Below are 576,716 nucleotides of genomic sequence, written 5' to 3'. Positions count from 1 at the left end.
ATGAATATCCCTGTTCTTACTATGGGCGCTTTGGCATCCAAACTCCTATAAGTATTGTCATGCTACACCCCCACCTGCCAAGAATGAGGCACATTAATTTTATCATGAACATTGATTTTAAATTGTTACTGGAGTGAAGAAATGATTTGTTAAACAGATCAGTTGTGGCTGGAAAATACATTTGCATATTAACAGACAGTGATTGGAAGGACAAAGGACTATTCTCAGACACATTCAACCCAGAATGGACCTTGATCACCAGGTATTGTGTGTAAGAGGAGCATTCCAGAGACTGCTAAGATGATACAATCCACAGACCCAAGATGTGGTCGGACTAGTTAGTCACGTGACTAACCTGCTTGTCAACCTGGGATTTTCTGAATTGTACAAACAGTTTGAACAGAGAGTGTCTTTTTGCTCCTGAACGGAGAAGATCTCTCCTGTCTGCTCCCATCTCTTTCTCACAAGCCTCTGATTCCATTGAAGACACATGAACCCCAAGAGAGAAAAGTCTCCTACAGCGAACAAGGTTTAAGAAGAATGCTGGGCCCCAACAAAAAGCAAGATCTACCTACAATCAAAGACTCTACAGTGAGCATGAGGGACTGTAACAAAAACTCTTTAGATATTGCCTCAAACTTTTCCACTTTATTTTTCTTCTGCTCTTTTCTGTCTTGATTTGCATGTGTGTATCGCATATGCTTGCTAGCATGGGTGCGTCATGTATCCATAGGCATCGACCGAATTAGAGTTTAAGTTCAAGTTTAATAAATTTAAACTTTTCTTCTTTAAACCTAAGAAGGCCAGTTTGTGCTGGTTTCTTTGCCTTATAATTGGAAAGCGGTGAACAAGGATTCACCAAGGGGGAGCTAAAAACACGGTGTGTTTAAAATTAAACCGTGTTACAGTAAGACCAGGTGAAGGATGAAAGGGAACCCTAGACCTCTTTCTCACCTGGTCGTAACAGTATTCATTGTTGTCTTCATCTCCTTTGGAGAGTGATTACGAGCTACAAAAAGGGGTGGTACAGGCAGTAACCCTCACAACATTTAAGAAGTATTTAGATGAGCACTTGAAACGCCATAGCATACAAGGCTACGGGCCAAGTGTTGGAAAGCGGGATTAGAATAGATAGGCTTGATGGCCTGTGTGGACACAAAGGGCCTGTTTCTGTGCTGTATAACCCAACAAACAAGGACACCTAACAACATCCACATCTTAGACATCCCCATGTCAAGGAGGAAAATAGATCAATTAGTTCCAAAAACAGTACGAGTTGTTCTTTTTTTACTGGTGTTAACCAGGACACTGGGAGTAGCCCCTTCCTTCATGGGTGTCATGAAATCTTTGACACTCAGCTGAACAGACCAAGGAAGCCTTATTGTCAGAGATACCATCGTTCATCTCAGTTGAATGCAGCAGTCCTCTATTAGTGCCAGCCTACATTATGGGCTGGATTGAGCTCAAATCACAATCTCAAGCTCGGCGGCTCATTTAAGTAGTCGGGGTGGCCTTCCCCCTTCAATCTCGTGCAGGGGGTGGGTTGTCCATCCCTGACAATGACGTCAGCTGCCTGTGCGCAAACGCTGTTGCCATTTTCAAAGGGCAGCTAGCCCTGTCGCCCAATTTAAATTTTTAAAGTCCTAACTCCCAAAATTAAATAAATAAATTTCTGACACCCCTTTCCCACTCCACCAATAACAATTACAATAACTATTTGCTCTTTCCCCACCACAAAACACTCACCTTTAACATCTGACCTTGCCCCCCGAAACTGCACAAAGTTTAAAGTTCAACCCTTCCCACCATCCCCTCCACCCATTACATTTATTTGACCCCGTCCCCTCCCACCCCCCGACACTGACAAACTTACCTCCTCCCCCCTCCCCACCAGTGTGGTGCCACGTTTTCCCAGATGGGGATCTAAAGGCATGGGACTGCTGGCCGCCACGCCGAAGATTGCGGCAGGCCCTTAAGATTGGAGCTAAGTGTATGTAAATCCATTAATTTTATTCATTTGCATATTTAAATTGTGGTCCCGTTGCCCTGTGGAGGGGTGGGGGAGCCACCATGGAGGCTTGCCACTGCTGGGAGGGTTGGGCCGGGCCCTCCTGGTGCTGAGGTCTGTGGTGGGCCTCATCCGGGGCCAGCTTCTGGCCCCCCCCCCCCCACCCCCATGGATCACGACATCAAAGGCTTGGTAAAGTCCAGCCCTATGTGTTCATGTCCCGGAATTGGGCTTGAACACACAACCTTCTGTATCAGAGGGAAGAGATTTGCCTACTGAGCCTAGCTGAAACTTACACCCACAAAGCTCATAAAGCTCACACAAGACTGGGTGGATCAAACCCTGAACAGCCTCATTCTCTTTCAAAAGCAGAGGTGTGACCAACCTAATCAATAGAATCTATCCTTCACACTGAAGCAAGTTATCCCGGGAGAAGAGTGACTCCAGTCAGATCAAGATATGAGTAGCAGGGGAACTGAACTGTTTTATTTGCCTGTCTCAACAGACTCCTTGCTGACCATTCCTTCATCAAAATCTTGGAACTCTCAACCTAGCAGCATTGTAGGAAACCTTCGTCACACAGACTGCAGCGGTTTAAGATGTCCTGATCCCTTCCTATGGAACAGAGCAAAGTAGCCCTCAGAGGCCACATAGCAACAAATACACAGGCAAAACCAAAAGCAGATGCATAATTGTACATATGCCAATGGAATGCAATAGTACCCAATTTTGGAGCTCACTGGAAGAATCTACCAGTGAGCTTCTCACACATCTGCCTTGTGTCTGGTCTACCGCTGTTGGTGCTGCAGTTAGTGCAGGGTGTCAATTATCACCTTAATGAAGCGATGTATGACAGTGCAGCTAATTCTTGAAATGTCCCAGTGAGTAGCTGCGACTTTTCTGTAGCACTATTACGGAAGGCAGTACTGACCTTTCTTTTATCACTGATAGCACACTATAGATAGTTGACTTAAATAAAAGTAAAATACTGCAGATGCTGGAAATCTGAAATAAAAACAAGAAATGCTGGAAATACTCAGCTGGTCTGGCAGCATCTGTGGACAGAGAAGCAGAGGTAATGTTTCAGGTCAGTGACCTTTCATCAGAACTGGCAAAGGTTAGATTTGGTTTTATGCAAATAAAGCAGGGGTGGGGCAAGAGATAACAAAAGGGAAGGTGTTGATAGAACAAGGTCACAGAGAATAATTGACCAGAAAGTCACGGAGCAAAGGCAAATGGCATGTTAATGGTGTGCTGAAAGACAAAGCGTTAGTTCAGAGAGGGTGTTAATTGACAGAAAAATGAACAGCCCTGGCACAAAGCACAAACCTGAAAAAAAACAGTGGTTAAAAGAAATGAATGATGAAACAAACTAAAATAAAAAAAAGAAAAAAGAAAAAAATAATTAAATATAAAAAGGGGGGCCCATCATGCTCTGAAATTATTGAACTCAATGTTCAGTCCAGCAGGCTGTAACGTGCCTAATCGGTAAATGAGATGCTGTTCCTCAAGTTGCGTTGATGTTCACTGGAACATTGCAGCAAGCCCAGGACAGATATGTGGGAATGAGAGTAGGGGTGTGTGTTGAAATGGCAAGCAACAGGAAGCTTGGAGTCATGCTTTCGGACTGAGCGGAGGTGTTCCGCAAAGCGGTCACCCAATCTGCGTTGGTCTCCCCAATGTAGAGGAGACCACATTGGATAGTTGACTGTCCTTTTGCAGGTCTTCCTCAATCAGAAGGTCCACCTGAATCATAGCTTCCATGATGATCCTGAACTTAATCATGCACTGTGAAGCTTGGTCATATTGTAATTGACTCTGTTTCCGTTTGTTGCCTGGGATACTGTCTGCCAAGAATCATTCACCTCCTATGCTCTCTCTTTGTGCTCAGCCTTCTCCTGCTGTTGCTTCAATACTAGCAATAGCTGCTATGCTCATGTACTGGCATAGAGAACTCATCTATATTATTAAGCTCACTAACTCCAGATCTGACCTGACGTAAAAAATACCTTTTTCAATTATCCTCCAAGCGTGTTCATCAAGGTTGGCTTTTTAACAAGTAAAAATCAGCTTTATCATTCACATTTTGTTCATGTTTAGGTAAATGTATTCCTTGGAGCAACATAAACAAGTGTACAAGTTTTTTTTTGATAAAAGCTTCGAGCAGAGAGAAATGTGACCTTTTTAGTCTCACAAGATTTATCAGCATTTGTTCTGAATATCACAGAATAGATGAGGTGCTGATTATACAATGTCAATTGACAAAACTGTCATATTTTATCAATAGCCATTGTAAAATCATTTGAATCGTTTAGCAGTTTAGTCTGTCAGTATGTGGCTGTTAAGTTCCTGCCAATTGTTTTCGAGTTTTTAGCTGTTGCTGTGCTTGAAATTAAAGATCACAACTATGTTACAATGGGAGCCTATAAAAATGCTACAGCACATTAAATTATAATGTGGCACAGTGAATCACATAATCACAGTAACCTGTCACATGATCACCAATATGGCTGCAGATAAACTGCGACGGATTCAATCGCATGGTATAGAAATGGAACAACGCTTTCAAAAATCAGAGCAACAACTCTCAATAGAGAATAGAAATGTCAGGTGATGATAAATGAACATTAATCCCATTACAGTGTCAATGTAGAGATCTCTCAGGAGTTACATTTTGGCTTCACTTTTCCTTAAAGTGATACAATATAATCAAAAATGTTCTCTAGAAAGTTGAATTCCTCACCTGAATATGTTAATCCTCTGCAATTTCAGAATGATGTGGTCAGCTGTTGTACAAGATTAAAACCAGAGCAGCACCAGTGTGTTGCTTTGTCCAAGACTTCAGGTTTAAGTCAGGAACACAAGACCTGCTGTAGCTTCAATGGGTGGAATGGACTTTTTGTTTCCTTTACATTTCTTTTTTTAATTCTTTTAACAGTAATGATAAATAGATTAGACAGACAAACAGCGACATTACAAATAGGGAACAAAGAAACATTGAAGTAGATTCTCATTACTGCCTGGGCAATAGGCATTGCCTATGCAGAACAAGAGAAAATATCACAGAAAGTGTTTTTCATTTGGTAGATTGCATATTTTTAATGGAGACCATCTTATTTTCCTTCCATTCATTTAAATGGGAGGAAAATTGAGCAATTTTCCTCTTCAAACTCTGACCAGGTGATATTTAACACCGAGCAGTAAAGGTGAAAATTGATCCCATTATTACAGAAAGAAAGAACTTGCATTTATATAGCGCCTTTCAGGTCCTCAGGCAAACACAACAGCCAATTTTGCACACAGCAAGATTGCACAAATAGCAAGAAGATAAATGATCACTTAATCTGTTCTAATGGTGTTTTCTGAGGGATAAATGTTGGTTAATACTTTCGGAAAACACCCCTGATCTTCTTCAAATAGTGTTTGGGAACATGAGCAGGTTGAGGGAGCCTTGGTCAACTGTCATCCAAAAGATGGCTTCTCCGACAATACAGCATTCTCCCTGTACAGCACTGAAGTGTAAGCAAAGTGTCAGTAATTTTCTAACAATTTAAAGTAACATATTTTGGCATTTTAGCCTTTATAGTGTAATTCACACTATTTGTTCTGCTGAGTTGTGGAGTTCCTGCGCATTAAGCAGAATAAAGTGTTAAGATTGCGAATTTCATTTTAAAATAACCTGTTAGAACTGTATTTTTCAACATTTTGCATTTTATGTGGTTTCTCTGTTAAAAGTCAAATACTATTTTCTCCTAATGTGATGATGCTTTTTGAACTGAAAAACAAAACAGCCAATACTTCTTTTAAGAATCCCAAAAGGATGCTTTTCTCTTGAATTATCATTATTGCTTGAATATCCTATTACAATCCCAACAAGTTTATGATATTAAAAAAATTATCATTAGCGTTTTTATTTTACAATGAACCCATTTATTGTAATATCATGACACTCCACTCAAAATAATGAGATTTCCCCACTCTTTTATTGTTTTTATTTTGAAAGCAATGCTTTCCAGCTCTTAAACTGTGAATTCAATTGCCAAGAAGTCACATGCCACAAAGGCTCTACATTTCATATTGTAATACTTTTTCTTGAAAGATGACCAGAAAAAGACTCTTTAGGACATCCTGATTGGTACTGTCCTAATCAAATGGCCAAGTCATATCAATCACTTGTGCTTTACAATGTGTGCTAGGTATTGTTGATGGATTGTCTAGAAGGTCTCATTGCTGATTATGTGATTCGTCCAGTATACACCGTACCAAGAATCCAGCTAAAGCATAAGTAGAAATACTTGTCTCTTCCTTTATACTTGTATTTCATGTTTCAGCCTGATATGCAATGATTGTTTCAATGTATTGAAAATTTATAATTTAAGGGGAACTGATCTCTTTCTTTTCAAACACTGATCTTAAATCACTGAAGACAGCAGCAGATTGTTAATCGTGTGGGTCAGCTAACCACAATAATGACATTTCCAAGATTGGCTAAATGGTCAGTGAGTTCCAACTGACCTTAATCTCACAAGAGTTATGTTGAGTCAAGTTGCATCTTGTCTTATCTTCAAGTTTCCCAGACAAATTAGTTGGTGGCTAAAGCTATTAACTGAACTTGCACAAATAACAGCTAAACAAGTCATGCCAATTTTTTTAAACGCCAATTGTAAAATATATTTTGAAATAGCAAAATTATTCAAAATTCAGTTTGTTGCTGTACATTAATGCAGTGTCAGATTCAAAACCAAACACAATATTTATAAGTGATTGCTGCAGTTGTTGGTAACCACAGTCAAACTCGGGCACCGCATTAGAACATAAGAACATAATAAATAGAAGCAGGAGTAGGCCATTTGGCCCCGCAAGCCTGCTCCGCCATTCAATAAGATCATGGCTGATCTGATTGTGTCCTTAACTCCACTTTCCTGCCAGCCCCATAACCCTTGACTCCCTTGTCGATCAAAAATCTGTCTAACTCAGCTTTGAATGTATTCAATGACCCAGCTTCCACTGCTCTCTAGGGAACAGAATTACAAAAATTAATGACCATCTGAGAGAAGAAAATACTCCTCATATCCATCTTAAAAGGGAGACTCCTTATTTTGAAATTGAGGCCCCTAGTTCAAGATTCCCCCAGAAAGGGAAACATCGGGGAGAATTTTACAGATCCCTCGACGTTGGGGGCTGTGATGGAGGGGGGCTAGAAAATGCCTCCAGGAGAGGTCTGCCACAGACCTTGACGCCAGTAAGGCCCGGCTCGATATTGCTGGTGGCGGCAAGGCCTCGTGGCGGCCATCCCCGCCCCTCGGCAAGGGGAGCCCAATTTAAATATGTAAATTAATTAAAATAAAACTAATTAAGTACCTTCATGCTCCGGTGTCCGTCCCAGAGCGATATTGGCGCTGGTAGCCTGCACTCCCGTGCCTTCGCATCCCCATCCAGGGATCCGAAGTGGAACACTGGTGGGGAGGGGGGAGCAGGTAAGTATGTCAGTGCGGTGGGGGGGGGGGTGCGGTGGGTGCGAGTGGGGTCAGACTCATCTGATTGGTGTAGGGGATAGTTGGATAGTTGGTAGACTTATAGTGCAAATTTTATGAACTTTGTCCGGTGTGATGGGGGGGGGGGAGCAGGAGCGGTGTGGAAGGATAGGTAAGGGTTCTGGGGGGGAAAGGGCAAGGAATTAGTTCCATGGTTATTGGGAGGCTGGTAGGAGAGGATCAAGATCAATTTATTAAATGTTTTAAAATCAATCTAGCTTTAAATATTTAAATTGAAATGTAGGGCTCGAAGCCCTTTAAAAATGATGTCAGCGCCTGCGCACTGGCAGGCTGGCATTGTTTTCACCAGCCACCGGACCTAAAATTCCAGCCTATCCTCTCAGCATCTACCCTGTCAAGCCCCCTCAGAATCTTATATGTTTCAATAAGATGACCTCTCATTTTTCTAAACTCCAATGAGTATAAGCCCAACTTGCTCAACCTTTCCTCATAAGACAACAACTCCATCCCAGGAATCAGCCTAGTGAACCTTCTCTAAACTGCTTCTAAAGCAAGTATATCCCTCCTTAAGTAAGAGGACCAGAACTGTATGCAGTGCTCTAGGTGGGATCTCACCAATGCAAGACTTCCCTACTTTTATACTTCATCCCTCTTGCTATAAATGTCAACATTCCATTTGCCTTTCTAGTTATTTGCTGTATTGCATGCTAACTTTTTGTGATTTTTTTTTACTCTTTCATGGGATGTGGGCATCGTTGGCTAGGCCAGCATTTATTGCCCATCCCTAATTGCCCTTGAGAAGGTGGTGGTGAGCTGCCTTCTTGAACCGCTGCAGTCCATGTGGGGTAGGTACACCCACAGTGCTGTTAGGAAGGGAGTTCCAGGATTTTGACCCAGCGACAGTGAAGGAACAGCGATATAGTTCCATGTCAGGATGGTGTGTGACTTGGAGGGGAACTTGCAGGTGGTGATGTTCCCATGCATTTGCCGCCCTTGTCCTTCTAGTTGGTAGAGGTCGCGGGTTTGGAAGGTGCTGTCTAAGGACCCTTTGTGCGTTGCTGCAGTGCATCTTGTAGATGGTACACACTGCTGCCACTGTGCGTTGGTGGTGGAGGGAGTGGATGGTGTGCCAATCAAGCGGGCTGCTTTGTTCTGGATGGTGTCGAGCTTCTTGAGTGTTGTTGGAGCTGCACCCATCCAGGCAAGTAGAGAGTATTCCATCACACTCCTGACTTGTGCCTTGTAGATGGTGGACAGGCTTTGGAGAGTCAGGAGGTGAGTTACTCACCACAGGATTCCTAGCCTCTGACCTGCTCTTGTAGCCATGGTATTTATATGACTACTCCAGTTCAGTTTCTGGTCAATGGTAGACCCTAGGATGTTAATAGTGGGGGATTTAGTGATGGTAGTGCCATTGAATGTCAAGGGGAGATGGTTAGATTCTCTCTTGGAGATGGTCATTGCCTGGTACTTGTGTGGCGCGAATGTTACTTGCCACTTATCAGCCCAAGCCTGGATATTGTCCAGGTCTTGCTGAATTTCTATACAGACTGCTTCAGTATTTGAGGAGTTGCGAATGGTGCTGAACATTGTACAATCATCAGCAAACATCCCCACTTCTGACCTTATGATTGAAGGAAGGTCATTGATGAAGCAGTTGAGGATGGTTGGGCCTCGGACACTATCCTGAGGAACTCCTGCAGTGATGTCCTGGAGCTCAGATGACTGACCTCCCACAACCACAGCCATCTTCCTTTGTGCTAGGTTTGATGCCAATCAGCAGAGAGTTTTCCCCCTGATTCCCATTGACTCCACTTTTGCTCGGGCTCCTTGATGCCATACTCGGTCAAATGCTGCTTTGATGTCAAGGGCAGTCACTCTCACATCACCTCTTGAGTTCAGCTCTTTTATCCATGCTTGAACCAAGGCTGTAATGAGGTCAGGAGCTGAATGGCCTTGGCAGAACCCAAACTGAGTATCACTGAGCAGGTTATTGCTAAGCAAGTGCTGCTTGGTGGCACTGTTGATGACACCTTCCATCACTTTACTGATGACTGAGAGTAAACTGATGGGGCGGTAATTGGCCAGGTTGGACTTGTCCTGCTTTTTGTGTACAGGACATACCTGGGCAATTTTCCACATTGCCGGGTAGATGCCAGTGTTGTAGTTATACTGGAACAGCTTGGCTAGGGGTGCGGCACAGATCTTCAGTACAATTGCCGGAATATTGTCAGGGCCCATAGCCTTTGCAGTATCCAGTGCCTTCAGTCATTTCTTGATATCACGCGGAGTGAATCGAATTGGCTGAAGTCTGGCATCTGTAATGCTGGGCACTTCAGGAGAGGGCCGTGATGGATCATCAACTCGGCACTTCTGGCTGAAGATTGTTGCAAATGCTTCAGCCTTATCTTTCGCACTGATGTGCTGGGCTCCCCCATCATTGAGGATGGGATATTTGTGGAGCCATCTCCTCCAGTTAGTTGTTTAATTGTCCACCACCATTCACGACTGGATGTGGCAGGACTGCAGAACTTAGATCTGATTTGTTGGTTATGGGATCGCTTATCTCTGTCAATTGCATGCTGCTTACGCAGTTTGGCATGCAAGTAGTCCTGTGTTGTAGCTTCACCAGGTTGACACCTCATTTTGAGGTATGCCTGGTGCTGCTCCTGGCATGCCCTCCTGCACTCTTCATTGTACCAGGGTTGGTCTCCTGACTTGATGGTATTGGTAGAGTGGGGGATATGCCAGGCCATGAGGTTACAGATTGTGGTTGAGTACAATTCTGCTGCTGCTGATGGCCCACAGCGCCTCATGGATGCCCAGTTTTGCATTGCTAGATCTGTTCGAAATCTATCCCATTTAGCACAGTGATAGTGACACACAACACGATGGACGGTATCCTCAATGTGAAGGCAGGATTTTGTCTTCACAAGAACTGTGCAGTGGTCACTCCTACCAATACAGTCATGGACAGAAGCATCTGCAGCAGGCAGATTGGTGAGCACAAGTTCGAGTATGTTTGCAGCCACTTCTTTTAAGACCCTAGGATGCATGCCACCAGGTCTAGGGGACTTGTCAGCCTTTAGTCCCAGTAGTATTCCTGGTACTTTTTCTCTAGTCATTGTGATTGTTTTAAGTTCCTCCCTCCCTTCTGCCTCTTGATTTTCTGCTATTCTTGGGATGCTTTTTGTGTCTACTACTGTGAAGACAGATACATAATACTTGTTCAAAGTCTTTGTCATTTCTTTGTTTCCCATTATTAATTCCCCATTCTCATCCTCGAAGGGACCAACACTTTAACTACTCTTTTCCTTTTCATATATTTATAGAAACTTTTACTGTCTGTTTTTATCTTTCTCGTTAGTTTACTCTCATACTCTAATTGCTCCCTTTTATTTTACTCATCCTCTGCTGGTTTCCAAAAATTTCTCAATCTTCTGGCCTACCACTAATCTTTGCAACATTGTATACCTTTTCTTTCAATCTGATACCAGCCTTAACTTCTTTAGTGAGCCATGGATGGTGCATCCTTCTCGTCGAGTCTTTCTTTCTCAATGGAATGTATCTTTGTTGAGAGTTATCTCCTTAACTGTCTGCCACTGCTTCTCAACCATCTTACCTTTTAACTTATTTTCCCAGTCCACTTTAGCCAATTCTGTCTTCATACCCTTGTAATTGCCTTTATTTAAGTTTAAGACGCTAGTTTCAGACCCAAACTTCTCAACCTCAAACTGAATGTGAAATTCTATCATCTTATGATGATTGTTGCCTAGAGGATACTTTACTTTGAGATCATTTATTAATTCTGTCTCATTACACATTATCAGGTCTAAAATAGCCTGCTCCCGGGTCGGTTCCAGAATGTATTGTTCGAAGAAACTGTCCCTAATACACCCTGTGAATTCATCCTCCAGGCTACCTTTGCAAATTAGGAATGTAAGAAGAGTGTGAGTGTAAAAGGGGCGGCTCAGATGTGGTTTGGGGATGTTGAATGTAAAAATGTTATTCTCAGAATCAGTATGGAAATTAACATAGGTTTCATCCATCTCCTCTTGGTTACCAATCTAATTACTGATGTATTGAAAACAAACATCTCCTGTGATGCCTCACTCTAACAGCCTCTAAACTAGCCTCTTGCATATCCTGATTTTTCTCATCTTCGTAAACAGGAAGACTCCAGATGAAATATAATTTTCTCCGGTATTTACTATAATTGGCAGGCAAAGTCTTCAGAGAAATTCCGGAGCAGCAGAGAGCAAAAATTGTTTTCCAGGCAAAGTTTCATTTAGCTTCAAATATATCAACCAAGATGGCCTTCTTCATTTGATATTTGCCTTATGTGTTGCTCATAGCTCCACCTATATAGAGAAAATGCTCTTAGAGTTTGGGTTTGGGGCAGCAATTAAGGGCAATGCATGGAGACCTTGGCCACCCACACCTACCATGGGCAAGGTCTAGGTAAACAGATCTACACATTTTACCATGGATAATTTTGCTAGAACTTTTTTGGGCAGTTTTGTGGCAGTAAGCCCTACCACTCTACTGCTTTTAGTGCCACAAACACTGCCCAAAATTAGTAAAAGGAAAATAAAATACAACCTTGATCTCAGCAGCCTTCCTCTTTATCCTACCATGAGCAAATACCCTTCTATTTCTTTCATTTCCTTTTGAACGCCATATCTGATGAAGTCATTCCTTAATTAATTGTGATGTGGTTCATTAGATATCTGTCAAGCTGTAAAACTGAGATGTGTTACCAGGAGAAAACCTGCCACTATTTAGGTCTTGTCCCACAGAAATATATCCTAGCAGTTCAGTTACAGAGCGACATTAATGATCAGAGTAGCTGAAAGGAATGAAGCCTGCTAAGACACAAATAACTGCATGCAAGAAAGTAATGTGGGGAAAGTTAATCAAATAAAATAATTTTATATCAATCTCCTTCAATATGTGCACTTATCCAAAATTATCCCATGGAGGTGCAAGAAGCAAATGATTTTCAATTTTTCCCCAAATTCTGCAGTATGATTTTGGTAGATCACTGGAATAATATCCAAATAAATCATTACATAAAGACTGGGCATTTTCCATTTATTACCCTCATGACTTCAAATCATATTACACATGCTAAAAATGGGATTTAATTCCGTTTTTTTCCTTTTATATAAAGACATGAATTTAACTTTTTTATGGATTCAGCTTAGCCTTTCATTGTTGAGTTTCTGAGCATCTATGAAGCTAAAGGCTTGTACACTATCTCACTGGATATTCAAGTCCCTTTCTCTGCAATGGAAAACATCTCTATTTCACATTCATACACACCTTTATATGTTGCCAAAGGTCGGATGCAGCCATGTACTTCAGACCATTCATTACTGGTAAGCACACATGCACACTTACATTGGATTACTAACTCTGGGTGAAAATATTCCAGGAGGTTTCATCACGTGACCAGCCCACCCCGTCACTATGTTCCCTCAATTGGTTATCTAGCACATCCATCTTTGAGGTGCATAACCTTCCACAGAAACTGGAAAGTGAAGAGAACCAAATCTTAACTTTTTCCCAAATCCAATGGGCTGAATTTTACCATATGCTCGATGCGTGGGTTGTGACGGGGAAGCCCATAAAATGCGAATGGGAGCGGCCCGCCATGACCCACGACACCGAGAAGGCCCTGCCGGATATCAGCAGTGGCAGCGAGGCCTCAATGCGGTTGAGGGTCAAAGATACTGAACTTTGGGGGGGGGGAGTTCAGAATTTCAGGAAGTGTATTCATGGGGGGATGGGTCAATTTATGTGTTTCAGACTGTGGGGGGGGGGGGGCGGTGGGATAAGGGATTCAATGTTACATTAAATGTGTATTAATGTTTTTACGTTCACCGGCATCTTTAAATATTTACATATATTCTGAAGGGCTTGAAGCCCTTTAAAAATGGCGCCGGCGCCTGCCCGCTGAGCACAGCACGCTGATAAAATCCAGCAAGATGTTTTTGTAACTAATAACTGGAAGTGCTCAAAGAAAATGAAAAAGCATACTTTTTTTTTCCTGCCCTTTTGATTTTTCTCCCTGGTTTCTTGCAGCAGTGTTTTAGACATTAATCTTTAATTTCTGAAGATTCCAGGAGAATCCTGGAGTGTTGGCAACACTACACATGCAGTAGAAGGATACTTTGTCCTCTTGCACACTATTATCTTTTAAAGGATTGAGAACTCCAAAATGTTGTAGAAGCCAAATTGGGCAATATTTAATTATTTGTGAATCGATTCCAAATCTTCAAGTTTAATTTGGTTCACATCCACAAACCCCCATTAATTTATTGTACAGTACCTGCTACTGGATGCATCTGAAGCATATTAGGGATGGACTTTGCCACTGGCTCAGTCAGGGACTACTAAATTATAAAGTAACTGTTCCACACTGTAGGTTATTTCACTTGACAGAATTCTTAATTTTAATGGAAGAAAAATCCATTAGGGGCTTGTGAATCTGTCAGATTTTCCTTTCTATGCTCCTCCCAGGTGATGCTTAGCATCCAGGTAATAACGGTGAAAATCTATGGGTTCTAGGGATGTTTTACATTGAAGAAGAGGTAATCTTATTAAGAGAGCTAAAATCCTAAAGGGAACAGATAAACTGGATCCTGGACCAATGCTCAATATTAATACAAGTCCTGGGGCAAGAGACATAGATTGCTGCATGGTTAAGAAAAGGTTAATATACAGTTCAGATACTGGAATAAATGTTACGATTTAGCACTCGACAGCACAGAGGTTTGCATGAGTAGTGCATCTTGGGAACTCAGGGACAGAAAGCCTGCATGATTTTTCATTCCTTAGAATGAATGAGAGGAAAATCTGTGGACTGGGAATAAGACAGGCTGACCTCAATGTCTGAATTCCTGAAATATTCTCCCATCTTGTGAAACTCTGCAACAGCAGTATCAAATCATAAAATGTACCCCATAGTTTCTCCATGAAGAGAGTAGGAATATGTAGATTAGGTTATAAAAACAAGAAATTCTGGAAATACTCAGCAGGTCTGCCAGCACCTGTGGAAAGAGAAGCAGAGTTAATGTTTCATGTCAGTGACCCTTCATCAGAACTGGATTAGGTTACTCTGGGTGGCAGTGCAAGCAATGGATGTTACACATTTCGAGATGGAGATGACTAACATTTTGGAAGACAGGTCTATTGAAAGGTTTGAGAGAGAAAGTAGGAATTCTGTAGCCTTTGAACTGATATGAAGGCTCGAAGGGCCGAGTGGCCTACTCCTGCTCCGAATTCGTATGATGGGACGAATGACCTTCCCAAGTCCTGTACAATTCTATAATCCTAAGGACATTGGACATATTGGGATATGGGGAGGGAATTGGTTAAACATCTTGTGATATATCATGAATAGCCATAGTCTCCTGGAGATTCTTTGATTGCCTTGGTGATATGACTTCAGGAGACATAGACTGGCAAAATGGGAAAACAGATGGCAGTTGAAATTTCCTACAGCGAAGTGTAAAGTGATGTATTTTGGGAGGAAAAATGAGGAGATTCAATATAAATTAAGTGCTACAATTTTAGCAATTATAGGTGTTGCAGGAACAGAGAGACCTGAAGGTTCACATACACAAATCTTTGTGGCAGGAAAGGTTGATAAAGTTGTTTAAAAAAATACTGAGATCCATGGCTTAATGAATAGAGGCGTAGGGTATAAAAGCAAAAAAATTATAATAAACCTTAAAAATTACTGATTAGGCCTTCACTGGAGTGCTGTATCCAATTCTGGGTAGCACAATTTCGGAAGGATGTCAAGGCCTTTGAGAGAGTGCAGAGGAGATTTGCCAAAATGATACCAGGGATGAGGGACTTCAATTACGTGGAGAGATTAGGGAAACTGAGAATGTTCTCCTGAGAGTAGAGAAGGTTATAGAGAGATTTAATAGATGCTTAAAATTCTGAGGTGCTTTGATAGAGTAAATAAGGAAAAACTGTTTCCAGTTGCAGAAAGGTCATAGGACATAGATGTAAAATAATTGGCAAAAGAACCAGAAAGGAAATGAGAACTTTATTTTTTGCTTGGTGAATTGTTAAGATCTGGAATGCACGACCTGAGAGTGGTGGAAGCAGATTCAATAGTATATTTCAAAAAAGTATTAGATAAGAACATGAAAAGGAAAACTAGCAGAAACTGGGGAAAGAGCAAGGTAGTGGGATAATTTGATAGCTCTTTCAAAGAGCTGGCATAGACATGATGGCTAAATGGCCTCCTTCTGCATTGTATGGTACTATGATACGATAATAGGAGGAATACCATAGGGTGAGCAGTGCTGGACCCCATGACCTTTTTTGGTTTTTCTTATCATATGTTTGTGAACATACAGTGACACAGTGGTTAGCACCGCAGCCTCACAGCTCCAGCAAGCCGGGTTCAATTCTGGGTACTGCCTGTGTGGAGTTTGCAAGTTCTCCCTGTGTCTGCGTGGGTTTCCTCCGGGTGCTCCGGTTTCCTCCCATATGCCAAAGACTTGCAGGTTGATAGGTTAATTGGCCATTATAAATTGCCCCTAGTATAGGTAGGTGGTAGGGAAATATAGGGACAAGTGGGGATGTGGTAGGAATATGGGATTAGTGTAGGATTAGTATAAATGGGTGGTTGATGGTCGGCACAGACTCAGTGGGCCAAAGGGCCTGTTTCAGTGCTGTATCTCTAAACTAAACTAAACTAAACTTAGGGCTGGATCTTGTTCTCATACCGATGGCGGGTTTCGTGGTGGGGTGGTGTGGGGGTGGGGTGGGGGGGGAGGGCAGAGAATTGGGGCAGAATATCCTGCCACAGAACCTGATGCTGGTATTCTCGGTTCCAATTCTTCCGGGGGTGGGATAGGCAGATGACGGTCTTCCCGCTCAGAGGCCAATTGAGGCCCTAATCTGACCTATTAATGGCCACTTAAGGGCCTCTTTCCATCGCCGCTGGGATCTTACTAGCAGCGGGGGTAGGATACCTTGGAAAACGAGACACCCTCCCTATGGGTTTGGAGGGTGGCCCATGGAGGAACCCCACTGGGAACCATTTCACCCCCCCCCCACAGGACCCCCCTCGCCTTGGACTGAACGCAGAACTTCTACCGCAAACCCCCCTCCCTACCCCGCCCCCGGCTTGCTGGGGCCTTCCAGACTGGCCCCAGTGATCCCGCCTCACTTACCTCTTCTCCAGTGCTGGGCCTGGGGTCCGAGGCCTCTGCAGTACTGGCAGTGGCCACCGCTCCTGGTGGCGCTGCCGATACTGCTGAGCTGCCAGCCCTGTGATTGGCCAGCAGCTCTTGGTGGGCAGGATCCCAGCTCATATTAAGTCTTTAAAGGGACATAGATCCCGTCTCTTTAAACCATCACCCAAAAAAACTGGAGGATCACTCTGGGGGGCTGAAAAAATGCGAAGGCATGGTTCCTCTGCCTTTTCGGTCCGGCGCTGGGAGCCCCGCTTCCTGCACGAAATACAGCCTTTAGTTCAAATATTCCTTTGCTTTTCTACAGGTGATTCTCCCAAATTATGGCCTGGATATTAACAGGAGTGTGTTATTTAGTTGGGTAATTGGGACTGGGTGTGGTGGAGAGTTTTGGATGGGAAGTTTCTCCACAAGTTTGTGGAGTTTTAACTCCTCAGTGCACATCTTTTGGCCCTGAAAGGGTCCCCACCTGGAAATCAGCCTGATTGACAGGCTTGGATTCCATTTGGGCAGGGTGCACCCTGGAGCAGGCCAAAGGACCAAGTAGGTCTGATGCATGACCCCAGGGGTGGGGGTGTCTAGTCCCCAACCCTAAAGGATTCCAATCCTAGGCTGATGGAGGAGGTCCAAGCCCTGACCCATGATTCTGGGAGGGGTTTCTAGCCCTGATCTCAGGGGCCTTTGTATGGAGTGGGGTCTGACATAGGGAAGTGTGGGAGGCTGAGGGGAAGCCCACAAGCAGTGCTGTGAAGGCACTTACCTTTTCCACAAAGCTGACCTCACATCACCTGCAGGGTTTCCTGAGGCCTGGGAAACCCAGCCTCCCACTGCAAACCTGCAAAGCAGGTTAAATCTGAGGTTGCCAGCCTCATTCAAATATTTAAATAGCCAACCCACTTATTGCGAGTGGGTTGGCTTCCTGCCTTTTGTCCCACCTCCATAGAACCCAGAAGTAAGCAGGTTCAGATTTTAAATTTTTTATTCCCCTACCATCCATTTTTGTATGTTAAAATTCCTCCTTATGATTTGCAGAGTCAGAATTGAAACGCATCATTATCTTTGAGGGGGTTAATGAGACTGATGAGGACAGCAACAACAATGAGACACTGAAAAGCAGAGGCCCGCAAGAGAAAAAAAAATGTGTCTAGGTCCTACACTGTGCCATCAAGTAGCAGGAGTCTTGCATACCCACGGCAACATCCTACACAGAGCCATCTCTGGATTCTGTCATTCAATTTACAGCTTACAAAAACTACCTTTGAAGACCAAGGGACATATCAGCTGAAGGTGACAGGTGCTGGTCCTTCAATGCTACCACCACTTAACAAGCACCCACTGAAGAAAATAATTTAATATAATGCATAATTCATATCAGTCTAAGCAGCAGTGATGAAAAAGAAATTGTATTGCTTTTTGATCTATCCCAATGCAACAACGAGGTATAAATACTCATTTTGTATTGGAAATTTTGTCCAGGATACAAATAAGTCATAGCCTTCACCCTATTGGCTGTAACAAAACCTGTTCAAACTGGTGATGTAAAGGTTTCATAATATTGGAATATACAGCACTATTTAAATTAATTAGGCTACCAATTGGTTGAATTGGTAATTTAAGTTCACTGGTAGCAATCGTTTAGTGCAGTGTTAAACTCATAATAGAATGTGCTGAGTGCTGTGAACAGCACTAAAACATCCTTAATGCTTGAACTGCACTTTTCTATACAGTCATAATTAGGAGATAAAAATTACCTCAGTGAACAACTTCCCACATCTCTCTGAAGAATTGCCTGAGAATGACCTCACTCCAGGTACCCAAGCTGAAGTTCTTATTGGCCATAACCTTATCAGCTGCATGGGGGGTCTTTTTTTTTTAGAAAGCTGTGCATCGGGTCATCTACCCAATGCTATCCTGCCTCCCAGTGATCTAGTTGGAGTTGGGGTCGGACCGGCACCGGCTACCCACCCGGTTTGATGGGTAGCTAATTATAATCAATGACGTGCCCACTTGGGGGCAAATTGGTGACACTGCCAGGATCTTCCTGATGGTGGGCGGGTCTCCTGCTGAGGTCAGAACCCAGCAGATGGCTGGAGGTGGCCTTCTGGTTGCAGGCCCAGGGGAGCTAGCAAGGCCTTCTTTAATTCTTCCTTTCCTTCCAGAGGGCCACAGCTGCGGCCGCGGGCCATCCTGTGGTGGGGCTTGTCCTCCACAATGATGGCCTGGCAGCTGGGACCACAGTTTATTTTTTAAGAATTCAAAAGCCTTACAGTCGCCCACCCACAGTGGCAGTGTGTTTACAGTTGACAATCTTTATTCCCCCGGTGGGGCTGCCGGCTGCCCAGAACCTCCGGTGCTCCTATTGGCTCTCCCGTCTGTACAATCCACCCGCCCAGCTGCCCTTAATTGGACTAGCTCCCAGAGCCAGCCTGTTAATTGGCCACATCTGGGACGATTGCGCAGGCTGGTGGCCCTCAGAAAGCATTGGGGTTGGGACCCAGAAATGGCCCGGGTCAGTGTGTAAAACTAAAGCAGTAAGATTCTGCCCCTTGTTTCTGATGTAGTCACCACTACACAGCTATGGTAGAATCTCCTTAACCCCTCCCCACCACGTTCTGTTACATACATCAATAACCAGCAACATACATCAGGTATAGGTCAACTAATAATCAAATGTCCATTACTGAACAATGGCCCTGACTTACATATCCATTTAATCATTAAAACTAATGGAAACTAATGGAAAAGAACATAAAAACATAAGAAATTGCCGTAATGCTGATCATTTTTAGATAGAATATTAAACTTTCTCCTTGCTTTAATGTAACATTATGAAACGTTCTTTTTGTTTTCTACAATAAGTATTGAAACCACATTCTTCAGCATGTGTCTACATTTTGATATTTGGTTACAAAAAGGTTACTACATATCAAAAAGGAAAATTAACGTCCTTTTTATAGGTTCATTATAGTCTGAGGAACAAAAATGCCACCTCAATGATATCAAATTTATAACTGCTCTAAGTGCAGGATATATGATTCGTTAATCATTAAGGGATGCATGAACCCTTTCTGTCAGCATTGATACTCCTCAAAAGGTAGATATGCAGAACCTTACAGAAGCACATCATTTAATTATTTTTGTTGTGGATTGGGTGTGCCACTAAATGTGTCAGTTGCTGAATCTCACATCCTGCAGGCCAGTTCAAAATCTCATTACTACATTCTCTAGAGAGGAAGTCGAGAGCTTCATACTGAGCTATCACTACTCCCTCTCGTACTCTTTTCATGATCCGTTGCTGCACTTCAGGCCAGTGCCTAATTAATTATGAATTGCTCAAAATTTGGCCTGAGGCACAGGATGACCATTAAAATGGAGCTTGTAAGTTAAGTTACTGATTTACTTGCAAATAATTAGCATAAATATATAGTTTTATATTGTTATTGTACAAGTACTGCAATGTAATGACTGTAGGAATTGCTCTCTAAAATTGGTGTATTGTGTGCAATTAGAATATAAATTGTTGCTTGTAGGCTATATCCCTCACTTGGACACATTATTTCACATGCTGTAGCTTGGGGCTTTCTTAATTTACTTTGATTATGGCAGCTGTTTGCACCATTGAATTAATAAAGTTTGGCAACTGTAAAAACATTTTGCTTTTCTACCACGATATGTAATCAGTTTTGTTCATTCTGCATCTCCTGTTAAATAATAGTCAAGCACATGTACATAAAATTAAAAATTCAAGGCAAATAAGGGATAGTTAAATGAGTGGTATTAACTGCATTCGACGTGAATGATTTTTAGTAGAATTATGGTTGTGTTTAAAACTCTGGATTAATTATAAAAATCTAATAAAGAACATAAAAACATAAGAAATAGGAGCAGGAGTAGACCCTCAAGCCTGCTCTGTCATTCAAAACGATCATGGCTGATCTTCTGCCTCAATTCCATGTTCCTGCCTGCTCCCCATATCCTTTGATTCCCTGAAAGACCAAAAATCTGTCTCTAACTTAAATATACTCAAGAATGGAGCATCCACAACTCTCTGAGGTAGAGAATTCTGAAAATTCACAACCTTCTGAGTGAAGAAATTTCTCATCATCTCAGTTCTTATCCTAAACCTCAGCCCCCGTGTTCTAGGTTCCCCAGCCAGGGAAACAAACTTTTAAGTGTCTACCCTGTCAAGCCCCTTCCGAATCTTGTAAGTTTCAATGAAAGCAGCTCTCATTCTTCTAAATTCCAGAGAGTATTGGCCGAATTTACTCAGCCTGTTATCATAAGTCAACCCTCTCATCGCAGGAACCAATCTAGTGAACCTTCGCTGTGCCGCCTCCAATGCAAATATATCCTTCCTCAGAAATGGAGACTAAAACTGCGCACCGTACTCCAGGTATGGTCACACAGCATTTAAGTAGCTTTATCTGTTTCAGAAATAAAAGTAGCATGTTAATACAGCATTATCTTAGTATAAAAACAAAAGAAAAATACTGCGGATGCTGACAATCTGAAATACAAACAGAAAATGCTGGAAATACTCAGCAGCTCAGATAGCATCTGTGGAGAGAAAAACAGAGTGAATGAGCAGGATTTTCGCCACAGGTTTCAGGACCCTGCTGTCAGGCTGTAATGGGGGTCAGAAGCCCACACTGAGTGGGGAACAGTTACCTGCTGTGATTTTCCCTGAATTGACCAATTAGTCGCCAGAGGCTGGGATCGCCATCTAATTAAGGACCGTGGGTGGGTTCTCCAGCTCGGAAGAAGCAGAAGCTGGCCATTCTAAGTAAGTGAGAGAAAGAGAGAGACCCAAGATGGAGGCCCTGTCTCTCCAACTTTTTAAAAAATAAAATAAAAAATAGACCGAGTAGTCCTGCCGCCCTCCATCCCACCTCTGGGAATTTGGTCCAGGGCAGGATGGAGCTGGGGAACTGGCATGCTGACTGGCAGTGCAAAATTCCACACCCACCCACCTCCATGCTGGCCCCAATCAGGGCCTAAAAATTCAGCTCAACGTTTCAGGCTGATGACATTTCCTCAGAACACCTTAATATAGCTTAGTTATCTCAGAATGCCCTTTGAAATGTTTGTAAAACTAATGCTATTGTATACCTGTTTCATAAGTTAATGGATTTTTTTTTTCTTTCTTCATGGGATGTGAGCATTGCTGGCAAGGCCAGCATTTAATACCCATCCTAATTGCCCTTCAGAAGGTGTTAGTGAGCCATGTTCTTGAACCGTTGCAGTCGTTGTGGTGTAGGTGCACCCACAGTGCTGTCAGGGAGGGAGTTCCAGGATTTTGACCCAATGTACAATTGATTTCAAATTAAATTGTATTTGAATTGTAAATGGAGTCACTATTTGTGACAAACTGTTGCCCTCACTGATGCCCCTTGTGCAGAATGTGAGTATCAATCTATCCTTAAATCGTTTATGTTTCTTCTTGTCCTTAAAATATCTTTTCAAAATTAAAAGACAAGCTGTTGAAATGTTTAACAATTATTGTATGTTTTACTGAAGCTCATTAACCATATGAATTTGGAATGGTTCTTGCTGCTGAGTATTCATGTTAGCTTATCACATCAGACCGACCGCTCCAGTCAAAGCCCCCGATCAAAATATATGATTCTGATTGTTGTGGGACTGTTAATTCAATCCTGTCCCTCCACAGATCGCCTAACATATAATTTTAAACTTTTCAAATTAACGAAAGACCCAGCCAAATTGTACCATCTATTAACCCCCGAATGAGGCTAACCAAACCAGGTGTCTTTAAATCAACAAATTCACTGTTCAACTAGAAAAACTAAATTCTTAAACACTACTGAGATATAAACAACATTTAAAATAGAAAAAAATTTGAGTCCTTGCAAATTTACGCTTCTGCCAGAGGTGAAAAAGTCCAAGGTTGCTTGAAGTCCTCACAGCTGTCCGATGGGGAGAAAAAGGTTCTTCAACAGTAGGACAGTCCGTAGTCTAATTCCAGCAGTAAGTGATGCTTTCTTCTCTACAGATTAATTTCAACAATTAACAAATTGCAAACACTTTCAATAGAATCAATCTGACTTTAGATTTTTTGAGGGATAAAAGATTGTCACAGTCTAACTTCCCTTCCTTCAGTTTATATTACCGGAGATCTCTGTTTTGGCTTGACTTTTTTGAATTTTGAGAGAGAATAATGAATAAACAGACTAAATTCTCTCCATCAGTTGAAATGGTCTGAGAGCTCTTCCTTCAGGTGCTAACACACAGCTGTCTGACTGTGTCCCCTGTTAGAACAGGCTGTTTGCATTATAAGCCAGTTCAAAATTAAATTGTAACAAATGTATCTCTCAATACTCAGTCCAAGTGACTGTATCCAAGGTAACAAAAATGCACCCTTTGAATCACAGTCTCCAAATGGCTGTATCCAAGGCAATGAGAATGCACCTTCTTGGTAACTCCTGAGGCCTGCTTTTTTTAAAGCAGTACTGATCCTTTGCTGTCTTAAAGACACACCACATACTTCCTGAAAAAAAGTACAGGATCATAACACCTCCGCCCCGGTGGAATGAAACGCCATTCCCGAAATGCATTTCATTACAATGTAAAAAAAAAATACAATTTGAAAAAAATACACTAACTTTTTTTTTCACATTTACAGGCATACACTTTCCTAAAATGTTAAGACTACAGCAACAAGTTCCACCAGAACATTTCAGCTTTAAATTTTCAAAAGGTCGTCCAAATTAACCCATTTCAAATTTACAAGCATAGTCTTCCAATTGTTTCATGTCCCTATTGTCCATCACCTCAGCCAGGTGAACTGCACAGCTAGGAGCACTGACCACTACTGGGTTCACTATTCCCTGAGAACTTTCTCAAGTACCCCTTAACCTATGTGGCATCACTTGACACTGGAAAACCCTGTCTGGTATAATAGAAGCTGATTTTTTCTTACCCTGGGGTGTCAAAGGAATTTGACAATATCCCTCCAACACGTTTGTCTCTTTAAGACACATTGTGTTGCCCACACTGTCCATACAGTCTTATAAATAAGAATTTGGGTAGGAGTCTGCCTTCTTTACCACAGTGGCTTTTCTAGAGTCTATGCAAGTTTGAGCTGACCCACCAGGTTTAGTCATCAAGACCATCTGCGAATGCCAGCTGTCCTGACCAGGTTCATCCAAGCTGCCTTTCAGCATGCATTGTACCTCTGCTTCCACTTGGGCCTATCTGTCTGGACCTAAATGACAAGGATGTTGTTTTAAAGGAATGGTTCCCCCTATACCCACATCATGTGTGGCTAAGGTTGTACATCCTGGCTAAGGTTGTACATCCTGGCTTATCCCTACAAACTTTTTGAAATATTGTGAAAACCCTGGTTGGGACTTCACGCTATTTTGCCTCTAAGTGTAAAAGCCTATTCTTTAATTTTCCTAGCCATTCTGCATTTGCTAATTAGATAGTTGCAGATTCAATCTGAGAATTTCCTAAGCCTGCTTCTGCCTCATCCTCACTATCCTTTTCCTTCTCAACAGTCCCGATTACCTGACATACCTGAACCGGCTTATCCTTCTCCCTGCTGTAATTTGGTTTGAGCATATTAATGTGACACAACCGGTTCTTCTTCCAGCAATCAGGGGTGTCAATCTTCTAATCTACCTTACCCCCTCTTTTAATCACTCTATATGGGCCACTGAACCATTGTTATAAGGTTTAACCGTGTGATGGTGACAACACTAATACTTCATCCCCTGGTTTTATGGTAATTTGTGGTTTTCCCACCATTTGACAGGTATGGCATGTCCTATAAAGTTGTCTCACATCCTTTGTAAGGCCTGGCCAGTAATAATGTTTACTTATGTGTGATTTGGTGTTATGAATTCCCCTATGTCCTACAGAATGAGTGTCGTGTGCTAACCTTAATAATACTTGTCGATATTTAGGTGGTACCACTATCTGTTCAACAACTGTCCAGTCTTCATCGGCAGGCCTATAAGGCAGTCTCCATTTCCTCCTCAAAACCCCATTTGCCATATAATAGCCTTCCGGAACTCCTTTCAGCTCAGCTTCTGACAGAGCCATCTGTGCTATTCGGTATATCTCTGGATCAGCTTGTTGTGCTGCAATTATAGACGATCTGGTAAACAACTCATTTGGATTATCTAAATCCCCAAATAAGGTTTCAGATACTTGACTCTACATTTGTGGTGCCCGTTTTAGCTCTGACAATGGATCCTGTTTAGCCATTGCTCGGGTAACTACACACGCAGGAAATATTCCCGGAACTTGTTCCTGCAATTGCTCCGTTTCCTTAATTTCACTTGATTCCTCTGTAACTATAGGAGAAACTTAGACTTTTGATCCTGCCAAATCATTTCCTAGGAGTAGATCAATTCCCTTTACTGGTAAACTGTGGACAACACCTACAGTAACTATCCCAGATATTAAGTCACTCTCTAGGCGTACTTTATAAAAAGGTATGGGAATACACACCCCACCAATTCCATTAACTAAAACTTTAGCAGTCAAGGCACTCACTGGTGGAAACCTCATATTTTTCCCCAGCAAGAATGTTTGGTTTGCTCCTGTGTCCCTGAGTATGATAGGCTTTCCTGCCTCACTTACAGGATACAACATTACTCTCCCCTTTGACAAAAAATCATTATAACTCTCAGGTATTTTATTCTTAACCTCTACAGTCCTTTCAGTTTTAGTATCTGGTTTCACATTCACAGCTGTTGTTAAAGCTATAGCCTGGTCTGCGATACTCTCAGTCAGAGTCTTTTCCTCTGCACTGACTTTGCGTACCCCAACAAGTCCTATGCGTTTAGCAAGCAATTTCAGCACTCTGAACAAAGATGACCCGTTTTGTTGCAATGGTAACACTTTGGCTTGTGAACCTCACTTCTACCCTCAGCACCTTCCTTTCTGACCTGAGGAGGTGATCCTGGGGCATTCCCAGCTGTTCCTTCTTGTCCCCGGCTACTTGTCTTCCTTTCACTCTCCCACTTTCTATCCTTCTCGGGTTTATTGGGGCGACGGACAAAATAGGTTGGCTTATTCACAAGCTCAAAATCATCAGCAATCTCTGCTGCTTGCCTAGGTTTCAAAACTTTTAGGTTATCGAGATGAGTTCTCACTACTGAAGGAATGGAGTTTTTAAACTCTTCTAAGAGAGTCAATTCTCGAAGGTTCTCATATATGGTTTCTATCTATAATGCCCATATCCAACAGTCAAAATTCATTTGCTTCACCCTCTCAAATTCTAAATATGTCTGCCCAGCCAATCTCCGTAAGTTCCTAAACGTCTGACGGTAAGCTTCAGGGACTAACTCATACATAGCGAGATTAGCCTTTTTTGCAATCTCATAATCTGCAGAAGCCTCTTCAGAAAGCATGGCATAAGCTTCATGAGCTCTGCCTACCAGCCTGCCCTGCATGAGCAATGTCCAGCTTTCTTTTGGCCATTTCATCTGTTTGGCTATTTTTTCAAAAGATATGAAAAATGCCTCTAGGTCCCTTTCCTTGAACTTAGCAAGAGCCTGTATAAATTTAAACAACCTTTTTCTGGGTCCTGATCTAAACTCAGATACTTCCTGACCCGAATTTTCCCTGGATTCAAGACTACCCTTTTGCTTTAGTTCAATTTCTTTTAACTTAAATTCCCTCTCTTCTCTTTCACTTGCTCTCCGAAATGCTCTCTCTTTCTCCCTTTCCTCTTTTTCCAATTCAAATTTTCTTAATTCTTTTTCCTGCTGAAGCTCCAGTTTTTTCATTTCTAACTGAATCCTAGCCAATTCCACTGCATTACTGGCGCAGTGGTTAGCACCGCAGCCTCACAGCTCCAGGGACCCGGGTTCGATTCTGGGTACTGCCTGTGCGGAGTTTGCAAGTTCTCCCTGTGTCTGCGTGGGTTTCCTCCGGGTGCTCCGGTTTCCTCCCACATGCCAAAGACTTGCAGGTTGATAGGTTAATTGGCCATTATAAATTGCCCCTAGTATAGGTAGGTGGTAGGGAAATATATAGGGACAGGTGGGAATGTGGTAGGAATATGGAATTAGTGTAGGATTAGTATAAATGGGTGGTTGATGGTCGGCACAGACTCAGTGGGCCGAAGGGCCTGTTTCAGTGCTGTATCTCTAAACTAAACTCTCGGACCTACTACCCTCTGGTCTCTCATATTCCTTTTCTTTTCCTCGAATTGCCCTTCATCTGTATCATCATTATCATCATCTTCTACTAATTACAGATGTTCGGCTATTATGTCAATTATCTCTGCTTTTTTGGCACATGATTTCTGTTCCAACCCCAAGTTCAATGCCAATTCTTTTAATTTGTTCTTATTTAAAGTTATCAAGTCACTCAGGGAAACATTCTGCTTTCCCCAAAACTCTGCTGCAATCATTAATGCCATAACAATGGTATAGATTGTACCTTATTATACAAAAGACCTAGTTCTTTTAATTTCTTTGGAATTGGTGTTAGATTCAGAGCCCAACAATCAAGTTTCCAATTGATATGAACCCAGACTCGAGAGCAATTAATATGATGTCAAACACAAGACCCCAATTTAAATATGTTATCTCAGAAACGGGTAATTACTATGATTCCAAATGCGAGCCCTCCAAATTAGTCTGATTCTGATCCAAGATGCGAGCCACTGAATTAAATATGATTCAACTGCGAGCAAGCCCCGAATTAAGATATGATTGAAATCCCAGATGAGAAACCCAATTAATATGTGATTCAAATCTCGAGCGAGTCCCCAATTAATATGTTAATACCAACCGCTCCAGTCAAAGCCCCCAATCAAAAGAGACGATTCTGATTGTGGTGGGAGAAACACACTGTTAATTCAATCCCATCCCTCCACAGATCGCCTAACATATCATTTTAAACTTTCCAAATTAAAGAAAGACCCAGCCAAATTGTACCATCTATTAACCCCTGAATGAGTCTAACCAAATCAGGTGTCTTTAAATCAACAAATTCACTGTTTAATTAGAAAAATGAAATTCTTAAAAACTGCTAATATATAAACAACATTTGAAATAGAAAAAAATTTGAGTTCTTGTAAATTTACACTCCTTCCAGAGGTGAAAAAGTCCAAGATTGCTTGAAGTCCTCACTGCCGTCCAATGGGGAGAAAAAGATTCTTCAACAGTAGAACAGTCCATAGTCCAATTCCAACAGTAAGTGATGCTTTCCTTCTCCAGCGATGAATTTCAACAATTAACAACATGCAAACACTTACAATAAAATCAATCTGACATTAGATTTTTTGAGGGATAACATTGTCACAGTCTAACTTCCCTTCTTTCAGTTTAAATTATCAGAGATCTCTGTTTTGGCTTGACTTTTTTTGAATTTTGAGAAAGAATAATGAATGAACAGACTAAATTCCCTTCCTTCAGCTGAAATGGTCTGAGAGCTCTTCTTTCATATGCTACACACAGCTGTCTGTCTGTGTCCCTGTTAGAACAGGCTGTTTGCACTATAAGCCAGTTCAAAATTAAATTGTAACAATATATCTCTCGATGCTCAGTCCAAGTGGCTGTATCCAAGGTAACGAGAATGCACCTTCTCGGTAATTCCTGAGGCCTGCTTGTTCTTAAAGCAGTACTGATCCTTTGCTGTCTTAAAGACACCCCACATATTTCCCCCCAAAAAAACTACAGGACCATAACACATCACAGAAACTTTCATCAGTACATTGGCTGATTGGGTCTAACAAAAATACACTGGAGGTCATTAATAACCAACTCAGACCACCCAAAAATTGTTGATTTACCTCTGGACTAGTTTGGTAATAAACAGAGTAGCAGCATAAGTCAGCAACTGCTTCAGTTACAGCAAATTCATACTTTTGGAATTTGTGCAGGTAAGAAAGGTCTCAATGCATCCTGAAATGCATGGGACTGAATTTTTGGGTATCCACCCCCCCCCCCCCCACCCCACCCCACCCTGTCCAATCACCCCCGAGGGCAGGGATGGAGAAGTGAGGCTCCAGGAATACTGGTGCCGGCCGGCCTGTCAGTTTCAGAATTCCATTCCTGGAGCTGGTAGCCAGGGTGGGGAGACAGCAGGACTGGGATCTCACTCTCCTTCCTATTGAGGTCAATTAAAGTGTTTAAGAAACTCATTAATAGCTTATGTGAGGGGGAAAGTGGACTTTTGAAGGAGGCATTTAGGTTTCAAGAGGTGTCAGTTGCAGATCTGCTGAATGGAGGTGGGTACAGAGTGGCAAGCCAGTCATGACTGCTACAGAGCCTCACCCCAGCCCCATAAGACTGTCTGCGGGGCATTTGGTAATGAGGTGCCTTTGGTGCTGTGCAAGTGGCAGGGAGAGCAGGCACTCAGTGTCGGGCATTGAAAGGGGTCACTACACCCTCTGGCATCATGGGGGCAGAAAAGAAAGGGACAAGGCTGCCAAGGACAATTGAATGGCCTCCTGCTCACAAGGAAGGCTGCAGCTGGCAATGGAGGCAAGACTCTCAGAGCTTGGGCCCAATGGCGATGACAGGCAACACCCTCCACAGGATGAAATCCTCAGCAGCAGGAGGAGATGGGAGAGAAAAGAGGGGCAGGAGTACTACAGGGGCCATATGTTCAACACAGGATCTACTACCGAAGATGGAGCTACTTGGAGATGACCAAGACCCAGTGCCGCAGGAGACTGTGACTGTCCAGGCAGATGGTCACTGACATTTATGTAATCTGTGATCTCATCACTGAAGACCTCACACCTCGCAGCACTGCCCAGCATGCCCTGCCAGTACTTGTGAAAGTCACTAGAGCCTTGAACGTCTTCACTTCTAGCTCTTTCCAAGGATCAGCTGCGGAACTTAGTGGCAGCACACCACTGCATCTCGCAGGTCACTGATGCCCTGTTTGCCAGAGATAGACAGTACTTTCATTTATCGACGGGTGTGGCCTCGCAGGGACAGAGGGCATTGGGTTTCACAACTCTCGCTGGATTCCCGCAGGTGCAGGGCATCATTGATTGCACCAAGGTGGCCATTAATGCACCCAGCGACCGGCCAGTCAGGTTCATCAACAGGAAGGGCTTCCATTCCTTTAATGTTCAGCTGATCTGCGACCACAACAAGTGTTTCCTCCATGTGTGCGCTCTCTTTCCTGGCAGCTGCCATGACTCCTTCATCCTCTGGCCATCCATGCTGCCTCAGATCTTCATTCCAATCCCCAAAGTGTGTGGACGGTACCTAGGGGACGAGGGATATACAGACGATCCTGACTTGGAAATATATTGCCATTCCTTCACTGTCACTGGGTCAAAATAGAGTCATAGAGAGATACAGCACTGAAGCAGGCTCTTCGGCCCACCGTGTCTGTGCTGACCAACAACCACTTATTTATACTAATCCTACATTAACCCCACATTCCCTACCACATCCCCACATTCCCACCATTCTCCTACCACCACTAGGGGCAATTTACAATGGCCAATCTACCTATCAACTGGCAAGTCTTTGGCTGTGGGAGGAAACCGGAGCACCCAGTGGAAACCTACATGGTCACAGGAAGAACTTGCAAACTCTGCACAGGCAGTACCCAGAACCGAATCCGAGTCGCTGGAGCCGTGAGGCTGCGGTGCTAACCACTGCGCCACTGTGCCACCCCAAATCCTGGAACTCCCTTCCTAACAGCACTGTTGGTGTACCTACACCCCAAGGACTGCAGCAGTTCAAGAAGGCAGCTCACCACCACCTTCTCATGGGCAATTAGGGATGGGCAATAAATGCTGGCCTGGCCAGTGATGCCCACATCCCCATAAAATGAATTAAAAAATATATCCCTTGAAGAGATGGCTACTGACCCCTCTACAGGAGCCCCAGACAGACACACAGAGGCTACACAACTAATGCCACCTGCTTAGTTGGACACCTATTGCGCAGGCCATCCGGCTTCTGGAAATGCGATTTCGATGCCTGGACCTGGCCCTCCAATAACCTTCTGTAAGGATCTCTGTGGATGTCTGTTTTGCTCTCCATAACAGAGAGGTGTGGACCTCGAGGCAGGTGAGGCCCTGGAAGGAGGCAGCTCATTGTGGGAGGAGCAGGAGGTGAGAGAGGAGGAGGAAGAGGAGATGGAGGGATATGGCACGGAACAGCGAGGTGCCCCTGCTGCACAATGAGGTAGTCTTCTCCAGCCAGCCTCCGGGAAGACGACCTCTCTCCTGTCCCTCACGGCCTCCAGAATTAGGTCCAGGTCGGGATTAATGAAGGGAGGGGCAGCCTTCCCTAGATGCCAGGCCTCTGTCTCCATTGAGACATCTTGCTTCCCTCTGGCTGCTGCGGGGAGTCTAACTTGGTCCCACACTTCATCTGACCCTCCTCCGTTCCTGCCCCCACTGGCTCCAAGTGTACAAGAAACCCATTTCCATACTAATTAGGGATTCACTCTGTGAAAATCTAAACTTCCATCAGTTTCCAACTGGAGGTAGGTTTCTGACCCAAAAACAGATCCAGCTCCTGTTTCCCACCTCTGTGGGGAAAACGCAGCCCATGTTTTATATTCTTAATTTGTACATAGCTTGATCGGAAGTTTAAAGTGGATAGTTAAAAGCAATAGTATTTTGTGTCTGATCATTGCAATCAAAATTTTAAAAATATTAATGTTGGTAGTTTAGCTCTCACATTACTGTCAACCTGAATTCTGGGTGTTGAAATTCTTTTCCTCTTACATTCTTGTTAGTTGCTCTGTCTTGTGCAGTGCTGTTCAATGTTGGCCTTTTCGAAGGTTTTGTTACAGGTGTGAAGTCCTATGAGCACTCTTCAGCCTCCTCTGAGATGGCCGTGAGATGTGAATGTGACAGAATCATCTGTAGAGAAATGAAATGAAATGACGTTAACTGACTTTGAACTTTGCATGAACCACTTTGTTTTAGCATAAAACTTATTCATTAAACAAAGAAGCAAAATATATAATTTATATAGGTATAAAAGTCTTGCATGTAGCAAATGTTCACAACGCAAACAATGTACCTGGCAGGCCCCAAAATACCAGCACCAGTCTGTGTGTCAGTTTTGAGACGCTGCTCCCAGCACTGGCAATATTCACCATGGTGTGGGGATAGAGGGACAGCGATCCCATCTGCCTCCCGATTGACACCAATTACAGTAATTAAACAACTCATTAACAGCTTGTTAGAGGGGGATGTTGAAATGTTCACGGGGATGCACTGGTAATACACACTATCAGTTGGTGATCAGCTGAAGGGAGGTGGGTACAGAATGAAGAAGGCTGGAACCCCGAGCATGAGGAGGGCATGGGAAAGGAAAGAGGGGCAGGAAGGCAATGGAGGCCATAACCTCAACACCCCAAAGATGGAACTACTTGGAGATGACCAAGACCCAGTGCTGCAGGAGACTGCAACTGTTCAGGCTAATGGTCACAGACCTCGTCACCAAAGACCTTGTACCTCGCGGCACTAGTTGCCATGCCCTATCAGTAGTCATCAAAGTAACTGTGACCTTGAACTTCTTCGCTTCAGGCTCCTTCCAAGGATCTGCAGACCTTAGTGGCATTTCGCAAATGGCTGCACACCAGTGGATCTCTTAGGTCACTGATGCCTTCTTTACCAGAGCTGGACTGAACATTAATTTAACAACAGACATGGCATTGCAAACACAGTCTGTATTTACATAGGAGAATGTGAGGTCAAACCTTTCACATTTTTCAGGGTTGGCTGACCCAACAGTAGGGGTTTTCATCCAGGATTCCTCCCAGACTTCCTTTATCCTGCCCTCTTGATCACGTTTTCCCCTTCTCCTGCCTCTCTCTCTTTCCCTGTCTTCTAATTCAAGTTTCCTTTGGTCCAATTGTATCTTTGTTAGCAATACCCTGTCAGGGTCTGCTTCTAACCCTGTTTCTGTTTTTTCAGATTCAAGGGAAAAATGGTTGGCCACTAGCCTTAGGAGTTCAGACTTCCTAGCCTTGCCATGTACAGTGATCCTACACTGCTCAGCCATTTTCCACAACTCCTCCATATACAGTGCTTTTAACTTATCCCAAGTTACTTCACCCTGGCTTAGCTACTAGCTTCAGTTGCAGACATGTTAGTATTCAAGCACACAACCACAAGAAAACCTGTATTGAAATCTTGCTCTTTTTGATTGGGAACAATTTGGCTTCCCACTTCCAATTTTTCATTTGTCTTTTGTCAATTTCAGACGCTAGCACCCAAATTTCTGTTACGACCCGGTGAGAAAGAGGTCTAGGGTTCCTTTTCATCCTTCATCTGGTGTTACCATAACAGGGTTTAATTTTAAACACACCGTGTTTTTAGCTCCCCCTTGATGAATCCTTGTTCACCGCTTTCCAATTACAAAGCAAAGAAACCTGCTCAAACAGGTTTCCTGAGGTTTAAATAAAAGAAGGTTGAAATTTATTAAACTTGAACTTGAACTCTAATTCGGTTGACATCAACGGATACACGGCACGCCCACACTAGCATGCATACACGATACACACGTGCAAATAGAGACAGAAAAGAGCAGAAGTAAAAATAAGTTGAGGCAATATCTGAAAAGTCTTTGGTATGGTTCTTCGAGCTCACTGAACAGTCCTTGATTGTAGGTAGGTCTTGCTTTTCGTTGGGGCCCAGTATTCTTCTTAAACCTTTTTCGCTGTAGGAGACATTTCTCTCCTGGGGTTCATGTGTTCAGTGGATTCAGAGGCTTATGAGAAAGAGATGGGAGTAGACAGGAGAAATCTTCTCAATCCAGGAGAAAACAGTCTTTCTGAGTTCAAACTGTTTCTACAATTCAGAAAAACCCAGGTTGCCAAGCAGGCTAGTCATATGACTAACTGGTCTGACCATGTCTTGGATTGTATCACCTTAGCAGTCTCTGGAATGCTCCTCTTACACACAATACCTGGTGATCAAGGTCCATTGTGGGTTGAATGTGTCAGGGAATGGTCCTTTGTCCTTCCAATCACAGTCTGTTAATATGCAAATGTCTTTTCCAACCACAGTCAATCTGTTTAACGAGTCCTTTCTTCACTCCAGTAACAGTTTAAAATCAGTGTTCTTGACAAAATTAATATGCCTCATTCTTGGCAGGTGGGGGCCTAGCATGACACTCTCCAAAAGGATGGCCACGCTCTCTTTGGAAGAGCTCATGCGCTCGTAGCTCTGAGCCATGATGGTGCACATGAGATGAATGGAGCCCTCCATCCTCTGCCCAAGATTCTGCACTGCCTCAGGGAACACCAACATGTGGGAGCACATCTCCTGTTGCTGTTCAAGGTAGAGTCTCCTTTCCAGTGACTCCTGAGGCCCTGCATCTGTGTCCAGTTAAGCAGGGCTGTGTCTGTCCTCCATCCTCCAAGGGGGACTGACCACAGCTTCCTCTGCCTCTAGCACCTCCACCTTCCCACTAGTACCATGATCTTCACCCTGTGCCACCATATTTACAAGTGTGCGAGGACCCACTGAGGTGAGAGTATCTGCACTGTGGATGGTGCACTCGTAAAGTGTGATGGTGCTTCTTCATCTCCTTCTTGTTCCTCTGGGCCTGCGTAGGGAGGGGGTGGAGGTGCTACGGGTTGGACATCTACAACTGTGGGCGACACAAGTAGCGATGATTTTTGTCGGTACATTTGGAGCAGGAGGATGGCTGGGGAGGGTGTGGGGCCTATCAGAGATGTGCAGGGGAACTTGTGAGTGGATGCGGAAGATGTGGACAGGATTCTTGGTGAGTTTTATGCCTCTGTCTTCACAGGAGAGAGGTTTGATGTAGACATTGTAGTTGAGGAGGAGGATTGAGAAATATTGGATGCAATGGGCATGGTGAGAGGGGAAGTGCTTGAGGGTTCTGGCATCCCTGGGGGTGGATGGATCGCCGGGGCCAGATGGATTGCATCCCAGTTTGTTGGGGGAGACCGGGGATGCGGTGGTGGATGTGCTGAGGATCATCTTCAGATCCTGTCTGGGTGCGTGTGAGGTGTTGGATGATTAAAGGTCTGCGAACATTGTACCATTGGTTAGAAGGGGTGTGAAGGATAAGCCAGGTAATTGTGGGCTGGTCAGTCAGACCTCAGTGGTGGGTAAATTGTTGGAGTCTGTTCTGGGCGACAGGATGGACTGTCACTTGGAGGGGTATGGATTGGTTGGGGATGGTCGACATGGATTTGTTGGGGGAGGGTCATGTCTTGCTCGCTTGATTGTTTTTATTTGGGCGGTGACGGTGGGGATTAATGAGGGTGGAGCAGTGGATGTGGTTTGCATGGATTATGGTGGGGCATTTGACAAGGTCCCGCATGGCAGACTGGTCGGTAAAATGAAAGCCCATGGGATACAGGGGAATTGGATCTGTGACAAGAAGGAAAAGGTGGTAGTTGACAAATGTTTTTGTGAATGGAAAGCGGTTTCCAGTGGTGTTCCACGGGGCTCCGTCTTGGGTCCCTTGCTGTTTGCTGGTGTATATTGATGATTTGGGCTTGGGTGTGGGAGGCATGATTGGGAAATTTGTTGTTGACACAAAGATTGGCCGTGTAGTTGCTGGTGAGAGGGAGGACTGTGGACTCCAGAATGATGTCGATGTTTTGGTTGGGTGGGCAGAAAAGTGGCAAATGAAATTCAATCCACAGAAGTGTGAGGTATTGCAATTGGGGAGGGCAAATAAAGTGAAGGAATATACAATAGACGGGAGGATATTGGGAGGGGTAGAAGGGGTGAGGGACTTTGGAGTGCATGTCCACAGGTCCCTGAGGGTGGCGGGATGGGTGGATGGAGTGGTGAAGAAGGAATATGGATTGTTTTCCTTTGTTGGCCGGGGTGTAGAGTGCAGAGGCAGGGATGTGATGCTGGAGCTGTGTGGAGCATTGGTTGGGCCACGGCTAGAATGCTGCATGCAGTTCTGGTCACCACATTACAGAAAGGACATGATTGCTCTGGAGAGATTGCAGAGGAGATTTGCAGGAATGTTGCCGGGGCTTGGGGGTTGCAGCTGTGAGGAGGGATTGGATGGGCTGGAGTTGTTTTCCGTGGAGCTGAGCAGGCTGAGGGGTGACTTGATTGAGGTGTACAAAATTGTGAGGGGCCTAGATGGAGTGGACGGGAAGGACCTGTTTCCCCTGGCTGGGAGGTTAGTTACCAGGGGGCACAGATTTAGGGTGGTTGGTGGAAGGATTGGTGGGGACATGAGGGGAAGCTTTTTCACCCAGAGGGTGGTGTGTGTCTGGAGTTCGCTGCAGGGAGTGGTGGTGGAGGCAGGAACCCTCAATTGTTTTGAGAGGTGCCTTGACATGTACCTGGGGTGCTGTAACCTGCGGGGCTGTGGACCAGGTACTGGAGGGTGGGATTAGTTTGGGCGGATAGTTTATTTGGCTGGCACAGACATGATGGGCTCCTTCTGTGCTGTACTTTTTCTATGGTTCTATGATGAGAGCCAGCCGAGAAGGGTAGAAGCCTCTGCAGTGTTGAGGCTACCCTATGTTATTCTGTGCGCGACCTGCTATCAGACAGGGTAGAATGCACTGCACCCTCTTAATGACCACATTGCCCTCTGTAATCACCAGCTCCACCAGAGCCCCCGTTTCATCAGGCCCAATTGCCTCCTCTCCCACTATCCTGGCTGTATCCATTGCTGTCTGCACCATTGGGGTAATCTGGTAGAAGAACAGCACCCCTCCTCCTGTCTGGGTCCTCTGCTTTGCATTGTGCACCTGCTTCTCCTGCAAGGATAAAAGAGAACAACTTGAGTCTCTACTGTCCTCTGTGTCCAATGCCATCTTCCCGTATGCATTAGGAGCTGCGAGTCTCAGTGGTGACAGGTCCTCAACAGCTGTTTGGCTGTGAGCCATTCTAAGGGATGAGTAAGTGCCCTGGGCACACACCCCTCCCATGCTCAGGAGCAGAATGCACCCTGAGGCTCCTCAGGTGGTGTATCTGCTGGTGGGTGCAAGCCCTGAGCCCTTTCCAGAGTGTTGGGATTGCAGTCATCTTGCCAGATTGTATGAGGTTGTTGAACCTTTTATGACTCTGGATCCAGGTTCTTCTCATCTTGCTTCTGCTGCTGATTGTGGCAGCAATCTTCAATCAGGCCTCTTGGTTTTGGCTGGTGGCCTCCTTCAGCTAGCCTCCGGAAAGAGCATTTCCCTCCTCTCCCTCATGGCCTCCAACATTAGATCCAGGACAGCATCAATGAAGCGAGGGGCAGCCCTGCCCCGGGTTCCAAGCCTGCAGCTCTCCTGTGACATCTCACTTCCCTCTGGTGCTGTGCAAGACTTTGACACATGCAGCAGATTTCATCCTTAGGACAACAAACAGCCTCTGTGATGGCTGCTATGGGGAGTCTAAATCAGTCCAACACTTCATCTGACCCTCCTCTGTTCCCACCCCCACTAGCTCGAACTGGACAGGAAACCTGTCTCCATATCAAATAAGGGCTCACCCACATGAAAATTTAATTAGTTTCCCACTGGAGGCAGGATTCTGACATGAAAACAAACACAGCTCCTGTTTCCTGCCTCCTTAGGAAAAATTCAGCGGGAAGTGTCAGAAATAAAAAGGAGGGAATTTTAACCCAAAGATGGGTAGGTTTGGGTCAGATGGGATGTTTAAAATCTCAAACGGGAATACAACCGACCTTGAACCTGGCAGGCTAAACTACCAACATCAACATTTTTCAAATTTGGTTGCAATTTTCGAACACCAAGTATTTTGCTTATAATCATCCACTCTAGACTTCCGACGGCAAGCTATGTACAAGTTAAGAACACAAAAATGTGTTTCTGGATGCAGTGAGACCTTCCTTATCTGCACAAATTCTAAAAATGTGTATTTGTTGGAATAACTTATGCTGCTACTCTGTCCACTACCAAACTAGTCCAGAGGTAAAGCAGCAATTTTAGGGGTGGTCTGAGTTGGATGTAATTGGCCTTCAGTGTATTTTTGTTAGACCCAACAAACCAATGTACTGATGAAGTTTCTGTGATGTGATAAGCTAACATGAGTATTCAGCAGCAAGAACCATTCCAAATTCATATAATTAAGGAGCTTCAGGTTTTAATGGGGGTGGGCAACCAACGTGCTTCCAGGAGGTGGGTCACTCAATTAAATATTTTAATAAGGCTACAGGCCTAAGATTTTACCTCCATTTAAAATTTAACATTGGTTGGCCAATTTACCCAGGGAATCCCAGCAACTAAAGGGAGGCATAGACTGATGGACTCACTCCCCCCATCTTATACAATTAGCTGATCCCAACTCTACCACTGGACACCTTCAACACCCCGCTGATCTGATCTACCACCGCCACCAACCACGCCCCCTCCACCCCCAACTCCCAAGCCACAACGTCTCACCGATCTCTCCATCCCTCCACCCACTGGTATTTTTATTTCCTCCCTTCCTCCTCTGCATTCCCTCTAACCCTTATGATCTCCCCTTCTCTGGCTTCCAATCTGCCCTCCCACCTCTGATCTACCCCTATGCCAGTCTTTCTGATCCTTTTCTTCTTCCTCTGCTTTCCTCCGTTGCGTCTTCCGATCTCCTCGATGCTTCTAATCTCCCTTCGCCGACTTCCGATCTCTGTCCTCTGATCACCCCACCCTCCAGCCTCCGATTTCCACCCCACCAGTGCACCTCCCCCATTTTGGCCTCCGATTTCCATCCGTGGCCTCTGATCTCCCCGTTCTGACTTCCGATTTCATGCTCGCTCCAGCCTCTGACGTCTGTCCCCTGGCCAGCGATCTCTCCTCACCTCCAGCCTCCGATCTCCCCTGACACCAGTCTCCTGTCTCCAAAAAATAAAGCCCCACCAGTGATTCTGATCCTTCCCTCCCCTCTGCTCCCCAGCTGTGATCTAGTGCCAAAGACCTACCTGCCTAACAGGCAGCCAGCCTCTTGACCCAACTGGCTGCAGCCAGGAAATGGAGACAAGTAGTGTTAATCAGGTCCTGCTGTTAAATTTGGCATTGTGAGTTCAAATCCCACCTCAGAATCTGGGCATACAATCTCAGTTGACACTTCAGACCAGTACTGCAGGAGCGCTACATTGTTGGAGGTGCTGTCTTTGGATGAGACATTAAAATAGATAGAAGTAAAAGATACAGTAGTACTTTTCAAAAAGGAACGGGAACTTCTCCTGCTGTCCTGCCAAACATTCATCTCCTATTCAGCACTACCAACATTGATTAATGGATCATTCATGTCATTGCTGTTTGTGAAACAATGTTGGTTGCAAACTTGTTGCCGCAGTTGCCTATAACAGAATAGTGACTATATTCCAAAAATAATTCATTGATTGTGAAATACTTTGAGACATCCTGAGGATGTAAACAGCCTATATCACTGCAAGTTCCTTCTTCCTTGAGCCCAGAGGAGAGCTGTGTGAAAGGCAATAGAAGCTCTACGCCACCGAAAAAATCTAATTACCTGTGTTAGAGAATCTAAACAAATAGAATGTTTGGCTGAACAATTGCCTGGTCCTGGCACTAAAACAATAGGACTAGAGCTCTGTGACCAAACAGGGCTTAGAGCATTGGGAACTTGCAAAATAGAGAGGGCAAAAATCAAATGAACTTGCATGAAGAGATTATGGGAAATTTGTCCACCTGAGCATATGTGAGATGCAAGACTTCTAACACTAAAGCTCAATTCTTTGTCTCCTGGAACAGTTTTCTTTAAAAAACAATTGGCTTCCGCAAAGTTGGAAACCAGTTAATGTTGTATTATTTACCTGAACAGGCAGTTTAATATTTCATCCAAAAGACTGCATTTTATGCTGCGCTCAGAATTGTACTGATAGTGTATTGCATTGTGGAGTGCGGCTTGAATCCATCACTTTCTGACACAATAATTTCAAGCCAACTAAATTTGGGTGTAATCCCAGCCAGGCTGAGATCTCAGAGGGCGCAAGCTGACCACAGTGCAGGACTGTCCTGTCAGATTCAGAAATGGCTGACTTTGCCAAAAACTCCACTAGCACCACCATCTGTTTGAAGTGGCATCATGCCACTAACCTCCTTAAACTACAGTGCTAGATGTCCCTTTAGTTTTGAACATGAAAGAGTAGTATTTAAAACTAACCTTGAACTATGCTTTACTGCAAAAAAGTAAAGCATTCCCCGTCACTATGAAAATACATCAATGTAATTTAGTTCCAGTTCCCAGTCAAGGGGGTCAGTTAGCTCATTCCCTTAGATGGCTAGAGTATGATGCAGAAAGATGCCAATAGCGTGGGTTCGGTCCCTGTACTGATTGTGGCAGTTCATGGAGAGCTACCTCCTCACCTTGCCTCATGCTTGAGGAGTGGTGACCCTCAAGCTAATGGGAGGGGATTGGGGGGAGATGTCAGTGGTCCTTTGGGACTATTGCTACAACAACAAATTCCCACTCAATGGGGAGATGTCAGTGGTCCTTTGGGACTGTTGCTACAACAACAACTTCCCACTCAATGAAGAATGTATTCTATCAGCTGCCATATCTTTGTTACAAGACAAACTACTCAACACATTTTAGGCAGCAAAATATCACTTCCAGATCTGCTGGAAGAACCTCAGCTTTCAGAGGAATCAGATAAAAATGAGATAAACTAAATTTAAACCACACCTTATTTAAGAGCAATAGGATTTATAAAGCCTTATATCTCATACATCAAAGGGATAATTTACTGCCAATTCACTGTGGAACAATCCCCGAAAGCCTTACAAGTCCTGTCATGTGATCCCATATAGCTTCAGCCATAAAGTTAATAAAGTTCCTTATTTTGTTATATAACAATACTTTTACCATAAAAGAATAGCAGATGATCACCACAACAAAGAAGGGATTGTTGTGATGGTAACACCGTAGTTTAAAAAAAACTTCACTACCTGTTACACATTACATGTGCCAGTTAGAATTGAGTCCTCTATCATTCTATTCCAATAAAGGACAAATATAAACAGGTCTCACCGGTGCCTGAAATAAATAGTGACACAGTAAATAGTATAGACAAGAGAAAGCTGCAAACAGACATTGCAAGATTAAACGAGTGGACAAACAGTAGCAAATGGAATTCAATGTGAGAAAGAGTGAAATCATCCACTTTGGAGCTAGATTAGAGCATTGTGGAAATTGTCCCAGGAAAATCTCCCTTTGTATGTTAAATTTGCAAAGCACTTTTTAAACTTACTGAAATAATTTAACTGTTTAGAGATTAGGATAATTCTTTACAGAGGCATACATTTGCAGAATGCTCCTGGCTGGAAGAATTCCAATCAGAGTTTAAATTGGAAAATGCCTGGCTGGAACCAATAATTTATGAAATCCTGGCTTCAGATTGGCATTGATAAGAGTATGAGAGCTGGTCGCCACCTGTTCTTGCAGCTATGAAACCTGGAACAAAGAGAATAGGGAATAGGAAAGGCTAAAAATACCTAAGAAAATGGTGTTTACCCTCCACAACATAAATACAATATGAATTTTGCACTGTGCACAAATCAAATATATCCGGGCATGATTTTGAGTATGTTGCACTCTTGGTTACGACAAAGCAACTTAGGCCTTTTGTGTCATTAATTCCTTCAAGCTCCAGCACAGAGTCCACTGTAAAGAATTTTGACAATTTTTTTTAATATTGTCATGGACAGGTGAGAAATGGCATGGCTGGTTTCCACTGGTTGCCTCCCAACTGACCATAAATAGTGTTTCTGTTTAAACTAGTGTTTCAGCCCCTGTATTTTGTTGGCCAAATAAACAGTGACAGGCTTTCTCATGAGTTTAAAACAGAAGATTAAATATTTATTGAACAATAATCACTGAAATGTTCACAACACCAGCCACACATGCATTCACTCTCTCATGCATGCTCAAGAAAAGATAGATAGAAGGTAAAGGGTAAGAGGTATTAAGAGTTCAGGGTGTAAAAGTCTGCTGTTTTCAGGAAACACCCATGGGATCCTCTTAGAAAGTAAATTTTTAAAGTTGCAGGCCTGTTTTCTGGTTGCCTTGCCCTTGCTGCGTTGCTGAAGTCTTCCAGTAGTCAACTTCAGTTTGAAAATGGTGCTGGTATTTCTTAGTTCAATTTTCACAGGTGGAGGAGTTGTTCAAAAGGCTCTCTCTTATTTCTCTCCTGCAGTTGGTTGCCAACTCGTCTCAGCAGGGTTTAACTGTCTTAGCTGGAATTCAAGATGGCTTTTGATGTTCTCTCTGTGGCTGGAGATCTCAAACTGCTGTTCTGGTGCTCTGATGACTTGATGATTGATGACTGATGATTCCCTTTGTTCTCCAAAAAGGTTACCTTTAAAGGTAAATTCATAAAGTGTTAATTTCACCCATGTGACTTTAGGTTTTCGGTTCCTGAGGGGCTATACTATAGCTTCTGATTTTAGACCATATTAATGAGATAAGGGATGTTCACACTTTATTGTGGTGATTGTAGCTGGAGATGTGGCATCTGTGAATGCCTTTATTTTAGTTCATTTTGTGGATAGCTCACATCGATGTATGATGAGCTATTTAATTTCAATGAAGACGGGGTTAATGATTTTCAGTTCTAACAGACATGAATGTGTATTTCAGTGCAGAAGGTGTCATGTGACTTTGTCCTCCATCTTATTGAAGGCAAGTGTGCCAGTCTTTTTAAATTGTTCTTTTTAAAAAATCTTTAGTTTATTTTTTGTATTTCCATCGCTGCATTTCCTTTGAGTGTGATAATATATTTAAGAATAAATAATGCACAAATCGATATTGTATTATAAAGTACTTCATTTGCTTTGAAGTAATTTGGGACTTTTGATATATATATAACTGCAAATTCTTTCTTTGTTTGATAGTTCAGGATGTATTTGGTGTAATACCAAATCTCGGGCTTTATTTTCAGAAGTATTAAAAATAAATAATAAGACCAATTCAGTTTGGGTGGATACCGCTCTCACAAGTATCATTTAAAAAGCTTTCCTTTTATCTTTTTTGGAATGCCATCCTGCATTCCCTTTAAGGGTACAATGCCACTGCGTGGAGCTTGCCCATCAAAGTGATGGCTGTCCAGAATTTGGAGGGAACAGGGTACTAAGCACTGCGCTGCAAATTTTAGAACACTACTGGTCCTTTTCTGCCTGGCAAAGGAGATGAAAATTGACCCCAATGATGCAACAGACTTTGGACTGATTACACATCCCTGGGATAAGGCCAGTGGCCCTAAGCTTCAGGTTGTCCCATATGCTTTAGCTGTTGTGTGGCATGGTTTCAGCTAGGTACACAGTGACATAACAGCACTGCAGATTGACTCTGTGCAGCTTTGAGCAGGTTGGCTCAGTAATCTGCTCCACTATTTTGGTCAGCGTTCCCTTGCAGTTCCAAAATGTTCCCACTCAGAGCCCCAGTGAGTCCTTTGATGGGTTTGTATGGGGCTTGTCAGATTAACACCCAGTTCTTGTGTTGCTGATGTGTCAATTCACCTGTAGAGGATCAATTGACTAATGGATCTTTTCCATGCTCAGTTATATTTAGTAGACAAAGAGTTACAATGTCATTCTTTACAAATGCCCCTTTTATTGTTTAGTCTTGTAACACATAATCTTTAAGGTTAACTATTATTTACAAATGGTTTAAATAATTTGAAATTAAAAATTATTTATTTGCCTCAAATTTTGAATAGCCTTTTAACAAAGTAGTTTACTTTAATCATTCACTTATCTAGTGCTGGTTTGGATCTCCTCCATGGGACCTGTCTCTTAGCATGTCATATGCAGGAATAGAAAGGCTGCATATGGTGCTTCTTGTGCTCCTGTGTGCATCTCTTACAGTTTTGTACAATGTTGCAGAATTATCCATCTCAGGATGTGTTCTTTTTTTCTCTAGCTCCTGCTTTCTTTGTAGGAAATGCCTTGGCTAGTGTCACTTACCATGCCTTAGTGCATACAAAATAACCTGGCTCATTGTCATTAGTCTAGTAATCATTTTAAATGAATTGCTTTGTTGCCATTACAAGATTAGTAAAGTATACTCAAACCAATATTAGAAAAGTGGATTATTTTTGTGTTGTAGACAAATTATGGTCAATAGATCAAAAATACATGATCATATGTTAATAATTAATCAGTGTTACATAATTTGAGCTCTAATCGAACTCTAGTATTACCACGGTAAACACAATAACATTAAACTGGTAAGGTGACAGTATTGATAAATGAAAATATATATGTCACCTGGAAGTATATTCCAAAAGAGTAATGCAATCAAGGTCTTTCATTATTTCACTGATCTGAAGCTTAATCTGTTTATAAATGTCATCTGAACCATGGAAAAACACTCCAGCATTATCTTTATTTTTTACATACAAGAGACACTGAATAAATCACTGTCACAATCTTAACATAAAGGAGTTTATTTCTGCATTATGAGTTACATACCATTGTACTACTTAAGTAAGAATATTATAACATAGTGACAGCCAGTCCAACCCCAGGCTATCTTATTGCAGTGACTGCCAACTTACATTGACTCCTCAGCCAGATTTTCTACTAATGACATTCGAAAAAAATCATCAGACTGCATTTCCAATAGCTTGGATTATAAGCTGCTACAATTATATTTTTACTAAAATGAGAAATGACAAGAGTGTATATTTGTGATATTGCAATGGTAAAACCCACTGTATTATATTTCTGCACTTGGTGATGCTGTTGCTTGCACCTTATTTCTTAACAGGACAAGTTGAACACGACAACACATCACCTTTAAATGACCTATTCACAAATCACATGGGGATAGCTGGTATTTTGAACCACTGAAGCTACTGAAAAATCCTATGATTTGAAAGGAGATCTAGTGCTCTTTATTGTGCCACAGTATTTTAGAACAGTCAATAATATTCATAATCTATCCGTACTTTTCGATAAAGCACAATCCATGGTGGGATTCTGGCTTCATCAGTGCTAAATGCCTTTTTAATTACAATTTCAATGCATTCAATATTGTAGATGGAAAAATAATTGGTTACACAGAATACATTTACAGAAATAATAACAACGTTCTTATAGGAGATCAGAAAAGTCCCAAAGGCACTTTGTCCATCAGCACTGAGAGCAGCCACTGAAGGATCTTGCTTAAAGTTACAGACATATTAATGACTGACATCATTGCTATGAAGTTTGCTGCCTTTAACACCTATCTTGTGTCAAAATAACAGTAAGTGAGTTGATTGATTTAGTGGTGCAACTAATTAGGATATATGCTTTAATCTAAATCGCAATGTACTGCTATAAAATCTATCACAACAGAAAGCTCTATAGCTAGTGAGGATACCATAGGCATTATGGAATTCAATTCCACAAATGTTTAGTTATTAATGTACAAATGCATCAACATATTTGTATGAAATTTCTTTGTCCACTCTTTTAACCTATTTATTTTAAATTCATTGACACCAACCTTAAAATAGCACATAAAGGAGGTTCATGCAAACACATTAACACAAGGGAGAACTGCCTGTTTCTGTGAATAGCCTTATGCTGTAGGTCATGTTTGGAGCTGTCAATGTCACAGAAGTCCAACTTACACCACAGGCAATGTTGGTTGATCAGAGTGCTCAGCACGTAATATCTAGAATGTCCATTGGCAATGACAAATTTGGATGGCGTCATTGTTTCTCACTATCATAAGGAGCCGATAGTGATTTTTAGTAAACTTGAAGTCCTGCCTCAGTTAAGATCAGAACAGATAACCATGGGATTGATTAGAATATTGAATGAGGCATGCTTACAACCATACAAAGCTCCAATTGTGCCAGGTCCCCACTGTTTTTGGGATTTTCCAGTCAGTCTTGTAAGGGATGAGGATGGAGGTGGGGGACTCCCTACACAGGGAGTTCCCATTTCCCTGGCCCAGTCATACCTGGACCTAGTATGCTGAAAGCTGAGATGTACTTGCCTCCAGTTGGGTAGAAGTGGACATAGGGTTGTGGGTGGGCAAGCTAGGGAAAGGTGTATATGTCAAGGAATCCACCAGAACCCCAAAACTTGCAACTTAATTTTTAAAGGAAAAATTTGCATCAGCCCTTTATATCAAGGGAGTGCTCAATGGGTTCTTGGTCAGGACAGACAGGTGGTGGGGGTATTGGTGGGGGCAAGGAGAGACAGAGGTGATGGGGGGAGAACCTAGGCAACCTTCCCCAAAGGTGAGCAGGCACTGGATATTTTATGCCTAGGGTAATTTAGGCAGCTACTGAGGACATCAATAAAATTAGCCAATGAGCTGTGCACAGATGCCTAATGTTCTTCCAATGCAGCATTGACAATAGACACTTGTATGACAGGGCACTGCAATTTCACAATGTAGCAGGATTCTCTGTAGTCCAAGGAATCATGGATTGCATCCATATAGCTTTATATATGTACCCCCATATAGATTTATATATTCTTTTTTCTTTTGGGCCTCCTTATCTCGAGAGACAATGGATACGCGCCTGGAGGTGGTCAGTGGTTAGTGAAGCAGCGCCTGGAGTGGCTATAAAGGCCAATTCTAGAGTGACAGGCTCTTCCACAGGTGCTGCAGAGAAATTTGTTTGTCGGGGCTGTTGCACAGTTGGCTCTCCCCTTGCGCCTCTGTCTTTTTTCCTGCCAACTACTAAGTCTCTTCGACTCGCCACATTTTAGCCCCGTCTTTATGGCTGCCCGCCAGCTCTGGCGAACGCTGGCAACTGACTCCCACGACTTGTGATCAATTTCACAGGATTTCACGTCGCGTTTGCAGACGTCTTTATAGCGGAGACATGGACGGCCGGTGGGTCTGATACCAGTGGCGAGCTCGCTGTACAATGTGTCTTTGGGGATCCTGCCATCTTCCATGCGGCTCACATGGCCAAGCCATCTCAAGCGCCGCTGACTCAGTAGTGTGTACAAGCTGGGGATGCTGGCCTCCTCAAGGACTTCTGTGTTGGAGATACGGCCCTGCCACCTGATGCCAAGTATTCTCCGGAGGCAGTGAAGATGGAATGAATTGAGACGTCGCTCTTGGCTGACATACGTTGTCCAGGCCTCGCTGCCATAGAGCAAGGTACTGAGGACACAGGCCTGATACACTCGGACTTTTGTGTTCTTTTGTATAGCTTTATATATACTCTTGGGAAATCCCATCAGCTATAGCAACAGGGAACAATTCCAATTTCTCAATGCTCAAATTGTTTGCAAACTGCACACTGCAATGCAAGTGAATACTGGTTTTCCTGGCAGTTGTCACAGAACCTCCATTTTAAGGTAGTCCACCATGCCTTTACTCTTGAGTGTAAAAATTCAAATCTCTGGGAGATCAAGGCTACCATCTAAAGTTGAGAGGGGGGAGGCAGAGAAATAGGGGGATAGAGAGAGAAAGAAAGGAGGACAGAGAGAGAGGGGGACAGAGAGAGAGAGAAAGGAAGACAGAGAGAGGGGGGCGGAGAGAGAGCAGAGAGGGAGACAGGGTACAGAGAGAGAGAAAGAAGGGGAGAGAGAAATGGGGACAAAGGGGGGGGGCAGAGAGAGGGGGACACAGAGAGGGGGAAAAAGTGATCAAGATCACTGACAGATGGACATCTATCGAGAACACTCCACATTGCTATAACAAGTGTATGGGCAGACATTGACTACTTGTGCAAGCAAAAGAATGCCTGGTTTCTCACTAAATCAGTGTCCAACATAGTGACGAGAAAGTAAGTCAATAAATCAGTCTTTTCATTTAAAGCTTCTTCACAAAAATGTACATTTGTTGTTTTGATTAATAAAGATAAATTTTTAATGCCTTTATCTTTCCGAAATTGTCTTACCAGCCCCCATGTAAGACAAAAATTGTAATGTGGCCCCCCACGCGATAAGATTGGGGTAACCCTGCTCTAAACCCTGTGTGGTTGATGGCACTTCGTAAAACACCAACTGCTATAATGAGGTCCATTTGTACACAAGACTCATTTTACACTAGAATTGTGAAGGTACACTTTGAGCACCTAGATCATTCTGGGGGTGCTCTGCAATATGTATTACAACATGAAAACAGACCATTCAGCTCAATCAGTCCATTGTTCATGCTTATCCTCCACATGAGCAGTTGTTCTGATACCATGTGCCTGTCTTGTTCCCATCTTCAGCCTCCTCCTAAGATCGCCAGCTTCACAGATGCCAGTTTTCAACCAATTTGATTCACTCCACGTGATATCAAGAAATGGCTGAAGGCACTGGATAATAGCAAAGGCTATGGGCCCTGACAATATCCCAGCTTTGTACTGAAGCCCTGTGCTCCAGAACCAGCCACTCCTCTACACCACATTTCCAGTACAACTACAACACTGGCATCTACTCAACAATGTGGAAAATTGCCCAGGGAAGACCTGTCCACAAAAAGCAGGACAAATCTAACCCGAACAATTACTGCCCCCTCAGGCTACTCTCAGTCATCAGCAAAATGATGGTAGGTGTTGTTGACAATGCTATCAAGTGGAACTTACTCAGCAATAACCTGCTCACTAGTGCTCAGTTTGTGTTCCACCAGCTCCTGACCTCATTACAGCCTTGGTCCACACATGGGAAAAAGAGCTGAATTCCACTGGTGAGATGAGAGTGACAGCCCTTGACATCAAGGCAGCATTTGACCGAGTGTGGCATCAAGGAGCCCTAGCAAAATTTAAGTCAATGGGAATCAGGGTGAAATTCTCCACTGTTTGGAGTCATACCTAGCGCAAAGGAAGATGGTTGTGATTGGCAGAGGTCAATCCTCTCAGCTCCAGGACATCACTGCAGGAGATCCTCAGGATGCTGTCCTAGGTACAACCATCTTCAGCTGCTTTATCAATGACCTCCCCTCCTTAACATAATGTGGGATGTTCACTGATGATAGCATAGTGTTCAGTTTCATTCACAACTCCTCAGATAGTTCAGCAGTCCATGTCCATATGCAGCAAGACCTGGACAACCTTCAGGCTGGGCTGATAAGTAGCAAGTAACATTCATGTCATATTAGTGCCAGGCAATGACTATCTTCAACAAGAGAGAGTTTAACCACCTCTCCTGGACGTTCAACAGTATTACCAACATTGAATACCCCATCATCAAAATCCTGGGGGTCACCATTGAGCAGAATCTCAACTGGACAAGCCAGTTTAATACTGTGGCTAGAAGAGCAGGTCAGAGGCTGCATATTCTGTGGTGTCTAACTTACCTCCTGACTTCCCTCAGCCTTTCCTCATCTACAATGTACAAGTCAGGAGTGTGAATGGAATATTCTTCACTTACCTGGATGAGTGCAGCTCCAACAATACTCAAGAAGCTCAAAGCAAAACAGCCTGCTTGATTTGGCATAATAATGCTGAATCTTCAGCTGAAATGGCTGTGGTGGTGCAGAACAAGGCCTGAGAAAATTCAGCAGCAATGTGTTGGCAGTTAGCAGGAAATAAGTTTTTTTGCTAAGTTCCATTCTGTAGCAACGTTCCCTCTAATTTTTTGTGGAGGCGCGGGCAATTTTTTTTTTAGTGCGCGGCCCCTTTAATTTTTTTTGCATGTGGCCGTGCAACTTAAAGGGAATATTGCTCTGTAGCTGGCATTAAGTTTCCTGTTTCTGGCTTCACAGGTGTAGCAGAAGAAGCTCACCATTCCAAAAGCAGGAAATTAATCAGCCCACCAAGTAGCATTGCGTCACTGCATCAGATTCAAACAGCCATTCACACCAGAGGTGCTAAATCATCATTTGGCAGAGAATATTCTGGGTGAGCCACAGAATACTGGTAAGCATGAGTTAGGGGAGATGATGTTAACATCTGTCCAGTGGGTCAGGTTGCCATCCCTCCCAATTGCTGCAGCCAACTTTAAAATATGAATGCTTCCAGTGCACAAAAAGCTGAGGAAGTCATTGGGAGATTTGCCTGTGAATTTGCAACAATTGGCAGCAAGTATGGAGCAGTCTAGCAACCACACATGAGGTGCTCAGACAAGGAAGAGAAAGCATTCTTTCAGGCTTGGAATGCATGAAAGCTCCAGGGACAGCACAGGCCCTTGCAGCAGAGACCCATAAGACCACAGTGATGGCTTTGATACAGATGTTGGGCTGCATTGTAATGCCCTCATTTGCCAAGTTGGCTAATGTGCTTAGCCATGTGAGATGAAAGATAGGGATAGACTCTATGAAATCATTGCTGTAATTGGGTGTGCTCATTCGCAGACCAGTGAGCACAGTAGCATGGAGGCCAACAGCAGGGGCAGGCTGAACCTGACCAAGGATGAGAGTTTTTGGGATAGCAGCCAAGAAATTGCCATCCCAGAGATGTTGCTTGTTACTCACAAAAAATAGATTTTTTTTTCATGACTCCATCTTCTTGTTGCCGACCCGCTTTAGATCTCCTATTTGACTGGGGATAGGCACAGGGCTGAAGACTCAGTTATACACAGTGCAGTTGGGATTTGTGACCATTCAGCATGTTGTGAGTAAAATGAAGCAGGAGGCATCGTTAAGTCTCATTGTTAAGTCTTCTGCTCCATTTTCACAGAATTTCCATGGTTTTACCTCCTGTAGGTGCAAACATTCCACCAACCCCCACACCGGTCCCCCCAGCCCACCCCAGGAAACCAAAGAAATCCCAACACAGTGATGCTCAGTTTGGGTTCCGCCAGGGCCACTCAGCTGCTGACCTCATTACAGCCTTGGTTAAACATGGACAAAAGAGCTGAACTCAAGAGGTGAGGTGAGAGTGACTGCCCTTGACATCAAGGCAGCATCTGACCGAGTATGGCATCAAGGAGCCCGAGCAAAAATGAGGTCAATGGGAATCAGGGGAAAACCCTCCGCTGGCTGGTGTCATACCTAGTGCAAAGGAAGATGGTTGTGGTTGTTGGAAGTCAATCATCTGAGCTCCAGGACATCACTGCAGGAGTTCCTTAGGGTAGTCTCCTAGGCCCAACCATCTTCAGCTGCTTCATCAATGACCTTCCTTCAATCATAAGGTCAGAAGTGGGGATGTTCGCTGATGATTGCACTATGTTCAGCACCATTCGTGACTCTGATACTGAAGCAGTCCGTGTAGAAATGCAGCAAGACCTGGACAATATCCAGGCTTGGGCTGATAAGTGGCAAGTAATATTCGCGCCACACAAGTGCCAGGCAATGACCATCTCCAACAAGAGAGAATCTAACCATCTCCCCTTGACATTCAACGGCATTACCATCGCTGAATCCCCCACTATCAACATCCCAGGGGCTACCATTGACCTGAAACTAAACTGGAGTAGCCATATAAATACCGTGGCTACAAGAGCAGGTCAGAGGCTAGGAATCCTGCAGCGAGTAACTCACCTCCTGACTCCCCAAAGCCTGTCCACCATCTACAAGGCACAAGTCAGGAGTGTGATTGAATACTCTCCAATTGCCTGGATGGGTGCAGCTCCAACAACACTCAAGAAGCTGGACACCATCCAGGAAAAGCAGCCCGCTTGATTGGCACCCCATCTACAAACATTCATCCCTCCACCACCGACAATCAGTGGCAGCAGTGTGTACCATCTGCAAGATGCACTGCAGCAATGCACCAAGGCTCCTTAGATAGCACCTTCCAAACCCGCGACCTCTACCAACTAGAAGGACAAGGGCAGCAAATGCATGGGAACACCACCACCTGCAAGTTCCCCTCCAAGTCACACACCATCCTGACTTGGAACTATAGCTCCGTTCCTTCGCTGTCGCTGGGTCAAAATCCTGGAACTCCCTTCCTACCAACACTGTGGATGTACCACCCCAAATGGACTGCAGCGGTTCAAGAAGGCAGCTCACCATCACCTTCTCAAGGGCAATTAGGGATGGGCAATAAATGCTGGCCTGGCAAGCGACACCCACATCCTATGAATTAATTTAAAAAATGTAAAGAAAGTGGAGATGTGATGTCACAGGTCTCTGCTCTGCTTTTTTCCTCTGCTTTGTGCCTGGGATGCAAACCAGAAGGAAATGTCCACCGGTAGCTCAAGAAATGGTTCATCAAAACTAACTCCAGAGGAATGCAGTCAGGATAATTAAAAATTAGTCAAAGTAAGAAGTTATGAACGCCATTGGACTCAGGGAGCTATTTAAAGTATAAAAGGTAGCAACCATGAAATTTGGCACCGTAGCACCTGGTTTTTCAGCACTTAGGTACCATTTTGCACACATAAACGTCTGGTGCTAGCCTTGCTGATTGCCATTTTGGTGAGTGTGTTAGCTTAAGTGCTGCAATCTACCAGATCTTGCATGTTGCATGCTGTTGTATTAGTAGAGTTGCAGGGCATTCTAGAGAAAGTCTCAGGCTCAGTAAAGGTTAACTCAGAACTGTTTATTATTTCCATTATAATATATACACTCTCCACAAGCCACCTAAGCTAGTGTCCTCTCAGCTGCTCCTTCTTCTGTTTCCCCAGCCTATCTCATGTGACTGTTACATCATCCCCCTTACAGTGGGAGGGGTCTTTCTCACTGTCTTCTGTATTAACCCTTTACAATGTAGACAAGGCAGATTGTCATTTCAGTCAGTGTTGTCATGCAGACCCCCACCTGCCAAGAATGAGGCATATTAATTGTGTCGTATGAACATTGATTTTAAACTGTCACTGGAGAGAAGAAATTACTTGTTTGAAGATCACCAGACACTGGGCTGGAAGGACATTTGCATACTAAGAGACGCTGCTTGTGGAGACAAAGGACTATTCCCTGCTCCAATTAACCCAAGTGGATTTTGATCACCAGACATTTAAGGTGTAAGGAAGCACATTCCAGGCCCTGCTAAAATGATACAATCCACAGAGCCAGGACTGGTTAAACCAGCTGGTCACATGACTAACTGGCTAGTCCAGGTTTTTTGAACTAACAGGACAGTTGGAATTCAAAAGGCACTGTGCAACTGAAGCTGGAACAAGAAAGCCTCTCTTTCGCGCTTTCTCCCAAGCCACCAGACCCACAGAAGACACGTAAATCTCAAGAGAGAAAAGACTCCTACATCAGAACAAGTTAAAGCATGAACTGGGCCCCAACGAATTGCAAGATTTACCGGCAACCAAAGAATCCACATTGAACTTAAAGGACTGTACCTACCAGATATTGCCTCAAACATTTCCCATTTATTCCTTCTACTTCTTCTATCTCTATCTGCGTGTGTGTTTATCGTGTACGCATGCTAGCATGGTTGCGTCGCTTCTTCATAGTCATTAACCGGATTAGAATTTAAGATTAATAAACTTCTACCTTTCTTGTTTAAATCTAAGGAAACCTGTTTGATTTAAGGTAAGGGGCAGCAGGTTTAAAAGGGATTTGAGGAAAATTATTTTCACCCAGGAGGTGGTTGGAACCTGGAACACACTACCTGAAGGGGTGGTGGCGGCAGGAACCCTCAACATTTAAGAAGTATTTAGATGAGCACTTGAAACGCCATAGCATACAAAGCTACGGGCCAAGTGCTGGAAAATGGGATCAGAATAGATAGGTGCTTGATGGACAGCACGGACATGGGCCGAAGGGCCTGTTTCTGTGCTGTATAACTCTATGACTGTGAGTTCCTTGCCTTACAATTGGAGCAGTGAACAAGGATTCACTAAGGGGGAGCTAAAAACATGGTGCTTAAAAATTAAACCTGTTATGGTTAAACCAGGCAAAGGCTGAGAAGAAAGCCTTAGTCCCCTTCTCACCTGGTCGTAACAGTGTGTAACATTGATTTGACAGCAGCGATGCCATTTTGGAGCTTAATGCTCCAGCTAATGCCCTCTTTTTAATCTCTCACAGCTGAATATGTGTTGAGCCGCAGGAAGGATCCCCACCAGGGCTATTTGAGGAATCATCAACTACTTTCAGGTTAGTTGCTGATTGATTTCTACCGGCTCTTGTTGCGATTGGACATGTGCTTGGTGGTTTCCACAGATGTTTAAAATTGCGGAAGTCTACAGAGCGTGGTGTGGCATGTCCTGACTTCAAGGATTCTGCACAAACCACTTGCTTGGGACATGGATGCAGCAACCCCCTCGGCCTACAGCATGACAGGAAGAATGAGGCAGAGGCAACACAAAGCAGGATAAGCTGCTGAATGAGACAAGTGGAGAAAGGGCTCTCAGCAGGAGGCCAAATCAGCCCAGAGTGTTGAGGGAGCAGTTCTCCTACCTCAACCTCAGCAATGAACAGTATGTCCATTGTCTCTGCTTCACCAAGGAAGTGTTCTCTGAAATCTGTCACCTGTTACAGCCACAACTGCAATCTCAGAACAGGGTGAGGACGACATTGCCAATGGTTGTGAAAGTTTTATGAAACTTCCAGGCAAGTGATATTGGTAACATCTCCCAACTTGGCCATCCACTGTTGCGGAAGGGAGGTCACTGGGACTCTCTATTTCAAGAGAGTGAATTATATTTCATTCTCTCTTCCCAGAGAGAAGCAGGCAGAGCGAGCACACGCCTTCACGAGGATTTCTGGTTCATGCTGCGGGGCATCATTGACTGCACCTACATTGTTTTGTGGGCAAAACATGTCAACTCTGAGATGAACCACAACTGAAAGGAATTCCGCTCCTCAACGTCAGCTGGTGTTTGACCATACATAGCGCATGATGCAGGTCGATGTCTGGTATACCGGCAGTAGTCACGATTCATTTATTCTGCACCAGTCTGCTATACCATCTGCATTTGGGCCACCCCAACAAACCAGAGGGTGGCTACTAGACAACAAGGGCTATCCACTGACTACATAGATTCCAGGGTGCAACCAACACACAGGTGGGAAGCATGCATATTTAAAAAGCCGTGCTGTGACATGAAATGTGATCGAGTAGATGATGGAGATGCTAAAGCAATGCTCCCACTGCCTGGACTGCTCTGAAGGAGCCCTGCAGTCCTTGGCAGAGTGCATGACTAGATTCCTCATAGTCTGATGCCCGTTGCACAACCTTGCCATCATGAGACCACAGCACTTGTCACCAGCTATATGACCACCAGCTGAGGAGGAGGAAGGGAGGAGGCAACCAACATGGCCCCTTTCTGGCCTGGATCTGCATGTTTGTCTCATCCAACTGCAGTACAAGTGAAAGCTGCCTCAATTCCCCATTCACCAAAAGTCGTTCAACTTATGGCATCCTCTTGGCTGTATTATTATTATTGACTATCCCTTGCAGGCAAGGATGATTGTCTTCTGTGAGTCCAAAGATGACTGATGAGGCCGATTTGGGATCTACAGATTTCAAGGCATGTAGAGCATTTGTTGTCATGTGGGATGCCTGGTCGTGTATTATTAGTTCGGGTCATGGCTTGTTCTTTTTGTCACTCTCGCTTTTCCTTTTCATTTTGGCGTCGCTGGAGCTCAAAATGCTGGGATCCTTCCCACAGACTCTGCCTCCATCTGGTTCGGTCCAGGGCGATGGTCTCCCAGGAGTTGATGTTAATGTTGCATTTCTTCATGTTGGTTTTCAGCACACCCTTGAAGCGCTTCTTCTGTCCTCCTCTGGTGCTTCTGCCCTGACTGAGCTGGGAGAAGACGACCTACTTTGGGAGCCTGGTATCCGACATCCAAACTACATGACCAACCCAACGAAGCTGATGGCGGATAATCACAGCCTCGATGCTTGTGGTGCCTGCTTGTGAGAGCACACTGATGTTGGTGCATCTGTTCTCCCATTTGATATGTAGGAACTTCCGCAGGCAGCATTGATGATATGACTCCAGTGCTTTGAGGTGCCTCCTATACACTGTCCATGTTTCAGCCCCGTACTGTTAGATAGGGATCATGACTGCATGATAGACCATGAGCTTGGTTTCAGTTTCGACGTTGCAATCTTCAAACACTCACTTCCTCAGGTGGCCAAATGCTGCACCAGCAGATATCAGGTGATGCTGGATTTCTAAAAATATAAAAACAATGAGAAAGGGATGTTGCTGTAATGTTGAAATAAAAAGCCACCACAAAACAAACATTCCAAACTAACTTTATAAGTTAAACCAGCCAACATTCCATATAAAAGTCAATTAATTACTCTTGTGCATTCCCTTAGTGCCTGTTTTCCATGTGTCTTTGCCTATCCTAGTGCTGCTTCTAAGTGCAGCATGACTGGCTTCTGACTTTCAATGGGGGAGACTGCAGATGGTATTGCAGGATGAGTTTGACCAGGCCTAGAAGGCCTGGTTTCATAAAGCACCATCTTGCCATGGGCAGTAGCAATCTGGGCTTGCTGGCTGACAGGCAATAATGAGGGCACTGGTGGCATGGCAGTGGCGGGAGGATGACTGCTGTCAGCTTGTGCCATGTTAGTCCCAGACTCCTCCATGCTGCTTGACATTGGTCAAGCATTTCAGTGTACATACCCATTAGCCTCCTTCTGTAGGCTAATCCATTTAAATCCTCATCTGAGTCCTCTGCAGCAGAACTTGTGTGTGACTTTGACCTCCAATGAGCTGGCACCTGTGCCACCCTTGCCCTGTCTGCAGGCCACTCACGCTGGGTGTCTCATCACATGTCGATCCAGCCTCTAAACTACCCTCTAAAGTGTAGTGTTGTAGTGTTTTGAAATTGCATTTGCTTTGTACATTATGTACTCTAGAGGCTGCTGTAGAACACACATGCTGGCAAAAAGAAAGTGAAACTACAACAGACAGAATAAAAGAGAAGTCTTTATGTTCAGCTGCTGCAGTCTTTGTCTCTGTCTTAGCCACATACCTTACACCAACCTCAGCTAACATTCACTCAAGTCCCGATGACATTGCATAAAGTACGCACAGTGTCAGTGTCTGAGCTGGTGACTGTGAGTGTGACAGCGAGTGACGTGTTTCTTCATCAATGTCTTCCTGCTCTTCCATTTTTCATTTTCCATCTCTTTCTCTTCCACCTGGCAGTCCTTGGGTATCTGAAAGGGGAAAGGCACAAGGGTAGTGTTGTGGTGAAGAGAGGGGTTGGGAACGTAAAAGGTCTATGCTTAGATTATCTGCAACTTGTATATCAGCAGAAAGTGTGCGATGTGAGAAGGAAGATTAGTTATGAGGATATTGTCATCTTCAATGATTTCAGCCTGACTACTGGCCATGGCCTCAGCCACAGCCACTCCAATCATAGTGCGCTTCATGGGTGTAAAAGCATGCAGCAGTAACTGTCCCCGCCAGTTAAGTGATGCTGCCTCCGATTGTGCACCATCCTGTCCTGCAAGAGAGAGGGAAGTGTGTTAGTGGTGCAAAGTGCTTAGGTGATGAGGCTGTTATGGTTGAATAGCTGGTAATCTGTGCAAGCTGTGAAATGTGGGTGTGAGGTTTGCAGCAGTGTAAATGAGGGTGAGGTGAAACTATGTTTGTGAGGGATGATTCTTGGTTGATGGAGATTGTTGGTAGGTGAGCAAAACAGGGCTGGTGAATTGAGCTGTGTGAGGCTAATGATTCATTTCTAAGGATATAGGATTTGAAGATGCATTCACTAACTTGACTACTTGTGTGGGGTCATTAAACGTCTTATGGCATTGCATCCAGGTCACTGGGGCTAGATTCTTGGCACTGAGCTATCTTCTGCTGCTGCCTTCGCTCAATTTGTTTGAAAGGCCTCCTGGCCACCTGTGGATAGAGGACCTCTCTCCACCCATGTGCCTCCTCCACCAAGGTGGCCAATGCAGCATCAGAGAACCTTGGAGCATGCTCTCTTGCTCTCATTCAGTGTTCTTGCTCACACACTCTTCTACAACCATTTCCAATATCTGCTCCAGCCAGAATGCACCTTCCCTTTAAGAGTGCAATCTGATTTTTATTTTAAGCTAGCTTTAAGTGGTGCTAGTGCCACACAAACCTGGGCCCCCTGCTGAGGTGTGCAGCCACTCAGCAGCACATTTAGTGATTTAGTGCTGGCTGCACACAGCTATCATAAAAAAACAGCAGGCAGCAAATTGTTTGCATGTTGCCTGCATTGGAAGCAGCAGGCGGGGTTTATCACTCATTGTGATACCTATGCCCATTTTCAGGCCCCATCCAATTTCATGGCTATAACAAAGCAGATGCATGATTATTAGAAATCTTCATTTTTAGATTGACAGTTACAGTAGGAAAATAAGTCATATTTAATCAAAGAGCATCTGGGAAGAATTGTAGCAATAAATATGACCCAACAATTGTTTATGAAAGGGCAAGAAGTTGGAAGGACAGCCTACACGTTTCCTGTGGGCAAAGTGAAAAAAAAGATTAAAGAGCACATTCAAGGTCTGTCGGTCCTGTTAAGTCTAGGAAAGGAGCCAAGTCTAGCAAGAAAAAGATGTTCATCATAAGCTCAGAACCAGAATGCTGACCAGGTAAAGTTGTTAGCCCACTAATGTGGCATTGTTTATTAATTTCTTATTTATGGAGGAGGGGGTCTGAAGTTAAGTGAAATAAGTGGGTTTTGATTATAAATGTTACTCTATGTTCAGCTGCTGCTGAAATAAAGCAGCTTAACAATTCATATCTGGCATCAGCTCACAAAAAGTTTTTCATCTACCTACTGAAAGATTGAAGAAGTGCATATGAAAGGTACAGTAAGTGAAATTAGTCAGTGTGGGCGCTACTGCGAAATGGGCAATGGTGAATTAGCAGCTCATTCTGTATCCCATCCAATGTAAAAGAAAATCAGGTAGAATATAAACCGGCTACCAATTTGTTATGCTTGGGCCCAATACCAAATTTACCTCCACAGTGTCCAGTTCAGATCACAATGGGGTTCTATTGTTTGCCCCAGAGTTACAGTGTCATAAAGTTAGATATTGAGCATTCTTGTGGACTTACACATACAGGAGTGACCAGCACTGCTGAAGCCTAAAAGATATCTAAGGCAGATGTGTAACAGCCAACTACAAGGACCTGAGGGAAAACCCAAAGCAGATTGACTTAGAGAAATGATTTATTAATATCTCTGTCTAGGACAAAGTCTATACCCACAGGGGCATAAAGAGGAACATATAGGAAATATACATCAGCTCCAAACACTTTACACTAAATGGGTCATAAAGACAATCAGAAGTAAAATCAGAAAGAAAAATTAGCTTAACAAAGTCCACAGAGAAAAGTGAGAAGTGACAAAAGCATGTCCAAAGCCTTATCAGAAGGACAAAGAGGAATTATAAAGAAATATAATGGCAGAATTTGTTTTTATTCATTCACAGGATGTGGGTATCACTGGTAAGGCCAGCATTTATTGGCAACGCCTAATTGCTCCTGGGAAGATGGTAGTGGCTTTCCTGAATATAACTGAGCGGCTTGCTAGGTTAAGATTCAATCACATTGCTATGGGTCTCGAGTCATATACAGGCCAGACTCAGTAAGGAGGGTAGACTTCCTTCCCTAAAAAGGACATTAGTGAACCAAATGGGTTTTCATAACAATTTGGTAGTTTCATGGTCACCAATACTGATAGTAGCTTTTAATTCCATATTTTATTTAACTAATTAACTAATTGGGGGAGGCGGTGGCATAGTGGTAATGTCACTGGACTAGTAACCCAGAGTCACTGGACTAGTAACCCAGAGTCACTGGACAGTAACCCAGAGACCCAGGCTACTGCTCTGGGAACATGGGTTAGAATCCCACCATGGCAAATGGTGAAATTTGAATTCAATTGATCTGGGAATTAAAAAACTAGTCTAATGATGTCCATGAAACCATTGTCGATGGTCGTAAAAACCTGTGTGGTTCACTAATGTCCTTCAGGGAAGGAAACCTGCCATTCTTACCTGGTCTGGCCTACATGTGATTCCAGATCCTCAGCATTATGGGTTGACTCTTAAAACGTCCTCTGAAATGGCCTAGCAAGCTACTCAGTTCAAGGGCAATTAGGGATGGGCAAAAAATCCTGGCCTAGCCAGGACACCCACATCCCACAAACGAATAAAAAATGAATTTAAGTTCCCCAACTGCTGTGGTGGGATTTAACTCAAGTCTCTGGATCAGTAGTCTAGTAACATGATTGCTATGCTACCATATCCTCTAAAATGTTGCATTAACAGAATAGCACGAGTTGAATTAAAGAGGTGAGAAGCATAAAGGATTCCAAGGAGGATAAAACTGACGATGAGCAGAGAATACTTAATACTTATACTTAATGAATACTATACCTTCTTGAAGTATTCACTGGGCAAGATTATAGCGATATGTCCTGTATCAGCAGAATTAATCCATGCAGACTTACAAACTATGATTTGTCTATAAATAGCTAAAGGTGAAATGGAAAGAAATCTGGGGGCACTAAACGTGTCAACTCACTGTGGAGCAACAATACATAAAGTGAACAGAATGGTAAATTATATTTCTAGGTCATTTTACTATTAGTTGAAAGGTGTCATGCTAAGACTGTCATGATCACTCCAAGATTTGAGTCCCGTCTCTTAGAAGGAGATATAAGGGAAACATTCATGTTCAGGTTTGAATCCTGCATCCAAGGAATTAATTACCAGGATAGACTGAAGAAACTTAGAGCTCTTGCCTGATAAGAAATCTTACAGAAGTATACCAGGTACTAAATTCATAGAACAGGGAAATCTACATTCCACTGGGTGTGCCAAAACAGTAGAACAGAGGGGCATAAATTAAAACTAGTGAAAGGGATTTTTGGGATGCGCCAACTAGCCTGGCTGATTAAAGGGACCTGGACAAGTCGACCTATAACGGGAGTGGTCTGAGATTTTTCCCACTTGGTTCCTGATAATACAAGCTGATTTTTTTAAAATTCGTTCCTGGGATGTGAGTGTCACTGGCAAGGCCAGCATTTATTGCCCATCCCTAACTGCCCTTCAGAAGGTCCTTCTTGAACTGCTGCAGTCCACCCACAGTGCTGTTAGGAAGGGAGTTCCAGAATTTTGGCCCAGCGACAGTGAAGGAACGGCAGTATAGTTCCAAGTCAGAATAATGTGTAGCTTGGAGGGGAACTTGCAGGTAGTGGTGTTCCCATGCACTGCTGCTCTTGACCTTCTAGGTGGTAAAGGTCGTGGTGCCAATTAGTGGGCTGCTTTGTCCTGGATGGTGTTGAGCTTCTTGAGAGTGTTGGAGCTGCATTCACCAAGGCAAGTGGAGAGTATTTGATCACATTCCTAACTTGTGCCTTGTAGATGGTGGACAGGCTTTAAGAAGTCAGGAGGTGAGACACATGCTGCAGAATTCCCAGCCTCTGACCTTAATCCTGTAGCCACAATATTTATGTGGCTGGTCCAGTTAAGTTTCTGGTCAATAGTCACCCCTGGGATGTTGATGGTGGGGGATTCAGCAATGATAATGCTGATGAACATCGAGGGGAGATGGTTAGATTCTCTCTTGTTGGAGATGGCCATTGCCTGGCACTTGCCACTTGTCTGAATATTGTCCAGGTCTTGCTGGTTGTGGGCACAGACTGTTTCAGTATCTGAGGAGTCACGAATGGTACCGAGCATTGTGCAATCATCAGCGAATGTCCCCACTTCTGACCTTATGTTATGGAGGGAAGGTCATTGATGAAGCAGCCGAAGATGTCTGAGCCTAGCACCTGTCCTGAGAAGCTCCTGCAGTGATGTCCTGGGGCTGAGATCATCGGCCTGCACCAACCACGACCATCATCCTTTGTGCTAGGTACGATTCCAACCAGTGGAGAGTTTTCTTGCCGATTCCCATTGACTTCAATTTTGCTAGGATTCCTTGATGCCACACTCAGTCAAATGCTGTTTTGATGTCAAGGGCATTCACTCTTAACTCACCTCTGGAGTTCAGCTGTTCTGTCCATGTGTGATCCAAGGCTGTAATGAGGTCTGGAGCCAAATGCCCCAGCAGAAGCCAAACGGAGCATTGTGAGCAGGTTATTGCTGAGTTAGTGCGGCTTGGTAGCACTGTTGACAACACCTTCCATCACTTTGCTGATGATTGAGAGGAGACTGATGGGGAGGTAATTGGCCAGATTGGATTTTTCCTGCTTTTTGTGGACAGGACATACTCAGGCAATTTTCCACATTGCCGCGTGAATGCCAGTGTTGTTGCTGTATTGTAACAGCTTGGCTTGGGGCACAGCTAGTTCTGCAGCACATCTTAAGTAGGACAACCAGGATATTATCAGTGCCCATGGCCTTTGCTGCATCCAGTGCCTTTAGCCGTTTCTTGATATCACGTGGAGTGAATCGAATTGGCTGAAGACTGGCATCTGTGATGGTGTGGACATCAGTAGGTGGCTGAGATGGATCATCCACTCGGCATTTCTGGCTGAAGATGGCTGTGAATGTTTTAAGTTTTGTCTTTTGCACTGTTGTGCTGGGCTTCCCCATAATTGGGGATGGGAATATTTCTGGAGCGCTGTTTTTCGTTGTTCAATTGCCCCCACCATTAACAACTGGATTTGGCAGGACTGCAGAGCCTTGATCTGTTTTGTTGACTGTGGGATTGCTTTTCTCTGACTATCGCATGCTGCTTCTGCTGTTAGGCCTGCATGTAGGCCTGTATTGTAGCTTCCGCAGGTTGGCATCTTATTTTTAGGTATGCCTGGTGGTGCTTCTAGCATGCTCTCCTGCATTCCCCATTGAACTAGGGTTGGTCCCCTGGTTCAAACAAAAACAGAAAATTCTGGAAATACTCAGCAGGTCAGGCAGCATCTGTGGACAAAGAAACAGAGTTAACATTTCAGGCCTTGACCTTTCATCAGAACTGCGAGAATAATAATTTGAGGAATGCTGAATGCCTAGGAGATATCTGTAATGGTGGGTGGATCCAAAATACAAAGGGTGGAATTTCAGTAGGAATCCAAGTGGAAAAGGTTAGAGCCGGAGATAGTTGCTGATGAAGGTGATGTGGCTGTGAAAGTGAGTTTCGGTAGATACCTGACCAAACACGAGAAGGGAAATAGAAAGCAATGATGGTTAACAAGGTAGAAGAGAAAAACAGAAATCCCAGTGGACAGAAGAGCAGAACTTCTTCAAGGTGGGCATTCCTGGAAGAGAAGTGACAGTGAATTAAACACTAATACAAAAGAAAAAGACAGTGGATAATGGAAATTTGAAACAAAAACAGAAAGTTCTAGAAATATTCAGCAGGTCAGGCAGCATCTGTAGACAGAGAAACAAAGTTAATGGTTCAGGTCCTATCATCAGAACTCCTGATCCCCTGTCTTGATGATATTGGCAGAGAAAGGGATATGCTGGGCCATGAGATTACAGACTGTAGTTGAATATAACTCTGCTGCTGCTGATGCCCCACAGCAACTAATGAATGCCCAGTTTTGAGCTGCTGCCTGTGTTCTGAATCTATTCCATTTAGCACGCTAGTGGTGCCACACAACACGATGGAGGGTATCCTCAGTGTGAAGATGGGGCATTGTCTCCCCAAGGACTGTGTGGTGGTCACTCCTACTAATACTGTCATGGGCAGATGCATTTGTGGTAAATTTGTGAGAGCGAAGTCAAGTAGGTTTTTCCCTCTTGTAGATTGCTTCACCACCTGTCACAGGCCCAGTCTTGTAGATATGTCCTTCAGGACTTGGCCAACTTGGTTGGTAGTGGTGCTACCGAGCCAGTCTTGGTGATAGGCATTGAAGACCTCACCCAAAGTGCATTCTGTGCCCTTGCCACCCTCAATGCTTCTTTGCCCTAATGGGTGATCCTAGTAAGACTTTGCTATCCTTTATTAAGAGAGGAGTTGAAAATAAAAGTGAGAATGTTATGCTTCAGTTATACAGGGCATTCGTGAGACCGCATCTCAAATACCGTGTGCAGTTTTGGTCTCCTTATTTAAGGAAGGATGTAAATGCTTTGGAGGCGGTTCAGAGGAGGTTTACTGGCTTGATACCTGGAATGAGCAGGCTGTCTTATGAGGAAAGGTTGGACAGACTGGGATTGTTTTCACTGGAGTTTAGAAGAGTGAGGGGAGACGACTGAAGTATACAAGATCTTGAACCGTCTTGGCAAGGTGGATGTGGAAAGAATGTTTCTTCTTGTGGGTGAGTCCAGAACTAGGGGCCACTGTTTTTAAGTTAGGGGGTCGCCCTTTTAGGACAGAGATGAGGAGAAATTTTTTCTCTGAGGGTTGTGTGACTTTGGAACTCTGCCTCAGAAGGTGATGGAGGCAGGATCATTGAATATTTTTAAGGCAGAGGGAGATAGATTCTTGTTAGGCAAGGAAATCAAAAGGTTATCAGGGGTAGATGGAAGTGTGGAATTCGAGACACAAACAGATCACTATAATGATCTTATTGAATGGTGGAGCAAGCTCGAGGGGTCAAATGGCCTACTTCAGCTCCTAATTCGTATGTTCGTAAGACAAGCAGGAAGCAGGGCGGCGCAGTGGTTAGCACTGCAGCCTCATAGCTCCAGGGACCCGGGTTCGATTCCGGGTACTGCCTGTGTGGAGTTTGCAAGTTCTCCCTGTGTCTGCGTGGGTTTTCTCCGGGTGCTCCGGTTTCCTCCCACAAGCCAAAAGACTTGCAGGTTGATAGGTAAATTGGCCATTATAAATTGTCACTAGTATAGGTAGGTGGTAGGGAAATATGGGATTAGTGTAGGATTAGTATAAATGGGTGGTTGATGTTCGGCACAGACTCGGTGGGCCGAAGGGCCTGTTTCAGTGCTGTATCTCTAATCTTATCAATGTTTTATCCTGCTAAACTGTACGATTTTCGCTGGCTGAGCTCCAGCAGTACCTTTTACACATTGAGGGGTCCCTCATTCTTGGCTGTTGCAAACCTATATCCCAGCCATCTGGATATATTATTGTGGTGTAATTCTTTGGGGAGAAAAAGTGTGCAATCTACATTTATCTGTATAGAGAGTAAAGCATGGTGATGAAGATTCTGCATGTCTTCCAATTATTTTGGTCTCCAGTTAACCCATGAAGTACTTGAATGCTGTTTTAGAATGTGTATGCTGCTGAAGAAATTCCAAAGTTGCATCCTTTAAAACCTGGTGAATTGTTGTGAATACATCTGGATCTAGGGGCTAATTCTAATTGATGCTGGGGGTGTTTGGATAGCACTGGCCTGTGCTTGATGGGCTCTGGAGGTGTTAATGCAGGGGTGGGAAGAGAGTCCACTGTTGGAGATATGCATTGCTTGCCTTTGGATCAGTAGGAATGGAGTCATGTGAAAGAGCAGGATGATTGCGGATTGGCATTGCAGAAAGGTTAGTTGGTCAAAAAATGAAAGGTATTGTTTTAGTTTGGAATGAACAGTTTATTGAAAAGGGGCAGTTTTCCTTGGATATTTTAGGTGTTAAGCAGCCTCCAAGATAGTCAAGCTGGGTCTTAGGCTGAAATGTGGTTTAGCCCACATTGAGTACAGGATGCCATCTTGGTAAATGAGTTGAAACATGTGGTAGGAACAGCTGCCCAGAGGATAATTAAGGAGCTGATTAAGGCTGGACTGCATTTTGGTGGATAATACCTGAGAACTAATACCCTATCCTAACAGCAAACAGCTGATTGGGAGTAAACGAATTGTTGCAGAGAATTATGCGTGTTATCACCTCTTGCACTTTACTTGCTTCTTCTGGAGGTTTGAAAAAGACTTTTGAGAGACTTTTTGGGAAAATTTGTCAAAACTTCACCAACACTATCGACATTTATTCTGGAACTACTCTGATAGCTTCACCTAAGTAACAAGAGTAACTCACCTCCTGACTCCCCAATGCCTGTGTACAAGGCACAAGTCAGGAGTGTGATGGAATACTTTCCACTTGCCTGGATGAGCACAGCACCAACGACACTCAAGAAGCTCAACACCATACAGGACAAAGCAGCCACTTGATTGGCACCCCATCTACCACCTTAAACATCCACTCCCTCCATCACCGACACACAGTGGCAGGAATGTGTACCATCTACAAGATGCACTGCAGCAACTCATCAAGACTCCTTCAACAGCATCTTCCAAACTCACGATCTCTACCACCTGGAAGGACAAGGGCAGCAGCGCATGGGAACACCTGCAAGTTCCCCTCCAAGCTGTACACCATCCTAACTTGGAACTATATCGCTGTTCTTTCACTTCGCTGGGTCAAAATCCTGTAATTCCCTCCCTAACAGCACTGTGGGTGTACCTACCTCACATGGACTGCAGCGGGTCAAGAAGGTGGCTCACCGCCACCTTCTCAAGGGGAATTAGGGATGGGCAATAAATGCTGGCCTAGCCAGCGACGCCCACATCCCATGTGTTGTAAGGTATTCCCAAGCGCAGAGGCACCTGCAGTAAATATCATACTGTTTAAATGTTATTTGAGTAAGCAGTAACGTATAATCTTAGTGAACAATGAAGAAGTTGCAAGGCATCAAGGGGCTTAGCCAACTTGACCACACAGGAGCTGAGTAACATAAATTCAAACAAAGACTCATTAAATGGAAAGCAGATGTCCTTGTGGAATGCTGACAAAGGTACCAGCCTGTAATGAAGTCAAGATAAGATGGTATGCGTACATGAGAACCAAGGATAATGGATAAGAGGGAATGGAAAACATCGTGAGTAATCCCTATCTGTCCATGGACCAGTTGTGCAGTCCCTCCATGCCTAGAAACCACTTCTATTGGCTCTAATAATCAATGTATATGATCTATAATCGTTGTGATTGGACCATGTCCAGCCAGGATGGGCTGAGTAACCGTTTGAAAATGTATATGTATTGATGATTTTCCTTTGTTCGGTGGAGAGGCATCTGGACAGCCCAGTGACCTGCTCCCCGCTGGCGTAATAAACTGTTTGACATTGGAGCAGACCTGAGTGTCGAGTGATTCTTCTAGATTCATTCCCGCTAACAATTGGCGTAGTCGGCAGGATCAGGGGTAAGTCAACTCTTCTGCGACCCTGGTATCCCAATCACCCAGCCTGAGCCGGAATTAAGAGGACGACTGAGTCCCACGTGAAGACCAGAAAAAAATGGGCGAAGGGAACAAAGGGGGCAAGGGAGAGTTGGCTGAAACCTGATCCCGAACTTAAGAACAGGATTCGGCGGCCGTTTGATGCCATCAGGAATACTGGGTGAGTATATTTAAAGCTTATCCCGGGGCGGGGTGGTGTTTCACGACCGACGAATGCCAAGTTTGTGAACAGGATCTGACCAATAGTCAAACGGTGGTAGGTAGTTCGTTAAGAGACGTAGGCACTGTCGAGAAGGGTTTGGAATATATGTATGCGTATATATATCATAAGCTTGTTGTATGAAATACGGACAGACTTGTGACTCGACAGTTAGCCAGGAGATGGTCTGCTACAAGATGCACTAGGTTAAAAGCGGACCTCTGAGAGTAGATTCTAACGGTTCTAATCCTACCCAAGTATGGCCAGTGAAAAGATAGAGCTCGAGTGGGGACCGGAGGGGTCCATTACCTGCCACCTGGCAGAGAAACACAAAAAGTTAATAGGAAAGATGATTGACTCTGTTTGGAATTCCCACGACCCTGCCACAAAACAAAGGGAGTGGTGACAAAAAGAAGAAAAGCATTCACTAAGTTTATGGCAGAGTGACATAAAAGACTATGTTTTAGAGTAAAAACAAGTTACTGTGTCTTTGATTCGAATGTGTGAATGTTGGAAGTGTCCACGAATGAATTGTATGTCCCTGGGATGTACAACTTGTGTTCTGTAGAACTGACTGTCGTTAACTCTTTGTTGTCTGGCTTTAATGTTGAAATCATGAGTCTATTAAGTTGTTTGGAATTAAATGAGTGTGAAAAGTGATTGTTGAGTGTGTTCATTTCGATTTAAGATTGTGCATCCAGGAATGGGATATAAACTTGAATTATATTTTACGTTAAAGTTTTATTTTTTTAAAAGTTGGTTTTGCAACTGTGAAAAGGCAATGAACAATTTTCTAAGAGATAAGCTTCAGCCTTGAAGGTCTGAAGATGTCTGGCAGAAATCCAATTTGAAGTTTAAAACATTGCTTTAATTGGAAACTCTGCTAATTGTTTTATTTTGCAGTCTAAACTTGAAGACATGTTTTACTGACTGTTTTTAAGTAGCAAATGCCAAACGATTGAATATTGTTTTAAGGGAGAGAAGGATAAGCAAAGGAGATAATGGGAAAGATTAAAGTTTGTGTAAGGAGCTGGCGTTAAGTCTTTTGTTGTAAGAATATTAAATAACTTTTTTCTTTAGTTTTTGGTTTTATTACAGTCATTTGAAAAGGCGCCGGAAGAAATAAGAAAAATGACGTAACTTACCTATCTTAAAAAAAAAGCACGTGCTATTCTGTTCTGTGTGTAGTTAATAAGTATTATAAGTTAATAAGTCTGAATTAAATTAATACTGTTAAGGTTAACTAACCTGTTAAGTTGAGAAAAACTTCAAATGCTCATTGGCATGAACTGGAATTTGGAATCATCTTGGTCATATAAGATCCTTGGACTAGAAATCTCTTACAAAAGATGCTAAAAGTTTGGAAACAATTGGAGTTTAATCTAAAGTGCAGTCTTTCCTGATGGTTTCCTTTGAAGTTGATAATGTTACTAAAGATTTTTTTGTTTGAAAATCCTAAGGTACCAAAAAAAAACATTTAAAATGGAGTTTGGTTCTTTTCGATAAGGAAAAAAAGGATTACGTAAAGCGATGCAGCTGAGAATGCTTTGCTCCGCCCCCTTGGAGACAAGCAAAGAAAGTAACCTTGCTGCAGCTATCTTTATCAATGAGACAAAGTGCTTGAGAAGGAGAAATAGTTGCAAGCCCTTCTGTCTTTAAAAAAAAGTGCAATATCACCAAGTCTGGGCATAAGAAATTGGAATCGATAAACAAAATTAAATTGATATGAGGGGTTATTTAAAGCATTCAAAGGGAAATTTACTGTTATTTGAATTTGGAATAATCTGAGATGTCGAAAATCCAGTTTAATTTGGCAAGTTATTTAAGTGATTAAAATGTCATCTAAGGTTAAAAAAAAACATAAACAATATACACAAATGCCTGGAATCAAATGGAAATGTTTGATTTCTGTTTTAAGGAATTATGAATATTAATTGTAAAGGTTCTCCAGGGCTCAAAATGAAATAGAATTATAATTAATGGGAATTGGCGATCAGATCTGGCTGATGCAAGAGCTAATAAAGGAATTCTGGGGATAAACAAATGGTGAAATTAGAATTCAAACGGCTAATTTCCAAGAAACCTCGAATTTTCCAGTGAAAGTCAGGAAAGTGTAGATAAGACTGGCAATTGATAGTTTTCTCTTGGAGATATGAGTTTTTAAGAGAGCTACATTTGAAAGTCTGGCCATAACCTGAGACATCAGGACCCTGCAGGGGGAGGTAAGCAAAAATCTCAGTCAGACACCACCAGTGCCCCCCTCTCCCCACCTCTTCCCACCACATTTGATCTTTTGATAAGATCACCTAAGAGTTGCGAATATGTGACATGACATTGGAATACCAGTGTAAGTGTGCAGATGTGATTTGTTACATGTAAAGCAACTGAACTAATGACAGGAAGGGTGATGAGACTGCCAAGGTATGTCGTAGCAGGTAGTGAGGAAGTAGGACCCACGAGAGAAAGGGTTAAAAGATTTGTGAAGGAGCTGTGCAGACAACTGCATGAGCTGAGGCAGGAGATTCTATAGACACAGATATGAAAGAGGAACAGACAAAGGTGCCTGTTGTGGGAGACAAAGTAATGGTAAAGGGAAGGGCCGATGGAAATACATGGTCCCAACTGAAAAAAATATATAATCAAGGGAATGATGGCTGAGCCTGAGATAGTGCCTATCATGGAGACCACCTGGTATGCCATATGATACCAGGAGTGGCGAAACACATTAGAGAATGGATTGTTCGGGGGACTGGGAGTGGTGATGATGTTAACCGGAGTCTGGGTGGTATTAAAATGGATCAACACTCAGGCACGAGCGCAGCGTGCTCAGATGCAAATCCGACAGCAGTACAGACACGGACTTGATGAGATAGAAATGGTACGATTATAAAAGACACAGCTATTAGCCCATAAACAATAGAACGTTTTCAGCCCACACAGGTGAGGAAATGAGTAGACCAGGAACTAACACCTGGTGACGACCAGGTCATTTTGTTTAAATCCCCAGATTAAAACACCTGAAGCGTTGAAACCACAGGGGGCACTTCGACTCTGGGAACTCATGATACTGGGAACTCTGAGATTAATACAAGCACAAGTGAATGCTGATGCACCACTGGAGCTACAACAAACACAGGAGGAACGTAACTACATGAACTATGGGGCTTTGTATTATTTCACTGATGGTATATGTATCCCAACAGCCAAGGACTGGAGTAGAGATAAAGCTTATTTTAATGCATGGTTACAAGTCCACTCGGGAAAAGATAAAGTATGCATACAGTGCTCCACTGATGCAACAAGAGTCAGCTGCATCCGACGAAGTGAAACAAAAAAAACTTGATGGGTGCACGTTCGGAATATTGTGTGCACCACCTGTCGGACCTCAGCCCATGACTATCTATAGAAAGGGGGTGGGATTATGTGGGTATTATGAGGAGGTGGGTGATGTTTTCCTCCCCCTCCGACACCACGCCCCGTATTAACCACCACCCAACCCGAGAAATTGCCATGCCCCACAATCACTAAAGGACCAGAGAATGGAATTGTGCTTTTTAACGAAGGTGAAATATTATATGACAATGTTAAACATGAAATTGTGCCTGTCCTGATCAATATCTCAGGAATACAGATGCCGGAATATTGTACAGAACAGGTGAGAAATATGTATAATGTATTAAGTAAGGTTGTAATGCAGCAGGCTGCCGATGCCATGGGTGCCACTAGATTTCGAGGCCAGGATCAGCTTTATAGAACAAAAAGGGGGGTAGTTAACGATGTTGCTACCGGATTCAATACTGGTACTTCCGTCATAAACTCACTGGACGTACAAGGTCTAAATGAAAAGGTAGAACGACTTAAAGGAGTAATGAAGGAACTCTTAGAGAGAGCCGAGGAAAATCAGGCAGATCAGGCCAATCTAGGAGAAGAGGGCATGGGAATACAATTAGATGGAATTACGATATTCGAAGCCCATGCCAAGACCATCAATCACCTCATAGATAGAGAGAAGGAAGATACCGGAAACTAAGGCAGGTACAATTCTGCCACGCTTATGGCTTATGGATGGTGGGACAGGTATGACACAATCTCGATCAGATCCAAAGGGGGGGAGGTGCCCGATTGGATAGACAGCCCACATTTAGCTCGATTAGCAGAGAGGAAAGGGACACTGGACAATTGTACACTGAAAGGACTCACCAGAGTATGTCCAGTGATCCCAGATTGCGAATTGGGTAAAGACACCAGAGTGGGGGTAGTCCTGATGATTCCCACGGTAACATGGGACTCGGGGCCATTTCCCCACTACCAATTGGAAAATATTGGGTTTGTACGGGGTAACACCTCCCTCCGTTACTATTTAACTGAAACCTCTGCCATACTCAGGAACAATACACTATATGGAATTTCCCTTACGGGATGCAAGCAGAGGGGAGACATTACAGTATGTCCACACCCACTGGGACAGGGAGAATTGGATGAATGTGAGTTTAATCGAACAAACGGTTGTGTCGTAGAAATCATACCTGCCCCCATGCATTTCGCAAGAACAGGATACGGAGGTAAAGGGAAATATTGCGTCTCCACTACAGAAAGTTCCTACCTCCACAATATCCTAATTTCTGTTTTATGCCTCTACGACCTGTCACGATAGGGCAACGCCCGAATCATTCAAGTTCGGCGTAGAGGTACCAAGATCATTAACGTCACTGATTATCTCCATGACCACCTACAGGATTACAAGGAACCGGAGCCAGTCCCCATCCCACACCTGGCCGAAGTACTAAGGGAATTAAGGCTCAGGGTGGGCCAATCCGTAAAACTCTACCACCAACTGCAGACAAAAATCAAAAAGCTAGAGAAAGATACGGACACAGAATTGCAGGCGATATGTGCAGCGAAGGAGGGTGAAAACTAGAGCAAAGGCAAGGGAGACAATTCGTCTATCTAGGGGAATAAGTCATTTGGATCACATTAATGTGATATAGTACGACCGGAATTCCTGAAATCACGTGACTGGCCAGCATGTCCGAGGCAGGGAATACCGGGCGAGTTTAAAGGGTTAAAAAAAATAAATGGTGTCGGTTAAGGAGACTGGGGTTAGTCTCCCTACCGAAAGGGGGGATTGTTGTTGGGTATTCCCAAGCGCAGAGGCACCTGCAGTAAATATCATACTGTTTAAATGTTATTTGAGTAACCAGTAACGTATAATCTTAGTGAACAATGAAGAAGTTGCAAGGCATCATGGGGCTTAGCCAACTTGACCACATTCCACACAGGAGCTGAGTAACATAAATTCAAACAAAGACTCATTAAATGGAAAGCAGATGTCCTTGTGGAATGCTGACAAAGGTACCAGCCTGTAACGAAGTCAAGATAAGATAGTACGCGTACATGAGAACCAAGGATAATGGATAAGAGGGAATGGAAAACATCATGAGTAATCCCTATCTATCTATGGACCAGTTGTGCAGTCCCTCCATGCCTAGCAACCACTTCTATTGTCTCTAATAATCAATGTATATGATCTATAATCGTTGTGATTGGACCATGTCCAGCCAGGATGGGCTGAGTAACCGTTTGAAAATGTATAAGTATTGATGATTTTCCTTTGTTCGGTGGAGAGACATCTGGACAGACCAGTGACCTGTTCCCCGCTGGCGTAATAAACTGTTTGACATTGGAGCAGACCTGAGTGTCGAGTGATTCTTCCAGATTCATTCCCGCTAACACCATGAAATATATAAAATGCTAAAAAGAGTATGGTACTGTGCTACACTATCAGAGGATAGATACACTTCCATTTTACCCAACCAGGGCTGATTTTTTGGGTTTGCGCTGCCGGAAATGGATGGAAAATCATTATCAGTGGGCCCACAATTTTCTGATCGGCAGATGGGGCTTCGTTCTGGCAGCATAACGTGGAAAGTTACTCCACCAATGTCAGCTTCACACTATGCTAATTCAGTGTCAACAGAAAGCAGCCCCGCTTGCAGAAATCGGCTTTTTTCCATTTCCCAGATCAGCCTTAATGGGCTTTCTGCGTGAGATTGCCAATTTCACTAGCCATTTCTGCAGAATTCTGGGCAGCTTTGTGCTGTGGATCCAGGACTATAAAGAGCTGCTTTGCAATTGCTAAATTCATTTCACTCAGCTGTAAAGGTAAAAGAATTTCATCCCATTGGATTGTTCTAGATTCCGGTCCAGGTACCTTTCCCATCCAAGTCCACAAGAATTTAGGTCAATTTGAAAGTCTATGTCATCTCACCTGTCTTTGTTTAGGGAAATATTTCCACATTGTTCATATATCAGAAAATTGCAAACATCTCATTATTTTCTACCTAAATGTGAAACATTTTCCCTTTGCTTTGAGTTCAGCAGTATTCCAGACAATGTTCTGGAATGCTCCTTACTTTCACTTGCTTTTTGTTTAATTTTTGCCAAACGTTTGGATTCTGCGGATTGTCAATTCTATAGCAATGACTTTGGCACAAATTCCAGGGTCTGGTTACAGAACAGCTTGAAAAAAATAGATCATCTTCCTACTTTTTTGGCCAGATGGTCATCCATTATCCATCATGGATAGTCTGAAATCAAAAGGCAAATGTACTGAATCTTTGGAATTTCCATAATGGTAACTTGATTTCTGCTGCATCCTGGGTCATACAACTGCCAGTCTGAAACGCAGGCAGAAGGAATTATTAAGTGACAAAAGGAAACCACAAGAATTCTCTAGAATTCTGAATAAATTGTACTCCATTCATGTCCAAATTCCTCAGTGATATTTAGACAGTACTAGCTAGAGATAGTGGTCAATGATCCAGTGATATTTCAGGTCAAGCTACATGGCAAAATATTCAGGCTGAACCACTTAAAAAATAAATGCTGAGTTCCTGGAAAGTTGACTAGACCGAGACTGGAGCTTACTGTGGAAGATCACGGTTCCAATTTTAGATTGTGCTGTAAAGAGGTTTTTTTTTATATAGAGTCAGCGTAAAACAGTCAATCATGGTATCACAGGATAGTACAGCACAGAAGGTGGCCATTCAGCCTATCTTTTGAAGAGCAATCCAGTTCGTCCCATTCTTTTGCCTAGCCCTGCAATTTTTCTCCTTCAAGTATTTATCCAATCCCCTTTTGAAGGATACTGTTGAATCTGTAACTACCACACTATCAGGGCAGTGCATTCCAAATCTTAACCACTGATGGTGTAAAGAAGTTTGTCCTCATGTGGCCTCTGGTCCTTACGCTAACTGCCTTAAATCTGAGCCCACTGGTTTTTGACTTTTCAGCCATTGGAAACGGTTTCAATTTATTTAGCCTACCCAAACCCTTCATGATTTTAAAACACCTCTAAGCCTCCTCTACTCTAAGGAGAAGATGATACAGTGAGTTATGCTGCTCAGCACACCAGTTTTTAGCAGAAAATCAAGGATTCTGTCACTTAAGCAGGGCTGAAGCCTACAGATATCAGTTACTGAAGGACTATCCTCCAGTGAGGGAGATTCAGAAGGGTTTCTTTGACATTGAGTTTTCTCCAAGTTGACAAGACTACCTAACAATGAAAATAAGGATCCAAATCAAAATTCATGGAAAAATATTGTAATTTGGCATCACCAATGCAGTTGGGCAAACTTAGAAGAAAGAAAGAAGAAAGCCCTTGCATTTTTACAACCTCAGGATATCCCAAAGCACTTTACAGCCAATGATGTTGTAGCAAAACATGGCAGCCAATTTGTACATAGTGTTGTGGGATGACCTTATGACCACCTTAAGTACTGCAAGTGAACATCAGAGGAAGTGATGCTGAGTCACATATGAGCAGTTAGTTGTGGGTGGAACCCGAGATAGTAAGACATGGTCTAGACTAGCTCATGAAGTTACTATTTGTATATATGTTCCAGTTCTTTTATAATAAAACGCCACATTTACTTGTCTTCTTGTGACTCTTAACAAAAGATCACACACCAAGGGACAAGTAATATTACATGTTGGCATGTAATCGGGATCTATTTATCTTTTCTGAAGACCACTGAACATTACATCGTGGCAACTCTTGATCTTTCTTCAAGAATATATCTAAAGGCCGAACAAGGAACACCAAGCTGCCTATCTGTATGGCAGAAGATCCAGCCAGAGAGCAGTTAGCAAGACATCCCGTAACACTGCAGGGAATGAGGACACATCCAGGACCCTGGGAGGTTGGAGTTCTAGAAGTACAGCAGGCAATTTGCTGGGAGATTAGAGTTTTCACCTATCTGGCAGGGTGTCGAAAGGTTTTAAGGGCTGTGGCTGGAGCCATTACGATTTTAGCTTTCCCATTTTTTTTTCTCCTTCATGGACAAGGCCTCAGCCTAAAAGATTGGGACAAAATAGATAGCGCCACTGGGAGGTCCAACACACTGACATAGACCTTGGCAGCTACTGAAACTGCAAGTTGCTGTAAGCTTGCACTCTTAAAAAACAGCTTTGAAAAAACAAACTCTGTTTGAAAATATAAACTGTTAAAAAATATGACAGTTATATCAACAAACAGCACAGCCTGTCTGTGCAGCTCTCTCTCTTAAAAGGGACAGGTACCAGATTTCTCTTAAAAGGGCAGCAAAAGAACTGTTCCTGTGAGAAATACCTGCAAAAGCTGTATATTCATAAAAAAACAGGGTGATGACAATGATTTTCAGATACCCAGTAACGGACAGTGTCTGCATTTAAACTGTTCTGACAGCCAATGGAGCTGTGTTTCCTGGACATGAAAGTTACTGTACAAGTGAAACAAGCTGCCAAAATTAATATTGCACTTGGCAAGGAGTGTTTGAAACAGCTCAATACCTTGTGATTGTCAGATGAAGATCTGAAGGATCCTAGTAAGATCTGGACATTCTACGAGCAACAACTGAAGGTACAGCTAAATTTCTGAGTACATGGACTTGAGCTTGTGACCTCCTGGCAAAGGCAAGATAAGTCCATTGACCAGTTGGTTACAAGTTGCCTAGCCAAAGCTAAATATTGTGACTTTGCGGATATCGAATTGTCAGAATGAGATATAGAGCTGATAATCACGTTTAACCCATTAGAGGCTTTTCAAGAAGACCTGCTAGAAAAGAAGAAGGGGCACACCATAGATGCACATCTCAATGATGGAAGGAAATTTGAAGCCATTATGGCTGGGCGCCAACAGTTAAAAGCGATGGTGGCGGCTACAACCATTGGTATGGTAACCAAGGCTCAGTAGTCCGCCAAGACTTGTGGCACATGTGGCCTGACTCACCCAATTCATTGTTGTTCGCTGCAAAGCTTGTGGCATGCAAGGAAACTGGGCAAGGTAGTGCAGAAGGCCGAGCTCAAATACTGCTCACAAGAATGGTGGCAGATCACAGGCAGAAAGAACGTGGCGCAGTGGTTAGCACCGCAGCCTCACAGCTCCAGCGACCCGGGTTCAATTCCGGGTACTGCCTGTGTGGAGTTTGCAAGTTCTCCCTGTGTCTGCGTGGGTTTCCTCCGGGTGCTCCGGTTTCCTCCCACATGCCAAAGACTTGCAGGTTGATAGGTAAATTGGCCATTAGAAATTGCCCCTAGTATAGGTAGGTGGTAGGGAAAATATAGGGACAGGTGGGGATGTGGTAGGAATATGGGATTAGTGTAGGATTAGTATAAATGGGTGGTTGATGGTCGGCACAGACTCGGTGGGCCAAATGGCCTGTTTCAGTGCTGTATCTCTAAAAACTAAAACGTCTGCAGGAAAAGATGGCAAACGCAACAAGAAGTATTCCATCACACAACAGAAGCCCAAGTAGGTACATTAGATAAGCAGAGAAGCAGATTGCCAGGAGAACATTAATGAAGAGTGCACTCATGTGAACAGTGAGCAGGCATTCCACAGAGTCAATCTGGATCAGCATGTCAATGCTATTATGCAATCTGAGGCATTGACCATAATCAGAATTATGTGTCCGCAGAAGAGTGGCAAGCAAAAGCTCAGGGTAAAAATCGATACCGGAGCAAGTGAAAATATTTTGCCCATTTATATAATGAAGGACATGTACTCCAAGAACTGGGAATCCATGATGTAACCCAGTACAACTAGGCTAACAGCCTATAATGGTTCTCCAATCAAGTGCATCCGAATGATAACCTTACAGGTGTAGCTATGGGGGCTCCAAAAGGCCACCACAAATGTTTTATATCATAGAGACAACTGGACCAGCTATCGCAGGACTTCCAGTATGCCAAGATTTATGAATTGTCACAATACATGAAGTCAATACTGCACTGAAAGGTCCAGCAGGTTGTAACACGGAATACATTAAGTCGGTTAGAGACTTGACAACTACTTTACCCAGACAGGTGTGATTTAATAGGCAATTTCAAGCGTGATACAATATCGCATGTGAGGGAGGATGTAGTTCCTATCAACACGCCAAGGAAGTGCAGTGTGCACATTCAAGAGAAGCTTAAAGTGGAGTTGGATGAGATGGAGCCCAACGGAGTCATCCGCCAACTGCATCAGCATTCAGATTGGTGCAGCTTCATTCCCTGCGTTCTGAAGAAAGAAATCTCAGGATTTGCGTAAACCCATGACGACTGAACTTAGCCCTCAAGAGATGCCCACATAAAATCCCGATCCCGGAGGAGCTGAATCCTAAGTTCACTGGTTCTAAGAATTTTTCAAAACTTGATGCAAAGCATGGCTACTGGTCTGTCCACTTAGCCAAGAAGGCCCAGCTACTCACAACTTTTAGAATGCCATTTGGGAGATATTGTTTCAGATGGTTACTGTTTGATATGTGCATCAGCCAGGACATTTTCTAACAATCCATAGACAGAATAATGAAAATGTCCCGGACTATATCTGTACAACAGACGATAATGCAGTGATGGGGCTGACCAAGGCAGAGCATGACCAGAACTTGCATTTGCTAATGCTGGCTGCTCAACGTGAAGGCCTCGAGTTTAATAATAAGTGCCAGACCAGCTTTGGGCATATCAACCTTTTTTGGATCGATATATTCTGCCACAGGAATAGGCTCAGACCCAGATAAGATGAAGGATGTTGGAGCCATGCAGACTCCTCAGGACTGGGAAGACTTACAATGGTGCAGAGAGCTATTCAACTTTTTGGCCCCATACATCCCCAATTTCACTGAGTGAGCAGCACTGCTTAGGGAACTGCTACATAAAGAAACTTCTTACTTGTGACAGGTAGACCACCAGCAGGCGTGTGAGTCCTTAAAGTTAGCTCTGTCAAGTCCAGACAGTGTGCTACTGTATTACAACCAGGCCAAAAGACCACGCTCGAGGTCCACATGTCCCAGAAGGGATTAGGCACCTGCATCATGCAGGAAAGGAAGCCAATCGCCTTCATGTCAAAGGGTTTATCGCAAACCCAATCCAATTACTCTAACATTGGATGTGAAACCTTAGCTCTGGCCTTTGGTATCGTTAGGTTTCACAACTACTTGTTCGGAAAACATTTTACCATGGGGATTGACCACAAGCCGCTTGAAACTGTATGGTGCAAACTGCTCAAGAGTGCTCCTCCATGGTTGCAGAGACTGCTGGTGAAGGTCCAGGGCTATGACTGTGATGTACAATAAAAATCGGGCAGCAAAATAGTCACATCGGACACCCTGAGCAGATTGCCTAACCTGAATAAAGATGCAGCTGTCTCACTCGATTTGCCTGCCAACGGTGTAGGTACTGAAATTGAAGATGTCCTCAACATTGACTTCATGAATTTTGGACCCCACAAACACGAGCAGCTGAGCGACGAGACAGCACGTGACCGTACTCTATCATTATTGTGGAAGGTGATTGTGGAAGGATGGCCTGACATGACACAGGAAATAACCAAGCGTCTACGTTATTTCTAGCCATATTGAGATGAGCTTGGTATATCATGAGGGGTGATTTTCAGAGGCAAACAAGTCCTGATACCAGAGGTTCTGCATTCTGACAGTCTGGCCCAATTGCATAGGGACATCTAGGAATAGAAAGCACCAGATGCCTTGCCAGGGAGATGGTACACTGGCCTGGAATCAATGATGGCGTTGAGACTCTGGTGAAATTCTGCGAGGCATATCAAACTTATCAGCCGAATCAAAAGAAGGGACACTAAAAGCAAAATTCTGTGGATACTGGAAATCTGAAATAAAAACAAGAAATGCTGGAAATACTCAGCAGGTCTGGCAGCATCTGTGGAGAGAGAAACAGAGCTAACGTTTCAGGTCAGTTCTGAAGAAGGGTCACTGACCTGAAACATTAACTCTGCTTCTCTGTCCACAGATGCTGCCAGACCCGTTGAGTATTGCCAGCATTTCTTGTTTTTATTTCAAAAGAAGGAACCCTTGATTCCACATGCAACATCTTCACACCTATGGGCGAAGATTGGCATGGATTTGTTCCACGTTCAGGGTGATGATTTCCTCCTTGTAACAGACTACTTTACCAAGTTTCCAATCATCAGGCAGCTGCGTGATACATCAAGTGCAGCAGTTGCTGATGCGGTCAGTGCTTTATTCAACCTGTTTGGTGTGCCAGAAGAAATCATCTCTGAAAATGGGCTGTAATATACAGGAAGACAATTCTGAGACATATGTGCCAAGTGGGGAGGCCATCACGTGATATGGTTGTCACATTATCCTCAGTCTAATGGCATGGCTGAGTGCTTGGTGTACACTATCAAAGCACTTATTTAAAAGTGCAGGCAGATGGGTTAAAACCTCAAAGATGTAATGCTGCACCTCCAGGCTACTCCATCAGACATGGGCTTACTTTCGCCTGCAGAGTTAATGTTTGAAGGCAGGTAAGAACTACCCTGCCCAGTCATCATCTCTCTCAGTTTTCCACTGTAAAGGACATTCTTCTGTCTAAACAAGAGAAGATGAAGGCATCACATGACAGGTGCGCTGGACCAGAATTAGCTCCAGTGCAGATAGGGCAGAAGGTCCGAGTCCTCAAACATGAATTGGGAACTTGGTATCCTGTACAGGTTGCCCGGATATGCAACCAGTGGTGCGATTCTCAGAAGCAACCAGAATCAGCTTAGAGGGATGTATGACAACGCTACACATGACAACCCTGTGGCATCGCAGACGTGTTCAAAAACGCAATCTGGCAATGAACGCAAGGAGGCTTCAAGCACTGAAAGAGAACATGATAACCAGAGTTCTGAGTTACCAAAATCCCAAGGGAGTCATCAAGGTGAGCTCAACTTTGGGAAGAGATTCATGACTAGCAGATCCAGACGAATAAGCAAACGTCTTTTATGATTTAGAGACTGTTAAATTTGCTTATCTGTAAATAATGTTTTGTTCAATCATGTGGAATTCATTTGAACCACAACATTGTTGTTTCTTGTACTTAACGTTTTTATCTTTGGAAAAAAGAGGGCAATGTTGTGGGATAACCTTAAGACCGGATCACCTTAAGGACTGCAAGTGAACATCAGAGGAAGTGATGTTAAGTCACACTTGACCAGTTAGTTGTGGGTGGAGCCTGAGATAGTAAGATATGTTCAAGACAAGCTCATGTAGTTACTGTTTGTATATATGTTCCAGTTCTGTTATAATAAAACCCCACATTTGCTTTGAAGGTTGATGAACGTTCAATCTGTTTCCAGATCAGCTGAGTATTTTCAACATTTTCTGTTTTTATTGCAGATTTACAGCATCCACAGTATTTTGTTTTTCTATCTGACTTAATGATGTTGTTTGAGGGATAAATGTTGGCCAGGACACTGGGAGAATATCCTTGTTCTTCTGCAAATAGTACCATGAGATGTTTTACATCCACTGGAGAGGGCAGATCAGACCTCAGTTTATTGTCTCATCCTAAGACTGGCCACTCCAACAGTTACAGCACTCATTCGGGACTGCATTGAAGTGTCAGCCCAGATAATGTACTCAAGTCTTCGGAATGGAGCTTGAAAATTCAGAGGCAAGAATGCTACCATTGAGCCCAGGCTGAACTAGAGGGTTCTTAGGCCAAATTATACCTAAGCTCTCTGGGCTTGGTTAAGGGGAATGTGTGTCTATGAGTAGGGCCCAACCAAATTTTCGGTCAAATTTTACAAATTTCATGGTCACAGGCATTTTACGAATCATGAATCTCATGATTTAATGTGTTTACATCAAATTTCACAGTGTCGCAACAAACCATGAAAATGATCTATTTAACTGGATGTGGAAAGGATGTTTCCCCTTATGGGAGAAACTAGAACTGGGGATCACTGTTTAAAAATAAGGGGTCACCCATTTAAGACAGATGTGAGGAGAAATTTTTTCTCTGAGGGTCATGAGTCTTTGAATTCTCTTCCTCAAAAGGCAGTGGAAGCAGAATCTGAATATTTTTAAGGCAGAGGTAGATAGATTCTTGATAAGCAAGGGGGTGAAAGGTCATTGGGGGTAGGTGAAATGTGGAGTAATCAGTTCAGCCATGAACTTATTGAATGGCGGAGAAGGCTCAAGGGGTCAAGTGCTCTACTCCTGCTCCTAATTCATATGTTCGTAAAACACAAAAAAAGGAAGGTTTCTGGTTTCAAATGACATTTATTGTATACTCAAAAAACTATTGTAAAAAGTTGACTATAAACAAGTCATATTCTTTACTCACCGAAGTCAATGGTTGAACTTTAGCATGGAGCAACCTGCAACTGTCTTTCTTCATTCCCTGTCTCAGTGCTGTGAACACCTGTCTGTGTTTAGACAAAGCTCTCTCTGCATCCAGAGTTTGTTGGAATTGTCGGACAGCTCCTTGGAATATTGGAAATGGGAATCCAGGCATCAGGTTCCACGGCAGGTGGTACCATTCCAACTCTCTGCCCAACCCCACCCCCCACCCCCACGCCATGAAACCCACCTTCTGAATGAGCATAAGATCCAGCCCAATGTCTGTTAAAACCTGTGTTTTTTGTATCAGTGCAAACACTTCTGAGAAAAGTCCGAGTAGTATTTCAGCTGAACTGCTTGATATTGTAATGCCCGAAACCAAGAATTCCAGCATGGAAATACTGCCTCTGGAGGAAGGGTGATGTTTTATTCCCCAATTTCAGCCATTTCGGCCACATTTGCAATGTGTTGTCTGTATCAATACTTGCAGCTAGGGCAGTGTTTGAAGATCTTTTAATGTAGCTGACCAGTTTGTTGACTTTACCAAACTCGCTTTTCCACAGCTTACTGACAAGAGAAAGTATATGTGCATTACACATAATATGGACAGCATTAGGCATTACACCTTGGAGCACAGATTTGAAAAATGTCATGTAAGTTGCATTGTCACTAATGAAAGCAGACGCTTTGTTGAAATCTGCACCATATTTTGAAATGATTTTGATTGTCACTTGGGAAATTGTGGTGTAATTAATAGCTTTCAAGTGTTCGCAGTCTGCGAGCATGGTTGTTAGCTTTCCTAACATCTTTGACCTTACCAGACATAAAATCAAACAAAACATGCAGCATAGATGTCTTGCTCATGAGTGGACACATCACAAATTACTGCAAAAGACTCGTGTTAATCTGAGACCTCATCTCTTCACAATGTGTAGCAAAAACCTTTGGTGGGTAGTCCTTTTGTAGTTTATTTGCACTTGGCAAGCAACCACCATTTTGCTCATTATGTTGAATGAATACCCACAGCTTTGGGTGATCAAGTTTTTCCAATGGTATATTGGTGATTGCAAAAGCATCCACAAGGTCTATTGGAACCAACTGATGATTTTCTGAGCTCGCTTTCAACTTCTTAAAAAGAGATAAAATCGTTGCTTTTTCCAACAGTGTGGTGTCGGATGCTCTCTTTCACCTGAGATGGCTCTCGGACTCTAAGTGGCGCTGAGCCATTCCCCACTGTGTGTGATCCAACAAAATCTTACAGCTTGTACAAAACAGTATTCCACCATCAGCATGCAGAATTTGGTTTCCATATTCTTTCACTCAATGTGCTGCAGTAATGGTTGTGACCATTTTTGATTTGCTCATTCTAGCATTCTCACTTGTCTGCTAATACTCGAGACGTTTTCTCTCCAAACTCCATCAGAAGCCCTCTCTTATCAGCAAGTTGAGCTTGTGTTAATCACTAAAATGCATAATGTTCACAGCATGCCTAGCAATCAGCAAAATGAACAAAATGCTTGAAGTTCACAAAATAACCAATTTCATGGAGGACCTGAGATTTCACAGTCTGTGATGCATTTTTCATGGCCGTGAATTTGGTCGGGGCCCTAACTATGAGGCCTTTGAATTGTACAAGCAGAAATCCTACTGGTGGGTGTAAAGATCTCAATATGCTTGAATAGGAGACATTTTGAAAATGGTGAGTTTCTGCATAAGTCAGATATCTTGCTTGTGAAACAAATATCTTTCTAGGAACTTGATGAGAAACCTTCCCAACAAATTCTGGGCAATGATGCAGTCAGGGTTAACTTTAAAGGTCTGAATGAGCACATCATCAAATGATTGTAGATGCAGTCTCCCAAAATATGGCACACATTTTTATGTTTCTGTTGAATCACTTCCGTGCAATGCATTGGTTTAGATGAGCTCGACAATAAAAGAACTATGATATTAAAGTTAATTAGTGAAACCGCCAATTTTAATTGTATATTATTGCATTAATTTGCATTTGCGCACAACTGCCAATTTAGTTTCTACATAGTCTCTCAGCTATAAAATACCGAGGCAGGAAAAAGAAAACCATGTTAAAGGAGGTTTTATTTCCCTCAAAATGAAGAGCATTGAGTGCTCGGCCTCCTTCATTCCTCCAACAAAAGTAATTGTATTTCTTACAGGGATCTCAGAACTGGAGGGTCCAATCTTCCATCTCAACTTAACTTAAAGATTTTAATATTACTACTATTAAATTCCCATCTGTCAGCTCAGCAGCAATACTGGGGCCGAACAGATTTTGATCCATTTTCTTCATTACAGTGAAGCCTAGGAGATGTTCAAGGGTCCCCAAAACTTAAATCCTATAATTCAGTATAGCAATACTCCATGGAATGAAGACATATACAGTCAGAACAGTCATGATCCAATAGAATAGTGGAATAGGCTCGAGAGGCTGAATGGCTCACACCCACTGTTATGTAAAAGGACTGTAAAAAAAATAGAAATATCAAAAAACAGACATTGGTGTTTGTAAAATGAGACGATGTTGTGCACAAGGCTTCTTTCTGTGAAAAATCAGGCAGCAGATAAGGGAGGTGCCACTGCCTTGAAACTCAGTATAAAATGTATTTCAATTAAAATTTTAATGGGAATATCATTCATTGGAAATTACAAAGCCTTGAGAGCAATGCTTGAAAATATACATAAACAAAAAGACATAACTAGGCAGAGGAAGATAGGTATGAATATATTTTAAACTGCGTATATCTGTCACAAATTCATTCCATTTTTGTCTCATTTTTGTGGCATTTTTTTGCTCATTAGGGTGGACTTCAGTGCTGTAAAATGGTCACTTTTCCTATGTCAACAGGAAATATTTCTAAGTCAGACACTGCATGGATTCAATGCTGAGTAAAGCTCCAAAGTAGGGCAGTGAATGCTTAAAATAAACATGCAGAGAAGGATCATAAAACTGTTCCAATTATTTTCAGGCAAAGGTGCAGCACTACTTATTGAACACAGCTGAAGAATGCTTAGAACACAAAAGGCCAAATAAGGTAAGAGGTCTGACTGGATTTTGTGTTCCTCCTATTTAATGTGAGTCTGACTTGTTTGTTTACACTGATATACCAAACCAGAACAAGACAACAAGCTTAAACTTAACTTAAACTTGCTTTGGTTTGTCCACCTGCAGTTGGAAACAGTTAAGAGTGAAAGATAGGGGTAATATCACCTCATCTATCACAAAAGTCGACTATAATTGCTTTTCTCTGGGTGCTGAATTTATATTAAAGCAGTTCTCTGTTTATTTTATATATCATTGATCAGTTGTCTATTTATGGACTAATTAGTCCTGCAACTGTCATGGCAGAAAACAAACTGGGCATATTTAGTACAAGAAAATGTAGGTTAATGAAATACTTCCAGATATAGCTAAATACTGTTAAAGTTATCACCGAAAAGCTACAGTTCACTTTCAATTCTAATAATAAGGGAATAGCTTAGTACCAAAGACAAGAATCTAGAATCTGCATATAAATGGTAGCCAAAATTCTTCAAATATTACTTAATTTTAGCACTTATGATGCAGCATGGTAATGCAGACAAATTTTCAATTGTCCTAGTTGTGGTTACTACAGGACTTTATTACAAAAGAGAGAAACTGAGCAATGTAAACAGGGTAATATTTTTCTCCATGTTGGCTTTGCCATTGCAAGTGTGTCAAGATTGCACTTCCTCCCATTGGTAATTGCACAGTGACCCCATCCAATTTTCCTTGGGCAGCTTTATTTTAATAATGTTAGCGGGATCCCAGCACTCTTTGTGCTCTCCATTGGGAACTTGCACTAATTCCAGCAGCAGCTTACAGGGGTTTGACTGCCATTTTGAGTCTGAAACTATTTGGGTCTCCACAGTGACTGATTCTGATGGTTTTTCAGAACACCAAGGCCCTGTATTTATGACTCTTTGATTTACCCATCTTTTTAGCCCCAAGGGAAGAAGATCAAAAAAGGGTTAATGGAAGGAGATGGCCATTTTTACCAACCTCACATGGCTGATCAATGCTAAAGGTGTTCAATGGCCTTGCCGGATAACAGAAATCATGCATCACATTCCCTCTTACCTTACCCTCCTTGGCTTCAACACCTTGGGCTGAATTTTCCGGACATAGAATATTTTCGGCCATCAGGACCATTTACGGGTTCGTAACCCAACGGTCAGAGGAACACACCTTTAGGGTCAATTTTCTGTAAGCGACCAATTAGCAGTCCACCTCTGTCTGTGTTCACCGTCCAGTTAGGCACGGTGGGCAGGTTGAGCAGAAAGGAGGGTGATCAGCCCGCTGGCAGCCTTCATAGCAGCGAGAGTGTCAGTGTGCTGCTGAGGAGAAAGCCTCAAACGGACGGCTGAGGAAACTGGCAGTCATCTATGCACCCTGAGCACTGTCTCTCACACTTGCTGTTTGCACCATTGAACGATCAGATTGCATCTTGTTTTCATGCTACTCCGACGTCCTGCTGTGCAGCCACCCTCTCCGAGTAGCCGAGGTTCTGACAAAGTGTGGGGCCCTTGTGACACTATCAAAATTGCATTACCCTTGGAAATTTGCTGCTAATTGCCCATTTAACTAGCTTAATTGGCTTCCCGCTGCTATCTGACGGATTGTCGTCTCCGAACATAAGCTGCCTCCCGGAAAAGCAGGAGGAGGCGGGAACCGGCAAAACGCATTTTGCTCCAACATTGCTTGCTCCCCCACCTCAAAACGCCTGGTAAAATTCCCCCTCCTTGTATTAATGCCCTGAAATAGCCACAAGAGATCATGAGATGCTTTATCCTTCTTTTCCCAGTGATTATTCTTTGGCTCACAGCCTAAAAAGTAGGAAGTAATGAAAGAATATTATGATATGTTTTGTTTGTTTCCTGTACTTGTTCTCATCCTCATTAAAGAATGCCCACTCACACTTGGGTTATATTCCATATTATGGTAAGCAGAATGCCTTTACACTCTCTACTTTCTTCTTAAAGGAGCAAGTGGCCCACAAACAAAGAGAATGAATTGCCATCCCATTCCCCCAAGGTAATCAAGAAGAGCAATAATAAGATACTTGGATTTTCTCTCATTTTATTATTGATGGGAAATGTGTGGAATGATTTGGAGAATGGTGTGGAAATTTTGCAAGAATGTTAATTGTGGAGGAGAGCAGCATGTCAGCAAAAGAATTAGTTGCCTTAGGGAGACCATGATGGATGGAGTTGGATTTTAAATAGCTAAAGATGTTCCTTGTGAGTTTTGACCTCTAGGGACCTCCTGTACATGTCCCTTCTCAATCAAGGCCTCGGTTGCCTACAAATCCAGCTGGCCTTCCTTCTCCTCCTCTGGGAGATTAACCAACATACTTTGTGGGTGGCAAGATTGTGTAAGTTATAACTGACCAAGATGATGCAATTTAGCTTTACCTGATCTACATTTGAGCGTTCCTCCAGATCTACTCAAGAAACTGAATTATGCCTTCGAATGCTCAGGCACACTAACAATCCTCGTGGTATCCTCAGCTTCATTGTGCCAGTGTTCCTCAGGAGTCCTTGAGTTTTGAACTGGGGAATCAGCTGCAACTGTCCAGTTTTGACCTTTGAACAGCAGGGGTATTCTGGGCTGACTTAAAACAAAAGAATCAATGCTGCTCCCTGGATAGTGTGCACTCACAGGCATCATAAGATGTTTTGCATCACAGACGCTGTGTTTTAAGGGGATTATACCCTACCCTGTAGAGAAAATTGATCATGTTCTCAAAAAGGCGACATATGGTGACATGGGCCCTTTTGATGGCAACTTGCAGTTTAATTTAGAGATACAGCACTGAAACAGGCCCTTCGGCCCACCAGTCTGTGCCGACCATCAACCACCCATTTATACTAATCCTACACTTATCCCTTGTTTCACAAACCACTGACCACCTCCAGGCGCGTATCCATTGTCTCTCGAGATAAGGAGGCCCAAAAGAAAAAGAAAAAAGAACACTTATCCCATAATCCTACCATATCCCCACCTGTCCCTATATTTCCCTACCACCTACCTATACTAGTGGCAATTTATAATGGCCAATTTACCTACCAACCTGCAAGTCTTTTGGCTTGTGGGAGGAAACCGGAGCACCCGGAGAAAACCCACGCAGACACAGGGAGAACTTACAAACTCCACACAGGCAGTACCCAGAATTGAACCCGGGTCACTGGAGCTGTGAGGCTGCGGTGCTAACCACTGCGCCACTGTGCACCTGGGCAAATCCAACCAGACTGCAAAAGTGGATTGTCTTCTCATATTGATGTACAAGATCCATAGAAAAGGATATTAAGTGAATTGCTCGTGGCAACGAGCATCAGTTACTTGCTTGATCTAGCACCGTACACTGGATTGACTCCTAGTGCAAATGTCCCTCAATGCTGGCTGAAAACAACTTGTGCATTAAAGGTGAGCATTGCTGTGAGTTTACTGCCACTGGCAATGCCAAACTTCTGGTGGAGGTGGGCTCCAGGTCCAGGGCAAGCAAGTGAGATAACTCCTCCTTTCAGTTGTAAGCAATGCATCACCTTCTGATGTATTGCCAACTGGAGAGACTGATGCATGACTACTTGGATCTGTAAATATTGTAGTGTGGGTACCTTTTAGTTGGTGTCAGCAGCTTCCAATGGTGCTGAACGTGCCTGCCCTCTATTCCTCTTCAAATCACAAGTACAGGTGAATCCCTAATGGGAACATTAATATGTCCTGTGCTTTATGGCTGTAGTCATTTCTCCAGAACCAGCAGCCATGCTTAAGCCATTATTAAACAGTAGATAGAAAAAGCCTCAAAAAGCAACAGATATAGGTTCTTCAGCTGCAAACTTTGAGCAAGCACACAATCATAATAAGGTCATTACTAACAGTACTACCATCGGTCTAACTCCACCTAAAAACCAGGCCTGCCTGTTCAATTTCCCTCCAGCATCCATCCTGATTCTGCTACAAAATGGACAGTAAGCAGGAGGTAAATCCAAGTCAAATGTCCCCTTCACTAGTTCTAGGATTTCCCATGAAAAGCCTCCTTATTTTCATAGCCAGAAATACAGTGCAGTTGTGTCAAAAAATCTACTGTACGACAGTACTTCTAGAGATATAAATCATTCAGGCAAAGTGTTTTGGAACACTATTGTCATGGTAGTGGAGTACGCAGTGTTTTATTTCCCCATATTGTTCAGTTCTTAATCTCTGTTGTGCTGTTGTGGGAAGTTGTGAAGCTGGTGACATGCATCTTCCCATGGGGTCAAGAGAAGATCGAAGGGAGAATTCCTATTGGTTTTCAAGTGTGCACTACATGGGAGCTGGTTCACAAACAGTGTAGGGTGAAATTGGGCTGTGTAGCGCCCGTTTTCTGGGTGCTATGAGGCCTTTTAAACTAACAAAATTGCCTCCGTGATGCTTGTGCACATTTCTGATGGGAAGTGCGACAGACACAATATTTGTCAAGGGGTTTCCACAACCAGCAGCATGGAGAGCAGGCAGTTCATAATGTCATGCTGATTTGAAGCCATTTTAGCATTCCACGCTCCAGTCTATGCTGTTTCTTCAACCAGGACCTCTGAACACACGTTAAAAGCCAGAAATAACTCCTCCTCATCAGTTCTATTTAAAAGGATCATCAACTACTTACATGATAGTTGCAGGATTATTTCTTCTGGTTGTTGATGCAATTTTATGTGTTTTAGTTGCTTTCCCATATTTGTTAAAAGTTTCAGTCGTCTACGGGGTCCGGCTGGTGCTGAAGTACATTTTTAGTGACTTAAAAGCTTGAGCACTAACCACATACTTCCATGTGGCCGAGTAGGACTGTCTCTTGGCATTGAGTATGACTGGGAAAATGAGCAGAGGTCACAGAAAGTAGAACAAGTTAGTAGAAGAGGGAGGAGGAGGACGGGGAGAAGAGCTCTCAGCAAGAGGCCATATCCACAGAGAGTGTTTGGGAAGCAATTCTCATACCTGAACTTCAGTGACGACCTGTGCTTTAGATGACTGCACCTCACTACACAGTTTGTGACTAACACCTGCCAACTGCTACAACCATAACTCCTACTTCAGAGCAAGACAAAGACTACATTGTCAGTAGCTGTGAAGGTGACTGTGGCTCTGAATTTTTGCATCTGGCTCCTTCCAGGCTGGTGCTAGAGATATTAGTAACATCTCTCAGTTTGCAATACACTGCTGTATAAGGGAGTTCATTGAGGATCTGTATGCAAAGAGAGACAACTTCATTTTATTACCTCTTGCCTGAGACAAGCAGGTGAAATGACCATGAGGGTTGCAAGGATTACAGGCTTCACCATAGTGTAGGGTGCCATTGACTGCACACACATTGCTTTGCATGCCTCTCATGTACCTGAAACAAAAGGGATTCAACTTCAAAGTGCAGCTGGTGTGTGACTACAGGCAGTACATCATGCAGATATCCTGGCAACAGTTATGTTGCATGCATTATGTAGCAGCCCCAAGGGGAGGTGGTGGCATAGTGGTAATGTCACTAGTAGTAACCCACAGCCTCAGGCTAATGCTGTGGCAACATGGGTTCGAATTCCACCACAGCAGACGGTGGAATTTGAATTCAATTAATAAAATAGTCACTAAAAGCTAGTCTAGTGATGACCATGAAACGATTGTTGTAAAAACCCATCTGGTTCACTAATGTCCTTTAGGGAAGGAAATCTGCTGTCCTTACCTGGACTGGCCTACATGTGACTCCAGACCCACAGCAATGTGGTTGACTCTTACATGCCCTCTGAAATGGCCTAGCAAGCCACTCAGTGGTATCAAACCGCTACAAAGTCTAAGAAAAGGAAGAAACTGGACGGACCACCCAGCATCAACTTAGACACCGGAAATGACAACAGCAAACCCAGCACTGTCAATACTGCAAAGTCCTCCTTACTAACATCTGGGGACTTGTGCCAAAATTGGGAGAGCTGTCCCACAGACTAGTCAAGCAGCAGCCTGACCTAGTCATACTCATGGAATCATACCTTACAATGTCCCAGACACCACCATCACCATCCCACTGGCAAGACAGACCCAGTAGAGGTGGCAGCACTGTGGTATATAATCAGGAGGGAGTTGCCCTGGCAGTCCTTAATATTGACTCCAGACCCCATGAAGTCTCATGGCATCTCGACAAGGAAGCCTCCTGTTGATTACCACTTACCGCACCCGCCCCACTCGGCTGATGATTCAGTGCTTCTCCATGTTGAACATCAATTGGAAGAAACACTGAGGGTAGCAAGGGCACAAAATGTACTCTGGGTGGGGGACTTCAATGTCCATCACCAAGAGTGGCTCGGTGGCACCACTACTGGCTGATTCCGAAAGGACATAGCTGCCAGTCTGGGTCTGCAGGAGATGGTGAGGGAAAGACCTACTTGACCTCGTCTTCACCAATCTGCCTGCCGCAGATGCATCTGTCCATGACAGTATTGGTAGGAGTGACCACCGCACAGTCCCTGTGGAGACCAAGTCCCATCTTTACATTGAGGATACCCTCCATCGTGTTGTGTGGCATTACCACCGTGCTAAATGGGATAGATTTCGAACAGATCTAGCAACTCAAAACTGTGTGTCCATGAGGTGCTGTGGGCCATCAGCAGCAACAGAATTGTATTCAACCACAATCTGCAACCTCATGGCCCAGCATATACCCTCCACTCTAACTTTACCTTCAAACCACGGGACATTCAAGCCAGCCGGGCGATGAACCCTGGTTCAATGAAGAGTGCAGGAGGGCATGCCAGGAGCAGCACCAGGCATACCTAAAAATGAGGTGTCAGCCTGGTGAAGCTACAATACAGGTCTATTTGCATACCAAACAGTGGAAGCAGCATGCAATAGACAGAGCTATGCGATCCTACAACCAATGGATCAGATCTCAGCTCTGCAGTCCTGCCACATCCAGTCATGTATGGTGGTGGACAATTAAACAACTAACAGGAGGAGAAGGCTCCACAAATATCCCCATCCTCAACGATGGGGGAGCCCAGCACATCAGTGTAAAAGACAAGACTGAAGCATTTGCATCCATGTTCAACCAGAAGTGCTGAATGGATGATCCATCTGGGCCTCCTCCTAAGGTCCCCAGCATCACAGATGTCAGCCTTTAGTCAATATGATTCACTCCACATGATATCAAGAAACAGCTGAAGGCACTGGATACTGCAAAGGCTATGGGCCCTGACAACATTTCCGTAATAGTACTGAAGACTTGTGTTCCAGAATTTGCCGCGCCCTTAGCCAAGCTGTTCCAGTACAGCTACAACACTGGCAACTACCTGGCAATGTGGAAAATTGCCCAGGTATGTCCTGTGCACAAAAAGCAGGACAAATCCAACCCGGCCAATTACCGCCCCATCAGTCTACTCTTGATCATCAGCAAAGTGATGGACTGTGCTATCAAGCAGCACTTGCTCAGCAATAACCTCACTGACGCTTAGTTTGGGTTCCGCCAGGGTCACTCAGTTCCTGACCTCATTACAGCCTTGGTTCAAACATGGACAAAAGAGCTGAACTCCACGGGTGAGGTGAGAGTGATTGCCCTTGACATCAAGGCAGCATTTGACCGAGTATGGCATCAAGGAGTCCTAGTAAAACTGGAGTCAATGGGCATCAAGGGGAAAGCTCTCTGCTGGTTGGAATCATACCTAGCACAAAGGAAGATGGTTGTGGTTGTTGGAGGTCAATCATCATGTCCCAGAATATCACTGCAGGAGTTCCTAAGGATAGTGTCCGACACCCAACCATCTTCAGCTGCTACATCAATGACCTTCCCTTCAGCATAAGGTCAGAAGTGGGAATGTTTGCTGATGATTGCACAATGTTCACCATTCACGACGGCTCAGCTACTTAAGCAGGCCATGCCCATATGCAGCAAGACCTGGACAATATCCAGGCTTGGGCTGACAGGTGGCAAGTAATATTCGCATCGCACAAGTGCTAGGCAATGACCATCTCAAACAAGGGAAAATTTAACCATCTCCCCTTGACGTTCAATGACATTACCATTGCTGAATCCCCCATTATCAACATCCTATGTGTTACCATTAACCAGAAACTGAACTGGGCCAGCCACATAAATGCTGTGGCTACAAGAGCAGGTCAGAGGCTGGGAATTCTGCAGTGGGTAACTCAACTCCTGACTCCCCAATGCCTGTTCACTATCTACAAGACACAAGTCAGGAGTATAATGGAATACTCTCCACTTGCCTGGATGAGTGCAGCTCCAATAACACTCAAGAAGCTCGACACCATCCAGGGAAAAGCAATCCGCTTGACTGGCACTCCATCCACCACCCTCAACATTCACTCGCTCCACCGCAGATGCACATTGGCAGCAGTGTGTACCATCTATCAGATGCACTGCAGCAACTCACCAAAGCTCCTTCGACAGCACCTTCCAAACCTGCGACATCTACCACCTAGGAGGACAAGGGCAGCAGATGCATGTTCCCCTCCAAGCCACACACTATCCTGACTTGGAACTATATCGTCGTTCCTTCATTGCCGCTGGGTCAAAATCCTGGACCTCCCTTCCTAACAGCACTGTTGGTGTACCTGCACCCCAAGGATTGCAGCGGTTCAAGAAAGCAGCTCACCACCACCTTCTCAAGGGCAATTAGGGATTTTTTTAATTTTTAATTTTATTTATTTTTATATATTTTTATTTTATAATTTTTTTAATTTAAAATTTTTTTTTTATTTAGAGATACAGCACTGAAACAGGCCCTTCGGCCCACCGAGTCTGTGCCGACCATCAACCACCCATTTATACTAATCCTACATTAATCCCATATTCCCTACCACATCCCTCAATTCTCCTACCACCTACCTACACTGGGGGCAATTTATAATGGCCAATTTACCTATCAACCTGCAAGTCTTTGGCTGTGGGAGGAAACCGGAGCACCCGACGGAAACCCACGCGGTCACAGGGAGAACTTGCAAACTCCGCACAGGCAGTACCCAGAATCGAACCCGCAATAAATGGATGGGCAATAAATGCTGGCCAAGCCAGCAACATCCACATCCCATCTGTGTCAGCTGTATTTCAATCACTACTGGCAGACAAGGGTTAACCACTCATGAACTAAAAACAGAAAATCCTGGAAATACTTCTTCATCAGATCTGTTCCGATGAGAGGTCATTGATGTTAACTCTGTTTCTCTTTCCACACATGCTGCCTGACCCGCTAAGTATTTCTAGCATGTTCTGTTTTATTTCAGATTTCTAGCAAATGCAATATTCTGCTTTTTTGATCCATGAATGACATGGCTCATGATTGTGGCCCGGAACTCACACACGTGTGCACAGTAGGCATACAATGAGAGTCGTGCTGCCACAAGGAATCTTATACAGCAGACCATTGGAGTCCTCAAGCAACACATGCGTTGCCTGAACTGCTCTGGGGGAGCCCTGCAACACTCGGCTATCCAGGTGTCAAGATTTGTCATGGTATGCTGCATGGCGCACAATCTTGCCATCATGTGAGAACAGCTCTTGTCACCATTTATCAGAAATGAAACTGAGGGGTAAGAGCATGAGGTGGATGAGGAGGAAGAGGATGATGTTGAAGAGGGCAAGAGGAAGGGAAGCTGCAACTTGCACAGCCCCTTTCTGCCCGTGCTCTATGTCAACAAATAACGCATGAGCAATACAAGTAATCTCAACACCAATTTCCCATTTACCAACAGTCCCACACTCTTTGCCTTCCCTCTGTGACTGACCATCACATTGTCCTCTTACCCACAATGCAAAAATATAAGCCAGCACAAAATACATATTCCAAAGCAAACTTATAAATTAAATCATGTCACAGTGCGTGTCATGCCCCGTACAGGCATGTCTTATTCGTAACTTTAAACACGGACTGTATTCAGCATAACAACTTCTGAAAATGAATTTTCCTTTTGTTTTAAATGAACCACAATGGACATTAAAAGTGAACATGGCTGCAAAGATGACTGCCAAAGGCCACCTGACCTTGACTTGTGTATTCAAGAACTGACTCACGGTCTGAGAGGACAGAAGAATACCTTCCAGACTAAGAGGTGTCATCAATGCCCATCCTGAAACAATAGGGAGACATTCCTGAGTTGAATGTTTTTCTCCTGAAACAAAGAATGTGATTGTCTTAACCCTCCTCAGGATGAATGTCTTAGAACAATAATCAGGATGAGGCTAATCAACCTAGACCCCCCACCATATTTGGAAAAGGAGCTGTGAGAAATCACATGGTGGGGCAGCCATGTTGGTCTCCTTTTAAAAATCTTTAAAATACAGACTGCAGAAAAACAGCAGAAGAGAGACATGGCAGTACTATTGTGCCTTAAAAGAACTGGAGACTGTCATATCTTAAAGTCTCCAAACATGTTCCTTTTCAAGTACACCAGTACACAAAACCAGCCTCCAACTAATAAGTCTACAAGCAACTAACTTCGTGACCTGCTGAAAATCTACCTCTTTGAGAAAACCTGCAACGGCTTTGATAACAAATTTGTTAAAGTCCACTATCCTCTTTAATGGTTTTCTTTCTCAAGTATGGGTGAGTGGTGAGTCAGTGATGTAGCATTAGATTTTTGGCGTGAACGTGTGAATAAAAATAATCCTCTTTATTTAAATTCACGAAAAGCATGCTGCTGGTTATTCAAATTGGCCATACACTCAAGGGTTAAGAAACACATACATCTTCCCTTTCAAAACACGCTGATTACAGACAGAAAAGGAAAAAAAGAACTGGGGTTCAGTTCTCTCTCAATTCTGTCCTTAACAATGCATATAAAAATAAACTAATTATCCTTGTGTGCTCCCTTCCTGCTTGTCTTCCATGTGCCTTTGCCTGTCCCAGTGCTCCTATGCGATGTTTTCCCAGTGGCTACAGCATAACTGATGGAAAACTGTTGACTTTCATTGGAGAGGACTAGAGATGGCCTTGAAGGATGACCTTGAGCAGCTCTGGGCCTAGAAGGCCTGGCTGCAGACTGCACCATCTTGGCATGGGTTGCAGCATCGGAACATAGAAAGATAGGAACAGGAGTAGGCCATTCAGCCCCTCAAGCCTGTCCCGCCATTCAGGGAAATCATGGCTGATCTGTGGCCTAACTCCATATACCTACCTTTGGCCCATATCCCTTAATATCTTTGCTTAACAAAAATCTATCTATCTCAGATTTAAAATTAACAACTGTTCTAGCTTCAACTGCTGTTTGTGGGAGAGAGTTCCAAACCTCTACCACCCTTTGCGTGAAGAAGTGCTTCCGAACATCTCTCCTGAACGGTCTGGTCCTAATTTTTAGACTATGCCCCCTAGTTTTAGAATCTCCAACCAGTGGAAATAGTTTATATTTATCGAGCCTGTCTTTTCCTGTTGTTATCTTGAAGACTTCGATCAGATCACCCCTTAACCTTCAAAATTCTAGCGAAAGCAGGCCTAATTTGTGTAATCTCTCCTCGTAACTTAACTTCTGTAGTCCAGGTATCATTCTTGTAAACCTACGTTGCACTCCCTCCAAGGCCAATATATCCTTCCTAAGGTGTGGTGCCCAGAACTACTTACAGTACTCCAAGTGGGGTCTAACCAGGGTTTTGTACAGCTGCAGCATAACCTCTATGTCTTTATACTCCAATCCTCTAGATATAAAGGCTAGCGTTCCATTAGCCTTTTTGATTATTTTTTGCACTTGGTCGTGGCATTTTAAAGGTCTGTGCAGTTGAACCCCCAAGTCTCTTTGGACATCCACTGTACCTAACCTCTTCCCAATTTGAAAGTACCCTGCTCTATCCTTTTTTGGTTCAAAATGGATGATCTCACACTTGCCCACATTGAAATCCATCTGCTACAATTTTGCCCACTCACCTAGTCTGACAATATCTTTTTGCAATTTTATGCTATAATCTAGACTGTCTACACTGCCACCTAACTTTGTATCATCAGCAAATTTGGATATATGACTTACTATGCCATCATCCAAGTCGTTAATGAATAATGTGAATAATTGAGGCCCCAACACAGATCCCTGCAGGACACCACTAGTTACATCTTGCCAATCAGAGTACTTACCCATTATCCCCAATCTCTGTTGCCTACCACTCAACCAACTTCCTAACCATGTCAATAATTTGCCCTCAACTCCATGGGCTTCTACCTTAGTTAACAGTCTGTTATGTGGGACTTTATCAAATGCCTTCTAGAAGTCTATATAAATAACATCCATAGACATTCCCCTGTCCACTACCTTAGTCACCCCTTCAAAAAAATTCAGTGAGATTTGTCAGGCATGACCTTCCCTTCATGAATCCATGCTGGCTGTCCCTGATTAACTGAAATTTTTCTAGATGTTCAGGCACCCTATCCTTGATTATAGACCCCAGCAACTTGCCCACCACAGATGTCAGGCTAACTGGTCTGTAATTTCCTTGGTTCCCTCTTTCACCCTTCTTAAAAAGTGGACCACTCCTGAATCTAGGGAACTCTGAAAGACTATAGTTAGGGCATCTACAATGTGCTCCCCTACTTCCTTTAACACCCACGGATGGAAACCATCAGGTCCTGGGGATTTCTCATTCGTTAGTTCCATTAATTTCCTTGTTACCGATGTTTTACTTACGTTAATTGTATTAAGTCCCTGTCCCCAATCAGCTATTAATTTTTTCAGGACTTCCAACAGGTTATCCTCCTTTTCAACTGTCAATACTGAGGCAAAGTAATTTATTTATTTAGAGATACAGCACTGAAACAGGCCCTTCGGCCCACCGAGTCTGTGCCGACCATCAACCACCCATTTATACTAATCCTACACTAATCCCATATTCCTACCACATCCCCATCTGTCCCTATATTCGCTGACCACTGACCACCTCCAGGCACTTACCCATTGTCTCCTGAAACAAGGAGGCCAAAGAAGACCTACCTATACTAGGGGCAATTTATAATGGCCAATTTACCTATCAACCTGCAAGTCTTTGGCTGTGGGAGGAAACCGGAACACCCAGCGAAAACCCACGCGGTCACTGGGAGAATTTGCAAACTCTGCACAGGCAGTACCCAGAATTGAACCCGGGTCGCTAGAGCTGTGAGGCTGCAGTGTTAACCACTGCGCCACTGTGCATTCCTACCTTCTCCTTTAACTTCCTGTTTTTCCATGCAACTGAACCCTCCCCCCCACTATTTAGTTTAAAGCCCTATCTACAGCCCTAGTTATGTGATTCGCCAAGACTCTGGTCCCAGCATGGTTCAGGTGGAGCCCGTCCCATCGGAACAGCTCCCTCCTTCCCCAGTATCCTTCCCCAATGTTCCACGAATTTGAACCCATTTCTCCCACACCAATCTTTGAGGCACACATTTGCCTCTTTAATCTTATTGACCCTTTGCCAATTTGCTCGTGGCTCAGGTAGTAATTCGGAGATTATTACCTTTTTGGTTCTGCTTTTTAATTTATCCCCTAGCTGCTCATATTCCCTCAGCAGAACCTCTAACCTCACTCTACCTATATAGTTGGTACCTATGTGGACCACGACAACTCTATCTTTCCCCTCCCACTCCAAGTTCCTCTGCAGCCCAGATGAGATATCCCGAACCCTGGCACCAGGTAGGCAACTGTCTGAGCTGGCTGACTGAAAGGCAACTGAAAGAGTATGGCAGAATAGCAGGGATGGGAGGATGAATGCTGTCATTCTTGGAGCCACTGCTACTCTCCAAGGGCCACACCGTAGCAATTCTAGTACTCTATTGGGGAACAGATTGCTGGAGAGCTGTGATGCGCTAGAAGCCCTTATACACATTGTTATCCACAGCCATGACGGCAGCAATCTGAGCTTTCATGGCAGCAAGCTGGGGTTACATGACAACAATCTTAGCTTCCACGACAGCACTGGGTGGATTCTGCTTGTGCTGCAATGGAAGCTGAGACATCGGCTATCTGAATTGCATCATGTTTGGCTCCACAGCTATGTTGATGGAGGCGGCCACCCTTTCCATGTTGGAAAGGATGGGTTCCAAACTCCATGCTAAGCCCTGTGCCAAGTTGGTGCCGGACTCCTCCATGCTTCTTGAATATAAGAATATAAGAACATAAGAAATAGGAGCTGGAGATCATTTGGCCCTTCGAGCCTGCTCCACCATTTAACAATATCGTGGCTAATCATCTACCTCAACTCCACCTTCCTGCACTATCCCCATTTCCCTTAATACCCTTAGTATTCAAAAATTTATCAACCTCTGTCCTGAATATACTCAATGATCGAGCATCCACAGCTATCTAGGGTAGAGAATTCCAAAGAATCACAACCATTTAAGTGAGGAAATTTCTTCTCATCTCAGTCCTAAAGGCCAACTCCTTATTCTGAGACTGTCACCCCCTGTTCTAACTTCTCCAGTCAGGGGAAATATTTTCTCAGCATCTATCCTGTCAAGACTCTTAAGAATTTTATTTATTTCAATTAGATCACCTTTCATTCTTCTAAACTGCAGCCGGACTCCTCCATGCTTCTTGAATCTTCTTAGTCTATTCAATCTGTCCTCATAGGATAATGCTGTCATCCTAGGAAACAGTCTAGCGAAACTTTGTTGCACTCCCTTTAGGGTAAGTGTGTCCTTCCTTAAAATAAGTAGACCAAACTGCACACAGTACTCCAGGCATGGCTTCACCAATACTCTGTATAATTGCAATCAGACTTATTTATTCTTTTACTCCAATCCCTATGTATCAAAAGTTAACATACCATTTGCCTTCCTAATTGCTTGCTCTACCTACACATTAACTTTCTGTGATTCATGTACAAGGACACCCAGGTCCCTCTGAACATTTCCCAGTTTCTCACCATTCAGAGAATTAAAAAAATAAATAAAATTTCCACTAAAGTGGATAACTTCATACTTTGCCACATTGCATTCCCAGTCCCCTCATCTAAGTCATTAATATAGATTGTAAATAGCTGAGGCCCCAAATACTGATCTCTGTGGTACCTCGCTAGTTGCAGCCTGCCAGCCCTTCCTATATATTCCTACTCATTGTTTTCCGTCCATTAACCAATCCTCAAAAATATTGCCCCCAATCTCACAATGTCCTAATTTTCTCTAATAACCTCTTGGGAACTTTATCGAATGCTTTTTGAAAAGTCACATACACTGTATCCAGTTCTGGTCACTGACCTGAAACGTTATCTCTACTTCTTGTTACAACCGACCGCTCCTGTCAAAAGCCCCCAATCAAAATATACAATTCTGATTGTGGTGGGAGAGACGCACTGATAATTCAATCCCGTCGCTCCACAGATCGCCTAACATATCATTTAAAACTTTCCAAATTAAAGAAAGACCCAGCCAAATTGTACCATCTGTTAACCACCGAATGAGGCTAACCAAACCAGGTGTCTTTAAATCAACAAGTTAACTCTTTAATTAGAAGAACTAAATTCTCAAAAAGAGAAAAAAATAGAGTCCTTGCAAATTTACAGTCCAGTGTTGCTCTAAGTCCTCACAGGATGTTGCTTTCCTTCTCCAGCGAATTTCAACAGTTAACGACTTGCAAACACTTTCAACAGAATCAATCTGACTTTAGAGTTTTTGAGGGATAAAAGATTGTCACAGTCTAACTTCCCTTTATTCAATTTAAATTACCAAAGACCTCTGTCTTGCCTTGATGTTTTAGAATTTTGAGACATATTAATTAAACAGACTAAAATCCTATTCTTTCAGTTTAAATGGTTGAGAGCTCTTCAGGTGTCTGAGCACCACAGTTATGTCTTTTGTCTCTGTCTGTTAGAACAAACTGACTTCCACCAAAGCCAGTTCAAAAACTGAATTGTAACAAATGTATCGCATGAGTCTCACTCCCAGTGGCTGTTTCCATGGTATCGAGAATGCACCCTTTGAATTGCAGTCTCCAAATGGCTGTTTCTAAGGCAACAAAAATGCACCTTTCTATAACTCTTGAGGCTTGCTGGCTCGTAAAGCAATACTGATCCTTTGCAAGCCTTAAAGGCAAACCACATATTCTAAAAAAAACTACAGGACCATGACATTCTCCCTCCACAGATGCTGCCCGACCTGCTGAGTATTTCCAGCATTTCTTGTTTTTATTATACACTGTGTCCACTTTTTCCCCCTTATCCATTGTACTAGTGGCATCCTTAAAAAAACTCTTATGACATTTGTCAAAGGCAATTTGGCTTCCATAAATCTATGTTGACTCTGCTTAACCATGTTATGGTTTTCTAAATGGCCTGTTACCACATGCCTGATAATAGATTCCAGGATTTTGCCTACTATTGGTGCTAGGCTAACTGGCCTCTATTTCCCCATTTTCTCTCTTCTTCCTTTCTTAGATAGTGGGATTATGTTTTCTACATTCCAATCCTTCAGAACTATTCTAGAATCTAAGGAATTCTGGAAGGTCAAACAAATGCTTCCACTATCTCTGCAGCTACCTCTTTTAAAGGCCTAGGACCCAAGTGTCCGGGTCCAGGAGAGTTGTCACCACTTTGTCCCATTAATATCTCCAGTACCAATACGTACACTGATTTCTTTAAGTTCCTCATTCTCACTAGACCATTTGTTCTTCATTATTTTTGGAATGTTTTTGGTGTCTCCTACACTGAAGACAGATACAAAGTATTTGTTTAATGTCTCTGCCATTTCCTTACTCCCCATTATAATTTCACCTGTCTCTGCCTCTGATGGACCCACATTTACTTTCACTAATTTCTTCCTATTTACATACCTATGGAAACATTTGCATTCTTGCTATGTCTCTTGCTACTCTATGCTCATATTCTCCTTTCTCTCTTGACAGTGTTAAGAGCTGGGCGAGGGCTAGAGGCGCACTTTTGCAGCACGTAAGAGTTTGCGGGGCATAGGGGAGTTAAGGACCCGGCGTGTTGGCGGGGAGACGTCGTAAACACCTAGTGTGGTGTAAGCCGCAAGCCATAAATATCAGACTTCTTCTATAGTCTGGCACATCGACGTCTTCATCTGAGTCCTGTGCAAAACTACTAGTGTGCGACCTCACCCTCCAGCAAGCTGGCACCTGCGCTATCCTTTCCTCATGCTCTGGCTGCAGTGCACTCGTGCCTGGTGTCTCACCACATGCTGATCCCACCTCTGTGCTATGCTGTAAATTGCACGCAGGACTGGATTTTGGTGAGCTAGAGGCGGGGCTTAGGGTGCCTGGCCGAAAAGGTGGAGAACCCGACCTCTGTCTTTCCCCTCTGCTTCCCTTCCCACCCCACCCCACCCCCCAGAGCTCTTGTCTTTTCGTGTCAAACTTTTAGGAGGCAGGATCCACGTTCCTTTAAAGGGATGGGGGTCCCGCCTCCAAGAGCTGCTGGCCAAGCACAGGGCTGGCAGCTCAGCAGTATCAGCAGCGCCACCGGGAGCAGTGGCCACTGCCAGTACTGCTGAGGCCTCGGACCCAGGCCCAACGGTGAAACCCTGGACCAGAGGTAGGTGAGAGGGGGTTGCCGAGGCCAGTCCAGAAGGCTCCAGCGAGGGTGGCTGTTTGGGGGGTGGTCATTCAGTCCAGGGGGAGGAGGGTCCTGTGGGTAAAGTTGTTCCCAGTGGGGGTCCTCCATGAGCCACAGATTGCCTACGAAGGAGGGACCCCCCAAGCTCGCAGGGAGGGCACCTTGTTTTCCAAGGCATCCTCCCCGCGCGGCGGAGGCCTCCCCCACTGCTGGTAAGATCTCAGTGGCAGCAGGAAGAGGCCCTTAACTGGCCCTTAATAGGCCACTTCAGGGCTTCAATTTACCTCTGGGCTGGAAGGCCATGATTAGCCGATTCTGCCTCTGGTAAGATCGCTGGATGATGGGGAGGCAAAGGGCCTTCCTCCCCGCCGTGTCCCCCACCACCTGACGCGATACTCCGTGCCCGCCACCCCACCCCCACCCCCGCCACCTATCCCACCTTGGGGGGGGGGCCCGTAAAATCCAGCCCGCAGTGTCAGTATCTGACCTGTAGGCTGTGACTGTGAAATTGAGTGATGGTATCCCTTCATCTTCACTTTCTTCATGCTCTTCCTCCACTATCTAGGCAGCTTCCACTTCCTGAGTATTTGAAATGAAAAAATTTCAAGGGTTAGGTTATGGTGAGGGGAGAGGAGAAAGTAAGAGGTGTATGCTAACCACATCCACAATTTGTAAGTCAGAACAGATTAAGCGATGAGGGAGAAGTGAAATGAGAGAAGAAGGATTAGGTATGCTGGTACCCTCATCATCAATGGATTCAGCTCCATCGGTGGCCACGGCTTCAGCAATGGCCCTTCCCATAATAACTGTCTCCTCCTTGGAGGTTGAAACATGCAGGCATGCCTCGCCGCGCCCCCACCCCCTGACCACCACCACTTACCACCCCATTAATTCCTGCTGCCTCCCATTGTGTGCCACCTTCTCCTGCAGAAAAGAGGGAAGTGTGTCAATGTGCAATCTGTTTGGCTGATGTGGCTATCATGTTGAACAGCTGGCAGAATGTGCAAGCTTTGAGGTTTGGGTGCAACACTAACAACAGTGCTAAGTGTGTGAGGGTGAAGTGAAGCTATGAATGTTAGGTATGAGTCGGGATTGATAGAGATTGTCTGGAGGTAAGTGATAGGAGTGTAGTGAATTCAGTAGTGACTGAGGCTAGTGTGATAATTGGTAGGATATGTCATTTGTAGATGCATTCACTGGCCTTGACAACTTGTGTGAGATCATTAAACTTGTTCCTGCACTGCATCCAGGTACTTGGGGCTACACTCCTGACACTGACCTCCTCCACTATCTTTTGCCTCTGCCTTCTGAGCATGTGTCAGGAGGGCCTCCAGGCCCCAAAGGTTACAGGACATCTCCCTTTCTTTCCACCTGTTCCACCAAGACCTCCAGTGCAGCATTTGAAAACCTTAGTGCCTGTTCTCGCCCATGTTCAGTCATTGTTGATTCTTTCAGAGCACAATATTCAGAATAATCTCAGCACTGCCAGGTGCTCAGTGCATTTCCCGTTTAAGAAATGTAGGTTAGCTTTAAGTAGTGGTAGGCGCTTACAATATTAGGCTGCCTGTTGATGGGTCCAGCCAATGCACAGCGTGGGGAGCGCTGACTGCATGGAGACACCATGGAAATGAGCTGGCAGTAGAATAATAGCATCCTGCTAGCAGTGCATTTAACGGGCGCAAGTTAATCATGAATCACAATATGATGCAACCATTTTCAGGGGTTATTCAAATTAACCCTCTGTAGGTTCAGCCTTTCAAATTGGTCATCAGCTGTATGAAATGGATGGTCCGGTGTGATCAGGAAAAGAAAAATTATCAGGGGGAGGAAAAGATGACATATCTTAAGAATAAAAGACATGAATGATATGTAAGTATTACAGCTGGAATACCTAAAGTTGGATATTTCCTTCTTCAGTTTCAATCTAATGGTTTTCCGACAGACATCAAGTGATGAGAGTCGTGAGCTTTACTTTGTATTTGACAGATCATTAGTCCACCCACCATTTGTTTTGAGTGATTTTCTGTTTTAAGTGTATTATTTACTTATTATTCATTACACTGAAAGTCCAAAATCTGCCAGAAGAAGACATAAAGTAATCAAGTGTTGGTGTTCAACAATTCCTTTTACCCGCCTTTTATTTTTCTGTGGGAACTAGAGGTAACTAAAAATGACAGGCTGTTATATTAACATTAAATTTCTGGGGAAACTAGAGCAATAAGCCTGTCAGTCATTCACACACAAGGCTTAGCCACCAGTACAATAACCCACAACAATTTGTTTGCATTCGTCTTTGTCAGACAGCTTATTAATGCAGGTAATTGAAATGAGATATGACATGCCATGTTAAAGTCCTAAATATCCTATAAATTTCATAATATTGATAGATAAAATACCCCTCAATATTATTCTGTAAAACTGTATACAACATAAACATAATGGGGTCGATATTTATTTCTGGCACACATCAGGCGGACGGTGGGCTGTGGGATTCTGGATCGATTTTCATGATTAGCTTCACTTAAACACAATGGAAGAGTTGCAAGCACTAATCGCTCTGTTTTTAGGAATAGCAATGGGCCATTCAAACTGCCATTCAGTTAGACCATGTAAACCATGGCTTACAAGAGAAATTAGAGATAGGATTAGATCCAAGGAAGAGGCATATAAATTTGCCAGGAAAAACAACAGACCTGAGGATTGGGAGCAGTTTAGAATTCAGCAAAGGAGGACCAAGGGATTGATTCAGAAGGGGAAAATGGAGTACGAGAGCAAGCTTGCGGGGAACATAAAAACTGACTGTAAAAATTTCTATAGGTATGTGAAGAGAAAAAGATTGGTGAAGACAAATGTAGGTCCCTTACAGTCAGAAACAGGGGAATTAATTATGAGGAACAAAGAAATGGCTGACCAACTAAATGCATACTTTGGTTCTGTCTTCACAAAGGAGGACACAGATATCATGCCAGAAATGTTGGGGAACACAGGGCTTAGTGAGAGAGAGGAACTGAAGGAAATCAGTATTAGTAGAGAAATGGTGTTGGGGAAATTGATGGGATTGAAGGCCGATAAATCCCCAGGGCCTGATGGTATGCATCCCAGAGAACTTAAGGAAGTGGCCCGAGAAATAGTGGATGCATTGGTGGTCATCTTCCAAGATTCTACAGACTCTGCAACAGTTTCTACAGATTGGAGGGTAGCTAATGTAACCCCACTATTTAAATAGGGAGATAGAGAGAAAGGGAATTATAGACCAGTCAGCCTGACGTCGGTAGTGGGGAAAATTCTAGAGTCCATTTTCAAAGATTTTATAGAAGAGCACTTAGAGAACAGTGGTAGAATCGGGCAGAGTCAGCATGGATTTACGAAAGGGAAATCATGCTTGACAAATCTACTAGAATTCTTCGAGGATGTAACTAGTAGAGTTGATGAGGGGGAGCCAGTGGATGTGGTTTATTTGGACTTTCACAAGGCTTTCGACAAAGTCCCACATAGGAGATTAGCATGGGATTGGGGATAGTGTATTGCGATGGATAGAAAATTGGGATAAATGGGTCTTTTTCCAAATGGCAGGCAGTGACTAGTGGGGTACCGCAGGGATCGGTGCTAGGACCCCAGCTATTCACAATATATATTTATGATTTAGATGAGGGAACTAAATGTAACATCTCCAAATGTGCAAAACTGGGTGGGAATGTGAGTTGTGAGGAGGATGCAGAGAGGCTTCAGGGTGATTTGGACAAGTTGAGTGAGTGGGCTAATGCATGGCAGATGCAGTATAATATGGATAAATGTGAGGTTATCCACTTTGGTAGCAAAAACAGGAATGCAGATTATTATGTGAACGGCTATAAACTGAGAGAGGGGAATATGCAGCGAGACCTGGGTGTTCTTCCACCTGGGTGGAATATTGAGTTGCCAGTCCTGCCCCTTCCTCAGCCATGTCTCTGCGATAGCAATAATATCATAATCCCGTGTGCTAATCATCGCCCTCAATTCATCTGCCCTTTTAGTAAGACTCCTTGCATTAAAGTATATGCAATCCAGCCTTGCATTTTTCACATGCCTTAACAGGTCTATATTTGCTCTGCCTTCCAGACTGACTCAGTTTCTCTTCTATATTTGGCTGTGCCTCACCCCCTACTGTACCTCCACTCTGTATCCTATCCCCCTGCCAAATTAGTTTAACTCCCCCCACAACAGCACTAGCAAACCTCCCAGCAAGGATGTTGGTCCCATTCTGGTTCAGGTGCAACCCGTCCAACTTGTACAGGTCCCACCTTTGCCAGAAACAGACCCATTGATCCAGGAACCTAAAGCCCTCCCTCCTGCACCATCTCCTCAGCCACGCATTCATATGCTCTATCCTCCTATTCCTATACTCGCTACCACGTAGCACAGGGAGTAATCCAGAGATTACAACCTTTGAGTTTAGATATAGCTCTTGGGTCTAAAGGGATCAAAGGGTATGGGGCGAAAGCGGGAACAGGCTACTGAGTTGGATGATCAACCATGGTCATAATGAATGGCGGAGCAGGCTCGAAGGGCCGAATGCCTACTCCTGCTCCTATTTTCTATGTTTCTATGTCTGATCTGTACCTCAACTCAATTTACCAGCCTTTGCTCCATATTCCCGATTTACTTATCCAACAAAAATTTATGGATCTCAAACTTTTAAAAATTTCAATTGACCCAATAACCACAGCTTTTTAGGGAGAAAATTCCATATTTCCATTATACTTTTGTGTAAAAAGGTGCATCCTGATCTCACTCTGTCATGGTCAAGCGGTAAGGTTTGGGTGCTTCCCACTGTTCACTTTTTGCTTGATTGCAGCAAGTGTGTTTTGTTATTAGGGTTTAACCCCTTTGTGTTTTATTTGTTAAATAAACAGAAAGCAACAGGTTTTCCTGTAGGTTTAAAAACAGAAAATCAATTGTTTATTGATCAATACACCTTATCCTGAAATTGTCATAACTGTATTCACTCATGCATTCGCTTGACCGTGCACGCACCCACTTACCCACACACACACACATCCACAGCCAAGTACCCACCCCCCCTCCTACACACACACACACAAGAGACAGAGAGGAAAAAAGGGGTAAGCGATCATAAATGGGGGTTTCGAGGGAGGTCACAGTTAAACCTGTTGAATTCTCTTGGAAATCAAGTTTTTGTTGGTTGCAAGTCAGAGATGTTTGTAGATTTCTCTCTTGGTTGAAAGTTCAGTTGAAGTCAGTGGATCACTTCTAGTTCACTGCTGTATAGTGTAGATGCAGAATTCTACAGCACGGCGCATGCCTTCTGGTTTGCTGGAAACAAGCTTCTGGATGCTGCTTTCTTCAGTGTCCCTCTCTAGGCTGTTTTTTAAGGTAAAGCTGTGTTATTTCTTGCCTCCTGGGAGGAGACGCTTTAGTCTCTTTCCCCGTGGCGATTGCACAGTGGCCCAGGATGTGGCTACTTCACACCTTCTTTGTTTCAGAAGAAGACATTCAATTCTGGAATAGTTCAGGATGGGTGTAGGATAGGTGCAATTGACACCTCTTAGCTTTGAAGATTTTCCTTTGTCCCTGTCAGACAGTTTGAATATACAAAGGCTGAGCCCTTTTTTTTTGGTGGCCATTTTGGAATATTGTTCACTTTTTAAGAGAAAGGTCCATTTCTTAAAAGACAGAGTTAGCTTTTCTAACTCTTCAGATTTTGTTTATAATTTTTGTATCACTGCACGTCTTGTGTGTGTGACAACTCCTAAATGGCCTCATTCTAATTTTAAAATGATGTCCTGTTGTTTTGGAGTTCCCCCACTGGAGGAAATAGTTTTTCTGCATCTAATCTATAAAAGCCCATTATCGTGTGTGAACATAGCTCATCACTTGAGAGGGTGGGAAAACTGGCAGGGTAGAGACTGACGTGTGCCTGCAGTTGATAAGATCAGGGAAGCAGGTCAAGAAGCAACAGACTGCAGTGGTGAGGAAATGCAAAGAACACAGGAAACAGCAATTAATTGAACTTAAGGAAGTTTTTAAGGCTCAAAAGTTCCATAAGAAATTATGAAAAAGTCATTACCAAACCTGCTGTTAGCATTACCTGGCTGTAGCTTATGAGCCCTTTAAGTAGTGCTGCAAGTGGCTGCCTCCTGATCTGTACCATCTATGGTTAGTGAACAAGTTGAGGAAGCAACGGTGGCAGTGCTGATTGACGTAAAAATGATATTTTGGTTCAAAAGACATATTCATTTTAATACTTAATAATTAAGCCCTTGCTGATTGCAGGCAGGAAATCTTGCCACCTAAATCAAGGTCTGCCCAAAAATCAAAATGAACAAACCTCTGGAAGTAAGCCAGTGATTTTCTTTCATGTTTTTGTTCCACTACCTACCCATTCACGCCAAAAAAAATGGGCAGTAGAAAGATGAAAATCAGCTGCAATATGTGACATTGTTCAAGGAGAATTGTTTGCTTCTAGACCGTATTTGATTACTACAGAAGTTTTTGAACAGAAAATATCAAAGATTGTTGCAGCGAAAAAAAGAAGCTCCATTTTAATCAGTTGCCTGAATTCAAACTTTTAAGTACTTTGATTCTCTATATTTTTTGATCAGACACTGATGTATCAGTAAAATTTAAATTAGGGAGGAGGCAAGAGCAGAGGTGCTGTGTCCGAAATTGAAGGTAACTGTTTTTGGACACAATCATTTAGCAATTCTTTGAAACTCTTTTCATTAAAACACTGCATGAAAATCCAGAACTGGAATAAGAGAACTGGCTATCACATTAGGTGATAGACCAGGTGGGTGCTTCATAGATCACCCTGAACATACGTTGTAGTGGGGATACCAAAAGTCTCGATTGACTTATGTCCTTATTTTAGTTTATGCCATTCTTCCACTGAAGTTACAGCAGAGGATTGGGCCGCCCACAAAAATTCAATGCGGGCGGCACAGTGGCGCAGTGGTTAGCACTGCAGCCTCACAGCTCCAGGGACCCGGGTTCGATTCCGGGTACTGCCTGTGTGGAGTTTGCAAGTTCTCCCTGTGTCTGCGTGGGTTTTCTCCGGGTGCTCCGGTTTCCTCCCACAAGCCAAAAGACTTGCAGGTTGATAGGTAAATTGGCCATTATAAATTGTCACTAGTATAGGTAGGTGGTAGGGAAATATAGGGACAGGTGGGGATGTTTGGTAGGAATATGGGAATTAGTGTAGGATTAGTATAATTGGGTGGTTGATGTTCGGCACAGACTCGGTGGGCCGAAGGGCCTGTTTCAGTGCTGTATCTCTAATCTAACCTAATCTAAGTCCTGAAGTGTAGTTGAAACCTGCTGCTACTAGTGTTCTTCAATGATATCAATGAAGAAAGCTGTGCCTAGGCCTCGCATCTGTGGTACCCTCTAAGTACGCACAGTACCAGTATCTGAGCTGGGTGACCACAAATCTGAGATTGAGTTATACTGTTTCATGATCATTAGTTTCCTTTTCCTGTTGATCTTCACACTCCTGCATCACCTGACCAGGTGGCAGTTCTTGGGTATCTGAAAGGAGAAAGGCACAAGGGTTGAGTTGTGGTGAGGGAAAGGGGGGAGCGCAAGAGGTTCATGCTTACACCATCTGCAGCTTGTAAATCAGAAGAGATCGTGGGATGAAGGAGAAGTGGAATGCGAGAAAGTGGATTAGGTAGGAACATATTGTCATCTTCAATGGTTGCTCGAGAATGTTGGTAGGTGAGTGAAACGGGTGGTGGTGAATTGAACAGTATGTGAGATAGTGGTTCATTTGCAAGGATATGGCATTTGAAGATGCATTCATTAGCTTTTACCATTCGTCATTGAACTTCTTGTGGCACTGCACCCTAGTCTAGCAGGTTTGACTACTGGTATTGACATCCATGGCTATCTGCTCCCACTGCCTTCTCAGTGTTTGTCTGGAGGACCTCCTGGCCCACTATGGATAGAGAACCTTTCTCATCCCATCCATCTTCTGCACTAAGGCCTCCAGTGCTGCATCAGAGTACCTTGGAGCACGCACTCTGCCATGTTTCACCATTTTCACTCTTCTTGCTGGTCAGACAGTCTTCCTCAGTCACCTCCAGTGAGAATGCACCTCCCCTTAAAGAGCTGCAGGCTGGCTCTGAGTAACGTAGGCTAGTTATAATGTTCCGGGCCTCTCATGAACCTGGGTCCTCTACTGACATGTGCAGCCACTCAGCAGTGCCTTTAATGCTGGGCTGCACGCTACTATCATTTAAATTAGCAGGCAGCATAACGTTTACGCGCTGCCTGCATTGCAACAAATAGGCACGGGTTAATTGTGCATCTTGATCTCGCGCCCATTTTTGGGCCTTATCCAATGTTTCCCTGTTTGTCTGATCATCTTACTCAAAGTTTCTTGATAATACATGGTATTAATTTTGCTCCTTTTGAATATATTTGAGCATCAAAATATATTAATAACAGAAGTGACTGTGGCATTGCATATGATAGGCTGAATTTTATGGAGCCGGCATGGGTCCTGATGCCGTGCCTAAAATGCAAGTGGGGGCACCGCCTCGGCACCTTGGAGACCCCTCAATTTAACAATTCTCGGGCAATTACCTGCCTGGCACCATGGTCCCCATCCTTTTAAGGACGGGATCCCCCCTCCCAGAGCTGTCAGCCAGTCAGAGGGCTGGGAGCTCAGTAGTATCGGCAGGGCCACCAGGAATAGTGGCCGCTGCCGGTACTACAAGAGGCCAGGGACCAGGACCATCACTGGAGCCCCAGACCTCAAGGAAGTGTAGTGGTGTTGCCAAGGCCTGCCGGATTGGCCTCGGCAAAAGGGGAGTGGTGGGTTTTTGTTGAGTACGGGTAGGTGTTTGCGGAGGGGCGGCCTTTGCCACCGGGGCCTCCATGGGCCACAGGTTGCCCACCCAACGTTGAGGAGGCACCCACCCAAGTCTGCAGGGAGGCCACCTTGTTTTACTGGTGGAGACCCTCTCCACCGTCTACCAGTGGCAGAAGACCACTTAAAGGCCTCAATTGGCCAAGGGGGGAAGGACATCATCAGTCTTTCCTGTTTCTGACAACATTGCATGGCAACGGGAAGGCGATGGGCACTCCACCCGCCACCTTCCATCGCTGTTTTATGAGCCCCCCCAGTCTCCCATCCCATCTCCCAGGGGCCCATAAAATGCCAGTCGATATGCCAGAAAGTATGGGTCTGGAATTTCCTCAAAGTTGCTCCCATTCTGCCACTGTATCTTCACTGAATGTGTGGCAGAATCCTGGTTTACATGTCTAAGTGCCTGTATGGCCTTCTTCAATAATATCAAGCTGCCTGCTCCTGGGGAGTAAACTCAAGTCTGCATTGCCCTCCTAGAAGGTCCAGTTATATAGATCATTAAATTGTCAAGAACAGATACAGAAAATAATCAAAAAGGCTCATGGAATGCTGGCCTTTTTGTTTAGAGGAACTCGCTGCCCACAAGGGTGGTGGAAGCGGAGACAATCAATAACTTCAAAAGGAAATTGGATGGCCACTTGAAGGAAATAAACTTGCAGGGCTACGGGGATCAAGCAGAGGAGTGGGACTGACTGAATAGCTTCATGGAGAGCCAGCATGGACTCAATTGGCTGAATGGCCTCCTTCTGTGCCGTAAATGACTGTATAATTCTATGACAAGGGGGTAGAAGTCATACTACAGCTATACAAAGCTCTGGTTAGACCACACCTGGAGTACTGTGAGCTGTTCTGAGCACCGCACCTTAGGAAGGAAATATTGGCCTTGGAGGGAATGCAACATAAATTTACCAGAAAGATATTTGGACTCCAATACAAACTAGGGTTGTATTCCCTGGAACTTAGAAGGTTGAGGGGAGATTTGATCAAAGTTTTCAAGATATTAAGGGAAACAGGGTAGGCAGAAAGAAACTGTTTCTGCTGGTTGGGACTAGGGTCATGGTCAAAAAATTAGAGCCAGACATTTCAGGAATGAAATGAGGAAACATTCCTTCATGCAAAGGGTGGTAGAAGTTTGAAACTCTTGTACGCACACGGCAATTGATGCTGGATCAACTGTTAATTTTAAAACTACGATTGATAATTTTTAAAAATCTAAAGCTAGGAAGGGATGGGGCTAAAAGCAGGTATGTGGAGTTAGGTTGCAGTTCAGACATGATTTCATTAAATACTGGATAGGTTCAAGGGGCTAAATGGCTTACCCTGTTCCGATGTTCTTAAAAGACACAAAAAAAAATCAATGGATAAATTTTGCCATGCTATTGTGAAAATGTAATTTAAAAAAATGTTTAAAACCTGATTTTTGGCATTAAAAGTTTCAGCTGCAGAGAAAAAATGGCAAATGAGTTTTCTTCAGAAAGCATTTTGAGCTATTCATGAGCAAGAGACACAACTAACATCCAGCAGAATATTGAGTGTAATGTGACAGGCAAGATGCCAACATTGCATTTAATTTTGAAACGCCTATCACCGTGTCTCTTAGTGCCATCACAGTCAAGGATTATAGTAATGTTCTATTACTATCAGGATATGCTGACATTGGAGTTTTGAATAGAACATATACTGACACCACGTAATTTTTTTCGATGTTTTTACTCCCAATCTCATAGCTGAATAACTATATTGTTATGGCAAGGTGAGTAATAGTAGAATGCTTCTTGGTTGACCGTAGCAGGTGTTTTTAAAAGAATTTGCTTGACAATTTAGTGGATGTCGAACTGTTTAAGTGCTGTGACTGTAAAAGGTATACACAGACATGTTTTATTGTTAGGTTTAAAAGAAAAGGAAATAGTGTTTATTGTTCTTCAAACCCGATAAATAAAAATAATAAAAAATGCTCTAACTCATACTCACACATGCACCCAAGAGATGCACACACACACAGAAGCAGATTACAAGGAGGGAGGGTAGGTTAAAGTGCTTAAGAGTGTCCAAAAGAAAGTCAATCATATATGGATCCTGTAGGTTGATGTCTTGGATGGTTTCAGGCCGTGTTTGGTAATTTTCCCTAGATTCTGCACAGAGACGATTTAAAGTCTTGACGGACGACCTCTGTCATTTCCTCTGGAATCAGCAGCTGTTTGGTTTATGTTGAAGACGCTGCCTATGGTGTTTGGCTGGGGCTGTACAGACAGGGCACATGCTTGCAGAATGGCTGTAGAGAGCGAGAGAGAGAGACCACAAGTTCTCTTCTCACTGTTATCCACGCATGCTCTGTTTGCGAACTGACCGACTTTGGAGAAACAGTCTCTTTCTAACACAAAGGGTTAGCATGCTACCACATGACCTCTATTTCCAATCTAGTCAGTTACCAAATAGGGTCAGAGCAAGCTGGGAAACGCTCATTCCAGGTCCATTGTCTAAAGTGATGAGTTTAACTGATTGGCCTGCACCCACCTGAATAAACAGATTGTGTCTGAATATCTGTGAGTAGTTCAGGTAATGGGTCATTCACACTTGTCTAAGCTGACTGTTCTGGTGGTTCACATCCAGGCAGCCCCATTCCTTTCTGATAGCTTTGTAATTAGCAAGGTAAACTCATGTAAATGTTCAGCCATTTTACAAACTGCTGTTTAGGCCATTTAAAAAATATTGTTTATTAGTCTTTTTAAAAAAACTTATCCTGTGATTTCAACCCACTCAATAAATAAAGTCATTTTTGATTAAACAAGGTTTATAACAATATTCATTCAATTCATACGAACATACATGCGAACATATGAATTAGGAGCAGGAGTTGGCTATTTGGCCCCTCGAGCCTGCTCTGCCTTTTGATAAGATCATGGCTGATCTGATTGTGGCCTCAACTCTACTTTGCTGTCTACCTGCTGTAACCTTTGGCTCCCTTGTTCGGCAAGAATCGATCTAACTCAGCCTTAAACATGTTCAATGACCCTGCCTCCACTGATCTCTGGATAAAAGAATTTCACAGACTAACAACCCTCTGAGAGAAAAAATTTCTCATCTCCATCTTGAATGGGAGATCCTTTATTTTTAAACTGTGTCCCCTAGTTTTAGTCTCTCCCATAAGGGGTAACATCCTTCCAGCATCCATCCTGTCACTCCCCTCAGGATCTGATATGTTTCAGTAAGATCACTTCTCATTCTTCTAAACTCCAATGGATACAGGCCCAATCTGTCCAACCTTATAAGATCATCCCAGGAATCAGTCGAGTGAACCTTCTCTGAACTGCTTCTAATGCAATTATATACTTTCTTAAGAAAGGAGACCAAAACTATATGTCGTACTCCAGATGTCTCACCGATGCCCTGTGCAACTGTAGCAAAACTTCCTGACTTTTATATTCCATTCCCCTTGCAATAAACAACAACATTTCATTTGCCTTCCTAATCACTGGCTGCACCTGCATACTAACTTTTTGTGAATCATGTACCAGGATACCCAGATCCCTCTGTGCTGCAGAGGTTTGCAATCTCTCATTTAAATAATATATAGCTTTTCTATTCTTCCTGCCAAAGTGGACAAGTTCACATTTTCCCACATTATCGTCCATCTGCCAAATCTTTGTCCACTCACTTAACCTATTTATATCCCTTTGCAGGCTCCTTATGTCCTCTTCCCAACTTATTCTTCGACCAATCTTTGTGTCATCAGCAAATTTAGCAAACACACATTCGGTCCTTTCATCCAAGTCATTGATATAGATTGTAAATAGTTGAGGCCCCAGCACTGATCCCTGTGGCACTACACTTGTTATAGCTTGCCAACCTAAAGATTCCCCATTTATCCCTCCTCTCTGCTTCCTGTTAGCTAACCAATCTACTATCATGCTAATATGTTACCCCCTAGACCATGAGCTCTTATTTTGTGTAGTAACCTTTATAGCCACTCCAGGCGCTGCTTCACAAACCACTGACCACCTCCAGGCGCGTATCCATTGTCTCTCGAGATAAGGAGGCCCAAAAGAAAGAAGAAGAACCTTTGATATGATACCTTATCAAATGCCTTTTGGAAATCCAAGAACACTACATCTACAGATTCCCCTTTATCCACATTGCTTGTTACTTCCTCAAAGAACTGTAATAAATTAGTCAAACACGATTTCCCTTTCACAAAACCATGTTGACTCTGCCTGATTACATTAAGAGTTTCTAAGTGCCCTGCTATAAACTCCTTAATAATAGATTCTAATATTTTCCCTATGACAGATGTTAATGTAACTGGCCTGTAGTTTCCTGCTTTCTGTCTCCCTCTTTTCTTGAATAGAGGAGATACATTTGCTATTTTACAATCTGATGGGACCTTTCCAGGAATGTTGGAAAATTACAATCAATGCATCTACAATCTCAGCAGCTACTTCTTTTAAGACCCTAGTATGTAGGCCATCAAGTCGTGGGGACTTGTCAGCCTTTATTTCTCGTAGTTTTCTCAGTACCCTTTCCTTGGTGATTGTAATTGTTTTAAGTTCCTCTCTCCCTTTCACCTCTTGATTTACAAGTGTTATTCTACAGTGAAGACAGGCACAAAATATCTGCACAACGTTTCTGCCATTTCCTTATTTCCTATTATTAATTTCCCAGACTCACTCACTAGAGGACCAACGCTCACTTTAGTTACTCTTTTCCTTTTTAAATATTTGTAGAAGCCCTTATTATCCATTTTTAGATTTCTAGCTAGCTTTCACTCATACTCTAATTTCTTCCTCCTAATTTTTTCATCATTCTTTGCTGTTTTTAAAATTCTGTTCAATCATCTGACTGACCACTAGTCTTTGCAGAATTGTGCGCTTTTTCTTTCCATTTGGCACTGTCCTTAACTTCCTCAGTTAGCCATGGATGGTGCATCCTTCTCGTAGAGTCTTTATTTCTCATTGGAATGTATCTTTACTGAGTGTTATGAAATATCTCCTTGAATGTCTGACACTGCATCTCTACTGTCCTACCCATTAATCTAATTTCCCAGTTCACTTTAGCCAGCTCTGCCTTCAAACCCTAGTGATTGCCTTTATTTAAGTTTAAAACACTAGTCTTAGACCCACACTTCTCACCCTCAAACTGAATGTGAAATTCAATCATGTACTTCATCCTCATTTTACCTGATGTCCTCTGTCCCTGCACTACCCAATATGTGACCTTTACTATCCTTGATCTGCTGCCCCCACTCTATTTATCATGTTGTCTCTGATTTTCTGCTTTTGGTCCCACTGACCTTCCCATTTACAGATACCTTGAAGCTCAATGCACTGCCCGTGCTCTCAGCATTCTAGGTCCACAGTCCCTGATGTACTGCTTCACTCTCCATAATGTGCTGTCCTCTTGCCATCACTGACATGATGTCCTTCCTCTTCCTGGTCTCCCAGTGTGCCAACCCAATGCTCCTAAACATGCTGCTCCTGTTCTCTCCACTATGCCCAGTGTGCAGTCCCTACTCTCCCAAGTGTGCTGCTCTTACTGTCTCTGCTATCCCTGAAGTTCCATATCGAGCGTTCTTTCCTCAATGTGCTGGTTATGCTGTCCCCATTATTGTCTGTTATATTTTAGATGTTTCTAGATTTGCCTTTTTGAATTTTCTGTACAGGTGGTTTGGAAAGGCCTGTTCTGATTTCGGAATTATCCATCAATTGAGGAGCAGCAAGGAGATCAGACCTTGTCAAACCTCCAGCCACATGAATTTAACCAGCCAAAGACAGCTTGCAAAATACAAATGCAAATAGAAACTGAAGCACTGAGATTTCATGGGCCAGAAAGCTGAAGCTTATGGGCAGCTTATAATCTTCAGCAGTTTAGACAGCCAAACCTAAAAATAAAGAATGCCACATGGGCATAGTTTAGACAGATAAAATGATGACAGAGCACCCATGTTTCTATTCAAAATGCATTCAATAAGATATTACTACAATATAGAAAGGAGAAAAAGATATATCAGTGTGTGTCCATAGCATTAAATGGCCCTAACTTGACACTTCATTTGAACAGTTTGAGAAAGCTTAATGCTGAGAATTTGTAGAATGGTAATGTCAGTGAGCTCTCCACTTGACCCAAGTGACCTACAACTCTGGCTGCATGCAAAGCAGAAAAATGGTTTATCTTGCACTGGTGCTGTCAACTCACACTTTAATGAGCACAAGATAAATGCTACTTTGTTACAGCTATGAATTTGCCACACAAATAGAATCCTTCAAAACAGAAAAGCAACCATAGCAGAAGTGCTGAGCAAAAAATAAAATTGTCAACTAGATTACATGAAGATGTGCTGCTAATTAGAGGATTTGCTTCTTGAATTCTCAATGATTATATCAACAAATCTAATAGTTCAAGGTTCAAACTATGGTCACATTCCTTATCTTCGCACAGCTCTGATATAAACATGAACTACAATGCACCAAACCACCTCTTGTCATCTAGAATTCCTGATTGGCTGAGAATAGTTAAGTATTATTATTAAAAGAATCCTATTCCAACTTTGGGGCTATTTAGTGCTTAGGATACTAAAAAGGACTAATTCCCCAGCATATTGAAAACAGTTGTAAAGAAATTCAGATGAGGTATAAAGCAGGGTGTCAATTTGCTTTCTCCTGTTTAGCACTAACCCCCATGACCAATTGCACCCTGTGTTTGAGGAGGCTCAATTCACAAAGGAAGCCACACACTTCAAATTGAGTTGGCTCTCAGTTCTCCCACAGGCACCCTGAAGTTTATGCTATATGGCCTTTCCGGTCTGCCACTGGGGACATCAGTAACATTAGCACATCCATTGTGTGGCAGGGGCATAAACCAAGGCACAGATGCATTGTTCACTGGAGCCAGCAGTTCATTGCTTTCTCATGGACAGCTGGCAGCTGCATGTATGGGCACTACAATCTTCAGGGTGGCAGGGTTCCACCAAATCATCCAAAGAGTACACAGGTGATCTTATGTGGTCCCTTCATCAATCCCACCACCTACATCAACAAAAAGTGATTCCATCTTTCAATGTCCAGTTCATGTGACCAGCAGCACCATTACACCATGCAACTAAATGTTCACTTTCATGGTAGCTGCCCTCCAACTTTGCTATATCGGACTCTATTTATGCTCTTCATTTCTCAGAATTGCAAGGATTTCCTTGTCATTGTGGACAGAGGTTCTGAGGCCCCTATCTGTATCAGTTCTTACCCGGTTATTATAGGCTGTCTTCATAAAAACGAGTGTAGAAGTTATAATGGTCTTTGGGTATCATGATAATCCGGAAAATCGAGATGTCAGCAAGTGTCCTAGAATGGAGATATGCCATTTAATTAAAGTTCATAGGGATGACTTCCTTAGGGTTCTACCGGTCTCCTGCCATAACTCTGATGAGAGCAGGGGAACCCCAAAAAATGGTGCAGCTCCACCTCATCCATTTTCTGAGTATTTGAGTTGCACTTAAAGGGCAGAGGCTCTGCTCACGCATTAGAAGTCGAACGTCGTCTGGGGGACAGAAACTGGGTAGAGACAGTGGCAAGGGCCAGAATTTTACGCCCCCCAAAAGGGCGGGCTGGTGGCGGGGGAGGGGGGGGGGGGAAGTAAAATGGACTGGAAGGCTGGGGGGCCCTTCCCAACCTGTTCCCACCTCAGCTGTCAATTTATGTGGGACAGTGGCAGCGAGAAACGGCTCACCCGCCCAGGCCAATCAATTATTTCCCACTTAAGAGCCTCCGCCTGCTGCCATGGGGAATTTACCCTTGACTGGTGGTACAGCCTCAGAAAACACACCTGATAAAACTAGGCTGCCTTCTGGCGGCCTTGGGGGGGGCCCTCAAAGCCCCAACCGCCCCCAATGCACAACATGGCCCCCCCACCCCTCCTAAGTGGATCCTCCTTGCCTCGCCGGGGCCTGACCAATTGCCCCCAGTAAGTCCCCAAAAACATATCTCTTTTCCGGGGCTATCTGTCACCTTCATCCTGAAGCTGGGTGTAGTCCCAGCAGTGGCTACCTCTCCTGGTGGTGCGACTGGGACTAAGAGCTTCCAGCCTGCTGATTGGCTAGCAGCTCGATTAGGTGGAACTTCCTGTCTCAATGAGGTGGAAGTCCCACCCAAGACCAATTAAGGGCCTGGGACCATACAATCGGGTCTGGTTCCCCAGGTCCGGCGGAAGCAGGATCGCCACCGACTTTTCGGAAGGTGGACCGGTTCCCCTCACCCACTGTAAAATCCATCCCAAGGTCTCTCTGCACCTGCACCATTGGCTCAGTTAGGATCTGGTATTGTGGAGATGGGTAGGCTCATTCAGGTGAGGTGTACCAGACACCAAAATGACAGATATATGCCCTACCCTTTGTGTCCAGGTAAGGGGAAGTGAAGGGTCATGGGCAACCAAACATTGCCCACCCCAGGGCAGTTGTGTGCCAGAATTTCTAGCTGCATAGGGCATGCAAGCATGAAAGATGTGCAATAAGTGGCACTTGACCCTGCACTGACCCTGCGAATTCTGGCAGGGTCAATGCTGGAGGACAGTACATTGACTGATAATACAAAAAGTGCTTAAATTAGACTGGAAGGTAGCACCAAAAAAGTTCAATGCTTAGGCAACTTTGCCAATCATTGCCAAATCTGTGTTGGGCATCTCGGCTACTGGTGTCTTTGCAGCAGTTGGTACAGCACTCTGTTGACCCAGAACCTCTAAAACCAGGCCATTGGTCAGTGTTCTGGGGATTAAGCCAGTATTTGATGATAGAAATCAGTGCACCATGGCCTAATCTGCCACTCCCAACCAGTTCTCCCAGTATACGTTGTCTAATGCTGGATTGGACTCTCACCTCTTTATAATCTAATAGTGCTAGAAATATATACCGAAGGCAGCAACTATTACTGGAATAAACAAATAGGAAGGAAAGGAACTGCTTAGGTCACTAATCACAGGATTCAAATAGGAACAGATGGAGAAGAACAGGAAGGGGCGAGAAAGCATAGCAGGGGAAAGGGATAGATTGAACAGCAAGATGAAGGAAAGAAGTGCAATGCACGGGAAAGGGGACATAATGCATGGAAGGGGGGAGAGGAAGGGGCAGAAGGCATGGCAATTGGAAGAAAGTGGGCAAGGAGAATGGAGGGGAGAAGGCAAGAGAAAGGAAAAGAAAAGTTAAGTATACTTGGCATAAGAAAAATGGGCTCAGGAGGGGGAGCAGATGGTCATGAAAGAAGGGGCATAGTTGGACAACCGTATTGGAAGAACAAAAAGGGAAGTAAATGGATGCAATAGAGAAAGGAGAAAATGAATGGTAATGAAGGAAAGAGGGAATGAGGCGGAAGCTGGGAATGGTAGCTTGGGGGAAAGGGGAGAACCTGTAGGAGAAAGAGAAGAGTACAGACTTGGCGAGTAATAAAAGTATACCAGCTTAATTGGGTTGGAGGGTGAGAAGAGTGTCCAGTGGAATTGATAAAGGGGAGGAACAAGAATGTTTTTGTGGAAAGCGGGGGAGTTGAACAGGGTGCAGTATTTTTGTAAACTGGATCCGAAGTGGGTAGAGTGAATTGGATGAATATAGCAGTGACGTTGAAGTAACTTTTGGGTAAGTGATGAACTGGTTCATCTATTTAAAATAGAAAATATCAAATTGTTTTTCCTTTTTTTTAAATTGAAAATCATATTAATTGTGAAGTGGAAAATACTTAAAATGAACAAAAATACATCATGTTTAATATATAAATTCAAGTTTGCTTGGGCCTGCACCCCCTTAGTAATATACCATCAATGCTGTGCCTTCATAATTTGGATTTTTCCATCAGGCTTTCATGTATTTTTTTTTCTCCTTCCAATATAAGTAAACAAATATTCTACAGCTTTAAGTACAAAGCCTATGTAACTCTTTGTTTTTCCATGTCAGGGACATTTGTGTTATCAGCTTTTTGATGCTGTTTGTCAGCTTTTGTCAATTTGATAGTGTTACGACCAGGTGAGAAAGGGGTCTAGGGGTTCCCTCTCAACCTTCACCTGGTCTTACCGTAACAAGGTTTAATTTTAAACACACCATGTTTTTAGCATCCCCTTGGTGAATCCTTGTTCACTGCTTTCCAACTGTAAGGCAAAGAAACCAGCCAAACAGGTTTTCTTAGGTTTAAAGAAGAAAGGTTGAACTTTATTAAACTTAAACTCTAATTTGGTTAATGTCTACAGATACAGATACGCCCATGCTAGCATGCATACACGTTACACACATGCAGATAGAGAAAGAAAAGAGCAGACGAAATAAAGTGGAAAAGTTTTGGTTACTGTTCTTCAGGCTCACTGTCGAGTCCTTGATTGTAGGTAGGTCTTGCTTTTCGTTGGGGCCCAATTTCTTCTTAAATTTTGTTCGATGTAGAAGACTTTTCTCTCTTGAGGTTCACGTGTCTTCAGTGGGTCCAGAGGCTTGTGAGAAAGAGATGGGAGCAGACGAGAAAGGTCTTCTCAGTCCAGCAGCAAACAGTCTCTCTGAGTTCAAACTGTCTGTACAATTCAAAAAACTCCCCAAGTTGGCCAGCAGGTTAGTCACGTGACCAGCTGGTGTAACCACTTCTGTGTTTGTGGATTCTCTTGACCTAATAGTCCCTTGGATGTCTCCTCTTACACACAATATCTGGTGATCAAAGTCCATTTTGGGATTAGTGGATAAGGAAAGTAACCTCTCTTGTCCCTATTGGTAAGCAAATGTCCTCCAGCCAAGTATCTGGCAGCCCTTGTAACAAGCTTTCTCTTCTTCCCAACAACAATTTGAAATTTAATGTCCATATGGTGAAATTAATATGCCTCATTCTTGGCAGGTGGGGCCCAGCATGACAATAGGTTGGCATGTATGATTGAGACAAGCTGATGTTATTACACAGAATTACACAGAACATATAGCACAGAAACTGGCCATTTAGCCCAACTGGGCCATGCTGCTGTTTATGCTACATGCAAGCCTCCTTTCAGCCTTCTTCATATAACCCAACGGCACAATTTTCTATTCCTTTAGCTCTCATGTTTATCTTGCTCGCCCTTAAATACCTTATATGCTCCCTGCGGTTAGAAATTTACCCGATATATGCTATGTTTTTATAAGGAGCAGAAACATGGCAGAAAGATCTGAGAGGGATTTACAACACTGCTTTATGCTTCTATCCTCAAGGAGCAACATGAATTACTACATAAGCAAGAGCAACTGTACAGGTCTCTTGTTTCGATGCACAAGAAGATGCAAAGAAAGAGTTGCAGATTTTTCCAATCAGTTTGGCACCACAGTGAGGAAAGGACTTGTCTGGTTTATACACTGCCATTAAGAAAACTACACCATCAACAACCTCAGAAAAGCAGGGTAAGGACAGTAATTGTATCTTTCAGGCATGTTCTCACTGATGGAAGTTAGGCATTGATGTCCAAACTCCATGAGATGATAACTGCCAGCTTCTGCACATTTGGAGACAGAGTACAAGGGATTCACAGACTTCACGGAAGTATATCAACCCTGTGCTTGGTTAGGGCAGTGGCAAACTGAAAAATTGGCCTTCATCTGGAGCATACATGACAAAGCAACAATAGGCCAATTGATCTGAAGCCACTGTCAATCCAAATGTCAGCACCTACCTCTCTGAAAGTGACAAGAGAAGCTGATACAAGTAAACAGATTACTGCAACTGGAATAGGCAGGCTGTTCCAAACTCACAGGCAGGGCTGTCGAGATCCACATTACTTCAAGATAGGTAGGAAACAGAATTGCAAGGATGTCTTCAAGGATTTCAAGAATGCCACAGTTAAGACGTTATTTGACAGCAAATGAAATGGGAGCATGGGAAATGTAGGTAACATATATTTATAAGCTTCCTTTTGCAAAACAAAATCAGAAGACCTCACTGTGAAATAATTGTTGATGATATTCTGCATCACCATCAACTTTCCACCAATGCCTGGTCCCCTGCGGTGAGGTCAGTTTCTTCTTCATCCTCTCATTGCTGCTGCTTCTTATCTCCACCAAGCATCAGTATGCCTTGTATGAAATTGTGTGCAGCATCTAGCCAGCTACTACAATTCTACAAAGTGTTCTGAGTCCTACTGTAAGGCACATCTTGAGCTCTCTGAATGCCAGAAAGACTGCCTCAGTAATCCAAATATACACTGTATTGGTCCAGACTTTGCTACCAAAATAAGAATGAGTTCAACAGTGCTCGTTATTATTAATGTATAAATGAATTATGTACTTTAACAAAGCACTTGATAAGGTACCACGTAAAAGGCTGGTGAACAAAATGGAGGCTCATAGAATAGGAAGTTCATTGTCCAATTGGATAAAAAAAAATTGTCTTAAGGACAGAAAGAAGCAAGTTGTAGTAAATGGTTGTTTATCAGACTGGAGGATGGTAGAGGATGGTGTTCCCCAAGTGTCAGTGCTGGGACCACTGCTCTTTTTTACTATATATAAATGACTTGGATCGGAATACAGAGTAGAATCTCAAAATTTGTCGATGACACCAAATTTGGAGGTGTGGCAAACAGTGAGGATAATATGAGCCACCAGGACATAGGTAGACTAGTAAAATGGGCAGAGAAGTGGCAGATGGAATTTAATACTGACAAGTGTGAGGTGATGCATTTTGGCAGAAGGAATAGGGAGAGGCAATATATACTAATGGCACAGTTCCAAAGAGTGTTCCGGAACAGAGGGATCTGGAGGTGCCTGTGCATCGATCTTTAAAGGTAGCAGGACATATTGAGAGAATGGTTAGTAACGCATATGGTATCTTGGGCTTCATAAACAGAGGCACTGAGTACAAAAGCAGGGAAGTTATACTGAATCTTTACAAAGCTCTGCGTAGGCCCCAACTGGAGCATTGCAACCAATTCTGGTCACCACATTTCAGGAAGGATGTGAGAGCCCTTGATAGGGTGCAGAGGAGATTTACCAGAATAATTCCAGGGATGGGGGATTTTAGTTACAAGGTTTGGTTGGAAAAACTGGGCTTGCTCGCCTTAGAACAAAGAAGATTAAGGGGAGATTTAATAGAAATGTACAAGATTATGACAGGCTTGGGAACACAGATTGAAAGTTTTGGGCAAGAGATGCAGGGGGAATATGAGGAAGAACTTTTTTTACGCAGTGGGGGAAATGACCTTCAACTCACTGCCCACAACGGTGGTGGAAGCTGAGATAATTAATGACTTCAGAAAGAAATTGGATGGCCACTTGAGAGAATTAGACTTTCAGAGCTACAGGGATCGAGCGGGGAAGTGGAACTGACTCATTAGGTCCATGGAAAGCTGGCATGGACTTCATGGGCAGAATGGCCTCCTTCGGTGCCGTAAATGACTCTAAATTGTTCTGCAACTTCTGGTAAGGAGGGGATACCCTGCGAATTGTGAGTCAGCACAAGTTACTGGATCATTTGTGCCACTCCGCTGTTAGCCTAAAAAAAACTGTAGCTCTCCGTCAAACTCCCTGTGTGTTTCAAGAAATTGCTGCATTTGCAAAGTTATTGTCAATTAAACTCACCACAGAAAATTAGGAAAGCAAATAGTATGTTAAGTTTTATTACAAGGAGGTTGGAGTATAAGAATAAGGTGTCGCAAAATTCAGAAATGCCTAGAAATGGGCCTGGGGATCATGATGTACGATTAACTCGGGCCTGTTCCTTCTGTTGCAGGTAGTGTAGTGCAACCATCTTAAAGGGACCACCTTAAGAGGAGACCCCTTTAGAGGCTGGAAGTGAAGAGCACCAGAGGAAGTGATGTTTCGTCACACATGACCTGGGAGTTGTGGGTGTCGCCTGACAGAATGAGATGTATGTTGGTGTGGTTCCTGCAGTACCTGTCTGTATATATGTATATATATTTATATATGTTCTAGTTAAGTTATATTAAAAACCTACATTTTCTTTGGATATTACTTGTAGTCCTGTGAGTCTTACAACAGTCACATACCAAAGAAACAAGTATTATTATGTGATGGCAGCAGTGGGATATATTTTTCTGAAGACCACCAAATATTACATCGTGGCAATGTTTGATCTTTTGTTCTGAAGAACACACCAAGAGAGAACAAACAACAGTTAATTGCCTATCTGGAGTGGCTGTAGATTCAGGCAGACAGCAGTTGGCAGGAGACACCACAACAGTCCAGTGAACTAGGACTGTAGACAGGACCATGGGAGGTGTTGAAACTCTGTGAGTACTGTAGGAAATTTGCCAGGAGATCAGAGCTTTCAACTAATCTGGCAATGGATTGAAAAAATTTAAAAAGAAGTCGTACAGCCTTAACTGAATAGGTTTTCCTTTTCTTTGCTTCGTGGGCCGGGCCTAAGCCAAAAAGAGCAGGAGGAGCTCAATAGCACCACTGGAGGCTGGCTGAGGCAGCTGCCGGTACTTCAAGCTGTAGCCCTCTTAAAAAAAGCTGCCCTCAGTTTTTAAAAAAGGAACCAGCCAATGTAAGCAAAGAAAGCTGCTGTCTCAGTTTAAAAAAATGGACAAACTGTGTAAACAAACAAAGCTGTAGTCTCTCACCCTTAAAAAGGGCAGGCCTGCAAAAAACAAACCTGTCTAAAAAAGGAAACAGAAAACTGTACCTGTGAGACAGTGAGCCTGTAAAGCAGAAAGCCTGTAAAAGAAATGTGCCTGTGAAATAGACAACCTGCAAAAAGTCCTGTATCTGTAAAAAGCAGAACCGTCTAGAAAACGGCTTTCAGGTATCCAATCATGGATTGGAAGGTGTAGGACATAGCACTTGAATTTAAACTGTTTCGCCAGCAGATGGAATGTGCTTCCTGGATCAAGAAGTAAGCAACCCAGAGAAACAAGCTGTGAAAATCAAGATTGCACTGAGCACTGAGGGCCTGCAATGGATCAACACATCAGGATTGTCAGCTGAGGATCAGAAGGACCCTAACAAGCTATGGATATTCCTGGAGGAGCAAATCAAGGTAAAGGTCAATTTCCGAGTACATAGGCTCAAGCTTATGACCTACAAGCAAAGGCAAGATGAGTCCATTGACCAGTTTGTTGCAAGGTGTTGAGACAAAGCTCAGGAATGCGACTTCACAGATATTGAATTGCCAGAATGAGTTATAGAGCTAGTAATCGCATCTAGCCAAATGGAGGCCTTTCAAAAACACCTGCTAGAAAAGAAAGGACATACCATAGATGCACTACTTAATGACGGAAGGAAATTTGAAGCCATCATGGCTGAGCACCAACAGTTACAATCATTGGGGGTGTCGACAACAATTGGTATGGTAACCAAGGCTCAGAAGTCTGCTGAGCCCTGTGACAAATTTGGCCTGACTCACCCAATTCACAATTGTGCGTCGTGCCAGAACCAATGCAAAGCTTGTGACATGGGAGGACATTGGGCAAGGGAATGCAGAAGGCCAAGCTCAGACACTGCACACAGGAATGGTGGCAAATCACATGCAGAGAGAACATCTGCAGAAAATGATGGCAAATGCAACAAAAGGTATGTCAACACACAACAAAGGCCCAAGCAGGTACATCAGGTCAGCACAGAAACAGATTGCCAGGAGGTCACGGGTGAAGAATGCACTCATGCGAACAGTGAGCAAGCATTTTGCATAGCTAATTTGTATCAGCTTGTCAATGCACACAATCTGAGGCATTCACCATGATCGGGATTATATGTCCGCAGAAGAGTGGCAAGCATAAACTCAGAGTAAAAATCAACACTGGAGAAACTGCAAATATTCTGCCCATCCATGTACGGAAGAACATGTACTTAAAGAAATGGGAATCTATGGTACGACCCACCACAGCTAGGCTGAATGGCTACAATGGTTCTCCAATTGAGTGGATTGGATGATAATCTTACAATGCAGCTATGGGAGCTTCAAATGGCTACCACAAATGTTTTATATTGTAGACACAACTGGATCAGCTGTCACAGGACTTCCAGTATGCCAAGATTTACGAATCGTCACAATAAATGAGGTCAGCACCATGCCAAAAAGTACGTAAGGTGGCAACACGGAGTGCATTGAGTCGGTTAGAGACCTGAAACTACTTTACCTAGACAGGTGTGATGCAGTCGGCGATTTCGAGAGTAATGCCATATTGCATGTGGGGGAGGATGCAGTTCCTGCTATCGACACGTCAAGGAAGTGCAGTGTACACATTCAGGAGAAGCTTAAGGTGGAACCCGATGAGATGACGCACAATGGAGTCAAGCACCAAGTGCACCTGCATTCCGATTGGTGCAGCTCCATTCCCTGCGTGCTGAAGAAAGATGGCAATCTCAGGATTTGCTTAGACCCACAATGACTGAAATTAGCCCTCAAGAGATTTCTGCAAAACATCCCAACCTTGGTGGAGCTGAATCCTAAATTCACTGGGCTAAGCATTTTTCAACGCTCGACGCAAAGCATGGCTTCTGGTCTGTCCGCTTAGCCAAGAAGTCCCAACGACTCACAACTTTTAGAACGCCATGTAGGAGATACTGTTTCAGATGGTTACTGTTTGGTCTGTGTGTCAGCCAGGATGATTTCCAACAATACATGGACAGGATAACAGAAAATGTCCAAGGTTGTATCTGTATAGCCAACAATATTGCGGTGATGGGGGGACCAAGGCACAGCATGACCAAAACTTGCATTTGCTAATGCTGGCTGCTTGTCACGAAGGAACCTGTGTTTAATAACAAGAAATGTCAGGTCAATGTTGGGCACATCAACTTTTTTGAGTCGATATATTCCACCACAGCAATATGGCCAGACCCAGATAAGATTGAGGATGTTGGAGCCATGCCAACTCCTCAGGACCAAGAAAACCTACAAAAGTGCCCAGAGCTGTTCAACTTTTTGGCCCTGTACATCCCCAGTTTTGCTGAGTGAGCAGCTCTGTTTAGGGAACTGCTGCATAAAGATACCTTACTTGTGGCAGGAAGACCACCAGCAGGTGTTTGAATCCTTAAAGTTAGCTCTGTCAAGTCAAGATAGCGTGCTACAGTATTACAATCCGACCAAAAACCACGCACAAGATTGATGCGTCCCAGAAGGGATTAGGCACCTGCATCATGCAGGAAAGGAAACCAATCGCCTTCGCGTCGACGAGTTTGTCGCAAACCCAATCCAATTACTCTAACATCGAACATGAGATCTTAGCTTTAGTTTTTGGTATTCTTAGGTTTCACTCTTACTTGTTCAGAAAACATTTTACCTTGGAGACAAACTGACCACAAGCTACTTAAAACCATATTGTGCAAACGGCTCACAAGTGCTCCTTCACGGTTGCAGAGACCTTTGGTGAAGGTCCAGGGCTACAGTTGTGATGTCCGATATAAAGTAGGCAGCAAAATGATCACATCGGACACACTGAGCAGGTTGCCTAACCTGAATAAATATGCCGATGTTTCACTAGGTTTGCGTGTCCACAATGTAGGTACTGAGATTGAAGATATCTTGGCGATCGACCTCATGGGTTTTGGACCCCACAAATGCAATCAATTGAGAGACAAGACAATGCATGACCTTACCCTATCATTCTTATGGAAGGTGATTGTGGAAGGATGGCCTGACACCATACAGGAAATAACTGAAGGTCTATGCTGTTTCTGGCCGTCTCGAGACGAGCTTGATATGTCGCAAGGGGTGATTTTTCAAAGGCAAACAGGTCCTAATACCCAAAGCTCTGTGTTCTGATATGATAACCCAACAGCATCAAGGGCATTTAGGAACAGAACGTACCATATGCCTTGCCAAAGAGACGGTCTACTAGCCAGGAATCAGTGATGTTGAGACATAGTGAAATCCTGTGAGGCATGTCAAATTTGTCAGACAAATCAACAGAAGAAGCCCTTGATTCCACGCAAAACACCTTCACATACATGGGCGAAGATTAGCACAGATTTATTTCATGTTCAATGTGATTTCCTCCTTGTTACAGTTACTTCACCAAGACAGAGAGTGATGACAGATGGCTGTTTTAGTGACTGGAAGCCAGTGTCCAGTGGCGTACCACAGGGATCTGTGCTGGGTCCCCTATTGTTGTCATTTATATAAACGACATAGATGACTATGTGGGGGGTAAGATCATTCACGGATAACACAAAGATTGGCCGAGTGGTTAACAGTGAGGTTGAGTGTCTTAGGTTACAGGGTCAAATGGGCAGAAAAGTGGCAGATGGAATTTAACCCTGAAAAGTGTGAGGTGATACACTTTGGAAGGAGTAATGTGACATGGAAGTGGTCAATGAATGGCCTGACACTGGGAAGTTCCGAGGAACAAAGGGACCGTGGCGTGTTTGTCCATAGATCTCTGAAAGAAGGGCAGGTTAATAGGGTGGTGAAAAAGGCATATGGGACACTTGCCTTTAACAATCGAGGCAAAGATTACAAAAGCAGGGAGGTCATGTTGGAGTTGTATAGAACGTGGTAAGGCCACAGCTGGAGTACTGTGTGCAATTCTGGTCGCCACATTACAGGAAGGATGTAATCACATCGCACTGGAGGGGGTGCGATTCACCAGGATGATGCCTGGGATGGAACATTTAAGCTATGAAGAGAGGTTGGATAGGCTTAGGTTGTTTTTGCTGGAGCAGAGAAGTCTGAGGGGTGACCTGATCGAGGTGTAGAAGATTATGAGGGGCATGGACAGGGTGGATAGGGAGCAGCTGATCCCCTTGGTTGAAGGGTCAGTTACGAGGGGACACAAGTTTAAGGTGAGGGGCAGGAGGTTTAAGGGGGATTTGAGGAAGAACTTTTTTACCCAGAGGGTGGTGACAGTCTGGAATGCACTGCCTGAGAGGGTGGTAGAGGCGGGTTGCCTCACATCCTTTAAAATGTACCTGGATGAGCACTTGGCACGTCATAACATTCAAGGCTATGGGCCAAGTGCTGGCAAATGGGTTTAGGTAGACAGGTCAGGTGTCTTTAATGCATCGGTACAGACTCGATGGGCTGAAGGGCCTCTTCTGCACTGTATTATTCTGTGATTCTGTGATTCAATCATTAGGCAGCTATGAGATACGTCAAGTGCAGTGGTTGCTGTTATGGTCAGTGCTCTGTTCAGCCTATTTGGCATGCCAGGAGAAATTATCTCTGATAATGAGCTGCAGTATGCAGGAAGGCCATTCCAACATATGCGCCAGGTGGGGAGTCTGTCACAGGACATCATCGCTGCACTATCCAAAGTCCAAAAGCATGGCTGAACGCGTGGTGTGCCCCATAAAATCGCTAATTTTAAAGTATAGGCAGACAGGACAAAATCTGAAGGTTTCAATGCTGCACCTCCAAGCTATTCCATCAGACATGGGATTACCATCGCCTGAAGAGTTGCTGTTTGAAAGGCAGGTAAGAACTACCCTGCCCAGTCATAATCTCTACATGTTTTCTGCAGTAAAGTATATACTTCTGTCTAAACAGGGAAGATGAAGGTGTATCGTATGACAGGCAAGCAGGCGCAGAATTAGCTCGATTGTGAGTTGGAAAGAAGGTCAATGTCAATCATGCGTCGGGAACTTGGTATCCTGCAGAGGTTTCTAGGATATGCAACCAGCCAAGGTTGTATGAGGTCCAGACAATCAATGGTGCGATTTTCAGATGGAACTGAAGTCAACTCAGAGAACTGTACGTCAACACTACATATGACAAGCCTGTGGCACAAGGACATGTTCAAAGACAAAGTCTGAAGATGAATGTACAGAGGCCACGAGCACAGAGGAAGAACATGATAACCAGAGTTCCGAGCCATCAGAGTCTCAGAGAAGTCGCCAGGATGAACTCAGCTCTCAGAAGAGGTTTACGATAACAAGATTGGGATGAATAAGCAAACCTCCTCTATGTTTTAGAGAGTATTAAAACTTGCTTACTTGTAAATAACATATTGTTTTAATCATGTATGGTTAGTCTGAACCACAACATCATTTTATATTCTACATATGTTTATCTTTGGAAAAAAGGTGGATGTTGTGACACCATCTTCTAGGAACTACCTTAAAAGGAGATCTTAAGAAGCTGTAAGTGAAGATCACCAGAGGAAATGATGTCACGTCACACATGACCACAGAGCTTTGGGTGTAGCCCAACAGAGTGAGACGTGTGTTGCTGTGGCTCCTGAATAGTTGTGTGTGTTATGTATGCGTGTATATATGTTCTAGTTAAGTTATAATAAAAAACACATTTTCTTTGAATATTACTTGTAATCCTGTGAGTCTTACAATAGTTCAAATACCAAAGCAACAAGTAATATCACAGGTAGCACACAAACATTGTGCTGCCTATCCATTACCATGATTGTAGGGAGCAGCCAGCTGCACGTCTGAGCAGACAGGACAAAATCATGAGCGGCTCGATGAGTTTAAGCTAGCCTTTACTGCTTTAAGCCAGCCTGCACTTCTTAAAGGGGAGGTGCATTTTGACTGGAACTGGTGCTGGAAGTGATTGGGAAGAGTGTCCAATCAGAAAGAGCACTTAAAAATGGTGCAACAGGGCAGAGAGTGGGCTTCAAGATTCCCTAACACTGCACTGCAGGCCTTCGTGCAGGAGGTGGAAAGGAGGTGAGAGATCCTCTATCCACAGGGAACCAGAAGATCCTCCAGACAAACACTGAAAAGGCAATGGGAGTAGAAAGCTATCACGGTCAATGCCAGCAGCCTAACCCTGAGGACCTGGATGCAGTGCCGCAAGAAGTTCAGTGCCTCTCCATGGTCATGATCAGTGAATGCATCTTCAAATGTCATATTCTTACAAATGAACCACTAGCCTCACACACTGCTCAATTCACCATACCCCCTTCACTCACCTACCAACAATCTACATCAACAACAGCTCATACTTCACAAACATAGCTTCACCTTACTCTCACACACTTAGCACTGCTGCAAGTCTGAGACCCACATCTCAGCTTGCACACACTGTCAGCTATTCATCCATGATAGCATATCACCGGCGCACTTACATCATACAAAACTGACATACTTCCCTCTCTTTTGCAGGATAAGGTGGCACACAACTGCAGGGAACAGCACCTAACCATCAGAGAACAGGCACAGCTTCATGTGCTTATCCTGAATCAGAAGACAATGCTCAACATCACTGAAGTGGCCATGACTGAGGCTGTGGCCAGCAGTGGGGTTAAAACCATTGAAGATGATGGTATCCTCATACCTAATCCTCTTTCTCACATTCCTCTTGCCCTCATCCCACTCTCTCTTCTGATTTATAAGCTGCAGATGGTGTAACGGGGCACCTCTTGCTTCCCCCACAGTTCCCACAGCACAACCCTACCTTTGTGCCTTTCTCCTTTCAGATATCCCAAAACTGCAACCAGACCAGGCCGTGATGCAAGAGTAAGAAGTTGAAGAGGAAGAGGAGACTGATAGTGAGGAATCATCATCACTCATTCTCACACATGCAGCCACCAGCACAGATACTGACACTGCTCGTACTTTAGAGGGTAGCTTACAGGCAGGATCTGCATGTGGTGAGACACCAAATATGAGCGACCTGCAGACAGTGCAGGGGTTAAGGACAGCGCAGGTGCCAGCTTGCCAGAGGGCAAGGTCACACACGCATTCTGGGGACTCAGATGAGGACTTTGATGGGGCAGTGTACAGAAAAAGGCTGATGGGTATGCACACAGAAATGCTTGTTGCATTGGCAGGCCTGTCAGAAAGTCTGCTGTCACTGTCAAGGAGCATGGAGGAGTCTGGCACCAACCTTACACAGGGCTTTGCACTGAACTTGAAGCCCATCCTGTCCAGCGTGGAAGTGGTGGCCAACTCCATGACAGCACTTGTAGATTCAACCAGGATGCAGCGTCCGATGACTGAGGTCTCAGCATCCACTACAGCAGAAGCAGAACCCACCTAATGTCTGAGTGCTGCAGTGTAAGCTCAGACTGAAGTCACGCAAGCTCAGCATTCTGCCACGCAAGTGCAACTCACTGGCATGCAATCTAAAACTGCTGCCATCATCGCTGCGGATAACCATGTCCAGGCTCTCACAGCAGTCCAGCAATCTGTCCTCCAACGGATTACTAGGATTGCTGATGTGCCGCCCTGTGGGAGTGGAAGTTGCTCCATGCTGTACAAACCCACCGTCCTCTTTCAGGATGACAGCATTTGTCCTCACACCACTACCACTCTGCCAGTGCCCTTGCTGTTGCCCGTCAGCTAAGCAGCCCAGACTGCTGCCACCCATACTGAGATGGTGCAGTCCAAAACTAGGCCTTCTAAACCCAGAGCTGCTTGAGGTAGTCCTGCAAGGCCAGCTGCAGTATCTTCCACTGAAAATCAACAGCCTTCCTCCATCCTCGCTACAGCCACTGGGCTTGCAGACATTCCACTGGTTGGGAGTCCGTGCTAGGCCCACCTGCCCCAATTTCTCCAGGGCTGACCACAACATGAGCAGTAAACTGGAGAAAAATCTTTGACTTTGCGGGTAAATTTCCAGAGTCCTCCTGCTTGTCTGTTGTAACTTCAGGGCAAGAATCGCGGAATACTCTGGAAAAATGATGCAAGTCGTGTCTGTGACATTATTCCGGGGTTTCCATGGCTCTCCTTCTGAGGTTAAGGCAGTCAAGTTGGACAACCTCACATGGAAACTCACCCCTTATCTGTCCCAGTTTTCAGAATATTTTTGAAAAAGGATAGCATAAGATCTGGAAACTGCAGGTTTAGATTGAAAGTAGTGAATTAGATTGGATATTGTTTCAGCAGTAGGAAACAAATTGCTGACAAATGGATGTTCTATACTTGGAATTTGAAGAAGCTTTTTACAAGGTTTCATATTGATAATTGATAGCTAGAGATCTGGAAGTAAATTGTTATTCTGGTTAGAAAATTAGAGTGAAAATAAAGAAGAAAAGACAAAGTGTAGCCACAAGTGGAAACTTTTCAGAGGTTGCATGCAAGGTGCCTCTGGGTACATCATGGGCCTCTTGATATTCGTGAATATCCCAAAAACACACTTTTATACCACAACAGGAGCATTATACCATGTGAAGCTGAGCTGTAATATATATAATACATTATAAAGGGAAAATTCAGCACTCATGAGCTCCCAACGTCGAGCCATGCTCAAAGCAAGCGTTAGAGCTGCAGTGTTATAGCCCTATCTCTGGTCTGTGCTCCAGATGGTAATGTGAGATCTGTCTTTTTATTTATTATTAAAGATCTTAGCCCTGAAAGTCCGCAGCAATTTTTCTGGCAAGTCACTGGAACTCCAGCATGAATCAGCACAGCCTGCCTGAAAATAACCTTTTATGTTGTTTCTCTTGTGGAGGAGCGAGAGGTGGTTTTCCAGTAATCACCCATAAGAGTTATGGTGAGAGATTCAGAGTAGTTATCAAACTATAAATACACCCTCCTTCCAGTGGTGGTGCTGTAGCTCTTAAACTCCTAACTCCACATCAGAGAAACACCTATGATCCAACCAACTCTACCTCTCTGTACTACACTGTGTGCATGGTGTTGATATGGTGTTGGAGCACTCTTACTCCTCCAGACACATGAGGAAACATTTAAAAAAATGAAGAAATTCTTCTGGCCACGATCCTGCCTCCTGCCAGTTTTCACTGTTGGGTCTGGCATTGGCCATTACTACATATCGGGTGATTAAGATTGTGTCAGGGTCCGATTGGTGTAATTGGACCTTGACATTTAAATATTGATGAAGTCCTCACCTGCATGCATTGGACCTGATGCTGCCAGAAACCCACCAGTTAAAATGGTGGCAGGCTCGAACATTTCAGGAATGCAGAGGGCAGTGCCTGACAGACTGTGCCCATTGGGAGTGGGAGGGATTAAAATTTCCCCCTACAATCTCTAATCAGTCGATGGCTCCTGAAAACACACAGTTTTGTTTGTGGATGGTGCCCTTAAGATGCTGAGGCATGCAGTGAGTCATCCTGACTGGCACTGCAGGGCACCCTTCATAGAGAAGACCCAGACAAAATACACAGCAAGAGATAGCTAACCAGGAGATTGTTCTCTGCAACATCCAGTGCACCTGGTTGCAAATGTTGACATCAAACCTGAGAAAAGATGACAAAGTAATTGATATAATTGTGTTAGGGTTCTGATGGATGTCATTGAATGGACCCTGATATTCAAATATTGATGAGGTCCTTGCCTACCTGCAGTAGACAGCTCTAAAGTTGCTGGAAATCTAGCAGTTAAAATGGTGGCAAGCACAGTGACGCCAATCGAACCGCGAAACAATCTGCTGCCAAGCAGATTCTCAAAGCTGTTATCTGCCCCGTGTATTAATGCCACTAAGTATGTCCTCAGAACCTCCTACCCTTGTCCTGCTCACTGCTTTAAAGCATGCAGCCGTACATATCTTTAAAGTTGGCCATCTGACAGCATGGCATGCATATAAGATGCAAGTTTGAAAGTCTTATCACACTGACATCTTTACTGTGCTTCAGACAGCAAATTCTGCCAACAAAGATTAGCTGAAAAATGCTTGTTCAGTTACTGAGCAGAATGGGCTGCAAGATGGCCACACAGATAGTGTCAATGATCCTCTTCACTTTGAGAAATGCAGTGCTGCACTGACTTTAGGCAGCCGTGGCACACTGCTGTTTGTATTGAGTTTGAAAGCTGATGAAGGTGCTGACCTTGTGAACACTGCATCAGTCATTTGTTTGTATATCTATGGGCAACACACACTTTAGCAACTTGGACTGGAGCAATTTGAACACTTTGTTTCTTCTGAGCAAGGATTCCAAAAACTATCTTTCAGCAGTTTCAGACTGGGAAATTTTTTTTTACATTCTTTCTGCATTGAGCTGCCTCACAATGGGCAGTTTCACATATGTTCTTAAGATTGGGGGAGAACAGCAGGAAGTTGAAGACGAAATGAGAGAGGGATGCAGAATAAGGCTGCATCAGCCAACCAATTAGGAGGTACCCTTCCACCAGATTACTTGATGAAGTCGCAGATGAGGTCTGCTTATGGAAATAACAGTTCAGTAAGGAGACATAGAGGGATCTGTGATTCCCAAAACAAACTGACCTCCAAACATTCCATCAAACAAAAAACCTAAACATAAAGCGGATGTACCTCAAAGCACTGGGCTTAATTTCACAAAATTTTGTACCCTGCACCTTAATATGTTCAACAAATGATTTTTCTTTAAATGTGTGCATTAATATTTACAACTCTTGGGCTGAAATTTATACTCCCGCTGCCGAAATCAGAGGTGGTCGAAAACAATGGCAGCCCGCCTGTGCGGAGCACATGTTGCAGAGCTGCTGCGATATTAACTGCGACGGTTCATTTAAAAGGTCGGGGCGGACCCCCCCCTCCAACCCCTCTCCCCCCCAATGACGTGACAGGGGTGGGCTATCCGTCCCCAGCAATGGCGTAAGCTGTCTGTGCGCAGGTGCTGATGACAATTTTTAAGGGGCTTCGAGCCCTACCGCTCCATTTAAATATTTAAAGAGACATTTAATTAAAAAGATTAAATACATTTATTCTGCCCCTGTCCCACCTCCCCATAACAATTAAATTAATTACTTGCCCTCTCCTGCCAACACACTTATCTTGTCCACTCACCTACTCCCACCCAAAATACATAAACTTTAAACTATAACCCTTCCCACCATCCCCTACACCAATGATATCACTTTTACTCGACTCCCACGCCTCCCGCACTGAGAAACTTACCTCCTGCCCCCTCCCCACCAGTGTTTTGGCTTGGTTCCCTGGACGGGGATCTGAAGTTGCGGGAGTGCCAGCCAGCGACACGAAGATCCCTCCGGGACAGACAGCAGGAATGTAGGTTTCATTAATTAATTGATTTTAATCAATTTAAATATTTAAATGGCGGTCCCGTTGCTGAGTTGCGGGGGGCGCGTCACAAGGCCTCGTCGTCGCCGGCAATATCAGGCCAGGCCTTCCTGGCGTCGGGGTGCGTGGCGGCCCTCTCCCGGAGACATTTTCTAACCCACACTGCCATGACCCCCGACATCGGGGGTGGGGGGCAGGGGTATCTGTAAAATTCAGCCCAATTCTCCCCATTCTTCCTCCTAGTACTTATCTGTACAATTCTTAAACTTATCCTGGTGCTCATTCTGAGTTACCTGAGGGCCAGGGATATTAGAGGAGTTTGTGCTGTGGGTTTTGCCTCATGTATCAAACTTCTCCCTCCCCTTCTCCATAGATAGAAAGTGCCACACCTCCACCTTCCAACAGCTCAGTCCTTTAGGATTCTCACACAAGTAATGGAGACTTACATGACAAGGTAGGGACATGGGAAAGGAACCTGGGTTGGGGTTTTCCACTTCTCCATGCGCAGTTGGAGGGCAAAATGTGGGAGTCTGGCCAGGAGCGAGTTGGAATAGTTGAATGTGGGGGGTGGAGAGGGGAATTGGAGGCTAATGCGCACATGCGAGAAAACTGGTCCACCGTTTGTAAATGATATTGCATACAATTACAGGATGCTTAGCTGAATTTTCCTCCAGACATTTACAGGGCAATTCTAACTCTTCCTGAATGGTGGGAAAGGAGCAGCAAAGCAATTAAAATGGAGTGTTTCCATTTCCGCCCATCTGCAATTGTAATGGCACTGCTTTTGGCAACAGGGGCAAATTGATCTGTGAGCTGTACCCTACCATTTCTCAATTCATTTTAGGTGAAAAATAAAGGTAGAATTAGTCTGCATTTCATAACCTCTGTACAACATATGATGATGATTACAACCACTACACTCTTTTGCTGCTCATTTTGGAGTGTGTGCCTCACATAAAAGGTACAAAATGACTGCTTGCTCAAGACTAGGTTAGCATTTATTTCAGTGCTAACATTGGGGGAAAAGATGGACTCTGCATTTAACATTCCATGCATCCATGGGTATCAATAAAGATTAAATTTACCTGCAAGGCCTTTTTTTGGGGCAATGCACTATGACATAAATGGAATATTGCACCGAGGCAAATGTTGCTTTTGAAGTGTTTGCCTTCTTTAATTTGGGACAGTTATATTGTAGTAATAATAGTTTGATAATTGGTGATTACATCAGCAACAACAACTTGTATTTCTCTAGCACTGTTAACAGAGTAAAATCTCCCAAGGTGCTTCACAGCGGCATTACCAAACAAAATTTGACACTGAGCCAGATAAGGAGATATTAGGGGAAGTGACCAAAAGCTTGATTAAAGAGTTGGGTTTTACGGAGCATCTTAAAGGAGCTAAGAGAGGAGGAGAAGTTTAGGGAGGGAATTCCACTGTTTAGGGCACAGGCAGGTGAAGGAATGGTCAACAGTGGTGGAGCGATCAAAATCAGGGATGGTCAAGAGGCAGAATTGCTTAAGTGGGAGCCAATGTACGTCAGCGAGCAGAGGGGATGTTGGTTGAATGGGACTTAGTGTGAGTAAGAATATGCACAGCAGAGTTTTGGATGACCTCATGTTTATGGAGGGTAAAATGTGGGAGTCTGGCCAGGAGTGAGTTGGAATAGTCAAGTTCTCCGTGTGTCTGCGTGGGTTTTCTCCGGGTGTTCCGGTTTCCTCCCACATGCCAAAGACTTGCAGGTTGATAGGTTAATTGGCCATTATAAAATTTCCCCTAGTATAGGTAGGTGGTAAGGAAATATAGGGACAGCTGGGGATGTAGTAGGGATATGAGTTTAGTGTAGGATTAGAATAAATGGGTGGTTGATGGTCGGCACAGACTCGGTGGGCCGAAGGGCCTGTTTCAGTGCTGTATCTCTAAACTAAACTAAACTAAGTCTAGAGGTAACAAAGGCATGGAGGAGGTTTCAGCAGCAGATGCTCTGAGGTAGCATTGGAGGCGGGCGATATCATGGAGCTATTATGGTGCTGATGTTACAGTACTTGCTGCGTATTTCCAGCATTTCCTGTGTTTGTTGGAAATAGGTGGTCTTCGTGATGGTGCAGATTGTGTGGAGGGAAGCTTATCTTGGTGTCAAATATGACTCTAAGGTTGCAAGCAATGAGCAGAATGAATAATGATCTTGGTTTTATCATGTTTTGCAGCTGAATAGATGCTTCCTTGCTCTTAATTGGTCTCAGGATCTGCATCTAGTCAGGCATCTCTATTGATGAATGGGTTGCTATTATCTTCAGTGAGTATATTACAGCTAACAATTTCCATTTGGCCAATATGTAGATAATATCACTTTTTTAATGTAGTTCTCCACCTTATTAAAGAAAGAGATCACAATTAATTTACTTGTGATAAGTTCGAGACATTATTTTTCCTTTGGAGCTGCAAATGTGATGTTATTTTCAAAAATCTACATTCTTACTTTGGAATTCTTCTATAAAAGTGCACCTCATGACCTTTGAAGTATTCTTTCCACAGGCTATGAAGCTTGTGTGGGTTTTACTCGGGCCGCATTTGTTATTCCCTTCAGCAAGGAGAGGGTTTAACCCTCATCAGTCTAATTAGTGCACTATAGATCATGTAATTGATTTATATGATTTGCACAATGTGCCAAATTGTGAGGTAAAATAACTACTCTTTCAAATAATGTCACTGTATTTGTGCCAAGATGAGAGAGAGAAGGAAAATCAAGCTCAATGTGCCTCTAATAACATGCACAGATGACATCTTACAACCCTTCTAGTCAGTTGCAGCACTAGAAGGTGGTAAATGAGAATGAATAGCAATGAGTTTCTTATTCTAGGCATGTGATTTTAACTCCTGCTGTGTCAATCCATTGGCTGGAAGATCAAAGTAACAATAGTAGCTTGAAACAGCAACTGCCAGGAGCTTTGCACATATGTTGGAATGTCACTTCCAGTAGCAGCACCATGCACAGTACCTGCATAGTATGTCAATCATCAGCAAAGGACCCGCAGCACCAAGACGCTGCTCAGCACTTTTGGAAAATTTTATTCTGAATTAAATTAGCAATTATGATGAGATTACTAGCAGCCATTTAAATGCTTCAGACAGAAATTCGATTAAGATGAGTTCTATTCAAGCAAGCAATTTTAGGGGTTTAGAAGTAATTTCCTTACAGATCTTTAGTTACCGACTGATTTGAAAGCCCAGAGACAGGACTAGCAGTGTTGCCAAAGTTTTCACATAGTAGATGTAATCTTCTGGGAAAAGCAATCTGTAACCTTTTTTTGGGCGAGACTGTTACAATACTTACTTGATATCATAACTGTGGAGCTTTAAACGCTATCTAATGTGTTATAAATAACCTAAACATCTAAGATATTCCAGTTATATCTGAAAGCATTTTTGTTGCCATCTAATGTTACTCATTATTCTATTAAAATAGATTCTTTAGATTGAATTGAATGTAGAGATTGTTTGCTGGTAAGTGCATCGCTTTCAATTGGTTTGAATGATCATAAAAAGTTTTGGAAATTAGAACATTCCTTTATCAGTTTCATGATGGTGAAGCAAGCTTAACCTTTAGAAATTGTTAACCACTACTTACAGTATCTGCAGTAGATAAAGAAACCATTACCATACAATTTTACTGAAGAAACGGAAATGCTGATAAAAAAAAAGTAAATTGTTATGTGCTGTATGTTCATGATTTGAAAAATAGAATACATTATGCAACTTGAAGTTTAATCCAAGTAATATAATTGAGCATCCCATCATCATAAAAATAAATTATAATAGTTGGTACTCACATAAAACAGCAATGGCATTATGGAAACATATCTTAAAAGGCACTCTGTCAGCTTTACAAATGGAGCAAGGCACAAAACAGAGCACTGGCATTTTCATGTTGTCATTATGGTTTGTGCTATGATGTATTATTTTGACTCTTTGCTTTGTTTAACCCAGGATATAAATATGAAAACCCATTTGTAAAATGTTGCAGCAGGTGGAAAGTGCCCTGTAGCAAAAAGCTGGTCCAGCATTCGGCAAAGTGCATCTGCAGAGGAACTTTCTCAAGCTGGGCCTGTCTGGAAAGTCTCTAATACCCCAATCCTGCCAGTATGAGCTATTTTTCAGGAGTAGTTCAGGGGTCTCTGGAATAATTTCTCTACTTACCACAACACCCACCACCCCCCTCCCCTCCACTCCACCAACAATCAAAACATAAGGGGATAGAAATTTGTCTTGGGAGGGATGCAAAATGGGCAGTATTGAATCAGCTGCCTGTTATACACAGCAGCTGATATTTACTTCCATTACATAGGATTCCTTTTGGTCTCCTTGTCACGAGAGACGATGGGTAAGCGCATAGAGGTGGTCAGTGGTTTGTGGAGCAGTACCTGGAGTGGCTATAACGTCCAATTCTAGAGTGACAGGCTCTTCCACAGGCGCTGCAGATAAAATTGATTGTTGGAGCTGTTACACAGTTGGCTCTTTCCTTACACTCCCGTCTCTTTTCCTGCCAACTGCTAAGTCTCTTCGACTCATCTCCCTTCAGCACCGTCTTTATAGCTGTCCACCAGCTCTGGCGATCGCTGGCAACTGACTGCCACAACTTGTGGTCAATGTCGCAGGATTTCATGTCGTGTTTGCAGACATCTTTAAAGTGGAGACATGGACGGCTGGTGGGTCTGATACCAGTGACAAGCTCGCTGTACAATGCATCCTTGGGGATCCTGCCATCTTCCATGCGGCTCACATGGCCAAGCCATCTCAAGCGCCGCTAATTCAGTAGGGCGTACATGCTGGGGATGTTGGCTGCCATGAGGACTTCAGCGTTGGAGGTACGGTCCTGCCACCTGATGACAAATATTCTCCGGAGACAGCGAAGACAGAATGCGTTGAGACATCGCTCTTGGCTGACATACATTGTCCAGGCCTTGCTGCCGTAGAGCAAGGTATTGAGGACACAGGCTTGAAACACTTGGACTTCTATGTTCCATGTCAGTGTGCCATTTTCCCACCCCCTCTTGGCCAGTCTGGACATAGCAGCAGACACCTTTCCCATGCGCTTGTTGATTTCTGCATCGAGGGACAGGTTGCTGGTAATGGTTGAGTGAACTCTTGAACTACTTCCAGAGTGTGGTTGCCGACATTGATGGATGGAGCACTTCTGATGTCCTATCCCATGATGTTCATTTTCTCAAAACTGATGGTTAGGCCAAATTTGTTGCAGGCAGCCGCAAGCCTGTCCATGAGACTCTGCAGACACTCTTCTGTGTGGGATGTTAATGCAGCATCGTCAGCAAAAAGGAGTTCCCTGATGAGGACTTTCCGTACTTTGGTCTTCGCACTAAGATGGGGCAAGGTTGAACAACCTGCCATTTGATCTTGTATGGAGGAAAATTCCTTCTTCTGAAGACTTAAACGCATGAGAGAGCAGCAGTGAGAAGAAGATCCCAAACAGTGTGGGTGCGAGAACACAGCCCTGTTTCACGCCACTCAGGATAGGAAAGGGGTCTGATGAGGTGGCGCTATGCTGAATTGTGCCTTTCATTTGTCATGGAACGAGGTGATGATGCTTAGTAGCTTTGGTGGACATCCACTCTTTGCTAGTAGTCTGAAGAGACCACCTCTGCTGACGAGGTCAAAGGCTTTGGTGGGATCTATGAAGGCAATGTAGACGGGCATCTGTTGTTCGCGGCATTTCTCCTGTAGCTGGCGAAAGGAGAACAGCAGATCAATAGTGGATCTCTCTGCTCGAAAGCCGCACTGTACTTCAGGGTAGACCTGCTCAGCAAGTTTCTGGATTCTGTTTAAAACGACTCGAGCGAAGGCTTTCCCCACTATGCTGAGCAGGGAGATTCCACGGTAGTTGTTGCAGTCACCGTGGTCACCCCTGTCTTATAGAGGGTGATGATATTGGCATCGCGCATGTCCTGTTGTACTGCTCCCTCATCCCAGCACAGGCAAAGCAGTTCATAGAATGCTGAGAGTATAGCAGGCTTGGCACACTTGATTATTTCAGGGGTAATGCCGTTCTTTCCAGGGGCTTTTCCGCTGGCTAGAGAATCGATGACGTTACTGAGCTCTGATTTTGTTGGCTGTTCGTCCAGCCCGTCCATGACTGGCAGAGACTGGGCTGCATTGAGCGCGGTCCACCCAGCGGTCCATTTGCTTGGGTCGGTGATCGTTTCCCCTGATTTAGACTTGAGGGGGGCGATCTCCTTGATGGTTGGCCCAAAAGCTCTCTTAATGCCGTCATACATCCCTCTGATGTTTCCGGTGTCGGAGGCCAGCTGACTATGACTGCATAGGTGTTGCCAGTAGTCGTTTGCACAGCGCCTGGCTGTTCTTTGCGCGGTGCTTCTGGCAGCTTTAAGTGCTAAAGATGTTAACTCACTGGAGGCTTTCTTGCAGTTCAGCAGTGCAGTGCACCTGGTGGCTATGACTGGTTTCATCTCTTCAAAGTGAGATTGAAACCAGTCTGCATTCTACTTCTCACATTTGCCAAAGGTGGTCATTGCTGAGTCATAGATGGCGTCTCTGATGTGGGCCCACTTGGTCTCTGCAACCCTGCAGGAGTGTTCTGAATGGCTTTTTCAAGCAAAGTGAGAAACTTTTGTGACAGCTGTGGGTAAGAAATTCAGGTAGTGTTGATGCGCAGGTGGCCATTCTGCTTGGAGTGATGTAACTTCTTTGGTTTAGGTCTAACCTTGCTGCACACCAGGGAGCAGTCGGTGTCGCAGTCCGCACTGTGGAAGCTGCATGTGATTTGAACACTGTTTATGGAGGCTCACCTTGTGACAATGAGGTCCAGCTGGTGCCAACAACGTGATTTTAGGTGTCTTCACGAAACCTGGTGACAGGGTTTAGCTTGAAAGAAAGAGTTGGTGATGCAGAGGTTATGATAGGTACACAACTCCAGCAGTCTCTGTCCATTCTCATTCATCTTTCCAATGCCATAGCACCCGAGGCAGGAGGGCCATGAGTCATGGTCAGCCCCAACCCTGGCATTAAAGTCCCCCAGCAGGAACAAATGTTCGGTATTAGGAATGCTATTAATGATATTATGGAGTTCCTCGTAGAACTGGTATTTAACCTCAGGTGGGGAGCAGAGTGTTGGATCATAGATGCTGAGTAGGTGTACTGGACCAGAGGTGGTGAGCAGTTGGATGGACAGTATGCATTCCGAGCCATTTGTAGGTGGCTCTATCATGCTGAGCAAAGAGTTTCTGATGGCAAAGCCCACTCCGTGCTGTCTTGGTTATTCTGGATCCCTACCCTACCAGTAGAAGGTGTAGTCTTGCTCCCTTAGTGAACTGCTCGCAGGGAGGCGTGTCTCCTGAAGTGCTGCAATGTCCACATTGAGTCTACTGAGCTCGTTGTTAATGATGGCGGTCTTCCGAGAGTCATCGATTTGCATAAGATCTTCCGACAGGCCAGGACGCATAGTTCTGACATTCCAGCTTACAAAACGAAGGGCTGGTACCTTCTTTCCTTTTTTTGTCGTGCTGTTTGGTGCAGTATTACAGTCCACATGTTGAGCAATGACCCTAAGCTCCAAGCACCCATTGAAGCAGGTGGACTGTGGCGGGACAGAATCTTTCTGACCAGGGGCTGCCCGGTTTGAGGCGGGCGGTAGCTGTCCAGTGAGATGCGACGACCCCTCCCACCGACAAAGGCAACTCATGGCGCCCAATCTCTACGCCAATTGAGCTGGACTTAAAACCCGTAACTAACAACAAAGATCAAAGAAAATTACAGGAACAGGAACAGGCCCTTCGGCCCTCCAAGCCTGCGCCGATCCAGATCCTCTATCTAAACCTGTCGCCTATTTTCTAAGGGTCTGTATCTCTTTGCTTCCTGCCCATTCATGTATCTGTCTAGATACATCTTAAAAGACGCTATCGTGCCCGCGTCTACCACCTCCGCTGGCAACGCGTTCCAGGCACCCACCACCCTCTGCGTAAAGAACTTTCCACGCATATCCCCCCTAAACTTTTCCCCTCTCACTTTGAACTCGTGACCCCTAGTAATTGAATCCCCCACTCTGGGAAAAAGCTTCTTGCTATCCACTCTGTCTATACCTCTCATGATTTTGTACACCTCAATCAGGTCCCCTCTCAACCTCCATCTTTCTAATGAAAATAATCCTAATCTACTCAACCTCTCTTCATAGCTAGTGCCCTCCATACCAGGCAACATCCTGGTGAACCTCCTCTGCACCCTCTCCAAAGCATCTACATCCTTTTGGTAATGTGGCGACCAGAACTGCACACAGTATTCCAAATGTGGCCGAACCAAAGTCTTATACAACTGTAACATGACCTGCCAACTCTTATACTCAATACCCCATCCGATGAAGGAAAGCATGCCGTATGCCTTCTTGACCACTCTATTGACCTGCGTTGCCACCTTCAGGGAACAATGGACCTGAACACCCAAATCTCTCTGTACATCAATTTTCCCCAGGACTTTTCCATTTATTGTATAGTTCACTCTTGAATTGGATCTTCCAAAATGCATCACCTCGCATTTGCCCAGATTGAGCTCCATCTGCCATTTCTCTGCCCAACTCTCCAATCTATCTATATTCTGCTGTATTCTCTGACAGTCCCCTTCACTATCTGCTACTCCACCAATCTTAGTGTCATCTGCAAACTTGCTAATCAGACCACCTATACTTTCCTCCAAATCATTTATGTATATCACAAACAACAGCGGTCCCAGCACGGATCCCTGTGGAACACCACTGGTCACACGTCTCCATTTTGAGAAACTCCCTTCTACTGCTACTCTCTGTCTCCTGTTGCCCAGCCAGTTCTTTATCCATCTAGCTAGTACACCCTGGACCCCATGCGACTTCACTTTCTCCATCAACCTACCATGGGGAACCTTATCAAACGCCTTACTTAAGTCCATGTGTATGACATCTACAGCCCTTCCCTCATCAATCAACTTTGTCACTTCCTCAAAGAATTCTATTAAGTTGGTAAGACATGACCTTCCCTGCACAAAACCATGTTGCCGATCACTGATAAGCCCATTTTCCTCCAAATGGGAATAGATCCTATCCCTCAGTATCTTCTCCAGCAGCTTCCCTACCACTGACGTCAGGCTCACTGGTCTATAATTACCTGCCTTCCATGTTGTTTTGGTCACTGTGAGGTGACTATGGAGTGCTCTCCATGGCGCATGCCTGGGCGGAATGTATGGAGGTTGTGAGTTGCCCAAGCGTCAAAACCCCCCCCTCGGCCTTCCTAGTGGGCTCCAAAGGAGTGCAGAGCATGACGTTTGGCACCAGTTTGGCTGCAGAATCTGCCGGAAACATGCCAAAGGTGACACATGATCATTGGATTTTCTGTTAGGGTTTACTCCTTTAGCTTTAGTCTCTCCCGAGACTCCCACAAGGCAGTGGGGTTGTTAGCTCGTATGCCTGAGCAGGGGCCCTAACAAATAGAGTACACACTCTATGCTGAGATACCCTCCATCATTCACAATAGTAGCAAAAGCCCCGAATAGTGCAGCCGCTCGGCCCATCGAATCCGTGCTATCCCTGGACATAATTCGAGGCAAATGAGCGCTGAATAAAGAGAATCCTCCTTCACCCGGAGACATTCCCCCAGCAAAGCCGCCCCCCATACCCCGGCTCTCCGAGCCCTCGAAACGCGACTCCCAGACCCGGCTCCAGACTCACAGTCGCACTGGATGCCGCCGAGCCCCCGGATGAAGTCAGTACAGTGCTGGCAGAAGGTGGGCTTGGTCAGCGTCACTTTCCTCAGGCGGTGCCCGTGGCCCAGGTGGCCGCTCGCCACCGCTTTCCCGCAGCCCGACTGCGGGCTGGAGTTGAGGCTGGATCCACACTCCTGCTCCCTCAACAGGGGGAGCGAAGACCACTTTCCACTATCCACCTGCATCCTGCTTGGACTCGGGGTGCAGGGCGGGGTGCCCGACCTCCCGTCTCGCAACTGTTCTCAGCTGCGCCCCACTGCGCACAATACATAGGATTATGTAGGATATATGGCACAGAAACAGGCCATTTGGTCCAACCGTTCATGCCAGTGTTTACGCTCTACTCGAACCTCCTCCCATCTTTCCTCATCTGAATCTATCATGTAACCCTCTATTCCCTTCTCTCTCATATGTTTGTCTAGCTTCCCCTTAAATGCATCTATACTATTCGCTTCAACTACTCCCGGTGGTAGCAAGTTCCACATTCTCACCACTATTTGTTAAAAACAATTTCTTCTGAATTCCCTATTGGATTTCTTGGTAGCTATCTTATATTAATGGCCTCTAGTAATGCTTTTGCCCACAACAGGAAACATTCTCTCTGTACCCACTCTATCAAAACCTTTCATAATTTTAAAGACCTCTATTAGGTCACCCCTTAGCCTTCTTGTTTCAAGAGAAAAGAGACCCAGCCTGTTCATCCTTTCCTGATATGTATACCCACACTTATAAATCTTCTCTGCATCCTCTCTAGTGCCTCTATATATTCTTTCTATAATATGGCGACCAGAACTGCACACAGTGTGGTCTAACCAAGGTTCGATACCTGTTTAGCATAACCTCCCCACTTTTCAATTCTATTCCTCTCGAAATAAACCCTAGATTGGTTTGCTTTTTTATTGCCTTGCTAATCTTTAGTGCTTGGTGTATTTGTATTCTGAGATCCCTTTGTTCAGCTACCCCACCTGGCCATACACCTTCCATGTAAAAGTGACCTCAGTATCCTTCCTACCAGAAAGTAGTAGCTCACAGTTATCTGTGTTGAACTTCATTTGCCAATTATTTGCCCATTCTGCAACTAAATTAATGTCCTCCTGTAATTTGTTGCAGTCCTCCTCGGTATTGACTATCCCTCCCAATTTGGTGCCATCCGCAAATTTAGAAATTGTATTTTTGATTCCAATGCCCAAATCGTTAATATAAATTGTGACTGCAATGGAACTGAATATAACAGGCAGTCGATTAATTGTCGTTTTGCACCACTGCTCAAGCCAAATTTTTATCCCAAGACCTTTTTGTTTATTCAGAGACCGCTGTGTGCTTTATAGTTGTATATCAATTTGAAAAAATGATCTTGACAGTTTTCTCTGACGTAGTTATGTAAACTTATTTCAGTGAACTTTACATTCAACAAAAATTGTTACTTCAACAGGAAGAAAATCGCCTTCAAGACAAATCAATAAGAAATTAGTGTCTTTTGCATCCAGCATTACTTTGATGGTAATGATAGGAAATAAGCTGAATGATATAATTGCTGCCAACCCACATTTGGATAGACTTACACAATGGTCACCTTCACTTCCACTGGAAAATCCTGGAAGTGACAGCAAATGGCAGGAAGTTGGAAGATTGGCTCCCAGGCAGATCTTCAGATCCATTCAAAAATAAGACAGACTTGAGTAGAAGATTCGCCCTATGGAATTAGCCTCCTCCGTTATACAAGTGGAGCAGTATAGTGGCTTATCTGGCACGTATCGGGCTGAATTCTATTCAGGCGCCGCGCTGCTTGGCAGTGCCCTTTCAACTCAGCGCGGCGCCTGCATTTGGTGGCTGCCGCAGAGCCCCTGCGATATTATGCACGGGGGCTCATTAGCATCACTGCGCCGAGCCTCCCCTATTTTAAGTGCCCCAGCACCTGCTTCCTGACAGCTGTCAAAGAATATTAACCTGACTGCTGAAGAGTGGGGTTGCTGCCAATCTGGCAGCAAAGCAGAAAGTGCTGCAGAAATCCAGCAGGTCAGGCAGCATCTGTGGAGAGAGAAGCAGAGTTAACTTGTCCAAGTTCACAGACCTGAAAGTTAACTCTGCTTCTCTCTCCACAGATGCTGCCTGGCCTGCTGAGTGACCTCAGCACTTTCCACTTTGCTGCCACATACTTACCCTGCTGTGACCCAGTGAAGTTGTGATTCTCTTCTCCCACTCAAGTGTAACATTCCTTCTTGTAGGTGTGCTACACCTGGGTGAAAAATCTTAAATTTGCACATTCTAGGACGTGAGACTTAAATAGACCAAAAAAGGTATTACAGAGGTTGACGGAGAACACACTGACACAAATGGAAATGCACGAGTGTCACAGCAATGTAAATACGTCTTTCACTAAATGTTCTTTACCAATATGTGTGTCCTTTTCTCTGTGTAAATGACGTGTGCCAGCATGTAGCGCCAATGTCACATCCCTTTGCACCGTTGGCCCTTCAGAAGAACCAACGTATGCAATAACATCATTGCCATGCCACCATTACTCATGAGCATCTCCACGAATGCAGTGACATGGACATTGGCTCAGTCAGCAGCTGCTTCTAATGGTTTACACAGGGATGCTGCAGATGTGGACTGGTGCACGCGGGTGAGTGAGGGTGATGTGTGGTTTGCAGAGCTCATGTCAGTTCCTATGGAGCAGACAGCCTTTGTCTGATGAGCCACTTCTGTACATCCCTAGCTCATTGCTAGCCCTGCGTGCAGAGCCTGGGTGCCATCTGCCCTCCCATGCATCTTTCATAGTGTAGGTCCTCGGCATCCTCATAGTCCGAGGAGGAATCCTGTTGACATCTCTCCTGATCATGCCAGGCCTGCTCCCTATTGAGTGCATAGCAGCAAAGAAAGGAGCTGGCCTTTTTTGGCCCGTAGAACAGGGTATCACCCTATCCATACAGGCATTGGAGGCACTCTTTCAGCATGCCGATCTCCTGCTCAATGGTGGCTCATGTAGCTCAGTGGCTGGCGTTGTATCTCTCCACTGCAGCAGTGGTGGAGTCTCTCACTGGTGTTGGGAGCCACGTCTGCAAAGGATAGACCTTATCTCCAAGAAGCCACTCCTCCATCTGAGCCAGTTCAATGAACAGCAGTGGCAGCCAGGACTGGCACAAGACCCAGGTGTCATGGCAGCTGCCTGAGAAGCGGTCACACATTCACTGCAAGCATCTGCAGTGTTCACATACCAGCTTCACCTAGATTGAGAGGGTTCCTTTAATGGTGATGTCTGCAGGTGGTAGCCTGGCAGGAGGCCTGATGGCCACATGAATGCCGTCTATGAACATTACAACCTATGGTTCTCCGGCAATGGTGCCAGAACCAATGGCCCTCTGGGCCTGGCTGTGAGAGTCCGTCCTGAAGCGGACATCCTCACTGGCCCTCCAGTGCAGGGCATTGGTGACCTCCCTGATGCAGCGGTGCACTGCTAACTGTGTGACCCCACAAAGGTCTCTGGTGGGCCCCTAAAAGGCTGCAGAGGCGTCAGGCTTGAGAACCGCTGCCACTACGAGGAACAAAGGCATGGGATGTCCACCGCAACCCATGGTCTGCAGGTCATCCTTGAGCAGGGCAGAGAGATGTGTCACCACCCTCTCTACATATGCAATCTCCTCTGACACTGGTTCTCTGACATCGATGGCATGTCAGGTGGGGCCCGTAGATGCACGGCAACCGTAATTGCAGGCTCTCCTTGGGGGCTGCTGCTCACAACCGGGGGCCTCTACATGGATCACACCTGCCTGTTGATATTGCCTCTAGCGCACATAGATCCTCACGTGCAGAGGATCACACAATGTATGATGAGCCATGCCTATTTCCATGTGATAAATTTGAAATGTTTCCTAACAGGGCATGGATTGGTGTTGACAGGTACATCAGCTGCTTTCCTGTGGCATGCCATGGCATTGCCCATCTTGGCCAACACAGAGTGGCACAGCATGACCACATCAAGATCCTACCATCCATAAAACCTTCTGCCCTTTCTGGCACCCTCCCCACACACAGGGTGCCTAGTGTGCCATTGCCCTCTCACAAACACAGAGCGTACACTGTTAATGGAGGGATGGTACACGGTAGTTAGACCCCTGTGTATCCTTCCTCTCTCCTCCCTTCCAGAATGCAGAGTGAGGCCCCTGCATATCCCTCCCCTCCTCCCTTCCAGAAGGCAGAGTTAGACCCCTGTGTATTCCCCCTCCCTCCTCCCTTCCATAATGCAGAGTGAGGACCGTGAACGGGACGGCACGTGATGGCCACCCATTCAACGAAAAATCCAACAGTGTCGGTGGAGAGACGACAGGCTGCATAATCAGCATAGGTAAGTAATCATTACCGTATGTTGATTGTCGTGCCGCTGCCGTGTGGCGGGGGGTGGGCCGCACCGAGGTCCCACAGCTGCCAGGCCCTTCTCGACATCGCGGGTCGAGACAGGCCTCTCCCAGTAACATTTTACCGGCCTCCACACCTCAACCCGTGGCGTCGAGGGGCCGGTAAAATTCAGCCGATCCTGTCTAGTATCTTGGAAGGATCCTGTTGTATTGAAGGTTAATACTGTTGTGACTTTTGCAGTTGTGGAAAAAACAGTCCCAGTCCTTGAGTTTGTCAGTAAATCTGCCCACAGCAGATGACTTGCCTCACAGATAACCTCTGCAGTGAGATGGCAGCAACAAACACAGGTATACATTGACACAACCAGTTAGGAGCAAACTGACCTATACAGATATCTCCTGTGGGCCCGTAGATTTTTTTATTCTTTCAAAGGAAATGAGCATCGCTGGCAAGGTCAGCATTTGTTGCTAATCCCTAATTGCCCTTGACAAATGAGTGGCTTGCTGGGCCATTTGAGAGGGCACTTAAAAATCAACCATGTTTCTGTGGATCATGAGTCATATGTAGGCCAGACCAAGTAAGGACGGCAGATTTCCTTGCCTAAAGGACATTAGTGAACCAGATGGGTTATTACGACAATCGATAGTAGTTTTCATGGCACCATTACTGAGACTATTGGCTGGATTTTAAGGAGACCTCAACATCGGGATCTGGGGGCGGGGGGCCTGAAGATGGCCTCGGATGAGGCCTGCCATGGACCTCGATGCCAGCAGGGCCCGGCCCAATCTTACCGATGGCAGCGAGGTACCATGGTGGCCTCCCCACCTCTGGGCAACAGGACCACAATTTTAATATTCAAAGCAACTAAATCAATTAATTTAAATACATTTACGTCGCCTCTTGAGAGCCCGCCATGATCTTCGGCCCAGCGGGCGGCACTCCCGTGCCTTCAGATCCCTGTCCAGGGAAACCAGGCGCAACACTGGTGGGGAGGGGAGAGGAGGTAAGTTTATCAGTGCAGGGGTGGAGGAAGCAGGGTCAAATTAACATCATGGGTGTTGGGGATGGTGGGAAGGGTTGTAGTTTAAACTTTGTGCAGTTTGTGGGGGTAAGGTCAGGTGGCAAAGGTGAGTGGTGGCAAAGGTGAGTGTTTTGTGGGGGGAGGTGCAAATAATTAATTGTTATAGGTGGGAGAGAAGCAAAATAAATGTATTCATTTAATGTTATGCCATGTATCTTTAAATATTTTTAAAAGCCTGTAGGGCGGACAGCCCTTTAAAAATAGCGCTGGCGCCTGCACACAGGCAGCTGACGCCATTGCCGGGGACAGACAGCCCGCCCCTTCCACGTGATCGAGGGGAGGGGGGCAGCCCGCCCCGGCTATTTAAATGAGCCACTGCGCTTGAGATCGCAGTGGCTCTTATTTATAAAATCCAGCCCTAGCTGTCAATTCCAGATTTTTATTAATTAATTGAATTTGAATTCCACCAGTGGTGGGATTTGAACCCATGTCCCCAAGGCTTTAGCCTGAGCCTCTGGATTACTAGCTCAGTGACATTACCAGTACGCCATCATCTCCCTCATCAGTTGGTTCTCCTCATCCAATTCATGCAGCATTGTGGGAACACTCAAAGGAATTCCTGCTCTCCCAGGTTTGTTAGGTGCATGTGGGATTGAAGCAGCAGCTAAGAGTGGCTTAGCAAACTGAAGGCTTCAGCAAAAAAGATAGAACAATATACATATTTGAGAATGCAGAAATAGAAAGATGCTCCAAGCCAAAAAGGTGCACTTCAACAACAGCAACTTTACGAACTTCAGATATGACTTGGCCTATTATGCAGCTGTATGTCTATTTTATGTAGGTGAGATGAGTGTTGGTGGTAGAGACTCACTCATTTGTGAACATTGGCTCAGCACACATTTTAATAATTATACCCCGCTAAATGAGACTCATACATACCTGCAGTGTGGTCTCAATGCATCGAATTTAGGGCTCATATTTGTTTCTCCCTTGCGTCCTTTAGATTACAAAACCAGTAAACATAAGAAAAAAATCATTTGCAATGATATTTGTATAAAGCACAGATGAGAGTGGATGAACAGTTCCAATCATTATATTGTTTGTAGGTATTGGAGTTCAAGAGGTCAATGCATTTGTTAGTGAAGTACCTCAGTACCTGGGCAACTCAAGTCTCAAACCAGTGTCCTCAACTTAAACAAGGGCAATTACAGATGTATGAAGAAAGAGTTGTCTAAAGCGGGCTGGGAAAATAGACTAAGGGGACAGTCAGTGGATGAGCAGTGGCAGACATTTAAGCAGTTATTACATAACGCTCAGCAAAAATTTATCCCAGTCAAAAAGAAGGACTCGATGAGAAGGATGAACCACCCGTGGTTAACAAAGATGGTCAAGGACAGTATCCAATCAAAAACTAAGGCATACAAAGTGGCGAAAACTAGTGGTAGGCCAGAGGATTGGGAACAAAGAGGGAAAAAATTAATTGTGAAAGTAAATTGGCAAGAAATATAAAAACAAACAGCCAGAGGTTCTACAGGTATATAAAAAGAAAGAGAATAGCTAAAGTGAGCATGGGATCCTTGGAAGATACAACTGGAGAATTGATAACAGGGAACAGGGAAATGGCAGATAATTTAAACCAGTATTTTGTATCGATCTTCATGGTGGAGGACACTATAAACATCCCACAGATATCAGATAAGCAAGGAGCTAACAGTCTCTATCACGAGGGACAAAGTATTTGACAAACTAATGGGACTAAAGGCAGACAAGTCACCAAGACCTGATGCCTACATCCAAGGGTTTTAAAGGAAGTGGCTGCACAGACAGTGGAAGCATTGGTCAAAATATTCCAGAACTCACTGGATTCCAGGAGGGTCCCAGCAGGTTGGATAACTGCTAATGTGAGGCCCCTATTCAAGAAGGGAGGGAGACAAAATGCAGGAAACTATAGGCCAGTCAGCCTAACATCGGTCGTTGGGAAAATGCTAGAGTCCATTATTAAGGATGAAATGGCAGGACATTTAGAAAAGCTTAACGCAATCAAACAGAATCAACATGGTTTTATGAAAGGGAAATCATGTTTGACAAATTTGCTCGAGTTCTTTGAGGATATAACAAGTAGAATTGATAAAGGGGAACCAGTAGATGTGGTGTATTTAGATTTCCAGGAGGCATTCGATAAGGTGCCACATAAAAGATTTTTGCACAAGATAGGAGCTCATGGTATTGGGGATAATGTATTAGCATGGATTAAGGATTGGTTAACTCACAGAAGACAGAGATTCAGGATAAATGGGTCTTTTTCAGGTTGGAAAGACGTAACTAGTGGAGTGCCACAAAGATCAGTCCTAGGGCCTCAATTATTTACTATCTATATTAATGACTTAGAGGAGGGGGCAGAGTGTAATATATCCAAATTTGCTGACAATACAAAAATAGGTGGGAGGGCATGTTGTGATGAGGACATAAGCAATCTGCAAGGGGAAAGAGATAGGTTGAATTAGTGGGCAAAAACGTGGCAGATGGAGTTTCATGTAGGAAAGTGTGAGGTCATGCACTTTTGTAGGAAGAATCAAAAGGCACACTATTATTTAAATGGAGAGAGACTCCAAAAACGTGCAGAGGGATCTGGGCGTTCTTGTGCATGAAACACAAAAAATTAGCATGCAGGTGCAGCAACTAATTAAGAAGGCAAATGGAATTTTGGCCTTTATTGCTAGGGGGTTAGAGTTTAAAAATAGGGAAGTGTTGTTACAACTGTACAGGGTATTGGTGAGGCCGCACCTGGAGTACTGTGTACAGTTTTGATCCCCGTATTTAAGAAAGGATATACTGGCATTGGAGGCAGTTCAAAAGAGATTGACTAGGCTGATTCCTGGGATGAAGGGGTTGACTTATCAAGAACGTCTAAACAGGTTAGGCCGTTATTAATTAGAGTTTAGAAGAAAGAGAGGTGATCTTATTGAAACATACAAGATTCTGAGGGGGCTTGACAGGATAAATGTTGAGAAGATGTTTCCACTAGTTGGAGAATCTTGAACTAGGGGACATAGTTACAGAATAAGGGAACACTCATTTAAAACTGAGTTGCAAAGGAATTTCTTCTTTCAGATGGTAGTGAATGTCTGGAATTCTCTACCCCAGAGAGTTGTGGAGGCTAGATCACTGAAAGTATTTAAAGAGGAGGTAGATAGATTTTGAAATATCGGGGAGTTGAGGGCTATGAGGGGCTGGCATGAAAGAGGAGTTGAGGTCTGGGGCAGATCAGCCATGATCTTATTGAATGGCGTGGCAGACTTGAGGGGCCTAATCCTGCTCCTATTTCTTATGTTCTAACTGGATTGTATTATTTCTCACAAATAGCTGAGGTAGTTTTTAGTTTAGCAGAAATAAAGCAATCATCAATAGAAGCTTCTGAATAAGTTGTGAATAGGAGACATCTCGGGGGTGTTTTTCAAATGCAACTCACCCATCCATAAATTACATGCAAAATGGGAGACTGGCATATAAAAATCAGGTGGGCACCTTGGATAACCCTTTGATGCTCAAGAACAGCCTGATTCAATTTTTAGGCAAGGCTTTAAATGGGCACCCAGCATTCTCACCCAAAACAGGCAGGAGGTTTAAATAAGCAAACTTAGGTTCTACTCTAATTTCCATTTTCATGAACAAATGAGTGGAGGGTGCACAATTCATGCTTGGCCCAATTACACCAGATGGGAGTTTTCATGAGGCCCAGAGGAAAAGAATTCTCCTTCAGGCCCCACAAAATAACAGTAGCCTGCTGCCGGTCCATTCTTGCCCACCTGCTGAAAGGCCTGATCTGCTGGTTGGCTCGATGTAGAAGACAGACAATTTTGCAGCCTCCAAGAACGGTCAAGTTGCAGCGCAGCTCCCATTTGGTGCCCTCAGCTCACTGGCTAAAAGATTAGGCCTTAACCTGATAATGATTCGGGTCTCCCAAGGTGACTTTGGGCAGGTACTGATGTCACACTGCCAACTTCCTGCCCATTTTGAACTGAGGTTGAAAATTATTCCCCCGTTACACAGACATTACAAATAGAGATCTGTCCAGAAAGTATAAGTTTGAAATTTCACTGGACATTCAATATCCAAGAGTTAGATAATTTTTCAAATGTCATGAGACAAATTTCCAGTCGCCGATCATGCGGATATTGGATCGACTGAGGGCCGCTCTTACACCAAAATCGGGCTGAGGAAATCCAAGGCAATCGACTATGTTGAGGATCAAAAACAGGAAAATCTGACCAATTATGATTAAGAATGAACCATATTGTGAGTAGTTCCAGTCAGTATTTATAGCCAATTATATTAAAGATGATAACATTTCAGAAAGGCACAATTGGGAGTGACCTAATTAGACTGATGCATGGAGCAATCTGAATCTCATCACCTTCCAGGGTAGCCTTCATTTTCACGGAGTTTTCTATATCAGATGATCACTGGTGTAAGAAAGTGAAAGTATTAGATTATTTAGTGTGTCAATGATACCGTCATCAGGTAACAGCAATTTCCCAGGGCTGGAATCTGTCAAAACATGCTATTTGTTTAAACTACTTGTACTAGCTGCACTCTCAGCAAATATAGGGTAATACCTCACAGACACATCAAAAGTATCAAAGACAACAACAGTATGAAGGTGATTATTCCTGATTAATTCCCTTGATACCTGAGGTAAAACTATAGTTAGTGAATGAGCTTAGGTCATTTACCTCTCCTAAATGCTGAGCTATGTTGGCACTGACAGTATCTCGATGCCTTCAGGGACAGTAATGTTGCAAATGTGTTATGCAGTATCGTTTTCACAAGGTGCAGCATAACAGTCTGTATAATTGCTACATAACTTGTACTATGTCTGAGACAGACATGGATATAATTGACATATTTTGTAAACACTAATAGCCATTAGCCATTTCCTCATGAGGAAAACTGATATGATGAATTGATTCTGGCATTCTTTTCTACACAGTCAGAAATCTCTTGACAGAGATATTTATGCCAGAAAGATCAGTGTTTTACCCTCAGGTGCAAATTTATGAAACAAGGTGTTTCACCCAAAGAACAAAAAAAATCAACTTTTTGCAATCAGTGGAGGTTTTTGGACACCTCCCAACATGGAAAAGTCTTAATTTTCACAAAAAAGTAGTTTGAAAGTTAATTAGCATGGCTACATAATGAAAATTCCAGTATTATCAGGGCCAGCAGCTGCTAGGCTGGACTGATGTGCAGCATTAATCATGTACAGCATTACGTCACTCTAAGTGATTTCTCTTCCTCAATGTTTAACTAAGTGGATGCCAGTCTATGGCTTTTATCAGTTCTGTTCAGTGCCTTCTGTGGCACTGCATTATTTATATAGGAACAGGTGTAATCCGTTCAGCCCCTCGAGCCCGTTCTGCCATTTAATTAGACAATGTCCAATTTGTACTTCAACTCCCATTTACCCACCTTTGATCAATATCTCTTGATACCCTTGCCTAATAAAAAATCTGTTGATCTAATATTATTACGACCAGGCAAGGAGAGGTCACAAGGCTCTTCTCTTGTCCTTCCTCTTATTTGACTGCAACAGGGTTTATTCCTTTTTAAACAGTGGATGTGTTTACCACTACAGTGAGTGTTTTACCTTTTACCTTGTTATAATTGTAAAGTGACCAATCGGACAGGTTTTCTTGAGTTTAAACAAGAAAGAGGTGAGTTTATTATACTTAAAAATCTAAACTCAATCTAAATGAAATAATAAAATTATGCTACACTTTCACACACACGCACACAAGAACCACACACACACACACAAATAGATTACAGGGTGATGAGGAATAGATTGTGTTGGATTAGAGTCCAGAGCAAATAAAAATAATTCACAGTCTGTGGTCTGGTAGCTTTAGTGGTCTTCTGGTTGAATTCATGGTCCTGAAGTTCTGCATTGCTAACTGTTCTTGGAGATAGTTGGGCTTCCTTCTTGGTGTCTTTGTCTTGGATCTAGCAGCCGGCAGCTAGGCTTTGCATGCCCTACCAGGCCTCCTGGAGAGAGAGAGAGAGACAGCCTCTGGCTTCTGCACAGATTGAGTATCTGGCTTGTCTGCTTATCCAAGAGAAACTCCTCACTGTCACAGAGATGGACAGATGGTCACATGACTGTCTCAGTGTATTCTTTGGTATCTTCTAATGAGATTCAAGTTTAGGAACTTCCATCTTTCAACCCTCATGGTGTCAATGTTTTCCCCTGGAGGGGGTCTCCCTTTCAATGTTAATGTCCCAGGATGATTTTGAATGTGTTGCTAATGAAAGCAATCTCAGGTCGTTCAATCAATAGGGTAAGCCATTGTTTTGGGTACAGGCTAATCAGACATGTGTCACCACTTTTGATGCCTTGGAACGTGCAAGGTTTTCAAATGCAAATGGTGGCGGCCTTTTTTTAGCTGTGGCAAAGTCTTTGTGAAAGTTGTCTGTAATATTCCAACTTTCCTCCTTTTAAGTTTCCAACTGATGAATTAAAATTTCTCGTTTGGCATAGCATATTTTCTTGACAATATACTTACCCATTTTCCTGGTTGTACTAATTTAACAGAAGGATTGCTCTATTGGTGAGGAAATGAATGTCCCTGAAGTAGTTTTTGACTCCAAAAGTATGATATATATTACGATGTAGATGTGTGCACAACAGTGCTATGAGGAAATGGCTCTGATATTTCTTTAACCTGCCTCCCTCAACCCTTGCATTCACTTGTCAGTCAAGTGAAGAATACCTGAATGTGGTATATTTGGCATAAATATCATGGGTCTCTGCCCTTTTTTATTTTATTTGGGCTGAATTTTACTAGCCCTCTGACGTTGGGGGTCATGGAGGGGGAGCCCAGAAAATTCTTCAGGGAGAGGCCTGCCATGACCCCCGACGGCGAGAAGGCCCTGCCGAATTTTACCGGCGGCGGTCAGGCCTAGTTGCGGCCCCCCCCACCCACTCAACCGCTGGGTGGTGGGATCTTCATTTTAATACTAAGTTAAAGACATGCAAAGTAACCTACCTTGTCCCAGCGGCTGTCCCACGCCAACATTCCAGCTGCTGGCTAGAACTCCTGCGTCTTCAGAACTCTATTCGGAGTTCCAAAGCATGACACTGGGGGGAGGAGGGAGGAGTAAAATTATCAGGGTGAGACGGGGAGCAGGGAAAACACTTTATATTGGCTGAGGGAATGGTCAGAAGGGGTTGAAGGGCAAAGGTAACGAGGTTGGGGGGGAAGTTTGGGTTGGGAATAAAGTTTATTTTGGTTCAATAGGCCCAAAGACAAACATTGGGGGGGTGGGGGGAAGGGCCTCCAACTTTTATTTAATTTTTTAAAGACAATGTTCAATACTGTTCCTTTAAAATTTCAAAATTCTTCTAAGGGCTTGAAGCCCTTTGAAAATGGCGCTGGCGCCAGATGCCATTTCCTGGGACGGAGCGGCCGCTCCTTCTACGTCATTGGGGGCAGTCTCTCTGCCCCCACAATTTAAATGAGCCCCCGCACAAAATATTGCGGGGGCTCAGCGGCACACAAGTCGCGCGTGCACTGCGCCTTCTACAAAGCTCGCCGCTGAGAACGGTGGTGAGCTTATAAGGTTCAGCCCAATGCTCAGAGGAAATTTTGCCCCAATGTGTCCACAATGTCGTCCTAAATTGTTCGTTTTGTTTTGTCATAAACTACAGAAGCTCTTTTCTGTATCTACAACACTGTTTTATTGGTATTTTAACATTAATTTCACCCAAATTTAAACTTAGAAGAACTGACAAACAAGCATTTAAACTTAGCTTGTAGGAGGAAAGAAAGAAAGAAATTACTGAAAAATTGGATTAAACTGTTTTAAATTTTTCATCTATATGTAGATGAACTGCGTATGTCAACTGAACCTCAGAACAGAGTCAATTGAATCATGACAGTGTTGGCTTGTTGGGTCAAAACTGAAACAAGCTAGCTATATTGCTTATTATTTGTAGTCTATCAAGAAATAGCAGATGCTCATTAGCATCTTAAGCACCTGCATTCAGAGAACTCCATTTTCTTTTACTTACAGGAATAGATTGCTTTACAACACACAACACAACATTTCAAGTAACTCTATTATTCCAAAACCTTTCTGTGGAGAAATGGTCAAATGATCTTGAACTGGTGCAGGAATTTCACCGTTCCCTCTAACCTGGAATTATTTGTACAATTGAGAGCCAAATGCTATATTCTAAGATGGCTCATGAATATAGACCATGGGGTAAAAATAACCGCAGCTCTTTCAGGACTCTTCTGCCGTAATTCCTACAGGAAAGTGGCAGTAGGGCTGAGAATGAGTAGAGAACCTGGATGCACAAGGTTCTGGTCTTCCCTGAGAACTTATGTGGAGTCTCTGGCTGCCCTAAACAAGGCCAGCAGTATAGGGGTGTGGCCAGGGGTTGGGTCTGCCAGATGCGGAGTTTCATCGTCCCTGGCCTTGTGAAGCATTTGGTGAGTTAGTATGCTGAGTGAAACCAGCCTACTGAATGGTGAAGCAGAACCCATCTAAGATTCCAGACCTGGATCATGAATGATCATAACGATGGCAGATAATTTTTCTTAAAATCTTTTGGAACCCCCACCCCCTCCCTTAGAAAGGGGTCCTGGGGGCAGTCCTACCTTCTTTCTATTGGGGATTGTGTACTCAGTCCATTCTACCACATTTTGCAGATGGTAAACCACCAAGATGTACCCCCTAGTGGTGTAAGAACCTGCCTGGTATATTTAAATTCAGTAGCCTCACCGTGATCCTGAAAACTTTGGTGGGTTCAGCATCAGGGGTTCACAGGTGAGTACATCCCAGCAATTGTGCCATGATGGTGGCCCATAGATTGTCAGTCCCACATGTTTTGGAGGTCAACTTGTCTTTCCTTGTTTATTATAAACAACACAACAACAAATGCCACAGGGTATCAGAGCAGAAGTAATTCACTCTTAATCTACCAGAACATTTTAAAAGGAGACACAGAAGAAAGAACAAGAATGCTTGAAGCCAGAAAAAACAGCTTTTACAGCAACTTGCGCTTTCAGCTAACTGTCCAACCTTATTCTAAACTGATTAAAATGCAGAACTGATATTATTTTGCTTAACTGTACCCTGTTCTGTCTGATTGCATCCATGCAATAGTCATTTTAGAACAAAACATTAAAATGTTAAGCACTGTGAATACTGTTCGGTTTCAAGGGCCCATTATTCAAAATGCACCATTCCGAGTGAAACTAAAGATGGCAGGTAATTTTCACGAGCAATTGGAAAAGCTTTAAAGAAAGTGGGAAAATGACAAGATTGCATCAGGTTTCATTAACCAGTCAAAAGATGTCAGAACTTCTACAGTAATTACCTGTACAGGCAGAAAGACATTGAAAATACTTCATGGATTCCAGATTGAGGCACATAAAAGACAAGAGATTGTTCTAAGTAAGAAGGAATAATTTCGTGGTCATAAGCCTGGTGAAATCTATAATCAATTCTGTAAATGTCCTGTAAATTCTATGGCAAATGCCATGTTGGAAAGAAGGAAGCATGTCCAACTTGAGTTCAGAAGTGTAATGAGAACAGACCACTAATGATGGACAATGCAAAGTGCAAAAGTCGCGTACCATGATGTCTTCAAAGGAGAGGGAAAGTTGGAAGATACTCAGCATCTTTAAATTTATCCCAATGCCTCCACAGTTACCATCCAAGGAATTAGCTCTAGCTGTAAAAGACCAACATTTACTGGCCACAATCCCAAGAGTTATGCCAGAATTGGTGCCTTCTAGTGCTGATCCCGCTGGGTACCTGTGCCAGTAAGGGGGCATCTCTGGAGTGTGATAGCCCCATGCAGCCAGACACACCTCCCAAAAAATCCATTACTGCTACTACTTAGAAGGACAAGGGCAGCAGGTACATGAGAAAACCATTATCTCCAAGTACCTCTCCAAATCACAGACCATCCTGACTTGGAAATATATCACCGTTCCTTCATCGTTGTTGTGCCAAACTCCTGGAGCTGCCTACCTAACAGCACTGTTGGAGAACTTTCAACACACAGACTGCAGCGGTTCAAGAAGAAGTTCAATTGGCCTCTGAGTCTGCCATCTTCCCTGTCACTTTCAAGATGGCATGGCAGTGGGAAGATGACAGGCACACCACCTACTTCCTTTCCATGCCATTTTACGGGCCAGCCCACCTCCCAGCCCGTCCACAGAGGGCTGGTAAAATCCAGCCCCTAGTCTGTGATAGAGGTAGGTGGGGGGATACAGTTAAAGCTGCACCAGGCAGACTGGAATTCCAAACATAGTGACTCCCAGTCCCAGGATAGGCACCCATGACTGCTTCCAATGCCACTAGCCTTGTAAGAAGTGGAAAAGTTCTTTTGCTTTACAAGCCTAATCAGAATCGCTGGGGAGTCAATACAGCTCGGTCCCTGCTGTTTTCTGCTGCTACTCCTAAAACATTGGCCCTAATTTTAAGGGGGTAAAATTAACATGTTGTTTGGGTTTTGCCTTTAGGGGTACAGGGCAGGATTCAGCCCGAGACTCTCAGGTGGCCTGTATGTTGCTGTTGATGAGCCCAATACTTCTCATTCCTCCCAGTGTACAGCTATCTGGTGTAACTTAAACTTAATCCACAGAAATTTCCAGCATGAGAATTCCTGCCTCCTGGCCATGTAGTCCCTGATGTAAGTGACCAGAGGTTTTGCCCTAAACAGGGTATATCTTGGTTTAAGACATACACAGGAAGTGGACCCAAAAGGTCTCTGCAAATGCCTTTATCATTACTGTTGACAATATTTTCTTTTTGTAAAGTTTATCTTCCAGGATGTATTAATATTATTGTAATTTTGCATTTATCGATAAGTTCTCTGTTCCCTTTGACCTGGAAATGTTTCAATGATTGACAGCTACTTCAGTGGGGAACTTAAAGTAATTAATGTCCGCAGAAAAAAAGTTTTGGAGAAACTTAAGGGACTAAAATCCAACAAATTCCCAGGACCTGATGACCTACATCTTAGGGTTCTAAAAGAGGTAGTTGATACTGGATGCATTGGTTATGATTTTCCAAAATTCATGAGATTCTAGAATGGTCCCAGCAGATTGGAAGTTAGGAAATGTAACACAGCTATTCAAAAAAGGAGGAAGAGAGAGAACAGGGAAATACAGTTAGCTTGACATCAGTTGTTGGGAAAATGTTGGAATCTATTGTTAAGGAAGTCTTAATAATGCACTTAGAAAACCATAGTATGAGCAAACAGAGCCAACATGGTTTTACAAAAGGGAAATTGTGTTCGACAAATTTATTGGAGTTTCTTGGGGATGTAACTAGTAGGGTAGATAAAAGGGAACCAATAGTTGTAGTATATTTGGATTTCCAAGAAGCATTCGCTAAGGTGCCACACAAAAAGTTAATAAGCAAGATGAGGGCTCACGGAGTTGGGGTAATTTATTAGCATGAATGGAGTATTGGTTAATAGACAGGAAGCAGAGATTCTGGATAAATGGGGGCTGTAACTGCAAGGATCAGTGCTGGGGCCTCAGCTATTTACAGTCTATATTAATGACTTTGATGAAGAGACCGAGAATAATGTATCCAGGTTTTCTGATGATACAAAGCTAGGTAGGAATGTAAGCTGTGAGGAGGATACAAAGAAGCTGCAAAGAAATATAGACAGGTTAAAGAAATGGCAACATGATGGCAGATGGAGTATGATATAGAGAAGATGTGGGGAAGTGTGAGGTTATTCACTTTGGTAGTAAAATAGAAAGAAGAATATTTTTTAAAAGGTGTGTAAGTCCTAAATGTTGATGTTCAAGGAGATTTGGGTGTACTTGTACAAGGAACACAGAAAGTTAGAATAAAAGCAAAATACTGCGATGCTGGAAATCTGAAATAAAAACAAGAAGTGCTGGAAATACTCAGCAGGTCTGGCAGCATCTGTGGAGAGAGAAGCAGACTTAACGTTTCAGGTCAGTGACCCTTCTTCAGAACTGGCAAATATTAGAAATGTAAAAGGTTATAAGCAAGTAAAGCGGGGGTGGGGCAAGAGATAACAAAGGAGAAGGTGTAAATAGGACAAGGTCACAGAACAGCTGACCAGAAGGTCGTAGAGCAAAGGCAAACAATATGTTAATGGTGTTGAAAGACAAAGCATAAGTAGAGATAGGGTGTTAACAGACTGAAAATTGAACAGCCGCAAATTAGAATGCAGGTTCAGTAGCAATTAGGAAATGCCGTGTTGGCCTTTATTGCAAGGGGATTGGAGTACAAGAATAAGGAAGTTTTGCTACAATTGTATAGGACTTTGATGAGACCACACCAGGAATACTGTGCACAGTTTTCATCATATCTAAGAAAGAATACATTTGCACTGGAGATGGTACAGCGAAGGTTCACTAGCTTGGTTTCTGGGATGAGAGGGTGGTCCTATGACGAGAGGCTGAGTAAATTGGGTTGATGCTCTCTGGAGTTTAGAAGAATGAAAGGTGATCTGATTGAAACATACAAGATTCTGAAAGGTCTTGACAGGGTAGACACTGACAGGTTGTTTCCCCTGGCTGGGGAATCTAGAGCACAGGGGCACTGTCTCAGGATAAGGGGTCGATCATTTAAGACTGAGATGAGGAGAAATTTCTTCACTCAGTGGGTTGTGTATCTTTGGAATTGTCTGTCCCAGAGAGTTGTGGATGCCCCATCATTGAGTATATTCAAGGCTGCGATAGACAGAATTTTGATCTCTCAGGGTATCAAGGGATATGGGGAGTGGGCGGTAAAGTGGAGTTGAGGCAGAAGATCAGCCATGATCGTGTTGAATGGTGGAGCAGGCTTGAGGGGCAGTATGGTCTACTCCTGCTCCTATTTCTTATGTTCTTTTGTACATCTTCTCACTGAAATGCTGAGATATCAAGACAAAGAGCCTTTAATTCTTGGCACGGGAAGGAACTGCTACATAAATTGGACAGGGGAGTGAAATTTGTGGCTGGGCATAGTTCTGTTCATTTTCTTTTTGGTGACCAAAACGTTTAAACAGTATTGACACCCTGCTACCTTCTAGCAGGGTGTCTTACCTGTATACCCACCCCCACCCCACCTCCCAAGGAAGCTGCAAAGTAATGATTTGAAATTCGTGGCATCCTGTGGGGTGAAAATTCAGGGAGCACCATAAATAGTGTGGCCAACTGGTTCTTTATGAAAATAACCTCATTCCCCAGGATTTGGGTCTCCAGGAATATCAAGTCTGCGCTGGCTTTGAAGGTAAGCAGTCTTTCCTAGTTTGTTACTACCTAAACTTAATAACCTAAAACTTAATAACATTGATGATAGGAAAGTCCTATATGATCTGAAATATGTGTGCCTTGGTGATTTTTTAGTGTTAAATCAAACACTGTGGAGAACAAGTTTACATTTTATCACTGTAATATCACCCAAGAGGAACTGTTTGTTAAAAATAACATTAAAGTTAACATTAAAGCCCCACCATTTAAAAGTAATGGGTCTAATGTCTTCCTTAGAAGATGATATCCTCTGTTTAACAGGGCATAGAGTTATGTCTTCAGGGGCTAATAACATAAAGAGAGGGAGGAAATTAGTTTGCTGGTGTCTAGATTCCTAATAAGCCTTCCTTTCCAAACTGGCAAATGTACAAAATTATTAAAACTGTTCTGCATTTCATACAAATTTCTGGCTGGAACATTTTCTGATTATGTGACATGTGGTTATTGTAATTACCTTTATCCCTAATGGACTATTAAGTGAATACAAAAACACTAGCACATCATATCTCTATGCAGTATATGTAATACATTTTCATAAAGCCCGTCATTCGAAACAAACTGTGCTCTCTCTTACCAGAAATTGGCTATATGTGTAACTTTATCATCCTATAGATGATACTGTGTGATGTTAGTCAACTGCTATAGGTTTGGATATTCTTAGGGTACTGAGGTGCTCGGCAATCCTGTATGTGGTAGGAGTATCTTATGTTTAGGGGCCCATATTGCTCAATGTATGAAGTATAAAACAGAAATGTAACAATATTGTGATCTGAAATGGATGCATGTCTTTTTTGCATGTATCCTCATATATGCCTCTCCAATCTTTTCAAAGATGAACTGAAAAAATATTTGGTAAGATGAGGCCTGATAGGGATTGTTAAGCTGATTCATTTCATAACAAGTGAACATAAAGAGTAACAGTTATGATCGAATTCACTTGATTCAATCAGTACAACTTGTCTTTGAATAATAACACAAAACAATGAAAATGCTACACATTCCCACATCAGGGGTTTCTCTTGCTTGTTAAAAATAATTTCTAACTATCTGCCTGAATTCTATGCTCTGATCTTGGCTAAAGCTTCCCCATGCAGATATCTGGTTGCAAAGCTTGTTTTTCTTTGATACAGATCCTAACTGAAAGGGAAACTAAAACTTCAGGTTTCTGGGGTAACAGAAATTGATTGGAACCTGATTAAAAGCCATCCAAGCTCAGATCACACAGGGGTGGAGTGCAGGTAAGCTGAAAAAGGTTAAGGCTGGTGGATCCATGCCATCAAGACTGTCGTGAACAGAGCTGAGGAGGTTCTGAAGAAGTACGTCATTTTGACGAAGACCATACCTGTGGAGTTTAGGTTGAAGGGGAACTGCTGTTGGATGAGTATTGGTGGCATCTTGAAAGAAAGGAGCTGGAGATCTATCTGAGGAAGTTCCAAGCTTTGAAGAACTTTGTGGCTGTAATTGGTGCCATATATGCTGAGTGGACTGCCCAGTAATTCCATGAGATCTATCTTTGTTGTATCTGATAGTTAATGTGTAATTTGCAATGTAGATATTGTTAGTGATTTGTCTGTTATTTCATGTTTAACTTATATTGATTTTGAATTGATTGTTGAAGTAAAAGTTAGAAAAGTGAAATCTCATCCATTTGGTTTTGTTTATTGGTTTGGTAAATTTGATTCTTTTCGTTTGTTGATCTCCATGGGGATCATAAAACTGTTTTATGTCCAGTTATTCACAACAACAGAGGAGGGCCTATGTCAGACAATCTCTGCCAAATGTGTAGGAACTGGGAGCTCACAACACAGTGGGTGTGAGGTGTTAACTAGTTACTGAGACAAGCTAAAAAAACTGTCTTGGTAACTTCAATACCAAGTCCATTAGCATAGTAACCATGTTTCATCTGCTTTATTTCAAATAATCTGTGAGCAAAAATTGCTTGAAAAACCCAATGTAACAATATTATTTAAATATATAACACTTTTCCAAACTCTCTGTGAAAAATTGTCAAAAAATCCTAAATGCAACACCTATCAATGCTTAACATTTTATAAGAATTTATTCTGCGACTGAAAGGTAATTTGATCAAATTTTAATAATGTCCTAATATTGTGTGGCATAATTTCTAGTCTACAATATAGAATTAATTTATATTTCTTATGTGTAACAAGTCATCCAAAAACAAAAATTCATCTGTAGAATATAGCTACTAGGTTTATTTTAACACGTGCCTAATTCATAGTCATTTTTGCACTGACTGACTACCATGTACCAAATAGCAATCGAGATGTTAATATGACAAAAAATGTTGGAGAGAGAACAAAGAGTTAATGGGTGGAATTTTACCAGGCAAGGGAGGCAGATTTTGTTGTTAAATTTTGGAGTTAAATCACCTAAAAGTGATGTTGGGTCAGGATCCCAACATGATACCGCCCACTTCTGGGTTACACTGGGGTGGGATTGAAAGCAAGTGGGAACTCCTATGCAGCTGTCAGGTAACGCATTTAAATATTATAATAGGTAATTAAATGCAGTTATTACCTAGCATTCTGGCTTGAACAGCCAGGGTCTTTTTTTCCCAAGTAAAAACAAGAAATGCTGGAAATACTCAGCAGGTCTGGCAGCATCTGTGGAGAGAGAAGCAGAGTTAACGTTTCAGGTCAGTGACCCTTCTTCAGAACTGGCAAATATTAGAAATGTGAAAGGTTTTAAGCAAGTAAAGTGGGGGTGGGGCAAGAGATAACGAAGGAGAAGGTGTAGATAGGACAAGGTCACAGAGAATAACCGACCAGAAGGTCATGGAGCAAAGGCAAACAATATGTTTAGTGGTGTGTTGAAAGACAAAGCATTAGTACAGATAGGGTGTTAACAGACTGAAAACTGAACAGCTGCAAGTACAAACATGAAAAAAAAGTGGGTGGGCAAACTGAACAAACTAAGATAAAATAAAATAAAATGATATCTTTCTGGAGTCCACAGCTATCCTCTTCATTATCAACTACTCGGCCAATTTTTGTGTCTTTTGCAAATTTCCCAATCATGCCTCCCACATTTAAGTCCAAATCATTAATATATACCACAAACAACAAGGGACCCAATACTGAGCCCTGTAGAACACCACTGGAAACTGCTTCCCATTTGCAAAAACATCCGTCGACCATTTCCCTTTGTTCTCTGTCACTGAGCCAATTTCAGATCCAACTCACCACATTTCCCTGTATCCAATGGGCTTTTACTTTTCTTACCAGTCTGCCATGTGGGACCTTGTACATCTCTGATAGTAAAGCCTGGCTCGTGCATAAAATTAAAACCCGACCCGGGCCCGACCCGACCACAGCCAACCTGAACCCGACATGGGCCCGAGTCCTTCAATTCTTTTTCATGCCCGACCCGACCCGACCCAACATGAATATCGTTCAAGCGTTCCGGCAGCAGGCTATTCCTGCAGATGGCATTGTGGGGAATCATGGGTAAGTCTGATCCCGTGACTTCCCGGAAGCAGCTTTCTCCAGCCCGACCCGACCTGAGCCTGAATACTGGACTCAGAATATTGACCCGCCCTGACCCGAACCCGACACATGTAGTCGAGTCTCGTCGGGTTCGGGTCGGGTATCCAGGCTTTATCTGATACCCTTTCCTTAGTTATCCTCTTGCTCTTAATGCACTGATAAAACATCTTTGTGTTTTCCTTGATTTTACCTGCCAATATTTTTTCATGTCCTCTCTTTGCTTTCCTAATTTCCTATTTTACTTCACCCCTGCACTTTCTATACTCCTCTAGGCTTTCTAAACTATTAATTTTTTGTGTCTGTCATAAGCTTTCTTTTTCTGCTTTATCTTACCCTGTATGCTTCTGGATAACCAGGGGACTCTAGATTTGGCCGTACCACTCTTTTTCTTTGTGGGGACATGTCTACACTGTGCCTGTAGTATCTCGCTTTTGAATGCCTCCCACTGGTTTGCCACTGATTTTCCTTCAAGTAGCTGTATCCAGTCCACTTTCACCAGATCACCTCTCAGCTTCGTAAAATTTGCCTTCCCCCAATTTAGAACTTTTACTCCTGTTCTATCCTTGTCCTTTTCCATAATAATGCTAAATCTAACTCTGTTATGGTCACTATCTCTGATATGGTCACCCACTGCTGCTTCATCCACTTGCCCAGCTTCATTTCCTAAGACTAAATCTAGAATTGCACCCCCTCTCATTGGGTTTGTTACATGCTGGCTAAAAAAGTTCTCTTGAATGCAGTTCAAGAATTTTGTGCCCTCTGTGACCCTTCACACTGTTTGTATCCCAGTTGATATCAGGGTAGTTGAAATCCCCAACTATTATTGCCCTATAGTTTATGCACTCAGAAATTTGCCTACATATTTGTTGTTCTATCTCCCTCTTACCATTTTGGGGTCTACAGTACACTCCTTCTAAGCTCAACCCATACGGCCTCATTTGATGATTCATTTAGCATATCATCCCTCCTCACAGTTGTAATTTATTCTGTAACCAATAATGCTACACCCTCTCCTTTTTTATCCCCCTTTCTATCCTGCCAGAAAACTCTATATCCAGGGATGTTGAGTTCCCATTTTTGCCCCTCTTTAAGCCAAGTTTCTGTTCTAACAACGAAATCATGCTGCCATGTGTCTGTCTGTGCCTTCAGCTCATCAGCTTTATTTGCTATACTCCTTACATTTAAATAAATACCTCTTAACACTGCCAGATTCCTGTGCTGTACACTTTTTAACCTTTGCTTCTGTCTTTCAGAGTCACTTGCTAATTTTCTGCCTCCTGTTGCCTGCTCTAAATTTGTCCTATCTGAAACTGCCCTCAGGTTCCCATCCCCCTGCCAATCTAGTTTAAACAATCCCCAACAGCACTAGCAAACCTTCCTGTAAGGATATTTGTCCCAGTCCTGTTCAGGTGTAGACCATCCAGCTTGTACAGGTCCTACCTTCCCCAGAAATCTGAAGACCTCCCTCCTGCACCATCTCTCCAGCCATGCATTCATATGGTGTATTCTCCTATTTCTATACTCACTAGCATGTGGCCTTGGGAGTAATCCGGAGATTACTACCTTTTAGGTCCTGCTTGCTAATCTCTTTCCTAACTCCCTAAACTCAGCTTGCAGGACTTCATCCCTTTTTCTACCTATATCGTAGGTACTAATGTGGACCACAACCGCTGGCTATGCACCCTCCCTCTCCAGAATGCTCTGTAGTCACTCATTTATATCCATGACCCTTGCACCAGGGAAGCAACATGCCATCCTGGAATCACATCTGCAACCACAGAATACCCTACCATTATTGCTCTCCTGCATTTTGTCCTCCCTCCCTGCACAGCTGAGCCACCCATAGTGCTCTGGTCATGACTCGCTGCATTGTCCAGAGGAACCCTCTCTCCCATCGGTATTCAGAACTGAATACCAGTTAGAAAGTGGAATGCCTTCCGTGTGCTCCTGCACTACCTGCCTTGTCCTTCTTGTCTGTCTGTCACCCAGTCCCTCTCTGCCTGCACTCTTTTAAGTTGCGGGGTGACCACCTCCTGAAACGTGCTATCTACATATCTCTCATCCTTTACAAATGCATGTCAGTGACACCAGCTGCTCCTTGAGTTCCAAGATTCGGCACTTGAGTTTTTGCATTTGGTATCGCTTTCTGAACATGTAGTTTACCGGGACATGGGTAGGGTCCAGGAGTCCCCACATGGCACAGGATGTGCATTCAATGGGTGTGAGCAGCCCAGCCATGCCTTAAATAATTTATTTCGTGCACTAAAATAGGAAGTTAAAAAACACAATAAAATGGTTATAAATAGAACGAACAAATGAGTAACCACTTACTGACTATTGGTATTTTAGCTTCTACTTAGTACATAGACTTAAATGTTTGAGAAAAAAGAAAATAAGGAAGTAAGAAAATACCCACCAGATACTCTCCGGCTAGCTCCCTGTACTTCACCTCTCACTCTCCCCTCTTGCACTGTTTGTAGCTCCGAAGTCACACCCAGCCAATCATCTACCTGCTTCCCTGTGATGTCGCACCTCGATTTGTCTTTCCGAAGGCCGGCAGACAGGTGGCAGCAGTAACAACAGCAGCAGCTAGCCCCGTTCTGATCTCGCTGTTTCCCAGTGAACTCTCTCCAGGGTCACTGAGGTGAGTGCCCAGCAGGAAGAGCTTCTTTAGTGAAACTGACAAGCTGTGCAGGCTTTGATCAGTTACATTGAAGAGCTCCAGCCATGCCCAGGTGTGAGGTTTCTGACAAAGCACTTCTTCTTTCAGAGAATGCTATCACTGCTCGAAAGGTGATTGCTAACTTCTTGGAAGGCATTTCACCTGTCCTGCACTTCACTCACCTTCAGTTGCATTTCCCTGCTGCAGCTTACACGGCATGGGAGCAGCTTATACACCTCTGATGATGGACAAGACAAGCAAAACCAATAACAACTGCTCCAGCAGTAGCTGGAGCAAGACCAGCAGCTGCAGCAACTGGCTTCTTCTCATCCACATACCGCTTCACAGGGCAGAGTGGATGGATACAGAGATCCAGGTGGGAGGAGGCGTGACCTCCAACACAAGGTCTACAAGCAACGGATCAACTCTCTCAGCATGTCTGAGCACCGGTGCCTTAGGAGGTTCCCCCCTCCCAGTGGAGCAAGTGGGCATGCATTGCCTTTGGCTGACAAGGCGCCTTTCACTGGAGGGCCACACCCTGCCTGACCTCCCCACACCACCACCCCCCCCCCCCCCCCCCCACCGTGTCTCATTTTAGCACACTCATGCTGGTTGTGGCTGCGTTTATCCTGCAGCAGACAGCACAGATTTAATAATATGGCAAATGATGGATCACAACCATTGCATACATGCATCAACATCATTCATTCTGCATTGGCTTTTGCATGACACATCTAATCACATAAACGATGCCAGTCTTCATCTTGGCGTAACATTATTTGTGAATGGCACCATGGCTGCTCACGCATTCCACTGTATTCCTTGCATACCCTCTGCCTTAAAGACACGGAGTCATGGAAAAAAACAATGGAGCAGCTTTGCCAGGGCCACTTACCTTTGCCAATCTGAGCAAGTAATTGATGCACTTGCAGCACTGCACCCATATTCTGCGTGTCACCCCACAGAGACCTCCTCTGCTATTCCATCCAGGTGAGGTGGAAGGGTCTTCTGACTCCATCTGCAGGGAAGTGGACCTCCCGCCTTTCCCTGACGGCCTGGAGGAGAACCTGCAGGGAAGCATCACTGAAACGTGGGGCGGGACACTGCCTGCTGCCATGTGATTCACTTTGGCTGCAGGTAAAATAACTGATGTGAAGTTGGTGGTGACTTTGACAAAATAAGGGAGGCAAAAACATTTTGAATTAAGTAAAACCTTCAAGTTAGGTTAATCTGAAGATACTTACATGAAAGGAAGGCTGCTGATCCTTGAGGCTGCAAGCACAGAATGTTTTGTATCTGTAGTGATTATAGTGCTTGGGGCAGTGATGGCAGGTTCCACCAATTAAAGGCAGCCCCCGCCGCATGATCCCACGTGTCCCCTGTGCACATCGCCACATGGCTCATTTACAAAATCACATGGGAAACGGGAATTGTGGCAGAAGCGGAAGTTACGCTAACTTCCGGTCCCGCTGTCGTGAATGCTGCGGCACTCATAAAATTCCAGCCCACTTGTGGAGGGTGACTGTGAGGCAGGGACGTGAGAGAGCAATGGGATGAGGATGACTGCATGTTGGCTGTTATGATGGGGACGAGAGGCACTTGCAGAGAGAGGAATAAATGGAGCTGCAAAATGTGTTGACCTGAGGTGTGCTGTGCAGGAGAATACTGGAAAGTCAGAGGGTGGAGCTTGGCACCTGAAAGTGTTATGCCACTCACCTTTCCTGCCCTCCTGAGGTCCTGGATCCTCTTGGTGCACTGTCTCCAGGTTGGGGGGACCACAGTCCTGCTGTTCACTCCCTCACCTTTGTCCATCCACACCTGCTTTGTTGGAGAGGTTGTCCTCTGTTAAGGCACAAGAATAATGCAAGGCTGGAATGCATCTATTTTAACGCAAGGAGTCTTACAAGTAAGGCAGATGAATTGAGGGCATTAATTAACACATGGGAATATGATATTATTGCTATCACAGAGACATGGTTGATGGAAGGGCAGGACTGGCAGCTCAATATTCCAGGGTATAGAATCTTCAGGCATGAAAGTGCGGGGGCAGGGGGGTGGGGGGTGTAAAAGGGGAGGTGGCATTGCACTATTGCTCAAGGAGACAATTACTGCAGGAAGGAGGGATGATATCTTAGCAGGTTCAATAAATGAGGCCATATGGGTATAACTTAAAAACAAAAGGGGGCAATCGCTTTGCTGGGAGTGTACTACAGGCCTCCAAACAGTCAGGAAGAGATAGAGGAGCAGATATGTAGGCAAATCTCAGAGAGGTGTAAAAATAATACGGTAATAATAGTAGGGGATTTCAACTTCCCCAATATTAACTGGGATAGTCTTAGTGCAAAAGGCTTAAAGGGGGCAGAATTCTTAAAGTGCATCCAGGAGACCTTTTTGAGCCAGCACGTAAAAAGTCCTGCAAGAGAAGGGCCGATACTGGACCTAATCCTAGGGAATGAAGCCGGACACGTGGTAGAAGTGTCAGTGGGGGACCATTTCCGGGATAGTGACCATAACTCTGTAAGATTTAAGGTAGTTATGGAAAAGGACAAAGAGGGACCGGAAATAAAGGTACAGAATTGGGAGAAGGCCGATTTCAATATGATGAAACAGGATCTGGCCAAAGTGAAATGGGAGCAGCTGCTTGTAGGAAAGTCTAATCAGACCAGTGGGAGTCATTCAAAAAGGAAGTAGTGAGAGTTCAGGGCCAACATGTTCCCGTAAAGATGAAGGGTAGGACCAATAAGTCCAGGGAACCCTGGATATCAAGGGATATAGAGGATTGGATAAGGAAAAAAAAGGAGGCTTATGGCACATTCAGAGGGCTGAAAACAGCAGAAGCCCGAGAGGAGTATAGAAAGTGTGAGGGGGTACTTACAAAAGTAATTAGAGCAAAGAGAGGGCATGAAAAAACACTGGCGGATAAGATAAAGGAAAATCCCAAGGCGTTTTATAAGTATATTAAAGGCAAGAGGATAACCAGGGTAAGAGTAGGGCCCATTAAGGACCAAAGTGGCAATCTGTGTGTGGAGCCGAAGGACGTAGGTGAGGTTTTAAATGATTACTTTTCATCTGTGTTCACTATGGAGAAGGACGATGTAGGTGTAGAGAACAGGGAGGGAGATTGTGATATACTTGAACAAATTAGTATTGAAAGGGAGGAGGTATTAGCAGTTTTAGAGGGCTTAAACGTGGATAAATTCCCCAGGCCCAGATGAGATATATCCCAGGCTGCTATGTGAGGCAAGGGAGGAGATTGCAGGGTCTCTGATACAAATTTTCAAATCTTCTCTGGCCAAAGGAGAGGTGCCAGAGGACTGGAGTACAGAAAATGTGGTACCATTATTCAAGAAGGGTAGTAGGGATAAACCAGGTAATTACAGACCAGTAAGTCTAACAACAGTGGTAGGGAAACTATTGGAAAAAGTTCTGAGGGACAGGATTAATCTCCACTTGGAGCGGCAGGGATTAATCAGGGATAGTCAGCATGGCTTTGTCAGGGGGAGATCATGTCTAACAAATTTGATTGAATTTTTCAAGGAGGTGACTAGTTGTATAGATGAGGGTAAAGCAGTTGATGTCGTCGACAAGGACTTCAGTAAGGCTTTTGATAAGGTCCCACATGGGAGATTGGTTAAGAAGGTAAGAGCCCATGGGATCCAGGGCAATTTGGCAAATTGGATCCAAAATTGGCTTAGTGGCAGGAGGCAGAGGGTGATGGTCGAGGGTTGTTTTTGCTATTGGAACCCTGTGACCAGTGGTGTACCGCAGGGATCAGTGCTGGGATCCTTGCTGTTTGTCATGTACATTGATGATTTAGATGTGAATATAGGAGGTATGATTAGTAAGTCTGCAGATGACCCGAAAATTGGTGGTGTCGTAAATAGTGAGGAGGAAAGCCTTAGATTACAGGACAATATAGAAGGGCTGTTAAGATGGGTGGAGCAGTGGCAAATGGAATTTAATCCTGAGAAGTGTGAAGTGATCCATTTTGGGAGAACTAACAAGGCAAGGGAATATACAATGGATGGGAGAACCCTAGGAAGTACAGAGGGTCATACAGAGGGTCAGAGGGACCTTGGTGTACTTGTCCATAGATCACTGAAGGCAGCAGCACAGGGAGATAAGGAAGTCAGATGGGACACTTGCCTTTTTTAGCCGAGGCACAGAATATAAGAGCAGGGAGGTAATGATGGAGGTGTAAAAAATGCTAATTAGGCCACAACTGGCGTACCGTGTACAGTTCTAGTCGCCACACTATAGGAAGAGAGGGTGCAGAGGAGATTCACCAGGTTGTTGCCTGGGCTGAAGCATTTCAGCTATGAAGAAAAACTGGATAGGCTAGGGTTGTTTTCCTTAGAGCAGAGAAGGCTGAGGGGGGACCTGATTGAGGTATATAAAATTATGAGGGGCATAGATAGGGTAGATACGAAGAAACTTTTTCCCTTAGTGGAGGTGTCAATAACCAGGGGGCATAGATTTAAGCTAAGGGGCAGGAGGTTTAGAGGGGATTTGAGGAAAAATTCTTTCACCCAAAGGGTGGTTGGAATCTGGAACACACTACCTGAAGGGGTGGCAGAGGCAGGAACCCTCACAACATTTAAGAAGTATTTAGATGAACACTTGAAACGCCATAGCATACAAGGCTACGGGCCAAATGCTGGAAAATGGGATTATAATAGATAGGCTTGATGGCCGGCGCGGACACGATGAGCCGAAGGGCCTGTTTCTGTGCTGTATAACTCTATGACTCTTCCTTGCATGCTTGGAAGAGTTTACCTCACTGCAGCCTCTCAGATCCCACAGCAGGACCCCAGGTAATAATGAGAGAGCCAGGGGCAGCTTTCCTAGGTCTCCTCTCTATTCCTGTGGTTTCTACAGTCTCAAAAATCCAAGTGCTGGTGAGTCTTTGTAACCCATGCCAGGGTCCCTTTAATTAGAAATCTTTCCTTTAACATAATCAGCGCATCATCCCACCTGCTCTTTGTAATTGGCCTTGGAACACAGAGGAAGGAAGCTCATGCTCAGTTCAACAGCCATGGCAAACCCTGTTCTTCACCATTCAGGTTCCCAACCCGCAAATGGTCTCGCCATTTAACGAAAGGCCATCAACCCGAAATGTCAACTTTGTTTTCCTCTTCATAGATACTGGCAGGCCTACTGAATATTTTCAGCATTTTATACTTTTATTTCTCATTGCCAGTATCTGCAGAATTTTGCGTTTCTATTAGGTATCAGTTCACAAATTCCAACATAAATTTAACATGGTGTTCAATCTTTTCCGCCAGTAAAGTAAAAACATGAATCTAGTTATTGCGGTGAGGATCTGATCTAACCAACATAAGTAAAGCTGCAAATGTTCAATAATTATACAGTGCGTGCTCTTAGAGTTATGTGTCACACTTGAACCAGGCCTTAAACTGTGCCTGTAGACTAGCGTCACTACAACTGCAGTTATTTTTAATACCTTTCAGAATATATTAGTTAAAGTGAGTCTGAATGCCAATCTGATTGCATTGAGGCATTGTGAAATAACACTGATGCATTGTACCCATGCTGGTCACACTGCAATATGTGCAGTAAAACCTAATTCCATCACATTACATAAGCGCATTATTCTGAAAGCACAAACTAGAATAGATGGAAGTGTAATATTTCTGTGGTGGAAATTGTTCCACTGCTGCACAAATCAAGACATCCGCTATATGAATATATTAATGATAATACAAGTTTCAGGCTTAAAGAGCATCGTGTGCAACTGACCATTCCAGAAGGTTACATTTCCACCCAGAAGTGTGAACATCCAACACAATGAAGGGTTCATCCTGAATATGAACTGGAATTGATGAACTGGCCAGGATGAGAAAGAACACTAAAGACACAGATGAGAAAACTGAAGACATGCTACTACAACAACTGGAAAATATGACTGTGCCCACCCACCACTAACTGCATGCCACACCTTCTGACAGAGGTGAACATACCTCACTTTGGCTAATGAGGAGGGCAGGCAGAAACTCCAATTCTTAACTGAGTTGTGAGCTAAGATCAGATAGCATAAGTAAATTTAAAGGGCTTGGCCAACCATTATGCCATCAACAACTATGGGATACCATAGTCCCAGGTTCCAGGTCAGCAAAAAAACAGTTGCTTAGCTATGCTCTGCTAAAAGACACCAGCTGCTAATATGGACCATAGAGCTGGCCTTGAATTTGCCTCCACCTGCACCCCAGTCATGCTACCAAGGGGATTTATAGAGATGGTGCCAAGCAGTGGTGCAGAGAGAGGCTCTCCTCACAACCATATCATGCAGCACCCCTGTCAAACAGCGGGCAGTTAGGTTTTGGGGCTGTTCCATCATTTGCCTCTAAACTCATCCCTGCACCTTTCACTTCACCTTGTAATCACTTCCATCTTCAGTTCTGACGATGGTTGCTAATGAGTTAAGATATCTTTTGAACCTTTCTAAAGGCTTTCAAAGATTTAGTCACCATATTATGAAACTTCCTTTTAACTCTCTTCATTGCTTTAAATTTTATTTATCTGGAATTTTCCACTTCTTAGATCAGCCAAAATCTACACTTGAATCTGTGAATAACTATACAAATGGCTGACATAATTAAGATCTGAGTGTACATTACCATCCTGTCACAATTAGCATCATTTCTTAACTGTTTAGAACTGACCAACACAAGTAGACTAAAACTGGCTCCAATGCCTTTGCAAACTGCTATCAGCATATTGGTGAAGTTTGATGTTATCAAAGGTACAAATAAGTGACATTAACTGTATGGACAATTTTATTTTAAAGAATGAAACAATGAATTTCATACTCACTTGACTAATAAGGCTCTTGAGAATGACTTTCTTTCTCCCTTGTTGAATGGCTGGAACTACGTGGCCAGTAGTACACAGGCTAAATGAATTCCTGTGATGAAATTCTACTTATTGTAGCTTTTTTCACTGTTTGATTGGACGAATATAAAAAACAGCTAAGAATGACTAAAAGTTTGATAAGGAAAGTAAAATTAGAGTACTAGAGAAAGTTAGCTAGAAATATAAAGACAGTAAGAGTTTCTATAGATATTTAAAAAAGAAAAGAGTGAACAAAGTGAGCGTTGGTCCTATAGAAAGTGAGTCTGGAGAATTAATAATGGATAATAAGGAGATGGCAGATGAATTGAACAGATATTTTGCATCGGTCTTCACTACTGAGGATACAAGTAACATCCCAGTATTATCTGTAAGTCAGGAAATGGAAGGGAGAGAGGAACTCAAGAAAACGACAATCACCATGGTAGTGGGACTGAACAAATTGCTGGAGCTGCAGGCTGACAAGACCTCTGGTCCTGATGGACTTCATCCTAGGATGTTAAAAGAAGTGGCTAGTGAGATAGTTGATGCGTTAGGTTTAATTTTCCAAAATTCCCTAGATTCGGGGAAGGTTCTGTTAGATTGGAAAATAGCGAATGTAACTCCTTTATTCAAAAAGGGAGGGAGACAGAAAGCAGGAAACTACAGGCCAGTTAGCTTAGGGAAAATGTTAGAAGCTATTATTAAAGACGTTACAGCAGGACATTTAGAAAAATTGAAGGTAATCAAGCAGAGTCAACATGGTTTTGTGAAAGGAAAATCATGTTTAATCAATTTATTGGAGTTCTTTGAGGGAATTACATGTGCTGTGGATAAAGGGGAACTGGTGGATGTATAGCCCTTAGATTTCCAGAAGGCGTTTGATAAGGTGCCACATCAAAAGTTATTGCAGAAAGTAAAAGCTCATTGTGTAGGGGGTAACATATTGGCATGGATAGAAGATTGGTTAGCTAACAGGAAACAAGAGAGTAGGCATAAATGGGTCATTTTCTGGTTGGCAAGATGTAATGAGTGGTGTGCCACAGGGATCTGTGCTGGGACCTCAACTTTTTACAATTTATATAAATGACTTAGAAGAAGGGACCGAAGGTATGGTTGCTAAATTTGCTGATGACACAAAGATAGGCAGGAAAGTAAGTTGTGAAGAGGGCATAAGGAGGCTACAAAGGAATATAGATAGGTTAAGTGAGTGGGCAAAGACCTGGCAAATGGAGTATACTGTGCGAAAGCGTGAAATTGTCCACTTTGGCAGGAAGAAAAAAAAAAGAAGCATATTATCTAAATGGTGACAGATTGCAGAGCTCTGAGATGCAGAGGGATCTGGGTGTCCAAGTGCATGAATCGCAAAAGGTTAGGTTGCAGGTTAAGTAAGTAATTAGGAAAACTAATAGAATGTTATTGTTTATTGCAAGAGGAATTGAATACAAAAGTAGGGAGGTTATGCTTCAGCTATACAGATCATTGGTGAGACCACATCTGGAGTACTGTGTACAGTACTCGTCTCCTTATTTAAGGAAGGATGTAAATGCGTTGGAGGCAGTACAGAGAAGGTTTACTAGACTAATACCTGGAATGGGCGGTCTGTCTTATGAGGATAGGTTGGACAGGCTAGGCTTGTATCCACTGGAATTTAGAAGAGTCAGAGGCGACCAAATTGAAACAGATAAGATCCTGAGGGGTCTTGACAGGGTGGATGTGGAAAGGATGTTTCTCCTTGTGGGAGAATCTAGAACTAGCGGTCACTGTTTAAAAATAAGAGGTTGCCCATTTAAGACAGAGATGAGGAGAATTTTTTCTCTCAGGGGGTCGTGAGTCTTTGGAATTCTCTTCCTCAAAAGGCGGTGGAAGCAGAGTCTTTGAATATTTTTAAGGCAGAGGTAGATAGATTCTTGATAAGCAAGGGGTGGAAGGTTATTGGGGGTAGGTGGAAATGTGGAATAATCAGTTCAGCCATGAACTAATTGAATGGTGGAGCAGGCTTGAGAGGCCGAGTGGCCTACTCCTGCTCCTAATTCTTAAGTTCGTTTGAAGGTCATTAATCTAATTTTTGGCATTTTGGAAATTTGGGAAACTTTTATTTTAATGTTTTAAGTATACATTTTGGAAATATATTTTAAGACCGCGGTGGACTGCTTCTAATTTCAAATTCATTCCAAAGTATCCAGTTTTTCTAGCAGTCTTATGGAGAGACACAACTGTTAGTAAAATACTCTACTGATGATCATTACAGTTCATCTCTCTGCAGCATTTGCACAACAACTAGTTCTTCTTTGGCGTGTTTAATAAAATTGTGTGATTCCTCAGAAGCTGTGTTTGACTGATTTTAATTTTTTGTGACATTTGCATATGTTTATGTATGTGTATATGTGAGGAGGAAATATTCGTGCAGATTCCCCAATCAGCTATTCATGACCAGGAGCAGAATCCACAAGGAAATGCTGGTCCAAAAAATCCTTTCAAATTATTGCCAAAGACTTGCGGGTTGATAGGTAAATTGGCCATTGTAAAAATTGCCCCTAGTGTAGGTAGGTGGTAGGGGAAGGTGGGGAGAGGGAAAATGGGATTAATGTAGATTAGTATAAATGGATGGTTGATGGTCGGCACGAACTCGGTGGGCCGAAGGGCCTGTTTCGGTGCTGTATCTCTCTATGACTCTATGACTCTATTGGATGGCAAATCACAGATACAGGAGGTAGCAGGACTTCAGCAGCTGAGTTTGAGTGGATTATCTGGGTTGAGCAATCTGTTTTTATTGCCACAATTAATGCCCATCTCAGCAACCATCAGGTATGACTATTTGCAGGTACTTGAGCCCAACAAATCTTCAATTGTAATCCCAGTTGAGATTGAGGAATCTTGTTAAAGTGAGTCATATGAATTCAATCAACAGGTAGCTTTGGGATTTGAGTGGGAACCTGATTGAATGTTAAACTCCTGGCTGCTTGAACTGTTGGGCTATTCATTCGCCTTCCAATATGAGAAGTGCAGAGCATCACTTAGAAGCGCACACATTACAACAAGGCATCACAGTACATAAATGAACACATAACAAACTGTCATTTGGTAGTACAGAATTTGAGTATTGCTGTGAAAAGAGACATGCTGTCTAAGCTTTTCATCCTGCACTCATCAGGACAGATGCAAGAATGCCAAGTTTCAAAAGAAGAAACAATTTATACTGCGTGAGAAAAGAGTGGTTGGCTAGTCGACTCTGATAGTTCGAGGTGTTGCCATGGAGAATGCACCAGGGAACTATTGTCCCCCATGCTTTTGTTCAGTTCAAAAATGGTGCAAAGCCTGGACATGATCCTTTTGCCTGCAGAGGACAGGTCCCTGTGTATGAATATATGTAGCTTGTAGCAAGCGTAAGTGAGCCACATTGTGAGCCCTACTGTTTGTTAGTGTAATTGTTAGCATACTTGAGATTGTTCAGCAAGTGCTGTCCAATTGCGGAATCATATCTAATGTTAGCCATTATATACTGAGTTTTGCAAGCACAGACTGGTTAGGTATGGTCAGTACTCTGCCTATTGTGAGCAGCTGAAGGAATGAACATATAAATGTTAATTAATAAGTAAACTGTGTTCATGTTTGAGCCAATTGTCTGCTGTTATGAGCAAAATTTATAAAATTCGCATAATTTGAAGTCTGAATGTAGTTCAATACAATAAGACAACAGGCAAAGGTAATGTTATTTTGCAACTTGTACGTAAACATTTTACGAATTAGTTGTGACAAATGCCAAAGCATCCTGGAAGAAATGGGCACTGAGAATCACTAATGGTGAAATTCGAAAAGAAGTGCGAATCAAAAATGAAAGGTCAGCCTTAGTCACCAATAAAAAGGAACCAAAGGGCTGGATCTTGTTCTCCCCAGGCGTCGGGGGTCCGTGGTGGGGGGGTGGCCTGAAGATGGCTCTGGATGAGGCCCGCCATGGACCCTGACACCGTGAGGGCCTGGCCCGATCCTCCCAGTGGTGGCCAGGCTCCGTGCCGGCTCCCCCCCCTCTACTGGGTGACGGGACCACAATTAAAACATTCAAATCAATAAAATGAATTAAATACACCTACCTACGATCATGAGGGCCCGTTGTGATCTTTGGCATGATGGCTGGCACTCCCATGCCTTCAAATCCCCATCCGGGAAAAGGCAGCGCCATACTATTGGGGAGAGCGGAGGAAATAAAGTTTTCAGTGCGGGGGGTGGAGGGGGAGGGGAAATAGGGTCAAGTGAATGTAATGGGTATAGGGGATGTTGGGAAGGATTGAACTGTAAACTGTGCCATCTGGAGGGGAAAAGGTCAGATATTAAAGGTAAGTATTTTGGGGGGGAAGAGCAAATATTTACTGTAATTGTTATTGGGGGGAAGGGAAAAGGGCATTAGAAATTTATCTATTTAATTTTGGGGGTCTGTCTCTAAAAATTTATATTAGGCGGCAGGACTGGTTGCCTTTTAAAATGGCGCCAGCGCCTGCGCACAAGCAGCTGACACCATTGCCAGGGACAGAAAGCCCAACCCCTCCACAAGACTGGGGAGGAGGCCTGCCCTGGCTATTTAAATGAGCCGCTGCACTTAATATCGCAGTGTCTCTTTGCGCCATTTTTTGAGCTCGCCGCCAAGATCGAAGGTGGGCTTTTAAAATCCTGCCCAAAATATTTTTACCAGTGATATGTGAAGACTTTTGAAAGATTGTTTCTTGCCCAACCTCCATAACAACTTTGGTGTCATTTGCAAACTTGACCAATCTGTGTTGCATTTCCAAGTCTAAATCATTGATTCCATAGGAATATATAGAATGTACACCACAGAAACAGGCCATTTGGCCCAACTAGTTTGTGCTCATGTTTATACATTCTATCTACCTCATCTGAGCCTTTCAGCAGATCTTTACATTCCCTTTTCTCTCATGTACTAGTCTAGCTTCCTTTGGAAAGCATCTGAGCAATTTGCCTCAACCACCTCCTGTGAGTTCCAAATTCTAGCCACTCTCTGAGTAAACAAAAATCTCCTTATTTCCCTGTTGGATTTATTAGTAACTATCCTGTATTTATGGCTCCTAGTTTTGGATTCTTTCACAAGTGGAAACATTCTCTCCACATCTACCCTGTTCAACCCATTCATCATTTTAAAGACTTCTATCAGGTCTCTTCTAAGTCCTCCCTTTTTAAAAGAAAAACACACCAACCTGTTCAATTTTCCTGATAGTTGTAATCTCTCAGTTCTGGTAACATCCTTGTAAATATTTATTGTACCTTCTCCAGTGCTTCTATGTCATTTTTATAGTATAGCGACCAGGACTGTGCACAGTACTCTAAGTGCATCCTGACCAGGTTCCTATACAAGTTTAAAATAACTTCACTATTTCTAAATTTTATATGCTGAGGAGTAAAGCCAAGTGCTCTGTTAGCATCTTTCAATTCCTTTGCAGGCCTGCGATGCTGCTTTAAATGATTTGTTCACCTGTATCTCTAAATCCCTTTGCTCTTCTACCCCATTCAGTTTCTTCTTTTCTCAGGTGTCTCTGCTTTCCCTATCAAAATGCATTGCCTCACATTTATCTATGTTCAAGCTAATTTGCCACTTAACTGCCCAGTCTGCAAGTTTTCTAATTCCTTTTTATATTATGTTGTATTCTTCCTCAGTATTAGCTATACTCCAAAGTTTAGTATCATGGAAAATTTTGATATTGAGCTACTTATTCCTAAGTCCAAATCATTAATGTAAATTATAAATAGCAGTGGTCTCAGCACTGATCCTTGGAGAACACCTGCCTTCCTCCAATATTTTCCTTTAAAAACCCCTACTTTCTGCTTTCTATTTTTAGCCAATTTTCTGTCCATTCAGCTATTTTTACCCTGACTCCACATACCCTAACCTTTGTCATAAGCCTATCGGCTGATATATTTTCAAAGGCCTTTTGAAAATCCAAGTGCATTACCCTTGTCTACTCTTTCCATTACCTCTTGAAAGAATTCTATCAAGTTAGATAAGCATGACTTAACCTTTCAGAATCCATGGTGACTATTTGTTGTTATATTTTTTGTCTCTAGATGCCCTGCTATCACTTAATTTAGTATTGATTTCAATATATTTCCTATCATTGGCATTAAGTTGACTGGTCTATAGTTCCAAGGGATTGTTTTAATTCCCTTTTTGTACATAGGAATAACATTAGCTGTCTGTTAGTCCTCTGGCACTATCTCCTCTTCTATGGAACTTTTGTATATAAAATCTAGTGCATCTATATCACCTTCCTAGTTTCCTTGAGAATGTATGGATGCATACCATCCAGACCTGGGGGTTTATCCTCTTTTAGCTTTGCTAGTTTGTCAATTATTTTCTCCATTTCTATTCCAACTGTATTAATATTCTTTTAAGTTCATTGCCTAAGTGAAATGTCTATTTCATTATCTTCTTTCGTACTAACTGAGGTGAAGTGGTTGTTCAAAAGTTGTTCAACAATGTTCCCTCTAAGCTGCGCGGGTGCGCAACTGCGTAGCTATCAGGAATGTGTTGATCAAGGAGCAAACAGGCTGCGCACAATCAACATTCCCTTCAGGGTGCAAACATGTACAGCCCTGTGTCAATCTTAAAGGGACCACGCAGTACAACAAGCCGACCGTGCACAGCAACCAGAAGTTAGAAGGAACATTGTACATAACTGTCGGGTCCTGCTCCCCATTGCTAAAACTGCTCACTGTTCAAAGTGCCTCCTCCACCCTCACCTCCAATAACAAGTGCAAGGAGCTCATGGATTTTCTATCACAAAGATCAAGATCACCCGTTCAGTTGTCTCTGCCACTTACTAGGCCAGACTTCCTCTACGGACCCTCCCCTGCCCTAGCCCTGAACTTGTATCTTTCTCTGGTTCCTCTCCTATCTCGCCTCATGACCTCTCCAAGCTCATCTTGTTCATGACACCCATCTCCTACTCTCTCGAAGCTATTCCCACTAAACTGCTGACCATCCAACTCCTTTTCCTGGCCCCCATGTTAGATGACATTTTTAACAGTTCTGTCTCCTCAGGTACTGTCACTCCTGCCTTCAAATCTGCTGTAATTGTCCCTGCCCTCAAAAAACCCATCCTTGACCCCTCCGTCCTTGCAAACTACTATCCCATTCCATCCTCCATTTTCTCTCCAGAGTTCTCGACCATGCTGCTGCTTCCTGAACCTCTGGCCATCTTTCCTGGAACTCCATGCTTGAATCAGTCCAATCAGGTATCTGCCCCGCCATAGTACCGAAACAGCTTTTAATAAAGTCACAAGTGACATCCTATGTGACTGTGACAAAAGGAAACTATTCCTCCTCATTCATCTTGACCTGATTGCAGCCTTTGACATGGTTAATCACACTATCCTCCTCTAAAATCTCTCCATTGTCCAGCTGTACTGGGAATGATGGGCTTCAGTTATGTGGAGAGTCTGGAGAAGCTGGGGTTGTTATCCTTAGATCAGCGAAGTTTAAAAGGAGATTTGGTGGAGATGTTCAAAATTATGAACAGTTTTAATAGAGTAAATAAGGAGAAACTATTTCCAGTGGTAGAAGGGTCAGTAACCAGAAAACACAGATTAAAGGTGATTGGCAAAAGAATCAGAGGTGGTATGAGAATTTTTTTTGTTACACAGTGACTTGTTGTGATTTAGAATGCACTGTCTGAAAGGATAGAGGAAGCAGATTCAATCGTAACTTTCCAAAGGAAATTGGATAAATAATTGAAGGGAGAAGAGATTAGGGGGCTATGGGGAAAGTATAGGGGAGAGGGACTAATTCGCTATTCACCGTGGCTTCTTACTCCTAAAAAAAAGTAGAAAAGTGCACAGTTTCCCACCAGTGATGTTGCTCCAATTGCCCAACACAGAGGGATGCAATTTCGCATTGGAGAAGGGAAATGGAAGTCGGGACTGTTTCTGGTTCGCAAACCCACCACCCTCCCCCGCACCCCCCCTCCCCCCCACCCCCCCCCCCCCCCCCCACCCCCACAGTGGGGAAACTGATTTACATCATGATTTTCATGGGGGTGACCCCTAAATTGATATAAAGACAGGTTTGCTGGCCAATTGGAGGCCACGGGGGTAGGAACAGAGGCGGGTCAGAGGAAATGTGGGCCCAATTTAAACTCACCGCAACAGCCATTACTAAGGCTGCTGTTTGACTGAAGGAGGAAAGCAGCAGAGAGTGTCAGAGCTGTGGAGAGCACTGGAGCAGAACCAGATATCTCAGGAAAGCCGGAGGCCTGAAACCCGGGGCAGAGATGCCCCTTGGTTCTCGGATGTAGACCTGGCTGTCATGCTCGAGGCCGTGAGGTAGAGGAGGGAAGTCCTCTTCCTGGAGGATGGCCCAAACCAGAGAGGTGTGAGTGGAGGTGGCATCCGCAGTAAGTGGCTGGAGCATATTTAGAAGGGCATGAATTCAGTGTTGGGAGAGGATCAATGATCTGATATGCTCTGGCAAGGAGACTGTTACCCCCAACCCTCAGGACAGGCTTCTAGTTGTTCATTCTCTGTTGTATGATTGCTTTAAGAGTGATGTCCCTTTAAGAACTCAGTATGCTAATGAGCTAAATACTGGGATGTAGTCATGTGACTAGAAGCCATAGTCACTCTGCACTGAAACATGCTAAACAAAGGTTCTGTATATAGTTTGCTGTGTATTGCATATACTCGATTATCTGTTAATAAACCTTCTGGGTATCTTCAAGGAACTGGAATTCACGTACCTCATTGTGCTGCTTAAGATAACACAAAGAAGCTCATGACATAATGGCAGCAGTGAGCTTCAGGGCGCATGCTGCTCCTGAACATGGGAGGGGTATGTGCCCAGGGCACTTACTGACCCCTCAGAATAGCTCAGAGTCATAGTGCTGCTGAAGTCCTGTCACCACTGAAACATGCACTTTCTAATGAATGGGGGCACATGACAGCGGACACAAAGGACAGAAGTGCCTTATCTCACTCTCTTTTGTCCCTGCAGGAGAAACGGGCACATAATGTCTGAGAGCGGGCCCAGACGGGAGCAGGGGTGCCATTTTTCCACCATATTCGATGAGACTCGGAGAGGAGAGGATTTAGAGTGAGGCTTGAAAAGAGTGCTGGGAGTTTGGTGAGTTGAGGGAATCTTAATCTCTTTTTAAAAATCTAACTTTGTTTGTATTTAACATTGAAAATTTAACAGAAAGTTACTGTTTAAATTCTAAATTTCATCCAGGGGCCTAAGCAGGGCTATTCACTGGGGAGCAGCTGTAGTTAGTTAAAGGAACTAGCTTGAACTTTTTTTTGTACCTGGGTCTCAGCTAATCTCTTTAGTCTTAGAACATATAAATACAGGCATCTCAGCCGACTTTGCACTGAGTGCAACTTGAACAGAGTGCTGGGAGTTTGGTGAGTTGAGGGAGTTGGGTGAGGAGGGGAAGGAGGTGCTACTTTGTTTTTTCTAACTTTCTCACCCTGTCGGATTTGGTTCTTACTCTATTACAGGGGAAGAAGCTAGCTGTCTGGTGAGTATGTGGTAAGTGGTTAAGGTCTATTCTATTCATAAGGTTTAAAATAGTACATGAACTGGTGGTAAGGTTAATAAAATATATAAAAAAGCAAAATGAATAAAATAATTAAGTAGTTAATTGAAACACATTAAGGATGGCAGGACAGGTGATGTGTCATGTCTGCAGCATGTGAGAGCTCCTGGATGCCAGTGTGATCCAGGACAAACACGTCTGCAGTAAATGTTTGCAGCTCGAGGTGCTTCGGCTCAGAGTCATTGAACTGGAGTCAAAGCTGCAGACACTGCGACACATCAGGGAGTGGAAAAGTTACCTGGACGCTTTGTACCAGAAGTCGGTTACACCTCGTAGGATAGGTTCTTCTGATTTGGTCAGTGGTCAGGGACAGGAGAGTGTGGCTGCAGCTGAGGCATGTAAGGGGACCCAGAAGGCAGGTGTGCATGAGCCTCAGTCTTTGCGATTGTCCAACAGGTTTGAGGTTCTTTCAGCTTGTTTGGATGAGATTGGGTGCTGCAGGTGGATGAGCCAATTGATCATGGCATTGTGGTACAGGAAGCCATTCAAGTTGGGGGAGCAAAAAGGAATGTAGTGGTAGTAGGGGATAGTATAGTGACGGGAATTGACACTGTTCTCTGCAGCAAAGAACAAGAGTCCTGAAGGCTGTATTGCCAGGGTTCAGGACATCTGCTCAGGGCAGGAGAGGAACTTACAGTGGGAGAGAGAGGATCCAGTTGTCATGGTCCATGACATAGGCAGGACAAGGAAGGGGGTTCTGCATGGTCAGTATGAGGATCTAGGCACCAAATTAAGAAGAAGAACCTCAAAGGTAATAATCTCTGGATGATGACCTGAACCACATGCAAATTGATATAGGAGAAATGAGATTAGAGAAATGAATGCATTGCTCAAAGACTGGTGTGTTAGAAGTGGGTTCTGGTTCATGGGGCACTGGCACCAGTACTGGGAAAGTGGAGGCTGTACCATTGGGACAGTCTACACTTGAACGGTGCTGGGGCTGGTGTTCTAGTGAGCTGCATAACTAGGGAAGTAGAGAGGGTTTTAAACTAAATAGTGGGGACAAGGGATCAAATTTGGGAAGATGTGGTAAATCAAAGAGTAGAGACAAGGTAAGAGAGAAAGATATGGGAAAGGAAGGGATAGAGAGTACAAATCTAAGAGTAAATCAGCAGTCAAGGCTAGACTTTACAAAAATAATAAAAGGACAAAACTAAAAGCTGTGTATCTGAAAGCACGTAGCATTCAAAACAAAACAGATGAACTGATAGCGCAAATAGAAGTAAATAAGTATGATCTGATAGCCATTACAGAGACATGGCTGCAGGATGACATAGATTGGAACCTGAATATTGAAGGGTACATGACATTTAGAAAGGACAAGAAGCCAGGAAAAGGTGGAGGGGTGGCTCTGTTAATTAATGAGAGTCTTAGCACATTAGAGAGGGATGACGTAAGTTCAGGAAACCTGGATGTAGAAGCAGGTTGGGTAGAGATGAGGAATGATAAAGGCAAGAAGTCACTCATGGGAGTGGTGTACAGGTCCCCTAACAGTAACCACATGGTAGGACAGAGTATAAAGGAAGAAATAATGGGAGCTTGTCAGAAAGGTACGGTGATAATCATGGGGGATTTTTCCGAACTCTTTATCCAGTACAATGATGATTGTATCAGTGCCGCTTCCTGCACTCGCCATGAACTGGAAAACTTCATCAACTTTGCTTCCCATTTCCACCCTTCTTTCACCTTCAAATGGTCCATCTCTAACACTTTTCTTCCCTTCCACGATGTCTCTGTCTCCATCTCTGGTGACAGGCTGTCCACGAGTATTTATTATAAGCCCTCTGACTCCCACAACTACCTCGAATACACTTCCTCACACTCTACCTCCTGCAAGGACTCCATTCCATTCTCCCAGTTTCTCCGTCTCTGACGCATCTGTTCTGATGATACAACCTTCCACAACAGCGTCTCTGATATGTCTTCCTTTTTGCTCAACCAACAATTCCCCCGCACTGTGGTTGACAGGGCCCTCGACCTTGTCCAACCCAGTTCCCGCACTTGCGCCCTCACCCCTTCCCCTCCTTCCCAGAACAGCAAGAGGGTTCCTTTGTCTTCACTTTCCACCTCACCAGCCTCTATAGCCAAAGGATCATCCTCTGCCATTTCTGCCACCTTCAGTATGATGCCACTACCAAACACATCTTTCCCTCCCCTCCCCTGTCAGCATTCTGAAGGGGCCATTGCCTCCGCAACACCCTGGTCCACTTCTCCATCACCCCGATACCTTGTCCCTTTCACAGGAGAAGTAATACCTGTCATTTTACCTCCTCTCTTCTCACCATCCAAGGTCTGAAACACTCCTTCCAGGTGAAACAGTGATTTACTTGTACTTCTTTTAATTTGGTATGCTATATTCGCTGCTCACAGTGCAGTCTCCTCTACATTGCAGAGACCAAACGTAGATTGGGTGAGCGCTTTGCAGAACACCTCTGCTCGGTCCCCAAGCATGATCCCAAGCTTCCGGTTGCTTGCCACTTCAATTCACCACCTTGTTCGCATGCCCACATTTCTGTCCTCGGCCTGCTGCAGTGCTCCAGTGAACACCAATGCAAGCTTGAGGAAAAGCACCTCATCATCCGATTAGGCACTCTATAGCCTTCTGGACTCAATATTGAGTTCAATAATTTCAGACCCAGACCATGAGCCCTATTATTTTTTGTTCATTTTTTTTATGTATAGTTATTTTTTTATTTTTTTAAAAATCATGTGCTAGTCTTAAAATTGTTTTTCGTGTTTTTGCTTTTGTACAGAGCTGTTTATTATTCTGCCATTAGCACTCTCTCTGGACTCATGGTTTGTATTTCGCTACAACTATTTAAAACTCCATTTGCATTCTGTTCCATGACATCTCTGTCATTTAATCTCTTCCCCTCCATTCTATCACAGACCTTCCTTCTTGTTCTTCTTCCCCCCCCTCCTCTTTTCACTTGCTCAAAGACATTTCTAACTTTTGTCAGTTCTGATGAAGCATCACAGACCTGAAACGTTAACTCTTTTTCTCTCTACACAGATACTGCCAGACCTGTTGAGTATTTCCAGCACTTTCTGTTCTCATTTCAGAGTTCCAGCACCCGCAATATTTTGTTCTTATTTTGAGGAGCTCGTGGAATGTTTTCAGGATTGTTTCTTAGAACAGCACGCCTGGACCAACCAGAGAGCAAGCTATACTAGACCTGATATTGTGCAACGAGATATAATGAATTGATGATCTCATAGTGAAGGCGCCCCTAGGTAACAGCGATCATAAAATGAATTTTACATTCAGTTTGAGGGAGAGAAAAATGGGTCCAAGACTAGTATTTTAAACTTAAAATAAAGGGCAATTATGAGGGCATCAAAGCAGAGATAGCTAAAGTGAACTGGCAAATTAGGTTAAGGGATAGGACAATAGAGACATTTAAGGGGATATTTCAGAATGCACAGAATAGATACATTCCAATGAGAAAGAAAAATTCCAAAGTGAGAACCCACTATCCATGGTTAACTAAAAAAGTTAAAGATAGTATCAAACTTAAAGAAAAAGCATATAATTGCACAAAGATGGGTGACGTTTGAACAGAATATAAAGAACAGCAAAGAATGACAAAAGATTGATAAGGAGGGGAAAAATAGAGTACGAGAGAAAGCTAGCTAGAAATATAAAAACAGATAGTAAGAGTTTCTATAGATATTTTAAAAATAAAAGAGTGTAAAAAGTGAGCATTTGTCCGAAAGAAAGTCTTCAGAATTTTAAGGGAAAATAAGGATATGGCAGATGAACTGAACACATATTTTGCATCGGTCTTCACCATAGAGGATACAAGTAACATCCCAGAAATAGCTGTAAACCAGGAAATGTAAGGGAGGGAGGAATTCAAGAAAATTACAATAACCAGGGAAGTGGTACTGAGCAAATTGTTGGAGCTGTGGGCTGACAAGTCCCCGGGCCCTGATGGACTTCATCCTAGGGTGTTAAAAGAAGTAGCTAGTGAGATAGTTGATGCAATGGTTTTAATTTTCCAAAATTCTCCAGATTCAGGGAAGGTTCCAGTTGATTAGAAAATAGCGAATGTAACTCCTTTATTCAAAAGGGAAGGAGACCGAAAGTGGGAAACTGCAGGCTAGTTAACTTAACATCTGTCTTAGGGAAAATGTTAGACGCTATTATTAAAGACGTTATAGTAGGGCATTTAGAAAAATTCAAGGTAATCAGGCAGAGTCAACATGGTTTTGTGAAAGGGAAGTCATATTTAACCAATGTACTGGAGTTGTTTAAATAAGTAACATGTGCTGTGGATAAAGGGGAACTGGTGGATGTACTGTACTTAGATTTCCAGAAGGCATTTGATCAGGTGCCACATCAAAGGTTATTGCAGAAACTAGAAGCTTATGGTGAAGCTTATGCTTCACAAACCACTGACCGCCTCCAGGTGCTTACCCATTGTCTCTCGAGACAGGGAGGCCAAAAAAGGATGTAGGGGGTAACATATTGGCATGGTTAGAAGTTTGACTAGCAAACAGGAAACAGAGAGTAGGCATAAATGGGTCATTTTCTGGTTGGCAAGATGTAACGAGTGATGTACCACAGGGATCAGTGCTGGAGCCTCACCTTTTTACAATTTATATAAATGACTTGGATGAAGGGACCGAAGGTATGGTTGCTAAATTTGCTGATGACACAAAGATAGGTAGGAAAGTAAGATGTGAAGAGGACATAAGGAGGCTACAAAGGGATGTAGATAGGTTAATTGAGTGGGCAAAGACCTGGCAAACAGACTATACTGTGGGAAAATTTGAAATTGAACTTTTTGGCCTTATTGGGGTGGCACAGTGGTGCAGTGGTTAGCACCGCAGCCTCACAGCTCCAGCAACCCGGGTTCAGTTCTGGATACTGCCTGTGCGGAGTTTGCAAGTTCTCCCTGTGTCTGCGTGGGTTTCTGCCGGGTGCTTCGGTTTCCTCCCACAGCCAAAGACTTGCAGGTTGATAGGTTAATTGGCCATTGTAAATTGCCCCTAGTGTAGGTAGGTGGTAGGAGAATGGTGGGGATGTGGTAGAGAATATGGGGTTAATGTAGGATTAGTATAAATGGGTGGTTGTTGGTCGGCACAGACTCGGTGGGCCGAAGGTCCTGTTTCAGTGCTGTATCTCTAAATAAATAAGAATAAAAAAGAAGCATATTATCTAAATGGTGACTGATTGCAGAGCTCTGAGATGCAGAAGGATCTGGCTGTCCTAGTGCATGATTCACAAAAGGTTAGTATGCAGGTTCAGCAAGTAATTAGGAAATAATATTGTTTATTGCAAGGGGAATTGAAAACAAAAGTAGAGAGCATAATACTGCAGATGCTGGAAATCTGAAATAAAAACAGAAAGTGCTGGAAATACTCAGCAGGTCAGGCAGCATCTGTGGAGAGAGAAGCAGAGTTAGCATTTCAGGTCTGTGACCTTTCATCAGAACTGTTGACAAATCTAACTGGCCGGTCACTGGGGGCTTTCATTGCCACATTGGTGCTATCGATGATACCCTGCACTTGGGGGAATCCAGCAATGGCGGCGAAACCCGATGCCCTCTGTGCCTGCAAGGTCGCATCGGTCATGAAATAAATGTACTGTCCAGCTCTGGCAAAGAGGACATCAGTGACATGTGAGATGCAGTGGTGTGTAGCCATTTGCGAGGTGTTACTAAGGTCCGCAGCTGTGCCTTGGAAGAAGCCAGAAGGCTACAGTGACTTTGATGGCTACTGGTAAGGCATGGCGACTAGTCATGCAATGCGTGAGGTCTTCGGCAACAAGATCACAGATGTCTGTGACCATCTGCCTGAAGAGTTGTAGTGTCCTATGGCACTGAGTCTTGATTATCTCCAGGTTGTTCCAGCTTCAGAGGCAGATCCTGTGTTGAGGGATGGCCTCTGTTGCCTTCCCGCCCATCTTTCCTTTCTTGTGCCCACCTGCTGCTCAGGGCTCCGCCCTTCCCGTGGAAGGTATTGCCCCTCATCGCCACTGGACCCAAAATCTGACAGTCGTACCCCCATTGCCAGCTGCAGCCTTTCTTGTGGGCAGGTAAATGTCCTAATGTGATTGGAAGCCCTGCCCCTTGCTCTTTTGCCCCCATGATGCCGGGGTGCCAACCCTGTTCAATGCCCAAGCGTTGACTGCCCATTCTCCCCATTATCTGTACATTGCCAAGGGCACCTTTTTCTCAAAGGCTGAGGTCTCCCTTCACTATTGACCCTCTAATGGGGCTGAGCGAATTCCCTGGGGTGACCATGACTGGCTCCCCAATCTGTACCCACCTCCCTTCAGCTGGAAGCCCAAGGCAGCGCGTGCAACCCATGGACCCCTGTGAAAATTTCCACTTCCCCCTTTACCAAGTTCATAATGAGCTCTTTAAGAACTTTAATTGGCCTTAATCGGGAGGCGGACGGGATAGCAGCCCAGCCCTCCCCCATCCTGGTGAACATTGCCAGTGCCGAGAACGGAATCTCAAAACCGACACACCAACCAGCACCGGTATTTTTGGCCCCTGACCACTTCTGTTTCAGCTGCCGGTAGGGCACAAAAAGTCAGCCCTTGCGGGAATGATAATAATTTATAAAAGAGCGAATCCAAACTGTTAGTTGTGTTTTTCGTTATTTAACCTTTTTTAAAGTTAGTTAATATGTTGAATTCAAGAAATTAAATCAAATTGAAAAGTAACATTGGCACTTAGTTAAGCTATAGTCTGCAAGTATGCAATTTTCACAAAATACTTGCATTTCACAACCTAATTGTTTTAAAATGGCATTGCAGACATGCAGTTATATAGGTTTGATTTATATCTTGTGAGTTTATAAAAAGCTGATACTTTCAGCTGATTATGTGTGGCTTTGATTTTAATTCAAATTGTGAAACAGCGGTGTAAATTATGTGGGTACATCATTGCTGTCATTTCTACTCTTACCAAACTAATCATATTAGTTTGGCATCAATTCTGAAATTGATGAATTGATGAATAAAAAATAGAAAAAAAAATACTCTGGATCTGATGGTTGGATAACTGAGGAGAAACAGTAGGGAACTAAATTAATTTTCCTACAATTGCATTAATTTGATAAGTTGCTATAACTTTATATGCGCTTTTTAATATTGGAAAAGGCTACAGGACCACCAACACAAGTTCAGAATCATGTTCACCTGCTAGAAAAAGTACTGGAACTAAATCTAAGGGAAATGTATAACTTGTGAGGAACCCCACTTTGTAGTTCAAGATATTGAGCTGGATTTTGCGGTCAGCAGCAAAATAGTGGTGCTCAGTGTTGACTTCAAAGGAAACTGCCCACAAAGATTTAGCAGTCCCTATGGTATGGATTTCCCCTTTCCAGATGTTAGTTTGAATCTGGTGCCAAGTCCAGAGGATCTCCAGCCATCCAGCAACACTGATGGCATCAAGCCTTGTAAACAAACATTGAAGAATTCTCAGACAGCAAACCAGGGTTTTAAAAGCACTGATTATCCTTCACTTTTTAATTAAAAAGAGTGAAATAAAGATTGGGGCATACATATGGGATTAAGGTACAAGCTGAAATATCATAAAATCCTTTAAAAATAATTATTTTAAAACTATGTGGAATTTTGATCACAATAGAGAAATTTGACATTCCGCAAATATAGAATTAGTTTCTCAGGGCCAGCGAGGCTGTTCAAAAAGATAAGAAAGACTTCACGACCATCAGGCGTCTCAAAGCACTTTCAGCCAATGAAATACTTTAGAAGTGTAAACACCGTTGTAATATAGGAAGTGCGGCAGACAATTTAGGCACAGCAAGCTCCCACAAATACCAATGTGATAATGATCAAACAACCTGTTTTTGTGATGTGGATTGAGGGATAAGTATTGGCCAAGACACTGGGGATAGCTCCACTGCTATTCTTTGAAATAGTGCCATGAGATCTTTTGCATTCAACTGACAGAGCAAATGGGGCCTTGGTCTAGCTTCTCATCCAAAAGGCAGTACCTCTGACAGCACAGCACTCCCTCACTACTGCGCTGGAGATGAACCTTAGCATTTGAGGAGGCAAGAGTACTACTAACAAGAGTACTCCAGCCACATCTGGAACACAATTCAGTAGTAATTATGATCTTAGTACACCTCATTCAACAAGGTTTAACTTTTTAAATAAAAGCAAAATACTGTGGATGCTGGAAATCTGAAATAAAAACAAGAAATGCTGGAAATACTCAGCAGGTCTGGCAGCATCTGTGGTGAGAGAAGCAGAGTTAATGTTTCAAGTCAGTGACCCTTCTTCAGAACTAGCAAATATTAGAAATGTAAAAGATTATAAGCAAGTAAAGCGGGGGTGGGGCAAGAGATAACAAAGGAGAAGGTGTAAATAGGACAAGGTCACAGAATAGCTGACCAGAAGGTCGTGGAGCAAAGGCAAACAATATGTTAATGGTGTGTTGAAAGACAACGCCTTAGTACAGATGGGGTGTTAATGTACTGAAAATTGAACAGCAGCAAGTGCAAACCTGAAAAAAAACAGTGGGTAAGCAAACTGAACAAACTAAGATGAAATAAAACAAAATAAACACAAAAAAAATATTTAAAAAAGGAAAAAGAAAAAAATAACTGAAAATGAAAGCAAAATGGGGGGCCCATCATGCTCTGAAATTATTGAACTCAATGTTCAGTCCGGCAGGCTGTAGTGTGCCTAATCGTTAAATGAGATGCTGTTCCTCGAGCTTGCGTTGATGTTCACTGGAGCACTGCAGCAATCCCAGGACAGAGATGTGAGCATGAGAGGAGGGGGAAGTGTTGAAATGGCCAGCAACCGGAAGCTCGGGGTCATGCTTACGGACTGAGCGGAGGTGTTCCGCAAAGCAGTCACCCAGTCTGCGTTTGGTCTCGCCAATGTAGAGGAGACCACATTGTGAGAAGCGAATACAGTATACTACATTGAAAGAAGTACAAGTAAATTGCTGCTTCACCTGAAAGGAATGTTTGGGACCTGGGATAGTGAGGAGAGAGGAGGTAAATGGACAGGTATTACACCTCCTGCGATTGCTGGAGAAGGTGCCGTGGGAAGGGGACAAGGTGGTGGGGGTAATGGAGGAGTGGACCAGGGTGTCACGGAGGGAATGATCCCTTCGGAATGCTGACAAGGGAAGGGAGGGGAAGATGCGTTTGGTAGTGGCATCACGCTGGAGGTGGCAGAAATGGCGGAGGATGATCCTTTGGATCTGGAGGCTGATGGGGTGGAAAGTCACTTTCCACATCAACGCAAGCTGGAGGAACAGCATCTCATTTACCGATTAGGCACACTACAGCCTGCCGGACTGAGCACTGAGTTCAGTAATTTCAGAGCATGACGGGCCCCCCATTTTACTTTCATTTTCAGTTATTTTTTCTGTTTCGTTTTAAAAAATGTTTTTTTGTGTTTTATTTTATTTCATCTTAGTTTGTTCAGTTTGCTTACCCACTGTTTTTTTTCATGTTTGTACTTGCGGCTGTTCAATTTTCAGTCCATTAACACCCCATCTGTACTAAGGCTTTGTCTTTCAACGCACCATTAACATATTGTTTGCCTTTGCTCCACGACCTTCTGGTCAGCTATTCTGTGACCTTGTCCTATTTACACCTTCTCCTTTGTTATCTCTTGCCCCACCCCTGCTTTACTTGCTTATAACGTTTTACATTTTTAATATTTGCTAGTTCTGAAGAAGGGTCATGTGACTTGAAACATTAACTCTGCTTCTCTCTCCACAGATGCTGCCAGACCTGCTGGGTATTTCCAGCATTTCTTGTTTTTATTAACTTTTTAAAAGGTTTTTACAGCTAGACTAAGAGCATAAAAGGGCTGGTTCACGCCAGTTCAGTGATATCTAATTGATTACAATCTGCAGGGACTTCCACAATGCACCCTATGGAGAAGAGTAGAATCACTTACAGCATTTCCACATTCAACTGCATATGTGTAGACTCCCGAAACTGCCGTCAGTTTCAGAGGAGGAATGATGGTGAACACTGGCAGTTTCGCTATCATTACTACCACAAAAGCCAGGCTGTTAAGACCCCCTTGCGTCAGTTTAAAAGAATTGGCTCATTTATCTGAAAGTGTTAACCGGGTTTTGACGTTATTTGTTAAATTTTCCACATTAGTCCTCCTGGTGTGAAACCATGCTTGTTAGGATTTGATACCAGGAAATCTAATCTCAACAGTTCCTGATTTTCCATCCCTTAACACAAATAGATGAATGCAGAAAAGCTGCAAGTGAATGATTCGTGACAGGCATTCCAGGGGTTAAATCTAGATACTGGGAGCACAGAAGTGGCAAATTTATGCTCATTTCAACATTCTCTGGGAAAATTACTTTTTGCAATTTTGAACAAAATCTTAAACAGTAACTCTGTTTACATCTTAAATAGGAATCGTTGTCCCATTTTAGCTCCCAAGTTGCCTTTCTCCATGAATTTCCATTGAGTCTAGTTGTTTTCAACTACTTTTTAATTTAAAAAGCATTTTGTCATATTTGTACCTGAAATAAAAGCTGATTTCCATATCCTCCTTATAGAGCTACATTCTTAATCAGACTTCCAAATAGTGCATAATATCAGCTACAGAAACACAAAAGTATTTGTTTAAATCTTTATTGTGTCAGCAATTTAAAAGATCAGCAACATTGTCCAGATTACAGCATTAAAAATGTTATCTTTCAGTGCACTGCAGCTGGAGCTTCTCTACAAGCATTTCCCGCACAATAATGGCCTGCTACTTGATAAGACGGATAGCAAGATGTGAGATAGGTTCAATGAGCCTGACTCTTTCAATATTTACTTGGCTGAGCCAAGGAGAGGTTATATAGCATGTTCTCAGGAGAGTTCAACAATTCAGTCTAAAATTGAAAGGAATTAAATATGGCCTTTCTATCAAATAGTTGATAGATCTGTTAACTTTCACAGCCACCACAACCAAGTTGATGTTGTACCTGGGTCAATATATGGGGACTTCCAACAGAATTCATCGAATAGCAACTCTGGCAGGCATCCTGCCAGATGTTCTTTCTACCTCCCTAGTTTGGGGGCAACAAAACCAGTTGTCATATTCTCAACCACCAATTATCATGTTAGAATTATATCACATGTAAAAAGGCCATTGTGTCTTTCCCCAACTGAGAACAGCACAGATCAAGAACGAAACCTGGAGATTTCTTGCGCTTTATTGCTCATTGCAGCAACACATGGCGCAGATACCTAGGGTAAGGGGCGCAGTAATTCTTTTAAAAACTGAAAGCAATAACATTATTTTGAATTAGATTCTACTACTGTAACATTGGTGTTTTCAAAGAGGTTCATGCAACATCAACTTTTGACCAAAAGAGTTGAATACAGAATGTTCAGAACATTGAATGTTTCATTACCAAACATTTATTAGAGAGATGTAACAGTTCGTTGCATCTGTCTTCACAAAAGAAGAGGTTGCTGCCAATGTCACAGTAAAGGAGGATGTGTCAGAGAAATTGGATATGATAAAATAGATAAACAAGTGGCACTTTAAAGATTGTCACTGCTCAAACTAGAAAGTCCCCAGGGACTGACGGGATGCATCCTAGATTACTGAGAGATGTAAGGCTCTGGCCGCAATCTTTGAATTCACCTTGGATATGGCAGTAGTGTTAGAGGAATGGAGGGTCGCAAGTGTTACAGCCCTGTTCAAAACAGGGGAGAGGGATAAACGCGATAACTACAGGCCAGTCAGCCTAACATTGGCGATGGGGAAACTATAGGTTCTATAGACCATAATCTGGGACAAAATTAATTGTCACAGAAGTGCATGGGTCAATAAATGACAGCCAACATAGATTTTTAAAACAAATCATGTTTGACAAACATAACTGAGTTCTTCTATGAAATAACAGAGAGTGTGGATGAGTATGTGCAGCTGATGTTGTGTATATGGACTTTCAAACGGTGGTTGAAACAGTGCCACATAATAAACTTAGGCAATGGCAATTTGGTTCAAAAATTGGCGAAGAGACAGAAAGCAGAGAGTAATGGTGACCAGTTGGTTATCTGACTGGAGAGAAGTATACAGTAGTGTTCCCTAGGTATCAGAATTAGAGCCACTGCTCATTTTGATATATATTAATAACCTGAACTTTGGGAGACGGGGAAAACTTCTGGCAGCATTTTTCCTTGAGAGATTAAATGAGTTGTAGAATCTATGATAGGCTGAATTGCACATAGTTTGTGGAAGGAACAGGTTTCCGGAAATGCTGTTTGTGTTTAATTGAACTGTTCTACTCAAAGGTTTTTCATTCACCATCCTCTGTCCTTAAAACTATTGTAAAAACAGTTCATAGTAATTACAGTTTGGATAATTTATGGAAATTAGAGAATGAGGTGTCCAGAATTTCTTCTGACCCACTTTGTTCAATAGATTTATTGGCACCTTGAAATGACGATGAGGTTTCATAGCACCACTTGAATTAGGACTCTAACAGTAATCCAAAGGAAGTATTAATTGCCAAATTTGAATAAAATAGTTTTAAAATTCTCAGAGATCACAATGAAAATCATACACGAAGTACTGTTGCAGTCACAAATATTACAACAATTGAAAGAAAAGCACAGAATAATATGTAAATTTTGAAAATCTGAGTAGTTAAATAGTTGCTAATTATAGTCAGTTTCTGACATAGATTCATGCCCACTAGTAGCTGGGTTGAGGTTTTCTAGGAAAGAGATGTGGTGGGGTGTGGGAGGGGGGGGTGGGGGTGGGGTGGGGGGTGCGGTAGACGAGAGAGAGAGAGAGAGAGAGAACGAACGAGCACTGTGATTCCATCAGCCTGAACTGGGAGTGGACTTGGGTCTTTGCCATGACAAGGAAAAATTCTATCTAATTGCATCACTCCATCTCCATTCCTTGTAGAAAGATGCTTAGATGTGTCACTTACTAACTGATGGCAAGTGGAATTTACACACTTGGCTTTTTTCTATTAGCATTTAAAGCATTTGTAAACTGAGTGGCAGATTAATAATAAAAATGTGCATTTATGAAGACTTAGAATCTTGAAAGTAACAGGAATATTTTTTCATCTAGGTCAGTTTTTGGGGCCCAGACTAGCCACTGCAGATAAAGAAAGATAAAGGCCTGAGGATCGCTCAGAGTGGGACCTGGCTGTCCTTGTCAATAAAGCTAACATGCAGGTGCAGCAAGCAATTAAGAAGGCGAATAGTATGTTAGCCTTCATCGCAAGAGGATTTGAGAACAGAAGTAGTGAAGTCTTGCTTCAATTCTATAGAACCTCGCTTAGACCGCACCTGGAATACTGCGTGCAGTTTTGGTCCCCTTACCAAATGAAGGATATTATTGCCATAGAGGGAATGCAATGAAGGTTCACCAGACTTGTTCCCAGGATGGCGGGACTGTCCTATGAAGGGAGATTGGGGAAACTGGGCCTGTATTCTCTTGCGTTTCGAAGAATGAGAGGTGATCTCATTGAAACCTACAAAATACTTAAAGGGATAGGCAGGGTAGATGCAGCTAAGATGTTTCCTCTGGTTAGGGAGTCTAGAACCAGGGGGCACAATTTCAAAATAAGGGGGAAGCCACTTAGGACAAAGATGAGGAGAAATTTCTTTACTCAGAGGGTCGTAAATCTTTGGAATTTTCTACCTCAGACAGCTGTGGAAGCTCAGTCATTAAGTATGTTTAAAGCAGAGATTGACAGATTTCTAAATACCAGTGACATAAGGGGATATGAGGATAGTGTGGGAAAAAGGCATTGAAGTGGATGATCAGCAATGATCGTATTGAATGGCGAGGCAGGCTTGATAGGCTGTATGGCCTGCTCCTGCTCCTATGTTCCTAGGACTTATCTACAAATTCAGGAGGAACTACCACTGTCTGTCATGCCTCCACATGAAACTCACCTGAGAGAAGGATTCAAGATTGGCCCTCAGATTGAAGCCAGCAGTGGTCATCAGGATTGCTATGGAGCTGGGAGAGAATTGTTACCTAACCTTTCAGTGGCAGCTGTTTGCTAGGCCGCATTGAAGGCCTTTGAGCAGTTCAATTTGGCACAGGGGTTCTTCAACAGGCATTAGGCCACTACTTAACATACACAAGGGACCAAATTCCTGTTTCAGTTACTTAACTTATAAAATGGGCCTGGCAAGTTTAGCAGTGGGCCGAAAGCCTGTGCAGATTGGACATAGGCCATCCCACTGTGAAATTGGTCAGCATTACATCAATTTTACACCCGAGAAACAGGCGCATCATATACAAATTTCAACCCCTTCCACAGTACTGAATTTGTACGAGGCAATCTACAGACATGCATTGAAATACAGACCCTTAATCCTAACATAAATCATTCATTTTTCCTCTGTTCGTATCTGTATTCCATTAATGTCACTTTACATTTTGAATTTTCAACTACTATTAAATAATTTTAGACTGAACAAAATGATGTTAGTTATGGGGTATAAATTGCTAAGATGGATGTATAACCCAATCGTTGTGATTTGTTACTGTAAATGGAGCTAATTACCATAAACTATATTTATTACGAGTCAAGGCAGAACTTGTATTTTTGTCATATTCTGGGCAGTTTACCCGTTAATGACAAATGTGTAAAAAATACATTCAATCTAAAATGTGAAGGATTTTTAGTAAATGCACATTAAGAGACAATATAGAATATCACAGAAAGTCTAAAATGCAATAATGTTTAAAAAATGAAAACTGCAGAAATAGTTCCTTTGTATCAGCCTTATAGCTTTTCCACCATGAATTAATATCTTTGGAACTATTTGAGAGTTATACATAACCTGCTTATTTAGATTGTTATTTCAGTTATTTGGCACAGATATACAATGTATACATCAAGTGCTGATATAATTAATAGAAATTGTGGACGTGTATTCAAAAATAATATTAGCTTTAAAATTTGGACTTCTGCCCACACCATTACTTTCATAATGTGTGATACCATAATACTGAGAAAAACAATTCAAAATAACATATGGAACATTATTAAGAGATCTACAGGACTCTGTATAAAAATGCATGATGTATAAATTCCGAAATATTTACAATATTCAGCATGTAACTATGAGGGGAAAAATCAAAATTTTGAGTTATTTATACCATTTTTATAAGAACTGGTAGTAATGGGAGAAAACAATAAATTATTCTTTAATATGTACTTTGAGGCTTTCCACCATATCCGCCAAAAAGAAATGTATAACCCACTCCCCAAGAAGGCTGCAGATCCTGGGTGAATTGAAATTATCAAGCCTGAGATTGATAGATTTTTATTAGGTAAGCAGATCAAGGGATATGAATCAAAGGTGGGTAAATAGAGTAGATGTACAGATCAGCCATGACCCAACTGAAAGGTGGAATAAGCTAGAGGGGCTGAATAAACTATGCTTTGTCCTATGTTCCTAAGTCTTAATCAGTTTCACAATGCAATGTTGAAGAGTTCAGTAAATTAAGATCCTTTTCCACAAAATAGTTTAATTTGCAGTTTATGTAGTATCATTTTTCTACTGCTGGACACCTGTATTTATACTTCCCAATCTCAGTGGTGACAACTAAAGTTGCACTTGCCTATTTACAAATCAATGTTGTCATGATCTCAGAAAGCTCTTTGTACCTGGACTGAATAGTCCTCTCTCCTGTCTCTCCCATCTCTTTCTCACGGAACTGAAGACCCATTGAAGACACATGAACCCCAAGAGAGAAAAGTCTCCTACAGTGAACAAGGTTTAAGAAGAATACTGAGCCCCAACGAAAAGCAAGACTACTTACAAAAGGACTACAGTGAGCTCAAAGCACAGTAAACAAGAAACTATTTTCATATTGCCTCAAACTTCTCTACTTTATTTTTCTTCTGCTCTTTTCTGTCTCTATTTGTATGTGTGTATTGTGTGTGCATGCTAGCGTGGGCGCGTCGTATATCTGTAGGCATTAACCATATTAGAGTTTAAATTTAAGTTTTAATAAATTTCACTTTTCTTCTTTAAACCTAAGAAATCCTGTTATGCTCATTTCCTTGCCGTATAATTGGAAAGTGGTGAACAAGGATTCGCCAAGGGGGAGCTCAAAACACAGTGGGCTGGATTTTACGTCGGGTGGATGGGAGCTGGCCATCGACATAAAAGTTGGTGGTGAACCCGCTTCTGCCTAGCCCGGGGATCCATCCCGCATTTTACGGGTCCTCGGGATTTAACTATTCCGAGGCGGGACTTCCACCCACTTGAGGGAGGAAGTCTCGTCTCAATGAACTACCAGCCAATCATCAGGCCGGCAGCTCTTAGTCACAGCCCGCGCCACAGGTAGTGGTGGCCACTGCTGGGACTGCAGCCCAGCTGAGGACATGGAGCCAGGACTGCAGGTAAGTTTGGATTGCCTCGCCGGGGTAATTGCTTGGGCCCCAGCGAGGCATGGGTGGTCATTTGGGGGGAAGGGGGGCGTCTTGGATCCTGGGGGTGGTTGGGGAAGTGGGGTGCTCTCAATCGGGCACCTTGTGCCCGTTTATCAGGGCCCCCACTCCCCAGGTCACGGAGAGGCCGACAACTCTCATTGGGCGGTCTTTCCCGGCTCTAGGATGCCTGTTTGCCACAGGTAAAATCCCCGTGGAGGAGGGCGAAAGCACTTAAGTGGCCGTTAAGTGGCCATTTAGGGGCCTTGATTGGCCTGGGGTGGCCGGACCGTTTTTCACTCCCCCTCGTCCTTTGTAAAGTGGGGTGGAGGCAGGAGCGGGTCGGGAAGGCATCCCAGAGCATCCAGCTCAATTTTACGCCCCCCCTGGCGCCATCTGGCTCGCTGGGGTGGAGGAAAATTTCGGCCTGTGTGTTTAAAATTAAATCCCATAACAATAAGACCAGGTGAAGACAGTAAAAGACCCCTGGACAGCTTTCTCACGTGGTTGTAACAGGAATTTGGCTGCTAACATTCCCGATTTTACCCACAGACAAACAAGAGAAATTGAAGTGGGAAGCCAAATTGATCCCAATCAAAAAAAGAGCAATATTAATACAGGTTTTCTTTTAGTTATGTGTTATTCAATACTAACATGTCTGCAAATGAAGCGTGTAGCTCTCCAAGCCAGGGTGAAGTAACTTGGGATAAGTTAAAAGCAATGTCTATGGAAGAGCTGAGAAAAATGGCTGAGCAGTGTGGGATCACTATACGTGACAAGGCTAGGACGTCTGAGCTCCTAAGGCTGGTGGCCAACCATTTTTCCCTTGAATCTGAAGATGCAGAAGCAGTGTTAGAAGCAGACCCAGAAAGGGTACTGCTAGAAAAGTTACAATTGGAACAAAGGAATCTTGAATTAGAGGAAAAAGAAAACGAGAGACAGGAAAAAGAGAGAGGCAGGAGAGGGAGAAAGAGTGAGCCTTGCAAAAGGAACGTGAAGAGAATGAAAGGCAGGAGAGAGAGAGAAAGAATATTCCAGAAAGAATCCAAAGAAAGAACGAACTGAAGCAGCTTGAGTTAGCTAGGGGTTGACAGAGTAACTCCAGTGAAAGCATGGCCAATGTGAAGGAGCAAAATTCAGGGCTGGGTACAAAATTGCTAAAACTTGCTCGATTAATTGCAAACTTCAATGAGGAAGATGTGGAAGTATTTTTTGTGTCTTTTGAGAAACTGGCAAGGCAGCTAAAATGGTCTCTCTTATTGCAAAGCAAACTAAGCAGAAAAGCCCATGAGGTTTATTCCTTGTTGCCAGATGACAGTTCATCAAATTATGAACTGACCAAAAATGCTATCCTCGGGGCATATGAATTAGTACCCGAAGCCTATCACCAAAAGTTTAGAACCCTCAAAAAGGAAGCTAATCAAACTTATCTGGAGTGTGAAAGAAGTAAGCAGCTGGCTTTTGGCCAGTGACTGAGGGCTCTTAAAGTAAAGCTCAGCTATGAGAATCTCAGAGAAGTAATCCTGCTAGAGGAGTTTAAAAACTCTCTTCCACTCTCCAGAAAGACCCATGTAGAGGAGCAGCGGGTTTAGGGAGCCCAGCAAGCAGCTGTTCTGGCCGATGAGTTTGCTTTAATTTATATAAGTCGGTTTCCCAGGGGAGAACCTTTCCTAATCACCTTTACAAATCTGAAAGGGACAAAGGATGGGAAGGTGATAGAAGCCCAGGCAGTCCTGGAAGAGAAAGGAAAGCAGGAGACACAGGGGGCCCTCCTCCAACCAAAAGGGAAGGTGTTGTGAGCAAGAGTGAGACCTGGAGACCTGCGTGCTTCCATTGTAATAAAGCAGGGCATTTAAAAGCTGACTGCTGGAAACTAAAGGGAAAACTGCTAGGGTTAATCAGGGTATACCCGCTCAGTGAAGACAGGACCCTGAAAACACAGAATAAGCTGTGGCTTTAACTGCAGTAAGAGTGTAAACTAGGAAGCTTACTACAGCCAGTGCAGGAAAAGTTAATAGGATTCCTGAAGGTTATCAGGGTTTCGTGTCTGAAGGGAAAATAACCCCATACCGCTCGACTGGGGCAAGCAAGCCCATAGTGATTCTCAGGGACACAGGGGTGATTAGATCCCTTTTACTGGGAAAAGGCCTGACCTTTCCCCCAGAGAGTGAGGTGAACACCAAAATGGTGGTGAATGGTATTGGAGGGCAGTCTAGTTTTGGGAACAGTGACCGTAGGGATTGTCCCTAGTTTGTCTGTGAACAGGGTTGACCTGCTCCTAGGTAAGGATCTGGCGGGGGTGAAGATGGTAGCGCCACCCCCCTCCATTAGTGAAAGAAAGACTGCAGGAAATTCCCTGCAATTTCCCTGAATGTGTAATGGATCAGGCCATGATCAAACCAGCTCCCCCAGAGGAGACTGCATTGGCACTGCAGGCAGATGACCAGGAGGTCTGTCTGTCTGAGACTTTCTTTGGAAAGTTAGGAGACCCAGGGAATGAATTAAATTGATTTTCCCTCGGTGAGGCTCAGCGAGCCAAACCAGTATTGTGAGAGTTAGCACACACTGCCCAGTCTGAAAGTGAAGCAGAGGGAATCCCTGACTGCTACTATTTAAAGAATGAGGTACTGATGAGGAAATGGAGTTCTCCTCACAGACCTGAGGGCAAGGAGTGGACAGTAGTTCACCAGTTAGTGTTGCCACAGAGGTACCGGGGAGAAATATTAAGAAGGGCCCACAAGACTACAGTGACTGTACATGCCGGTATATGAAAGATCAAAGCCCACATAAGACAGCAGGTTGACTGGCCAAAACTCCACAAAGATGTGGTGGAGTACTGCAAGAGTTGCCACATGTGCCAGGTTGCGGGGAAACCCCAACCTACAGTGAAACCTTCACCCCTAAGTCCTGTACCGGTGTTAGGAGGACCCTCCAGCAGAGAGCTGGTAAACTGTAAGGGACCCCCGCCGAGAACACAAGGGAACAGGCAGGCAGAAGGCTGGCAAAAGTTTAGAAAGAGAAGGGGAAAAGGTAACCAAGGGGGCAGGTTAAAGGAAGTCCGGGAGGAATCCCGGATGCAAACCCCTACTGTATGGTCAGCCAACCCCACATCCTCCTTAATAAAGGCAGACTCTAGAAGCACCCCATCAGAGTTGCTAACAGCATTTACAGGAACCTGCAGAGACAAAGAGAGACCTCTAGGGGGCACAGAAACCATGAAGGGATGCCCCACCTAGTTGAAGTGCCACAGGAGAATGCAGTCAAGTCTACACAAATACCTGCAGTTAGGAGTGTCCCAGAGAACAAAGGGGAGATTAATAAAAAAGTCCTCCCCCAAGTCAGAGGAAAAGGGAACCAGCCTACCCCTGAAATCAAAAGCCTTTGCATTACTCAGAGAGTTCAGGATAGACCTGCCACTCTCCTAAAACAAAAGGGGGAAATTAAAGCAGCACTGGCGCCCAGAAAAGACTATTCTAATAAGCTTTAAGCTTGATGAATGAATGGAAATGAATAAGATAAATGCATGGTTTTTCTTTCTATATCTTACATTTCTCTCAAACCTTGTAATGAAATGCGCTATTTTTTTTCAAATTGCATTTCATTCCCCTGAGTGTGGAGGTTTCATGCAAGCCCCTGCCTGCCAAGACTGAGGCACAAATTATTTTGCCACATGAACATTAAAACTTAAAATTGTGGCTGGGAAGAAAAGAGGGCCTATCACAAGGAATTGCCAAGCCCCTGACTGGAAAGACATTTGCATGCTAGCAGACAGTGTTGGAACAAGGGACCCTGTCCTTGCTTCCCCAATACACAGAAGAAGTGGTCAGACCAGTTTAGTCACATGGCTAACTGACTGTTGGAGTTTTTTGAATTTGAACTTGCTGGGAGAAAGAACTCAGAAAGCTCTTTGCACCTGGACTGAAAAGATCTCTCTCCTGTCTGCTCCCATCTCTTTCTAACGGAACTGAAGACCCATTGAAGACATGTGAACCCCAAGACAGTAAAGTCTCCTACAGTGAACAAGGTTTAATAATACTGGGCCCCAACGAAAAGCAAGACTACTTACAAAAGAACTACAGTGAGCTCAAAGCACAGTAAACAAGAAATTCTTCTGATATTGCCTCAAACGTTGCTACTTTATTTTTCTTCTTTTCTGTCCCTATTTTCATGATAGCGTGGATGCATCGTATATCTGTAGGCGTTAACCATATTAGAGTTTAAGTTTTAATAAATTTCATTTTTCTTCTTTAAACCTAAGAAAGCCTGTTTATGCTCATTTCTTTGCCTTACAATTGGAAAGTGGTGAACAAGGATTCACCAAGGGGGAGCTAAAAATATGGTGTGTTTAAAATTAAATCCTGTTACAATAAGACCAGGTAAAGACAGTAAAAGACCTTTCTCACCTCGTTGTAACAATATGCTTTAAAAAATCATCAAATTTTACATGAAAATTCCCTTTTTCCTCTGTCAAATTCATAATGAGTGAATTCTATTGAAGATTAACTTTACACTTCTGTAACTTATGCATTTCTTTCCCACGGTTCAATATATTCCAAGTCCAGGTGAGCAAAGATTTCTTCCTCAGTCTTAGCTTCAAGAAACGCCTTCTGTAAAAGAGAAAAGAGAAGAATTAAATCAATAGATGATCAAATGTTATCTGGCATGCTGCATCAGCCATGCTGATTATGCTTTTTTAATAATGGTTGCCATGAAAAGCAACGAATTTCCATTGCTAATAAGTACATGGGAGAAAATGTGTCAGTAGTTCTGTTTAATTTAACTTCATTGTTAATTCATGTTAAATATTTAATATTGCCCTATGATAAATAAACAATTGTGGTGTTTTAGTGTGGCGACCACACTCTGGAAGTGGTTCAAGGGTTCACTTACCTAGGCTTAACTATCACCAGTAACCTGTCTCTCAATGCAGAAATCAACAAGCGCATGGGAAAGGCGTCCGCTGCTATGTCCAGACTGGCCAAAAGGGTGTGGGAAAATGGCGCACTGACACGGAACACAAAAGTCCGAGTGTACCAAGCCTGTGTCCTCAGTACCTTGCTCTATGGCAGTAAGGTCTGGACAACGTATGTCAGCCAAGAGCGACGTCTCAACTCATTCCACCTTCGCTGCCTCCGAAGAATCCTTGGCATCAGGAGGCATGACTGTATCTCCAATGTAGAATTCCTCGAGGTAGCCAACATCCCCAGCATATACACCCTACTGAGCCAGCGGCGCTTGAGATGACTTGGCCATGTGAGCTGCATGGAAGATGGCAGGATCCCCAAGTACGCATTCTACAGCGAGCCCGTCACTGGTATCAGACCCACCAGCCGTCCATGTTTCCGCTTTAAAGACGTCTGCAAACGCGACATGAAGTCCTGTAACATTGACCACAAGTCATGGGAGTCAGTTGTCAGTGATCGTCAGAGCTGGCGGACAGCCACAAAGGTGGGGCTAAAGAGTGGCAAGTCGAAGAGACTTAGCAGTTGGCAGAAAAAAAGGCAGAAGTGCAAGGGGAGAGCCAACTGTGTAACAGCCCCGACAACCAATTTTATCTGCAGCGCCTGTGGAAGAGTTTGTCACTCTAGAATTGGCCTCTATAGTCATTCCAGGCGCTGCTCCACAAACCACTGGGCGCTTACCCATTGTCTCTCGAGACAATGAGGCCAAAGAGGAAGGTATTTTAGTATAAATCATAGAGGTAATTTTGTGAGTCCATACACCCTGCATGGAGTCTCGTCCACTGACAGCACATCTGAAAATTCACCTGTGCACTGTCCATCGGTTTCTGACCATGTTTGAACTTCTAATATGTGAGGTCAGCTAAGGGGCTTCTTATCACCAGTGCTGACTTGCAAAATTACCCCTACCATGTTTATATCATTCCAATGGATTAGACTCAACATAAAAATACCACACCATTTACCAACACCCATACGCAGCAAAATGTCAAAAGGTGTTTAACAGTTTCTATAACAGACAGAATAACCAAACATATCACTGCAAGCAACAGGCAACATCCTATTACCAATCATGTAATGTGACAACACCCACCTGCTTATGTTATAATACGATTGGTATGAATTCAGCGTAATGACTCCTGTCAACAATTTCAATGGATTTTCTGCAGAGGATGTGAGCGAACACTGAACATCAGTGAGTTAAGACTGCTCAATTGCCAGACACAAAAAAAACTATTGTAGAAAATAATTGGTACAATGTCATTAAAGAGAGTGTCATAATCTATAATTCTTGAAACAGTTCCACTGACTTTTGATATCATTTCACCCATCAGTTATGCTGCTGTCACCGTACCCATTTCTATATTACAGCAGTCACCTGAACAACAAAAGCATTGTACATAACGTACTGTATTATGCTGATATTTAGGTTATGTAGAAAACTATTCAGAGATACTGGGGAAAGTTTATTTTTCAAACTGCTTCAAAATGGAATATTTGCAGGTAGATGCACAGAGCTTAGATAACGTTTTAACTCCATGTTGCTATTAGAAACACATAAGCATACATCATATGATATAATGCTGAGTTTTAATAGAATTTAAAGAACCAGAGTTTGATTTCTTTGACTTTAATTTTCATTTGCTTATGAGGGAAAACTTCCACAAACATTTTTTGCTTGTTTTCATAATCTAGTAATAAAGTTAAGGTCTCATCCTACCTTCACCAGTGAATTTCCAGCATGTTCCATTTTAGGGCCATGTTTAAGAGAATTTTCAGGAGGTGTAGCCGCTTAGGGGAATGCTCCTTGCTTCTATGAACTGAAGGGTACCCAGCATTAACCTGCATTTCCCCTTAACAGATGCTGTGTATTCAGACCCCTTTCAGGTTTATTTCAAGATTCCAGCATTTGCGGTGTCTATCTTTTGAGTTGTAAGGTTTAATTATACAAGAACACAGGGCTGAATTTTCATCCCGAGGCAGAGGCAGCTTTGGAGGTAAGTGTGACGGAAATTTCTCGTTACTGGCGCAGGCCATCCATCTTGAGACACCCTTGCGGTCGCCCATCTAAATCGACAGCGTCTACCTCTCCTGGCCACCCGAAGCCTCTGGCACTCTCACTGGGCCTCCCAGCTGCTGAGCCCGCCATCCTTAATTGGATGGGGCTCACACAGGAGGCTTCTTAATTGTCTGCCCACCTCAAAAATCTCCTCCAGGGACCCGCCATGACCACTTCAGTGTTCCCGACCCTGAATTCAGCCTGGTGTCGGGATTCGGACCCCAGAGCTAAAATTCAACCAACAGTATCAGCATGACTCAGTAGTAACACTTTTACTTGAGAGTCAGAAGGTTGTGTGTCTATATCCCACTATGGACTTCAACACATTATCCAAGCTAATGCTTTGTGTAGTACTGAGGGAGTGCAGCATTGTTCGAAGTGCAGTCTATTGGATAAGAATTTTAATCAAGTTGGATGTACCACCAGCTCTGAATTGTTCTTGTCATCTTCTGTTTCCTTCTCCCCTCCACCCAAAGCTGCATTTTGCTGCGGTCATGATCGCAACCCCTGCTCCCAATATAACCCCCACCGATGCCACAGACCTTTCTCCTGCTTTGCCAGCCCAATTGGCAATGTTCTCTCCCACAGCTAATTCTTATAAATATAGGCGTGAAACGTTTATATAATGTTCACAATCACAAATCTTTGACAGTGGCAGCCAAGTTAATCAGGCTGTTAAAAAAAGCATCTGGGATACTGGGCCTAAAGTACAAAAGCAAGGAAGTTGTGCTAAATCTTTATAAATCACTAGTTATGCTCAGCTCAGAGGGTGCAGAGAGGTATTGCTAAAATGGTACCAGCTTTGCGGAAATTCAATTAACTGAAGAGACTGGAAAAGCTGGGGTTGTTCTTCTCAGAGCAGGGAGGATTAATCATAGATTGGAATTATGAGGGGTATTCATGAAATGTTCGAGATCATGCCAAGTTTTGAAAGAGTAAATAAGGAGAAACTTTTTCCACTGACAGGACGATTGGTAAGTAAAGGACACAGATTTCAGGTAATGGCAAAAGAACCAAGGAGGAGATGAGTTTTTTTTTAAAGCAGTCAGTTGTTATGACCTGGACTGCATTGCCTGAAAGGGTGGTGGCAGCAAATTCAATAGTAACTTCCAAAAGGAAATTGGATATATACTTGAAAATGAAAATATTTGCATGACTGTGAGGAAAGAGCAGGGCATGGGACTAACTGGATTGGACTTTCAAAGGCACGATGGGCCGAAAGGCCTCCTTATGCACTACAACAGTCTATGATTCTATAATAACTCTATATTACATATAAAATTAAATGAAATGAATAAAACGTATATAGCTGCTGATTCTTTTAATTTTGTGAGTGCCACCTTTAATATTGGGAAACCATCCTTAACCCTGCTTTACATTCCTCTCCCAGCCTCTTATCATCCTGTGCCCCTGCTCCTTCTCTTTCACCCCACACTGCTCTGCCTTCCTCTTCTAGCTTTTAGATTTCTGCATCATAGTCCTTGCCAGCTCCAGTCCAATTAGTCACCACCCTGTATCATAGAGTTATCAACCCCCCAAGATCATCTAGGAGACCGTCAAAATGGATGCTCAGTCTCCCGTGTGGTGCTGCTCATGTCCTAAGAGAAAAGTACTTCTATGCTCTGATTTGCGCCTGCACTTCTCTAATGGCCCACACTGTCAATTCCTTCCCTGATCAGTCAATTCCTGCCGCCCAGCACCATCCCTATCTGCTTCCTTGGAGCTGGAGGCACTGCCTACCACCAGATTAAGTGATTCTCCGCTACAATATCCCGTGTGGCTGCCCATACGTTCTAGCTAGTTACAGCTAGCCATTTCACAGGAAGGAGGACCAGCCATGAGCCATGCAGCAGCCGGACTTGCTTGGTTTATTGTCATAAGCTGGCAGGACGTTCCATATTTGGTTCAGGCGTCAAGGAGGACATGATCTCCAAATCTAAGCACGAGTTCTTCGATGATGAATTTGCAAAAGGAATATTGGATTCTTCAATATAACAGAATATGCATTGCCATCCTTAAGCTTGAATGTAACACCATCATACTCAAATCAGTTGTTTGCCAATATAGCCTTCAATGGTAGTTTATTTTATTAGAGATATAGCACTGAAACAGGCCCTTCAGCCCACTGAGTCTGTGCCAACCATCAACCACCCATTTATACTAATCCTATTACCCTCTCATATCCCCACCTTCCCTCAATTCCCCTACCTATACTAGAGGCAATTTATAATGGCCAATTTACCTATCAACCTGCAAGTCTTTGGCAGTGGGAGGAAACCAGTGCACCCAGCGAAAACCCACGCGGTTACAGAGCGAACTTGCAAACTCCGCACAGACAGTACCCAGAATCGAACCCGGGTCACTGGAGCTATGAGGCTGCGGTGCTAACCACTGTACCACTGAGAGTTATTAGCACTCTAACCAAAGCACAGTCATCAAGCTATTAAGTATCAAGCTTATTTACCTGAAGACCGGAGAGGCAGTCAGCGGACCTGGGAGGAATCAAACCCAGGCGGCAGATATAAAAATCAAGGCCCTTACTTACCTGAAGACTGGAGAGGCAGTCAATGTCGGCGGCTGGGTTTGAAAAGTAAAAAAAGCCTAACCATGACATCATGGGAAATCTGTAAGCTGATTAGTTGGTGAGTAACAGCTGTTAGATAATGCCTGTAAATAGCTTAAAAATCAGAGAAAGAAAATTACTTTTTTTAAACCCTCAAATAGGTACCATATTAGCCCTACTAAGGTTTTAGTTGGTGTAATTTATTAGTAATTACTAATTAGAAAGTGTTGTTTGGACAGAGTGTGAGGCTGTGAGTTGGTGCGTGAGGGACTTCACTGACAAGGGGACAGAGGTGCTCTTTGGTCTCTTTGGTCTCTTTTCCTTTCTGCCTTTTCAGCCTTCACAGGACAGGGGAAGAAGTTGATTGGCAAGTAACTGGTAAGTTATTCTACTTATTACACTTATTACACTAGCAATAATTAGTTTGTAAAGCTAAGTTATGGTAGGGCAGCTTGGCTAAGTGGTATGTGGGAAGTCGTGGACGCACCATGTGTCCTTGACAAACACATCTGCAGGAAGTGTCACTGGCTGCAGAAGCTTGAGTTCCTGGTTTTGGACCTCGAGCAGCAGCTGGAGTCACTGTGGCGCATCCATGAGGCAGAGAACTACGTGGATAGCAGTTTCACTAGGTAGTCACCCTGGAGCTTAAGAGAGCAGAGGCAGAGAGGGATTGGGTGGCTGCCAGACAGACAAGAAGGACAAGGCAAGTAGTGCAGGAGTCCCCGCAGGGCATTGCACTTTCTAACCTGTATTCAGTTCTGAGGACCGATGGGAGAGAGGCTTCCTCTGGAGAGAGCAGCGAGAGTCATGACTAGAGCACCATGGGTGGCTCAGCCGTGCAAGGAGAGAGGAGAAAAGACAGGAGAGCAATAGTGGTAAGGGATTCTATAGTTAGGGGAACAGACAGGTGTTTCTGTGATCACAGACGCGATTCTAACCCTAACCCTAACGTGTTGCCTCCCTGGTGCAAAGGTCATGGATATCACCGAGCTATTACAGAGCATTCTGCGGGGTGAGGGTGCACAGCCATAGGATGTGGTCCACATTGGTACCAACGATAGAGGAAGAAAGAAGGATGAGATCCTGCAGGCTAAGTTTAGAGAGTTAGGAAAGAGATTAGCGAGCAGGACCTCAAAGGCAGTAATCTCCAAATTACTCCCAAGGCTATGGGCTAGTGAGTATAAACATAGGAGAATACACCAGATGAATGCGTGGCTGGAGAGATGGTGCAGGAGGGAGGGCTTCAGATCTCTGGGATATTGGGACTGTTTCTGGGGAAGGTGGGACCTGTACAAGCCGGACGGTCTATACCTGAACAGGACCAGGACGAATATCCTTGCAGGAAGGTTTGCTAGTGCTGTTAGAGATGGTTTAAACTAGATGGCAGGGGGATGGGAACCTGAGGGCAGTTTCAGATAGGACAAATTCAGGGCAGGGAACAGGAGGCAGAAAATTAGCGAGTGACTCTGAAAGACAGAAGAAGCAAACGTTAAAACGTGCAGCACAGGAATTTGGCAGTGTTAAAAGGTATTTATTTAAATGCAAGGAGTATAGCAAATAAAGCCGATGAGCTGAGGGCACAGAGAGACACATGGCAACACAATATCATTGTTATAACAGTAAAGTGGCTTAAAGAGGCGCAAGAATGGCAGCTCAACATCCCTGGATATAGAGTTTTCAGGCAGGGGGATAGAAAGATTAGAGAGAGGGATAAAAAGGAGGGGGTGTAACATTATTGGTTAAGGAGTCAATAACAGCTGTGAGGAAAGATGATATGCTAGATGAATCATCCAATGAGGCCATATGGGTTGAGCTCAGAAATACAAAAGGGGCGTCCATACTACTAGGAGTGGACTATAGACCCCCAAATGGTGCAAGGGAGATAGAAGAACAAATATGTAGACACATTTCTGAGTGCAAAAACAATAGGGCAATAATAGGGATTTCAACTACCCCAATATCAACTGGGATACAAACAGTGTGAAGGCCACAGAGGGCACAAAATTCTTGAACTGCATTCAAGAGAACTTTTTTAACCAGCACGTAACAAGCCCAACGAGAGTGGGCGCAATTCTAGATTTAGTCTTCGGTAATGAAGCTGTGCAAGTGGATGAAGTAGCAGTGGGTGACCATTTTGGAGATAGCGACCATAATACAGTAAGTTTTAGCATAATCATGAAAAAGGACAAAGATAAAACGAGTAAAAGTTCTAAATTGGGGAAAGGCAAGTTTTAAGAAGCTGAGAGGTTATCTGGTGAAAGTGGACTGGATACAGCTGCTTGAAGGAAAATCAGTGGCAAACCTGTGGGAGGCGTTCAAAAGCGAGATTCTACAGGTACAGTGTAGACATGTCCCCACAAAGATAAAGGGTAGTACGGCCAAATCTAGAGCCTCCGGGTTATCAAAAGTATAAAGGGTAAGATTAGGCAGAAAAAGAAAGCTTATGATGGTCACAAAAAACTTAATACTTTAGAAAGTCTAAAGGAGTATAGAAAGTGCAGGGATGAAGTAAAAAAGGAAAATTAGGAAAGCAAAGAGAGGACATGAAAAATTATTGGCAGGTAAAATCAAGGAAAACCCAAAGATGTTTTAACAGTACATTAAGAGCAAGAGGATATCTAAGAAAAGGGTAGTGTCTATCAGAGATGTACAAGAAAACGTAAACATGGATGCAGAAGATGTGGGCAGGGTTCTTAATGAGTTTTTTTGTCTCTGTCTTCACAAAGGAGAGGGCTGATACAGACATTGTAGTAAAAGAAGAGTGTGAAATATTAGATACGATAAGCTTAATGAGAGAGGAAGTACTACAGGGTCTGACAACCTTGAAAGTGTATCCCAGGTTGTTAAAGGAAGCCGGGGAAGAAATAGCGGATGCGCTGAGGATCATCTTCAAATCCTCACTAAATACAGGCGAGGTACCAGACGATTGAGGTCTGCGAATGTTGTACCATTGTTTAAAAAGAATGCAAGGGATAGGCCAAATACTTAAAGGTCAGTCAGTTTGACCAGTGGTGGGTAAATTATTAGAATCAATTCTGAGAGACAGTATAAACTGCCACTTAGAAAGGCACGGATTAATCAGGGATAGTCAGCATGGATTTGTTAAGGGAAGGTCGTGTCTTACTAACTTGATTGAATTTTTTGAGGAAGTAACAAGGAGGATTGATGAGCGTAGTGCAGTGGATGGTCTACATTGATTTTAGTAAGGCATTTGACAAGGTCCCACATAGCAGACTGGTCAGAAAAATGAAAGCCCATGGAATACAGGGGAATGTAGCAAGTTGGATCCAAAATTGGCTCAGTGACAGGAAACAAAGGGTAATGAATCATAGAATCATAGAATGTTTAAGGCACAGAAAGAGCCACTGGGCCCATCATGTCTGTGCCAGTCGAGAAATGAACCACCTATTCTAATCCTACCTTCCAGTATTTGGTCTGTAGTCCTGCAGATTATGGCACTTGAGGTGCATATCCAGACTCCTTTTGATTGAGTTGAGGGTTTCTGCCTCAACTGCCCTTTCAGGCAGTGAGTTCCACACCCCCACCACCCTCTGGGTGAAAAAGATTTTCATCATCTCCCCTCTAATTTTTCTATCAATCACTTTAATCTATGCCCCCTCATCACTGACCTCTCTGCTAAGGTGACTAGACCCTTCACCTCCACTCTATCCAGGCCCCTCAAAATGTTGTACATTTCAATCAGATCGCCCCTCAGCTTTCTCTGTTCCAAGGAGAACAACCCCAGTCTATCCAATCTTTCCTCATAGCTGCATTTTTCCAGTCCTGGCAACATCCTTGTAAATCTCCTCTGTACCCTCTCTAGTGCAATCACATCATTTCTGTAATGAGGTGACCAGAACTGCACACAGTACTCAAGTTGTGGCCTAACCAATGAGTTATACTGTTCCAGCATAACCTCCCTGTTCTTATATTCTATACATCGACTAATAAAGGAAAGGATTCCATATGCCTTCTTAACCACCTTATCGACCTGTCCTGCTATCTTCAGGGATCTGTGGACATTGACTCCAAGGTCCCTCACTTCCTCTACACTTCTCAGTATTTTCCCATTAATCGTGTATTTCTTTGTCTTGTTTGACCTCCTCAGATGCATCACCTCACACTTCTCCAGGTTGAATTCCATTTGCCACTTTTCTGCCCATCTGACCAGACCATCAATATCTTCCTGCAACCTACAGCTATCCTCCTCGCTATCTACCACATGACCAATCTTTGTGTCATCTGCAAACCTCTTGATCATGCCCCCTACACATCCAAATCATTAATATATATACCACAAAAAGCAGGGGACACAGTAGTGAGCCCTGCAAAACGCCACTGGAAACAGCCCTCCAGTTGCTAAAACACCTGTCAACAAGTACCTTTGTTTCCTTCCACTGAGCCAATTTTGCATTCACCTTGCTGCATTTCCCTGTATCCCATGGGATTTCATTTTTTTAACCAGGCTGCTATGTCGGTCCCTGTCAAAAGCCTTGCTAGAATCCATGTAGACCATATCAACTGCACTACCCTCATCTATCTTCCTTGTTACTTCTTCAAAAATTTGATTAAGTTGGTCAAACAAGATCTTCCCTTAACAAATCCATGCAGACTATCCTTGATTAACCTGTGCCTTTCTAAATGACAGTTTATCCTGCCTCTCAGAATAGATTCCAATAATTTGCCCACTACTGAGGTTCGACTGATTGACCCGTAATTATTCGGTCTATCCTTCGCTCCCTTTTTAAGCAAAGGTACAACGTTAGCAGTTCTCCAATCCTTCGGTACCACACCTGTATCCAGTAAACATAAGAACTTAAGAACTAGGAGCAGGAGTAGGCAATTCAGCCCCTCGAGCCTGCGCCGCCATTCAATACGATCATGGCTGATCTCAGCCCGGCCTCACCGCACTCTGGGGTAGTGAATTCCACAGACTCACGACCCTTTGAGAGAAGTAATTTCTCCTCATCTCTGTTTTAAATCTGCTACCCCTTATCCTAAAACTATGACCAGTGAGGACTGGAAAATGATGGTCAGACCTTCTGCTATTTCCTCTCTTGCTTCTTTTGACAGCCTAGGGTACATTTCTTCTGGCCCTGGTGATTTATCAACTTTCAAGGATGCCAGTCCCATTAATACTTCCTCTCTCCCTATCTTTATCACATCCAATACTCCACATTCCTCCTCCTTAACTACAATATCTGCATAGTCCCCCTCTTTTGTGAAGACAGACGCAAAGTATTCATTAAGAGCCATACCATCATCTACTGCCCCTACACATAGATTACCTTTTTGGTCTTTTATGGGCCCTACTCTCTCCTTAGTTATCCTCTTACTCTTAATGTATTGATAAAACATCTTTGGCTTCACCTGGAATTTGCTTGCCAATATTCTTTCATGCCCTCTCTTTGCTTTCCTAATTTCCTTTTTGATTTCACCCCTCCACTTTCTATACTCCCCTCGACTTTCTGTAGTATTGCGTCCTCAGTGTCGGATATAAGCTTTCCTTTTCTGCCTTATCTTCCCCATTAGGCTCCTTGACATCCATTGGGCTCTAGATTTGGTCATCTCACCCTTTTTCTTTGTGGGAACATGTTTACTCTGAACCCCTTGAATCTTCCCTTTGAATGCCTCCCACCGTTCTGACACGGATTTACCTTCAAGTAATTATTTCCAGTCCACGTTCACTAAATCACTCCTCAGTTTAGTAAAATTGGCCTTGCCCCAATTGAGAACTTTAACTCCTGTTCTATCTCTGTCCTTTTCCATAATTATGTTAATATTGACTGAATTGTGATCGCTACCACCAAAATGCTCTCCCACTGCCACCCCTTCCACCTGCCGATGGTCAACGAATGTTTTGTGAATGGAAGGTGGTTTCCAGTGGTGTTCCACAGGGCTCAGTGTTGGGTCCCTAGCTGTTTAAATGATTTGGACTTAAAAGTGGGAGGCATGATTGGGAAATTTGCAGATGACATAAAAATTGGCCATGTAGTTGATAGTGAAGAGGATAGCCGTAGACTCCATAATGATATCAATGGTTTGGTTGAGTGGGTAGAAAAGTGACAAATGGAATTCAATCAGGAGAAGTGTGAGGTAATGCATTTGGGGAGAGACAGCAAAGCAAGGGAATACACAATAAACGGGAGGATATTGAGAGGGGTAGCATAAGTGAGAGACCTTGGAGTGCAGGTCCCTGAAGGTAGCAGAACAGGTAAATAGAGCAGTGAAGAAGGCATATGGAATGCTTTCCTTTATTGGCCAAGTTATAGAATACAAAAGCAGGGATATAATGCTGGAACTGTATAAAACGCTGATTAGGCCACAGCTGGAGTATTGCGTACATTTCTGGTCACCACATTACAGGAAGGACATAATTGCTCTGGAGAGAGTACAGAGGAGATTTACAAGAATGTTGCCAGGGCTTGAAAGTTGCAGCTATGAGGAAAGATTGGATCGGTTAGGGTTGTTTTCCTTAGAACAGGGGAGGCTAAGGAGTGACTTAATTGAGGTGTAAAAAATTATGAGGGGCGTAGATAGAGTACACAGGAAGGACCAGTTTCCCTCAGCGGAGAGGTCAATTACTGGGGGCACAGATTTAAGGTGATTGGTAGAAGGATTAGAGGGGATATTAGAGGGTAGTGGGTGTCTGGAATTCACTGCCTGGATTGGTGGTGGAGGCAAAAACCCTCAACTCTTTTAAAAGGTACCTGGACATGCACCTGAAGTGCTGTAACCTGCAAGGCTACGGAGCAGGTGCTGGAGGGTGGGATTAGATTGGGTGGCTAGTTTTTTCAGCTGCTGCAGACACGATGGGCTGAATGGCCTCCTTCTGTGCCGTAAATTTTCGATGGTTCTATGGTTCTATTAAATAAATGTAGTAACATTTGCAGACTGCAATGTTTGTCATGTGACTAAATGTCATGTGACTGAATCTCCAGAGTTGGCAGCACTACACTGATCCAGTTATTGTAAAAATTGCAGCCAAGTCCAGTTCTGGGCCAAAGGATTTAGCTGTTCCATTGTTGAACCAACTCCAGTCACTTTCTATCTGGTCATTTTCCCCTAGTAGGAAACAACCACATGTTCCTCTGAAAGCTCATTAACAAAACTTTAATAGCAGTATCAGGTTTAACAAATAGTCACTCCTTTATTGAGAGCGAGAGGGGAGGCAGATAACTTAGATTAAAAAAAAGGTTCCAGTTTTAATGTAGTTCCTGGTTTTCTGTAAGTTTTAATGTCCGTCTCTCCCAGCCACTAAATGATTGTTAAAACAGATTCTCAGTTCTGAAGATAGATAAGAGCCATCCCACATTAGCTACTCACTTTAGTATATTACAGCACCTTCTATGGCTCCATGTTCTTGTTATAAATGCATTTTAAAAATTAAAAATTGAAAAAATTTTTGGAACTAACTTTTACCCACTTTTGTTTCTCATACGTCACATTCTACTCTGTGGGCAGTTTGCCAGATCGCTACTAATTGATTGGTTAATGGGAAATTCAAGAGAGTCATCCAAGGTGATTCACCTTCTAATTTTTCCTCTATCTCTGGTGGAAGATCTTTGCCCTGCTTGGCACATCCCAGATGGCACAGCTAACATTCAGAACTTAGCAAGTGATGAATTACAGAACAAAACTGCATTTCAGTATTATGTGGCAAAGAACACTGATAAACTAATGTACTTTGCTACTTGTTCCTATCTTTATAAATTTTTATTTATTTATTTAGAGATACAGCACTGAAACAGGCCCTTCGGCCCACCGAGTCTGTGCCGACCAACAACCACCCATTTATACTAATCCTACATTAATCCCATATTCCCTACATTAATCCCATATTCCCTACCACATTCCCACCATTCTCCTACCATCTACCTACACTAGGGGCAATTTACAATGGCCAATTTACCTATCAACCTGCAAGTCTTTGGCTCTGGGAGGAAACCGGAGCACCCGGCGGAAACCCACGCCATCACAGGGAGAACTTGCAAACTCCGCACAGGCAGTACCCAGAGCTGAACCTGGGTTGCTGGAGCTGTGAGGCTCCAGTGCTAACCACTGCGCCACTACGCCGCCCATTGTTTTGCATATAAATAGAACACACCATGGTAAACTGATGAATATAGATTTTATTCCAAAAATTGAAGCAATCTTCATGACTCATAAATGTTACCACATACAATCTATGAGGCCCTCCTTATTGTGGAATAGTTTCTATAGATTTCCCGTCAGTACCCTTTAGCCTTCAAATTTCTGGAAACCTCCAGAATTTGTCATACTAATAGTGTGCAAAAACAGCTTTCATTCCATATATCATCCAGATCCAAAATATAACCTGGAAGCTTGTTTGTGCCTCGAGTCCAGTGTACAGTTTTTTCCTCTAAACTGATGTAAATCAAAATTCATTAAGGTGTCACTTTTTCTGCATACACTAATGGGATAATACAGACTTAATGATAGCAGTCTGCAGGATTCTTTATTTTTTGCTTAATGGAGGAGTAGATAATGAACAACCTGCCTCCTTTCTCACCTTGGTAGCCTATTTATTTATTCTAGCCTGGTGCATCCAGGGTAAAAACACATTAGTTGTCAATCAATTTTAATAGATGCAGCACTGTCTGGCTTCCTGTCATTGCAATCCAACATTTCAAAAATCATAATCTTTTCTTGTTTTGCAGGGCTCAAAATAATTACATTTGTGGCTTGAAACATTATCATTATCTCTTCTTAGCAAAAAGCAGCTGCAAAATGTGATCCATGGCTTTTTGTGTACATCCTGTTTGTCAAATTGCCATTCATGATCAATAACTGTAATAAGAGTAAAAGGTGCCAGTTGATGTTTTGCCAGTAAACACATTAGCATTTTTTTAACACGTTACATTGTGGTAAATGAATCCTTTATTGATGTCACCAATCTGTTATATTGTAGGCTAGCAAATGCTGCAATCCCTAAGAAATGGCTTTTTAATTCATATGTGATTGTCAACTTGCTGTAATGAATTCCACGTACCAAACTTTGTGCAAAACTATTTGCATATCCCGAGGTTTTCTTAAAAGCATATTGTCGATCACCTGCAATCCCTGAATAAATACAATTTCTTTCCCGATCCTAAATCAACAAAGTAGGACTCTGTATTAACTTCTACTTCAGTTCCATAACTTTTCACTGGAAAACATCTTGGATATTGAGACTGCAAGTCTGCTTTCATTATTTTGTACAAGCAATGGAAAATTACGCAACATTCATGCAATCATGTGGACGTGAAACGACTGCAGTTCAATGAAGACTTCAAATAGTACAAAAATCAAACTTCAAGCCGAGTTTCATGACAGGTCGAACCCCATGCTGTCAGAAGAGTTTTATGACTTAATAAAAACAATGGGCTGAATTTTACGAGTGCATCGCAGTCCCTGAGCCTCCGCGATATTACGTGCGGGGGCTCATTTAAATAGAGAGGGTGGAGCGGCCCACCCCCGATGATGTAGAGGGGGCGGCTGCCGCATCCCCAGCAACAGCGTCCGGTGCCACCATGCAGGCGCCGGTGCCATTTTTAAAGGGCTTTAAGCCCTTCAGCAAAATTTTAACATTTAGAGTTAGACCATTGTTAAATTTTATTTAATAAAAAATGCTGTGATGGAGGCCTCTCCCCAACCCCCCAATAGTTATTTCATTGCCCAAATTGGCTTTTTCAAATACCCGAACGTCCCCCCCAACCTTCAATCTTTTGCCCTTCAACCCCTTCCCACCATCTCCACATCCAATCAAAAGTGTTTTCCTCACCCCTCCACCGTTCCCGTCCTGAAAATGTTATTCCTTCGCCCTCCCGACCAGGTTCTCGCCTCAGAATGAAGCACCGCAAAGGCCGAACGGAGGCCGTAAAATTGGTTGCCGCCTGCAGGTAAGTTAATTTACATTTCATTCGGGTTCATTTTAATATGGAGATGAAGGGCCCACCACCTGCGGCGGGGAGGGCCACCCCCACCGTGGGCAAAAATGCGGCGGGCCCTTTTCGATGTCGCGGGTCGAGGCGGGCCTCTCCCGCAGAATTTTACCCGCCCACGTGCCACGACCCACAGTGTCGAGGAGCTGGTAAAATTCAGCCCAATGTGCCAGGGAGGGAGTTGGTCTCACGCTGCAGTCTGATAGAATATCTCCAAGGAGCCACTGACATTAGAAATGAGCAAATGATTAAAAATGTTGTCCTCAAATTGAGGATCAATTTTTAAAACATCAAAATTGAAATCAAGAGAAATCACGAGAACTGGAGGCAAAGCACAGACAAGAGAGTCTTGCAAGTCAGCTGGAGTTTCTCACCCTCCCCTTGGACCACCAGTGACTGTACATGTAAATTATGGTTTGCCAGGGATTAGATACGTAATAGCTACTGGACTGCAGAGGAAAGGAAGACATTTATTTACTTGCTTCAATACACTGTGTTCTGACAAGGTGAGAAAGATGTCTAGGGGTCTTTTACTGTCTTCACCTGGTTTTATTGTAACAGGATTTTTAATTTTAAACACACAGTGGCTTGAGCTCCCCTTTGTAAATCCATGTTCGCCACTTTCCAATTATAAGGCAAAGAAATGAGCACACCAGGTTTTCTTAGGTTTAAAGAAGAAAAGTGAAATTTATTAAAACTTAAACTTAAACCCTAATTTGGTTAACGCCGATGGATATATGACACACTCACGCTAGCAAGGTAGGCAGTGGCGTAGTGGTATTATCACTGGACTAGTAACCCAGAGACCCAGGGTATTTCTCTGGGGACATGGGTTCGATTCCCACCACAGCAGAAGGTGGAATTTGAATTTAATTAATAAATCTGGAATTAAAAGCTAGTCTAATGATGGCCATGAAACCATTGTCGATTGTTGTAAAAACCCATCTGGTTCACTAATGTCCTTTAGGGAAGGAAATCTGCTGTCCTTACCTGGTCTGGCCTACATGTGACTCCAGACGCACAGAAATGTGGTTAACTCTTACACACCCTCTGAAATGGCCTAACACAAGCCACTCAGTTGTACCTAATCGCTACGAAGTCAATAAAAAGGAATGAAACCGGATGGACCACCCGGCATCGACCAAGGCACCGGAAACGACAACGGCAAACGCAGCCCTGTCGACCCACCAGAGGTGGTGGCACAGTGGTATACAGTAGGGAGGGAGTTGCCCTGGGAGTCCTCAACATCGACTCCGGACCCCACGACGTCTCATGGCATCAGGTCAAACATGGGCAAGGTAACCTCCTACTGATTACCACCTACCGCCCTCCCTCAGCTGATGACTCAGTACTCCTCCATGTTGAACACCACTTGGAGGAAGCACTGAGGGTGGCAAGGGCACAGAATGTACTCTGGGTGGGGATTTCAATGTCCATCACCAAGAGTGGCTGGCTTGGTAGCTTCACTACTGACCGAGCTGGCCGGGTCCTAAAGGATATATCTGCTAGACTGGGTCTGCGGCAGGTGGTGAGGGAACCAACACGAGGGAAAAACATACTTGACCTGGTCCTCACCAATCTGCCTGCCACAGATGCTTCTGTCCATGACTGTATTGGTAGGAGTGACCACCACACAGTCCATGTGGAGAAGAAGTCCCGCCTTCACATTGAGGATACCCTCCTTCGTATTGTGTGGCACTACCACTGTGCTAAATGGGATAGATTTCGAACAGAACTAGCAATGCAAAACTGGGCATCCATGAGACACTGTGGGCCATCAGCAGCAGAAGAATTGTACTCAACCACAATCTGTAACCTCATGGCCTGGCATATCCCCCACTCTACCATTACCATCAAGCCAGGAGACCAACCCTGGTTTAATAAAGAGTGCAGGAGGGCATGCCAGGAGCAGCACCAGGCATACCTCAAAATGAGGTGTCAACCTGGTGAAGCTACAGCACAGGACTACTTGCATGCCAAACTGCATAAGCAGCATGCAATAGACAGAGTTAAGGATCCCACAACCAACAGATCAGATCTAAGCTCTGCAGTCCTACCACATCCAGTCGTGAAGTTGTGGACAATTAAACAACTAACTGGAGGAGGTGGCTCCACAAATATCCCCATCCTTAATGATGGGGGAGCCCAGCACATCAGTGCAAAAGATAAGGCAGAAGCATTTGCAACAATCTTCAACCAGAAGTGCTGAGTTCATGATCCATCTCGGCCTCCTCCTGAAGTCCCCAACATCACAGATGTCATACTTCAGCCAATTCGATTCACTCCGCGTGACATCAAGAAACGACTGAAGGCACTGGATACTGCAAAAGCTATGGGCCCTGACAATATTCCGGCAATAGTACTGAAGACCTGTGCTCCAGAACTTTCCGCACCCCGAGCCAAGCTGTTCCATTACAGCTACAACACTGGCATCTACCCTGCAATGTGGAAAATTGCCCAGGTATGTCCTGCACACAAAAAGCAGGACAAGTCCAACCCAGCCAATTACCGCCCCTTCAGCCTACTCTCAATCATCAGTAAAGTGATGGAAGGTGTCATCAACAGTGCCATCAAGCGGCACTTGCTTAGCAATAACCTGCTCAGTGACGCTCAGTTTGGGATCTGTCAGGGTCACTCAGCTCCTGACCTCATTACAGCCTTGGTTCAAACATGGACAAAAGAGCTGAACTCAAGAGGTGAGGTGAGAGTGACTGCCCTTGACATCAAGGCAGCATTTGACTGAGTATGGCATCAAGGAGCCCTAGCAAAACCGAAGTCAATGGGAATCAGGGGGGAAACCCTCCGCTGGCTGGAGTCATACCTAGCGCAAAGGAAGATGGTTGTGGTTGTTGGAGGTCAATCATCTGAGCTCCAGGACATCACTGTAGGAGTTCCTCAGGGTCGTGTCCTGGGCCCAACCATGTTCAGCTGCTTCATCAATGACCTACCTTCAATCATAAGGTCAGAAGTGGGGATATTCGCTGATGATTGCACAATGTTCAGCACCATTCGTGACTCTTCAGATACTGAAGCAGTCTGTGTAGAAATGCAGCAAGACCTGGACAATGCCCAGGCTTGGGCTGATAAGTGGCAAGTAACATTCGCGCCACACAAGTGCCAGGCAACCACCATCTCCAACAAGAGAGAATCTAACCTTCTCCCCTTGACATTTAACGGCATTACCATCGCTGAATCTCCCACTATCAATATCCTAGGGGCTACCATGGACCAGAAACTGAACTGGAGTAGCCATATAAATACCGTGGCTACAAGAGCAGGTCAGAGGCTAGGAATCCTGCGGTGAGTAACTCACCTCCTGACTCCCCAAAGCGTGTCCACCATCTACAAGGCACAAGTCAGGAGTGTGATGGAATACTCTGGATGGGTGCAGCTCCAACAACACTCAAGGAGCTCGACACCATCCATGACAAAGCAGCCCACTTGATTGGCACCCCATCTGCAAACATTCACTCCCTCCACCACCGATGCACAGTGGCAGCAGTGTGTACCATCTACAAGATGCACTGCAGCAATGCACCAAGGCTCCTTAGACAGCACCTTCCAAACCCACGACCTCTACCACCTAGAAGGACAAGGGCAGCAAATGCATGGGAACATCACCACCTGCAAGTTCCCCTCCAAGTAACACACCATCCTGACTTGGAACTATATCGCCATTCCTTCACTGTCGCTGGGTCAAAATCCTGGAACTCCCTTCCTAACAGCACTGTGGGTATACCTACCCCAAATGGACTGCAGCAGTTCAAGAAGGCAGCTCACCACCACCTTCTCAAGGGCAATTAGGGATCAGCAATAAATGCTGGCCTAGCCAGCCTCACCCACATCCCTGAATGAATGAAAAAAAACATGATACACACATGTAAATAGGGACAGAAAAGAGCAGAAGAAAATAAAGTAGAGAGGTTTGAGGCAACCAGAAGAGTTTCTGTGCTTTGAGCTCACTTTAGTCCCTTTGTAAGTAGTCTTGCTTTTTGTTGGGGCCCAGTATTCTTTTTAAACCTTTTTCACTGTAGGAAACTTTTCTCACTTGGTGTTCATGTGTCTTCAATGGGTCTTCAGTTCCGTGAGAAAGAGATGAGAGCAGACAGGAGAGAGATCTTTTCAGTCCAGGAGCAAAGAGCTTTCTGAGTTCTTTCTCTCAGCAAGTTCAAATTCAAAAAAACCTCCAACAGTCAGTTAGTCATGTGACAGACTGGTCTGACCACTTCTTCTGTGCATTGGGGAAGCAAGGACTGAGTCCCTTGTTCCAACACTGTCTTTTAGCATGCAAATGTCTTTCCAGTCAGGGGCTTGGCAATTCCTTGTGATAGGCCCTCTTTTCTTCCCAGCCACAATTTTAAGTTTTAATGTTCATGTGGCAAAATAATTTTGCCTCAGTCTTGGCAGGTGGGGGCCTGCATGACAACTGTCAAGACTTTTTGACAGGTATGTACTAAAATTACGATGAAAATGGACATAAACCAGTATAGTATTTTGAAAATAAAGGATAGCAGATCATGAGCTGGGCACCTGAGATTTTCTGATGTGTTTTGACAGCAGTGGCATTTCCTGCCACCAGACTATACTCAGTAAATTACTCCTCAGTCAACCTCACAAAAACTGGAACTGACTTGTACCAGTTGAACTCATTTTTCAGTTTCAGTGCTCAGTATAAATGGATAAGGTTACCTTTCCTCTCATTTTGTGAATTATTCCACCAACACCTTTAAATTCTTCAACATGTACACCATTAATAGATTATTAAAGAAGTGTCTTTGAATATCTGTCAAGCTTGGGAATCACTGAATGTGACTTTAAATATATTTGGAGCAACAAAACAAAGCTCAGTTGATAATTTGTCAGTAAACACCAGGGCTCAGAAAGTCCATGGAAGTTCCACTGGACTCCTTCGCTTAAGGGCAGAAAATGGTTGAAAATATATGATTTGCTCAAAAATTACATAATTCCATGACTTCTTCTAGTTTCATCAAATGATATGCTAAAGAAAGAGTGTTACAGTTCTTGCATTTGTGTGATTCTACTTTTATGTTCTGAACTTTGAAATGCTTCAAAATCAGTTCTGCACCTGATGAAAAACCAGCAGAGGTTGGAAATGTTGAAAGAAAATCAGCACATAAATGGTTAAACAAAATTCTATTTTTTAGGTTGGTGCTTGCAGATTTTGCCAGCTACAATATAACAGAATGGAAGAATTTTCATTTATATTGTTGCTTTCACAAACTTATAATCTCTGCTGTAATGTAGGAAAAAGTTAAAGCAGTTTGGAAAACTGTAGTGTTTGATTGATCTGGGTTTGATTGTATTAGTATGTCCACTGGTCTGTGTTCACTGTGCTTGATTGCTTAAGCCTATGGGTGGAGCTGAAGAGTTTTAAACTGAAACTAAAAGAGCAGGACTAGAATGTTCCAATAAACAGTCATTGTTCTGAGAAGACATTGTACTGAAACCTTGTTGGTGCTAAGATATTTTAAAATTCTATAAATAAACCAGTTGGTGAATTAATACAAGTGTGATATCTGCATTGTTCTGAGAAAAATCAGATAGATACAAAATATCCAGCAATCCAGCGTAAATATAACAAAAACATTTAGTGGCATCAAAAATGCCAAAGTAAAATTTCTCACTTTTGTATAACATGCGTATTGCTCAGCCATAGAAAATACAAAACAAATTGAAATATTCAGCTGCTACCTTCTCTGAAAGATAATAGTATGCAGAGATCTTTGACCCTGATTTCACAAAAGCTGTAGGACACAGTTCTAATGGGGCACCAAAGATACTGCTCCTAAAAAGGACTTCCAGCATAAACAGAATAAAAAGCAATTTGCAAAGCCCTTGTAGAAGAGAAGAAGGTGGATGGCAGAAAGGGACTGCTTGAGGTAAATAGAAAGTTGCAGACATCTTTGGAAATTTTGTGTGCTTTAAAGCCAAGGAGGCACATAATCAGAGAGTGAGGGCCAATGGCCCAACCATGGTAAAGCAGCTGTCCCAATATGAGGAAAGGACCAAGTCAAATCTTTGTCAGGAATGGGCGAAGGTGAGTTTAGAGACACAATTCTCCTATTTATGTTTTATCCTTATAGCAGTGACTCAATTGTTTAATCATCTCAGCAGGGATAAACATTGTTCAGCAGATATGTAAAACACAAAAAGGTTGAAATTTAACTTCTGTCAGGGCACAAACCAGGCTGCAGTGGTTGACCATCCATTATAGACCCTGCCACAGTGAGGGATTCTCAAGAGCAGGTGTGACATTCCCAAGGAATATCCATAGGAACTGAGTAAGACCAGGGGCTGGATTTTGTGCTGGAGGCGGGGCTCCCAGCGCCAGGCTGAAAAGGTGGGAGGAATCCTGCCTCTGCATTTTCCCGCCCCCGGAGAGATCCTCTGGTCTTTTCATGTTGACGTTTTAGGAGGTGGGATCCCTATCCCTTTAAAGACTTTAAAGGGATGGGGATCCTGCCTCCAAGAGCTGCCGGCTAATCAGAGGGCCAGCAGTTCAGCAATATTGGCAGTGCAGCCGGAAGTGGTGACCACTGCTGGTACTGCAGAGGCCTCTGACCCAGACCAAACAGTGGAATCTTGGACAAGTGGTAGATGAGGCGGGGTTGCCGGGGCCAGTCCAGTCTTGCGGTCCAGGGGAGGAGGGTCGTGAGGAGTGAATTGTTCCAAGTGGGGATCCTCAATGGGCTACAAAGTGCCCACAGCACCCCCCACACCTCACTGAGCCAGCAGGGAGGGTGGCTCGTTTAACATGGTGTCCTCCCCGTGCTCCGGAGGCCCCCTCCTCACCGCTGGTAAAATCCTAGTGGTGATGGGAAGAGGCCCCATAAGTGGCCATTAATAGAACACTTAAGGGCCTCAACTGGCCTCTGGGTCGGAAGGCTGTCGTCAGCCTATCCTGTACCCGGGAAGATCGCTGGGCAGCAGGGAGGCAACGGGCCCTCCACTCCACCGCCCCTCACCAGAACCTGTCACGATATTCCATACCCCCCCATCTCTGATCCCGCCTCATTGGGGGGGGGGGGGGGCGCCATAAAATCCAACCCCAGGTTTCTGCAAGGCCAGGGCAAGGTAAAATTGACCTCACAGATTTTAATTTTCTCTTTGGCTGTGGCATATCTGCTGGTAGCTGAAAATCCAGGACCTTTGATTATGGCATAATTGCTGGGATTGGCCCACCAGGAACCTCTGACCTTTGTCTCCAAGGTCATGGGTAGGTTCTTGAATTTTAATAATCTGGGCAGCTAACTGCACCTTTCCGAGTGCATCTCAGGTACCCACCTGAAGGGCAGCGGCAGCCACTTTCAAGCTGATGATGCCATTAATTCAAGAAATGCTTCTTGATGTCCCACCAACCACCTTTACAAGGGGACAATTTTCTGCAGATGATGGTTCAGGTCAGGTCCTAGGCCAGAGAGCCCCCTTTCCTGAGATGAAACCATCTCTGACATGAATGATTCGGTTTGGGACATCTGTAAGTTCTGACTCAAACAAGTCACTGTGGAAACAGGCAAAGAAGACTGGGACCTGGCATATTTGGGTCCTGGCCCAATTTATGTGTGCACTGTCACTATCTTTCTGACACACACAATACCCCATTAAATTCTCATTCCACCAGTCAGAGGTGCAAAGTTACAATCCAGTCAAGTTATGCACTGATCCCTAGACACATAGATCTGTATTCACACTCCCAAACCTCCAGCTGATGCCTTCTAGCATTCGTCATCCTAAGATTCATTTTCTTCACCTGCAATCAGCACAATACAAGGGTAGTCTAGACTCCAAGTATAATACTGTGTACTAGAATTAGACTTTCCAGTTATATATCATTATACATAAGTAGATACAGAGGTCTAAATATACATATTTAATAAATGTCCAATGTTTTTCAGCTACCATGCACTGTGAAATCCAGTGTAGAAATTATATTTATGAATTGAAAGTTAGCAACATGCGCACCAGTGTACAAGTCACACTCCCACTCCCAGGTCATGCAAACCTGTGAGAATATGTAATTAATGTCCCAGGTTTTACAATAAAGTTTTGTAATGCACACCCAGTCATAGAATTCAAAAATCCAATTGTTTTTACATGACATATATCACCCAGGATGAAAATTTCAAAGTGCATTTGGCATTTTTCACAATGTTCGTTTTTTTAAACAGAATTGATTTGGAGCCTAAACATATAATTCCTAAATCCACAGTTATTTCTTTGTCCATATTTGCCTCCCATCTGTTACTTTTCACCTGTGCAATTGGCAATTTTTTTGATATTTCAATTAAACCTGCCCATTGACCCATTCTTCTATTCCCAGACCATAGTCCTCAGCCTTGGCAGCCCATAATTGTTTTAATTTCTTAAACCTTATAACACTTTATGGGTATATTTTCTGTTCCTTGTGCTGAGGCACAGTCAGTTCCTGCTCTCACTGAGGACTCGGCACTGAGCTCACTCAAGGAGATATGGGAAATTCAGTGCACCATCAGCCCTTAAAGGACTGCAATCTGGATTTAAAAGGATGCAACCATTTAAAAGATAAGTGGCAACATGTGGGAATAAAAAAGGTTTCCAGTCTTTCTGGAAACCGGATGGCAAAAGAGAAATGGCTGGTAAAAGCTAATGGATGGCAAAACAAATGTGGAAACGGGGATGGAGTTTGTGAGCAACTGATGGAATCGTGCAACCTCTGAATCCCCTGTTTAATTCTGGAAAAGTAGAGGTACTGCAGCACAAGATAGTGTGAGAAGGATTGCCCTGTTTGGCACTCCGAGGTACCCTCCCTAGAGGGCAGCAATGCAGCATGCTTGGCAGGAGATGGCAGACGGGGTCAATACTTAGTGCAGCACTTGCAGGACCTGGGAATAGAGGCAGAAGGTGACACAATGAGGTCCATAGATCTTGTGGAGGAAGCAGCGCTCCTGGCGCTGGGCCGAAATGGTGGAGTGAACCTGCCTCGGCCTTTTCGTGCCCCCTCCCCCCTGTCCCCAGAGCGCTGTTCCAATGCTTTGAAGGTTAAATGTCCCATGCCGGGATCCCCATCCCTTTAAAGACGGGGATCCCACCTCCAAGAGCTGCTGGCCAATCACAGGGCAGGCAGCTCAGCAGTATCAGCAGCACCACTGTAAGTGGTGGCCACTGCCCATATTATAGAGGCCTTGAACCCAGGCCCAGTGCTGGAACCCCGCACCTCTGGTAAGTGAGGTGGGTTCACCGCTGCCAATCCAGAAGGCCCCGGCGAAGGGTGTTGGGGAGGGGGGGTGATCATAAAGCCCAGGGGGAAGGGTTTCCTGGGAGGTGCATTGTTTCCCAGCCAGGGCCATCCATGGGCTACAGATTGCCTACACAGGAGGGCCCCCCTGCCGCCAAGCCCACAGGGAGAGCACCTTGTTTTACAAGGGGCCCTCCCCATGTGGTGGAGGCACACCCCACTACTCGTTATATCACAGTGGTGATGGGAAGAGGCCCTTATTTGGCCGTTGCCTCAGTTGGCCTCTGGGTGGGAAGGCCATTGTCGGCCTATCCCGTCCCAGCAAGGTCGCTTGACGATGGGATGGCGACAGGCCCTCCACCACCCCCCCTCCCCCCCCACCTCCTGTCATGATTTATGGCCCCCCCTCCCCCCCACCCATCTCCGACCTCGCCTCGGGTAGCCCATAAAATCCAGCCCACTTCTTCCCATGTTTCTGCCTTATGTATGCATGTCACAAAATACTGCCTGTCAATCTATTGTACATTTAATGCCGCTCCAGGCCAAGCACTCAAACAAACTTATGACTCTTTTCTTATTTATCATGCACACCTATACTCCAGCAGGACATACATTCAACCTAAAATTTAAAATTGAAAGCTTAGGCACAATGACAACTTCAAAATATATATAAATGGATTGCAGTGTAATCTAGCTGAATGTTACGTGGTCACTGTTGGCGTGTTGGGTAGGCTGCAGGTTGCGTGCGTGTATGTCACTGCATATGTGCTCCTTTAACTTCAGTTTGTCAAGGCTACTTTCTTGCTTGCATGATAAAATGGAACATGAAACAAGGAAACAAATTCTAACTGGACAAAAGCAAAATATTGCAGAGGCTCGAAATCTGAAATAATAACAGAAAATGCTGGAAATACTCAGCAGGTCAGGCAGCATCTGTGGAGAGAGAAACAAAGTTAACATTTCAGGTCCTGAAACCTTTCATCTGATCATGCAATTGAGCCACCAAGGCAAACCAGAGGGTAAGTGCCTGGTGACAAGGGCTATCCGCTGATACATGGCTCATGATTCTGGTGCGTAACCCACGCTGACATGGGTAGCACGCATAAAAGGAAAGCCATGCTGCCACATGAAATGCGATAAAGCAGACCATTGGCAGGCTGAAACGACGGTTTCACTGGCTAGAGCAGCACTGCAGTACTCGGCAGAGCAGATGTAAAGACTTGTACGGCAGAATCTTATCGGTTCTGTCATGGTGGCTTTGATGGCTGGACAAGGAGGACAGTAGATGGGAGAGCGTCAGGTTGGCGAGCCGATGCGTTCCCACCTCCGGCCAATCTTGCTGGAAGCAGGGGGGAAAGGCGGCCTTTCATTGGTGGAACCTGCCGTCACTGCCCCAAGCACCATGATCGCCACAGATCTAAAACATTCTGTGCTTGCAGCCTCAAGGATCAGCAGCCTTCTTTTCATGTAATGTCTTCAGACCAACTTAAATTGAAGCTTTTACTTAAATCAAAATGTTTTTGCCTCCCTTATTTTGTGCAAGTCACGACCAACTTCATATCATTTATTTTCCCTACAGCCAAAGTGAATGACATGGCAGCCAGCAGGCAGTGTCCCGCCCCATGTTCAGTGATGCCTCCCTGCAGGTTCTCCTCCAGGCTGTCAGTGAAAGGTGAGAGGTCCTCGTTCCTGCAGATGGAGTCAGAAGACCCTCCCACCTTGCTAAGCCGCCCTGGATGGAGGTAGCAGAGGAGTTCTCGAACTGTGGGGTGCAGTGCCACAAAAACATCAATGACTTGCTCAGATTGGCACGGTTAAGTGGTCCTGGTGAAGTGTCTCCATTGTTTTCTTCCATGGCTCTGTGTCTTTAAGGCAGAGGGTATGCAAGGAATATAGTCGAATGCGAGAGCCATCTACTAAATGATGAAGACTGGCATTGTTTATGTGATTAGATGTGTCATGCAAAAGCCAATGCAGAATGAGCGATGTTGATGCATGTATGCAATGATTGTGATGCATCATTTGCCATGTCATTAAATCTGTACTGTCTGCTGCAGGATAAACAAAGCCACAACTAGCATGAGCGGACTAGAATGGGATGAGGGGTCCCTGACATCAGGCTGCAGACCACAGCTGAGAAGGAGGTGTTGGAGATTACAAGAGAGGAGGGAAGCAGAACGAGCAGAGCTGGCGAAGCAGGAGCCACAGGTGTCATCACTGCCCATGTAGCCACATGTGGAAACTGAAGGAAATTGTGTGAACTCATGTGAAGCACATGCTTAAAGTGCCTCTGTTTGTGTCCCCACTGCAGGTGCCCACACTCGAATCACAGAACGGCATGTGGCCCAAGAATCCTCCTCTGGGGAGGAAGAAGAAGCCAATGCCCCAGCGGGTACACTGTCACCTGACTCTTACACCTCCGCCAGCGCAGATACATCCACATGGTCCGCGGGGGGTTTAAGAATAGAATCTGGGTCACAAGCTGTTGTGCACGACACAGACACATCCCTGCAGCTGAGGGAGCATGTGCCAGCTGGGACCCCTGACAATCGGAGGACTGCTGGGGACCAGACTCCTGCTCAGCCTCACGCACATGATGTTTGTAGCTATGAGAAGTCTGCTGGATGTGCAGCAAAGCCATGTGGAAAATGTGTCGGAGATGCCTGAGGTCATGCGTGGCTTTATGTGTGCCATGGAGGATTCCATACAAGCCATGATGTCTGCCATGTCCCAGGCATTTGAGCATATGGCTTCCTCAGTCGAGAGTTTGGCAGCACACTCGAGCTATATGCAATCTGACCTGCACTCCATCGCTGTTGCCGTTGGCTCCATGCAACAGAGTCTAAGTGAGAGGGGTACAAGGAACCTGGATCTCCTTCCAGTTGCTCCTTCCCCACAGGGAGACAGGCAGGTGCCACCGTACACATAGATGGAGGAGGAGCACATGCCAGCTACCCCGGGGCCTTCCTCTCAGGGTAGCGCCAAGGTAAGTGGCATCTCGGCCTCCCCCCTGACATCGGTCTCCTTACCTCCAGTAGGCGAGCACACGGGGGATACTCAAGCACCATTGCTGCAGACCCCCAGTAGGATGGAGCCATCAAGTCCCCATTCCTCCAGAGGATGCCTGCCACGGTCATCCATTGCAATGGGGCAGCGCACTGAGCAGACTGCCTCCACCATAGCTGCTAATGTCGGGTAGCACCTAGACATAGTGGGAGAAAAAGGAAATTGAAACTGTTTTGATCATGAAAGTGGCACGCGTGCTGTACAAATTGTCATGATTGCAAAGATCACAGCATCGTTACAGTGCAGAAGGAGGCCATTCGGCCCATCGTATCTGCACTGGCTCTCTGAAAGATCAGTTCCCTCAGTTCCATTCCCCTGTCTTCTCCTCATAACCCTGCACATTCTTCCTTTTCCTATAACAGTCTAATTCCCTTTTGAATGTTTCAATTGACCCTCCCTCCACCACGTTCTCAGGCAGTGCATTCCAGACCTTAACCACTCGCTGTATGAAAAAGATTTTCCTCATGTCACTTTTGCTTCTCTTACCAAATACTTTAAATCTGTGCCCTCTCGCCTCGATCCTTTCACGAGTGGGAACAGTTTTTCTCTATCTACTCTGTCCAGACCCCTCATGATTTTGAATACCTCTATCAAATCACCTCTCAGCCTTCTCTTCTCCAAGGAAAACAGTCCTAACTTCTCCAATCTATATTCATAATTGAAATTCCTCATCCCTGGAACCATTCTCGTGAATCTTTTCTGTACTCTTTCCAATGCTCTCACATCCTTCCTAAAGTGCGGCGCCCAGAATTGGACGCAATACTCCAGCTGAGGCCAAATTAGTATCTTATACAAGTTCAACAAAACTTCCTTGCTCTTGTACTCCATGCCCCTATTAATAAAGCCCAGGATACTGTATGCTTTATTAACTGTGCTGTCAACCTGTCCAGCCACCTTCAATGACTTATGTACATATACACATAGGTCCCTCTGCCCCTTCACCCCCTTTAGAATTGTGCCCTTTATTCTATATTGTCTCTCCATGTTCTTCCTACCAAAATGAATCACCTCACATTTCTCTGCATTGAACTTCATCTGTCACCTGTCTGCCCATTCCATCAACTTGTCTATGTCCTTTTGAAGTTCTACACTATCCTCCTCACAGTTCACAATGCTTCCAAGTTTTGTATCTTCTGCAAACTTTGAAATTATGTCCTGTACACCAAGGTCTAGGTCATTAATATATATCGGAAAAAGCAAGGGTCCAACATTGATCCCTGGGGAACTCCACTACAAACCTTCCCCCAGCCCAAAAAACATCCATTAATCACTACATTTTGTTTCCTGTCACTCAACCAATTTCGTATCCATGTTGCTACCGTCTCTTTTATTCCATGAGCTACAAGTTTGCTCACAAGTCTGTTGTGTGCCACTGTATCAAAAGTCTTTTGAAAGTCCATGTACACCATGTATTAAAACATATCTATTTCATGCAAAATTTGATCCACTTTCGGTAATGTTTTGCTTGGTTACAGATGGATACAAAGATTTTTTTGGAGGCCTATGGAAGGAGTGTAATGATGCTTGCAGAGCATCTCAGGAAATGTCCAGTGTCCAAATTTCATTGGAATTTGAGCCTTGACTCTTCAATGATGGCTGTTCTCCTATTGATGATTAATAACCTTTTCCAATACTGTCATGCCTTATGTTTGTTTTCTATGGTCATAATTTAACGCTGCTTACGGTGGTGTGTAGTTGCATTCATTGTAGCCCATAGATGATTTCAAATGCCAATCATGCAGCCACACTTCGTTAAGATTGCAGGGATGAATAAGACCTCATGCAAAAGGGAATTTCTGTGGGGAATTGTTATGTTTCTCCTCCCAATGTTCCTTGAGGACGTGGCTTATTGTTGCCTGAAATATGCATAAATGAGTATCTCCCTGATGCCCCTTGCATGTCCCTCCATGGCCCACATTTCGATGAAGGCATTGTTGTCATTGTTGTCCTCCTCCTCACCCTCTTTATAGTCATCCTCTTCTGAGGAGGACTGGTGTTCCTCCTGTTCCTCTGCCTGCAGAATGTTGCCGTGTCTAATTGCAAGGTCGTGCAAGGCACAGCAGACAACGATTATTTGTGACACCCTCTGTGGCATGTACTGAACAGCCCCTCCAGACCGGTCAAGGCAATGGAATCACATTTTCAACATGACAATTTGTGCAGCCAATGAACAGTGCAGTTAGTGCTGGCTGAAAGAAGCAGTCATTGAAAGGAGCAGGCCTTATTCTTGATGGCTATTCAAGTTAGCCCCTGTAGTCTAGAAACCAGGAAGTATAGAGTGTTGAATTCATTGTAAAATCGAGTATAGAAAGCGAAATTTCTAAATTTGATTTTCTAAATTTGCAGATGAAACCAAATTGGGAGGGATAGTCAAAACTGAGGACTGCAACAAATTACAGGAGGACATTAATAAACTTGCAGAATGGCCAAATAATTGGCAAACAAAGTTTAGCACAGATAAATGTGAGGTAGTACATTTTGGTAGGAAGAATAGTTAGGTCACTTATTACTTGGAAGGTGCGAGTCTAGGTGGGGTAGAAGAACAAAAGGATCTCGGAGTACAAATACACCAATCACTAAAGGTTGCACCACAGGTTAGCAAGGCCGTAACAACAGCAAACCAAGCACTAGGCTTTATTTCTGCTAAAACCTGTATCAAAACTTAGTTCGACCACACGTAGAGGACTGCTAGACAAGCATATGAGGGAGATGAGAGACAGGTTATGATGATATATTTAGATGAGGAAAGATGGGAGGAGGCTTCAGTGGTGCATAAACGCCGGCATGGACTGGTTGGGCCGAATGGCCTATTTCTGTGCCGTATGTAAAATAAGAGTAGGAAAGAAGAATGGGATTAAGAGAAAGAGATAAAAGAGACAGAAAGAAAAAGTTACAAAAATAATTATTTTTATATCTCCAACAATAATTAAATTGTGAAGGAATAAGAGTCCATATCTGTAAAACTACATTTTCAGGGCCAGAGAGGTTGCTTCGCAAGTGTTAAGACTTATCACACCATTATAAATTTATACCTGAATACACCAGCCCTAACTTTTTTTGCCATGTTTAGTGCTTAACTAGTGGGTAAGTGGCCTTTTCATTGCATCTCAAAATCATCCTGAAATGTTTCCCAGAAAATGAGAACTGAGATAAATGATCAATTGAAATTTGTTTTACTGTTGGTGTTTGAAGGTAGAATGCTGACCAAGATGAATAAAGTTTGAATAATGCAACAGGATCTGTAATAGCTATCTGAATGAATGGAGGTGGCAGATGAGAGCTCACTTGTTACTCTCACCCTTCACCTGAAGCGTCGTAACTTGCAGGGCTATGGACCAAGAGCTGGAAAGTGGGGTTAGGCTGGATAGCTCTTTTTCAGCCGACACAGTCACAATGGGCTGAATGGCCTCTTTCTATTGTAAATTTTTCTATGTACCATAACTTCGCCTCCTTACATGGATTTCAATGCTGATTTGATCAGCAAGATGCTGGTGAAGTGGAGCTTCTGTAAGAAGAACAGGGCAAATCATACAACAACTTCTAGCTTCCTGCATTTAGCTGTGCATGTGGGACTCTGGAAGTTGTTGTCTGATTTACTCCATCATAGCTGCAAGTGTGTTAGCCTCAACGTTATTCTTAATGCAAAATCCAGGCAAATATAAATATCAAATAAATATATATATAAAAATAAAGACTGTACAAATGTCTCTAAAATAAGGGTGAATTATGTCTGCATACCCTGACCCAATTATTCCTTGACTTCTAATCTCACTTCATTTGAAGACTACACTGGGTCATAACAACCTGTGTGCACAGGAGATAGACTAGTATTATATAATCTTTACAAATATTTAAAATAGTCTTGACAGGGTGGATGCGTAAAGGATGTTTCTCCTTGTGGGAAAATCTAGAACTAGGGGTCATTGTTTAAAAATAAGGGGTCGCCCATTTAAGACAGAGATGAGGAGAAATTTTTTCTCTGAGGGTCATGAGTCTTTGGAAATCTCTTCCACAAAAGGTGGTGGAAGCAGAGTCTTTGAATATTTTAAAGGCAGATGTAGATAGATTCTGGATAAGCAGGGGGCGGAAAGGTTATTGGGGTAGGCGGGAATGTGGAGTTGAGGTTACAATCAGATTAGCCATGATCTTGTTGAATGGCAGAGCAGGCTCGAGGGGCTGAGTGGCCTGCTCCTGCTCCTAATTCGTATGTTTGTATGTTTGTATTTTTAATACTATATTAAGTGTTTTCACAATTATCAAGGTAATGTAGAAAAAAATTATCATGTTCAGGAAAAAGTTAGGGTTGGATCTGAGAACGCTGAGGCTGGAGAAGCTGACTAACTTTTTTTTAAACAAGGATTGTCTCGAGAAGCATTTCCACACATCCTAATGCAATCAGCATAAGTGGACAACAAAACAAAAAACAAATTGTATTTTCACCATACTCTCTGCTGAAAACTTCAGTTGCCTGCAACAATCAGGACTTTTTTGTGAATATCAGAAAAGGTTTTAGGGTCTCTGTGGATCACCAGAGGACAGCCCCAAGTTGAAAACTATTGCTACATATTAGCATCGATTTCAAAGGTACATCTTTTGTTGAATTGTCCATCAATTTTGAAGTACAGACTTGTTAGAGCTAAAATGCTATATAGTACGTGGCTCCAGCAGAGACAAGCCAAAAGAAACAGCTCATTGTGTGGCTAGGACTGGATAAGGGAATCATCATTAGAGCATTTCATAAGAGTTATCAGAACACATCTACCTTCCAAATTAATAAGGCTGTCTCATGGCTGTTACATTTTTATAAACTGTGATAATCATCACATTACTGTCACACTGACTCACATTATTGTGTTGGACTATTTATAGAATGACAAGTTAAAAGAAATGTAACAATCACTTCATAATTAATGTATGTATATATATATATAATAAATACAAATGCAACATTGTTAATGAAGCAAGAAATTTGGTCAAAGAAAACTATACCTTAAAAAATAGTAAAAATACCTTATTAGGACTGGAATTGTGAACAGTAATTGTTTCAAAATGGTGCAAGAATATTTGTTTGCTAAGAACAATATTTAATAACTTTGTGAAATCATGTGTGCACAGTATGCAACTTCTTCTCCAGCCTATCTTAGTTACACAACAAACCTTCCATTTCTCAGAAATGATCAAGGAGATAACACTGAAATTGCTATACACACAAAGCTGAAACAGTAATGATTCAATGTTATAGAAATTCGAGGCTTATGAGAAACAGACAACAGCTGCAAAATGTTTGACCGTTGCCTCCTTTAGCAGTGTTTAGTTTGCAGTAGATTTTATTTTCTATTAGCAACTGTTCATCCTTTATCCACTAAACAAAATCAATAGAAATGTAAAAATCAAGAAGTGATGCTTCACAGCTAATTAATCTTTTGAAGATTACAATCATACTTCTGTGCAACTAGAAAAAAAAATCAAATTATACTTATCAGCCAACACCACAGCCTCTTCTCTCTCCTTTCTTCCCAGTCCATTTTGCACCTGTACAGTCTCTGTCCCTTACATGCACTCTCTGGCCGGAATTGTATGCCGGGAATGGGCTGGTGGTTGAGGGGGTGGGTGGTGGGGTGGGGGGGGTGCTGTTCCTATCACCTACCCACCCCCGCTACCATTTAACCAGCAGCAGGGGAAGTGCAAACGGCCAGCCCGCCCCAGACCAATTGAGACCCTTAAGTGGCCCATTAATTGACACTAAAGGGCCTCCTCCAGCCGGCGCTGGTATATAACCAGCGGTGGCCAGGCACTTTGCCAGCTAAGGAGGCCAGCCAGTTAAATCTGGCGGCCTCCTTGCAGACTGCGGTGGCCCTCCTGATTGGGCACCCTGTATCACCATGACAGTTCTGCTACTGTGGGCCCCCTCATCCCCAATTGGGGGATCTGATATATCTCAGGATGACACTTGCTGTCATGGGATTTACTGAGGGTGGGCTATGAACAAGGGTGGCTTGTGTTCCAGATGCAGCCATGCATCTGTCATGAGCAGGTTATAACCTCTCTATCATCACACTGGCAGTGTTGTAGTGAAATGCAAACCTCAGAAAAGAGCATTGGAACATAGCACTGACCTTGGCTGAATGCAGGAGTTCATTGACCCACGTCCTGTACTGGACCTAGTAGCGTCCGATCACTCCAAGGCTGCTGACCTTCTCTGCAATCTCTATCCAGGCTTGCTTGGTCAGGTGGGAGGATCTTTTCTTCCATCACTGGGGCAGAGAACCTCCTGCCTTTCCCGTGCAGCCTGGAGGAGAATCTGCAGGGAGGCACCACTGAAGTGTGGGGCTGGCGTTGGTCTACCCACTGCCATCCTGTCCACTCTTCCCAGGGGGGTTAGGTGGTGCAGGAAACAGTGCTGTGAATTTTTATGCCCAGTTAGACAAAGAAAAACTGTTCCCATTAACAAATGGTACAAGGACTAAAGGACACAGATCGAAGGTTTTGGGCAAAAGATGCAGGGGGAATATGAGGAAGCACTTTTTTTGCAGCGGGTGGTAATGACCTGGAAGTCGCTGTCCACAAGGGTGGTGGAAGCAGAATCAATGACTTCAAGAGGAAATTGGATGGCCACCTGAGAGAAATAGACTTGCAGGGCTACAGGAGATCGAGCTAGGCAGTAGGACTGACAGCATAGCTCCGTGGAGAGTCAGCATGGACTCAACGGGCCGATGGCCTCCTTCTGTGCCGTAAATGTTTCTATGACTGTGCAGTAAACAGACCTTCTATTGATTACAAGGCAGGAGTGATTGCAGGGCTGGCAGGCTTTTAAAGATGGCGCCAGCACCTGATCTGCTGTCAGCTGATGGCATAATCGGCGTCTTGCCTCCCACCCCCACCACATGATGGGGGGGGAGGAGGGGGGGTGACTGGCATCACCATTATGTCAAATGGCCACCCACCACATATTGTGGCAGCACAGCTGCACACATGATGCATGGGAACACCGCCCTTTTCCCGGCTCGCCACCGAAGCTCAGCTGCCATTCACTCTCGCTGCCTCATTTGTATACACACATCCACATATGTCCTCCTACTCTTTTGCACACACATTCTCTTTGCATCTTTCTCACAAAGTGCAGATGCTAAGTAAATAAGAGTACAAACACACCTTCCTCATAGTACATCTCTAATTGATGCTGCAATGCCAAAGGAAATAAAATCATCAATAAGGAGAAGCTTTACAAAATAAAGGTGAAAAAATGAACTTTTTTAAAAAATTGATAAAAATCTTAAAGCATCTTCCATATGGTGGCTTGAGTCCTGATGTAATGTAACATATGATCATGCTCAAAATGCGTAGCAAAGCTCTGGCACCAGGCAAAAAGCAGCTGCACAAACTGAATAGGTAAGGCCAACATAAATGCTTTGAGACACATCACAGCAAATTTGAAAGGCACCAAGAAATTAAAGTAGTTTGCTATTATGTGGTTAATGCTCTTGGCATATGTTTAGATTTTTTTAAAACTCTACTGGTATATATCAAGTTACCAGTTGTTCATAGGTTGCCAGTTCTGCAGATGTATAAGCCAACTAGATACTGCAAACAAAATTTTTTCGGGACACTGTTTCAATTATCCAGGGCAGCCTCCTAAAACAGAATGCCCTGGAATATGCTAATATGGGGCCTAATGCCTTTTATAAACAAAAATTGGGCTGCTCTGAGCACTACAGGTGTCAGACATGAGGCAAGTTTTCAAGACATGGATGTGGCATTATATTTTGCAAACTTTCAAACGGTATCTGAGGTTGAAAGGAAATTTCCTTTGTTTTATTAGCCTTGGAGCATTTTATGAAGTTATGTATGGGAAAGCACATTATAAAGCGACCACTTTGTAAATTGCATGCTTTTATAGGTTAATGATTAGTGTCAGGCTATAAACAATAAATTTTCTGACATCGGTCACTGTGCATCAAAGTTGCGGGGATCTCTTAATTCATGTCTAATCAACAAATTAAATAATCTGCAATTGGAGAGGTTAATTTCTCATTGCAATTTGGAATAAATAGCCCAATTAGGAGATCCCCAAGCAAAATAACAATCTACTCTTATGAAACACTAATTTGCTTTCTTCTTCAATATGCAGGTTATTACTGAAGGTGTCATATTATTGTGCAGGAAAATGGAGAATTTACAATGACGATAAAGATTTTCTATTAAATGTATCAAGATTTCATAATTTGATATTCGTATAAAATGTACAATGGCAGACACATTTTCCCAACTGTTATAAAATACAATGAATTCATCTGTACCTCGTTACAGCTTCATAATAAATCACAGATAATATATTATGTGCTATTCACAGGAGTACATGTCTCTCTGAAATGTCATTATTGCAGCATGTAATTTCAATGCCAAGTAATAGCATAAGCATTATCCATTAAATCAATGTCCTGAGGCACAAAACCCATGTACAAGCATTACAAGAAAAGCTGCAGATTATGTAATGAAACTCTCAATAATATTTCTCAACATGAAGAAATCTGAAATCTGTTAAATATCATAAATCACCTACTCTTAGGTTTCTGAGCAGTTTTTGAATTGCATATTTTACCAGAAGTCGAGAGCGTGATAAGTCAAAAATACTTTATATTTAGTAACAAAGAAACTTAAAAAAACGAGCAAAGCATACTTAAGAAAACACTTTGTTGTACAAAGTGTGCTCCTATTACATACCTAATATGTTTGTAGAAATAGTAGTTGCAAATGCAACGTTAAAATTTTATCAGTTATGTGCACATTCTCTGCAACCTGGTATTTGTGATTTTTTTTTGCAATACAGTGGGGGTGATTTTCCCTGGGCACTTTAAGTACTCTGGAGCCTTCAAGGTGTCCAAGATGGTGTCTTTGGCTGCAATGCCTGGTTAGCCTGCCTTCAGCACAAAACACATCTTGGTAAAGGAGTTGAAGTGCACACAAGGAACGGCTGCCATGAGGATAATTAAGGCTCTGATGACCAATAAACATGGCTCTTATCATTCATTAAAGAGGCTGCATGCCATTTTGCTGGCTAGTGTTGCAACTACTGACCTTTCTTAAAAGTGACCAGCTGAACAGCAGTAAACAAGACGATGCTAGGAGTCTCGAGCTACTTAAAGCCGCACTCAGCTTTCACTCTTCAGTTGCTGCCAAAGATTGATTAACTACATTGCGTTTGAAAAGGACTTTAATACACATTGGGAGACTCGAGGGAACCTTGGTCAAAACTTCACCAACACTCTTATCAACATTTATTCTGAAAGTTCTCTGAGGGCATCACTTAGAGAAAGTGAGTGCTGTTCTTCTCTATCTTATTGGAGGTCTCACAGGAGTCAGCAGCAGAAAGGGAATGCCTGATCATGGGGATCTTGCCAGGGGTCCCCATGGTCTGGAGCAGGATTAGGAGGAGATGAAACCAGGCAAAGCAGTACTAGCTGATGGAGAAGAGAGGGAGAGGAGGGACAGGAGGATGAGTAGGGCTCCAGTTTTGTGATGACTTGCTGCAGGTTTCACAATCTGGCATGAGTAAGAGACCAGATATTATGTCCAGCCATTGTACCAGAGGGTTAAGCTCAGGATCCACAAGTAGAGGAAGAGGAGGAGCTGGAAGAGGAGGGGGACCAAGGGGAGAACCAGAGGGTTCCAGGTAGATGTCCCACACCTGGGAAAGGTGCTTGCCGCCATTTAATTGAAGACTGCTTTTGAGAGACATCCTCAACCATTGGACCTCAGAGCACTGTTGTCATATGCCTTACCTTGCACGACTGAGGATCTATCAAGAAGTCTACCATCTGCACTCAATCCTTTCAACCACTTCCCCATGTAGAAAACAATAAAAAAGACTACCAATTTCACCACTACTCGTTTCATATCATCACTCTTTATCTACAGCAAAAACAAATTGCAGGATGACTACATCCATTGCTCAGTACTGGGTCCCCTGCTTTTTGTGGTATATATTAACGATTTGGACGTAAATGTAGGGGGCATGATCAAAAAGTTTGCAGACGACACAAAGATTGGCTGTGTGGTAGATAGCGAGGAGGATAGCTGTAGGCTGCAGGAAGATATTGATGGTCTAGTCAGATGGGCAGAAAAGTGGTAAATGGAATTCAACCCGGAGAAGTGTGAGGTGATGTATTTGGGGAGGTCAAACAAGGCAAAGAATACATGATTAATGGGAGAATACTGAGAAGTATAGAGGAAGTGACGGGCCTTGGAGTGAATGTCCACAGATCCCTGAAGGTAGCAGGACAGGTTGATAAGGTGGTTAAGAAGGCATATGGAATTCTTTCCTTTATTAGTCGAGGTATAGAATATAAGAACAGGGAGGTTATGCTGAAACTGTATAACTCATTGGTTAGGCCACAACTTGAGTACTGTGTGCAGTTCTGGTCACCTTATTACAGAAATGATGTAATTGCACTAGAGAGGGTACAGGGGAGATTTACAAGGATGTTGCCCGGACTGGCAAAATGCAGCTATGAGGAAAGATTGGATAGGCTGGGGCTTGTTCTCATTGGAACAGAGAAGGCTGAGGGGTGATCTGATTGAAATGTACAAAATTTTGAGGGACCTGGATAGAGTGGAGTTGAAGGGCCTATTCACCTTAGCAGAGAGGTCAGTGATTGGACAGTATAGATTTAAAGTGATTGGTAGAAAAATTAGAGGGGAGTTGAGGAAATTTTGTTTCATCCAGAGGGTGGTGTGGGTCTGGAACTCACTGCCTGAAAAGGTAGTTGAAGCAGAAACCCTCAACTCATTCAAAAGGAGTCTGGATATGCACCTCAAGTGCCGTAATCTTCAGGGCTATGGACCAAATGCAGGAAGGTGGGATTAGAATAGGTGGATCGTTTTTCAGCCAGCACAGACATGATGGGCCAAGTGGCCTCTTTCTGTGCCTTAAACATTCTATGATTCTATGACACAACCAACAACATTGAAAAATATTAAACTATTCACCCTAGTGCTTAGTCTTATTGGCTATCCTATAAGTGCTCTTGCCTATTCTGGTGCTTCTACGAAGTGCAACCTCAGTGGCAGCAGCATGTGAGGTGGATAGCTGCTGAGAGTCTGAAGAGAGTAGTTACATACATACGAACTAGGAGCAGGAGTTAGCTATTCAGCCCCTCAAGCCTGCTCCGCCATTCTATAAGATCATAACTAATCTGTTTGTGCACGTGAAGTACTGTAACCTGCAAGGCAATGGACCAGGTGCTGGAAGGTAGGATTAGATTGGGCGGCTAGTATTTTCAACCGGCGCAGACACGATGGGCTGAATGACCTCCTTTTGTGCCATAATTTTTCTATGGCTCTATGGTTACAATTTCCTGCCTATCACTGATACCCTTTGACTCCCTTGTTTGTCAAGAATATGTCTACCTCGGCCTTAAAAACATTCAGTGACCCTGCCTCAACCTCTCTCCGGGGAAGAGAGTTCCACAGACTCAAGACCCTGAGAAAAAAACTTTCTCCTTATCTCTGTCTTAAATGGGAGATTCCTTATTTTTAAACTGTGCCCCCTAGTTTTAATCTCTCCCACAAGGAGAAAAATCCTTTCAACATCCACCCTGTCAAGTCGCCTCAGGATCTGAAATGTTTCAATAAGACCACCTCTCATCCTTCTAAACTTCAATGAATACAAACCCAACCTGTCCAACCTTTCCTCATAAGATATCCCTTTCATCCCAGGAATCAGTTGAGTGAACCTTCTCTGAACTGTTTCTAATGCAATTATATCCTTTCTTAAGTAAGGAGACCAAAACTGTACACAATACTTTAGATGTGGTCTCACCAATGCCCTATACAACTGTAGCAAAACATCTATACTTTTATATTTCATTCCCCTTGCAATAAACAACAACATTGCATTTGCCTTCTTAATCACTTGCTGTTACCTGCATACTAACTTTTTGTATTTCGTGTCCTTGGACACCCAGATCCCTCTGGATCTCAGAGTTCTGCAATCTCTCTCCATTTAAATAATATATTGCTTTTCTATTCTTCCAGCCAAAGTGGACAAGTTGACACTTTCCTACATTATACTCCATCTGCCAAATCTTTGCCCACTCACTTAATCCATCTATATCCCTTTGCAGACTCCTTATGTCCTCTTCACAACTTACTCTCCTACCTATCTTTGTGTCATCAGCAAATTTAGCAATCATACATTCTGTCCCTTCATCCAAGTCATTGATATAGATTATAAAAAGTTGAGGCCCCAGCACTGATCCCTGTGGCACTCCACTGGTTACAGCTTGCCAATCTGAAAATGACCCATTTCTGCCTACTCTCTGTTTCCTGTTAGCTAACTAATTCTTTATCCATGCTAATATGTTATCCCTATACCATAGGCTCTTATTTTGTTAAGTTATCTTTGATGTGGCACCTTGTCAAAGCCTTCTGGAAATCCAAATACACCACATCCACAGGTTCCCCTTTGTCCGCATTGCTTGTTACTTCCTCAAAGAACTCTAATAAATTTGTCAAACACGATTTTCCTTTCACAAAACCATGTTGACTCTGTGTGATTGCATTGAGATTTTCTAAATGACCTGCTATAACCTCCGTAATAATAGATTCCAGCATTTTCCCTATGACAGATATTAAGCTAACTGACCTGTAATTTCCTACATTCTGTCTTCTTCCTTTCTTGTTTAGCGGAATTTCATTTGTTATTTTCCAATCTGATGGGACCTGTCCAGAATCTAGGGAATTTTGGAAAATTAAAACCAATGCATCGATTATCTCACCAGCTACTTCTTTTAAGACCATAGGATAAAGTCCATCAGGACTTGGGAACTTGTTAGTTTTTAATTCCAATAATTTTTTCAGTACCCTTTCCCTGGTGATGGCAATTGGTTTAAGTTCCTCCCTCCCTTTCAACTCTTGATTCACAATTACTTCTGGGATGTTATTTGCAGTCCCTGCAGTGAAGACAGATGCAAAAAATATGTTTAGTTCCTCCGCCATTTCCTTATTTTCCATTATTAACTCCCAGGACTCAATCTCTAGAGGACTAACACTCACTTTACTTACTCTTTTCCTTTTTAAATACCTGTAGAAACTCTTACTATCCATTTTTATATTTCTAGCCAGCTTTCTGTCATACTCTAATTTCTCTCTCATTATTTTTTTGATAATTCTTTGCTTTTTTTATATTTTGTCCAATCTTCTGACCTGCCACCACTCTTCGCAGAATTGTACCCTTTTCTTTCAATTTGATACTATCTTTAACTTTCTTAGTTAGGCATGGATGTTGTGTCTTTCCCCTGGAGTCTTTCTTTCTCACTGGAATGTAGCTTTGCTGAGTGTTATGAAATATCTCCTTAAATGTCTGCCACTGCATCTCTACTGACCTATCCCTTCAACTGACGTCCCGGTTTACTTTAGCCATCTCTGTCTTCATACCCTCATAATTATCCTTATTTAAGTTTAAAACACTAGTCTTAGATCCACTCTTCTCACCCTCAAACGGAATGCAAAATTCAATCATGATGTGATCACTGCTACTTAGTCTTTACTATGAGGTCATTAATTAATCCTGTCTCGTTACACATTACCAGATCTAGAGTAATCTGCTGTCTGGTTGGCTGTAGAACGTGCTGCTCTAAGAAACTGTTCTGAAAATACTCCATGAACTCACCTTCCAGACTACCTTTGCCAATCTGATTCATCCAATCTATCTGTAGATTAAAATCACCCATGATTATCACCATGTCTTTCTCACAAGCCCCCATTATTTCGTCCTCCAGTGTGGTACCTGTTAGGGGGCCTATAAACAACTCCCACAAGTGACTTCCTACCTTTATTATTTCTTATCTCTGCCCAAACTGATTTTACATCTTGATTTTTAGAACTAAGGTCGCCTCACTCTCTATTGTACAAATGTCATCCTTAATTAACAGCTACCCCTCCATCTTTTCCTAGCTTCCTGTCCTTCCGAAATGTCATGTACCCCTGAATATTCAGGTCCCAGCCTTTGTTATCTTGCAGTCATGTCTCTGTAATGGCTATCACATCATACATATTTATTTCTATTTGCGCTATCATGTCATGTCCTCCTGCGGTGTCCTTGAGAGGCTATGGGTCATAGTGGCCTCGCCTCAATCTACACCTTCTCAGCGTGGACATGAGCAGTTGACCGCCTGGCTGACAGGCAACTGTGGAGTGGCGGGGGAGGGTTCAGAAATGCTGACATCCAGAGAGAGGCTAGTCGGTTCCTGCTCCATGATTTCCACGCCACTACCTCAGGGCATCTGTTCAGCCAGCGCAATTATCTGCTGGAAGACAGATCTCTGAGCAGCAGAGACACTCTCATGGCCCTTTCAGCTGAGATGCCCAGACCCACCATGGCAGCTGCTTGAGCTTCCATTGCAGCACTTTGTCATTCCACAGAAGTTGTTTGGCATTGCATGGAGCTGTCATTTCTGCAGCGGAAGCTGCGACCAAAGTAGTCAGATACTACAAGATGCCGGGCTCCACAGGTCTCTTGATAGAATTGGACATCTTCTACATGATGGTTTCAGGCCCTCCATCCAGCCACAGACCAAGGTGGAGGCACACTACCCCAGCCCTCCAAGCCAGGCTGTCCAATGCACCAAGCATTTGGTCAGACCTATCAGCCTTATTCAGACGCTTAGCTCTGTGAGATGTTCATCTGATTCTTCCACAGCAGAACTAGTATGCGATCTTGCCTCCCTCCCCCCCCCCGTCCCCTGGCAAGGTGGCACTTTGTGGTGTCCTTTGCACCTGACATAGCTGCTGACCACAAGTGCCCAGTTCATGCATTTGTAAGGAGCCATGTTCTACCCTAAGCTATAAGTTATGCATGGTGCCAGTCTCTCAGCTGGTGCCTACGACAGTGGAAGCAATTGTCATGGTGTCATCTGTTGTGATATCACTGTAATTCACACATCATCACAGGAAGTGATAGAACAAAGAACAAAGAAAATTACAGCACAGGAACAGGCCCTTCGGCCCTCCAAGCCTGCGCCGATCCAGATCCTCTATCTAAACATGTCGCCTATTTTCAAAGGGTCTGTATCTCTTTGCTTCCTGCCCATTCATGTATCTGCCTAGATACATCTTAAAAGACGCTATCGTGCCCGCGTCTACCACCTCCGCTGGCAACGCGTTCCAGGCACCCACCACCCTCTGCGTAAAGAACTTTCCATGCATATCCCCCCTAAACTTCTCCCCTCTCACTTTGAACTCGTGACCCTTAGTAATTGAATCCCCCACTCTGGGAAAAAGCTTCTTGCTATCCACCTTGTCTATACCTCTCATGATTTTGTGCACCTCAATCAGGTCCCCCCCCCAACCTTCGTCCTTCTAATGAAAATAATCCTAATCTACTCAACCTCTCTTCATAGCTAGCGCCCTCCATACCAGGCAACATCCTGGTGAACCTCCTCTGCACCCTCTCCAAAGCATCTACATCCTTTTGGTAATGTGGCGACCAGAACTGCACGCAGTATTCCAAATGTGGCCGAACCAAAGTCTTATACAACTGTAACATGACCTGCCAACCCTTGTACTCAATACCCCGTCCGATGAAGGAAAGCATGCCGTATGCCTTCTTGACCACTCTATTGACCTGCGTTGCCAGCTTCAGGGAACAATGGACCTGAACACCCAAATCTCTCTGTACATCAATTTTCCCCAGGACTTTTCCATTTACTGTATAGTTCACTCTTGAATTGGATCTTCCAAAATGCATCACCTCGCATTTGCCCTGATTGAACTCCATCTGCCATTTCTCTGCCCAACTCTCCAATCTATCTATATTCTGTTGTATTCTCTGACAGTCCCCTTCACTATCTGCTACTCCACCAATCTTAGTGTCGTCAGAAAACTTGCTAATCAGACCACCTATACTTTCCTCCAAATCATTTATGTATATCACAAACAACAGTGGTCCCAGCACGGATCCCTGTGGAACACCACTGGTCACACGTCTCCATTTTGAGAAACTCCCTTCCACTGCTACTCTCTGTCTCCTGTTGCCCAGCCAGTTCTTTATCCATCTAGCTAGTACACCCTGGACCCCATGCGACTTCACTTTCTCCATCAGCCTACCATGGGGAACCTTATCAAATGCCTTACTGAAGTCCATGTATATGACATCTACAGCCCTTCCCTCATCAATCAACTTTGTCACTTCCTCAAAGAATTCTATTAAGTTGGTAAGACATGACCTTCCCTGCACAAAACCATGTTGCCTATTACTGATAAGCCCATTTTCTTCCAAATGGGAATAGATCCTATCCCTCAGTATCTTCTCCAGCAGCTTCCCTACCACTGACGTCAGGCTCACCGGTCTATAATTACCTGGATTATCCCTGCTACCCTTCTTAAACAAGGGGACAACATTAGCAATTCTCCAGTCCTCCGGGACCTCACCCGTGTTTAAGGATGCTGCAAAGATATCTGTTAAGGCCCCAGCTATTTCCTCTCTCGCTTCCCTCAGTAACCTGGGATAGATCCCATCCGGACCTGGGGACTTGTCCATCTTAATGCCTTTTAGAATACCCAACACTTCCTCCCTCCTTATGCCGACTTGACCTAGAGTAATCAAACATCTGTCCCTAACCTCAACATCCATCATGTCCCTCTCCTCGGTGAATACCGATGCAAAGTACTCGTTTAGAATCTCACCCATTTTCTCTGACTCCACGCATAACTTTCCTCCTTTGTCCTTGAGTGGGACAATCCTTTCTCTAGTTACCCTCTTGCTCCTTATATATGATGTCAAGCAACACGTGACAGCTCAGTTTATATTTATTTTATTTTATATTTAGAGATACAGCACTGAAACTGGCCCTTCGGCCCACCGAGTCTGTGCCGACCAACAACCACCCATTTATACTAATCCTACATTAACCCCATATTCTCTACCACATCCCCACCATTCTCCTGCCACCTACCTACACTAGGGGCAATTTACAATGGCCAATTTACCTATCAACCTGCAAGTCTTTGGCTGTGGGAGGAAACCGGAGCACCCGGCGGAAACCCACGCGGTCGCAGGGAGAACTTGCAAACTCCGCACAGGCAGTACCCAGAGCGGGTCGCTGGAGCTGTGAGACTGCGATGCTAACCACTGCGCCACTGTGGCACTCCAACTGTGCAGTTGGAGTTGTGTTAGTCACCTAGTCATACGTTTATTATAGAGCTCTCTTGTAAACCTGTTACTTAATAATAAAGAACCTACCATTTAATTACCATTCAGCTCAAGATTGTTTGGCACCTTATTGCTGAAGAAAGCAATAACTCAATATGTTGTCAACTTGTGGTTTCTGAAGCATTTTGAGTTCTGAGCACACCATTCACATCTGGTGGCCTTGAGGTGTATTTGAAGACTACAGCGTGAAGGCAGCAGAATGCATTGAAGTAGCAGTACCACAGAGAGGCTCAGCAATGGTGTTCAACAGAGACAGTGATCTCAAGCGAGACATTGGAAACAGCGATCTCTCCCATTGGAGTCCATTGAAGACAGGACAACGTGACTCATTGTCGGAGGTAGCAGCACAACACTGTCAGGTCCAATGACCGACTGCTGAATTCTAAGCTCAGGAGTGTGTGCGTACATGAAAAGGGATTGTTATTTTGACAGTGGCCGGCAGGAGAAGGCAGGAATCAGGCGGAATTGGGCTTGGGAAAAGCGAGCAGAGTCGGTTCACGTCGGGGCTATGGAGCCATTGTGTGCCGTGTGTTTTCCCGCCATAATCGCTTTGTGGGTGGAGTCTCCCCGATCGCAGGCTGAAAGCGATCTGACTGCAGACACTGAGCACAGGGTGCGGCTGAAGTCCGACTCTGCAGACACAGCACACCTGCAATTTTATTTGCCTTCAGGGAAAGCCGCAGAAATAAAAGTAAAAGAAAGAGGGAGTCACCTTCACATTGCAATTCACAGAACAAAGTGAAGAAAAGTGACAAGTACCGGATGACTGTCAGAACACGCTACAGAGCAAGAAGGAAAAATAGTTGACACTTCTAGTTCTCAACCAAGCTGCACAGTGAAGGACATGAGAGTCTGTGCATATGTAAATATTGTTCAAAACTGTTCTCTTTCATTGTGTATACATAGTTTATCTTTTGTGTATTTCCATTTGAGGAAAGGGGAATTGTTGTGATGTTACTTTAACAGTTTGAGTATTTCATACATAATCACAGGAGGTGATGTCAACCAACACATGACAGTTCATTTGGATTTGTGTTAGTCACCTAGTCGCACGTGTATTATAGAGCTCTCTTGTAAACCTGTTATTAATAATAAAGAACCCATTATTTAATTATCATTCAGCTCAAGATTGTTTGGTACCTTATTGCTGAAGAAACAGGTAACACAACACCATCTTCCTCACTCTTCTCCACCTCTTCCCCTAGGAGAGTGAGGTGGCTCTTACTCCTCTTCCAGTTCCTCCTGGGGGTGGATGGGGTGGGGGGTAGGGTGTGGTTGGCGCGGTAGATCTTGCTCCTGGGATCTGCGATGATAAACCTCAAAGGGTTAGGATACAGCCCATGTGGCTGCTCCAGGAGGATGTATGTGATGAGACCATCTGGAGCTTGTGAATCAGGTTAGGTTTGGAAAATTAGGAATCGCAAATAGTTGTGGATATGTAAGGAAGCTGGAATGGCCACATCCCTGTGGGCAATCTACCTCCTGCTCTGTCTGTGTCTACAGCATTTGCCACTCCTGTCCTGATCACTGGTAGCACTACCTGTGTCAGGGAGTGATCTCATGCAGTCATGTTTCTGTACCCCAGTCAGATCCTGTTGGCACCTGTTATGTACTATCTTACCCTCTGTGCAATAGTGTGTGTGTGTGTGTGGTGCCTCACATGTTGAAAAGCTGTGAGATGTCTCTGAGGTGTAAGTAATGCCTGTGAATGATGTAATAGTGTGAGCTGTTGAATGTCAGTGTACAGTGGATGAAGCATGAGGTTTTAATGCTGGTGATGGTGCAGTTATTGAGAACTGTGTTTGGGAGCTAGGATCTTGCCTTAACCACTCGCGTAAAATAAAACTTTATGTGGCATTTCAGCGATGTTCTGAGGACAGTGCTCCTCCCACATACAGCGCATTAATTGCTTCTGTGGCCTCCTTCCCTCTGCAGGTGTAGAACATCCTTTCTTCTCTGTACCTCCTTCACCAGGACCTCTAGTGCTGCCTCTAAGAATCTGTGAGCCTTCTCACTCAGTTGCTGAGCTATCCTGATGTGTGCCATTGTCTGCCAGCCAGAACACTCCACACCTTCAGTGAAAGTAGGTGTGTGGAGGCTACAGATATTGCTCCACAAAAATTGCTCCTAATCAACACTTGAGTGCTAAACATACAAGTATCCATTTTAGTGCTTTCAAGCATGTTTAAATTATGGTGATCATCAACTAGTTCCAAAATTGTGAGCTAAAATCAGACTTTAAGAAGTGTCTCATTAGCACAGCATCCACTTAGCACCTGTTTTCACCCTTTCACCAAAACAACCCTCAGTGTAAAAATAGCAAAAATAGTCCACAAAAGAGCCATAGCTAATGCATCACACATGAGTATAATTTACTGCACACTACCCTCCTGTATGTATGTTTTTTTACTGGTACTATTGGAACGAATTGGAGCTATTATTTAATGAGGCTCTGCTGTCACTTTTATGCCTTGTGGACTTATATACAATGCTAAATCTATTTTTGAGTATATAAAAAGGAAGTATTTAATACATGACTACAATATCGGATACAATTATGTTTAGTTTTGTGACATTTTGCTTAATTTATGGTAGAAAAGTAAGACTCAATGGGATAAAACTATGCTAAGTTTTAGTTGATAAGTTTACTCCATTGATTTTACAGAGAGGAAAGAAAGGATTTGGAGAAATATTTTTTAAGCAGCTTCAAATAAAATGTGACAGGATAATGATTATATTTCTGGTGTGTTAAGTACTATCAACATAGCTTCATTAAGAAGAATCAATCCACACACATTAGTCTAGAAGAACTAATCAGACTGTCTAACAAGTGACCTAATGAAGGTACTATGCTAATGTGTCTCATATTTGTTTTAACAAAAGAAATCAGAAGGCTCTTATCCTAGAGACAGAAATTGAGCCAGACAGTTTTCTCAATCATTTAGATGATCTGCACAATACATTAAAGACATTTAACAAACCTTTTCATTGATACTTGTACATGAGATGTAAATGACTGTATCCATGATGCTATTACAGCATTTGTATCACCAGGCACTTCTCCACAAATTAAAGCCATAAAAAAGGAGCTAGTTCTAACAACAGCGCTCAAACTGCCGTAGATGACCCACCTGCAAGGACTCAGAGCAGTCCAGTAAAATGGCTATGAAACATAACTGCTAGAACAGTCTGGGGTCAATTTTAACCCTCCTAGGCAACGGGCAGTGCAATAATTTCCTTTGCCCGTCCAATGACCTCTAGGTGTAACCTGATCCATTTTGAAGGCCAGACCTTGTCAACATTTGACCGCCAGGCAGCTTACTGATTGAGGTGTGCATGAAATCCAAACCCTCCTCTGCAGAGCTGATCCAGAGTAATATGTTAAGTGAGCTGGAGGGAGTCAATTGTAGCAAGTGGCATACCAGGAGGAGCTTTCATGCTCCTTCTGGCCCATAGAAATCGCTTAAAAAAAAACTGTTTCTTACCTTTCCTGAGTGGCCTGCAGCTGTTCCTTTAAGGCCTGTTTGTTAGGTTAATCTACAATTGGTACCAATGGGCATCACACTCGCTTTTCCCAAGTCATAGCTCAAAATTGTGTTGGGGCCTACGTACATTATAGGATTAGTATATTGAAAGTAGGCTTCACTTGCAACAGAAGGGCATTCGGCTGCCTATGTGAAGGCTCCAATGAAAATGATGGAAGCTATACAATCGGTGGTGTACTACAATTTTCGAAAGTTTTAATAAAGATGTTCTTCCATATTTATGCACGATACAATGCTCATTTTGTCCACCCAAAGGTCCACTGTTTAGTTGTAGGCTCATTCTTGTCTGATACACCAGTCCTTGACGAATGTTCAACCTGACTTACGTGATACATAGGTTATAATTTTGTTCCTACTGGACTGGGTTTAGTATATTGAGAGAAGGGTACTTTAGATTTTGAGAATGGAATCTTTAATTCAAAGAAAGGTAAAGGAAGAAAGAGATGTAATACATGTTGACCAGAACACGTGTCATCCAACATAACTGTTTTGAAATGTGAGTTTTACTCAGGGTAACCAGAGTCCTCTTCTCCAGAAGCAAATGCTCTGATATTAAGAAGTACAAATGTGTTTTCAGCACCTACTGATGCTGAAATTTTACTTAAAATGTTGGTGAAAGACTTCAGCTCACAGAAAAACCTGATAGTTTCTTCTCAACTATATCGAAGGGAGGATTTGCACTGTGCAGCTGATATAACAAAAATACAAACTTGTCGCCTGTTGAGAATATTTGCAGTCTTCCGCAGGATATTCTGGACAATATCCAGACTTGGACTGATAAATGGCAAGAAACATTCACGCCACACAAGTGCCAGGGAATGACCATCTCCAACAAGACAGAATCTAACCACCTCCCCTTGACATTCAATGCCATTACAATCGCTGAACCCCCACTATCAACATCCTGGGGGTTACCATTGACCAGAAACTGAACTGGAGATGCCATATAAATAGCGTGGCTACAACAGCAGGTCAGAGACGAGCAATCCTGTGATGAATAACTTACCTCCTGACTCCCCAAAGCCTGTCCATCATCTACAAGGCACAAGACAGAAGGGTGATGGAATACTCTCCACTTGCCTGGATAAGTGCTGCTCCAACAACACTCAAGAAGCTCAAAGCCAATAGGAGGACCTCCAGCACAGCAGGATCTGAGAACTGCCATTGCAGGTAAGGGAGAGAAAAGGCGCCTCCATCTCGAAGACCCCTCTCAGCAACTTTCAAAACTTTTGGAGTAAAAAATGGCCACAGCTTTCGGGCCATCATTGTGGGGGTGAAATCCCCTCCACAGGACGGCCTGTGGCTACAGTTGTGGCCAGGTGGGGAGGGCCCCAAAGCCTCCAGGCAGCTGGCCTGCTCCTGACACTGCGGGGAGCCCACAGACCAACTGGAATTTTCTGTTAGTTGGCCTTTAACTTATCTTAATTAGCTACCTACCGCTTGCAGGCAGGTAGCCCTTCCAACCCCGATCCCACCTTGGGGAAAATGCTTCAGCGGCAGAATGCTGCTGGCAAACCAGCACTCCGACCGGCAGGGCAAAATTAAACGCCCGCCCGCCTCCATTCTCGCCCCCATATCGGGGCGAAAATTTAGCCCAAGGGTGTTGAACTTGAAAAAGGCTAAGTTCAGTAAGTGTGGACAGGATCTAGCACAACCTGAATAGGCAGAAGGATTAGCAAGCAGGACAAAATATCAGCAGAGGCCAATCTTCAAATATGAGATGGATGTCCACCAGTTCCATGGCATGCAATCACCTTGATGGCTCTGTGTCAAAAGCTTTGCTGTGATCAAAATTAACGACATACACTGAGTTTACACTGCCCACAAGGTTTGTTAACTCCTCCAAGAACTTTGACATTTGTCAGCATGATGTCCCTCTCATAAACCATGTTGACTCCCCTAAAGGTCCATATTTATTTTTTTTTTAGTTGCTACAGGTGCTTCATCACGGTAAAAGTATGGCATAGATGTAGCAGCCTGATGCTCAGGATAGGAAATTACATAATGAGGAAACATTGGAATACTGGGACTATTTCCACTTGAGCAGAGAAGCTTATGAAGTGTTCTAATAGAGGTTTTAAAATTACAAAAGGCCTTGATAAAGTAAATAGGGAAAGATTATTTCTCCTGCTCAGGGATTAGTGATCAAAGAGCTTCAATTTAAAATTATTACAAAGGCAGCAAGGAGGTAGGTCAGGGGAAATTTCTTGATGCAAGGGATTGTTGCCATACGGAATGCTTTGCCACAGGGAGTAGTTGAAGAGGAAACTACTGCATCTTTTAAGGAAAATGTAGATAAATATTTGAAACAGAGAATGATATGGAGAGACAGCTGGGTGGTGGGAATAGTTTATGATTGCTTTACCAAGAGCCAACACAGACCCAATGGGCTGAAAGATCTCCATCTATGCAGTAAATTTTAGGGGCCAAAAATTCCTTGGCTGAGGGGAGGATGGAAAAGGAGATTTTTGCTTGGGAGAGACAAGCATTTGGAAAGGAAGTTGGTTTTGCCAGGATTCTACCCCATCCAAAGCGCAGTCTTAAATTGCACTGTAGGGGATGGGGGTGGGGCAGTGGGGTGAAGAATATAAGTCTTTAAATTCTTTAACAGTGCCCCACACATCAAGAAGACATGCCTCGGGCAGTTTCCACGCTACTTGGGAAATACTGTCCATTACACCAAAAGAATTCTTGCGAGCTGAAAGCTGATGGAAGTCCCACTAATACCTGAAAAAGCCTTTTCCGGGCTTAGATAATTGATCCTGGGCGGGGTGGATTACTTCTTCTTTAAAAGCTGAATGGCCCCCTTCTTTTTGTCTGTGGACTACTCTGCTTTCCGTTAGCAATTGGAACAACTGCCTCTGATGTGCCATTATAGGCATGGCTGGCCATCCTAATCATACTAATGAGCCAATTTGAGAGGCAGTAAACAGTCACCATCATGGGTGACTCAGAGTCGCACTCCATTTACTTGTGCTGGCAAAATGAGGCTCCTGGAATTTCAGGCCCATTGGTTCTACAATTGAACAATCAGCCTTTGGAGTAAATTAAGTCAAACTTTTTAAAATTTATAAATGCATCCCAATGAATAGTACATTTTTATGTAAAACATGCCCGGCAGCATACCCAACATTCAGCATTTCCAAGGAAAATTTGTTTTGACCCTCAATACCAACATCGCAGCAACTGTGGTATGTTATTAGCACTCCTTAATTCACCTTTACTAAACCATCAGTGTACTTTAGCTTCAAGCTTGAAAGGTCTAAGAGGATCTGAGTGAAATTTTTGTTCTCCAGATAATTCTTTTCCTTGACATCATAGAAACTGTCAAGTAATGTGTTACATTTGGAGCGGTTTTACAAAATGAATTGTGACTGCTGAAATTCACTTCACTTGCAATTTTAAAAAACATAGCCATCAGAGAAGAAACTGTCATCTCTTTCTTCAGGCTTTATTAACCTGCAGATGAAAGGGCAGTCTTTAAAATACTTTTTAAGACTTAAAGAATTGAGTGTTGTAGTGTTTTAGAACATTGTCTTTTTTTTCACCTCTGGGACCTGGGCTCTGGGCTCTAGTGGAGCCTAGTATGAATCAGATGAAAGTCTTCACTTCCTAACAGTTGTTAAGGCCCTCAAGATAAATGTGTTCGGGCAGTCACAACTTACTCAGCTCCCAGTGGACCTTCTCCCAAAGCACAATACTGACCATAATTCAGAACTAATTGGCATGAATTGAACAATTTCACACTGCAAAGTGATAAGGGTGACTGATGTATGAAATTCAAATAGTACAGTTTGGGCTGGTTTTTTGAATTTGATTTCACAGAATTGTTACAGCACAGAAGGAGGCCTTTCAGCCCATCTTGTCTGCATCAGTCTCCGAATGAGCAATTCACCTTGTGCCTTTCCCCGCCTTCTCCCCGTAGCCATGCACATCCTTCCTTTTCAGATAGCAGTCCAATTCCCTTTCGACAGATTCTTAGAATTGAAGGCATATTGTTTGGAACAGTGTAGAGGGGTCTCTAAATTGTATATAACACACACTGTACTTAGTCAATAATAGCTAGAAAACTTAATTCCCAAACACCTGCTTCATTAACTTAGAAAGCACACAAATTTAAAAATACATTAAACTTTAAAACTCCCTGAACTAACTAATCCGTCATGCCAATGTGATGTTTTTAGATCTCATTTTTTCGTACGTCTTTAATCAAATGTGTAAAATAACTGATATAATTCTGAAAACAACTGTTTTACTCAGCAGATCAATATAACAGGAAAAAAACAATAATTTATACCTGAAAAAGTAATTGGGTCACCCAGGTACATCTCATTATTACACAGAATGAAGCAATAAAGAACATAGGAACAGGAGCATGCAATTTAGCCTCTTGAGCCTGCTCTCTCACAATGCGATCATGGCTGATCTCCATATACCCACGTTTGTCCCATATTTCCTAAAACATTTGATGAATGAAAATCTATCCATCTCAGGTTTAAAACCAACAATTGATATAGCATCAACTGCTGCTTGCGGAAGAAAGTTCAAAACTTCTACCACCCCCTGCATGTAAAACTGTTTCCTAACTTCATTCCTGAAAGGTCTGGCTCTAATTTTTAGCCAATGCTCCCTAATCTTAGACTCCCCAACCAAGGAAAATAGTTTCTCTATCCACCCTACCAGTTCCCCTTAATATCTTGAAAACTTTGATCAATTCACCCCTTAACCTTCTAAATTCTAGGGAATACAATCCTAGTTCATGTAGTCTGCCCTCATAATTTAACCCTTGGAGTCCAGGTATTATTCTGGCAAGCCTACACTACACAACCTCTGAGGCCAACATAGCCTTCCTAAATAAAAACAAAGTGCTGGAAATACATAGCAGGTCTGGAAGCATCTGTGGAGAGAGAAACAGAGTTAACGTTTCAGGGGAGAGGTTGGCATAGTGGTAATGCCACTAGACTAGTAACTCAGATCCCCAGGCTAATGTTCAGGGGAAATGGGTTCGAATCCCACCATGGCAAATGGTGGAATTTGAATTCAAATAATAAATCTAGAATTAAAAACTAGTCTAATGGTGACCACGAAACCATTGTCAATTATTGCAAAAACCCATCTGGTTCACTAATGCCCTTTAGGGAAGGAAATCTGCCGTCTTTACCTGGTCTGGTCTACATGTGATTCCAGACCCACAGAAATGTGCTTGACTCTTAAATGCCCTCTGAAATGGCCTAGCAAGCCACTCAGTTGTATGAAACCGCTGCGAAGCCGAAGAAAAGGAATGAAACCGGACGGACCACCCGGAATCGACCTAGGCACCGGAAACAAGCACCCGAAACAACAACACCAAACCCAGCCCTGTCAATCCTGCAAAGTCCTCCTTACTAACATCAGAAGGCTTGAGCCAAAATTGGGAGAACTGTCTCACAGACTAGGCAAGCAACAGCTTGACATAGTCATACTCATACCTTGCAGACGATGTCCCTGACACCACCATCACTATCCCTGGGTTTGTCCTGTCCCACCGGCAGGGCAGATCCACCAGAGGTGGCGACACAATGGTATACAGTTGGGAGGGAGTTGCCCGGGGAGTCCTCAACATTGACTCTGAACCCCATGAAGTCTCATGGCATTAGGTCAAACATGGGCAGGGAAACCTTCTGCTGATTACCACCTATGACCCCCACTTGGTTGATGAATCAGTGCTCCTCCATGTTGAATATCTATTGGAAGAAGCACTGAGGGTAGCAAGGGCACAAAATTTACTCTGGAGGGGGGATTTTGATGTCCATCACCAACAGTGGCTCAGTAGCACCACTACTGACCGAGCTGGCCGAGTCTTAAAGGTCATAGCTGCTAGACTGGGTCTGTGGCAGGTAGTGAGAGAAGCAACAAGAGGGAAAAACCTACTTGACCTCATCCTCACCAATCTACCTGCCACAGATGCATCTGTCGATGGCAGTATTGATAGAAGTGACCACCGCACGGTCATTGTGGAGACAAAGTCCCTTCTTCACATTGAGGATACCTTCCATCGTGTTGTGTGGCACTACCACCATGCTAAATGGGATAGATTTTAAGCAGATCTAGCACTCAAAACTGGGCATTCAGTGCTGTGGGCCATCAGCAGCAGCAGAATTGTATTCAACCACAATCTGTAAATTCATGGCCCGGCATATCCCCCACTCTATCATTAGAGCCGGGGGACCAACCCTGGCTCAATGAAGAGCGTAGGAGGGCATGCCAGGGGCAGCACCAGGCATACCTAAAAATGAGGTATCAACCTGGTGAAGCTACAACACAGGACTACTTGCATTCCAAACAGCGGAAGCAGCATGCAGTAGACATGGCTAAGTGATCCCACAACCAACGAATCAGATCTAAGCTTTGCAGTCCTGCCACATGCATTCAGGAATGGTGGTTGACAATTAAACAACTGACAGGAGGAGAAGGCTCCACAAATATTCGTATCCTCAACAATGGGGGAGACCAGCACATCAGTGCAATAGACAAGGATGAAGTATTTGCATCCATCTTCAGCTAGAAGTGCCAAATGGTTCATCCATCTCGGCCTCCTCCTGAGGTCCTGGCATCACAGATGCCAGTCAACAAATCCGATTCACTCCATGTGATATCAACAAATGGCTGAAGGCACTGGATACTGCAAAGGCTATGGGCCTTGACAACATTCCAGCGATAGTACTGAAGATCTGTGCTCCAGAACTAGTGATGCCCCTAGCCAAGCTGTTCCAGTACAGCTACAACACTGGCAACTACCCAACAATGTGGAAAATTGCCCAGGTATGTCCTGTACACAAAAAGCAGGAAAAATCCAACCCGGCCAATTACTGCCCCACCAGTTTACTCCCGATCATCAGTAAAGTGATGGAAGGGATTATCAACAGTGATATCAAGCAGCACTTGCTCAGCATTACCTACTCACTGACGCTCAGTTTGGGTTCTGCCAGGGCCACTCAGCTCCTGACCTCATTACAGCCTTGATCCAAGCATGGACAAAAGAGCTGAACTCAAGAGGTGAAATGAGAGTGACTGCCCTTGATACAAAGCAGTATTTGACTGAGTATGGCATCAAAGAGCCCTAGCAAAACTGGAGTCAAAGGGAAACAGGGGGAAAACTCTCTGCTGGGTGGAATCATTCCCAGCACAAACGAAGATGTTTGTGGTTGTTGGAGGGCAATCATCTCAGTCCCAGGACATTACTGCAGAAGTTCCTCAGGGTAGTGTCCTCGGCCCAACTATCTTCAACTGTTTCATCAATGACCTTCCCACCATCATAAGGTCAGAAGTGGGGATGTTCGCTGATGATTGCACAATGTTCAGCACCATTCGCGATTCCTCAGATCCTGAAGCAGCCCATGTCCAGATGCAACAAGACCTGGACACCATCCAGGCTTGAGCTGATAAGTGGCAAGGAACATTTGCGTCACACAAGTGCCAGGCAATGACCATCTGAAACAAGAGAGAATCTAACCATCTCCCCTTGACGTTCAATGGAATTACCATCACTGAATCCCCACTATCAACATCCTGGGGGGTCACTATTGACCAGAAACTGAACTGGACCAGTTACATAAATAATGTGGCTACAAGAGCAGATCAGAGGCTGGGAATTCTGCAAGAAGTAATTCATCTCCTGTCTCCCTAAAGCCTCTTCACCATCTATAAGGCACAAGTTAGCAGTGTGATGGAATACTCTCCACTTGCCAGGAGGGGTAAAGTTCCAACAACACTCAAGATGCTCAAAACCATCCAGGACAAAGCAGCCCACTTGATTGGTACCCCATCTACCACCTTCAACATACACTTCTTCTACCACCACAGTGGCAGCAGTGTGTACCATCTACAAGATGCACAGCAGCAACGCACCAAGGCTACTCAGGCAGCACCTTCCAAACCCGCAAACTCTACCAAATAGAAGGACAAGGGCAGCAGATGCATGGGAACAACACCACCTGCAAGTTCCCCTCCAAGCGACACACCACCCTGACTTGGAACTATATCGCCGTTCCTTCACTGTCAGTGGGTCAAAATCCTGGAACTCCCTTCCTAGCAGCACTGTGGGTGTACCTACATCCCAAGGACTGCAGCTGTTCAAGAAGGCAGCTCCCACCACCCTCTTAAGGGCAAGTAGGGATGGGCAATAAATGCTGGCCTAGCCAGTGACACGCACATCCCACAAACGAATAAAAAAGTCTGTGACATTTCATCAGAACATTTCTGATAAAAGTTCAAAAACAGAAAACTCTGTTTCTCTCTCCACAAATGCTGCCAGATCTGCTGTGTACTTCCAGCATTTTCTGTTATTTCAGATTTCCAGCATCTGCAGTATTTTGCTTTTATATCCTTCCTAAGGTGTGGTGCCCAGAAGTTTTCGCAGTACTCCAGGTGAGGTCTAACAAGGGCTTTGTATAATCTAGCATGACTTCTACCCACTCGTATTCTAGTTCTCCAGATATAAAGGTCTTCATGCAAAAGAACAAAGACCAAAGAACAGTACAGCACAGAAACAGGCCATTCTGCCCTCCAAGCCTGCGCCGATGTTGATGCCTGCCTAAAGTAACACCTTCTGCACTTCCGGGGCCCATATCCCTCTATTCCCATCCTATTCTTGTATTTGTCAAGATGCCTCTTAAACGTCGCTATCGTACCTGCTTCCACCACCTCCCCCGGCAGCAAGTTCCAGGCACTCACCACCCTCTGTGTAAAAAACTTGCCTCGCACATCCCCTCTAAACTTTGCCCCTCGCACCTTAAACCTATTTCCCCTAGTAACTGACTCTTCCACCCTGCGAAAAAGCTTCTGACTATCCACTCTGTCCATGCCACTCATAACTTTGTAAATCTCTATCATGTCGTCCCTCCACCTCCGTCATTCCAGTGAAAACAATCCGAGTTTATCCAACCCCTCCTCATAGCTAATACCCTCCAGACCAGGCAATATCCTGGTAAACCTCTTCTGTACCCTCTCCAAAGCCTCCACGTCCTGCTGGTAGTGTGGCGACCAGAATTGCACGCAATATTCCAAGTGTGGCCTAACTAAGGTTCTGTACAGCTGCAGCATGACTTGCCAATTTTTATACTCTATGCCCCGACCGATGAAGGCAAGCATGTCGTATGCCTTCTTGACTACCTTATCCACCTGCGTTGCCACCTTCAGTGATCTGTGGACCTGTATGCCCAGATCTCTCTGCCTGTCAATACTCCGAAGGGTTCTGCCATTTACTGTATACTTCCCACCCATATTAGACCTTCCAAAATGCATTACCTCACATTTGTCCGGATTAAACTCCATCTGCCATTTCTCCACCCAAGTCTCCAACTGATCTATATCCTGCTGTATCCTCTGACAATCCTCATCACTATCCGCAACTCCACCAACCTTTGTGTCGTCCACAAACTTACTAATCAGACCAGCTACATTTTCCTCAAAATCATTTATATATACCACAAACAACAAAGGTCCCAGCACTGATCCCTGCGGAACACCACTAGTCACACCCTCCATTCAGAAAAGCACCCTTCCACTGCTACCCTCTGTCTTCTATGAACGAGCCAGTTCTGTATCCATCTTGTCAGCTCACCTCTGATCCCATGTGACTTCACCTTTTGTACCAGCCTGCCATGAGGGACCTTGTCAAAGGCTTTACTGAAGTCCATGTAGATAACATCCACTGCCCTTCCTTCATCAATCATCTTCGTCACTTCCTCAAAAAACTCAATCAAATTAGCATAGATTCCCTCCTCTGTCCTTGAGTGGGCCAACCCTTTCCCTGGCTACCCTCTTGCTCTTTATATATGTATAAAAAGCCTTGGGATTCTCCTTAATCCTGTTTGCCAATGACTTTTCATGACCCCTTTTAGCCCTCCTGACTCCTTGCTTAAGTTCTTTCCTACTTTCTTTATATTCCTCAAGGGCTTTGTCTGTTCCCAGCCTTCTCGCCCTTACGAATGCTTCCTTTTTCTTTTTGACCAGGCTCACAATATCCCTCGTTATCTAAGGTTCCCGAAACTTGCCAAACTTATCCTTCTTCCTCACAGGAACATGCCGGTCCTGGATTCTAATCAACTGATGTCAGAAAGACTCCCACGTCAGATGTTGATTTACCCTCAAACAGCTGCCCCCAATCTAAATTCTTCAGTTCCTGCCTCATATTGTTATAATTAGCCTTCCCCCAATTTAGCATGTTCACCCGAGGACTACTCTTATCCTTATCCACATAACCTTAAAACTTATGGAATTATGATTACTGTTCCCGAAATGCTCCCCTACTGAAACTTCGACCACCTGGCCAGGCTCATTCCCCAATACCAGGTCCAGTATGGCCCCTTCCCCAGTTGGACCATCTACATATTGTTTCAAGAATCTCTCCTGGATGCTCCTTACAAATTCTGCCCCATCCAAGCCCCTAGCACTAAGTGAGTCCCAGTCAATATAGGGGAAGTTAAAACCCACCACTACAACCATGTTGCTTTTACATCTTTTCAAAATCTGTCTACATATCTGCTCCTCTACATCCCGCTGGCTGTTGGGAGGCCTGTAGTAAACCTCCAACATTGTGACTGCACCCTTCCTATTCCTGAGCTCCACCCATATTGCCTCGCTGCATGACCCCTCCAAGGTATCCTCCCGCAGTACAGCTGTGATATTCTCCTTAACCAGTAATGCAACTCCCCCACCCCTTTTACATCCCCCTCTATCCCGCCTGAAACTTCTGAATCCCGGAACGTTTAGCTGCCAATCCTGTCCTTCCCTCAACCAAGTCTCTGTAATAGCAACAACATCATAGGTCCAAGTACTAATCCAAGCTCTAAGTTCATCTGCCTTACCTGTTATACTTCTTGCATTGAAACAAATACACTTCAGACCACCAGTCCCGCTGTGCTCAGCAACATCTCCCTGTCTGCTCTTCCTCTTAGTCTTACTGGCCTTATTTACTAGTTCCCTCTCAGTTATTTCACTTGCTGACCTACTGCTCTGGTTCCCAACCCCCTGTCACACTAATTTAAACTCTCCGGAGTGACATTAGCAAAACTCGCAGCCAGGATATTTGTGCGCCTCCAGTTTAGATGCAACCCGTCCTTGTTATACAGGTCCCATCTGTCCCAGAAGAGATCCCAATGATCCAGATATCTGAAACTCTCCCTCCTACACCAGCTGTTCAGTCACGTGTTTAGCTGCACTATCTTCCTATTTCTACCCTCACTGGCACGTGGCATAGGGAGTAATCCTGATATTACAACCCTCGATGTCCTGTTTTTTTAACTTACTACCTAACTGCCTGAACTCCCCCTGCAGGACCTCGTCACTCTTCCTGCCTATGTCGTTAGTACCAATGTGTACCACAACCTCTGGCTGCTCACCCTCCCCCTTCAGAATGCCGCCTGCCCGTTCAGAGACGTCCTTGACCCTGACACCAGGGAGGCAACATACCATCCTGGAGTCTCTTTCATGTCCACAGAAGCACCTATCTGTGCCCCTGATTATAGAGTCCCCTTTAACTATTGCTCTTCTGCGCTTTGTCCCTTCCTGCTGAACAACAGAGCAAGCCATGGTGCCACTGCTCTGGCTGCTGCTGTTGTTTTCCCCGATAGGCCATCCCCCCCAACGGTATCCAAAACAGTATACTTGTTAGAGAGGGGGATAGCCACAGGGGATTCCTGCACTGACTGCCTGCCCCTTCTTGCAGTCACCCATCTATCTGCCTGCACCTTGGGTGTAACCATCTCTCTAAAACTCCTATCTATGATGCTTTCCACCACCTTTTTGCTCCTATGTGCATCCAATTGCTGCTCCAACTGATCCATGCAGTCTGTGAGGAGCTGCAACTGCGTAAACTTCCTGCAGATGTAGTTGTCCGGAACGCTGGAAGCGTCACGGACCTCCCACATCTCACAGGTGAAGCACTTCACCCCTCTAACTGACATTTCTAGCACTAATTAATAAATTAATTTAAAATAAATTCTTATTAAATCCTTACTAAATTAAGTTACAATTAACTATATGGTCCCTCGCGCTAGATTTCTACTATAAATATTAAATGCTAAATGCAGTAATCTCCTCCCTCCGGTTTAGTTACTCCTCTACTTATTAATTAATTAGTTAATTAGGGTTTTAATCAATTTTAATCAATGTTTTATTTTCAAATTCAGTGCAGATTCCCGTTAGCCTTTTTGATTATTTTCTGTACCTGTCTATGACATTATAACAATCTATATGCATGCACTCCTAAGTCTCTTTCGCCTTCCGCTGATTTTAGCTTTTCACAATGTCATGCGAGGCACCCACGTGCCAAGAATGAGACACATTAATTTTATCATGAATATTGATTTTAAACTGTTACTGGAGTGAAGAAAGGACTGGTTAAACAGATCAGCCGTGGCTGGAAAAGACATTTGCATATTAACAGACAGTGACTGGAAGGACAAAGGACCATTCCCTGACACATTCAACCCACAATGAACTTTTGATCACTAGACGTTGAAGGTGGGGGAGCTCGCATTCCAGGTTGACTGCTAAAATGGCTGAATGCACAAACGGACATGGTCAAACCAGCTAGTCACATGACTAACTGCTGGGCAACCTGAGTTTTTTTAATTTGTACAAACAGTTTGGCAGAAAGCAGAATGCTCCTGGACTGAGACGATCTCTCCTGGCTGGCTCGCCACAGCCTCTCCTGTCTGCCTACTCCCATCTCTTTCTCACAGAACTCCAAATCCACTGAAGACACATGAACCCCAAGAGAGAAAAGTCTCTTACAGCGAACAAGGTTTCAGAAGAATACTAGGCCCCAACAAAAACAAGATCTGCCTACAATCAAAGACTCCACAGAGAGCTCGAAGAACCATAACAAAAACTCTTCAGATGTTGCCTCAAACATTTCACTTTATTTTATCTTCTGCTCTTTTCTGTCTCTGTTTGCATGTGTGTATCCTGTATGCATGCTAGCGTGGGCATGCGTGTATCCGTAGGCGCTAACCGAATTAGACTTAAAGTTCAAGTTTAAACCTAAGAAAGCTTGTTTGTGCTGGTTTCTTTGTCTTATAATTGGAAAGCGGTAAACAAGGATCCAACAAGGTGGAGATAAAAACACAGTGTGTTTAAAATTAAACCTTATTACAGTAAGACCAGGTGAAGGCTGAGAGGGACCCCTAGACACCTTTCTCACCTGGTTGTAACAGAAATTTTGGGGCTTGTCTGGGATTGACCCACAGACAAATGAGAGAAATTGGAAGTGGGAAGCCAAATTGTTCCCAGTCAAAAAATGAGCAAGATTTCAATACAGGTTTTCTTGTGGTTGTGCGTGCTTGAATACTAACATGTCAGCAACTGAAGCTAGTAGCTCTCCAAGCCAGGGTGAAGTAACTTGGGATAAGTTAAAAGCACTGTCTATGGAGGAGTTGAGGAAAATGGCTGAGCAGTGTGGGATCACTGTACGTGGCAAGGCTAGGAAGTCTGAACTCCGAAGAAGAGTAGCCAAACAATTTTCCCTTGGATCTGAAGAAGCAGAAACAGGGTTAGAAGCAGACTCCGGCAGGGTATTGTTAGCAAAGATACAATTCGAACAGAGGAGCCTTGAATTCTAGAAAAAAAAGGAGAAAGAAAGAGCCTTCCAGAAGGAATGCAAAGAAAATGAAAGACAGAAGAGGAACGAGAGAGAGAGGAGATAGAGAGAGAAAGAATACTCCAGAAAGATTGTGAAGAAAGAGAGCTGAAGCGGCTTGAGTTAACTAGGGGACGACAAAGTAACCCCAGTGAAAGCATGGCCAATATGGAGGAACGTAATTCAGGGCTGGGTACAAAATTATTAAAACTAGCTCAACTAATTCCGAGATTCAACGAGGAGGATATAGAAGAATTTTTTGTGTCCTTTGAGAAACTGGCAAGGCAGCTAAAGTGGCCAGCTAAGAACTGGCCTCATTTACTGCAAAGCAAGCTAACGGGAAAAGCCCATGAGGTTTATTCCCTATTGCCAGATGAGAGTTCATCAAATTATGAACTGACCAAAAATACTATCCTCGGGGCATATGAATTAGTACCCGAAGCCTATCACCAAAAGTATAGAACCCTCAAAAAGCAAGCTAATCAAACTTATCTGGTTTGAAAGAAGTAACAGCTGGCTTTTGACCAGTGGCTGAGGGCTCTTAAAGTACAACTCAGCTATGAGAATCTCAGAGAAGTAATTCTGTTAGAGGAATTTAAACACTGTCTCCCACTCTCCATAAAGACCCATGTAGAGGAGCAGGGGGTCCAGAGAGCCCGGCAGAGGCTGTTCTGGCTGATGAGTTTGCTTTAATTTATAAATTGGTTTCCCAGGAGAGAACCTTTCTTAGCCACCCCCACAAATCCGAAATGTACAAAGGGTGGGAAGGTGATAGGAGCCCAGGCAGTGCTGGGAGAGAAAGGAAAGCAGGAGACACAGGGGGCCCTCCTCTGGCCAAAAAGGAAGGTGCTGGGAGCAAGAGTAAGTCCCGGAGAACTGTGTGCTTCCATTGTAATAAAGCAGGACATTGAAAAGCTGACTGTTGGAAACTAAAGGGAAAACCGGTAGGGTTAATCAGGGCACACCTGCTCAGTGAAGACGGGAACCTGATGGAAAACACCGAACAAGCTGTGGCTTTAACTGCAGTAAGAGTGAGACCCAGGAAGGTTACGGCTGCAAGTGCAGGAAAATTTAATAGGATTCCTGAAGGTTATCAGGGTTTTAGAACATAGAACATAGAAAAATACAGCACAGAACAGGCCCTTCGGCCCACGACGTTGTGCCGATCCTTTGTCCTCTGTCAAGGACAATTTAATCTATACCCCATCATTCTCCTTTATCCATATACCTATCTAAAAGCCGTTTGAAAGTCCCTAAAGTTTCTGACTCAACAACTTCCCCAGGCAAGGCATTCCATGCCCCGACCACTCTCTGGGTAAAGAACCTTCCCCTGACATCCCCCTTATATCTCCCACCCTTCACCTTAAATTTATGACCCCTTGTAACGCTTTGCTCCACCCGGGGAAAAAGTTTCTGACTGTCTACCCTATCTATTCCCCTGATCATCTTATAAACCTCTATCATGTCACCCCTCATCCTTCTCCGTTCTAATGAGAAGAGGCCTAGAATGTTCAGCCTTTCCTCGTAAGACTTATTCTCCATTCCAGGCAACATCCTGGTAAATCTCCTCTGCACCCTCTCCAAGGCTTCCACATCCTTCCTAAAATGAGGCGACCAGAACTGCACACAGTACTCCAAATGAGGCCTTACCAAGGTCCTGTACAGCTGCATCATCACCTCACGGCTCTTAAATTCAATCCCTCTGCTAATGAACGCTAACACCCCATATGCCTTCTTCACAGCCCTATCCACTTGAGTTGCAACTTTCAACGATCTATGCACATAGACCCCAAGGTCTCTCTGCTCCTCCACATGCCCAAGAACCCTACCGTTAACCCAGTATTTTGCATTCGTGTTTGTCCTTCCAAAATGGACGACCTCACACTTTTCAGGGTTAAACTCCATCTGCCACTTTTCAGCCCAGCACTGCAACCTATCCAAGTCCCTTTGCAGACGACAATAGCCCTCCTCGGTATCCACAACTCCACCAACCTTTGTATCATCTGCAAATTTACTGACCCACCCTTCGACTTCCTCATCCAAGTCGTTAATAAAAATCACAAACAGGAGAGGACCCAGAACTGATCCCTGCGGCACGCCACTGGTAACTGGGCTCCAGGCTGAGTATTTACCATCTAAGACCACTCTCTGCCTTCTATCAGTTAGCCAATTCTTAATCCAACTGGCCACATTCCCCACTATCCCATGCCTCCTGACTTTTGTGTCTGAAGGGAAAGTAACCCCATACCACTCAGGTGGCGCAAGCAAGCCCATAGTATATCTCAGGGACACAGGGGCCACTAGATCCCTTTTACTGGGAAAAGGGCTGATCTTTCCCCCAGAGTGCAGTGAACGCCAGAATGGTGTTAAATGGTATTGCAGGGCAGTGTATGCCTGTACCTGTACACCGGGTGCACCTAGAGTGTGACCTAGTTTCTGGACTGGTGACCATGGGGATTATTTATTTTTTTATTTTTATTTAGAGATACAGCACTGAAACAGGCCCTTCGGCCCACCGAGTCTGTGCCGACCATCAATCACCCATTTATACTAATCCTATACTAATTCCATATTCCAACCACATCCCCACCTGTCCCTATATTTCCCTACAACCTACCTATACGAGGGGCAATTTATAATGGCCAATTTACCTATCAACCTACAAGTCTTTGGCATGTGGGAAGAAACCGGAGCACCCGGAGGAAACCCACGCAGACACAGGGAGAACTTGCAAACTCCACACAGGCAGTACCCAGAATTGAACCCGGGTCGCTGGAGCTGTGAGGCTGCGGTGCTAACCACTGCGCCACTGTGCCACCCCAAAGAGATTGTCCCTAGTTTGCCCGTGAATGGGGTTGACCTGCTCCTAGGTAATGATCTGGTGGTGTGAAGGTGGTAGCCCCCCTAGTAGTGAAAGAAAGACCGCAGGAGGTCAGAAAGACAGGGCTGTGGCAGGAGACGGACCCCTGCAGTTTCCCTGAATGTGTAGTGGATCAGGCCATGATCAAACCAGCTCCCCCAGAGGAGACTGAATTGGCACAGCAGGCAGATGACCCGGTCTGTCTGTCTGAGACTTTCTTTGGAAAATTAGAAGACCCAGGGACTGAATTAAATTGATTTTCCCTCGGTCAGTCTCAGCGAACTGACCCAGTATTGTGAGAGCCAGCTCAGGCTGCCCAGTCTGAAAGTGAAGCAGAGGGAATCCCTGACTGCTACTATTTAAAGAATGAGGTACTGATGAGGAATGGAGTTCTCCTCACAGACCTGAGAGCAAGGAGTGGACAGTAGTTCACCAGTTAGTGGTGCCACAGAGGTACCGGAGAGACATATTAAGAAGGGCCCTCGAAACTACAGTGGCTGTACATCCCGGGATACGAAAGACCAAAGCCTGCATAAGATAGCAATTTGGCTGGCCAAAACTGCACAAAGATGTGGTGGAGTACTGCAGGAGTTGCCACATGTGCCAGGTTGAGGGGAAACACCAACCTACCATGAAACTTGCACCCCTAAGTCCTGCACTGGTGTTAGCAGGACCCTCCAGCAGAGGGCTGATGAACTGTCAGGGACCCCCGCCAAGAACAAAAGGGGACAGGCAGGCACAAGTCTGGCAAAAGTTTAGAAAGGGAAGGGGAAAAAGTGACCAAGAGGGCAGGTTAAAGGAAGTCCGGGAGGAATCCCGGATGAAAACCCTTACTGTCCAGTCAGCCAACCCTGAAAAATGTGAAAAGTTAGACCCCACATCCTCCAATGTAAATGCAGACATTAGAAACATCCCACAGAGTTTCTAACAGCCTTTAGAGGAACCTGCAGAGACAAAGATAGACTTCTAGGCGGCACAGAAACCGTGAGGGTGATGCCTCACCCAGTCGAAGTGCCACAGGGGAGTGCAGTAGAATCTGCACAAATACCTGCAGGCAGGAGTGTCCCAGAGGACAAAGGGGAGAGTAGCAAAGAATCTTCATTAAAAAAAAGAAAACCACCATCCTCCTAAAGACAAAAGCCTTTGCATGACTCAGCAGAGCACTGAAGGAGAGTTCAAGATAGACCCGCCTACTACTGACTCTCCTAGGGAAAAAATTACCTCAGCAGGAACAAAGACCCTAGGCAGCCATGGAAATGGGCAAACGGAAGAGAAACTTCCCCAAAAAAGAACCACATGCTTACTGGGATGCCAAGAAAGGGGCAATTTTAATAAGTTTTAGGATTTGTGAATGAATGAGAGAAATACATGTTTCTTTTCTGTATCTTAAATTTTCGCTCGACCCTTTTAATGAAATGCGCCTTTTCTCAAATCGCATTTCATTCCACTGGGTGTGGAGGTGTCATGCTAGGCACCCACCTGCCAAGAATGAGGCACATTAAATTTCTCATGAATATTGATTTTAAACTGTTACTGGAGTGAAGAAAGGACTCGTTAAACAGATCAACCATGGCTGGAAAATACATTTGCATATTCACAGACAGTGATGTGAAGGACAGAGGACCATTCCCGGACACATTCAACCTACAATGGAGTTTTGATCACCAGACATTGAAGGTGGGGGAGCTTGCATTCCAGGTTGACTGCTAAGATGGCCAAATACACAAACGGACATGGTCAAACTAGTTAGTCACATGACTAACCTGCTGAGCAACCTGAGCTTTTTGAATTTGTACAAACAGTTTTGGCAGAAAGCAGAATGCTCCTGGACTGAGAAGAGCAAGGGCGCGTCGTGTACCCCTAGGCGTCAACCGAATTAGAGTTAAAGTTCAAGTTTAATAAATTTCAACTTTTCTTCTTTAAACCTAAGAAAGCCTGATTGTGCTGGTTTCTATGCCTTATAATTGGAAAGCAGTGATCAAGGATCCACCGAGGGGAAGCTAAAAATACGATGTGTTCGAAGTTAAACCCTGTTACGCTAAGACCAGGTGAAGTCAAAGAGGGATCCCTGGACACCTTCCTCATCTGGTCATAACAACAATTTAGAAAGTACTCTGATCTATCCTTTTTAGATCGAAAGTGGATGACCTCACACTTGTCCATATTGAAATGCATTTCCCACAGTTCTGCCCATTCACTTAATCTATTAATATTTCTTCACAATTTTATGCTATCTGCACTGCTTAAAATGCCACCATTCTTTGTGTCATCGACAAAATTGGATATGTGGCTCTTTATTCTGTCATCTAAGTTGTTAATAAATATGCTGAATATTTGAAGGCCCAGCACAGATCTTAGCGGGTTACCATGGGCAGGATTTTCCATTTGAGGTCGGGACTCCAACTTTGGGATTCAATGCGAGTCCCACCCTGCACTGTGTCAGGAACAGTCACCTGACAGCATTTTGGCCAATTAGTAACCAGAGGAACCACTCGCTATCCAATTAAGGACAGTGGGCAGGCTCCAGAAGCAGGAGGGCCAATAGGCGGCCGCAGCTGCTGGACCACCATTGTGGAGAGGAAATCCCCCCCACAGGCTGGCCTGCAGCCGCAGCTGTGGCCAGATAGGTATGACAGTTGCAGGGGTTGTGTGTGGGTGTTTGCGGGGGGGTTTCAAAGTGATCCTGGAGCACTGGCCCCCCAGTCTGCCACCAAGAGGCTGCCTCCAAGCATCTGCCATGTTCCCGACGCCATGGGGAGGCCACATCTGATCAATGGCCTTAATTGGTCTTTTAATTGTGTTAACAAGCTTCCCACCACGAGTGGGCAGGTAGCCATTCTGCACCCGATGCGGCATCCAGGAAAATGGCCTGAAGTTGGCACCGTGGCGGGGAACCAGCACATCGGGCGGCGGCGGGAATTTCCACACCTGCCCACCTGTGTTCCTGCCCCACAAGCCACATCCTGCCATTTAGAGTACCTGTCCATTATCCCTACTCTTTGTCCCCTGTCGCTCAGCCAAATCAACTAATCAGGTCATTACTTTGCCTTCCATTCCATGTGCTTCAACTTTAGTTAACATTTTTTTATGAGGGACTTTATCAAATTAATTCTGGACGTCCATATAAATAACATCTGTAGACATTGCCCTGTCCACTATTTTAATTATCTCCTCAAAAATTCAATTGGGTTAATCGGGCATGACTTACCCTTTACAAATCTATGCTGGCTCTCTTTGATCAGCTGAATATTTTCAAGGTATTCAATCATGCTATCCTTTAATTATAGACTCCGGTAATTTCATGAGAACAGATGTGAAGCTAACTGGTCTATAATTCCCTAATTTTCCTCTCTCATTTGCAATTTTCCAATCTGAAGGAACGGTTCCTGAATCAAGGGAACTTTGGAAGAATATCATTAGGGCATCGGCAATGTTCTCATCTACTTCCTTTAAAATCCTGGAATGGAAATTATCTGGTCCTGGTTATTTGGCACTCTTTAGTGCCATTATTTTCTTCATTACTGTTATTTTACTTCCGTTAATTTTGGTGAGTCCCTGACCTTGATTCAATGTTAGTTTCTTTGGGATGTTGAGTATGCTATCCTCTTTCTCGACTGTAAATGCTGACGCAAAATAAATATTATTTATGTCCAGCATTTTCTTATTTTCATTTTTTGTTCATTGGTTAACATTTTAAAACTAGCATTATTTTACATCAAGTTACATTATTTTAAAAGTGTTTAAAATTTGTTTTCTATGAATCAACAGTTTACTGCATTAACAAATTTGCTGATTATAGTGGTTGTAACTAAATCAATACTATTGGGTAGCATTGTATTCTACATTAATTGTTACTGTTTAGTTCAGGAACCACTCCAGGACTTGAACACATAATCGAGGGCAACACTGCCACCCACTGAGGGAGCACTGCAATGTCAGATGCATCATCCTTCAGATCACTCATTGAACGGAGGTTCTATCTGCCTATTCAGGTAGGTGCAAAAGATCCCATAGCCCTATTTGAAGAGCTAGAAGTTCTGCCAATTGCCTTGGCTAACATTTCTCCCTCACCAAACACCATCAAAAATAAATTATCAGATCATTCATTCCTTTACTACCCTGGTACCTTACTGTGTGAAAATTGGTTGTTGTGTTTGCCTATATAATAGTGGTTATAGTTCAAAAGTCTTTCCCCACTATGCTGAGCAGGGAGATTCCACGGTAGTTGTTGCAGTCACCGCGGTCACCTTTGTTTTTATAGAGGGTGATGCTTTTGGCATCGCGCATGTCCTGGGGTACTGCTCCCTCGTCCCAGCACAGGCATAGCAGTTCATGTAGTGCTGAGAGTATAGCAGGCTTGGCACTCTTGATTATTTCAGGGGTAATGCTGTCCTTCCCAGGGGCTTTTCCGCTGGCTAGAGAATCAATGGCATCACTGAGTTCCGATTTGGTTGGCTGTATGTCCAACTCATCCATGACTGGTAGAGGCTGGGCTGCATTGAGGGCAGTCTCAGTGACAGCATTCTCCCTGGAGTACAGTTCTAGGTAGTGCTCAACCCAGCGGTCCATTTGTTTGTGTTGGTCAGTGATTATGTCCCCTGATTTAGATTTGAGGGGGGCGATCTTCTTGATGGTTGGCCCAGGAGCTCTCTTCATGCCATCATACATTCCTCTGATGTTTCCAGTGTCTGAGGCCAGCTGAATATGACTGCATAGGTGTTGCCAGTAGTCGTTTGCGCAGGGCCTGGCTGTTCTTTGTGCAATGCTTCTGGCTGCTTTAAGTGCTGCGGATGTTAAATCGCTGGGGGCTTTCTTGTAGTTCAACAGTGCAATGCGCTTAGCGGCTATGACAGGTTCCAGCTCTTCATTATGAGATTGAAACCAGTCTGTATTTCTCTTCGCACTTTTGCCGTAGGTGGTCAAAGCTGACTCATAGATGGCGTCTCTGATGTGGGCTTCCACTGCAATGTCCAGACTGGCCAAGAGAGTGTGGGAAAATGGCGCACTGACACGGAACACAAAAGTCCGAGTGTATCAGGCCTGTGTCCTCAGTACCTTGCTCTATGGCAGCGAGGCCTGGACAACGTATGTCAGCCAAGAGCGACGTCTCAATTCATTCCATCTTCGCTGCCTCCAGAGAATACTTGGCATCAGGTGGCAGGACCGTATCTCCAACACAGAAGTCCTCGAGGTGGCCAACATCCCCAGCTTATACACACTACTGAGTCAGCGGCGCTTGAGATGGCTTGGCCATGTGAGCCGCATGGAAGATGGCAGGATCCCCAAAGACACATTGTACAGTGAGCTCGCCACTGGTATCAGACCCACCGGCCGTCCATGTTTCCGCTTTAAAGACGTCTGCAAACGCGACATGAAATCCTGTGACATTGATCACAAGTCGTGGGAGTCAGTTGCCAGCGTTCGCCAGAGCTGGCGGGCAGCCATAAAGATGGGGCTAAAATGTGGCGAGTCGAAGAGACTTAGTTGTTGGCAGGAAAAAAGACAGAGGCGCAAGGGGAGAGCCAACTGTGCAACAGCCCCGACAAACAACTTTCTCTGCAGCACCTGTGGAAGAGCCTGTCACTCTCGAATTGGCCTTTATAGCCACTCCAGGCGCTGCTTCACAAACCACTGACCACCTCCAGGCGCGTATCCATTGTCTCTCGAGATAAGGAGGCCAAAGAAGAGTTCAAAAGTAGCCCATTGGCTGGTAATGTTTTGAGACATCCTGAGGACATGGTAAGTTGTTACACAAGTTTGAGTTCTTCTTTTGCTACCTGCCTTTATTGATTAAATTGTATATTTGCTAAGTGAATAGACACATGGTGTGATGTAGTACTGAACCATACAAACCAGGAAGGTCCCAGATCAGATACCTGGGGAAAGTGTTTGTATCCAGTTATGCTGGTATTATTCCCCATAATGCACCCGGAGTCGGTGCAACCAGTGCAGAAGATCGCGGAATTTTAAGCGCAAATTACATACAGTGCAAATCAAGTTTCTGTAATCTTTTGCACTAGTTTTAAAATCATTGCACTGGAAGCAGGCCCCACCCACACAACTGGCCATACGTCCAGATTGAATTAATGATTTTAAAATTCTTAGCCTGGTTTTCAAATCCCTCCATGGCCTCGCCCCTCCTTATCTCTGTAATCTCCTTCAGCCCCATAAACCTCTGAGATATCGGCACTGCTCCAATTCTAGAGCATCCCCAATTTTAATCATTCCACCTTTGGCAGCCATACCTTCAGCTGCCAAGGTCTTAAGCTCTGGAATTCCCTCTCTAAACTTCTCTGTCTGTCGGTCTCTCTTTCCTCCTTTAAGATGCTTGTTAAAATCTACCTCTTTTAGCCAACTTTTGGTCATCTGCCCTAATAACTCCTTATACGGACCAGTGTCAAATTTTGTTCCATAATGCTTCTGTGAAGTGCCTTGATATGTTTTATTATGTTAAAGGTGCTAAATAAACGCTAGTTGTTTTTGTAGTAATCACCATGTTGGGTTTCCACTAATTGTGCTCATTTGCAGGCCTTCAAGGAGGCTCGAAAAATTAAGCAGGTTCTTTTTGGCACAAGGGCACTAGTAAACACATTTTAAAAGCTTTTGAATATATTTTTAAAAAAACAATATGAAGCAACTGACTACTGCACCCCAATATAACAAGCAAATGTTTCTGTATATTTTTTAGAAGTAATTTTCAATTAATTTTGGTGATAAACCCATTTTCTGCTGCACCAAGTTGCCACTCATGTACATCAAGTTCATTCCCTCAGTTAGGGAGGCTGTGCGGCATGACAGTTCAGTACATCGGGGCATGGAAGAGGACCAACATCAGTCTGATTCTCCACTCCTCATTGCTGTCCATTAGCCCCGGGTGTAAAGAGCGCATGCACAGCCACAAGCTGAGAATAGAATCAGGTTCAGTTATGATGTCCTGCATGGCTGAATAATCAGCCTAACACATATTATCTAGGCTGACAAATGAAGGATGGCCACTTGAGTGGGGGTATTGGATATTTGATGGTACCCATAGGGCGATTGAAATGTACTAAGGAACACATTCAGGATGTTACGATCCTGTTAGGGACCATTAACTTTTAAAAAGAGAAAGCCGAATTCCCAGTTATTACTGAAAGAATTAAGCCATAAGATTTCACGTTTTAAACAAAAACTTTACTGCACAACAATTAAACAAAGCAAAACACTACTAACTTAACATTACAACTTGAGATATTTATATGTAAACTTAAATATCTTACAGAACACTTCTGTTTAAACTTTTACTTCCACCCCCAAAATTTCCCTATATGTTACAGGATCTTTGTGGTTTGTTCACTTCTCCTGTGACCAATCCAAAGTGTACCACAACTCTTAGGTATTCACTTCAATTTCCTTAATTTCTGAGGTTTGCGATTTCCTAGGGTTTCTCCCTCTTGCTTCGGCTGGCAAATCCTCTAATTCAGCTTCAACACTTCACAAATCTGGATTTCCCAGCTTGAGCATGGGTTGCCTCAAAACAGAAACACTCCTGGTTGCTGATGGCCTCTCTGCTCCTGAGTCCAACTGCTCCCAAAGCCAACTGACTGTCTAAAAGTCAACTGAATAACTGTGTCAGCAAACACACAAAAAAAACTCTGACCCCAAAAGGTATCTCCCTAGCAATATCTATCTCCACAGCAATGTAGTACGTGTGGAATGTCCCAGATGGCAATTTAACCTAATTATTTCCAACTCCAAATCTTCTCTGATTCGAGTCACCCACATGAATAATTGTTATTGCTAACAATGACAGAGCAAATCCTTCTAGAATTATTAGACACACTGTCTCCATCAACAAGTTAGAGGGTTCACATTGTTTAGGATCTTTACACTTCCCAATATGACCTTACGAAATAAACATGGGCCACCCTTTGAATTGTAACCACTCTAGATTTGTTTGCGAGCTTCTCAAACCAGGGCCTTAGATTTTATCCGGGCGACTGAGGTCTCACGTCCAGCAAACGTGGTGCTGAGAACCCCGGGTCACCTCTGCTCTGGGAGGCCCACTGAATCAAGTGCCAGTTAGGCACGTAACTGGACAGCGATGGGCCTTCCACAGGATCAAGGACCCCGATGATGGGTTCCCAACCTCTGCTGCCAGTGGACTACCCAAAGCTCAGGAGTGGCACTGGACCTAGGTCACAGGTAGGTCAGGGCGGGAGAGGTCTCGTGGGGTGGGGGTCGTGGGGAAGGTGGGTGTAGGGGAGTTGGCAGCAAGGGCAGGGAGGTGACTCTCAGAGGCCACCTCCCCCACCCATCCCAATGCCGAGTCCCTCATTCAGACTCCCCCCACACAACTACCACCGCCCCCCTCCCCCTCCCACCCAGCCCCCAGACCCAGCAAGCAGTCTGCAAGGTTTTTCCTGTCATGCTTCCAGAGTGGCGAGAGGGCCACCCGCCGCTCAGCTAACTGCGGCAGCGGCAGGATGAGGCCCTTAATTGGGCAGTAATTGTCCAGTTAAGGGCCTCAATTGGCAGCGGGGTGGGAGGCCATTCACAGGCCTTCCCACCCTGGAATTAATTTCAGCAGCGGCAGGATGGTGGCGGGGTCCCACTCCGCCACCATCCTACCTGATTATATGCTCTCTACACCTCCAAACCTGTCGCAGGGGAGAGCATTAAATTAAACTACATTTGCCTTGCATTAAAAAAAGTTCAATTCCCACATTAAAAATTACCTCTAGAAAATTAATACAAAGCATGTACCAGGTGATCATAACAAGGGGGAAGGTAGAAAAAAAAAAGCCTGTTGGAGACAGCTGAACAATGATATTTACAATAACTCCACTCAAGTAACTGCATCAGTTAATATAATTAGAGCGAGCCCTAAGAAATATCTCTAACTTTGTCTTTTCACCTCATTATTAGATTTTACAGAACTGCCCAATATTTTTCCATAGATTTATCTGCAGTCCATAACAGCCTGCTACAAGGTAATTACAATAATCTAAACAAAATACGTACAGAAGCTATTCAAAGAATTGTGTTTCTCACCTTTTTTTACAAATTGGAACATTAGTTATTTTTAATTAACTAGTAGCACCCAGATTTTTAACAAGTTATAAATAATTCCAATCACCATTTACCTAATTGCTGTAATTTCCTTAAGTGTTCAAGATTTTTTTCCTTTTGGTTCTTTGAGTTTTTCATTACAAGTTCTTATTTTCTTTGTCTCATTCTCCAGCAGCCTTTTACATGTGACAGGCTTCTGCAATGTGCAGGGCACCATAAATGGTGTAAGTTGTTAAAGTGAAGGGTCACGACACTGGTGAAAGCCAATCATGCCTTTTGTTTACAGCAATCCAGTACCCTAGCATTATTTGAAGAAGTAGGAAGATTGAATGAATGTTTTCTAGGTGACAAAAGACCAGGGCTGAATTTTCTCAGTTAGTTCCTGCCGAAACAGTGGGACCATTTATGTCATGTCTCACGAATTTGATTGAGTTTTTTGAGGAGGTGACCAAGAGGATTGACGAGGGCAGGGCGATGGACGTTGTCTACATGGACTTTAGCAAGGCCTTTGACAAGGTCCCGCATGGTAGGCTGGTCCAGAAGGTTCGAACACATGGGATCCAGGGTGAGCTAGCCAATTGGATACAAAATTGGCTTGGTGATAGGAGTCAGAGGGTGGTAGTGGAGGGTTGTTTCTCAGATTGGAGGCCGGTGACCAGTGATGTGCTGCAGGGATCGGTGCTGGGCCCTCTGTTGTTTGTCATATATATTAATGACTTGGATGTGAATGTAAGGGGCATGATTAGTAAGTGTGCAGATGACACCAAAATTGGTGGTATAATGGATAGTGAAGAAGGTTGTCTAAGGTTACAACAGGATATAGATCAACTGGGAAAGAGGGCAAGGGATTGGCAAATGGAATTTAATGCAGACAAGTGTGAAGTGATGCATTTTGGGAAGTTAAACCAGGGCAGGACATATACAGTGAATGGCAGGGCCCTGGGAGTGTTCTTGAGCAGAGAGATCTTGAGGTGCAAGTACATAGTTCCCTGAAAGTGGCAACACAGGTAGACAGGGTGGTGAAGAAGGCATATAGCATGCTTGCCTTCATCGGCCGAGGCATTGAGTACAAGAGTTGGGACGTCATGTTACAGTTGGTTAGGCCGCATTTGTGTGCAGTTCTGGTCGCTGCACTACAGGAAAGATGTGATTAAGCTAGAGAGGGTGCAGAAAAGATTCACAAAGATGCTGCCTGGTTTGGAGGGCTTGAGTTATAAAGAGAGATTGGATAGACTGGGTCAGTTTTCCCTGGAGAGAAGGAGGCTGAGAGGGGACATGATAGAGGTATATAAAATTATGAGAGGCATAGATAGGGTAAATAGCCAGAGTCTGTTTCGCATGGTAGGGGTGACTAAAACTAGAGGGCATAGATTTAAGGTGAGAGGGAGGAGGTTTAAAGGGGATCAAAGGAGTACATTTTTCACACAAACAATAGTGGGTATCTGGAATGAGCTGCCTGAGGAGGTGGTGGAGGCAGGAATAGTAGCGACATTTAAGAGGCATCTGGACAGGTACTTGAATGAGCAAGGCATAGAGTGATATGGAATTAATGCAGGCAGGTGGGATTAGTATAGATAGGCATTATGGTCGGCATGGACACGGTGGGCCGAAGGGCCTGTTTCTATGCTATACGACTCTATGACTCTATGACTCTATTTAGAAGGTTGGGAAATTGTTGGACTCTGTTGCAGACGTTACCATAGCTCTTTAACAGAGCCATGACATTAGTATAAAATAAAAACAAGAAATGCTGGAACCACTCAGCAGGTCTGACAGCATCTATGAAAAGAGAAGCAGAGTTAACGTTTCGGATCAGTGACCCTTCTTCGGAACTGACAAATATTAGAAAAGTCACAGGTTATAAGCAAGTGAGGTGGGGGTGGGCCAAGAGATAACAAAGGAGGTCTAGATTGGACCAGGCCACATAGCTGGCCAAAAGGTCACGGAGCAAAGGCAAACACAATATGTTAATGGTGTGTTGAAAGACAAAGCATTAGTACATATTAGGTGTTAATACACTGAATATTGAACAGCAGCAAGTGCAAACCTGAAAAAAACAGTGGGTAAGCAAACTGAACAAACTAAGATGAAATGAAAAAAATGCAAAAAAAAGATTGTAAAAAAGAATGTAAAAAAAAGGAAGAAAAAAATAACTAAAAATGAAAGTAAAATGAGGGGCTGTCATGCTCTGAAATTATTGAACTCAATGTTCAGTCCGGCAGGCTGTAGTGTGCCTAATCGGTAAATGAGATGCTGTTCCTCGTGCTTGCGTTGATGTTCACTGGAACACTGCAGCAATCCCAGGACAGAGATGTGAGCATGAGAGCAGGGGGGAGTGTTGAAATGGCAAGCAACCGGAAGCTCAGGGTCCTGCTTGCGGACTGAGCGGAGATGTTCCGCAAAGCGGTCACCCAGTCTGCACTTGGTCTCCCCAATGTAGAGGAGACCACACTGTGAGCAGCGAATACAGTATACTACATTGAAAGAAGTACAAGTAAATCGCTGCTTCACCTGAAAGGAGTGTTTGGGGCCTGGGAGGTAAATGGGCAGATATTACACCTCCTGCGATTGCAGGGGAAGGTGCCATGGGACGGGGACGAGGTGGTGGGGTTAATGGAGGAGTGGACCAGGGTGTCGCGGAGGGAATGATCCCTTCGGAATGCTGACAGGGGAAGGGAGGGGAAGATGCGACTGGTAATGGCATCACGCTGGAGGTGGCGGAAATGGCGGAGGATGATCCTTTGGATATGGAGGCTGATGGGGTGAAAAATGAGGACAAGGGGAACCCTGTCACGCTTCTGGGAGGGAGGGGAAGGGGTGAGGGTAGAGGTACGGGGAATGGGCCGGACACTGTTGAGGGCCCTGTCAACCACAGTGGGGGGAAATCCTCGGTTGAGGAAAATGGAGGTCATATCAGAAGCACCGTCATGGAAGGTAGCATCATCACAGCAGATGCGTCGGAGACGGAGAAACTGGGAGAATGGAATAGAGTCCTTACAGGAGGTAGGGTGTGAAGAAGTGTAGTCGAGGTAGCTGTGGGAGTTGGTGGACTTATAATGGATATTAGTAGACAACCTATCCCCAGAGATGGAGACAGAGAAGTCGAGGAAGGGAAGGGAAGTATCAGAGATGGACCATGTAAAGGTGAGAGAAGGGTGGAAATTGGGAGCAAAGTTGATAAAGTTTTCCAGTTTGGGGCGGGAGCAGGAAACGGCACCGATACAGTCAACAATGTACCGGAAAAAGAGTTGGGGGAGGGGGCCTGAGTAGGACTGCAACAAGGAATGCTCAACATGACATTAGTATCCCACTTCTGGCCATGACATTAGTATCCCACTTCTGGGTTTCCCAACCAATCAGGGAGGGCACCCAGGAACACGTGTTGGATCTATCAAAGAAAGGATTTCCAATTAAAGGGACCACAGCATGGATTACAAGGGCTCACCTGCACATGGATTTTCGAGGCTGCAGCAATCACAGGAATGAAGAGGAGTCCTGAGAAGGCCGCTCCCTGGGTCTCTCACTCTTACCTGGAGGTCCTGCTGTTGGATCTGAGGGACTGCAGTGAGACGATCTATCCAAAGGACTCAAGGAAGCGGAAAACCTCTCAAATCTAGCGGGCCAGGGTGGAAGAGACCGAGGAAGTCAGCAGATGTGTGGTCCCTCCAACCTGGAGATGGTGCACCAAAAGGATCCAGAACCTCAGGAGGGTGGGAAAGGTGACTGGCATAACATTTTCAGATGCCAAGCCCCATACTCTGACTTTCCCAGCATTCTCTGCACAGCACTCCTCAGGGCAACACACCCTGCAGCTCCATTCATTCCTCTCTCTCCAGGCAACTCTTCACATCTGGACAGCCAACACTCACACATCCTCAATGCCTCTAGCAACCATGTCTCACACTCACCCTCCAATAATGTTGTCCTTTCCTCCTCTCCACACAATCCATTACTCACACTTATAACTCTGTTTTTTTCTCCTTGCAGGACAAGAGAGCACACAGCCTCAGGGGGAGGCAGAGAACCAGTGGAGTGGCCCGGCAGTAACAGGCACCTTGACAGTCACTCTCATTGACTGTCCATCTGGCCCACTGTGAAGGAGGTCTTATTCCAGGAGGCTGTAGATACCAGCAGCAACCTGCCATGAAAACTGAGCCTCCTGAGGCACTGGTGTTCAGACATGTCAAGAGAGTTGATTCTCTGCCTGTAGACCCTGTATTTGGGGGGAAGGTGGGGGGTTCTCGCCTCCTTGGAGGTGAATTTCTGTGTTCATCCCGTCTGCCTTGTGAAGTGCCATCTAGTTGAGGAGATGGCAGCTGCTGCTGCTACTGCAGCTGGCGCTGTTGGTGTTGGTGTTGCTGCTCGAGGCCTGCTACCCAACCCGAACCCAACGGGACCCGATGACGTGTCGGGTTCGGGTTGGGTCGGGCCCATCAGCAGAATACAGATTTCGGGCTCGGGTCAGGTCGGGCCGAGTCCAGGTCGAGTCGGGTCGGGCCGGACACACACGGTAAGTCCTCTGCTGGTAAGTATTGAAATTAAAAAACTTACCTGAGCTGGGAGTCTGGAGCGAAACTGAGTCTGCGCAGTGAGCGAGTGATGTCACTATGACGTCATCACGCATGCGCTGCAGCTTCCTGCAGATTCGGTGTCAGGAAGCTAAGTAAACGGATGGTCTGGTCAGGCTCGGGTCGGGTCGAGTCGTGGCGGGTTCGGGTCGGGTCGGGTCGGGCTCAGGGCAAAATAGGAGGGACTTGGGCCGGGTTGGGCTCGGGTCCGCTGCGGATCAGTCGGGTTTGGGTTGGGTTCTTGTTTCCCGACCTGAGCAGGCCTCTATTTGCTGCTCCTCTTTCTCTTTGTTAGAGGTGCAAGGTGGAGCTGCATAAGCTGCTCCCATGCTGTGCTGAAGGCTGGCAGCAGGGAAGTGCAGCTGAAAGGGAGTGTAGTGCAAGACAAGTGAAGTACCTTCTAAGAAGTTGGCAATCACCTGTCAGGCACTGAAAGCCTTCTCTAAGAAGATGCGCTGTGAGCAGCAGCCTATCACCTAGGCAGGGTGACAATCCCTGCTGTGCGCTCATCTCAGTAACCCTGGCGGGTTCCACACACAGTTTGGGAAATAGGTCTGCTGCCTGTTAAATCCAGAATCCTTGGTTAAAACAGAACTTAATTGCCTATTAGAATATTTAAATGTCTTACCCAATAGCTCCAAGGTGGGGATTTCCTGCCCACCTTCAAACCAGCCCAGATGAAACCCAGAAGAGGGCAGGATGATGTAGGGATCCCGACCCAATGTCACTTTCAGGGGATTGATCTCCCCATATGCACCCTAACCCACTTCTGCTTGTCTGTGAAAATTCCTCGCTATGATACTGAGTTTGATACACTTGTTAAAATCCTCCTCAGGAGAGGACAGTACATCAGGCTTGAAAAGAGGATGTGGCTCGGCTCAATGCTGTCTACTGTATCTTCAGGACATGGGAGCAGGGAGATATCCCAATATTCCATGCTACAAAATGCTGCCTTGAATCTGTTCCACATTTGCTGCTTGCCTATATCAAGCCTTCACACAACTTTACAGCTCTGTCATTGCATCTCAAGTGTACTTATATCTCAGCAGGGCATTGCAAGAGGCAATGTAGAGTTAGAGTTTCAAATATGAAATCATTGCACAAAATTGAAATATATGATGCACAGTCACTCACTGAAACACAGCTTGACTTCAGGTGGATCTATGTCTGTCATTGTGTCAGAGTTCTGTCAGCTAATAGCATCTATCTTTTGCTGGTTGGATAAGGTAGTACAGAATTCAAAGGAACAGGTTCCAACCACAAAAAGACTCAGGAGTCACAGGTCCTTGACTCCCTGGGAGAAACCACCCTGGATAATGTGGCATATCATAGTATGAAGGAAGCAAAAGAAAGGTGAAACAAGTAACAGACCTCCCCAAGCTCAGCCTCAGTGCTATCCTGCTATATGTCTTGTTCCCATTCTTACCTGGGGCGGGCGGGCCACTTCTTGCCACCGCCGGTCATAAACTTGCAGAGGGGGCGGGAAGGTGATGGGAATGGCACCCCCACCTCCCACTCAATTTTACACCCCCCACCCCACCTCCAGCCCACTTCTGTGGGGGGCATAAAATTCTGGCCACTGTGTGTGAGGTTTATATGGTTATGCCATCTATAATGTTGAACAGCTAAAGCAGTTTATAAGCAGGAGGAGCCAATTTGTCTCCTCGTGGCTGTGCCAGCACTTTGCTAGAACAATGCAAAGCTAATTCCACTGCTCCACTCATTCCCAACAACTTTACATCTTCCCATTCTTCAAGCCTTTATCCATTTTTCCCTTTAAAAATGCTCTCTGTTTCAACTATTCTCTGGAGCAAAGCATTCCATGCTCCAGCAACCCAATATAAGATTGTTAGGTTCCACGTGTATGCTGACAACATTTGGCTTACCTCACAACCACTTTGCTTGACCCCTCTGCTACCTCTGATTTGTCATGTTGCTTGTTTGACATTGAGTATTGCATGAGCAGAAGTTTCCCTCAATTATATATTGGGAACACCAAAGCCATTGTCTATGGCCTCATGAGAATATAGGACCATAGGAATAGGAGTAGGCCATTTAGCCCCTCCAGTCTGTTATGCCGTTCAGTGAAATCATGGCTGATCTGTGACCTAACTCCATATGCCAACCTTTGTCCCATATTCCTTAATATCTTTGGATAAAAGAAATCTATCAATCAGTTTTAAAATTAACAATTGACCTAGCATCAATTGCCGTTTGTGGAAGAGAGTTCCAAACATCTACCACCTTTTCTTAACATCACTTCTAAAGGTTTGGCCCTTGTTATAGACTTCACAGCCAACGGAAATAGTTTCTCTCTATCTGCCCTATCAGTTCCCCTTAATATCTTGAAAACTTCAGTCAAGTCACCTTCTAAATTCCAGAGTATACAACCCGAGTTTGTGTAATCTCTCCTCATCATTTAACCCTTGGAGTCCAGGTATCATTCTGGTAAATCCACACTGCTCTCCCTCCAGGGCCAATATATCCTTCCTAAGGCATGGTGCCCAGAAGTATTCACAGTACTCCAGGTATGGTTTAACCAGGGCTTATTAAAGCTGAAACATCACTTCTACCCCTACCATTCTTTGGTCACTGACTCCATCATTCTTCCTGGCCACTGTCTGAGGCCAGACCAGACCGTTCATAACCTTGCCGTTCTACATGACCGTGAGATGTGTGTCCAATCCCATATCCTCTCCATCACCATCTACTTCCACTGCTGTAACATTCCCTGTCTCTGCCCTGCCTCATCTCATCTGCTGCTGAAACCTTCATCCATGCCTACGTTACCTCTTGACTTGACAATACCGATGCTATCCTGGCTGTCCCCACCTTGCACTCTCTGTGAACTTGAGCTCATCCGAAACTCTGCTGCTTATACCCTAACTCGCACCACATCCCATTCACTCATCAGCACTGTGCTTGCAGATTTACTTTGTCTCTCGCTCTGGCAAAGTTTCAATTTTAAAATTCACATCCTTATTTTCAAAGCTCTCCACGGCCTCACCCTCCCTATCCCTGCGACTTCCTCCAACCCCCACAACCGTCCAAGATCTCTGCGCTCCTTCAATTCTAGCCTCTTGTCCATTCCGATTTATTTTGCTGTGCCTTCAGCTGCCTAGGGCCTAAGTTCCAAATTCACTTCTGCCTCGCTACCTCTCTCTCCTCCTTTAAGACACTTCTTAAAACCTCCCTCTTTGATCAAGCTTTTGAGAACCAGCCTTCATGTGGCTAGGTGTCAACATTTTGTTTGATAATTGCCCCTGTGATATACCTTGGGATATTTTTCTATGTTAGAGGCACTATATAAAGGCAGGTTGTTGCTGTTTTAAAGAAATTTCTCTGCACCTCTCTCCTCAGTACCAATTTTAATTTGATAACCCTATGTTATTGGTTCCCAATCAGTTTTTGTCTCTTTTTACTGTCAAAACCCTTCATAATTGTAAAAAGAAACCTCTGATAAATCTCCTGTTAGGCTTCACTGCTCCATTGTAGGCTGATCAATCTTGATCGTTTTGGAAATAGGTTGACCTTGGAAGATTGTGCAAGGCTGGCCTTTCTAATCAGCAAAAAGTGCAACACTCACTGTGATCCAGTCCTGCCAGTTCAGTGCACGTGTTTGTTGGAATGTAGAGCTCTGTCTATGAAGATAGTGACATATGCAATTCTCTTGCATCGCCACAAGTGGCAACAGCTTGTCCCTTTTGCGAAAATTTCTTAGAATTTTCTGTCGAGTTGCCAACATTGTCGCACCCATTTTATGGTTGCAAAATGGGTGCAATGAGAAGGAATTTAGCAGTGAGTTAGCCAATCTGCACATGTATTTGGGCTGCAAAGTTTGTCAGGGTATTTTTTTTTAAGCAGTCTTGGCAGCTGCCTGAACAAAAGTGTGTTTTATTTCAATATTGATATGAGGGTTCTGTGCCCGTTTCAGGACTCACTTCTAAAATTCATCAACACTGGTTGGAGAATGCAGTGTGCAAACTGAGACTAGTTTTTAAGGATCTACAGTGGCCAAAACAGCATTTTTTGAAGGGACCACAGGAGGTGCAGCAAAAAAGGTTAAGTATAATAATTTAACTTACTTTCATGTGGAACCGGATGGGGGGAAACAGGAAGGGAACCGGGAAGGTAAGCAGCCCATATTCAATCTGACCACACAGGCAAGTTGTCTTCTGAACACACAACGGGCACCGTCAGCTTGCCCTGATCATTGCAATGTGGACCAAGGCCCAATTTCTGTTGCCTCCTGATTCAGCTGCGCTCAGGAAGCGTACCGTCAGTTGTACATCCAAACACTGCCCATAACAAAGTTTTACCCCCTTCCTTTTCACCAATTATTTTCAAAGCTCATCTGGGAGTACTCTCCTCCCTCAAAGGTGAAACATCTTTGATTGCCCAGTTATAGTAACAAAGTTGCCTGCTGATATCCTTTTAGAACTTTGATTGCACATTTTCATATTGATTGTGATATAGGTGATAGAGTCTTACAGGAATAATTGGATAAGGCCCTAAACTGGGCACTGGGTTCGCAATGCACAATTAACCCGTACCCATTCATTTTGATGTAGGCAGCATGCAAATTTTGAACTATCTGCTACTGCTTCATTCAGCAACACCCACAACACCACCCCCCACCCATATACCAGCAATGACAAGCCACAAGTGATACTTCACATTCATAGCTTCACCTCACTCTCACATATGAACCACTGCTAGAAGCCTCACACCCCATTCACATCTCACAGTTTGCACACACTGCCAGCTATACAACTATGATGGGCATATCATCCAAACACATTGCACCACACTCACTGACACACTTCCTTATTTCTTGTAAGACGAGGTGGCACACAACCACAGTTAGCAGTAGCTAACCAGCAGGGGACAGGCACGGCTGCATATCCTCACTCCAAAGGAAGAGGCAGCGCTTGCCATCATTGGAGCAGCCACCACTGAGGCTGTGGCCAGCAGCGAGGCTGAAATCACCTAATCCACCTTCTCTCATCCCACAATCTCTTTTAATATACAAGCTGATCTAAGCATGAACCTCTTGAGTTCCCCGCTTCCCTCACCACAACACTTGTGCCTTTTTCCTTTCAGATACCCAAGAACTGCCACCTGGTCAAGCAGTGGTGCAGGAGTGTGAACTCCAAGAGGAAGAAGAGACTGATGATTACTTAATCTCATACTTGCAGCCACCAGCTCAGATACTGACACTGTGTGTATTTTTAAAGGGTAGCACAGAGGCAGGATCTGCATGTGGTGACTCACCAGGTCTGACTGGCCTGCAGCCAGGGCAGGGAGAGGTGTTGCCAGTTCCCTGAGGGTGAGGTTGCATGTGCGTGCTGTTGCAGAGAATTCAGATGAAGACATCAAAGGGGGGGCGTACAGAAAAAGGCTTTTTTCATTTGTTTGTGGGATGTGGGCATCACTGACTAGGCCAGCATTTATTGCCCATCCCTAATTGCCCTTGAACTGAGTGGCTTGCTAGGCCATTTTAGAGGACAGTTAAGAGTCAACCCACATTGCTGTGGGTCTGGAGTCACATGTAGGCCAAACCGGGTAAGGAGGGCAAATTTCCTAAAGGACATTAGTGAACCAGATGGGTTTTTACAACGATCGACAATGGTTTCATGGTCACCATTAGACTAGCTTTTTTAATTCCAGATTTCACCATCTGCCGTGGTGGGATTCAAACCCATGTCCCCAGAGCATTAGCCAGGGCTCTGGATTACTAGTCCAGTGAAATTACCACCACGGCAACGCCTCCCCGTATGGACGTGCACAAAGAAATGTTTGGTGTATTGGCAGGCCTGGCAGAAAGCCTGCAGTCACTGTCAAGAAGCACTGATGAGTCCAGCACCAACTTGGCACAGGGATTTGCACAAATTTTGGAGCCCATCCTTTCCAGTATGGAAGTGGGGGCCAACTAGTTCGGCCTTGGCTGAAGTATTGCATTCAATTCTGGGCACCGCACTTGAGGAAAGACGTGAGGGCATTGGAGAGAGTACAGAAAAGATTCACGAGAATGGTTCCAGGGATGAGGAATTTCAGTTAGGAAGATAGATTGGAGAAGTTAGGACTCCTTTCCTTGGAGAAGAGAAGGCTGAGAGGTGATTTGATAGAGGTATTCAAAATCATGAGGGGTCTGGACAGAGTAGATAGAAAGAAACTGTTCCCACTCGTGAAAGGATCAAGAACGAGAGGGCACAGATTTAAAGTATTTGGTAAGAGAAGCAAAAGCAACAAGAGGAAAAGCTTTTTCACGCAGCGAGTGGTTAAGGTCTGGAATGACCTGCCTGAGGACGTGGTGGAGGCAGGTTCAATTGAAACAGTCAAGAGCGAATTAGACAGTTATATGAAAAGGAAGAATGTGCAGGGTTATGGAGTGAAGGCAGGGGAATGGAAGTGAGGGAGTTGCTCTTTCAGAGAGACAGTGTGGACACGATGGGCCGAATGGCCTCCTTCTGCGCTGTATCGATTCTGTGATACATGAGAACATTTGCAAACCCAACTGTGATGCAGTGTCTGATGGCTGGTGTCGCAGTTTCCATTGCAGCACAAGGAGAAGCCACCCAATGTCTGAGAGCTGCGGTGGAAGCTTAGTCTAAGTTCATGCAATCTCAGTTTGTTGCCATGAATGCGCAACTTGCTGCCAGGCAGGGGTGTGCTGCTGCGATCATGGCTGCAGATATCAGACTCAAAAGGGTTTGCTATCCAGCAATATGTCCTCCAACAAGTTACTAGGATGGCTAAGGCACCTCCCCAGGGGAGTGGCAATGGCTTTGTGGAGCACAAACCTGCTGCCCTCCCTTAGGACGTCAGTATTCATCCTCCAACCACAGCTATTCCAGCAGTGTTTTTGCTGTTGCCTGTCAGCCAGCCAGCCCAGACTACTGCCACCCAAGCTGAGGTGATGCAGTCCGAAGATGTATCTCTAGGCCCAGAGTTACTCAAAGTTGTCATGCGTCCTGCAATCCCCCCACTGAAATTCAGCAGCTTCTGCCAACCATGCTGCAGCAACGGGGGTAACACTGCCTCGGGGCACGATGCCAGGCAAAGGCTCACAGAAGACAGGCACTGAGGCAATGCACAAGAGTGATTAGTTGACTTTTGTATGAAATATGGGATGATTTGTTTGATGCTCCAGGACATCACTGCAGGAGTTCCTCAGGGTAGTGTCCTAGGCCCAACCATCTTCAGCTGCTTCATCAATGACCATCCTTCAATCATAAGGTCAGAATTGGGGATATTCGCTGACAATTGCACAATGTTCAGCACCATTCATGATTCCTCAGATACTGAAGCAGTCCGTGTAGAAATGCAGCAAGACCTGGACAATATCCAAGCTTGGGCTGATAAGTGACAAGTAACATTCGCGCCACACAAGTGCCGGGTAATGACCATCTCCAACAAGAGAGAATCTAACCATCTCCCCTTGACATTCAATGGCATTATGATCGTTGAAACCCCACTATCAACTTCCTGGGGGTTACCATTGGCCAGAAACTGAACTGGTGTAGCAATATAAATGCAGTGCCTACAAGAGCAAGTCAGAAGCTAGGAATCCTGTGGCGAGTAACTCAACTCCTGACTCCCCAAACCTGTCCACCATCTACAAGGCACAAGTCAGGAGTGTGATGTAATACTCTCCACTTGCCAGGGTGGGTGCAGCTCCAACAACACTCAAGAAGCTCGACACCATCCAGGACAAAGCGGCCCGCTTGATTGGCACCCCATCCGCAAACATTCACTCCCTCCACCACTGACGCACAGTGACAGCAGTGTGTACCATCTACAAGATGCACTGCAACAATGCATCAAGGCTCCTTAGACAGCACCTTCCAAACCTGCGACCTCCATCACCTAGAAGGACAAGGGCAGCAAATGCATGGGAACACTACCACCTGCAAGTTCCCCTCCAAGCCACACACCATTCTGACTTGGAACTATATTGCCGTTCCTTCACTGTCGCTGGGTCAAAATCCTGGAACTCCCTTCCTAACAACACTGTGGGTGTACCTACCCCACATGGACTGCAGTGGTTCAAGAAGGCAGCTCACCGCCACCTTCTCAAGGGCAATTAGGGATGGGCAATAAATGCTGTCCTAGCCTGTGATGCCCACATCCCATGAATGAATTGTAAAAAATGAAAGACTTACATCGGCATGAATCTGGAGGGCATAAACTGTCCCTCGGGCGTGGGAAAATTTTTGATATCCTTATAGGTTATGTTGGTTGCTTAAATCTCATTGAAAAGACTGGCCCCAAAAATACTTGGGTGATTCTGCCGATTTCCCAGCATAACTCCAAGAATATAGCAGAGGTTCAGTAGCACTGTGTCCCATTCAACTCCAGAAGATTCCTACTTGCCTTGTAAGAAAGCGTAACATTGCAACCAATCAGCATTTTTAACATATCACAGAATCACAGAAAAGATGTTTTAAGCCAAATTGAAAAAGATATTTGGGTCTAAGGAGGGTAGTACAGGTGAACATATTAAAAGATGTTAGCATGATAATAAGGTATTTTTGCAATGCCATCATAGTAAACATGTATATAGGAGACAGAAGGATAAAGCTTAAAAGTTGGGGGTAATTGAAGATGAAGGGAAAATAGTGGAGTTGCTAAGGCAGAACTTTCAACTTTGGCACGTATGTAAGATGGGCTGTAGTGGACCAGCCGTCCAATTCTGCCCTTAATGATTGCCTTATCCAAGTATTCACTCGGAGGGAAAATATTCATTTAATTTCCAATTATTATAGTACAATGAATATCAGAATTTTGAATCAATGTGGAGGAAGTACATGATGGGCTAAGTGGTCTGGTGTAAAAAAAACCCTGGCAAATCCTAAACTGTTGAAGGGGACTAGGGAAGAAACTTAAGTGACATTTGCTCTAGTGCTTCTGATATGTCTTCCATTTTCCTCATCTGAGAATTCCCCTGCCCAGTGGTTGACAGGGTGCTCAACCATGTCTGTTCCATTTCCCTAACTTCTGCTCTCAACCCTTCCCCTCCCTCCCAGAACCACGATAAGGTTCACCTTGTACTCACCTTCCACACCACAACAAAACACATCTACCCCTCCCCTCCCCTCCCCATTGACCATTCCAAAGTGACAGTTCACTCTGTGACACCTTGGTCTATTCCTCAATCACCTCCAACACCCCACCGCCCAACCTTTCCACGGCACCTTCCCATGCAAGCAGAAGAGGTGTAACACTTGCCCTTTTACCTCCTTCCCTTGCATTGTCCAGGGCCCCAAACATGCCTTCCGAGTGAAACAGCAATTTATGTGCACTTCTTTCAATTTAGTATACTGTATTTGCTGCTCACAATGCAGTCGCTTCTACAGTGGGGAGACCAAACTCAGATTGGGTGTCCGCAAGCAGGATACAAACTTCCGTTCACTTGTCATTTTAATTCTCCTCCCCACTCCCATACTGAGATTGCTGTCTCTGGCTGACTGCACTGTTCCAATGAAGCTCAACACATGCTCGAGGAGCAACACCTTAGCTTTCGATGAGGCACTTTACAGCCTTCCAGACTCAGCACTGAGTTCAACAATTTCAGATCGTAACCCCTGCTCCCATTTTGTTTTGTTATTCTTTTCTCACTTTGTGTTTTTTTTTAGTTTATGCACAGCAGCTGCTCATGATTCTGCCATTCACACCTCGTATAGACAGATCTTTGCTTCTTTACTTGTCCCACTACCATCATCTTTTGCCTTGCATCATCAAGCCTTTTGTTATTTAATCTCTCTTGCCTTCCAACGTATCACAGACCTTACCTTTTGTTCTTCTCTCACCACATCCACCCCACCCATCACATCACTGCGCCCCCTCCCCCCACTTCCCTATGTCTGTTCTTGCTTAAAACCTGTTACATCTCTAACTTTTTCCAGTTCTGATGAAAGATCATTGGCCTGAAACATTAACTCATTTTCTCTCTCCACAGATGCTACTATTAATGGAAACCTTACTTAGGGCCAGGCTGCTGTACCACTAGCTTCATAATAAACTGCCATCACCGAGCTACAAAAGAAAGATCTTGTTTGACAACATCCTCTTTAAATGCATCATAAGTAAATAGAAGAATTTCATAAGTTTATTTGGGCTTCCAGAAAACCTTTGGCATGCTCGTACATGTCAGTTACTAATAAAACTAAAACCCATGGGTAACCAAGTGGAACTAGATAAAAAGCCATACTGAAAAAAAGAGGGAAGTGAGTACTCTTGAGAGGTGTTTGGTTAGACTAGAGAGGAGCTGAGTGGAATGTATTTCTTATTTGCGTGCATGACCTAGTGGCAGAAAATAAATGATACTGAAATAGAGTGCAGAAACGATAGAGAAGGCAGTTAACATTTTGAGGAAAGATCCAGACTTGTTTCAATTGGGAAGACAAATGCAGAAATAGAATTAATCTCAGAATTCATGGGAAAGTATTACTCATTGAGGACGAATGAGTGGTGTAGGTATACAATGAAGTTAATAGAATTACTGCAGACAGATTTAGAAAAATAACAGTAGAATAATCAATTTCAGTATTAAGGTAATGTGAATTACCTATTAAAGAAACAAATAACACTTTGGAATGCATAGCTAGAACAGTGCAGGATAAGTCTACAAAGTTATGCTATGGGTTTGTAATACACTGATCCGTTGTTATGAAGGAGATACCAAATAGATCAGCAACAATTTTCAACCAAGGTGGACTGCCGCAATCTAGATGTCATAAACTCGCATGCCAACCAAACCAATTGTTATGACCAGGTGAGAAGGGGTCTAGGGGGTTCACTCTCAGCCTTTGCCTGGTTTAACTGCAACAGAGTTTAATTTTTAAAAACACCGTGTTTTAACTCTCCCCCCACACCCCCACTGAGTCTTTGTTCACTGCTCTCCAATTGTCAGGCAAAGAAATCAATCCAACAGGTTTTCTTAGATTTAAACAAGAAAGGTAGAAGTTTATTAACCCTAAAACTCTAATCCTAATGACTATGAATATGCGACGCGACCATGCTAGCATACATACGCGATAAACACACATGCAGATAGACACAGAAAAAGTAGAAAGAATAAAGGGGAAAAGTTTGAGGGAATAACAAGGTGTATTTACAGTTCTTTGAGTTTAATGTGGAGTCTTTGGTTGCAGTTAAGTTTTGCTGTTCGTTGGGGCCCAGTGCACGCTTCAACTTTTTTCGATGTAGGAGTCTTTTCTCTCTCGAGGTTTAAGTGACTTCAGTTCGTCCGGAGGCTTGTGAGAAAGCTTGTGAGAAGGCTCTCTTATTCCAGGTTCATTTGCAATCTGCAGTCTGTCTTCAAACTGTCCTGTGTCTAGTTCAAAAAAGCCTGGGCTAGCTGGTTAGTCATGTGACCAGCTGGTTTAACCACTCCTGCATTTGTTGGTTCTCCATCTTAGCAGACATTGGAATGCGAGCTTCCTTACACCTTCAATGTGTGGTGACCAAAATCCATTTGGGTTAACTCGACCAGGGAGCTTTGTGTCTCCAAGCACCGTCTCTTAGTATGCAAATGTCCTCCAGCCAAATGTCTAGTGATCTCTTTAAACAAGTCACTTCTTCACTTCAGCAACAGTTTAAAATTAATGTTGATTTGACGAAATGAATATGCCTCATTCTTGGCAGGTGGGGGTCTTCATGACACAATGTTAATTGTACATTAATTGTCTTTAATTGTATGTAAGTAGTGGGAATTAACTAAGGATTCACTATAAATAGACACAGACCAAAAGTTTGGTTATTGAGTGAGGAGATGTCTACTTATAATGTGCAACGCTGTAAATAAATACAAGAGTATGTAAAGATTGGCTCCAGTTTTATCCTTCACCAATTGACTTTCTAGCAGAGGATAGTTGCCTGACAGTGAAGGTTGGAAGCTAAGGAAAAAATTTTCGGACAGAAAATTACAATCCTAGTAGTGAAAAATGGCAAAAAGTAAGCGTAAATTGTCAGGATATGATTACCCTCTGAGGTTCTTGGAGTCTGAACCATATGACCAGTGAAAGAATGATATGTGGACACAGGTTATATCCATACCAAAAAGAAAACAAGGTATGGCCTTCAATTATCACTTCCTACAAGAAGTAAAATCTGAAGTAAAGTATTTTGAGTTGATGCCTGTCAGTTGGATAGTGATGAAGGTTTGAGTTCTTGGATGAAATTTAAAAGAAAGATGATCTGTTAAAAGCCTATAAGGCATGGTTGGACTTTGATAGATTTTGGAAAACAGATGGTCATTCCATGGAAGAATACATCATTGACCTTAACAGATTGCATAAAAGATTTCCAAAATTCAGTCTGGCTCAGGACCAGCATTTAAGTTGTTGGATTGTGTTAAGGTGTCTCATATCGACAGACACATATCTAATTGGTCTTTAGTTCTCCGAGAGGGAGACCCTGTTGGATCTGATGTTTGCTGCCTTGAAAAAATTCCTGGGGAAACCATTTCCTTCAGCCTTCATGGAACAAATGGGACATTCCGTGGTGACACAAAGAATTAAGGGCTCAATGAGTGCCAGATTTCGAAATGGTCCAGATACTGGACACAGGGATCAATACAATGGAAAGATTAAAGACAGGCAGAATGAAGATGAAAGCATGACTGGCAGTTCTGAGTATTACAGCAGCAAACAGAATTGGAACAGCAATAATAGGTGACTGAATCCAAGGAATGTCCAAGGAGCAGTTAATAAGTGCTTCAGGTGTGAGCCAAAGTATCAATAAGCAATGAGCTGCCCAAAACAGAGGCAGGGTCCTCGAAATGAAATATATGTCGAAAATTCTGAAGAACAGGATGAAGAAAATGATGAATCTGAACAAATTATACTGGTCACATGGAGTTTTAGTCCTGTGATGAATGTGTTAGTCGTGGATGTAGCATTAGATAGTGCTTGCACTTCGACAGTATGTGGAACAGATTGCCCTTGAACGGAATGGCTTACTAGGTAATTTCAGAGGGCAGTTAAGTGTGAAACACATTGCTGTGAGTCTGGAGTCATAAGTAGGCCAGACCAGGAAGGATCTCCTTCCCTAAACATTCATGAACCAGATGGGTTTTTTATAATTGATGATAATTTCATGGCACCATTACTGAGACTAGCTTTCAATTCCAGATTTTTATTAATTAATTGAATTTAAATACCACCAGCTGCTATGGTGGGATTTAAACCCATGTCCCCAGTGAATTAGCCTAGAACTCTGATTTACCAGATCAGTGACATTGCCACTATACCACCATCTTCGCTAATGTTTCTGATCAGTGTGTTAGAGGAGTAGTAATGGCTTCAGGTGATAAGAATCAGAGAGAAGAAAAACAAATTGCCTTAAAGTTACAGAGACAATTTTCTCACTCTACTTGTCAAAGGTTAAAAATACTGCTAAAAGATGCAGGTGTGGTTGATGAAGGGTATATGAGGCTAATAGAAGCGATTAGGCAGAACTGTGAAACCTGTCAGAAGTATTGGAGGACACCGCCACGTCCTATTGGAAGCCTTCCATTGTCACTTGCCTCTAACAAGGTGGTTGCCATAGATCTAAAGGTATGGGACAAAGACAGAAATACTTTTACATTTTGTAGACCTGGTGATCAGATTTAGTCTTTCTACAATAATACATAGTAAGGATAAAAGGGTTATTATAGACAAAAGCTTGGAGAAATTTTAGCTGATCACCCAAATTGCAAGTTTACAACTGCCCTGGCATGGGCAGTTCATGTAAAGGATTCATTCCAGATGATTGGAGGGTATTCCCTATTAATTAGTCTGTGGGTGAAATCTCAAATTGCCTTCTTTGCTGTGTGATTGTCCTCCCGCAGTAAAAGGAACCATAATTAGTTCATTTTTTTCTGTACATTTGAATGCTTTACAGGCAGGGAGATGGGTTTTCATCAAGGCTGAAATCTCAGAGAAAATGTGGACAGCTCTGATGCATCATATAAGACCATCTGAGACAGAATTTAATTCAGGAGGTTTGGTGCATTGTAAAAGAAAGGGTCATAGGGAATGGAAAGGCCCTGGTAAGATAATAGGTTGTGGTGGTAAGATAGTCCTTATCAAACATGGCAACCAAACAGTTTTCAATCCTCATGCTTAATCGGAATTATTTACAAATCTCAGACTCTGAGCAGTTGATGGAAGTAAACAAGGCACTTTGTATCTCAAGTGCTCATAACGGAATAGAGTAGATCAAAGGCTGGATAGTGGTAATGTGAGTGATGATGACACACAGGACAAAGCTATTGCATCCAAAGGCCAACTGACCAGAATGGGTACTTGGGTGACATATATTCTTGAGGGCTCCAGTAATATAGGGATGCAACAATTGTGGGACATGCAGGAAAAGCTACTGGCACATTTAAATATTGGTTGAATGTTCAGGACAATGGCCAAGAAGCGAGATCCATGGACTGGCAGAATGGGGTGAAAGAATGGAGAGTAAGAAAGCACAATGCAAGTACTGATAGTCAGTCTAGAAGTGATTCTTGTGTCAGAAAACAATCATGTACCAGAGAAAGACCCTCCTCCAGTGCAAGAGGATGATCTCACAGCAGCAGTCCCAACAGACATAGAAGTGCAAATAAAGGCCATAGCTTGAATAGGTTTCTTCTCCTTCTTCTTTGGCCTCCTTGTCTCGAGAGACAATTGGTAAGCACCTGGAGGTGGTCAGTGGTTTGTGAAGCAGCGCCTGGAGTGGCTATAAAGGCCAATTCTAGAGTGACAGACTCGACCACAGGTGCTGCAGAAAAATTTGTTTGTCGGGGCTGTTACACAGTTGGCTCTCCCCTTGCGCTTCTGTCTTTTTTCCTGCCAACTGCTAAGTCTCTTCCACTCGCCACACTTTAGCCCCACCTTTATGGCTGCCCGACAGCTCTGGCGATCGCTGGCAACTGACTCCCACGACTTGTGATCAATGTCACAGGACTTCATGTCGTGTTTGCAGACGTCTTTAAAGCGGAGGCATGGACGGCCGGTGGGTCTGATAGCAGTGGCGAGCTCGCTGTACAATGTGTCTTTGGGGATCCTGCCATCTTCCATGCGGCTCACATGGCCAAGCCATCTCAAGCGCCACTGATTCAGTCGTGTGTATAAGCTGGGGATGTTGGCCGCCTCGAGGACTTCTGTGTTGGAGATACGGTCCTGCCACCTGATGCCAAGTATTCTCCGGAGGCAGCGAAGATGGAATGAATTGAGACATCGCTCTTGGCTGACATACGTTGTCCAGGCCTCGCTGCCATAGAGCAAGGTACTGAGGACACAGTCTTGATACACTCGGACTTTTGTGTTCCGTGTCAGTGCGCCATTTTCCCACACTCTCTTGGCCAGTCTGGACATAGCAGTGGAAGCCTTTACCATGCGCTTGTTGATTTCTGCATCTAGAGACAGGTTGCAGGTGATAGTTGAGCCTAGGTAGGTGAACTCGTGAACCACTTCCAGAGCGTGGTCACCAATATTGATGGATGAAGCATTTCTGATGTCTTGTCCCATGATGTTCATTTTCTTGAGGCTGATGGTTAGGCCAAATTCGTTGCAGGCAGCCGCAAACCTGTCGATGAGACTCTGCAGACACCCTTCAGTGTGAGATGTTAAAGCAGCATCGTTAGCAAAGAAGAGTTCCCTGATGAGGACTTTCCGTACTTTGGTCAAGGTTGGACAACTTGCCACCTGATCTTGTGTGGAGGAAAATTCCTTCTTCTGAGGGCTTGAACGCATGTGAGAGCAGCAGGGAGAAGAAAATCCCAAACAGTGTAGGTGCGAGATCACAGCCCTGTTTCACGCCACTCAGGATAGGAAAGGGGTCTGATGAGGTGCCGCTATGCTGAATTGTGCCTTTCATATTGTCATGGAATGAGGTGATGATACTTAGTAGCTTTGGTGGACATCCGATCTTTTCTAGTAGTCTGAAGAGACCACGTCTGCTGACGAGGTCAAAGGCTTTGGTGAGATCAATGAAAGCAATGTAGAGGGGCATCTGTTGTTCGCGGCATTTCTCCTGTATCTGACGAAGGGAGAACAGCATGTCAATGGTCGATCTCTCTGCACGAAAGCCACACTGTGCCTCAGGGTAGACACGCTCTTCCAGCTTCTGGAGCCTGTTTAAAGCGACTCGAGCAAAGACTTTCTCCGCTATGCTGAGCAGGGATATTCCACGGTAGTTGTTGCAGTCACCGCGGTCACCTTTGTTTTTCTAGAGGGTGATGATATTGGCATCGCGCATGTCCTGTGGTACTGCTCCCTCATCCCAGCACAGGCAAAGCAGTTCATGTAGTGCTGAAAGTATAGCAGGCTTGGCACTCTTGATTATTTCAGGGGTAATGCCGTCCTTCCCAGGGGCTTTTCCGCTGGTTCGAGAATCAATGGCATCACTGGGTTCCGATTTTGTTGGCTGTACGTCCAGCTCATCCATGACTGGTAGAGGCTGGGCTGCATTGAGGGCAGTCTCAGTGACAACATTCTCCCTGGAGTACAGTTCTAGGGAGTGCTCAACGCAGCGGTCCATTTGCTTGCGTTGGTCAGTGATTGTGTCCCCTGATTTAGATTTGAGGGGGGCGATCTTCTTGATGGTTGGCCCAAAAGCTCTCTTAATGCCATCATCCATTCCTCTGATGTTTCTGATGTCAGAGGCCAGCTGAATATGACTGCATAGGTGTTGCCAGTCGTCATTTGCGCAGCGCCTGGCTGTTCTTTGTGCAGTGCTTCTGGCTGCTTTAAGTGCTGCGGATGTTAACTCGCTGGGGGCTTTCTTGTAGTTCAACAGTGCAATGCGCTTAGCGGCTATGACAGGTTCCAGCTCTTCAAAATGAGATTGAAACCAGTCTGCATTCCTCTTCGCACGTTTGCCATAGGTGGTCAAAGCTGACTCGTAGATGGTGTCTCTGATGTGGGCCCACTTGGTCTCAGCATCCCCTGTTGGTGTGTTTTGAAGGGCTTATACAAGTGAATTTAGAAATTTTTGTAACAGCTGTGGATGAGAAATTCTGCTCGTGTTGATGCGCGGGCGGCCCTTCTGCTTGGAGTGATGCAGCTTCTTTGGTTTGAGTCTAATCTTGCTGCAAACCAGGGAGTGGTCGGTGTCGCAGTCCGCACTGTGGAAGCGGCGTGTGATTTGAACACTGTTTAAGGAGGCTCGCCTTGTGACAATGAGGTCCAGCTGGTGCCAACGACGCGATCTTGGGTGCCTCCATGAAACCTGGTGACAGGATTTAGTGTGAAAGAACGAGTTGGTGATCAAGAGGTTAGGATAGGTACACAACTCAAGCAATCTCTGTCCATTCTCATTCATCCTTCCAACGCAATAGTGCCCAAGGCAGGAGGGCCATGAGTCATGGTCAGCCCCAACCCTGACATTAAAGTCCCCCAGCAGGAATAGGTATTCGGTGTTGGGGATGCTACTAATGATATTATGGAGTTCCTCGTAGAACTGGTCTTTAGCTTCAGGTGAGGAGCAGAGTGTTGGAGCATAGATGCTGAGTAGGTGTACTGGACCAGAGGCGGTGAGCAGTCGGATGGACAGTATGCGTTCCGAGCCATTTGAGGGAGGCTCTATCATGCTGAGCAAGGAGTTTCTGATGGCGAAGCCCACTCCATGCTGTCTTCGTTCTTCAGGATCCCTACCCTGCCAGAAGGAGGTGTAGTCTTGCTCTGTTAGATATCCACTCGCAGGGAGGCATGTCTCCTGAAGTGCTGCAATATCTACATTGAGTCTACACTGAGCTCGCTGTTCATGTTCAGGACAATGGCCAAGAAGCGAGATCCATGGACTGGCAGAATGGGGTGAAAGAATGGAGAGTAAGAAAGCACAATGCAAGTACTGATGGTCAGTCAACAAGTGACTCTTGTGTCAGAAAACAATCATGTACCAGAGAAGGACCCTCCTCCAGTGCAAGAGGACGATCTCACAGCAGCAGTCCCAACAGACATAGAAGTGCAAGTAAAGGCCATAGCTTGAATAGTTTACACAACAAAATAAAGGCCACAGAACAATCTTGGATCAGAACTAGAAACAGAAGTCCTTATGATCGTGAAGCTTTGGTTGCTGCCAATAAACCTGCAAATAAACTAATAACAGAGGCAAAACAAAGAGAATTAGATAGTTGGAAAGAGTTTGATGTTTATTCTGAAGTACCAGATAAGGGGCAACCAGCTTTGTCACATAGATGGATTTGTACTGAAAAACACCTTGCAAATGGAACTTATGAAGCTAAAGCAAGGCTAGTTGCTAAGGGTTTTGAAGAGCAACTAGGTGATACAGATGTTGGAGTGGACTGTCGCAAAGCTGGAAAAGTAGTCTTGAACATCGTTTTAGCTCTTTTAGCCACATATTCGTGACAGTGTAGGTCAATCCTCTGGGGACATGGGTTCGAATCCCACCACAGCAGAAGGTGGAATTTGAACTTAATAAAAAAATCTGGAATTAAAAACTAGTCTAATGATGGCCATGAAACCATTGTCGATTGTTGTAAAAACCCATCAGGTTCACTAATGTTCTTTAGGGAAGGAAATCTGCTGTCCTTACCTGGTCTGGCCTACATGTGACTCCAGACCCACAGTAATGTGGTTAACTCTTACATGCCCTCTGAAATGGCCTAGCAAGCCACTCAGTTGTACCTAACCGCTACGAAGTCTATAAAAAGGAATGAAACCGGACGGACCCACCCGGCATCGACCAAAGAACCGGAAACGACAACAGCAAACCCAGCCCTGTCGACCCTGCAAAGTCCTCCTTACTAACATCTGGGGGCTTGTGCCAAAGTTGGGAGAGCTCTCCCACAGACTAGTCAAGCAACAGCCTGACATAGTATACTCACGGAATCATACCTAACAGACAATGTCCCAGACACTGCCATCACCATCCCCGGGTACGTCCTGTCCCACCGGCAAGACAGACCCAGCAGAGGTGGTGGCACAGTGGTATACAGTAGGGAGGGAGTTGCCCTGGGAGTCCTCAACATCGACTCTGGACCTCATGAAGTCTCATGGCATCAGGTTAAATATGGGCAAGGTAACCTCCTACTGATTACCACCTACCGCCCTCCGTCAGCTGATGACTCAGTACTCCTCCAGGTTGAACACCACTTGGAGGAAGCACTGACGGTGGCAAGGGCACAAAATGTACTCTGGGTGGGGGACTTCAATGTCCATCACCATGAGTGGCTTGGTAGCACCACTACTGACCGAGCTGGCCGCGTCCTATAAAGGACATGGCTGCTAGACTGGGTCTGCGGCAGGTGGTGGGGGAACCAACACGAGGGAAGAACATACTCGACCTCGTCCTCACCAATCTGCCTGCTGCAGATGCTTCTGTCCATGATTGTATTGGTAGGAGTGACCACCGCACAGTCCTTGTGGAGACAAAGTCCCGCCTTCACATTGAGGATACCGTCCATCGTGTTGTGTGGCACTATCACCGTGCTGAATGGGATAGATTTCGAACGGATCTAGCAATGCAAAACTGGGCATCCATGAGGCACTGTGGGCCATCAGCAGCAGCAGAATTGTACTCAACCACAATCTGTAACCTCATGGCCCGGCATATCCCCCACTCTACCATTACCATCAAGCCAGGAGACCAACCCTGGTTCAATGAAGAGTGCAGGAGGGCATGCCAGGAGCAGCACCAGGCATACCTCAAAATGAGGTGTCAACCTGGTGAAGCTACAACCCAGGACTACTTGCATGCCAAACTGCGTAAGCAGCATGCGATAGACAGAGCTAAGTGATCCCATAACCAACGGATCAGATCTAAGCTCTGCAGTCCTGCAACATCCAGCCGTGAATGGTGGTGGACAATTAAACAACTAACTGGAGGAGGTGGCTCCACAAATATCCCCATCCTCAATGATGGGGGAGCCCAGCACATCAGTGCGAAAGATAAGGCTGAAGCATTTACAGCAATCTTCAGCCAGAAGTGCCGAATTGATGATCCATCTCGGTCTCCTCCTGAAGTCCCCAGCATCACAGACGCCAAACTTCAGCCAATTCGATTCACTCCACGTGACATCAAGAAACGACTGAAGGCACTGGATACTGCAAAAGCTATGGGCCCTGACAATATTCCGGCAATAGTACTGAAGACCTGTGCTCCAGAACTTGCTGCGCCCCTAGCCAAGCTGTTCCAGTACAGCTACAACACTGGCATCTACCCTGCAATGTGGAAAATTGCCCAGGTATGTCCTGTACACAAAAAGCAGGACAAATCCAACCCGGCCAACTACCGCCCCATTAGCCTACTCTCAATCATCAGTAAAGTGATGGAAGGTATCATCAACAGTGCCATCAAGCGGCACTTGCTTAGCAACAACCTGCTCAGTGATGCTCAGTTTGGGTTCCGCCAGGGCCACTCAGCTCCTGACCTCATTACAGCCTTGGTTCAAACATGGACAAAAGAGCTGAACTCAAGAGGTGAGGTGAGAGTGACTGCCCTTGACATCAAGGCAGCATTTGACCGAGTATGGCATCAAGGATCCCTAGCAAAACTGAGGTCAATGGGAATCAGGGGGGAAAACCTCCGCTGGCTGGAGTCATACCTAGCGCAAAGGAAGATGGTTGTGGTTGTTGGAGGTCAATCATCTGAGCTCCAGGACATCACTGCAGGAGTACCTCAGGGTAGTGTCCTAGGCCCAACCATCTTCAGCTGCTTCATCAATGACCTTCCTTCAATCATAAGGTCAGAGGTGGGGATGTTCGCTGATGATTGCACAATGTTGAGCACCATTTGCAACTCCTCAGATACTGAAGCAGTCTGTTTAGAAATGCAGCAAGACCTGGACAATATCCAGGCGTGGGCTGATAAGTGGCAAGTAACATTCGCACCACACAAGTGCCAGGCAATGACCATCTCCAACAAAAGAGAATCTAACCATCTCCCTTTGACATTCAACAGCCTTACCATCGCTGAATCCCCCACTATCAACATCCTAGGGGCTACCATTGACGAGAAACTGAACTGGAGTAGCCATATAAATACCGTGGCTACAAGAGCAGGTCAGAGGCTAGGAATCCTGAGGCGAGTAACTCACCTCCTGACTCCCCAAAGCCTGTCCACAATCTACAAGGCACAAGTCAGGAGTGTGATGGAATACTTTCCACTTGCCTGGATGGGTGCAGCTCCAACAACACTCAAGAAGCTCGACACCATCCAGGACAAAGCGGCCCGCTTGATTGGCACCCCATCTACAAACATTCACTCCCTCCACCACCGACGCACAGTGGCAGCAGTGTGTACCATCTACAAGATGCACTGCAGCAATGCATCAAGGCTCCTTCGACAGCACCTTCCAAACCCGCGACTTCTACCAACTAGAAGGACAAGGGCAGCAAATACATGGGAACACCACCACCTGCAAGTTCCCCTCCAAGTCACACACCACCCTGGCTTGGAACTATATCGCCGTTCCTTCACTGTCGCTGGGTCAGAATCCTGGAACTCCCTTCCTAATAGCACTGTGGGTGTACCTACCCCACATGGACTGCAGTGGTTCATGAAGGCAGCTCACCACCACCTTCTCAAGGGCAATTAGGGATGGGCAATAAATGCTGGCCTGGCCAGCGACGCCCACATCCCGTGAATGAATAAAAAAAAAATCGACATAAAAGCCACATTTCTGCAGGGCGCCACTTTTTAGAGAGAAGTGTTTCCAAAATTGCCCAAAGAGACAGCAGATGCAGAAGGAAAACTATGGAAACTAAACAAATGATCCATCCAAGGCCTGAGTGATGCTTCCAGGGTGTGGTATTTTTCAGTGAGATCTGTTTTGCTAAAAATAGGATGTATTCAACTAAAAGCAGATCCCGAAATGTTTTATTGGTATCATAAAGGAAAACTTTCAGTCATCTTCATGATGCATGTTGTTGATTTCCTATGGGGTGGTGCGGTAGAATTTGAGAAATGTATTATTAATAAGATTAGAGCAGAATTTAAAATTGGGTGTCAAGCTAGTGAGGCTTTTAAATATATTGGTTTAGATATTAAGCAGAGTAGGTTTGGAATAACTTTAAATCAAAAATCCTGTTTAGAGAGTGTTACTTCCATCCTGATTAATTGTGCTTGGTCATCACAGAAAGTGGTGTTACATCTAAAGAAAAACCAGAGCAATTGCAAAGCTTGAGTGGTTACACATTAAAGAAAATCTGGAGAAATGCATACTTAAGTTTGCATTCTTAGGTGGCTCGAAGAACATGAAACTGGTCATCTTTAGCAATGCTTCGCATGCTAATCTTCCTGATGGGTATTCTAGTGCAGTGTTATAATATTTCTTATGGGTGAGAATAAGAAATGCTGTCCTTTAGCTTGGAAAGCTAAGAAAATAAAAAATAAAAAGTATTTTAGCTGCTGAAACACTGGCTCTTGTGGAGGTAATGGATATGGGATTCTAACTGTTAAATATTTTAAGTGACACTCTGTACAATGGGTAGATTGGAGATAGTATACCCATTGAATGTTATGTAGATAATCATTCATTGTGGCATAATGTACACGCTACAAAAAGTACATGTGAGAAAAGGTTACGGATTGACCTTGCTGGCTTGAAACAATGCTGGAGAGAAAGGAAATCTCTAAAATTAAATGGGTGGATGCAATTCATCACCTGTCGGATTGCTTTTCAAAAAGAAATTCATGTATGAAGAAATTGTTAGGCATCCTAGAGGAGCTGCATCTTGCAAGGTAATATTTTGTACAGAATATGGAGAATTCTGATTCAATTTGTTTTGAAATTTTTGGTTATACATTGTTGTGACCAGGTGAGGAGACGACTAGGGTTCCCTCTCAACCTTTGCCTGGTTTAACCATAACAGGGTTTAATTTTAGAAACACCATGTTTTTAGCTCCCCCTTAGTGAATCCTTGTTCACTGCTGCAATTGTAAGATAAAGAAATCAGACAGGTTTCCTTAGATTTAAACAAGAAAGGGTGAAGTTTATTCATCTTAAACTCTAATCCAGTTAACAACTACGAATATGCGACGTGACCAAGCGAGCATGCATACGCAATAAACACACACGCAGATAGAGATAGAAAAAGTAGAAGAACTAAAGGGGAAATGTTTGAGGCAATATCTGGTAGTTACAGTCCTTTGAGTTCAATGTGGAGTCTTTGGATGCCGGTAAGTCTTGCAAATCGTTGGGGCCCAGTTCATGCTTCAACTTGTTCCAATGTAGGAGTCTTTTCTCTCTTGAGGTTTACGTGTCTTCCATGAGTCCGGTGGCTTGGGGAGAGAGAGAGAGAGGCTTCCTTGTTCCATCTTCAGTTTAAAACTGTCTTCTGAATTCAAACTGTCCTGTGGCTAGTTTAAAAAAACTTGGACCAGCCAGTTGGTCATATGACCAGCTGGTTTAACCAGTCCTGGCTTTGTGGATTGTATGATCTTAGCAGGCCCTGGAATGCGCTTCCTTACCCCTTCAATATCTAGTGATCAAAATCCATTTGGGTAAATTGGAGCAGGGAATAGTCCTTTGTCTCCACAAGCAACATATCTTAATATGCAAATGTACTTCCAGCCCAGTGGCTGGTGATCTTCAAATAAGTCAATTCTTCACTCCAGCAACAGTTTAAAATCAATGTTCATATGACAAAATTAATATGCCCCATTCTTGGCAGGTGGGGGTCTGCATGACAACATATTAATTTTAATTTTTTATTCAGAGAGAGAAGGGAATCTGTTAATTGTATATTAATTGTGTTTAATTTTATGCAGATGGTGGGTATTCACTAGGGATTCACTTGAGCTCCTGTAAATAGACACAGACTAAAATTGTGATTGTTGGGTTAAGAGGTGTATGCTTATAATACATAACTCTGTAAATAAATATAAAAGTGTGTAAAGATTGGCTCCAGTTATATCCTTCAACAACTGGCTTTCTGGAATAGAACACCACCATTCCCTACCGCAAGATGTCCCCAGTATCCCTGTCCCCACAATTATCTGATTGTTGATGGGCAGCCAAGATCCACCTGATTTTCCACAGACCAGCAGTTTTTTTACTACCCAGACAGGAAAATGGCATGTTAATGAGGTCCAACACTTACATTTGCTGACTCCTCATTCTGATGTGGAGTGGGGCAGAGGGAATTAACTCGCCAGCATGGTTTAAAATCTGCTGCAAGCTAACATCCACCCTATTGTAAAAAGGGGTTTGTTCCATCTACAACATTGGCATCTACCTGACAATGTGGAAAATTGCCCAGGTATGTCCTATCCACAAAAAGCAGGACAAATCTAATTTAGTCAATTACCGCCCCATCAGTCTACTCTTGACCATCAGCAAAGTGATGAAAGATGTCATTGAAATGTATTCAAGCACCACTTAAACAGTAATAGCCTGTGCTCAGTTTGGGTTCCACCAGGATCACTAGGCTCCTGACCTCATTACAGCCTTGGTCCAAATATGGACAAAAGAGCTGAATTCGAGAGGTGAGAGTGACTGCCCTTGACATCAAGGCAGCATCTGACTGAGTGTGGCATCAAGGAGCCCTAGCAAAATTGAAATCAATGGCTATCGGGGGACAAATTCTCCATTGGTTGGAATCATACCTAGCACAAAGGTTTTGATTGTTGGAGGACAACCCCATCTAAGCCCCAGGACATCACTTCAGGAGTTCCTCAGGGTAGTGTCCTAGGCCCAACCATCTTCAGCTGCTTCATCAATGAACTTCCCTCCATCATAAGGTCAGAAGTGGGGATGTTCGCTGATGATTGCACAGTGTTCAGTGCCATTCGCAACTCCTCAGATACTGAAGCAGTCCGTGTCCACATGCAACAAGACCTGGACAACATTCACGCTTGGGCTGATAAGTGGCAAGTAACATTCACACCACACAATGACCATCTCCAACAGGAGAAAATTTAACCATCTCCCCTTGACATTCAATGGCATTACCATCGCTGGATTCCCCCACAATCAACATCCTTGGGGTTATCATTGACCAGAAACTGAAATGGACCAGCCATATAAATACTGTGACTACAAGTGCAGGTCAGAGGCTGGGAATTCTGCAGTGAATAACTCACCTCCTGACTCCCCAAAGCCTGTCTACCATCTAGAAGGCACAAATCCCTCTCCATTTGCCTGGATGAATGCAGCTCCAACAATACACATGCTTGACACCATCCAGGAAAAGGAAGCCTGCTTGTTCAGCACGTCATCCACCAGCTTAAACATTCACTCTCTCCGTCACATGTACACAGTGGTAGCAGTGTGTACCATCTACAAGATGCAGTGCAGCAACTTGGTAAGCCTCCTTCGATAGCACCTTGCAAACCCGCGGCCTCTACTACCTAGAAGGGTAAGGGCAGCTGACGCATAGGAACACCATCACCTGCAAGTTCCCCTCCAAGCCACACACCATCCTGACTTGGAACTATATCGCCGTTCTTTCATCGTCACTGGGTCAAAATCCCGGAACTCCCTATCTAACAGTACTGTGGGTGTACCTGCACCACATGGACTGCAGCAGTTCAAGAAGGAAGCTCACCACCACCTACTTAAAGGCAATTAGGGATGGGCAATAAATGCTGGCCTTGCCAGCAATGTTCACATCCCGTGAAAGGACTTTAAAAAATAAATCTCTCTGTGGTCAGAGGACTTGTTACTACCAACTTTTTCCATTTCTTGTGAGCACCAAATAAATGGATGCTGACTGGCTAGGAAACCCAACTTCCCATCTGTTTGGGAGAGTTCCGGTAAGAAGTTACTTTGCTATTTTAGAGATCTGAGTACATTCAACAGACTACGCATCAAATAGGAATTGTTTCATTTATCTAAGCATTTATCATATGTATCATTTATCCAGAACAACTGCATCACTCTGGTGAAACATGACTGTAATTTCCTCAGTAGGACACAGATACAGACAAACTGGTAAATGCCCTTTACCCTAGCCACAATTATAACTTAGTTTGAGTCTTCTTAAAACACATCTATGGAAACAAAAAATATCATCTGCTGTGTTCAATTGTACCTTGTTTTTGTCATATAGACCATGGTTGTCCAACAACATGTTTTTCTCATGGTGGGTATATCTTCTTAAGTCACGTTCAAACTGCTATATAAATGACAAAATAGAAACAAAAGTTACTATAACACATTCGTAATATGGTACCAAAGCTTGCAATATCACTGCATGCATTAATGAAAAGGTTGATCTTATGAACATGATGGTTCATCAGAGAAAATCTTTAAAATGCTCTGTTGGTGGTTCAGCACCAACTTACTAAACAAGGATTGGTAGGACATGATATGATATAACATGTCATACTGTCATAGAGCCATAGGTCATAGAGCAATTTCGGCACAGAAGGAGGCCATTTGGCCCATCAGGTCCTTGCCAGCTCTCTGTAGAGCAATCCTGTCAGTCCCATTCCCCCAGTCTATCCCCGTAGCCCTGCAAGTTTATTTCTCACAAGTGCCCATCCAATTTCCTTTTGAAGTCATTCATCAGCTCCGCTTCCACCACCCTCATCGGCAGTGATCATTACCACTCGATGCATAAAAAAAGTTCTTCTGCACACCCTCCCCGCATCGCTTGCCCAAAACCTTAAATCTGTGTCCCCTAGTCCTTGTACCATCAGCCAACAAGAACAACTTTTCTTTGTCTACCGTATCTGAATCTGTCATAATCTTGTACTCCTCTATCAAATCTTCCCTTGACCTCTTTAGAATCATAGAAAGTTTAAGGCATAGAAAAAGGCTACTTGATCCATCGTGTCTGTGTCAGCCGAAAAACGATCCACCTATTCTAATCCCACCTTCCAGCATTTGGTCTGTAGCCCTGCAGATTACAGCACTTGAGGAGCAAATCCAGACTCCTTTTGAATGAGTTGAGGGTTTCTGCCTCAACTACCCTTTCCGGCAGTGAGTTCCACACCCCCACCACCCTCTGGGTGAGAAGGTTTTTCCTTATCTCCCCTCTAATTTTTCTACCAATCACTTTAAATCTGTGCCCCTCGTCACTGACCTCTCTGCTAAGGTGAATAGACTCTTCACCTCCACTCAATCCAGGCCCCTCAAAATGTTGTACATTTCAATCAGATCTCCCCTCAGCCTTCTTTGCTCCAAGGAGAACAACCTTAGTTTTTCCAACCTAACTTTGTAGCTAAAAACCCTCATTCCTGGAACCATTCTGGTAAATCTCCTCTGTACCTTCTCAAGGACCCTCACATCCTTCCGAAAGTGTGGTGACCAGAACTAGATGCTGTACACTAGCTGTGGCCTAACCAGAGCTTTAAAATAGTTTAGCATGACTTCCCTGCTTTTGTACTCAATATCTCTATTTGTGAAGCCCAAGATCCCATATGCTTTGCTAACTACTCTTTCAATATGTGCCATTTAGTCTGAATTGCCTCTCCCTATCCCTTCTGCCAAAATGCATCACCTCACACCTCTCTATTAAAAATTCGATCTGCAACTTGTCTGCCCATTCTGCAAGCCTATCTATGTCCTGTTGCAGTCAACTGGTATCATTCTCACAGTCTGCTGTACCTCCAAGTTTGGTATCATTGGCAAATTTTGAAATTTTATTCTGTATTCCAATATCCAAGTCATTTATATAAACCAAAAAAGCAGTGGTTCTAGCACTGAGCCTTTGGGACACCACTGTCTACCATCCTCCAGTCTGAAAAACAACCATTTACCACGACTCTAAAATCAAAGCAAAATGCTGCAGATGCTGGAAATCTGAAATAAAAACAGAAAGTGCTGGAAATACTCAGCAGATCTGGCAGCATTTGTGGACAGAGAAACAGAGTTAACGTTTCAGATTGATAACCTTTCATCAGAACTTCCAGATTTCCAGAACTTTCTGTTTTTATTTACCACGACTCGCAATTTTCTATCCTTAAACCAATTTCTTAGCCAAGCTGACACTTAGCCTCCTATTCCATGAGCCTCAATTTTGTTAACCAGCCTTTTACGTGGTATTTGTCAAACACTTCCTTAAAATCCACATAGACAACATGCATTGTACTCTCTTCATCAACGTCTCTGTTACTTCATCAAAAAATTCAATTAGATTAGTCAAACACGATTTGCCTTTTACAAATCTGTGCTGGCTATCCTTAATTAACTCAAACCTTTCCAAGTGCTTGTTGATCTTTTCCTCTGATCATTGTTTCTAAAACCTTACTGATGTTAAACTGAGCAGCCGATAGTTACTAGGAATATCCTTACACCCTTTCCTGAATAAGGGTGTCACATTTGCCACTCTCAAATCCTCTGGCACCTCCCCCCGTATCTGGGGAAGACTGGAAGATTATGGCAAGCCCTTCCGGTATTACCAACTCCACTTCCTTTAGAAACCTGGGATGCAAGCCACGTGTACGCAAATACCCAATGAATGAGTTCAGAGGGGAGGTCGTCTCCTCCACGACAGAGGAAGATAAAATAAGGGTCAAATCAATCTGAATCCCTCACTTGAAGCATATTAGATGCTGCATAGGGGCAGAAAATGGTGAGGATTTTCTACATTACTATTGTTCTTAAAGAGGCAATGGCCCAGATTTTGCAGGGGATGTTGACGGGGGGTAGGGGGGGGGTGGGTAGGTGGGTGGGGGTTGATGTCAAACTGTCAGCTTTCTCTATCATTAACCCTCTGAAATTGACAGCAAGCTTCAGGATGTCGGGCATGCATAAACTAGCACAGAAATCTTGAAATTTGGCTCCGTCACTCAGGGCTCTGACAAAGGCTGCATTGTGGACCCCACCTCCTTCCCCCACACTGCCCCCACCCCACTGCCACTGCCGACCCCCAGAGCCGGCAATGACTGAAATTAGTGAGAATTTTAACTTTCCCGCCTCAACGTCGTTGTTTGAAACACCATAAAAAGTTACATCTTATTCATAAAAATGGATTTTTAACAACAGAACTAGCCCTGAACAAATAATTTTATAAACATAGAGTGTTTTTAAATGATTAATTAGTACATTTTTAAAGGTTTCTTTTAATGATAATTTTTTTAAATAATGTTTTTCAGAAAATTTTAGCTTCTACCTTCATCCCACGTGTATGTCCCAATCTTCAATTTTCTCTACAAATGGAGTGCAGGAACAGAGACACCTGAGGTTATACGTGCACAAATCAATGAAGGTGGCAGGGGAGATTGAGAAAGTGGTTAAAAAGGCATTGGGATCCTGGGCTTTATAAATAGAGGATAGAGTACAAAAGCAAGGAAGTTATGATAAACTTGTATAAAACATTGGTTTAGCCTCAACTGGAGTATTGTGTCAAATTCTGGGTACCCCACTTTAGGAAGGATATGACGGTTTTTGAGAGAGTGCAGAAAAGATTTACGAGAATTGTTCCGGGGATGAGAGACTTCAGTTACGTGGATAAATTGGAGAAGCTGCTGTTGCTCTTTTTAAGGAAGAGCAGGTTGAGAGGCGATTTGATAGAGGTGTACAAAATCATGAGAGGTCTTGACGGAGTAGAGAGAAATTGTTCCCATTGGCAGAAGGGTTGAGAAGCAGATCTCAGGTGATTGGCGAAAGAACCAAAGGCGAAATGAGGAAAAGCATTTTAATGCAGTGAGTGGTTAGGATCTGGAATGCACTGCCTGAGGGTGCAACAGTGGCAGATTCAATCGTGGCTTTCAAAGGGAACTGGATAAGGACCTGAAGAGAAAAAAAGTTGCAGGGCTATGAGGAAAGGGCACAGGAGTGGGACTCGCTTGCTGAATTGCTGTTGCAGAGAGCCAGCATGGACACAATGGGCTGAATGGCCTCCTTCTGTGCTGAAACCATTTTCTGAAATTCTATTTCCAAAAGTGATTTTATCTTATTGCTTTTGTTTCCTGCTGGGGTGTCTGAAAATCCTTTAATGTGATTGGCTGCTTAGACACCTTGATGACATCACTGCTGCTCCATGTTGGAATGCTGCAATTAGTTGCAGTACCACTGCATGCAGTGAAATACTTGCCAGAGAGAAGGTTAGATCTCTCATCAAGGCTTATTTCGACGTCAGCAGTTAACGTCCTTGCTTTACCACTGACTGTAAACTCCAGACCATTGTCTTCATGAAAAAGTACTGTGAAAACCTTTTTTTGTTTACAAAAGAGAAGAGCTGACATTTTTGTTTTAACGTGATTTACATCATCTCAGTTTCTTTTGTAAACAAACAAAAACTAATTTGCCAACTATTTTTTCATGAAGCCATTCGCTGGTTCATTCCCCAGGGCAATGCCTTGACCAATCAGAGTCAAGCTGCCTGGTTTAAATTTCAAACAATGCTTGGCAGTTAACTGTCAGCATAAACTGGTGCATTCTCCATGACAATGCCTCTACCAATCAGAGACCACTTGCCAACCAATCAGCACTCTCTTCTCATACTGTATAAATTGTTGCTTTCTCTTACATTGGTATTCTTGTGATATGTCCTGATGAGTGCAAGACGAAAAGCTGCGACAAAATGTTTCTGTTTTCAGCAATACTCAAGTCCTGTACTATCAAACAACTATTTGTAAAACAATATTATTAAATCTTACATTTGTCCTGGGTGGCCTGAACCCCACTGGTTCGGCTCACATCTTGTGGAGAACAGTACTTCTCACCTAATTTAATAAACTGCCCTTGAACCTGAAACACCAAGTTCTAGTCCAGCCTAAGGAGAAGGAACTCCCAGCCCTGCCACCTCTCCCTTGTCGTCATTTGCCTTGACAGAGAAAACCAGAAAACTTCCAGAAACAATGGAGACCTGCCACAAGCAGGTCTCTACCATCTTCTTGGGGTTGCCAAGGTTGCTCTCCCACAGACTTACACCTGGAAACTGCTAGGTCTCAATATTCAGTTGGGCAGGATTTCAGAGTGGGGAAGGAGTTATGGGTGGGAACACCACAGCATTTTAATTCCATGGCATGCGTGTTTTTTTTAAAACAAATTTCCTGCCTGGAAGCCAGCTGATTGATGGGCTTGGCTACCTGTGGGCAGGGAAATCCTGCAGTACAAGGCCGCATTCCAGGAGCAGATAGGTTTTATGGGTGTTGCGAGTAGAGATCGCGCGGGGTGGGGTGCAGTGGGGGTGCTGGGGTGGGTAGAGTGCGGTTGGGGAGGATCAGAGTAATCGTGGGGGTGGTCGAAGATCGCAGGCCAGCAGGGAGAGATCAGAGAGGAATCGGAGATCTGGGGAGTTGGGGGAGAGTGGGCGATCAGAGGGCAAATCAGGGGTCAGTGATGGGGGGGACAGTGATCGTGGATGAGTTCGTGGGGAGAAACAGGTTGTGGGGGGTGATTACAGGTAAGCTTGTTGGGTCTGCAGGAAGCATTCCTGCTCCTCCTGGCCCACTAGTAGTAGTGTATAGGCACTTCCTTGATGGATTCATCCCTTCTTGCTTCCTTTTACCCGCTGTGCTTCCAGGCCACCTCCTGCAATTGGATTGGTTTCCTGGCCCTCATCACACTTTTGTTACAAGCAGAAGTGGGCAGGTTTGCGTTACCTTGAGTTCTGTCTCAAATTTTTATTATTTTAACCTCACACCTGAACCAAACCTACCTGGGTTTGCCATGAGTCAGATGTGATCATTGACACAATAACTCATCCTATTGCTGATTGTATCATCGGGTATATTTGTATTTATTAATCCAGCAAATCACATTGCAAAATATTTTATTAGAGGTTATTTTCCTTTAGCAGTACGATGAATTAATTAGAACCCCTTCTTTTCTGTCATGGAAAAATGAGCCTGGTCACATCATGATCTCTCAATATTCACTCTTCTGTCTTCTGATTGTTTACCAAATTTACCTTTGGAGCAAGTTTTTAGCCAAACAAACTCCACTTTTTAAAGTTACTCTTTTTGTTAAAAGGGAGAACATCAGGAAGGGAAAATAAGTAATGGTATATAAAGCATTTTTCTAGTAAAGTAAAAAGGCTAATTCTACAATTGGGGCATCTTACCCAACAGCCACACAAATTGAAAATCCTGGGCACATTGCTCATGCTTGCCCATTGAGTGAGGGTACTGACTGGTAATCCGCATTCGTATAATCCACCATAAAGGATATATTAGCTACGAACTAAAGATAAAAATTGTACTGACCATTATAAAGAAAAGAAAATTGGGAAAGGGAAACATAAGTAAAGTGTTTCTTTTTGTGTTTTGTTTGATTATTTTTGTTGTGCAGGGTTAATAGTAAAGAGAAAGAACTTGCATTTGTATAGCACCTTTCATGACCTCAGGACATCTCAAACTTTACAAACTTCACTTTACATCCAATGAAGTACTTTTGAAGTGTAGTCCCTGTTGTAATGTAGGAAATGCGGCAGCCAATTTGTACACAGCAAGCTCCCACAAATTGTAATGTGATAAGAACCATCAGTTTTAGCAATGTTGATTGAGGAATAAATATTGGCTGGGCCACCTGGAAGAACTCCCCTGCTCTATTTTGAAGTACCATGGGATATTTTGCATCCACCTGTGAGAGCAGGCAGGGCCCCAGTTTAATGTCTCATCCAAAAGATAGCATCTGCAACAGTGCATTGCCCTCTGAGTATTTAATATTGCCACAATAAGACTATTTGGAGCATCTGACAAACTTTATTATGAAATAATGGTAGCCAGGTAGTTCCTCGGAGCTGATCCCACTTTTCCGGTGTTGCTTTGCCGTTAATGCGACAGAATTCCTGTTTACACGAGTAGCATCAGCGGAGTTGGAGCAGTTTCAAGGAATTACCTAGCCAAAAAGTTAGAAACCGGTCGATCACTGGACATAGCAATCTGATGTTAACACAATGGGCTGAATTTAATAAGCCTACTGCTGGGACCGACGGTGGGCCTGGAAAAGGGCGCCGTTCTCATCCATTACATCAGTGGTCACTCCACTGAGATTACACAGTGGTCAGCCATTTTGCATAGAGGAGGTGCAGATGCCCCCGAGTCACGTTGCAGGGTGGGAGGCGAGTCAGTGATTACGGCGTCAGATGATTCCCGAGCAGGTGCTGGCACCATATTTAAAGGCCTGCCAGCCCTGCATTCGCTCCTGCCTTAGAGTCAGTTGCAACGCTGTGCAGCTTAAAACTTTGCTCAGCGTAAATCTTTGCTTGAAATCTGAAACAAAAGCAAAAAGTGCTGGAAATACTCAGCAGGTCTGGCAGCATTTGTGGAGAGAGAAGCAAAGTTAGCGTTTCAGGTCTGTGATCTTTCATCAGAGCTGGCAAAGGTAAGAAAAGAAATAGGTTTTAAGCAAGTGAAGGGGAGGGGGGTGGGGGAGAGAACAAAGGGGAAGGTGTTTGATAGGGAAGAGGGTGATTAAATAACAAAGCAGTCCTGGGACAAAGGCAAAGTGTGTGTTAATGCCTGTGGTGAAAGACAAAGCATTAGTCCAGAGAGAGTGTTAATAGCGGAATAATGAGTAGCTCTGACTACATGAAAAGCAGGCACCTGATTAAAAAATAAAATATTAAAAAAAAGGCCTGTCATGCTCTGAAGTTATTGAACTCAATGTTCAGTCGCATAGTTCCATTCATCGAGAGCTTGGCAACCCTCATGGAGAGCTAGATCCCAGAGATGTGCGCAGACTGACACACTATCCCCTTGAGTGTGAGCTTGACGCAACAGTGGCAAGGTAAGAGAAGGAACAGGAGCTGGTCCTGGTCCTTCTCCAGTGAGCAGGGAGGTGGAGAGGCTGTCATCCACATCTGGAGGCTCTCTTCTGAGCACTCCGAGTGTAGACACCGGCTCCTCAGCCCCTCTGCCTGTTAGCCCAGCTTCAGTAGCTGCGATGGCTGAGGAGAGTTCTGCACCAGTCCAGGACACCCCCAGGCAGCCAGGGATTTCCAGGCCTCAGGCAGTCAGAGGATGCCCGCCAAAGTCATTACAGGTCAAAGGGCTGCCTGATCAGAAACCTACCTCCAGCCCAGCTCCTGCCGCAGAGATCACACTGTGTAGGAGCACCCACAAACATATTAAGAAGAACACCTAGCCACACTTCGAGTCTCACGTGTGTACCAAATATGTTTTTTACAAACCAATTAAAATTTCCTTTCTTCAAGTCCTTAGCCATCATTGTATGAAAGCCATATGCCTTAATTGTGAGCTGCTGACTTCCCCCTTCCCCCTTAGAGCAATGCCAATGTGACCACAGCATTCATTAACATGCCAATATACTGAGAATCCTTGTTAACATCTTGTCTCCCATGGTCACTAGCGCGCATTGCAGCTGCTCGCATAACAGGGACCACAAATGGAAAGGAGGCAACAGACGTCATGCATTAAGGCGAGCCATTATTTAACTCTGTGAATGGGCATCATGGTGGCTGGAAACAAGTCATTATGAGGTTGCCTCTTGCCTCCTTTGTGTGTTGCTCAACCCCTCTGGCCTCCTGCACAGGGTCTTCATCATCCATTGCTGCTTGCCCCTCCCCCTCCTCTGCATCCTCCTCGTCGGTGAATGAGTGTCACTCAGACATGTCATTCTCATGTAAGGCCTCCCCATTTTTCAGCTCTGAATTGTGTAGAGCACAGCAGACCACTACGATACATGACATCCTTGCGGGAGCATACTGCAGGGCTGCACCAGATTGGTCGAGGTAGCGGAATCTCATCTTCCATAGCCCAATGGCCTGCTCCATAGTCACTTGGGTGGAGTCATGGCAATTGTTGCACCTATCCTCCACTGCATTGCAAGGGTAGCCCTTGTCAGCGAGAATCCATCACTGAAGATGAGTGGGGGACTATCAAAAGCAGTGATACCTGTGACTGTCGAAGTATGTAGTGTGAACCTGCAAGAAACACTTTCGGCGGTTGCAAACCAATTGAACATTGATGGAATGGAAGCTCTTCCTGTTGAAGAAGGTGGCTGACTGTTCCATAGGAGCCTTGATGGCCGCATGCGTACAAGCTATTATGCCTTGCACCTGAGGGAATCCAGCAATGGCCCCAAAACCTATGACTAATAATATATATCAGATTTATGTTTATGTTCCTTAAAAATAAAAGTGAAGTAAAAGCTTTTTTTTCACAGTTTTACATTGGTGACTGTGGTTATATAAAGAATTAGTATTTATTGCCTAAATTACTCTGGCATGTTAATCTGAAAATCAGAAAAAATCAGAAGATTCTCTCACATCCATTCAGCCAAGTTAAAGTATGCATAATTAGCGATCTACAGCTGCCTGTACCTCTAGCTATAGAAGCTTCATTGACACTCAAGGTGCCTGTAATAGTGTATTAGGAATTTGACATTAAAATAAGCAGTTTCACAGCTCCAAATTTTCAAAGACAGCATTTCACCAGTTCACATCTACAGTATGTAAAACACAGTTACCTTAATTTCTGACATTAATTTGCTAAAGATTATGCAAGAATTTTTGGTGGGACTATTCTGAAAACGAGAAAATATTGATAATCAGTGGACGAAAAATAAACCCGAATCTATTTTAATTTAGAATTTTAATTTAGAGATTTTCCCTGATGTCATGCATGCTTAAGGAGCATCCCTGAACCTACTCCAAGCCTTGCACATTCAAGCATGTAGGCCCAAGCACACTTGGTGCTGAACACCACAGGAGATCATTTATTGTTTTCAGACCATGCTTCAAGTATATGTTGGCGTCATTATTCCCCCAGAATTATTGTAATTATGCAGATTGGTCCACCAATAATGTGTCTTCCTGTGGTCTTTCTCTTCTGCTTGTTGCTGCTTTTTGTGTTCATTGCTCCTTTGTTTTACACCTCCAGCAACAGCATTCTTGTTGCCACTAGTTGAAATTCATGACTGCAAGCTCAGCACTCAGCCTGGATATTCCCTTGGGTTTCCCATTACTGCCCTGGATTTGATGGAATAAGAGAGATCCCGCAAAAGGAAAGCCACAAGCATTTGGATATGTCTGCAGGCACTTGCAGTCATCATCTAGGCTTCAGCAATCAATGAGTTGTGCTTTTTTAATATTCATTCATGGGATGTAGGCATCACTGCCCATCCCTAATTATCTTGTGAAAGTGGTGGTGAGCTACCTTCTTGAACTGCTGTAGTTCATGTGGTGTAGGTACACCCACATTACTGCTAGATAAGGAATTCCAGGATTTTGACCCGGCGACGAAGAAGGAACTGCGATATATTTCCAAGCCAGGATGATGTATGACTTGGAGGGGAATTTACAGGCAGTGATGTTCCCATGCACCTACTGCACTTGTCCTAGGTGATAGCAATCGGATGTTTGGAATGTGCTTTTGAAGCAGCCTTGGCGAGTTGCTGCAGAGCATCTTGCAAATGGCACACGCTGCAGCCATGGTGCACTGATGGTGGAGGGAATGAATGTTTAACTTGCTGGATAGGATGTCAATCAAGCAGGCTGCTTTGTTTTGGATGGTTTCGAGTTTCCTGAGTATTATTGGAGCTGCACTTATCCAGGAAAATGGAGAGTATTCTATCATACTCCTGACTTGTGCCTTGTAGATGGTAAATGGCATCTACCTGACAATGTGGAAAATTGCCCAGATATGTCCTGTACAAAAAAAGCAGGACAAATCCAATCTGGCCAATTACTGCCCCATCAGTCTACTCTCGATCATCAGCAAAGTGATGGAAGGTGTCATCGACAGTGCTTTCAAGCAACACTTACTCAGCTATAACTTGCTCACGACCGCTTAGTTTGGGTTCCGCCAGAGCCACTCAGCTCCTGACCGAGTGTGACATCAAGGAGCCCTAGCAAAACTGGAGTCAATGAGAATTGGGGGAAAACTCTCCACTGGTTGGAGTCATACCTAGCACAAAGGAAGATGGTTTTGTTGTTGGAGATCAATCATCTCAGTCCCAGAACATCACTGCAATTGTTCCTCAGGACAGGGTTCTAGACGCAACCATCTTCAGCTGTTTCATTAATGACCTTCTCTCCATCATAAGTGCGGATGTTTGCTGATGATTTCAGTGTTCAGCACCATTTGCGACTCCTCAGATACTGACGCAGTCTGTGTCCATATGTAATGAGACTTGAACAATATTCAGGCTTGGACTGATAAGTGGCAAGTTACATTCGTGCCACACAAGTGCCAGGCAATGGCATCTCCAACAAGAGAGAATCCAACCATCTCCCCTTGACATTCAATGGCATTACCATCAATGAATCCCCCACTATCAACATCCTGGGGTTACCATTGACCAGAAACTGAACTGGACCAGCCATATAAGCACTGTGGCTACAAGAGCAAGTCAGAGGCTGGGAATTCTGCAGCGAGTAACTCACCTCTTGACTTCCCAAAGCCATCTACAAGGCACAAGTCAGGAATGTGATGGAATACTCTCCACCTGCCTTGATGAGTGCAGCTCCAACAACACTCAACATGCTCGACACCATCCAGAACAAAGCAGCCCGCTTGTTTGACACCCCATCCACAACCTTAAACATTCACTCCCTCCACCACCAATGCAGTCACTCTCACGTCTTGAGTTCAGCACTTTTGTCCATGTTTGAACAGTGGCAGCAGTGTGTACCATCTACTAGATGCACTGCAGCAACTCACCAAGGCTTCTTCGACAGCACCTTCCAAACCCACGACCTCTACCACCTCGAAGGACAAAGGCAGCAGTTGCAAGTTCCCCTCTAAGCCACACACCATCTTAACTTGGAACTATATCGCTGTTCCTTCATTTTCACTGGGTCAAAATCCTGGAACTCCCTTCCTAACAGCACTTGGGGTGCACTTACATCACATGGATTGCAGCAGTTCAAGGGTAATTAGGGATGGGCAACAAAAGCTGACTTAGCCAGTGATGCCCACATCTGGTAAAAGAAAGGTTTTGGGGAGTCAGGAGGTGAGTTACTCGCCACTGTAAGAATACAGGTTTGATCTAATTTGACTAAACTTGATCAAATTTTACCAGCATGTTTCTCAGGCCAAAAGACTTTTTCAAAGTAAACTACGGAATTCTGCAAGCTATCTTTCACAGATAAGCGAGAGGCCTGGGAAAAGCAGGTACATCTCCGACTGTTCATTAGTGTGTCGATTTCAATAGTCTGACTAGATAGCATAAACATCTGATGACAGGCAGATACAAACAATGGAGCTTTTGAATGTAGGCTTGGAGGCCGAGGAACTGGTCATGGGAAACAAATAAGGGAAGACAATCCTTAGCATGCTGCATAGCAGAGGCTCATGGAAGATGGCTAATGTCAGGGGGGCTTTCATTCCATGGTTCAAACAAAGAACTCAATGCCCCATTGGATATTTTGGATTAAAAAGGGACTCTTATAGGAAAATAAAGCCATGTCAATATAATACCTAGGTCCCCTGAAAATGGGTATAAATTATGTTGCAAAAAAAGCACCTGTTTCTGCGGTCAGAAGGAGATGACTTGACCAGTCGTCTCACCCACGAGGACATACAATCAACAAGGACTGATCATCCATTGGTAGTTGTACGTATGGTTATCTCCTGCAATAATATTGATGTGCTGCTCACATCATAGTGTTTTTATAACTCACTTTAGAATTTGTGGTACTGGTGGTTTTGAATCTGTCTTGAAGTTAAAATCTTGTGCGTCCTGTATAATTTCTCATAAATCTCAAGTAAAAGAATCAAAAATCTGTAGAGTCCAGGATCTGGATTTTCGAACGCCAGCCGGGTCGGAACCCAGTGTGGGCGCTAATTAAAAATTGCGGTCCCGGAGGTCGTCTCTGGAATAGTCTGCAACAGTCAAACTGCTAGTGGGTGGGACAGATTGAGGAACCTGCTCACCTCCAGCCTATTAAGCTCCTTTAGGAGCTTGTTAATGGGTCGGGGAGGTTGGCACTGCAATTTTTAAGGAGATTTTGGCAAACCCAAACAGTCTGGTGCATGTTAGTGCACAGCTGTTGGATTTGCTGTGGGGTGAAGGAAAAGTCTTTTCTTTAATGTTCAGAATTATTGGGCCCTCTGGTATCTTGCACCAGAACGTGCACAGTACCTCTGTTTTGGCCATTTCCACCCTGTCTCATCCCTTTAAGCTGCTGGACCTCTGAGGAGCTGCCTACTCTCTTTGGCAAGGCAACGGCAATGAGGTTGCCGCTTACCTTTGCCGCTAGCACCAGACAAGCAGCTCCCACCTCCTGGAGGCGCTCGGCACCGTTGATTGGCCACCAAGCTCATCTCCTGCCCAATTAGGGTATGAGCATTTAAACATAGTGTCACATGAGTGACACAGTGGAGGTGCATGGTCAGAACCTGGAATTCATGAGGGCATCACGTTCCCGACCCCACTTTGAAAATCAGGCCACAGGAATGAGGTTTTATACCACAGAATACCCAGCCTCTGACCTATTTATTAGAGCCTGATCTGTAGACTAGATATAGGGATCCAGAGACTAGGGATCATCTTGCCCATTGTAGTGAAACTCACCACCACATTAAATATTTGTGACACTTTAGTGTCTAATTTTAAACCACCTCTGGTGAGATTTGCCAGATAAGTCGGTCTTTGGTCCATTGACGCATCAAACACTTTCCTGAAGCCTCCATAGAAAAGCAGCAACAAGACAAGAGGCTGTAGCATTTCTACCAGTTTACTGGATTCCCTGAAGTGCAGGGTGTCATTGATGACACTCATGTAGCCATCAGGATGCCTAACACCACCTCATTACATGTATGAATCACAATGGGTACCATTTCTTTAAGGAGAAAATGGTCTTGAAATCAGTGGAAGTAAAAATCAGGAGAGATGTAAAACAGGCTGCTGACTCACTATCACCCATTTTACACCTCTGGACAGTCAAGATCTATCAATAACTTGCTGGATAAATGTTGAAACAATAACATATAGTGCATTTTTGGGCATAGCTGTTAGTTAGTTACAGCTAAGGTTAGAAATTAGCAGGCAATTGCTTACCACACTTGTACGAGATTCAGCTGTATGATATTTTAATCGGGGCTTTAACCTGTTTAAATAATTGCAGACAGAGGACTGTCAATTGAACTCAATAAGCAACATTTCACCAAGAGTCATTTCTCGTCTTTTTTTATTTAGCTTTTGATTAATTACCAATTGTTTAATTTCCATCATTGGCTAGAAAATTGGTTTAAAAAAATCGGTGTCCTAAAATGTATTATGATATTGTTATTCCAGCAGTGGATACTTTTCTCACCTTGACATTCATTTAAGATTGCAACTGTTACTGCTCGTCTGATATCTATGATTTCTGCTGATCCTCAGTGGCTTAGGTCATAGCAAGTCTTTAGAATCTTTTTGGCATGTTGTAGAATGTTTCTGGTATCAGTTTTTTTAAAACTAAAATGAATCCCATTTGCCCTGTTGTGTGACATGGCCGCCTTTGAAGCTGATAATGACATGCTTGCATCAGGTGGCAAAGAACAGTATATCAGAGGAATTATGACAATGGGTCTACCTTACATCAGTATTGTGTGACGGGAGGTCCTTTAATATTGTATAATGAGCTTCTTGGTTTGTTCTAAGCAAAAATAGGAGATGGAGAGCAGGTTAAAACTCAAACTTATCTAACTGCTTTAATATGCTCATGGGCATCCAGCCTAGCAAGACAGACTGCAACGTTCATTATAAATGTCAGCAAAGAGATAGATTGGCTCTTAAACAAATAATAATTTTATCAAATAACTGATTTTTTTTTCACATTCACCATTTATCCTGCTGGTAATGCAGGAAGTATCATCCTATGGTTTAGAATGGCAACCAGGCTTAGTTGTTTGTGATGCTAATGTGATGAATTTGTCTTTTTTAAAGACCCTCTTTTCTATTGTTCAACACCTTCAACAAATGTATGCCATTCATGTTATTTCTCAGTAAGATCACAAGGATTCGGTATCATAACTAGCAACAAAAAATAAACTCCATTTTAACAGATAATATGTTATCTTTTATGGATTATATCCAGAATAAGGCAGATTATAGAAGTGTATACCATGTCATCACTCAAGGTCTACAAGTCCCAAAGCAATCAAGGACCTGAACGTGTCTGCACTTCATCCCTTGACCATCTGTTATGTTGTATAATAGATACCTTCTCCTTTGTTGCCTTTGTAAAATAAAAGTGAGCCAAAAATAGGATGTCAAGGTTAGGTGCCTGGACAATCTGTATACCTGGCAAATGTCCCAATTTTCACAGTAATCTCCAAACTTATTGAACTACCCCCAGAAGTCCAATGTGCTTTTAAAAAAGGACTCAATTTGGTAAGTTCTGGAATATATGCTTGGAGGAGCTGTTAGTGGAGGCTCATTCTAAATGGCAACTGAGAGCTTCCTTCTCAGATTGCAATGCAATATCATATGTAGTCAATGATGTTTATCATGCACTTAAAAACAACATTGTGTGTATTGGCCAACTGATTGATAATGAAGCATAGAGAAAATGAGAAAGCAAAGAGACTGAAAAGAAATATTTATAGAGACTGCAGCAACATAGAGAAAGAAAACTTTCGACAGAATCAAAGTAAAATCAATTGAGATATTTTTGAGAGAAAGGAGACTGAATAGATTGCAAAAAGAGACAATGAAGACAGAGACTGCAAAAACAAATAGCGGTCTACAGAGAGAAATGGAGAACTGAGAGGAAGATTCTTGAGAAGCCATGCAAACAGAAACTGAAAGAATGCAAAGGGGAACTACAAGTTAATAAATAAGTGTAGATAAAGAAAAAAGCCATAAAGACAGGGCTAAATTGTGGCGAGTCGAAGAGACTTAGTAGTTGGCAGGAAAAAAGACAGAGGCGCAAGGGGAGAGCCAACTGTGCAACAGCCCCAACAAACAAATTTCTCTGCAGCACCTGTGGAAGAGCCTGTCACTCCAGAATTGGCCTTTATAGCCACTCCAGGCGCTGCTTCACAAACCACTGACCACCTCCAGGCGCGTATCCATTGTCTCTCGAGATAAGGAGGCCCAAAAGAAGAAGATAAGAATTGAAAAGGACAAGGTTGACAAGAAAAATAAGCAAGAAACATAAAAAATGTAGTTGTCTCTACAAATCATATTTGTAAGATTTTTTTCCCAACCTTCTTTCTTTCTGAATTCTCCACAAACTACACACACACCTGCCAAGTTTGTAAGCAGGTGACCCACTCCAGGGGTTGGAATTTATATTCCGGCAGCGGGTGAAAACAATGGCAGCCCGCCTGTGCAGGCTGCACATCACGGAGCTGCCATGATATTAAGCGTGGTGGCTCATTTAAGTACCTGGGATGGACTGCTCCCCCTCCGCCTCCCCACTGGCTGATGACGTGGAGGGGCAGGCTGTCCGTCCCTGGAAATGACATCAGCTGCCTGGGCGCAGGCACTGACACCATTTTTAAAAGGTTTCAAGCCCTGCCGATCAAGTTAAATATTTAAAGAAACAGGTAATTAAAAGATTTAAATACATTTAATTTGCCCCTCTCCCCCACAATAACCAAAGAATTAATTACTTGCCCTCTCACCCCCCCAAAACACCTACCTTGTCCACCTGACCTTTGCCCCAGTACATAAACTTTAACCTATAACCCTTCCCACCATCCCCTACACCAATGACATTACTTTAACCCCGCTCCCTCACCCCACACTGAGAAATGTACCTCCTCCCCGCTCTCCACCAGTGTTCCATCTCGGTTCCCCAGACAGGGATCCGAAGGCACAAGAGTGCCAGCCAGCAGCACAAAGATCGCACCGGCACGGATGGCGGAGTGTAAGGGTAATTAATTCAGTGATTTAAATTTATTTACGTATGTTAATGGCAGTCCTGTCGCCGAGCGGTGGGGGGGCCACCATGAGGCCTTGCCGCCGCCAGCAATATCGGGCCAGGTCCTCACGGCATTGGGGTACGTGGCGGCCCTCTCCCGGAGGCATTTTCCTGCCCCCCTCCCCCCACCACGACCCCAGACGTCGGGCGGCTCTGTAAAATTAAGCCCCAGGTCTCTACTTGTTACTCCATATCTAGCCATTTGGACGTGTTTGTGGGCAATCCTGCAAGTGTTTCTCTTTTTTGATTTTTATCGGGGTTGATTTTAGTGCTACCCACCCAGTGGAAACTGGGTAGTGAACAATTAAAGACGAATAGGTTACATTCCCACTGAGATCCCGATCATTTCCAATCATTTGCAAGGTTAACATTCGGGGTTTTGCATACAGATTAGGCACCTGCCTAATGCATGAAGAAGCCTCATAAATGTTTGCAAATTGTGATCCTAATACGCCAATAGGACCCCAATGCAATTTTAACTGGGGTCTAAGCTGTCTTGGCATTCCTGCTAGGCAGAAGCAGATCTGCCATTGGTCTAAACTAAATCTAAAATTCTCTTTTGTATAGCCAGGAACAGTAGGAGCACACACCTGGGCCCCACAAGGAAAATCATGGCCTCCCCATATTCTCCCCCCCTCCCACACACGAGACCTCCCTGAACGTCCACTCGCCACTTAGCTGTAAGGGGGCAGCAGCTCTTTGCCTGCTGACAGATGCATTGCATCCTCTTCGTGCTGGACGTGGACCAGCAGCTTTTAAATGAGACCTAGCAGCTAAAATCACTGGCTTCCCGGTGCCACTGCTAGGCCAGAAATCAACTCACTGGAGTGGTTTCCTGCTGGAGACCTGCTCTGTGTTAAAATCCACCTGTCTGCTTAACACCTGCTCACAATGGTACAGATGAGATTAGTAACTCCCAACATGTGCAACTATAGGCACAATCCTGAAAACTGGGGTACTTATTTGTTCAAATAAATTGGCGGAGGCACGCCAGAAAGAAGATAATGATGTCACAGATACAGGAGAATGATATACGATTGACATAGTAGTGCAATATTAGGGAAATGCCAGCTGTATGTGCTAAGGTCCTGTAATGCAGTTTGTCATTCACATTTAAAACATAGAAACATAAACATTCCACAGGCTCACCACTCTCTGGGTGAGGTAATTTCTCCTCATCTCAGTATTGAAAGGTTTACCCCATATCCTTAGACTATGATCTCTGGTTCTGGATTCCCTCACCAGCGAGAACATCCTTCCTACATCTACCCTGTCAAATCCTGTTAGAATTTTATAGGTATCTATGAGATTCCCCCCCTCACTCTTCTGAACTCCAGCGAATATAATCCTAACTGACTCAAAACTGCACACAATATTCCAGGTGTGGCCTCAACAGCAAGACATCCCTGCTCCTGTACTCAAATCCTCTCACTACGAAGGCCAACATAACATTTGCCCTTTTTACTGCCTTTTGCACCTGCATGCTTACCTTCAGCGACTGGTGTACGAGAACACCCAGGTCTCGCTGCATATTCCCCTCTCTCAGTTTATAGCCGTTCAGACAATAATCTGCCTTCCTGTTTTTGCTACCAAAGTGGATAACCACGTTTATCCACATTATACTGCATCTGCCATGCATTTGCCCACTCACTCAACTTGTCCAAATCACCCTGAAGCCTCTCTGCATCCTCCTCACAACTCACCCTCCCACCCAGTTTTGTGTCATCTGCAAATTTGGAGATATTACATTTAGTTCCCTCATCTAAATCATTAATATATGTTGTGAATAGCTGGGGTCCGAGCACCGATCCTTGCGGTACCCCACTAGTCACTGCCTGCCATTCGGAAACAGACCCATTTATTCCTACTCTTTGTTTCCTGTCTGCCAACCAATGTTCTATCCATCACAATACACTACCTCCAATCCCATGTGCTTTAATTTTACATGCTAACCTCTTATATGGGACTTTGTCGAAAGCCTTCTGAAAGTCCAAATAAACCACATCCACTGGCATCCCTCATCAACTCTACTAGTTACATCCTCAAAGAATTCTAGTAGATTTGTCAAGCATGATTTCCCTTTTGTAAATCCATGCTGACTCTGTTCAATTCTACCACTGTTCTCCAAGTGCTGTGCTATAAAATCTTTGATAATGGACTCTAGAATTTTCCCCACTACCGATGTCAGGCTGACTGGTCTATAATTCCCTGTTTTCTCTCTAACTCCCTTTTTAAATAGTGGGGTTACATTAGCTACGCTCCAATCTGTAGGAACTGTTCCAGAGTCTATAGAATCTTGAAAGATGACCTCCAATGCATTCACTATTTCTAGGGCCACTTCCTTAAGTACTCTGGGATGTAGATTATCAGGCCCTGGGGATTTATTGGTTTTCAATCCCATCAATTTCCCCAACACCATTTCTCTACTAATACTGATTTCCTTCAGTTCCTCCCTCTCACGAAACCCTGTGTTCCCCAACATTTCTGGTATGTTATTTGTGTCCTCCTTTGTGAAGACAGAAGCAAAGTATGCATTTAGTTGGTCAGCCATTTCTTTGTTCCCCTTAATAAATTCCCCTGTTTCTGACTGTAAGGGACCTACATTGTCTTCACCAATCTTTTTCTCTTCACATACCTATTTTACAGTCAGATTTTATGTTCCCTGCAAGCTTACTCTCGTACTCTATTTTCCCCTTCTTAATCAATCCCTTGGTCCTCCTTTGCTGAATTCTAAACTGCTCCCAATCCTCAGATCTGTTGTTTTTTCTGGTGAATTTGTATGCCTCTTCCTTGGATCTAATGCTATCTCTAATTTCCCTTGTCAACCATGGTTTGACTACCTTTCCCGTTTTACTTTTGCGGCAGACAGGAATAAACAATTGTTGCAGTTCATCCATGCGCTCTTTGAATGTTTGCCATTGCCTATCCACCGTCATCCCTTTAAGTAATGTTTCCCAATCCATCATAGCCAACTCGCGCCTCATACCTTCGTAGTTTCCTTTATTAAGATTCAGGACCCTAGTCTCAGAATCAACTACGTCACTCTCCATCTTGATGAAGAATTCTACATATTATGGTCACTCATCCCCAAGGGGTCTCACACAACTAGATTGTCAATTATTCCTCTCTCATTACACAATACCCAGTCTAGGATGGCCTGTTCTCTAGTTGGTTCCTCAACATATTGGTCCAGAAAACCATCCCGTATACACTCCATGAATTCCTCCTCTACAGTAATGTGACTAATCTGATTTGCCCAATCTATATGCAGATTAATGTCACCCATAATTACAGATGTTGCTTTATCACATGCGTCTCTAATTTCCTGTTTAATGCCATTCCCGACATCACCACTACAGTTTGGGGGTCTATATACAACCCCACTAATGTTTTTTACCCCCTTAGTGTTTCGCAGCTCTACCCATACAGATTCCACATCGTCAGAGCTAATATCTTTCCTCACTATTGCGTTAATTTCCTCTTTAACCAGCAATGCAACTCCACCACCTTTTACTTTTTGTCTGTCCTTCCTATCAGCTCTTGGTAAATTGCTGACTAAAATAGTGTCAGAAAAATAAGATTTTTGTCTTTATTTTATATAATTTAAAATAGTTAGGGCAAGACTATTAAAAATAGTGTCAGCCAACTGAATCTTTGGAATGTCTGTGTAAGATTAATTTTATTCAGTGGCTAAATTAGTATGTAAGAATTCAATAGATGTGGCTGCCTGCATTGTAATTATTCCCATCAAAGTATTTGATGTGACTATCTTTCCTAAATGGATTTTCACTGTAGTTTCGATCCATATCTAGCTGGCAAAAAATACCAATTTACCTGGGATTGCTAATTTTGTAAATTTGTAGTGGTGCTGGCTGTCTAAAAATATCATTTACTCTGGTGTTGCGAGTTCGAACCAGATGAGCTGGAAAGATGGAAACACCATCGAGGAGAGATACATTTCATGAGCCATTAATGTATTTATTGACTGTGATGTGAGTTTGCTTGGGTCCAATTGGTTAAAGACAATTTCCAAAGAGAGAGACATATCTATTCCACTGCTTACAGACTTAATACAATTTTTTTTAAAACGTCTACTCACTCTGGATCCAGTCCATCCTAAAAGTGCATAGGCAAACTGCTGAGCAGGCACAGTGACCAGATCCACACGGATAGCCTTCCAACCTTTAATCGTAGTCTTTTCTTCAGGTTCTGCCCCCTTATGGGTTAGCCTCTGTGCAGACACAGAGGATGTACTGAGGTCTCTGTTCACAAGTGTTTTGTTTAATTTTAGGATCAGAAAGCATTTTTGAAAATGATCCATGACATCGTATTTTTTGCTAGGTAATCTTCTCTTTTCCAATGTGGCCTCCACAAAATCGCAGTACAGGAGCAGACCCTGAGACAAAGGGAAATTATCTGTGAATGAATTATTGACTGAAGTCACAAGCAGAGTTGTCCAATGTAAAATTGTCACATTTACAATATAGTACATCACATAGACATGGGAACTTTTACCTGCCCATGACCTTCAGTTCAACATTTTTATAGCTTCTGTCAAGCCAGTGAAACTTAATTTTTTCCTTCATACTTCTGACAGATCACATGTTATTTGACAAAACAGTAAAAAAAAAAGAAATGGCTTTGTAAAGGCATCTCATCTGACAAACCTCATCTTCCACATTGAAGGCCAGAGCAGCAGTATCAAGCCACCCTAATTGCTAATGCTAAACCCTTTCAAGATGTTATTTCTTGCGACAAGGTTACGATGCAAAACGTCAACCTGTGCTTCCTTCACTTTATCATTGGTTTCCAGGCCTCCAGAGGACTGTCACCCTCTGAGCTGACTGCAAAAGGCATTGTTTTTCACAGCAATGTAGTTGTGTAAAGTGTACAGTAGTTAGATTTCTGCAAGTCAGATGAAATATATCTGAAATAAAATGGACTATTTTACCTAACTTTATTGTAATCTATCGATGTACTAATCACATAATTGAGCATGAGAGATCATGAGAGAATAGTATAGTGGAAATTATTTTTCAATGGACCTCCATGGATGACATCCAAATTATTCATACCTTAAGCATGGGGAAGGAATGTGGATTTGGGATTAGAGTAGATTAGATTAGAGTTTGTTTTTCTTTATAACATGCAAAGCACTTTCGGATGTTTTTCTACATCAAGGTGCCATATAAACACAAATTGCTTTTACAGATAGATCCTGTTGAAGATCTAGCACAGGCATTAGAATAATGAGCCAAATGGATTCCTTCTGTGATATAAATTCTATGGTCTATGATTCTCATATTCTTTAGTTATATACAAACAAGAATGACTTAGACAGAGTGAACACAAATAATTCCAGAGAAAAAATAAAAACATAAAAAAATTCCTACATGCAATTTATAAAATATACATTGTTAAAAAAGTACAACTAACATGGTGTTTGTGGCTTTAATTTGATGATAGTTATAAAGTTACCTATCTTTGTTTTCATAATCCATGGCCAGGTGAGCAGTTAAAATTGTGTAACATTGACCTGCTGCCCCATTCCTATCGGAAACCCACTGACCACTATTTTTATTATGACTCAGGCCACAAATGCACCCTCTGGAAAGCAGCACATGCCTCATGAAAAAATTCAAATAGGGATCCAATGACATCATTTGGACTCCAAAAGAATTTTTACCAGGTGGATCAGAAGCCCTGTCCAGTGAAAAACCGGCTAAGTAAAAGGTAGCAGGATTGGCTTCACAAACTGATATGACTGAAATCTGAATTTAAAAAGACAGTCACCTACTGTTCATCACCTTAGTTTTCATCTGTATTCATGATGGAGAAGGACGATGTAGGTGTAGAGATCAGGGAGGGGGATTGTGCTATACTTGAACATATTAGCATTGAAAGGGAGGAAATATTAGCTGTTTCAACGGGCTTAAAAGTGGATAAATCCTCAGGCTCAGATGAGATGTATCCCAGGCTGTTATGTGAGGCAAGGGAGGCGATAGCAGGGGCTTTGACACAAATTTTCAAATCCTCTCTGGCCAGAGGAGAGGTACCAGAGGATTGGAGGACAGCGAATGTGGTACCATTATTCAAGAAGGGGAGTAGGGATAAACCAGGTAATTACAGGCCGGTGAGTCTAATATCAGTGGTTGGGAAAATATTGGAAAAAATTCTGAGGGACAGGATTCGTCTCCACTTGGAGAGGCAGGGATTAATCAGAGATAGTCAGCATGGCTTTGTTAAGGGGAGATCATGTCTAACTAACTTGACTGGATTTTTCGAGGAGGTGACTAGATGTGTCAATGAGGGCAAAGCAGTAGATGTAGTATACATGGATTTCAGTAAGGCTTTTGATAAGGTCCCACATTGGCTTAGTGGCAGGAGGCAGAGGGTAATGGTCGAGGGCTGTTTTTGCGATTCGAAGACTGTGACCATGGGATCGGTGCTGGGACCCTTGCTGTTTGTAGTGTACATTAATGATTTAGACGTGAATATAGGAGGTATGATCAGTAAGTTCGCAGACAACACGAAAATTGTTGGTGTTGTAAATAGTGAGGTGGCAATCCTTAGATTACAGGGAGATATAGATGGGCTGGTAAGATGGGCAGAGCAGTGGCAAATGGAATTTAATCCTGAGAAGTGTGAGGTAATGCATTTTGGGAGGACTAACAAGGCAAGGGAATACACAATGGATGGTCGGACCCTAGGAAGTACAGAAAGTCAGAAGGACCTTGGTGTACTTGTCCATAGATCACTGAAGGCAGCAGCACAGGTAGATAAGGTCGTTAGGAAGGCAGATGGGATACTTGCCTTTATTAGCCGAGGCATAGAATATAAGAGCAGGGAGGTTATGATGGAGCTATATAAAACGCTAGTTAGGCCACAGCTGGAGTACTGTGTACAGTTCTGGGCACCACAGTATAGGAAGGATGTGATTGCACTGGAGAGGGTGCAGAGGAGATTCACCAGGATGTTGCCTGGCCTGGAGCATTTCAGCTATGAAAAGAGACTGAAAAGGCTAGGGTTGTTTTCCTTGGAGCAGAGAAGGCTGAAGGGGGATATGATTGAGGTGTACAAGATTATGAGGGGCATTGATAGGTTTGATAGGAAGAGACTTTTTCCCTTAGTGGAGGGGTCAAGAACCAGGGGGCATAGATTTAGGGTAAGGGGCAGGAGGTTTAGGGGGGATTTGAAGACACATTTTTTCACCCAGATGGCTGTTGGAATCTGGAATGCACTGCCTAAAGAGGTGGTGGAGGCAGGAACCCTCCCAACATTTAAGAAGTATTTAGATGAGCACTTGAAATGCCATAGCATATAAGGCTATGGGCCAAGTGCAGGAATATGGGATTAGAATAGTTGGGTGCTGTATGGCTGGCACAGACATGATGGGCCTGTTTCTGTGCTGTATAACTCTATGACTCTATGACTCTACAGCTCATTAGGGTCGGTGTGCCATTGTGAGTAATGCATTTCCAAGGCTGTCATGGACTTCCAGTTTGTTTCTTTCTGATTTTTCCCCCTCCCTTACATTCCCTCATTAAACATTCATTGCTTAACAGGGATGTCTTTTTGGCTTCACTCTTTTGGATGGATGAACAATTGGAGGAAGAAGAGCAGCAGCAGCCTCAACAAATATGGCAAGAAGCTGGTGGGCCTGTTAGAAGCCAGCAGGTAAGGCGAGCTGCTCACAGTCCTTACCTAGCCCTCAGGGTCCATAGGCTAAGAATTAGTTTCTTGGTATTTTTGAGGAGTGGTACTTGAGGAGGCTGTGATTCCGCAGGAAGGTTGTTGTGGACCTATGCAATCTGTCGCAGCAGCACCTGCTGCCTACTGGACCAGGGAACTATAACAGCAACTATCAAAGTCACCATCACCCTTAAGTTTTTCACTACAGCTCCTGCCATCATCTGTATCTCCCAGTCTATGGTGCACACTTGCATCAAACACATCACCATTTCTCTCCTTAGCAGAATAAACCAGCACATTACCTTGGCGATGGACATCAACAGCCAGAAAGAGAGAGCTCTGCGATTTGCAGCAGTGGCTGGCTTTCCTTGTGCTTAGGGCATAATAAGCTGATGATGGTAGTCATCAAGCCACCAGAAGATGTGCCAGCAGCTTAGGGGTACATGAAATGTTTGCACTCCATCAGTGTTCAACTGGTGTGTGATCACTGCCAAAAGAATAATGCAACTGTGCTCCAGTTTCACTGCCAATTGCTGATGCAGCCAACTATTCAACAATGTAGTTGGTGCTGGACACTGAAATCATTGATACAGGCAGCACAAAGTTGGTGTGCTCCCTGCATCCCAATCATCGCCTGAGGGTTAATTGCTCGTCACAATCCCCACATCTGTTTTTGAGGGCTACTGCACTTGGCCCCCAATATTGTGTTGAATTCGTCACCAAGTGATCAACTTATAGTGTTTTTCATAAAAAGTAGTTTACCAATTCTCTACACCTATGAGATGCTCCCTCAGTGGTTTCAGCAAAGATGGTGGAAGGCTGATGCTGCTCATGCACATCCCTTGTGATGTTTGTGGCTGGAGACTTTTGTCGCATTGACTAGCCTTTCACTGTCCTATCAGAGATTTTGCTATGAAATTGAACTTGTTTCCTTATGTGTCAGTGAATTGAGGCTTGGTTGGTAACATACCCAAGTCTGTTTTCTGGGTCAGCAGGTGACTTTTGAACTCACGCTGTTAGCCACCCACCCAAGACCAGCCTGGAGCTGAGACCAGGGGCCAATATCAACATCAGCCCCTCTTCCCCTTTTCCAATTAGATTCCAGTCTTGGAACTCAGAATCAATTATTTTTTATTCTTTGCATAATTGCCTTTATAAATCCATGCTAACCTGAATCTAGTGAACAAACTTTCCAGACAAGATGTTACTCATTTTTGACAATTTTTTAACTTGTGGTGGTTCTTCCTTTTCCATAAGCTTGTTGCCATTTGCAAGAAATAAATGATGTGCAGATGATAATATGAAATAATTTGCTTATTCCTAAGGCAAGATAACATCTTACAGGTGACATCTACCTGACTGTCCAGCTTACTGACTGTTTTACGAAGAAGACCTTCTTCCTTTCCTTCCTCGAGGCAGCTGATCAAAAGGTCCACATCATGGCCAATCTCTTTACCCCTGTAATGACAAAAAGACCCAAGTTAGGAGCTGGGAGTAACTTAGCTATACAATTTTAACATAAGTAATCTTAGATAATGAATGCATAATAAAATAGTCTTAAATAATCATGGGTCTCTCTTTACCATGGAAAACTTATGGCTGTGAAACCCAGCAGGGGGAGAAGAATTAACTGGCACAGAGACCTATCCTCCCCTACATAAGCTCAACATGTTGGCTTACACAGCATTAACAGAAACTATTGACAAGTTTTGAGCTGTAACCATTCAATCCTCTTGGGTTTAGGACTCTGTGGAGCACATAAAAAGAGGAGTGTAAGATCTCACATTGCAGATCTCTTATTGTAAATCTCTGGAAGAAACACAAGGCACAACCTTCTGGATTGCAGCTGTCAACTGAACCTTTGTTATGGGCTCCCTCTAGTGGCACACTGTGCATGCTACACCAAGCACGTACAGTTGCCTCAAATGAACAATACACTACGTATTAAATGAACAATAAATGAACAATACACAACAAGGAGTAATCATGTAACACAACATAATTATCTGAACTCACGTTTTCTACTGCATAAACAACAAATGGAGCAATATTAATATCAAAACTCAGAAGAATAAATCAAGAGATACAACAGCATTGTGTTAAATCATGATTTTGTGTGAATTATCGATCACTGAAACAGTGAAAAGTTGTGAATCACAACTAATATCTTAAAACTAAAAGGAAAGCTTCTGCCTTTCACACAAACTGAACAGTATAGATATTACAACTGATATGAGAGGAGTAATATTACTTGCCTTGAATCGGATTCTGTTATCCCTTAAAAGCATCAGCAGTATCAGCAATACACTGAAGATTAACAAGCTGTGCTGTCTGATTCTCCATAAGTTATGTTACTGCACTGAAATGATTACATAATAGAATGCTTCACAATTGACTACCTGACACTGATAAGGAAAGCATTATCAAGAGAGAAACAAAATCAATAACATTGCATCTAACTGTTTCTCTATTTTTCCAAGATTTTGAAATTAAATTACTTTATTTAAACTATTGAAAGGATGGCCACTGCAAGCACCCATCTGCATTATTTTGGATTCATTTTTCTGAATTGATAAATGTATTTACTGAATTATAAAGTTACAAAGTATTATAAAGTATTTACAGTAGGGAAACACACCATTCAGCCCAACAGGACTATTCCAGTGTTTATGCTCCATACAAGCCTCCTCTCACCCTTCTTCATCTAATTCCATTAACAGTTCCTTTGATTCCTTTCTCCCTCAAGTGTTTATCTAGCTTCCCCTTAAATGATGCATCTATGCTATTCACCACAAGTACTCCAGGAGGAGATGGTGGTGTAGTGGTAATGTCACTGAACTTATAACCCAGAGATCCAGGCTTATTCCTGGGGGACAAGAGTTCAAATTCCACCATGGTAACTGGTTGAATTTAAAATTCAATTGATTAATAAAAGTCTGGAATTAAAATCTACTCTCAGTAATGGTAATATGAAGCTATTGATTGTTGTAAAAACCCATCTGGTTCACTAATGTCCTTTAGGGATGGAAATCTGCTGTCTTTACCTGGTCTGGCCTACATGTGACTCCACACCCACAACACTGTAGTTGGCTCTTAACTGCCCTCTAAAAGACCTAGCAAGCCACTTAGTTGTCAAGGACAATTAGGGGTGTGCAACAAATGCTGGCCTTGTCAGCAATGCCTACATCCCATGAAAGAATTAAAAAAAACTTCCATATTGTTAGATTGTATGCTGGCCAGAGTCTCTTTCGTGGTGTTACACTACTTTTTAGTGAATGATTTTGACCATCACCAGCTAACTAGAACACCAGCTCAACCAATTTCAACTGGGATAATTATTGTATGCCAGAGACCAAAAAATAAATCCAATGTCCAGCCATCCTTACAAAATCATTTTGCCTTCATGAAGATTTTGAAAAAATACGCAAACATACTTTGAAATCAAAAACTAGTAGAAAAGAATGGGCATAAAATTAATCTTGAGTGGTAAATGAAGTTTAAGGTAATATGCCAGATTCATGTGCTTTTCTAGCACTGTATCTGTAATTTTAACAGCTTTTCCATTTGATTCTGGATGCATTGGTGAGCTGGGGACATGACTCATATTGTTGTGCAAACTGGTGGTATTTTCTTGAGTTAAGTAGTGGTCACTGGCCTGACATTTAGAATACCAATACATGGAAAATGAGCTTTCACACATTAGCTATGAATTCTGTCCCTTTAACAAAACACACAATCTAACTATTTCAAAGAATTCAGAGTAACAGTGAGTTTCTTTCATCCATTTCAAATAGTTAACACTCATTTATCTCCCAGGACCTTTCTGGTTATTGTTGGTTAATAAGTGGTTCCTTTGGCTGATTTGCTTGACACTGCTGGTTTACATCACACCTTAATGAATATGGCTCCATATCTTTGTTTATCAGAAGCCAGTAAATCACATCTCCAGCTCTTCCTTGCACAATCTTGCATTCATTGTACCTTGCAACACTTCATTTCTTCTCTCACCCAGTTGTACATAGCCACTTAATCACCCTTGGATATCAGTCTATCCTGTATGCTGAGTTCCACTCCAATATTGAAATGCACAGCTATCTGGAGTGGCACATCTTCTCATGTCAGAGCATCTTTTGCTAATTGTCATTTCAGATCTTCATATACTGCACTAGCTTGCTTACTCTAGGTCAATTTATCCTCAGAGAGCTGTAAATTTATAAATATTGCAGCACATTAACAGTTTTGATCTATCAGTAGCCATGACTTCCTCATTGTCATCTTTTCTGTCATATCTGATCAAAATATCAGTAGGAGACATCTCCTTGCCTATCTTGTTGATAGTAGTAAATTTATGCTTTTGATGCAATAACTCTATTCTCTGGAGCCTTTTGGGTGCACTACTTGGATTATTTTCCAAATGGCTTTCAGTTTCTGATCAGGGTCCTATTTATCTCCACTGCAGACTAATATGTCATCTGCAAACCATCTGTATTTTCCAAATGGTGTTGGAAGAGCCACCAGGAGACTTGATTTTTTTAATCTAATGTAACATGCCAAAACCCATCCTTTTTGTTTTTGCTAATTAAGGCAGAACATCACTTATGGTTCGCAGTGTGTAATGATTATGTTTGAGTTTTGTCAGTGGGCTTGCATCTATACAAAAGAGCACTTTATCAGTCCCCTTTAATACCACTGACAGATGCAAGAACTTTCACTAAGCTCATTAATGTCCATCTTGAGAAGTTCTTTTACAGCTTGAGGCAGACTTCTGGCTGATAACTGTTGCTTAATTAGCTTCAGGATGTGACAGAAATTTCACAGAGCTTTATTTCGTAAAGGTTGACTCCAGTTCTCCAATTTTCTTCGGAAACTGAAAAAAATTGGGCAGAGACTATAATGCTGCAAACATTTATTTGAAAGCGAAAGCTTGATGGGCTGAATGCCTTTTTCTCATTGTGCTTTACATTCTTCAATATAACAACAAATGTAACAATCAGTTACCCAGTATGGAATATACAAATACTATTTACTTAATAACACAGAGAATATACACTATTGTATTTCCATATAAATGTGTATACAAAAAACTGACAAAGCGGACCAGTCACACCAAATAATTATTAGTAAAATTCTGACTTAGAAATGTTTCAAAACACAAAACTCTCATCACAAAACAGACTGACAAGCCAGTCAGCCTGCAAACACCATAGACAAGCACTCAATGACAAATCATACAGATATCAGGACACAGGAGTGCAGAAAGCAGAATCAAAAGATGACTTTGAAGTTATTATATTCTGCTCCTGATGTGGCATCCAGCACAACAGAATCACAAATTAGAGGTGCGAATACATAACAAACCTAAAAACCTTGCTTCTACTTTCCACCTACATGAAATACAAAAAAAATTCAATAAAAATCAATGCATTAGCTATACACCTTTTTTAACAACTCTGCAGCTTGCAACAAAAACTCAAGAGCATAAAAGAAGGAAACAAAATATTCTATCCTAGATTATTTCAGGGAAGATAATCCATAATCTGCCAGCACATTATAATTTAAGATGAAAATAAATAAATCACTACCTTTTCTTCTTTAACAAAGAGACAAAAATGAACAGAAAAAAGCCACCAAAAAAACCCCCGGATTTTCTAGTCTTGCTTGAAGAGATATTCCACAGTACATCAAACACTTACAATTCCCAGCAACAGGGAGAATTCTAAACTATAGCCCCAGGGTCTAGGCCTCGTCTGCTTGACAAACACCACACGCACCACAAGAACGCACTGCAAACTTTTTCATCGAAATTGATTCGCTGTACTTATGTCCAAAGTCCTTATGTGAATGTCAGCTATGTTTCCACATTCATTCACACTATTTCAACTACTGATATTTATTCATTGTATAAAACATGTGCAATGTGTAAGAAATGTGAACTACTAATGTTGTCTAGTGGACAAACCTCTGCAAGTTATGTGGTTGATTTTAAGCAAAGAAAATGGGACATGGACTACATTTATGCTCAATAAATTCTTAATACTTCATATTAAATGCACTGTTGAGTGGTTGCACACCTGAGTAGGGGGCACAAAATCTCGAGAGGCAAGAATGAGTTTGAGCTAACCTGCATTAGTTAAAGAAAGCCTATACCTCTTACTGGGGAGGTGCATTTTGGCTTGCGCAGGTGCTGAAATGCAGTGCAGAAGTGACCTGGACTTGGGAAAGACACAGGAATGGCACAGAGAGGCCTCCAAGGTTCTTTGACACAAGAGGATATCATGCAGAGGTGGACAGGAGGAGAGAGGTCCTCCAGCTACAGGGGGATAAGGGGCCACCTGGCCAGACAATGATGCAGGAATGTGAACTCAAAGAGGATCACATGATCACACACTTTCAGCCACCAGCACAGATACTGGCATTCCCCATACTTGTGAGGGTAGTATCTGCACTTGGTGAGTCACTGAGCATGTGTAGCTACAGCCAGGACAGCGGGAAAGGGTGACTCAGATGTCAGCTCCCCGGGAGGTGAGGTCACACATGAGTTCTGCTTCAGAGGACTATATAGATGGTGCAGCACACAGAAAGAGGCTGATGGGCATGCACAATGAAATGCTTGGTGCATTGGCAGGCATACCAGAAAGCATGGTGGAGTCTGGCACCAATTCGGCAGAGGGCTTTGCACAGAGAGGGAGCCCATCCTCTCTAGCACGGAAGTGGTGACCAACCGAGAGAAAACTTCCAAAGCTAACCACGATGCAACATCTGGTGGTCAATGTCTCAGCTTCCATTGCAGCACACACAGAAGCTGCCCTCCATCTGATTGCTGCAGTGGAAGCTCAGACTGAAGTCATGCAAGATCAGCTTGTTACCACGCAAACACATCTTGGTGTCAGACAAGCTCATACTGCTGCCATCATGGCTGCAGATTCCTGTGCTCAAAGGGGCTTGCAGGGTCTCACAGCAGTTCATCAATCTGTCCTCAACTGATTACTAGGCGTGCCTCCGGGGAGTAGCAGTGGCACCATGGAGTACAAGCCTGATGTCCAGCTTAAGATGGCAACATTAGTCCTCCTACCACTGCTACTCTGCCATTGCCTTTGCTGTTGCCTGCCCGCCGGTGAGCCCAGATTGCTGCCACCCATGCTGAGATGGTGCAGTCCAAAGCAGAGTCTTCTAGGGGCAGAGCTGCTTGAGATCATCTTTCAAAGCCATCTGCAGTCTCCCCACTGAAAGTCAGCAGCCCTCCAACAGCCATGCTGCAGCCATTGGAGTAGAACTGAAAAGGAGTACTAGGCCAGACACAGGCACATGGAAGACAGGCACTAAGGGAACGCTAAAATTACTCATTATTCCAGATCATCTGGAATGCAAACATAACTCCAAGCTTCTTTTCTCTATACTGCAAACCATCATCCTAAACCCCCTCCACTGCCTTCTCCACCCTCACCTCCAATAATATGTGTGAGGAGCTCAGGGACTTCTTGTCATTAAGATTGAGATCATCCAAACAGCAGCTGCTGCCGCTTCCCTCTCTTCCACTAACCCACCGGGCCAAACTTCCTCTAGCCCTGAGGTTTGATCTTTCTCTTAAGACAGGATCTAACCACCTTAGCATCTGGCACAACAGCGGGATCATTTTTGGGTCACAAACCCGACCACATGATTAGCGGACCTTCCAGTTGCTCTTTACCAGAGCAAACCAATTAAGAACCCGTCTCCATGCTCCCTGACCACTTAGGGAGGGCAAGCGGGATGGCGCGGCCATTTTATCAGAGGAAGGATGTCTGTTTAAAGGGACACATGGCATGTTTCAGAAAATCTCAGCAGCACTTGTATTTTTGAGGCTGCAACACCCACAGGAATGGAGAGGAGATCTGGGAAGGCTGATCTCCAGCATCTCGCTCTTACTTGGAACAGCTGAGGGATCTGACAGGCTGCAGTGAAGTGAGCTCTCCTAAGAATGGGAGGAAGAGGACAATTTCTCCAGCCAAGCAGGCATGAATAGAAGTGGCTGAGGAAGTTAGCAGCTGGAGTATGTTCACTCCAACCTGGAGATAGTGCACCAAGAGGATCCAGTACCTCAGGAGGGAAGCAAGGTGAGTAGCATAACACTGTCAGGTACCAAGCCCGACACTCTGACTTGCCCAGCATTCTATTACACAACATTCCTCAGGCCAACACACCTCACAGCTCCACTCATTCCTCTCCTTGCAGGCACCTCATATCCCCATCTGCACAGCTAACACTCACACTCACCCTCAGCCTACTGCCCTCTCACACCCATGCCTCACAGTCACCCTCTACAAATGGTCACCTTCACGCCTCTGCACTCAAGCCATTATGGGCTCTCACAACTCCTTGCTTTCTCTCCTTGCAAGGGGCAGAGACGCAGGGTAGGGGAAGGCAGAGATGGTGAGCCTCGAGTGACAGACACATTGTCGGCCATTGGCAATGTGTGCCCACCTGGTCCCCTGGGAATGAAGTCTTCTTCCATGAAGATGCTGATGTGAGCAGCAACCTGCCACGACAGCTGTAGCCTTCTGAGGCACCGGTGCTCATACATGGCAACGGAGCTGATCCTCTGCCTGTGCAGCCTGTGTTGGGAGTCTCACCTCCTTTCAGCTGGATCTCGGTAGCTATCCCCTCTGCCCTGTGGATGAGGATTAAGAGAAGGCAGCTGGTGTTGCTGCTGATATTGCTCCTGCTGCTAGTGGGGCAGTGGCAATGGTGAGGCCACTGCCCTTGACCCTCAGCAGAGGTGGACAGTGGAACGGCATATGCTGCTCCCGTGCCACTCTGAAGGTTGACAGCAGAGAAGTGCAGCTGAAGACGAATGAAGTGCTAAACAGGTGGTGCCTGCCACCTGTCAAGCAGTGAAAGCACTCTCTGAGAGAAGAAGTGCTTTGAACAGCAGTCTCTCAATGGCCATGTCTGGAACTCTTCACTGTAACTGATCAAAGCCTTCCCAGCTGGTCAGTTTCACTGAGGAAGTTCTGCCCACTATGCACTCGCCTTCTCCAACCTGCTGGTGAAACTCCTGCGCTGTTGGGAAAGAGACAATCCATGTGCAGAATCCCTCCTAATTGCCTTCTTAAGTATTTGAATTGGCTTCCTGCCTCAGCCACAAGGGGTTCCCCACTGCACTCGCAACCTGAGCTAGGGAAAGCCGTAAGAGGGAGGGATCCCAATCAATACCATTTTCTGCTACTTTCCTGTCACAACCTTCGAACCTGCCTCCACTGGCCCGGGAAAATTCCACCTCATCTCCCCTCATGCAATTTCCAAACTCATCTTGACCATGAGACTCATCTCCTGCTGATCATTCAACTTCTCTTCTTGGTCCCCATGTTAGCCAATATTGCTAACAGTTCTCTCTCCTCAGGTACTGTCCCTCTCTCCTTTAAATCTGCCATCATCAGCCCTCTCCTGGAAAAAACAACCCTTGACCATACCGTCCTTGCAAACTATTGCCCCATCTTCAACTTTCGTTTTCTCTCCATAGTCCTTGAATGTGTTGTCGCCTTCCAAATCCATGCCCCTCTTTCCCAGAACTCCATATTTGAATTCCTCCAGTTTGTTTCTGCCTCTGCCATCGTACCGAAATGGTTCTTGTCACAGTCACATATGAACACCTGTCCTTCTTTGTCCTCTCGACTTGTCTGCAGCCTTTAACATGGTTGATCACACCATCCTCTTCCAACACCTCTCCACTGTCATCTAGCTGGGTGGGACTGTACTTGTCCAGTTCCATTCTTACCTATCTAATCATAGCCAGAGTATCACTTGCAATGGCTTTTCTTCCTGCTCCCGCACCATTACCTCTGGTGTCCCCCAAGGATCTATCCTTAGCCTCCTCCTATTTCTCAGCTGCATACTGCCCCTCGGCGACGTCATCTAAAAAAATAGCGTTAGTTTTCACATGTATGCTGACAACACCCAGCTCTACCTCACACCACCTCTTTTGACTCCTCTCCTGTTGCTATATTATCTGATTGCTTGTCCAACATCCAATTCTGTATGAGCAGAAATTTCCTCAAATTCAATATTGGGAAAACTGAAGCGTTGTCTTAGGTCTTTGGCACATACTCCATTCCCTAGCCACCAACTGCATCCCTCTCCCTCACAACTGTCTGAGACTGAACCTGACTATTCGCAACCTTGGTGTCATATTTGACCCCCGATGTGAGCTTCCAACAACATATCAGTGCTGTCACTAAAACCGCCTCTTTCCATCTCTGTAAACATCATTCATCTCAGCCCCTGCCTCAGCTCATCTGCTACTGAAATGCTCATCCATGCTTTATTACCTCTAGACTTGACTATTCCAACCCATTGTTGGCTGGCCTCCCACATTCTACCCTCCATAAACTTGAGTGCACCACACCTGAGCCCGTAGGTTCCCGTTCAAGCAGTGCTTTCAATCACTCACCGCACCCCTTCTTATCTCTGTAATCTCCTCCAGCCCTACAACCCTCCAAGATATCTGTGCTCATCTAATTCTGGGGGCTCTTGAGCATCCCCAATTTTAACTGTGCCTTAAGTTGCCTAAATTGTAAGCTCTGGAATTCCTCCATAAATCCTCCACCTCTTTACCTCTCTTTCCTCCTTTAAGACTTTCCTTGAAACATCCTTGACCAAGCTTTTTGCCCGAATATCTCCTCATGTGGCTCGGTCTCACGTTTTGTTTTATAAGGCCTCTGTGAAGTGGCTTGGGGCTTTTTGTTATGCTAAAGGTGTTTTATAAATAAAAGTTTTTGTTGTTGAATGATTAACTGCTGTATGGAATATTGAGTGGTTTGTTTGATAAAGTTGGTTTGGAATGGTTATTTTGTGGTGGCTTTTATTTTAGCATTGCGGCCAAGAGGATTCTGTGATGGTCAGTGAGAGAGGGAAGGTAAGGTGCAGGGCTGTTGTTGATTGGGAAATGGGGATTGTGTTCACTGGTACAGCAGTCGGATGAGCCAATCACAGACAGCCCAGCTGGAAGGGGGATAAATTTGTTGCCTCCTCCCTTCCTCCTCCTCCTCCATGGCTCACCTACATCCGGAGACAAGGGCTCTGCTCATGATGGCGAGGTTGTGCAGAATGCAGCAGACCACAATGAATCCTGACACATATTCTGGCGAGTACTGCAGTGGAAGGTTGCTTAAGCACCCCAATGGGCTACTCGATGACAGTTCATGTGGCAGCATGGATGGCATTACATGCATGCTGCTCACGTATACTTGAGTTGTGCACCGGAGTCAATAGCCAACTGGTCAGTGGATAGTCCTTGTCGCCCACCAGCCATGCTTTGCTTTTTCACGCTCAATACTGCTGGCACAGGACAAAGGCATCATGTCTGGCACAGGATACCAGGCATTCATCTGCATAATGTACAAAGCGTGGTTGCAGACTAACTACCTTCAGGGAGTGGAATCCTTTGCATTTGTGGTGCAAAATCCCCTGTGTGCAGTCAGTACACCATGGGGAAGCCCGTTATCTTGGCAAAACCTTGTTCACGCTCTGCCTGCTTCTTTCTGGTCAGAGAGAAAACAATATGCTCCCCTCTTCTGACATAAAGAGCATCAGTCACCTCCCTTATACAGCAGTGGATGGCAAACTGAGAGATGTTAGAGATGTCGTCTGCTCCAGCTTGGAATCACTCTGACAAGCTGCAGCCCAAGAAGGGTGCTAACGATAGAACACATGACTGGGAGTAAGTGGTCTGACCAGAACCCTGGAAACCAGAACCACTCCCTATCGACTTCACCAACTTAAAACAACACTAGAGCAATCATAGTACTACTGCAAACTACTACAGACAGAGCCAGTATAAATCAATCAGCAAATAACCTGAAAGTAGTTCATGATCCCTTTAAATAGTGTTGGTGGGGAATCCTTCCTGCTGCTAAACACATGTTCAACAGCTTATGTTTAAGACAGGGCCTTAGCTGGCGAATTGAGGTCAAAAATGGCACTGTTGGCCACAATCTTCCAGCACACACTCCTAATGCCTGCACTAATCCCCTTGCCAAAATGGCGTCCAGAGTGGGCTGTACTGGAAATTGGTGTGTGCAGCACAGCGACCACTTTGCAACCAAAAGAACACCCATAGATTGAAAACCATGGGCACTACAGAGCCAAATTTTGCAGGCACAGTCTTTATAATGTGGGAAAATGTAACATTGTCCACTTTGGTGGGATGAATAGAGAAGCAGAATATTACTTAAACGGAGAGAGGTAGCAGAATTCTGCAGAACAGAGGGATCTGGTTGTTCTTGTACATGAATCACAAGAAGTTAGCATGCAGGTACAGCAAGTAATTAGGAAGGCAAATGGAATATTGGCCTTAATTGCAAGAAGGATGGAGTATAAAGTAGGGAAGTTTTGCTACAACCGTGCAGGACATTGGTGAGACCACACCTAGTGTACTGCGTACAGTTTTGGTCTCCTGGTTTAAGGAGGGATATACTTGCATTGGAGGCAGTTTAGAGAAGGTTCACTAAGTTGATTCATGGGATGAAGGGGTTGTCTTATGAGGAAAGTTTGAATGGGTTTTGCTTATACTCATTGGAGTTTAGAAGAATGAGAGGTGATCTTATTGAAAGACCTAAGATTCTGAGGGGGGCTTGACAAAGTAGATGTGGAAAGGACATTCCCCTCATGGGGGAATCTAGAACTAGGGGGTACAGTTTCAAAATAAGTGATCTCCAATTTAAGATATAGATGAGGAGGAATTTATTCTCTCAAAGGGTCATTAATCTTTGGAATTCTCTTCTCCAGAGAGCAGTGGAGGCTGGGTTATTGGATTTATTCAATGCTGAGATAGACAGATTTTTGATCTACAAGGGAGTCAAGGGTTATGGGGGGCAGGCAGGAAAGTGAAATTAAGGTCACAATCAGATCAGCCAGGATCTTATTGAATGGCAGAGCAGGCTCAAGGGGCCAAATGGCCTACTCCTGCTCCTATTTCTTATGGTCTTATTATTTTGCCTACTTGATGAGTGACTTGCAAGGTTGTCTATTGTAAATATATCATTATATTACAGCATTGTTTCTTTTGTGCTTGTTTATCTTTCTAAAATAAATTGATATGTTAAACCCCAAACAAGGTCTGATGTGATACTCCATTATCTTCAAGGACCAAAGTGGGATCTTATGAAGGCATAAATCCAATACTAAAAGCAATTAACAGGCAGCATTTGCTGTCAGCATCCTGGCACATCACAGAAAGCTTAGCTAAATCTCAAGGCAAAGTTAGACACTTTTCACTGTAAAGGGAGTTGGGACACCCAGTAAAGCTGAGTAAGCTAGAGTAAATAAAATTGGATTTCATAGGTTCTGCTATGAAAAAAATATGTTTTATTAACATCATGCCTCTTTGCAGGCTCTGGGGTTATTCTCCAGGATGTGGCATATGGCAGGGATCTCAGTTTGCTCCATTGGTTTTTATGCTGTAGTAACATCAAGGAATCTTTTTCCTTATTGTGGGGATCGGTGGAGGGTGTGGCAGATTCCCTGGAGTCTGTGGGCATTTCCCTCTCCCCTGCAGTAATGTCCCATTACATACTGGTACCTCCTGCTTGTGAGAAACACAGGTGGCAGTCCTAAAGGACAGGCTTGAGAGAGCCGTGCATTCAGATACCTGAGGCCCAGTAATAGTAGACACTGACTCAGGGCTTTCAGGATCTGGTGAGAACCATTAGATTTGCTATCCCACTGATTGTTACCTTCCAAAAGGGCCCAATGCCAGTGGCTGGGCTGGAACCTACTGAAAGAGCTCATAGGGGGCAGTGCCACATTGCCCAGGCAATCGCACAAGAGATTAAACACACAGATGTTCCTTCCAATTTGTCCTGAGATGGCATCACTTCAGTCTCAAGAGGCTCTTGTAGAGAGCAGCAACCAACTACCTCTCAGAACACTGGCTCTCTAATGGCACATGGAGGCAACACCAGGATAGGTATTTGAAAAGCAGGTCACAGCACGTGAGGAAACATGTTGATATGAAGTGCATTTGATCATTATCGTTGTTAAATAACTATGATGTTGAATTTTGATTTGAATTTGTTGCTCAATGAGTTCATGAATACTCACAAGGCGGCAGGTGATTTTTGTTAATGGGGGCCGGAAAGACTGATGTTCATGCATGAAATGTTTAGAGTTGGCTGGGAAGTTGGCAAGATGTGATGAAATATTGGTAAGAGTGCCATTTTAATCTGAGGAGAATGCTCTACTAATGATCTCTCTACAAAGGCAGCTGACATGGAAGAGTTCTCTGAGTGCTGATCTACCTGATGCTCAGCTCCAAGTTCCTCAGCAGCACAGTATAGGGCCCACCTCCTCCTGCTATTCCATCCCCAATCCTTCTGAATCATTAGGTTGTGAAGGCCACAACAAGCAATCACAATGAAAGAGACCTGTTTGGAAGCATACTGCAGTGCCCCATATAACTTAGACAGTGAGATCTTGCTTTCCGAATGCCTATACTCCTCTCCATGGCCAGCCTTTTTTATTATTTGTACATGGAATTTGAGTATCTCTAGCAAGGCCAGCATTTATTGCCCATCCATAATTGTCCTTGAGAAGATGGTGGTGAGGCGCCTTCTTGAACCACTGCAGTCCATATGCAGGTACACCCCAGTGCTGTTTGGGAGGAAGTTACAGGATTTTGAGCCAGCAGCAATGAAGGAATGGCAATATAGTTCCAAGTCAGGATGGTGTGTGACCTGGAGCGGACTTGCAGGTGATGGTGTTCCCATGTGCCTGCTGTCTTTATTACATAGAAACATAGAAAATAGGAGCAGGAGTAGGCCATTCAGCCCTTCGAGCCTGCTCCGCCATTAATTATGATCATGGCTGATCATCCAACTCAGTAACCTGTTCCTGCTTTCGCCCCATACCCTTTGATCCCTTTAGACCCAAGAGCTATATCTAACTCCTTCTTGAAAACACACAATGTTTTGGCCTCAACTACTTTCTGTGGTAGCGAATTCCACAGGCTCACCACTCTCTGGGTGAAGAAATTTCTCCTCATCTCAGTATTGAAAGGTTTACCCCATATCCTTAGACTATGACCTCTGGTTCTGGACTCCCCCACCATCAGAAACATCCTTCCTGCATCTACCCTGTCAAGTCCTGTTAGAATTTTATAGGTTTCTATGAGATCCCCCCTCACTCTTCTGAACTCCAGCGAATATAATCCTAACCGACTCAATCTCTCTTCATTTGTCAGTCCTGCCATCCCAGGAATCAGTCTGGTAAACTTTTGCTGCACTCCTTCTGTAGCAAGACCATCCTTCCTCAGGTAAGGAGACCAAAACTACACACAATATTCCAGGTGTGGCCTCAACAAGGCCCTGTATAATTGCAGCAAGACATCCCTGCTTCTGTACTCAAATCCTCTCGCTATGAAGGCCAACATACCATTTGCCTTTTTTACCGCCTGTTGCACCTGCATGCTTACCTTCAGCGTACGAGAACACCCAGGTCTCGCTGCATATTCCCCTCTCTCAATTTATAGCTGTTCAGATAATAATCTGCCTTCCTGTTTTTGCTACCAAAGTGGATAACCACGTTTATCCACATTATACTGCATCTGCCATGCATTTGCCCACTCACTCAACTTGTCCAAATCACCCTGAAGCCTCTCTGCACCCTCACAACTCACCCTCCCACCCAGTTTTGTGTCATCTGCAAATTTGGAGATTTTACATTTAGTTCCCTCATCTAAATCATTAATATATATTGTGAATAGCTGGGGTCCTAGCACCGATCCCTGCGGTACCCCACTAGTCACTGCCTGCCATTCGGAAAAAGACCCATTTATCCCTACTCTTTGTTTCCTGTCTGCCAACCAATTTTCTATCCATCGCAATACACTACCCCCAATCCCATACGCTTTAATTTTACATGCTAATCTCTTATGTGGGACTTTGTCGAAAGCCTTCTGAAAGTCCAAATAAACCACATCCATTGGCTCCCCCTCATCAACTCTACTAGTTACATCCTCGAAGAATTCCAGTAGATTTATCAAGCATGATTTCCCTTTCGTAAATCCATGCTGACTCTGCCTGATTCTACTACTGTTCTCTAAGTGCTCTGCTATAAAATCTTTGATAATGGACTCTAGAATTTTCCCCACTTCCGACGTCAGGCTGACTGGTCTATAATTCCCTGCTTTCTCTCTTTTATGTGGTAGAGGTCGTGGGTTGGAAGGTGCTGCCGAAGGAGGCTTAGTGCGTTGCTGCAATGATGGATGCATGGGGGTTGTTCTAGCTCTGTTCTGCATGTGAGTTTTACAAGAAAGTGGTCATGAGCTATGGAAGCAAGAGTTACACCTTGTCTTGCAGAAGCCATCTTGACTTCACCGTCTTCCCTGAATACAGCTGGGAGACTGGAGTTTCTCATTACGAATATATTGTGACAACTTCCTGCAAAATTGGCATCGATATGCACAATTTGTTGCAGCTGGTCCACTTGTTTGAACATAAAGGGTCCAGTCTCTTTCTATTCATGCAATTCAACGTATTCAAGTAGGAGGCCACAATCCAATGGGGATGTGATCTATTGCCCCCTGAAATCTGAGGAATCCTGTACTGCAATAAAAGTGAATAGGTCTGTCATGGTACAAGAGCAAACTACTGCAGATGCAGGAAATTCGAAATAAAAACAGAAAATGTTGGAAATACTCAGCAGGTCTGGCAGCATCTGTTGACAAAATAAAACCCTTTGTCAGGCTCTGTTCCAGTGCTTAAGTTTTTAAGCCAGACAGAGAAAGCAGAGAAGGGAGGAAAGAACAAGTGGGAAGGGCTCTGATCGGATGGAAGACAGGAGACATTAATTGACAAAAGAAATGACAGTGAAAGGCAAAAAGAGATGGTAATGGGACAAGGAAAGAAACAGCAGATCAGTTGAGAGACGGTGTAAATGAGTGGGCAGAATCACCACCAACAGAGAAAAAAAGTGCAGAGATTAAAATCTGAAATTGTTGAACTCAATGTTGAAGGCTGTAAAATGCCTAGCCGAAAGATGACGTGCTGTTCCTCAAGCTTATGTTGAGCTTCAGAGGAACAGTGTAGGAGGCTGAGGACAGAAAGGCTAGAGTGGAAGTGGAGTGGAGAATTAAAATTACAACTGGAAACTCAGGGTCATGCTTACCGACTGAAACGTTAACTCCAATTCTCTCTCCACTGAGATCATTCCTCAACTGACTCCTCTGCTGAGGTACTCATCTGGCACCCTAACCCACAATGAGCTGGCAAATGAATCATCCTTTACCCCTACCTTGCCTACAGCCCACTTGCTCTGGATGACTCACCGCATGCTTATCCAAACTCTATACTAGCCTCTAAGGTACATTTACTGCCAGTATTGGAGCTGGTGGCTGCAATTGTCAGATCAAGTGACCAAATGATCTTCATTAGTGGTGTCCTTTTACTCTCTTTCCTCCTCCTGGGGGTCCTGTGGCTGGGCAGGCAGCAGTTTTTGGGTGTTTGAAAACAGGAACTCAGAAGGGGAGTGTTGGTAAGAGGGAAGGAGGGTAGGGTGGGAAGCAAGAGGTCCATTGTCACACCATCAGCAGCTTGCTGATCATGCCAGATAGCAGGATGAGGGTGTTCTGAGAGAAGGGGCATAAGGAACATACATCGTCTTCAAGGTTCTCAGTGGACGCCATAGACTCTGGCACAGCCGGCCCCATAATGCAGAGAACCAGCTCCCTCATAGGGCTTGGGAGATTCAGTAGTTCCCTGCCGGGTCTGGTCTATTCCCTTATATTGTGTGTCACCTTGTCCTGCAAGAAAGAGGCAGATTGTCAGTGGTTGTGTAGAACTGTATGTCCACCATAGCTGAATAGCTAAAGGTATGTGGAAGCAATGACAGATGGGTGTGAGGCTGGCAGCATTGTTAGGTGTGTGAGAGTGATCTGCAGTAACTGGATGTTAGGTCTGAGTACTGAGTGCCAGGAAGTGCTGCTGGGTAAGCAATGGGAGTATGGTGCATTGAGCAGCATGAGAGGCGGGTGGTATGCTAGCTAGGAAATGTCATGTGAAGATGCATTCACTGATCTTAACCACCTGCATGAGGTCATTAGATTTCTTGTGGCACTGCTGCCAGATCCTAAGGTCCACAGTCTAGGAGTTCACCATCCTGGCACCTTGTTCACACTGTCTTCTGATGTTAGTCTTTGGGGAACACCTGGGCATCTCTCCTCCTGCTCAAGTGCACCACTAAGTCTTCCCGTGCTGCATCCATCACTATGGATCACTCTGTCATCCCTAATTTTCATTGCAACAATCTTTTTGCAGCTTGCCTTTAAGATACAGCTGCCTTTAAGGAGAGCAGGTTGGAGATACCATGTGACTTGCAAACAGTGTTGCTGAACCCTCCTGTTGTGTGCAGGGGGTGCAGTCAGTGTTCAGGAGCAGAAAACAGCACGGGAGCCATGCAGGGCAATACTACCATTATTCAGATGAGGTGGGTACACAAAGTTTGGGTGTTGCCCAACTCAATCTGAATGGGTGTGGACAGGTCGTGAATTGTAGCCCCCGTGCTCAAAATGAAGGACTAACCAATTTCTAGCCCAATATGGTTCAATCGCCCATCCCTTTTGGTGATTGGGTAATTATGCTGATATGACTTCTTTACTTTAATCTTAAGAAGGAATGTTGCAGGCGAAGCTCATACCAGGAGATGGAGTTACCAGTTTAATGTGAATCTCAACTGGCCAATCCCAAAATTGGAAAGCTGGTGTTGAGCTACCGGCTTCTTGTCCAGACAGAAACAAAGGACAGGCAAGCACATGGTCTTATTCAGTTGAAAAGATCTGTTAAGAGAGAAAGATATGGGGGGAGCAAGTCATTTTAACATTAACTTGATCAGGATTTGAGGAAAAGCTGCTGAGAAAAAATGATACTTAGCCCACTAACTGTGGTATATTAGTTCATTTCTGTTATGAGGCAGGTTACTGAATTAAGTTGAGGTAAAATGATATTTATAATAAGTATTATTCTGTTCATTCATTTAGGGCCTATAAAATAAAGCAACTTAATGATTGTGTCTGCTATACCTCACTAAAGTGTTAATTAGTCTGTGTTTTGGAATATTCAGGAAGCACACTTTTTGCTATGTGCAGGATTATAGAATTCAATTCATATAGTGAGGGCTATCATCGTTCCATTTCCTTGGATCACACTATTGGGAAGTGAAGGTAAAGTCCTGATTGTAAGGGACATGGTATCTACTTACGGGAGAGGCCAATGACATTGAACATGGGAGAAGGTCTTGCTCTGTAACAACAGGACAATGCGAAATGACATAAAGATTATGATTCTAGCTGTGAGCTTGGAATTGCCTCCATATGTCCTATGCTCTATGCTTTCTCTGTAAAGGATATGCAAATAAGATAATAGATCTTCCCTGCAAGTAGAAGAGCCATTTTTATAAATGGAAAGTACATATAGCACTGAGAATTGAAGCGAGCCCCGTATTCTGGCTGGCGCATTGGATGTTTTCATTGATTTAGTATCACCTTGGTAGTTCCTTGCCTTGCACTAACTATCTAAGGTGACATTTTCATTTTTTGGTATCCATGCAGTTTTCTAGGAGCTCATTATTCTCACTTCCATTCAGGTAAACTGTTTATCCTCTAATCTTCCCCTAGCAGCATTGTGCAGATGGATCTCCTCAAGCTGAATTTCATGAAGAAGCAGTTCAGCATAATAATTTTGTTAGGGTATGTTACGACCAGGTGAGGAAGGGGTCTCAGGCTCCCCTCTTCCCCCTTTCCTGATTTGGCCAGGGTTTATCTTTTAAAATACAGTGGTTTTTAGCTTACCACCTCAGTGAGTCTTTGCTCACTGCTGTCTAATTGTAATGCAAATGAACCAATCAGACAGATTTTCTTAGGTTTAAACAAGAAAGATGTAAGTTTATTAGCCTTATCCCTCTAACTTGGTTAAAATTCCTAAAATACGTGACACAACCAAGTTAGCATGCATACGAGATAAACACACATGCAAATAGATACAGAGGGGGAGGAAGAATTGGGGGAGGGGTGAAGTAGGGTTGACAATAAATGGAATTCAGTTACTGTCTTTTGGTTTTGATGTAAAGTCCTTGGTTGAAGTTGAGGTCTTGGAGTTCTCGCTGGGACCCAGTGCACAATTTCAAACATGCTTCTCTGGTACCAGAAGGCAAAAGAGAGGTTTTAATTGTCTTTTTGGTGGTCACCTGTAAAGTTCTGTAGTCTTCAGGTTTACACTGCCACCATGGCTTTCCTGGGACTTTGCTGGAGAGAGAAACAGAGGGAGAGGTGCTTTCTTCTTTGAGTTCAGTTGCAGTCCGATTCCTTTTCTGTGTGGCACAATTCACCAAGTCCCCAGTCTGGCCAGCAGGTAAATCATGTGACCATCTCTTTGTTTCAAACAGCATCTTCTGGGAGGGTTCTTGGATTTCAAAGCCCTCCAGTCACATTCGGTGGGGTGTGGAGTTCTGGCTCTTACACAGACAAAGAATGTTGATTATCATGATTGCCCAGACCAATCTTGTTAATTCAATTGAGCACTCCTATTGCCTCTCTATTCAACTGTCTCTCAGAATGCAAATGTGAAACCATGTTTTCAGCTGGTTAGCTCTGTTGATTTTATAAACAGGTTATGTGCAATGTCCAGTAAAAAAAGGTTCAAGTAGTGACCCATATGACAAAATTAATAAGTTTTCATTTGGAAAGTGTGATTTCTGTCACAGGGTTGATTTTTTTCATTTCTGTTTATGCCAGGTGAGTTTGATGCATATTCACAAGATGACATTCACTTGCCTACTGATTCCTTTCTTGAAACTTGAGAACTTGGCACTTTAGGGCAAAGGGACCTGTCTCGCAGATACCCTCCATTCCCTAATTCCTTACAGCACTGCATCAAGCACCTTGTCGTGGAAATGGGACTTTCTGTTCCCTTAATGCACCATAATTCATATGTTCGTATGCATTCCAATGAATTAGTTGTTCAACAAACAGCTGCATTGCGGTGACATATGTTATTGAAAGTCATAGTGCCTTGACAGCACAGAAGGAGGCTGTTTGGCCCATCGAGTCCATGCCAGCTCTCTCTAGAGCAATCCAGTCAGTCCCATTCCCCTCATCTATCCCTATAGCCCGACAAGTTTGTCTCCCTCAAGTGCCCAACCAATTTCCTTTTGAAATCATTCATTGTTCCCGCTTCCACCACCCTCGTAGGCAGTGAGTTCCAGGTCATTGCCACTCGCTGCATAAAAAGTTCTTCCTCATATTCCCCTCTGTATCTGTTGTCCAAAACCATATTTCTGTGTTCCCTAGTCCTTGTGCCATCAGCTAATGGGAACAGCTTTTCTTTGTTTACCTTATCTAAACCTGTCATAATCTTGTACACCTCTATCAAACTTTTCCTCAACCTCCTTTGCTCCAGGGAGAACAACCCCAACTTCTCCAATCTAACCTTGTAGCTAAAATTCCTCATCGCTGGAACCATTCTGGTAAATCTCTTCTGCATCCTCTCAAGGACACTTACATCCTTCCGAAAGTGTGATGGCCAGAGCTGGACAGAATATTCCGGTTGAGGCCTAACCAGAGCTTTATAAAGGTAAAGTCTTAATTGGCTGCTTACCTCTTTAAACAAATACAATCAGGATTACAAGAGCTAGTGTTTCATTGTCTGTGCTAGTGTTGGATGTTAGAGTGCTCACAGTCTCGTGCTGGACAAGTATAGCATTTTAGAGCATAAGGTAAGACTCAGTTAACTCTTCTTTACCACAAAGCAGGTCATTTATAAGTTACAATTTCAGGTCAGAAGTTAAATATTGTTACCATGTTCAGCAAATTGTAGCTTCTATCATAAAGTGTGCCAAGGGTGGGCAGTGTGTCATTTAGCTTGCCTTGTTGAACTGTTTAATAGGCTGATGCCTATAGAAAGATACCTATTTATGTTTACAGTTGAGATTGCTGACAGCATGGTATGCCAAACCGATCTGCAGGAAGGCATGTAACCCAGCTGTACTGTGTGATAGCCTACATATTCCTTGTGGATTATCAACTACTCCTGTTTAAAAACCCACTCAAATTTGATAAGAAAATTGGATCAGGTTGTGTCTTGCTGTCTTAAATTAAAATAAACCCAAAAACTTTACTGAGAGCATTTATTCTCTTCCTACGGATAAAATGTTCCTAAACTAAAGAGCGCCTACTTGGAAGCTGCTGCACATGGAACTCTACGACATTATTTATGTTCCTGAGTAAGCCTATCAGCCAGTGACATTGATAACTACATTAAGACATTCTAGCATTAATTATTTGAACAGTTTGTCAACTTCACATAAAATGAGACGTAAAAATAATGAAACAAGAGCAAGAAAATAAAATTAGCGTAAACAGTGAGGAAAGAGAAAACTCAGGACCAAATTTGTCACATTAGCTACAAATGATGGAGAACTTCCAGACTAAGGCATAAAATAAAACAAACATAAACAAAAAAAGTTACAGAAATAAGTAAAATTAAACAATGCAATGCAGCTAAAAGCAGCAAAGTAACAACATTTAACAAAGAACAGGAGAAACTCCGACAGTAGAACAATTCAGCCCACGGGTACATGACCTTTTGAACTTTACAGAATGGAAAGAATTCTTTTCGGGTGAGTAAGTTTTTCCTTCAATACCTCCTACCTTGAGATGGAATGGAATGTATTATGTGTTAAGTCAAATAAAATACATGCCATCTGTAACTTCATGGCAAGAGGTGAGTATTAATAGCAAAGTTAACTCATACATTGGGCATTAACACTTCCTGGTCAAAATGCTGTGCTTGCATGCTACTATCATTCTATTTCTAAAAGTCTTTTATTTCCATGCTTTCCTTTTCATACATTAGCCATAACAGCAGGGTACAGGGAGGAACAACTGTTATAAAGATTAATGTATCATGAATTTTATCTTGATAGTTTCTGGAACTACAAATGACCTTGGAGCTACTGCATCGGACTCAATTCATGTGCCAGGAACAGCAGTCTAGCAAGCTATAATTATGTCTTTGTTTAAACATCTACGTATAGGGGACAGAGTTTCTGGCAGTGCCTGGGAGAGTGTTTCACGGCTGATATAATCATGTGTCAAGTTTAATCATTGATATTCTGTGCAGGCTCCTTGGATCTATACAAGATGTTGCCAAATGTAGCTGCTGTAGCTCCTATTTTGTTTTTGACAAAAGTGGAGGTGTGACAAAAGGGCCTGTAACTCTCATGGTCTTGTTGCCTGGCCACACCTCTTAATGCCAATGTTGCTAGACTTGGGCATGGAGTTGCCCTTATCCAGTTCACTGATCTCCACTGCTTTGGACTGTACTATGGGTAGCAGCAATTGACCGGGTTTCTCAGTATCTGCCAAAGAGAGCTATAGGCTTTGTGACCATAAAAGTTGTCAAAGGTGGCAAATAAATTACTATTCCTTTACTAGTATTTTTCACCCATGCTATCAACCCAAGGCGTCAAATGTTGTAAATAGAGCAATTTTGGCATCATTTTGGAAGAAAGATGTTTGGCCGCATCATAGTGAACTTTTTTTTGACATGTAGGGGATGTACGCAATCAACCTGCGCCCATTCACTGAATTGCATGCAGCAAGGCAAATTCATGCTGCCTGCTGCTCTACATGATTTCTGCACACAGGCAGCACTACCCGTGCTTTTCATTGGCTGCACGCATCAACAGGTGGCTCCAGATTACAAGTGGCACTGGAAGTGGCAACGGACCAAATGCTGGAAGGTGGGATTAGAATAGGTGGATCGTTTTTTGGCCGGCACAGACAAGATGGGCCAAGTAGCCTCTTTCTGTGCCTTAAACTTTCTATGATTCTATGGAGTCTTGGTGGAAGAGTTGGAAGGAAGGAAAGATGTCCTGTATCCACAAGAGGACAGGAGACCCTCCAATTAGATGTCCAGGAGGCAATGGGAACAAGGTCAATGCCAGGAGGGTTGCTCCAAGAATACGGACGCAGTGCAGGAAGAAATTTAACCATCTCATATGAGTTGTCAAGGTGAGTGAGTTCATCTTCAAAAGGAACATCAGACCCACTACACCAATAGCCTTATCCACTACTCAATTCTCTACACCCCCACACCTACCAACAATCTATCAATCAGTGCTCAACCCTTCAATTCATATGCTTTACCTCACCCTAACACACTTAGCACTGTTGCAAGCCTTGCATGCACAACTCACACACAGGCAGCTATTCAACCAACCACATTATCTAAACATATTGCAGGACACTCACTGACACATGTTCCTCTGTCTTGCAGCAGAAGGTGGCACTTAACAGCAGGAAGCAGTAAAGAACTGGAGGGAGACAAGCGCACCTGCATGTTTTAACCCCCATTGAGGAGACAGTGTTGGCCTTCATGGTGAGAGATATCACTGAGGCTGTGGCCAATAGCTGGGTTGAAGCGAACAAAAATGAGAGTATTTGCATCCCTAATCATCATTGTCTTATCTCACTTCTCCCTCATCCCTTAATCTCTTCTGACTCATGGGCTGCAGATGGTGGAAGCACACACTTCCTACTTTCTCCTCTCTCCTCGCCACAACCCAAACCTTGATCCATTTTCATTTCAGATGCCCAAGGCCTGGAGCCTCCCCAGTCAGAAAAGGAAGAGGAAGAAGATATTGAAGACGAAGGGACACAATCACTCAATTTTATACTTGCAGCCACCAGCTCATATGCTGACATTGTGCATATTTTAGACACTTGGATAGAGGAGGAATCTGCATGTGCTGAGAGATCGGGCACTAGTGCACAAGAGGCAGGTTGGGGGGAGACATAGAACAGGTGCCAGCTCACTAGAGGGCAAGGTCACACAGTAGTTCTGCTGCAGAGGACTCAGATGAGGATGTTGATTGGCCATGCTACAGAAGGAAGTCTGATGACTGTACATAATAAATGCTTTGTGCACTGGAAAGCCTCCCAGAAGGCCTAGTTTCAATGTCAACGAGCATGGAGGTGTCCAGCACTGACTTGGCAGAGGGCTTTGAGCACAACTTGGGTCTCAATTGGTCGGGGTGGTCATCTCCATTAGCACACCTGTGGAAGCAACCATGGTGCAGCATCTGATGACCAATGACACAGCTTCTAGTGTAGCACAAACAGCTTCCATCAAAGGTCTGAGCGCTGCCGAGGATGCTCAGACTGCTGCCATCATGGCTCTGGACACCATTGTTCAAAGGGGCTTCCAGAATGTCACAGAAGTCCATCAATCTGTTCTCCAACAGATCAGGAGTATTGCTGAGGCACTGCCCCAGGAGAGTGGCAATGCCGCCACGGAGGACAAATCTGCTGTTCAGTCTCAGAGAGACAGCATTCATCTTCCCAACCCGCCACTCCGCCACTGTCCTTGCTGCCATTGGTCAGATAGCCATACTGCTGCTGCCTAGTCCAAAATGGTGCAGCCTGAAGCCAGGCTTTCTTGACCAAGAGCTGCTTGAAGCTACTCTCCAAGGCTATTTGCAATCTCCTCAATTGAGGGTCATCACCTTGCACCAGCCAAGCTGCAGCCACTGCGGAAGCACCTAGTAGGCAAACTAGGAGAGGCAAAGGCACACAGAAGGTAGGCACTATGGAAATGCATAAGGGTGATTAGTTTATTTTTGTATGAATTATGTCACAATTTAATTTATAGAATTGGATTGCAATGTGCATTTTCTGGTGGGTTTTATTTTTGTTGTCAGAAAGAAAACAATGAGATGGCCAGTGATAGAGAAAAGCTGAATAGTGTGGGAATTTTAGTGAATGGGAGGTGTGGTTGAGACTACAGGTATTACTCATGACTTAGAGTCATAGACTCATAGAGTTATACAGCACAGAAACAGGTCCTTCGGCCCAACATGTCTGTGCTGGCCATCAAGCACCTAATTATTCTAATCTCATTTTCCAGCATTTGGCCCGTAGCCTTGTATGCTATGACGTTTCAAGTGCTCATCTAAATACTTCTTAAATGTTGTGAGGGTTCCTGCCTCTACCACCTCTTCAAGCAGTGCATTCCAGATTCCAACCACCCTCTGAGTGAACATTTTTTTCCTCAAATTCCCCCTAAACCTCCTGCCCGTTACCTTAAATCTATGCCCCATGGTTATTGACCCCGCCGCTAAGGGAAAAAGTTTCTTCCTATCTAACCTATCAATGCCCCTCATAATTTTGTATACCTCAATCAGGTCCCCCCTCAGCCTTCTCTGCTCTAAGGAAAGCAACCCTAGACTTTTCAGTCTCTCTTCATAGCTGAAATGCTCCAGCCCAGGCAATATCCTGGTGAATCTCCTCTGCACCCTCTCCAGTGAAATCACATCCTTCCTATACTGTGGTTCCCAGAACTGTACACAGTACTCCAGCTGTGGCCTAACTAGCGTTTTATACAGCTCAATCATAACCCCCCTGCTCTTATATTCTATGCCTCGGCTAATAAAGGCAAGTATCCCATCTGCCTTCCTAACCACCTTATCTACCTGTGCTGCTGCCTTCAGTGATCTATGGACAAGTACACCAAGGTCCCTCTGACCCTCTGTACTTAGTTCATCATGGAGAGCACGGACAGATTGGGGCTGTCCACATTGTAGCCTCCCTTCCACTTCCTGTTCCTACACTTCTTCCTCTTCCACTTCCTGTTCCTCCTACTCCTACTCCTCAGCTTCTTGATGGATAGGTGTTGGCAAGGGCTTTTCCTCATAACAGCCAGGATAAGAAGCATACAACATACAGCATACTACCACAAATCTTGAAACCTGCTCAGCTGAGTACTTCAGGACTCTTCCACAGCAGTCCAGGCAGTGGAACCTTTACTTGAGGATGCCAATGGTGTGCTCTATAATATTCTGTGTGGCAGCATGACTCTCATTGTGCCTGCTAAACATGTGAGCATGAGTTCCAGAGAGGAGTCCTGAGTGTAGAAAACTCTCATTACCAAGGAGCTAGACTTTGAGTTGCCCTGGTGGTTCAAATACAGGTGGCACAGTGGACTGCCACAGAATGAAGGAATCATGACTATTGCCAGGATAATGGGCATTGACCTGCATGATGTAATGCCTGTGGTTTCACACCAGTTGTACATTGAGGGAGTGGAATCCCTTTTGGTTCATGAAAATGGTTGAGTTCACATGAGGTAAGTGCAAGGCAATGTGCATGTAGTCAATGGCATTCTGCACTATGGGGAAGCATGCAATATTTGCAAACCCTCATGCTCGCTCTGCTTGCCTATCTGTAGCAAGAGAGAATGAGATGAAGTTGCCTCTCTGTGTACAAAGAGCCTCAGTAACCTCTCATATGCAGCAGCAAATGGCAAGATGTTACTTATATCTCTTGCAGCAGCCTGAAAGGAGCCAAATGGCATAAGAGGTAAGAGCCAAGTCACCTTGACATCTACTGGCAATGCAGCCCTTGTCTGCTCTGAGATTCTAATTGTGACTGCAGTAGGTGGCAGATCAGTCGCATACTCTTTATTGAAGCAAAGACAGCTCAAACATTGGTCCTTGTGGTAGTTGAGGTATGAGTATTGCTCCCTAAAGACCGTGTGTGGCTATGACCTCCTGCTGACAGTCCTTTCCCCCCTCCTCCTCCCTATTCTAGTGGTTTGTCCTGCATTGTGTGGCCTCCCTTCATTCTCCCAATCATGTTCAATGTCAAAAAGAAGGCTTACTATGTCACCCATGTCAAGAAACAACAACGAGGCTTTATTCCTTGTAGACTATTCAAACTTTAGGCACGTATAGGAAAGCTTCAAAAATGCATATAATTGCACCAGCAGCTAGAAGAAATAATCCAGCAATTAACCTGCAAATATTTCATTGTCCCTTTAAATAGCATTAGCGGGGGATTTTTCATTTCATTTAACACATGTTCAACTATGTGAGGTTAAGACAGGGCATAGGCTGGAGGATTTGAAAATGGCAGCACTGATATCAAATCAGTGTAGCACGCTGATTGATGCCATAATCTGCCTGCTGCCAGTGGTCATTGGGTGCGCATGTACAAACCCATTTACCAAGATGCATCTAGCCCACTTCCCATCGGGTGCCATTTTCAAGCAATAGGAGGCAGTGTAGCACCTAAAAACAGGCAGAATAATGCCCAATTCCTCGCCGCAGAAGTGCCCCTGGAGCCCGCCATAGAGTCAATTCCAAACTGTAGGCATGGTGTTATTTCTCTACTTGTGGCAGGCTGCTGGTGTCTGTAAGGGTACTTCAGGCATGCCCACCCTGCTAGAGGCTTAGAAAGTCAGAGCTGGTGCGCTCCTTATTCTTAATCAGCTTTGCCTCTGTAACTAATGCTGTAAGTAAGTCAGCAGTTTAGCACATTACCGCTCAGAAGAATCCAAAACTCCTTCTCAGTGTTCCCAGACCCTGAAAAGCCTCTCAAAATACTGCTAGATCCTCAGACACCCATTCCAATTTGAACTCCCTTCCCTGCCCCCATCTGATGCAAAAATATCCCTAGTATTACTATTCTTCATAATACCCCTATTTCTAAGAAACATCTGAGTCACCATGAGAAACTCCATAGAAGAACTGCAAAAAAAATTGTTAGCCATAGAGTTAGCAAATGTCTATTGGAAATGTTTTCAAAGCTTCCTTACATTGGTCAGTGTTTCTCACTGAAGCATAGGACCGGATTTTGTTTTGCTTCAACTTTTCGACTAAAGCAGAAGTTTAAACTCTTGTTGATAAATTGTACATGTGTGTGAGAGAGAGGTGCATTAGTTGAGTTTTTCCCCCTTTCTATACACCTGCAATACCCAGAGCTTACCTGTCTTGCAACATGACACAACCCAGAAGTTCTTTGCTGACTGTGAAGGGCTTTAGGGCATCCTAGGGACATGCAAAGTGCTACATAAATGCAATTTCTTTCTTTCCTTACTACAACAACCCGCATCACATGGCGGTGAGCAGAAAATTATCTTTCAACTGACCGAGGGATTCTACTTCCCATTGGCATACAATTTATGCATGTGAGTCATGCATCAGGGAGTTGTCTTTTCTCACCTGTATTCTGATAACCCATGCTAGGATACTAAGGGAATCAAGGAATATGGGGATGGGGTGAGAAAGTGGAGTTGGGGTAGGAGATCAGTCATGAACTAGTTGAATTGCAGAGCAGGCTCAAGGGGCCTTAAGGCCTACTCTTGCTCCTATTAATTATGTTATGTCACGTGGCAAGCTGACAGAAAATTTATAACTAATAACAGTTATGAATAACAACAGGCACATGTGGCAAAGAAAAACCTGTAGCATTTTAAGCTACTCAGTAAAAGTCTGAGCAAACGTCATTGCTTGGGATGAGGTTTTGTGTGTCATTTTACATCTGGCTTCAGGAGGTGCTTATGAAGTGCTTTGATTCTCAGTCAGTTAATTAGGCTCAGACCATAGCAATTAATCACATTTGATGTACTGGTCATTGGAGACTCAAAGGTGGAGGAAAAGCTGCCTCGGAAGCACTTATGCTACTGGCAGCTTCAAAAAGAACAGCAAATTCTCTGTGGGAAGGAGAGGAAAAATATTTTTGATAGTAATGAAACTAATAAAGGAAAGGTTTCAAGGGACAAGGAGGGATAAATAAATAAAAATGTTTGCATCTTAAGCAAATGCTGCAAATTCAATAGGTGAAGTAGGCGCACAGTTGGATTTCCCAAAAACAGGCGCAGGGATCGCAATGCATGATTAACTCGGGCCTGTTCCTTCAATGCAGGCAGCACAAAAACTTCATGATGCCTGGTCATTATCATGATTGTAGTTAAAGGCGCTGTTGAGTGGCTGCCCAGCTCAGCAGGGGGACCAAGTTTATGTGAGACTAGCACCACTTAAAGCTAACCTACACTACTTAAAACCAGCTAGACTGATGATGAAGAGCCACCAGCTCAGAAAGGGGCATAATGTATACTTTAGAGGGCTACATAGAGACAGGATCTGCACATGATGAGTCACCGGGCACAAGCAGTCTGCTGCCAGGGCAGGGCAAAAGAGTGACGCAGGTGCCAGCTCCCTAAAGAGCGAGATGGTACACGATTTCTGCTGCAGATGAGGACTTAAATGGGTGGATGGATATGCACACACAAATGCTTGGTGTATTGGTAGGCCTACCAGAAAGACTGTGATCACTGTCAAGGATCATGGAGGAGTCCAGCACCAACTTTGTTCAGGGCTTTGCACAGAACTTGGAGCCCATCCCTTCCAGTGTGGAAGTGCTGGCCAACTCCATGACCGCACATATGGACCCAACGATGATGTAGCATCCGATGACTGATGTCTCAGCTTCCACTGTAGCACAAGCAGAGCACCCCAACATCTGACTGCTGCAGTGGAAGCTCAAAATTAAGTCATGCAAACTCAGACTACTGCCATCATGGCTGTGGATACCAGTGTGCAAAGGGGCTTGAAGGCTCTCACAATAGTCCAGCAACCTGTCCTCCAAAACATTGCTAGAACTGCTGAGGCACCGCCTCTGCGGAGTGGCAGTAGCTCTGTGCAGCATGAATGTGCTGTCCTCTCTCAGGATGACAGCGTTCATCCTCTAACCACTGCCACTCCGTCAGTGTCCTTGCTGTTGCCTGACAGCCAGCCCAGAATGCTTCCACCCTTGTTGAGGTGGAGCAGACGGAAGCTAGGCCTGTTAAGACCAGAAGTGCTCGAGGCCATCTGCAGTCTCCCCCACTGAAAGTCAGTAGCCTTCCACCAGCCATGCTGCAGCCACTGGGGTAGCACTGTGTTGGAGCACTAGGACAAACAAAGGCACATGGAAGACAGGCACTAAGGGGATATATGAGGGTGATCAGTTGACTTTTGATTGGAATATTGGATGGCTTGATTTATAAAATTGGTTTGGAATGTTTGCTTTGTGGTGGGGTTTCTTTCAGTATCGTAACCAAGATGGTCAGTGACAGAGGGATGGCAAGAAGTGAGATTGTTGGTGGATGCGGAATTGAGGTTGCTTTTATTGGTACCATAATTGGATGAGGTGGTCGCGGACAGCCCAGCTGGAAAGGGGATATGTTGGTTGCCTCCTCTCTTCCTCCTCTTCCTCAACTGCTCTCCGTACTCCTGGTGGCAAGGGCTGTGCCCTCATGTTCATGTTGTTTTGCATGATACAGCACACCATGACAAATTGTGACACACTAGCGAGTATTGCAGGACTCCTCCAGAGTGGTCCAAACAGTGAAAACATTGCTTAGGAACCCCAATAGTCTGCTTGATGACATTTAGTGTGGCAGCTTTGCTTTTCTTATATGCATGCTGCCCAAATGTTGCGCACTGGAGTCATGAGACCGGTGGTCAACAGACAGCCCTTGTCACCCAGTAGCCACCCTATGGTTTCTCATGGTGGCTCAAATGCTGATAGTACAGCAGACTGGTGCAGAATAAAGGAATCATACTACCGGACATTGACCTAAATAATGTGCTGACTATGGTTGCACACCAGCTAGACATTGAGTGAGTAGAACCCTTTCTGGTTGGCAGTACATTTCTGAATGCGCCCACAAACCAAGATGTGTACAGTCAATGGCACCCTGCACTATCAGTAGCCTACTATTCTGGTGAAGTCACGTGCTCACTCTGCCTGCTTCACTCTGGCAAGCTCAAGGAGGAGCACTTCATCTTTTGACTTGGCGTTTTACAGCCTTCCGGAATCAACATTGAGTTCAACAATTTCAGATCATAACCCCTGTCCCTTTCTTTTTTTGGACTGCAACTGTTGGTAATAATTCTGCCTTCCCATTTACACCTCCCCTAAACATATCTTTTGTTTCTTTACTTCTCCCATTACTATCTTTATTTACCTTTCACTATCATCCCTTTTGTTATTTAATCTCTCCTGCTTTCCATCTGATCACAGATCCTCCCCTTTATTCTTTCCTCTCCTCCCTCCATTCCCTGCATGGCTTAAAAACTGTTACATCTCTAAGCAATCCCAGTTCTGAAAAAGGGTCACTAACTTGAAACGTTAACTCTGTTTTTCTCTCTCCACAGATGCTGCCAGACCTGCTGAGTATTTCCAGCATTTTCTGTTATATCTGTGTTGCCTATGTCTTTTAGAATCACAGCAGTGTGTAACATTTTTACCTGTGCCTGTCGTGTGATCTATTTCTTCAGTGCAAGTTTGCTGTCTTATAGCAATGGACAAATTGTTGTCAGGTTTCGGCTGTTATGTGACCATGGTACACCTTCAAACCTGCACTAGTACTTATTCTGTGTGAAATGTTGTGCATCTAAATTTCACAAAGCACTGTTTTTATGACATTATGAAAATGTATTTCTATTGTGCAAGTGAGAGAGGAAATTCAGCACCAGAGAGGTTAAAACAAAATATAAAGCAACAAAGCTCTCTAGCATTTACTGCCCTTTCTAGACAGAATTTATTGTGGTAGGAGACAACTCATCTATAGTGTAGATTAATGACCTTGTTTACTTCCTTCCAAAGCACTATCAAAAGATTATTCAATTGAAAGTCCAAAGATAGAGTAGAAGCAATTGTAAGACAGATGTGTCCAGAAATATCTGCAGTAAAGTGGACATTCCACTGCAATTTATAAAAGAAGCTGTACCACTTTTAATTCTGGAAGGAGTGTAGAGTTCATTCACCTGCAGAACAAATGTTTAAAAAGACAGACTTCCATTTATATAGTGCTTCACCATGTTGTTCAAAAACTTCTCAAAGCACTCACATACACTTAATTAATTTTGAACTGGAATCATTGACTTTCTTTATGTTTTAAATGTTGTTCCTTGAGGAAGAAATGTTAGCCAGTACACAGGGAGGAATCCCTACTCATTTTCACACAGTGCCATGAGATCATTAATGTCCCCCTGAACCATTGGAACAGGCAAGTGGGACCTCTTCCATTTCACCTCAAAGACAGAACCTGCAACATGCAGCACTCTCTAAGTATAGCCGCGGGATATCAGTTCAGTGGATGTTCTCAAGTCTGGAAATGGTTTCATATGATGCCAATATCTATACTGAAAAGTAATTCACCAGTAAACATGCTCACAGGGAAAGTTAGTATGTCGTTGCAAAGTAATCCAAAGTCCCTATCATTTTAACATTGACCCAGACATATACTAGAATTTATTTCTGAACTCCACTTTCAGGGGTGAGAAATTCTATTCGCCGAGTCAGGGCAAATTACATTCTAGTTTTGGTAAACTGAGTAACAAAGTAGCCTAATAGATTGAAAGTAATATTGTTGCTTGTCCCTCAATTGTTGTTTCTTCTTTTCCATTCTTGCTCATTGATTTTCTATAAGCTCTTGAAGCATTTCCCTACCCTACTTATGGAACGATGGAACAGGAGTAGGCCATTTAGAATTCAGAATCAATTCAGAATCACAGAATTGTTACAGCACAGAAGGAGGCCATTCAGGCCATCATGTCTGGCTCTCCAAAAAAGCAATTTACCTAGTGCCACTTCCCTGCCTTCTCCCCATAGCCCAGGACATTCTTCCTTTTCAGAACAGAATCACAGAACTTAGTCTGTTCTGCCATTTAATGAGATCATGGCTGATTTGTGACCCAACTCCATATACCTGCCTTTGCCCTTGAATACCTGCAAATTTTTTCTCTTCATATAATACAGGAGGGGAGGAAGAGGAGTGGAAGAGCAGTAGTGATAGGGGATCGTTAGTTAGGGGAACAGACAGGGGTTTCTGTGGCAGTAAACATGACTCCAGGATGATGTGTTGCCTTCCTGGTGCCAGGGTCAAGGATGTCATGGAGAGGCTGCAGGACATTCTTCTAGGGGAAGGTGAACAGCAAGAGGTCATGGTCCACATTAGTACTAATGACATAGGTAAGAAGGGGGATGAGGTCCTCAAAGCAGATTTTAGGGAGCTAGGAAGGAGATTAAAAAGCAGGACCTCAAAAGCAGCAATCTCAGGATTACTCCCAGTCCCCTGTGCAAATGAGTATAGGAATAGGGGACAAAAACAAGAAATGCTGGAATCACTCAGCAGGTCTGGCAGCATCTGTGGAAAGAGAAGCAGAGTTAACGTTTCGGGTCAGTGACCCTTCTTCAGAACTCCGTAAGGGTTCCGAAGAAGGGTCACTGACCCGAAACGTTAACTCTGCTTCTCTTTCCACAGATGCTGCCAGACCTGCTGAGTGATTCCAGCATTTATTGTTTTTGTTTCAGATTTCCAGCATCCGCAGTATTTTGCTTTTATAGGAATAGGGGAATTGAGTGATTGAACATGTGGCTAGAGAACTGGTGTAGGAGGGAGGGCATCAGATTTCTGAGACATTGGGACCAGTTCTGGGGCAGGTGGGACCAGTACAAGATAGACGAGTTGCATCTTAGCAGGACTGGGATGAATATTCTCACAGGGAGATTTGCGAGTACCGTTAGGGAGGATTTAAACTAAATTGTCAAAGGGATGGGAACCTGAGACGGAGCTCAAATTGGAGGGAAGCAAAACTGGTAACTTGTCTGGGGTGTGAGAACCAGCAGCAAGTATTAGAGAGTAATACCAACCTGCACAGAATAATGAGGGAGATAGATAGCACAAGAGTAGGGAATAATACGTTATTAGGTGGGGTCAGAGTAAGTTAGAAAGTAATAAAGTCGAAATCAGGGTTAAAGTGCATGTATGGGAATGTACGGCGTGTGGTTAATAAGCCTGGTGAGGTATAGGAGCAGATTGCCATGTGGAAATATGATGTTGTGGTTATTTAGTTGTATTTGTTCCTTAGCTCTAACCAAATTGATTCTGTCCTCAACCCCTCTGGGACATTCCTTTTCTCCAGCACTGCAATGAACTCTCTAATCAATACCGCAAACCCTCCCTCTTTTTCCCTTTCCTATCTTTCCTGAACAACTTGTATTCAGGAATATTTAACACCCAGTCCTATCCTTCTTTGAGCCAGGTGTTTGTTACAGCCACAACATCATATTTCCACATGGCAATCTGCGCCTATACCTCACCAGGCTTATTAACCACACACCGTACATTCCCATACATGCACATTAACCCTGAGTTAGACTTTCCATGTTTCTATGGGAACTGGATACTGAATTAAACGATCAGCCATGATCTTTTATGCATGGCAGAGCAGGCCCAAAGGGCCAAATGGCCTACTCCTGCTCCTATTTTTTTTCTAACTTCAATGGGGTACTGACCGAGTCCTAAAAGACATAGCTGCTAGACTGGCTCTGCGGCAGGTGGTGGGGGAACCAACACGAGGGAAAAACATACTTGACCTTGTCCTCACCAATCTGCCTGCTGCAGATGCTTCTGTCCATGACAGTATTGGTAGGAGTGACCACTGCACAGTCCTTGTGGAGACGAAGTCCTGCCTTCACATTGAGGATACCGTCCATCGTGTTGTGTGGCACTATCACCATGCTAAATGGGATAGATTTCGAACAGATCTAGCAAAGCAAAACTGGGCATCCATGAGGCGCTGTGGGCCATCAGCAGCAGCAGAATTGTACTCAACCACAATCTGTAACCTCATGGCCCGGCATATCCCTCACTCTACCATTACCATCAAGCCAGGAGACCAACCCTGGTTCAATGAAGAGTGCAGGAGGGCATGCCAGGAGCAGCATCAAAATGAGGTGTCAACCTGGTGAAGCTACAACACAGGACTGCTTTCATGCCAAACTGCGTAAGCAGCATGCGATAGACAGAGCTAAGCGATCCCACAACCAACGAATCAGATCTAAGCTCTGCAGTCCTGCCACATCCAGCCGTGAATGGTGGTGGACAATTAAACAACTAACTGGAGGAGGTAGCTCCACAAATATCCCCATCCTCAATGATGGGGGAGCCCAGCAAATCAGTGCAAAAGATAAGGCTGAAGCATTTGCAACAATCTTCAGCCAGAAGTGCCGAGTTGATGATCCATCTTGGCCTCCTCTTGAAGTCCCCAGCATCACAGATGCCAGACTTCAGCCAATTCGATTCACTCCATGTGACATCAAGAAATGACTGAAGGCGCTGAATACTGCAAAAGCTATGGGCCCTGACAATATTCCGGCAACAGTACTGAAGACCTGTGCTCCAGAACTTGCCGCGCCCCTAGCCAAGCTGTTCCAGTACAGCTACAACACTGGCATCTACCCGGCAATGTGGAAAATTGCCCAAGTATGTCCTGTACACAAAAAGCAGGACACGTCCAACCCGACCAATTACCACCCCATAAGCCTACTCTCAATCATCAGTAAAGTGATGGAAGGTGTCATCAACAGTGCCATCAAGCGGCATTTGCTGAGCAATAACCTACTCAGTGACGCTCAGTTTGGGTTCCGCCAGGGCCACTCAGCTCCTGACCTCATTACAGCCTTGGTTCAAACATGGACAAAAAGGCTGAACTCAAGAGGTGAGGTGAGAGTCACTGCCCTTGACATCAAGGCAGCATTTGACCGAGTATGGCATCAAGGAGCCCTAGCAAAACTGAGGTCAATGGGTATCAGGGGGAAAACACTCCGCTGGCGTGGAATCATATCTAGCTCAAAGGAAGGTGGTTGTGGTTGTTGCAGGTCAATCAACTGAGCTCCAAGACACCACTGCAGGAGTTCCTCAGGGTAGTGTCCTCGGCCCAACCATCTTCAGCTGCTTCATCAATGACCTTCCTTCAATCATAAGGTCAGAGGTGGGGATGTTCGCTGATGATTGCACAATGTTCAGCTCTATTCGTGACTCCTCAGATACTGAAGCAGTCCATGTAGAAATGCAGCAAGACCTGGACAATATCCAGGCTTGGGCTGATAAGTGGCAAGTAACATTTGCGCCACACAAGTGCCAAGCAATGACCATCTCCAACAAGAGAGAATCTCACCATCTCCCCTTGACATTCAATGGCATTACCATTGCTGAATTCCCCACTATCAACATCCTAGGGGCTACCATTGACGAGAAACTGAAATGGAGTAGCCATATAAATACCGTGGCTACAAGAGCAGGTCAGAGGCTAGGAATCCTGAGGCGAGTAACTCACCTCCTGACTCCCCAAAGCCTGTCCACCATCTACAAGGCACAAGTCAAGAGTGTGATGGAATACTCTCCACTTGCCTGGATGGGTGCAGCTCCAACAACACTCAAGAAGCTCGACACCATCCAGGACAAAGCAGCCCGCTTGATTGGCACCCCATCTACAAACATTCGCTCCCTCTACCACCGACGCACAGTGGCAGCAGTGTGTACCATCTACAAGATGCACTGCAGCAATGCACCAAGGCTCCTTAGACGGCACCTTCCAAACCCGCAACCTCTACCAACTAGAAGGACAAGGGCAGCAAATACATGGGAAGACCACCACCTGCAAGTTCCCCTCCAAGTCACACACCATCCTGACTTGGAACTATATCGCCGTTCCTTCACTGTCGCTGGGTCAAAATCCTGGAACTTCCTTTCTAACAGCACTGTGGGTGTACCTACCCCAAATGGACTTCAACGGTTCAAGAAGGCAGCTCACCACCACCTTCTCAAGGGCAATTAGGGATGGGCAATAAATGCTGGCCTGGCCAGTGATGCCCACATCCCATGAATGAATAAAAAAAAAGAATGGAGCTGGGGCAAATAAATTGGAGTCAAAAGCTGGCAGGAAAACTGGTAGATGAACAATGGGCTACCTTCAAAGAAGAGATAGTTTGGTCACAGTCAAGGTATGTTGCCTTGAAGGGGAAGAGTAGAGCAAACAAATCCAGAACTCCCTTGATGACAAAAGAGGTAGAAATTAAGATGAAGAAGAAAAAGTGTGCTTATGACAGATGCCAGGTTGAAAATACTATTGAGAATCAGGCTGAATATAGAAGGTCCAGAGGGGAAGTGAAAAAGCAAATAAGAGAAGCAAAGAGAGAGCATGAAAAGAGACTGGCAGATAGCATTAAAGGAAATCCCAAAGTTTTCTATCGGGACATAAATAGTAAAAAGGTGATAAAAGGACAAGTGGGGCCAATTAGGGACCAGAAAGGGGATTAAACATGGAGGCGGTGGGCATAGCTGAGGTATTAAATGAATACTTTGCATCTGTCTTTACCAAGGAAGAAGATGCAACCCAGGCAATGTTGAAAGATGTTGTAAATCAGGCACTGGAGGGATTTAAAATTGATAAAGAGGAAGTATAAGATAGGCTGTCTGTACTTAAAGTGGATAAAACAGCAGGACCAGATGAGATGCATCCAAGGATACTGAGGGAAGTGAGGGTGGAAATCGCAGAGGCACTGGCCATAATTTTTCAGTCTTCCTTAGACTCGGGGGTGGTGCCAGAGGACTGGAGAATTGCAAACGTTACACCCTTGTTCGAAAAAAGGTGTAAAGATAAGCCCAGCAACAGCAGGCCAGTCACTTTAACTTCTAGAAAAATTAATTCCGGACAAAATCAATAGTCACATGGACAAATGCGAGTTAACTAAGGAAAACCAGCATGGATTTCTTAAGGGAAAATCATGTTTAACTAACTTGCTGGAGTTTTTTGAGGAGGTAACAGAGAGGGTTGATGAGGGCAATGCTGTTGACGTGGTGTACATGGACCTTCAAAAGGCATTTGATACAGTGCCACACAACAGACTTGTGAGCAAACTTGTAGCTCATGGAATAAAAGGGATGGTAGCAACATGGATACGAAATTGGCTGAGTGACAGGAAACAAAGCATAGTGGATAATGGATGTTTTTCGGGCTGGAGGACGGGTTGTACTGGAGATCCCCAGTGATCAGTGTTGGAACCCTTGCTTTTCCTGATATATATTAATGACCTAGACCTTTGTGTAAAGGACACAATTTCAAAGTTTGCAGATGATACAAAACTTGGAAGCATTGTGAACTGTGAGGAGGATAGCGTAGAACTTCAAAAGGACATAGATTGGTGGAATGGGCAGACAGGTGGCAGATGAAGTTCAATGCAGAGAAATATGAAGTGATTCATTTTGATAGCAAGAACATGGTGAAATAATATAGAATAAAGGGCACAATTCTAAAGGGGGTGCAGGAGCAGAGGGACCCAGGTGTAGATGTGCATAATTCATTGAAGGTGGCAGGACAGGTTGAGAGAACAGTTAATAAAGCATACAGTATCCTGGGCTTTATGGGCATAGAGTACAAGAGCAAGGAAGTTATGTTGAACTTATATAAGACACTAGTGTGGCCTCAGCTGGAGTATTGCGTCCAATTCTGGGCAGTGCACTTTAGGAAAGACGTAAGGGTATTGGAGGGAGTACAGAAAAGAGTCACGAGAATGGTTCCAGGGATGAGGAATTTCAGTTATGAAGATAGATTGGGTAAGTTAGGACCGTTTTCCTTGAAGAGAAAGCTGAGCGGTGATTTGATAGAGGTATTCAAAATCATGAGGGGTCTGGACAGAGTAGATAGAGAGAAACTGTTCCCACTCATGAAAGGATCGAGAATGAGTGGGCAGAGATTTAAAGTATTTGGTAAGAGAAGCAAAAGTGACAACTTTTTCACGCAGAGAGTGGTTAAGGTCTGGAATGCGCTGCCTGAAAATGTGGTGGAAGCAGGTACAATTGAAGTATTCAAAAGGGAATTAGACAGTTATATGAAAAGGAAGAATGTGCAGGGTACAGGGAGAAGGCAGGGGAATGGAACTGAGGGATTTGCTCTTTCAAAGAGCCAGTGCAAACATGATGGGTTGAATGGCCTCCTTCTGCACTGTAACAATTCTGTGATTCTGTGAATTATCCAATTCCCTTTTGAAAGCCATGATTAAATCTACCTCCTCCACACTCACAGGCAGTGCATTCCAGAACTTAATCATTCGCTCCATAAAAAACTTTTCCTCATGTCACTGTTGTTTCTTTTACTAATCACCTTAAATTAGTGTCCTCTGGTTCTCGACCCTTCTGCCAATGGCAACAGTTTCTCACAATCTACACTGTGCAGACCCCTCATCATTTTAAACACCTCTATCAAATTTCCTCTCAACTTTCTCTTCTCCAAGAAGAACAGCTCCAGCTTCTCCAATTTATCCACGTAACTGAAGTTCCTCATCCCTAGAACCATACTCATGAATCTTTTCTGCACCCTCTCTAACACCCGCTCGCATCCTTTCTGGAGTGTTGTGCCCAGAACTGGACAGAATACTCCAGTTGAAGCTGAACCAATGTTTTATACAGGTTTATCATAACTTCCTTGTTTTTGTACTCTATGCCCCAATTTATAAAGCCCAGGATCCCATATGCTTTAATAACCGCTTTCTCAGCCTGCCCTGCAACCTTCAATGATTTGTGCACATATACCCACAGATCCCTCTGCTTCTGCACTCCCTTTGGAATTGTTCCCTTTAATTTATATTTCCTCTCTTCGTTTTTCCTACCAAAATGAATCACTTCAAATGAATCACTTAACAAAAATCAAGCAATCCTGAAAGGCCTGGCTCTAATTTTTAGATTATACCTCCTAATCCTTGACTCCACAACTAGTGGGGAATAGTTTTTCTTTCCCTACCCTTTCAGTTTCCCTTAATATCTTGAAAGCTTTGATCATATCACCGCTTAACCTTCAAAATTCAAAGGTGTACAACCCTCGTTTGTGTAATCGCTCCTTGCAATTTAACTGTTGGAGTCCAGGTGTCATTCTAGTAAATCTACATTGCAGTCCCTCCCAGGCCAATATATCCTTCCTAAGGTGTGGTGCCCAGAACTGCTCACAGTACTCCTGCTGTAGTCTAACCAGGACTTGGTATAACTGTAGCATAACTTCTACTCCCTTGTATTCTAATCCTCTAGATATAAATGCCAGCATCCCATTAGCCTTTTTGATTACTTTCTGTACCTGTTCATGACATTTTAATGATCTATGTACCTGGACCCCCAGTCTGTTTGCAGCTCCAATATTTCTAGCTTTTCACCATTGAGAAAGTACTCTGTTCTATCCCTTTTACGTCCAAAGTGGATGACCTCACATTTGCCTGCATTGAAATTCATTTACCAGAGTTTTGTCCATTCTCTTAATCATTTACTATCTCTCTGTAATTTTATGCTTCCGTCTACACTGCTTACAATGTCGGTTATCTTTGTATCATTGGCAAACTTGAATATATTGCTTTCTATCCCATCATCTATGTTGTTATTTAATACAGTGAACAGTTGAGGCCCCAACACAGATCCTTACAGGACACCACTAGTCAAATCCTGCCAATTAAAGTATCTGACCATTATTCCTACTCTCTGTCCCCTGCCACTCACACAATTTCTTAAACAGGTCAGTAATTTGCCTTCAATTCCACAAGCCTCAACTTTAGTTAACAGTGTCAAATGAGGGACTTTATCAAATTCCTTCAGGCACTCCATAGAAATAATATCCATAGGTATTCCTCTGTCCACTATTTCAGTCACCGCTTCAAAAAATTCAATCAGGTTCGTCAGGCATGACCTACCCTTTACAAATCCATCCTTAGCCTCTATGATCAGCTGAAAAATTTCAAGATGTTCAGTCACTCTATCCTTAATTATAGAGTCTATTAATTTCCCAACAACAGATGTTAGGCTAACTGGTCTATAATTCCCTGGTTTTCCTCTCTCACCTTTCTTAAATAGCAGAGTGACATGCTCAATTTTTCAATCCAAAGGAATAGTTCCCAAACCAAGGGAAGTTTGGAAGATTATAATTATGGCATCTGCAATATTCTCACCTACTTCTTTTAAAACCTGGGATGGCAAAGCTATATTTATTTCAACACTTATATCAAAGCTAAATTTTATTAATCTCAAAGACTTATTCATTTCTTCTGGTCAATGTTGTAATTGTATTATTCAGAACTCAAAAGTTAGGTTGGACAAGTTCAAAAAAGATCTTTACAGCTAACAACTTTTAAAACATCTTCTATCACAATCTGTCTAGTGAAAGGATAACATTATTGCACTAATTCCCTGTACGACCGTGTGGCGTAGGAGACCTCTATATAAACATTTCAAAATTTGTACTAAAAATAATAAGAAAGGAAGAGGAGCAATTAATGTTCTATGTTATAAAGAGTCATAGAGAGATACAACACCGAAACAGGCCCTTCGGCCCAACGGGTCCATGCCGACCATCAACCACCCATTTATACTAATCCTACATTAATCCCATTTCCCTCTCATATCCCCACCTTTCCTCAATTCTCCTACCACCTACCTACAATAGGGGAAATTTACAATGGCCAATTTACCTATCAACCCGCAAGTCTTTGGCATGTTCACCTAGGATTTTCTAAAGCTGAAGTATGTCAGTTCAAATGGACATTCCTATCAATGTTATACATTATACTCAAATAAAATCTCTTTGGAATTATATTAGTCAGACGTACCAATTACCAGTTTCTAGACTTGAACAGACTGATTGATTCAAGAATGTCTCTCTCCAAGCAGAGTAAATCAAGCTCAGATAACTTGTTTCTGGTTTATTGACACTATAAACCTCTTGAATTTAGAAATCAATTTGAACAAAGTTCAGTTTATCCTGGCAGCTTTAAGATAAGAGTTCCCAAACCATAACATTTGGTGTAAGACCAGGTAAATGCCATTCTTGCCTCTCTGGCATCCAAAAGTGGTGTTGTCCTTCCCTTCTCCCTCAAATAGGCCATGCAGAAGGGAGCCATATAATGTTGAGCACTTCCCATGCTCTTGCTGCAATATGGGCCTACAGTGCATCAGTAGTACAATAGCAAAGTTAACCATTTGCAGAAACACTATCAACGGTGCTAAAACTCACTTTAATTATGAAACTGGAATTTCAAACACGTTTCCCGACCCAACACATACAGCTGACCAGCAACTAGCAGAAATGGTGGACCGCTGCTCTCAGGCACAAATGGTACCATTCAACATCCATCTAAATTTGATTTGATTTCCACAGCAGCACCTCTTTCAGGTGCACAGTATCAAATACCACCCAAACCTTCATGAAGCAGTCAGTGCACTGTGCAGTTGGGATGGAGACCTGGCATGAAGGGACTCTACCCATTTTTAGTGAAGCTATTTTTAGAGCACAATGTAGAGGTAAATTGGTTCTATTATTTCCATGTTTAAAAAGATAAAAACAATATACTTATACCTACTATAATACCAGTTCTGATGAAGGGTCACTGACCTGAAACGTTAACTCTGCTTCCCTCTCCACAGATGCTGCCAAACCTGCCGAGTATTTTCAGCATTTCTTGTTTTTATTTCAGATTTCCAGCATCTGCAGTATTTTGCTTTTACTTATACCTACTGTTTGGGCAAAATAACTGCTTATCAATACTAATGTTCTCACATTGAAAAATGTCCATTACTGTGTCGAATAGGTTTTTTTTATCCTTGAAGCCTGTGTTCCAATCTAGTCCAAACTCAAGGCAATAAAATTCTCCTTTTTCTGACAATTATAAAGTCCCCACATGAAATCAGTTTGAAAAGTCTACATCTATGTCTTAATGGGTATGAATTCATTGCAAAAGCTGCCCATATTTCAGCACTAATTGACCGTCTTATCTGGAAAGCATGCAAGGATGCCTGGCATGGGAAATGGAAAAGAAAGCTGTTATCCTTTACCTTGATAAGCACAAAATTTAAAGCCTAGAGAAAATCTGATTGGTTCTGACTGGAAGCCTCTCTGGTGCATTTGTATTGCAACTTCAGCATCACTGTACACTGTACTAACAGAGATGTAAAAATTCCAGTATAACACCAGATTTAGGCCCCATTTGACTGCAGAGGGAAGCTGTGTGAGATCCCTGTGGTGAGTAATCTCACACTGCTTGGTGTTAATACCACATGAAGTCTAATTCCAATGCAGTATCCACATAGTTTCACAATATGTTTCACAGGGTATCCCATGGATTTTTTGGATATTTTGCAAATATACCCAAATCTACTGAAATATACAAGGAGTGTAACTGCTCTTATGCATGCTCTCAACACATATTAAAATTTATGATCTGAGGTATACATCACTTATTAGTAGACACAGGAAATGTAGTGGCCGTTTTCCTCTCTCTGTGCCCAACTGCACAATGCAAAGGAAAATGGTTGGGGAGCCTGCTCCGCCATTCAATAAGTTCATGGCTGAACTGCCAGGTATTAGTCTAGTAAACCTTCTCTGTACTGCCTCCAACGTATTTACATCCTTCCTTAAATAAGGAGACCAGTACTGTACACAGTACTCCAGATGTGGGCTCATCAATGCCCTGTATAGCTGAAGCATAATCTCCCTACTTTTGTATTCAATTCCCCTCACGATAAACGATAACATTCTTTTCGCTTTCCTAATTATGTGCTGTACCTGCATACTAACCTTTTGCGATTAATGCACTACGACACCCAGATTACTCTGCATCTCAGAACTCTGCAATCTCTCACCATTTAGATAATATGCTTCATTTTTATTCTTCCTGCCAAAGTGGACAATTTCACACTTTCCCACATTATACTCCATTTGCCAGGTCTTTGCCCACTCACTTAACCTATCTCTCTCCCTTTGTAGTCCCCTTATGTCTTCTTCACAACTTACTTTCCTACCTATCTTTGTGTCATCAGCAAATTTAGCAACCATACCTTCGGTCCCTTCATCCATATATAACTTGTAAAAAGTTGAGGCCCCAGCACAGATCCCTGTGGCACACCACTCATTATTTCTTGCCAACCAGAAAATTACCTATTTATGCCTACTTTTCTGTTCCCTGTTAACTAGCCAATCTTCTATCCATGCCAATATGTTACCCCCTACACAATGAGCTTTTATTTCTGCAATAACCTTTGATGTGGCACCTTATCAACTGCTTTCTGGAAATCTAAGTACAATACATCCACCGATTCCCTTTTATCCACAGCACATGGAACTCCCTCAAAAAACTCCAATAAATTGGTTAAACTTGATTTCCGTTTCACAAAACCATGCTGACTCTGCCTGATTACTTTGAATTTTTTGAAATGCCCTGCTACAATGTCTTTAATAATAGCTTCTAATGTTTTCCCTGAGACAGATGTTAAGCTCACTAGCCTGTAGTTTCCTGCTTTCTATCTCTCTCTCTTTTTGAATAAAGGAGTTACATTCATTATTTTCCAATCTAACGGAACCTTCCCCACATCTAGGGAATTTTGGAAAATTAAAACTAACGCATCAACTATCGCACTAGTCACTTCTTTTAACATCCTAGGATGAAGTCCATTAGGACCCGGGGACTTGTCAGCCTGCAGCTCCAACAATTTGTTCAGTACCACTTTCCTGGTGAATGTAATTTACTTGAGTTCCTCCCTCCCTTCCATCCTGACTTACAGCTAATACTGGGACATTATTTGTATCCTCAAAGTGAGGACCGATGCAAGGTATCATCTGCCATCTCCTTATTATCCATTATTAATTCCCCAGACTCACTTTCTATAGGACCGACGCTCACTTTGCTAACTGTTTTCTTTCTTAAATATCTATTGAAACTCTTACTATCTGTCATTATATTTCTAGCTAGCTTTCTCTCGTACTCTAATTTTACTTTCCTTTTCAATCGTTTAGTCATTCTTTGTTGTAATTTATATTCTGTCCAATCTTCTGACCTGCCTCCCATCTTTGCGCAATTATAGGCTTTTTTTCTTTAAGTTTGATACTATCTTTAACTGTTTTAGTTCACCACCTTTGGAATTTTTCTTTCTCATTGAAATGTATCTATTCTGTGTATTCTGAAATATCCCCTGAAATGTTTGCTACTGCATCTCTATTGACGTATCCCTTAACCTAATTTGCCAGTTCACTTTAGTTAGCTCTGCTTTCATGCCCTCATAATTGCCCTTATTTAAGTTTAAGATACTAGTCTTGGACCCACTCTTCTCTCCCTCAAACTGAATGTAAAATTCAATCATATTTTGATCGCTACTACCTGGGGGCGCCTTCACTATGAGGTCATTAATTAATCCTATCTCGTTGCACAATACCAGGTCTCGTATAGCCTGCTCTCTGGTTGACTCCAGAACGTATCGTTCGAAGAAATTATCTGGAAAACATTCTATGTACTCCTATCTCTGCCCATCTGATTTTTCCAGTCTATATGTAGATTAAAATCCCCCATAATTAATGCTGTACTGTTCTGACAAGCTGCCATTATTTCTTCCTTTATACCCCATCCTACAGTGTGATTAATGTTAGGTGGCGTGTACATCACTCCCACAAGTGACTTCTTGCCTTTATGATTTCTCATCTCTACCCAAACTGCTTCTACATCCTGGTCTCCTGAATGTAGGTCATCCCTCTCTATTGCACTAATTCCATCATTAATTTCTGAGTGTTCATCTGATTAGGTTGCACCCCAATTTCCACTTGAGTCTTGCGCGGAGTGCACTTCAGTGAGACAGAAGGAAGCACAGCAATAGTTAAAGTCAATGGGGTCATCTTGGCTTTAGTAGGAATGTGAAACAGATGATAATGATTCAGCCACCCATTATACCTCTCTCGCAATTTTCTTTTCCATTGACTTCCTTTGCAATCCAGGAATGAACAGGCAGACTTTCCTGGTCAAAGTGCATCAACTGTAATGCCATGCAGAAGCATTACTATTGAAAACTTTTATACTGCTGGAGGCATTGCTAAAGCTAAAATTACAAGCAAAGCAACTCAAATATTTGTCTTTTTACCTCAATGCACTATCCTGAATTAGAATTTGATATTAACCAATCTTGGCATTGAGTAATGTTTGAGAACAAATATTTATATTCTGCAGGCCACTGAAGCAAGAACAGAAGCTCTGCTGCATGACCAAAGCTTCTGAAGCACTATGATAGAGGTGTAAAATGAAAATGTGACAAGGATCTGTAAGCATAATGTGCTCCGTGTTCCATACATGAAACATGGCATGCAGGTACAGCAAGTAATTAGGATGGCATATGGAATGTTAGTCTTTATTGCAAGGGACATGGAGAATAAAAGTAGAGACGTTTTGCTACCACTGCACAGGGTGTTCGTGAAACCACACATAGAATACAGTGTACAGTTTTGGTCTCCTTATTTAAGGAGGGATATAATTGCATTGGATGGTATTCAGAGAATCATTGAATCATAGAATGTTTATGGCAGAGATAGAGGCCATTTGGCCCATGGTGTCTGCACTGGCCAAAAAATGAGCCACGCAGTCTAATCCCACCTTCCAGCATTCGGTCCGTTGCCCTGCAGGTTATGGCACTTAAGGTGCATATCCAGACATCTTTTAAATGAGTTGAGGGTTTCTGCCTCTACTATCCTTTCAGGCAGTGAGTTCCAGACCACTACCACCCTCTGGGTGAAAAATGTTTTCCTCATCTCCCCTCTAATCTTTCTGCCAATCACTTAAAATCTATGCCCCCAGTCACTGACCACTCTGCTAATGTATATAGGCCCTTCACATCCACTCTATCCAAGCCCCTCACAATTTTGTACTTTCAATCAGATCTCCCCTCAGCCTTCTCTGTTCCAAGGAGAACAACCCCAGCCTATCCAATCTTTCCTCATGGCTGCACTAGGTTGATTCCTGGGATGAAGGGGTTGGATGCTGAGAAAAGGATGAGCAGGTTGGGCCTATACTCATTGGAGTTTAGAAGAATGAAGTGATCTTATTGAAACATACAAGATTCTAAGGGGGCTTGTCAGGGGTAGATGTTTTTTTTCCATTCATGGAATGTGGGTGTCGCTGGCTAGACCAGTATTTATTGCCCTTGAGAAGGTGGTGGTGAGCTGTCTTCTTGAACCGCTGCAGTCCATCTGAGGTAGGTACACCCACAGTGCTATTAGGAAGGGAGTTCCAGCATTTTGACCCAGTGACAGTGAAGGAATGGCGATATAGTTCCAAATCAGGAAGGGGAACTTGCAGGTGGTGGTGTTCCCATGCATTTTCTGCCCTTGTCCTTCTAGTTGGCAGAGGTCATGGGTTTGGAAGGTGCCGTCTAAGGAGCCTTGGTGCGTTGCTGCAGTGCATCTTGTAGATGGTATACATTGCTGCCACTGTGCGTCGGTGGTGGAGGAACTGAATGTTGGTGGATGGTGTGCCAATCAAGCAGGCTGCTTTGTCCTGGATGGTGTCCAGCTTCTTGAGTGTTGTTAGAGCTGCATCCATCCAGGCAGGTGGAGAGTATTCCGTCACACTCCTGACTTGTATCTTGTAGATGGTGGAAAGGCTTTGGGTGGTCAGGAGGTGATTCCCAGCTCTTGTAGCCATGGTATTTATATGGCTACTCCAGTTCCGTTTCTGGTCAATGGTCACCCCCAGGATGTTGATAGTGGGGGATTCAGCTATCATAATGCCACTGAATGTCAAGGGGAGATGGTTAAATTTTCTCTTGTTGGAGATGGTCATTGCCTGGCACTTGTGTGCCGCGAATGTTACTTGCCACTTATCATAGAGTTATATAGCACAGAAACAGGCCCACTGTGTCCATGCCGGCCATCAAGCCTATCTATTCTAATACCCTTTTCCAGCATTTGGCCTGTAGCCTTGTCTGCTAGAGCATTTCAAATGCTCATCTAGATACTTCTTAAATGTTGTGAGGGTTCCTGCCTCTACCACCCCTTCAAGCAGTGTGTTCCAGATTCCAACCACCCTCTGGGTGAAAACATTTTTCCTCACATCCCCTCTAAACCTCCTGCCCCTTACCTTAAATCTATGTCCCCTGGTTATTGACACCTCCGCTAAGGGAAAAGGTTTCTTCCTATCTACCCTATCTATGCCCCTCATAATTTTGCATACCTCAATCAGGTCCCCCCCTCAGCCTTCTCTGCTCTAAGGAAAACAACCCTAGCCTATCCAGTCTCTCTTCATAGCTGAAATGCTGCAGCCCCGGCAACATCCTGACGAATCTCCTCTGCACCTTCTCCAGTAAAGGCGTGCTCAGGTCGGGAAAAAGAACCCGAACCAAACCAGACCGACCCACAGCAGACCCAAGCCCAACCAAGCTCAAGTCCCTCCAATTTCGCCCCAGGCCCGACTCAACCCCAACTCGACCCGACCCGAGCCCAACCCGACCATCCCTTTACTCACCTTCAGACTCAGGAAGTTCCACGAAGCTGCAGCGCATGCGTGATGATGTCATAGTGACATCACTTGCTCATTGCGCAGACTCAGTTTCATCCAGGACTTCCAGCTCAGGTAAGTTTTTTATTTTTAATACTTACCGGCAGAGCACTGACCGTGTGTGTCTGTTCTGACCTGGCCCGGCCCGAACTGACACGAGCCCGAAAGCCGGATCCAGAAGAGGGGCCAGCCCGACCCGAACCCGACACATGTCGTCGTGTCCCGTCGGGCTCGGGTCAGGTAGCAGGCCTTTACTCTCTAGTGCAATCACATTCTTCCTATAGTGTGGCAACCAGAACTGTACAAATTACTCCTGCTGTGGCCTAACTAGCATTTTATACAGCTCCATCATAACTTCCCTGCTCTTACATTCTATGCCTCAGCTAATAAAGGCAAGTATCCCATCTGCCTTCCTAACGACCTTATCTACCTGTGCTGCTACCTTCAGTGATCTATGGACAAGTACACCAAGGTCACTCTGACCCTCTGTACTTCCTAGGGTCCTACCACCCATAGTATATTCTCTTGCCTTGTTAGTCCTCCCAAAATGCATCACCTCACACTTCTCAGGATTAAATTCTATTTGCCACTGCTCTGCCCATCTTACCAGCCCATCTAGATTGTCCTGTAATCTAAGGCTTTCCTCCTCACTATTTACAACACCACCAATTTTCATGTCACCCGCGAACTTACTGATCATACCTCCTATATTCACATCTAAATCATTAATGTACACTACAAACTGCAAGGGTCCCACCACCGATCCCTGCGGTGCACCACTGGTCACAGGCTTCCAATCGCAAAAACAATCGTCGACCATCACCCTCTGCCTCCTGCCACTAAGCCAACTTTGGATCCAATTTGCCAAATTGCCCTGGATCCCATGGGCTCTTACCTTCTTGACTAATCTCCCATGCGGGACCTTATCAAAAGCCTTACTGAAGTCCAAGTAGACTACATCAACTGCTTTACCCTCATCTACACATCTAGTCACCTCCTTGAAAAATTCAATCAAGTTTGTTAGACATGATCTCCCCCTGACAAAGCCATGCTGACTATCCTTGATTAATCCCTGCCTCTCCAAGTGGAGATTAATCCTGTCCCTCAAATTTTTTTCCAATATTTTCCCGATGTTAGGTTCACCGGCCTGTAATTAGCTGGTTTATCTATCCTACCTTTCTTGAATAATGGTACCACATTTGCTGTCCTCCAGTCCTCTGGCACCTCTCCTGTGGCCAGAGAGGATTTGAAAATTTATGTCAGAGCCCCTTCTATCTCCTCCCTTGCCTCACATAACAGCCTGGGATACATCTCATCTGGGCATGGGGATTTATCCACTATTAAGCTGCTGAAACCGGTAATATCTCCTCCCTTTCAATGCTAATTTGTTCGAGTATATCACAATCCCCCTCCCTGATCTCTACAGCTACATTGCCCTTCTCCATAGTGAAAACAGATGAAAAGTAATCACTTAAAACCTCACCTACACCTTTCGGCCCTAGTCTTTCCCTGGTTACCCTCTTGCCCTTAATATACTTATAAAATGCCTTGGGATTTTCCTTTATCTTGCCCGCCAGTGTTTTTTCATGCCCCCTCTTCACTCTCCTAATTACTTTTTTAAGTACTCCCCGACACTTTCTATACTCCTCTAGGGCCTCCGCTGTTTTCAGCCCCCTGAGCTTCCTTTTTTTGCCTTATCCAATCCTCTATCTCCCTTGACATCCCCGCTTCCCTGGACTTGTTGGTCCTACCCTTCATCTTTACAGGAACATGTTGGCCCTGAACTCTCACGACTTCCTTTATGAATGACTCCCACTGATCTGATGAATACTTTCCTACAAGTAGCTGTTCCCAGTCCACTTTGGCCTGATCCTGTTTAATCATATTGAAATCGGCCTTCCCCCAATGCAGTACCTTTATTTCTGGTCCATCTTTGTCCTTTTCCATAACTACCTTAAATCTTACAGAGTTATAGTCACTATCCCCAAAATGCTCCCCCACTGACATTTCTACCATCAGCCCAAGCCTGGATATAGTCCAGGTCTTGCTGCATTTCTTCAGTATCTGAGGACTAATGAATGATGCTGGACATGGCAATCATCAGCGAACATCCCCACTTCTGACCTTATGATTGAAGGAAGGTCATTGATGAAGCATGCTTGGGCCTAGGACACTACCCTGAGGCACTCCTGCAGTAGTGTTCTGGCGTTCAGATGATTGACCCCCAACAACCACAGCCATCTTCCTTTACACTAGGTATGACTCCAATCAGCGGAGAGTTTTCCCCCTGATTCACAGTGACTTCAGTTTTGCTAGGGCTCCTTGATGCCATACTTATTCAAATGCTGCCTTAATGTCAAGGGCAGTCACTCTCACTTCACCTCTTGAGTTCAGCTCTTTTGTCCAGATGTGAACCAAGGCTATAATGAGGTCAGAAGCTGAGTGGCCCTGGCGGAACCCAAACTGAATGTCACTGAGCAGGTTATTGCTAAGCAAATACTGCTTGATAGCACTGTTGATGACACCTTCCATCACTTTACTGATGATTGAGAGATTGGGGTGGGAATTGGCCAGGTTGGACTTGTCCTGCTTTTTGTGTACAGGACATACCTGGACAATTTCCCACATTGCCAGGTAGATGCCAGTGTTGTAGCTGTACTGGAACAGCTTGGCTAGGGGCATGGCAAGTTGTGGAGCATAGGTCTTCAGTACTATTGCCAGAATATTGCCAGGGCCCATAGCATTTGGAGTATCCAATGCCTTCAGTCGTTTCTTGATATCATGCAGGGTGGATCGAATTGGCATCTGTGATGCTGGGGACTTCAGGAGGAGGCCAAGATGGATCATCAACTCAGCATTTCTGGCTGAAGATTGTTGCAAATGCTACAGCCTTATCTTTCGCATTGATGTGCTGGGCTCCCCCATCATTGAGGTTGGGGATATTTGTGAAGCCACCTCCTCTAGTTAGTTGTTTAATTGTCCACCACCATTCACGGCTGGTTGTGGCAGGACTGCAGATCTTAGATCTGATCCGTTGGTTATGGGATCACTTAGCTCTGTCTATCGCATGCTGCTTACGCAGTTGAGAGGAGGTTTCCTCTCATGGAGGAATCTAGAACAAGGGGGCATATTTTCAGAATAGGGGATTTCCCATTTAAGACATAGATGAAGAGGAATTTCTTCTCTCAGTTGATCCTGAATCTTTGGAATTCTCTACCCTAGAGGGTTGTAGATGCCCCATCATTGAATGTATTTAAGGCTGGGATAGCTAGATTTTTGGTCTCGCAGGGAATCAAGAGATATGGGAAGAAAGCAGGAAAGTGGAATTGAAGCTCAAGATCAGCCATGAATGGCGGAGCAGCCTCAATGGGCCATATAGACTACTTCTGCTTCTATTTCTTGTGTTCTTGTGAATGGTAGAGCAGGCTCGAGGGGCCATATGGCCTTCTCCTGCTCCTATTTCTTATGTTCTTAAGTTAACTCTGTTTATAATGTGCAACTGTTAAAAGCCACAGGGTATTTGGCTTGTTGCCTATGTTAAAAGTTCTATGACCTGGATGTTCCTCCCATTGCTGATGCTACCACAAACCCTTGACATTTTCCTCCAGGGGCCTTCACTTGCATGCAGAATGGAGTTAGAGGGTTAAAACCATTTCAGAATTTCAGATAGGTTTAGCACAGCTGGAAGGAAGGGAAATGGTGTGCTGCAGCCAATTAAAAGGGAGCATCACTTCTCTGAAAGAATACGGGAGCAGCTGCTTTGGGATTATCATCAGCTAGAAGAGCCTCTGATTCTCGGATGTATCCCTTGAGGTTCTTTTGTGGCTAAAGCCAGGGACAAAATAGCAAGATTGTTGGACACTGAAGGCAGAAAACCCAATTGGTGCAGGCTGTGTCAAGGGAGGTGGCAGTGGCAGTCAATGCTCCTTCTGCCACCCCAAGATCTGCCAAGGTGTTTATTTGCTGAGGTTCAGCGGGAACCTTCCTTCCAATCTTTGAAAACTGTATCCCCTTGAAAATCCCCTGCTGCCTATTGCAATTAGGTTCAACACTCTGGCAAAATGCCCAACTCCAAAAGAATATCGTCTGTTGGCAGTGCATTGTTTCAAAGACGTTGCTGTTGTCATGCAGACCCCAACCTGCCAAGAGTGAGGCATATTAATTTTGTCATATGAACATTGATTTTAATCTGTTGCTGAAGTGAAGAAAGGTCTTGTTAAAAAATCACCAGACACTTGGCTGGAAGGACATTTGCATATTAACAGACAGTGCTTGTGGAGACAAAGGACTATTCCCTGTTCCATTTAACCCACAATGGACTTTGATCACCAGACATTGAAGGTGAGGAAGCTCACATTCCAGGATGACTGCTAAGATGGCAGAATCCACAAACAGAAGTGGTCAAACCAGCTAGTCACATGACTAACCTGCTGGGCAACCTGGGGTTTTTTTTAATTGTGCCACAGAGAAAGACGCAGAAGGCTGTTTGAACTGGAAGCTGGAGCAAGGAAGCCTCTCTCTCTCGCTTTCTCCCAAGCCACCGGACCCATGGAAGACATGTAAACCTCAAGAGAGAAAAGACTCTGACCTCGAAACAAGTTGAAGTGTGTACTGGGCCCCAACAAATTGCAATTCTGACCGGCAACCAAAGACTTCACAGCAAACTCAAAGGACAGTAAAATAGAAACTCATCTATTGCCACAAACTTTTCCCATTTATTCTTTTCTATTTTTCTGTCTCTATCTGCATATGCGTTTATCGCGTATGCATGCTATCATGGTCGCATAGCATATTCGTAGTTGATAACCGGATTAGTGTTTAAGATTAATAAACTTCTACCTTTCTTGTTTAAAATCTAAGAAAACCTATCTGAATTGAATTCTTTGCCTTATAATTGGAAAGCAGTGAACAAGGATTCACTGAGAGGAAGCTAAAAAAACAGTGTTTTTAAAATTAAGCCCCGTCACCTGGTCGTAACACTGTGCATATGTTACTGTTGAATGATACGTGTTTTCATTGGAGTTGGTTTAGTTGTTGGAACCCAAGAATTCGTCAGCCGTTTTTCTTTTACACGGCAACATGCGTTTCCTGGGTTTTTGCTTTTCTTCTAGGCTTGATTTGTCTAATCTGAGCTTGTTACTGGGGACCTATAAAAGTTAGCTGTCCTGAGCACACCTTTGCATAGACAAATCATTCATTCACTGCAGAACATGCAATGGTCTACAAAATCTTTAATACAAAGAAAATGGACATTTTTAAGTTAATGTAACTTCACAACTGATTAGCTCCAAAGAGGATAATGGTGATAGAACATGTGCATATTGCACTATGGTTTATAAACAAGTAGTATTGCAGTGCCATAGCCTTAGCAGTACCATTGGAATGTCCTCACTCACACTGGTGGGCTCTCTCTTGATGGCAGGAGTCCCTCCAGGAGCATGCTGTATATAAGTTGATGGGAAATATTGCCTACAATCAGCAATAAATACAGTCAGGGTGGAACAACAGTGCTGAAAACCCTGAAAGCACAGGAAAAGGAGACATACACAGGAAAACCTGTGAGAGAGTGAAAGTTTGAAGGCAAAGTAAGATAGAAGGTTGATAAAAGCTGGGAAAAAGTAATTATTGGTAGTTTCAGCTTTGTGAGCTTTCTCAAAGATGCCCATCTACTCAGCATCTTTTTCTTCAGATGGGATGTTACTGCATGTAATCTAAACGAGCTCTTCCGTGCTTCATATCACATGGAGTGCCTTTCAGGAAAAGGCTGGCCACAATGATAACCACCCAGGCACTTCCACTGGGGAAGTAGTGCCAGAACCACAGCCTCAATTGCTGTCACTTCCTTACTAACTGTATTGTGGCACCTTACTAGAACAAACACCAGTGCAGAGAGACCCACTCAGAAGGAAGTAACTAGCAAATCAGAAGGGCGTTCACAGGGTGAAGTACGGGTGAGTATTAGGGATTGGGAGCGGAAGAGTGGGAGCATGCCATTGCTCCATGGAGGGTGGAGAAATTACCAAACTTGGCTGAGGAATGTAGAATTCCAGATCTCAGGGACCCAGATTCAAAAGAACAATGATTAGGGAGCATTAACATGATTTACACACATATGATTTTGAAATGATGACAAATGAAAGGAGTCCACTACCCACATCTGTAACACAATCCAGGAAGTCTTCCCTGATCTGAACACCCTGGAAACAACGACAACCTGGGAGATTTCTGTGATATCAAGAAAACAGGAACAGCTTCTAAAGACAGTTGTAGCTTCTGGAGTGGCAGCTAACGCTACTACAATAGATGCTTTGCACAGATGACTATCACTTGGGTAATCAGTCTGTACTGACAATAAGCAGCAGCTCTAATGAACCTATGCTCAGCACCAGAGGACTGTAAGGAGTGAACATAGATATCACTGTCTCCCTGGAGAGTGGCATTAAGCCTCCTGCCTTAAAGCTCCCTCCAATGCCCACATACAAGGGAACTTCAGACGTGGGCCAAGCACCTCTTGCCACTGCAAAAGAAAAGCTGTCAGAAGCTGCTTCCCTGAGACAAGAGTAAAAAAAACCTCTAAGGAAACCATCTCAGCCATCCATCCCTTAACCTTAACGCACTCAGGAGGAAGCTCACAGTAGTAGCAGATTGGGAGCATGAGCAAGTAAATTATCTGACACTGAGGGTAGATCGCCAAGGGGTTATAGATAGGGTGATTGAAATTATTGGAACATTTTGGAGAAATTGTTATGTAAATTAACATGGCTTTGGCACGTAGAATTCTGACTTCCTTTCCCAATATGCTTTCAGCTTTTGGAGATTGAGATGATGGCAGGGGAACAGTAGACTTCTATGTTATGAAAGATGTTGCCAGGAATAGTTTGCAGTGAGAGACTGGGCTGTATTTTATGTTGCCACCACCGTAATCGGCGGCCAACAAAATGGCGGCCTGCACGCACGGGCTTTACTCCGCAGAGCCACCCCAATATTAAAATAAGCAGCTCATTTACAGGGCCGGGGCGGACTGCCCCCCCCCCCCCCAGTGATGTGGAGGGGTCGGGCAGTCCATTCCCGGCAAAGGCATCTGGCTTCATTTTTAAAGGGCTTCAAGCCCTTACATTTAATTTAAATTTTTAAAGAAATAGTCACTTACAATTTATTCAAACAATTTAAGCAAATGTTTCAAGCCCCTCCCCCCCCCGATGACCAAACAATTCATTCCTTGCCTATCACCCCCCCCAAAATACTTACTTTGTGCACCTGACCTCCTCCGGCCCAAAGTGCACAAACTCTAATTTTAACTCTTCCCACAATCCCCTTGACCAATGAAACTAGTTTCATCCCGCTCCACCCCCCCCCCCCACCCCCCGCACTGAGAAACTTCCTGCTCCCCCCTTCCTCACCAGTGTTCCACCTTAAATCAACGCACGGAGATCCGATGGCGCGGGAATGCCGGCTGCCGGCTCCAATATGGCAACGGAACGGATGGCGGGAGCAGGTAATTATTTAATTCAGTAATTTGCATTTTTTTAAATGTGTAAGTTTGGCTCACGTCACCGAGATTGGGGGTGGGGGGTGGTGGCTGCAATGAGGCCTCGTTGCTGCCAGCAATATGGGACCGGGCCTTCCCAGCAATGAGGCCTGTGGCGGGCCTCTCCTGGAGGCATTTTCTGGGCCCCCCCCACCTCCCCTACCCCCCCCACCATGACCCCTGACGTTGGGGGGACTATATAACGCAGCCCATTATGTAGGACATGAGGCGAGAAGAGGCAGGAATGAAATGTCTCTTTGTGATGAGTAAAAACATTGGGCTGTCAATTGCATCTTCCTTTCTCTGGCTGCTGGTTTTCCTGGCATCCACTTCTTCCTTTGCACCCTCTCTCTTCACCAGCATCAGTTTCAGCAAACCTTTCTGCATTCTGATATTATGCAGAACAGAGCAAGCAAAAAGATCCTGAGACATTTGATGGGCTCTGTTGCAAGACTCCATATTGTCGAAGGGCACCATCCGATGTGGTCCTGGCATAACCACTAAGACTGCAATACAAGCAAACTCTGTACTGGAAAGTCAAGAATGAGGAAAGACATTTGGTCTATCAAAGCTCATCCCTCGAGGACTCCAACTCTCTGATCACTGCAACTAACCATCTTGATAAACCATTACTTTTTTGGCCATAATATTGCACCTGGCAGACCATTTACAACATTTGATTTGTGATCAAGGCAGTGGAAATCCTACCCTGCCCTCCTCTGGAGTGAGGATGAAAATCCAAGTTTTAATCAGCAAAATTAGAAGCTAACAGTAAGCCAATAGAAAATGTAAAAGTACAAAAACTCAGTAAAGGAAGTAGAAGTCAGTAAAAGTAGAGAGTAGAATGAAAAACTTCAGGACTATGTGGCAACAGGAAGTGTAGGTGCCACTTTAAGGGACAGATTTACACTCCTGCTTTGGAAATCCCACTATGCTTGTCTGCACAGCGATGATGTAAATCATGCTGGGAGCACACTAAAATAACTAAAGGAGGGGGTCAACAGAAGACCTACCGTGCATTTGCACTGCCAGTGTGTGCTCCCTTGTGCAGTCACACTGCCAGTGTGCACTTGCTCTGCCAGTGTGCCTTGCACTGCCAGTCTGCCCACAGTAATTTCAGACCCTGATTCCATTACTCAGTCCATATAATGCACAACATTATCCTGAACTGAAAGAATGAGAGAAAACATTCATTAATCGAAAAATTCAATTGAACTTATTCTGTCAACAGGTTAGAAGGAAACATAAATTGTCCCATCGCTCAGGACCACAGTGTGTGAAATCAAAGTGATTTCCACCTAAAATAGATGAGAAAAAAAATCACAATCCACGTATTGGTTGGTACAGAAAATGCACCTTTGTTAAATTAAAGCTTGAGCCCATTTGACAGGAGGCATGTGGACTTCCTGATAACACTATTAGCACTGCCAGTTACAGAGAGGACTCCATTTCCAGGTTTACAGTCTGCGACTGAGATTGTGAACAACAAGAAAGTGATTAGAAGGAATGAAAATCACTCTCCTGTAAGGTCAGAACTGCTGAGCCCACACTATTGAAAACAGGTGGTAATAAAACAAATAGAATTACAGGAAATATTTTCAAAAATCACTCATCTGAAAACAAGGACAGCTAGATGGTAAGGAAAAATAAAGGGATGACGAACCCCAAAATAAACAGACTTCAGCAGCCACATAGTTCTAAATTAGAATTGAGAATATCAATACCAACAAGCTTAACTGGCTTTATTTTCAACTCAATTTTTTTCCCTCCTACTACTACTGTAGGTTTTCTGGGTACATTCAGGCCCAGTTGGAGGTGGCAGGTTTTACACCTGGCAGGTTTGCACCTGATGTTTGTAACTCCTCCTGAGTTGGGGTAGGGGAAGGGGAGGGCATTTAAATGGTTGCTGACAAAGAATGATGGGAACATTTCAAGACATTATGGAAAATGGCAACAAAAATCATGTTCTCATCAAAAAGACTAGGGTCTGAAAATTCCTGGGGTTGGAAAAGAAGGCCCAATTTTTGACTGGGTGCAGGGCTGGGGTCAAGCCACTGTATGGAGCAGAACCTGATTATACCAGGATCCTGGCCATTCTACTAGGTCTTTAAATTCTTGGGGGGAGGGGAGAGGGTCGCTTCCCCCTCCCCAAGTCAAATGGGGTGATTGAGGGAAGTTTCCATGCTACCCCATGGATTCTGACCTTTATGCATTCCATAATCCTGTGTGGAACTTATGCCCCAAGACTTTAGAAGGGAAAGGTCACCAATTCCAGAGAGAATCAACTAACCTCCCTAAGAAACCTGCTTTCTCCTTTAGGAGCAGGAGATGTGATGAAGGGGAATTTCTCCAGGGCCTCACCTAGCATCCTCTTGCCATCAGATCGGCATGGTGCCACTCTGACATTCCAGTTAACAGTTGGGATGGGCACAACTGAACTGCCCTTATTGGCATGATGCACCTATCCTGGCCAAGCAGAAACAAATTTGGATGTCCAGCAATTTTCCTTTAACACATGAAGAAAATGGACTAAAATTCAAAACAACGGACTGTGGAAAAGGCTTCTTCATCACCTTCATTAGCATGCACATTTCTTAATAAGGTCACTCCTAAACGGAATGCGAGTAATGGCCATTGATATACAATGGAAATATGCATGGGGCAATTTTCATCCTGGAATAAAAGGAATAACTAGTTCCCAATTGCCAATCACAAATTCCTGGTTGCCACTCACCCAAATCCTGCCAGCAGCAATGATATTCCTCAGTGTTAAATTCATGCTGCTGACAGAGGTGGTGTATCACCAGTTGTTGATCAAAGCGATTCATGGAAGTGAATTGGGAAGGGCTTGGGGAAGGGATCATGCAGTGCTCCACATTATTAAGCAATAGGTATGATCATTCTTGCCAAAAGAAGTGTGGTGAGCAAACATAATCGAGCGTGAAATAAAGAAAAAATTTAAATGCATTGGCAATCAAAACATTAAAGGAAATTTAAGCAAGTAGAAAGACCCCAGGTATAATTATAAAACTCCGTGGGGTAGAGTTTATGCTTTCCGCCAATCGGCAATCTGGGTGCAAATTACGCTTGATATTGCAGCAGTTTTCAGAAGCCAGGTTATGGTTCAAATTTCCTCTCAAACATAAAATATTCTATGAACTATGAGCCAGCGCAATCAGGTAGTGTAATCATTTATATTTTTCCCTTGCATTAAAAGATATTCCTTGATATATTTAAGAATGGTATCCTGGTGCAGTTTTATTAATACAACTGATAATGGGCTTATTGCTAAAAAAAACATTTTTCATAAGAATGTCTAGTCCACCAATTGAGAGTAATCTGATTATAAATAACTGAAAATGACTTTAAAAAGCTATACTGAACCATTTACTAGTTTTATTGTTCGGCACAACACTTAAATGTGCCTACTAGTGCTTTTGTACCTAACAAATAAGCTTGAAGAGCCTCCTTGACGTTGCAAATGGACACAATCGGCGGAAATCAACATGCTCATTATTTTGATCGGGGATGAGGCCAGTTTTATGGGTGGGACCATCCTCCACTGTGATATTTTAAAGTGACACCTGACAACGCAGAGCATGTGCAGAGCGATTACGGATGTCATCAGTGTGTGCGAACATTTGCCAGCTTGCCAATATGAAGGCGCGTATGCAATGACGTCATCATCCCTCAATAGCCATGATCGCCAGCTCCATTCTCCCAAACATTATTCCGCTCCCTCCTGCCATCCCTGCTTCAATGACCACTTTCAATTTCCCGCTCCTACCCGCCTCGCTGCTGCCTTCCTCAGCCACTCCCTCCCGCCCTCGCCACTTCCCCCCACCTCCCGGCCACTCACTACAGGCCTCACCACTTTCCCCCTTGGCCACTTGCCCTCACCCTTCCCCCCCTCAAACGCTCACTCCGGGACTCGTCTCTTCCCCTTTAGGCCAGGGAACAAACCACTGAAGCGGCAAGGTGGGGAGCGAGCAGCCAAGGGGTGACGGGGCACTGCGGGAGCCAGTGACGAAGAAGAAAGAAGCAGTGAGGCCTGCAGCGAGTGGCTGGTGGCGGGGGGGAAGCAGGGAGTGAGCGGTCGAAGTGGCAAGGCAAGGAGCAAGTGGCTGATGGGGGGAGATTGGTGCAAGCAGTGAGCAGACGGACACAGTAGGGAGCGACGAAGAGAAGCGCAATGGCACGAGAGAACGGGTACTGTTGGAGATGGGATGGAGGCAGTGATCGCAGCCACTGTGGGGCGTTGGGTTTTAGGATGCGTTTGCTTTTTGTGACAAATTGAGCAGCGTCATCTTTATTACTGGCAGACGTCGTGGACAATGATGTTTCAGTGAATGAGCCTGCATTTGCGCATGTGCCAGTACTGTGCCACCTAGTGATTGCATTGTCAGCAAACGCAGCCTTTTTTTAAACCACATTAATGATCGCAGAAACTCAATTTACGCTCAATGTAATTTACGATGCTTGATCTTTTACATTAGTAAGCCAATTTCAGGCAAATAGCAGAAACTTTAGACCAATATGTATACATTTTGTCTACCTCAGTCCTTAAAATAACACTTGGAAAAGATATACATGTTGCTTTCATATTTAAATTATCCACAATTTGCATGGGCAGAATGCCACCAGAACCAGGTTTCTCCCCAAATTCCAGTCCCCATTGGATATGGGTATGTTCTTTGTCCTGGTTCCCAATTGGAATTTTGGGTCTATTAATGTGATACAAACTTGTCATTCGATTAGTCTTAATCAGAAGCTTTAATCAGGCACTCATTTTAATTTGAGGGAGAAACCTAGAATAAATTGCTCTTCATTTGTGCTCTGCTCAGGATATTCAGTTTCAAGATAATTTGCAAACCCAACATGTTAATCGTTTATGTTTCAACTTGCAAAACTTTTTGTGTACGCATCATGTCAGAGACGGCCATGTCCTCCAAATATAAACTTGCCGAATATCATTATTTATAATATAATTCACACTAATTAAAAAGTTTGTACGATAGCAGATGGAGATGTTAGGGATAATACACTAATGAAAGAGCTCCATCTGCTTCAGCAGACACCTTTACACAAGAAGCAAATATGTAAGCAACAGTGCATTGACAATTATCTTACATAATGTGAAAAGGTCATTTTTGCCTGTTCATATTAAGAACCATTTTTGTGGCAATGGGAGAATTTGTAATACATCACTTGTATTTCCGTACAAATTTTCAATAACAAGCCTCATGAGAGGAAAAAACAAACTAAAAATAGTAACTGTGTTAACACTGAAGAAAACAGAAGGCAGCGAAACACTAGCAATAAAATGATAAATGCAACAAAATAAAAATCTAAATAAATAGGCATATGATGGAGGTAAAGCAGGGAACTAAATAATGTGAAAAATGGATCAGCATACAAAGCAAAAAGATGGACTGGTATCAATCAGCAAATGTAGACATGGATAGGTACACCTTCCATTGGTGCAGACTTACTTATATTGCAAAAAAATCTTATTAAAACATATTGATTGTATTTTAATTACAATTGTCACAATTTTGTGTTAGCTTTTTCAATTATGAACTTGTATGTACACGCTTATAATGGCTATGTAAACTCAACACATCTTTGCATTATCTGGCCCTGGGTTGCATACTCTGGCTACTGGTTTCCTCATTTTCTCAGAATACTTTCTGAAAATTGATTTCAGCCATCAATTGTTCCCTTAGTCACTGAAATTTCTATTGTCCAAAATAGGGATTTAGCCAAAAGCAAAAATTACATCTTTCGCAACAACATGATTAAATTTTCCAGTTATCTATTGTGTTCTGTAATGCCTGCATTAATTTTTTACTTGAAGGCCTCAGTTTCTCCCAAAAGCCTGTGCATAGAATTGACATTCCTGAATTTCCACAGGCTTGTCAGTGGGAAGTGGGTGGAATTCCTGGAAAAACAAGAAGGAATTGAAGAAAAGCCAATTTCAACCTTTACTGCCATTGCTACAAGGGTTCCATCCATCGTCTGTCAGAATAATGGCAGATGATTGGAAAAAACCCCGACAGAACTATATGGTCAATATTTTTGTTCAAAGCTGTGAGCTGAATTTGAATTGTGCAGTTTATGTATGTATATACCTAATTTTCTAGAATGCATCACTTTATTTCAGTTAACTGAAACTTTCTCTCTTTAGCTTCAAAAGGTATTCAAAAATATTTGAAGAAAAGCTAAAGTACAAACTTCTAAAATATATCTGAGGTGGTATTCATATTAAATATCTTGTTTAATAAAACAGAGAGGTCTTGAGTTTCTGTGTGAGACAGAGAGCAAGAGAGAAAAAGTGACAGTGATTGCTCATTGATTGTAACCAATAATTTGTGTTCTGAAAACTTTAGGAAATGAAAGAAAGAGACAGGTGTCAAAGAAAAAAAAAGAGGGAGGGAAAGGTTGGGGTCAGCCAGAAGCAAATGTGTGAGAGAGAGAAAGATTTTTCTTCATGTACTGTTACTTCTGTTGTCAAAAGACCACCAGCTAAAATCTGAAGCCAGCTAATTACCTCACTTGTGCTTTATTGGCAAATAGCAGAAACTTTATTGCGCTAATGGATTATATTCATGAGACAAAGATTCTAATTTCTAAAGACCTAGAAGTCACAAGAAATTTTTTTCGTCATTCTAACTTATAGGCCAGAATTTTACGGTCAAGCATGAAGTCCTGCCACCGGAACTGAAAGCACATTCTGAACCAACATGGGCAGATGGTGGGACCCAATGGTGATTTTACTGGCAGCGGCTCATTAAGAGGCCATCGTTGGGACCACTGTCTGAGTAAGGATGACAGCTGCTGGCCCAATTAGAAGGCAGGCAACTCAGCAGTGCGCTGATAAGGAAGGCTGCTGCAAAGGCTGCAGGGAGGAGAGGGCACTTCCATGTTGAGGTACACTTGAAGGGCGGGTAAGAATTTTTTGCTAATATGCCAGGCCCCAGCAATCGGAGGGGTGAATCCTCCAGCAGCAGCACTGAAGCCGTAGGGGCAACCATTGCCATGGGGGGCCCCTCTGTGGGCCATGGAGCACCCAGAAAGTAAGGGCCCCCTCCCCTCCCCTCGGGATCTCACTGGGAGGCCACCACGATTTACCTGGTGGTCCATCCTTGTAGCGAGGGCCTGTCCTGGTGCTGGTAAAATGCCGGTGGTGGCGTAAGATTGTCGTTAATTGGCCACTTATTTGAATTAATAGGCCGCCTACCTCTGGTCGGCAGGTAGAGAGCGTGAGGTTCCACCTACTTGGCAGAATTCCCTATAGTGCTTGGAGCCATTGACTGCATGCACATTGCATTGTGTGCTCCACATCAGCACGCTGAAATACTTATCAATCATAAGGGATTCTACTCCCTTAAAGTACAATTAGCTTGGGACCACAGACAGCACATCATGCAGGTCAATGCCCAATATCCTAGTAGTAGTCAGAACACTTTCAGTCTGTGCCAGTCCTCTGTGCCACCTTTATTCACAGAACCACAGAATTTTTACAGCTCAGCAGGAGGCCATTCAGTCCATTGTGGCTGCACTGGCTCTCCGAATGAGCAATTCATTAGTGCTTTCTCCCCATGACCCTGCACATTCTTCCTTTTCATATATGTGTCTAATTCCTTTTTGAATGCTTCAGTTGAATCTGCCTCCACCACACTCTCAGGCAGTGCATTCCAGACCTTAACCACTCACAGCATGAACAAGTTTTTCCTCACCAGATCTCCAAGTTACAGGCTGCCTATTGGGCAACAGGGCTCATGATTCCAGTTAGGAACCCATGCAACGCTGTATAGAAGGCCTACAAAGGGCTAGATTTTGTGTTCGGTTTGAAGGCGGGTTCTATGGCAGAGAGGGCCGGAAAATTTGTGCAAATTCATCCACCACAGAATCCAACGCCACAATGCTAAGCTCTAATTTTCTCAGAGACAGCAAAGTTCCATGGTGGCACCCTGCCGCAAAGCGACGGGACCATACTTTAAATATGGTAAATACTATTTTGAATTAATTAGATGTAATTTGCAGTGATCCAACTAGCCGTTTGCAATCTTCTGCATGACGTGGCTTCACTTTCCCGTCTTTGAAAAGCTGGCATCACCAAGGTGAGAGTCCTTGGTGCCTGAAAAGATGAGGTAAGTTATGCCTTGTTATCCTGTTGAATTTGTTTTATCATCGACATTGCCACTAAGATCAATCCACAGATGTGAGGGGAAATTGGAACTCTTCAAGTATATACTGTTGCTGGCTGGGAGTGGGGAAGGGGGGAACTCTGTAAGTGGATATTGTTGTGTGGAGAAGGGGGGAACTCTGCAAGTGGATACTGTTGTGGGGACGGGGGAACTCTGCAAGTGGATCTGTTGTGGAGGGAGGGGGGAACTCTGCAAGTGGATATTGTTGTGTGGGGAAGGGGGGAACTCTGCAAGTGGATATTGTTGTGGGGACGGGGGAACTCTGCAAGTGGATCTGTTGTGGAGGGACGGGGGAACTCTGCAAGTGGATATTGTTGTGTGGGGAAGGGGGGAACTCTGCAAGTGGATATTGTTGTGGGGACGGGGGAACTCTGCAAGTGGATCTGTTGTGGAGGGAGGGGGGAACTCTGCAAGTGGATACTGTTGGGGGAGAAGGGGGAACTTTGCAAGTGGATACTGTTGTGGGGGAAAGGGGGAACTCCGCAAGTGGATACTGTTGTGGGGGGAAGGGGGAGATTTGCAAGTCGATACTGTTGGGGGAGAAGGGGGAACTCTGGAAGTGGATACTGTTGTGGGGGGAAGGGGAACTCTGGAAGTGGATATTGTTGTGTGGGGAAGGGGGAACTCTGCAAGTGGATCTGTTGTAGAGGGAGGGGGGAACTCTGCAAGTGGATACTGCTGGGGGAGAAGGGGGAACTTTGCAAGTGGATACTGTTGGGGGGAAAGGGGGAATTTGCAAGTAGATACTGTTGTGGGGGGAACTCTGCAAGTGGATACTGTTGTGGGGGTAAGGGGGAACTCTGCAAGTGGATACTGTTGTGGGAGGAAGGGGGAACTCTGCAAGTGGATATCGTTGTGGGGGGAAGGGGGAACTCTGCAAGTGGATACTGTTGTGGGAGGAGGGGGGAATTCTGCAAGTGGATACTGTTGTGGGGGGAAGGGGGAACTCTGCAAGTGGATATCGTTGTGGGGGGAAGGGGGAACTCTGCAAGTGGATACTGTTGTGGGGAGAAGGGGGAACTCTGCAAGTGGATACAGTTGTGGGGGGGAAGGGGGAACTCTGCAAGTGGATACTGTTGTGGGGAGAAGGGGGAGCTCTGAAAGTGGATACAGTTGTGGGGGGAAGGGGGAACTCTGCAAGTGGATATCGGTGTGGGGGGAAGGGGGAACTCTGCAAGTGGATACTGTTGTGGGGAGAAGGGGGAACTCTGAAAGTGGATACAGTTGTGGGGGGAAGGGGGAACTCTGCAAGTGGATACTGTTGTGGGGGGAAGGGGGAACTCTGCAAGTGGATATCGTTGTGGGGGGAAGGGGGAACTCTGCAAGTGGATACTGTTGTGGGGAGAAGGGGGAACTCTGCAAGTGGATACAGTTGTGGGGAGAAGGGGGAACTCTGCAAGTGGATACAGTTGTGGGGGGAAGGGGGAACTCTGCAAGTGGATACTGTTGTGGGGGGAAGGGGGAACTCTGCAAGTGGATACTGTTGTGGGGGTGGGGGAGTGTTGGACTCTGCAATCCAACTTCAGGAAACGCTGTAAACAGCGTCGTCAAAGCTGTCCCAGTCACGTGATTGGGGAGGGGATGGCTGCTATCATTATGCTAAGTGGCCGTCCACCAGTAATTGCGACAGCACGGCTGTGAAGGTCACATGCGGGACAGCCAACATTTTGCATATCTGTTGCCACTCCCAGCAACGCGATAACAAAATCCAGCCGAATGTGTGCGCAGTTGCCGCAAAGAACATAATCAAGTAAACAAGTGTGACACTCAGGCAATGCTTCCATTTCCTGGACTGTTGTGGAGGAGCTTTGCAGTACAGCCTTGAGTGGGCTTTCAAAATTGTGGAAAATGATCATGCCACCTACCCATTGTCGGTGAGCGGTCTCCTAGCCACACAATTTTCCACCACTTCCTGTCTGGTGGGACTTAAAAGAGGCCAAGCAGTTACATTTTCTGCACTGGAATTTGTAAGTAAAGATATAGGGCTGAATTTTGCTGCTTACTGGAAGTCCCGCTGCTGGGGCCAAAGTGGGAGACAGCCCCGTTTCGGTGGGTAGTGGGAACTGGGGTGGCTCCTGTGGTGGTGGCCAATTAATTGCAGGGGCCATTGTCCAAATAAGGAGGGCTGGCAGCTCCAGGGAGAGGGCACCTCAATGGCAGGGCGCCCTCGTGAACAGGTGAGTTGGGTTGGGGGAAGCCGGGGCCTGACAGCCAGACCCCTGTGATCGGGGTGCTGGGGGATGGATGTGGAGCACCAGTGGCACCATTGCTGCCAGGGGGAGGCCCCCCTGTGGGGCATGGAGGGACCATCAAGGAGGGCCCCTACCCAGAACCCGCTGAAAGGCCTCCAGGGTTGAGCTGGAGATCTCTCCGCGTGGCAGTGGGCCCTCCCAAAATGGACAAAATGATTGTGGGGCAGGAAGTTGCCCTTAAATGTCCACTTAAATGATTCATTTGGCCGCCAGGTTTCCCATTGCTGGCAATATGGCATGATGTCCATTTCAGGGGTATGTTGCTGAGGAGAACCCATTGCCAACAGTTCATTGGGGAACTTTAGGTCTAAGTAAGACTAATGAGAGTTTATGATGAAAGCTGTTATTAATGCTCAAATCGGCCAACAGATTCAGGGGAGAAAGAGATACCCTGTGAGTATCGAATATGCAGAACTTGCTGGTTGATTTACTGCCTCACACAAACAGCAGCTCATCCTCATTAACTGGCTCAAAAAGCTCGCCTGGATGCACTTTAAGAATTCTGCCTCCTTTAGGCCTTTTGCACTAAGACTATCCCAGTTGATATTGGGGAAGTTGAAATCCCCACTATTATTACCCTATTATTTTTACACCTCTCTGCGATTTGCCTACATATCTGCTCCTCTATCTCTCCCTGACTGTTTGGAGGCCTGTAGTACACTCCCAGCAAAGTGATTGCCCCTTTTTGTTTTTGTGTTATACCCATATGGCCTCATTTGAGGAACCTTCTAAGATATCATCCCTCCTTACTGCAGATCAACAGTGCAATGCCACCTTCTCTTTTAACCCCTCCCCTGTCATGCCTGACGATTCTATACCCTGGAATATTGAGCTGCCAGTCCTGCCCTTTCCTCAACAATGTCTCTGTGATAGCAATAATATCATATTCCCATATGTTAATCAATGCCCTCATTTCATCTGCCTTACTTGTAAGACTCCTTGCATTTAATAGATGCAATCCAGTCTTCCATTATTCACTTGTGACTTAACAGGTTTATATTTTCTCTGCCTTCCAGACTGACTTAGCTTCTCTTCTATATTTGGCTGTGCATCACCGCCTACTGTACCTCCACTCTGTATCCCATCCCCTGCCAAATTAGTTTAAACCCCCCCTAACAGCACTAGCAAACCTCCCTGCAAGTATGTTGGTCCCGTTCCGGTTCAGGTGCAACCCTTTTGACTTGTACAGGTACCACTTTCGCCAGAAACAGACCCAATGATCCAGGAAACTAAAGCCCTCCCTCCTACACCACCTATTCATCCACGCATTCACCTGCTCTATCCTCCTATTCCTATACTCACTAGCACATGGCACTGGGAGTAATCCAGAGATTACGACCTTTGAGGTCCTGCTTTTTAATCTGCTACCTAGCTCCCTAAATTCTTGTTGCAGGACCTCATCCCTCTTTCTACCTATGTCATTGGTACCAATGTCAACCACGACCTCTGACTGTTCATCCTCCCCCTTCAGAATGTCCTGCAGCCGCTTCGCGCCGTCCTTGATCCCTTGACCCAAGCACCAGGGAGACAACATACCATCCTGGAGTCACGTTTGCACCACAGAAACGCCTATCTGTACCCCTTATGATAGAATCCCCTATCATTATAGCCCTCCCATTCTTTTTACTCCCCTCCTGTGCAGCTGAGCCACCCGTGGTGCCACAGACTTAGCTCTTGCTGCATTCACCCGAGAAGCTATCTCCCCCAATATTATCCAAAGCTGAAAATCTGTTAGAGAGGGAGATGGACCCAGAGGACTCCTGCACTACCTGCCTAGTTCTTCTACTCTGCCTGACGGTCACCCATCCCATCTCTGCCTGAGAAGTCTTTACCTGCGGTGTGACCACCTACCAGTACATGCCATCCACGATGATCTCAGCCTCGCAGATGCTGCATGGTGTCCCCAGCCACTGCTCCAGATCTGAAACATGAATTTCAAGTAGCTGCAGCTGGAGATACTTCCTGCACACGTGTTCGCCCTGGACACAGGAACTGTCCCTGACTTCCCACATTGCACAAGAGAGCACTCCACGCTGCCAAGCTGCCCTACCATGACTTACCCTTAATTTATTCCCTTAAATTACCCAAAAATTAGAGATTATTTACACTAGGGACCTTGATTCCCTAAAAAACACTACTTACTATAATATAAAAAAACTGTAGACCTTACCTTTCTCTTTACTTTAGTTCCTAACCCACTTTACTTACATAAGTCACTTACCAGATACTCACCAAACAGGTAGCTTCTTCCCAAACCAATCATCTACCTGCAGATGGAGTGTTGGTCCCATCTTTCACTAAGATCCCCTTGCACTCAATGCACCATTACCAGCTTGCACATCCAGCAAGTTATGCCGCTAATTATATTCAAGCTGGAAGGTGGAGGAGAAACTCTAACATAATAAGCCTCTAATGCCCGGCTCCAGAAAAATTTGTCCCATTAAGTTTGGCTATCGTAGTTATATCAATTCAAACATTTTGCAGGCATGCCCTCACCTGCTCCAAGTCATTCCCTACATGACCCATCAGTACCATTAACATTACAAGGTAAACAAATCTGTGGGCCTTCCTATTGTTCTTATCACCACTCTGCCACAGTTTGGTGCCTACAATTGTGTTTTAATCTTAACCTCCTACTTATCCTTTGGTGTTCTATCCAAAACAGGAGATTTTAAGATAGCTGACCAATGCTTTTCAGCAGGATCCTGGGGGGAACGAAGTGGCAGTTCCTTGTCATAGGTTGTGGTCTAATTTCCCCTTACAGAAGAAGGTAAACGGTGTGAAGGCAATCTGTTTGCCATTATAGGGAATTGTAGGTCAAAGAGCATTCCTTTATGGGGTGATCACAGGTGTAAGAAACAAGATAATACATATTACATGAGTTTTACAGAGTGGTCTTTATATGCTCACTTGTAGCTGAAGAAACATTTGCAGAGGAAGGAAGAGGGCATGAAGGGTATTGCAGTATCTCCTGTGCATTGCTGGTAATTGTAGTTTGTGATCAATGGATTGAGGGGGAGGTGACTGGAAGCGGGAACCATGCTTAATACAGTGCATGTTACAAGGTATGTCTGCTTCCCATTATCCTGGCTGCCCTGGACAGGTAACTACATTGAGTAGCCTTGCAGAGGTTTGTGGAGGTCACATTCACTGCCCAGGCCGCAACCTCCCATTGTGATACGGATCATGCCCTTTTTGGGCCTCCTTCACTCGGGGCCAAGAGGATGGGGCCCCTTTTCTGGATTTCAGACAATATTTCAACTGAAGAGTCATTAAATTAGGGTTCAGTGCCTTTAAGAACTAAAGACTTTACACATTGCAGTAAGCCAAATTGCTTTAGATACAAAAATGCTGCCTTTGTCCTTTCAGCTTCTCCTCCCACAGGAGCATTCCCAATAGTGGATGTAAATAGCAATGGGAGGCTGTCTTAAGTAGTTAATTAGAATCCACTGAGGAAAATTCAATTGGGTTAATGTGGGGTCATACCAGTGGCAGAAATACAACCTTGTATATTTCTGGTGGGAAAATGCCCCAAGGAGGAAAACCTAGCTCTAAATATTCTGGTGGTGCAGTTCTATCATTGTCCTTACTTTGCCAAGTTTTATAATGAGTCACCTTTTCCCTTGTCAACCCTTTGACGTCATTAAATTACTTCCTTTTGGAGGCAATTTTTCTCCAAAAGAACCCAATGCCCACTTTCAGTAAACACATTCTTCAGTCATAATATGTCTTATCCTACTAATAAATTCTTTAACTACAATATCAAGTTTATGCTCCCTGAAATGGCACTGACATCCTGGAGGAGTTTTTTTTCAGGTCATTTTGTTTCTGTTTCAATCAGTGGAAGTTAATTTTGACTTATTAAAGGTCAAATGATTAAGTTCTGGTTGGTAAAACTATTTAATTTGCATGATTCCAACTAGTGCCGAATTGAATAGATTAATTTACTCCCAGCAGTAAATTAAAATGCAAAAAAAAGTCAGTAAATCAATCAACACTTGAATGGAATATACATAATTGCCCTGCATTTACTTTCTGGATACCTTCAATAGCCACATGTGTTACTTAGCAGTTTCCTAATTTGTTGAAATAAATATTTTAAATTATAACAATAAAGTAAACAATCATGTAATAACAGAACAAAAACAAATTTTTTAACATTTTTAACATTTTTACAATTTAATTTTATAAGGATCAAAATCCATATTTTAAGGCGTTTCTCTCCCCTTCTCCTGTTTATACAGCATGCCATCTTCCAGCTCAGACACCAGCGAAATTACATGCTGTCAGACCGCCATCAAAATTGCCCTCAAACTAGACTGACTTTCTCTCCACTTTTGTGAAGTGACTCTTGATTAACCACTTTCTCTAGCAGCAATGCTGAGAGCTGGACCCCAGCATGCGAGAGACTCATGGATGCAAACTGAAATTCTCCTGCCCTTCTGCTACAACACCACACTGTCATGAAATGTTTTTAGACTTCATTAAGTGCTATTGCAATATACAATTCAAGATATCTTTTCACAGTAAACACATTTTCAAGAGAGACTGGCTCTGCAATTTACAGCAGCACTTACATAATTGCCAGCACAGCATAGCATATTCCCTGCTGTCTCTATCATGAATCCAGGAAGATAACAATTACTTCAGATTTTATTTGATGCTGACGTCCCTGATGCTGTGCTTGCAAATCTAGCATATGTGTTTCTTGTCACTCCATTTGAACAGTATAACAACCAGCTGCATTCATTAGTTCTATTCTTTTGCTGTCATGCAACACTTAAATAAAACTTGAATCAATTTCTAGAAGTTGCATGGAAGAATGAAAATCTGTGACATGCTTTTCTTTAAGATTGATGTTCTTGTATATTATTCTGGCAAATGAACAGTTTCAACACACATTGCATTTTTACATTCTATTAACCGATGCTGTGGCAGTGTCCACAATATCCTCAATGAAGTCAAAAGATTCTCCCTGTAATAATTTACTTTGACAGGGAGAAGGATTTTGCATTAGTTATGTTACAGTATCCTGCATGAATTTACTATTAAAAACATGCCTCATTATCAATAAACAAGGAAACCAAATTTAAAATCCACTCGTGCTCCATGGATATTTATTAACATCAACAGGATGTGGATATCACAGGGGCAGGAATGGATGTTGGATGTTCCGGGGTTTAGATGTTTCAAAAGGAATAGGGAGGGAGGTAAAAGAGGTGGGGGAGTGGCATTGCTAATCAGGGATAGTATCACAGCTGCAGAAAGGGAGGTTGTCGAGGAGGGTTTGTCTACTGAGTCATTATGGGTGGAAGTCAGAAACAGGAAAGGAGCAGTCACTTTGTTGGGAGTTTTCTATAGAACCCCCAATAGCAGCAGAGACATGGAGGAAAAGATTGGGAGGCAGATTTTGGAAAGGTGCAGAAGTAACAGGGTTGTTGTCATGGGTGACTTCAACTTCCCTACTATTGATTGGAACCTCCTTAGTGCAAATAGTTTGGATGGAGCAGTTTTTGTCAGGTGTGTCCAGGAAGGTTTTCTGACTCAATATGTAGATAGGCCGACTAGAGGGGAGACTATGTTGGACTTGGTGCTTGGCAACGAACAAGGCCAGGTGGCAGATCTCTCGGTGGGAGAGCATTTCAGTGATAGTGATCACAACTCCCTGACCTTTACTATGGTCATGGAGAGGGACAGGAGCAGACGGGATGGGAAAATATTTAATTGGGGGAGGGGGAATTACAATGCTATTAGGCAGGAACTGGGTAGCATAAATTGGGAACAGATGTTCTCAGGGAAATGCACGACAGAAATGTGGAGGTTGTTTAGGGAGCACTTGCTGCGACTGATGGATAGGTTTATCCCGTTGAGGCAGGGAAGGGATGGTAGGGTGAAGGAACCTTGGATGACAGGAGATGTGGAACAGCTAGTCAAGAGGAAGAAGGAAGCTTACTTAAGGTTGAGGAAGCAAGGATCAGACAGGGCTCTAGAGGGTTACAAGGTAGCCAGGAAGGAACTGAAGAATGGATTTAGGAGAGCTAGAAGGGGACATGAAAAGTCTTGGCGGGTAGGATTAAGGAAAATCCCAAGGTGTTCTACACTTATGTGAGGAACAAGAGGATGACCAGAGTGAGGGTAGGGACGATCAGGGATAGTGGAGGGAACTTGTGCCTGGAGTCGGAGGAGGTAGGGGAGGTCCTAAATGAATACTTTGCTTCAGTATTCACTAGTGAGAGGAACCTGGTCGTTCGTGAGGACAGCGTGGAACAGGCTGATATGCTTGAACAGGTTGAGGTTAAGAGGGAGGATGTGCTGGAAATTTTGACTGATATGAGGACAGATAAGTCCCCGGGGCTAGAAGGGATATACCCAAGGGTATTACGGGAAGCGAGGGAAGAGATTGCTGCGCCTTTGGCGATGATCTTTGCGTCTTCACTGTCCACTGGAGTAGTACCGGATGATTGGAGGGTGGCAAATGTTGCTCCCTTGTTCAAGAAAGGGAATAGGGATAATCCTGGGAATTATAGACCAGTCAGTCTTACGTCGGTAGTGGGCAAATTATTGGAGAGGATTCTGAGAGACAGGATTTATGATTATTTGGAAAAGCATGGTTTGATTAGAGACAGTCAGCATGGCTTTGTGAGGGGCAGGTCATGCCTCACAAGCCTTATTGAATTCTTTGAAGATGTGACAAAACACATTGATGAATGAAGAGCAGTGGATGTGGTGTATGTGGATTTTAGTAAGGCGTTTGATAAGGTTCCCCATGGTAGGCTCATTCAGAAAGTAAGGAGGCATGGGATTCAGGGAAAGTTAGCTGTTTGGATACAAAATTGGCTGGCCCATAGAAGTTAGAGGGTGGTAGTAGATGGAAAGTATTCAGCATGGAGCTCGGTGAACAGTGGTGTTCCACAAGGATCTGTTCTGGGACCTCTGCTCTTTGTGATTTTTATAAATGACTTGGATGAGGAAGTGGAAGGCTGGGTTCGCAGATTTGCCGATGACACGAAGGTTGCTGGAGTTGTGGATAGTGTGGAAGGCTGTTGTAGGTTGCAATGGGACATTGACAGGATGCAGAGCTGGGCTGAGAAGTAGCAGATGGAGTTCAACCTGGAAAAGTGTGAAGTGATTCATTTTGGAAGGTCGAATTTGAATGCGGAATACAGGCTTAAAGACAGGATTCTTGGTAGTGTGGAGGAACAGAGGGATCTTGGGGTCCATGTCCATAGATCGCTCAAAGTTGCCACCCAAGTTGATAGGGTTGTTAAGAAGGCGTATGGTGTGTTGGCTTTCATTAACAGGGGGATTGAGTTTAAGAGCCGCGAGGTTATGCTGCAGCTCTATAAGGCCCTGGTTCGACCACACTTAGAATATTGTGTTCAGTTCTGGTCGCCTCATTATAGGAAGGATGTGGAAGCTTTAATGAGGGTGCAGAGGAGATTTACCAGGATGCTGCCTGGACTGGAGGGCATGTCCTACGAAGAAAGATTGAGAGAGCTAGGGCTTTTCTCATTGGAGCGAAGAAGGATGAGAGGTGACTTGATAGAGGGGTACAAGATGATGAGAGGCATAGATAGAGTGGATAGTCAGAGACTTTTTCCCAGGGTGGAAAGGGCTATCACCAATGGGCATAATTTTAGGGTGATTGGAGGAAGGTTTCGGGGAGATGTCAGAGGTAGGTCCTTTACACAGAGAGTGGTGGGTGCGTGGAATGCGTTGCCAGCGGTAGTAGTAGAAGCAGATACATTAGGGGCATTTAAGCGACTCTTGGATAGGTACATGGATGATAGTAGAATGAAGGGTAGGTAGTTAGTTTGATCTTAGAGTAGGTTAAAGGTTCGGCACAACATCGTGGGCCGAAGGGCCTGTACTGTGCTGTACTGTTCTATGTTCTATGCAGAGTTACAGTTGTGGTGTTTGGTGTACAGGCTTACTAACATTTCTGTTAATTTTCTATTGAGCTTTAAAGGGTAATATGTAATTTTCCTATTGCAAAATCATAATTTTCAAAATTTACAATGAAGCTTTTCAGTTTTAGCATTATTAAGGCTCAGGTATTCCAGAACTTATAATGTAGATGCCGCAAATCTGAAATAAAAAGGGAAAATGCTGGGAAACATTCAGCAGGTCAGGCAGCATCTGTGGACAGCAAAATAATTAATTTTTCAGGTCAATGATATTTCATTCAGAACTGAAATACTGTCAATGTATTTCTGGACCCTGAGACATTGTCCAGTTCTGATGAAATGTGATTGATCTGAAGTCTTAATTGTTTATCTTTCCAGAAATACTGCCAGAACTGCTAAGTCTTTTCCAGCACTTTCTATTTTTATTCCAGAACTCGGTTGCTCTTTGCATTCAAGCAGGAGAGATGAACGTTTAACCAAAATGTGAACATGAGGTAAGTGGATTTAAACCAGTTGAGATTGATTTGCCAATCACCAAATTTTGACTTTCCCTTGAGAAGGTGGCAATGTGGGTGCACAGGGCCAAAATGTTCTTCTCTGCATACTTGTGATATTATTTTGTGATGTTCCAATCCGAAGGGACAGTTGTAAACATCTGTCAGGTATGGTTGAAGCCAAACAATTAACAAAAATGTTTTATTTTTTTAAAAATCCAGAGACGACATCTGCCTTTGATGATCTGTTAGTTTTATGATGGATATTCATTCACACATTGCAGCCAGTCCCTATTGCTCCAGTGGTGAGTAGTAGTTATCTGCATCAGCTGACAAACTAAGGAGTGGTGTCTGTGTTCCATGGTGGTCTAACTAGACTTTCTTACCAACAGTTATTGGAACTGGTAATGAAGTCGCAAATTTCTTAAAGTCTGAAAATTCATTCCTATTAGAAAGGTAATGGTCCAAATTTTGCATTTGTACAGACAGAAAAACTGGCAGCGTTCACCATCATTACAGTTGTGAAAATAATAGCAACATCTGGCATCCGCACATGTGCAGTTAAACGCAGAGATCAGAAGTTGTTATAAGTGATTCCCTGCTCCTCAACAGAGTGCACTGCTGAAGTCGTCACATACATCAATCTTTAGAAATCACTGAACTGCGAGAACTTCCCCTTATACGCAATAATATCACTGTTAAAAAACCCCGAAAAGGTTATGCCTTGTTAATGAAGTGTAACTGGATTTTTAACTGTGTACTAAGCACAATTACTGCTGAATAGCCTCACTGGCCCTGAAAAGCTAATTTTGTGTTTGTGTAATGCCAAATTTTTCCATTAGGATAAAAAACACCATAGTTTTTTTAATATAGTAAAAATGATTGTTTTAAAGTCTGTTTACGATATTTCAGCTCCTAACGTGTATGTCCCAATCTATATTTCGCTCCCTGTAATTTTTTTTTTAAAGTGAATGATAATCAATGTATCTTACTTCCTAATTTTCAGTGTGTGAGAATTCTTCAATGCGATTGGCTGCTTACCATGCCTGATGACATCACTGTTGCTGGATACCTGAAGACCCCCTTGACTTAGTGCCAGATTCAAATTAATCTCGGGAAAGATGAAATCCATCCCACAGAGATTGCTATATCATTGTGGGCAGTGTTCTTAGATTTCAGTGGCAAGCGCCATCACTTTGCTGTATGACTGCAAAATCTGGGCCAATAGTTTGGAAATTAGATTTCCCTAAAGCAGCATATTTCTGACTGTTTAATGTGAATTGTACAAATGCTCATAGTTTTGTGATGTTGATCAATATCCATTGAGGAAATAACTCAAACTAACCCGACTCATATTATTAACAATTAGAGGGAGGCAGATGAATAGATTGTATTTCCCTGCATGTTTTTACAAAAAGTCACTGTGAATAAACAAGACCCATAGAAAACAGTAATAGACTTGCCTTCTGCTTTTGCAGTTAGTCTTAATTTTGTTCTTTTCCAGGCAGTTGTTATAGTCTGTTGGCACAAAGTTATGCTCTGATGCAGATCAGTCACTCTATTTCCACTTAGGCACAACATTTCCGTGACAGCCCTGGTTCATTGGTACCAATTTCACATCTGAGCCAGAAGATTGTGGGTTCAAGTCCCACTCCAGGGACTTAAACACAAAATTTAAGCTGGCACTCCATTGCAGTATTGTGTGTTAATTGTATATTAATAGTGTTTAATTATATACAGGTGGTGGGCATTATCAAGGGGCTCACTTGTGCTCCTATAAAGAGGAACAGACTGAAACTGTGGTAGTCAGGTTAGGAGATGCTTATAAGTGCTGTGTATCTCTGTAAATAAAAGTTTGTAAAAGTATGTAAAGATTGGCTCCAGTTCTATCATTCACCACCTGGCTAACCGTACTATAACACAGAAGGAGTGCTGCACTATTGGAGATACCTTCTTTCCGACAAAATGTTAAACCAAGGATCCGTTTGCCCTCTCTGGTGATGTAAAAGATCCCACAACACCACTGCTTGGCATCATGGCCAGTCTATATTCCTGAAGAAACATCACTAAAAAAAACTTACCTGGTTACTACCACATGGATGTTTGTGGGAGTTTGCTGTGCACAAAGTTGGCTGCTGCATTTGTTGCATTACAATAATAACAATTCCTTAATAAAGTACTTCATTGGCTGGAAAGTGTTTTGGGACATCCTGCACTGTATAAATGCCAGTCTTTCCTTCTTCTTTATTTATGCTCTTGACTTCAAGCATTTAAGCATAGCTTTTTCTACTGATAAGTGCTAAATGGAAAATCACAGTCTAGAAGCATGTAATTTCCTGATATACAGTCCCAGTATGTACCAGGAATGCACTATTAGTAGCCCCAATTTTAACACAGGTGGCAGTTGTGTGGGTGGGGACAGAGGCGGGTGGTAAATCATCATGATGTTAGTAGCTGTTTCAAGTATTTAGGTAAAATAAAGCAATAAGCCTCAAAATGATTCAGGAGAGATATTTTAGCCGCATATATAGGGCCCAATTTTAACACTGTGCAAATGGATAGGTTTTGAACGATTTGAAATCACACCCATATAATCAAAAGTGATAATTGACTTATAAAGAAATTTAGTTTCTATGAACAACCAGTGTTTTCCTTTCCAAACATCAACAAAAAAGCTATGAGCAGCAGTTGTTATTCAGTCATGTTTCTCACGTAACAACTGTTCTGTATTTTTTGCAAGGCATTTATAACAGAAAAGCAGAGAGTGAGGGAAGAACACGGACCTGGCTGGAGACACCAACAGCAGCGAAGGATAAGATGGAGAGTGCAGATGAAGAGCACTGTAATGTACTGTATTGAACTGGCTGATTGTATTGTGATAGCTAAGCATTTGTATACAGTTATAATACCTCTCTGCTGCCTCTCTGTTGGGAGGTGTACATAAGGTTTCAACATGGCTACTTCCAGTAAAGACCTCATGTCAATTTACTCTGTTAATACAGAACATGCACAGACGTGGCTGGAGGGTTGGGGGGGATAGAGGTGGCATCCTGCAGGCAAGAAATGGTAACCTGGAGCTGCTTCCTTTGTACAACTGGAGGACAAGTTCAACTGTGTTTGTGGTGATCTGGGCCCTGCTGGTCAGTGCCTTCAACATTAATAATAATAACAATAACAACAACAACAAGAGCTAATGGCTAAAGGAGTAAACCTGACAAAATCTGGAGTGGAGTCCCATTAGGCTGTTGGTGTTTCCCTCAAGTTAGCACCTTCCGGCAACTCCTGCAACCAAAGAGGCCCCAGACATATAGGCTTTCATCTTTCCTCTGAACACCAGCCTGCGAGGTCGAGAGAGTGGTGCAGACGCTAGGCAAGTCTGCACCTCCTAAAACCATGCCTAGGCTACACAGCAAGCAAGGAACAGCAAACAACCTTTTGACTTGGACGCTGGAATGTGAGGACTATGTGCCCTGGAATGAACAACAAACCACATTCCACAGCAAGTGTACGCAAGACAGCTCTGATTGACCGTGAGCTACACAAGCTTAGTGTTGACATTGCCACTCTACAAGAAACCAGATTAGCCAACACAGGCTAATTACACTTTCTACTGGTATGGAAAGAGTGCTGAAGATCACTATGAGCATAGTGTAGGCTTCACAGTGAGCAACCAGCTGACACAGTCAATTAAGCCACCAGAAGAAACCTCGGAGCATCTCATCTCCCTGTGGTTATCATCCGAGGGAGAGACAGTCAACATCATATGTGCCTACGTGCCAACTCTGAACGCCAGCATCTCAGGTAAAGAGCATTTCTATGACTCCCTAGGTGACGTTCTGTGGAACATCCCAAATGGCGAGAAGCTATTCATCCTGGGTGACTTCAATACATGTGTTGCGGCAGACAGTGATTCATGGCCATTGTGCCTCGGTCGTCTTGGGGTGGGCAGGATCAACACTAACAGACAACACCTTCTTGAGCTTTGTGCCCTGAATGAACTCTGCATCACCAACACCTTCTTCCAGGGCAGACAATCGCTACAAGGGTTGCATGGCCTAGACCTCGACACCAACTAGACCTAGTCATCACGAGGGGGTGCAATCTGCCCAGTGTTCTTCACACCAGCAACTACCACAGGGCAGACTGCGACAGCAAGCACTCTCTTGTCAGGAACAGAGTGAAGGTGCACCCCCGAAAGTTCCACAGCTCCAAATATGATGGCCTGTCATGCACAAGCAGTGATGTCAAATACCAGCACTTCACACTGTTGCTAGAATGCTTGCTGCCCAACAAAGCCTTAACTGGAAGCACCGATGCTGGCATTGATGAAGCTTGGAAGTCACTAAGTTCAATAATCTACGAAGCAGCAGAAGCATCATTTGGTAAAGGCGGAACCTCCAACAAGGGTTGGTTTGAGACCTACTCAGCTAAGATGATATCTGTCATTGATGCAAAAAACAAAGTCTACATAGGCACAACCTAAACCCAAAAGCTAAGACACTGCACCACCTGAAAGTAGCTAAGACAGCCATGCAAACGACAGGCAGATACTGCGCAAACAAACACTGGATCAACTTATGGCAAGAAATCCAAACTGCCTGTAATCTATGAGCTATCTATGAAGGGATCACGAGGGCGCTTGGCCCTGTCATCAGCAAATTTGCTCCGCTGAAGTCGGCAGATGGTGGAGTACTCACCGACAGAAGTAAACAGATGTCCTGCTGGGCTGAACACTACTGTGAGCTGCAGGGAAAGTAGCTACCACCTTCGGCCAACTTGCGAAATGCACACGGGATAACACCAAGCTGACCCTTAGGAGCAAGCTGATGGTTTATAAGGCCTATGTTCTCAGCACCTTGCTGTATGGCTGTGAAACACAGACGACTTACAGTTACCAGGAAAAGAAGCTCAATAATTTCCATCTTCGTTGTCTGCAGCGTATTGTGGGTATATCCTGGCAGAACAAAATCACAAATGAGGCAGTCCTCTCAAAGGCAGAGCTCCCAAATGTATTGCCACTAATCAAACAGAGGCAGCTTTGATGGATTGGACACGTCCACAGGATGGAAGATGATCACATACCCAAGGACCTAGTGTATGGTGAGGTAGCCAGGGCCAGACGACCAGTGGGGCACCCAAAGCTCTGCTTCAAGGATGCTTGAAGCGTGACATGAAGGCCCTAAATATCGACTCTTGCACCTGGGAGTCACTAGCTGGTGAAAGAGAAAAATGGCGACACATCCTGTGGAATGGTGTGCACTACCATGATGACCAGTGGCTACAGCAGCTTGGCAACAGGCACCAATGTCAAAAGCAGCAACTCACAGCAGCTTCACATTTGGCACTTATGGCAGAACCTGCGTCTTAAGGATTGGCCTTCACAGCCAATAGGAAAGGTGCACCAAGAGAAGACACGCCACCTAAATGGATTGTTTGCTGTGTGTCCATCATCTTTCGTAGATGGAAGGATGCCAACACAAATCATTTGTTTGAAATGAAGGTTTTGAGAATTCAATCTCTGTTTCTTTCAAAGTTTCTTAGAAAAATGAGAAGATATTTCAACTCCTCAGAACACAGATTGCATGCTGGGACATTCTGCAAAATGCACATGTTCACAACATATTGATATGAAGCCTTCAAGTAAAAACTATAATGTAGCCATTGCAAGACACATCAGACAAATCAATGGATAAACTTAATCATGTTATTGTGAAATTGATACATTTTTATGCTTTTTGTTTTGTTTAATCTCTTATTTTAAACATTGAAAATTTGGAACCAAGTCTAAATCAATCCAAATATTATTGACATAAACATAAAAAAATACAATTCTGATCAAATGACTAAAATTACCCATACAATTAGTTAATCAATATTAGAAATGTCTGCAAACATATTGCTTGACCCTTCTCTCTGAAGGGCGAGCCAAGAGTAAAACCTTTTACTTGTCCCCGAGTGCTGAAAGGTTTTTGTTGCTGTTGACAACTTAATGCACACAGTAAATCAGACATCCTGTGTCATGTGGGAAGGTAAAAAGGATGAGCGATCTCCGGTTCCTCTGGAGAAATTGTGTATGTGTGTGAAAGAGAGGTGAATCAGGGCAATTACAATTTTCAGCCTGCTCCTGTGGACTACAATACTGAAAGTATACTCTTACTCAGGCTGTGCATTTATAAATAGCAACTGAGGGAGGAGTGGAAGATGCAATGATGATAAAAAACAAAAAAAAACTTTTTCCTTTTAACAGTGTAAGCCATTAAACAAAAATGACTTTCTTGAGATGGGTTTTTTTCTTGTGTTGGACTGCTGTTTAAACCTGGGCCAGCAGAGAATGCTTTTGAAGAGTTTGATACTGACCGCACACATTACCACTCAAAATCAGTCCGATGATTAATGGCACAGAGAGGATATAACAAGTAAGGAGGTGCCTCTATCATTCTTATAGGTTGTGAATGGGGAATAGTGTCTTCATTTACTTTGGCCAACGTTGTGGGGACATTAAACCTGTGTGGTCATCTGTGCAACCTGCCTCCATAAAGTCTGTAGCAACCTTTTATGGATTTTCCTGTTCTCAGTTCCCCCAGGAATCCTTTCTCTATAGGCCTCACTTCCACAAGCAAAACATCCATGGATGCCAAAGAAAGCCTGGGAGACTGTCATGCTGCTGATCTCTCCCCACCCCTCCCCCCATGAGGCTACTGCTACTTCACGTATTCTGGCTGATTTCCTTATCTTCTGTATGTATCCAGAATTCCCACAAGTGGGTCTTCCTTATTCAGCTGCAGTATTTTTAATTACTTAATTTTCTTCACTCCCAGTGGTGGTAATGCAATGAACAATGGTTTTACACAGTGAATACCTAATGAGAGAGAGACTCTCCAGGAAAAAGAAGCAGATCAGGAACCTCTGGCACACAGAGGTACAGTGTCACTTAAATCACAACCAGCTCTCACTTTTCATAGAGCTAATAAAGTGAATCACAGAAATTTACAGCACAGAAGGCGGCCATTTGGCCCATTATGTCCCCAGTGGCCGACAAGGAACCATCCAGCCTAAACCCACTTTCCAGCTCTTCGTCCATATACTTGTAGGTTACGGCACTTCAAGTGCATATCCAAGTACTTTTTAAAAGTTATGAACTTTTCTGCCTCGAGCATGCTTTTAGTCAGTGAGTTCCAGATCTCCATCACCCTCGAGAAGAAATTTCTTTCCCCTCGAATCCCCTCTAAACCTCTTACCCTAAAAATATGCCCCCTGCTTATGGACCCCTCAACCAAGGGGAATAGGGCCTTCCTATCCTGACTTGGAATTTTATCACCGTTCGTTCAGTGTGACTGGGTCAAAAACCTGGAACTCCCTTCTGAACAGCACTGTCTGTGCACCTACATCAAGTGGACTGCAGTGGTTCAAGAAGATGGCTCACCACCACCTTCTCAAGGGCAGTTAGGGATGAGTAACAAATGCTGGCCTTTCCAGCAATGCCCACATCCCTTCAGCCTCCTCTGTTCCAAAGAAAACAACCCTAACTTATCCAATCTTTCCTCATAACTAAAATTGTCCAGTCCAGGCAATATTCTTGTAAATCACCTTTGTACCCTCTCTAGTGCAATCACATCTTTCCTATAGTATGACCAGAACTACACGCAGTACTCCAGCTGTGGCCTCACTAGTATTTTAAACAATTCCAGCATTATCACCCAGCTCTTATTACCTATAATCCTCGGCTAATAAAGGCAAGTATCCCGTATGCTTTCTTGATTGCCTTATCTGCCTTTTATGGTATATTCCCTTGCCTTGTTAGCCTTCCCCAAATGCATTACCTCATATCCCTGGACTGAACTCCATTTGTCATTCCTCCACCCATCCGACACATCCATTGATACCTTCCTGCAGTCTACAACTTTCTTTTTTATTATCAACCACACGGCCGTTTTTCGTAACGTCTGCAAACTTCTTAACCATAACCCCTACATTCCAGTCCAAATCATTGATATATTCCACAAAAAGCAGGGGATCTAGTACTGAGCCCCGCGGAACCCAATGGAAACAGCTTTCCAGTCACAAAAACACCTATCAACCATTACCCTTTGCTTCCTGCGTCTTGAGCCAATTTTGGATCCAACTTGCCACTTTTCCTTGGATCCCATGGGCTTTTACTTTTGTGACCAGTCTGCCATGTGGAGCCTTATCAAAAGCCTTGCTAAAATCCATATAGACTACATCAAATGCACTACCATCATCAACCCTCCTTGTTATCTCCTCAGAAAATTCAATCATGTTAGTCAGGCACGACCTTCCCTTAACAAATCCATGCTGACTATCTTTGATTAATCTGAGTATTTCTAAATGAAGATTTATCCTACCCCTCAGAACTTTTTCCAATAATTTTCCCACCACCGATGTTAGGCGAAATGGCCTGTAATTACTTGGTCTATCCCTTTCTCCTTTTTTAAACAATTAGCTGTCCTCCAGTCCTCTGGCACCACACCTGTAGCCAAAGAGGATTGGAAATTGACGGTCAGAGCCTCCACTATTTCTCCTCTTGCTTCACCTAACAGACTAGGATACATTTCGTTTGAGCCTGGTGATTTATCCACTTTCAAAGATGTTAAACCCCGTAATACTTCCTCTCTCACAATGTTAATTTCATCTAATATTTCACACTCCTCCTCCCTGATTGCAATATTTGTATCATCCCTCTCTTTTGTGAAAGCAGACACAAATACTCATTAAAAACCACACTGACATTCTCTGCCTCCAAGCACAGATTATCCTTGTGGCCCCTAATAGATCCTACTCTTTGATGAGACTTATGGTGTTGACGGCCGTACCAGTTCTCGCTTCTCCTCTTGCCCATTACTAATGAGCCGAGTGGAGCATGCCCACTGAGACTGGTTGCCATCTCCTTGACAACATGGCGAATATTGACCATGAGCCTTTGGGGTCAAGTGGCAGTTTCCACAGTAGACACAGGTACCATTCAGCAATATCCTGAGAATGGCTTAGGAATTTGTTATTTTAATGGAGCTTTGAAACCTTCTCATGGACCCCCGCTTGAGAACCCCTGGTGTAGAATAAGGTAGAAGAGCAGCAGCTGGTAGTGATATTTAAGGAAGTGCAGTGGGCAGTGTTGCAGAAAGTGTTTAAAGATCAGGTTTTACACCTGATCCTTTAAATGGAAGCTCAGGCTGAATGTATCTTGGATGAGTGCCTAGAGTACCAGTGCTTTAGGTTGCACTGTTGTGTTTGCAGTTGCATCCTCTTGGTCAGTGTCTGTGTCCTGCTCTAGCCTGGATTTCAGGTCTCTGAATAGCAAAGTTGTATAGCATGCAGCAGATAATGATGTTTCTGGAAGGTTGTACTGTAGGATGCTCCTGATGTTCTCAGATATCTGAAATACTGGCATACACAATAATGATCCTGGTAGTTCCATGGGCCTTGTTATAAGCTGCCACATCCCCCTGTGTCTGTAGTTTCTGCCAGACATCATTAGCTAGGATTGTCCAGTTTTCTTTGGGGCCCACTATTGGTTTTGTGCTGCGTAAAACTGTTAGCTGGAAAACTATGTAGACCAAGCATTTGAAATCAGCATCAGTAACCTCTTATCGTTTGAAAGAGGAAAATATACCCAGAAATCTTTAAAGGACACTTTCGTCCAATTTAGCAAGACTTTTACAACAGGCTCAATTCGTCGAACAGCTAGAGCTGAAAACTTTTCAGTAACAGGATGCTATATCTGTGAAGATTCATGCCTTTTTCAAACCAGTTGAATATTAGTTGCTATGTTTTAAGAAACATATGCAATCAACACAGGAATAGTGATGTAAATTCACAGCAGCAAAGTCATTGCATACTGTTCTCAATGTAGTGATGTATCTTGAGAGCTATTTTACCAAAATAGTAATGTAACAAAACTAATGATGTTGCGCACAGAGTTTATGAACTAAAAGTAAGTCATTATTCTCTGTTTGCTGTTTAGCTCCAAAAAGTTTGTTATGGAAGGATAATGCTAAAGCCTATATTTACTCAGTTTCACATTTATCGTGCAGGGTAAAAAGAATTACAAACATGTCGTTCCTCACTCAAACCCTCCACCTGTCTCAGTGAGTGTCTGCTTATAAGTGCTCAACTAAGATCTCAATTAACACCCTTCAACTGCATATAATCAAACCATTGATACACAATTAACAGATTAACATTTGCTCCTCTCCTGAATTAGTGAGTCTTTCTGGAATACAGTTGTACATTTCCTTAATACCTTGCCCATGTGGCCATCCTTCCTATATGAGCCTGGGAGTGGGAACATTGTTAGTGGGCAGGGAGGAGGAGGAAAGCCTGGGTTTTAAGTCATGAAAGTAAAGATAAATTTGGTATTTAAATTACAGCCTTTTACTCAGCCTGTCACATTGATTTTTGTAACCTTAAAAATGTCACCAGCAGAAAAGCAGAGTTCTCTGAATATTCTAGCACATATACACACGATGTAAGTCTTCTCTCCTCTCACAAGAGAGTGGTGCAAATACACTGTTTAACTCAATGCTGTCAGCTCACAATTCCCTTTGGCAAGGCATCAGTCCTGGCAAAGTAGCTGGTATTTTATCTAATATTTCAGCTGTATCAATTGTTGTTCCTTTCACCGCATTCCTTACAAGTTATACAAATATAAGTGAAACCATGGTATTATCTATGATTAATAGTGAAAGATTCAATAAAATGCATTAAATAATGATGTCTTGGTCATTTTACATGATCTCCCTGTTGAATGCTGCATCAAAATGGTATTGGTTGACATAAATCTGTTAAATAATTTACAGTGTTATAAACTGGCAATATAAGATCCAATAATGAATCTCAGAGTCTAACTGTTGCATTATTCACATTGAAGGATTCAGCTTATCCGATTTCTCGGATCTACAACCATGACAAACTTTGTTCACTAAAAATTTGTGAAATACAAAAACATATCAAAATATAAGCAAAATCCCATGAACTATGCTCAGTATTAAACAAACAGAATTATTTATTGTATGAGTTTTAAAAACTTGAATATTGATATATTTTAATTGGTGTGAAGGGCATGCTACGAAAACGTGAATATAATCAGATTCAGAGTATATTTGCAATGGCTTCTCTTCCTGATCCCGCACCGTTACCTCTGGTGTCCCCCAAGGATTTATCTTTGGCCTGCTCCTATTTCTCATCTACATCCTGCCCCTCAGCGACATCATCCGAAAGCACGGTGTTAGTTTTCACATGTACACTGATGACACCCTCACCACCACCTCTCTCAACTCCTCCACTGTTGCTAATTTATCAGACTGCTTATCCGCCATCCAGTACTGGATGAGCAGAAATTTCCTCCAATTAAATATTGGGAAGACTGAAGCTATTGCTGTCTGGCCCAGCTCCAAACTCCATTCCATAGCTACCGACTCCATCCCTCTCTCTGACAGCAGTCTGAGATTAAGCCAGTCTATTCATCACTTTGGTGCTGCATTTGACCCAGAGATGAGCTTCCAACCTCATATTCACACCATCCCTAAGACTGCCTTCTTCTACCTCCGTAACACCACCCGACATTGTCCCCGTCTCAGCTTATCTGCTGCCGAAACCCTCATTCATGCCTTTGTTACCTCTGGACTTGAAGATTCTAATGCACTCCTGGCTGGTCTCCCACATTCTACCCTCTTTATCCTTGAGGTCATCTAAAACTCTGCTGCCCGACCAAGTGTCGTTCCCGATCACCCCTGTGCTCACTGCTCTACTTTGGCTCCTGGTAAGCAATGCCTTGATGTCAAAATTATCATCATTGTTTTCAAATCCCTCCATGGCATTGCCCCTCACTAACTTTGTAATCTCCTCTAGTCACACAACCCTCCAGGATATCTGCAGTTCTCCAATTCTGGCCTCTTAAGCATCCCCAATTTTAATTGCTCCATCATTGGTAGTTGCGCCTTCAGTTGTCTAGGCCCCAAGCTCTGGAATTCCCTCTCTACACCTCTCCACCTTGCTTTCCTCCTTTAAGAGACTCCTTAAAACTGACCTCTTTGATCAAGCTTTTGGTCGTCTGACCTAATATCTCCTTATGTGGCTTGGTGTAATATTGTGTTTCATAACACTCCTGTGAAGCACCTTGGGACGTTTTATTATGTTAAAGGCGTTATATAAATATGCAATGTAATACTGTTATATACTGTAAATTATACAAGAGCAATTGATTTCTAATGTATCCTTGGAAATAATCTTGTGTTTTATATGGCTAGTAATATTTTAAATTATATAAAACAGAAATATTTACCATATATAAGAGTCAGTGTAGCTACATAATTAATGATGTGCGGCTCGTGTGCAACTAGCACATGCCTTTGAAAAGCATCACACCTCATAAATGTCACACTTCAAAATATCTTACGTTCAGAGCGTGCAAATTAGTGATTGGCTGAAAAAAAGAAGTCTAGTCCTTAAACTAATAATCAAATATTCATTCAAAACAATATGAAGAGATCAAAAATGCAAAGTACCAAACAACAACCCAGCAGAAAATCAAGTAATCAAAGCCCTAGGCTTTTTTCAAAGATACAATTCCCGCACTAACAAATACTACAACACCAGCCTATCAAATTACTCAGATAATTTTACATTTCTTTCAGCTACCAGGTTTCTTCTTCAATCAGGCAGTCTGCAGCTAGAAATAATAATTATAACAGAGACATATATAAAAACAATATGTTAGAAGCTTGTTAGAATTTCTCCATTTTACTCACCTTCTAAACCCCCCTGTTAAAGTCACACTGGAGTCAGGTGTGCACTCATGGACAATATTTTCTATAATTTGAACCATAGCATCTGCCTCTGCTTTTGTTACAGCATTATTGATGTCTTCATAGTACAAAAAACCTAAAGAGAGGAATGTTTCATTAGCACTTTGATGTGTGGCTGCATCTTAAATTTTTAACCCTGGTTAAAACTGAAATTTGAATAAAATGACCATTACATTCTACTATTTTTTCATCCCAACAGCAGAAAACACCCTAATACAAATTAAAATGCACAGAGAAGAAGGTCTGTAAGTTAAGTTTGAACGTATTGGTTTATAATTTGGGCAGTAATCCCAAGGATTCCAAGTTGCTCCCGCAAAATTTTCTAAAATCTAGAAATTCATGTCCAGACATGTATTAAATTCATTATAGTTTATCAGCTTTTGAGGAGATTGGACTCATGCCAGTAATAAATTTAATGTGTGATCGACTAGTTCCAATGAGCCACACAGGTTGACTAATTGCTTCCAAACTTGAAAGCACAATTGTGTGTAGGGATGTTTTTTTATTCATTCATGGGATGAGGGCATCACTGGCTAGGCCAGCACTTATTGCTCATCCCTAATTGTCCTTGAGAAAGTGGTGGTGAGCTATCTTCTTGAACCGCTGCAGTCCTCGGAGTGTAGGTACACCAACAGTGCTGTTAGGAAGAGAGTTCCAGGATTTTGACCAGCGACAGTGAAGGAACAGCAATATAGTTCCAAGTCAGGATGGTGTGTGGCTTGGAGGGAACTTGCGGGTAGTGATGTTCCCATCTGCTGCCCTTGTCCTTCTAGGCGGTGGAGGTCGTGGGTTTGGAAGGTGCTGTTGAAGGAGCCTTAGTGAGTTGCTGCAGTGTATCTTGTATATGGAACACACTGCTGCCACTGTGCGTCGGTGGTGAAGGGAGTGAATGTTGAAGGTGGTGGATGGAGTACCCGTCAAGCAGGATGCTTTGTCCTGGATGGTGTCGAGCTTCTTGAGTATTGTTGGAGCTGCACCCATCCAGGCAAGTGGAGAGTATTCCATCAGTCCAAACTTGTGCCTTTTAGATGGTGGACAGGCATTGGGGAATTAGGAGGTGAGTTACTCACCACAGAATTCCCAGCCTATGATCTGCTCTTGTAGCCACAGTATTTATGTGGCTGCTCCAGTTCAGTTTCTGGTCAATGGTAACCCCAGGATGTTGGTAGTTAACTGTAATCTGGCTTGCATGGGTAAGGCAATGTGGTTTCATGTGCCATCCGTGTACTTCCCAGGTAACAAAGGCAAAAGACAAACAATACCTTACACATGTTAGCAAAGTTTGACCTCAGGCTCTTATGTTAGAAGGTTTCAATAGTCCAGTCTCTGTAACACATGTCTACGAGTAATAATAATTCTAGTACCTATTAGAATCATAGGCCCTGAAAATCCATAAGCCAGTGAGCTTGGTAATTTTGCCATGATCATGCCGGTTGGAAATCGCCATAGCTGATCCCAGCAGATGGGTCAGCAGGAGCTTCCCTACTTTTAATTCTATTAATTTGTGTCCAGGCTACTGGGCACACATCTAGGGTAATTACTGTATCAGGAAGGCTGGAGGTCAGGCAGAGGAATGCAAGGTTACAAGTGCCCAGTTCCTCTTTTGCTCCCAGAAAGAACCATTTGATGCTGCTTCCACATAGCCCCCTTGAAAAATAAAAATGGGATAAATTTGGGGTGGGGTTCTGGCCTTGATTCATGCCTGAACCTTCAGGTAGTCCCCATATTACACCAGTCATCAGAGTGATATGCCACATCTACATGTACTTCTGCCAACCATACATTGAGTGTCCTGAGGCTTCGAGTTATATTTACTCGGACACAAATCCAGGACCTGCCATATATTTCCCAGGCACAAAGCATTGAGCTATATTTCTCCACCTTCTGTTTTGCCATCATCATTCTGGGATTTTCCTCAGGTGCTTATACGTGAAGCATGTGCAAGCAATCAAAAGCTGTAAAAATGAGACAGAATATATCTCTCACCTCATTTCTCTGGGTCATTACTTGGCAGACATACAATTAATACTTACCTCTGCCTTGCTCAGAATGGAGGGTTGAGGTCAGGGAGCAAGGCCATGGACAACAAGGAAAAGTATGTGTCATATTTTTCACAGACAGCAGGAAGACTACTTGGGCTGGAGGTCTTCTGATTGCTATTTGTGGATAGCAATCACAAGGTTCTGAAGCTCACAACCATTACTGTTGCTGCAAGTAACAGTTGGTTTTCTACACCCATTTCCAGATAGAAACCCCATTCAAGGAGTATGTCAGGACATTAAAATGACCTGAACTTGGAAATACAGTGGAGTTCAGGTCAGGTCAGGTCAGGTGGACTGTGCTTTAGTTCTGTTGGCTTGTGCCCAGGCGGATTGAGGGGAGGAAATCAGGCCTACAATTTCCTACTCTGTGGCAGGCTGATTTATTTAAACATAACCATGCAGGAATAGAGATTGGAGCAGTCCCACCAATCAAGGTTACATTGGGCCTTGTTTCAGTATAAAACACTTACTTCAGCCGTTTCAGTTACCTCTGGATTCAAAGGAGTGGGGTTCTACCCATACGCTGTTTCTTTTATATAGACCCAGCCCACATACCCTATAGGAGCATTCCAATTCCCAGCCAGTTTGTTAGTCCCAGACTGTCTCCACCAGTTTTTGGATGGAACTTCTTTGCCCAAAGCAATAATTTAGTCATTGACCTGTTCAGCTTTATTATAATATGAAGAAGGCCATGCCTATCCCCATCTCCTTTTTCCCTTGAATAGATGGTACTTAAGCTAATACTTATCACTTCCTTCACTGGGCCATAACTCTGGTTATAATGCTACATTCTGCATTGCTTGTTCGATGTCTCTTTGCTGTAGCAAAATCTGCTCAGTATTCTGAGGCCCTGAATACTGATCATACTAAAACCACTTCAGCTGTTATTTGTTCAAACAATGGTGCAAATAATAAACATCAATGAGCAGAACATAACCAATTATTTGACTCTGACTTGCCCTGTAAGAGGTAACTCCTTTGAAAGTGTAGGTAACTGCTAACGTTTCTGTTATTATTTATCCTATACCTTAGTATAATGATACCTCACAATGTTCCCTATCAGCTGCAAAGGTACCATGCAGGCCACTCACAACCTGTTTCCTTTGAGATACTATGCGTATGCAGCCCCCCCAAAAAATTTAAAGATACTCCGTACTGAATATCAACAGGCCCTGCACGATGACAAAAATTGAGAGGGAACATTGCTCATCAAAATATCTGAGGAAATGTTTATAACAATGCTTTTCTTTTGCTTCTGTCAGTAAGAATTTCTGATATAGTGAGAATTTTGCTAATTTATGCATAAAATATTACCATTGCATGATATTTACATCAGTTTATTTTTCTGACCAGACTCTTGAGCCCAATTTTAACTCTGTGCAAGTGGATGGGTTTTGAATGAGTTAATATCTCATCCAATCCATATCAAATAACTATCCAAGATCAAAGCCCAGGGACGGCATAGTGGTGCAGTGGTTAGCACCGCAGCCTCACAGCTCCAGGGACCCGGGTTCGATTCCGGGTACTGCCTGTGTGGAGTTTGCAAGTTCTCCCTCTGTCTGCGTGGGTTTTCTCTGGGTGCTCTGGTTTCCTCCCACAAGCCAAAAGACTTGCAGGTTGATAGGTAAATTGGCCATTATAAATTGTCACTAGTATAGGTAGGTGGTAGGGAAATGTAGGGACAGGTGGGGATGTTTGGTAGGAATATGGGATTAGTGTAGGATTAGTATAAATGGGTGGTTGATGTTCGGCACAGACTCGGTGGGCCGAAGGGCCTGTTTCAGTGCTGTGTCTCTAATCTAATCTAATCTAAAGCCTTTTCCTGAAGTCTCTTGTCAAATCTAAATGGCATTCTCATCCTAAATAATGGAGAGTGATGTAGTTTTGTAAGAAAGTTATTCTATTTTAACACGATTAGTAATATAATTTAATCCAATGCCATTCTGCAAAATATGTCAAAACACATTTGGTATGCTACAGGTTTAAAGAGAAATTCAGCAATTAGAAGATTTAACCACCATAATAATTCAGAGGCAATGGGCGAATTGCAACAATGTTCTGGTGGGTGGAATTTCCGTTCACATTTCCTATGCTATCTCAACCAATTTCCCAGGTTGAGGTTATTTTAAAAGAAGGATTCCAATCATCAAAGGGGAGCCTACCAGTACAATGGAGGAAAATCACAGGAGCACTGCAGTGCGTACATCACTGCATTACCCAAAGAGGCAACAAAGGGCCCTAAAGCCAAAACATTTTATTTTTATTTTTAGGCCTTTGCTGATGTTAAGTCGAGACAAGTGAAGCTTGGGGCAGAAGTGGGATGAGAGGAAGCCTCGACTAGGCCCTCTTTCTTCATTTGAAGAATTCTGAAGCCTTCCTGTCAGCATCCCGGCCTAATGGCACCTTCCACCAGACAGTCCTGATAAGCTATGCTAACAAGAGTGGATACAGTGAAATAAGTTTCAAGCTGAGGCCCCACCAGCCTTTTAAATGGGCAGGAAAAGATTGGCTAGCACTGATCCCGGCCGAGGGCTGGGGAGGGAAGTCAAGGTCAGGTGATGGTAGGCCATGTGGCACCATTTTCTTGGCAATATTTGGCAGGATCATAGAGGAAACCTGGATGAGGGTGTAGAAGGGTGGGTTAGTAAATTTGCGGATGACACAAAGGTTGGTGGAGTTGTGGATAGTGCCGAAGGATGTTGTAGGTTACAGAGGGACATAGATAGGCTGCAGAGCTGGGCTGAGAGATGGCAAATGGAGTTTAATGCGGAAAAGTGTGAGGTGATTCACTTTGGAAGGAGTAACAGGAATGCAGAGTACTGGGCTAATGGGAAGATTCTTGGTAGTGTAGATGAGCAGAGAGATCTTGGTGTCCAGGTACATAAATCCCTGAAAGTTGCCACCCAAGTTAATAGGGCTGTTAAGAAGGCATATGGTGTGTTAGCTTTTATTAGTAGGGGGATCGAGTTTCGGAGCCACGAGGTCATGCTGCAGCTGTACAAAACTCTGGTGCGGCCGCACCTGGAGTATTGCGTGCAGTTCTGGTCACCGCATTATAGGAAGGATGTGGAAGCTTTGGAAAGGGTGCAGAGGAGATTTACAAGGATGTTGCCTGGTATGGAGGGAAGGTCTTACGAGGAAAGGCTGAGGGACTTGAGGTTGTTTTCGTTAGAGAGAAGGAGGAGGAGAGGTGACTTAATAGAGACATATAAGATAATCAGAGGGTTAGATAGGGTGGATAGTGAGAGTCTTTTTCCTCGGATGGTGATGGCAAACACGAGGGGACATAGCTTTAAGTTGAGGGGTGATAGATATAGGACAGATGTCAGAGGTAGTTTCTTTACTCAGAGAGTAGTAGGGGCGTGGAACGCCCTGCCTGCAACAGTAGTAGACTCGCCAACTTTAAGGGCATTTAAGTGGTCATTGGATAGACATATGGATGAAAATGGAATAGTGTAGGTCAGATGGTTTCACAGGTCGGCGCAACATCAAGGGCCGAAGGGCCTGTACTGCGCTGTAATGTTCTATGTTCTATGAAAGTCCAACCCAACCTGCCATTAATGCCCCACAAAGATCATCACATCAATCCATACCCAAAACAATTTTGACTACATCTTTGCTTCATAATATGTACCTTCTGTGGAGTATGGAGGCAATGAGAAAATCAAGGTAAGCAGAATTATAATAGTGTATATGTTTGATTATTAGGTCATTACTGCACAGAATAATTGGACAACACACAGTTCCAAACATTACCTGCCTTCTGCATTTTGGTAAATTTCAGATCCTTGGCTGCTTTTACTTCTTCTAATGTCCGAAACCCTTGTTGATACCACTTGTCTGCAGTCTTCAATCCCACGCCAAAGACACTGGTGAACAGCTACAGTAAAATAAATTACATTAACTGGATACAGTTTACTCTGCCAGAGGTTGTACTTCGCATATTGATTGTTATTATTTTTACATTGTTTTCAACAAATACATCAAAATATTATAGGGGGACAAAACGCTGCAAATAAAATTGCAAACCTTTTCTGTCATAATTTTACTAACTTGAAATAAATAGCTATTATAATCTTGTTAACACCGTCTTTTTTGTCTCACACTAAATTCAATTCCAAGGTTCCTATAGATTTACATATAATCAGCTTCAATAAGCTCGTCCTTGATTGATAAGAAATATTAAGTGCCAAAGCCAACCTATTTTGGGTGCATGTATCCCTCTTTATGCTATAGGGTCTTGATTACCACATAATGAGGGTAATTTAAAACCCCCAAAACAGGTGGATTGGGGTCAAGTGAGTTGCAACAATTTTAAAAATCTCAAACCAGACCCCAAACCACCACCAACCTCCCACTCCCAGGTTTAATGGAGGCAGGACGTGGGGCAGGCTGCTAACCCACTCCACGAAGCTGGTTTTCCACTGAAACATTATAGTGAGAATGGGAGCTTCACATTTAATCTGTTTTACAGCCAGGTTCCCAAGTTCAGTTCTCTGAAGCTTAAGAGAGGTGAGCAAAGTTTTATGGCCAAGGAAAGTGCCTTTACAGCACTGCTTGTGGGTCAGGAGGAGCAGGAGTTCTTCCTCCCTATCCACCAAGCTATTTTCTTCCCAACCATTTGAACTCCCGACCCCACGCCACCTCCACCATCGGGACACCCCCCCACTCCGGCCCCTTTCAAAGGTTCCCACCTCTGGGATCTGACCCCACCCCAGCCCTCACTCCATTGGATTAGAAATCAAAACCACCCCCCACCCCCCGCCAAAAGATTCGAACCCTGTACACTCCCATTATTGCAGCAGCAGGTTCCTTACCTTCTCCTGCCATTGCAACCTCCTCCAGAGTGTTCCCCACCCAACAGGGAGCTAAGCCTGTCAATCAGGCTGCCTTCCAGGTGGGGAACCTGTTTTTAAAAAAAGACACATGCTTTGGAGTCAGAACTCCACAGCATGTGGGCAAACCCAGAGTTTTGTGTTTCCCATCCTTAACCCCTCCTCCCCCCACCCACCTATAAAGCCTGTTCCCTGTCGATATTGGGACCAATAACTATCTTACTCAGTCATGTAAGGATCTAGAACAGAGTTCATAAAACTAGAAACATAGGACATAATTTTCAACTTCAATGGGGTCAGATAACAAGTGGCAGCAGACTGGCTTCCTGTATGACCGCCCACAGCACACCCTGCCGGTTACACACCTACCAGTTACACAACCCATTCATTACACACTCTGTCCATTTCATACCCTGCCCATTTAGGCACCTGCCCGTTACACACACCGCCCATTACACATCCAGCCCTCCTCGCATCACACCCATTAAGGCACCCTGCCCATTAGACACTCTGACCATTACACACCCACCCACCCATTACACACCCACCCACCCACCCATTACACAACCACCTGTAATGCACCCTGACTATTACAAACTCTCCTGTCACACACCCTGACTGTTACACACCCACCTGTTACACATCCTGTCAGTTATTCCTTTCCACTGAAGTCAACAATAGGGTGGCAATCCACAACCTGTCAAAGTTGAAAATGTCCCCATAATGTCTACACTAGCTATCAACAAGTTGGACCTGGTCATACTGTCACCTATTGTAGCTGCTTACCTTTCTTGCTTTGTACCTCTCATCGCATAACAAACTCTCAACCTTAGAGCAAACACCATCTTCCAGAATTTCCTGTGTGAAAGCATGAAATAGATATCAATGTATAGCAAGCTTTTCAATTTTTGCCCACATTTTAATAACATGTCCCATTTGGAAAATTGCCCCAGGTTACGTGTCTTGGAGAGAGGGGGCAAGTGACTTTGGTTGTCAGTTGGATCAAGTGGGGCAGGATAACTCAGCTGCTGGACATTGGTATCCTTGTGCTTAATCTTCTCTTTTCATTTGTCCCACAAGAGGATTTTTAAAAATTCATTCATGGGATGTGGGCGTCACTGGCTATGCCAGCATTTATTGCCCATCCCTAAATGCCCTTGAGAAGGTGGTGGTGAGCTGCCTTCTTGAACCGTTGCAGTCCATGTAAGGTAAGTACACCCACAGTGCTGTTAGGAAGGGAGTTCCAGGATTTTGACCCAGCGACAGTGAAGGAACGGCGATATAGTTCCAAGTCAGGATGGTGTGTGACCTGGACGGGAACCTGCAGGTGGTGATGTTCCCATGCATCTGCTGCTCTTGTCCTTCGAGGTGGTAGAGATCGTGGGTTTGGAAGGTGCCGTCTAAGGAGCCTTGGTGTATTGCTGCAGTGCATCTTGTAGATGGTACATACTGCTGCCACTGTGCATCGGTGGTGGAGGGAGTGAATGTTTGTAGATGGTGTGCCAATCAAGCGGGCTGCTTTGTTCTGGATGGTGTCGAGCTTCTTGAATGTTGTTGGAGCTGCACCCATCCAGGAAGTGGAGAGAATTCCATCACACTCCTGACTTGTGCCTTGTAGATGATGGACAGGCTTTGGGGAGTCAGGAGGTGAGTTACTCACCGCAGGATTCCTAGCCTCTGACCTGCTCTTGTAGCCATGGTATTTATATGGCTACTCCAGTTCAGTTTCTGGTCAATGGTAGCCCTGAGGATGTTGATAGTGGGGGATTCAGCGATGGTAATGCCATTGAATGTCAAAGGGAGATGGTTAGATTCTTTCTTGTTGGAGATGGTCATTGCCTGGCACTTGTGTGGCGCAAATGTTACTTGCCACTTATGCTGGTTCCCAAGGTGAGAAAGGAAAAAAAGTGTGTTAACTGGTCAGCCCTGGTGAGGTCAATGAACTGGACTGCAGTCCTGGATGTTAGGTACTTGGCACATAGTGCCAGTGTCACCTCTCTCCAGGCAGCTGAGTTACTTTCTTGTAGAAATGGTGGCACCCACATCCACATCCTCCCTTCAACACCCTCCAGAGGAGCTTGAAGGTCTGCATGAATGAAGTTGTGGATTCTTTCTCTTTAGCTTGGTGCCATGTCCTGATGCGCTCTGACTACAGATGGTTCTTGAGTGTTCATAATTCTGTCCCAGGTATAATAAAAATATTAGTAAGACAAGCAGTGAAGTTATTCGAGAGTGAAGTGAAAGAGCCAATCACTGTTATGTCTTGTCTGTTTGTCCCCCAGTCTTCTGCTAATGAGTGCAGCTGGAACTCTTTCCAGAAGCTGCACAGAAGTTTCCTGGTAGTTCAGCTGTTTGCAGAGGTTTTATACCAATACATACAAGCACAGAAAGAAAGTTAGTGGGTCGGATCCTCCAATTTTGACTTGATTGAATAACTTACTAGTTTCGTGTCTCCAAGCTACACAGCGGTCGTAAAAGACACACAGAGATAAAGAAATTGAGGGCGGCGTGACTTTTACAGAGACAGCCAATGCGAGGCCATCAGATCCAGCAGGGAGCAATTCTTCTTGAAGGAGGCTGAAGATGTCTGTGACCACATACCATGTCAATATATGTCTATGGAAGAACTACATGACATCGCTACCATAGATGGTGATTGTCTTTCTCATCCAATGTAGCATTGAAAACATTCATGGGTCCTCCCATTCCAAGCCTCCAAACTTCTCAAAACACTCCATGCTGTGAAGACCTCTCTGCTAAACATTCGTCAGAGGCAACTGAAAGTACTGAGCCTTTATTGAGATCAGCCAATCTGAACTTTATAACTCGCATGAAGTGCAACTCAATTCTGCTTTCTTTTCACCGCTGAGTTTCCTGAGCCTCAGGAAATCTATTCCGAGGCGTAAATTCAATTGAAAATCCCCTCATTAACATGTGTTAATGATATTACTTTTTGGGCCTCCTTATCTCGAGAGACAATGGATACGCGCCTGGAGGTGGTCAGTGGTTTGTGAAGCAGCGCCTGGAGTGGCTATAAAGGCCAATTCTGGAGTGACAGGCTCTTCCACAGGTGCTATTATAATGATATTAGCAGCTGTGATAATTACCAACTCACCAGTCCTAATGATTGTGTTGACTCTGGCAAGCAGGTTACTCACACACAGCCAAAGACACCTCTGTTAAATCTGGAAGTGGGGACATTGGAGCCGGGTTGAGGTCGCACTTCAATGTTAAAATCCCACCTGGCCCCAAACCACCCGTTCTTGGGGATTAAAATCCCAATGTATTCCAATATATCACCCACAAGAGGTCACCATCAAATGGAATACATTTTTAAAAAATGAAGCAGCAATGTAAATCTTCTTATTCTTTGGCCTCCTTGTCTCGAGAGACAATGGGTAAGCACCTAGAGGTGGTCAGTGGTTTGTGGAGCAGTGCCTGGAGTGGCTATAGAGGCCAATTCTAGAGTGACACACTCTTCCACAGGCACTGCAGATAAAATTAGTTGTCGGGGCTGTTACACAGTTGGCTCTCTCCTTACACTTCTGTCTCTTTTCCTACCAACTGCTAAGTCTCTTTGACTCGCCTCTCTTCGGCCCCGCCTTTATGGCTGTCCGCCAGCTCTGGCGATCGCTGGCAACTGACTCCCACGACTTGTGGTCAATGTCGCATTCGCAGACATCATTAAAGCGTAGACATGGACGGCCGGTGGGTCTGATACCAGTGACGAGCTCGCTGTACAATGCATCCTTGGGGACACTGCCATCTTCCACGCGGCTCACATGGCCAAGCCATCTCAAGCGCCGCTGGCTCAGTAGGGTGTATATGCTGGGGATGTTGGCGCCTCAAGGACTTCTGCATTGGAGATACGATCCTGCCATCTGATGCCAAAGATTCTCCGGAGACAGCGAAGATGGAATGCGTTGAGACGTCGCTCTTGGCTGACATACATTGTCCAGGCCTTGCTGCTGGAGAGCAAGGTACTGAGGACACAGGCTTGAAACATTCGGCCTTTTGCGTTTCGTGTCAGTGCGCCATTTTCCCACACCCTCTTGGCCAGTCTGGACGTAGCAGCAGACATCTTTCCCATGCACTTGTTGATTTCTGCATCGGGAGACAGGTTACTGGTGATACTTGAGCCTAGGTAGGTGAACTCTTGAACCACTTCCAGAATGTCGTCGCCGATATTGATGGATGGAGCATTTCTGACATCCTGTCCCATGATGTTCGTTTACTTGAGGCTGATGGTTAGGCCAAATTCATTGCAGGCAGCCGCAATCCTGTCGATGAGTCTCTGCAGACACTCTTCCATGTGGGATGTTAATGCAGCATCGTCAGCAAAGAGGAGTTCCCTGATGAGGACTTTCTGTACTTTGGGCTTCGCTTTAAGACAGGCAAGGTTGAACAACCTGCCATCTGATCTTGTATGGAGGAAAATTCCTTTTTCTGAAGACTTAAACGCATGTGAGAGCAGCAGTGAGAAGAAGATCCCGAACCGTGTAGGTGCGAGAACACAGCCCTGTTTCACGCCACTCAGGATAGGAAAGGGGTCTGATGAGGCGCCGCTATGCTGAATTGTGCCTTTCATATTGGAATGGAATGAGGTGATGATACTTAGTAGCTTTGGTGGACATCCAATCTTTGCTAGTAGTCTGAAGAGACCACGTCTGCTGACTAGGTGAAAGGCTTTGGTGAGATCAATGAAAGCAATGTGGAGGGGCATTCGTTGTTTGCGGCATTTCTCCTGTAGCTGGTGAAGGGAGAACAGCATGTAAATGGTGGATCTCTCTGCTCGAAAGCCGCACTGTGTCTCAGGGTACACACGCTCAGCCAGCTTCTGGAGTCTGTTTAAAACGACTCAGGCAAAGGCTTTCCCCACTGTGCTGAGCAGGGAGTTTCCACGGTAGTTGTTGCAGTCACTGCAATCACCTTTGTTCTTATAGAGGGTGATGATATTGGCATTGCGCATGTCGTGTGGTACTGCTCCCTCATCCCAGCACAGGCAAAGCAGTTCATGGAGTGCTGAGAGTATAGCAGGCTTGGCACTCTTGATTATTTCAGGGATAATGCCGTCGTCTCCAGGGGCTTTTCCACTGGCTAGAGAACCGATGGCATTACTGAGTTCCGATTTTGTTGGCTGTTCATCCAGCTCATCCATGACTGGCAGAGACTGGGCTGCATTGAGGGCAGTATCAGTGACATCATTTTCCCTGGAGTACAGTTCTAGGTAGTGCTCCACCCAGCGATCCATTTGTTTGCATTGGTAAGTGATCGTGTCCCCTGATTTAGACCTGAGGGGGCGATCTTCTTGATGGTTGGCCCAAAAGCTCTCTTAATGCCATTATACATTCCTCTGATGTTTCCAGTGTCGGAGGCCAGCTGAATACAACTGCATAGGTGTTGCCAGTAGTCATTTGCACAGCGCCTCAAGGAATCACATCAAAGAATTCCAATGCTTAGACTTTTGTGTCAGGAATTTTCTCAAGACTCCTCCGAATGCTATCATATTACGAACACCGAGCTAACAGTGACCATAATATGAGAGAATTCAATATTACGTTTGAGAGGGAGAAGGGTGAATCATGAACCAAAGTTTTAAAGTTAGGTAAAGCTGACTTTGGAGGGATGAGGTAGGAATTGACTACAATAGGGAGGGTTTAAACTAGTTTGGCAGGGGGATGGGAACTGGAGCCACGGATCAGTGGATGGGGTAGCTGTTGAACAGGCAGATACCGAGTGCAGAGAGTCTGTGAGGAAGATTAGACAGTTGACAGGGCAAAGCTGCAGCCAGTATGATGGGTTGAAGTGTGTCTATTTTAACGCAAGAAGTGTCAGGAATAAGGGTGATGAACTTAGAGCATGGATCAGTACTTGGAGCTACGATGTTGTGGCCATTACGGAGACGTGGATATCACAGGGGCAGGAATGGATGTTGGATGTTCCGGGGTTTAGATGTTTCAAAAGGAATAGGGAGGGAGGTAAAAGAGGTGGGGGAGTGGCATTGTTAATCAGGGATAGTATCACAGCTGCAGAAAGGGAGGTCTTCGAGGAGGGTTTGTCCACTGAGTCATTATGGGTGGAAGTCAGAAACAGGAAAGGAGCACAGTCACTTTGTTGGGAGTTTTCTATAGACCCCCAATAGCAACAGAGACATGGAGGAACAGACTGGGAGGCAGATTTTGGAAAGGTGCAGAAGTAACAGGGTTGTTGTCATGGGTGACTTCAACTTCCCTACTATTGATTGGAACCTCCTCAGTGCAAATAGTTTGGATGGAGCAGTTTTTGTCAGGTGTGTCCAGGAAGGTTTCCTGACTCAATATGTAGATAGGCTGACTAGAGGGGAGACTATGTTGGACTTGGTGCTTGGCAACGAACCAGGCCAGGTGGCAGATCTCTCGGTGGGAGAGCATTTCGGTGATAGTGATCACAACTCCCTGACCTTTACTATAATCATGGAGAGGGACAGGAGCAGACGGGATGGGAAAATATTTAATTGGGGGAGGGGAAATTACAATGCTATTAGGCAGGAACTGGGGAGCATAAATTGGGAACAGATGTTCTCAGGGAAATGCACGACAGAAATGTGGAGGTTGTTTAGGGAGCACTTGCTGCGACTGCTGGATAGGTTTGTCCCGATGAGGCAGGGAAGGGATGGTAGTGTGAAGGAACCTTGGATGACAAGAGATGTGGAACAGCTAGTCAAGAGGAAGAAGGAAGCTTACTTAAGGTTGAGGAAGCAAGGATCAGATAGGGCTCTAGAGGGTTACAAGGTAGCCAGGAAGGAACTGAAGAATGGACTTAGGAGAGCTAGAAGGGGACATGAAAAAGTCTTGGCGGGTAGGATTAAGGAAAATCCCAAGGCATTCTACACTTATGTGAGGAACAGGAGGATGGCCAGAGTGAGGGTAGGGACGATCAGGGATAGTGGAGGGAACATGTGCCTGGAGTCGGAGGAGGTAGGGGTGGTCCTAAATGAATACTTTGCTTCAGTATTCACTAGTGAGAGGGACCTGGTCATTTGTGAGGACAGCGTGGAACAGGCTGATATGCTAGAACAGGTTGAGGTTAAGAGGGAGGATGTGCTGGAAATTTTGAATGATATGAGGACAGATAAGTCCCCGGGGCCAGACGGGATATACCCAAGGATATTACAGCAAGCGAGGGAAGAGATTGCTGCGCCTTTGGCGATGATCTTTGCGTCTTCACTGTCCACTGGAGTAGTACCGGATGATTGGAGGGTGGCGAATGTTGCTCCCTTGTTCAAGAAAGGGAATAGGGATAACCCTGGGAATTATAGACCAGTCAGTCTTACGTCGGTAGTGGGCAAATTATTGGAGAGGATTCTGAGAGACAGGATTTATGATTATTTGGAAAAGCATGGTTTGATTAGAGACAGTCAGCATGGCTTTGTGAGGGGCAGGTCATGCCTCACAAGCCTTATTGAATTCTTTGAAGATGTAACAAAACACATTGATGAAGGAAGAGCAGTGGATGTGGTGTATATGGATTTTAGTAAGGCGTTTGATAAGGTTCCCCATGGTAGGCTCATTCAGAAAGTAAGGAGGAATGGGATTCAGGGAAAGTTGGCTGTCTGGATACAAAATTGGCTGGCCCATAGAAGACAGAGGGTGGTAGTAGATGGAAAGTATTCAGCATGGAGCTCGGTGAACAGTGGTGTTCCACAAGGATCTGTTCTGGGACCTCTGCTCTTTGTGATTTTTATAAATGACTTGGATGAGGAAGTGGAAGGCTGGGTTAGCAAGTTTGCCGATGACACGAAGGTTGCTGGAGTTGTGGATAGTGTGGAAGGCTGTTGTAGGTTGCAACGGGACATTGACAGGATGCAGAGCTGGGCTGAGAAGTGGCAGATGGAGTTCAACCTGGAAAAGTGTGAAGTGATTCATTTTGGAAGGTCGAATTTGAATGCGGAATACAGGCTTAAAGACATGATTCTTGGTAGTGTGGAGGAACAGAGGGATCTTGGGGTCCATGTCCATAGATCGCTCAAAGTTGCCACCCAAATTGATAGGGTTGTTAAGAAGGCGTATGGTGTGTTGGCTTTCATAAACAGGGGGATTGAGTTTAAGAGCCGCAAGGTTATGCTGCAGCTTTATAAGGCCCTGGTTCGACCACACTTGGAATATTGTGTTCAGTTCTGGTCGCCTCATTATAGGAAGGATGTGGAAGCTTTAGAGAGGGTGCAGAGGAGATTTACCAGGATGCTGCCTGGACTGGAGGGCATGTCTTACGAAGAAAGATTGAGGGAGCTAGGGCTTTTCTCATTGGAGCGAAGAAGGATGAGAGGTGACTTGATAGAGGGGTACAAGATGATGAGAGGCATAGATAGAGTGGATAGTCAGAGGCTTTTTCCCAGGGTGGAAAGGGCTATCACCAGGGGGCATAATTTTAGGGTGATTGGAGGAAGGTTTTGGGGAGATGTCAGAGGTAGATTCTTTACACACAGAGTGGTGGGTGCATGGAATGCGCTGCCAGCGGTGGTAGTAGAAGCAGATACATTAGGGGCATTTAAGCGACTCTTGGATAGGTACATGGATGATAGTAGAATGAAGGGTAGGTAATTAGTTTGATCTTAGAGTAGGTTAAAGGTTCGGCACAACATCGTGGGCCAAAGGGCCTGTACTGTGCTGTACTGTTCTATGTTCTATGTTCTAGACTGGTCAGAATGATTAATGGATAATACTATCGATAAATATTGGGAAGTGTGCAAAGGAATATTTGATAGTCTGCAAGACCTGTACATATACTTAAATAGCAAGGGCTCTATTTGTGTAATTAAACAACCATGCTCAACAAGGAAAGTGAGAGATAGTATAAAACTAAAAGAAAGATTTTATACAAAGGCAAAGAACAGTAGAGATCCCGCAGAATGGGAGAGGTATAAAGAAGAGCAAAGGGATACAACAAAAGTAGTTCAAACTGCAAAAAGAGAATGAGATAAAAACTTGCAAGGGTTATCAAGGAGAACACCAAAGACTTTTACAAATATTTTAAAAGAAAGAGGGTGGCTAAGAGTAATGTAGGCCCCTTAATGACAGACACAGATAAAATTGCTATTGGAAATCAGGAAATAGCAGACTTACTAAGTAGTTACATTTTATCGGTCTTTACAGTAGAAGATAAAGTACCAGCATACAAGAAAAACTAATATAAATAAAAATGGTAATAGAGAAAATAATGAGGTCAAAGATAGACAAATATCCAGGGCCCAATGGTTTCCACCCCAGGGTACTAAAAGAAGTAGCTGAGGAAATTGCTGATGCATTTGTCATGTTCTTCCAAAACACTCTCAATTCAGGAATTGTCTTCTTGGATTGGAAAACTGTCAATGTCGCTTGATTATTTAAGAAGAGTAGGAAAGATAAATTATAGATAAAGTAAATTATAGATCTATTAGTCTAACAGTTGTGGGGAAAGTTACTGAAATCTATGATTAAGGTCAAACGTGTGGACAAGTATGAACTGAGCAGAGAGAGCCAGCATGGATTTGCAAAGGGTGGGACCATAACCAATGAATTGAGTTGAATTTTATTGAGGAGTTAGCAAATATGTAAGAGAATGTCTATATATGGTTTTTATATGGACCACCAGAATGTACTTGTCAAGGTTCCACATTAGAGACTGTTAACATCAATGGGAGCATTGGAACTAGAGGCAACCTTTGGCTTGGATAGGGAATTGGACAGGAGGTAGAAGACAGCGGGTAAGGAATTTTTTATTTTTTTGGTGAGCCACCTTCATGAACTGCTGTAGTCCACCAGGTGTAGGTTCACCCACAGTGCCGTTAGGAAGGGAGTTCCAGATTTTGACCCAGTCACAGAGAAGGAACAGTGATATAGTTCTGAGTCAGGAAGGTGTGTGGCTTGGAGGGGAACTTTCAGGTGGTGGTGTTGCCATGCACCTGCTGCCCTTGTCCTTCCAGGTGGTAGAGGTTGTGGGTTTGGGGAAGGTGCTGTTGAAGGAGGCTTAATGAGTTGCTACAGTGCATCTTGTAGATAGTACACACTGCTGCCACTGTGCGTCGGTGGTGCAGGGAGTGAATGTTTGTGGATGGGGTGCCAATCAAGCGGGCTGTTTTGTCCTGAATGGTGTCGAGCTTCATAAGTGTTGTTGGCACTGCACACATCCAGGCAAGTGGAGAGTATTCCATCAGACTCTTGACCTGTGCCATGTAGAGAGTGGACAGGCTCAGGAGGTGAGTTATTCACTGCAGAATTCCCAGCCTCTGACCTGGTCTTGTAGCCATATTATTTATATGCTCATCCAGTTAGGTTTCTGGTCAATGGTAACAGTGAGGATGTTGATGGTGGGGGATTCAACAATGGTAATGCTGTTGAATGTAAAGGAGAGATGATTAGATTCTCTCTTGTTGGAAATAATCATTGCCTGACTCTTGTGTGGCGCGAATGTTAGTTTCCACTTATCAGACCAAGCTTGAATGTTGTCCAGGTCTTGCTGCATGTGGGCATGGACTGCTTCAGTATCTAAGGAGTTGCGAATCGTACCGAACATTGCAATCATCAGCGAACATCCCCACTTCTGATATTATGTTGGAAGGAAGTCATTGATGAAGCAGCTGAAGATGGTTGGGACTATGACACTATCCTGAGGAACTCCTACAGTAATGTCCTGGGGCTGAGATGATTGGTATTCAACAACCCCAACAATCTTTCTTTGTGCTAAGTATGATTCCAACCAGTGGCGAGTTTCCCCCCTCATTCCCATTGACTTCAATTTTGCTAGAACACCTTGATGTCACACTCAGTGAAATGCTGCCTTCATTTCAAGGGCAGTCAGTCTCACCTCACTCTTGAATTCTGCTCTTTTGTCCATGCTTGGACCAAGGCTGTAATGAGGTGTGGAGCTGACTGGCCAGGTTAAACCCCAACTGAGCATCGGTGAGCAGGTCGCTTGGTAGCACTGTCAACGACACCTTTTCCATCACTTTGCTGATGATTGAGAGTAGACTGATGGGGCGGTAATTGGCCAGACTGGATTTGTCCTGCTTTTTGTGACAGGACATACCTGGGCAATTTTCCACATTGTTGGGTAGATGCCAGTGTTGTGGCTCTACTGGAACAGCTTGGCTAGGGATGCGGCTAGTTCTGGAGCACAAGTCTTCAGAACTACTGCTGGGATGTTATCTGGGCCTAATGCCTTTGCTGTATCCAGCACCTTGAATCATTTCTTGATATCACGTTGAGTGAATCGAATTGGCTGAAGTCTGGCATCTGTGATGCTGGGGACCTCAGGAGGAGGCAGAGATGGATCAACCACTCGGCACTTCTGGCTGAAGGTGGTTGCAAATGCTTCAGCCTTGTCTTTTGAACTGCTATGCTGGGCTTCCCTATCATTTGAGGATGGGGATGTTTGTGGAGCTCCCTCCTCCGGTTAGTTGTTTAATTGTCCATTATCATTCATGACTGGATGTGGCAGGACTGCGGAACTTTGATCTGATCCATTGGTTGTGGGATCACTTTGCTCTGTCTATCGCATGCTGCCTCTGCTGTTTAGCATGCATGTATTCCTGTGTTGTATATTCACCAAGTTGGCACTTCATTCTTGGGTATGCCTGGTGCTACTTGCTCCTGGCATGCTCTCCCATATTCCTGATCGAACCAGAGTTGATCCCCTGGCTTGATGGTAATGGTAGAGTGAGGGATAAGCCAGGCCATGAGATTGCAGATTCTGGTTGAGCACAATTCTGCTGCAGCTGATGGCCCACAGTGCCTCATAGATGCCCAGTTTTGAGCTGCCAGAACTGTTCTAAATCTATCCCATTTAGACCGGCATGATGACAGTGCCACACAATATGATGGAGGGTATCCTCAGTGTGAAGATGGGACTTCATCTCCACAAGGCTTATGGGGTGGTCACTCTTACCCCAATACTGTCATGGACAGGTGCATCTGCAACAGGTAGATTGGTGAGGGCAATTACGTTTGTCTTTCTTTTTCTCTCTCTCACCACCTGATGTAGGTCCAGTCTGGTAGATATGTCCTTCAGGATTCAGGCAGCTCAGTCAGTAGTGGTTCTACTGAGCCACTCTTGGTGATGGACATTGGAGCTCCCCACCCAGAGTACATTCTGTGCCCTTGTTATTGTCAGTGCTTCTTCCAAGTTGTGTTCAAGCTGTTGCTTGACTTGTCTGTGGGACAGCTCTCCCAATTTTGGCACAAGTTCCCAGAGATTAGTGAGGAAGACTTTGCAGTGTCGACTGGGCAGGGTGTGCCTTTGTTGTTTCTGCTGCCTAGGCTGATGCCAGATGGTCCCTCCAATTTTGTTCTTATTCGACCTTTCAGTAGCGGTTTGATACAACTGAGGAGCTTGTCAGGCTAGGAGGCTAGACCAGGTAAGGACAGCAGATTTCCTTCCCTAATGGACATTGGTGAACCAGATGGGTTTTTGCAACAATTCAATGGTTTAATGGTCACCATTACTGAGACTAGCTTTTTTATTCCAGATTTACTAATTAATTGAACTTAAATTCCACCAGCTGCCATGGTTGAATTTGAACTCATATCCCCAGAGCATTAGCCCAGCCCTCTGGATCACTAGTCCAGTTATGTTAAGGGACAGTGGTGTAGTGCCAATATTACTGGACTAGTAATACAGAGGTTCCAACTAATGCTCAGGGGATATGAGTTCTGATGAAAGGTCACAGACCTGAAATGTTAACTCTGTTTCTGTCTCCACAGATGATGCCAGACCTCCTGATTATTTCCAGCACTTTCTGTTTTTATTACCTCCATCACCATCCCTGGGTATGTCCTGTCCCACCAGCAGGACAGACCGACCAAAGGTGGCGGCATAGTGGTATACAGTCAGGAAGGAGTTTCTGTGGGAGTCCTCAACATTGATTCCGGACCCCATGAAGTCTCATAGCATCAGGTCAAACATGGGCAAGGGAACCTCCTGCTGATTACCACCAACCGCCCTCCCTCAGTTGATGAATCAGTACTCTTCCATGTTGAAGACAACTTAGAAGAAACACTGAGGTTAGCAAGGGCACAGAATGTACTCTGGGTGGGGGATTTCAATGTCCATCACCAAGAGTTGCTTTGTAGCACCACTACTGACCAAATAATCCAAGTCCTGAAGGACATGATTGCCAGCCTGGGCCTGCGGCAAGTAGTGAGAAAACCAACAAGAGGTAAAAATCTGCTTGATCTCGCCTTCACCAATCTGCCTGTCACAGATGTATCTGTCCATGACAGTGTTGGTAGGAGTGATCACCGCACAGAGCTAAGTGATCCCACAATCAACAGATCAGATATAAGCTCTGAAGTCCTGCCACATCCAGTCATGAATGATGGTGAACAATTAAATGACTAACTGGAAGAGGAGGCTCCACAAACATCCCCATCCTCAAATGATAGGAAAGCCCAGCACATCAGTGCAAAAGACAAGGCTGAGGCATTTGCAACCATCTTCAGCCAGAAGTGCCGAGTGGATGATCCATTTCTGCCTCCTCCTGAGGTCCTCAGCATCACAGATGCCAGTCTCTAGCCATTTCAATTCACTCCACATGATATCAAGAAATGATTCAAGGTGCTGGATAGAGCAAAGGCATTGGGCCTAGATAACATCCCAGCAGTAGTACTGAAGACCTGCACTCCAGAACTAGCCACATCCCTAGCCAAGCTGTTCCAGTACAGCTACAACACTGGCATCTACCCAACAATGTGGAAAATTGCCCAGGTATGTTCTGTCAACAAAAAGCAGGACAAATCCAATCCAGACAATTACTGCCCCATCAGTCTACTCTCAATCATCAGCAAAGTGATGGAAGATGTCGTCAACAGTGCTGGTAAGTGGCACTAACATGGCAATAACCTGCTCAACAACGCTCAGATTGGGTTCTGCCAGGGCCACTCGGCTCCAGACAGGAACAGAAAGTTCCAAAAGGACATTGCTAGATTCAGCGAGTGGGCAAAACTGTAGCAGGTAGAGTTCAATGTGGGAAAGTGTGAAGTCATCTACTTTGGACCTAAGAGAAATAAATCAGAGTATTTTCTAAATAGCGAGTAGGGAGGAACTATGGATGAGCAGAGATATTTAGAGGTCCAAGTGCAGAAATGACTGAAAGCTAGTGAATAGGTACAAAAAATTATTTAAACTTCCAGTGGAACATTGTTCTTTATCTCAAGGGCTAGTATACAAAGGGGCGGAAGTTATTTAACAGCTGTACAGAGCTCTGGCTAGACCCAGTTTAGTGTACTGTGCTCAGTTCTGGATACTGCACATTAGGAAAGATATATTGGCCTCGTGTAAATTCACAAGAATGATATCAGGGTTAAAGTTATGAAAACAGATTGCATAGACTAGGTTTATATTCCCTTAAATATAGAAGATTAAAAGGTGAACTAATTGAGGTGTTTAAGATGATCAATGGACTTGACCGGTAGATAGAAAGAAATTATTTCCTCTGATGGGCAAGTCCAGAACAAGGGAGCATAGATTTAAAATTAGAGCTGCACCACTCCAGGGTAATGTCAGAAAGCACTTCTTCACACAACAGGTTGTGGAAATCTTGAACTCTTCCCAAAAATCTGTTGAGTCTAGGTCAACTGAAAATTTCAAAACTAAGATTGCTACATTTTTGTTTGGCAAGGGTACTAAGGGTTACTGAACCTAGAAGGTAGATAGAGTTAAGATACAGGTCAGCCATTATCTTATTAAATGGCAGATCAGGCTGGAGGGGCTGAATGGCCTATTCCTGTCTCTACATTCCTCCATCGTAACTTCAGTGGAAATCCTATTTGCACGATTTTTCCACAAAACCTCCTCCGAAATCACAGCAGTGAAGCCTTGAGGAAATTCCAGCATTGCTTTTCTTACTCAACATTTTGCCCTATGTAGGTTTAGAGGGGAAATGCATATTAACAAGGGGAATTTAAGGTTAGTTAAATCATCTCCATTTTATGCGCTTGACTTTAAGAAATGCATAAAATACAAGTTATTCTAGCAAAAATTACTGTCATCAATTTGTAATATCTTTCTCACAGTTATGTACCTCAATTATGACTCTTGTTTGGTCTCCAAAACAGGGTAGTCCCTCCAGGTTTTTCATTCTACTTATGGTGTAAGGAAGGGATTTTAACAAGGATGTTGCTCTTGAAAATGCCACAAAGGCACCATCGTTTTCATTGAACTCATAGTTTTCTGCCAAAATGTCCAACGCATCCTGCAGAGAAAAAAACAATCGCCTAGGACATTAGCAGTGCTAATATGCAACATATGAAATTTCAGAGAATATATGCTGTGTACTATAACCATAACAGCATTTTGAAGCAAGATGACAATGATTTCTATGGTGATCTATCATTTGCCTCAAAACATCTGTGGACTTGAGCTTTGAGGTGAGAAATTGTGCTTATTAGCACTCATTTTTTGGGTTCCCTTAGAACTCCAAAATGCTGTCTGCAATGCATATGCACACATGTGGGGCAAATTGCACTGCAGCATTAGCACTCACACAGTGAACATCCACCGGAAGTACACAGAGCAGGCACATCATGACATCAAATAACATGCAAATGCTGATTTGATGTTAGCGCTGCCACTTTGGAGTTCAACGCTCCAGCTAGTGTCCTCTCTTAACCTCACACATCTGAACACGTGCTCAGTAGCAGAAAGGACAACCCCCATTAATGCTATTTAAATGGAACAGCAACAATTTATAGGTTAGTTGCTGGTTGATTTCTTCTGGTTGTTGGTTTGATTCTACAAGTGGTTGGGGCTTCTATTGTTATTTGAAGTTGCAAAAGTCTCCAGGGAGTCGTGTAGTGGGTACTGAAGGAGTTTTATCTGACTTCAAGGATTCTGCACAAATCAGTTGCTCCCAGACATGTGTGTACTAGTAGGCAATCTCTTATAATACAACATGACTTGGAGAATGAACAGAGGGCAGGCAGAGCAGGAATTTCTGCTGGAAGAGGGAGGAGAAGGTGGGGGAAGAATGGCTCTTAGCAGGAAGACATATCCACCCAGGGTATTCGGGGAGCAGTTTTCCTACCTGAATCTCAGTGAGGAACAATGACTGATAGAGATTGTGGGTAGCTGAGTAATCGGGGTGAGGTGATTTGAGCAGCAAATGAGGCTAGTGGTGTAATTGGTAGGATATCGCATTTGAAGATATATTTACTGAACTTAATCCACTCTTGTGAGATTATTGAACTTCCTGAAGCACTGCATCCAGGTCCTCGGAGCTTGACTCCTGGAACTAATCTCTACTGCCTTTTGAGCATGCGTCTTCTGGATCCTGTGGATACAGGACATCACACCTACTTTCCACTTCCTCCACGAAGGCCTGCAGTGCAGTGTCTGAAAACTTGGAGCCTACTCTCTCCCATGATGTTCCATTCTTCTGTGCTTTCCAGGTTGAATCCATTTCCTGCATGACTGCCAGAAGCTGCTCCAGCTGCAATGCACCTTTCCTTGAAGGTGAATGCAGCCAATGAACAGCATGGTTATTGCTGGCTGTACTCTGCATTCAAATGAACAGGTAAGACGAAGTTGACATGCTGCCCTGCGTCACATTATACGAGCACAGGTTAATCGCACATCACGATCACTGTGCCTGTTTTCGAGGGCTATACAATTTAGCCCCTTTTGTCTTTAGACCAGAGTAGATTCATAGAATATCAATGTGAAATTTCGATAGCATGTTAATATTGTCAAAAAGTGATTAAAGCACAATGTTAGGATGGGATTCAATTGTGCTCCATAGCAATTTGTCACGATATTTCACCACTCAAATGCTGCTACTAGTATGACTGCCTCAGTGTTAAATCTCAATCAATTTGGGAAATAAATATTCTAGGCTATAAGGTCTTTAATAGTGATTTTTGTGTAACTGTGCACTAGAAGTAGTTGCAAATGGTTAATTTGTATAATGGTTAATAGTAAATGCCAAAAGAAGGTACAATGCTCACATTGAACATAATAGGTGTAATTTTCCTTTTTTTACCCCAAAATATACTTTACTCAGAAAAATCTGTAAAAAATACATGACAAAACAGTTCAAAACAGCACCAGGTTGACATTCCAAAAAGTGCAAAGGAAATCAGTTTTCTTCAATACAGGAGTGAGTTGCCTCACAACCCTTCCATTCCATTTTACATGCCATGTACATTTTACAGCAAACCCATATTTGGTGTATACAGCCCGAGGGGTTTCCCATGGGTCCAGCCCCTCAGTTCACTATGGTAGGAGGACCTTCCACAGTGATCTTTCCCCATTGAGCTTTACAGCGGCTGCCCGAAGCTTTGGTGTGTCCCTCAGCACATAGTCCTGGACCTTGGAATGTGCCAGTCTGTAACGCTCAGTCGTGGACAACTCTTTGCGCTGGAAGACCAGCAAGTTTCGGTCAGACCAAAGAGCGTCTTTCACCGAATTGATGGTCTTCCAGCAGCAGTTGATGTTTATCTCGGTGTGCGTCCCTGGGAACAGCCTATTGGGCACAGACTCCTGTGTTACAGAGCTGCTTGGGATGAACCTCGGCAAAAACCACTGCATCTCTTTCCACACCTGCTTTGCAAAGACACATTCCAGAAGGAGGTGGGCAACTGTCTCTTCCCCAACACAGCCACCTCGAGGGCAGCGTGTGGAGGGGGCGAGACTCCGGGCATGCAGGAAGGATCTGACGGGTGTAATTTTCCAACTCTGCACTTCCAAAAGGCAGTCTAGTGCACTGGCAGCACATAGCAACAACGGCTACAGCAAATTGCATTTACATAGCACCTTTTAGTGTAGTGAAACATTCCAAGGCACTTCACAGGCGCGTTATCAAACAAAATTTGACACCAAGCTACTCAAGGAGATATTAGGACAGGTGATCAAAAGCTTGATCTAGACATAGGTTTTAAGAAGGATATCCAGAGCTTAGGGTCCGAGCAGCTGAAGGAACATCCACCAATGGTGGAACAATTAAGTTCAGGGATTTTAAGAATTGGAGGAGCTCAGAGATCTCAGAGTGTTGCAGGGTAGGAGGCATTTGCAAAGAAAGCAAGGAGTGAGGCCCTGGAGGGATTTGAAAACAAGAATGAGAAATTTAAAATTGAAACGTTGGTCAGGGACCACATTGGTGATGGGTGAATGGAACTTGATGCGAGTTAAGATATGGACAGCAGAGTTTTGGATGAGTTCCAGTTTATGGAGGTTTTTTTTTCATTCATGGGATGTGGGCATCACTGGCTAGGCCAGCATTTATTGCCCAACCCTAATTGCCCTGGCTAGGTCATTTAAGAGTTAACCACATTGCTGTAGGTCTGGAGTCACATGTAGGCCAGACCAGGTAAGGACAGCAGATTTCCTTCCCTAAAGGACATTAGCAAACCAGATGGGTTTCATGGTCACCATTAGACTAGTTTTTTTTTTAATTGCAGATTTTAATTAATTGAATTCCAATTTCACCTTCTGCTGTGGTGGGATTCAAACCCATGTCCCCAGAGCACTAGCCTGGGCCTCTGCATTACTAGTCTAATGGTCTTACCACTACGTCACTGCCTCCCCCCAAAATTCTACCTGTTGAGATTTGTCTACAGCCTTCTTGACAGTAGTAGAGGAATGGATAAATATCGAGATCAGGTAGCAAAAACAATGGGCTGGATTTTCGCCAGTTAAGTCGGGATCCTGACGTCAGACTCAATTTCAGGTCAGAAACTGAGAAGTGGCCTAGGTGGGACGTTGCTCATAATCTACCCAGAAGCGGCAATTAAGGAGCCAAATTAAGGAGCTGTGGCCTGTATTCAAGATTTTACTCTGGATCTTACAGCCATCAGGGACAGGAGAGTTTTATCTCTTCAAATCTTCCATTTCTAGATCTGTGTTAAATGACACTCTTTAAATTAGAAATGCAATTGTGATGGAGTCTGCGGTTTGAGGGATAAGTGCATGGAGCATGTGCAAGCTGTTGTCTGAACAGATAACTTGTTGCATGTTCTGTTGGGGCACTGGCTCTGGTTTCAAAGCTTGTTTTTTGAGACCAGTCTCTAACGAAAAGTGAAACTAAAACCTTCAGGGTTCTGGGGAGACAGAACTGGTTGGAATCAGATAAGAGACTGAGTCATCTGACCAGACCTAAGGTGGTTCGGAGTAGTGTGCTGTTTTTGGTGGAGACCATACCCGTGGAGTTCGGGATTAAAGGAGAACTGCTGTCGGATGAACATCGGCGACAGCATCTTGGAAGACAGGATTTGGAAATCTGCCTGAGGAATTTCAGAGTTTTGAAGAACTTTGTGGCTGTAATCAGTGCCATACATGCTGAGTGGACTGCCCAGTGAATCCAGGAGGTGGCCTCTTTATTGGCCACTTCTGGTAAGATGGTGCAGGCAGGCGGCCAAACATCACCAATGGGTTAGGGATCTGCTTTTGGTCCATCCTCACAAGATTTTCAAAGGCAGTAAGGTTCCATCCAATGTCTTAGAAATTGAGCCATATTCAATGGAAATGAACAACTGCAGACCTCTGCATATGCCAAATTAAAAATGTTTTTCCTGCTGATATAACAAGAGCCTTCCTCACTTCTTTATTCTTTTTTGATTAAACATCCAGGGGATTGATTTTTACAAAACTCCATGCATTTTGCATGGCAGATAATGGTAGAATAGGTTATGGGTAAATTACAGAAATAAGTAGTCTTGCCTGAGGCGTACTGCTCTTTTAAGCATAATGTCTAGCATCCTGCTCTCTTGCTAAAGCAACACTTTGGCATTCTCGCAATAAGCTAGTTATTTTAATGATCATTTTTCCACCAATGTTAAAGCCTGACATGGTGAACAAAACTAGAGTAAATCATAGGCAGAAACTTTTGATCTAACAGCAGGTTTAGGCTATAAAGCAAACATGTATTTTTCAATACGGCCATAGTGCCATAAAAGCACACAGTTGGGGTTCTGGATTATTGGAGTCACAACTCCAGCTGTGTCCAGAATGAAAACATTTGTTTAAAAACATTTTCAAAATAATAAGATAAATGATTGAGTGTAGGTGTTCTTTCTTCACGAATGGATTTTGCAGCACACATGCAATCCTCATAGTGTAATGATTGCTGTGTTCCTCCCACCATAATTCCATCATGGTACACATTAGCCTGCTTTTAAATAGACAACTATGAATGACATCTCGCGTCTCAATCAGACCTATATGTATAGCAGTAGCTGCATATTGGGGGACGTCTTGTGATTTAATTCTCAGTAACCAATATGTAGCCTCACACTTTCATCCCTCCTTATGAAAAACTGTTACTGGGCATAAACAACAGCAACTGGACTTAACCAATTGCCATGCCAACAACTCTTGTGTAGGCCTACTTGTGTAGGTTTTTGCTTTAGATATTCCTACTATATAGGGGTATCATTTTACAACTTAATTCTCAGCTTTAAGCTACGAATATAGTCTATGCCATCATGAGAAAATGCTGCTCCTTTTTGAGATTTGACCATTTGTTAGCAGCCTTATCTCTTCGGGGTCTTCACCAAGTAGGAACTAAATCTTCCGTCTGATTTTATTTTAATTGTTTCTGTTTTCCTTATTGTCTCGAACATTATCCAATGGCTACAATAAAAAGAAAGACTTGAATTTATATAGAACCTTTCACGGCCTCAGGACATTTCAAAGCACTTCACATCTAATGAAGTATTTTAGAAGTGTAGCCACTGTTGTGAAACATAGCTGCCAATTTGCACACAGCAAGGTCCCACAAACAACAATGTGATGTTTAGTGATGTTGGTTGAAGGATAAATATTGCCCAGTTCACTGGGGAGAACTGCCCAGCTCTTCATTGGATTTTTTACATCCACCTGAGAGAGCAGGCATGGCCTCTGTTTCATGTCTCATCCAAAGATGACAGCTTCACCAGTGCAGCAATTCCTCAGTTCTGCAGTGCAGTGTCAGCCCAGATTATGTACTCAAGTCTCTGGAATGAGAATTGAGCCCACAGCCTTCTGAATCAGAGGTGAGAGTGCTTCCACTGAGCAATTGAAACTTTATTTTCCTCAAGAGAACTTTACAGAGCTTTCCTAACTATCATCTTGTATGAAGGATTATCTTTTTCAATCCTGGTCTCAGCTACCTTTTTCAGATAAGGCAGCTGTTCCTTAACTTCCACGTCTGCAGAAAGTTGAGGCAATTAGGGCATGCGACGATTCCTCTTCCTAAAGAAAACTGGGACAGTCAACCCAGTGTTACCATAAAGTTATGTGAATGTTTGATTGACTGTAATACCGGGACCACCCCAATCACAGTGGGAGGCAATTTTCTTGTTCCCACTGCCCTATCCACAATGAAGAATAGAGCGGTAAGCAGACAAAAATTACAAAAAATCCAACTTCTGCTCGATTTTCCAGCTGGCTTCAAAATAGGCAGCCAACACTCCCATCCATAAGAGGCAGGAGTCTTACTGAAATATATAATTAGGATTTTATGCCAGTCATAGGACCCGGAGTGGCCTAACCAGTGGTTCTTAAAGGGATTGGTGCAGGCTACTCCAAAAATGCTGAGTTGAGTATGCGCTGCAGTTTGTGCGAGGTGGACTCAATGTATGGGAGGCTAACTCCTGTCTTGGTTGAGGTAGTTGTTGTAGTACAAGTAAAAGGTGGACGGGCAATCTTGTGTGAAGGAAATTAAGAAAGATAGGATTAATTGATGACCTCATAGTGAAGGTGTCCCTAGGCAGCAGCAATCATAATATGATTGAATTTTACATTCAGCTTGAGGGAGAGAAGAATGGGTCCAAGACTAGTATTTTAAATTTAAATAAGGGCAATTATGGGGGCATGAAAGCAGAGCCAACAAAAGTGACCTGGCAAATTAGGTTAAGGGATAGGTCAATAGAGATGCAGTAGCAAACATTTAAGGAGATATTTCAGAATACTTAGCATAGATACATTCAAACAAGGAAGAAAAATTCCAAGGGGAGCACCCACTATCCGTGGTTAACTAAAAAGGTTAAAGATAATATCAAATTTAAAGAAAAGGCATATAATTGCACAAAGATGGGTGGTAGGTCAAACGATTGGACAGAATATAAACAACAGCAAAGAACGACTAAAAGATTGATAAGGAGGGAAAAATTAGAGTATGAAAGAAAGCTAGCTAGAAATATAAAAACAGATAGTAAGAGTTTCTATAGATATTTTAAAAAGAAAACTTAGCAAAGTGAGTGTTGGTCCTATAGAAAGTGAGCCTGGGGAATTAATAATGGAAAATAAGGAGATGGCAGATGAATTGAACAGGTATTTTGCATCGGTCTTCACTATACAAGATACAAGTAACATCACAGAAATAGCTGTAAATCAGGAAATGGAAGGGTACTGAGGAAGTGATACTGAGCAAATTGTTGGAGCTGCGGGCTGACAAGTCCCCAGGTCCTGATGGATTTCATTCTAGGGTCCTAAAAGAAGTGGCTAGTGAGATAGTTGGTGCGTTGGTTTTAATTTTCCAAAATTTCCTACATTCGGGGAAGGTTCCATTAGATTGGAAAATAAAAAATGTAACTCCTTTATTCAAAAAGGGAGGGAGACAGAAAGCAGGAAACTACAGGCCAGTTAGCTTAGCATCTGTCTTAGGAAAAATGTTAGAAGCTATTATTAAAGACTTTATAGCAGGGCACTTAGAAAAATTCAAGGTAATCAGGCAGAGTCAACATGGTTTTGTGAAAGGTAAATCATGTTTATCCAAATTATTAGAGTTATTTGAAGAAGTAACATGTGCTGTGGATAAAGGAGAATCGGTGGATGTACAATACTTAGATTTCCAGAAAGCATTTGATAAGGTGCCACATCAAAGGTTAATGCGGAAAATAAAAGCTCATGGTGCAGGGGGTAACATATTGGCATGGGTAGAAGATTGGCTAGTGCACAGGAAACAGGGAGTAGGCATAAATAGGTAATTTTCTGGTTGGCACGATGTAATGAGTGGCGTGCCACAGGGATCCGTGCTGGGGCCTCAACGTTTTGCAATTTATATGAATGATTTGGATGAAGGGACCGAAGGTATGGTTGCTAAATTTGCTGATGACGCAAAGATAGATAGGAAAGTACGCTGTGAAGAGGAAATAAGGAAGCTACAAAGGGATATAAATAGGTGAGTGGGCAAAGATCTGGCAAATTGAGTATAATGTGAGAAAATGTGAAATTGTCCATTTTGATAGGAAGAATAAAAAAGAAGCATATTATCTAAATGGTGAGAGATTTCAGAGCTCCAAGATGCAGAGGGATCTGGGTGTCCTAGTGCATGAATCGCAAAAGATTAGTATGCAGGTTGAGGAGAATTGAATACAAAAGTAGGGAGGTTATGCTTCAGTTATACAGGGTATTGATGAGACTGCATCTGGAGAATGGTGTACAGTATTGGTCTCCTTATTTAAGGAAGAATGTAAATGGATTGGAAGCAGTTCAGAGAAGGTTTACTAGACTAATACCTGGAATGGGCGGGTTGTCTTATGAGGAAAGGTTGGACAGGCTTGTATCTGCTGGAGTTTAGGACAGTAAGAGACAACTTGACTGAAACGTATAAGATCCTGAGCGGTCTTGACAGGGTGGATGCGGAAAGGATGTTTCCCCTTTTGGGAGAATCTAGAACTAGGAGTCACCATTTAAAGATAAGGGGTCGGTCGCCCATTTAAGACAGAGATGAGGAGAATTTTTTTCTCTCAGAGCATCATGAGTCTTTGGAACTCTCTTCCTCAAAAGGCAGTGGAAGCAGAGTCTTGAAATATTTTTAAGACAGAGGTGGATACATTCTTGATAAGCAAGGGGTTGAAAGGTTTTGGTGGGAATGTGGAGTCAAGGTTACAATCAGATCAGCCATGATTTTATTGAATGCTGGAGCAGGCATGAGGGGCCAAGTGGCCTACTCCTGCTCCTGATTCATATGCTCATATGAAATCCATTGAATTGAAGTGTAAACTTGATATGGCGTAGTTCTTGTCGATGCTTCTCATCGCTAATGAAGTAGACTCTTCTGATGAGGGTGTTGGAGACCGATTAAATAGTGAAGGGATGAAGTCCGACATAAGTCATCCAAGAAGCTCCACTCCATTCTTCATACCCACAAAGACAAGAAGCCATCTCACAATAAACCAGGAATTTACAACAGACCATGTGACTGCGGACTCTTCTATATCGGAGAAACAGGCTGCAGCCTACATACCAGACTCAAGGAACACAAAGCCTGCTTCAAACACAGTGAATGGGACAAGTCAGCTATCGTCAAGCACACTCAGCTGAACAACCACTGCATCAAATGGTGTGGGGGAGGTGGGATCAGTACAAACTGGATGAGTTAGACCTGGGGAGGACCAGGGCTGATGTCCTAGGGGGAGTATTTGCTAGAGTGGTTGGGGAGGGTTCAAACTAAAATCGCAGGGGGATGGGAACCTTTGCAAGGAGTCAGAGGAGGGGGGATCAAAGACAAGAACAAAAGACAGTAAGGGGAATAAGAAAAGTGATAGGCAGAGAAATCAATGGCCAGAATCAAACAGGACGAGAGTGAAAAATAGTGGGAACAGGACAAGTAATGTTAAAAAGACAAGCCTTAAGGCTTTGTGCCTTAACACGCGGAGCATTCGCAATAAATTGGATGAATTAATCGCGCAAATAGATGTAAACGGGTATGATATAGTCGGGATTACGGAGACATGGCTACAAGGTGACCAGGGATGGGAAATGAACATCCAGGGGTATTCAGTATTTAGGAACGACAGACAAAAAGCAAAAGGCAGTGGAGTTGCATTACTGGTTAAAGTGGAAATTAATGCAATAGTGAGGAACAATATTAGCTCTGACAATGTGGAATCTGTATGGATAGAGCTGAGAAACACTAAGGGGCAAAAATCATTAGTGGGGGTTGTATATAGACCCCCAAACTGTAGTGGTGATGTTGGGAATGGCATTAAACAGGAAATTAGAGATGCATGCGATAAAGGAACATCTGTAATTATGGGTGATTTTAATCTGCATATAGATTGGGCAAATCAAATTAGTCACAATACCATAGAGGAGAAATTCTTGGAGTGTATATGGGATGGTTTTCTGGACCAATACATTGAGGAACCAACTAGAGAACAAGCCATCCTAGACTGGGTATTGTGTAATGAGAGAGGAATAATTGACAATCTAGTGGTGCGAGACCCCTTGGGGATGAGCGACCATAATATGATAGAATTTTCATCACGATGGAGAGTGACATAGTTGACTCTGAGACGAGGGTCCTGAATCTTAATAAAGAAAACTACGAAGGTATAAGGCACGGGTTGGCTAAGACGGATTGGGAAACGTTACTTAAAGAGATGATGGTGGATAGGCAATGACAAACATTTAAAGACCACATGGATGAACTGCAACAATTGTTTATCCTGTCTGGTGCAAAAGTAAAATGGAGAAGGTAGCCAAACCATGGCTTACAAAGGAAATTAGAGATACCATTAGATCTAAAGAAGAGTCATATATATCTGCCAGAAAAAACAACAGACCTGAGGATTGGGAGTAGTTTAGAATTCAGCAAAGGAGGACCAAGGGATTGATTAAGAAGGGGAAAATAGAGTAAGAGAGCAAGCTTGCAGGGAACATAAAAACTGACTTTAAAAGTTTCTATAGGTATATGAAGAGAAAAAGATTGGTGAAGTCAAATGTAGGTCCCTTACAGTCAGAAACAGGAGAATTTATTATGGGGAACAAAGAAATGGCTGACCAACTAAATGCATACTTTGGTTCTGTCTTCACAAAGCAGGACACAAATCATACCAGAAATGTTGGGGAACACAGGGTTTAGTGAGAGAGAGGAACTGAAGGAAATCAGTATTAGTAGAGAAATGGTGTTGGGGAAATTTATGGGATTGAAGGCCGATAAATCCCCAGGGTCTGATGGTATGCATCCCAGAGTACTTAAGGAAGTGGCCCTAGAAATAGTGGATGCATTGGTGGTCATCTTCCAAGATTCCATAGACTCTGGAACAGTTCCTACAGATTGGAGGGTAGCTAATGTAACCCCACTATTTAAAAAGGGAGGTAGCGAGAAAGCAGGCAATTATAGACCAGTCAACCTGACGTCGGTGGTGGGGAAAATGCTAGAGTCCGTTATCAAAGAGTTTATAGCAGAGCACTTAGAGAACTGTGATAGAATCGGGCAGAGTCAGCATGGATTTACAAAAGGGAAATCATGCTTGACAAATTTACTAGAATTCTTTGAGGATGTAACTAGTAGAGTTGATGAGGGGGAGCCAATGGATGTGGTTTATTGGGACTTTCAGAAGACTTTCGACAAAGTCCCACATAAGAGATTAGCATGTAAAATTAAAGCACATGGGATTGGGGGTAGTATATTGCGATGGATAGAAAATTGGTTGGCAGACAGGAAACAAAGAGTAGGGATAAATGGGTCTTTTTCCGAATGGCAGGCAGTGACTAGTGGAGTACTGCAGGGATCTGTGCTAGGACCCCAGCTATTCACAATATATATTAATGATATAGATGAGGGAACTAAATGTAATATCTCCAAATGTGCAGATGACACAAAACTGGGTGGGAGGGTGAGTTGTGAGGAGGATGCAGACAGGCTTCAGGGTGATTTGGACAAGTTGAGTGAGTGGGCTAATGCATGGCAGATGCAGTATAATGTAGATAAATGTGAGGTTATCCACTTTGGTAGCAAAAACAGGAAGGCAGATTATGATCTGAATGGCTATAAATTGAGGGAGGGGAATATGCAACAAGACCTGGGTGTTCTCGTACACCAGTCGCTGAAGGTAAACATGCAGGTCCAACAGGCGGTAAAAAAAGGCAAATGGTATTTATTTATTTAGAGATACAGCACTGAAACAGGCCCTTCGGCCCACTGAGTCTGTGCCGACCAACAACCACCCATTTATACTAACCCTACAGTAATCCCATATTCCCCACCACCTACCGACACGAGGGGCAATTTACAATGGCCAATTTACCTATCACCTGCAAGTCTTTGGTGTGAGAGGATTCGAGTACAGGAGCTGGGATGTCTTGCTGCAATTATGCAGGGCCTTGGTGAGGCCACACCTGGAATATTGTGTGCAGTTTTGGTCTCCTTATCTGAGGAAGGATGTTCTTGCTATAGAGGGAGTGCAGCGAAGGTTTACCAGGCTGATTCCTGGGATGGCAGGACTGACGTATGAGGAGAGATTGAGTCGGTTAGGATTATATTCGCTGGAGTTCAGAAGAGTGAGGGGGGATCTCATAGAAACCTATAAAATTCTAACAGGACTTGACAGGGTAGATGCAGGAAGGATGTTCCTGGATGGTGCTGAGCATCTTGAGTTTTGGAGCTGCACCCATCCAGGCAAGTGGAGAGTATTCCATCACAGTCCTGACTTGTGCCTTGTAGATGATGTACAGGCATTGGGGAGACAGGAGGAGTGTTACTCAGCACAGAATTCCCAGTCTCTGACCTGTTCTTGTAGCCACAGCATTTATGTGGCTGGTCCAGTTCAGTTTCTGTCAATGGTAACCCCCAGGATGTTGATAGTGGTGGATTCAACGATGGTAATGCCATTGAATGTCAAGGTGAGATGGTTAGATTCTCTCTTGTTGGAGATGGTCATTGCCTGGCAGGTTTGTGGCGCGAATGTTACTTGCCACTTATCAGCCCAAGCCTGAATGTTATCCAGGTCTTGCTGCATACGGGCATGGGCTGCTTCAGTATCTGAGGAGTCGCGAATGGTGTTGAACATTGTGCAATCATCCGTGAACATCCCCACATCTGACCTTATGGTGGAGGGAAGGTCATTGATGAAGCAACTGAGGTGGTTGGGCCCAGAGCACTGTCCTGAGGAACCCCTGCACTGATGTCCTGTGACTGAGATGATTGACGTTCAACAGCCACAATCATCTTCCTTTGTGCTAGGTATGATTCCAGCCAGTGGACAGTTTTCCCCAATTCCCATTGACTCCAGTTTTGCTAGGGCTCCTTGATGCCATACTCGGTCAATTGCTGCCTTGACGTCAAGGGCAGTCACTCTCACCTCACCTCTGAGAATATCCACATACCTATCCTTCTTCTCACATCCCACTTCTTCCTCATCTTTCAATCTGTTCTAACTTACAATCTGCAGATAGTAGAAGCACCCACTTCTGACTTTTTCCTCTCCCCTCACCACATCCCAACCCTTGTCCCTTTTTCATTTCAGATACTCAGGAACTGCAACCTGCCCAGGCAATGGAGGAAAAGCAAGAAGAAAGTAAAGATGAAGGGACACCATCACCCAATCTCACAGTTGCACCCATCAGCTCAGATACTGACACTGCATGTAATTTAGAGGATTACATAGAGGCGGAATCTGCACATGGTGAGACACTAGGCTCAAGTGCGCTGGAGTCAGGGCTGGGGAAAAGGGTAGTGCAGGTGCCAGGTTGTCGGAGGGCACACAGGCATGCCTCGTCCCTCTTCTATGAGCTTGTCTTACTCTATGTAACCTCTACTCATTCTTCCACTCATGCTCAATGCCATGAAGAAGCTCTACTAGGCCACTCATGTCAGGAAGCAACTGATTTGTGCACAAGTCACCAGAAATATACTTCAGCACCAGCCACACTCCTGTAGACTACTGAAAGTTTTAAAATGTATGGAAAAGCACCCAAAACTGTAAAATTGCAGCAACCACTAGAAGAAATAATGCAGCAACTAAGCTGGAAGTAGTTTATGATCCCTTTAAATAGTTTTGGTGAGGGGGGTCCTTCATGCTGTTTAACATTGTGTTCAGCTGTGTGAGGTTAGGAGAGGGCATAGGCTAGAGAATGAAGCTCCAAAATGGTAACATTGGTATCAAGTCAGTGTTCCGAAGAAGGGTCACTGACCCGAAACGTTAACTCTGCTTCTCTTTCCACAGATGCTGCCAGACCTGCTGAGTGATTCCAGCATTTCTTGTTTTTGTTTCAGATTTCCAGCATCCACAGTATTTTGCTTTTATTTCAGTGTTGCACACTGATTGGCATCATGATCTGCCTGCTCTGTATGCTGCCGGCAGTCATTAGGTGCATGAGTGCAAACCCCTTGACAAATATAGCATCCGCTGCACTTCCCATCAGAAGTGTGCATATTCATCAAAGACACCATTTTAGTTGTTTAAGAGGCCTTATGGCTCCCAGAGAATGGATGCTACAGAGCCCATTTTCTTCTCCCAGGTTGAGCAAGCAATGGAGCCAGGGGTCTGGGAGATCTTCGGGATGGCTGGGCTCCCCACAGATGTAGCCCACCTGAGGTGTGTCGCAACAGTCAGAAGTTCACTGTGCACCTTTAGAGGAAACCTTATCCATAGATCTTATTTAGCACCAGTGCACTAAGTCTCTAAATTCTTCCACAGGCTGATAATACATACCAAAGGCAAAAATAACCCAAAAAAACTAATTGTTCCTTGACATGTTTTACCGTGAATATCTTGTTTCTATTATCGAGGGTTGACTTCCTCTTACATGCGTACTGAGAAATAGTTGCCACTGGTGAAGCTGATGGCAGTTCTGATTGAAGCAGACAGTCCTTCTGCACCTAAGAAAAGAAATGGAGCAAAATCAATTTAATTGCTAGTTCAGGTTAGAGTTTGTGGCTTCTTGTTGGGCCAGCTTGAGCTATCTAGTCTGTCAAATGAACACATATGATATTGGTAGTAGCCTGTAATTACAGTTTAAAGATTCATTAACTCAATGAGTGATAACTGAGAAGTCTGTTTTTTGCTGTTTAGCCCTCCAGTTAAAGATTCTTGGTAATATAGAAACAAACAATTTCACATAGGATGGATTCTAGCAAATCTTTCCCAATTGTTATGGATTATGATCTCCTCTCATCTTCAAGGTGAAAGTACCGGTCCTAGATAAAGAGTAAGAAACAGCTGAAGACTGAAATCCTAACTTGCATGTTTTTTTTTAAATGGATAGACTACATGAGGAGTTGAAGGAGTAATATTGGACTTTGTGTTACAAATGTCACACTGCATAGCTCACAGTAAGACAGAGCATTTATAAGAGCAAAGGTGTTATTGGCAAGTAATACTATTTGGGGACACTGATTTATCATCATTAGGGATGGCCCTGAAATTTGGGAGCATTAGAAGGTAACCTGCAGTCTGACAGTTCACTGGATTGAGGTCTCAGGGTCTAGCAGTACTTTGAAATGGATCCTAGGATGCCTGGAGCACCGTAGTAGAGGCTTATGGGAGCACCTCGGGGGGACAGTGGGGCAGGACCCCCGTGCATTGCTTCTAGGGTCTGGGAATACGGTCTAGACTTTTGTGACCACTGAGAGAGTTCTTGGATATATAAATGTGGTAAAAGTCCTGAGAAAGGAATCCGAGAGTGAAGCAGGACTGAAGAAGGCGTAGGGAACATTTTGGTGAGGGGTGGGGCTGGAGTCCATAAATACTGCTCAGGTCTTACAGAATTGGTAGGATAGTGCTCAGCAGCAGAGGGAAAAGGAGCACAGATCCCTGAAAGGGATACAGAATAATCAAGTTGTGGATGAGACCTCCTGCCTCATTCTCCTCCAGTTACAATGGACTGGTGCCCATTTGTAGAAATATCCTTTTGCAGATGATCAGAACCTGCAAATACAGGAAGCTTTATTGCCATGTCAAGTGCTTCAAACTCTTTTGACTCTAAAGCACTTTGGAATGCCTTGAGGATATGAAATGTACTATATAAGTACAAATTGGTCTTAAAAAATCTCTCCCAATATTTGGGAAACACCACACTGCCACATAGTACCATCAGATTGAAACTTACTCATTTGTGTTGATGGAGAAGCAAAATTACTGAATCAAGAAAGACTCGGCAGATAAACACAACAAACACTGTACTTATCTTTAGACCATCTGTTTCAAAGCAGTAATAGTTCTGAGCAGTTCTCCTCGGTAACTTTTAACCATGAGTCCATCATGGAAAGGGTTTTATGAGAAATGAACGTCATGGGATGTATCGTGAGGCTCCCAGCACATATAATGGCACAGTTAAATAGAAAATGAGGAACAAGCCTGGCTATTAGTCTCTCTTTATTTTTGTAAACCAAACTGGTACAAAAGAAAATTTAAAAACATCACAATGAATGAACAAGATCAAAGTGGATTTCAATGGCATCAGGGTAACATCTCGGCTGTTGAAATACCATGGTGCTAGCTGAATTAAATACCAATCAACACCTCAGTCGGCTTTCACATATCCAATTAATGCTCGACAACGTATAAACAGATAGCTGGTTGGCGTGCCAAACGAGGCACTTGGCCTGTGGCCTGCAGCCTGCAGACAGGATATGACTTTGACATCATCTTATAAACAAGAGAACTTCCATTTAATACACTTCAAAGTCATAGACATTTTCCCAATGTAATTAGAGTTGTCAGAGGAGAAAACCATAGGGGGTTAAATTGGATAGTTCCTGAAAACGGGTGTGGGAATCGTGATGCTCGATTGCCCTGTGCCCATTCAATGTAATGCATGCCAACTTTGTGCTGCCTACTCATTATAATGGTTTCTGTGTGTAGCCTGCATTGTGTTGTTCATTGGCTGTACACATTAACTGTGTTAAAAGGTTGCTAGAGTTCCAACCCAACAAAATTTCACTTACGCACAGAAAAGACAATTTTACACACATAAATGAGACACTGAAATCCCTTCTCAGTGAGGATAATGGAATCCATTATGTGGCTAGCTAAAATTCATATAGAAAGCTAAATATAGAATTTATAATCCGAAACAGAACAGATCCTTAGTTCCATTGCAATATTCTAAATGGTCTGATATCATTCTCAATTAGACTGTCAGAATTCTCGCTGAAAGTGGTGCAAATCAAAACTGAAATAACAAGTCATACGTCCTACTCCTCAAATGTACCAATAACAAATAAAGAGAATGAACCACTGTTCAACAGTAGGTTAGCAGTCACAAGCTACATTACAAAGAAAAACGTGAAATTGGAATTTAAACATTTTTCACTAAATGAATTTACATGTTTTTACCAGCTGGTATCATATTTCTAAACTGGGTCCTATACTTATATTATAATTCTTTAATTTATCATTCAGCATAAAAATAATATTTTCAGCATTTTTACTTTAATTTGCTTTAATTGAGAACACTGTACTTTTTAAAATTTAGGGTGCATCCTTCACTTTGTTCAATATATTTAAAGTGGCACGGTTGCCTTGTGATGCATGGCACCAGATGGCTTGTGCAGTGAGGTAGATTAGAGTTGATAGCAGTTGTCTGTAATATATTTTTAGCATGACGACAGGCTACCACTTGCATGAAGATGCCAGCTCACTCGTTTTTCAAGTTTGCTGATTTCAGAAAAAGTTACCTCCAAAAGAATTGCTGATCATATTTCAGATTGCACATTCGATTTTCTACACAGCAGACAGCTTCAGAAAATGCTACTCTAATTAAACTAGAATACAACATTCATCTCCATGTTTGCGATAAGATTAATGAAAAATAACATAATAACATGTTGCAAGTTCGATGATCAGCAAATTCGGGCTCTTGCAGTATGTGATGTACTTTCGCCATTCTTGGGTAGATGACAAGCAAAACTAGAGTGGCATCTTCCACATGGGTAGAAGTGGAATCAAGCGAGAAATAAGAAGTTATGCAGCGGGCTGCCCCACCTGCTTGTCCTCCTAATCAGCTACAACAAAAAAGAGAAGCTGGATGAATGCCAGACCATAATGTGGTCTGTACAGTTCTACTGTGTATGCGATTATGTCAGCTTAGATATTGCCTGTAATTGGAAGTGATAAGCTCAATGATATGGCTTTTCAACCCTTATGGCGTTCCTGATTATTGAACAGCCTCAAAATGCAGTAATAGAATTATTTTTATGTTGGCTTAATACTTTGTTGTTTTCACTTGTGTTTGAGGCATTATGGCATTTAACTCACTTGCTCAAGTCAAGTTACTTGGAAGCATTAACACCAAGACAGTGTCCAAATCTTTCACTGTGTCTATTAATTGGAATCATACGCAACAGGAAAAATAGTGTGTGTGCTCTGGAGTCTGGACTTTCAGCTGAAGGTTTAGTGAGAGAGATAGGATACGTGAGGACTGATCTTCCTTTATTAGATTAGAGATACAGCACTGAAACAGGCCCTTCGGCCCACCGAGTCTGTGCCGAACATCAACCACCCATTTATACTAATCCTACACTAATCCCATATTCCCAACAAACATCCCCACCTGTCCCTATATTTCCCTACCACCTACCTATACTGGTGACAATTTATAATGGCCAATTTACCTATCGACCTGCAAGTCTTTTGGCTTGTGGGAGGAAACCGGAGCACCCGGAGAAAACCCACGCAGACACAGGGAGAACTTGCAAACTCCACACAGGCAGTACCCGGAATCGAACCCGGGTCCCTGGAGCTGTGAGGCTGCGGTGCTAACCACTGCGCCACTGTGCCACTGTTCCTCCTTCCTAATCTGCTGGGTACAAATCAGTGTGGTGCATACAAAGTGTGCTCTCCCTTCCCTGGATTCAGCCTCCCTATGTTTGTAGGTTGAAGCCATTATCTTCGGCATAATGTATCTCTGCCACAAGCAGAGCCTTGCACCTAGAATATCAGTGAGGCTGGATATGCAGTCTTCGGTGAGGAAGCAGCAGCCAGAAGTCTTTCAGCCTCACAGTTGTTGTCAGGTACCATCAAGATAAGGTATGCGCCTTTTTCCTGACACCACCTTCTTTCTATCTGCCTCATCTTAGATGACATAATCTAAGTGGGGCTAGGGCTATGGCCCAGTTCTGCTTGGCACTGCTGGCAATGGACATCCAACCAGCATTCTAAGAGCAAACTGAAGTAAGAGGTGCCATTATGTCACTTCCACCAATTTGAATGCTTGCCCTGCTCCAGCCCCTTCTCTGGGAAAACCCTGGAAATTCCCAGATTTCTGCTCCCTTTTCCTCTGCTTTGCACCTGAAAGATAAACATTCCTCAGACACAAAGCAAATAAAATATATTTAAAGGCACAAGAAAAAGTATCAGTCTAGATTATTGATAAAGAGACGGAAAAGTCTAATTGGCCAGAACCCTCCCACCGTAACCTTATCATTTCATGACAGCCATTCTGTGATTTCATCAGGGCTAATGCTGTAAAATTCATGGACTCAATAATCACAAATGTTAAAAAAAATTATTAAAAATAAACACAAAGATATCTGCCCATTAACTAATTACAATAACCTCAATGATCAGGCTTTATCTAGATCTCACAACATTTGCATTTTCTTACGACAGAGTGATCCATACCATATTAAAATTCACTATCAATGTACTTGAAGCCTGCAAAATTCGGCTCCATAGGGCCAGGAGTTTTGGCACTGAAGGTGTCGGTTTAGGTGAAAAATGGTGTTTGTACCGCTCCTGCCCAGTTCTGGCATGGCCTGTGTCAAACACCATGTTATTGACAACGATAGCACGGGCAGAGTAGGTAGAATGTAGCATCAGTCAAGGTCTAATGCTGAGTTGGCACTCAACCTGTCATTTTCAATCTCGCTGCTCTACTTAACACCTCTCTTGAAAAGGCACAGCTGAGCATGTGTTCAGCAGCATGAGGTTCCCCCCACAAGTGCTTTTTAAAGGGATCATCATCCAACTTGCAGGTTGGTTGCTTTTTATTATCTACTGCGGCACAGTGGCACAGTGGTTAGCACCGCAGCCTCACAGCTCCAGCGACCCAGGTTCAATTCTGGGTACTGCCTGTGTGGAGTTTGCAAGTTCTCCCTGTGTCTGCGTGGGTTTTCTCCGGGTGCTCTGGTTTCCTCCCACAGCCAAAAGACTTGCAGGTTGATAGGTAAATTGGCCATTATAAATTGCCCCTAGTATAGGTAGGTGGTAGGGGAATATAGGGACAGGTGAGGATGTGGTCGGAATATGGGATTAGTGTAGGATTAGTATAAATGGGTGGTTAATGGTCAGCACAGACTCGGGGGGCCAAAGGGCCTGTTTCAGTGCTGTATCTCTAAATCAAAAAAAAATCAAAATTACTGGTGTGATGTTCTCAGGACCAGATTGAGGTTTAGCCGAGTTTAATAATATGAGGCAAAGACTAAGACAGAAGCAGCATGCTGCAGAACATACTAGAGTCTTCATTATTCTGTTTTACTTTTGGTTTCGCTTTCAGCTCCCTCTGTTGGCTCATGTGTGCATGGTAGCCCCAAGTGAACAATATGTACAATGCAATTCTCAAAACACGACATCCCTCTCCTTCTTAGTAAATGAGAGACACGGCATGTTTCAATGGTTTGTTTCCAAAAGTCTAAACAATAAATTTAAATATAAATAGTTCACTTCGTATGGTGGGCATTTTCTCTCACGAGTAAGATATCGTATGACATCAGGTGTGGTCTCATTTGACTCATTGTGATGCTGGCCCCCACCTGCCAAGAATGAGGCATATTAATTTTGTCATATGAACATTGATCTTTAACCTGTTGCTGGGGTGAGGAAATGACTTGTTAAACAGATCAGCTGTGGCTGGAAACAAACATTTACATACTAACAGACAGTGTTTGTGGAGACAAAGGACCATTCACTGACACATTCAAATCACAATGGACTTTGATCACCAGACATTGAAGGTGAGGAAGCTCACATTCCAGGATGACTGCTAAGATGACCGAATCCACACACAGACGTGGTCAAACCAGCTAGTCACATGACTAACCTGCTGGGCAACCTGAACTTTTTTGAATTGTGTAGACAGTTTGAGAGAGAGACTGTTTGCTCCTGGACTGTAAAGACCTCTCCTGGCTGGCTTACCACATACTCTCCTGTCTGCTCCCATCTCTTTCTCACAAGCCTCTGGACCCACTGAAAACACATGAACCTCAAGAGAGAAAAGTCTCCAATTTCGAACAAGGTTTAAGAAGAATACTGGGCCCCAACGAAAAGCAAGACCGACCTACAATCAAGGACTCTACATCGAGCTTGAAGAACAGTAACCAAAACCATCTTCAGATATTGTCTCAAACTGTTACACTTTATTTCTTCTGCTCTTTTCTGACTCTATCTGCATGTGTGTATCACGCATGCATGCTAGTGTGGGTGTGTCGTGTATCCGTAGGTGTTAATGGAATTAGAGTTTAAGTTTAATAAATTTCAATCTTTATTCTTTAAACCTAAGAAAACCTGTTTGGCTGGACTCTTTGCCTTACAATTGGAAAGCAGTGAACAAGGATTCACTAAGAGGGAGCTAAAAAAAACGATGTGTTTAAAAATAAAACGCTGTTATGGTAAGACCAGGTGAAGGCTGAGAGGGAACCCTGGACCGCTTTCTCACTGGGCCGTAACAGAAATTTGTAGGCTACTGTCCTGGATTTTACCCACAGACAAACGAGAGAAATTGGAAATGGGAAGCCAAATTGACCCCAATCAAAAAGAGCAAGATTTCAATACAGGTTTTCTTCTGGTTGTGTGTGCTTGAATACTAACATGTCTGCAACTGAAGTTAGTAGCTCCCCAAATCTGGATGAAGTAACTTGAGATATGTTAAAAGCCCTGTCTATGGAGGAGTTGAGAAGAATGGCTGAGCAGTGTGGGCTCACTGTACGTGGCAAGTCTAGGCAGTCTGAACTCCTAAAGCTAGTGGCCAACCATTTTTCCCTTGAATCTGAAGAAGCAGAAACAGGGTTAGAAGTAGACTCTGACAGGGTATTGCTAGCAAAGATACAATTGGAACAGAGAAAACTTGAATTTGAGGAAAGAGAAAAAGAAAGAGACAGGAGAAAGAAAAAGGAAGAGCCTTCCAGAAGGAACATGAAGAAAAAGAAAGACAGGAGATGGGACAGGAGAGAGAAAGAGTGAGACAGGAGGTCTATTCCCTGTTGCCAGATGAGAGTTCATCAAATTATGAACAGACGCAAAATGCTATCATCGGGGTTTATGAATTAGTACCCTAAGCCTATCGCCAAAAGTTTAGAACCCTCGAGAAGCAAAAGCTAATCAAACTTAAGTGGAGTTTGAAAGAAGTAACAGCTGGCTTTTGACCAGTGGCTGATGGCTCTTAAAGTACAGCTTAGCTATGAAAATCTCAGAGAAGTAATTCTGTTAGAAGAATGTAAAAACTCTCTCCCAGTCTCCATAAAGACACATGTAGAGGAGCAGCAGGACCAGAGAGCCCGGAAAGCAGCCATGCTGGCTGATGAGTTTGCTTTAATTTATAAGTTGATTTCCCCCGGGAGAACCTTTCCTAATCACCCCCACAAATCTGAAAAGGACGAAGGGTGGGAAGGTGATAGGAGTCCAAGCAATCCTGGGAGAGAAAGAAAAGCAGGAGCCACAGGGGGCCCTCCTCTAGCCAAAAAAGAAAGTGCTGTGAGCAGGGGTGAGACCCGGAGACCTGTGTGCTTCCATTGTAATAAATCAGGTCATGTAAAAGCTAACTGCTGGAAACTAAAAGGAAAACCTGCAGGGTTAATCAGGGCTCATCCGCTCAGTGAAGAAGCAAACCTGATGGAAAGCACAGCAGAACAAGCTGTGGCTTTAACTGCAGTAAGAGTGAGACCCAGGAAGCACACGGCTGCAAGTGCAGGAAAATTTAATAGGATTCCTGAGCGTTATCAGGGTTTTGTGTCTGAAGGGAAAGTAACCCCATACCCCTCGAGTGGGGCAGGCAAGCCCATAGTAATCGTCAGGGACACAGGAGCCACTAGATCTCTTTTACTGGGAAAAAGCCTGACCTTTCCCCCAGAGAGTGCAGTGAACACCAGAATGCTGGTGAATGATATTGGAGGGCAGTGTATGCCTGTACCTGTACACCGGCTGCACCTGGAGTGCGACCTAGTTTCAGGACCAGTGACCATAGGGATTGTCCCGAGTTTGCCTGTGGACGGGGTTGACCTGCTCCGAAGTAATGATCTGGCAGGGGTGAAGGTGGTACCCCCCCACCCCCCCAGTAGTGAAAGAATAACCACAGGAGGTCAGAAAGACGGTCTCCTGCAGTTTCCCTGAATGTGTAGTGGATCAGGCCATGAACAAACCAGTTCCCCCAGAAGAGATTGAATTGGCACTGCAGGCAAATGACCATGAGGTCTGTCTGTCCGAGACTTTCTTTGGGAAGTTAGAAGACCCAGGGAGTGAATTAAATAAAGTTTCCCTAGCTGACGGTCAGAGAGCTGACCCAGTATTGTGAGAATTAGCACAGGCTGCCCAGTCTGAAAGTGAAGCAGAGGGAGTCCCTGATTGCTACTACTTAAAGAATGAGGTACTGATGAGGGAATGGAGTTCTCCTCACAGACCTGAGAGCAAGGAGTGGCAGCAGTGCACCAGTTAGTGGTGCCGCAGAGGTACCGGAGGGAAATATTAAGAAGGGCCCACGAGACTGCAGTGGCTGTATATGCCGGTATACAAAAGACCAAAGTCCGCATAAGACAGCAGTTTGGCTGGCCAAAACTCCACAAAGATGTGGTGGAGTACTGCAGGAGTTGCCACATGTGCCAGGTTGCGGGGAAATTAGGAAGTTGCGGGGACATCTGTGGTGGGCAAGTTGCTGGAGTCTATAATCAAGGATAGGGTGACTGAACACCTAGAAAAATTTCAGTTAATCAGGGACAGCCAACATGGATTCATGACGGGAAGATCATGCCTGACAAATCTCATTGAAATTTTTGAAGAGGTGACTAAGATGACAGGGGAATGTCTATGGATGTTATTTATATGGACTTACAGAAGGCATTTGATAAAGTCCCACATAAGAGACTGCTAATTAAGGTAGAAGCCCATGGAGTTGAGGGCAAATTATTGACATGGTTAGGAAGTTGGTTGAGTGGTAGGTGACAGAAAGTGGGGATAATGGGTCAATACTCCGATTGGCAGGATGTAACTAGTGGTGTCCCACAGGGATCTGTGTTGGGGCCTCAATTATTCACATTATTCATTAACGACGTAGATGATGGCATAGTAAGTCATATATCCAAAGTTGCTGATGATACAAAGTTAAGCGGCATTGTGGACATTCCAGATGATAGCATAAAATTGCAGAGATATTGACAGACTAGATAAGTGGGCAAAACTGTGGCAGATGGATTTCAATGCGGGCAAGTGTGAGGTTATCCATTTTGGACCAAAAAAGGATAGAGGAGCGTACTTTCTAAATGGGAAGAGGTTAAGTACAGTGGATGTCCAAAGAGACTTGGGAGTTCAGGTGCACAGATCTTTAATATGCCACGAGCAAGTGCAGAAAATAATCAAAGAGGCTAATGAAATGCTAGACTTTATATCTAGAGGATTGGAGTATAAAGACACAGAGGTTATGCTGCAGCTGTACAAAACCCTGGTTAGACCCCACTTGGAGTACTGTGAGCAGTTCTGGGCACCACACCTTAGGAAGGATATATTGGCCTTGGAGGGAGTGCAACGTAGGTTTACAAGAATGATACCTGGACTACAGGGGTTAAGTTACGAGGAGAGATTACACAAATTAGGTCTGTTTTTGCTAGAATTTAGAAGGTTAAGGGGTGATCTGATTGAAGTCTTCAAGATATTAACAGAAGACAGGTTAGATAAAGGTAAACTATTTCCACTGGTTGGAGATTCGAAAACTCGGGGGCATAGTCTTAAAAATTAGGACCAGACTGTTCAGGAGAGATGTTAGGAAGCACTTCTTCATGCAAAGGGTGGTAGAGGTTTGGAACTCTCTCCCACAAACAGCAGTTGAAGCTAGAACAGTTGTTAATTTTAAATCTGAGATAGATAGATTTTTGTTAAGCAAAGATATTAAGGGATATGGGCCAAAGGCAGGTATATGGAATTAGGCCGCGGATCAGCCATGATCTCATTGAATGGCAGGACAGACTCGAGGGACTGAATGGCCTACTCCTGGTCCTATCTTCCTATGTTCCTATGTTCCGATAGGAGGACCCTCCAGCAGAGGACTGGTGAACTGTAAGGGACTCCTGCTGAGAACAAAAGGGGACAGGCACACGGCTGGAAAACGTTTAGAAAGGGGAGAGGAAAAAGCGACCATGAGGGCAGGTTAAATGAAGTCCGGGAGGAATCCTGGATGAAAACCCCTACTGTCCAGTCAACCAACCCCAAAAATTCAAAACGTTAGAACCCATATCCTCCTATGTAAATGCAGACACTAGAAGCACCCCACCAGAGTTACTAACAGCATTTACAGGAACCTGCAGAGCCAAAGAAAGACTTCAAGGGAACAGGGAAACAGTGAGGGTGATGCCTCACTGAGTCAAAGTGCAACAGGGGAGTGCAGTAGAGTCTGCACAAATACCTGCAGGCAAGAGTGTCCCAGAGGACAAAGGGGAGATTAGCAAAGAATCCTCCCCCATAGTCCCAAAAAGGGTGAACCATCCATCCCTTGAAGTCAAAAGCCTTTGCATTACTCAGCAAAACAATGAAAGAGAGTTCAGGATAGACCCGCCCACTACTGACTCTCCTGAGGCAGAAAATTCAAATTTAGGGCAAATTAAATCTCACCCTCCCCCTTTGCAGACCTCAACAGGAACAAAGACCCTAGGCATTCATGGAAATGGGCAAAGTGAAGAAAAGCTTCTCCAAAGAACCACATATTTATCTGGATGCCAAAAAACAGGTAGTTAAAGCAGCACTGCCACCAAGAAAAGACAGACTGTAATAAGTTTTAGGATTTATGAATGAATGTGAATGAATGAGAGAGAGAGACAGACGCGTGTTTTCCCCCTGTATCTTATATTTTCTCTCTTGACCCTTTTAATGAAATGCTGTTTTTAAAAATCACATTTTATTCTGCTGGGTGTGGATGTCTTATGCAGACCCCCACCTGCCACGAATGAGGCATATTAATTTTGTCATATGAATATTGATTTTTAACCTGTTGCTGGAGCGAAGAAATTACTTGTTAAACAGATCAGCTGTGGCTGGAAAATAAATTACATACTAACAGACAGTGCTTGTGGAGACAAAGGACCATTCCCTGACACATTCAACCCACAATGGACTTTGATCACCAGACATTGAAGGTGAGGAAGCTCACATTCCAAGATGACTGCTAAGAAGGCAGAATCCACACACAGACGTTGTCAAACCAGCTAGTCACATGACTAACCTGCTGGGCATCCTGAGCTTTTTTGAATTGAAGAGACAGTTTGAGAGAGAGACTGTTTGCTCCTGGACTGTAAAGACCTCTCCTGGCTGACTCACCACAGCCTCTCCTGTCTTCTCCCATCTCTTTCTCACAAGCCTCTGGACCCACTGAGGACACATGAACCTCAAGAAAGAAAAGTCTCCTACATCGAACAAGGTTTAAAACGAAAATTGGGCCCCAACGAAAAGCAAGACCTACCTACAATCAAGGATTCTACAGCGTGCTTGAAGAACAGCATATCAGGGTAGGCGGTGGCGTAGTAGTATTATCAGTGGACGAGTAACTCAGAGACCCAGGGTATTGCTCTGGGGACATGGTTTCGAATCCCACCACAGCAGAAGGTGGAATTTGAATTTAATTAATAAATCTGGAATTAAAAGCTAGTCTAATGATGGCCATGAAACCATTGTCGATTGTTGTCGATTGGTTCTCTAATGTTCTTTAGGGAAGGAAATCTGCTGTCCTTACCTGGTCTGGCCTACATGTAACTCCAGACCCACAGCAACTCTTACATGCCCTCTGAAATGGCCTAGCAAGCCACTCAGTTGTACCTAACCGCTACGAAGTCAATAAAAAGGAATGAAACCGGACGGACCACCCGGCATCGACCTAGGCACTGGAAACGACAACGGCAAACCCAGCCGTGTCGACCCTGCAAAGTCCTTCTTACTAACATCTGGGGGCTTGTGCCAAAGTTGGAAGAGCTGTCCGACAGACTAGTCAAGCAACAGTCTGACATAGTCATACTCACGGAATCATACCTTACAGACAATGTCTCAGACACTGCAATCACCATCCCCGGGTATGTCCTGTCCCACCGGCAGGACAGACCCACCAGAGGTGGTGGCACAGTGGTATATAGTAGGGAGGGAGTTGCCCTGGGAGTCCTCAACAACGACTCCGGACCCCATGAGGTCTCATGGCATTAGGTCAAACATGGGCAAGGTAACATCCTACTGATTACTACCTACCGCCCTCCCTCAGCTGATGACTCAGTACTCCTCCATGTTGAACACCACTTGGAGGAAGCACTGAGGGTGACAAGGGCAGAAAATGTACTCTGGGTGGGGGATTTCAATGTCCATCACCAAGATTGGCTCGGTAGCACCACTACTGACCGAGCTGGCCGAGTCCTAAAGGACATAGCTGGGAGACTGGCACTGCGGCAGGTGGTAGGGGAACTAACACGAGGGAAAAACATACTTGACCTCATACTCACCAATCTGCCTGCCGCAGATGCTTCTGTCCATGACAGTATTGGTAGGAGTGACCACCGCACAGTCCTTGTGGAGACGAAGTCCTGCCTTCACATTGAGGATACCATCCATCGTGTTGTGTGGCACTATCACCATGCTAAATGGGATAGATTTCGAACTGATCTAGCAATGCAAAACTGGGCATCCATGAGGCGCTGTAGGCCATCAGCAGCAGCAGAATTGTACTCAAACACAATCTGTAACCTCATGGCCCAGCATATCCCCCACTCTACCATTACCATCAAGCCAGGAGACCAACCCTGGTTCAATGAAGAGTGCAGGAGTGCATGCCAGGAGCAGCACCAGGCATACCTCAAAATGAGGTGTCAACCCGGTGAAGCTACAACCCAGGACTACTTGCATGCCAAACTGCGTAAGCAGCATGTGATAGACAGAGCTAAACAATCTCATAACCAACGGATCAGACCTAAGCTCTGCAGTCCTACCACATCCAGCTGTGAATGGTGGTGGACAATTAAACAACTAACTGGAGGAAGTGGCTCCACAAATATCCCCATCCTCAATGATGGGGGAGCCCAGCACATCAGTGCGAAAGATAAGGCTGAAGCATTTGCAACAATCTTCAGCCAGAAGTGCCGAGTTGATGATCCATCTTGGCCTCCTCCTGAAGTCCCCAGCATCACAGATGCCAGACTTCAGCCAATTCGATTCACTCCGCGTGTTATCAAGAAATGACTGAAGGCACTGGATACTGCAAAAGCTATGGGCCCTGACAATATTCTGGCAATAGTACTGAAGGCCTGTGCTCCTGAGCTTGCTGCGTGCCTAGCCAAGCTGTTCCAGTACAGCTACAACACTGGCATTTACCCTGCAATGTGGAAAATTGCCCAGGTATGTCCTGTGCACAAGAAGCAGGACAAGTCCAATCCAGCCAATTACTGCCCCATCAGCCTACTCTCAATCATCAGTAAAGTGATGGAAGGTGTCATCAACAGTGCCATCAAGCGGCACTTGCTTAGCAATAACCTGCTCAGTGACGCTCAGTTTGAGTTCCGCCAGGGCCACTCAGCTCGTGACCTCATTACAGCCATGGACAACAAAAGAGCTTTGACTCAAGCGGTGAGGTGAGAGTGACTGCCCTTGACATCAAGGCAGCATTTGACCGAGTATGGCATCAAGGAGCCCTAGCAAAACTGAGCTCAATGGGATTCAGGGGGAAAACCCTCCGCTGACTGGAGTCATACCTCGCACAAAGGAAGATGGTTGTGGTTGTTGGAGGTCAATCATCTCAGCTCCAGGACATCACTGCAGGAGTTCCTCAGGGTAGTGTCCTCGGCCCAACCATCTTCAGCTGCTTCATCAATGACCTTCCTTCAATCATAAAGTCAGAAGTGGGGATGTTCGCTGATGATTGCACAATGTTCAGCACCATTCGTGACTCCTCAGATACTGAAGCAGTCCATGTGGAAATGCAGCAAGACCTGGACAATATCCAGGCTTGGGCTAATAAGTGGCAAGTTACATTAGCGCCACACAAGTGCCAGGCAATGACCATCTCCAACAAGAGAGAATCTAACCATCTCCCCTTGACATTCAACGGCATTACCATTGCTGAATCCCCCACTATCAACATCCTCGGGGCTGCCATTGACCAGAAACTGAACTGGAGTAGCCATATAAATACCGTGGCTACAAGAGCAGGTCAGAGGCTAGGAATCCTGAGGCGGGTAACTCACCTCCTGACTCCCCAAAGCCTCTCCACCATCTACAAGGCACAAGCCAGGAGTGTGATGGAATACTCTCCACTTGCCTGGATGGGTGCAGCTCCAACAACACTCAAGAAGCTCGACACCATCCAGGACAAAGCAGCCCGCTTGATTGGCACCCCATCAACAAACATTCACTCCGTCCACCACCGAAGCACAGTGGCAGCAGTGTGTACCATCTACGAGATGCACTGCAGCAATGCACCAAGGCTCCTTTGACAGCACCTTCCAAACCCGCAACCTCTACCAACTAGAAGGACAAAGGCAGCAAATACATGGGAACACCACCACCTGCAAGTTCCCCTCCAAGTCACACACCATCCTGACTTGGAACTATATCGCCGTTCCTTCACTGTCGCTGGGTCAAATTCCTGGAACTCCCTTCCTAACAGCACTGTGGGTGTACCGACCCCAAATGGACTGCAGCGGTTCAAGAAGGCAGCTCACCACCACCTTCTCAAGGGCAATTAGGGATGGGCAATAAATGCTGGCCTGGCCAGTGACGCCTACATCCCATGAATGAATAAAAAAAATGTAACCAAAACCATCTTCAGATATTGCCTCAAATTTTTACACTTTATTTCTTCTGCTCTTTTCTGACTCTATCTGCATGTGTGTATCGCGTATGCATGCTAGCGTGGGTGCGTCATGTATCCGTAGGCATTAACAGAATTAGAGATTAAGTTTAATAAATTTCAACCTTATTTCTTTAAACCTAAGAAAACCTGCTTGGCAAGCAGTGAACAAGTATTCACTAAGGGGGAGCTGAAAGAACGGTGTGTTTAATAACAAAACCCTGTTATGGTAAGACCAAGTGAAGGCTGAGAGGGAACCCTCGACCCCTTTCTCACCTGGTCATAACACTCATGCTCTTCATCTGAGATGTCAATGTCAGAATCAGCTTCAATGCTTACGAGTGGTGTTTTCAGTGCTTTGAAGAATGACATGTTTCTTGTGATGATTTGCAAACTGCGCTTAGCAGTGATCATTGATCCTTTTGTGTTGGTCACAACAAATGGTTGGGTGTCATAAGGGGTTGTTTGCTTTCCAACATGACCATCATGTTTCACAAGTACTTATCTCCTGGCTTTAGCAGTGTAGCTCTAAATTCCATGTTTCACTCTGCATTTAACTTCATTCGATCCTTCTGTTCTCGATCGCGTTCACGTACATGTTGATCACTCCATGGGTAGCTCAGGTAGACATTTGTGCATAGGATGTGCAAAGGTAAGGGCAGCTAGAGGTTTTCCAGTCGTCAAGTGAGGAGTCACTCTGTAATTACAGAGAAAGTGATATAGTTCTTACTTCCATAACTTCTTATCAGCTGTAGCTGTACGTATTACTTTTTCAAGGTTCGCATAAATCTCTCGACTTCTCCATTAGCTCTTGGCCAACGGGTTGTGATTTTTCAATGAGTGAACCCTGGGTAGTTCCTGAATTTGCTGAACTCACCACTGTTGAATGGGGGTCCATTATCACTTCTTACTGTTTGAGGGATTCCAAACAATGCGAAGATCTGTTTAAGCTTTGGGGTGACTGCTTTTGTTGAAGTTGATATAACTAATTCCATGATTGGGAATCTGCTGTAGTCATCAGTGACAACAAGCAGGCATTCACCTGTGGGCAAATCTGTGAAGTCAATGCTGACTTCAATCCATGGTCCTGGAGGTAGTTCGGACATCTTGAGAGGATCACGAAGATTTAACATTGTGGTTGCTTGACATGGCAAACACTGATTGATTTTGTGCTCTACCGTGTGGTCAATTCCTGGGAACCATAACTTTTTCCCTAAGGAGTTGTCCAGTTTTGTCTCTTCCCTGGTGTCCTACATGTGCTGTATATACAACACGTTCCCTCAATGACTGTGGAATGGCAATACAGTTATTGCACAATACGAGATCAGATGTGATTGTAATGATGAGCTCATTTTGAACATTGTAAAGACCTTGTGGTGTGTGAACGATTTCGCTTATAGACGTTTTCTTGATCACATCTTTCCAGTTTCGTGATTCTATAGCCTTCATACATAAATGCAAAGCCTCAAGTTGTTTTGTCGCTGCTTTAATGTTGGCTAGCTTTAGTGACTTTGGCACCACATTTCTGCTTACATAGTTAAGATGTTGCTCAGCAACCTTTTCCTCATGACTAGTAGGAGTGACAGTTCACAACAGATGTTGCAAAAGATAGTCCACTGGGTTGAGATAGCCTGGCTGATACTCAACATGGAAATCGTATTCTTGTAGTTTGAATACCCAATGTTCTATTTGATTGGGTGGTTTGCTATTTTGGTCTTGAACAATCTCATGAGTGGTCTATGATCAGTTATTACTTTAAATTCGCTTCCATATAAGTAGAGGTGAAAGTGTCTCTCTCTGTTAGTGAATAACGTTGCTCTACAGGTGTTAACGATCTGCTTGTCAACGCAACAATTGATGGGTTACCTGACTTGGCTTTCTGTACGAGAACTGCACATAAGACAACTGGGCTTGCATCCGCAACTAGCTGGGTGGCTTTCTCAGGGTTGAAATAGGCACTTGTGCAACTTGCTGACAATAGTCGTTTGATCTAGTGTACCACCTGTTTGTGTGATTTAGTCCATTCCCACTTGGTGGTCTCTTTTTTCAGATCACAGAGGGGAACAGATAGCGTAGCGAGGTCAGGAATAAAGCTGCAGCATCTGAAAATCCCAGCAGACTTCGGACTTCTTGCACGTTTGTAGGATCTGCAGTGGCTTCAACTTTCCGTGGATCAGATGATACTCCTTTAACCACTGAACACGTGACCAAAGAATTCAATTCTGCCTTCAGTATACAAACACTTATCTTTGTTCAAGGTGATGTTATATTCTCTGAGACATTGTAGGCATGCATGTAGGCATGACTTGAGTTCCCTTCTGGTGCAGCCATTGATGAGAATGTCATCACTGACGTTCAGCATGCCTTCAAGTCCTTGAAGTGCAAAGTGAATCAAGTGCTGAAATACCTCAGCTGCTGAGCTGACTCCAAAGTTGAGCCTCTTGTATCGAAAATGTCCAATATGAGTGGAGAATACAGTAAGATGTCTCAATTCTTCTGCAAACTCGATTTGATAGTAGTCCGCATTGAGGTTAAGTTTAGCAAAATGTTTAGCACCATTCACTTTCTCTACGATATCATCGATTGTCGGTGTCAAAGTGTTTTTCTCATTGTATGGCTTGGTTTGGTGATCGCATATCAATGCAGATTCTAATCTGGTTCTCGCTCTTGAGTTTCTTGACGACTTGTATGAGTGACTCCCAGGGGTAGGCTCATCCCCAACTTTCTCAATAATGTCAAGGTCAAGTAGGTGTTGAAGTCTCTTCTCTGTCTGTTTCCTGACATGGAATGGTATTCGGCACTGTTGATGCGCAACTGGGGGCACCTTGGGATCTACATGCAGCTTGCATATGGCACTTTTCAGTTTGCCGATACGAGTGATGTGATCAGCTTACAGTTTGAGAATGTTTTTGTTATGCGAAGGAATCGCGTATGTGACTGCAATCATGTGCAGATCTGTTGCTGTGTGGAAACTGATAAGTGTGTCACATTCTCCAGATATGACGTAGAATACAGCTTTAGTTCTAGTATCTTTGAATGAGACTGGCATTCCAAAAGTTCAGAGTATTTTCAGAGTTTTGTCATTTGTAAGGGATAATTTTCGTATTCACTGGTTTGCAGAGAACAGGGAAATCCTGAAGTTTGTTGAATGTTTTGTCTCCCATGAGATTGACAGATGCTCATCTGTCACATGTGGTTATTTTCTATGTATGAGAGAGAGGACAAAAGTATATTCAGGGTCATCTGCCTCTACTTTGGCTACATTCTCTCACCCTTTTGCTGTGGTATGCATATGTGACACCCTTCTGTTGGTATTGGTCTTAGTAGCTGATTTTGTTGATGTGCGACAAACACAAGCAAAATGGTTGGGTTTTCCACAAGCTTTACACTGTTACACTGTTTACCAGTAGCAGGACACTGTCTGGTGTGGGTAAGCACTGCCACAGTGGAAACATTCTTTGGATAAGTCACAACTCTGTTTGTGAGATGGCTGTTGTTGTTTTGCAGGTAGTTTCCTGGCATGTGAGTGATGGATAGTGTTCACAAGAGTAGAACTTGGAGTGTGGTTGTTACTGTTAGCAACCTCACCTTCAGTAGCTGTGGACTCTGAGAGCACAAGTGTTCTTGCTAACTCCAGCAGCTCTAACAGCTTTCTGTCTTTCTCAAGTGCTTTTCGGTGTAGTTGACTGGAGAGGCAGCCTTCGATTATTTGTGTTTTGATTTCCCATTCAACATATTCAATATCACCAATGTCACGTTTGGTTGCTAGTTGACTCAATCACTTGCAATATTGGTCAATTGTGTCATTTGCTTTTGCTTAGTGCATTGGAAGATAATGGTTTTGTATATGATGTTTTTCTTGGATGTAAAGTAGGTCGTTAGTACATTTATTTCTGAGTCGTAGTCATTTTACTCAGGCATAAGTGTCTCAAAGATATCTTCGAATTCTTCACCTCCATCGTGTAGAAGTAAGGCCTTATTCCTGTGTCAACTGTGATTGCAAAAACCTGCCGTCACGCCTTTGAACCATTGTAACCACTTTTGCCAACGCGGGGATACAGATGATGGCTCTGAATGCTTATCTAAAAGTGGTAGATTGGCCATAGACAATGCCTTATTAATCAGAAACACTGTGATAATGCATGATCAGGGATCCAGGATTACGTTCCTTTTCAGAGGAAACTTCTCTGCAATGATCCGAGATTTTATTTTGATTGGATGGTTATTTTGGAGAGATCGGTGTGTGTGCATACACTGTACAAACTTCCTCTGTGTGTGTAAGTCTCCAACTTAAAATACTGTCTTCAGAAAAGCAGACAACAACCTTGCAAAAATTTCATATCTCAAGGCAGTGGTTGTGTTTTTCATCATCCATTTCTTGTTACCTCATTGCCATTGTGATGTTCTTGGAACTGGAGTGAGGTTTAGTAAGAAATATGAGGCAAAGAATAAGACAGAAGCAGCATGTTGCAGAACATAATGGAGTCTTCTTTATTCTGTTTTACTTTCATTTTCTCTTCCAGCTCCCTCTGCTGGCTCATGTGTGCATGGTAGCCTCAAGTGAACATGTACAATGCAATTCTCTAAACACTGCAACTGGCTCTTGCTGCATTTGTGGAAGTACTATTGGAGGAGTTCAGTAAAGTTGGTAAAGTCTGCATTGAGTGGTGCTGGTCATTGGGAAAGCATTGTTTGCTTCTGAAAGGCCTCTGAGTACACCACTTTCTCCAGTCATGAGGGATATAGTTGCAGTCCCCCTTGGGAAGCAGCATCTGAGGGAGATGGAGCAGAGGCAGCAAAGAAGTCAAGTTGTTCACAGAGGGAGGAGGAGGACCATCAGCAGGAGTTCTCACCCACCTAGGATACTCCTTATCTGATTCCTCTGCAGCAGAATTAATCTGTGACCTAGACCTCCAGGGGAGCTGGCACCTACACAATCCTTTCCACCTGACCTTGCTGCAGCTACTCATGCCTGGTAACTCACCAACTGCAGATCCTATCTCTCTACTACCCTCTAACATTCACACAATGCCAGTATCTGAGCTGGTTGCTGTGAGTGTCAGATTAAATGACAGTGTTCCTTTCTTCTCAGTTTGTTCTTCCTCTAAGCCTTCAACCTCTTACACCACTGGCTGGACACGTGGCAATTCTTGGGTATCTGAAAGCATAAATACACAATGGCAGGGTTGGGGTAAGGGAAGTGGGGGTGGAAAGCAAAGGTCCATAGTAACACCATCTGCAGCTTGTACATGATAACAGGTTCTGAGATGAGGGTGAAGCGGGATTTGAGAAGGTGCATTCTGCAGGAACATACCATCATCCTCAATGGCTTCAGCAGCACCACTGGGCATGTCCTCAGTGATGTCTACTCCATCTAACCAATTAATCCTAGCACTGGCTCCTTCATTGTGGTCAGCACATGCAGCCATGCCTGCCCCTGTAGTTGCTGCTGCTCCTATGGCCCATTTTTCCTGCAAAAGAGAGGGAAGTGTGTCAATGAGTGTGGTGCATTATGTTTGGGTGATGTGCCTGCCACAGTTGAATAGCTGACAGTGTGTGCAAGCTGTGAGATGTGATGTGCAGTTCGCAGCATTGCTAACTGTGTGAGAGTGAGGTGAAGCATATGACTGTAAGGTTTGAGTTATGGTTGACAGCAACTGTTAGTAGATGAGTGAAGGGGTTATGGTGAATGGAGCAGTGTACAGGGCTAGTGCTCCAGTTGGTAGGATATGGCATATGAGGAGGCATTCATTGATCTTGCCCACTCCTGTGAGATCATTAAACTTCATGTGGCACTGCATCCAGGTCCTTAGCACCAGACTGGTGGCTTTGACCGCGATTGTCACCTGTTCCCACTGCCTTCTCAGCACTTGTCTGAAGAACCTGCCAGCCCGTGACGGAAGAGAATCTCTCTCCTCCCGTCGACCTCCTGCACCAAGGACTCCAGCGCAGCATCCAAAATCCTTGGGGCACGCATTCTTGTCTGTTGCACCATTGCACCTCCTTCCTCCAGCTCTTCAAATCTTCTGCAAGCAGTTCCAGCCCCTGCTGCAGCCAGAATGCACCTTGCTTTGGAAAGATGCAGTCTGGGTTTAATTAGTGCAGGCTCACTTTAAGTGGTGCTAGCCTCACACGAACTTGAGGTCCCTGCTGAGGCACACAGCCACTCAGCAGCACATTCAGTGCTGGGCTGCACACCACAACCATTCAAATAAGCAGGCTGTATAAAGTTTGCGTGTTGCCTGCATCACTTTGAACAAGCATGGAGTAATCAAGCATCACAATTCCTGTGCCCGATTTCTGGGTTTATCCAATTTTGCTACCATAATTTTTTTAAACAAGTCAATAGAAGAGGTACAGTACAAAATTATTGCTATAACTTGTATGATACTTATCTCAGCTTGTTGATATTACAACAGAGGTCCACATGATCATAATACTACCATACTGTATGTTATCACCCAAGCAAGGATTCATAAATATAATCAATAGTTACTTTAGCATTCTATCACCATCTTTAAAAGTGTTGTTGCATGTGGGTGCCACATTTTTGCATACTGCGTGCTGCACCATTACAATACTGATTGGATTCAGTGCAATAGGCGTCTGTAACCCAGTGTGCTACTTGTTACAGACTCTTTTGCACATAATTTATCACTGATCCACAGTGCTCATAAATCTAAAATATTTATCATCATGTTACAATGCATATCCCTTTGAAAGTTTCAGAAGTTACAATGAAATTTCAAAATTGCAGATGGCACGAAACATGGAAGTGTGGTAAACAGTGCGGAAGATAGTAATAGACTTCAAGAAGACACAGACAGAATGGTGGAAAGGGCGGACACATGGCCAATAAAATTCGATGCAGCACATTGTTAGGTGATATATTTTGGTAGGAAGAATGAGGGGAGACAATGCATGCCAAATTGATTAAATGGAGTGCAAGAAGAGGGAGACATGAGGTGCTTATGCAGAAATCTCTGAAGGTGGCTAGACAGGTTAACAAAGCAATTAATATGGGATCCTGGACTATATAAATACAGGCATAGGATGGAATTTAATGGGTCTCCAGGAAATGGGCTGGGAGGCAAGAGTGCCCATAGAATAGCAATGGAAGGCAGCATGTGGAGAGCTGTTGCCTTCCCATTGCCCTGCAATTAAGTCGGCGGCGGGAAGGGCCAAAGATGGGCTTCCTGCCCAGAGGCCAATTGAGGCCCTTAAGCGGCAAATCAGTAGCCACTTAAGGGCCTCTTCCCGCCTCTGCACGGGGAAGTCGCCCAGTAAAACATGGCAGCAAAGGACGCCCCTCCACTAGACTTCCGCGCCCTCAACAAATAGCCTCCCCCACCCCTCACCGGGGCCTGGGGTCAGGGGCTCCAGTGATTGACCAGGCCCCAGGCCTGTTGTAGTGCCAGCAGTGGCCACTGCTTCCAGTGGTACTGCTGATACTGCTGAGCTGCTGGCCCTCTGATTGGCCAGCAGCTCTTGGAGGTGGGACCCCCATCCTGAAAGGGACAGCACCACGGTGCTGTAGGGTTAATTGTCCGAGCACCATTGAGTTGCACTAGGAGGGCTCCGAAGGGTCGAGGTGAGGTTCCCCTTGCCTTTACCGCCTGGCCCCCACCGGCTCCACTAAATTCAGCCTACAGAGTACGAAAGCCAGAAAGTTATTCTAAACCTAAATTAAACAGTAGTTTGACTCCAGCTGGAGTATCGTGTCCAATTCTGGGCACCACACTTTAGAAACATTTGGATAAGACCTAGAAGAAATTTACTAGAATGGTTCCAGGGATGAGTTACGTGGATAGACTAGAGAAGCCTTGGTCATTTCCCTTGGAGTAGAGAAGGCTGAGTGGAGTTTTGATAGAGATGTTGATCGAGGGTTTTGATTAACTAAGTAAAGAAAAAATGTTTCTAATGGCGGAAGGGTCGATAACCAGAGGACAGAGGTTTAAAAGGGATGGGCAAAAGATCCAGAGGCTACATGAGGAAAACCTTTTTTATGCAATGAGTGCTTAGGATTTGGAATGCACTGATCGGGTGGTGGATAGAAATTCAAAGTAGCCTTCAAAAAGGAATTGGATAAATACTTGAGGGAGAACAAATTGCAGGGATATGAGGAAAGAGTGGGGGAATGGGAATAACTGGATTGCTCATCAAAACAGCCAACATAGACTCAATGGGCCGAATGACCTCCTTCAGTGCTGCACTATTCTATGATACTACAATTCTAATTCCTATCTATCAGGAAGCTTTTTCAGAACTATTTTGATGAATTTCAAGTCCTATTGGGATACAAGAAATAAATGTTGATGTTCATTTAATTGATCTTTCTCTCTTTTTCGCACAGTTTTTGTCTTAATTGCTTCCCATTCCACTCTGCCATCACATGGTTTTATTTATAGATAGCACATTATTTACTTCACAGCACAGAAACTATCTTTCTTTTGCAAAATGTTATATCTATTCAAAGTAGTATAAAGACCTATAAATGAATAGAGGCACTGGTGTTCTTAAATATCGATTACCCCTTTCTCCCTGGTAATATACAAAAAGGTTGCATTATGAGGAATATCTTTTATTGGGCTTACTTATTAATGCAGATTCATACTTCAGAAAGGATGTACATGACAGAGTCTTTTAAATAGGGTATAATGTACACAAAATAAGAACGTGAGGGACTTGCAAAGCAACATATAATCCAGTTAATAGCATGAAGACAATGAGATGGATTTTGCGATCAGCAGCGAATGAATGGTGCTGACTGTTTGTTACATTTGCACTTTCCCATGGACTTTCTACAGGCTTTCGCACTGGAAATTCCTCTCAGCTAACCATTGAAACAGTGCTGCACCCTCTACAGGGCATCTGGGACCTGTGTAAAAAGGGCAAGCAACTGTACATCTCCTTAGCCAATCAGATTGAAGAATCATTAATGAGCAGCGCAGAGTCTGAATTAGGAAGTGTGAGCTGGAATGTTTAATTCAATGTCAAATCAGATACAGGAAGCAAAATAAAGAGACTAAAAGAACAATTGGATTAAGAGAGAGAGAGAAAGGACAGAAAGAAAAAGTTTTAAAAAGTATTTCAGTTTTTGAATGTCCAACAATAATTAAAATCTGAAGAAATTAGACTCCACAACAGCAACAACTTGTCTTTATATATCGTCTTTAACTTTATAAAACGTCACAGGGTATGACAGGAGTATTATCCAACAAAATCTGACATGGCCCACATATATGGAGATATTAGGGCAAATGACCAAATGCTTAGTTTTCAGACACGTCGTAAAGGAGGAAAGAGAGACAGAGAGGTTTAGGGAGGGATTCCAGAGCTGTGGGCCTTGGAAACTGAAGGCATGGCCACCACTGTTGGAGCGATTAAAATCAGGGATGAGAAAGATTTAGAGGAGCTCAGATATCTCGGAGGGTTGTAGTGCTGGAGGAGATTACAGAGATAGGGAGGAGTGAGGCTATGGAGAGATTTAAAAGCAAGGATGAGAATTTTCAAATTGAAGCGTTGCTTAACCAGGAGCTAATGTAGTTCAGTGAGCATAGGGATGATGGGTGAATGCGTGCAAGTTAGGACATGGGTGGCAAAGTTTTGGATGAACTCAAGTTTACCGAGGGTAGAAGGTGGGAGGCTGGTGAGGAGTACATTGGAATAGTCAAGTCTAAAGGTAATAAACACATGGATGGGCATTTCAACAGCAAATGAATTGAGGCAGGGGTGGAGTTGAGTGATGTTACAGAGGTGGAAATAGACGATCTGGGTGATGGAGCAGATATGTGATTGGAAACTCATTTCCAGGCCAAATGTGACACCAAGGTTGCGAACAGTCAGGTTCAGCCTCGGACTGTTGCCAGGCAGAGGGATGGAGTTGGTGACTGAGGAACAGATTTTGTGTTGCAGAACAATAACAATCACTTTTGTCTTCCCAATATTAATTGAAGAAAATTTCTATTCATCCAATAGTGGATGTCGGACAAGCAGTCTAACAGTTTAGAGATGGTCGAGGGGTTGAGCGAGTTGGAGGTGAGGTAGGGTTGAGTATTGTCTGTGTACATGTGGAAACTTGATGTTATGCTTTCGGATGGTGTTTATGAGGGGCAGCATGTAGATAAGAAATAGGAAAGGGACAAGGATAGATCCTGGAGGTGTGTCAGAGGTAAAAGTGCATGAGTGGTAAGAAAAGCTATTGATGGTGATTCACTAGCTACAACTCGATAAGATAGAATGCAACCAGGTGAGTGCAGACCCACCCAGCTGGATGACAGTGGAGAGGCGTTGGAGGAAGATGGTGTGGTCAACTGTGCCAAGGGCTGCAGACAGGTCAAAAAGGATGAGGGGGGCTAGTTTACCTCTGTCACAGTCACATAGGATGTCATTTGTGACTTTGATAAGAGTGTTTCCGTACTGTGGCAGGGGCAGAAACCTGATTGGAAGGATTCAAACATGGAGTTACATGAAAGTTGGGCACAGATTTGAGAGACATAAGCATATTCGAGGACTTTGGAGATGAAAGGGATGGTTGAAGATGGGGCAGTAGTTTGGAAGGACAGAGGGTCAACAGTTGTTTTTTTGAGGAAAGGGGTGATGACAGCAGATTTGAAGGAGAAAGGGACAGTACCTGAGGAGAGAGAACGATTAACAATATCATCTCACGTGGAAACCAGGAAGGGAAGTCGGGTGGTCAGCAGTTTAGTGGGAACAAGGTTGAAGAGCAGGAGGTGGATCTCATGAACAAAATGAGCTTGGAGAGGGCATGTGATTTGAAAGGGCAGGGGAGAACCTTAAAGGTAGTTTGGCCCAGTGGATAGGGGAAGGCAGGGAGGTGGCAGAGGCAGCTAATCCAAAGGTCTCAATCTTAGTGACAAAGAAGTCCATGAGTTCCTTACACTTGTTATTGGAGTAGAAGGTAGAAGAGACAATGGAGAGGGGTTTAAGAAGATTGTCTGCAGTATAGAAAAGAAGCAAGGTGTTATTGTTTTCATTCCAGGATGATCCTGGAATAGTGAGAAGTTTTAGCAGATGAGAGCAGGACCCAATAGTGCTTTATGTGGTCCAGCCAGATCTGGCGATGAACAGCCAAACCAATTATCCACTATATCTGTTCAAGTCTGCAACCCATAGACTTAAAGATGAGACAAGAGGGTTATTAAAGGGACACAGCCAGGGTGACAGAGTGTAACAGTTTTAATGGAGACTACAGCATCAAAGGTGGAGGTGAGGTTGTGGTTGAGCAGATCGGTACTTGCAGAAAGGTGATCTCATTGAAACAGAAGATTCTGAAGGGGCTTGACAAGGTATACATTGGCTGGGGAATCTAGAACATGGAGACACAGTCTCAGGATAAGGAGTTGATCATTTAGGACTGAGATGAGGAGAAATTTCTTCACTCAGAAGATTCTGAATCTTTGGAATTTGGAACTCTACCCCAGAGGGATGTGCATGGTCTATCATTGAGGATATTCAAGGCTGTGATAGACAGATTTCTGGTCTCTCAGGTAATCAAGGGATATGGAGGAGTGGATGAGAAAGTGGAGTTAGAGTCATAGAGTTATACAGCACAGAAACAGGCCCTTTGGCCCATCGTGTCTGTGCCGGCCATCCAGCACCCAACTATTCTAATCCCATATTCTAGTTGAGGCAGAAGATCAGCCATGATCATATTGCATGGCGGAGCAGGCTCGATGGGCTTTATGGTCTTCTCCTGCTCCTATTTCTAATGTTCTTATGAAATGTTATGATGAATGGAGGACCAAAGGCTAGTCAGTGAAATTGCAGTTATAAGTGAATTGGGAGAGAGTTTTTCCAGGGCCAGACACAGAAAGAAGTCGAATTTAGAGGTGGAAGGGGGATGTCGGTACAGAGGGATGCAAGGCAGAGATCAGAGATAGCCTTATCTGTGATTGACATGATGGGAGCAGTGAGGCCACGTGAGATAGCAAGGTCAAGGGTATGGCCGTGAAAATGAGTTGGGGAGTTTATATGGAGAGAGAGATTAAGGGAGGATAAGATGGCAGTGAACTCAGAGGAGAGAGAACATCATGAGTTGAGATAGAGGTTGAAATCACCAAGGATGAGTAGTCACACAGCAAAGGCTAAGGGAGGAAGGCTGTGAAGATATCTCAGTGAGAACATTTTTATGGTACTTGGGTGGGTAGTAGAGAACAAGGATTATAAATGAGAGGTGTGATGTGAGAGGGGTGGAACAAGGTGAGATGCTCAAAGGAGGAGAAAGTCCCAGAGGAATAATGGGTAGTCCAAGGTGTGATTTGGTGATAGGAGCCATATCACCACTTCAAAGGTCTTGGTGGGGCAAGTGGTGAAAGGTATAGCCAGGCGGATGGACTTCATTTGAAGGGAAGGTGTCATCACCCCTCAGCCAGGTTTTTGTTAAGGCCAAGATGTCAATGCAATCATCCATAATTAGCAGCTCATGGATGGCAAAGGCCTTGTTCACAAGTGAACAGACATTCTAGAGGAAGATGTGGAGAGGAGCAGTGAGAGCTGATCCACTGGCAGAGTGCACAAGGTCAGCACTGGGAAGGGTAATTTTGCACAGGGAGGAGATTGGCAAGATCAGCCCCCAGCTGGCGCGCTGTGCAAGAAGGTCAGCAAGAAAGTAGGATGGGCTATTTGGTGCTGCTGCTAAGGTGTACCTTGATGGGCCCTTTGGAGACTGCCAAGGGAGGCACAGAGGGAAGCCCTAGCCTTATCTAAGAATGAGTCAAGCCTGAGATGGCAGCAGGAGATTAGGATGATGAGGAGTGCTGAAGGATTGGTGTAATGATTTGGGAGGGCAGAGTACCCGAGAGGGGAGAAATGAAAGGAGATACAATTACAGGAGAAAGGGGTCTAGGAGGGGTAAAGAGAAAAGAAGTAAAACAGTGGGAGAAAAAGTGGAGATAGAAGGGATGTACTCGGGTCCAGAGCAACAACCAAAGCATGTATACAAATGGACACAGAGAAAAATCAAGTTGCTTAGGCTTGGTTACGTAGCAATTATTAGGATACATATATCCTGGTAGTAAATGGGGAATAGAGAGGAGACAATAGGAGGGAATCCAGAGTTAATGCCAGATGTCCCAGAAGGGATAAAATTGACATAGGTAAGGTCGCATCGGTGTGGAGCATCGATAAACTGTTGTTTGGGTTTGGAGACAGGTGTGGTGGGTAAGTGTGGTCCAGAAGCTAGTTGTAGGGTAGAGAATTGGAAAACGCACATGGCAAAGTTAATTTTCCATGCCAGAGATGTTTTTTAGTAGAGATTAAGACTAATCGTGTTGTTACGGACAGGTGGTAAGGGGTGCGGGTGGTTCTCACTGTTCAACTCCCAACTGACCTCAATCGTGGTTTGTTTAAAATTATGAGTTAGCCTCATGTGTTTTTAGGGTCAAATAAACAGACAAATTATAGGTTTTCACATAGGTTAAAAAAAAGATAACTATTTATTTTTAACAATTCCCAAAATGGTTGCAACCTCACTCATGCACACATTCATTCACACATGAGTACATAAGAATAGATAGGGAGGAAAAGGGTAAGAAGTTTAAAGTGAGGTAGGTGTTTGAGGTTCACGTTAAACCTGTTTAATCTTCTTGGAAGGGCAATCTCTTTTAAAGGTGCAGGCCTGGGTGTTTGTAGTCTTGAACTTGTTGAGGTGTTGTAGATTTCTGGTGGTTAAGATTTCAGACTGGAGGTGGTGGCCACTTTCAGTTCTCTGCTGTAGCAAGTTGAGTGTAGAATTAGCAGCAGGACTTCTTCTTTGTTTGGGCTGGAACCTTCCACAGCCCCTGGCTGGACTTCTTTCTGTGATGTTGTTGTGTTCTTCCTCTCTGTCCAGAGGGCCACCTTTTAAGGTCAAAATCCATCACATTAGCATTTCATTAGTTGACACATGGCCTTCTCCCCTGGTGCAGTGACCACACAATGGACCAGAATGTGGAATCCATGGTTATCTATTGATGTCTGTTATGATGTGGCTATTTCACACCTTTTTTGTCTCAGATGAACCCATTCAATTCAGCAATATCTCTTGATGGCTTCAGGATGAATGTAGTTGACACCATTTAGCCTGGAATGTATCCTTTTGTCTTTTTGAGACAGTGAGGCAGTTTTTAAATACACAGGCCAGGTCATGTGACCTTCAGCAGCCATCTTTGCAGCACCTTTTTTAAAGGAAAAGTAAATTTCAAGGTGTCCCCATCGAATAAGGTTTGTATCTTAAAATATAGGAATATGATATGTTTTTACTGGGCATGACACCATGGTTAAAAGCCTACTTATACAGGAATGGAGATGCCCTAACTTTTTCAGGCTAGATTAGTCCATATGTATCAGGTAAATACAGCTACTTCAAACTGTTTCATGCATTACAATGACAAGTCTTTTGGCTAGATACTGTTATCACACAGTTTTAGGAGAAGCAGGGCATTGCAGACAGCAACTTCTTGATTTAAGCAGTTAACTGTATATGCCCAGTCACCGAGAAGTTGCTGCCCAATTTAGACGTTAATAAAGATGAGCGCTGTTAGCCTCATTGTTATTTTTATTGCAAAATTCAGTCCATGAGTTCCTACAATAATTTAAATCCTGAGATTGGAATCAAGCTTTTAACTCCCTCCCATATAGTTCTTGTTTTAGATAACTAATACTTTCACATGGCAACATAAAATCTAAATTTTGTAATGATTACATATTAAATGTATTAAGAAAAACTATAAAGTTGAGTTTACACCATGAAGAAGAAAAGGTATAACAACTGACAATAATGTTCAATTTGAAGAGTAACAAAATTGTGCTTGGATTATCCTCCCACCATTTAACACTAAGCTGTGTCAGTTGACCAAGTGAGTCAGTTAGGTCTTATGAGGTAGCTAAAAAAAATTTGTTCAAAGTACTAGTACTCCCAAAACATTGCTTTGTCTTGTATACTGGTGAATAGAGCTAGGTTTTAACACTAAAATTAAAGCAAAAAACTGCAGATGCTGGAAATCTGAAATAAAAACAAGAAATGCTGGAAATACTCAGCAGGTCTGGCAGCATCTGTGGAGAGAGAAGCAGAGTTAACGTTTCAGGTCTGAAGAAGGGTCACTGACCTGAAACATTAACGCTGCTTCTCTCTCCACAGATGCTGCCAGACCTGCTCAGCATTTCCAGCATTTCTTGTTTTTATTTTAGGTTTTAACACTGTTGCTCAAACTGAGTTTTCACTTCTGCCAAAACAAGCTGATATCCATGTGGTTATCTTTAGCTAATTGTCATGAACACGTGCGATGCTGAATGATGATTTTTTAATCCATCAGTTGGAAACACGATAAAACTTTTAAAAAGGGGGATAAAAGAACTGATAAAAGGTGACAGCTAGCAGCTAAAATGGCCACCAAAATTTGCATCAAAATACATTACATTCCAATGTATCGAGGTGGAGATGTAACATCTGGTCAGTCCCCATCCAGAAAAATGGCCTGGGAATTTTGAATGGACTATCTGTCCTGTCCTCATTAACAAGACATTAACGGCAATCTTGAAAATTAACACTGGTGGAGACAGACCACTCAAAAGGTAATCACTGGAACAATGGGACCCTGAGAGAGATTTGAATTCTTAGACATGAACTAATTAAATGGCAAGAGAAAGAATGCACATTGGGCCATCATGTGACAGACCCACCATCTGTGTGTTAAGCTAGCTGCTCTCTCTCTCTCTGCAGGCAGACAAGCAATTGAGACTGACTAGTAAGGACCCAAGTGAGGGCCCTCCCCCCTCCCTCTCTCTCTCCAGACCATCTTGCAAGTTCGAACCCTGGCCGTTGTAATTGTTGTAACCCTGACTTGTGTAATTCGATGGCTGCAACCATCCAAGCCTATCATTGCTGCTGACAGAGACCCCGTGAAGAAAACCATCTGCATCACTGTCTCCGAGAAAGCCCTGAACCAGCTGGCCACATCCACAAGCCGGAAGCCTCAGGACCACTGAGGTCAGTCGTAAGATAGCTGAGTTACCAAACTCCATAGACTGGATACTCTTTTTTATTGCTCTGGATAATCCAACCAATCTATTCTTTCCCACTCTGTAACCTATTTGTTTGTGTGGATCTCGTGTGTGTGTGTCTGTGTGACAGAGAGAGAAAGTTAGTGTGTAGTTTATTATTTTACTGAGATCAATTTTAAGTACAATAAAGCTAACCTCTTTCTTTGTTAAACTCAAGAAAACCTGTCTGATAGGTTCTTTTGTGATCATAGCACATAAAATGGTTAAACACTCACTGAATTGGTAAGCATATCCACTTTTTAAAAGAAATAAACCCTGTTGCAGTCAAGTAAGGAGGAAGAAGAGGTCCTTTCGATCCCTCCTCACCTGATCGTAACACTATACATTTCACACTCTTGAGTGCTTCAACAACAGGAATACTCGGACCCCTGGGTGTAGCACAGCCAAATGCAACATGATGCTTCCTCTCATCAGCTCCAAAAATATACCTTAAATCCCATGCTGCATCAGTGTAAATTTATTGACTTCCCACAGAAAGCTGCCCTTATTGCCTCTTTGAGTGAGATTGCCAACTTAATGCAAGTTTGTGTAAAATTCTAGGACATTGTTTTGTGGAGCTATGCGTATTGGGAACTGGGTCAAGATCATTTCATAATTGGTCCTTATAGTTAATCAAGAGATGAAATTTCTGACTGTCCGAACTGGATAGAAACACAGCCTCTGACCAATGTCACCTAAAGTGATTCTCACATTTTGGGATTTAAATTTTTTTTTCCTTCACAGCAAGGCTTGTTGAACTGAGTTAGGTTTAAGGGTTTAAAACAAAATTAATTTGCACAGGTCTAAAAGCAAAGGCCATAGGCTGCCAGGCATTGAATATATGTGCTGAAGCCAGAAGATGCAGCTTCATGGAATTCACAACTGATACATTCAGGACCATTTGGCTTTTTTTTATTCGTGAATGGGATGTGGGTGTTGCTGGCAAGGCCAACATTTATTGCCCATCCAAATTGCTGTTGAGAAGGTGGTGGTGAGCAGTATTCTTGAACCGTTGTAGTCCTTGTGGTGTAGGTACACCCACAGTGCAGTTAGGAAGGGAGTTACAGGATTTTGACCAAGCAACAACGAAGGATCGCCAATTTAGCACCATGTTAGGATGGTGTGTGACTTGGAGAGAAACTTGCAGGTGGCATTTGGCTTCTCCCAGGGCCATTTATTGGGGTGGCTGCCAATCATCTGGAAAACAGCATAATATATCCTCTTTAAACTCACATCTGAAGGAGGGTGGATGAGTAGCCAGTTTTATTGACAGATCAAAAACCAAAATACTGTGGATGCTGGAAATATGAAATAAAAACAGAAAATGCTGGAAACACTCGGCAAGGTCAGGCAGCATCTGTGGAGAGAGAAAGCCAGGGATAACATTTCAGATCAATGACCCTTCATCAGAGCCCTGAAACTGTGTTTGCGATGCACTTCCAACAAAGTAACGCTGCCAGAGCAGGAGCAGCTCTGAGGAATTTCCAGGCATAAGACGCAGAATCCTTGATCTGAAGCTTGAAACTAAAAATGCCGGAACTCATTTTTTTGAAGTTACAAGTAATCTGAAAAAAGATAATATCAAAAACAAGCAAGACAGCCGAAGAAAGAGAAAGAGCACATGGTTTATTATTTTTTCCATGTTTATAAGGAGACCAATGAGATTAACCTAAGTAAGTGGAATTCCCTTTGGCTGTTAGTCTTTATGTCCACTTGTTGTCTGTGAAATAAAGCATCTTAATGATTTGTTGCTGGTCTCAGCAAATTTGCAAGTTCATTTTCAATAAGAATTGTAAAACACGTGTAGTGTACATTTGAAAGACACAAAATCCAGTTTAGAACAATAAAAGTTCTTAATATTACAATCTGGATTATGCTGCTGTATAGTTAAATCTTGGCCATTACAGGCACCCCTTGAAATACAATACCCTAAAATGGCTTGCAGGAGTGTTCAGCAACACTGTAACAATTTCAAAGGTAGATCTTAAATTTGGAATCCAGAGATACTTTTCTCTTTGTTGATAATGCCACCCACAGCAAAAAGGTTCCTAACAGAAAGACAATAGTAACCAATTGATTGTAGGCAAGTATTGATAGAATTGGACAGTGGAGGACAAATAAGAAGATCAATTCAACAATTCTGTTTAGAAACGATAGTGGTATATTACTCCCCTCTACTTTATAAGCATATGCACTTGAAAAGAAAAAAAATTACAGAGCTATGGGGGAAGGGCGGAAGAGTGAGGTGAGTCGCTCTTGCAGAGAGGGACAGACACGATGGGTTGAATGGCCTCCTCCTTTTCTATAACTATTCTATGATTCTATAATTATTCAGCTGCTTACCTCCGTAGCAATTTACAAGCAAACAAGGGAAACAAATATCAGCATCGATAGTTGGTGGAAGAACACTCAACTCTGCCACCTGCAGTGACATTATAGTTCTTCAAAATCTCTGCCATTCCTTTCTTGCTTCCGGACTCAGTGGAATCCAAATCTAAGTGAACTAAGCGTGGATGAAAAGATCATTGTCTATAACAGTAGATAGGTGAGCCTGATTGTTAAGTCTTCTGCGAGGGTATGATCTAAATACAATCACAAGAACTGCCAGCATGTAAGCCTGACTTCTGTGTTTCTACCAGGAAAAAAGTGGCAACTGCAGTTGCAGCTCCACATTCTGTATTTAACCAAGACCTCGGATACGAGCAACAATGGTTCACATAGCACCTGTTCTGCCACTGAATTTCTCTCCTAGCAGAAGTATAGCCTTCGGTGATTTGGCAAATTGGCAACTTTAATTTTCATATTGATTGGACAAATCAAATTAGCAAAGTTCGGACAGTTTCTTAGTACAATATCTTGCGGAACCAACCAGGGAATCAGCTATTTTAGATTTGGTAATGTGCAATGAGATAAGATTATTTAATGATCTCATAGTAAAGGGTATTCTCGGGAAGAGTGATCATAACATGATAGAACTTCACATTCATTTTGAGGGTGAGAAAGTTGAGTCTGAAAATAAATACAATTACAAAGGTATGAAGACAGAGTTGGCTGAAGTGGACTGGGAAAATAGATTAAAAGGTGAAACAGTAGGGTCTGGATTTAGTGTCTCCGTCATGGCTTCCAGAAGTGGACTTGGAAGTGGACGCCGATGCCACTCATCACATGTGTGGCCGGCCCACAGCAATCGTCTTTGATCACCATCAGATTCTGATGAAAGGTCACAGACCTGAGGCGTTAACTCTGCTTCTCTCTCCACAGATGCTGCCTGGCCTGCTGAGTATTTCCAGCACTTTCTGTTTTTATTTCATATTTCCAACATCTGCAGTATTTTGCTTTTATCCTATTCTGCAGCCAATTAGATTTACTCCATGACATATCAAGAAATGACTGAACACAGTGGATACAGTAAAGGCTATGCATCCCGACAACATCACAGCTGCAGTGCGAAAGACTTGTGCTCCTGAACTAACTGCACCTCTAGCCAAGCTGTTCCAATATAGCTACAACACTGACATCTACTTGACAAATAAGAAAATTGTCCAGGTATGTCCTGTCCACAAAAAGCAGACCAAATCTAATGCAACCAATGAGTGCCCCATCAGTCTAATCGCAATTATCAGCAAAGTTTCAAGCAGCACTTACTCATCAATAACATGTTCACTGATGTTCAATTTGAGTTCTGCCAAGACCACTCGGCTCCAGTCCTCATTACAGCTTTGGTCCAAAAATGGACAGAAGAGCTGAATTCCAGAGGTGAGATGAGAGTGACTATCCTTGATATTAAGGCAGCATTTGACCGAGTTTGACACCAAAGAGCTCTAGTAATATTGAAGTCAAAGGGAATCCGGGAGAAAGCTCTCCACTGACTGGAGTCATACCTAGCACAAAGGAAGATGGGCTACTTTGTCCTAGGTGGTGTTGAGCTTCCTGAGTGTTGTTGAAGCTGCATTCATCCAGACAAGTGGGAAGTATTCCATCACACTCATGACTTGTGCCTTTTAGTTGGTTGAAAGGCTTTTGGAAGTCAGGGGGTGAGTTACCATCAACACCCTGGGGGGGTCACCATTGACTACAAGCTTAACTGGACCAGACAAATAAATACTGTGGCTACTACAACAAGTCAAATGTTACATATTCTGTGGCAAGTAACTCACCCCCTGACTCCCAAAAGCCTTTCAACCAACTAAAAGGCACAAGTCATGAGTGTGATGGAATACTTTCCACTTGTCTGGATGAATGCAGCTTCAACAACACTCAGGAAGCTCAACACCACCTAGGACAAAGATGGCTTGAAGGCCAATCATCTCTGCCCCACAACATCACGGCAGGAGTTTCTCAGGATAGTCTTCTAGGCCCAGCCATCTTCAGCTGCTTCATGAATGAGCTTCCCTCCATCATAAAGTCAGAAGTGGGGATGTTCGCTGATGATTGTACAATGTTCAGTTCCATTCTCAACTCCTCAGATAATGAAGGAATCTGTGTCCGCAAGCAGCCAAACCAGGACAACATTCAGGCTTGGGTTGATAAGTGGCAAGGAACATTCGCACAGAAGTGCCAGGCAGTGACCATCTTCAACAAGAGAGAGTTTACTCACCTCCCTTTGACAGTTAGTGGCATTACCATTGTTGATTTCACCACCATCAACACCCTGGGGGGGTCACCATTGACTACAAGCTTAACTGGACCAGACAAATAAATACTGTGGCTACTACAACAAGTCAAATGTTACATATTCTGTGGCAAGTAACTCACCCCCTGACTCCCAAAAGCCTTTCAACCAACTAAAAAGCACAAGTCATGAGTGTGATGGAATACTTCCCACTTGTCTGGATGAATGCAGCTTCAACAACACTCAGGAAGCTCAACACCACCTAGGACAAAGTAGCCCACTTGATTGGACACCATCCACAACCTTAAACATTCACTCCCTCCACCACTGGACACCTTGGCTCCTGCGTAACACCTACAAGATGCATGGCAGCAACTCGCCAAAACTCCTTTGTAAGCACTTTCCAAACCCATGACCTCTACCATCTAGAAGGACAAGGGCAGCTGGCGCATTGGAACACCACCACCTCCCAGTTCCCCTCCAAGATATACATCACCCTGATTTGGAAATATACCACCATTCCTTCATCATTTCTGAGTCAAATACCTGGAACTCACTCACTAACATCACTGGGGGAGTAGCTTCATCACACAAACTGCAGCAGTTCAAGAAAACAGGTCACCATGACCATCTCAAGGGCAATTTGGGATGGGCAAACAGTTGGTCTTGCTAGTGATGCCCACACTCCATAAATGAATAAAAAGTAAGGGTTATGGATGGGTGGACAGGTAGGTGGAGTTGAGATACAGACCAGCCATGATCTAAATGAATGGTGAAACAGGTTCAAGCAGCGGAATGGCCTATTCCTGTTCCTATGTTCCTTCCTATTTTTATGTATGAAGGAGCATAATGACAAAAAACTGACACCGAGCCAAAGAGGTAGGCATTAGGATAGGTAAGTTTTAAGGAGCATTTTAAGGAGCACAGGTTTGCGTCTGCCTGCAATGAATTTGGCCTAACCATCAGCCTCAAGAAAACGAACATCATGGGGCAGGATGTCAGAAATGCTCCATCCATCAATATTGGCGACCACGCTCTGGAAGTGGTTCAAGAGTTCACCTACCTAGGCTCAACTATCACCAGTAACCTGTCTCTAGATGCAGAAATCAACAAGCGCATGGGTAAGGCTTCCACTGCTATGTTCAGACTGGCCAAGAGAGTGTGGGAAAATGGCGCACTGACACGGAACACAAAAGTCCGAGTGTATCAGGCCTGTGTCCTCAGTACCTTGCTCTACGGCAGCGAGGCCTGGACAACGTATGCCAGCCAAGAGCGACGTCTCAATTCATTCCATCTTCGCTGCCTTCGGAGAATACTTGGCATCAGGTGGCAGGACTATATCTCCAACACAGAAGTCCTTGAAGCGGCCAACATCCCCAGCTTATACACACTACTGAGTCAGCGGCGCTTGAGATGGCTTGGCCATGTGAGCCGCATGGAAGATGGCAGGATCCCCAAAGACACATTGTACAGCGAGCTCGCCACTGGTATCAGACCCACCGGCCGTCCATGTCTCCGTTATAAAGACGTCTGCAAACGCGACATGAAATCGTGTGACATTGATCACAAGTCGTGGGAGTCAGTTGCCAGCATTCGCCAGAGCTGGCGGGCAGCCATAAAGACAGGGCTAAATTGTGGCGAGTCGAAGAGACTTAGTAGTTGGCAGGAAAAAAGACAGAGGCGCAAGGGGAGAGCCAACTGTGCAACAGCCCCAACAAACAAATTTCTCTGCAGCACCTGTGGAAGAGCCTGTCACTCCAGAATTGGCCTTTATAGCCACTCCAGGCGCTGCTTCACAAACCACTGACCACCTCCAGGCGCGTATCCATTGTCTCTCGAGATAAGGAGGCCCAAAAGAAGGAGCATTGTAAAGGAGAAGAGAGAGAAGACAGTTGGAGAGGTTTAGGTTGGGAATTCCAGAGCTTAGCACCTAGACAGCTGAAGGCACGGTCACCAAAGTGTAACAAAGAAAATCGGGGATGCGCAAGAAGCTAGAATTGGAGCAGGACAGAGATCTCAGAGAGTTGTGGGGCTGGAACAGATTACAGAGATAGGTAGAGGCAAGACCATGGAGTGATTTGAAAACAAGGTTGAGAATTTTAAAATCAAGACATTGCCGGATGGTAATCAATGTGGATCAATGAGCACGGGAGTGACAGATGAACTGGACTTGGTGCGAGATAGGACAAGGGCAGCAGAGTTTTGAATGAGTTCAAGTTTATGGAGGGTGCTAGGTAGTAGGGGGCCAGGAGTGCATTGGAAGTCAAATCTAGAGGTAACAAAGGCATGGATAAAGGTTTCAGCAGCAGATGAACTGAGAAGGAGCAAAGAAGGTCGATGTAGCAGAGATAGAACTAGGTGGTCTTGATGATGGAAAGGCTATGGGAGCAGAATTTCAGCTCAGGGTCAAATAGCACACCAAAGTAACGAGCAGTCTGGTTCAGCCTGAGACAGTAGCTAAGGAGCGAGCTGGAATCAATGACTAGGGAATGGAATTTGTGGTGGGGGCTACAGACAATGGTTTTGATCTTTCTCATATTCAATTGGAGGAAACTTCTCATCCAATACTGGATGTCAGACACGCAGCATGACAAATAAGAGGCAGTGGAGGGGTCAAGAGAGGTGATGGTGATGTAGAGCTAGATGTTGATAGTGTACATGTGAAAACTGATGCTGTTTTCAGATGATGTCGTCGAGAGACAGTATGTAGATGAGATATAGGAGGGAGCCAAGGATAGTGGTGCAGGAGCAGGAAGAGAAGCCATTGCAGGTTATTCTCTGTCTACCACTGGATAGATAGGAATGCAAGCAAGCAAGAGCAGTCCCACTCAACTGGGCAATGGAGGAGAGGTGTTAGAGGAGGATGGTATGGTCAACTGTGTCAAAGGCTTCATTTACAGTTTCAGTGCATCAGTTGCCTGGCATTACTTAATATTTAATGATATCAGGTCTGCCATATGAATATAATTTCACATATATTTTGTGTTGTTCTTTATGACCGGTGTCCTTGAAATTCCTTGCTGGCTGAGTAAGAATCCAATGGAAACTGGCTTCCCAAAATAAGAGGTCAATTTTGTTCAGTTAAAGATATTGTGCAGCACATGTTTGACTGATGTAAAATGATCAGTTATTTTAATCTTCTCCATAACAGAAACAAGCTGACCTCATGAGCTGGAAAACGGTGGCAAGCCTTAGAGTAATCATATGTGATATACATGATACTGTACGTCACATGTTATTTATGGGAAACAAAATTTACCTGCAGTTTATGTCGTTCCTCTATATCCACAGGTTTTCCAGCACCCATGCTGTCTGTAAACCAGGAGATATCGAGCACCTTAAGCTTGTCTGTGTTTGACAACTTCTGGTTTTGAATCCAGTTCCAAATTTCAATCCAAGAATTATTCTCGGTCACAATATGTGTGACTGAATCACTATCAAAAAGGAAAAGGTAACAGTTAGAATATTTTTTTTATTTGGTGATCTTCAGTGAATGGTATTACAACATCTGTGCAAGTTACTGAGTTAATTCTTCAAAGTAAAAATTTCTTAATACTGGAGTGAAAGTTACTGAAGCATCATGACCACTAAGGATAGCTGTCCTTCAGTCTGCACTCTGCACACAAACCATGATTCTTTTTTTAGTTTATTTATTTATTTAGAGATACAGCACTGAAACAGGCCCTGCGGCCCACCGAGTCTGTGCCGACCAACAACCACCCATTTATTCTAACACGACAGTAATCCCATATTCCCTACCACCTACCTACACTAGGGGCAATTCACAATGGCCAATTTACCTATCACCTGCAAGTCTTTGGCGGTGGGAGGAAACCGGAGCACCCGGCGAAAACCCACACGGTCACAGGGAGAACTTGCAAACTCCAGACAGGCAGTACCCAGAATCGAACCCGGGTCCCTGGAGCTGTGAGGCTGCGGTGCTAACCACTGCGCCACTGTGCCGCCCACTGTGCCGCTTCTAATTAAGAAGCAAATGTTAGAACTGCACAAAATGATTAGATAATGTTGCAATTTACTTCTCAGCAAAGATCCAAAGATGCAAATCCAAAAATTGACTTTTTAAAAACAAATTATTCAAATTAGAGACATGTATATAGAGTTAAATTAACTAGTTGGGGAATGAATTACTTGGGGAAAGTCAGAAAAATGGAAAGCTAAGATTATGGAGTTAAAAAAATCAATAAATTTATTTCCTTGTAGATCTGGCTGAACTGTGCAGCACCACAACTTAATTTTAGTCATTCAAACGCTATCAGACAGGAAACAGAATAGAGGTGTTTATTTTCTGCCTTCACTTGTACGTATCTAACCCAAATTACTATTACTGGTGCAGACTATACATACTTTCCATTTACATAACACTAGCTCATCTCCCTTCACATTTCTCACAGAAAGAATTAGAAGTCTCTTTCTGCCTGTAACTGTCTCTCTGCTTGTCTTCCTTTCTTCTTGCCTCTCTCTCCTTTTCACACACTTCCTCGTATTCTCCTCAATGAATCTCTCTATTTGTCTCAAAACTTTCTTTGGTATTCACTCTCTCCCAAATATGTATTGCACATTTTCACTACTTTCCCCCATACATCAGTGTGCTTCACTTTTTCCATTGGCATCTTTGTTTCCTCAATATACAGCTTCTTAAAAAGAACTAAATGCAGGCCTCAAACCACTAAATAGTGCGAAAAATTGATGCTGGAAAGACAAATGCTGCTGAAAAGATTTCTGAGAATGAATAATATAAGAATGCCACAGATCCAAGAAACAGGTGTCTGAGTAAGAGCACCAAGAATAAATTTATCAAAGATAATTCAAAAATGAAGTGGATCTCCTTCATCAGTGCCCAGAGGTATGAAAAAAAATCATTGCGCTGACTGCTTCTTACCTACCACAGAGAAATATTGGTGTCCCTCAATGGATAAGTAAATACATTGTATTTACCTAAATAAATATGTGCATGTGACATGCTTTAGTTACATAGGAGTAAATGTGTGCTGTTCACATATCACAGCTACACAAATAAAAATGTATTTCTCATCTGCTTCTCGACCTCATTGCATAACAATTAAAGTAGAAGATACACACATGAGAATTACATATAATACTGGGATAATGTTTCTAATCCACACTGACAATAGGGAGCTTTGCCAACTACAGGGCCATGGAAGTTTAGACATTCACAGCACAGAAGGAGGCCACTTGGCACATTGTGTCTGTGCCAGCTCTTTGCTCGAGCAATCCGCACATCAAGGAAAATGAAATGTGCATGTTTCTGATTTCTTTACATGCACAGCTGGCATGTAAGACTCTCTGTTGACAGCACAATCTTGCAAAATCAGTCCTTTGCCACCATGTAAAAATAGAAAATCTCTATCTCAATAATTAAAAATCTTGAGTCTGGTACATGTCCCTAATTTCATACCTTTTAAAGTCATCACACCTGAAAAATATCAAGATGTCTCAAATCCAGAGGGCAAAACAATGATGATTTTTTCCCCCATTAAATTACCAGGTTTCCAATGAACTAAATGTGCATGGCTTACAAATAGCAATGTACCAATGAAGGACAAGTAACCATGAAAACACCTCCATTTTCTTTCAAAGCTCCCATTCATAAAGCAAATCTGTTCAGTGGACTTTTTTTGAAACAAGCAACTATATAAATTGAAAGCATACAATCTAGAACATAAGAAACACAAAAAAATAGTGAAACTTATCCATAGATTGGCTCTGAAATCCTTCCAGGTTCTCCTGGTCTCCCAGCATTCTCCAAAACACCAAAAAAAAGGCAGAAACCTGATGAAAGTCAGGTGCAAACTCTACAGAATTTCTTGGGCATGGACTCCACTGTGTTGCAAATCCTTGTCACACTTTCTTCCAGAGATCTATCTTATACCTCAAGCTGAGGCCTGGCCTTCATTGTATCCCATAACTTCAGTTACTTAGTTAGGCGGTGCTCTCCATTTTTCATCCTTGATCAGTACCTGGACATCCAATTATGAATTGTGGGTTGTTACAGTCTACTTTGTAAAGGGGCCACCAGGGCATTCAGATGTTTCTCTGAGGGGGGTGGGGGGATGGCATCTGACATCTCCACAGGGGGCTACCTACCGCTGGCATTTCCACAGTCTTTGGCAGGGGGCGTCCTAGCCGTGGTATCACACCACTGAACTCTTACTCCTGTAGGTCAGGCCACCTGACCGCACCAACTCTGGTGCAGTCAGTGGTGGGAATTTTATGCTTTCCCGCGCGGCGTGTTTGGTGGTGGGGAGAGCATACAATCGGGTGGGATGGCGCCGGGGAGCGATCTGCCTCCGCCGAGATTAAGTCCCGCCGCCAATTAAGGCCCTTTAGTTTTCAGAAAATGCCCAATTAAGGGCGTCATACCACCACCGCAATTAGCTGAGCGGTGGGCGGGCCTGTCGCCACACAGAACAAGCGGGTTGCTTGTTAATTCTGGGGGTGGGGTGGGGGGGGCCCTCATTAAAAAGAACTTACTGACTGAATGAGGGACCTGGCACCAGCAAGGTGGGGGAGGGGGCCCACAGAGCCACCCCTGCCCTTGCTGCCAACCCCCCTACACCCCCTCCCTCGTGACTCACACCCTGCAAGACTCCTCCCGCCCTACCTATGGCCTGGGTGCAGCGCCACTCCTGGGCCTCAGGTGGGTGTTTCACTGGCAGTAGCCACCACTTCAATTGGCCGGCAGCTCTCAGAGGGCAGGACTTCTGTCACCGGGGTCCTTGATACCGTGGAAGGCCCGCCGTTGTCCAGTTAAGTGCCTAAATGGCACGATTCGGTGGGCCTCCCACAGAAAATGTGAGGATCTCGGCGGTGCTTTTGCTGGAGGTCGAAACCCCCGCTGCCCGGATTAAATCTCGGCCAGTGATGAAGTCCCTGATCTAGTTCCCACAGCTGGGATTGTACCCCCTGTGTATTTGCCAGGCTACAGGAGCATACAATAATCGATAAACAAAGATCAGTTGGTCCATCAGGCCTATCCTACACACTCCCTATCTGTACCCCTCCCAAGCAATCACGCAATTGGCCGGGCAAAGCAATAAAACAAGAGAAATGTTTTAGACTTGTTATTAAAGTCAATGGAAATAAAAATCGAGAGAAATGTAGAATGGGCTGCCGATGTGCTATCACCCCCTTTACAGATAAGTCAAAATTACCCTCTTTGTCACAAATTTCTGAAAGCCATTCCAGGTGATTTAGGAAGCTGGTTACTTGAACAGGAATGTAAAGTATTCAAGCAACTAGGTAAACGCACAGATCATTTTATGCCATTGCAAGTGTCAGTAAATTGTGGCATAGATGTGAGTCCCGGTGCCCCCGGTCACTCCATTGATGAGATGTTCAGAGAGCCAGCTGTTCTGCTCACACACCATGACCCTGGGTCAGTGCAGCCAAACAAAACGTAGAAGAGTCAGGACAGGGAAATTAAGAGGCCTAAATTGGATAGCCCCAAAATTGAATACAAGGATTGTGATATGCAATTACCCCATGCCCAATCAAAATGATGCAGACAGCATGCAAACTTCATGCTGCCTGCTTATCTCCATGGTTGTGGTATGCAGCCCAGCACTGAATGTGCTGTTGAGTGGTTGCATGCCTCAGCAGGGAGCCCAAGTGCATGCGAAGCTAGCACCACGTAAAGCTCGCTGGCACTACTTAAAACCAGACTGCACCTCTTCAAGGCAAGGTGCATTCTGGCTGCAGCAGGGCCTGAAACGGCTTGAGCAACATTTGAACACCATCAGGAAAGAGCTGAAATGGCACATGGGAAATACTGGTGCAGGAGGTGGACCAGAGGAGAGAGATTCTCTTTCCTCAGGGGACCAGGAGGCCCCGATGACAAGTGCTGAGAAGGCAGTGGGAGCAGTGATCATCGCAGTCAATGTCACCAGTCCAGTGACGAGGACCTGGGTACAATCCCACAAGATGTTTAATGACCTCACACGAGTGATCACGGTCAGTAAATTCATCCTTAGATGCCAAATCCAATCAACTGCACCTAGGCTCACACACTGCACCATTCACCACATCCCCTTCATTCATCTCCCACCAATCTCTATCAACCACGGCTCCTACTTCACATCCGTATGCTCCACCTCACCCACACACTGCTACAAGCCACACACTTACATCTTACAGCTTGCACATACTACCAGCTATTCAACTGTGGCAGGCTCATCACCCAAACACATTGGGGGGAATTTTATGCAGTCCGCCGCAGCAGATTTGGCGGCGTGCGGGGTGATATACTTAGATGGGAGGTGTTTTTTAGAATTCCTAACGGCGGGATATTTTAGAGGAATTAAGTCGGCGGCGGGTTTGCGCCGTTCCGGGGTTCCCCCAGCACGGTGGCGGATTGCAGCTTTGCATTCATTTACTTGCCATGAATACTCATTGCCCTACACATAGTTAGGATTTAGTCCTACCTGCCAGATTAACTGAACAGTGAACGCTATTCCCGTGCCACCCGGTTCACCAATGTTTCAATGTGTCGTGCAACAGTTGGATTTGTGCAGTTGAGTATCAGGACTGTGCTCTTCTCTCTTTCACTCAGCCACTAAACTAATGCCAGCATTGAAATGGATGTTTGACTCAAGGCTAGCATTGCAATGGATATTTACCTCCACACTCAGCACCAGTAAGTATGAATCATCTCAGAGAATGGTGACAACGGCATGGGCAGGGACTACATGGAGGAGCAGGGGGTAGTCGGGGAGGATAGGGTGGGGTCTCTGGTGCATGGAGGAGCTGGGGAGGGTAGTCAAGGAGGACAGGGTGGGGTCTCGGGTGCATGGAGGAGCCAGGGAGGAAGGAGGGGAGAAAATGGTGGGGTTGATCGGGTACATGGAGGAGCAGGGGAGGGAGGAGGGCAACATCCAGGGTATGTAGTGGCTGATTTTGACGATGAGGCTGGCTGTGTGCGATTGCAGAAGTTGGTAGCTTGATGAGTTCTCGTCATAAAATTGATGGTCATGAGAGGCCTAAAAGGAGGGAGGATCGCTGTCGACGTCGGAGTCCTGTGCATCCACATCAAGATACTGGCTGGCAGAAGGTACTGTCAGGCACAGGGGGGAAATGTATATGGTGGGGGGCAGGGGGGGTGGCGAAGGTCGAGATTTAGGGTTGGGTGTTCAAGGTCATCATAGGGAGGGGATTGGGAATCTGTAACTATATCAAGGTGGATACTTGGAGGTTCAAGAGTGAGAGTCAGCAGTTGCATGGTGACGGGAGTTGGGGCGGGGAGAGGGATGGCATGTATAAATTGATGATGAGCTAATCCACAGTAATGCGGGCAGGGTCTATGGTAATGGGGGAAGGGTGAAGGTTAAGTTGGGTGGGTCAAGGGTGATGGGTGCAGGCTGGAAGGTGGCAGCAGGAGGTTGGAATGTGGGCAAACTTACCTGGTATCGCAGACACAACATTTTCTGGAAGAAGAAACCATGTGTCCAATAAAGGAATGCAAGTTGATTGGGAAGAGACAGATGATGGTGAGTGGGATCTCCTGCTACATGCAAATATGAAGCACATAACAGCAATCTGCCCATGACTTTCATGGTTCTGTTGAATGGCAGCAGGAGGATGGTTTTACAACACTCTTCTCAACAATTGAAAAACTGCCAAGTCATGAGTCTCATACACGCAATTTGTGGTCTAACACTCAAACAATTGCAGAGGGAGAGACAGAGGAGGGATCTTGGCAATCAACAGACGATGCCTTAACAGGAGCAGCAGGCAGCACATGAGGGTGAGGCTGCTCCGAATGAAGCCATCCAGGAAAGGCATTATCGAAAACTGGCGCTGGCATGTCATCACATCCCCAGGAATTTTAAATGATTACCTTTCATCTGTTTTCACTATGGAGAACAACGATGTAGGTATAGAGATCAGGGAGGGGGATTGCGATATACTTGAATATATTAATATTGAAAGGGAGGAAGTATTAGATGTTTTAGCAGGCTTAAAAGTGGATAAGTCCCCAGGCCCAGATGAGATGTATCCCAGGCTGTTATGTAAGGCAATGGAGGTGATAGCAGGGGCTCTAACACAAATTTTCAGATCCTCTCTGGCCACAGGAGAGTTACCAGAGGACTGGAGGACAGCGAATGTGGTACCATTATTCAAGAAGGGTAGCAGGGCTAGAACAGGTAATTACAGGCCGGTGAATCTAACATCAGTGATTGGGAAACTATTGGAAAAAATTCTGAGGGACAGGATTAATCTCCATTTGGACAGGCAGGGAATAATCAGGGACAGTCAGCAGGGCTTTGTCAGGGGGAGATCTTGTCTAACGAACTTGATTGAATTTTTCGAAGAGGTGACTAGATGTGTAGATGAGGGTAAAGCAGTTGATGTAGTATACATGGACTTCAGTAAGGTTTTTGATAAGGTCCCGCATGGGAGATTGGTTAAGAAGGTAAGAGCCCATGGGATCCAGGGCAATTTGGCAAATTGGATCCAAAATTGGCTTAGTGACAGGAAACAGAGGGTAATGGTCAAGAGTTGTTTTTGCGAGTGGAAGCCTGTGACCAGTGGTGTACCACAGGGATCGGTGCTGGGACCCTTGCTGTTTGTAGTGTACATTAATGATTTAGATGTGAGTATAGGAGGTATGATAAGTAAGTTCGCAAATGACACGAAAATTGGTGGTGTTGTAAATAGCGAGGAGGAAATCCTTAGATTAAAGGGAGATACAGATGGGCTGATAAGATGGGCAGAGCAGTGACAAATGGAATTTAATCCTGAGAAGTGTGAGGTGATGCATTTTGGGAGGACTAACAAGGCAAGGGAATATAAAATGAATGGTAGGACCCTACGAAGTACAGAGGGTCAGAGGGACCTTGGTGTACTTGTCCATAGATCACTGAAGGCAGCAGCACAGTTAGATAAGGTGGTTAGGAGGCCAAATGGGATACTTGCCTTTATTAGCCGAGGCATAGAATATAAGAGCAGGGAGGTTATGATGGAGCTGTATATAACACTAGTTAGGCCACAGCTGGAGTACTGTGTACAGTTCTGGGCACCACACTATAGGAAGGATGTGATTGCACTGGAGAGGGTACAGAGGAGATTCACCAAGATGTTGCCTGAGCTGGAGCATTTCAGCTATGAAGAGAGACTGAAAAGGCTAGGGTTGTTTTCCTTAGAACAGAGAAGGATGAAGGGGGACATGACTGAGGTATACAAAATTATGAGGGGCATAGATTGATAGGTTAGATAGGAAGAGACTTTTTCCCTTAGCAGAGTGGTCAATAACCAGGGGGCATAGATTTAAGGTAAGGGGCAGGAGGTTTAGAGGGGATTTGAGGAAAGATGTTTTCACCCAGAGGGTGGTTGGAATCTGGAATACACTGCCTGAAGGGGTGAGAGAGGCAGGAACCCTCACAACATTTAAGAAGTATTTAGATGAGCACTTGAAACGCCATAGTATAAAAGGCTACGGGTCAACTGCTGGAAAATGCGACTAGAATAGTTAGGTGCTTGATAGCCAGCACGGGCACGATGGGCCGAGGGGCCTGTTTCTGTGCTGTATGACTCTATGACTCTATGACAAGGATACATCACCATCAGATGTCTGAGAGGCAATGCCAGAGAAGCATGAGGATGTGACTTGCAATGGCGACAGGAATGTGTACGATCTTCAGTATAACCTGCAGCCATTTGTTTTCATTGGGAACTTTGTGCCATTTACCCTCACGGTTACTACTGCACTTAATTTCTTTGCTACCAGGGATTAATGGGCGACATGTGGTATCTCACAGTCTGTGACCCATAGATGCATCAAAGAGGTGACCAATGGCCTTTTTTGCTGTGCCAGTGATGTCATCTACTTACCTGTAGATGAGGACAGCCAGGCAACAAGGTCTGTGGCCTTCGGCACTATCACTGGCTTCCCTACGGTGCAAGGGATATCGACTGTACTCATGTGGCCATTAGAGCTCACTGGAAACAGCCTGCTGTATTTGTTAATCGCAAATGCTTCCACTCTTTAATCATGCAACTGGTTTGTGACCACAGGAGAAGAATCTTGCATGGTTGTGCGCATTTCCCAGGGAACTGTCATGACTCCTACATTTTGGGGAACTCCGAGCTGCCAGCAGTTTTCGATGAACCAGCTGAAGTGGACGGACGGATCCTGGGTGACAAGAGTTACCCTTTTGTATATGGTTGATGCAACCAGTGTGTTATCCCCAATGCGCTGCTGAAGAGAGGTACAATGCTGCACATGCATCCAGCAGAGCCATCATCGAACACACCATTGTCATGTCAGAAATGCAATTCTGCTGCCTTGACCGGTCTAGAGGGGCTCTTCAATACGCCCCACAGAGGGTGTCACGAATAATCATTGTCTGCTGTGCCTTGCACAACCTTGCAATTAGAAGCGGCAAAATTCTGCAGGCAAAGGAACAAGAGGAACACCAGTCCTGCTCAGATGAGGGTGACAATGAAGAGGGTGAGCAGGAGGACAACAATGACAACGATGCCATCATCGATGTGAGGGCCATGGAGAGACATGCAAGGGACATCAGGGAGAACCTCATTTATGCACATTTCAGCTAACTATAAGCCACATCATCAGGGAACGTGGGGAGAAGAAACATAACAATTCCTCACAGAAATTCACATACGCCTGAGGTATTATTCCTCTCTGCAATCTTAATGAAGCGTGGCTGCACTTTCACATGATTGGCATTTGAAATGATCTATGGGCTACGATGAATGTGACTACACACCACTGCAAGCTGTGTTAAGTTATGACCGTTGAAAACAAAAGTAAGGCATGACAGAATTGGAAAAGGTTATTAATCATCAATAGGAAAACAGCCTTCATTGAAGAGTGAAGGCTCAAATTCCAATGAGATATGGACACTGGACATTTCCTGAGATGCTTTGCAAGCATCTTTGCATTCCTGCCATAGACCTCCAAAAAATTTCTTTGTATCCATCTGTATCCATGTAAAACATTACTGAGCAGTTCTGATGAAAGGTCACTTACCTGAAACAGATGCTCCCAGGCCTGCTAAGTATTTCCAGCACTCCTGGTTTTTGAAACATTACTGAGAGTGGGTCAAATTTTGCAAGAAATAAAAATGTTCTAATACATCTTTGCTATCATGACAAGTTGTACAGCACATGTGCCACATTCGTGATCAAAACAGTTTCAATTTCCTTTTTCTCCCACTACATCCAGGTGCTGCCCCGACATTAGCAGCTGTGGTGGAGGCAGTCTGTTCAGTGTGCTGCCCTGTTGCTGTGGATGACTGTGGTAGGCATCCTCTAGATGGATGAGACTTGATGGCCCCATCCTTCTGGGGGTCTGCAGCAATTGTGCTTGAGTATCCCCCGTGTGCTCGCCTACTGGAGTTAAGGGGATCAATGTCGGGGGAGGGGACGAGTCGCCACTTACCTTGGGGTGTCCTGAGAGGAAGGCCCCGGGGCAGCTGGCACAAGCTCCTCCTCCATCTGTGCGCACGATGGCACCTGCCTGTCTCCCTGAGGGGAAGGGGCACCTGGAGAGAAGTGTAGTTTCCTCGTCCTCCTCTCACTCAGACTCTGCTGCATGGAGCCCATGGCAACAGCGATGGAGTGCAAGCCAGATCGTATATGGCTCGAGTGCTCAACCAGACTCGCCACGGAGCTCGCCAGACTCTCAACTGAGGAAGTTATACGCACAGATGCCTGGTACATGGCAGACGTCATGGCTTGCATGGACTCCTCCATGGCATGCGCAAAACAGCTCACAGCTCCAGCGACCCGGGTTCGGTTCTGGGTACTGCCTGTGTGGAGTTTGCAAGTTCTCCCTGTGAGCGCGTGGGTTTCCTGCGGGGGCTCCGGTTTCCTTCCAATGCCAAAGACTTGCGGGTTGATAGGTAAATTGGCCATTGTAAAAAATTGCCCCGAGTGTAGGTAGGTGGTAGGAGAATTGAGGGGAGGTGGGGATGTGAGAGGGAAAAATTGAATTAATATAGGATTTGTATAAATGGGTGGTCGATGGTCAGCATGGACTCGGTGGGCCGAAGGGCCTGTTCCAGTGCTGTATCTCTCTATGACTCTATGTCTCTATTTTCCACATGGCTTTGCTGCACATCCAGCAAACCTCTCCATCGCTACAGAGGATCATCATAACCGTGGGGCTGAGCAGGAGTCTGGTCCCCAGCAGTGCTCCGATTGTCAGGGCACCCAGCTGGCACATGCTCCCTCAGCTGCTGGGAAGTGTCTGTGTCGTGACACCAGCTTGTGACCCTGATTCTAATCTGAAATGCCCCGCGAGCCGTGCGGATGTATCTGCTCTGGCGGAGGTGGAAGAGGCAGGTGACAGTGCACCCGCTGGGGCATTGGCTTCTTCTTCCTCAGAGGAGGAGGATTCTTGGGCCACATGGCTTTCTGTGACTCAAGAGTGGGTACCTGCAGTGGGGACACAAACAGAGGCACTTTAAGAATGTGCTTCACATGAGTTCACACAATTTCCTACAGTTTCCACAAAAGGCTGCTAGAGCAGAGATGACACTTCATCCTTATGCCTTGTGGCTCTTGCCTTGCCATCTCCGCTCGCCCTGCCTCCCTCCGCTCTCGTGATCTCAGAGGCCTCCTCCTCAGCCATGCTCAGCAGCCTGAGGTCAGGGACCCCTCCTCCCATCTTAGCATGCTCGCACTGGTTGTGGCTTCGTTTCTCCTGCAACAGACAGTGCAGATTGAAAGACTTGGCAAATGATGCATCACAGCCATTGCATACATGTATCAATGTCACTCATCCTGCATTGGCTTTCGCACGACACATCCAATCACTTCCACAATGCCAATCTTCATTAGTCGGTAAGAAGAGTGAGGGGGGATCTCATAGCAACCTATAAAATTTTAACAGGACTTGACAGGGTAGATGCAGGAAGGATGTTTTCGATGGTGGGGGAGTCCAGAACCAGGGGTCATAGTCTAAGGATACGGGGTAAACTTTTCAGGACTGAGATGAGGAGAAATTTCTTCACCCAGAGAGTGGGGAGCCTGTGGAATTCGTTACCACAGAAAGCAGTTGAGGCCAAAACATTGTATGTTTTCAAGATGGAGTTAGATCTTGGGTTGAAAGGGATCAAAGGGTATGGGACGAAAGCGGGAACAGGCTACTGATTTGGATGATCAGCCATGATCATAATAAATGGTGGAGCAGGCTCGAAGGGCCGAATGGCCTACTCCTGCTCCTATTTTCTATGTTTCTATGTTTCATCATTTAGTAGATGGCACCAAGGCTGCTCCGGCATTTATTCAATTGCATTCCTTGCATGCCCTCTGCCTTAAAGACACGGAGCCATCGAAGAAAACAATGGAGCAGCCTCACCAAGACCACTTACCTTTGCTGATCTGAGCAAGTCATTGATGCGCTTGCGGCATTGCACCCATGTTCTAAGAGTTACCCCACGGTTCGAGACCTCCTCCGCTACGTTCATCCAAGCCACCTTGGCGAGGTGGGAGGGTCTTCTGACTCAATTTGCAGGGAAAAGGACCTCCCGCCTTTCCCTGTTGGCCTGGAGGAGAACCTGCAGGGAGGTATCACAGAACCATGGAGTGGGACACTGCCTGCTGGCTGCCATGTCTCTCACTGTGGCTGTAGAGAAAATAATTGATATGAAGTTGGTAGTGACTTTCACAAAAAAAGGGAGGCAAAAACATTTTGATTTAAGTGAAAGCTTCAACTAAGTTTTTCTGAAGATACTTACATGAAAGGAAGGCTGCTGATCCTTGAGACTGCAAGCACAGAATGTTTTATATCTGTAGCAATCATGGTGCTTGGGGCAGTGACAGTGGGTTCCACCAATGAAAGGCCGCCCCCGTCGCATGATCCCACATGTCCCCCGTGCCCATCGCCGCACAGCTAATTTAAATACAAAATCGCATGAGAAACATGATTTACAGCAGGAGCGGAAGTTACAATGACTTCCGGTCCTGTCGTTGGGAACGCCGCGGCAATGATAAGATTGCACCCATTGAGTGTGTTGCAATGACACACTACCCTCTCTTTCCAGGACAAGGTGGTCCATAATAGAAGGCAGCAGCAGCAAACTGGCAGGTGCTCACTCCAATGGAAGATATGGCCCAGGGGTTAATTGGAATGGCCATCACTGCAGCCATGGCCAACAGCATTGTTGAAGTCATTGAGCATGAAAGGATGTTCCCGTATAATGCCTGTTCTCAAATCCTGCTTCACCATCATCCCACAATCTGCTATGATGTACAGGCTGCAGATGGTGTAACCATGCATATCTTCCTCCTGCCTGCCCTTCCCACCACCTGCCTCCCACAACTCCCCTCACCCCAACACTCCCCGTCTGCATTCATGCTTTCAGATGCAAAGAACTGCTGCCTGGCTAGCCACTGAAGGCCTAATGGAAGAGCAGAGTGAGGAGGAATAAACACTGTCACTTGATCTGGCATTGTGTGTGGTTTGCAGGGTGGTATAGAGGCAGGATTTGCATGTGATAAGTCACTGCGTATGAGTGAGCTACAGCCATGGCATGTGCTAGCTCCCCGGAGGGCAGGGGCGCACACAGGTTCTGCTGCAGAGGACTCAGATGAGGACTTTGATGGGGCAGCGTACAGAAAAAGGCTAATGGGCACGTGCATTGACAGGCCTGCCAGAGAGCCTGTTGTCACTTCAAGGAGCATGGAGGAGTCCGGCTCCAACCAGGGCACAGGACTTCACGCAGAGCTTGGAGTCTATCCCGTCCAGTGTGAAAGTGGTGGCCAACTACCTGAGAATGTGTTGACCCAACCATGTTGCAACATCTGATGACCGATGTCTCAGCTTCCATTGCAGCACAAGCAGATGCCATGCAATGTCCGTGTGCTCCAGTGGAAGCTCAGACTGAGGTCATGAACTCTCAGCTTGTTGCCATGCAGGCTCAGATTGCTGCTAATATGACTGTGGATACAAGTGCTCAAAGGGCATTCAGGATCTCAGCAGTCCAGCAATCTGTGCTCCAGCCACACAGAGAAAGTGGCGGTGGTTCCATAGAGCACGATCCTGCCATCCTCTCTCAGGATGACACCATTTGTGCTCCCACCACTACCTCTTTGCCAGGTCCCCTGCTTTTGCCTTCATCCAGCTAGCCCAGACTGCTGCCCCCACACTGAGGTGGTGATCGGCACCTCCCCCCAACCCCGGGAAGAGCCCCCCACCCTCACCAACAGCCCTCCCCCCAACCGGTTGTCGGGGCCTGCCTGACTGGCCCCGATGACCTTGACCCCACTCACCTGTCCCAGGGTCCTCATCAATCCTCTCCTCTGTGCTGCAGGACCTCCTGCAGTACTGGCTGTGGCCACTGCTGCCAGTGGTACTGCCATTACTGCAGAACTGCCAGCCCCCCCAATTGGCCGGCAGCTGTGGAGGTGGGAACTGGAATTTTATGCCACCCCAACAAGCCGGATGGTGGCAGGGGGGAATGGCGTAAAATGGAGCGGGTGGCTCCGGGAGGCCTTCCCACCCACTCCCGCCTCCGCACCCCCCACCCCCCCCCCCCTTTATGTAGGGCGGGGGCGAAAAACAGGCCGCCTGCCCCAGGGCAATCAAGGCCTTTAAGTTGCCACTTAACGGCCACTTAAGGGCCTTCGCCCACCTCCACGCAGATCTTACACATGGCAAGCAGGGCGCCCTGGAGCCAGGAAAAGCCGCCTGGTAAAAGCAGACGGCCTGGGGGTGGACCCAGATAATCGAGCACAGGGTGCCCATGGAGGGCCGCCCCCGCTTCCCCAACCACCCCCAGGACCCAACATGCCCCCCTTCCCCTTAAACGACCACCCTTGCCTCGCCAGGGCCTGACCAATTACCCCCAGCGAGGCAACCAAAACTCACCTCAAATCCCGGCTCCATGTCTTCCTCTGTGATCGGCTAGCCTGCAGTCCCAGCAGTGGCCACCAGTATGGCATTACCACCATTACAGATAGCACAGAAAGTCAAGGTAATTCTCCCACAAGAACAAGTGTGCTTCCCTACAGAATTGTCCAAAGTCTGCAATGAACCAAAATCTTATGAATTAACCACCCCCAACAGAGCACTGCTAAGAAGAAATTGAAATCAGCTAAGAGAACTAGCTAACAACACTGTGCCTGACAATCTTATTGCATCGAGAACACAGTCACACTCAGATCCGCAGAATGTAGTTGGAGAAAATGACCAGCGGAACGATCGAGCACAGGATGATTATCAGAATAACACAAAAGTCAAGCCAAGAAAGCTGACAAGCCTAGGTCTCCATTAAGCTACACTTGTGACAAGATCAGGTCGAGTCAGTAGACTGCCTGTACGGTTCAGAGACACTTGACAAAAGAGCATTAGAGTCAATGCATGTGTAAATATTTTTCAGAGTAATTGTGTTCCATTATATACATAATTGATCTTTTGTGTATTTCCATTTTAGGAAAGGGGGCTGTTGTCATATCACTTTAACAATGTAAGTAATCCACACAGCATTGTAGGAAGTGATGTCATTCAGCATGTGATCAGTTGGTTGGAGTTGAGCAAGACACCTAGGGCTGGATTTTATGTTGGGTTGACGGAAGCTGGCCACTGGCTATCCGTCCTGCATTTTACAGGTCCCCAGACTTTAATTGTTCCAAGGAGGGACTTCCACCCACTTGAGGGAGGAAGTCCCACCTCATTGCGGGCTTTCCATCTCGCCAGGTAAATGTCCTTCGCTATTTGCAGCGGCAAAATGTTTGCACTTGCCCCTGCATCGACCTTGAGCTGGTCCTCTAATGTAGACCACAGACTTGTTGGGTCCTTCTGCTCTGCTTCAGAAAATCCCAAGGTGTCAATCCAGTGTAGTCCATCATTACCGATTGTTATTTTTATCTTGACCGCTGATTTTTCCAGCTCTGTGATGGCCAAATCCAAGAAACACAACTCCATTTGTTGTTTAAAAGTTGAGACTCATGGAGGAGGTCTTGGGCTTTCCAATTCATGGAAAGATATTTAGTGGATATAGTGCCTAATTCCCAGTGTTAAAAATGCAGCTAGAGCTTTCCCCTTTTAATTGAAGCCTCTCTTTTCTCCTTGGGCCTTTTCCTGGAGGGAAAAAGAAAATGTGCAGGTATACTGTGTCTGCAGCGTTGAGCTTCGACCATGCCCAGAACCACACCCTGCAGCGAAGTCTTTCTGCCTGTGATCAGGATGGTTCTGCTCACAAAGCACTAAAGGCAGGAAAACACCCAGTATGTAATAGCGTTGCTGATCTGCAACCTCGATTAGAACCGACCTTGCTCGCTGTTTCCTAGCATGCTTCTGCCCGATTTCTGCTGTTCCAGTCACCATTGATCTGAAAAACCCCCTTTGTGTACTCACTGTGTCTAGAGCACCCACTTTATGGAAGGTCATTGAAATTGCCCGTGTCAAATCGCCACCGTCCCTGATGATGAGTTGCACTGCCCTGTCCCTGTTGGATTATGAATGGAGAGAATGCTCGTCCCTTTGAGTACTGTTCCTGAATTCCTGAGCTTCTCTGCAGTAGTGTTACCTCGGAGTTATCATCTTCCCTGTGCATTGCTATCACCATGTTGTGAATGGTGTGCTGCTTCAGAGGCCACATACTGCCACAATGTCATTCTTCAGAGACCACACACTGCCACAATGTCATTCTTCAGAGACCACACACTGCCACAATGTCATTCTTCAGAGACCACATACTGCCACAATGTCATTCTTCAGAGACCACACACTGCCACAATGTCATTCTTCAGAGACCACACACTGCCACAATGTCATTCTTCAGAGACCACATGCTGCTACTATGTCGAGAATGGTGCACTTGAAAGTCAAAGAATCTTCAGAAACCATATACTGCCACCACTGCTACTATATTGCGCTATTGCTTTTATGTAGCAATAAGATATCAAAAAATCTTTAAGTTGAGTGGTCATAAAACTGTGGGTTGTTTATTTGTAGAGTAACATGAGTACAAGAGAGCTCTGTTTTACACGGGTGACTAGGTGTCCTTCTCAACTGCAAACAACTGATCACATGCTGAAGAACATCATTTACATTGTTAAATTGATATCACAACAGACAGGACCCCAGTCACTGGAATAAAATCCGGCCTTTAGTTCTCCAATCGCCTGGTATGCAAATCAAGGATTTATCTTCCACTGGTCATTGTGTAGAGTTGTCTGAGTAGAGTCAGCCAATGATTGTAGCCAATACTTGGCTTTGCAGTTTTCTCAATTTCAACTCATGGCTGTTTTCAAAGAATATGAACGAACATATATAAACAATGACAGACTGGCAAAGACCCTCTGGCCCATCCAACCTGTCCCACACAATTGTGGTACTTTGTGTATCAGATTAGATACACACTCCATTCCACACAAAACCAGGTGATTTCCTGGGAGAGGCAAAAAAACAGATAAAAACCCAGACCAATTGGGGAAAAAAATTCCTCTCTGACTCTCCAACACTCCCCCTCTCCAGGCATTTGAAACTAGTCCAGAATTCCTTGCAGTACCTATCTTTTGTAGGAGGTGAGCTCTGCCCTAGTCTGGTCGAACTCCTGCTTGAAGGAAATTGGTGAAGCATCGCTCATTGCAGAAGCCAACAGCTTGTTCCAGAGATCCACAGTTCTCTGGGAAAAGAATGACCTACTGACATCTAATCTGGTTCTGGCCTTATACAACTTAAAATTGTGGACCCTGGTAATCCCTAATCCAATTAGAACAAATTGTCAACTCGAACACAATCTATTCCCTTCATCATCTTATGAACCTCAATCAGATCATTCCTAAATATGTGCTTCACTAAAGTGTAGAGACCAGGCTCTTTTAGTCTATCTTGATAACAAAGATGCTTTAAACTGGGAATTAGTCAAAGGGCCCTCCTCTGCAACTTCTCCAAAGCTTCAATATCACCCACTATAAGAGGAAACCAAAACTAGATACAATATTTCTAGAGAGGCCTGCCCAAGGTCTTGTACAAGGACAAAATTGTATGCTGTTTCCTATAATCAATTGTCCTATGAATGCATTGCAACACCCTATTCACTCTAGCTATAGCTTCACAGCATTGCTCGTGAACCTATAGAGATCTGTGCACAAGTACATCCAGATCTCCTTCTTCACCTTCTTTAATGCTTTTCCCTGAAGTGTGTAAACACCCTGCCCAAAAGCAAATTCCACAGAAGATAGAAAACAAGAACAGAAAACAGAATGAGAGGAGCAAAGAAGCTACATTTTCACTGCTGGCGACATCCCTGTTTTTCTGTATCAAAGTGAACAAAAAGCGGACACCAAGGAAAACATTCAGCAGATTACTTACGGTACCTCAGCTATAGCAAAGAGCTATGGCCTTACCATTAGCTCAAGAGATTAGTGGTTAGGTAGTCAGGCACTGGGAATACCTTATGTTTCATCCTTAGTTCTCATTATATGGGTGAATCGCTATGCCTCAGGTAGCCTGTTTGAGCAGCGTTCTTTCTAATGATCCATGCATTGATCAGCAAATATTGGCTACAGTCATTGGCTGACTCCATTCAGACAACTTTACACAATGACCAGTGGAAGATAAGTCATTGATTAGCATACTAGGACAATGTACAACCTAAGAAACTTCCTGATGTTGTCAATGATAAGGTGGAAGAAGGGAAGATGTAACAGAGATCAGAATCAGAGAACTAAAATGCTGGAGTTGTGCCCTGGCAATTTGATTCTCTTAACTAATAGTGATGGGCTGAGAATCTACATGACATCAAGACACAGGCTGCACACATTGACACAAAAGTCCAATTGAAGACATTCTTAGAAGCCTGTCTAACATAGAAAATGTAATTATGATTATAATTAACAAGTAAGCATTGTGTAACAACTCGACATGTATCATGTCATCTATATCTTTCTTTTGAACTTTTGCAGTTTTCCAAATTAAACAGTCATGAGCTCAATCCCCCCAAAATGTTAAAATCCACCTGAAGCAACAGAGCATCGTCTACATCCTAACACTTGCACAGATCTGAGTATCATTTGCAAATTTGCAAAGCCTTCCCCCAATACCTACACCCAGAACATTTGTAAAAATAGTAAACAGCAACAGTCCCAACACCTATCCTTGTAGGACAGCACAGGTGGTCAGTCTCCAAACAGATGCAAATACATCTATAACTACTTTCTGCATATGTCTTTCCAGCCAGTTCTCCATCCAGCTCAATATACTACTATTAATACTAGAGACTTTGATCTTGTAGAGAAGCCTCTTGTATAGAACCTATAATACTAGCGACTAGGACAGCACATCATCATAGCTTCTAGGGTCGTTTCATCTGTCAGTGAGAACATCGCCCATATGAGCATAGGAACGTAGGAAATAGGAGCAGGAGTAGGCAATTCAACCCCTCGAGCCATTCAACTAGATCATGGTTGATCTTCTACCTCAATGCCATTTCCCCACATTATCCCCATATCCCTTGATGCCTTTAATATCTAGAAATCTATCGATCTCTGATTTGAACATACTCAATGACTGAGCCTCCACTGCTTTCTGAGGTAGAGAATTCCAAAGAATCACCATCCTCTGAATGAACAAATTCTTCCTCATCTCAGTCCTAAATGGCCTGCCACTTATTCTGAGACTGTGTTCCCTGGTTCAAGATCCCCTAACCAGGGGAAACATCCTTCCTGCGTTCACCCTGTGGAGCCCTGTAAGAATTTTGTATGTTTCAATGAGGTCACCTCTCATTCTTCTAAACTCTAGAGAATACAGGCCCAGTCTTCTCAATCTCTCCTCATAGGACAATTCCACCATCCTAGGAATTAGTCTGGTGCACCTTTGTTCCACTCCCTCTATGGCAAGTATATCTTTTCTTAGGTCAGAAGACCAAAACTGTACAGAATACTCCAGGTGCGGTTTTTGCATGGTTTTGTACTGCTTCTTCTTCCCCCAAAGAAGCACCTTCCAAATGTTATCCCACAGAAGAATACTTGTTCACAAGACATTGACTGGCATTTATTGTTTTTTTAATGTAGTCAGTTGTTGCATGACATGTATTATAAGTTATATACATGGAATTTGTCAAGTTCCTTCACAAAGTACATGTAGTATGCCCATATCACAGATGAACAAAACATTGGAAACATTTTTGCATTATAAACATTCAGTTTGGTCTTCAAGATTTTATGGACAGGGGAGATGGTATGGATGACTTCCACTTTTCACCTTTTAACTGACTGTGGATAGTGTTTAAAAAAAATTTGTTTTAGTCCCCGAGTGTTTTAGAGGTCAAATTAACAGGCAAAAAATAGATTTTCTCGTGGGATTAAAAGAAAGATAAATTATTTTTTAAACAATATCCAAAAAGTATTGCAGCCTCACCCACTCACACATGCACACACTTATACACACACAAGAAGAGATAGAGATTAGAGAGTAGCAGGCATTTAAGTCCGATTGTTGTAAAAGGCGTTCACTTTGAAACCTTCTCAGTTTTCCAGGAGGAATTTTTTTAACAGCAGTGCAGGCCTGGTTTTCCTTTTCTTGGTTCACTGAAGTATTGCAGACTCCTCTAGTTAAGATTCAATCAAAGTCAGTGGTGAGAATCCTGATATGATTCCTCAGGTGGAGAGTTTTCAAGGTCACCTTGCAATGGCTCTGCCTCTGTGGTTTAAAGATGTTGTAGGTAGGGTCTTTTTCTTGGCTGGAATGGATCTCGCAGCTTTCTGTTCTGTCTTTCAGAGAAGTCTCCTTTTTAAGAAAAAACCTTATCAGGTTTGGTTTCAGTCAGGTGACGATAGATGCTCTCCCCTGGTGTGTTCAAACAATGTTTTTCAATGTGTGGCCATTGTTACAGAATGGGGTTTGAATGTGGCTTTACTTGCTAAACTTTTATGTTCCACCTATTAGCTTGGCTTTGAATCCAGAATCTCCCTGTCTGCAAAGGCCTTTGTCAACCCAATTCTTCAAGTTAGGAGCCATTTAGCATTGAATGGGCTGCTTAGCATTCTAATGTGCCTTCCCCAAAACTAGTCGAGATGCGATGATGCTTTTAGTTTCCAAAAGTCCCTATGTATATTTGTAGTACAGGTGAGGTCATCTGACCTCTTACTCCATTTTGTCTGCAGCAAAAGTGTGTCCATTTTTTGGAGTTTAGTTCATCAGCTCATTTTTACAGTTCATAATGGCTCCAGTTCAGTTTAGTTCACTACTGTCCCTTTCATGAGTGTGACAAGATGATGTTATGCAGATTCATTCTTATTTCTGTAAATGCCCATATATTGAACTTACCTCCTTAATACATGCTTGTATTTGCTGATCAATGCATGGATCATTAGAAAGAACACTGCTGAAATACGCTACCTGAGGCACAGTGATTAATCCCATATGATGAGAACTGAGGATGGAATATAAGGTATTCCCAAAACCTGATTACCTGACCACTAATTTCTTGAGCTAATGGTAAGGCCATAGCTCTTTGCTTCTGCTAAGATTCTGTATGTGATCAACTGAATATTTTCCTTTGGTGTATGCCTTTTATTCACTTCGATGCAGCATTCTAGGGATGTCGTCAGCAGTGAAAATGTAGCTTCTTTATTCCTCTCATTCTATTTTCTCAACTCGTTTTTATCTACTGTGGATATTGCATGAGCCATTTTTCTTTCTCTTTCTCCCTATCAAGACAAAGCAAGAAAATACTTCAGAGGCAGGGCTATCCCAACATCCAAAGCACAACTCAAAAGCCTTTATTAAGACTGAAATGCCTGTAGTTCAAATAGATTGCTTTCAGTTGTATTTTGGATGCTAAGAAAATCCTACTGCTGTAGTAGTTTCTTGCTTTTGTCAATGGAGAATTTCCACTGAATATTACACACATGTTGCAAACAAAACATAAGAACATAAGGAATAGGAACAGGAGTACGCTATATAACCCCTTGAGCCTGCTCTGCCATTTAATAAGATCATGGCTTAACTTCTACATCAGCTCCACTTCTCTGTCCTATCCGTATATCCCTGGACTGCCCGAGTGCCCAAAACTCTATCAATCTCAATCTTGTATATACTCATTGACTAAGCATCCACAGTTCTCTGGGGTAGGGAATGCCAAAGATTCTCAACCATCTGAGAAAAGAAATTTCTCCTCATCTCAATCCTAAATGGCTGACCCCTTAACCTGAGTCAATGACCCCTTGTTCTAGATATTCCAGCCAGGGGAAAGAGCCTCTTACCAACTACCTTGTCGAGCCCTCTAAGAATTTTATACTTTTCAATGAGATCACCTCCCCTTCTTCTAAACTCTAGGTAATGTAGGTTTTGTTTACTCAATCTCTCCTCATAAGACAATCCCCTCATGCCAGGAACCAGTCTAGTGAACCTTTGCTGCATTCCCTTGAAGGCAAGTATATTCTTCCTTAGGTAAGGACATCAAAACTACACACAACACTCCAGGTGCGGTCTCACCAAAGCACTTTTTAATTGCAGCAAGACTGCCTTACTCTTATATTCCAACCCCCTTGCAATAAAGGCCAATGATGAAAGGTCACAGACCTAAAATGTTAACTCTGTTTCTCTCTCTACAGATGCTACCAGACCAGCTGAGTGTTTCCAGCATTTTTATTTCAGATTTCCAGCATCTGCAGTATTTTGCCTTTGTAACATACCATTTCCCTTCCTAATTGCTTGCTGTACCTGCATGTTAACTTTCTGTCATTCGTGTAAAAGGACACCCCGCCCGCCCACCCCCGCCACCCGAATCCCTATGAATAGCAACAATTACTAGTCTCTAACCTTTTAAAAAACATTCTGCTTTTCCATTATCCAAAGTGGATAATTTCACATTTCCCCACATAATATGCCATCTGCCACCTTCTTGTTCACTCACTTAACTGGTCTATATCCCCTTCGGGCCTATTCATGTCCTTCTCACAGCTTACTTTCCTACCTAGCTTTGTATCATTGGTAAACTTGGATATCTTACACTCGGTCTCCTCATTGGAGTCATTGATATAGATTGTAAATAGCTTAGGCCCAGGCACTAGTTACAGCCTGTCATCCTGAAAATGGTTTGTTTATTGCAACTCTGTTTTCTGTTTGTTAAACAATCCTCAATTAGTGCTAATATATCACCTCCAAACCCATGAGCTCTGTTATTCTGATACATCATGGTTAGTAAACTTGGTTATAACCAATGCTAGGTGTCAAAAGATGAAGATCTTGCATTGTGTCACCACTAAAATTTCTCAGCTTTATGGGCATTCCAAACAAATAAACTATCATTTTAAGAAAGCTGAAATGAACAGTCATAATGCCATAACATTCACAGTCTGCTTTTTCCCACACAGTTTAAAATTCATAAAGTGCTGCAAGTGATTTCTTGAAGGATTTTTAATTTTAAAAGAATATATTTGTTTGATTACCTTGATGCCAGGTGGTAAAATTTACAGTAAGAAAAATAATACTTTCAGTTTGAAATAATACTTCATGTGTAAAATTACAGTTTGAAATTTCATAGTGCTTCTTCCTGTGGTTTTATTTGGAGAAAAATAATTTACAATTATTAAGCCCCTATCTTCCTGTCACATACACCCTAGCTATACCACTGGGGATTTTGACATCTGGCTTGATCCATTATTTCTCTGTTACACTCATGTCTGTGGTTGTATTTGGCACAAAATATAGCATTGTGGCAACATTCTAAACTGTATAGAATTAAACACAAAAAGACACCAAATAACTGCAAGTGTTTCTTTCATGCATAGAAAACAAAAGCATGTCAGTTTAATTAACATCGCACTAACTGATCTACTGGTCATGCCAACCATGTTTGGGATGATTAAATTTTTAATTACTTTGTACAAAACTAGTGAGTTAAATCAAACTGGCATTTGTTCGTACTTTTCATTCATGCATTGTGTAATAACTCTGTGGAAGTAAATCTTTAGATAGTTAATATTCCAGGTAAATTATAATTCTCCCTTGAAAAGTGGGAAGATACCTGGGAGCAAATGATGCCCTAATCTAACCAAAGGATTCACAAGCTATGAGTACAAGACTTGAATGGTACTTATTGTACTTTGAGTTTATCTCCACATATTAAAAAAGACCTAAAAACTACTTGTATTTGTGAGAAAAAGTATTTCTTGGTCAAAGAGGAATCCTAATATCACCATCAACATGCTGGATTTATACCAAGCATCTTTTTTCTTAAGCAACTTAGAAAAAATATTGCTAACGTTATTATTTTCTGTGGCTTCTTTACTATTATTGGAACTAGCAATAGATGATACACCAAAAGACACAACTAACAAAATTTTAAAAATATATATTTTACAACTAAACTGTAGCCATGTTGAACCTGCTACAAATCATTTTCTGCTGTGCATTTAGATAGATTTTTAGAATGTCATCCGGCGAAAGGTTACAATCTTTCAAAAGCCAACTGATTAGCATTTTTTGTCATGCTACCTGCATGCCTCCTCTCAGATAATCTCAGGTAAGCACATTAAGAAAATGACAGGTAAGTTAGTACATCAACCACAGTGTAGAATGATATACCTCAGGACATCATCGACTCTGAATCCTTTCTTACGTGCTAAATCCATCAGAAACATTCTTCTGCTTGATCCCATTTTCCTTTCTGCAATAAATATGGTCAGATCTTGAAATCTGACTTCATGTTTACTTTGTGAACTACAGAGTTCTGCTACTTTCGGCCTTTTCCTTTTTGGTATGATTCCCATTCCTCCCAGTTTTTCTGCTGAGCTCATTTTTCAGGATTGCTTTGATGAAAAAGTTACACTTTCTGCCCTCAACTGCACCAAGCCTCTGTCACCTGCACTTTCTCTGCACTCAGTTCTACACCCATCAGTGATGTCACCTCCCTTGATTTTCATAGCAAACACTGTAAACCAGTAAAAGAATGGGGTCATTGAATTTCTGCACAAGCATCAGAAGAAAGTTTGTTGATCTTAACCCTTTGGGGACTGCAGTAGCATTGCCGCATAACAATAAATAAAAACAAAATCCTTACATTTACATACTCTTCGTTAAATACCTTTTTAAAGCTATATATTGCATAATCCTATTTCATAACATTAAAAACTAACAGAACAAGACATGTGAATAAATTAACAAAAATACTTTTCTCCTTCACTCTCTTGAAGAGAAGTGATTCATGGGATACATTTTGATTATCCATGTGCGTATCTCCCACTAGCCAGAAACATTGGGCTGCATTTTATGGAGCCATTTGAGATGGCAACAGAGGCAGGGTGGGCATAACGTTGGGACAGAAGACGTCGGACAAAAAGTCTGATGTCGAGACGTCCCGTCCTGATTTTACCTAGCGGAGCCTCCAGGTGCCTTGCCCCCTCTCGCTTTTCCAGTGCTGCATAAAGCTCATGGACAGAGCAATGGTGTGCAGGTCTGCATGCGTCTTCAGCAGCCACTGATTGGTCTGCTGGATGTGGCTTTCCATGAGAGTCCCCAATCCCTCAATGGAAGAAGCCAGATGTGCAATCAGCAGAGACTTTGCAGCACCCAAGGCCTGGATGGACTCCTCCATCATCGCGGGTACGCATAGCCTCTGGCATCTCTACCTGATGTTAGCTCACCTCTCGCTGCAGCTGCAGCATTTCCCATGTTGCTGCCAACACCAGAGGCACGTCATCAGCCTGGGCCTCAACATGGGCCTGACCTCCCCGATTGCCAGTGGCCTGGGCTGTCAGAGACTCCATCAGCTGCTTTGGCGCAATTGTGCCATGCTCACCAGGTTGCATGCCGAAATCTAAACACTTGTGACTACACACTGACATGAGAGTATCGGCGCTGGTGGAGGGTACAGGGGAATGACGTGACAGTAGACCTTCTGAGGCTGCCTCCTCCTCCTCCTCCTCAGAGGTGGCTGATCCCCCAGCCTCTTGAGCTCCTCTTTCTTCTCAGCAGGGATTGGAAACATGTCCGTACACGGACACCAGTGTCCACAGTGAAAGATTTTGGTGTCTGTGACTGGTAATTTCTAGGTTGAGAAATTTCCCACTGACTTCTTCTTCCAAACCAGTCTGACTTTTAAAAAAAAATCACAGCTGTCACAGAACTGCTGTATTGAGAGTTCCTGCTCTCTGCAACTGTCAGAGAGAGAGGACAGAGAGAGACAGAGAGAGAGGGAGGGACAGAGAGAGACAGAGACAGAGAGAGAGAGGGAAACAGAGAGAAAGAGATACAGAGAAAGAGAGAGACACAGAGAGAGAGGAACAGAGAGAGAGAGGGAGAGACATAGAGAGAGACAGGACAGAGAGACAGAAGGACACAGAGAGAGGGAGAGGGTCAGAGAGAGCAGAACAGAGAGAGGGGGACAGATAGTCAGAGGGACACAAGAGAGAGAGGGACAGAGACTGCGAGAGAGATAGAGAGGGAGAGGGACATAGAGGGACAGAGAGAAAGAAGGGCAGAAAGAGAGAGAGGGGATCAGAGAGAGAGAGGGACAGAGAGAGAGGAACAGAGAGAGAGAGGGACACAGAGACAGAAAGGTGCAGACAGAGAGAGGGACACAGAGAGAGGGAGGAACAGGGTGAGAGAGGGAGAGAGAGAGAGAGGGACAGAGAGAGAGAGGGACAGAAAGAGAGAGAGGGACCAAGTGAGAGAAAGAGGAGGGACAGAGAGAGGGGGGCAGGGGAGAGAGAGAGGATGGGGAGAGAGGGAGGGGGAACAGGGAGAAGGGTATGGGGGGGAGAGGGGAAAGGGGGAGAAAGAGAGGAGCAGGGGAGAGAGAGAAGGGACAGGGAGAGGAAGAGGGGACAGGAGGAGAGAGGGTATGGGGAGAGGGGGGGGTACAGGAAGAGAGAGAGGTGACGGGGGTGGGGGACAGGGGGAGAGAGAGAGAGGGAATGGAGGAAAGAGAGGGGAGGATAGGGAGAGAGAGGGATCAGGGAGAGAGAGAGAGAGAGGGGTCAAGGGGAGAGAGAGAGAGAGGGGATGGGAGAGAGAGAGGGGGGTCAGAGAGAGAGACGGGGGACGGGGCAGAGATAGAGGACGGGGAGAGAGAGAAAGGGGGGGGACAGGAGAGAGAGAGGGGGGTCAAGGGGAGAGAGAGAGAGAGGGGATGGGAGAGAGAGAGGGGGGTCAGAGAGAGAGACGGGGGACAGGGGCAGAGATAGAGGACGGGGAGAGAGAGAGAGGGAATGGAGGAAAGAGAGGGGAGGATAGGGAGAGAGAGGGATCAGGGAGAGAGAGAGAGAGAGGGGTCAAGGGGAGAGAGAGAGAGAGGGGATGGGAGAGAGAGAGGGGGGTCAGAGAGAGAGACGGGGGACAGGGGCAGAGATAGAGGACGGGGAGAGAGAGAGAGGGGGGGGACAGGGGGAGAGAGAGGGGACAGAAAGGGAGAGAGGGCAGAGAGAGCGAGGCAGAGAGAAAGAGTGTGGGCGGCAGAGAGGGATAGAGAAGAGGCAGTGAAAGAGAGAGAGAGGAGGGGCAGAGAGGGAGAGATGACACAGGGTGGGGGGACCACAGAGAGGAAGAACATGGGCACAGTGGGGGAGAGAGAGACAGAGAGAGAGACACACACACAGACAGAGCAAGAGAGAGAGAGAGAGAGCGATTCACTTCTGACAGATGGACATTAATCCAGAATACTTTGCATCACTACAACAAGTGTGCAGGAAAACATTGACGACTTGTGCAAGCAAAAAAATGCCAGGAATTCCACTAACTCAATGTCAAACATAGTGAAGAGAATGTAAGTCAATAAATTAGTCTTCTCATTTAAAGCTTCTTGACAAAAATGCACATTTCTTATTGTTTTGATTCATAGTAAGATAAATTTTTAATGTCCTTATCTTTCTGAAATTGTCTCACAACCCCCCATGTAAGACAAAAATTGTAATGTGGCCCCTACCTGAAAAGGTTGGATACCCCTGCTTTAAGCCTTTAACCTTGCGTTTTAAAATAATCTAGCAGCTACCTACCAGCTAAGTATGTCAAAGATCAGTAACTGCAATGTGCATCATTTACTAGCCAGTTTGAGGGAAGGTAATCTGAGTGGCCAATGTCATTTGAAAGTTGTCTGTATTACATAATTACATTATGTTAAAAGTGTACCTTTGCTCACAGATTTGGCTTGGACAAAAATTGGTTAGTCTGAAGTACAATCTTACAGTTAGTGACTAAACATTTTGTAACTGAATAATACTCGCAGTAGCAACTGCTCAAATTTTTGCAGAAAAGCTTTTTGTTAATAATTATCTTGTCAGAGCTGAATCAGAAACAACAGAGATTGACTGAGATATATACATAAGTGAATTGAAGAAAAATCACTTTATTGGAGGAATTGAAGGGCACTCTTTATTTGATGAGCAAATGACATTTTGTCCATGAGAGGTTCTATTGTTTCTGTATTTTAGAATCCAGGACCTGGTTTCACAGCCTGTCAAGATGGATAAACTAATTTTGGCTCCCTCCCGTTAATCTCTCTGTCCCTTCCTGTCCCACCCTGCTTTTCTGTTTTACATGACTCTTCTGAAGTACTATTTTCTTCACCCTATAGCATTCTCCTGATTTGGAGATCACTGCCCTTTTGTTGGCTGCCCTGGCTTCAGATACATATTACAAGCAGGTGGAGAAGTTGCACGAACAGAGGCTATCACAAGTTGAATTGTCTTTTGACAATAGCAGTGTGAGAAACTGTCCGTCTTCCTCTTGCTGAATTTTCTACTGCCTCACCTCAATGACGACAATAACAATCTTCTCTTTGAGTTTCATAGTTTATTGGATGAATTTGCACTCCTGACAAAGTGTGAATCCACAGAGGTCATCCAAGAAGATCCATCTACCACCCAGTGACATGTTGTAGCTAGCTCTATTCTGTCAACTAAAGGAATTCACATTGGCATTGCATACTATTTTGCTTCCTAGCTAGCTCTCAATTGATGTTTGTATGCTTAGCTACGTTATTTATGCAGAGGAATTTGTTTTGTTGCCTGTAGATTGGCTATACACTTTACACACAGCTTAATTGCCCCCATGTTCGTGGCTGAGTAAATAATTTTGTGAAATGTCCGTGGTGCAACATGTGCATATCCTGCTTCTCAGTCACCTTGACCTGCATGTGAAATCATAGACTTAGAAGGATTAGGGTCTGCCCATCATGACATTCCTACCATCCCAAATGTGCCTCTCCATTGATGCAGTGGGGATCATATGCATGACATGGATCTTAGCCACCAGCTACACCCTTGTGCCCCACGAGATGCTCACTCACTCTTTTGGATAGGTGGCCCTGTCTCACCATCAGCTATGGCACAGTCTCCTTGTTGCCCTGCCAGTTTCATGGCCCCCTCCTCCAAAGGGTAAGGACATGGGGATAATGCACTCTGCCATCGGTCTTGGCACACTCCTTCCTATTGTGGGCAGTCTTCTCCTACAGACACAATAAAGAACAGGGTTCATCTCCCAGCAGATAAAAGCCCAAGGCCTCTGATGATAGTCCTCTAACTGAGGTGCAGCCATGCTTCAGTCCCAATTGCAGACACTGGAACCCCATTGCTACAGCTCATTGCTCCCTCCCTCTCCAACAAATGCAGTCACTTGCTGGGACACAAGCCAGGCCCAAATGTAATGGGACACTCACCTTGGCTGACCAGATCAGGTCATTAACCCTTTTCTGGCACTGGTGACCCCAGGGCTGCTTACCGCCTAATTCTGTGCAAGCTTGCTTGATAAGGTGGGCAGGTCCACACATCCCTGGGAAAGAGGACCTCCCGCCTTTACCTTGCAGCTTGGAGCAGGGGCGGGAGGGAGACATTGCTGAACCATGGTGGCACGCGGGGTCTTCCTTCTGTCATTCTGCCAGCAGAATTCCAAGTTGATCTTTGGCACTCCGGAATGCAGAAGCGGTATCAATAAAAGCAGCAGTCAGGCAGGGGCTGTACTAATCCAAGCACCAGTCGGGCAGGGACTGTATTAATCCAAGCAGCATTCAGGCAGGGTCTGTATTAATCCAAGCAGCAGTCACGCAGGGACTGTACTAATCCAAGCAGAAGGCAGGCAGGGACTGTATTAATCCAAGCAGCAGTCACGCAGGGACTGTACTAATCCAAGCAGAAGGCAGGCAGGGACTGTATTAATCCAAGCAGAAGGCTGGCAGGGACTGTATTAATCCAAGCAGAAGGCAGGCAGGGACAGTATTAATCCAAGCAGAAGGCTGACAGAGACTGTATTAATCCAAGCAGAAGGCAGGCAGGGACTGTATTAATCCAAGCAGAAGGCTGGCAGAGACTGTATTAATCCAAGCAGAAGGCAGGCAGGGACTGTATTAATCCAAGCAGAAGGCAGGCAGGGACTGTATTAATCCAAGCAGAAGGCAGGCAGGGACAGTATTAATCCAAGCAGAAGGCTGGCAGAGACTGTATTAATCCAAGCAGAAGGCAGGCAGGGACTGTATTAATCCAAGCAGAAGGCAGGCAGCGACTGTATTAATCCAAGTAGAAGGCAGGCAGGGACTGTATTAATCCAAGCAGAAGGCTGGCAGGGACTGTATTAATCCAAGCAGAAGGCGGGCAGGGACAGTATTAATCCAAGCAGAAGGCGGGCAGGGACAGTATTAATCCAAGCAGAAGGCTGGCAGGGACTGTATTAATCCAAGCAGAAGGCTGGCAGGGACTGTATTAATCCAAGCAGAAGGCAGGCAGGGACAGTATTAATACAAGCAGAAGGCAGGCAGCGACTGCATTAATCCAAGCAGAGGGCAGGCAGGGACAGTATTAATACAAGCAGAAGGCTGGCAGGGACTGTATTAATCCAAGCAGAAGGCAGGCAGGGACAGTATTAATACAAGCAGAAGGCAGGCAGCGACTGCATTAATCCAAGCAGAGGGCAGGCAGGGACTGTATTAATCCAAGCAGAAGGCTGGCAGAGACTGTATTAATCCAAGCAGAAGGCAGGCAGGGACTGTACTAATCCAAGCAGAGGGCTGGCAGCGACTGTATTAATCCAAGCAGAAGGCTGGCAGCGACTGTAATAATCCAAGTAGAAGGCTGGCAGGGACTATATTAATCCAAGCAGAAGGCTGGCAGCGACTGTATTAATCCAAGCAGAAGGCTGGCAGGGACTGTATTAATCCAAGCAGAAGGCTGGCAGCGACTGTATTAATCCAAGCAGAAGGCTGGCAGCGACTGTATTAATCGAAGCAGAAGGCTGGCAGGGACTCTATTAATCCAAGCAGAAGGCAGGCAGGGACTGTATTAATCCAAGCAGAAGGCTGGCAGCGACTGTATTAATCCAAGCAGAAGGCTGGCAGGGACTCTATTAATCCAAGCAGAAGGCGGGCAGCGACTGTATTAATCCAAGCAGAAGGCAGGCAGGGACTGTATTAATCCAAGCAGAAGGCTGGCAGGGACTGTATTAATCCAAGCAGAAGGCAGGCAGGGACTGTATTAATCCAAGCAGAAGGCAGGCAGGGACAGTATTAATCCAAGCAGAAGGCAGGCAGGGACTGTATTAATCCAAGCAGAAGGCAGGCAGGGACTGTATTAATCCAAGCAGAAGGCTGGCAGGGACTGTATTAATCCAAGCAGAAGGCAGGCAGGGACTGTATTAATCCAAGCAGAAGGCAGGCAGGGACAGTATTAATCCAAGCAGAAGGCAGGCAGGGACTGTATTAATCCAAGCAGAAGGCAGGCAGGGACTGTATTAATCCAAGCAGAAGGCAGGCAGGGACTGTATTAATCCATACAGAAGGCAGGCAGGGACAGTATTAATCCAAGCAGAAGGCTGGCAGGGACTGTATTAATCCAAGCAGAAGGCTGGCAGGGACTGTATTAATCCAATCAGAAGGCAGGCAGGGACTGTATTAATCCAAGCAGAAGGCTGGCAGGGACAGTATTAATCCAAGCAGAAGGCTGGCAGGGACAGTATTAATCCAAGCAGAAGGCAGGCAGGGACAGTATTAATCCAAGCAGAAGGCTGGCAGGGACAGTATTAATCCAAGCAGAAGGCTGGCAGGGACTGTATTAATCCAAGCAGAAGGCAGGCAGCGACTGTATTAATCCAAGCAGAAGGCAGGCAGGGACTGTATTAATCCAAGCAGAAGGCAGGCAGCGACTGTATTAATCCAAGCAGAAGGCAGGCAGCGACTGTATTAATCCAAGCAGAAGGAAGGCAGGGACTGTATTAATCCAAGCAGAAGGCAGGCAGCGACTGTATTAATCCAAGCAGAAGGCAGGCAGCGACTGTATTAATCCAAGCAGAAGGCAGGCAGGGACTGTATTAATCCATGCAGAAGGCAGGCAGCGACTGTATTAATCCAAGCAGAAGGCAGGCAGCGACTGTATTAATCCAAGCAGAAGGCAGGCAGGGACTGTATTAATCCAAGCAGAAGGCTGGCAGGGACAGTATTAATCCAAGCAGAAGGCTGGCAGGGACTGTATTAATCCAAGCAGAAGGCAGGCAGCGACTGTATTAATCCAAGCAGAAGGCAGGCAGCGACTGTATTAATCCAAGCAGAAGGCAGGCAGGGACAGAATTAATCCAAGCAGAAGGCAGGCAGCAACTGTATTAATCCAAGCAGAAGGCTGGCAGGGACTGTATTAATCCAAGCAGAAGGCAGGCAGGGACTGTATTAATCCAAGCAGAAGGCAGGCAGCGACTGTATTAATCCAAGCAGAAGGCTGGCAGGGACTCTATTAATCCAAGCAGAAGGCTGGCAGGGACTGTATTAATCCAAGCAGAAGGCAGGCAGGGACTGTATTAATCCAATCAGAAGGCAGGCAGGGACTGTATTAATCCAAGCAGAAGGCAGGCAGGGACTGTATTAATCCAAGCAGAAGGCTGGCAGGGACTGTAACAATCCAAGCAGAAGGCTGGCAGCGACTGTATTAATCCAAGCAGAAGGCTGGCAGGGACTCTATTAATCCAAGCAGAAGGCTGGCAGCGACTGTATTAATCCAAGCAGAAGGCAGGCAGGGACAGTATTAATCCAAGCAGAAGGCTGGCTGGGACTGTATTAATCCAAGCAGAAGGCTGGCAGGGACAGTATTAATCCAAGCAGAAGGCTGCAGGGACAGTATTAATCCAAGCAGAAGGCAGGCAGGGACTGTATTAATCCATCAGAAGGCAGGCAGGGACTGTATTAATCCAAGCAGAAGGCTGGCAGGGACTGTAACAATCCAAGCAGAAGTCTGGCAGGGACTGTATTAATCCAAGCAGAAGGCTGGCAGGGACAGTATTAATCCAAGCAGAAGGCTGCAGGGACAGTATTAATCCAAGCAGAAGGCTGGCAGGGACTGTATTAATCCAAGCAGAAGGCTGGCAGGGACTGTATTAATCCAAGCAGAAGGCAGGCAGGGACTGTATTAATCCAAGCAGAAGTCTGGCAGGGACTGTATTAATCCAAGCAGAAGGATGGCAGGGACTGTATTAATCCAAGCAGAAGGCTGGCAGGGACTCTATTAATCCAAGCAGAAGGCAGGCAGGGACTGTATTAATCCAAGCAGAAGGCAGGCAGTGACTGTATTAATCCAAGCAGAAGTCTGGCAGGGACTGTATTAATCCAAGCAGAAGGCTGGCAGGGACAGAATTAATCCAAGCAGAAGGCAGGCAGGGACAGTATTAATACAAGCAGAAGGTAGGCAGGGACTGTATTAATCCAAGCAGAAGGCTGCAGGGACTCTATTAATCCAAGCAGAAGGCAGGCAGGGACAGTATTAATCCAAGCAGAAGGCTGGCAGGGACAGAATTAATCCAAGCAGAAGGCAGGCAGGGACAGTATTAATCCAAGCAGAAGGTAGGCAGGGACAGAATTAATCCAAGCAGAAGGCAGGCAGGGACAGTATTAATCCAAGCAGAAGGTAGGCAGGGACTCTATTAATCCAAGCAGAAGGCAGGCAGGGACTGTATTAATCCAAGCAGAAGGCAGGCAGGGACTCTATTAATCCAAGCAGAAGGCAGGCAGAGACTGTATTAATTCAAGCAGAAGGCAGGCAGGGACAGAATTAATCCAAGCAGAAGGCAGGCAGGGACTCTATTAATCCAAGCAGAAGGCAGGCAGAGACTGTATTAATTCAAGCTGAAGGCAGGCAGGGACAGAATTAATCCAAGCAGAAGGCAGGCAGGGACAGAATTAATCCAAGCAGAAGGCTGGCAGGGACTGTATTAATTCAAGCAGAAGGCAGGCAGGGACTGTATTAATCCAAGCAGAAGGCAGGCAGGGACAGTATTAATCCAAGCAGAAGGCAGGCAGGGACTGTATTAATCCAAGCAGAAGGCAGGCAGGGACAGTATTAATCCAAGCAGAAGGCAGGCAGGGACTGTATTAATCCAAGCAGAAGGCAGGCAGGGACAGTATTAATCCAAGCAGAAGGCAGGCAGGGACAGTAATAATCCAAGCAGAAGGCAGGCAGGGACTGTATTAATCCAAGCAGAAGGCAGGCAGGGACAGTATTAATCCAAGCAGAAGGCAGGCAGGGACAGTATTAATCCAAGCAGAAGGCAGGCAGGGACAGTATTAATCCAAGCAGAAGGCTAGCAGGGACAGTATTAATCCAAGCAGAAGGCAGGCAGGGACTGTATTAATCCAAGCAGAAGGCAGGCAGGGACAGTATTAATCCAAGCAGAAGGCAGGCAGGGACAGTATAAACCCAAGCAGAAGGCTAGCAGGGACAGTATTAATCCAAGCAGAAGGCAGGCAGGGACTGTATTAATCCAAGCAGAAGGCAGGCAGGGACAGTATTAATCCAAGCAGAAGGCAGGCAGGGACTGTATTAACCCAAGCAGAAGGCAGGCAGGGACTGTATTAACCCAAGCAGAAGGCAGGCAGGGACAGTATTAATCCAAGCAGAAGGCAGGCAGGGACTGTATTAACCCAAGCAGAAGGCAGGCAGGGACTGTATTAATCCAAGCAGAAGGCAGGCAGGGACTGTATTAATCCAAGCAGAAGGCAGGCAGGGACTGTAATAATCCAAGCAGAAGGCAGGCAGGGACAGTATTAATCTAAGCAGAAGGCAGGCAGGGACTGTATTAATCCAAGCAGAAGGCAGGCAGGGACTGTATTAATCCAAGCAGAAGGCAGGCAGGGACTGTATTAATCCAAGCAGAAGGCAGGCAGGGACAGTATTAATCCAAGCAGAAGGCAGGCAGGGACTGTATTAATCGAAGCAGAAGGCAGGCAGGGACTGTATTAATCCAAGCAGAAGGAAGGCAGGGACTGTATTAATCCAAGCAGAAGGCAGGCAGGGACAGTATTAATCCAAGCAGAAGGCAGGCAGGGACAGTATTACTCCAAGCAGAAGGCAGGCAGGGACAGTATTAATCCAAGCAGAAGGCAGGCAGGGACAGTATTAATCCAAGCAGAAGGCAGGCAGGGACTGTATTAATCCAAGCAGAAGGCAGGCAGGGACTGTATTAATCCAAGCAGAAGGCAGGCAGGGACTGTATTAATCCAATCAGAAGGTGGGCAGGATCTGTATTAATCCAAGCAGAAGGTGGGCAGGGACTGTATTAATCCAATCAACAGGTGGGCAGGGACTGTATTAATCCAATCAACAGGTGGGCAGGGACTCTATTAATCCAATAAACAGGTGGGCAGGGACTATATTAATCCAATCAACAGGTGGGCAGGGACTCTATTAATCCAAGCAGCAGGTGGGCAGGGACTCTACTAATCCAATCAGCAGGTGGGCAGGGACTGTATTAATCCAATCAACAGGTGGGCAGAAACTCTATTAATCCAATCAGCAGGTGGGCAGGGACTTTATTAATCCAATCAACAGGTGGGCAGGGACTGTATTAATCCAATCAGCAGGTGGGCAGGGACTGTATTAATCCAATCAGCAGGTGGGCAGGGACTGTATTAATCCAATCAGCAGGTGGGCAGGAACTCTATTAATCCAATCAGCAGGTGGGCAGAGACTTTATTAATCCAATCAACAGGTGGGCAGGGACTCTATTAATCCCATCAACTGGTAGGCAGGGACTGTATTAATCCAAGGAGCAGGCGGGCAGGGACTGTATTAATCCAAGGAGCAGGCGGGCAGGGACTGTATTAATCCAAGGAGCAGGCGGGCAGGGACTCTATTAATCCAATCAGCAGGTGGGCAGGGACTCTATTAATCCCATCAACTGGTAGGCAGGGACTGTATTAATCCAAGGAGCAGGCGGGCAGGGACTGTATTAATCCAAGGAGCAGGCGGGCAGGGACTCTATTAATCCAATCAGCAGGTAGGCAGGGACAGTATTAATCCAAGGAGCAGGCGGGCAGGGACTCTATTAATCCAATCAGCAGGTAGGCAGGAACTGTATTAATCCAATCAACAGGTGGGCAGGGATTGTATTAATCCAAGCAGCAGCTGGGCATGGACTCTATTAATCCAATCAGAAGGCAGGCAGGGACAGTATTAATCCAATCAGCAGCTGGGCATGGACTCTATTAATCCAATCAACAGGTGGGCAGGGACTGTATTAATCCAAGCAGCAGGTGGGCATGGACTCGATTAATCCAATCAGAAGGTGGGCAGGGACTGTATTAATCCAAGCAGCAGGTGGGCAGGGACTCGATTAATCCAATCAGCAGGTGGGCAGAGAATGTATTAATCCAATCAGAAGGTGGGCAGGGATTGTATTAATCCAATCAGCAGGTGGACAGGGAATGTATTAATCCAATCAACAGGTGGGCAGGGACTGTATTAATCCAATCAACAGGCGGGCAGGGACTGTACTAATCCAAGCAGCAGGCGGGCAGCGACTGTATTAATCCAATCAGCAGGCGGTCAGGGACTCTATTAATCCAATCAGCAGGTGGGCAGAGACTGTATTAATCCAAGGAGCAGGCGGGCATGTTCTGTATTAATCCAATCAGCAGGCGGGCAGGGACTGTATTAATCCAATCAACAGGCAGGTAGGGTCTGTATTAATCCAAGCAGCAGGCGGGCAGGGACTCTATTAATCCAATCAGCAGGTGGGCAGGGACTGTATTAATCCAAGCAGCAGGTGGGCAGGGACTGTATTAATCCAATCAACAGGTGGGCAGGGACTCTACTAATCCAATCAGCAGGTGGGCAGGGACTGTATTAATCCAATCAGCAGCTGGGCAGGGACTCTATTAATCCAATCAGCAGGCGGGCAGGGACTGTATTAATCCAATCAACAGGTGGGCAGGGACTGTATTAATCCAATCAGCAGCTGGGCAGGGACTCTATTAATCCAATCAGCAGGCGGGCAGGGACTGTATTAATCCAATCAACAGGTGGGCAGGGACTCTATTAATCCAAGGAGCAGGCGGGCATGGTCTGTATTAATCCAAGCAGCAGGTGGGCAGGGACTGTATTAATCCAATCAACAGGTGGGCATGGACTGTATTAATCCAAGGAGCAGGCGGGCATGGTCTGTATTAATCCAAGCAGCAGGTGGGCATGGACTGTATTAATCCAATCAGCAGGTGGGCAGGGACTGTATTAATCCAAGGAACAGGCGGGCAGGGACTGTATTAGTCCAATCAGCAGGTGGGCAGGGACTCTATTAAACCAATCAGCAGGTGGGCAGGGACTGTATTAATCCAATCAGCAGCTGGGCAGGGACTGTATTAATCCAATCAACAGGTGGGCAGGGACTGTATTAATCCAATCAACAGGTGGGCAGGGACTCTATTAAACCAATCAGCAGGTGGGCAGGGACTGTATTAATCCAATCAACAGGTGGGCAGGGACTCTATTAAACCAATCAGCAGGTGGGCAGGGACTGTATTAATCCAATCAGCAGGTGGTCAGGGACTGTATTAATCCAATCAGCAGCTGGGCAGGGACTGTATTAATCCAATCAACAGGTGGGCAGGGACTCTATTAAACCAATCAGCAGGTGGGCAGGGACTGTATTAATCCAATCAGCAGGTGGGCAGGGACTGTATTCATCCAATCAGCAGGTGGGCAGGGACTGTATTAATCCAATCAACAGGCAGGCAGGGACTGTATTAATCCAATCAGCAGGCGGGCAGGGACTGTATTAATCCAATCAGCAGGCAGGCAGGGACTCTATTAATCCAAGGAGCAGGCGGGCAGGGACTCTATTAATCCAAGCAGCAGGCGGGCAGGGTCTGGATTATTCCAATCAGCAGGTGGGCAGGGACTGTATTAATCCAATCAGCAGGCGGGCAGGGACTGTATTAATCCAATCAGCAGGCGGGCAGGGACTGTATTAATCCAATCAGCAGGCGGGCAGGGACTGTATTAATCCAATCAGCAGGTGGGCAGGGACTGTATTAATCCAAGGAGCAGGCGGGAAGGGACTCTATTAATCCACTCAGCAGGTGGGCAGGGACTGTATTAATCCAAGGAGCAGGTGGGCAGGGACTCTATTAATCCAATCAGCAGGTGGGAAGGGACTGTATTAATCCAATCAGCAGGCGGGCAGGGACTCTATTAATTCAATCAGCTGTTGGGCAGGGACTGTATTAATCCAATCAACAGGTGGGCAGGGACTCTTTAATCCAAGCTGCACTTGGGCAGGGACTCTATTAATCCAATCAGCAGCTGGGCAGGGACTGTATTAATCCAATCAGCAGGTGGGCAGGGACTCTATTAATCCCATCAACTGGTAGGCAGGGACTGTATTAATCCAAGGAGCAGGCGGGCAGGGACTGTATTAATCCAAGGAGCAGGCGGGCAGGGACTCTATTAATCCAATCAGCAGGTAGGCAGGGACAGTATTAATCCAAGGAGCAGGCGGGCAGGGACTCTATTAATCCAATCAGCAGGTAGGCAGGGACTGTATTAATCCAATCAACAGGTGGGCAGGGATTGTATTAATCCAAGCAGCAGCTGGGCATGGACTCTATTAAACCAATCAGAAGGCAGGCAGGGACAGTATTAATCCAATCAGCAGCTGGGCATGGACTCTATTAATCCAATCAACAGGTGGGCAGGGACTGTATTAATCCAAGCAGCAGGTGGGCATGGACTCGATTAATCCAATCAGAAGGTGGGCAGGGATTGTATTAATCCAAGCAGCAGGTGGGCAGGGACTCGATTAATCCAATCAGAAGGCAGGCAGGGACTGTATTAATCCAATCAGCAGCTGGGCATGGACTCTATTAATCCAATCAGAAGGTGGGCAGGGACTGTATTAATCCAAGCAGCAGGTGGGCAGGGACTCGATTAATCCAATCAGCAGGTGGGCAGGGAATGTATTAATCCAATCAGAAGGTGGGCAGGGATTGTATTAATCCAATCAGCAGGTGGACAGGGAATGTATTAATCCAATCAACAGGTGGGCAGGGACTGTATTAATTCAATCAACAGGCGGGCAGGGACTGTACTAATCCAAGCAGCAGGCGGGCAGCGACTGTATTAATCCAATCAGCAGGCGGTCAGGGACTCTATTAATCCAATCAGCAGGTGGGCAGAGACTGTATTAATCCAAGGAGCAGGCGGGCATGGTCTGTATTAATCCAATCAGCAGGTGGGCAGGGACTGTATTAATCCAATCAACAGGCAGGTAGAGTCTGTATTAATCCAAGCAGCAGGCGGGCAGGGACTCTATTAATCCAATCAGCAGGTGGGCAGGGACTGTATTAATCCAAGCAGCAGGTGGGCAGGGACTGTATTAATCCAATCAACAGGTGGGCAGGGACTCTACTAATCCAATCAGCAGCTGGGCAGGGACTGTATTAATCCAATCAGCAGCTGGGCAGGGACTCTATTCATCCAATCAGCAGGCGGGCAGGGACTGTATTAATCCAATCAACAGGTGGGCAGGGACTGTATTAATCCAATCAGCAGCTGGGCAGGGACTCTATTAATCCAATCAGCAGGCGGGCAGGGACTGTATTAATCCAATCAACAGGTGGGCAGGGACTCTATTAATCCAAGGAGCAGGCGGGCATGGTCTGTATTAATCCAAGCAGCAGGTGGGCAGGGACTGTATTAATCCAATCAACAGGTGGGCATGGACTGTATTAATCCAAGGAGCAGGCGGGCATGGTCTGTATTAATCCAAGCAGCAGGTGGGCATGGACTGTATTAATCCAATCAGCAGGTGGGCAGGGACTGTATTAATCCAAGGAACAGGCGGGCAGGGACTGTATTAGTCCAATCAGCAGGTGGGCAGGGACTCTATTAATCCAATCAGCAGGTGGGCAGGGACTGTATTAATCCAATCAGCAGCTGGGCAGGGACTGTATTAATCCAATCAACAGGTGGGCAGGGACTGTATTAATCCAAGCAGCAGGTGGGCAGGGACTGTATTAATCCAATCAACAGGTGGGCAGGGACTCTACTAATCCAATCAGCAGGTGGGCAGGGACTGTATTAATCCAATCAGCAGCTGGGCAGGGACTGTATTAATCCAATCAACAGGTGGGCAGGGACTGTATTAATCCAATCAACAGGTGGGCAGGGACTCTATTAAACCAATCAGCAGGTGGGCAGGGACTGTATTAATCCAATCAACAGGTGGGCAGGGACTCTATTAAACCAATCAGCAGGTGGGCAGGGACTGTAGTAATCCAATCAGCAGGTGGTCAGGGACTGTATTAATCCATTCAGCAGCTGGGCAGGGACTGTATTAATCCAATCAACAGGTGGGCAGGGACTCTATTAAACCAATCAGCAGGTGGGCAGGGACTGTATTAATCCAATCAGCAGGTGGGCAGGGACTGTATTAATCCATTCAGCAGCTGGGCAGGGACTGTATTAATCCAATCAACAGGTGGGCAGGGACTCTATTAAACCAATCAGCAGGTGGGCAGGGACTGTATTAATCCAATCAACAGGTGGGCAGGGACTCTATTAAACCAATCAGCAGGTGGGCAGGGACTGTATTAATCCAATCAACAGGTGGGCAGGGACTCTATTAAACCAATCAGCAGGTGGGCAGGGACTGTATTAATCCAATCAGCAGGTGGTCAGGGACTGTATTAATCCATTCAGCAGCTGGGCAGGGACTGTATTAATCCAATCAACAGGTGGGCAGGGACTCTATTAAACCAATCAGCAGGTGGGCAGGGACTGTATTAATCCAATCAGCAGGTGGGCAGGGACTGTATTCATCCAATCAGCAGGTGGGCAGGGACTCTATTAAACCAATCAGCAGGTGGGCAGGGACTGTATTAATCCAATCAACAGGTGGGCAGGGACTCTATTAAACCAATCAGCAGGTGGGCAGGGACTGTATTAATCCAATCAACAGGTGGGCAGGGACTCTATTAAACCAATCAGCAGGTGGGCAGGGACTGTAGTAATCCAATCAGCAGGTGGTCAGGGACTGTATTAATCCATTCAGCAGCTGGGCAGGGACTGTATTAATCCAATCAACAGGTGGGCAGGGACTCTATTAAACCAATCAGCAGGTGGGCAGGGACTGTATTAATCCAATCAGCAGGTGGGCAGGGACTGTATTCATCCAATCAGCAGGTGGGCAGGGACTCTATTAAACCAATCAGCAGGTGGGCAGGGACTGTATTAATCCAATCAGCAGGTGGCCAGGGACTGTATTAATCCAATCAGCAGCTGGGCAGGGACTGTATTAATCCAATCAACAGGTGGGCAGGGACTGTATTAATCCAATCAACAGGTGGGCAGGGACTCTATTAAACCAATCAGCAGGTGGGCAGGGACTGTATTAATCCAATCAACAGGTGGGCAGGGACTCTATTAAACCAATCAGCAGGTGGGCAGGGACTGTATTAATCCAATCAGCAGGTGGTCAGGGACTGTATTAATCCATTCAGCAGCTGGGCAGGGACTGTATTAATCCAATCAACAGGTGGGCAGGGACTCTATTAAACCAATCAGCAGGTGGGCAGGGACTGTATTAATCCAATCAGCAGGTGGGCAGGGACTGTATTCATCCAATCAGCAGGTGGGCAGGGACTCTATTAAACCAATCAGCAGGTGGGCAGGGACTGTATTAATCCAATCAGCAGGTGGGCAGGGACTGTATTAATCCAATCAACAGGCAGGCAGGGACTGTATTAATCCAATCAGCAGGCGGGCAGGGACTGTATTAATCCAATCAGCAGGCAGGCAGGGACTCTATTAATCCAAGGAGCAGGCGGGCAGGGACTCTATTAATCCAAGCAGCAGGCGGGCAGGGTCTGGATTATTCCAATCAGCAGGTGGGCAGGGACTGTATTAATCCAATCAGCAGGCGGGCAGGGACTGTATTAATCCAATCAGCAGGCGGGCAGGGACTCTATTAATCCAATCAGCAGGTGGGCAGGGACTGTATTAATCCAAGGAGCAGGCGGGAAGGGACTCTATTAATCCACTCAGCAGGTGGGCAGGGACTGTATTAATCCAAGGAGCAGGTGGGCAGGGACTCTATTAATCCAATCAGCAGGTGGGAAGGGACTGTATTAATCCAATCAGCAGGCGGGCAGGGACTCTATTAATTCAATCAGCTGTTGGGCAGGGACTCTATTAATCCAATCAACAGGTGGGCAGGGACTCTTTAATCCAAGCTGCACTTGGGCAGGGACTCTATTAATCCAATCAGCAGCTGGGCAGGGACTGTATTAATCCAATCAGCAGGTGGGCAGGGACTCTATTAATCCCATCAACTGGTAGGCAGGGACTGTATTAATCCAAGGAGCAGGCGGGCAGGGACTGTATTAATCCAAGGAGCAGGCGGGCAGGGACTCTATTAATCCAATCAGCAGGTGGGCAGGGACTCTATTAATCCCATCAACTGGTAGGCAGGGACTGTATTAATCCAAGGAGCAGGCGGGCAGGGACTGTATTAATCCAAGGAGCAGGCGGGCAGGGACTCTATTAATCCAATCAGCAGGTAGGCAGGGACAGTATTAATCCAAGGAGCAGGCGGGCAGGGACTCTATTAATCCAATCAGCAGGTAGGCAGGGACTGTATTAATCCAATCAACAGGTGGGCAGGGATTGTATTAATCCAAGCAGCAGCTGGGCATGGACTCTATTAATCCAATCAGAAGGCAGGCAGGGACAGTATTAATCCAATCAGCAGCTGGGCATGGACTCTATTAATCCAATCAACAGGTGGGCAGGGACTGTATTAATCCAAGCAGCAGGTGGGCATGGACTCGATTAATCCAATCAGAAGGTGGGCAGGGATTGTATTAATCCAAGCAGCAGGTGGGCAGGGACTCGATTAATCCAATCAGAAGGCAGGCAGGGACTGTATTAATCCAATCAGCAGCTGGGCATGGACTCTATTAATCCAATCAGAAGGTGGGCAGGGACTGTATTAATCCAAGCAGCAGGTGGGCAGGGACTCGATTAATCCAATCAGCAGGTGGGCAGGGAATGTATTAATCCAATCAGAAGGTGGGCAGGGATTGTATTAATCCAATCAGCAGGTGGACAGGGAATGTATTAATCCAATCAACAGGCGGGCAGGGACTGTACTAATCCAATCAGCAGGCGGGCAGCGACTGTATTAATCCAATCAGCAGGCGGTCAGGGACTCTATTAATCCAATCAGCAGGTGGGCAGAGACTGTATTAATCCAAGGAGCAGGCGGGCATGGTCTGTATTAATCCAATCAGCAGGCGGGCAGGGACTGTATTAATCCAATCAACAGGCAGGTAGGGTCTGTATTAATCCAAGCAGCAGGCGGGCAGGGACTCTATTAATCCAATCAGCAGGCGGGCAGGGACTGTATTAATCCAATCAACAGGTGGGCAGGGACTGTATTAATCCAATCAGCAGCTGGGCAGGGACTCTATTAATCCAATCAGCAGGCGGGCAGGGACTGTATTAATCCAATCAACAGGTGGGCAGGGACTCTATTAATCCAAGGAGCAGGCGGGCATGGTCTGTATTTATCCAAGCAGCAGGTGGGCAGGGACTGTATTAATCCAATCAACAGGTGGGCATGGACTGTATTAATCCAAGGAGCAGGCGGGCATGGTCTGTATTAATCCAAGCAGCAGGTGGGCATGGACTGTATTAATCCAATCAGCAGGTGGGCAGGGACTGTATTAATCCAAGGAACAGGCGGGCAGGGACTGTATTCGTCCAATCAGCAGGTGGGCAGGGACTCTATTAATCCAATCAGCAGGTGGGCAGGGACTGTATTAATCCAATCAGCAGCTGGGCAGGGACTGTATTAATCCAATCAACAGGTGGGCAGGGACTGTATTAATCCAATCAACAGGTGGGCAGGGACTCTATTAAACCAATCAGCAGGTGGGCAGGGACTGTATTAATCCAATCAACAGGTGGGCAGGGACTCTATTAAACCAATCAGCAGGTGGGCAGGGACTGTATTAATCCAATCAGCAGGTGGTCAGGGACTGTATTAATCCAATCAGCAGCTGGGCAGGGACTGTATTAAACCAATCAGCAGGTGGGCAGGGACTCTATTAAACCAATCAGCAGGTGGGCAGGGACTGTATTAATCCAATCAGCAGGTGGGCAGGGACTGTATTCATCCAATCAGCAGGTGGGCAGGGACTCTATTAAACCAATCAGCAGGTGGGCAGGGACTGTATTAATCCAATCAGCAGGTGGGCAGGGACTGTATTAATCCAATCAACAGGCAGGCAGGGACTGTATTAATCCAATCAGCAGGCAGGCTGGACTCTATTAATCCAAGGAGCAGGCGGGCAGGGACTCTATTAATCCAAGCAGCAGGCGGGCAGGGTCTGGATTATTCCAATCAGCAGGTGGGCAGGGACTGTATTAATCCAATCAGCAGGCGGGCAGGGACTGTATTAATCCAATCAGCAGGCGGGCAGGGACTCTATTAATCCAATCAGCAGGTGGGCAGGGACCGTATTAATCCAAGGAGCAGGCGGGAAGGGACTCTATTAATCCACTCAGCAGGTGGGCAGGGACTGTATTAATCCAAGGAGCAGGTGGGCAGGGACTCTATTAATCCAATCAGCAGGTGGGAAGGGACTCTATTAATCCAAGGAGCAGGCGGGCAGGGACTCTATTAATCCAAGGAGCAGGCGGGCAGGGACTCTATTAATCCAATCAGCAGGTGGGCAGGGACTGTATTAATCCAATCAGCAGGCGGGCAGGGACTGTATTAATCCAATCAGCAGGCGGGCAGGGACTCTATTAATCCAATCAGAAGGTGGGCATGCTCTGTATTAATCCAAGCAGCAGCAGGTAGGGTCTGTATTAATCCAAGCAGCAGGCGGGCAGGGACTTTATTATTCCAATCGGCAGGCGGACAGGGACTGTATTAATCCGATCAGCAGGCGGGCAGGGATTGTATTAATCCAAGGAGCAGGCGGGCATGGTCTGTATTAATCCAAAGAGCAGGCAGGCAGGGACTTTATTATTCCAATCAGCAGGCGGGCAGGGACTGTATTAATCCAAAGAGCAGGCGGGCATGGTCTGTATTAATCCAAGCAGCAGGCGGGCAGGGACTCTATTAATCAAATCAGCAGGTGGGCAGGGACTCTATTAATCCAAGGAGCAGGCGGGCAGGGACTCTATTAATCCAAGCAGCAGGCGGGCAGGGTCTGGATTATTCCAATCAGCAGGTGGGCAGGGACTGTATTAATCCAATCAGCAGGCGGGCAGGGACTGTATTAATCCAATCAGCAGGCGGGCAGGAACTCTATTAATCCAATCAGCAGATGGGCAGTGACTCTATTAATCCAATCAGAAGGTGGGCATGCTCTGTATTAATCCAAGCAGCAGCAGGTAGGGTCTGTATTAATCCAAGCAGCAGGCGGGCAGGGACTTTATTATTCCAATCGGCAGGCGGACAGGGACTGTATTAATCCGATCAGCAGGCGGGCAGGGAATGTATTAATCCAAGGAGCAGGCGGGCATGGTCTGTATTAATCCAAAGAGCAGGCAGGCAGGGACTTTATTATTCCAATCAGCAGGCGGGCAGGGACTGTATTAATCCAAAGAGCAGGCGGGCATGGTCTGTATTAATCCAAGCAGCAGGCGGGCAGGGACTCTATTAATCAAATCAGCAGGTGGGCAGGGACTCTATTAATCCAATCAGCAGGCAGGCAGGGACTGTATTAATCCAATCAGCAGGTGGGCAAGGACTGTATTAATCCAAGCAGCAGGTGGGCAGGGACTGTATTAATCCAATCAGCAGGTGGGCAGGGACTCTATTAATCCAATCAGCAGGTGGGCAGGGACTGTATTAATCCAATCAGCAGGTGGGCATGGTCTGTATTAATCCAAGCAGCAGGCAGGCATGGACTGTATTAATCCAAGCAGCAGGCAGGCAGGGACAGTATTAATCCAATCAGCAGGCGGGCAAGGACTCTATTAATCCAATCAGCAGGTGGGCAAGGACTGTATTAATCCAAGCAGCAGGCGGGCAGGGACTGTATTAAGACAATCAACTGGTAGGCAGGGACTGTATTAATCCAAGGAGCAGGCGGGCAGGGACTGTATTAATCCAAGGAGCAGGCGGGCAGGGACTCTATTAATCCAATCAGCAGGTAGGCAGGGACAGTATTAATCCAAGGAACAGGCGGGCAGGGACTCTATTAATCCAATCAGCAGGTAGGCAGGGACTGTATTAATCCAATCAACAGGTGGGCAGGGATTGTATTAATCCAAGCAGCAGCTGGGCATGGACTCTATTAATCCAATCAGAAGGCAGGCAGGGACAGTATTAATCCAATCAGCAGCTGGGCATGGACTCTATTAATCCAATCAACAGGTGGGCAGGGACTGTATTAATCCAAGCAGCAGGTGGGCATGGACTCGATTAATCCAATCAGAAGGTGGGCAGGGATTGTATTAATCCAAGCAGCAGGTGGGCAGGGACTCGATTAATCCAATCAGAAGGCAGGCAGGGACTGTATTAATCCAATCAGCAGCTGGGCATGGACTCTATTAATCCAATCAGAAGGTGGGCAGGGACTGTATTAATCCAAGCAGCAGGTGGGCAGGGACTCGATTAATCCAATCAGCAGGTGGGCAGGGAATGTATTAATCCAATCAGAAGGTGGGCAGGGATTGTATTAATCCAATCAGCAGGTGGACAGGGAATGTATTAATCCAATCAACAGGCGGGCAGGGACTGTACTAATCCAATCAGCAGGCGGGCAGCGACTGTATTAATCCAATCAGCAGGCGGTCAGGGACTCTATTAATCCAATCAGCAGGTGGGCAGAGACTGTATTAATCCAAGGAGCAGGCGGGCATGGTCTGTATTAATCCAATCAGCAGGCGGGCAGGGACTGTATTAATCCAATCAACAGGCAGGTAGGGTCTGTATTAATCCAAGCAGCAGGCGGGCAGGGACTCTATTAATCCAATCAGCAGGCGGGCAGGGACTGTATTAATCCAATCAACAGGTGGGCAGGGACTGTATTAATCCAATCAGCAGCTGGGCAGGGACTCTATTAATCCAATCAGCAGGCGGGCAGGGACTGTATTAATCCAATCAACAGGTGGGCAGGGACTCTATTAATCCAAGGAGCAGGCGGGCATGGTCTGTATTTATCCAAGCAGCAGGTGGGCAGGGACTGTATTAATCCAATCAACAGGTGGGCATGGACTGTATTAATCCAAGGAGCAGGCGGGCATGGTCTGTATTAATCCAAGCAGCAGGTGGGCATGGACTGTATTAATCCAATCAGCAGGTGGGCAGGGACTGTATTAATCCAAGGAACAGGCGGGCAGGGACTGTATTCGTCCAATCAGCAGGTGGGCAGGGACTCTATTAATCCAATCAGCAGGTGGGCAGGGACTGTATTAATCCAATCAGCAGCTGGGCAGGGACTGTATTAATCCAATCAACAGGTGGGCAGGGACTGTATTAATCCAATCAACAGGTGGGCAGGGACTCTATTAAACCAATCAGCAGGTGGGCAGGGACTGTATTAATCCAATCAACAGGTGGGCAGGGACTCTATTAAACCAATCAGCAGGTGGGCAGGGACTGTATTAATCCAATCAGCAGGTGGTCAGGGACTGTATTAATCCAATCAGCAGCTGGGCAGGGACTGTATTAAACCAATCAGCAGGTGGGCAGGGACTCTATTAAACCAATCAGCAGGTGGGCAGGGACTGTATTAATCCAATCAGCAGGTGGGCAGGGACTGTATTCATCCAATCAGCAGGTGGGCAGGGACTCTATTAAACCAATCAGCAGGTGGGCAGGGACTGTATTAATCCAATCAGCAGGTGGGCAGGGACTGTATTAATCCAATCAACAGGCAGGCAGGGACTGTATTAATCCAATCAGCAGGCAGGCTGGACTCTATTAATCCAAGGAGCAGGCGGGCAGGGACTCTATTAATCCAAGCAGCAGGCGGGCAGGGTCTGGATTATTCCAATCAGCAGGTGGGCAGGGACTGTATTAATCCAATCAGCAGGCGGGCAGGGACTGTATTAATCCAATCAGCAGGCGGGCAGGGACTCTATTAATCCAATCAGCAGGTGGGCAGGGACTGTATTAATCCAAGGAGCAGGCGGGAAGGGACTCTATTAATCCACTCAGCAGGTGGGCAGGGACTGTATTAATCCAAGGAGCAGGTGGGCAGGGACTCTATTAATCCAATCAGCAGGTGGGAAGGGACTCTATTAATCCAAGGAGCAGGCGGGCAGGGACTCTATTAATCCAAGGAGCAGGCGGGCAGGGACTCTATTAATCCAATCAGCAGGTGGGCAGGGACTGTATTAATCCAAACAGCAGGCGGGCAGGGACTGTATTAATCCAATCAGCAGGCGGGCAGGGACTCTATTAATCCAATCAGCAGGTGGGCAGGGACTCTATTAATCCAATCAGAAGGTGGGCATGCTCTGTATTAATCCAAGCAGCAGCAGGTAGGGTCTGTATTAATCCAAGCAGCAGGCGGGCAGGGACTTTATTATTCCAATCGGCAGGCGGACAGGGACTGTATTAATCCGATCAGCAGGCGGGCAGGGATTGTATTAATCCAAGGAGCAGGCGGGCATGGTCTGTATTAATCCAAAGAGCAGGCAGGCAGGGACTTTATTATTCCAATCAGCAGGCGGGCAGGGACTGTATTAATCCAAAGAGCAGGCGGGCATGGTCTGTATTAATCCAAGCAGCAGGCGGGCAGGGACTCTATTAATCAAATCAGCAGGTGGGCAGGGACTCTACTAATCCAAGGAGCAGGCGGGCAGGGACTCTATTAATCCAAGCAGCAGGCGGGCAGGGTCTGGATTATTCCAATCAGCAGGTGGGCAGGGACTGTATTAATCCAATCAGCAGGCGGGCAGGGACTGTATTAATCCAATCAGCAGGCGGGCAGGAACTCTATTAATCCAATCAGCAGATGGGCAGTGACTCTATTAATCCAATCAGAAGGTGGGCATGCTCTGTATTAATCCAAGCAGCAGCAGGTAGGGTCTGTATTAATCCAAGCAGCAGGCGGGCAGGGACTTTATTATTCCAATCGGCAGGCGGACAGGGACTGTATTAATCCGATCAGCAGGCGGGCAGGGAATGTATTAATCCAAGGAGCAGGCGGGCATGGTCTGTATTAATCCAAAGAGCAGGCAGGCAGGGACTTTATTATTCCAATCAGCAGGCGGGCAGGGACTGTATTAATCCAAAGAGCAGGCGGGCATGGTCTGTATTAATCCAAGCAGCAGGCGGGCAGGGACTCTATTAATCAAATCAGCAGGTGGGCAGGGACTCTATTAATCCAATCAGCAGGCAGGCAGGGACTGTATTAATCCAATCAGCAGGTGGGCAAGGACTGTATTAATCCAAGCAGCAGGTGGGCAGGGACTGTATTAATCCAATCAGCAGGTGGGCAGGGACTCTATTAATCCAATCAGCAGGTGGGCAGGGACTGTATTAATCCAATCAGCAGGTGGGCATGGTCTGTATTAATCCAAGCAGCAGGCAGGCATGGACTGTATTAATCCAAGCAGCAGGCAGGCAGGGACAGTATTAATCCAATCAGCAGGCGGGCAAGGACTCTATTAATCCAATCAGCAGGTGGGCAAGGACTGTATTAATCCAAGCAGCAGGCGGGCAGGGACTGTATTAAGCCAATCAGCAGGTGGGCAGGGACTCTATTAATCCAATCAACAGGCAGGCAGGGACTGTATTAATCCAATCAGCAGGTGGGCAAGGACTGTATTAATCCAAGCAGCAGGTGGGCAGGGACTGTATTAATCCAATCAGCAGGTGGGCAGGGACTCTATTAATCCAATCAGCAGGTGGGCAGGGACTGTATTAATCCAATCAGCAGGTGGGCATGGACTGTATTAATCCAAGCAGCAGGTAGGCAGGGACAGTATTAATCCAATCAGCAGGTGGGCAGGGACTCTATTAATCCAATCAGCAGGTGGGCAAGGACTGTATTAATCCAAGCAGCAGGCAGGCAGGGACAGTATTAATCCAATCAGCAGGTGGGCAGGGACTCTATTAATCCAATCAGCAGGTGGGCAGGGACTGTATTAATCCAATCAGCAGGTGGGCATGGACTGTATTAATCCAATCAGCAGGCGGGCAGGGCCTCTATTAATCCAATCAGCAGGTGGGCAGGGACTCTATTAATCCAAGCAGCAGGTGGGCAGGGACTCGATTAATCCAATCAGCAGGTGGGCAGAGAATGTATTAATCCAATCAGAAGGTGGGCAGGGATTGTATTAATCCAATCAGCAGGTGGACAGGGAATGTATTAATCCAATCAACAGGTGGGCAGGGACTGTATTAATCCAATCAACAGGCGGGCAGGGACTGTACTAATCCAAACAGCAGGCGGGCAGCGACTGTATTAATCCAATCAGCAGGCGGTCAGGGACTCTATTAATCCAATCAGCAGGTGGGCAGAGACTGTATTAATCCAAGGAGCAGGCGGGCATGGTCTGTATTAATCCAATCAGCAGGCGGGCAGGGACTGTATTAATCCAATCAACAGGCAGGTAGGGTCTGTATTAATCCAAGCAGCAGGCGGGCAGGGACTCTATTAATCCAATCAGCAGGTGGGCAGGGACTGTATTAATCCAAGCAGCAGGTGGGCAGGGACTGTATTAATCCAATCAACAGGTGGGCAGGGACTCTACTAATCCAATCAGCAGGTGGGCAGGGACTGTATTAATCCAATCAGCAGCTGGGCAGGGACTCTATTAATCCAATCAGCAGGCGGGCAGGGACTGTATTAATCCAATCAACAGGTGGGCAGGGACTGTATTAATCCAATCAGCAGCTGGGCAGGGACTCTATTAATCCAATCAGCAGGCGGGCAGGGACTGTATTAATCCAATCAACAGGTGGGCAGGGACTCTATTAATCCAAGGAGCAGGCGGGCATGGTCTGTATTAATCCAAGCAGCAGGTGGGCAGGGACTGTATTAATCCAATCAACAGGTGGGCATGGACTGTATTAATCCAAGGAGCAGGCGGGCATGGTCTGTATTAATCCAAGCAGCAGGTGGGCATGGACTGTATTAATCCAATCAGCAGGTGGGCAGGGACTGTATTAATCCAAGGAACAGGCGGGCAGGGACTGTATTAGTCCAATCAGCAGGTGGGCAGGGACTCTATTAATCCAATCAGCAGGTGGGCAGGGACTGTATTAATCCAATCAGCAGCTGGGCAGGGACTGTATTAATCCAATCAACAGGTGGGCAGGGACTGTATTAATCCAATCAACAGGTGGGCAGGGACTCTATTAAACCAATCAGCAGGTGGGCAGGGACTGTATTAATCCAATCAACAGGTGGGCAGGGACTCTATTAAACCAATCAGCAGGTGGGCAGGGACTGTATTAATCCAATCAGCAGGTGGTCAGGGACTGTATTAATCCAATCAGCAGCTGGGCAGGGACTGTATTAATCCAATCAACAGGTGGGCAGGGACTCTATTAAACCAATCAGCAGGTGGGCAGGGACTGTATTAATCCAATCAGCAGGTGGGCAGGGACTGTATTCATCCAATCAGCAGGTGGGCAGGGACTGTATTAATCCAATCAACAGGCAGGCAGGGACTGTATTAATCCAATCAGCAGGCGGGCAGGGACTGTATTAATCCAATCAGCAGGCAGGCAGGGACTCTATTAATCCAAGGAGCAGGCGGGCAGGGACTCTATTAATCCAAGCAGCAGGCGGGCAGGGTCTGGATTATTCCAATCAGCAGGTGGGCAGGGACTGTATTAATCCAATCAGCAGGCGGGCAGGGACTGTATTAATCCAATCAGCAGGCGGGCAGGGACTCTATTAATCCAATCAGCAGGTGGGCAGGGACTGTATTAATCCAAGGAGCAGGCGGGAAGGGACTCTATTAATCCACTCAGCAGGTGGGCAGGGACTGTATTAATCCAAGGAGCAGGTGGGCAGGGACTCTATTAATCCAATCAGCAGGTGGGAAGGGACTGTATTAATCCAATCAGCAGGCGGGCAGGGACTCTATTAATTCAATCAGCTGTTGGGCAGGGACTCTATTAATCCAATCAACAGGTGGGCAGGGACTCTTTAATCCAAGCTGCACTTGGGCAGGGACTCTATTAATCCAATCAGCAGCTGGGCAGGGACTGTATTAATCCAATCAGCAGGTGGGCAGGGACTCTATTAATCCCATCAACTGGTAGGCAGGGACTGTATTAATCCAAGGAGCAGGCGGGCAGGGACTGTATTAATCCAAGGAGCAGGCGGGCAGGGACTCTATTAATCCAATCAGCAGGTGGGCAGGGACTCTATTAATCCCATCAACTGGTAGGCAGGGACTGTATTAATCCAAGGAGCAGGCGGGCAGGGACTGTATTAATCCAAGGAGCAGGCGGGCAGGGACTCTATTAATCCAATCAGCAGGTAGGCAGGGACAGTATTAATCCAAGGAGCAGGCGGGCAGGGACTCTATTAATCCAATCAGCAGGTAGGCAGGGACTGTATTAATCCAATCAACAGGTGGGCAGGAATTGTATTAATCCAAGCAGCAGCTGGGCATGGACTCTATTAAACCAATCAGAAGGCAGGCAGGGACAGTATTAATCCAATCAGCAGCTGGGCATGGACTCTATTAATCCAATCAACAGGTGGGCAGGGACTGTATTAATCCAAGCAGCAGGTGGGCATGGACTCGATTAATCCAATCAGAAGGTGGGCAGGGATTGTATTAATCCAAGCAGCAGGTGGGCAGGGACTCGATTAATCCAATCAGAAGGCAGGCAGGGACTGTATTAATCCAATCAGCAGCTGGGCATGGACTCTATTAATCCAATCAGCAGGTGGGCAGGGACTGTATTAATCCAAGCAGCAGGTGGGCAGGGACTCGATTAATCCAATCAGCAGGTGGGCAGGGAATGTATTAATCCAATCAGAAGGTGGGCAGGGATTGTATTAATCCAATCAGCAGGTGGACAGGGAATGTATTAATCCAATCAACAGGTGGGCAGGGACTGTATTAATCCAATCAACAGGCGGGCAGGGACTGTACTAATCCAAGCAGCAGGCGGGCAGCGACTGTATTAATCCAATCAGCAGGCGGTCAGGGACTCTATTAATCCAATCAGCAGGTGGGCAGAGACTGTATTAATCCAAGGAGCAGGCGGGCATGGTCTGTATTAATCCAATCAGCAGGTGGGCAGGGACTGTATTAATCCAATCAACAGGCAGGTAGGGTCTGTATTAATCCAAGCAGCAGGCGGGCAGGGACTCTATTAATCCAATCAGCAGGTGGGCAGGGACTGTATTAATCCAAGCAGCAGGTGGGCAGGGACTGTATTAATCCAATCAACAGGTGGGCAGGGACTCTACTAATCCAATCAGCAGCTGGGCAGGGACTGTATTAATCCAATCAGCAGCTGGGCAGGGACTCTATTCATCCAATCAGCAGGCGGGCAGGGACTGTATTAATCCAATCAACAGGTGGGCAGGGACTGTATTAATCCAATCAGCAGCTGGGCAGGGACTCTATTAATCCAATCAGCAGGCGGGCAGGGACTGTATTAATCCAATCAACAGGTGGGCAGGGACTCTATTAATCCAAGGAGCAGGCGGGCATGGTCTGTATTAATCCAAGCAGCAGGTGGGCAGGGACTGTATTAATCCAATCAACAGGTGGGCATGGACTGTATTAATCCAAGGAGCAGGCGGGCATGGTCTGTATTAATCCAAGCAGCAGGTGGGCATGGACTGTATTAATCCAATCAGCAGGTGGGCAGGGACTGTATTAATCCAAGGAACAGGCGGGCAGGGACTGTATTAGTCCAATCAGCAGGTGGGCAGGGACTCTATTAATCCAATCAGCAGGTGGGCAGGGACTGTATTAATCCAATCAGCAGCTGGGCAGGGACTGTATTAATCCAATCAACAGGTGGGCAGGGACTGTATTAATCCAAGCAGCAGGTGGGCAGGGACTGTATTAATCCAATCAACAGGTGGGCAGGGACTCTACTAATCCAATCAGCAGGTGGGCAGGGACTGTATTAATCCAATCAGCAGCTGGGCAGGGACTGTATTAATCCAATCAACAGGTGGGCAGGGACTGTATTAATCCAATCAACAGGTGGGCAGGGACTCTATTAAACCAATCAGCAGGTGGGCAGGGACTGTATTAATCCAATCAACAGGTGGGCAGGGACTCTATTAAACCAATCAGCAGGTGGGCAGGGACTGTATTAATCCAATCAGCAGGTGGTCAGGGACTGTATTAATCCATTCAGCAGCTGGGCAGGGACTGTATTAATCCAATCAACAGGTGGGCAGGGACTCTATTAAACCAATCAGCAGGTGGGCAGGGACTGTATTAATCCAATCAGCAGGTGGGCAGGGACTGTATTCATCCAATCAGCAGGTGGGCAGGGACTCTATTAAACCAATCAGCAGGTGGGCAGGGACTGTATTAATCCAATCAGCAGGTGGGCAGGGACTGTATTAATCCAATCAGCAGCTGGGCAGGGACTGTATTAATCCAATCAACAGGTGGGCAGGGACTGTATTAATCCAATCAACAGGTGGGCAGGGACTCTATTAAACCAATCAGCAGGTGGGCAGGGACTGTATTAATCCAATCAACAGGTGGGCAGGGACTCTATTAAACCAATCAGCAGGTGGGCAGGGACTGTATTAATCCAATCAGCAGGTGGTCAGGGACTGTATTAATCCATTCAGCAGCTGGGCAGGGACTGTATTAATCCAATCAACAGGTGGGCAGGGACTCTATTAAACCAATCAGCAGGTGGGCAGGGACTGTATTAATCCAATCAGCAGGTGGGCAGGGACTGTATTCATCCAATCAGCAGGTGGGCAGGGACTCTATTAAACCAATCAGCAGGTGGGCAGGGACTGTATTAATCCAATCAGCAGGTGGGCAGGGACTGTATTAATCCAATCAACAGGCAGGCAGGGACTGTATTAATCCAATCAGCAGGCGGGCAGGGACTGTATTAATCCAATCAGCAGGCAGGCAGGGACTCTATTAATCCAAGGAGCAGGCGGGCAGGGACTCTATTAATCCAAGCAGCAGGCGGGCAGGGTCTGGATTATTCCAATCAGCAGGTGGGCAGGGACTGTATTAATCCAATCAGCAGGCGGGCAGGGACTGTATTAATCCAATCAGCAGGCGGGCAGGGACTCTATTAATCCAATCAGCAGGTGGGCAGGGACTGTATTAATCCAAGGAGCAGGCGGGAAGGGACTCTATTAATCCACTCAGCAGGTGGGCAGGGACTGTATTAATCCAAGGAGCAGGTGGGCAGGGACTCTATTAATCCAATCAGCAGGCGGGCAGGGACTCTATTAATTCAATCAGCTGTTGGGCAGGGACTCTATTAATCCAATCAACAGGTGGGCAGGGACTCTTTAATCCAAGCTGCACTTGGGCAGGGACTCTATTAATCCAATCAGCAGCTGGGCAGGGACTGTATTAATCCAATCAGCAGGTGGGCAGGGACTCTATTAATCCCATCAACTGGTAGGCAGGGACTGTATTAATCCAAGGAGCAGGCGGGCAGGGACTGTATTAATCCAAGGAGCAGGCGGGCAGGGACTCTATTAATCCAATCAGCAGGTGGGCAGGGACTCTATTAATCCCATCAACTGGTAGGCAGGGACTGTATTAATCCAAGGAGCAGGCGGGCAGGGACTGTATTAATCCAAGGAGCAGGCGGGCAGGGACTCTATTAATCCAATCAGCAGGTAGGCAGGGACAGTATTAATCCAAGGAGCAGGCGGGCAGGGACTCTATTAATCCAATCAGCAGGTAGGCAGGGACTGTATTAATCCAATCAACAGGTGGGCAGGGATTGTATTAATCCAAGCAGCAGCTGGGCATGGACTCTATTAATCCAATCAGAAGGCAGGCAGGGACAGTATTAATCCAATCAGCAGCTGGGCATGGACTCTATTAATCCAATCAACAGGTGGGCAGGGACTGTATTAATCCAAGCAGCAGGTGGGCATGGACTCGATTAATCCAATCAGAAGGTGGGCAGGGATTGTATTAATCCAAGCAGCAGGTGGGCAGGGACTCGATTAATCCAATCAGAAGGCAGGCAGGGACAGTATTAATCCAATCAGCAGCTGGGCATGGACTATATTAATCCAATCAGAAGGTGGGCAGGGACTGTATTAATCCAAGCAGCAGGTGGGCAGGGACTCGATTAATCCATTCAGCAGGTGGGCAGGGAATGTATTAATCCAATCAGAAGGTGGGCAGGGATTGTATTAATCCAATCAGCAGGTGGACAGGGAATGTATTAATCCAATCAACAGGTGGGCAGGGACTGTATTAATCCAATCAACAGGCGGGCAGGGACTGTACTAATCCAATCAGCAGGCGGGCAGCGACTGTATTAATCCAATCAGCAGGCGGTCAGGGACTCTATTAATCCAATCAGCAGGTGGGCAGATACTGTATTAATCCAAGGAGCAGGCGGGCATGGTCTGTATTAATCCAATCAGCAGGCGGGCAGGGACTGTATTAATCCAATCAACAGGCAGGTAGGGTCTGTATTAATCCAAGCAGCAGGCGGGCAGGGACTCTATTAATCCAATCAGCAGGCGGGCAGGGACTGTATTAATCCAATCAACAGGTGGGCAGGGACTGTATTAATCCAATCAGCAGCTGGGCAGGGACTCTATTAATCCAATCAGCAGGCGGGCAGGGACTGTATTAATCCAATCAACAGGTGGGCAGGGACTCTATTAATCCAAGGAGCAGGCGGGCATGGTCTGTATTTATCCAAGCAGCAGGTGGGCAGGGACTGTATTAATCCAATCAACAGGTGGGCATGGACTGTATTAATCCAAGGAGCAGGCGGGCATGGTCTGTATTAATCCAAGCAGCAGGTGGGCATGGACTGTATTAATCCAATCAGCAGGTGGGCAGGGACTGTATTAATCCAAGGAACAGGCGGGCAGGGACTGTATTCGTCCAATCAGCAGGTGGGCAGGGACTCTATTAATCCAATCAGCAGGTGGGCAGGGACTGTATTAATCCAATCAGCAGCTGGGCAGGGACTGTATTAATCCAATCAACAGGTGGGCAGGGACTGTATTAATCCAATCAACAGGTGGGCAGGGACTCTATTAAACCAATCAGCAGGTGGGCAGGGACTGTATTAATCCAATCAACAGGTGGGCAGGGACTCTATTAAACCAATCAGCAGGTGGGCAGGGACTGTATTAATCCAATCAGCAGGTGGTCAGGGACTGTATTAATCCAATCAGCAGCTGGGCAGGGACTGTATTAAACCAATCAGCAGGTGGGCAGGGACTCTATTAAACCAATCAGCAGGTGGGCAGGGACTGTATTAATCCAATCAGCAGGTGGGCAGGGACTGTATTCATCCAATCAGCAGGTGGGCAGGGACTCTATTAAACCAATCAGCAGGTGGGCAGGGACTGTATTAATCCAATCAGCAGGTGGGCAGGGACTGTATTAATCCAATCAACAGGCAGGCAGGGACTGTATTAATCCAATCAGCAGGCAGGCTGGACTCTATTAATCCAAGGAGCAGGCGGGCAGGGACTCTATTAATCCAAGCAGCAGGCGGGCAGGGTCTGGATTATTCCAATCAGCAGGTGGGCAGGGACTGTATTAATCCAATCAGCAGGCGGGCAGGGACTGTATTAATCCAATCAGCAGGCGGGCAGGGACTCTATTAATCCAATCAGCAGGTGGGCAGGGACTGTATTAATCCAAGGAGCAGGCGGGAAGGGACTCTATTAATCCACTCAGCAGGTGGGCAGGGACTGTATTAATCCAAGGAGCAGGTGGGCAGGGACTCTATTAATCCAATCAGCAGGTGGGAAGGGACTCTATTAATCCAAGGAGCAGGCGGGCAGGGACTCTATTAATCCAAGCAGCAGGCGGGCAGGGTCTGGATTATTCCAATCAGCAGGTGGGCAGGGACTGTATTAATCCAATCAGCAGGCGGGCAGGGACTGTATTAATCCAATCAGCAGGCGGGCAGGGACTCTATTAATCCAATCAGCAGGTGGGCAGGGACTCTATTAATCCAATCAGAAGGTGGGCATGCTCTGTATTAATCCAAGCAGCAGCAGGTAGGGTCTGTATTAATCCAAGCAGCAGGCGGGCAGGGACTTTATTATTCCAATCGGCAGGCGGACAGGGACTGTATTAATCCGATCAGCAGGCGGGCAGGGAATGTATTAATCCAAGGAGCAGGCGGGCATGGTCTGTATTAATCCAAAGAGCAGGCAGGCAGGGACTTTATTATTCCAATCAGCAGGCGGGCAGGGACTGTATTAATCCAAAGAGCAGGCGGGCATGGTCTGTATTAATCCAAGCAGCAGGCGGGCAGGGACTCTATTAATCAAATCAGCAGGTGGGCAGGGACTCTATTAATCCAAGGAGCAGGCGGGCAGGGACTCTATTAATCCAAGCAGCAGGCGGGCAGGGTCTGGATTATTCCAATCAGCAGGTGGGCAGGGACTGTATTAATCCAATCAGCAGGCGGGCAGGGACTGTATTAATCCAATCAGCGGGCGGGCAGGAACTCTATTAATCCAATCAGCAGATGGGCAGTGACTCTATTAATCCAATCAGAAGGTGGGCATGCTCTGTATTAATCCAAGCAGCAGCAGGTAGGGTCTGTATTAATCCAAGCAGCAGGCGGGCAGGGACTTTATTATTCCAATCGGCAGGCGGACAGGGACTGTATTAATCCGATCAGCAGGCGGGCAGGGAATGTATTAATCCAAGGAGCAGGCGGGCATGGTCTGTATTAATCCAAAGAGCAGGCAGGCAGGGACTTTATTATTCCAATCAGCAGGCGGGCAGGGACTGTATTAATCCAAAGAGCAGGCGGGCATGGTCTGTATTAATCCAAGCAGCAGGCGGGCAGGGACTCTATTAATCAAATCAGCAGGTGGGCAGGGACTCTATTAATCCAATCAGCAGGCAGGCAGGGACTGTATTAATCCAATCAGCAGGTGGGCAAGGACTGTATTAATCCAAGCAGCAGGTGGGCAGGGACTGTATTAATCCAATCAGCAGGTGGGCAGGGACTCTATTAATCCAATCAGCAGGTGGGCAGGGACTGTATTAATCCAATCAGCAGGTGGGCATGGTCTGTATTAATCCAAGCAGCAGGCAGGCATGGACTGTATTAATCCAAGCAGCAGGCAGGCAGGGACAGTATTAATCCAATCAGCAGGCGGGCAAGGACTCTATTAATCCAATCAGCAGGTGGGCAAGGACTGTATTAATCCAAGCAGCAGGCGGGCAGGGACTGTATTAATCCAATCAGCAGGTGGGCAGGGACTCTATTAATCCAATCAGCTGGCAGGCAGGGACTGTATTAATCCAATCAACAGGTGGGCAAGGACTGTATTAATCCAAGCAGCAGGTGGGCAGGGACTGTATTAATCCAATCAGCAGGTGGGCAGGGACTCTATTAATCCAATCAGCAGGTGGGCAGGGACTGTATTAATCCAATCAGCAGGTGGGCATGGACTGTATTAATCCAAGCAGCAGGCAGGCAGGGACAGTATTAATCCAATCAGCAGGTGGGCAGGGACTCTATTAATCCAATCAGCAGGTGGGCAAGGACTGTATTAATCCAAGCAGCAGGCAGGCAGGGACAGTATTAATCCAATCAGCAGGTGGGCAGGGACTCTAATAATCCAATCAGCAGGTGGGCAGGGACTGTATTAATCCAATCAGCAGGTGGGCAGGGACTCTATTAATCCAATCAGCAGGTGGGCATGGACTCTATTAATCCAATCAGCAGGTGGGCATGGACTGTATTAATCCAATCAACAGGTGGGCAGGGACAGTATTAATCCAATCAGCAGGTGGCCAGGGACTGTATTAATCCAATCAGCAGGAGGGCAGGGACTCTATTAATCCAATCAGCAGGAGGGCAGGGACTCTATTAATACAATCAGCAGGAGGGCAGGGACTGTATTAATCCAAGCAGCAGGCAGGCAGGGACAGTATTAATCCACTCAGCAGGTGGCCAGGGACTGTATTAATCCAAGCAGCAGGTGGGCCGGGACTGTATTAATCCAATCAGAAGGTGGGCAGAGACTGTATTAATCTAATCAGCAGGTGGGCTGGGTCTCTATTAATCCAATCAGCAGGTGGGCAGGGACTCTATTAATCCAATCAGCAGGTGGGCAGGGACTGTATTAATCCAATCAGCAGGCGGGCAGGGACTCTATTAATCCAATCAGCAGGTGGGCAGGGACTGTATTAATCCAATCAGCAGGTGGGCAGGGACTGTATTAATCCAATCAGCAGGCGGGCAGGGACTCTATTAATCCAATCAGCAGGTAGGCAGTGACTCTATTAATCCAATCAGCAGGCGGGCATGGACTCTATTTATCCAATCAGCAGCAGGTAGAGTCTGGATTAATCCAAGCAGCAGGTGGGCAGAGACTGTATTAATCCAATCAGCAAGCGGGCAGGGACTCTATTAATCCAATCATCAGGTGGGCAGGGACACTATTAATCCAATCAACAGGTGGGCAGGGACTCTATTAATCCAAGCAGCAGGTGGGCAGGGACACTATTAATCCAATCAACAGGTGGGCAGGGACTGTATTAATCCAAGCAGCAGGTGGGCAGGGACACTATTAATCCAATCAACAGGTGGGCAGGGACTCTATTAATCCAATCAGCAGGTGGGCAGGGACTGTATTAATCCAAGCAGCAGGCGGGCATGGTCTGTATTAATCCAAAAAGCAGGCAGGCAGGGACTGTATTAATCCAATCAGCAGGTGGTCAGGGACTGTATTAATACAATCAACAGGTGGGCAGGGACTGTATTAATCCAATCAGCAGGTGGGCAGGGACTGTATTAATCCAATCAGCAGGTGGGCAGGGACTGTATTAAACCATTCAGCAGGCGGGCAGGGACTCTATTAATCCAATCAGCAGGCGGGCAGGGACTGTATTAATCCAATCAGCAGGCGGGCAGGGACTCTATTAATCCAATCAGCAGGCAGACAGGGACAGTATTAATCCAATCAGCAGGTGGGCAGGGACTCTATTAATCCAATCAGCAGGCGGGCAGGGACTGTATTAATCCAATCAGCAGGCAGGCAGGGACTCTATTAATCCATGCAGCAGGTGGGCATGGACTGTATTAATCCAAGCAGCAGGTGGGCAGGGACACTATTAATCCAATTAGCAGGCGGGCAGGGACTGTATTAATCCAATCAGCAGGCGGGCAGGGACTGTATTAATCCAATTAGCAGGTGAGCAGGGACTCGATTAATCCAAGCAGAAGGTGGGCAGGGACTTTATTAATCTAATCAGCAGGCGGGCAGGGACTCTATTAATCCAATCAGCAGGCGGGCAGGGACTCTATTAATCCAATCAGCAGGTGGGCAGGGACTCTATTAATCCAAGCAGCAGGCGGGCAGGGACTCTATTAATCCAAGCAGAAGGTGGGCAGGGACTGTATTAATCCAATCAGCAGGTGGGCAGGGACTGTATTAATCCAATCAGCAGGTGGGCAGGGACTGTATTAAACCATTCAGCAGGCGGGCAGGGACTCTATTAATCCAAGCAGCAGGCGGGCAGGGACTGTATTAATCCAATCAGCAGGTGGGCAGGGACTGTATTAATCCAATTAGCAGGCGGGCAGGGACTGTATTAATCCAATCAGCAGGCAGGCAGGGACTCTATTAATCCATGCAGCAGGTGGGCATGGACTGTATTAATCCAAGCAGCAGGCGGGCAGAGACTCTATTAATCCAAGCAGAAGGTGGGCAGGGACTGTATTAATCCAATCAGCAGGTGGGCAGGGACTGTATTAATCCAATCAGCAGGCGGGCAGGGACTGTATTAATCCAATTAGCAGGCGGGCAGCGACTGTATTAATCCAATCAGCAGGCAGGCAGGGACTCTATTAATCCATGCAGCAGGTGGGCAGGGACTGTATTAATCCAAGCAGCAGGTGGGCAGGGACATTATTAATCCAATTAGCAGGCGGGCAGGGACTGTATTAATCCAAGCAGCAGGTGGGCAGGGACATTATTAATCCAATTAGCAGGCGGGCAGGGACTGTATTAATCCAATCAGCAGGCAGGCAGGGACTCTATTAATCCAATCAGCAGGCAGGCAGGGACTCTATTAATCCATGCAGCAGGTGGGCATGGACTGTATTAATCCAAGCAGCAGGTGGGCAGGGTCTCTATTAATCCAATTAGCAGGTGGGCAGGGACTCTATTAATCCATGCAGCAGGTGGGCATGGACTGTATTAATCCAAGCAGCAGGTGGGCAGGGTCTCTATTAATCCAATCAGCAGGTGGGCAGGGACTCTATTAATCTAATCAGCAGGTGGGCAGGGACTGTATTAATCCAATCAGCAGGTGGGCAGGGACTGTATTAAACCAATCATTAGGTGGGCAGGGACTGTATTAATCCAAGCATCAGCAGGTGGGCAGGGACTGTATTAATCCAATCAGCAGGCGGGCAGTGACTCTATTAATCCAATCAGCTGGCGGGCATGGACTCTATTAATCCAATCAGCAGCAGGTAGAGTCTGGATTAATCCAAGCAGCAGCAGGTAGGGACTGTATTAATCCAATCAACAGGTGGGCAGGGACTGTATTAATCCAATCAACAGTTGGGCAGGGACTCTATTAATCCAATCAACAGGTGGGCAGGGACTGTATTAATCCAATCAGCAGGTGGGCAGGGACTCTATTAATCCAATCAACAGATGGGCAGGGACTCTATTAATCCAATCAACAGGTGGGCAGGGACTGTATTAATCCAATCAGCAAGTGGGCAGGGACTCTATTAATCCAATTAGCAGGTGGGCAGGGACTGTATTAATCCAATCAACAGATGGGCAGGGACTCTGTTAATCCAATCAGCAGGTGGGCAGGGACTCTAATAATCCAATTAGCAGGTGGGCAGGGACTGTATTAATCCAATCAACAGGTGGGCAGGGACTGTATTAATCCAATCAACAGGTGGGCAGGGACACTATTAATCCAATCAACAGTGGGCAGGGACTGTATTAATCCAATTAGCAGGTGGGCAGGGACTGTATTAATCCAATTAGCAGGTGGGCAGGGACTCTATTAATCCAATCAACAGGTGGGCAGGGACTGTATTAATCCAATCAACAGGTGGGCAGGGACTGTATTAATCCAATCAACAGGTGGGCAGTGACTGTATTAATCCAATCAGCAGGTGGGCAGGGACTCTATTAATCCAATCAGCAGGTGGGCAGGGACTGTATTAATCCAATCAACAGGTGGGCAGGGACTGTATTAATCCAATCAGCAGGTGGGCAGGGACTGTATTATTCCAATCAGCAGGCGGGCAGGGACTGTATTAATCCAATCAACAGGTGGGCAGGGACTGTATTAATCCAATCAACAGGTGGGCAGGGACTGTATTAATCCAATCAGCAGGTGAGCAGGGACTCTATTAATCCAATCAACAGGTGGGCAGGGACTCTATTAATCCAATCAGCAGGCGGGCAGGGACTGTATTAATCCAATCAACAGGTGGGCAGGGACTGTATTAATCCAATCAACAGGTGGGCAGGGACTGTATTAATCCAATCAACAGGTGGGCAGGGACTGTATTAATCCAATCAGCAGGTGAGCAGGGACTCTATTAATCCAATCAACAGGTGGGCAGGGACTCTATTAATCCAATCAGCAGGCGGGCAGGGACTGTATTAATCCAAGGAGCAGGCGGGCAGGGACTCTATTAATCCAATCAGCAGGTGGGCAGGGACTGTATTAATCCAAGGAGCAGGCGGGCAGGGACTCTATTAATCCAATCAGCAGGTGGGCAGGGACTGTATTAATCCAATCAGCAGGCGGGCAGGGACTGTATTAATCCAAGGAGCAGGCGGGCAGGGACTCTATTAATCCAATCAGCAGGTGGGCAGGGACTGTATTAATCCAAGGAGCAGGCGGGCAGGGACTCTATTAATCCAATCAGCAGGTGGGCAGGGACTGTATTAATCCAAGGAGCAGGCGGGCAGGGACTCTATTAATCCAATCAGCAGGTGGGCAGGGACTGTATTAATCCAAGGAGCAGGGGGGCAGGGACTCTATTAATCCAATCAGCAGGTGGGCAGGGGCTGTATTAATCCAATCAGCAGGTGGGCAGGGACTGTATTAATCCAAGGAGCAGGGGGGCAGGGACTCTATTAATCCAATCAGCAGGTGGGCAGGGACTGTATTCATCCAAGGAGCAGGGGGGCAGGGACTCTATTAATCCAATCAGCAGGTGGGCAGGGACTGTATTAATCCAATCAGCAGGTGGGCAGGGACTGTATTAATCCAATCAGCAGGTGGGCAGGGGCTGTATTAATCCAAGCAGCAGGTGGGCAGGGACTGTATTAATCCAAGCAGCAGGCGGGCAGGGACTCTATTAATCCAATCAGCAGGTGGGCAGGGGCTGTATTAATCCAATCAGCAGGTGGGCAGGGACTCTATTAATCCAATCAGCAGGTGGGCAGGGGCTGTATTAATCCAATCAGCAGGTGGGCAGGGACTGTATTAATCCAAGCAGCAGGCGGGCAGGGACTCTATTAATCCAATCAGCAGGTGGGCAGGGCCTGTATTAATCCAATCAGCAGGCGGGCAGGGACTCTATTAATCCAATCAGCAGGTGGGCAGGGGCTGTATTAATCCAATCAGCAGGTGGGCAGGGACTCTATTAATCCAATCAGCAGGTGGGCAGGGACTGTATTAATCCAAGCAGCAGGTGGGCAGGGACTGCATTAATCCAATCAGCAGGTGGGCAGGGACTGTATTAATCCAATCAGCAGGTGGGCAGGGACTGTATTAATCCAATCAGCAGGCGGGCAGGGACTGTATTAATCCAATCAGCAGGCAGGCAGGAACTCTATTAATCCAAGGAGCAGGTGGGCATGGACTGTATTAATCCAAGGAGCAGGCGGGAGGGACTGTATTAATCCAATCAGCAGGTGGGCAGGGACTGTATTAATCCAATCAGCAGGCGGGCAGGGACTCTATTAATCCAATCAGCAGGCGGGCAGGGACTCTATTAATCCAATCAGCAGGCGGGCAGGGACTCTATTAATCCAATCAGCAGGTGGGCAGGGACTGTATTAATCCAATCAGCAGGCGGGCAGGGACTCTATTAATCCAATCAGCAGGCGGGCAGGGACTCTATTAATCAAATCAGCAGGTGGGCAGGGACTCTATTAATCCAATCAGCAGGCGGGCAGGGACTCTATGAATCCCATCAGCTGGTGGGCATGGTCTGTATTAATCCAATCAGCAGGTGGGTAGGGACTGTATTAATCCAATCAGCAGGCGGGCAGGGACTGTATTAATCCAATCAGCAGGCGGGCAGGGACTCTATTAATCCAATCAGCAGGCAGGCAGGGACTCTATTAATCCAAGCAGCAGGCGGGCAGGCACTGTATTTATCCAATCAGAAGGTGGGCATGGTCTGTATTAATCCAAGCAGCAGCAGGTAGGGTCTGTATTAATCCAAGCAGCAGGCAGGCAGGGACTCTATTAATCCAAGCAGCAGGCGGGCAGGGACTCTATTTATCCAATCAGAAGGTGGGCATGGTCTGTATTAATCCAAGCAGTAGCAGGTCGGTTCTGGATTAATCCAATCAGCAGGCAGGCAGGGACTGTATTAATTCAAGCAGCAGCAGGTAGGTTCTGTATTAATCCAAGCAGCAGCCAGGCAGGGACTGTATTAATCCAATCAGTCGGCGGGCAGGGACTGTATTAATCCAATCAGCAGGCAGGCAGGGTCTGTATTAATCCAATCAGCAGGCGGGCAGGGACTGTATTAATCCAATCAGCAGGCAGGCAGTGTCTGTATTAATGCAATCAGCAGGCAGGCAGGGTCTGTATTAATCCAATCAGCAGGCGGGCAGGGACTGTATTAATCCAAGCAGCAGTCATCCAGAGCTGTCAGCCCTTTAAAAAAGGCTCCCGGCGCTTCTGCGGCTTCACGTGACACCTCCTTTACTGCCTCCACTGCCATCTCCATCCTCTCACTGCATGGCTCCCGCGGCCGCTGAACCTTAATTGGCCGACGTCCGCTTACTCATGTTCGGCCTGCCCTTGAATGGTCCAACGGATGCCATACTTGCTTCAGGTCCCGCCATTTGGACCTGCGGCCTCTAAATAAAATTCAGTCCATTAAGTCAACCACGAAGCTTGTATTTTTTAATTCAAAATGTTAAATGTTAAATTGAAAGTACAGAACAGAATTGGGTTTTTTTGTGCCAATGTTCCTCTTCGCTCCTGTTGACATTGACTTATCAGTGAGGTATGAACTCCCTTTCAGTCACTCCATCAATGTCTTCATCCGAGCCCCCTGCAAAAAAATTCATCTGCGACCTCAGCCTTAGGGGAGCTGGCCTTTCCACCCAGCCTGGCTGCAGCCTACTCATTCCTGGTGACTCACTACATGTTTATCCCGACTCGACACTAGCCTCTACTGTTTGCAGAGCATTAGCATCTGAGCTGGTGGCTGGGATTGTAAGTTCATGTGACAGTGCCTCCTCATCACTGTTGTGGGGTTGCTGTTGCTCTTCCTTCTGGCTCTGTTGACGATGTCTAGAAAGACAGGACTTAGGTATTTCAAGGAAAAGGAAAAGGTTGGGATGAGGGAAGGGTCGGTGAGGAGGGAAGCAGAAGTTCCATGGTTACACCATCTGCAGCTTCCATTTGATGCGACATCTCAGGATGAGGAGGGAGTTCAGAAATGCCATAAGGCAGTCACTTTCCTTTCTCTTGGACAGCCTTTGCGGTGGCAGATGCCACAGACTGTGTCACCTCTCGAGCCATGATCCGGACCACCACCTCCTCAAGGGAGCTCAGGGGATAGAGTCATACAGACCTCTCTCTTGTTTCTTGGGTTTGCGTGGTCTGCGTGTGACCTTCTACTGCAAGAGAGAGGGCAGAGTGTCAGTGATTTGTGTGGCACTATTCTTTGATGATGTGCCTGTAATAGCTGCATAACTGAAGGTCTGTGGAGACAGTGAGAGATAACTGTGAAGCTGGCAGCAGTGGTAGGTGTGTGTGAGTGAGTGCAGTATGTGAATGTTAGGCGTGAGTCCTGAGTACCAGGGAGTGCTGCTTGGTGAGTGATAGGGGTGTGGTGCATTGAGCAGAGTGAGCGATTGGTGCTGCAATGGCATGAGATGCAATGTGAGGTTGCATTCACTCACCTTGACCACCTTGATTGCTTTTTCCTGCCACATCCTTTATGCCAGACTCCGGGCATTGACATCTCTGGCAATGTGCTCTCACTCCCCCTTCAGGGTGGTGCATGATGGCTTTCTGCCTACCCAGGGAAACACAGCTTCCCTCCTGGACTCCGCCTTGGTCACCAGAGTTTCCAGGATAGCATCACTAAACCTGGGAGCACCTTCCTGTTTAATTGCCATTCTGCTTCCTGCAATCATCACAGTTGATTGAACAGCAGCCTTCACTTCAGCACTGCAGCTTCTTTTTAATAGCGAGTCTGGCTTTTAGAAAGGAAGGCCAGCTAGATCACATGATTTTCAAACAATGCTGCCTGGCCCTTAGACAGAGCGAACAGGCTGCTAGCAGCGTTTTGGAGAGGAGAGCAGCGTGGGCCCCGTTCAGTCTAATGCTACAATCATTCAGATCAGGTGGGTGCACCAAAATCACACGCTGCCCACGTCTTTCTGAATAGGTGCGGGCAAGTCGAGAATTGCGACCCTGCCACGCCCAAAAAATGAGACGATCCAATTTCTTTCTCTACGTGCATTAAAAAAAGGTTCACACAATTGCAAAATTAAGTTGCAAATTTTACACCAAACCAGGTATCTCATGGCTGAAGCAAGACATTTCCAGAACCAAAGGGTTAATATAGTGGTTCTCAACTTTGGTAGAATTTGCAGAGCATACTGTTTCTGAGCCTACTCTAAAAACTAGTCAAAGAGTGACATTGTCATTTTAAATTATATATGAATATATTAAACCATTCCTCTTTGAAACCTCTGCCCCATTCCCAGCCCTTTGCCTGTGCTTTCAATGCTCTGATTTCTTTCTTTCTATGCATCCCTGTCTGATGCTTCCCTCTGTCTCAGGTCTCTGAATTACAATTCGTCGCTCAATTGCTGCCCGAGACTTTGAATCGCAATTATCGTCCACGTACCAAAAACTGTGTTTCTAATGACTGGTAAGAACTGATGATCCTATCAACTATTTTCTATAATTAGAAATGTCACTGACAGTCAGAGACAAATGAGCCTACAGCTCAGAGCTCAACCCTCCCTGATCAGAGATAAAACCAGTGTATCTATGACTTTGTATTCATATTGCAATTTAAATACAGTACCATTCAATTTAATTAGGCACAACCATGAAATTTGCTGCACTGTATAAGTTTTTTTTGGTAATTATTTTTCTGCAGGTTCTTAACCAAAAACCATCTTCAATGCTTATTTCCTGTTTCTTCAGTCTTTTATTGTGACTCAAAATCATTTATGAACTACTTTGAAAGGTAGTTTCTCAGATGTTCAGTAAGCTGAGTTCACTGTTATTTTCCTATATTACTAGGGAAGATTCTCTCTTTCAAAATATCATGTGCTTCTGACAAGACCCACTACAAGAGTGGTTGAACTGAAAATTTATTGATCCAAGATCAAGAGAGGAACAAAGACAAGAAAGATTTGCTAAGTAGAAAAACAGCTTTTTCTTTGGCTGTCAGTGTTCTAGTCTTTTCTCTGCAATGAAAATTCAAATTAAGTATTTATCTCTCCATCAAGTGAAGTTATATGAAGGATATAATTATACAGAAATTGATACACAGTTAAGTAATTTATGTGAAAGCTTGTATTTGCATCAACTTACATGAAATGCCACTTGCTGCAGCCTGGAAGGGTCCCATTACATAAAAATTATAAGCTCGGGTGATTTTGACAGCCACAGCCAGGACTGTCCTGATTTGAGGTCCCATTTGTGGCTGCAGTAGGTGCCTTAGCTCGGTGCTAGGCTCTTATGTGAAACGAAGCACCCGACATGTTCCTGCTCAGTGAAATTGATATATGAAAAGTGCATCCATTGTGTGCATGGCCATCTGTGCAGTGTGTTCCTCCTCCATCTTCTTCCAATTCCTTTCTGTCTTCTCAGCTGTTCCCCATTGTCCTCCAGCCCCAAAGACAGAGCTATCACACCACCCATGATTGCAATAAAACCATTTGGAATACAGCAAAAAACAGTCCAACACTAGGAAAAACTTGTTAGAAAAAGTCAGAATTGACTGCAGATAATAAGCCAAAAAGCATCCGGTAGTGAACCAGCAGCATAATAGGGCAAACTGGCAACTAACCTGTAAAGAGGGGATAAGCCCTGCGCTGCTAAAGGTCCATTTTTGCTCTCTCAAGTCCTATTTGACTGAATTTCTCCTTATCCCTTCAAATTTACTTCTATTTACATCTCAAATCTTGCTTTTGGGATCATTCTCCCCTTCAAGCCTGAGAGTGAATTCAATTAGTATTATAGTCACTATTCCCAGGACATTCACTTGTCTCAGATTACAATTAAATCTAGTATCATCTGTTGTCTTGCTGAGTTAAAGACATGCTGCTTTACATTTACATTTGATGCTTTAAGCAAGTCAGTATTTTAAATACTAATATATTTATGCTCCTTTGATTGAATTATGGTCTCAGAATGCAGGTTCATTTCTGGCTAATTAAATGCACATCTGCATGAAAAGGTGATTGACTAACCAATATTCACTATTTTAGTATCATATAACACACTGATGTATAACATAAATGGCTTATTTTCCTGAGATCCATAGAAATTTGCTAGGGGCGGTGGAAGGTGCTCTTTGGTCTTTTTCAGCCTCAAAGGTACAGGGATAAAAGTTGATTGTAAATAGTTGTAAGTAATGGCAGGGCAGCTTGGCCAAGCAGAATGTACCTCCTGTACATTGTGGGAAGTCACGAACATGCCATGTGACCTTGGCGAACATGTCTGCAGAAAGTGTTTCCTGTTGCAGAAGCTTGAGCTTCGGGTTTCAGAGCTCGAGTGGCAGCTGGAGTCACTGTGGCACATCCACGAGGTGGAGGACTACGTGGATGGCTTGTTTCAGGAGGTAGTCAAGCCAGGGCTTAGGCGAGCACAGTCGGGGGGTGACTGGGTGGCTGCCAGATGGACAAAGAAGTCAGGGCAGGTAGTGCAGGAGTCGCTAGAGGACATCCCACTTTCTAACCGGTATTCAGTTCTGAGTACCAATGAGAGAGAAGGTTCCTCTGGAGAATGAACCAAGAGTCATGATCCAGAATATCATGGGTGACTCAGCTGTGCTGGGATGGAGAAAAAGAGACAAGAGGGCAATAGTGGTAGGGTATTCTATGATGAGAGGAAGAGATAGGCATTTATGTGGTCGCAGACATGATTCCAGGATGGTATGTTGCCTCCCTGGTGCAAAGGTCTTGGATATCACCGAGCAGCTACAAAGTATTCTGGAGGGTGAGGGTGCACAGCCGGAAGTCGTGGTTCACATTGGTACCAATGACATAGGTAGAAAGGGGATGAGGTCCTGCAAAAAGAATTTAGGGAGCTACGTAGCAGATTACAAAGTAGGACCTCGAGGGTTGTAATCTCTGGGTTTTCTCCGGTGCCACGGGCAAGTGAGTATATGAATAGGAGGTTAGAGCAGATGAATGCATGGTTGGGGAGATGGTGCAGGAGGGAGGGCTTTAGATTCTTGGATCACTGGGCCTGTTTCTGGCAAAGGTGGGATCTGTATAAGATGGACGGGTTGAACCTGAATCGGAACGGGACCAGCATCCTTTCTGGGAGGTTTGGCTAGTGCTGTTTGAGGGGGGGGGCGGATATAAATTAATTTGGCAGGGGTTTGGGGTACAGAGTGGAAGCACAGTAGGGGATGATGTACAATCAAATGATGATGTACAATCAACAAAGGGTAGGCAGTGGCGTAGTGGTATTATCACTGGACTAGTAACCCAGAGCCAGGGTATTTCTCTGGTGACATGGGTTCGAATCCCACCACAGCAGAAGGTGGAATTTGAATTTAATTAATAAATCTGGAATTGAAAGCTAGTCTAATAGTGACCATGAAACCATTGTCGATTGTTGTAAAAACCCATCTGGTTCACTAATGTCCTTTAGGGAAGGAAATTTGCTGTCCTTACCTGCTCTGGCCTACATGTGACTCCAGACCCACAGCAATGTGGTTAACTCTTACATGCCCTCTGAAATGGCCTAGCAAGCCACTCAGTTGTACCTAACTGCTACGAAGTCAATAAAAAGGAATGAAACCGGACGGACCACGCGGCATCGACCAAGGCACCGGAAACGACAACGGCAAACCCAGCCCTGTCGACCCTGCAAAGTCCTCCTTACTAACATCTGGGGGCTTGTGGCAAAGTTGGGAGAGCAGTCCCACAGACTAGTCAAGCAACAGCCTGACATAGTCATACTCAAGGAATCATACCTTACAGACAATGTCCCAGAAACTGCCATCACCATCCCCGGGTATGTCCTGTCCCGCCGGCAGGATAGACCCACCAGAGGTGGTGGCACAGTGGTATACAGTAGGGAGGGAGTTGCCCTGGGAGTCCTCAGCATCGGATCCGGATCCCATGAAGTCTCATGGCATCAGGTCAAACATGGGCAACGTAACCTCCTACTGATTACCACCTACCGCCCTCCCTCAGCTGATGACTCAGTACTCCTCCATGTTGAACACCACTTGGAGGAAGCATTGAGGGTGGTAAGGGCACAAAATGTACTTTGGGTGGGTGACTTCAATGTCCATCACCAAGAATGGCTCGGTAGCACCACTACTGACCGAGCTGGCCGAGTCCTAAAGGACATAGCTGCTAGACTGGGTCTGCGGCAGGTGGTGAGGGAACCAACACGAGGGAAAAACATACTTGACCTCGCCCTCACCAATCGGCCTGCTGCAGATGCTTCTGTCCATGATTGTATTGGTAGGCGTGACCACCGCACAGTCCTTGTGGAGACAAAGTCCCGCCTTCACATTGAGGATACCAGCCATCATGTTGTGTGGCACTAGCACCGTGCTAAATGGGATAGATTTCGAACAGATCTAGCAATGCAAAACTGGGCATCCATGAGGCGCTGTGGGCCATCAGCAGCAGCAGAATTGTACGCAAACACAATCTGTAACCTCATGGCCTGGCATATCCCCCACTCTACTATTACCATCAAGCCAGGAAACCAACCCTGGTTCAATGAAGAGTGCAGGAGGGCATGCCAAGAGCAGCACCAGGCATACCTCAAAATGAGGTGTCAACCTGGTGACGCTACAACAAAGGACTATCTGCGTGCCAAACTGCGTAAGCAGCATGCGACAGAGCTAAGCGATCCCATAACCAACGGATCAGATCTAAGCTCTGCAGTCCTGCCACATCCAGCCATGAATGGTGGTGGACAATTAAACAACTAACTGGAGGGGGTGGCTCCATAAATATCCCATCCTCAATGATGGGGGAGCCCAGCACATCAGTGCGAAAGATAAGGCTGAAGCATTTGCAACAATCTTCAGCCAGAAGTGCCGAGTTGATGATCCATCTCGGCCTCCTCCTGAAGTCCCCAGCATCGCAGATGCCAGACTTCAGCCAATTCGATTCACTCCGCGTGATATCAAGAAACGACTGAAGGCACCAGATACTGCAAAAGCTATGGGCCCTGACAATATTCCAGCAATAGTACTGAAGACCTGTGCTCCAGAATTTGCCGCGCCCCTAGCCATGCTGCTCCAGTATAGCGACAACACTGGCATCTGCCCTGCAATGTGGAAAATTGCCCAGGTATGTCCTGTGCACAAGAAGCAGGACAAGTCCAGCCCGGCCAATTACCGCCCCATCAGCCTGCTCTCAATCATCAGTAAAGTGATGGAAGGTGTCATCAACAGTGCCATCAAGCGGCACTTGCTTAGCAATAACCTGCTCAGTGAAGCTCAGTTTGGGTTCCGCAAGGGCCACTCAGCTCCTGACCTCATTACAGCCTTGGTTCAAACATGGACAAAAGAGCTGAACTCAAGAGGTGAGGTTAGAGTGACTGCCGTTGACATCAAGGCAGCATTTGACCGAGTATGGCATCAAGGAGCCCTAGCAAAACTGAGGTCAGTGGGAATCAGGGGGAAAACCCTCCACTGGCTGGAGTCATGCCTAGCGCAAAGGAAGATGGTTGTGGTTGTTGGAGGTCAATCAGCTGAGCTTCAGGACATCACTGCAGGAGTTTCTCAGGGTAGTGGCCTAGGCCCAACCATCTTCAGCTGCTTCATCAATGACCTACCTTCAATCATAAGGTCAGAAGTGGGGATGTTCGCTGATGATTGCACAATGTTCAGCACCATTCGCGACTCCTCAGATACTGAAGCATTCCGTATAGAAATGCAGCAAGACCTGGACAATATCCAGGCTTGGGCTGATAAGTGTCAAGTAACATTCGCGCCACACAAATGCCAGGCAATGACCATCTCCAACAAGAGAGAATCTAACCATCTCCCCTTGACATTCAACGGCATTACCATTGCTGAATCCCCCACTATCAACATCCTCGGGGCTGCCATTGACCAGAAACTGAACTGGAGTAGCCATATAAATACCGTGGCTACAAGAGCAGGTCAGAGGCTAGGAATCCTGAGGCGGGTAACTCACCTCCTGACTCCCCAAAGCCTGTCCACCATCTACAAGGCACAAGTCAGGAGTGTGATTGAATACTCTCCACTTGCCTGAATGGGTGCAGCTCCAACAACACTCAAGAAGCTCGACACCATCCAGGACAAAGCAGCCCGCTTGATTGGCACCCCATCTACAAACATTCATCCCTCCACCACCGACGCACAGTGGCAACAGTGTGTACCATCTGCAAGATGCACTGCAGCAATGCACCAAGGCTCCTTAGACAGCACCTTCCAAACCCGCGACCTCTACCAACTAGAAGGACAAGGGCAGCAAATGCATGGGAACACCACCACCTGCAAGTTCCCCTCCAAGTCACACACCATCCTGACTTGGAACTATATCGCCGTTCCTTCACTGTCGCTGGGTCAAAATCCTGTAACTCCCTTCCTAACAACACTGTGGGTATACCTACCCCAAATGGAATGCAGTGGTTCAAGAAGGCAGCTCACCACCACCTTCTCAAGGGCAATTAGGGAATAAATACTGGCCTAGCCAGCGACGCCCACATCCCTGAATGAATAAAAAAATATATAAATGAGAAGCTAAGTCAGTCTGGAGGGCAGAGTAAATGTTGACCTGTTAAAGCTCAAGCAAATAATGCAAGGCTGGATTGTATCTATTTTAATGCAAGGAGTCTTACTGGTAAGGCTGATGAATTGAGGGCATTGATTAACACATGGGAATATGATATTATTGCTATCACTGAGACATGGTTGAGGGAAGGGCAGGACTGGCAGCTTAATTTCCCAGGGTATAGAATCTTCAGACGTGATAAGAGAGCGGGTAAAAGAGGAGGTGGCATTGCACTGTTGATTAAACAGTCAATTACTGCAGTAAGGAGGGATGACATCTTAGAAGGTTCCTCTCATGAGGCCATTTGGGTAGAACTTAAAAACAAAAAGGGGGCTATGACTTGGCTGGGAGTCCAAACAGTCAGGCAGTGATAGAGGAGCAGATATGTCAGCAAATCTCAGAGAGATACAAAAATAATAGGGTAATAATAGTCGGGGATTTCAACTTCCCCTATATTAGAGGGGATAATATTCGTGCAAAAAGCTTAAAGGGGGCAGAATTCTTCAAGTGCAATCAGGAGAGCTTTTTGAGCCAGCACGTAGAGAGTCCTACAAGAGGAGAAGCGGTACTGGACTTAATCCTAGGGAATGAAGCCGGACAAGTGGTAGAAGTGGAGAGCATTTCGGGGATAGTGACCATAACTCTGTAAGATTTAAAGTTGTTATGGAAAAGGACATAGAGGGACCTGAAATAATAGTACTGAATTGGGGGAAGGCAGATTTGAATATGATAAAACAGGATCTGGCCGAAGTGAACTAGGAGCAGCTTCCTGTAGGAAAGTCTACATCAGACCAGTGGGAGTCATTTAGAAAGGAAATTGTGAGGGTTCAGGTCCAGCATGTTCCTGTAAAGGTGAAGAGTAGGACCAACAGGTCAAGGGAATCCTGGATGTCAAGGGATATAGAGGATTGGATTAGGAAAAAAAAGGAGGCGTATGGCAGATTCAGAGCGCTAAGAACAGCGGAGGCCTGAGAGGAGTATAGAAAGTGTAGGGGAGTACTTAATAAAGTCATTAGGAGAGCAAAGAGGGGGCATGAAAAATCACAGGGAGACAAGATAAAGGAAAATCCCAAGGCATTTTATAGGTATGTTAGGGACAAAAGGATAACCAGGGAAAAAGTGGGCCCATTAGGGATCAAAGAGACAATCTGTGTGGGGAGCCGAAGGACATAGGCGAGGTTTTGAACGATTACTTTTCATCTGTGTTCACTATGGAGAGGGGCGATGTAGGTGTAGTGATCAGGAAGGGGGATTGTGATATACTTGATCAAATTAGCATTGAAAAGGAGGAAGTATTAGCTGTATTAGTGGGCTTAAAGGTGGATAAATCCCCAGGCCCAGATGAGATGTATCCCAGGCTGCTATATGAGGCAAGGGAGGAGATAATGGGGGCTCTGACACAGATTTTCAGATCCTCTCTGGCCACAGGAGAGTTACCAGAGGACTGGAGGACAGCGCATGTGGTACCATTATTCAAGAAGGGTAGCAGTGATAAACCAGGTAATTATAGGCCTGTGAGTCTAACGTCAGTGGTAAGGAAGTTGTTGGAAAAAGTTCTGAGAAACAGGATTAATCTCCACTTGGGGAGGCAGGGATTGATCAGGGATAGTCAGCATGACTTTGTCAGGGGGAGATCGTGTCTAACAAATTTGATTGAATTTTTTGAGGCGGTGAATAGATGTGTAGATGAGGGTAAAGCAGTTGATGTAGTCTACATGGACTTCAGTAAGGCTTTTGATAAGGTCCTGCATGGGAGATTGGTTAAGAAAGTAAGAGCCCATGGGATCCAGGGCAATTTGGTAAATTGGATTCAAAATTGGCTTACTGGAAGGAGGCAGAGGGTAATGATAGAGGGTTGTTTTTGCGAATGGAGGTCTGTGACCAGTGGGGTACCGCAGGGATCGTGCTGGGA

The 576,716-nt window shown here is 44.3% G+C and overlaps 1 protein-coding gene across 1 annotated transcript; it reads right to left on the bottom strand.

Annotated features, from left to right (window-relative positions):
- Positions 1-202,289: 202,289 nt before the first annotated feature.
- dntt (deoxynucleotidyltransferase, terminal) lies at positions 202,290-510,356 on the bottom strand. The gene is made up of 11 exons (XM_068053279.1): positions 510,298-510,356; positions 500,527-500,701; positions 461,364-461,480; positions 446,979-447,149; positions 432,731-432,802; positions 430,866-430,989; positions 425,011-425,143; positions 338,238-338,340; positions 333,290-333,586; positions 312,508-312,591; positions 202,290-208,456 (listed from the first exon to the last, which is right to left on the bottom strand). The coding sequence occupies exons 1-11, from the start codon at positions 510,354-510,356 to the stop codon at positions 208,370-208,372; spliced, it is 1,422 nt and encodes a 473-aa protein (XP_067909380.1). The 3' UTR covers positions 202,290-208,369.
- Positions 510,357-576,716: the final 66,360 nt, after the last annotated feature.

The sequence above is a fragment of the Heterodontus francisci genome, chromosome 20 (assembly GCF_036365525.1).
Source record: "Heterodontus francisci isolate sHetFra1 chromosome 20, sHetFra1.hap1, whole genome shotgun sequence".
Classification (NCBI taxonomy): domain Eukaryota; kingdom Metazoa; phylum Chordata; class Chondrichthyes; order Heterodontiformes; family Heterodontidae; genus Heterodontus; species Heterodontus francisci.
This window is presented reverse-complemented; position numbering and strand designations above follow the sequence as displayed.

Bases quoted from the DNA above. Each gene is read 5' to 3' on its own strand.
- dntt (XM_068053279.1), bottom strand. From the start codon at position 510,356: ATGTTTCAAAAACCAGGAGTGCTGGAAATACTTAGCAGGCCTGGGAGC. The intron at 500,702-510,297 runs GTAAGTGACCTT...CCTTTTTGATAG, and splicing joins CCTGGGAGCATCTGTTTCAG to TGATTCAGTCACACATATTG. The intron at 430,990-432,730 runs GTAAGCAGCTAC...ATTTTACTGTAG, and splicing joins AGAGGTACAAAGCAAGAAAG to CTGTTCACCAGTGTCTTTGG.